At 43.3% G+C, this 554,816-nt stretch overlaps 51 protein-coding genes across 100 annotated transcripts in view; 27 read left to right on the top strand and 24 right to left on the bottom strand.

Annotated features, from left to right (window-relative positions):
* The window catches only part of slc6a4b (solute carrier family 6 member 4b), an 8,115-nt gene extending 1,846 nt beyond the window's left edge, over positions 1–6,269 (top strand). Inside the window, exons 5-13 of the mRNA XM_053870468.1 lie at positions 39–173; positions 2,346–2,449; positions 2,713–2,840; positions 2,905–3,017; positions 4,120–4,251; positions 4,332–4,431; positions 4,511–4,611; positions 5,073–5,240; positions 5,316–6,269. Of these exons, the coding sequence (XP_053726443.1) occupies positions 39–173; positions 2,346–2,449; positions 2,713–2,840; positions 2,905–3,017; positions 4,120–4,251; positions 4,332–4,431; positions 4,511–4,611; positions 5,073–5,240; positions 5,316–5,396 (1,062 nt within the window). The 3' untranslated portion in view covers positions 5,397–6,269. The remainder of the gene's footprint in view (positions 1–38; positions 174–2,345; positions 2,450–2,712; positions 2,841–2,904; positions 3,018–4,119; positions 4,252–4,331; positions 4,432–4,510; positions 4,612–5,072; positions 5,241–5,315) is intronic.
* A 3,863-nt stretch (positions 6,270–10,132) lies between these two features.
* On the bottom strand, positions 10,133–16,352 carry ankrd13a (ankyrin repeat domain 13A). Of its 2 annotated transcripts, none has more exons than XM_053870432.1 (15): positions 16,044–16,352; positions 15,474–15,609; positions 15,100–15,224; positions 14,971–15,016; positions 14,622–14,765; positions 13,293–13,482; positions 13,148–13,214; positions 12,988–13,069; positions 12,456–12,517; positions 12,263–12,393; positions 12,041–12,198; positions 11,803–11,946; positions 11,557–11,714; positions 11,407–11,471; positions 10,133–11,321 (listed from the first exon to the last, which is right to left on the bottom strand). In XM_053870432.1, exons 1-15 carry the CDS (start codon positions 16,149–16,151, stop codon positions 11,126–11,128), a joined length of 1,812 nt encoding a protein of 603 aa, XP_053726407.1. In that variant the 5' UTR covers positions 16,152–16,352; the 3' UTR covers positions 10,133–11,125. The 2 variants fall into 2 exon arrangements, with proteins under 2 accessions (XP_053726407.1, XP_053726406.1); XM_053870431.1 differs by having other exon boundaries at positions 10,133–11,324; positions 16,044–16,351.
* Positions 16,353–17,541: 1,189 nt separating this feature from the next.
* git2a (G protein-coupled receptor kinase interacting ArfGAP 2a) lies at positions 17,542–32,236 on the top strand. 9 transcript variants are annotated; one of them, XM_053870255.1, is made up of 20 exons: positions 17,542–17,886; positions 21,343–21,476; positions 21,557–21,669; positions 21,772–21,877; positions 21,944–22,030; positions 22,109–22,239; positions 22,306–22,400; positions 22,492–22,537; positions 22,762–22,813; positions 22,892–22,964; positions 23,025–23,122; positions 23,199–23,310; positions 23,395–23,528; positions 23,735–23,884; positions 24,997–25,242; positions 27,740–27,822; positions 27,898–28,083; positions 29,803–29,937; positions 31,148–31,211; positions 31,332–32,236. In XM_053870255.1, the coding sequence occupies exons 1-20, from the start codon at positions 17,835–17,837 to the stop codon at positions 31,542–31,544; spliced, it is 2,310 nt and encodes a 769-aa protein (XP_053726230.1). In that variant the 5' UTR covers positions 17,542–17,834; the 3' UTR covers positions 31,545–32,236. The 9 variants fall into 9 exon arrangements, with proteins under 9 accessions (XP_053726230.1, XP_053726223.1, XP_053726222.1 ...); XM_053870248.1 differs by lacking the exon at positions 29,803–29,937 and adding an exon at positions 26,603–26,692 and having other exon boundaries at positions 27,901–28,083; XM_053870247.1 differs by lacking the exon at positions 29,803–29,937 and adding an exon at positions 26,603–26,692 and having other exon boundaries at positions 22,765–22,813; positions 31,332–32,234.
* On the bottom strand, positions 32,232–35,958 carry tchp (trichoplein, keratin filament binding). Of its 2 annotated transcripts, none has more exons than XM_053870256.1 (13): positions 35,740–35,958; positions 35,345–35,539; positions 34,367–34,571; positions 34,242–34,292; positions 33,788–33,856; positions 33,601–33,726; positions 33,388–33,500; positions 33,241–33,307; positions 33,007–33,173; positions 32,840–32,921; positions 32,588–32,770; positions 32,447–32,518; positions 32,232–32,376 (listed from the first exon to the last, which is right to left on the bottom strand). In XM_053870256.1, the coding sequence occupies exons 2-13, from the start codon at positions 35,533–35,535 to the stop codon at positions 32,350–32,352; spliced, it is 1,353 nt and encodes a 450-aa protein (XP_053726231.1). In that variant the 5' UTR covers positions 35,536–35,539; positions 35,740–35,958; the 3' UTR covers positions 32,232–32,349. The 2 variants fall into 2 exon arrangements, with proteins under 2 accessions (XP_053726231.1, XP_053726232.1); XM_053870257.1 differs by lacking the exon at positions 35,740–35,958 and adding an exon at positions 34,982–35,127 and having other exon boundaries at positions 35,345–35,493.
* A 644-nt stretch (positions 35,959–36,602) lies between these two features.
* On the top strand, positions 36,603–39,201 carry gltpa (glycolipid transfer protein a). Its single transcript, XM_053871444.1, has 5 exons — positions 36,603–36,705; positions 38,471–38,529; positions 38,595–38,728; positions 38,802–38,952; positions 39,019–39,201. Exons 1-5 carry the CDS (start codon positions 36,603–36,605, stop codon positions 39,199–39,201), a joined length of 630 nt encoding a protein of 209 aa, XP_053727419.1.
* A 752-nt stretch (positions 39,202–39,953) lies between these two features.
* trpv4 (transient receptor potential cation channel, subfamily V, member 4) lies at positions 39,954–51,583 on the top strand. Of its 3 annotated transcripts, XR_008415543.1 has the most exons (18): positions 39,954–40,090; positions 40,933–41,002; positions 42,297–42,718; positions 43,096–43,271; positions 43,911–44,063; positions 44,142–44,282; positions 46,418–46,716; positions 46,788–46,967; positions 47,298–47,456; positions 47,899–47,991; positions 48,062–48,135; positions 48,485–48,650; positions 48,715–48,781; positions 48,909–49,213; positions 49,273–49,400; positions 49,473–49,594; positions 49,669–50,032; positions 50,528–51,583. XR_008415543.1 is itself a non-coding variant. In XM_053870344.1 (17 exons), exons 2-17 carry the CDS (start codon positions 40,985–40,987, stop codon positions 49,773–49,775), a joined length of 2,607 nt encoding a protein of 868 aa, XP_053726319.1. In that variant the 5' UTR covers positions 39,954–40,090; positions 40,933–40,984; the 3' UTR covers positions 49,776–51,583. The 3 variants fall into 3 exon arrangements, 2 of the variants coding, with proteins under 2 accessions (XP_053726319.1, XP_053726318.1); XM_053870344.1 differs by having other exon boundaries at positions 43,099–43,271; positions 49,669–51,583; XM_053870343.1 differs by having other exon boundaries at positions 49,669–51,583.
* A 7,721-nt stretch (positions 51,584–59,304) lies between these two features.
* On the bottom strand, positions 59,305–112,078 carry fam222aa (family with sequence similarity 222 member Aa). The gene is made up of 3 exons (XM_053869618.1): positions 111,286–112,078; positions 80,232–80,374; positions 59,305–62,709 (listed from the first exon to the last, which is right to left on the bottom strand). Exons 2-3 carry the CDS (start codon positions 80,326–80,328, stop codon positions 61,253–61,255), a joined length of 1,554 nt encoding a protein of 517 aa, XP_053725593.1. The 5' UTR covers positions 80,329–80,374; positions 111,286–112,078; the 3' UTR covers positions 59,305–61,252.
* Positions 112,079–178,767: 66,689 nt separating this feature from the next.
* On the bottom strand, positions 178,768–184,604 carry mvk (mevalonate kinase). 3 transcript variants are annotated; one of them, XM_053871790.1, is made up of 10 exons: positions 184,287–184,604; positions 183,853–184,000; positions 183,567–183,711; positions 182,622–182,777; positions 181,796–181,899; positions 181,652–181,697; positions 181,464–181,554; positions 180,830–180,949; positions 180,609–180,762; positions 178,768–179,430 (listed from the first exon to the last, which is right to left on the bottom strand). In XM_053871790.1, exons 1-10 carry the CDS (start codon positions 184,362–184,364, stop codon positions 179,279–179,281), a joined length of 1,194 nt encoding a protein of 397 aa, XP_053727765.1. In that variant the 5' UTR covers positions 184,365–184,604; the 3' UTR covers positions 178,768–179,278. The 3 variants fall into 3 exon arrangements, with proteins under 3 accessions (XP_053727765.1, XP_053727767.1, XP_053727768.1); XM_053871792.1 differs by lacking the exons at positions 183,567–183,711; positions 184,287–184,604 and having other exon boundaries at positions 183,853–184,002; XM_053871793.1 differs by lacking the exons at positions 183,567–183,711; positions 183,853–184,000; positions 184,287–184,604 and having other exon boundaries at positions 181,796–181,930; positions 182,622–182,760.
* Positions 184,484–186,422, top strand: mmab (metabolism of cobalamin associated B). Its single transcript, XM_053870598.1, has 10 exons — positions 184,484–184,513; positions 184,594–184,688; positions 185,155–185,213; positions 185,297–185,390; positions 185,459–185,516; positions 185,732–185,804; positions 185,870–185,967; positions 186,038–186,102; positions 186,165–186,224; positions 186,287–186,422. The coding sequence occupies exons 1-10, from the start codon at positions 184,484–184,486 to the stop codon at positions 186,369–186,371; spliced, it is 717 nt and encodes a 238-aa protein (XP_053726573.1). The 3' UTR covers positions 186,372–186,422.
* Positions 186,423–186,616: 194 nt separating this feature from the next.
* Positions 186,617–190,018, bottom strand: aldh3b2 (aldehyde dehydrogenase 3 family, member B2). 4 transcript variants are annotated; one of them, XM_053869897.1, is made up of 10 exons: positions 189,915–190,018; positions 189,586–189,781; positions 188,809–188,919; positions 188,391–188,511; positions 188,241–188,326; positions 187,782–187,863; positions 187,338–187,727; positions 187,112–187,278; positions 186,951–187,050; positions 186,617–186,885 (listed from the first exon to the last, which is right to left on the bottom strand). In XM_053869897.1, the coding sequence occupies exons 1-10, from the start codon at positions 189,965–189,967 to the stop codon at positions 186,686–186,688; spliced, it is 1,506 nt and encodes a 501-aa protein (XP_053725872.1). In that variant the 5' UTR covers positions 189,968–190,018; the 3' UTR covers positions 186,617–186,685. The 4 variants fall into 4 exon arrangements, with proteins under 4 accessions (XP_053725872.1, XP_053725869.1, XP_053725871.1 ...); XM_053869894.1 differs by having other exon boundaries at positions 187,338–187,863; XM_053869896.1 differs by having other exon boundaries at positions 187,338–187,863; positions 189,892–189,973.
* Positions 190,019–190,102: 84 nt separating this feature from the next.
* On the bottom strand, positions 190,103–200,513 carry ube3b (ubiquitin protein ligase E3B). The gene is made up of 27 exons (XM_053869891.1): positions 200,089–200,513; positions 199,575–199,744; positions 199,383–199,500; positions 199,248–199,307; positions 199,073–199,177; positions 198,906–199,002; positions 198,753–198,838; positions 198,595–198,677; positions 198,281–198,386; positions 198,093–198,213; positions 197,842–198,019; positions 197,545–197,711; positions 197,308–197,475; positions 197,060–197,231; positions 196,868–196,986; positions 196,327–196,441; positions 196,143–196,242; positions 194,494–194,613; positions 194,246–194,422; positions 194,068–194,178; positions 193,857–193,994; positions 193,725–193,790; positions 193,600–193,658; positions 193,341–193,523; positions 192,703–192,814; positions 192,530–192,622; positions 190,103–191,937 (listed from the first exon to the last, which is right to left on the bottom strand). The coding sequence occupies exons 2-27, from the start codon at positions 199,733–199,735 to the stop codon at positions 191,746–191,748; spliced, it is 3,207 nt and encodes a 1,068-aa protein (XP_053725866.1). The 5' UTR covers positions 199,736–199,744; positions 200,089–200,513; the 3' UTR covers positions 190,103–191,745.
* An 865-nt stretch (positions 200,514–201,378) lies between these two features.
* On the top strand, positions 201,379–204,095 carry kctd10 (potassium channel tetramerization domain containing 10). The gene is made up of 7 exons (XM_053869899.1): positions 201,379–201,541; positions 201,698–201,911; positions 202,046–202,215; positions 202,485–202,571; positions 202,640–202,692; positions 202,762–202,957; positions 203,085–204,095. Exons 1-7 carry the CDS (start codon positions 201,503–201,505, stop codon positions 203,295–203,297), a joined length of 972 nt encoding a protein of 323 aa, XP_053725874.1. The 5' UTR covers positions 201,379–201,502; the 3' UTR covers positions 203,298–204,095.
* Positions 204,067–219,820, bottom strand: myo1ha (myosin IHa). Of its 2 annotated transcripts, XM_053869892.1 has the most exons (31): positions 212,199–212,351; positions 212,011–212,126; positions 211,744–211,942; positions 211,593–211,673; positions 211,114–211,293; positions 210,199–210,297; positions 210,010–210,126; positions 209,867–209,938; positions 209,669–209,788; positions 209,537–209,604; positions 209,350–209,455; positions 209,206–209,286; positions 208,325–208,416; positions 208,063–208,157; positions 207,940–207,986; positions 207,642–207,722; positions 207,420–207,525; positions 207,225–207,342; positions 207,050–207,163; positions 206,915–206,991; positions 206,782–206,850; positions 206,631–206,715; positions 206,402–206,564; positions 206,260–206,343; positions 205,849–205,942; positions 205,732–205,787; positions 205,533–205,668; positions 205,376–205,446; positions 204,968–205,065; positions 204,796–204,895; positions 204,067–204,710 (listed from the first exon to the last, which is right to left on the bottom strand). In XM_053869892.1, the coding sequence occupies exons 1-31, from the start codon at positions 212,349–212,351 to the stop codon at positions 204,684–204,686; spliced, it is 3,105 nt and encodes a 1,034-aa protein (XP_053725867.1). In that variant the 3' UTR covers positions 204,067–204,683. The 2 variants fall into 2 exon arrangements, with proteins under 2 accessions (XP_053725867.1, XP_053725868.1); XM_053869893.1 differs by lacking the exons at positions 204,067–204,710; positions 204,796–204,895; positions 204,968–205,065 and adding exons at positions 215,048–215,164; positions 219,782–219,820 and having other exon boundaries at positions 205,294–205,446; positions 212,199–212,333.
* Positions 219,821–221,105: 1,285 nt separating this feature from the next.
* Positions 221,106–227,297, top strand: foxn4 (forkhead box N4). Its single transcript, XM_053871207.1, has 10 exons — positions 221,106–221,618; positions 221,911–222,011; positions 224,046–224,212; positions 224,532–224,644; positions 224,712–224,822; positions 224,899–225,026; positions 225,097–225,193; positions 225,259–225,466; positions 226,004–226,396; positions 226,570–227,297. Exons 2-10 carry the CDS (start codon positions 221,932–221,934, stop codon positions 226,815–226,817), a joined length of 1,545 nt encoding a protein of 514 aa, XP_053727182.1. The 5' UTR covers positions 221,106–221,618; positions 221,911–221,931; the 3' UTR covers positions 226,818–227,297.
* A 43-nt stretch (positions 227,298–227,340) lies between these two features.
* On the bottom strand, positions 227,341–250,204 carry acacb (acetyl-CoA carboxylase beta). Of its 4 annotated transcripts, XM_053869601.1 has the most exons (54): positions 250,138–250,204; positions 247,618–248,134; positions 244,400–244,532; positions 244,177–244,315; positions 243,460–243,569; positions 243,292–243,373; positions 243,107–243,205; positions 242,255–242,364; positions 241,829–241,939; positions 241,526–241,735; positions 240,825–240,995; positions 240,590–240,751; positions 240,317–240,480; positions 239,950–240,100; positions 239,780–239,883; positions 239,633–239,714; positions 239,417–239,562; positions 239,205–239,355; positions 238,992–239,126; positions 238,112–238,258; positions 237,855–238,043; positions 237,670–237,770; positions 237,516–237,604; positions 237,312–237,436; positions 237,125–237,238; positions 236,900–237,013; positions 236,163–236,252; positions 235,969–236,087; positions 235,611–235,634; positions 235,086–235,226; positions 234,914–235,013; positions 234,691–234,798; positions 234,570–234,626; positions 234,402–234,443; positions 234,067–234,286; positions 233,841–233,992; positions 233,562–233,765; positions 233,081–233,236; positions 232,897–233,019; positions 232,552–232,821; positions 232,082–232,179; positions 231,887–232,007; positions 231,693–231,803; positions 230,878–231,021; positions 230,690–230,810; positions 230,503–230,599; positions 230,338–230,434; positions 230,110–230,245; positions 229,862–230,039; positions 229,678–229,790; positions 229,450–229,604; positions 229,215–229,385; positions 228,878–229,014; positions 227,341–228,480 (listed from the first exon to the last, which is right to left on the bottom strand). In XM_053869601.1, the coding sequence occupies exons 2-54, from the start codon at positions 248,112–248,114 to the stop codon at positions 228,354–228,356; spliced, it is 7,248 nt and encodes a 2,415-aa protein (XP_053725576.1). In that variant the 5' UTR covers positions 248,115–248,134; positions 250,138–250,204; the 3' UTR covers positions 227,341–228,353. The 4 variants fall into 4 exon arrangements, 2 of the variants coding, with proteins under 2 accessions (XP_053725576.1, XP_053725577.1); XM_053869602.1 differs by lacking the exon at positions 235,611–235,634; XR_008415510.1 differs by lacking the exons at positions 227,341–228,480; positions 228,878–229,014; positions 229,215–229,385; ... (18 more) ...; positions 234,570–234,626; positions 234,691–234,798 and having other exon boundaries at positions 235,884–236,087.
* Positions 249,843–264,175, top strand: pole (polymerase (DNA directed), epsilon). Of its 2 annotated transcripts, XM_053869605.1 has the most exons (49): positions 249,843–249,855; positions 250,998–251,045; positions 251,137–251,272; positions 251,380–251,460; positions 251,522–251,566; positions 251,637–251,729; positions 251,814–251,968; positions 252,068–252,212; positions 252,285–252,365; positions 252,439–252,546; positions 252,615–252,725; positions 252,794–252,879; positions 252,990–253,109; positions 253,188–253,320; positions 253,383–253,496; positions 253,575–253,787; positions 253,856–253,963; positions 254,038–254,166; positions 255,058–255,160; positions 255,238–255,384; positions 255,457–255,602; positions 255,734–255,882; positions 255,974–256,066; positions 256,313–256,615; positions 256,681–256,876; positions 256,955–257,169; positions 257,289–257,391; positions 257,470–257,550; positions 257,619–257,741; positions 258,196–258,405; positions 258,691–258,903; positions 258,981–259,124; positions 259,191–259,331; positions 259,411–259,564; positions 259,635–259,741; positions 259,860–260,036; positions 260,106–260,329; positions 260,686–260,906; positions 260,961–261,165; positions 261,278–261,451; positions 261,813–261,938; positions 262,027–262,159; positions 262,228–262,426; positions 262,512–262,643; positions 262,780–262,973; positions 263,113–263,313; positions 263,519–263,644; positions 263,711–263,800; positions 263,880–264,175. In XM_053869605.1, exons 1-49 carry the CDS (start codon positions 249,848–249,850, stop codon positions 263,997–263,999), a joined length of 6,864 nt encoding a protein of 2,287 aa, XP_053725580.1. In that variant the 5' UTR covers positions 249,843–249,847; the 3' UTR covers positions 264,000–264,175. The 2 variants fall into 2 exon arrangements, with proteins under 2 accessions (XP_053725580.1, XP_053725579.1); XM_053869604.1 differs by lacking the exon at positions 249,843–249,855 and having other exon boundaries at positions 250,863–251,045.
* A 551-nt stretch (positions 264,176–264,726) lies between these two features.
* p2rx2 (purinergic receptor P2X, ligand-gated ion channel, 2) lies at positions 264,727–269,090 on the bottom strand. The gene is made up of 12 exons (XM_053870176.1): positions 268,835–269,090; positions 268,308–268,443; positions 268,156–268,227; positions 268,013–268,088; positions 267,849–267,945; positions 267,528–267,608; positions 267,303–267,456; positions 267,070–267,200; positions 266,914–267,004; positions 266,784–266,849; positions 266,645–266,722; positions 264,727–265,569 (listed from the first exon to the last, which is right to left on the bottom strand). The coding sequence occupies exons 1-12, from the start codon at positions 268,972–268,974 to the stop codon at positions 265,471–265,473; spliced, it is 1,221 nt and encodes a 406-aa protein (XP_053726151.1). The 5' UTR covers positions 268,975–269,090; the 3' UTR covers positions 264,727–265,470.
* A 373-nt stretch (positions 269,091–269,463) lies between these two features.
* pes (pescadillo) lies at positions 269,464–274,535 on the top strand. The gene is made up of 15 exons (XM_053870174.1): positions 269,464–269,631; positions 269,814–269,893; positions 270,433–270,586; positions 270,809–270,918; positions 271,027–271,198; positions 271,480–271,569; positions 271,910–272,026; positions 272,100–272,177; positions 272,304–272,393; positions 272,550–272,680; positions 272,766–272,891; positions 273,015–273,199; positions 273,646–273,806; positions 273,883–274,050; positions 274,237–274,535. The coding sequence occupies exons 1-15, from the start codon at positions 269,608–269,610 to the stop codon at positions 274,306–274,308; spliced, it is 1,758 nt and encodes a 585-aa protein (XP_053726149.1). The 5' UTR covers positions 269,464–269,607; the 3' UTR covers positions 274,309–274,535.
* Positions 274,536–276,062: 1,527 nt separating this feature from the next.
* gal3st1a (galactose-3-O-sulfotransferase 1a) lies at positions 276,063–280,306 on the top strand. The gene is made up of 3 exons (XM_053870175.1): positions 276,063–276,182; positions 277,610–277,758; positions 278,690–280,306. Exons 1-3 carry the CDS (start codon positions 276,177–276,179, stop codon positions 279,834–279,836), a joined length of 1,302 nt encoding a protein of 433 aa, XP_053726150.1. The 5' UTR covers positions 276,063–276,176; the 3' UTR covers positions 279,837–280,306.
* Positions 280,307–285,664: 5,358 nt separating this feature from the next.
* lztr1 (leucine-zipper-like transcription regulator 1) lies at positions 285,665–291,693 on the top strand. The gene is made up of 19 exons (XM_053870579.1): positions 285,665–286,372; positions 286,501–286,563; positions 286,641–286,697; positions 286,776–286,855; positions 286,936–287,044; positions 287,152–287,235; positions 287,322–287,379; positions 287,465–287,604; positions 287,675–287,876; positions 288,025–288,135; positions 289,102–289,194; positions 289,268–289,363; positions 289,469–289,658; positions 289,733–289,902; positions 289,999–290,282; positions 290,344–290,493; positions 290,580–290,685; positions 290,760–290,840; positions 291,157–291,693. The coding sequence occupies exons 1-19, from the start codon at positions 286,221–286,223 to the stop codon at positions 291,271–291,273; spliced, it is 2,343 nt and encodes a 780-aa protein (XP_053726554.1). The 5' UTR covers positions 285,665–286,220; the 3' UTR covers positions 291,274–291,693.
* A 1,269-nt stretch (positions 291,694–292,962) lies between these two features.
* Positions 292,963–293,607, top strand: cldn26 (claudin 26). Its single transcript, XM_053871537.1, has one exon. The coding sequence runs from the start codon at positions 292,963–292,965 to the stop codon at positions 293,605–293,607; it is 645 nt and encodes a 214-aa protein (XP_053727512.1).
* A 1,885-nt stretch (positions 293,608–295,492) lies between these two features.
* LOC128762305 (apoptosis-inducing factor 3) lies at positions 295,493–307,234 on the top strand. 7 transcript variants are annotated; one of them, XM_053870476.1, is made up of 21 exons: positions 295,493–295,780; positions 299,075–299,118; positions 301,078–301,197; positions 301,267–301,376; positions 301,463–301,572; positions 301,659–301,703; positions 302,019–302,115; positions 302,192–302,304; positions 303,039–303,125; positions 303,192–303,283; positions 303,365–303,495; positions 303,648–303,763; positions 303,839–303,910; positions 305,082–305,145; positions 305,267–305,343; positions 305,413–305,530; positions 305,593–305,691; positions 305,847–305,922; positions 305,986–306,090; positions 306,431–306,451; positions 306,535–307,234. In XM_053870476.1, exons 2-21 carry the CDS (start codon positions 299,096–299,098, stop codon positions 306,575–306,577), a joined length of 1,719 nt encoding a protein of 572 aa, XP_053726451.1. In that variant the 5' UTR covers positions 295,493–295,780; positions 299,075–299,095; the 3' UTR covers positions 306,578–307,234. The 7 variants fall into 7 exon arrangements, with proteins under 7 accessions (XP_053726451.1, XP_053726446.1, XP_053726450.1 ...); XM_053870471.1 differs by having other exon boundaries at positions 300,984–301,197; XM_053870475.1 differs by having other exon boundaries at positions 298,918–299,118.
* A 138-nt stretch (positions 307,235–307,372) lies between these two features.
* si:dkey-98f17.5 (uncharacterized protein LOC569123 homolog) lies at positions 307,373–319,243 on the bottom strand. Its single transcript, XM_053870900.1, has 12 exons — positions 319,087–319,243; positions 316,593–316,704; positions 315,185–315,278; positions 314,315–314,369; positions 312,322–312,462; positions 311,785–311,945; positions 311,612–311,710; positions 311,028–311,173; positions 310,734–310,905; positions 310,365–310,477; positions 310,202–310,289; positions 307,373–308,771 (listed from the first exon to the last, which is right to left on the bottom strand). Exons 1-12 carry the CDS (start codon positions 319,196–319,198, stop codon positions 308,718–308,720), a joined length of 1,347 nt encoding a protein of 448 aa, XP_053726875.1. The 5' UTR covers positions 319,199–319,243; the 3' UTR covers positions 307,373–308,717.
* A 4,269-nt stretch (positions 319,244–323,512) lies between these two features.
* slc2a11b (solute carrier family 2 member 11b) lies at positions 323,513–328,916 on the top strand. Of its 3 annotated transcripts, XM_053871277.1 has the most exons (13): positions 323,595–323,624; positions 324,574–324,690; positions 324,769–324,867; positions 325,440–325,600; positions 325,678–325,802; positions 325,870–325,999; positions 326,079–326,227; positions 327,096–327,283; positions 327,416–327,526; positions 327,841–327,942; positions 328,011–328,086; positions 328,155–328,282; positions 328,365–328,916. In XM_053871277.1, exons 2-13 carry the CDS (start codon positions 324,619–324,621, stop codon positions 328,554–328,556), a joined length of 1,533 nt encoding a protein of 510 aa, XP_053727252.1. In that variant the 5' UTR covers positions 323,595–323,624; positions 324,574–324,618; the 3' UTR covers positions 328,557–328,916. The 3 variants fall into 3 exon arrangements, with proteins under 3 accessions (XP_053727253.1, XP_053727252.1, XP_053727254.1); XM_053871278.1 differs by lacking the exon at positions 324,574–324,690 and having other exon boundaries at positions 323,513–323,624; XM_053871279.1 differs by lacking the exon at positions 328,365–328,916 and having other exon boundaries at positions 328,011–328,235.
* Positions 328,917–329,563: 647 nt separating this feature from the next.
* Positions 329,564–335,106, top strand: rbm19 (RNA binding motif protein 19). Of its 2 annotated transcripts, XM_053871275.1 has the most exons (24): positions 329,564–329,712; positions 329,786–329,968; positions 330,039–330,152; positions 330,347–330,376; positions 330,637–330,841; positions 330,914–331,203; positions 331,278–331,337; positions 331,409–331,487; positions 331,654–331,725; positions 331,800–332,006; positions 332,071–332,201; positions 332,264–332,391; positions 332,464–332,560; positions 332,673–332,783; positions 332,894–333,094; positions 333,162–333,231; positions 333,304–333,440; positions 333,516–333,576; positions 334,016–334,095; positions 334,160–334,215; positions 334,313–334,435; positions 334,507–334,612; positions 334,692–334,812; positions 334,881–335,106. In XM_053871275.1, exons 1-24 carry the CDS (start codon positions 329,677–329,679, stop codon positions 334,958–334,960), a joined length of 2,778 nt encoding a protein of 925 aa, XP_053727250.1. In that variant the 5' UTR covers positions 329,564–329,676; the 3' UTR covers positions 334,961–335,106. The 2 variants fall into 2 exon arrangements, with proteins under 2 accessions (XP_053727250.1, XP_053727249.1); XM_053871274.1 differs by having other exon boundaries at positions 333,162–333,440.
* Positions 335,107–335,183: 77 nt separating this feature from the next.
* On the top strand, positions 335,184–339,113 carry plbd2 (phospholipase B domain containing 2). Its single transcript, XM_053871276.1, has 12 exons — positions 335,184–335,434; positions 336,273–336,366; positions 336,444–336,602; positions 336,687–336,787; positions 336,857–337,071; positions 337,299–337,393; positions 337,464–337,624; positions 337,807–337,902; positions 337,991–338,062; positions 338,133–338,285; positions 338,363–338,525; positions 338,624–339,113. Exons 1-12 carry the CDS (start codon positions 335,220–335,222, stop codon positions 338,792–338,794), a joined length of 1,695 nt encoding a protein of 564 aa, XP_053727251.1. The 5' UTR covers positions 335,184–335,219; the 3' UTR covers positions 338,795–339,113.
* Positions 339,114–339,752: 639 nt separating this feature from the next.
* zgc:158398 (uncharacterized protein LOC568894 homolog) lies at positions 339,753–342,002 on the top strand. The gene is made up of 7 exons (XM_053871403.1): positions 339,753–339,896; positions 340,463–340,633; positions 340,711–340,978; positions 341,046–341,145; positions 341,350–341,494; positions 341,564–341,704; positions 341,836–342,002. The coding sequence occupies exons 2-7, from the start codon at positions 340,475–340,477 to the stop codon at positions 341,854–341,856; spliced, it is 834 nt and encodes a 277-aa protein (XP_053727378.1). The 5' UTR covers positions 339,753–339,896; positions 340,463–340,474; the 3' UTR covers positions 341,857–342,002.
* Positions 342,003–342,402: 400 nt separating this feature from the next.
* Positions 342,403–353,972, top strand: morc2 (MORC family CW-type zinc finger 2). 5 transcript variants are annotated; one of them, XM_053871400.1, is made up of 29 exons: positions 342,403–342,637; positions 343,045–343,129; positions 344,413–344,466; positions 344,552–344,586; positions 344,662–344,730; positions 344,837–344,927; positions 345,010–345,118; positions 345,258–345,417; positions 345,511–345,622; positions 345,697–345,822; positions 345,889–345,968; positions 346,043–346,125; positions 346,898–346,983; positions 347,113–347,253; positions 347,325–347,479; positions 347,888–348,016; positions 348,092–348,197; positions 348,275–348,407; positions 348,500–348,586; positions 348,706–348,927; positions 349,027–349,263; positions 349,668–349,715; positions 349,970–350,018; positions 350,084–350,222; positions 350,294–350,458; positions 350,544–350,637; positions 350,756–350,944; positions 351,964–352,874; positions 353,786–353,972. In XM_053871400.1, the coding sequence occupies exons 2-28, from the start codon at positions 343,062–343,064 to the stop codon at positions 352,030–352,032; spliced, it is 3,036 nt and encodes a 1,011-aa protein (XP_053727375.1). In that variant the 5' UTR covers positions 342,403–342,637; positions 343,045–343,061; the 3' UTR covers positions 352,033–352,874; positions 353,786–353,972. The 5 variants fall into 5 exon arrangements, with proteins under 5 accessions (XP_053727375.1, XP_053727374.1, XP_053727373.1 ...); XM_053871399.1 differs by having other exon boundaries at positions 342,405–342,637; positions 348,706–348,945; positions 349,671–349,715; XM_053871398.1 differs by having other exon boundaries at positions 342,405–342,637; positions 348,706–348,945; positions 351,964–352,786.
* Positions 352,727–357,551, top strand: LOC128762377 (acyl-CoA dehydrogenase family member 11-like). The gene is made up of 16 exons (XM_053870596.1): positions 352,727–352,780; positions 353,824–353,879; positions 353,960–354,062; positions 354,131–354,354; positions 354,703–354,802; positions 355,027–355,144; positions 355,216–355,358; positions 355,415–355,567; positions 355,633–355,727; positions 355,793–355,892; positions 355,962–356,102; positions 356,166–356,258; positions 356,335–356,442; positions 356,763–356,934; positions 357,000–357,066; positions 357,139–357,551. Exons 1-16 carry the CDS (start codon positions 352,727–352,729, stop codon positions 357,266–357,268), a joined length of 1,857 nt encoding a protein of 618 aa, XP_053726571.1. The 3' UTR covers positions 357,269–357,551.
* A 429-nt stretch (positions 357,552–357,980) lies between these two features.
* On the top strand, positions 357,981–362,904 carry slc8b1 (solute carrier family 8 member B1). The gene is made up of 15 exons (XM_053870530.1): positions 357,981–358,273; positions 358,750–358,902; positions 358,975–359,027; positions 359,245–359,302; positions 359,379–359,484; positions 359,552–359,719; positions 360,767–360,868; positions 360,934–361,005; positions 361,066–361,190; positions 361,255–361,396; positions 361,460–361,581; positions 361,656–361,809; positions 361,964–362,044; positions 362,422–362,486; positions 362,556–362,904. The coding sequence occupies exons 1-15, from the start codon at positions 358,133–358,135 to the stop codon at positions 362,739–362,741; spliced, it is 1,728 nt and encodes a 575-aa protein (XP_053726505.1). The 5' UTR covers positions 357,981–358,132; the 3' UTR covers positions 362,742–362,904.
* A 115-nt stretch (positions 362,905–363,019) lies between these two features.
* On the bottom strand, positions 363,020–372,059 carry tpcn1 (two pore segment channel 1). 2 transcript variants are annotated; one of them, XM_053870317.1, is made up of 26 exons: positions 371,677–372,059; positions 369,665–369,801; positions 368,168–368,344; positions 367,983–368,096; positions 367,777–367,907; positions 367,578–367,666; positions 367,462–367,496; positions 367,332–367,390; positions 367,014–367,113; positions 366,002–366,118; positions 365,808–365,932; positions 365,694–365,742; positions 365,556–365,619; positions 365,446–365,490; positions 365,320–365,376; positions 365,207–365,260; positions 364,858–364,930; positions 364,680–364,787; positions 364,450–364,611; positions 364,276–364,391; positions 364,141–364,187; positions 364,007–364,075; positions 363,837–363,933; positions 363,605–363,738; positions 363,452–363,532; positions 363,020–363,394 (listed from the first exon to the last, which is right to left on the bottom strand). In XM_053870317.1, the coding sequence occupies exons 1-26, from the start codon at positions 371,765–371,767 to the stop codon at positions 363,281–363,283; spliced, it is 2,445 nt and encodes an 814-aa protein (XP_053726292.1). In that variant the 5' UTR covers positions 371,768–372,059; the 3' UTR covers positions 363,020–363,280. The 2 variants fall into 2 exon arrangements, with proteins under 2 accessions (XP_053726292.1, XP_053726293.1); XM_053870318.1 differs by lacking the exon at positions 364,680–364,787.
* Positions 372,060–372,234: 175 nt separating this feature from the next.
* On the top strand, positions 372,235–375,162 carry LOC128762870 (interaptin-like). Its single transcript, XM_053871423.1, has 5 exons — positions 372,235–372,336; positions 372,711–373,353; positions 373,455–373,670; positions 374,584–374,655; positions 374,734–375,162. The coding sequence occupies exons 2-5, from the start codon at positions 372,712–372,714 to the stop codon at positions 375,034–375,036; spliced, it is 1,233 nt and encodes a 410-aa protein (XP_053727398.1). The 5' UTR covers positions 372,235–372,336; position 372,711; the 3' UTR covers positions 375,037–375,162.
* Positions 375,163–375,381: 219 nt separating this feature from the next.
* On the top strand, positions 375,382–383,332 carry LOC128763100 (dynein regulatory complex protein 10-like). 2 transcript variants are annotated; one of them, XM_053871893.1, is made up of 6 exons: positions 375,382–375,604; positions 375,903–376,560; positions 376,626–376,847; positions 376,920–376,991; positions 381,029–381,094; positions 382,576–383,332. In XM_053871893.1, exons 1-6 carry the CDS (start codon positions 375,528–375,530, stop codon positions 382,657–382,659), a joined length of 1,179 nt encoding a protein of 392 aa, XP_053727868.1. In that variant the 5' UTR covers positions 375,382–375,527; the 3' UTR covers positions 382,660–383,332. The 2 variants fall into 2 exon arrangements, with proteins under 2 accessions (XP_053727868.1, XP_053727867.1); XM_053871892.1 differs by lacking the exons at positions 381,029–381,094; positions 382,576–383,332 and adding an exon at positions 377,789–381,022.
* Positions 378,279–380,712, bottom strand: LOC128763101 (coiled-coil domain-containing protein 42 like-2-like). 3 transcript variants are annotated; one of them, XM_053871897.1, is made up of 7 exons: positions 380,462–380,673; positions 380,250–380,361; positions 379,877–379,969; positions 379,123–379,317; positions 378,717–378,938; positions 378,482–378,640; positions 378,279–378,419 (listed from the first exon to the last, which is right to left on the bottom strand). In XM_053871897.1, exons 1-7 carry the CDS (start codon positions 380,479–380,481, stop codon positions 378,360–378,362), a joined length of 861 nt encoding a protein of 286 aa, XP_053727872.1. In that variant the 5' UTR covers positions 380,482–380,673; the 3' UTR covers positions 378,279–378,359. The 3 variants fall into 3 exon arrangements, with proteins under 3 accessions (XP_053727872.1, XP_053727871.1, XP_053727870.1); XM_053871896.1 differs by having other exon boundaries at positions 379,123–379,314; positions 380,250–380,712; XM_053871895.1 differs by having other exon boundaries at positions 380,250–380,674.
* A 4,387-nt stretch (positions 383,333–387,719) lies between the features above and the next one.
* On the bottom strand, positions 387,720–403,195 carry LOC128762982 (T-box transcription factor TBX5-like). 3 transcript variants are annotated; one of them, XM_053871643.1, is made up of 9 exons: positions 403,115–403,195; positions 399,022–399,165; positions 398,472–398,566; positions 398,227–398,346; positions 395,615–395,762; positions 394,580–394,732; positions 392,459–392,550; positions 390,727–390,980; positions 387,720–390,224 (listed from the first exon to the last, which is right to left on the bottom strand). In XM_053871643.1, exons 2-9 carry the CDS (start codon positions 399,157–399,159, stop codon positions 389,656–389,658), a joined length of 1,569 nt encoding a protein of 522 aa, XP_053727618.1. In that variant the 5' UTR covers positions 399,160–399,165; positions 403,115–403,195; the 3' UTR covers positions 387,720–389,655. The 3 variants fall into 3 exon arrangements, with proteins under 3 accessions (XP_053727618.1, XP_053727619.1, XP_053727617.1); XM_053871642.1 differs by lacking the exon at positions 403,115–403,195 and adding an exon at positions 399,467–399,773 and having other exon boundaries at positions 387,721–390,224; XM_053871644.1 differs by lacking the exons at positions 399,022–399,165; positions 403,115–403,195 and adding an exon at positions 399,467–399,773.
* Positions 403,196–404,722: 1,527 nt separating this feature from the next.
* On the bottom strand, positions 404,723–414,412 carry plekha2 (pleckstrin homology domain containing A2). Its single transcript, XM_053871749.1, has 12 exons — positions 414,228–414,412; positions 410,756–410,919; positions 410,588–410,644; positions 410,343–410,391; positions 409,546–409,643; positions 408,446–408,577; positions 408,303–408,380; positions 408,154–408,222; positions 408,008–408,078; positions 407,331–407,394; positions 406,178–406,255; positions 404,723–406,107 (listed from the first exon to the last, which is right to left on the bottom strand). The coding sequence occupies exons 2-12, from the start codon at positions 410,894–410,896 to the stop codon at positions 405,673–405,675; spliced, it is 1,272 nt and encodes a 423-aa protein (XP_053727724.1). The 5' UTR covers positions 410,897–410,919; positions 414,228–414,412; the 3' UTR covers positions 404,723–405,672.
* A 2,227-nt stretch (positions 414,413–416,639) lies between these two features.
* si:ch211-113d22.2 (uncharacterized) lies at positions 416,640–418,299 on the bottom strand. 2 transcript variants are annotated; one of them, XM_053871472.1, is made up of 3 exons: positions 418,132–418,299; positions 417,467–417,580; positions 416,640–417,095 (listed from the first exon to the last, which is right to left on the bottom strand). In XM_053871472.1, exons 1-3 carry the CDS (start codon positions 418,178–418,180, stop codon positions 416,869–416,871), a joined length of 390 nt encoding a protein of 129 aa, XP_053727447.1. In that variant the 5' UTR covers positions 418,181–418,299; the 3' UTR covers positions 416,640–416,868. The 2 variants fall into 2 exon arrangements, with proteins under 2 accessions (XP_053727447.1, XP_053727446.1); XM_053871471.1 differs by having other exon boundaries at positions 417,467–417,607; positions 418,132–418,296.
* Positions 418,300–418,466: 167 nt separating this feature from the next.
* LOC128762108 (transforming acidic coiled-coil-containing protein 1-like) lies at positions 418,467–433,865 on the bottom strand. 3 transcript variants are annotated; one of them, XM_053869981.1, is made up of 14 exons: positions 433,665–433,865; positions 425,964–426,055; positions 423,555–423,897; positions 422,689–422,724; positions 422,311–422,365; positions 422,157–422,238; positions 421,498–421,535; positions 420,568–420,690; positions 420,422–420,498; positions 420,268–420,311; positions 420,040–420,200; positions 419,811–419,917; positions 419,607–419,727; positions 418,467–419,535 (listed from the first exon to the last, which is right to left on the bottom strand). In XM_053869981.1, exons 1-14 carry the CDS (start codon positions 433,718–433,720, stop codon positions 419,467–419,469), a joined length of 1,404 nt encoding a protein of 467 aa, XP_053725956.1. In that variant the 5' UTR covers positions 433,721–433,865; the 3' UTR covers positions 418,467–419,466. The 3 variants fall into 3 exon arrangements, with proteins under 3 accessions (XP_053725956.1, XP_053725955.1, XP_053725957.1); XM_053869980.1 differs by lacking the exon at positions 433,665–433,865 and adding an exon at positions 427,764–428,062; XM_053869982.1 differs by lacking the exons at positions 422,689–422,724; positions 433,665–433,865 and adding an exon at positions 427,764–428,061.
* A 1,479-nt stretch (positions 433,866–435,344) lies between these two features.
* On the bottom strand, positions 435,345–443,829 carry ddhd2 (DDHD domain containing 2). Its single transcript, XM_053869979.1, has 18 exons — positions 443,680–443,829; positions 443,184–443,355; positions 442,500–442,692; positions 441,170–441,354; positions 441,007–441,096; positions 440,813–440,933; positions 440,634–440,723; positions 440,373–440,514; positions 440,056–440,264; positions 439,919–439,980; positions 439,713–439,832; positions 439,544–439,639; positions 438,868–439,050; positions 438,325–438,480; positions 437,923–438,025; positions 437,699–437,860; positions 436,253–436,421; positions 435,345–436,177 (listed from the first exon to the last, which is right to left on the bottom strand). Exons 2-18 carry the CDS (start codon positions 443,295–443,297, stop codon positions 436,096–436,098), a joined length of 2,277 nt encoding a protein of 758 aa, XP_053725954.1. The 5' UTR covers positions 443,298–443,355; positions 443,680–443,829; the 3' UTR covers positions 435,345–436,095.
* si:ch211-166a6.5 (clustered mitochondria protein homolog) lies at positions 443,262–456,239 on the top strand. Its single transcript, XM_053869978.1, has 28 exons — positions 443,262–445,272; positions 446,697–446,797; positions 447,298–447,469; positions 448,185–448,322; positions 448,402–448,547; positions 448,614–448,768; positions 448,860–448,982; positions 449,517–449,649; positions 449,727–449,819; positions 449,890–450,056; positions 450,232–450,411; positions 450,471–450,884; positions 450,963–451,036; positions 451,122–451,226; positions 451,294–451,394; positions 451,470–451,622; positions 451,699–451,761; positions 451,834–452,066; positions 452,140–452,224; positions 452,408–452,561; positions 452,759–452,898; positions 453,597–453,677; positions 453,833–453,958; positions 454,032–454,141; positions 454,212–454,305; positions 454,379–454,504; positions 455,107–455,180; positions 455,558–456,239. The coding sequence occupies exons 1-28, from the start codon at positions 445,227–445,229 to the stop codon at positions 456,033–456,035; spliced, it is 4,065 nt and encodes a 1,354-aa protein (XP_053725953.1). The 5' UTR covers positions 443,262–445,226; the 3' UTR covers positions 456,036–456,239.
* Positions 456,240–456,684: 445 nt separating this feature from the next.
* On the bottom strand, positions 456,685–458,590 carry srrd (SRR1 domain containing). Its single transcript, XM_053869983.1, has 6 exons — positions 458,371–458,590; positions 457,972–458,012; positions 457,725–457,909; positions 457,483–457,581; positions 457,034–457,185; positions 456,685–456,973 (listed from the first exon to the last, which is right to left on the bottom strand). The coding sequence occupies exons 1-6, from the start codon at positions 458,517–458,519 to the stop codon at positions 456,733–456,735; spliced, it is 867 nt and encodes a 288-aa protein (XP_053725958.1). The 5' UTR covers positions 458,520–458,590; the 3' UTR covers positions 456,685–456,732.
* A 226-nt stretch (positions 458,591–458,816) lies between these two features.
* On the top strand, positions 458,817–463,949 carry tfip11 (tuftelin interacting protein 11). Its single transcript, XM_053870875.1, has 15 exons — positions 458,817–458,934; positions 459,259–459,487; positions 459,589–459,757; positions 459,830–459,986; positions 460,065–460,192; positions 460,284–460,445; positions 460,616–460,804; positions 460,909–461,088; positions 461,204–461,338; positions 461,412–461,515; positions 461,596–461,764; positions 461,846–462,089; positions 462,437–462,579; positions 463,212–463,377; positions 463,474–463,949. The coding sequence occupies exons 2-15, from the start codon at positions 459,276–459,278 to the stop codon at positions 463,818–463,820; spliced, it is 2,505 nt and encodes an 834-aa protein (XP_053726850.1). The 5' UTR covers positions 458,817–458,934; positions 459,259–459,275; the 3' UTR covers positions 463,821–463,949.
* Positions 463,950–465,048: 1,099 nt separating this feature from the next.
* On the top strand, positions 465,049–471,395 carry thoc5 (THO complex 5). The gene is made up of 20 exons (XM_053870950.1): positions 465,049–465,135; positions 465,360–465,464; positions 466,364–466,507; positions 466,617–466,730; positions 467,088–467,185; positions 467,496–467,642; positions 467,717–467,831; positions 467,923–468,055; positions 468,133–468,210; positions 468,289–468,332; positions 468,909–469,008; positions 469,649–469,757; positions 469,964–470,065; positions 470,151–470,247; positions 470,309–470,420; positions 470,497–470,600; positions 470,675–470,762; positions 470,823–470,938; positions 471,010–471,200; positions 471,266–471,395. The coding sequence occupies exons 2-20, from the start codon at positions 465,366–465,368 to the stop codon at positions 471,327–471,329; spliced, it is 2,055 nt and encodes a 684-aa protein (XP_053726925.1). The 5' UTR covers positions 465,049–465,135; positions 465,360–465,365; the 3' UTR covers positions 471,330–471,395.
* A 353-nt stretch (positions 471,396–471,748) lies between these two features.
* Positions 471,749–475,627, bottom strand: LOC128762218 (neurofilament medium polypeptide-like). Its single transcript, XM_053870300.1, has 4 exons — positions 474,870–475,627; positions 473,672–473,871; positions 473,478–473,602; positions 471,749–473,410 (listed from the first exon to the last, which is right to left on the bottom strand). Exons 1-4 carry the CDS (start codon positions 475,615–475,617, stop codon positions 472,237–472,239), a joined length of 2,247 nt encoding a protein of 748 aa, XP_053726275.1. The 5' UTR covers positions 475,618–475,627; the 3' UTR covers positions 471,749–472,236.
* A 2,265-nt stretch (positions 475,628–477,892) lies between these two features.
* Positions 477,893–482,995, top strand: fancg (FA complementation group G). The gene is made up of 14 exons (XM_053871308.1): positions 477,893–478,035; positions 478,259–478,355; positions 478,428–478,553; positions 478,638–478,810; positions 479,047–479,188; positions 479,287–479,417; positions 479,487–479,633; positions 481,101–481,261; positions 481,356–481,422; positions 481,491–481,801; positions 481,870–481,910; positions 481,993–482,166; positions 482,256–482,367; positions 482,835–482,995. The coding sequence occupies exons 1-14, from the start codon at positions 477,967–477,969 to the stop codon at positions 482,929–482,931; spliced, it is 1,848 nt and encodes a 615-aa protein (XP_053727283.1). The 5' UTR covers positions 477,893–477,966; the 3' UTR covers positions 482,932–482,995.
* A 471-nt stretch (positions 482,996–483,466) lies between these two features.
* vcp (valosin containing protein) lies at positions 483,467–490,536 on the top strand. 3 transcript variants are annotated; one of them, XM_053870944.1, is made up of 17 exons: positions 483,467–483,612; positions 485,524–485,635; positions 486,114–486,286; positions 486,365–486,507; positions 486,635–486,765; positions 486,842–486,973; positions 487,081–487,183; positions 487,396–487,529; positions 487,616–487,751; positions 488,110–488,222; positions 488,386–488,550; positions 488,626–488,748; positions 488,818–489,030; positions 489,104–489,412; positions 489,522–489,677; positions 489,760–489,914; positions 489,996–490,536. In XM_053870944.1, the coding sequence occupies exons 1-17, from the start codon at positions 483,581–483,583 to the stop codon at positions 490,099–490,101; spliced, it is 2,436 nt and encodes an 811-aa protein (XP_053726919.1). In that variant the 5' UTR covers positions 483,467–483,580; the 3' UTR covers positions 490,102–490,536. The 3 variants fall into 3 exon arrangements, with proteins under 3 accessions (XP_053726919.1, XP_053726920.1, XP_053726921.1); XM_053870945.1 differs by lacking the exon at positions 483,467–483,612 and adding an exon at positions 484,272–484,484; XM_053870946.1 differs by lacking the exon at positions 483,467–483,612 and adding an exon at positions 484,521–484,539.
* Positions 490,537–491,195: 659 nt separating this feature from the next.
* On the bottom strand, positions 491,196–494,132 carry akr1a1a (aldo-keto reductase family 1, member A1a (aldehyde reductase)). The gene is made up of 9 exons (XM_053870947.1): positions 494,084–494,132; positions 493,611–493,695; positions 493,431–493,550; positions 492,846–492,997; positions 492,591–492,786; positions 492,029–492,078; positions 491,810–491,959; positions 491,589–491,748; positions 491,196–491,411 (listed from the first exon to the last, which is right to left on the bottom strand). The coding sequence occupies exons 2-9, from the start codon at positions 493,689–493,691 to the stop codon at positions 491,346–491,348; spliced, it is 975 nt and encodes a 324-aa protein (XP_053726922.1). The 5' UTR covers positions 493,692–493,695; positions 494,084–494,132; the 3' UTR covers positions 491,196–491,345.
* Positions 494,133–494,809: 677 nt separating this feature from the next.
* dnajb5 (DnaJ heat shock protein family (Hsp40) member B5) lies at positions 494,810–504,995 on the bottom strand. Of its 3 annotated transcripts, none has more exons than XM_053869851.1 (4): positions 503,831–504,181; positions 503,470–503,742; positions 502,485–503,146; positions 494,810–497,027 (listed from the first exon to the last, which is right to left on the bottom strand). In XM_053869851.1, exons 2-4 carry the CDS (start codon positions 503,678–503,680, stop codon positions 496,794–496,796), a joined length of 1,107 nt encoding a protein of 368 aa, XP_053725826.1. In that variant the 5' UTR covers positions 503,681–503,742; positions 503,831–504,181; the 3' UTR covers positions 494,810–496,793. The 3 variants fall into 3 exon arrangements, with proteins under 3 accessions (XP_053725826.1, XP_053725825.1, XP_053725824.1); XM_053869850.1 differs by lacking the exon at positions 503,831–504,181 and adding an exon at positions 504,672–504,995 and having other exon boundaries at positions 494,811–497,027; XM_053869849.1 differs by having other exon boundaries at positions 494,811–497,027; positions 503,877–504,179.
* A 4,308-nt stretch (positions 504,996–509,303) lies between these two features.
* epg5 (ectopic P-granules autophagy protein 5 homolog (C. elegans)) lies at positions 509,304–525,508 on the bottom strand. Its single transcript, XM_053869845.1, has 45 exons — positions 524,732–525,508; positions 523,810–524,481; positions 523,411–523,671; positions 523,099–523,297; positions 522,879–523,015; positions 522,709–522,816; positions 522,554–522,627; positions 522,388–522,496; positions 521,026–521,140; positions 520,813–520,963; positions 520,574–520,735; positions 520,334–520,491; positions 519,765–519,916; positions 519,540–519,680; positions 519,315–519,476; positions 519,123–519,245; positions 518,794–519,056; positions 518,586–518,726; positions 518,367–518,511; positions 518,030–518,227; positions 517,699–517,806; positions 517,503–517,625; positions 516,357–516,523; positions 516,033–516,266; positions 515,838–515,961; positions 515,621–515,765; positions 515,200–515,371; positions 514,881–515,043; positions 514,662–514,804; positions 514,441–514,597; positions 514,073–514,267; positions 513,787–514,000; positions 513,405–513,580; positions 513,124–513,331; positions 512,944–513,019; positions 512,725–512,828; positions 512,482–512,657; positions 512,192–512,413; positions 511,905–512,114; positions 511,578–511,722; positions 511,268–511,510; positions 510,984–511,197; positions 510,699–510,917; positions 510,514–510,628; positions 509,304–510,365 (listed from the first exon to the last, which is right to left on the bottom strand). Exons 1-45 carry the CDS (start codon positions 524,783–524,785, stop codon positions 510,183–510,185), a joined length of 7,761 nt encoding a protein of 2,586 aa, XP_053725820.1. The 5' UTR covers positions 524,786–525,508; the 3' UTR covers positions 509,304–510,182.
* A 255-nt stretch (positions 525,509–525,763) lies between these two features.
* Positions 525,764–529,222, bottom strand: LOC128762054 (protein limb expression 1-like). The gene is made up of 6 exons (XM_053869852.1): positions 529,087–529,222; positions 528,640–528,848; positions 527,839–527,979; positions 527,664–527,759; positions 526,992–527,069; positions 525,764–526,925 (listed from the first exon to the last, which is right to left on the bottom strand). The coding sequence occupies exons 1-6, from the start codon at positions 529,160–529,162 to the stop codon at positions 526,476–526,478; spliced, it is 1,050 nt and encodes a 349-aa protein (XP_053725827.1). The 5' UTR covers positions 529,163–529,222; the 3' UTR covers positions 525,764–526,475.
* A 489-nt stretch (positions 529,223–529,711) lies between these two features.
* On the bottom strand, positions 529,712–533,305 carry riok2 (RIO kinase 2 (yeast)). Of its 2 annotated transcripts, none has more exons than XM_053869848.1 (10): positions 533,176–533,305; positions 532,209–532,347; positions 531,991–532,107; positions 531,734–531,909; positions 531,565–531,653; positions 531,246–531,437; positions 531,081–531,173; positions 530,592–530,999; positions 530,392–530,491; positions 529,712–530,311 (listed from the first exon to the last, which is right to left on the bottom strand). In XM_053869848.1, exons 2-10 carry the CDS (start codon positions 532,339–532,341, stop codon positions 530,150–530,152), a joined length of 1,470 nt encoding a protein of 489 aa, XP_053725823.1. In that variant the 5' UTR covers positions 532,342–532,347; positions 533,176–533,305; the 3' UTR covers positions 529,712–530,149. The 2 variants fall into 2 exon arrangements, with proteins under 2 accessions (XP_053725823.1, XP_053725822.1); XM_053869847.1 differs by lacking the exon at positions 533,176–533,305 and adding an exon at positions 532,761–532,920 and having other exon boundaries at positions 529,716–530,311.
* Positions 533,306–554,816: the final 21,511 nt, after the last annotated feature.

The raw sequence follows: 554,816 nt of genomic DNA, 5'->3' as shown, positions 1-554,816 counted from the left end.
TCCTCTTTGCATCCTCCCACTGCTTTCCTCCTCACCAGGTAGTGTGGGTTACCGCCACGCTGCCCTACGTTGTGCTTCTGATCCTCTTGGTCCGAGGAGCCACCCTGCCAGGAGCCTGGAGAGGAGTGGAGTTCTACCTGAAGCCTCAGTGGGAGAAGCTGCTGGAGACCAGTGTGAGTTGTTTGAAGGCCATGGCAAATGTAGATTCAACAAATTAGGACACAAATTGTGGCAACAATTTTACGATATATCACGACAAGATTTGAGGACATCATTGTTAATACACAAGATCCTGATACACTATACGTACGGTCGGCATGTGTGATTTCAGGGCTCATAGAGGCTGGTAACCCAGACACTAAAGAACCATTAATGAACTGTGTTTGCGGTGTGAACGGTCCACCATGCCGCCCATGTTGGGATCAATTTAGGCCCCAAATCACAATCTAAGACATAGAACATTGGTCTTTCCATTCCTAGATGAATGCCCTAGTTGGCAGTGGTCAGCACCTTAAAAGTGCGCCAGAGTCATTTGAATGACCTAAATATGCATGATGAATATTTTGCATGTTAGGAGGATGGCTGCCCCGGTTGGTCCGCTTGATGCATTCTCACCAAAGTTGCAGACCTCTGGGAGCACATTTATTATTGAAGTTTTCGATCAACCCTGACCTGAGGTGGAGTGTAGCCTCTCATGCGGATGAATAAAGCACTAGAACTGTCTGTGTCCATGTGTGCTCGTACTGATGGTGTCTTAGACGTTTTGCCACAGTGACATATGTTGCGGAGGGATGGATAAGATCAGGGTATTTCCATGTTAAATGTCTTTAACATGAGGAATATGTTTGTGGAAATGGTGTTTTCAATTGATTTTTTTTTTCATCGCACTAGCTCTAGTCCCTCAGAAGCAAGAAGTCTGATGTCCTAAATTCGGGTTTATCAGGTAGAGGTCTGCAAGTAACATCCAAACTCCACTGATTGAAAAGAATAAAACCACGACATCATTTGGCTGTTCACTCTCATCCAAATCTTTAAATTGGATTTTCAGTATGTGCAGCCTGAGGTAGGAAATTAAATGAAGATGAGCTGAAATGTTTCTTTATAATAAAAGGGATCTGCATTTACAATGAATGTGTTCTTTTCCCCCGTTTATTTTACAGTCGTGCTATTAGCCCAGTGAGATTTGGGCTTGTGTGTCCCGGCTCTCTGAAGCGGTCTCATCGGTCGCTGCATGCTTGTTTGTTCAACATGTGTGAGTGATTTGCTTGGGAGGGAATATGGATGAGATGAAATGAGATGCATAAATAAGCCACGGAGCAGGATAATAAGATGCATAATTGGTTTAGATTTTCTGCCCATTAACAAAGGCCTCCCTTTCTGTGGCACTCAACATTATCTGTTGCTGCGCTCCTCTTTTAACACTGCCCTTTAGATCTCCCTGCGCACAGTTGAGTTCTATATGACCGAGCACCACATCCCAGCGACAACAGTAATCGAGGAAAAGATTAATGGCCGAGACTCCTGTTTTCCAGTGCTCATTTTAGGTGTGTTCCATTTGAGGGATGTTTACATAGTGGGGTGCGGACTTCTATCTGTGTCATCTTAGAGTTGTTTTTAACTATTAATCTATTAACTTCAGAGACACTTCGGCAGTACAACCTTTTAAATAGTTTGCCGGTGTGAGAATTGAAAGGTGACATGTTGGGTTTTATCACCGAAGATATATACCAGGAGCAGCAAGTTCGTAGTCAACCTGAGTCCATTCTGTGTGGAGTTTGCTGGTTCTCCCTGTGATGGTGTGTTTCCTTTGGGCATTTGTCTTCCCTCCTACAGTCCACAAACATTCAGAGGGTGATTTGTGGCTCGAAAATCTCTGCAGATGTGAGTGGTTGTCTTCCTTTATGTGCCATGTGATGGACTGTTGTCCTGTCCAGAGTGTTCACCTTATTCCAGCCGGACAGGGCCAGAGTTGGAGGACACCCTGGATACTAGTGTGACCCAAGACTGAGTCAAGATCGAAACCAGATAACAAGACCAAATTCATTATAGAACAAACTGATAGCATTTCAAAACATTTCAGGTTTTTATTTTATTTATTTATTAATCATTTCCTTTGCAGTAACAAATAAATATGTGTGTCTGTATCACAGACTTCTGTATTCTGCATTAAGTTTGGTCTTGCCCTTGGTCCAGTTTTTGTCCCTCTGCTCAGGTCTCCAAGCCATCATAAGATAAAAATAAACCTAATTTAACCTCTTAAATGTCACACAAACACAGAGAAGACAGCCAAAATGTCTACATTTCTCCATTTAAAATGTGAAATGTTTGTGTTGTGTCTTCTCCAGGTGTGGGTGGATGCTGCAGCTCAGATCTTCTTCTCTTTAGGTCCAGGCTTCGGGGTCCTCCTGGCCTTGTCCAGCTACAACCCTTTTAACAACAACTGCTATCGGTGAGAAGTGGACCGCCCTCGTGATCCTTTCAACTCTTCTGGCTTCATAATTTTAATGAACCAATGCTGTGATAGCAGCAGGAAAAGGTTACTTCATCAACGGCGCTGGCGGCTTAACATTCCTGGAATAAGTAGAAGGGGGGCAAAGAATTTGACTGCTGCAACCCACATGATGATTAGTGAAGGAAGTTTAGAGATGTGGCCCTCTGCTCTTTACTGTTAGCAAAAAACGTGTTTAATCTGGTGATGTTCTGACTCTCCAGTGATGCCATCGTGACCAGCCTGGTGAACTGTCTGACCAGCTTTGTGTCGGGGTTCGTCATCTTCACGGTGCTGGGCTACATGGCAGAGATGAGGAAGGTCCGGGTGGAGGATGTAGCCAAAGATAAAGGTGAGCAAAGATCCTGGTGCACCACGGATTGCTGGTGTGAGTATTCACAATGTGCTTCATGCAGGGCCAAGTCTGCTCTTCATCACCTACCCAGAAGCCATCGCCAACATGATGGGCTCCACCTTCTTTGCCATCATATTCTTTGCAATGATGATCACCCTGGGACTGGATAGCACGGTACCTTCTGAACATTGAGACAAGAGTGACAAGTGTTCAGTTTCGAAATAGCAAAAAGAAAAGTGATGTACTAAAACCTCATGTTGTTCATGAAGCATTCACTATTTCCACCAACTTCATTTTGTTCTGAGCCATTAGTATTTGCAGCATGGTTTGCATACATGTTTGGGGGCAGAGTAATGCTAGAAACTTTGGAACACATTCTCCAAGCGGATTATTTATGAGCTGCCACAAACACAGCTGAAAATACCAGCTTAAAAGACCAGCTTGGCCTGCTTATTCCGACCTTCACGAGTGGAGCTGGATTTTGTCCCATTGGTTGATAAAGAATTGGTTAACCGACTAAGCTAGTCTAAAACTATCTTGTCAGTTTGTCTTGTTGAAGCAGGTTCTGCAACTCAGTAGTCTTTGTGCATTGAACTCTTCTCAGGAGTCCGACCCAGAGACATAATCTTAGCAGCGTTTTGATATTTACACGCGGTGCTCCTCACCACACCAGGATTCTGAGGAGACTGGCTGGAGTTCAACTTTGTACCTCTCCCAGAGAGATCGCCTCCCCGGCCTCTAATAGTCACCTAACAGTGCAAACTAATTAATTTTGACCACTCGTATGAAGGGTTTCCCTAGTGACCATAGTGTCAAAGCTTTGTCTTTAAGCTCAGCTCTCTGAATGAAGTGCATTTTTGCCCTGAGTCCCAGGACCGGGGTGTCCCCTGCCTCTCGTCCAGTGCAGCTGGTGACAGGCTTCTGAGCCCCTGACACTACAGAAGATGTGCCAGACTCAAGGCCTGAGGTCCAAATCCACCCAGTCAAGTGTCCTGCTGGAGCTTTAAATAACTAGTTTCAAGCTCACCAACAAAGACTACAGCGTTCAACCTTTTTGACAACAGTGTATCATGTACTTCAAGTAGAACGTGAACAATCCAACATTCATTTACTCTCCAACAATATAAAGAGAGGCTGAAGTTTGGTGATGAGATGAGCTTGTTTGTCCCTTGTGTGACTGAGTTCCTCACCCCTGGAATCAGAGGAATAAAATTAATAAAAGGAAATGTGATTATTTGCGAGTAGATTGGGTTTAAACCGTTTGATGTCGTTTCAGTTCGGGGGTCTGGAGGCGATCATCACAGCCGTGTTGGACGAATATCCAGATCAATTAGCCCACAGACGTGAGCTGTTCGTCTTGTGTCTGGTGCTCGTGTGCTTCTTGGGCTCTCTCAGCACCCTAACAAACGTGAGTGTTTCTGACACCTTTTCTTCATGAAATAGGCTTGTAAAACGTTGCTGTTGATTCATATGAATGTGAATTGACAGGGCGGAGCTTACGTGGTGAAACTTCTGGAGGAATTTGGGGTGGGCAGCTCCATCATCGCTGTGGGATTTCTGGAGGCCATTGCTGTGTCTTGGTTTTATGGTAAAGTGTTTTGTTGCTTTTGTGGTCTCATGTAACATTCTGAAGCTACTATTTACATGTTGGATGCTTGTGATCTCAGGGATAAACAGATTTAGCAACGACGTCCAAGCCATGCTGGGGAAAGCTCCGGGACTTTTTTGGAAAGTTTGCTGGGTGGTCATCAGTCCGGCATTTCTGGCGGTAAGAAATAAGGAATCGGAACCATTTTGATAATGTATTTATCTTAACTCATTTTTAATATTTTCTGAAATGCGACCCTTTGAAAAAGATTGCCCAATCACCGTCACTTAAAGTCAAGCAGAGATCAATGAGCAGCAGTGGACAAGAGCAGACGCACTAGAAGTGTGAGATCAATCGCCTCTTTGAAGGCTGCCGCTGCTCAACAGCACTCCTCCCGCTGTAGATTAGACCTTCTCCCCTGGAAATATTTCATTTTAAACTTGGTTTGGTGCAGAATATGGATCGCACAACATTTGGATAAATGTCACTTTCCTGTTATCTACAGTCAGCGCAACGCCGCTCATTTGCATTTTCCTCTCGTGTTGACATTTACAACTTTGCAATATTATGAGTTGATTTCCTCCACAAATACATCACCTGTGGATTTACATATGGAAATGTTATGTTCCCCAAATCTCCAGTATATCATCGTGAGCTCCATGCTGAAGGCGCCGCCGCTCTCCTTGTTTGACTATCAGTACCCGGACTGGAGCATCACTGTGGGATACATCGTGGGCTTCTCCTCTTTCATGTGGATCCCCATCTACATGGTCTACAAGCTGGTGTGGACGCCAGGCTCTCTAAAACAAGTCAGTGGACACCGCTGACAGCCGTGTGAGCGGCTGAATATTCCAGCTAAGAATCTATTTATGCTCTCATTCCAGAGGCTGGCTGTGTGCTTGAGACCAGAGAGGACGCTTCCTGACATCCCGGCTGACGGACTCAACATGCCCATTATTCCATAGAAGCACGAAGCTCGACAGGTTTCCTGAGGAAAAGTCACATTAATGGAATTGTATTAGAATAGAAAATATGGTAATGTGAAGGCCATATATACTGACACAATACCTCAAGTGGCGCGGCTTGTCAAAATTATTGTTTCCAACTTTCTCATCGGAGCAGTGCCATCACCGTTGTCATATTGATGGTCTTCACAGAACTCGGCTTCTGAGGTCATTTGTTAACATGCACCGCCAGTTCAGTTGCATGGGACATATTCTGACGTGAGTCTATGTATTTTGTGTGCATGTGAACAGCCTCATAATTTAGCTCACATTCGTGGGGATCTTTCCGCGACAGTTTTAAGTTTTCACTCTGTTTACAACCAGCTCCGTGGCACTTTGTACAAATGTTGTGTGTGTTTTGTTAATGTTACACTGTAAGGAACACTGGGACTCGACTGTTTCCCCTCTTTTCTTATCGCTGTCGTTTACATTACCATCATCTGTTCTGCAGACCTGCTTACAAATGAACTGGAGCCGCTGAAGACTTCTGCCAAAATATTTCTCCCTCATTTGTTATGGATATACAGGAAATGAGGCACTTAAGCTTAAAACGTATCCTATTTTCACGTGGATGAGGCTAAAACTGAGCAGTCTGTAAACAGTCTTCTATGTCGTCTGCTTACTTTGCCTTAATTATTCTCAACATGTACCAGATCTGTAAACGTCGTCTCGATATTGTGTTCTCTCTGAATATAAAGACTGTTCAAAGTTTTCTCCAGATATATACACAGTAATGGTCGTGTATTGCAACTTTCACTTCAAGATATGGGCCATGTGTTGAGCAAGTGATTGTTGCTGTGTGTATCTTGTACTCATAAGATATTCGAACATGAAGATATTCGAAAGGAAATCGATGTGTTTTTTTTTTGTTTGCCACAACATTAGCTCAACCATCACAAATGTGTTTGCCAGGGTTGCGGAGTCTTTCAAACAGCCGCTGTGCTGATCTCTTCAATAGAAACAGCTCATTAGCAACATCTAGAATCCATCATTGTCCTAGAGAATAGCATGACCTCCACCTTTGAACACTCGGCTGACATTAAACCTGGTCTGTCACTTTAAGGTTGACAGGTAAGAGCACGAGCGAGAGTAGCAAGTGCTCAAGAAGAGGAGGCCGACGATGGAGCTGATGGACACGTAGATGAAAGGCCTTTTGTGCCAGTGACGGCCATTGAAGTGGACAACAGGGACGCTGTGAAGACACATAAAAGAGGCTCTGCTAAATAGACGTCCACTGTTGGACACGATGAGTGTGCGTGGTACAAACATTAGGAACAAACATGGTTGATGTGGCCCTATTACTCCGGATAGAAGTGCAATGAATCAATGAGCTGGTGTTATTTTTCATTGTTAAGTGACCAGGAGCAATTTTACAGCCACAGATTATGTCATCCATCTGACACTCAGAGTTAACATGGCTTTACATCGACTTTTGGCAGCTCTGACACAGTTACCACATTAACCCTGCGTCAGATGAGTTTAGTTATTTTGTTCATTTTTTTAAATGCGATACGATAATAATACGATAGTCGGGAAAACAACAAATTAATTATGTTAAGTATTAGCAAGATATTTTTGTCATTTACTTATTACAAAATAAACAACACAATTAAACTTGTACTACTACTACTACTTTTAGAGCAGTTATTTAATCAGTACTACTACTACTACTGCCACTGCTACTATTACAACTACGACTCCTATTACTACTACTATATTATTATTATTATTATTATTACTATATTGGTAGTTGTAGCAGTAGTATTAGTATCTAACATAATTATAAGATATTTTTGTCATTTACTTTTTTATTTATTTTATTGTTTTCATATTTATTGCAATTACTTAATCAGTACTAGTACTACTGCTACTACTGCTATTACTACTGCTACTACATCTACTACTACTACTATTAATAATAATAATAGAATAATAATTATTATTATTCAAAAGAAATATTATTATTATTATAATTACTCTCAGTAGTAGTAGTAGTAGCAGTAGTAGTATTATAAAACATTATTATAAGATATTTTTGGCATTTACTTATTACAAAATACACGTTTTCATTTGTTGTAATAATAACTACTACTATTACTCCTACTACTATTATTATTATTATTATTGGTATTCTTAGTATTATTCAAATGAAATATTAGTATTATTATTATTAATATTACTATTAGAAGTAGTAGTAGTAGTACCAGCAGTAGTATTATTATATAACATAATTATTATAATTATTACGAGCAGTAGTATTTGACACCTGTTGCTCATCTCACTATTGCAGTAGCTAACACGACCAGTGTGCAACCTGAAATCAAGTGATAATCAAGTTGAGTCAAAACTTATTTGTGTCTTATGACTAATGAAGACTATTAGTATCTACAATTTTTAATAACATTAGCTGCCACAATACATCCTTTTACTATATGTTGATTGTCCAGGGTCAGATGAACGGATGAGTGGAAATGATTTGCAGATTATGTTTCCTTTCATGATTATACTAGCAGAGTTGATAGTGTAGTATTCTCCTTTATAACCTGGCCTTGACTACTGAGCGCAGTTACAACAACAGGCCATGAGACAAGTGTCTTGGTGCAAGGAAGTGGATGTACCTGCCTGGCATTTCTCAACACTCATTAAGCCGGTGCTGCTGATAATTAACGGCCGTAACTGTTGGCAATGGTGTGCAAACACTTGTTTGCCATGGAAGACAAAGATAAAGGCCACATACATCAGTCATGCGGGGTAATTATATAAGAGTATAACCTCAAGGAGCTTGACCTTTATGTCTATTCTTCACTGCTCTTTGACATTTCAGAAATGAGAAATGTGACGGAAGCCTCCCATGTGTTTGATGGTTCCCAGTAAGAGGGATATACAGTCAAGTATGTGATGAGACCAGCAAGTACCATCTCAGCCGTGGGAACCTTCTGTGTCAGCAAAACACGCCCTCGGTTTTGAAGCATGTAACATGCACCATGGTTTGTTTAACTTTATGGAAACGTATCCACAGTGTTGTGCGGCCTTTGTGTTTTTAGAGTCTTGACAGAGAGTGATTGACAGAGACCTGGATAATGAGAGTCCTTGTGTAAAAAGCAGGTGCTATTGTCAAAAAGAGAATGACTGATCTGGTACTGATGTTAAAAACCCAAACAACTAACAAAAAGCAAAGGTATTTTATGAAGATTTGGAATGGTATTTGGAACATTTTAATGGATTTAATAGTCAGATCCAGAAAGACAATACGAGCATGGGTTTAGTCAGCTGAAAAAGCAGTGAAAGTATGAAAATGTAAAATATTTTTATTCATTTGAAGAACGTGGAATTAACGTTAAAACAACTTTACATTAATGAATATGAAATCACGCACCCATTATAGTGATTTATTTTTTAGGGCGAAGGAAATCTCATAAAACAAAATTGCGTACGTTACATGGAGAAATAATGAATGAAGTAAAAATGTCTCATGACAGCGACGTAAGAGCCATGTTTCGCGTGATGGTAGAGTTGTGTTCACTGTCATAAACACTGTAGGAATTTTATAATTCCTCGCCCGGGTGAGTTAATTCACTCATAGTTGATGTGTCTTTATTTGTTAATGTGTTTATCAGAAACATATCCTATTGTTGACGTGGGTATTAGTGGGTTTCATAAATCGCAAGGTCCATCGTATTTCCAGGCGCCAACAACTGCCATGACGGCGTTAGGACCCAGAGTCACAACGGAAGTCTCACCACTCCTCCATCGTGATCACCGCGGTCTCTCTCTCCATCCTCCTCCGCCACGATGATGCTCCGTCTCATCCCTCACGCTCTGCTCGTGTCTCTCGGTGCCTTAGTGAGAGGACAGACGGAGGAACCAGCAGAAAGAGCCTACGTGGTCCTGGAGAAGCAGAACCTGGGTAAGAACGGGTGAATCAACAATCGCAGGGCCCGGACTTCCTTTTGACGTCATCTTGAAATCGGTGTTTCTTGTCCTTGCAGTCACGCTGGGCAGCGTCCTGGGCGCCCTGCTGCTCCTCATGGTCTTCATGGCCGTCTGCGTCTACAAACCTCTGCCTCGGTCCTGACTGGAAACCCAAGATCTACCTGCACCTGCTGCCCGGGACACGGTCCAGGTCCGGTGTTGCACCGAGGGAACTCACCCACCCGCTGGCTCGCCACAAAAACAAATCACCGAAGAACATTTGTGTCAATCAGATCAGGTTATTTATAAATCGATTATGATTTAATGTATAGAAGACTTTATTTAACGCTTTGAATAAAACCTGAGCATTTATAGTCGTTGACTTCAGGCACTGCTTTTCAGTTTCTTTCGTGTGCTATATTGTAAGTAAACACATACCAGTATTTGTATATCAATAAACTTTATAAAAAAAATAAAAAAGTGCTGAAATGTAGTTATTTACAAAAGTCCGCAGAAGAAATCCAAATGTAAGCAGAAAAAAAAAAAAGCTGAGAACGCCGCCATGCCAGCAGTTTTTTTTTTTTCCATGGAATAAATGCACATATAACTATCAAGTGTTTTTGTAGCTTGTAAGGTTAGTGTACATTGTCTTTAGTAGCTGATACACAAATGTAGAATTAAATATAAAATGATCACGGCATATAATGCCCTTATTTCTTCCACTAGCAAAAGAAAGCATATACAATACGTCAATAAGTCACACAGTCATTGTCGTAATACAAATAAAGTGCTTTTATTAATAAACATTTTAATCAGCTTTTTCTTCAGATTTCAATCGCAATGAGAAAAAAAAACAAAAACACAACAACCTTGCAGCCTAAATGGTCCATAAGTACATGTTTCCTGTTAAAGCAGAAGTCCAACCTTTCAGCCTCTCAGCAACCAGATGAAGCAACGCAGAATTTTCAGATAAACAATTAGTGGTTAATGTCTTATTCAGCATCAAACTGCTGTTGTTTAATCAGCTTAATTCATACAAAGATTTTTTTTCAGTGTGGCACATAGGGAAAGTATGAGCACCGCTGAACAATATGACAGCAAAGCATTCTGTTGGCACATGCCGAAAACGCTCAGAGGTTTTAAGTTGTATGTGGCAACTGAGAGCCAAGTTAAAGGAAAGACTGCATTTAGAAATAATCTCTGCATCACGGCTTGTAAAGCGGCATGTGTCCCTTTTCCTTAGACTCAGCATGCGGCTCATGTCTGCAGCATGCTTTTGTTCGCGCTTCATTAAATTAGGAGTATAAAAACATCTGTCCTACCAGCAAATATTCCGTTTGTTGTCTGAAGATAACAGCAGTTGTGTTAGTCTGGAACCCTGAGAGTTTTATTAAGTGGTGTGTTTAGAATAAAACATGTATAAATCTCATCGTGTTGACGATAAAATAAGTTGCTTCATGCCCACGATTCTACAGCATGAATGCGTTCCACTTGAAAAGACAGAGAAATTGGGGGAATTCAAATGGGCCTCAATACATCAAGGAAAAACCAGAGTGAGTAAACAGAGAAAATTGTTTCCAGTTGAAGTTGAGTGAGGAAAAATACCGAAAATATCCCCTAGAAATCTAGCACACAGAGAATGTTCTATTGCCTACCTGGTATAAAAAAAAGCTGCAGTTGCATAGTAGACATGTTAGGAAGAGAGACTGAGGTCTGGTGTTTTCTTCAGAAACTAAAAAAGTTATTATTATTGTTAAAGTTCTGTGTGTCATTCCCTTTTACTTTTCTGTCAGAGAGAGCAGCAAGATACGCTCCAGCTCCTCCTCCTCCTGCTTTCTAATCTGCTCCTCTTGCTCTTGCGCTCGGGCAGAGAGCTCCATAGCCAGGTGAAGGTCTGTGTCAGGGCTTGAGGTGGAGAAGGAGCTCGCTGGGCTGGAAGTGTCTCCATAATCCACTAGCTCCCCCTCTGGGACGCTGCTGGAATCACAGAAAAAAAGAATCAGTTGCTAAAACGTTTTTATAAGGTTAAATCAACGACAGTGGTGAGAGTCTGACCTACCGGTCACTATAGTTACTGGGCACAGTGTCAGTAAAGTCCACACCTGCATCCACCCAGGTGACGTCCTTCAATCACACATACAGAAACAACAAGCTCGCATCACATGAGACATTATATCATCAACTGAAACAGATGGCTGATGCAGGTCACCTGGTCTGAAACATTTTGGGAATCCAGGAGACTCTGGTGAATAGCGTACTGCAAAAGCTCCTCATCGTCGTTGGGCACGGGTGCATGGCGGCTGCCCCCTCGGCGATGGTAGTTGGCAGGAACTTCAAAGACAGATGGGCACACCTGAAATAGTGGAGCTGTGGGATTGAAGAAATCGAAAAACATTATGAAATACAATGGATTCGTTTCCAAATATGATGGTCTGAGAAGAGATCTGGCTCTTACCTGCAGCTTCTTCATCGTCTCCTGAGGATGTTGTTGTGGATGTTGGAGTTGCTGCTGGTGTCACCTTGGCTTCCTGCTCGGTGCTGCATCGGTTTACATGGTCAAAGGTGATCCTGGCATTGAGCACATGGAACAGAGGGATCTCTGCAGAACAAGGAGACAAATGACACATTTGTAAACTATAAATCACAGCATATGCAATGGCGAGTGAAGTGGCGGCACCTGGCACACAACTCACCGATCTTAACTGGAAATCCCGGTGGAAACTTTAAGGTGACAAAGTCTCGCAGGCGTGCAAAATGGGAGCTGGTCCGAGCCATGAGGTCAATAATGGGTGTCACCTGCTCCACCAGGGACAAAGGATGCTCTTCACTCATCCACAACGTACCTTTGAACCTGCGGAAGATGGGTTTGAGAAACAAATTCAGGCGAACATTTTCAAGACAGTTACTCCACCTACTTCTGTGTGCGAATGCTGAGCTCGATGGGCCTGCCAATGTCTCTGTTCCCCAGGTCAAAGTTGGGGTCAAAATATTCCTCCGGTGTGATAGCTGTGGGATTGGTGGCAGTTGCATACTCAAGGGTGAGGTCCTGCAAAAGAGGGGTCCATTAACCTGGTGAGAAAAACATCTATTCTGTATGAGCAAACGAACCCCATGTGCACTGATGTGTTGCTCCACTGTGCCGAGCATGGATTCCAGAATGTTCCTCTCACCTGAGAATACACAAGAAACCTGCTTTTTCAAAAATATTTTTCAATTCATTCATTCACTGGGGTCTATTCCAGCGACTTGGGACGAGAGGCGCGGTCACCGTGGACAAGTTATCAGTCCATCACAGGGCTCTTAGACCACTGTTTTCAGTGGTCTAAGCGTTCCACAACACACTAGTGCATGGTGAGAGACTGTTTGAGGTGCCTTAGGAAATTGTCGAATACAACCAAATCTGGAGACATTTTTGAACAAATTACTTTTCTGCAAAGCAAAATGGTCGAGTTTCAGTAGCTACAATTTTTTTTAATTAAAGGGGATTTTCTACAATCTCCACAAAACACAATTGCGCTTTGGCCTCAGATCCATTCGTGGTGTGCCCCACACACGCACTCCCATCTGCTGACTGTCCAATCCCTTAGTAACTGACGTTTGTCATTTCAGAAAACTGAACACATGTAATTCCACCACTCACTTTTTATTCTGGCTTTCTCTTCGTCTGTGAGATGTTCTGTGCGTGTTCTGATGACTACATTGACATTATTGACGCTGAAAACCTGTGAAAACAACATGTTACAATGGAAAAAGTAGCAGGGGTAAAGGACGGCAAACATATATTCATGAGATAAAAAGACCTTTGCTTCAAATCCATTCACTGACTCTGTCTTTTCAGTCCTCCAGCCCCAAATTCCAGATTTATTCCTGCAGAGAAGGAAGTTGATCTTAAAAGATAGTTGCTTGCACATCTCTGTTTGACCATGGTCAAATCAAGTCACTTGCCTTTCAAAAGCAATATCTTTGGTGTCCAGAAAGGTGTTGACGATAGGCGTTGTCAGTCTTTTGGCCACTTCCTGTTCTGCTGGCTGCATGGACTCTAACGTCACATCTTCCATCTCTTGAGAGATGTTAAAGTGCACTGTGTCCACCACATGGTCGTCATGGTTCACCTCCATGAGTTCTGCAAATGAATCTTGCAGGGCAGACACAGATATTTCAGGTATAACTCAAGAGCACCACAGGTTTGCCATAAAGTTCTCTGCAGTACAGTACAGGCCAAGAGTTTGGACACATCTCTCATTCAGGAATGTTTCCATTGTAGATTCTCACTCAAGTCATTAAAACTATGAACATATGAAATTACGAACCAGTAAACAATAGAGTGTCATTACTCAAAACATGTTTTATATTTTAGAGACTCCAAAACAGCCAGCCTTTGCTTGTTGATGACTCCAACATATGACTTCATCATGAAGCTCACTAAGAAAAGGTTAGCAGTGCTGCCAACAAAGATATCTATTCTATTTATTTCAATTTTTTTCATTTCTACATAATTCCATATATCCTGCTTCATATATGTGATGTCTACAGTGCGTAACCAGATTGTAGAGCAGAGGTGGGCAATTCAATTTCCTATAGGGCCACAATGGAAACTGTAATGGTTATGAGGGGCCATCATCAAAAGAAAGACAGCGATGACTGCAAAACATATATACAAAAAAATATACAAAATATATACTATCAAGGACAAAATGAAGAAGAATATTGAATGTAAGTAAGGATATTAAGAATTGTGAAACCTATCGAAATATTTCATTCTGTATGCATTTAATTTGAATATAAATTCAAATTAATATATAATTCCTTCAATGTATTTTGAGGAACAGGAAAAACACAAAAATGGCCAATAAAAAGAAGAGAATTATAGTCTACAAACAAGAACATGCTATATTAAATGCTGTGTGTTGGTGGTGACTAAAAGAGAAAGCAGAAAAATTATATATAGTTTTAGTACGACATCAAACAGGCCACAAGAACACAGGCACCAGGTCGCACATGGCCCCCGGGCTGCACTTTGCTCAGGTCTGCTGTAGAGAGTAGCAAAAATAATGACAAAACACTGAATCAGGTGTGTCCAAACCTTTGGCCAGTTCTGTGTCGAAACAGGAACCTAATAATTAATCAGACAGTAGTGTAATGGCCCAATAATAAAGCTATTTCATTATGAACACACCACCGTTTTCAGATGCAGCTTGTTTACTCGATTTAATTATCACTGTGCTTCACCCCTGTGGTTAGAGACGGTCACAATGAGTCATAATTAAAACTCACCATCTCCTCTGAAGATATAGCTTCTCCGCCCTCTGATCCAGGTCATGTTTTCAAAGCCTAGAAGAGTTGCATCAACTCGCAGACTGGCACCACTTTTCCAAATGCGACACACATCGCTTGGACAAACCCGGGAGAGTAGAGGAACTGTGAAGCACATGAACGTTTCAAAACAGCAACACATGTTTCAAAAACAACACTGAGAGCGATATGAAGTTTTTCCAGTTCAACCAGATAAACAACAGTGGATTAAAGTTTGGCAGCTATTTTAAGAGCTCACAACACCAATAAAATATGTGCTTTCATTTTTGTAATCCAGTGTGAAGAACCATATATACACAAATAAACTTACTCCAACTGGTGAATTCCCACTTCATTTCCATATAAAAGTCCGGAGACTGTAGACAGAAAATATTTTTTTAACCTTATTAAATACGATTGTGGAAGTTGCAGATAAGAGGAATGCGTTATAGACTTAAACCTCTCGGATCTTTGACAGCAGCTCAGGCACTCCTCCCAGCGCAGTTGAAGCTTTGAGGTAGTCTCTCTGCTGAAGGACTAACTGGACCATCTCTGGATCACCGGTGCTGACCGCCTCCTGCAGCACTGCACGCAGTTTAAGCAAACCACGAAACATCTTAGGGAAGAAATGTTTGAGCCTCCAGGGAGGAGACTGCATTATGAACCTCAAAACTGACGGTAACAATGCAGCAAAATAAAACCGCGGTGACCCCAGTTAGCTATCGTCTTTACATGGATTATAGATGCTCGGAGCTGAGCCAGTCAACAAAACCACAAAATGCAGTGTGGTTGGGTCGTTCCAGGAAACACTGTAGGTAGTGATTAGACTCTGACCTGTCCAATGGTTGGCATTTTCTCTCATTACTTCAGCTCCATGTCTCAGAAGGACTCGCACAGACTCCAGGTGACCCAGTGAGACAGCTAGGTGCAATGGGGTCCGACCTCTCGGGTCCACCGTCTCAATGCCATCCTGGTTTTAAAAAAAAAAAAAATCGAATTATTGTATTTTTAGGGTTTCAAAAAGTGGTGTAAGTGAGAAATTAATCAGTAAGTAAAACCATTGTAGGCATGTATCGTATGCACAGCATTTGCGACCTGTCATGTTTAAATCAAGAATTTACTTCTGCTTTCGTCTTCCATATCTGAGGCTACACTGCATCTATTGCAATGCAGTTGGCGGTAACACCAACCGACTATAGCAGATTTATTGTTGTTGTTATCTAAATGTGAACATTTTAAACTAAATCCAGATGTAAATCTGCATTTATACTGGGGAAATATAACACATGGGCAGAAACATTTAGTGTGTTACCAATACGACTAGCATACAGAACAGATCGGATAGAGCAGCACACTACAGACTTTATTTAGGAAGAATACGTCGTCACAGTTGGATTTACAGACCTGCGCTATCCTTATGTGTCCTTCCAGTCCTCTAAAATCATTCTCCCACACAGCAGAGTGCAGGGGGAACCGCTCTCTGACAGCTTCGCTAACGTTAGCAGTGGACATCTTCCTCTTCAGTGCAGCGTCAGCCAGCTTCTATCGGGAACAGCCATGAGAAACCTGCGACACATATTCAGTGGCCGTGTCAGAAATGGCGACGACGGCACCGACTCGGCCAAAAACGAAAGTGGGACCACAGACAGCGGCGGACAACTTTCGTCCCTGCTTTCACCTAAATGAAAACTTTCGAACAAGGAAGTGCCAGGAGCGTAACACCGAAAAAGGGGGGTGGCCTACTTCATAGAATCGATGTGTACGACGAAGCACTGCCATTAAAACAAGAAGTCAAAAATAATAAACGTAAATTGAGGTTTTATATACATATATGTACACGAAGTTCGCCTCAAAAAGAAATAATTATAACAATTTAAATCGGCATCGTCTATGTTTAGGGGAATGGTGTGTTCCATCTTGGACAAATCCATTTGAGATGTAAACAGGGGGGTTCAGCGTCAACTTGCCCTGGAGTGATGATAATAAAGACAGTGCTTTTAAATGACTCCTTTGTTATGTTAAAGATGAAAATAGTATGAGTCATCTCTACAACTAAAAATCAATTATTAACAACATTTTCAAAATCAGAATAATGGCATCACTTAACGAACGACACAGAAACGACGCGTTCGAAAACAGTTTCATAATGCAGTAATAAATTGGAGATTGCACGGAGGCGAATATTAACTTCGCTATACGATCGGCTGCTAGTGAAGGCGAGTACATAGCGCCACCTGCTGTACCAGCGCGGGGAACAAACGTGTACGCCACCGCTCACCATCAAATCACTCTTTGTTTTGAGATATGTGATCAAAAGCGCGTAAAAATGGCAAAGTTATGAGCCTTGTGATTAGAACTTTAAGAGAGATACGACTGGTCTTTTCTTCCTACCTCAGTTTAATTGTTGCTACAGCCTGTAAAAACAATATTTGTCTCACAAAAATAAATAATGATCTCTTTCTATAACCTTAAAGGTTGAAGCAAAATACATGGCAGTGTGTCATTTCTCCTGCTGTAAATATGTTTTGCCTATTAAGCTACTACAGGATTTTTCATCTCACTTTATCTTACTTTATTTAAACATTCCGAAACCTCAAATGCATCTATCTCAGTGTCTGTGTTTTAGCGTTCCAAAACTCATGCAGACTACTTCTACTTTGCACAACAGCTACTTGCCGACATGTGAAAACCAACCAACTAATAAAATCATGATAAAATCCAACTTTTAAAGGTTGTGCTTAAAATCGATCGTAGATAATCAGTGGGTGATTTTAAAAGCTTCAATGATGATCAGATGATCAGATGATAGATTGACTTGTCTTGCGCAGTAAATCACTGAGCGTCACTCCTGTCAGGCAAAGTTGAGGGTTCACAGCCCTACTTCTGCCAACGCGAGCCCTCCGTGCAGTCTGCTGCTGTCTGTTCGCCAGACCAGACTGAGGGAGCCTCGCTGCAGCCGACTGCCAAGTCAGCCAGCCTTCAGGACTGGAACCACCAAATGCTTCCGTTGTAAATCGTCGAAATGCTTCTGAAGCGACAGCTAACCAAAGCAGCGCCTTGGTTTGGTGATTTATTTTAACCAGCTAGCTCCAGCTAACGTGGGGGGAGGCACTCCCACAGTCTGATCAATGGTTAGCGGAAGGGCGGAGAAGCGGGCTGTTTTTCTTTTTATAGAGGCGAGATCTAACTTGGAGAATGTCTAAACGTCTACGGAACACCGAGGTGTGCGCCGACTGCAGCGTCCCAGGTAGGCGAACAGAAAGCAGACTTCTGGGCCAGCTGGTAGCTGTTATTTACATGTGTGGATTTAAAGGCTGCAGCCTCAGATCTTTGGGTTTAAAGCAGATTAACAGAGCTGACTTCTTTATATCAACTTGAGGTCTCTCTGTTTCAGCCACACCTGGTGTTCGTGTAGCTGTCAACCTGCAAAATATGTTCACTGTATCAGGTGTCCATATGTCATTTAGATTCCTAAAAGTAATGCAACTTTATATAATCGTATTCATCGTTTTGAGATAAGTTATATTAAATGCATTTAAATATATTACTGGAGTTCATGATCATCTTTAGTCTACTGTAGTAGAGGGAAGTCATTCTGATTCTGCTTCACACATGAAAACCATCATCCTCTCCTGGGCATCTCAAAAGCTTGTCACCTGACAGTGAGACTTCACTGCTCTTCTCTGGCTGTTTTGGTAGGCTGTGCTCTTTGGTCTGTCCTCAGATGTGGTGCAAACAAACTCGCCTAGATCAAACTCCGTCCCTCAGTGTCCCCTCGCCAAGCGTCACCCAGCACAGAAGCTATATTGATGAGCAAATACAGGACATTAAACACACCATGTGGAATTGTTGTGTTTTCTGTTTTCATGTTTTTTTTTTTTAATACTGATGTGTAATTTAACATTTTTTAGTGATAGTCATTGCTTTTGCTTGGCATGTAAGTTGTTTTCTGTACAAATCGGATGCTTGCACTGGCTTGAATATACTACTTTGATTGTATGAAAAATGTTGATGTTTTCTGGCCGACACAGGAAGGCAAACAGGATGCTGACTGAATCGACTGCATGTTTTCTAGCCAGAAAGCGCCACTTGGTATTGTCGACGCTCCGCCAGTTTAGAGACTGTGCTATTTTTAAATAGCACAAAGACTTGAACACAAAGATTCTCCCCGGGTGTCGTCTATCGTCTTACCCTGCTATAGTATCTATGTCGCCGCTGACTCCCTTCTCCCAACAGCTGGCCAGCCTTGCCCCTCCATGCCAGCCCGACCAGCTGTTAAGTGTAAATATTTTTAGAGTTTCAGGGCAAGATCTGAATTTAAAATTAGCCTCACTTGTTGAGGAAATGTTAAAGAGACATGCCAGCGCTTGGGTCTCAATGGACAGTCGTTTGGATGGGAGTCTGAAAGCAGGGACCAGGTGCAAGTATCTGTCTAGCAACCTCAGCAGCTGCTGCTCAGTTGCCCTGTCACTGTGCCAGACTCCCAATCTGCTCACCCGTTTGCAGGCGGTCCGAGGGACATATGGATGAAATGTTTGCCGCAACAACAGCTATCTATCAGAACAGGAAGCAGACATGTCTTATTGTTTGAGGAGAAAGGCCACTGTAAGATAACAAAAATGTGCATGTTGTGGGATGTGTTGACCTTTTTAAATATGATTCACTGTGGTTTGAAATACAAAAATCCATTACCATGGTGCTGCTCATTAATGCTAACTGCTCTACGTCTCTGCTCTTACCATGTAGTTATCAGTCTGAAAACAGCTCTTAGGACTTTTTTTATTGTTTGTATTTGTTTTATATCAACAGCTTTATCTTCTCGATTCAAATGCTGCTGCTCTCCATTTGCCAAGTCATTTCATGTGGTCAGCAAGTGCTCAATGTCTGTATTGTTTTGCTCAGAATTAAGCACACGTAAACAAACCAAAACCTTGTGAAATGACATGAAACCATGTGATCACCACAAAGATCTTTATTTGTCATCGAAAAGTCCAATCAGCAACAGAACCAGGTGCAAGTCAAATTCATCAAATTTACTAAAGAAAAAAAAGAAAAAAATACACATGATGCAAAAATTCGGAATAAAATAAATATAATGAAACCATGTCTAAATATTATAAAATAAAAATAATATATCTTATTTAAACTCCAAAGAAGATATAAGTAAGTTGTAAATGAAAGTATCGCCATAAAATGTTCAAATTCATTTTCAAAACTGCTTCCACAGTTGCGTTACTGTTGGGGGGGACGACCACTTTCTTTATCATTTTTTCTTTGAAGGAACTTCTCCATAGTTGTTATCTATCACAGACTTGTAGCTGTCAAGTCAATTCACTGACACACTACTGCCACCATATGTGACTAATGCATTACAACTGAGCGTCTAGCGTCCCTCACGGCCCAGTGGTTAAGAATCGCTGTTCTAAAATGTAGAGTAGGGATTGGCGAGATGGACTAAAAATTACACCATTTTTTGTCAGTCTTATGATGGAACTCAGGGTTTCTGCTTCAACACTGTGGCAAAATAGAAGTCGCCATGCATTCAGAATATGTATTTATTTTTTGGTGTAATGAATGTTAATTATATTGTATCAATCATTCATATAAATATTAAGTCTGTAACTAGATTTAATTTGATAATCAGCATGTGAAAAACACTCAGTGGAGTTTTAACTTCCTGTCTGGTTGTAACTGCTTTTCACGTAGTGGCGACAAAGAGGCAACAGTGCGACTGGCAGTTTCCAATGCTCGGTTATTGCCAAACATTAGAGATTAAGATGGAGATAATGCTCTATTTAGACTCTTATATTATATTTTAAATGGACTCAATAAATATATATGTGACTTAGACCTTATTAACAAGCCATTCTATTTTTTTTCTCCCCCATAATACGCGCAAGTATAATACTAATAATAATAATAATTCGGATCAAGCAGAATTTAAAAAGAGAGGTGAATCCCCAGTTATAATGCTTACTTTTGTATGCAAGTTGTCCAAGTCAATGGTGCCTGTCATCATACTAGTACAAGTACAGTCACCAGAAGATATGATAAGTAATGGCGGCAACTCTAAACTTCACATCATAGGCCTCCTGCATTAGGATGGCAGGGCCATGCTTGCACTGACAGAAGTATCTTAGTAGACCAACAACATCCTGTTAGAGCAGAACGGTGCCATCATCATCAGTGTTTGACTTGTGAAAGAGGAAGTTGCTATTATTACTCGCCAATACCACCAGCGCTCTGCTGTTTCCTCCAAACACAATGGCTGGTTTCTCCTAAATGCAACTTCAAACAAGACTGGCTAATTCTGACCTCATTAAATCTCTTTTATCTCCCTCTGTCGTCCCTTGCAACCATGGCAACCCATTTTGGTTTTACACTACAACAGGATGGTTTCACATATTTTTATTCAATTTGTTCAGCAGTTTTTTAGATGTGCTTTAAGCCTTATTGGAAACTAGAACCTCATAAAACATATTTTAAAACATTTCAAATTAAATACAAACTTGACTACTGCAAAGGTAATAGTATACAGTAGCGCTTTGGGAGAGTTACCCTGAACTGTCTTGTTTATCAACTGCATTTCCTATTTTTTTGGCTGAGAGAATCCAAGCTGTCCCCTAATAGTAATTGCTTGTCAACTCATGATGAAGAAGCCATGCCTGTCATAGTTGTGTGAACAGTGTGCCGTGTGTTTCAGAACCCCGCTGGGCGTCAGTAAACCGTGGTGTACTGGTTTGTGATGAGTGCTGCAGCGTCCATCGAAGCCTGGGCAGACACAGCTCCCAAGTCCGTCACCTGACACACACACCATGGCCACCCACACAGCTGCAGGTGACCTTGTTTGTGCTTTCCTAGCATGGTCGCTTGTGTGAAGGGCCTAACTGTGGGTCACTTTGCAATGACCCCCCCAGATGGTTCACACTTTATACAGCAATGGTGCCAATTCAATATGGGAGCACTCGCTCCTGGACCCGGCGTCTGTGATGAGTGGGAAACGAAAGGCCAACCCGCAGGACAAACTGCAGTGAGTGACAGCCATTTAAAGATTTTGTATTGATCATGCGTTTCAAAACATTTTTTAAAATGATTCATTGCCGCGTTACGATTGTCCTGGTCTGTGTTCCAGCCCGAACAAATCTGAATTCATAAAAGCCAAATACCAAATGCTGGCTTTTGTCCATCGCATGCCGTGTCGGGAGGACGACAGCTCGACAGCCAAGGATTTGAGCAAGGTGTCTGCACACGTTTGCTGGCTCTGTATCTTCAGCCTGGAGTGACTTATTCTTCCTTCCCCGCAGCAACTGCACTCAAGTGTGCGCACGGGGAATCTGGAGACGTGTTTACGGCTGCTGTCTCTGGGAGCACAAGCTAACTTCTTCCACCCAGTGAGAGCCCGCTCTTGATTTAAAAACGTGATCTTCCTGAGGTTCGCACCTGAATATTTGATGCTGTGTGATTTTAAGGAAAAGGGGAACACGCCGTTGCACGTTGCTGCGAAGGCAGGACAAGTGTCTCAGGCTGAGCTTTTGACTGTTTATGGAGCAGATCCAGGAGCTCCTGACACAAATGGGAAAACACCTATTGACTATGCAAGGTCAGCTTTGAATAACCTCAATATAGCGATTCTTTTTTAAAACATTCTCCATGTGTGGTTTCTCAGGGAGGCTGGCCATCATGACCTGGCTGACCGACTGGTGGAGATCCAGTATGAGCTAACTGATCGCCTGGCGTTCTACCTGTGTGGGAGAAAACCAGGTATTTTATTTTGAATTTATTTACTTTGGGCTGTGCAGGCGACACCAAGGCATTATAGTGATGCAAAATTCTGACATGGTCCTTGTTTCAGATCATAAGAACGGCCAGCACTTCATCGTTCCACAGATGGCTGATAGGTAAGCAAGCATTCAACTTTGCTTCATTGAACTGCTTCAGTCTGGTGTATTCATTATGATTCTCAAACAAGTGTCAGGAAATACAATTTTGAGGTGTCATATGTCTTTTTTTGTCGCCTTCCAATTTTGGGAAAAAGGAATATGTAAGTATGTATAAGCAGTGTTTTCATGTGCATTGAATCTGTAACCGTTCCAGTGTTATTTATGATCATGTTGTTGGTTAGCAGTCTAGATTTATCGGAACTGGCCAAGGCAGCAAAGAAGAAGCTGCAGTCTGTAAGTATGGGAGGCGTTTTGTTAAGTTAAATCTATTGAGACCAATTCTTTTTTTTTTGTCTTTAAATGTCGCCGCAGCTCAGCAATCATCTGTTCGAGGAGCTGGCCATGGACGTGTATGACGAGGTGGACCGGCGAGAGACTGACGCAGGTAAACACTGATTTGGAACAGCAGATGGGACGACGCAGGGAGACTGACCTCTTTCCACAGTGTGGTTAGCGACACAGAATCACAGCACACTGGTGACGGAAACAACCGTGGTGCCATTTCTACCCGTGAATCCTGAATATTCATCCACACGAAATCAGGTCAGGAGAAGTGCAACCCGCATAATAGTGTGACTCCTCTGCTCTATTAATGTTCCACGTTCTTTCTCTCATTCAGGGACGCCAGAAGCTAGCTCGATTTAACGCACACGAGTTTGCAACTCTTGTGATCGACATCCTCAGTGATGCGAAGAGAAGACACCAAGGGAACACTGTTTCCAGCCCGAAAGGTCAGAGTCACATCCCACATTCTCTCTGATTCTTGAGGGGAAAAACAGGGTTTGGATTGATCCTTTTATGTCGTCCGATGTCAGACAACGTTGAACTCATCCTGAAGAGCATGGCAGCTCAGCACAGCCAGGACAACGACCAGCCGGACTATGACAGCGTGGCATCTGATGAAGACACGGACCAAGAACTTCCGTCTAGCAAAGGGGATCGGACCAAGGTAAGCTGATATTCAGACAAGTGGTGCCCCCAAATGCTCAGCTCTATGAATGGAGACCCGCACATGTGCTCTTAAAATCGGGCATGACATAGAGGCCCAGGCACACGAACTGACTGGGCCACACAGTTTGAGCTTTCCTTGGTTCTTACTACTAAGTTAGTTTGCTCATCCATTCTAATGATCCCTCATCTGCATGTTTGAAACAGAGCCTGGACTCGGACCTCTCAGACAGCCCCATCACTATGCAGGAGTACTTGGAGGTGAAAAATGCTCTCTCTGCCTCTGAGGCTAAAATCCAGCAGCTCATGAAAGCCAACAACAACCTGAGCGATGAGCTACGACTGATGCAGAAAAAGGTATCCACCGCGATGCAACAATAAGATCACTAACACCTCGGGGGCCGGACTGAGGAGGGTGGGGCCACGGTGGTCAGCAGAGCTCCTGCCCAGTGTCACTGTGTCCTCTGTGCTGGTTGTGTGGCTGGTCCATCTGCACTCTGACGGGGGAACTGTGACACCCTGCTGGTCCACCCCTTGTTTTGGCCAGCATGCTCCATCTAAGCCTCAAATGTCCCGATTTTATAGAAGCATAAAAGTAGCACCTGCTTTTGGTATAGAAAAGTTAGTGTGACTAACCAGCATGACGGAGCGAGACATGAGTGAAGAACATTTTAGATTTTATGTACATCTTTATTCCATTTTTGTCTCATTTAAATAGTTTTTAGTCCCAAAAGTTTTTATTAAAACAACTCGACTGGATTACACTTCAGGAAGTTGATGTGGTTTCCCTCACTTCTATTCATTTGCCTCGGTTATTGGTCAACAAAGTTTGATTTGTATAGGAACAAGGGACTCTTGAATTACCCAGGAAATGTGTCCCACACCAGCCAAATCCTGCCTCTTGTGCTGTCTACATCACTCTGTACTGTAGCTGCTCCATCTGTGACTTGACCTGCACCTGTGCGGCAGCACTCTTCTGCTTGCTTCATTGCTTCGCAGCTTAAAATGAATGAGTTTAATAGACAAATGTAGCACAAGTTGAACTGAAACTGCTGTGTGAAGTGAGACCTGCTTGTAGTTACAGCAGAGAAGCTCTTGCACATGGAAACTCTGACTGTACACAACAGACACACTGTGCCTGTCCTCTGCACAAGTCAACTTTTGTTGAGGAGCACAGGGCCTAGTTCACTAGTGTCCTCTGTGGATTTCAGCAATAACTGCTTCGGGTTCAACATAGTGATACCAATATTAAACTTGATATTCATTTGCATTAGTTTTGATTATGAATTACGTCACTGGCTACTTTGCTGTTGTCAGTGGTCGCAACATTTTTATTCTGCAGAAAACGATGACAAATACAAGATAAAGTACCGACAGGCGATTTAGTGCGAGGTGTTCTGCTGCACAGGTCAGGGCAGGCTTGCTTTGCTGAGTGCGCCTCTTAGTGTGTTGCTGACCGTCTCTTCCAGCTGCAAACTCTGCAAAGCGAGAACACATCGCTCAAGCGGCAGGTTACTACCAATATCTATCAGATCCCCAGCGGCTCCGACTTCCCCGACCCCTCCAGCCCCTCGGCCATGAAACGCCGGCAGTCCGCTCGGTCCAGTCGGCCCATGTCTATGTATGAGACCGGCTCAGGCCTGAAGCCTTATCTCCCTAAAGGGGAAACTGGCTACCAAGAGGAGGCTCTCCCCACCCTGCAACCCTTCCCTCATGTAAGTAAGACCCCTTCCCTGCATTCCTTTGCCATTTCCTCTCCACTGCACTGTTTCCACTCCTATCTTCACCCTGTCTGCAACCTTTTGGCCTTTGTTGACGTACGTTTCCAGCCCAAGTGTTTTACATGCTCTGTGTTTCCACCTCACTTCATATAGTTCACCTTATGTTGACAGAGGCCATATAAAAGCTAAAACACAAAAGGATGCAAATTCAAATTCCAGTCAAATCACCTGACTTTTCAACAAATAATTTGTTGGACCAACATTCTAAGCTCATTTCACAGCTTATAAAGAGCTCATTGTTTTACGCAGATTGTCATATATAGATGATGGAGACATGCTTTGTCCTTCAAGTCAAGATGAATGTGTTTAGTTAATGTCTGATGCCTCAGAGAACCGTGAGGAGCTTGCAGGGATGCAGCAGTGCTAGAATGTGAATTTTCATCCCCTGAATAACTCTTAAAATTGATAACAAAATCTGCTCATTCCAAGAGGATTCAGCGGCCCTGTGAATCTACAGGATTGAGATCATCAATACACAGCAATGAGGTTTCATTTTGTGGTGATGTACATTTACTGAATGAAGGGAAACTTATATGTGAGCGCAGGATAAGCACACTTTTTGCTATCAGTTGACCAGCAGCCATGTCATCGATCTAAATCTTAAAAACCTTGTTTAACCTTGTGGTGTTGTGGCCACTCTGCTGAGATGTTGTGGTATTATTCTGAGGTTGTATTGTTGTTTCTTTCTTTCTATTTTTTTTTTTGATGAACCATTAAACCTCCCATACAACTACTCTGTGTTTTGTTTTGCATGACTTTTTTTTCCAACGTGAAAATCATTTTAGAAATTTTCATCCGTGTATATTTCTTTGAAGTTTCCTATTCCAATTATAACATAAATGAGAGCGTGACCATCTGTCTGATATTGCAACAAGCGTCTGTTGAAGGTTAAAGTGCAGTTGTTTCTAGATTAAAATGGTTAGATCAACTGGATGACAAAACATGAAACCTGATCAAGTGCCCCACACACATGTCCACAACCAAAACTGATTCTAAACAAAAGGGACCAAGGGACCAAGCCGCCATCCAGCTCATAGATCATGTCCCTGGGTGCCTCAGCGCTGACTGATCCTGACCACTGCAGCAGCTCAGATGGCACCGATGCAATGTTAGACAGGTGGTCACAGTGTATCCCAGGATCTATAAACAACGTAATAATCCCTAATATTTCTTGAAAGCTGTGATTTTGAACTCTTCCCAACTTTCAAAAATCACTAACTCATCTAGTAACATGTGTTTTGATTTTAACATTCAAGCATTTTGTTTTAAAGTGTGACTTAAACCCTGTGTTTAGACGGAAAAGGGGGCTTTTGTGACCACCTCCTCATCTCTCCCCTCATTTCCATCCACCTTGTCTTGGTCCAGGGATGAAAGTACTCAAAAGGTTAAGTACACTCAGTCCACGAGTGGTGGGACGCTGCTACCCTAAACCGAGTCTTAACTCACGCGCCACACTCCTCCACTAAAAGCCGCACTGCATGAACCACCCTCACCTGCAGAATCTGCCTTCATCAGCGAATGTTGTTTGGCTAATGTAAAACCTGTGATGTGACGCTTGCAAACTGATGCTCATTGTTCAATGTTGTTGACTCAAGACGTCACAGGAACACTGACATGACTACGTTGTTCATGTATCATACACACAAACCGTCATACAAGAGTGTCCGTCAACTCAAATCAGCCAAAACCAGAACTCCACCTGACTAAGTGGCACATTCCGAAGAAGCTTTCCATTTCCACTCCCATAATGTGTTCCTTTAAAGTAGCAAGCTGACATCGAGGCTGGATCACAGGAAATGTGTGCCTCTTGTCTTAATATAAGAGTGTCTTAACTATTACTCCCCACATTTGTTTTGTCTGTGGATGTCTTTAACTTGTTGGAAATGCTCATTAAATGTCTGGTTATTTGAGTAATCTGAAACTAGCTTTCACATACTCCTAACTAGTCAGAGCAGATTTTTAATTTCGCTAACTGATGAGGTAAACATCAACAATGAAAACCGTCACCTCTCTTTGTGAACTCGGTGGTTGATGTTTCTGTCACGGCTCCTGACTAAATGACTGACCTTGGTACTTGACTCTAATATGTTCCAGTAGTGGATTTATGAGCCTCCTCTACTATGAATAATGAGTTTGAGCAGGGTAAGTTATTACCTGGTGTCATAGCCGTCTGTTCTGACCAGTTCCAGTCATTGAAGTCAATATATTTGAAGCCCTTTGGCTGATACTACTAACTGATAACCATGTTATGACTGGCTGCCATTGCTTCACAGCTTTTCTTTTGGCCTCATGGCTCAGGCCTTTTATGCTCACATGTACACTTACTCTGCTCCGTGTTAATGTTTTTACTGAGGTGAGTTTGATGCTGGGAATTCACTCGCAGCTCTCGCCAGCGTGGCAGGTGGGATTGACAGACGCCTTCTTATTCTAGGCCTCCAAGTTAGAGAAGCAGAGCAGTATGCCAGAGAGCGACTACGACAACACCTTCAATGACCCTGAGCTGGAAGATTCAGGGTAAGAGGAGTCAACACCTGAGTGGCCACCTCAGTGCTTTGCGTCTTTGATCCTATTTCCGATTCATGATCCAAGTAGGCGAGGCCGACTCCGGAGCAGCGGCTGGATGGGAGAGGGAACCTCCATCCCTGAGCTGGACGATATGGAGACAGAGTCCGACCCCACACTTCCCAGCACCGAGGACGTCATCCGCAAAACCGAGCAGATCACCAAGAACATCCAGGAGCTGCTGCGAGCTGCGCAGGAGAACAAACATGACAGGTGAGACCCATGTCCTGTTCTGACCTCTGTTCTATTCTGTTGCTCTTCTATCGAATGATCTGAAGTCTACTAGTTATCAAGGTGCATTCACGATACTCCTCCCAGAGCTTTTGCCGTAAAGACACGGTTCAAAAGTCAAAATGTGCAGGTATTCCCGGTTTTGTGACCACTTTTTCCCCATTGAAAATGAAAGGGAAGAGGTTTCATCACTTTTGCCCCTAAAAAAAGATCCGAGCCAGGTCGTATCGTTTGCCCACAAAATAGCCTCAAAGAACCCGAGATTTGACAAAAATTGAAAAGTTAGAGTGAGCAATCTAGCTGGTTAGAGTGGAGCAGAGGAGGTTTCGCGTTTCTAAACTGCGATTGTGGCCAAACGGTGGGACGCAGAAACATGAAAATCACCAGTTTTGTAGTGACACTTGTCCTCTCTTGTAAAATGTGCTCAGAATTACTGTACAACTTTCCGACCTTGCGTAAGAGTTGCAGAAGCGCAACAAACGTGGATTGGCCCTCCATTGAAAGTGCATTGAGGAGAGGCTGCTGCGCGAACATTGCGGCAAAGTTACTCAATTTTAGCTCGCCATCCTGGCCAAACGGTAGACTGTTGACACATGAAAATCGGGTCGAGACTAAAGGATTCTCACGGTGTGTTCGGTTTTTTGTTATCTGCTACGGTTTCCGAGATGTGGCCATTTGTTCAGGCAGGAAGTAACTCGGCCTTCTGAAGCATGATGACTCAGCACTTTTTCAGCTGTGCTTTGTGTGAGAGGGAGAGGGACGTGCAGCGTTGCCGTGGTGATGGAGCTGCAGAGTAGGGGAAAGGTCACTGGGCTGCAAAGAGTGCCGTCACGCAGTCCGGGCCATATCTCGGCCATCCTTTGAGCTAGAGACACTGTTAAGAGCTTCAACTGTAGCTGCAGAGCCTCACTGTCACGAGCAGAGTGGCGGTGGCGTGCGGTGCATTCACGAGCTGTTTATTCATAAACAGCAGCATCTAGTTGGGACTTGCATTTTTAGTTTTAGATGAGTAAGTAGGTGTGGGAGCACTTTATCATCAGTGTACTTATAGTTAATGCTTTTAGTGGCACAGTGCAATAATAACACAACTGACCAAAAACATCCCATAATTGAATGATTGTTACCTACCATTCAAAGGGGTTCTTAGAGGATCTCTCTCTTCAGGTTCATTTTCTGTTGACACCAGTTGACCTGGATCTTCCCTCTCTTTTTGTTTCTCATGCAGCCAATTAGTCAGCGATGTTTCTGTGTGTTGTTAGTGTTAGTGTTAAGTTAGGTTAGGTTAGGTTGTTGCCTTCTGACAGCTCTCTAAACTTAGTTGCTAACTTCACCCCGCTCATCCTCTCATCCTATACATCCATCCTGTCACAAAACTCTATCAGGTAACATTATATACTGTTAAGTCATGCTTAATAATGCGACAACAATGGTGCCAATGACATGTGAGTACTACTCGGATTTAACTACAAATAACTCCACAATATGAAGTGCTTTCATCTGCGTCCAAGTGAATAAGGTTCACATTATACGGTGCCACAGTGTCACCCACTCATCCTGAGTGAGTCATGTGTCAGACTGGCAGATGTGTGGTGCTGTTGGTTTCTGCTTCCGTGTCTCTACTGTGGTCATTCATTTCCGCTTCTTGCTTGACTCCACCCCCTTATTATTCTACATGCCTTCTCTCCTGTCCTGCTGCCGTAGCCGTCCGTACGAGCGTGAAGGCACGCGGCGTCTCAGGCACAGTCTGGGGTGCTTCAGCACCTTGGTGCCCTGGGCAGAGAAGTCCCCTTCTCCCCTGCAGCCCCTGGCCCTCCGGTCTCCTGACCCCGCCTCCTGGTACTCTGGCCTCTGTCCCTGCCTCCCAGGCACAGTTTCACTTTCTCCTCACACAGACTCTGTCCTTCTCTGTCTACTAACAACTTCCCTCTCAGTGTGCCGGCTAACATCCTGTTTATCGCCGGTTAAACAGAAGTCCACATGGAAGTGGAGCGTGTTTGAAGTGACTTTAACATCAACTAATGTAGTTCTTGGCATCTTACTGTATAATCCAGTGTTTTCAACCGGTGCCAGGTTTGTCACGGTAAATGGTCCAGTTTCACTGCATTTGTCCAGAGATAGAGGTGGGCGATACGATGACGTTAAATCATGAACAATTTGCATTGCGGTCCTGCCAACGTGAGCAGAATTGTAAATGGATTCGGTCACATTCTTTCTATACACTGCAGGTCTATGTTGATGCCTTCATCACTCACAGCTGCACTGCCACGGTGCGGCTCTTCTCACACACACACACGCGCGCAGTGAAGAAACCGCAGGCAGATCTTCGAGTTGTTTTTAAATTGTTTTTGTTTTGATGCGCCTCTAACTGGGCCACACACCATCATGACAGAACGATGTATTGCTCCTTGCCAGACCTGCGATGCCAAAGCATGAGCCCAGTGATAACAGAGCTAACATGACGTCTCACTTAAAAACGTTGACACTCAACGTTGTTTGCTTCGTGGTTTGGCTAAAAACTGAATGCAGAGTAGAATATATTCTGAAAATGTGAAGAGAATAAAGAATCTCTGTTGCTTTGATGATTAAGCAATGTGAAAGATTTGTCTAAAAAAGGCCCAAACTGAAATAAAATCATGCAAAACAGAGAACAGTGATAAAATCTAAACAGTTATTTAGAATAACTAAATGAAACAATCATGATATATTTTCACCATATTGCCCACCCCTTTCTGGACACATTTTTAAATAAATAATTCTACGTGTTTCTGCAAACAGCATGCCAAAATAGCCAAGTGTCAGTTTCACAAATTCAAAGGCATTTTCAACAGGACATTCGACTAAGCACTATTTGACCGAGGTTCCTTTGATGTTGGGCCTCGGGATTGTATCAATGAACAAAGTGTGCCGTGCCTTAAAAAAGGATGAACTAAGCTGTTCTAATCCTTCATGTTGGGTTGTAGATGTTTGGGTTGCTGTGTGGTTACCAGTGCCAAAGTTTTCTATGTTGTTGTTTAAATGTCTAAAACACACCGTGCTCTCCTCACAGCTTCATACCGTGCTCAGAAAGAATCCATGTGGCTGTGACAGAAATGGCTGCCCTATTTCCCAAGGTATGAAAATTTCATAAATTGTATCAATAAATCAAGAAAAAAATATGAAAATAAAGGTGCTATGATAGAAGCTTGTTGAGAAATGCGTGTGTACCTGACTCGCTGCCGGCTCCTCTGCAGAAGCCTCGCTCAGACATGGTCAGGAGCTCTCTGCGCTTGTTGACCTCCAGCGCGTTCAGGCTGCAGGGCGAGTGCAGGAAGGCCGTCCCCCCTGAGGGCTGCCCGGGTCCGGACATGCAGCTGGTCACCCAGCAGGTCATCCAGTGTGCGTACGACATCGCCAAGGCAGCCAAGCAGCTGGTGACCATCACCACTAAGGAGAACACCAACTGACAGCACTTCAGCGGCCGCACAGTCGCCTTTTAAATTATTTTTTCTATTTGTGGTTAATGCATGACTTTCTTTTTTGTATCAAGATAAGCATTTGAGTGACAGTTTTGCTAAGTCAGCACAACTTGAGGGAAATCTCTCATAACAAGGCACATTTTTTTGACGGATAACTGACTCTGGAAAGTACAACTTTTGTTTACAACTAGCTCATCACACTGAAGCACATCAGTCAGTAGATCGGATGCTGTGACGTCATCCTGAGACACTGACAAGCCATAAAAACATAAATCTGTCGTCTATAGTGAGCATGTCGCACAATTTAGGTGCTATGTTACAGTTTGTTCCACTAAAAAAAGCTAATGATGACCTGATCATCTGGTCTTGCTCAAGGGTCACACTTCACCAGCAGCCAGATGTCGTCTTGTGTGTAGCCCACTCTGCACAGTGTTGTCGCTCATGTTACCAAACAAGACAATATGCATCATAACGTCCGTGTGTCGACCGCTAGCTTTGTGATTACTGTGGAACATTTGGGAAACAACTGTAGAGCTACAGCATGTCAACCATCAGGTGTTTCTGTGTTCAGCTTTCCTGTGCCTAAATGATGTTTGGGGTTTTTGTGACGCAGCATTTAAGTTGCTATTTAAAGATTATTTTCTAAATAAAATTATTTATGAATACAGCCTGCGTCACTGAATGTCTCACACACCACTTTTTTACAAAACCTTTATTAAAACAGTCTTAAGAGACAGTGATAATGGTCCACAGGATTTGGCCTCTTCTAACTAGTTTTGGCACGTTCAAACTCTCATGTCCAGGCTGCTCGGCTGGGAACCTGAGGGGACAATTCCACACGTCAGTGTGTCATATCTTAAATGGTCTGGTGAGATTTATTTTTAACTTACTTCATGGTGTCCTTGATTCACCTCCAAATTCAGTTCGTCTTCCTGAACTGCATCGTCCTCCTCGTCCCTCATCTGCTCCATAAAACGCATCATTAGTTATGAAAATATTTTCTTTGAAATGATGAAACCTCTGTTGCTCACCTCAGCATCCATCTCTTCCACTCTCCCTCTCTGATTCTCCTCTTCCTCCACCTCACTGCGTCTCACCTCTCTCTCCGTCTCCAGCTGCTGGATCAGCTCCTCTCGCCTTCTCAGTGATTCCTCCTGAGCCTCTCGGTTCCTCTGCATCTGCAGCTCCAGCTGCTTCTGCCTCCCCAGCAGGACCTGCAGGTCAACAGTCACGTGAAGCACATAATGCGAATGTGTCTGAAAACTCTGCAGAGACCAGCGTACCTCATGCATGAGGCGCTCTCTGGCTTTCCTCTCCTTCTCCCACTCTGCCTCCCTTTTCTCCCATGCGTGCTGTGCATCTGCCCTGAAGAGGCACGTTCGCGTTTAACATTTTCAAAAATGAAGAGGAAACATTTAAACGTGGATGCAATTGGTCCATCATGCCAGACCTGTGCAGAAACTCCAACTCAGCCTCTCGGTCTCTCTCCAGCTGCAGCTGCTCTTCAATGACACGCTTCATCCAGGCAGCATCAGCGACCACCAGCTCCCTCCGTGTGCTCCCCGTCTCCCCCTCCTCCCCTTCCAGCAGCGCAGCTAGAATATTGCGATCGGCCTCCTGATATTGAAATGATTACTTCAGCGCGGCCAAGACTTTCAATTGTCGCCAGGGTGAGCAGACCTACCAGCTCCTCCTGCACCTGCTGAGCTCTTCTCCTCAGCTGAGCTCGATACTGTCGGATCAGGAGGTGCCTGTCAGGGACACGATGAGGATCATTATCGCTATTTCTCTAGATTTAACAACCCTATCAGTCATTGCTAGATTATCTTACCCAATCTCACATTTCCTTCGCCGTTCCACCAGTTTCCTTCTCTCCTCCTCCATCTTCTCCAGCTCCCACTGCTGCAACAGCAGAGCCTCCTGCACCTTCTTCAGCCTGGTTGCCTGCAAGAGACAGAACAACGGGCTCAGCACGTCACCAGAAGAAGCAAGAGCTTCCCCACACGAAAATCGGGCAGAATTTGGAAGTGCTGTAGATAAATACCTCAGCTTCTCTGAGCTTCAACTCTTCCATCTGTCTCCGGAGCTGCTCTGCTCTTCGACGCCTCTCTGCTCTCCTCCTCTCTTCTCGCTGTTGTCTTGTTCTCTCCAAGCACCTCGTCTCCTCCTGCTGCAGGTCAGAGGAGAGTGAGCACAAGACTCAGGCTCAAACAACTTGACATCCAACTCACCTGCTGCCTCTCGTTCACCTGCTCCAGCTCCTGACCGACAACTTGATCTTTGTGTAACACGGACTTGTGCTGTTGGCAGAAGATGGAGAGGTGAAGCGAATTAATGAGGACGAAGGACTCGGGTGAACAGAAAGCTGTGGAATATTCTGCCTCCAGAGCCTGATTAGTTTCCAGTTCAAGTTGGTGTTTGCTTGTCTCATTTGGGCTTATTCGATTACCAAAGCCATTAATCACTGTCTGAAGACTGAGGGCACAGACGTCTGTGTTCACCACAAGATCAATTATTAAGAACTTTTACTTGACGATTGTGCGGCTGCTGGCCTTTGATACGTTGCTTTCAGATGAAAATTAATTTGGACACAAAAGGGAATAGATCTGAAATAAACATGAATTGAACTTCATAAGTCAAGAAATGGGGGGGGGTTAATGATGAAATTAAAGCGGAAACAGTTACCTTTCCACTCTCACTCATCCTCCTGTGCTCCTTCAGCAGCTCTTGTGCAATCTGCCACAGAAAAATCCCATTATGCTCAGTCCAGGACTGTATTTTAAAAAGGTCGTTGACAGCGTTGAACACACCTTTTTCCTTCGCTCCTCCCGCTCTGACAAGAGCTCTTTGGTTCTCATGTGACCTGCTGGCGTTCGTCTATGACTCAGAGCCTCCTGAAGTTCGGCCTCCAGCTGCTTCCGCTCCTCCTCCAGCAGGATCCGGAGTCGATCCCTGCGCTGCTCCAGACTGGCCCTCTTCTCTTCTTTCAGTCGCTCTTTATGGTACGCTGCCATACTGACCGAGAGGAGGGGAGACTGAGTCCATCAGGTCTGTAGCTCGCCAGGTTGTGTCTGGATGAAAATGTCTTACTCTCCAGTTATTTAAATGTTAGAACAGTACATTTACTCGGGACCAAAGATCCACACAGAACTGGAGATCACCCTTTTGCTTACAACTCTTCCCAGTATGAAGAACTACTGTATCACCAATTATCTGAAGATAGGGAAAGAGGATCACACTTGGCAGTGCAGAGGGGCTTCTTGAAGAATGAGTGGGAAGCTTTCCATTATAGACCTCATCTGTGAAATCAGTTAAATCATGACACTGTCCTGTGACCTAACAGGCCCCAGCATCCCTACAATCCCATAACATATGGATAAAAACAAATACATTCATTCATGAAGTACACACATTTGATGCCTCACCTGACTGTAACCAATTGGGTCTCATGTTGAGTTGATATACAAAGTTTCAAGAGTGATTCGTCTGGCACTTCAAGCTGATTGTTGACTGGACTCTTACTTCACTTCATTACTTCACTACACTCACTTCATTAATGTTCCACAAACTCCTGCAATCCCAAAACCAAAAATACCATCAGACAAGTTACATCCGTTCCCCATACGCAATTCTCAATGACAAACTGGGTGAACTGTTCTATTTAGCCGACAGTGCAAAACCCTTCTTGAGAAATACTGTACACATGTTGCCTTTTACAGACAACTTTTAGTCGACCCTAAATTTGCAACATTAATAGCACATTTGTCTTTTTGGAGAGAGAGCAATACCTCTGCTGGTAAGAGTCCTGAGAGCTCCAAACTGCCTGTTTCTGGCCGCGGACGCTCTCCACCCGCAGGTACTGGACGTGGTGCTCCCACTGCTGCCTCCTCTGGGCCTCCTGCTCCCTTTGCCGGGCCCATTGAGCTGCCTGAACCCGGGCCCGGCTCGGTCCTTGCGTGGAGAAAGTCGGTAAAGCCATTTGCCTGCACAACAATATTCAGAAGACAATAAACAGAAGGCGTTACGCTTTAGTGCGAACGTTACATTTAAGATGATGAAGACAACCGAGGAGCTCACACTCAGAGCAAAATCAATTGAAAACACATATTTTAATGAAATGCAAGCATCGTCTGGTGCAAATATGACTCCCACAGCTTGTTGTTGCTTTTAATGCTCGACTTACGGTTTAATTCTTCCCAGGAACGGCTGATGCTAATAGCAGCATTAATGGTCACGAGCACTACAACACTTGGAAATGTAGAAAATCACGTTGCTGAATCGCCCTGATACCAAATCCATTGTTGGAACCTTCACAAAAATCTGGTCTTCGATGGATCTTCTAAAACTCCATGGTTACATTCGATGCTACATCTCGGCCACTTCCGGGTCACATCCAAACTACGGAGAGTAGCAAAGGACATACCAATTTAAACCAAAACGCGATTTACTATCGTCTTCATTATCCCCGCATCGTCACGTCATTCTTTAGAGTACGAATTGCCACATTTATTTACTGTATTTCTTGTTTTGTAATGGTGTAAAGTCCTGTCGGATGAAATACTTGCCATTATCCATTATTTTCTCAAACAAAGCTGAGATCAGGCAATGATTGGAATATAATATAATATAATATAATATAATATAATATAATATAATATAATATAATATAATATAATATAATATAATACAATACAATACAATACAATACAATACAATACAATACAATACAATACAATACAATACAATACAATGAAACGCAACGCAACGCAACGCAATGCAATACAATACAATACAATACAATACAATACAATACAATACAATACTACTCTATGTTCTGGTCATTCAAACATTGTGGAATTTCCCGACTGTAGGACAAGTAAAGGGTATTGAACATCCCTCATTTGTTGAAACTGAAAGCAACATCAGCAACACCACATGAGTTCTGAGCAGGTGGGGGAGGCGTGGCGGAGTGGAGGGGGTGCTTGGTGTTGTGTGTGTGTGTCTGCATTCGAACCTCACAGTCTCTCAGGTGTGAGGACTGGCAAGATGGCCCTGCTGATGGAACACCAGTTCAGGCAGCTTCCAGCAGACAAGCAGGTGGAAACAAGACCTTTTCTGGAGGCCGTGTCGTACATCCCATCCTTCTTTGGTAAGTTTCCAGGCTGTGCCAAATTTGGCACCATATTTCCAGATTTTGCAGCCTAATATTGAGCATTGTATTAGAGCCGCGGCATCTCTGAATGTTGCATTGAATTCATCAAAATCCATGTCTGGGCACTATTTCTCGTAATGGTAATCTTTTTTTCAGCTCATATTTCCTTTGATCCAGCTGCCCACAGTCACTCAGCATGCATAATTAAATCCAGCGCCCGGGATTAGAAGTTGTGAAAATTGATTAGCACGGTGTTGGGTTCTCTCTGCCCATTCAGCGGCGGCACGGCTCACCAGGGCATCTTTGTCCGCCTTCATTCTCTATTCATCTGTCCGCACTCGCCCATTGTCTGTGCCATGTGAGACCTCTGATAGGAAGTCTGATGTTGGCATTCACCCTTTTCCACCTTGTTTTGTTTTTCGCTGACGCGCTCGTTTCTTGTCCAACTTTCCAACAGGCCATTAAGGCTCTGAACAAGTGATTGTGCACCTGTTCAAGTGTTCCAATTAGTTTTTGTAACATGATCTTCTTCTGTACCAGCTGCGTAGTGATTGAATACAGAGGTTCGAATCACATTTTCCCAATGAAAATGGGCAATATAAATATAAAAATGAATGGAAAAGTGGGAGTAAAATAGGAAATATATTGAATAAAACTGCTAGATTCATTTATATAAATAAATCGAATGGAAACATCAATCCAAAGAACGACTAAATAGAATACATAAGTGTAATTTCATTTAAATAATAGATAAATATATGTGCGAACAGAAATATATTTTATATTTTAATAAGTAATGGTAATATGCATGGAAGCAGCGTTGAAAGAAAATATGCTGTTCTTTTTTTAATAGCCCATTATTTTTATTACACAAGTTCATACACATTTCTACATGCATTCCATAGGTTATTACTATATGTATTACCATATATTGTTGTGTTGTACTCTATATTATAATATTATAATTATAATGCTTGAGTAATTCACTTTATCTTCAGCCTCTTTGATGCCTGTAAAAGTAAGAATATTATCTTTAAAAAATACATATGTGTTCAAAATATAGGAGATAAACTGAAATTTAAGGAGAAACCCTGCTATTGTGAAAAGTGCTCTTATTTAGTCAAAAGTCCCTGCCGTTGTCTGCCATTTCTACCAGAGCTCTGCAGTTTATTTTTTAGATTCACGCGAGGAAAGTCTCATGAGGTGACGATATCGTACATCCAGCCAGTGCACCCATCGAGCCTGCTGCATTGTAATGAATCGTTTCACTTATCAGCCCGGAGCCGTGTGTGGTCCTCTCTCTCTCAATCCCATTGTTCAGGCCTCTGTCAGCGAGTGCTTGAGTTCTGGTGTCGACTTATTAAATGACACCCGATGAGACAACAGTGAATCTGGACGCATTGTTTTCAACAATAGTTCATATATTCTGGATTCAAGCTCAGCTGAGTTCCAGTTTTGGGTATGGACCAAACCTGGATTCTTACTGTGTGAAGTTTGTATGTTGTCCCCTTGCTTGTGTTTGTCTCCTCTGGGAACTCTGATTTTCTCCCACAATACACACACAGAGGTCAATTGGTGACTCAGGTGTGTGAGTGTATATATGTGTTGATGTCTGTCTACATGTGGCCTGAGATGGAATGGAAACCATTGCAGGGTGTTCCTTACCTCTTGTTGGGACAGACTCCAGTCCACACCATGGTGATACACAGTGATGACCGAATCAAAGTCTTCTCATTATTTATTAAATTGTTTGACTCTACAGACTGTCTGGGGCCGACCATCTTTGCGCCAATAAAAGCCGATCTATCAGGAAACATCATGGTAATTATTGACTCACTGAGCTCACTTCAAGCCTTTTTTGAAAACCATTTCTTTTTCATTTTCAGAAAATCAAAGCAGTCTATGACACCAACCCAGTGAGGTTCAAGACGCTTCAGCACATTTTGGAGGCTGAGAAGGAAATTCATGGGTCAAACTGGCCAAGAGTCGGTGCCACGGTGGCTCTTCTGTGGTTGAAAAGGTTCTTTGATTTTCATTTTTCTATTTCCCTTTTGGAATATGGGTACTCTTCACTTCCCTCTTCTCTGTCTAAGGGGACTGCGATTCGTCCAAGTTGTGCTTCAAAGTCTTGTGGACGGGGAGAAAGACGACACCAACCCAAACCTTATCAGGGTCAATGTCACCAAAGCCTACGAAATGTCCCTAAGGAAGTATCATGGCTGGTTTGTGCAGCAGCTTTTTAAGGTGAGTCCTGAAAGTCTTTGAAACTCTGGTGCTTAAAACGCACCTCATATAATCCCTGCTTCCCAGGCGGCGCTATATGCTGCACCGTACAAGTCTGAGTTCCTGAAGGCGCTGTCCAAGGGTCGGGACGTGAAAGAAGAGGAATGTTTGGAGAAGATCAAAAAGTTCCTGGTGAATTTCTCCCCCACTGTTGATGCCATCTATGAGCTGTACAGTAAGATGAACGCTGATCTGGATTACAGAGTCTGACACCTGGTCATGTGCACAACACACTCATGTACTTCATGCACAAAACATTGTTTCTATACTGCAAGTTTAACATCTGCTAACTTTCTATTGATCGGTTCTCTCCACCCTGCACCTCCTACCAGTTAGAGCTCAGTGGTGGGTTCAGTTACACAGCGGCAAATGTTGAGTGTGTGTGATTCAGGAATATGTGTCATATTGTGAATGAGACGGTTGTTCAAGGTTAATAAAGTTGTTTCTCAATAGGTCTGTTTTTGTTTTTCTGTGTCAGAGCTACAGGCTCCCAACACGTCTAACAGTACCATGGTCACTTTGATTTGATGGGACATCGAATGAAAATATGTTAATTATTTATTATATTTATTTTACAGATGATATTTAAAATATTTTTAAATAATATATATATATATTTTTCATTTACTCATTCATCGCTGTTATTTTTCCTTAACTACAGTCACATGAGGAAATACGTCATAGGTTTGACTTCTTGCATTTGACAAGAAGTGTTTCTTCATAACAAGCTAAAACGGCAATCATGTATTCAACATAAAAATTAATATGTTGTACATATGGAAGCATATAAGCAGGCTCTGTACGTCCACATTGGCGTGATAGTGTCATCTAGTGGCATATAGTGATATTGCACCTCCAACTTCCTCGGCGGCTCCTGCTTTCCAGGTTTAAGTAAAGCGGTCCCGAGTCCTTCAGGAAGCGCTCGCGCTCGAAGCGAGCCTGAAGGCTTCCGTTGTGCTGCGGTCAGACGCTGACGAGAGACAAGTTTCCAGTTGCTACTGAAGCCTCATTCAGAGAAACTTTCTGCTCCGCTCGCTCACACTTTTCTAAACACCGAGAGGGTTTTAGGTGGGACTTCAGAGGAGCCACTGAAATCACGGTAGGTTCGCTTCTTTTTCTCTTTTTCCAACTCGAACTTTCACACTTTTCATTTCAAAAAAGTAAGGAAAAACGACATACATATATACATAAACATATATGAATCATATGTATGTTTGTTTAATGTACTACCGAGAACCAGGAACATGAGCTGTGCATTAACATAAAACTGTAAAGTGACGATTTATTTAGGAAGATTGTTCTATATTTTCCATATGGTGAGGAGCTTGTTCATTCGGGAGAGAATGGAAGTAGCGCTGCGCTCATATGAACAAGTTAAGCAATAAAGGCGACATTTTAATAACCGATAACTCTTTTTTTGTTTAGACCGTTTGAAATACAGAACAGAACAATGTCCATCAGCAGTTCTGTTCTGTCAGCAGCAGCAGCAGCAGCGGCAGGAAGCACCGGCCTCCACATGGATAAAACTGTTTTTTCCTCTTACTTCATATTCCTGTCTGCTTTTATCACTCGTGTTTCACTCTGGTTAACGTTCACCAACGAGTCCGGTGAAGTGTGAAGGCATGATAATCCAGAGCTTTGAGTTGGGCGGTGAGTCACTGCCGTCCCTCCAATGGACCTCAGAGGTTTGTTGACTCTGTCGAACAGACCCAGGGCTCGGAGAGAAGCTGAGCGAGGATGAAAAGGTGACTTGTTGTAGAAACGAGTGCAGGACTGTAAAGTAAATGGCCGTCACTCCCGTGAAAGGCTTCTGTCTTCGCTGGTTGGCTGGTTGACTCCTTTTCCACCAGGTTTTAACACCGTTGCCCTCTTTTTTGGAGCAGCTGAGGGATGCCAGTAAATGTTGTAACTCTTCAGTAACTCTTCTTTTGTTTACTCTAGGTCTCCCAAATGCTCCACTGTCTGCAGAGGAGGAATTTGTCACTGAGCTGTGATGAACGGGATGACTGAGGTACAGAAGGAGTGAAGCGCCGAGTATATATGTATATATATAGAATCTTTGTTGGCGACCCCTCTGAAGGCTATTTGACCTATTTTTTCCTGGAGGCTTTCATTTTTTATTTGATGCCATACTGATAATAAAGTCGACTGTACAACAGGTGGAAAAAACCCCCGACTGATCAGCTTCCTGCCATGTTGACTCCCAGTGCAAACTCACATGTATCAAACCAAATATAAACAGCCTCCCCTGATAAGCAGCCTTTGCTTACTCAGATCCTAATCGCACACCATGTGTCAAACTTTATCACGCAAGCGACCAAACTGACAAGGGCCAAGCCTATTGTATCAGTTTCCCTTTGAATGATTGGAAGGTGCATCTCTGTGGTTCACCATCCTCCGGCCTCTAAAACAATATTGTTGCACATGATTTTGTCATTTTTAAGAGCTCTTCAGCAGAAGAGTAGGCCTGACCCTTGACAATAGCGGGGTCTTCTCTAGACAAAATTTATGTTGTGGCATGGCATACTCAGAGATTAGGGATGCAGTTATCTTAGAGTTTGATGTCTCGGTTACGGCCTGAGAAAAAAGGCTTATGACTTGTAATTTATCACCCAAAAATGTGGATATATATATAAAGTCACACCAATAGTATCTGGGGTTTTATTGAATTCCCCCTTGATTTGAACAGTTCCTCACAAAATAAATTGCAAATTATGAAGAAAAATATCATAAAAAGTATATCTCTTATTATGTTTAATTCAATGTGTGTGTTACTGAGCCTTATATACTTATATGCCCTTGAAGTAACTTGCCCTCAGACACACATGTGCAAGCAGACATAAATACAAATGTAAATGAAACAGCTATAAACTTTTTATTAAAACTCCCTGCTGACACTCCAACAGTCCAACTTGGTTAACAGGTTGTCAGTGGCTCTTGCAAGCAGATGGAGTGACCGTGAGAACGGAGAGTCACCTATATGTTAACAAAAAACGATGCCAATGTTTGAGGCGTGACTTCTTGAAAAGACCCTTAGTGCAGTATTGATGGTGGCGACACATCAATGGCTGGATATTGTTAGGAACATGTCCCTAGCATCACGATGTGAAACTATTCTCCTGCACTTTAGGACAATAGCAAAGTTTTAACCTTAATGAATGTACACAATGCTCCCACCACTCATTTGACAATCCCATAGTACACTGCAACAGCTCAATAAACTGATTTAAATATGGACGCATCAGCACGCATGTATTTTAAATCGTGTGTTTGAGCCGTGAGCTGAACTGATGCTGGTGTTCCAGGGCCGTTCTGCCAGCACGCTTCTGAGAAGGTGTCATCTGGCCCTGTCCAAGTCTGACACGGTGGGTTCCAGCCCAGCGGGGTCAGGTATTTCTGAGGACGGAGCCTCAGGTCAGTCTGAGAACGATGGGACCTTCCCTCTGTCCGAACTCTCCGACCTGTTCGAGAGTTCGGAGGCACAACCGGCTGCTCAGGATGAGCTGGTCCAGCCTGGCCATTCAGTGGACAGCAGGCAGAATCTGAGGATGAAGTTCCAGGGAGCTTTCAAGAAGGGCATTGCTAACCCCATGGATCTGTTGGAATACACCATCTATGAGTCCAACGTGGTCCCAGGTCCCAAGAAGGCGCCCATGGACTCGCTGTTTGACTACGGAACCTGCAGGAGCACCAACAACAAACGTCGCAGGAAGAAGCTGCCGAGAGGGTGAGGCGTGTCCTAAAATAACTTCACCTTCCTGACATACTCCGTGGGAGTTACCGTGGACTAAATATTAGTTTGGAAAAATGTGGTCAAAGAAAACAAAAGCAGCTCTGTAGAGGTGTTTTCGGGGAATACACACGCACCAACATGGTCAACAGGGAGTGTGTTGTCAACGTGAAACAGTCTGGTCCGGTTCCTGTTTCATGGCCGGTCATTTCCTACTCAGTGATTTATTCATCTTCAGTTCAGTGTACATCAAACATCACGTGACGTCAAGTTCATGGGTGTGTCTGTGCCCTTTGATGGTGTCAGTCACGGCCCAACCTTGACTACCCAAGAGACAGACATCAACATCTCATCATTTTGCTTGCCCTGTCCAGCAGGGCGGAGGAGTCCTGTGACGACAGTCCAGGTCTGGACCAGCCCAAGGTCTTGAAAGTCTTCAACCGCTCGCTGCTGTTCGACTGTGTGTCACGTGGAGAACCCGAGTCTCTGGACGGCCTCCTGGAGTACTTGCAGACTCAAGAGAAGAGGCTGACGGACGAGGAGTTCCGAGGTACGTCCAGCAGTGGAAGGGAACAGAAACAGCTCTTATCGTTTGATAGCACTCTGACCTTTGGGTTCCTCCCCGCGGATGCTGTTTTTGGTGGTGAGGATGTGAAAAGGGAAAAGGCTGCATGATGTCAGTCTTTGTCCTGCAAGAGCCACGGCCCACCAGAGCTTCCTGTGTGTGTGTTTGAGAGCTCATGACACAGAGCAGAGAGAAGTCACAACTAACTGCCGTCCATCACTGAGATCCACAGGATCCGACCACTTCAAAGATAGAAAGGAGTGCAGTAGATATTAACTGAGTCGAGTTACATTTAGTATATTGAAATAAACAGATTACATTTGATCCAGATCAAGTTCACCGAGGACATGAAGAGAACAGGTGTGACTAGGAACGGCGGTCTAGATGGGTTAAGGATTATAAGCAACAAGATAAACATCCTTAAATTACAAAACTCATTGTGTAGCTAACATTACATGTACAAGAGAGCAAAAAAAACAAATGTTAAATGTTTGAGACTGTGATGAGAGTTCATGTGTTCTCCCCTTTGGTGGTGGACATTTCATATTTTCATATGGACAGGAGACCAAAAAAAAATAACCAGTGTTTTAAAATGGAAACATGTTGTGTCATACTTTCTTTCAGAACCATCCACAGGCAAAACATGTCTCCCCAAAGCTCTGTTGAACCTGCACAGCGGCCAAAATGACACAATCCCCCTGCTGGTGGACATAGCAGAGAAAACAGGGAACCTGCGGGAGTTCATAAACACACCCTTCAGAGACGTCTACTACAGAGGTGAGCCCTGTCGTGCAGCCAGTCAACAAACAGCTGGATTACTGCGACCAAAACTGCAGAATGAATTGGTGCATGCAGGCCAGACGGCTCTTCACATCGCCATAGAGCGACGCAGTAAACAGTATGTGGAGCTGCTGGTGGAGATGGGAGCGGATGTCCACGCACAGGCCAGGGGACGCTTCTTCCAGCCCCGAGACGAGGGCGGGTACTTCTACTTTGGTATGTAACGTCATCATCCTGAATCTCATCTTTGTAAATTCATAATCAAACACTTATGAATAAAAATATTGGCAAATTAAACTGCGGAGATTTAAGGCTGTTTTGACTGCTTGATGTAGGTACAGGGCATACCCACACGAGGGCGCTACAGGATTTGTACAACATACCCCCCTCTTAGCCGCTGCTGTGTCGTCTGTCACTCAAGTCGACTCTATTATTTCTGGAGTACTTATTACTACCGTATTACTTGTAATAACACAAAAAAACCCACAATGCTAGTGTCCAAGTGTCTAAAAGTTGTTATAGTCTTAGTAGAGGTAATAATCTATCTATCTATCCACGTACCTGTATCTATGTTCTTTATCTCACTATCTATGTTTCTTGAAATTCTCATTGAAATAGCGGTGTAGTAAACAGAGAGAGATGGTAATTCCTTGTTGACTGTGTTGATGGTTAGGAATGATTATTTATACAATATGTTGATGTTTTTTTTTGGTGAAAAGTGGTTGTCATTTCAAGCTGAAGACCTACTAAGGTGCACTGAGCTGCCAGCCAAAAATTTACATACGCAATATTTAGTACTCATTTCTCATCTTCCCCAATGTGATCCATCAGCAGTGGAGGAAGACGAAGACTGGAGATGAATTCTCAAGAGGTTAGGACTGAGAGAGCACAGAGAAACGTGTTGTAGTGGTCGTGCTACTGGCTGGAGTGTCTGTGGCTGTAATGACTTCACCGGTGACTTTTTCCATTCGCACCCTGCCTCAGTCCCGACGGCTGCCACGAAGAAGTGAAACCATGTCGCTCTTTTCCTTCTCTGCCAGAGAGAAACACCTAGTTTACTAGTGTTTTTGGATCGGTCTGCAGACCGGACACCTGAGCTACACCCAAAGACCTTTTGAAGTGGGACACTATAATTTGCATTTCGTCAAGCCTGTGTTGTAGGTTTGCGACAGGAGTTTTCTACAGTTTTTCAAGCCACGACACATTTTGTTCATTGAAAAAAAAATCCTAAGGTACCTCGCCAAAGGGCAATTGTGCTTTGTCGAAAGTCCTGTAGAAAATCCCTTTTAATTTGTGTAGCTACTGACACTCGGCTATTTTGGCATGTTATTTGCAGAGACAAATTGGAGAAAATGTATTCCTTCTCCATCTGACCGGCTTCTTTGCTATGAGTGTGTTGAGGAAGAGGAGCACTGCCTCGCATCAGCATAGATCTAATGTGGCCGAATCCATGTAATCTGTTCGTTGTTGTTCATAATTTCATGTCATCATATCGCCTCTATCTCCGGACAAATGTGGTGAAACTGGATCATGTTCCACGGCGCCAGTCACTAGTTGAAAAACACTGAGTTTATAGTTACACCATTCTGAAAAAATATGATAGATGATAAATGGTCATCCTCTAAAACACTAATCACATTATTGATCTTTCTCATTAATTACCAATAGTTTAGCAAGAATGTAAACTCAAACATAATGAGATGGTTATTACATGTAAATATTTTTCCCGCGGTCTCTGTGAGCTACCTGGTGCACCACAGTGGTGACCTCTGCTAGCACTAACAACCATGGACGTTGCAGTCTACGCCAGACTTTCAGCATGTCTATCGCGCTAATGTAATTATCGCCACTTTTATTTTCGTCTGCTTCCAGTTTTAAGAGTTATTTGATGTGTTCTCCACGTCACTCTGCGGAGTTGATGATTTCTATTTGCACTTTAGCACGCTTGTCATTCCCAAATCCCAGCGTGTCCAGGCGCACTGTGGGTAATTTGCTGCGGAGCTTTGCGCCGAGGTGAACATGAACCTGGCAGGACCGGAGCCTAATGGGATTTACACTCACGCTAACGCTCGGCATGCACCCGTGCAAATCCATGAAGAGGAGCGTTTCTGTGTGAGATGACAAAGTAATCTGTCACCCATAGCAACGGCTCATTTTCAGCAGCTGCTTTTGGCATTCTGGCTCCATTGTGGCCCTCCTTCAGACTGCTGCTAATTGTGCTGTTTTCATCCGGGGGATTTAAGTCTTTGATCCTTGTTTAGTTACCGCTGCAACAGTTGCTCAAACCCCCTGCTGATTATTTATAAACGCTGCTAATCTCCGGTTTAGACTGAAGTCTGTGTTTTGCCCAGGTGAGCTGCCTCTCTCCCTGGCAGCCTGCACCAACCAGCCCAACATCGTGCACTACCTGACCGAGAACCCGCACAAGAAGGCCGACCTGCGGCGCCAGGACTCTCGCGGCAACACGGTCCTCCACGCGCTGGTGCACATCGCAGACAACACCAAGGACAACACCCGCTTCCTCACCAAGATGTACGACCTGCTGCTGATCAGGAGCGCCAAGCTGTACCCGGACTGCAGCCTGGAGGCCGTGCTCAACAACGACGGCATGTCGCCGCTCATGATGGCGGCACATCTTGGCAAGATCGGGGTGAGGAGCGAGGGAATGACAGCAGGCACCCATCCACAACAACCAACCAACTCCACAATAATATCTTTCAGGTGTTTCAGCACATAATCCGACGTGAGATTAAAGGCGAGGGCGCTCGACATCTGTCCCGGAAGTTCAAGGATTGGGCCTACGGGCCAGTGTACTCCTCACTGTACGACCTCTCTTCTTTGGACACCTGTGGAGAGGAGCCATCTGTGCTGGAGATCCTGGTCTACAACAGTCGCAATGAGGTGACTTCACTGGGCACAGACGTGGGGTGGAAGGGGTGATATGACCTGAGCACAAAGTAGAGGGAATAAAACGTGTCATTTCTGATCGGAATACTGACCATACCTACCCCATGACCTCAGCTCTTCTTGGGATGAGCACCAATCTTGAGGCATAGCATCTGTCCTGGGTGAGCCCCTGGAGGTCCTCACATGAGGTGTCGAATGAGTCGAAGAAAGCACTTGTTTTGACTTCAGTCCCTCCCACAGGACGGACCTTCCCATTGCATATTTTCTCTAGCCAGATAAAGAAAATCCATGGAATTTGATCTTACAATGCGCTGACCTCCACAGAACCGGCACGAGATGCTAGCTGTGGAGCCCATCAACGAGCTGCTGAGAGCCAAGTGGCAGAAGTTTGGCGCCGTCACCTTTTACATCAGCGTCGTTTCCTACCTCATCACCATGATCATCTTCACCTTGGTGGCTTACTACCATCCCACCCAGGGAACGGTAAGGAGACGAGGACGTCTCTCACCAGAGACGCAGCTGATACTCATGAAGTGACCTTGTGTGTAGTGTAGTCCATGAGCTTTGAGTTTAACAGGAATGTTCTGCTATATTTGAAAACATTGTCGAATTACTCAGTACACAGTTAGAGGAGGTGAGCTGGAGCTTGGTACTGGGTTCATTTGGAATTAAAGGAAATAAAAACACAGACTATCAAAGGAAAGAACAGCATTTGTGTACAAGAACATCAGCTGATACTGAACTGAAAGTGCTTAATAACATTTGGCATTTATTATTTATAATCATGAGGTTTTCTTCTGAGGTATTGTCGTGCCATTTTCCTGGCGAAACCACACACGTTTCAGTTCATGTTTACACCACAAATAGAATAGAGAATATTTGTCGGTAAAGGTGACGGAGATAACCGACTCTGGCTCTCCTGCAGCCGCCTCACCCCTACACATCATCTGACGACTACCTGAGGATGGCAGGAGAGATCATCACTCTCGCCTCAGGAGTCTTCTTCCTCCTCACCAACGTGAGTCAACAACTTTGATGGCGTTTGACGGCCGGTTTGTGTGTAACCGGCATGTGCTTGTGGGCTGCAGATCAAGGACCTCTTTCTGAAGAAGTGCCCCGGGGTGAAGTCGCTATTTGTGGACGGTTCGTTTCAACTGCTTTAGTAAGTGTTTGCACTGCACTGCGCACTTGGAAGAATAGAAAGAAAATACTCAGTAAATTACTTCTGAAGGGTGGAGAGAAGGATAATAATTTTAACTGAGTAAAATATGAACTAGAACAGTGGACGGATTCTTGTAAGAGATGAAGGCTTCTATTAGAAAGACTGTTTTTGCAGCGTTTCTACAGGATGTTTTTGTTGCAGAAATAAGCAATGATTTATGTTGGTTGTAAATCAGAATCAACTTTATTTCCAACCATGAAAGTGCTTTGGAATAAAATAAAATAAAATAAAATAAATAAAATATTGTGGGTTAAGCCAAAGTCCTCAATTTCTTCATGTTGATTTCCAGCTTCATCTATTCTGTGCTCATCATCGTCACCGCGGCCCTCTACCTGTCTGGGGTCCAGGCGTATGTGTCGGTGATGGTATTCGCTCTTGTCCTGGGTTGGATGAACACGCTTTACTTCACCCGAGGACTGAAGCTCACCGGCACCTACAGCATCATGATTCAGAAGGTCGAGGGAAACAGTCAGCATGTGCCAGTCAAATTTGAATTTTCACTGCAACCTTCTTTTACAGATTCTTTTCAAGGATCTTTTCAGATTCCTCCTGGTGTACGTGCTGTTCATGATCGGATATGCATCTGGTGAGATAGAAGCCAGCTCAATACTGAGTTGAGTTGATCTCACTTGCATGTAAAGTGCATGTTTATTACCCCCCCCCCCCCCCCCCCCCCCCCCCCCCCCCCCCCCCCCCCCCCCCCCCCTCCACAGCGCTAGTGTCCTTGCTTACCGTGTGTCCTCCTCCGGGCTCGGACTGCGGCGGGGAGTGCCCAACTTACCCAAAATGCAGGGACACTGACACTTTCAGCACCTTTCTACTGGACCTCTTCAAGCTGACCATTGGAATGGGCGAGCTGGACATGATCCACAGTGCCCAGTATCCCGTCGTCTTCCTCATCCTCTTGGTGACCTACATCATCCTCACCTTCGTGCTGCTGCTCAACATGTTGATCGCTCTGATGGGAGAGACGGTGGGGCAAGTGTCGAAGGAGAGCAAGAAGATTTGGAAGCTTCAGGTGAGACTCCTGCATTTGACGGAGCGGCAGGAGAGTGACATGCCTCTGCATTTTGCCAGTGGGCTACTACCATTTTGGACATTGAGCGATCCTTTCCAGTCTGCCTCCGGAGGTCTTTTCGAGCAGGAGAGATGGTGACGGTGGGGAAGACCTGTGATGGCTCGCCAGACAGACGCTGGTGCTTCAGGTATGTCCGCCGTTCCTCTGAGAAAAGCACCTCCAGCACTCATGCTAAGCTCCACTGCCCGTGTCCTCTCAGAGTGGACGAGGTCAACTGGCGCCACTGGAATCAGAACCTTGCAATCATCAATGAGGATCCGGGCAAGAACGAAACCTGCCTAGCCAACGGGCGGCATCAGAGCGTCAAAGCTCTGAGGCGAGGTGAGCAGGTGAAACTGCAGCCACTCACTCTGTCACACTGAAGCTCAACATCTCTTTTTTTATGTCTCTTAAAGACCGCTGGTCCACAGTGGTCCCCCGGGCAGTGGAGTTGAGCAGAGGTCCACGATCTGGCGTGCGTGATCTGGTGGTGGAGATGGAGCCTTTGGCGCCTCGACACTGACGATTGAGACCGCCGAGAGCCGTTAGCATCGAGGAGATGGCTCTGCTGGGAACCGTTAAGCCAATAACTGGCCTTATTTTACACTGACTCTCACATCTGGACGGTGGAGTGACAGAGAGACTCTGGAGAATCAGTCAACTCCTGCAGTCAACTGCTGAAGTACCTAGAGATTGAGGAAAATGGCCAGAAGACAGGAGCCTGTTGAAAAAGCGCGTAAGATTCATGCTAATGTATATGGACTCAGGGATGCTTTACAGGTGTGTATGTAATCCATGTAAACTATGTTTTTTTATACCATTTTTATCTCAATCCATGTTTCTACAAGTTAAAGTAGCGTTCACAGAGCAGTGCACACAGTGAGCTCAGCTTTAAGGGAGGACATGACTGAGTTTAATGAGGAATATCACTTTGTTTTGATGCTCAACATAACTTTTTAATGTTAACTGGAATAAGAGCTTCAATTGGTGAAGTGCGTTAATGGGTGCTTTTTGCCGATCACGCTGTTTTAGCACATGTAATAGCAGTTCTCTCTCAGCGAGTCACTAGGCTCATGGAAAGCAGGCAGTGATATTATCCCTGACTTGTGAACAAGACTTCACCGTACTTGAACTCTACTCCACCAGGGGAAAGTTCTTAACCTGGACAGGTTTGTCCCCCATTGATAGGCAGAGAACCATGGCCTTGGACTTTGAGGTGCTGCATGTATGAAGAAGCTTTGCGACTCCTGATGGCATGATCGTGTGTATCAGCAGACCTTGGTGTTTCTTCGGAGATGAAAGTCTCTGCCTCTTTATTTCGGTTGCTGCACCCTCAACTCTACCTCGGAGAAGCGGAAGAAAATGAATGGATGAACGGAAGAGACAATGGGGCAAAGCCTGATGAAAATGTCAAAAAGAATGTGTCAGATTCCCTCAAGATTCTGTGTCCTGTATGACGCAGAAACTGACATGGCAAGTACAGAATTTTAAATACAGGTTGGGGTCATGTTTATATCCCCAACTTTTGCAATCATGTATGGACTCACTGTTCGGGCTTCATCCTCCAATAACATGTCTCTGGATGAATGAAAGAGTTGCGCTCCCATGGATGCTCCGACAGCATTTCATTTGGCTGAAACAATGGACTGTGCTGAAGCTGAAGACAAGCGCGATAGGAAGGTTAGAGTTGTCAAGAATATATGCCAAAATGAGACACTATTCCTCCACGTTATGTTTGTCTTTGAATTTCCAGAGTTATTGTTCCTCCGCGGCCGAGATATTTGCATAATTAACGCTGCTATTATGCTGGCGGATGTATTTGCTGCAGTATTTTCGTTGCTATTGGCTGGGTGCCCTGCGCAGCATCCTGCAGGTATTGTGCTGCAAGTCGGAGTTTGATAAAGAGCAGATACATTTTCATTATTTCCTCGCTGTCCGAGGTCACAGGTCATTGTTCTCCATGTTTACAATCCAGCTCCGCAGGCTGTGCTTTTGTGTGCTGCTTACTCACTGGAACAATTAACTCTGATGTTGCTGAAATGTTGCATGGTCCTTTCAGTTTCTCTCACAATGCTTCTATAAATGCATTTAAATCATTTATATATATTAAATGAACATTGGTGGGATTTCTGGGAGCCTCGCAGTGCAGAGAGAAAGGGCTGAGTTCTCTGGGTTGCCGAGTGTTTTCATGCTAATGGCAGAAAATGAAGATGATTTTTGACAGCTCTCAGAATAGTGTCAGATTACACTTTATTTTGGACATTAATTCAAGTAAAAGAAACACAACTTTATTTGTTTAATACTTTTCTTTTATAATTATTTCATTTGATTGTAGCCACAACTTATATCACCACAATGTATGTTGCGCATGTCTTCCAGCAACCTTCACACCAACCAAAAAAAGTGATATCCCTTCACTTTAGTTTATGGAACATCACATTGTCTTCTCAACCGAGGGAAAAACTCAAGGTCTGTCTGGTTTCTTCAGAAAAAAACAAAAAAACACCTTCTATTTCCACATTGTGGGAAAAGCATGTTTCGAAATGGGTAAAGCAGCCTTACCACGCCGAGCCTGCTGGTGGCAGCAGAGCTCTACTTTTATTGAACCGTGCGCTGCGGAGCAAACCGCGAACTCTTTTAGGCGACGGATGCATAAATATTAAACCGACACTTCAATCGTGAAAATGTCAAAAGGAACCTCAAACATATTGAAATAAAGCCAGGGAGTTTATTAATTCGCCAACTGTTCAGAGTGAATCTTTCTCTGACTGTATTTCTGTTATCTCCTATTGTGACAGACTAATTATATATATATATATATATATATATATATATATATATATATATATATATATATATATATATATATATATATATATATATATATATATATATATATATTGGAGGCAGGCATTTGCCGACCTTTTGTGCAACAGTGTGAGGCAGTTCCTTTGCTCTCCATCAGCTCAGCTCTCTTTTATGTCCAGGTGCCATTCTTCAACTTCAAACCTCCTCTCCTTCTGCCTGAGTCCAGCAGCGCTGAAGGACACCTGGAATCTCTCACCACCTCAGAGAAGAGGCTAATCCTCTTTGCCCCAACTTTAACTGGGCCACTAATCCTGCAGGTTTATCTAAGCGGCGAGCACCTAGTGCTGCTGACAACTCGGCCTGGCCTCCTCCAGGCTGCCTGTTAAGTAGGGCAGGACTCGGGTCTGCAAGTGTCACTGTCAGCAATTCTGGAGTGTTAGCAGTTAACAAAATGGCTGTCTCGCCCCCACACGATGACAAATGTGGCTCACCCGACAGAATCGGTGAGATCCAGTCCCAACAGCATGAAAGGGAAAGTCCTCAGTCTGGCTACTGAAAGTGAAGACACCTCCTATCCACACACACACACCGACTACGGGACATTATGGATCACTGTTTTGGACTGATTTGTGATCATCTTCTCCGTCTGTTTGATGGACTGTGCAGCTGGCAAGGTCAGCACTTATCAGACTGCTACGACTGTCGAGAGCACGCAGCAGTGATGGCACTTGAAAGATGTGCTTTTCAAAGTTCTCAGGTTCCTTCTCCTATAGTCTCCAGTGAATACAGTGACAGTGCATTTGTTTAGACCATTTGTTCAGAAGCTGATTGAATGAGAGAGAAAAGGGTCTTGAATTTCTTACTAAAATATTTGAAAAGAGGGAGAAAATTTGGGGGAAAAATGGCAGTGGCAATGTTTTAAAATCTTATTTGAATAAATGTGCATTCTATTTGTATTGGAAGCAGTGAATATCTTATGGGTAAAACCACTTCATCATGTGGATTTTTGTAATTTTTAAAAAATATATAAAATGTAAAACTCTTTTTGAGGCACCAGAAATATTGTCAAGAAATAGTTTTTTGCATTTAATTTAATTTATTAACAATTAATAGCCTTGTAGGATGAAAAACAGACAGCAGAAATGAGAGTTTAAAAAAAATAATAAATAAAGATTATACAATTTTATACTGTAATTACAGTTCAAATAGTAGTTAAGAGTAGTAATAGACTGCTCTGAATGCAAAGTACCGCATGTGGCCCCGTACGTTTGAGGGTGAATTGCCAACATCCTGATACCAATTTACTTGAGTTTAGTTTGCTGCGATCACTGCGGAAGTGTCAGCCTGGTGTGGCATTTCCCAATTGAGTGAGCACAGACATATTGGTTTGGTGGCACATGCGATGACCTTTCAGTCCATCCGTGATGAAACAAGGCTGCTGACCCCAAAGTGATTCAGAGTGTGGAGGCTGACAGGCGAGGGCACGGCAGCGCCACAGCTCCCGTGGCCTCTGCAGGATCCTCTCATGATTTATTGTGAAATTGCCGGGGAGTCAATGTGGCGTGCAGGTGAATGAGTTTTGCTAATAAGAGAAGCATTTCTGCTCCACAGAGCTCTTTTTCTGTCTGAGTGAGTGTGTGTGAAATCAGTGTGCAGTCTCCCAGTAGCACACGCCTTGGTGGAGGCGGCTGGCTCATCAGTCTACGGCTTATCTGATGCTTCAGGTGGAGCTGAGCTCCAGAGTGGAGCCGTATTAGGCAGGAACGTTCAAAACAGTGTCCCAGGGAAACACTGCAACACTTTTGGAACAACCACTTGTTCTGTTCAACAACGCAAGCTCTCTCTCTTCTGTGAGTGCTTGTCAATATTGTGTGTTATGTGGTGTCAAACAAGGGTGTCTGTCTGTCCGTCCAGCCGTCTATCCATCCATCCATCCATCTATCTATCTATCTATCTATCTATCTATCTATCTATCTATCTATCTATCTATCTGTCTGTCTGTCTGTCTGTCTGTCTGTCTGTCCGTCCGTCCGTGCGTCCGTCCGTCTGTTCGTCCATCTGTCTGTCTGTCTGTCCGTCCGTCCGTCTATCTATCTATCTATCTATCTATCTATCTATCTATCTATCTATCTATCTATCTATAATTCAGCAAAGTAAAATGTTATTATTTTGTTTGGTCTCAACATTTTTTTTCAATTAATACATGAACAGTTATAATCGACTAATTCTTCTATCATAATCAGTGACAGATGAGCAAAAAAACAGGATTCTGCCGGAGTTTTATTGGACCCTGAGCCAAATGCTTTGTGGGGATTCATCATGCAAATATAGAATCAGCTCAAAGATAGCCAAAGGTCACGGCGGATAGAAGACGCCGACATATGGCAGCGATGTGCTGAGTGACTCCTAAGACTAATATGCTTAACCTTCATCACGTAGACGTCTTTAAAATTGTTAAAGAGGCTGTTTACAGTGAGAAGAGGGGCCAGCAGGAGGAGGGGGCTTAGTGGTGCACCAGTATAGCAACAGGACACACGGAGAGGTCATCCACTTTATTCACTTAGGTCAAACACAGATGCATCAGCAAGGAGGGAAACCAAACATCTACATCGAATTAAGTCCTGAGATTGACAAAACGCAGGGAAGAGAGCGACTATCTCCTCTGGCCACTGGGATGGAGGGGGACAGTGGCAGTTTCAGCAAATTGAAGATGATGGTAGTGGGGAGATTAGGAGGAAATTGCCCAACTGGAGCAGGAGAGAAAGTAAGCAATTACTTTGATGCTCAGCTTTAGGCACATTCAGAAGTTGAAAAACCTGACGGCTAAAAGGATTTTCACAGCGACTCCTTTCATATCAAGACTTCTTATTTCAGAATCTATGAGTTATATTATAGTTTTGCAAAAGAAAGAAAAGAGTTTTTTTTTCATCCTGAGGAGACAAAATCATTTAAACATAAACACAACACTGCAGGGAGAAGAATAAAAGAGATGCTTTATAGATTTCCAATTTCCATATATATTATTTTCTCAAGGTTGCGGCACCCTCAGACTTTGGCAGCGTCAGGAGCATCGAAGACCGTTCAGGAAAACCACGGGAACATTCTGAGCCGTACAAGCAGTGACAGTGAACAGGAGGAAAAAGCAAAAATCCCCAGACTTTTATGTAGATTGAATCCAAAAATGGTTGAATATTTGAAGGCCGTGAAGCAGAGGCGAGGAAAAACAACGCCGGAGGCGGAAGCACTTCGAGGTTGAGCCTGTAGAACAAGAGCCAGATTTGACTCCTTTGTTGCTCTTCATACATCTTTAAAGGAAAAAATGTAAATTGTATCGGATGCTCCGATATTTTCCAGGGCTGTGCATGCATCGATCGCTGCTATTGAATTCTCCTCAGGACGCTTATTTCAGAGCCTGTGGTGGTGGACCCGCAGGAAAGGGAGTCTGAAGACCTCTTGGAGGGTCAAGGGCAGCCAGGGGACCCGCCTGACCGGGCCAGCGTGGACCTCCTCGTACATCATCTGGGTTGGAGAAGTAGAGCCAGGACCCCGCAGAGCAGGCAGCTGCTGCTACTCTCCCTCCCCTCCTGCTCCCTCTGAGCTTGACCCCGCTGTGGTCAACCAGACCTTTGCTCCAGGTAAAGGTCTTCACGGACTTATTGGGATTTACTGAGAGATTTTTACAAACCGCATAAGTCAATTCCCCGCCACGTTGGCCTGGGGTCATCCTCCTGAGTCAATACGCTTATAGATCCAATATAGATGTGTCCAAATGGTTCTGGCACCGCATCATAAAATATTATTTTCAGTAGACCTTGCTTATGAATGGGAGATGGGAAGAGGCTGATACCTTCACCCAGACCGTGCCAATTATCCCGATTATTGATGCTTCCAGGCTTCTTTGACCTTAAAATCCCGGCCTGCGTCTCTTCCTCCCGTCACATTGCCCCGGCCCCTCGGCCGGCAGGGAGCAGCCATATATATATATATATATTTAATCCGGCAGAAAACAAATCTCCTCCATCAAACACAGAGCAGATTTTAAAGCAGGTCTCTGAGCCTCAGTGGCCACCCCCCCCTCCCCACCCCCCGTCCCCTCCAGCCCTGCTGTCCTCCCCTTCAGCACCGGCGAGTCCTAACCTTCAGTTTGTTTAAATACTGATGAACCCTGTTGGCCCAGGCCAGGGGGAGGATGGGCCTGTATAATGACATGCCATATGCCACTCTGCCTCCGTGGCTGAGTGAGCAGCGCATGGATCAGCTCAGCCGCAAATCTATTTCCAATTTAATTCTATTATCCTAATATGGGCTAAGCATCTATTGTCCAAATCGGGAATCGCGGAATGGGTCGGAATTACAGGGCTAAGATGCTTCCCATCAATAGGATCATATGGGAGAGGGAGCAGGAGGGCAGACATCTGGGAGCCTGGACCAGCAGAACAAAAGCTGTGCCAGCAACAGCCACCGTGCTAGGAAAACACACCTTACCATTCGAACTCTTACTGATTCTCAAGGTTTCATTTCAAGCCTTTGACTGGGCGAGGAACGTCACCCAACATTCCCATTACTGGTGCCCCAGACCTCCTCTGACACCAGAAACTCCACTGCCTCAAGAGCCTCTTCTTGACTCCAACATCATGTGACAGGGTTTAATGCTGGGATGCAGAAGCCAAACGGCAGGGATTTAGGGACGGGATGTATCTGCAAATCTGTCAAAATATTTCCACAAGACAGAAAATATGCTGGAATCAGACGGTGGCGGGGTATTAGGCGGTTGAAACAACACGCTGGAATGTTAAGGAGGCTTACTGTGCAAATTTAAAGCAAGGGGTTTGGTATTCCAGGACCTGGAGAGACACTGGGATCTCTGCAAACACCATGGGAGGGAAGGAGGCTTAATGAAAAACAGCTCCAGTAATAGTTTTTCACATGCCTCGCTCCTCAAAGAACAACACCTTCAAATATAATTCACTCTGCCGAGTACGAATAACTGAACAAATTTAACTACTCGACTGAGTCTGGTTTTGAAGTTCAGTTGTCCAGTGACTGAATCGATAGCCAGGTCAGGAGATCTATAAAATAAGATGTAAATGTACATAAATACAGTACATATGTTATGATGCAATATAGTGGTTTATGCACTATGCGCATGTTCATTGGTCATTTCTTTTCTATCATCATATACCCCAGATTCTGGATTCAGCAAGCTCCAATGAGGAAGCCAAGACACTCCCAAGAGTGGAGCGACAAGCTCTCGTCTGTCTCCATATTCTCCTCCCAGATGCTTTCAGGAGACCTCTCCAATTCTTGGAGTCATAAGGCTTGTTCAGTTCTTTTTTTGCATTTGTCTTCCAGCTTTTGTACTGGGCTCAACATTTTATTACAATTTTGATCAATTACTTTATTCAGTAAACTCAGTTTGTCCTTGGAATTATCAGCTTCTTCCAAGCATCGTTGCTATTTTGTTGGCTGCAACGTAACAAAAAGGGTTATCAGGGGACATGACGTCAGCCCAGATCTGAATATTACACTGACACACAATAGAGATGTGAAGCTGACGTCATGTCGCGTTGCATCTTGGGTTTCCGTGCCACCACTGGAGGAACACAAATGTAAACAAATGCATGCAGGAAATGAGCATGCAAACTAAGAAGCATTTAAAGACTTGAAGGGAAAAAATGAAATGACATGATGAAAGAGGACACTGAAGCAATCTGGATTAAAGCAAACTCTCAAATTCCGGAATAAATTGAAATATTCAAAGACGACATGGTCATCACTTTGCTCTGTTTTGGTTGTGTCATGCGTGTCAACGTGGTTCCCTCCAACGCAGAGTGAGTGTCTTTCGCTTTTTAATACCATTGTTTCACATTCACACTACAGAGCTGTAATTTTGATAGGGGAGAGTTTCGTTAAACCCATAAATCACATCCTTTCATCTCGAGAGAAGGTGAGATCAAAAGTGGACCTCAGTGATGAAGGCAAATCTGCGGCATCATCGCGACTCACAACACGGTGGATATCTGGTTTATGTCTTCACAACACATATCAACAAAGACCAGCGACCACTGCAGCGTCGATGAGCACCAACACACAGACGACTTCACTTTGTGCATAATGGTATTACACTGTCTGTCTTGCTGAGGAGTCGACATTTTTTAGAGTCCTCCGTGGCGCTGCAGAGGTTTACACCGGAGATGATGCGCCAACATGCAGGCTTAATCGAGCAATTACCTTCATGATCCAGGTCGCATAGAGAAATCTGAATTTCCCTCCTATAGTCGCTCTGAGCTGTTGCATGCACATTAGACGTCCAATCTCAGACAGCCTTTGGAAATGAATGGGTCGTCGTGTAACCGTGTTCTGCTTGTTTACAATCGTGTTCCTCCAGTAATGACGCCCATGTCCCACAATGCAAAGCAGGGAGACGCAACTTCCCATTCTCTATTTGAGTTTCAGTGAAGTCCCTTTAAACACCCTTGAGTATATACTGTAATTTCTGGAGTATAAGCCGCTACTTTTTTTGGCGGTCTGAGCCCTGCAGCTTATACAACAGCGTGGCTAATATGTGCGTTTTTACAGGCTGAAATCAGATGAAATCAGAGGCTTTTATTTACCCTTAGAGCACTCAAAATGCGCTGTTTTCGCTCGCATGTCCACAGCCCAGTCAACAGAGTCGATCTCCTGGAGCTCTGGAATACAGAAGCAGCCGCTGAGGCCGGCAGTGGTGTCGGAACCTTGGGCACACAGGCGAAAGCAGCGCATTTTGAGGGCTGTATTGTGAATAAAAAATGTGAGAGGCTGTCTCAAGACAAAGAGTGTTCGGCTCATAAGTCCGACGTGAACACAAGCAAGTCGGGTTTTGGCCGCGGACCTGATCCCGGCTGGAAAGCTGCATCTGGTCTATTGTGAGAGCAGCGTCGATAAATCAAGACGCTCTGTTTTACGCCGCTTGCTTCCGCTATTTACACAGTCTTGATGCTGGACACCGTTTTCAAAGCTAGTTTTGAAATGTATGAACAATATCCATTTTCCTTCTTAAATCTAGTGGGTGCGGCTAATACTCCAGTGTCCGCTATAGTCCGGAAATAACGGTACCGGTAGATGACAAACAAGGCAAATACTTGCTTTGTATGTGTCTTTCCTAAAAAAGGAATTACAGTGTAACTGGTCTGGACATCAGAAGTCCTCAATATGAAAATATTTACAGACACAAGGGCCCCAGGAGAACAAGAAAAGCAGACTGTAGCATCAGAAATTATTCTTAAAGAAATTTATTTTACACCTCAAAACAAAAGAATAGGGATCAGGGGTGTGGTACATTGGGAATGTATTGACAACTGTAGTTTACATTTTTTTTGGTGTAAGCTCAGAGGAAAAAAATGTTAATACAGTTATAATAATTGCACTTCATAAATCTTGACTGATGCCAGTATTTCTCCTCGACAAAACTCCCCTCTCTCTCCGGTTAATAAATTCAATTTACCATTGAAATTCGTCTGACAAAAGAAATGCTAATTTAAGACCAGGGGACTGCTGCACTGATCCAATTTTTTCCTCTTTCACTTGAATCACACAAGGCAATAAAACATCCCAGGATTTTAAGTGCAGTACATTCAAGGGAATCTCACAGTCATGATAAATATTTCACTGCTCTGAATCATCAAGTTAAAACCGGTGCGGGCTAAATGTGTCCCGACCAGGGGCTAAAGTGAACAAGGAAATGCAGTGACCCTTGTCTTCATTCGTCAGATGCCAGAGGAGAGGCCATGATTGTTTTAATTTTCAGGGTTTATTCGCAGGATTAGGTATTAGCAGTCCCCTAGAATAGGGATTTCTTTTCGCCAACACCTCCCGCCGGTGACAACATCTCGCTGGGATGTCAGGATGTGACTATGAACTCCAGAGCCCATCTCGAATTAGAGAGATGTTTGCACCATCTCCTGTACACTGCAGATATGGTGTTTATGCTGACTCAGCGTGTCAGAAAAAAGTCTGAGGATTTTGAAGAATATCAACCAAAAAAAAAAATAAAAATAAAAAATGCACACATGCACTCGGCCACATACACACATAAACATACATGTAAGGTTACAGAGATAACCTACGAGTCACATTCTTCATTGTAACATTTCTGTTTCTTGTATTTACTGACAAGATTTTTTTAAATAAGCATCTCAAGATTTATTGTAAATTCCAGTGTTGGTTAGGAAAAGAAAGAGCTCTCCGAACCGGGTTCTCACAGAACTCCAGCAGCGTCCATGTCTCACAAAGGGACATAAGAAACTGCACATTGGCTTAGAGAGGAATATTGAAATCAAAAAACAAAATTAAATGACCAAAAAAAAAATCAAAACATTTCAGACACTTCCCAGTAGCAGCCAATGCATATAATATACCTACAAATATATAAAACAACAAAAATAGGTTCAAGTTTTTCAAGTTTTTTTAAAATATATTATAACCAAACTACCCAATTCCAAACCACAAGGTTAAGAAGATTTAAGCAGTGCAATTTATGTATCAAACTTTAACAGCAATAATTACTATGATGTACTACTCTTCACTCTTATGTTCCGTGTACATAACACCACAGTACTGCTTAAAGTATCACCGTTGTTGTTGTCAAGTGTTGGTACATTGGTTCTATGTGTTTGCGTGTGTGTGTGTGTGTGTGTGTGTGTGTGCTTGTGTGTGTGTGCGTGTATGTGAGTGTGTGCAGCCCTAAACTTTTGGCCTTTAAAGGCCGCTTCAGTGACAACCTACACAGTAGCTTCATATTTAACGGTAAGGAGGGGTCATGTGGCGTTTCACTCTTCCTGTCAAGTTATGATTCTCGTCCAAAAATGTTCAAGCAATTAAAACAACATCAACAACAACAAAAAAAATAAGAGAAGCGAAAAATAAATCAATCTGAAACTCCTATTGGCAAACCACACATGGAACATCTGGAGAATCTTGAAATCCCTTTTCACTCCCACTGGAAATCACAACCCCCTCGCACATGTTGGATCCACACAGCCCGGGTCGATACCGCCAGTCACACAGCACAACAACTGGCCGAGCTCACTCACTGGTTAAAGCAGTGCCACTCTGAACAGTCCCGCACCCCCTGGAATACATGTCTTTATTAAACTTTGATTCAAAAAAAAAAAAAAAAAAATCTTGATTCTCTTCCTGCTGTTTTTCAGCCCTCTATCTGTAAACAGGGAGGCGGATGTGTGCATGCTGGTGGTCAAGCAGCCGCGGTACAGACACAGTCTCGTAGCCTTTGCCGAGCATCTGCTCCTTGATGCAGGGAGGGTGGATGTCGTTGATTAGGTACTCCAGAGACTGCAGGCTGCTGCTCAGCACGGACGTGTTGCACAGGCTCTTGCTGGGGAGGCTGCAGCAGAAGCCCCCGCCGCTGTCTATAGCAGGGTGGTGAGGGTGGTGGTGGTGGTGATAGTGGTGATGCGGGTGAGGGTAGCCCATCTCTCTGTGCACTGTGGCCGGGCCCCCTGCGGATGTGCCGATAAGCTCCTGGGGGTTATAGCAGTCACTGTCGGGCGTCACCAGCACGCTGTTCCACGGCGGGGCGAAGTACTGCCCCACGGAGAAATTCCCGTGCATGCCCACACAGTTCAAGGGGGAAGAGCTGACTTTGTCCAGTCCACTGCCGCTGGCGCTGGCCGTCAAGTGGTACGGTCTGGAGGAAGAGGAGGAGACCTGCGCAGCCATGATCCCTCCACCTGGGATACATGTCTCTGGGGACTTGCTGATCACGCCACCTCCTCCGCTCCCTCCGCTGTACATGCGGAGCACGGCTTGTTGTTGATGCTGCTGCTGCTGTTTCTGCCAAAGAATGTAGTCCATGCTGTCTGTGTACACCCCGGTCTTCATTGATTCGGCATTCTGAGCTGGCAGACCGGGAGCAGCGTATACCATGTTGGCCTGCGGACCAACTCCCACCACGTATCCTCCACCTGAGGAACTCGAGGAGACCCCCATGACAGTGGTGGTCTGTTTGGAAGGGCTGGAATTTGATGGGACAGCGGCAGACCCTTGACATACCTGCTGCAGCGCCTGGGCCTGGCAATGCTGGTTGATCTGGTAAATGATGCTCTGGATTGAAGGTAGGTTGGACTGTGCGGGGAGGGTCAAGCCACGACCTCCTGTTACTGGAATCACCGACCCGGCCACAGTGACATTAGGAGGAACCGACAAGCCGGGCCCTTCGGGAGGCTTTGAAGGCCCGGTGTGGAATACCGCTTGGCCATGGCCATTAGCTAAAGTGCTATTACATGGGGGTGGGTATGGCGCCACAGCCTTGTGGGCTGGAGAGAGCTTAGTCCGTCTGCCTTCAGAGTTCTTGAGGACCCCTTTTGAAGGTACGAAGGTGGAGGTCGATGATGGTGACGATGAAGAGCAGGCCTTGAAGATGGCGAGCAGGCCGTGATAACCTCCCGTGTGGAGGTGAGGGTACGGGGCGTAGCGCTGGCCTGTGGTGTCGTATCCGTTCACAGTCCGATTAAGGTGCTTGTGCTGGGGAACCCTGATGTTAGTGGGGAATATCTTGATAGACAGAGGGTTGTTGGCAGTCTTCTGAGCATAGGCATCAAGTTCGGCTGCAGTGGGGTAACGCGGGGAATGTGTTGGTACCACCAGGTCACCTGGAAGGGAGACAGACAAGAACGTGTCAAATCACATTCTAGGCACATGACATCTCAAAGAACTGAAAAAAAAACTGATGTTGAGTCATGGGGCAAAAGGTGAGAAACAAAAGATGCATCTTCAACCTCCTGACCGGTTCACATCCTGACGCACTCACGATGACATTGGCCACTGTGGCGACCTTGGACATTTTGTGATTTAAAAAACCTTGACTGGGATCCAAATCCAATTTCCATCCCTCCCCTCCTCTGCTTAAGCCTTCCTTCCTTCTTATAGTCACACCCTCCAGTTGAAGTTCATCCCTAGACAAATGGATCTTTTAAAAAAACTCATTCTGTCAAAGCCTAGTACCTTAGGCGCTGTTAAATCAGAGCATTGTGAAATTAATCCAGAGTCTCTTTAGCGCTGAATTAGGTTAAGTTTGGATGGTGAGAGAAAAGGGGGTGAGATAAAAAGCTGCTAAAGTGCAATGGCACATCTGAAGCGGAGGGGTTACTGAAGGCTGTCATCAAATGGGCTGCACTGAATTCAAATCAACGCAGGGGACGTAATATGAAATTGAAAGAGACAACAAGAGTAAATACTGCCGGGTCTTTTCCTCTTCTTGATCTTGTGTGACTGCAAATGTGGCCAGCTTCACGTGCATTTCATTTACACGCGGAGAATAACTCACGACAGAACAGACAAACGGCAGGTACAGCCCTCCATTACCAAGATTGAAATGTAAATGCACATGTAAATGCTCCGCTCTCATTGCAATATGAAACCACTCCAATCCCAAAATTCAATTCAGCGGCAAAAGCGGCAAGTGAGAACAGCAATGTTCCTCGCTCAATGAGCCAACACTTGGCCATTGTGAATTGAGGTGGCAAACAGGAAAATGGCAATTTTCTAAAAACCCCACCATGTGTCATTGTTTGGGGGCTGGGCACGGAGGTGAGGGGCCACGGTGAGATTGGATTTAAACGACATTATTCATGCAATTTCATGGCTACTTAGCTCGATGCAACAAAAAGTGTGTGTGTGTGTGTTTGAGAGGAGGCAGGGTGGGCGAGGACTCAATTTACAAGCAATATATCAGCTGCGGCAAATGACTTGCAACCTCTTCTAAAAATGCCATTTTTATGCAAAAGCTAACAAAATGGAGGGGGAATTCTTGTGGCGTCAGCAAACATCTTGGTGACCATGAGAGTCTCGCGGCTGCGACGATTCGCTTCATTTCCTTGACAATTGCAATATGATTTCAAGAAGTCTTTCGTGAAATGACCGCAGTTCCTTTGTCTGAACCCGAGACTGCGATCGTATTGAGGTCAAACAAAATGAGTCTGCCCAAGTGTAGTTAGAGTTTCTTTTTTCGCCGAAACATAATGGGGATATCTATCCCATAACACTGTGAGGATCCTGTCGGTTTGTAAGTAAAAGATTATATTCCATTTAAACTTCCAACCTCTGTTTCCAAGCCTTACTGTTCATATTTATCGATTTGGATGAATGTAGATGCTAAAAACATTAGCTCTTAGCTGTTAGCATCAAGCTAATGTGCATTTGGTACTTTGCCAAGTGTTTTTCATCTCCACTTGTGTGACGTGACACAGAACTGTACAGATTGTTGACGTGTGTGTTATGCGTCATCCATAATGTTACACTTGAATATGTGGGACATTAAAATAGGGCAACTTTACTGTCAAGAGAGTGATAGCGGAAAAAAATAAATGTCACCAAATTGGGTTAAATTAACTTATATTTCACAGTTCAAAACACCTGGACAACGACTCACCTCTCCAACAAAATGACGAATGTTGCCTCCATCTAATTGGTCAGCTCACTGAAAGGCATGTGGCATGAGCCGTGCCATGCTAATGGACCCCTCCGAGCCTGCCAGACCGGCCCATCTGAGATCAAACCAACCTTTCCGAGGCAGCGCTCATCTTGTGACAGCAGTGACTTTTGCTTTGATGTTCTGACATTTGGAAACTGACGGAGGACTCATTTCATTTGCAGTGGAAGAGGGAAAACACTCAGGGCCGGTCCGCGTGTAAGTGGAATGGCAATGTTGTTTTCTGATCTTTTTTATTCACACACCGGCCGAAAACACCTTTGATCATCACACGGTGTAAATGAGGGAGATACTTGGCTTTCAGGCACATGAAGGCTGGGTGCCCTCCGCCCCCCCAGCTGCAATGTGCCCATCAATACCTCCTAATTACTGCCACATGAGGGAAAAGGCTCTAAAACAGCCAGCAAATTCATTAAAGGGCAGCTAATTCTATCCCTTCGCAGTGGCTGAATCCATATTTTCCTCGCCTGAGCAATGCACTTCTTCTGAGCGAGAGGGAAAAACTGTCTTTCTCCGGCTTTTTCCAGCTCGGCCCTTGTTTGTCAATAGGCAGAGCCTTTGGCACACCAACCTGGCATCAAAGGGTTTCACACTTCACAGGCCACAGGGATTAGAGGCCTTTCAGGCCTACAAAACCCATCTCAGCTCCACAAAGGCTTCCGGTTATTAGAACCCACAGGCACCGAGAAGAAGAAGAGGAGGAGGAGGAGGCAAATGAGCATCTGGATGCTTCTGATTCAAGCTCCCCTTTTAGAGAACTTGCATGGTATAAACTCTATGGCAAAGTTGATTACTCCGAGTACGGTCACAAACCCGGGGAATAATTTCTCCCCGAGCATCACTTTGTGTTTGATGTGCCAGGTCTCCACATCTCTCGTCTTGGCGGCAGTAAGTCTGTAACGGAGGACGGGGCTGCTGAAGGAGACGGTGGCTTTAAAGGCTGCCACTCTGCAACTTATTGGTTTAGGCGGCTGTAGATCACAGCTAAGCGCAGCGGCACACAGATGGTGCAGGCTGATAAACACCCTCAAAGCAGACAGTGGTAGCTCTTTTGTTTGAGCCTTCACCTCGTCGTACAGCGGAGAAGAGGGGGGGAGTTTGCTGCACCTGTGCACACGCAGACACAATGCATGAAAACAGAAATTAGGCCTTTTAAACAGTGCCTATAGACAGACAGACAGACACACTGTAGCATCTGTATCTGCAACGGTGTGTCTCATCTGCCAGTGGAGCATGTTGTTATCCTCTGCTCATGAAATGTAGGGCAGGGACAACAACAGGTGCCTGTGCGGGCGACAGCCTGCAATGCCTCCTGGGCTAAATGCTTCACACTCGCTTCATTTCGACATGCGACAGCCTTGTAAGGATTAATTATTTCCCCTGAGGAAGGAAGAATATGTTTTCTTTTCCTGAGTGCGGGAGACGAGCGCATGAAAACAGCTTATAGTAAACAGGAATCCTTGGCGATTTTAAATGAGAAACCTGAGATATTCTTTAAAGAAATGATCCTGGCAAACGAGATGAAGTCGTGCAGCACATGCAGCAGTTTGGGGAGTTCATGCGCCTGAGAGCGGAGTTGGAAGGAAGGCAATTAATGTGCTGACCTTCGTCCTTAATAATCCGGTTCCTGGTACACAATGCCCATGTGTCAGAGCAGCACATCTCTAAATGCCAACCCTCATTAGCACGGCGCATGCGGCGAGAGGCTATCTGCGCGGCGCCGCTCTCTCCAGTGGCTCCAGATAGCAGAGCTAGGACCGGATAACATGGCAGCGGAGAGCCGGCCAGATCCGCAGTAGGCCATGATATGATCTAGAAATCCCATTCCAGTCGGAGGACTCTTTTCTCCTCCTTTTTTGATTGGCATGAAACTCCCCGAGCACCACGTCCTTGGAGTACCCGGGACTTCTGTCACAGCCATTGCAACCTGCACAACTCTGCGTGTCTGTGTGTGCGTTTGGGGGAAGGGGGTACCAAATTCTGAACACTCAATTAACACTCCTTTAATTAGCTTGCAGAACATTTTGAATCCTGATGAACTCATTTTCCTGGTGTGAGCGCGGAGGATGGGGGAGGCCTGGCGGAGACGGGGTCCGCTGGGTACCAAACAGCAATAAAGAGGGAACTGGTTAGATTAGACTGTAGAAAAAATCCATTATATTCTCCACACTCCCTCCAAGTGAGAGGTCAAATCGTGTTGATCACATGAAGCAAAGGCAGACGGCCAGATTACAGGAGCGCGAGGGGAGCTGGAGGTGTGATGGGAAGAAGCCAGGAGAGATAGGGGCCGAGCGCAGCACCACATCTAGAGGACCACCAGAAAGCTTGCCTATTAATCAAATCAGAGAGGAGCGCCTCAAATGCCCTTGCTCATTTATTAGCCCTCCGAAATTATAAGCAGGTTGAAGAAGTTTCGACTTATTAGCGAAGGGATGGCTTTGGCACATCAAAAAGCAATTTCTCTCTCACTTCTGCCAAGCCCGTATCTCCACTTACCACCAGCTTTGATCACATCGGACCATGTTCAAAACAGTGTTTGTTTGGATGAAGCAAGAGGAGGGTTCCGTTTAACTGCGGTCCAGATCGACTCCATAGCAAAAAAAAAAAGAGGAGAGGTCAACTGTGGAGAAACACGGCCGGCGCCAGGGTGACTGCAGGTTGCGTCCACTAACAAATGTCCTCACTGTGAAGTTCAGCAAAAATATAGCCAAACCTTCACCTTCAAGTTTACTTACAACTAAGATGTTTACCAGCAAAAACTACTTTATTTATCCTCCACCATGAAAGCTTTGAATGTTTTTTTAGGACCATACCATACACTAGGGATGGGCGATATGGACAAAATTTTTTGTCATTTTGATAATTATTAAAAAAAAAAGATAATTATTACGCTGAATACATTTCCATTGTATTCCATGTGTTGGACACACTACAGTCTCTCTTCAAATTGTTTTATGATGAAACTTATTAGTGGAGTTTGCCTCCAACATCATTATTTATTTATGTTTAAATATAATAGTTAACTAAGTGTAGAGATGAGAAAGTCAATGTTTCACGTCTCTGGTAGAAGCCGCTGGTGTCTGACAGACGGCTCAATTTAACCCCTAAATAAAGCTGTCGGAGCAGTCTGTCTGCTGTATCTCATGTCTCTTAACAGTTGACTTCAACTATGGACACATTCTCTCCATGCTATTGAAGAAATATTAGAAATAACGTGAATGAATGATCATTTAGTCATATTCTATTCAGAGTCATTTGTCTTGTGTGATGAAAAACCTTTTCACAATTCTCTCTCCTAAAATGATTGTTTTTCATTGCCTTATTGAAGATTTCATTAATACTTTGACTGCTTTAGAATTTGTTGATGGTTCCTAACTGATGCTGGGTCGTACCATTAGTGCTGCCTGTGAGAGTGTCAGTGATCGGTGAACCCTAATGGGGACGCAGAAGAGGACGCCGTCGGCAACACCAGAGCGGAGCTCCGTCCACTATCCAACTATTTTCACCAGGGTGTTTCGCCGAGGCGCCAGGAGACCTGCATGTGTTGATATGAACCAAGGCAGACGACCGCGTCAGAGAACCTATGAGGACCGCTAACAATACAACAACTGATCCAGAGGCTCAGAGTTGACCAATGTCATGATCAAAGGTTCCCTGTACTGAAGATAAGTTTAAAACTACGATCGTGAACCAAAGCCCACGACACTCTCCAACTGTCACACCCCGGTGTCGGCTGTCAAACTCCACTGAGCTTCCTGTCCATGTATCCAAGTCCAATGCAGCAAGTGAGCAGCGTGTTTCTCGAATTTATCGAGAGATGCAGAATTGTCATCGTGTTTGGCGGTATGTCGTGTACGATAAGTTATGGCCCATCCATACCATGCACTCTATATTTAAGTTAGGCCTATTTTCAATACGTCTGGGCGATAGTTGGGGATTCATCTTTCACCTGGACCCGAGGAGGCAAAGGGATCCAAGCAGGTTCAGCTCCTCAACAATACCTGCCTTGTGTTAATGGAGGTGTCATCTGGCACGGGGTTGATTAGTCAGCGATTACAGCCGAAGCCTCAATAGCCGTGACAACTACTGCAAACACAATGGGTCCTGATACAGCCAGCTGTTTGGCCCTCTGCAATTAACCCTACATCCCATTGGTCTCCGGCAGCGCTCTGCCTCTAATTGACTATCAGGCACACAAAGCAGGGGCTGTCGGCCAGACCCCCTGGACGCTGGCCCCGCCCCTCTGCTGAGGTGGAGATGATAATAATAGAGGGGTCCTGTTGACTGGGCCGCCAGTCAATCAAAGCGCGGCGGCCCCACAGGAGCTTCCTGAGGAGGCAGAGAGCAGAGGAAGCACATGTATGAGCCGGTGATCAACAGAGTGGAGCAGCTTCACGGGGGGCAGACATGTTGAATATGCCTTCAGTCAAAGTACTAATCAATTCGAGTGCACACGAAGAAACCCTGCTGCTTGCTTGATATCAGAAAAGCCACTTTTAGGAACACTCGTCTGCCTCTGTTCAACTTGGGCTTGATTTTTTTCCGTCTAACAAAGGAGCAGAAAAAAAAAAAAAAAATTCAAGGCAATTATTTCCCAGGCTTTCGCTATCTATAATTGCAAAGATAAAAATCAAACCGCCGCGATTTCTCCGAGGATAGAGCTGCCTGAGTTTGCAGCTGCTTGTGTCATCATAATCTTTAAACAAACGCTGGTGTTTTGTTGTCACCTCACTCCACCCTGCATCTGCGGGAGATAACATAGCGCTGCATATTCATTATCCCGCAGGCTGAATAATCTACATCCTTTTTAATGTAAACAATTTTGAATCAGAGCTTGGATCCAAGACAAAGCATTCAAAGGTTAATACAAGAAAATAGACTTCATGTCATGAATGATTAAATATTAAGCAATGAAATTTCACGATGGCAACATTTAAATGCGACAGTACATGTAGGACGATAGCATCATTTGTTGCAGCAGCAACAGCCATTTACAGTGCGGTGTGGGCTACTGAAAAAAGGTGAGCTTCCAGTGCACCTTTATCTTGTCTGAGCTGTTTCCCCTGGCTTTGGTGTCGAAGCGGTCCATTTACACAGCCAGTTTAAGTACAAAGAATATGTCCACGGTCCCCCGTTGTAAGTGGTAAGAAAAATGCGATCTGTAGTGTGCCTCTTGAATTTACAACTATAATTCTAGTGGGTGCAATAGGTGACAGAGATGCCTTTGAATTCAAAATCTCTTCAGAAAATCTTTCTCTCAGTCCACAGATGTTTAATGATCTTTCAGAGGCACCGGTGCTGTAGCAGAATGTTCACTCCGCTCTTGGAAGTCTCATGGAACACCATACAGTACTGAGATTTCTGCTTTGTAAGCCTTCACCATTCAAGGGAAATTCAACTAGATTAGCTAGTATATCTTTCATAAAGCTACTGGTGCTGAGGCGGCGATTAGCATTTTTTTTATAGATAAACATGTATTTTCGTGATTGAGAAACCGCTCATAAGGTTAATCCAAAATACATATCACATTGCTAGTTCTATGTGTGGGTAACTGGTTGGCTCACTGGGTAGCAACAACAGCCAATCGGTAAACAGTGTGTTGAAGAGATGTTGAAGAAATTGTCGGCACTGTATCAATTAAGAAACAACGATAAAAGTTATAAAATAAAATGTAAAGTAATAATGTTTGTTTTGGATCAGAGGATTGGAATAAACATTCACCATCAGACACTGAACTCAGCAGTGACATCATTCCCAGCTCCAACTTCCCACTTCCGAAGCAACTGGAAAGCAGCAATGAGCCAAGTACTTGGCGCTACATGCTAATCTACCGGTAACGGAAATATATATATATATATATATATATACTTAATTTAAAAAATCTATAAATATCTTTTTAATGATTTATATATATATATATATATATAGTATTAATTCAATGCACTTGTCTAATCTCATCGTAAGAAAGTAAATCTTTTTAAGCCTCTCCTTCAAGTGAGCGAGCCATACTGCATCGACATATGGCTCCCCTAACCTGCCGCCATGTTTCACGATTACGAGAATGTTAAAGCAATCTGCGCACTGATCCTTTCCAGACATGCAGACGTGGCACCATGTCAAGAATTGATTCAATCATTAAATGAGATTTAAAAACTTGGACAAAAAAAAACTCCCACACTAATCTTTCATTTCATCAAATCCAATCTCATTGATCTATTCCGGCACCGGCAGATGGAAGAAACGCCTCACTCGGGGGGGAATTTGGGCTTCCTCTTTACACAGATGGCAACATGCAGTCAGCCAGTTCACGGCTGAGGATACAGGTATCACCAAAGGAAAGGTCTTCCGTTTTGCAGGAACTGTTTGCAGGACAGGACGGCGGACAACGCATCAGATAGATCTCTAATTAGACCACACAGGTCTCCTTTGAAGAGACGCGCCACGTGACAGTGCAGGCTCACCACAATGTTTACATTTCCTCATTAGACATTTATCTCCAAAGCCAGATGTTACTGGATCAGCAGTGGAAATTAATTAGCTGGTTCTGATGTGGCAACCTCGTGTTCTCCTCCTGACAGACCTGGCTTTTATGGGCTGAGGCAGGTGCTGCAGAGCCGTGATTGATCCTCCAGGACCCCGCTGCATGACCCGAGCTACGATTCTTCTAACCTCTCATGAACATATTCTGACATTGAAAATGATCAATATGGTGGTTAATGTTTTTTTTTTTTACTGTCAGTAGCACACACACACACAAACAATCTTCCTTAGATACGAAACATGCCTGTGTTGATGTTCAACAGCAACGGAACTGAATGGAAACCATCGGCGGAAAACTGCACATTTATCTGAACACATCACCTACACAATCTCTATTGTGAGTATGTTTGGCATCATCTGCTGCATTAGCTTTCACAACCTGCTATGATTCTTTGTGGCAGATTTTTGCCATTTTTTCTAGATTGGCTTTTGGATCCAGACGGTGTTGGGGATGGATTGAAGCTGCTTGGCGGTGCTTTTCTGGTTTATTACCAAATTGCTTTATACAAACCGGTACTGAGGTCTGAGTGTATGGTTTTCAAGCCAGGTGATTTTTGAGAAGTGGAGGCAACAGAGTGGTTTGGCAATACAAATTAATATATTACATCATTTGATGATTATTTAACAATTTGACATTGGAAATCCACAACAAAAAAAACATGCAGCAAACAATAACAATAAAAAAATGAAGGAAATATAATCACATAGGAACAATCTCCACTCATGTAGGCCAAGTTGCAGGAAGTGATGTCAGTGCTGAGTCAGAGCCAGCTACCTTGGTGGATAATGCTACAAACAGACTCATCAGCGAGAGCTTCCAAAAGCAGCAACAGACTGTCTGATGTGTGAGTTGAATAAATGCATTTTGAACCGGTATATTTTCCAGTGGGAATCTCAACACAGCGACCTCTGGTGGTCAGAGGTGGCTCCAAGTCGCCAGCAAGTCTGTGTTTAACTGAGAAACCAGACGATGGCTTATGATCAAGACAGACCAGACATTACCCATGATTATAATATATATCATATAATATAAACATCCAGCTCAGTAGTCAGAGTTGATGCTTGTTCACGCCCCACGCATGGAATCTACACAAGTTCAGCAGTTGAAATGTTAGTATACACACCTATAAATGTCATGCTTTGGATAAAAAGTCTGCTAAATGACTGTAATAAGATGGCACTAAAAGTGGAACTTAACAGCAATACAATGGAAGGGAAAACGAAAACAGACTTGAATATGTCTGTCATAGATATGGACACAACAAGGTTGCAAAACAGCATTGAAAATTCCACTTCAGATTATTAGAACACCAAGCTCGATGGCAACAAACTTCAAGACAAAGGGTCAACTGAGACGCTTATGAATATACTTTCCCCTGTTTTCATGGAAACTGGTGGGACAGATAATCCTGCAGCTCTGAGCGTGACTGTTTTGGCTACTTGAAAGGTTAATAAAGGACGCAACAAATCTGCGCTATTATTAGGAGCAGGGTAAAGAGTGAAACACCATCACGTCTTAATAACTTATTCAATCAAAGAACCTGAAAGAGGAAGCTGACGCATCTGCCAGGGGCCACATCAACCTCTAATCACACAATGGCTTCTTTTGACCGATAACGCACTTAAAATACAAGCCATACAAATTCTCTCAGCTCTTGATCTTGCTGCTGCTTTCTCTCTTTTTCCTCCTCCTTGTCTCCCATCTCCCTCCTCCAGTAAGTGAGTTTCATCTGGGGTGCTTGCCGGGCAAAATCACCTCAGGGCAAACACTTTATTATCTGTAGTCAAAGCGTCACCACAAATACCATTCTACACACACAAGTGTCACTTTCCATTTGTCTGCACTCCGGCTGCATTAGCCGAGCTTCGGCAGCTCAGAGCCTCGTCTCAAACGCGGCCGGCAGAAGAAAACTAACAGCGTGGGAAAGCACTCGTCCTGCATTCCTGCCCCATTAACACCACTGGCACTGCCGCGGCTGTCATTCCGCCTCTTTGGGGAATTAAAAACAATATTATCAGCACTAACCTTTGAATTAGCTGTGTTTGGAAATGGCAGAAAGACTTGGCATCTCATTATCTCACTCTTTTATGTTGGGTGGGATACATGAAATCGCAGCACGCGTGAAAAAGAGCTAAACAGAGGCTCCCTGAGGATCCATGCATGTGTTAATTACTCATGATCTAGCCGAGTGTCTGGCAAAAACAAAACCGGTTTATGTCCTTTCTGAGCGGGTGAGGAATGTGAACTAGCAGCAGCCATGTCAGGCCTTTTGTGGGACACCCGTGTACCAAACAAACACAGGGACGTAGCTACACTCACACTGCAGGCCATGAACAAAGGAGGTGAAACTGCCTCCACTCAGAGTCCTAGATATCGCCTTGCTCATTAACAGATCCCAGAAGAGATGATGGCGTGAGAAAACATGAGGGCTGATGTAGAGTGTTGGCACATGTAATGTTGCCCTGAGTGTTGACCATCGGCGGGGTGTGTGTAGGGGGGACCCCTGCCTCGGCCGCCCTCGTTGAGCATATAGCATGGGCAGGAAAACAGAGCTTTATCAGCGAATACCCGAGTCAGCACAAGCAGCCGAGTGGTTATGCGTTGCGACTGGCGCACCAGCCGATATTGTCATGTGCGATTAGGCCCGTGCTCATGAGCCTGTGAACTCATTCCTATGGCATCAAAGCCCCTCCACACTCCCCGGTTTATATCTCCGCTGCCCTCCTCTCCTCCTCTGGGCACTTTTGCTTTATATTCCTCCCTGCTGCCTCATGATATCACTTCGCTGAAGCTGTGAGGTGGTCTACCAGCCAAACTCATAGTCGGTCGATTGAGAATAATGATCTCTTTCCACGAGTGGGAGATTCACAGGCGGCATGGTTAGTATCTTCGTGCTCTTCATTTACAGGTCGAGCTGTGCGCCTGCCCTTAAATATGAGCTGAACAACAGGACAGAGTTCTGAATACAAACAGCCCAAACCAGTTAGAAGGTCACATAAAAGGACTAAATGTGCCGCCTTGAGTTTGACACTGGGGCACCTCACCGTGTCCACCTCTGATGTGGTCCGGCAGAATGAGGCTTCCAGACAGGATTTTACAGGATTACTCCAAACCTCTTCGGTCTCCATCATCTTCACTCAACTCCAAACACAATAGTTGCCCACCAATAAACACAGCACCACAGTACACAAGTCTTATCTAAGTCTTTCCTGTAGAAAATGAAAGGACTTTGACTCCGTCTGAAATGTAGAGTTCATATCAGGTGGTGCCAGCTGGACAAACGTCACCCAATCAGGTCTATCACAAGTTAGAGCAGGTCATTCAGCCAAGAAGCTGCTGCTGTTTGTTTTGCTTCTCTTTCCTTCCCACGATGACAAGCCTGATAGAAGGTCACAAAGGGAGACTCACTAAAGAAAGAAAGGCAGACAGTCTGAGAGGCCTGTGACAGGGAAACAGGAGGAAATCAAGATTAAAACATCTATTGATGAGGCAGAGAGCAGAGCGGGACACAGAGCCAAGAAAGAAAGTTAAGTTCCCCACGTCAGATGAAACTCCCTTCTTTTGTACAGCCAAGAGCCAGCAGTGCTCACTGTCGTGCACAAACCCAACTGGACACAGCAACAGCACAAACAGACACTCTGGTTTTCAGTAAAGGAACCCCGGTGGTAGAGATTGAACACACACTTCAAGCTTCGAAGGCGAGCGAAGCAGAAAGAAAGAGGAGAAAACGGGGAAGAGAAGAGAGCAGGCTGCAGGCGTCTGGCCCGGCCTGTCAGACTCCAGGAAGTGCTGGTGCACAGGCCTGCAGGTAAATGGAAGAAGAAAGACGCCTGCAGGCTGCCTGAGGCAAGCCTGGGCCCTTCTGTTCTATCATTTAGGAGACAAGTCCTTCACTGATTCACAATTAATATTTAACGCTGCATAGACAGCAAGGCAGCCGACTGCAAAGCACATGCCAGTGATAGGAGGGGAGAGACTTGGGGGGCCCTTGACCTTGAATCCCCCTTTCACACAAAGATTCAGATTTCCTGTAGGTTTTTTTTTTTTTATTAGGGGCTGTCAACTACTTCCTCAACATAACCGTCACCAACATCAAATCCAACATATTCTTGATACTAAGCCGTGTTTTAGCTCACAAGACACGAGAAGACGACGAAGCCACTTAAGTGATTTCAACACTTCACTTTGACTATGATGATTTTCTGTGATTCATTGTTGAACAGCACTCAACCTTGCCCCGTTTTGACCTGCATTCACTCATGAGCATTCATCAGTTTTTAGCCTTTAATAAGTGATATGTTAGTTTTTCCACTCGAACAAACGTTGACGGATGATGAAGTGTTTGCGACAGAATCAAAGTCCACTTGTATGTAGCTTCTCTTTGCTGAATGTGTCGACAATGCTGAGGTTGACAACTTGTGTGGAAATAGTGTGAGGATGTAAACCTACGTCCATGCAGTCTCACACGACAGTAAGAAAAATGTAGCGTTAGTTTAATGTTAGTAAACAAAAAAAATCTGAGCTGTACACGAGGATGGTCTACATAAAAAGTGCAATTAAAAATTTATGTACAATTACTACTTACTTTATTTGACAACTGTCAATATAAAGCTTGTTAAAAGAACAATGGCAAAATGTGAAAACACTTTTTATTTTGTTTTTTTCTTTCTTTCATTATTTTGAGGGATGTACACCTTGAAGACAATTATAAAGCAAGCAAATATCAAAAAAGATCTGAGATCAGACCTCAGAGGGGCTGCAAAAAGTGACAGCCAAGGGCTGTACTTTGTTTACCATCGATCGTGGTGAACATGAACATGGAAATGTGCACCTCACTTCGGTTCCACGGAGATGTAGTCAATCATATCATATGTAGGCAAAAGAAGAGAGACACAGCAAGTGAACTAAACAGAGGTGGACGGCAGAACCACATGAAGACAGTTTTGGTGCCAAATAAAGTCTGATATCTCCTTTATAAACACCACAGAGTGATCAAACACAATCATCAAGCAGATCCTACGGACAAACAATGACATCAATGTTTATGAAAGCGACAAAAGTGGAGGGTTTACACTTGCCGTGTGATGGTGACTTATCAATACGGCACTATGAAACCGCCTCCTGAATGGCTCTTTCAGTTTGTGGGCTCTGAGACGGCTCATGCACTCAGGGGTTTCCTGCGGGACAGCGGACACTCTGTGCTCACATCCGCCAACTCACCCCCACACTTGGGCATGTGAAGACAGAGGGTGTCGAGGCTTTGCACCTGGGATGCCCGAATGCCAACTCGGAGGCTTTGGAAGCAGGAACTTGTTTTTTTCACCCAAATCCTGCTGTGATTGAGCCCCTTTCCTCAAGCTGACCTCCCGAGGCAACAAGATTGCCATGCACCCCTGTGGTCACAGCAGAAGGCAGAGGGCAGCGGAAAGGCAGTGCTCGGAGGGACGCCTGTATCCGGAAATGATCCTCCGTGTGCCAGCGCTGAGACACCAACATGACAGACGAAGCTTCAGTATGCACGAGACTATAACCCACAACGTCTGAGGCAGACTTAGCTTATATTCCTGCTGTCATTCCGCAACACAGCAGAGGCAATAGGGGGAAACCAGTGATGCCAACGTGATGCCCAGCAGAATTAAATGTAACATATGGACAGCCCTGGATGGCTGTCAATCACCTTCCAACGCAAAACTACTCCCTGACCTCTGTTTCGCAGATCCACACAGTAGAATAATGACAGGCTCAGTGGGTACTCTGTGGAATTCCAAATTGGACTTAGAACAGAGCAGGTTCAATCAGAAGGAAAGGTCAAGCGCATGCATATTTCCTGCATCCGACTGCTTTCCCCCACGATTCCCTTCCCGCTTTCAAAGCACTCAGGCAATCAAGGCAAAGGTTGTTTTTTTTTTCGACTGCATGTGCTGGACAAATTTAAATATTCGACTGAGAAAGCCTCCACTTTTAAGCTTCCTGACGGAGTATAAGAGCCGCAGCCTGATCAGTGTGGAGCTCCACAAAAGGACCTGAAGCAAACTAATGACTCGAGCAGCTCGATCTGGCCAGGCATGGTGCTATTAAGAAAACTACAATCCCCAGGTGAGCCACTATGTCATGTCCTGAGGCCAAAACTGACAAGACCTACTTGTTTCTGTCCATCAATCAGGAGCAGGGTTGAACCTAGCTTGACATGGAGGGAACCAGGGATCTCGAGCCTTAGGGGAACTTCTCATCTACACCTGACTGATTGGCACCGTGAGCCTCCGCGGCGGCGTCGCCAAAGGTTAGTGCTGCGCGTGAGCTCCGCCTCGCTCTCTGTGCATGAATAACCTTCTTCAGGTGGATTTGCAAGGAATTGAAAATAGAAATCCTTAAATTTCCTTTCGAGTTTTTGATGACTAAAAAAGGACCAAAAATACCTATACGTGGAAATGATGCCGAAACAACACCGGCTGCAACTGACCACCAAATAGAGTCACGGATCTGACCCCATCTCGAACAGACGAACCGAGAAGCAATGGATGAGAATGTAAGGAGAGGGGAATAGGTGGAAAAGGAAGCAGCCCATGGGCAGGAGGGTCCAGGGGTCAGTAGCATCTATTCACCCGGCTACCCCTGCAGGGCATTTCTCTCTCATCTCTCTGGATGGGTGCCCTCTCTCTGGGGCACAACATGATGAGAGGCCCGAGCTCCAGTGCCTCTCCGCCTTTCATGTCTCCATCTAGGGCAGTGGAAGAGAGACGTGGAGGGGAGGATGAAGGAGGGGGCAGACTACAAATGTCACCCATAAGGGGGATTTAATTAAAAATGACAGGGGCTGGCTCCGGAGAGTGCAGCCGCATATGCGTGGAATTTGGGTGCAGTGGAAGCAAGTGCCTATGATTTATAATTCAAGTAATGCTCGGCGCTCCTTTTAATTCATGGCTAAAGTAAAAAAAAATATCAAAAGCCCGCCCTCGTGAAGCTAATCCAATATGATATTTTTAAGGGCAGGCGGTCAATGGCTTTTTGAAAAGCCAGCTTCTCTGTCTCCTTTGCCTCCGCTCTCTCTTCTCAACTCGTCCGTCTTTCCCCATCTCCCTCGGCTGCCGCCTCCTTTCTCTCCCTGCGCCCCGCTCCACAGTTCCTCACCCCACCTCCGCCCCCATGCCCAGCCTGTGATAATGGAAACATCCTGCTCTCCGCCTCCCGTTTCTCCTGCTAAGCTCTGTGCGCTTGGGGGAAATTGATTGTCTGGCGAGCCGATCTGAACGCTTCCAGCTGATGGTAGAGCCAGTTAAGTCCTTTTTTATTGAGGGTATGAGGGATTTTTAATGGGAGTCGCATCAATGAACTGTGCAGCCACTCGGCATCTGCATGCGGGGTCTTTTTCTGTTTCGCCCTCTCGTTCCAACTGTTCTGCTATTCATGCCTCAGATTTGTGTTAAAGGACAGCAGATGCAAATGGCATCGCTCTGTGGCAGGTAATAATCCTCCTGTGCTGTCACTCACTCCGTCTCTTTCAGGGTTATATTCATGTATGGAGCCTCCTGGTGGGAGCCCAGGTCACGGTATTCTTCTATGTTGGCACAAACTGGGCCGCAACCTATCAATCACGTAGACCTGCTCTCCAGGGTGACCCGACTGTGTCCATTTCCTCACTTAGTCCCACTGTCTGCCGCCTTGCACCCCTTCTGGGCTCAGACAAACAATCGCCATATTGAGTCCAAGAACTACAGAGCGCTGGAAATCCAACACTCGCTTCCCCCTCGGCCCCTCTGAGGACAGAATAGAGGCTATTATGTTCAAACATCCTCATTATAAACCTGAAGTCTGTCACGGCGGCAGTTGTCCAATCAAAGGCTTTAACAGGTGGAGAGAGAACAGTGAGAGGGACAGTGAATAAGTGGGAGGCCAAAGTGTTCTTTTTCCATTGATTTAAATCTTGACTTCCTCTATAAAGGTTCCTGCGAGGAAGTGGGCTAATCCTGCCAAATTAGCAGAGAATTGATGGAGAGAATGTCTGAAGGCTCCCTACATTGCTTTTTAGACACAGTTAGTAGTCATTTTTTTCCCTCTTCTACAGCGTCTGTTCACTCTGCCATGAGTCATCTATTAGCTTTTTTGGATGTGCAGTCAGTGCCTTATCCTAGGAATGACAACCTTTGCCGTGTTACTTAGGTACAGATAAAAAAGAGGAAACCAGCTTCCGTAAGCTTTGTGGATATATGCAGGAATACGGACGAAATGAACACAGAACACAGACAGAAGGCTCCATCCGGATCCATACGTAACGTTGAGCATAACCATCTAGTCTCCAAACTTCTCTCTTAGTTGTCCTTTACCCATTTATAATCTTTTTTAGTCACTGCCCAAGAATATTCTTGCTTGCTGACTTACTTACAACGCCACCTATTCTACCCTGCCTGCACTCTACTCTTCATCTCTCTCAAGCCTCTCTAGAGTCAGTGCAGTGATGTGGTACATGTATGAATCCAGGTTTTTGTGCAAACCTACAGTCCTCACTGCTTTAAATCATACAGCTTGTGTTTCAACATCTCTTTTAAACCTGACAGTATTTGAACTTAATCCTCCCGGTCATGACTTTCAAGTCATATTTTCTGTCAGCATTGTTCCTTTGTTTTTGCGAGTCACATTAAATGATTGTTTTATCAACCACCACCGACGATGACATTGACCCCTGTGAAGCCGAGTGACTCTGGAAACTTTTGGTCAGAACCAGTTTGTCACCAGCGCTGCAACATTTTTTTGAACCGGCCTTATCTTTGTCGCTCTCCACGACTCAGAAGAAGGGATGGTGGGTGGTGTTCAGGGAGCAAACAGAGCAGATGTCAGGCTTTACAGCAGAGCCAGGGCCAGACACTGTAAATGTTTACAGACCCTCAGGGTCACCCGGGGCCAGCGAGGCACGTTAAACACTGTCTGTTCGGCCCTGTTGCCACGACTGCACAATCAGCAGCGCTAAACAGCCTCCCTCACAATGAGTAGCCAAACAAGCGGGCGAGTATGAGCGGACTGTTTAGAATTCCTCAGAGCAGAGAGGGAACACAGCGGTAGACAACATAAAGTCTATCCCCCCCTTATTCACAGCCTTTTGTCGCACAACATATAAAATGAGTGTTTGACATTTGCTGTATTTGACTTACATTTTCGGCCGAGGGACTGCGGTGGCTCCAGGGTCTTGCTGGCACACACCGGGTGCTGGGGTGGAGGGTTTTGCCTCCTCTGCAGACAGGCCAGCATGGCGAGGCGGGCACAGTACGACAGCCGGGGGAGTTTTGCGGACAACCTGAAAAAAAAAAGACAGGGAAAGAGTGAGCGAGTGGAGTTAGTTAACCAGAATGATTTGAGGTCAATGCCCCACAGATTTGTCCGGTGAGCCGTCAGGAGGTGCCTCTGGGGTAAATGGCCAAGGTTTTTCACCCGGGATGTAATTGGGAAAGCATGCCCACAATTGCCTGCCTCTCAGCTCCGCGTGCTGAATGATAAACACACACCTGCACTGGAGCAGCTCGACCCACACCGCTTCAGAGCCCAGACCAGGCCAGTCACTCTGCAGCCTTGCACGCCGCGTGCACACATCAACTCGACCGCATCTCGAGACCGTGAAACCATCCCAGACAACATACACCACCCGGCGTCACCAGGAAGGCAGCGAGACTTTGGCACGTTCAGGCACATTCTGGGCAGTGAGGATGTGGTGATTGATGGTGTTATCTGTGGACAGGAGAAATGCTAATGCTGAGAAAACAGCAGTCGGTGTGCTGCGACTTAACATGCAAGAGCTCTGAGGGACTGTCAGCAAAGGCCTGGGGGACTCAAAAGTGTCTGGATGTATGTGTAGCTGCGTACTGTACCGTGTATGTGTGTGTGTCTGTGTCGGTCTGGGAGGGGACGACTGCCAACCGCACATCAGGACTAGTGACGGCACTAATCAATCTCCCTCCAGGCCATAAATCTCCAGCTCAACTCTCTCCACGCATCCACCTTCACTCTGGAGCAAAATTCCTTCCAGGAGCCGCAGAGGAGACAGCACAGTGTCATATTCACTACATATAACTCATACGTACACAGTATATTTAAAACGCTGTTTATCCTGCATCGTATCAGTTCCAGTTTCAAACCCCACCACTTGTATGAGAAGAAGTGTTTTACATGATAAGGATCAAAATTCACAGCCTCACAGTGTCCAATATTGTTTGGCTTCCAGGAAACACAGACGCTCATTGTGCTGGTTTAACCACTCAGCCTTCAGGCACCTACACAGCAGAAACACTCTGGCCTTAATCTTCACTCTGCACCGAGTCCAAATATGCACAGACATGAAACGCCATTGTCTCCATCCAGGCCAGCCTCACATTAAAACAAAGAGGAGAGATAGATATTTCATGGCTGCTGCCGCTGTGGTCTTCTCCTGCGATGATGCGAGGCGCATTATTGAAAAAGGGTTTCCACACACCTGTCGCAGACATGTCCTTGGTTATTTATTCCTTCAATGAATCACCAAAGGAGCATTCAGCCACCTGCCATCTGTCCATTACTTTGTTTTATGGATTGTCTTTTCAATACCACGGAAAGCTATTACATTGATTAGCAGATGAATTAACCGCACTCAGTAAAACCCTGGCTTTCATTTTCTCTCATTAAAAATGACGACAAATGCCACAGGAGGCAGGTTTCTGTCATTTCTTTTTTGCATATGTGCTGCAAAAGACGTTCATTTTTTAACCCCAATTAAAAAAAAAACTAATATGAAATAGTGTTTCAAAGTTACCACGATATATGCAGTGCAATTCAAAGTAAAGCAACATTGGGCTTGACGCCAACCTTGATCTGTAACAAGGACGATGTCCTGGTGAACAAAGAGCTGAGCCGAAAGGACGTTTATTAGCCAATCTACCTGCTGCCCCAGCACCATAACACTGCGTGACAGAAAGTTTAGGACGTGGAAGAAACACTGTCAGTTTCTAATAATATAAATTAAAGTCCATATAAATGCTGCGACTGTCGCCCTCAGTCTATACGTCAAGCCTTTCCTGTGAGAGAAAAGAAAAGGGCACGCATGCACACACAGACACACACTCACACACTGCAGATGGATGAGCGAGGCCAGTCTCTATTTTGCACCAGGTGCTTGAGCAGAAAAGGTCGCTCATGGTGCCATTTCCTCTCGCTCACAGGCAGGCCTGGCCCAAACACACTGGCACTTTGAGCTCATTACTGGCTATTCACATAATCCTTTCTCTGTGTCCTCTCTATGAGGATACTAATTTCACAACAAGCCCATCCTCACAGCCCATTTGTTCAAAGATAGTGGTTGGTAGAGAGAGGGATGGGGGGTGGATAGACACTAAAAGTCTTGTGGAAAAAAGGGGTGTGAGGGCGATGCTTCCACAGTTTTCCCTCAGTGAAATGTAAGACAATCGTGTAACTACCTTCCATTTTTCTCCATTTGCCGTTCAACAAATGTATTCCGGGGCATTATACTTTGCTGAAAGAGACCCACTTTTTTCAATTCAATTTCAAGAAGCAATTTTCTCCCATTATTGCCTTTAAGAGCGAAGCAGAAGGAGCAAGTCTTTAGCTTGTTTGTCATGTTCCCCCTTTTTGCCTCGTCTCCTCCCATTAGGCTTTTGTGTCTTCCAGATGTGGCAAGAAATGAAGCAATGACCCATCATCCCAGCTGCCTTATAAGTGTCAGCCTCGACCAGGCTGACCTCTATGCACGGTCTAAGGATGCGCGCGGGTCCAGACATCAACACGCTTCCAACTGCACTTCACTCCCTCATCAAATCCACTCACAGATCTCCGATTACACCAATGCGTGGATATCGCAAAGAGCCAGGACGTCAATTGGCAGGGCCCGGTTCGGCTCGCGCTGCTGCAGGGTCGGTGATGGGGGCAGAGAATGGGTCTCATGAGATGAGGATATAAACTGGAATCAAGAGGCGGTGGGTTTGGCAAAGTGCTATTTCTTAGTTAAAAGCTTCCTAAATTGGAGGGAAGATCAGAGGAGATGGATCCTCATACCAGAAGCTGTCTGACCAGATAAGCATCCCGCCAAGTGCAGGGGGGAACAGGGTGGTCATGGGTGAACAGACCAAGCGTGATCCAGCTTTTTCACAAAGACATGAGGAGAAGTGCAGCAACAACTTTGAAGAGTTTAGATGACGGTCCAACATGAGGAATAAGAATTATACACCACCATTTACTTTGATAGAAAGACATCAAGTGCCCGGAAGTGTCTGGAAACAAGCTTCTGATATGTGTTCGTAAATACAACTTACTTTTAGGGTGTACTTTTAGAGAGTCAAAGAGGTACCGATGGATGAAAATAAACTTGAAAATCATTGTTCAATGTTCAGAAGTTGCTGTTTAATATTTACCAAATATCATTTTCTTAGACACATACTGCCAGGTAGTAGTCGGAGGTGTGGCCTCTGCAAGAGACTCAGAGTACAGCCTTTGCTTTGGGAGCTTATATGGATGAATGTTGTGTCCAGAACATTCACAAGGATATGCATATTGGAAGAAAAGACAACAGCATGTCCAAATGAAGCTTGTGCATCAGCATAGGAACAAGCTGAGCAGTGAGCAGAGACAGACTGTTGAAGATCAACCGTCCACTTAGACACAGAGTTTACAGATTCAGCGTAGACTTCTATGGACTGGGTGACTGAAAACACTGGGTGTGTATCCGACAGAGTACTTGTACAGACACAAGTGCATCCGTGGACCTGGTCTAAGTGACTGAACTAGAACTCCCGGTGGAACCTCCATACTAACCCTCTTACAAATGACACAGTTGTGACCCCAACAATGAAATTATAATTCAATTCCATCATGCATCTCAAAGGGGTTTATCTGCCTGTGAAAAAGGCTTAAACGAGGTTTGGGAGAATTTCAGATTTATAATTGGATGTCGGTGAAGGACAAGAGCCTCACCACCTCCCCATTTCCATATTGTAGTTTTTGTTATACTAGCCCTGCTTTGTTAATGTCTGGGGCTCTAAGTGCCCCCATTTAGTAGAGAAGTAGTTGGTCCAGGGGCCTGGCAGACAGCCATCACAATGAGGAGGGGTGGGGCTTCCACCTAATTGAATGGTGACCCTGCCGTCTCACTGTGGGACGCCCCATGCAGTGCTCTTAACAAGCTGCTGTGTCTCCACTCTTAATAAGCCCAAACAAGTTAATCCAATCGACACACTCAAACCCTTTCCTTTTCTTTAACAAGGCACTGCCTCTACCCCGTTAATCCCCGACTCCCCCCTTCGCCATCTCACCATACCGTCACATGAATGGAGGCAGAGTGAAAGGCTCCATTAGAAGGGTCTGGCAGTAAAACCCCCCTCAGCTCGGATCCCGCCGCACTTCCACACCGGCTCGTTTGCACTGTATATTCAGCGTGAAACACACTAATGCTCACATGTACCTGCATAGAACTTGTCTGATGAGGCTGAGCCCACAATGGGAGGGTTGTGCTTGCTGACCCCGAACCGCACACACACAAGCGCGCACGCCCTGACACAAACAAGAAAGCTACAGAGGAATAAAAATTCTGAGGGAACGTTTGTGGACAGGCACGCACTCTGGGACATAAAAAAGCCATTGTTAACAAACCCTCCCAGCTCCACAAACACGAGCCACTGATTCCCTAACAATACAAGGTCTGGATGCACTCACCCACTAGCTCCACACAACCTCACACTCGCACAATAAATAACCTGCACAACAAAAGGCTATTGTGTGTTAAAGCCTACAGTTTAGCCATTATTGCCATGATATATACAGTGCCAGGATAGCAGCTTATATATACACGGAGCAGAATGTTGCTTTTTACGGCCTTGAATTCTGTGCACTCGTGTTTATTAGACTCCTTTTCTGCAGATGAAGGGCATCTTGGCAAAAACACACAGCTGTTAAGTTTCCGTATTCCAGTCAGCTTGAATAGCTCCATCCATCGTGTGAAGGGTGAGGAATGTCTGGCAGTCCAATAGCAGCCAGTCGTCTGTCATCTCTAATCAAAACACGCCTGCTTAGAACTAATGTCAAGCCCGTAATAGCAATGAGGACTAATTGACTTCAAATTCAACCGCGCCATCTTTATAGCCGGATAACTTTCATTAATCGCGAAGGAAAGGCTGGGAACGGCAGCACCAATATAGCCGCTAGAATCCGACTTGTTATTGGCAGCGGCCCGGGGCAGATCAGAGGGAAGAGCCTGACAAACAAACGGAGCTGTTTATTCTACAGATGGATGCTACAGATGGTTTATGATCGGAACATTCTTCTGGATTATTGAGATTCGGCTAAGATTCTGCCGTGCTGATGGAATCCTGTTTAATATAAAAACACACGGGGCCACGTGACAGTTTATTTGGACGAAACACTGACCATGAAAACCCGACAGCAACAAACCAGCTCATTTCAGGGGCCTTTAAATTGATGTAGGTTCCAAAATGAACACTGGAATTTAAATAAAATACTCGATAAATCTCAAGAGAAGTGCGCTTGGCAAATCTGCCTCCGCCATTTCTCGATCCAAATTTGGACGCATTTCAGCTAGTGAAGCTAACGCAACACACGACACAGATGTTTTTTTTCTTTTGGAAGTGTGATTCTCTCCTCACTGCATTGTACTGCGGTGGGTTACAACTAGGCACTCGGAAGGCTCCCGTTCATGGACCCCCTAAAGTTGCGGCATGAGAAATGAATGTGGGAGTTATCGTACTTACAACCACACCACCGTCATGAAAACTACACTTCAACAAATACACAAGTCAGAAAACTTGGAAATGCAAGTAGCTCAAATATGTATTTATCTTAAATTATGAATGAACTGAAAGATGTGTGTTTGAAGGCAGTATTTATTCAACAAACAAAGATGGATAATGACATTAAGTCTTTACTCAAATATTTGCAAGATGTTCGGCAGTTCAGTAAAAACAGCCATTATATTAATTCAGTTATTAAAGTGTAACGACATCTGTTATGGGTTGGTGATCTTTCCAGAGTGTCTAACAACTTGCCTCAAGTAGATAAAGGAGGCACACAACTCAACTATCAGGTGAAAGTAAAGGCATTTTTTTTGTTATTCCACTTATCCCCTATAATCGGGGGAGCAGGAGTGCATCCCAGCTACATAGGGTGAGAGGCAGCACAAATACACACTCACTAACAGTGTAGAGCCACAATGCTCAATACATAATGGCTCTCCTCTATCACATGTCCTTACAAAATAAAATTAGTCATCAGAAACCTCATTTATTTGGTAAAAAAAGATTCCATAAATGAGCTGCAACAACATACAAACCAGACGTGATGAAAGTTGGAGCAAATCAAAAGTGACGGGACCATTTTGGACGAGAGTTCAGTGGGATTTATGGGATCATGAAAGTGCAATATAAAGCAGGAAATATTAAAATACGATGTGTGGGCTGAGTCTCATTTTGATGGATTTGGACAAGAGTCCTGAAAAATGGAGCGAAACAAATCAGAGGAATTTCCACACATCAAGAGCGAAGCCTAAAAATAAAGATCTGTTTTTAATAAAGAATGACGTCCGGTATGGCCACAACAAGAGGTTGCTACAGTAAACAAGTGCCTTCGTGTCTGGCCCTATAAAGCCACTTGCTCATTCTCACCCCAAACCTGGCGGCGTAGCTATGCTTTCCTGGTGTGCTGCTGCATCTCCAGTGCGATCCATTGTGTGTGAAGCGTCGTTAATATTACAGAAATCTTCATCCCAACGTGACACAATCCTTTATTGTTCCAGACAGGTCCATTCACGGCTTAACACTACGATAAAACAAGGCTTCTTTTTTTCCTTTTTACCCGTCCTGCTGGAGCTCCCTTGAATATTCAAACACTTTTCATTGTCTCTCTCTGTGTTTTGTTCATTGTTTGTTGTGCTGTCATTCCTCCGCTCGGCTCCTGAACTTCAAAGAGCAGCTTATGTCAGTTTATGAAGAACTGGAGAGAGCGGTGAGGAGAGAAGAGATAAAAATGCATCGGAATATAGGCTTATTAATGGTACTTCAATAAATCAATGGAATATAATTAAATTCCAAGAATGCAATTGCTTGGCGTCGTCCAAAGGCTGAAGCTCGAGTGCACACGCTGCTCTGCCTCGTCGACTCTGACCCCAATTCCCTTGGTCCAAAAGGACGACTCTCTCACTGGAGGGTGTCATGGATCCAGTATTCAGTCATGCATAACATTAATGAGTTGTGAAACCCAAAAGGCAATCAAACAGTGCACCGGCGAAATGTTGACACTGATCTCCTTTGATATATTTAAAGAGTGACAAAGCCCCTTTTCTCAGCGAGATTTTTTAAGACTATACACGACAGGATGACACAAATGCTCGCAGCTAAGCTATCCGTGAGGGAAATTTTATTCCACAGATTGCGGTTCCTGTCAGTGGGAATCAACAGCCACTCCTGTAGCTCCTTTCCAGCTGTTGTTGTCCTGCTCGCTCCCCAAAGCTGGCCCTGATCATACACTGGGAATCTAATTGGCCAGAGTGGGAGGTGAGGCTGCGGTTGGTAATCACCTGCTGGCGACAGGCACAGATGGCACAAACACCTCCAAGATGTTCATGCAGCAGCCTTCCAAGAGGACCAGGACAAACACCTGACAATCCACAACACCAGCAGTGCAGGGGAGACGACACCTCTCTGTCACCCGGTGCTGGATTCATGGCAAATTACATCTGAGAGATAACGGAATACAAGTAAGATTGGTGGAGAATTTCGAACTACAACTTTTCAACATGTCTTCCATGGTCCCGAATCCACCAGCCGGCATCAAAACACACGATCCATACCCCTGAAGTGAAAACCATCGATCTCCTGGCTGCCGGTGTCACCGCTCAACGGAAAAGTGAGCAGGTTGTAATGACGTTAAAATGGAAGATGCTTTCCATGACAAAAGCGGCCTGATAAGGGCCGGCCATTATCAACCTGCCCGACCCGCCATGAAGGGAATTAAGAAGGTCATGCCGCAGATAACCGCATATGTGAGGAATGATTATCTCCTCCCTCTCAAGGATTTTTAAAAGTGCTGCTCCTGTGATTTATTTGAAAGACAAGGGCTGGGACGTGAAGGATTCTGCTGCTCCGATGTTAAACAAAACATTTTTCTGCATTTTCACTAAGCAGAATCATTTTTTTACGAATTAAACAGGTCACATTTCTTCTTTGTGACTTCATTTCCACAGTTATTTGTTTAACTGTGAAAGCTTAGAATATTAAAAAAAAGTCCCTGAAAATCATTTTTAAACAAAATGCATGATGCATAATTATTCTAACATAATTCAGTATCGCATTTAAGATAAAAAAAGGCTTTAAAAATATTTTCCAAAAAAGTGTTTCATAAACCTGTCGAATACTCATTGAAATGAACACGTCCACCTCCATGATCAAATTGGTCTTTAAAAATAATGACTGTATAAACCATTCTAGCATATTTTCAGAACTCAAGTCACTCCATTTAACTTGTTAGCTTAAGACCTAACAGATTTAGTGAGGAATCCTTTCGCACAAATGAAATGAGCATGTTTGTTGCTCACATGATCTGAAAAGAAAACACGCATGCTCCTACAGACAATGCAATAACTCACTCACAGCTCACCACATTTAACCGAAGGCGCAGAGGCCTGGCAGTTCTTTGCACTTTATATGAAGGTTAAAGTAATTTACAGTATTGACTGTTGATTTAACGATTGCCAAGAGGAACACATCAAACATGTCAGAGCAAATATGCACTTTACGACGCCCCCCGCCGCCTGTAAGACCCCTGCGTCTGTTCCGCGTGTTCTCGCTCCGTGACTTGGTTTGTCCTTCACAAGAGACAGGTAACGCTGCCAAGACCCAGTAATTAGCGCAGCTGAAAGACTGTAACACGCCGTCCCCTCCCAGCCGAAATGCCAGGGGAGGAAATCTATAAATCCCTGCATATTAATGCAATTGAAAAGCACTCCAGACACCTTGCTGGGGGCAGGTGATAACAGGGTGAACTACCTGCGTCACCATCACGGTTGATAGTCCATCTCCTTTAGCGGAAGCTGCGCTCCAAATCCTGACCTTAGGCTTCCCAACTGAGTCTCTCTATCAATAATTAAACAGTAATCTTAAAACCCATTTTAGTCGGGTCATCTTTCTGCACCATTGTCCCCGCTTCACTTCTTCCTCCGTCTATTTTTTCCTCTTTCTGTAAGATCTAGTTAGAGATTCCATTAGCATGAGAAAGCAGGCTGGTAATTGTCTTCACCCTACTGAGTGATCCCTGGATAGAGGATTAGTCTGCGAGAGAAAGCCCTATTTCAACTCGGAGCACAGATGCTGCCCACAGCCACCCACTCCAGATTAGATTAGACGGCAGTGGGATGAAACCCTCTGGTAACTTCAAGCAACATTAACCATAAAGCGTGGTCAGGAGGTTAAAAGCAATAAACTTTTATTCACCTTGCACCGCCGGCTGTCGCTCCACGGTTCCCTCTCTTCACCTCATTGATTTAAAATATATTTTTAATCTATTAATATGCTTTTCTCTTTGGATAAAGGGAACCGGCAGTTATGAGAGTCTCTCTCGCTCGCTCCCTCGCGCTTTTTGATATACGCGGCCGAGTATTTAGCAGTGAATCTCCCTAAATCATCCCCATGGGCCACCCTGTCTGTCACTAATCTGCCCGCCGCCGCCCACTCATAAAGAGGTGTCACATTTCTGGCACTCTTCCACAGGATAAGCGCTTCAAACAGCCGGGCTGCTCTTCTTGACCTTTCCTGGGAGATGATCGATTAAACCCACTGGATTTATTCCATAAACATGCGGCCATTACATCAAAAAGGCAAGGAATTTACCTCAGAGGCAGAACTCAAAATCCATATAATCTCCAGTGAGGTTCCATTTTTTTATTGGCTTTTTCAATCCACCTCTTGCAGCACATTAATAAGCACGGAGACATTTCGGCGGCTGAATCTGTGCGCCTCTCTTCCTGTGATTATTGAAGCAAATCACAATGACAACAGAGTGAAATTTAACTGCTATCTGTAGTCCATAAAACCTGTGATGCAGAAAAGTTGTTAAGCTGGCTCGGCTGCCAGATGAGGATAAAGCTCGGAACAAATTGACTGCAAAGTTTTTCAAGTAAAAAAAGTGCAAATATGTGGACAACCACCGGCACTCACCTTGCTCATTGTCACGTTTGGTGCTTAGGTGGCTAGAAAACACTCAGAAATATCCTTCATTCCTCAAAAACTTTAGTGCATTTTGAAACCGCGTCACGTGGAAAATCATTTCACATCTTGCATTGTTAGGGACAGTTACACCTCCACGACAGCAGAAGGCGCCGTGATGAGCAATAAGATGTGACAAAATATGAGAGCAAGATTGAGAAAGAAGAAAGGAATTGGAATTCACCTTAATCATCCTGGTACTGCTTAAACTTAAGTTAGCGAATCTGAAAATCCCTTCTGCCCGTCCTTGTTAGTATAAAAATCTTCAGAGATTTCAGTGTCACTATTAAAAATACAATTTTGCTGACATATTGAGACTAAAATTTCCTCCTGGCCAGCGTTTCTCAAGTGTTTCCCATATCGCGTAGAGCCACAGAGAATCAGCCCTACATTACTGTTTTCTTTGCTTCCTGTATTACCTTGATTCCGGATTGGTAATAAACACACATATGCGATGAAAGAGCAATATCCAGGGTCTTGAAATAAAAGCCTACGAGTGTGAGAGAACGCTAGAGTGGAGGAGAGTGTCTACAGTCAGACCTCAGCACTCTAATTCCACCTGTCCGGAAAGCTCAGCGCGAGGAACGGAGAAACACCAAGGCCGGTAAAAAGACTATCTCTCGCTGCCTGCATGAGCCATTAAGTTACAGGAGTGCAAGCCTCCTGCTTTCACGGCTGAACACCTTCTACACGCTTTCAAAGCCGACAAAACTAAACAATCAAAAGAACAAAGAGGTGCAGTTCACCCAGCAACAAATCAAACATCACTTCAGGTGCCATTTATGAAACAGGAAATAGAAAACACACTTTCATTATAAAGGCTTTGGGGTGTGGATGGGGGGGGGGGGGGGGGGGGGGGGGGGGGGGATTCCTCGCTCTGGGGAGTTTGTGTGTCCGTGATCAGAGCGCCACCGAGCTCTGCCTCTCGTCTCCGTGCTCCATGGTAATCATATCCCATTTGAATAATGAGGCAGTAGACCCATTCCCGCTGCCCGTTCCCTCTGCATCCTTGACTGGAGTCTTTGATAGACACTAATTCTAGCTCCATCTATAAAGCTCCGCTCATGCATTTTTAATAGAATCTATTACTTTAGGATTAAATTATAAAAGACTGTCCTCCTTAAATTTTTTATAGTTTGCATAATTGGTATCAGGGCCTGAATGCGAACCATAAAAACCCAGTTTGTACAGGACTGAGGAGCGGAACGAGTGAGAGAACCACACAGCACACGTGCAAACACATCTGGGACACTACACCAGCGGCGAGGCAGCGTACACCAAGGTTGCCTCTCGAAAAGGACAGTTCCATTTCCCGGGATGCATCCTCGTTCGTGAAAAAGATGTCAAGTATATTGTGTATGTCTGTTTTGGGGACAGACTCAAGCTTCCTGTGGCTTGACAGAACTGCGAATATGTGCCAGAAAACATCATCAAAGAGCAACTAGTGTAAACACCAAGTTGTGGGGGTTGATTTTCCAGAAGTTCCGTCAAATGTGTGCGGTACAGCAGTGAAATCTGACAGAATGATTATGACCATTGGAGATTATGGATCATTTTTTAAATGTATATATTATCTATTTATACAAGTTATCATTATCTGTGTATGATTTACTTACTTATCTTTACTTCTGTTGTATGTATTTTATCACGATAATTGTTTATATATTATCTGTATTTATTTATTTGTCACTTTTTTATATGATTTGTGGACATCTTTGATGGCGTGTGTATCTTTAATGTCTTTGATATGTGTCAGTGTCTTTGTTGTCATTGGCTGCTGTGACCTGTTGAATTCTCCCACTAACCTAATCTCCATAAACTGCAGATACTTGCTTGAATAGTGCTTCTTCTCTCTTGGGTTGATGCCAGTGTGACCATATTTGCATGTAGACTGGCCTTTTTTTTTTCTTTTGGAACGTCACAGATTTAAATAAGCACATTTTCCTGTTGCCGTCTGTTCTAAGTGAGTCAGGCAGGAGGGGAAGCAGGGCTCTAGTCTCGAGTCCAGTGTTGTTAACTCGGAAGGCAGCGCACAACTGATGCTACTAAATAAGAAATGGCAACTCTCCCGGTGTCTTCGGACAATCTGGGGTTCTGATATTGACACAACTCACCGGGGCAAACAGCAAAAACTACTCAGCAGGTTAGCAGCTTCCCTTTGTCCCTGCAGTCACTGATAACTGTCAGCGTAAATGGAAATGTATTTCTCCTCTCTGTTCCAGATGCAGCCAGCAGTTAAATGTCATCTTCACCCGCTCACTCCTCTTTCCAATAACAGACGGAAGGCATCTTGCCTAAACTGCAGCCCCCTTAGAAATCCATGCACGTCACCATCCCCCAAATTAGCACCGCAGGGACACCCCCCTCGCCACCCCTGCCTGCCGGCGACGGCTCTCTGGCATATCTGTACAGGGGAAAAATATATTTCACACTGTATGAATTATTAAGCGCGGGTCCGGCGCTAAGCAGCGTGGAGATAGACCGGTTATTCACAGCTCTATTGGGACGGATGCATCGGCCGCTTGCCTATCTGGATCGTTTGTCACCGCCGATAGACAATTTACAATGAAAGAATTTTTCAACCAGCTCATTCTGCTGTCACTGCAGTTTCTCACCTCCACTCCTTTCTATCCACGACCCCGTCTACTTTAGCGTCTCTGATGAGCCACAGAGGCGAACGTCTCCTTCTGTCACTTCATCCTCCAGCTACTGAGGCAAAGGTGGAGTCAGACGAGCGACTCGGAGCAGACCCCCGAACTTAATCATCTTAAAGGAAGTGAAGGTGTGTCGGGGACATCCAGCGACAGTTGAGGGATTTGGGTGAAGCTGAAGTTGACTGTCTGTCTCCGATAAAGCATGAACAGGCTGAGGGACCTTGGCTGTGTCTTTTTATGGCAAAGCTCTTGGCAGAGCCTGGGAGACAAAGAATCACCTGACACTCAAATCCAACTGAACACTGAAGACCATTATGTATGTAAATGTTTATCTAAAGTAAGCAAAGCATTACATCATTGACCAACCACGGCACTGTTTTAGCGCAGCTAGCAGGCATCCCTTTTTAGCATCCCCACACCCACATGGAGATGGCATCTTCAAGTCAAAAATATGTTTATGAAAATAGCTTCAGCATAATGTTAAATGGCATCAATATAAGGTTATGGAGTTAAAACAAGTCCTTCTGTTAGATTTAAGGTATAACTAGCTTGCTGCGCGGTAACAACAACAAATACCACATACATGTGCTCTTTGTGTTGCATTAAGGGCTGCAGCAAATAGTCGACAATAGAGTAGAATAAAATATTAAATTAGTTGCTGACAGGTTCATTGGTCGACTAGTCGCTATGTCGTCATCCTCTGAGCACAATCTGCAGTAAGGCAAGACATGGCCCTCAAAACCTCAAAAGTGTTGGACCATATGGACACATCAAGGACACAAACCTTCACACCAGATTTTTTTATTCAAACATGAAGTTTATAAGCACCATTTAACACTATACTGTTGTAATTGTTTTTGTTTATATTTATGTATATTAGATTGGACATGGTGGCGTGTTAGTCAACCTGCACGCCATAGGCTGACTAGTCGAGTAATCACTAAGGTAGTCACTGAGCACTAGACAATCAAAATAATTATTAGTTGTTGCTGTAGCTGTTTCAACAACCTATATTTAATTTAATGATGCCAATTCTGTGTGTGAGAAGCTGAAACCTTTGTGCCATCGCCAACACTGCGCATGCATTTTGGGTTCCATTTGACTCGCAATACAACGTCAAATTGTTCTTCTATTAGCGGAGTCTCGCTGGCCAAATGAATACTGTTTTATATAACACTACTGGCTGGATTTCAAGTGTTTCAATTATAACATTGTACTCTGCAAAAAGTCTATGGAATATATCTTAAAAAACATCCTTTAAATAGCAGTTCTGATGCACAATAGTCCTCACTGTTTTTCCTCAAACAGGGAAACACAACACACGCATGAACCATGTCTCCACAGTCCCAAGTCGACGGTCTCATCACCAGGTCTATTTATTCAGTGAATGATTTCATACTTGCGCTTACTACAGTGGTTCTTAACCTGGGTTCGATCGAACCCTAGGGGTTCGGTGAGTCGGTCTCAGGGGTTCGGTGGAGCCTCCGCCGCAGAGGTCCACCCCTCAGTCTAGTCTGCAGTTAGTGTATCATATTTTATTTTTTACTAAAGAAGGGTTCGGTGAATGAGCATATGAAACTGGTGGGGTTTGGTGCCTCCAACAAGGTTAAGAACCACTGGCTTACTATGTTATAACTGGGGCTGCAACGATTAGTTGACGTCATGGATAATATCGACAACAAAAATTTGTTTGGCGTAAACAACCACGGGCCGCAGGATGGCCGAGAACTGGTCCCTCCAACTGGCCCCGTCGCTTCGCGCCATGGTAGAATGATGAAAGAGTGTTCTGTGTTTGGTCTGTGACGCCACACACCCTCGAGCTAACTGCTAGCATGTCGGTTAGCGCGGCACTAACTTGGAAGAGGAGATTGATTTGTTTTTAATGATGTCACACACGTCACATCTGCGCTACGAGAGTGATATTTTTACAGTGATGTCGTGAAGTGTCCTCGGTGTCTCTCCTCCTAATAATAACAGGAACTGAACTAGGGAGATACACTGAACACACCATTTTAGAGTATTATTCAAATAAGACCTTTTGATGTGGATGATTGATGTGTTGATCAGATATTTTATATGGGATACATATGTCTATAGTGATGATTTTAAATTGTTCTCAAGGACCAATAAAGACCTCAGTTTTAAAGAACTGGAGCTCTCTGTCAACTGTTTTATGCTTCATGCTTCACAGGGTTAATACAAGCTCCTGGATTATATGTCGTTATTTCAATATAATTATAAAGGTAGTTGACTAATCGAAAAAACAATGAATAGATTGGTCGACAATGGAAATAATCATTAGTTGCAGCCCTAGTTATAAAATCTGGTGAGGCTCCTCAACAAGTTGCAAAGGTTCATGGTGCAACGACTGAAGCTTCTAAATAGGGCGTGAGAAAAATCCAAGCCTTCAACATTCATCATGGAACATAAGGCAGCTTTTGAGACATCTCTTCGTGTTTACTCGCTAATACCTCCCCGTTCAAGTGGACACATACCAGAGCCTTCTCAGGAGCCTTCAGCAACAAGACCTCCTCCACTGTTCGGAGAGACAGGAAACCACGACTCTCATGAAAGTCAAAACAAGGATAATGATTTTCTTTGCCAGTTAATAGCTGAAGAGGAATTGTAAATCCCAACAGCAGCCTTGTTGTTCTAAACACTTACAGAGAGCAGTTTGACCTGTGAAACAGCCTGCGGCGCTGCTCCATCTCTGATGTCTTTTTAAATCCTGATGCAGACGAGTTGCGCTGAATAGGCCTTGATTTGAAAGGCAAAGATTTTAGATAAATGACCCCACACGGAAGGCCTCTGCCCTCTCCCTGATGGCGCATTCTTACACTTAAATACTCTCTCCCCGCTTGCATACGCGCACAGACGCAACAATTCCACTGAGGGCTGCGTTTGTGTAGGGACAAGGTGACCCTGTTGCCCGGGGGCCTGTGAACAGGCACAATGAAGGCCCCCTCGCTCTGCGCACACCCAGCCGGCTGTGCCGGATTCGGTGTGATGGGGGAGGACACCACGACACCAGGCAATGCCTAACTCCTTTCAAGAACCCCCCGAGATGGCTCCTTTCACACCCGCCGCAGACGGCCGAAATCCCTGCTTGTAACCTCGAGTCACGCAGTCAACAGATGGAGCAGCTTTTGAGTGAAGGATCGCGCCGACACAGGCGGCTCCACATCCATCCATGCTGGAAACAATGAGGCGGCAGGTCAAGAGTGCTGTCTCAGGAGGAGGGGTCCGTTGGAAGAGTTTTACACAACTAAGATAGTCCAGGTCTTTTGACTCGGCTTTGGATGAGGAATCTGCTGATGCAGAACTGCGTAACGTTTGCATAGAACATGTCAAACCTGTACTTTAGCCTCTGACCTGCTAAATCAGGGGTGTTGAACTCAAACATGCAGAGGACCAAAAAAAAAAAAAAAAACATTTATAATAGAGTATAAGTGACAGATAACAGGAGATGTCAGAAATTTCTGATCATAATTTGATCATTTCAGTGGTTCACAGCTATGACCGGTTTCCTCCTTGACAGCAGCTATACCAACTTTCATTGAATTCAATTCTATCCATATCCATTTTTCTGGAACTTTCCATATTGATTGTAAACATCTTTACTCAGAACAATAAAGAAGCTTGAAAACCAGAGCAGTTTAAATGAACACTGACTGTAATAAGCCATTGTGGGCGCCAGTAAATATCTTGGTGGGTCAGATTTAGTCCTCGGACCATGAGTGCAAAATGACCCAGCATCGTATATAATGTCTGTCGACGCGGTCAGGCATAGCGATATGGAGATGAACAACCACTCAGATCATCTCTTCACTCTCTGCAGAGGAAAGTATATCCTTTGCTGTTGACCAGCTATCACATGGCTCTGACCCGAGTCAATCAGTCATCCAGGTTGTACAGTCAGGTTGAGTTTCCCCGTCCAGCGACGAGACAAAGAAACAAAGCTGTGCAACCATCCTGTAACTTCAGCATTTTAGATCAATCATTTGAGATGGGTCACATGTTGCCCTCGCTGAGGCGTCTACAAGCGTGAAAGAAAGACATTTGCGACGCAGCGACAACAACCGCTACACGGGAAACAGAGCAGTCGCTGAAGGACGCCTTCCTTAATGTGGCAGTGTTGACAAATCACAGCTAATTAAACACAAAAGCCTCAGAAAGTAAAGGTTGTCCACGGAGAGTGGCAACACAACAGCGCACTGCTTGTCACCGAACAATACATAAATGATTTGTCCTTTCACAAGAGAAAGAAAGTGTAAGTATAGACCAGCCGGAGAAAAGGCCATCAATAAGTACATGGGGAAGAAGATTGCAGAGAGCACTTTTACTTAGAATGGCAGAGACAGCAGGAAAACACCTGCAGAGCAGAAATGAGCGGCAAAAGACAACAGAACGCTCCCAGTTTTCAAGGGCCGGAGAGCGGCAGAGTTATTCAGACGCATCCATCCATCTCCACAGCAGCTATTAGATTTTTAATATTGTTGGTTTTAAGGAGGCTCGGCTCTCCTGCCACAGCCAAACAGATTTAGCAGCGGTCGCCCCTTTTCCCCCTTTTTCACTGTGGTCTCACAAGGGCCTGGTGGTTCTTTACAAACAATACTGCCGGGCCCTGGCTCTTATTTAAAAGATTAATAGGATGCTGCCTTGGCAGAAAAGCAATCAGCGAGGTTTATGTGACAGCAGCAGAAAAAGTGTGAAAACAAGGCATAGAGGAGAAACCATTGTCACGGCTACCAACCGGCTGCCGCGGCTCAATTGAGATAGCGACGGCTTTCAAACCCGGCTGTCAATCACAGCTGCTAGCATCAATAGGGCAAATTTAAATGATAAAATGATAAGTCATGAGCGGGCGACTTCCCCTGTCATCAGAGTATATTTACAATGGGTGGAGCCATTTCTCCACGGCCATATGGAGTTTTTTTTTTGTCTGAAGTTGCAGACTTCAGCCTTCAATCATGGTGGAACGTGTAATCGCCAAGTGTCTCGAAGACTGCGCGCAGTGCTGTCAGTGGTGATGCGGGAACAAAATGGAACCAACAGACTAGCTTTATGTGACACTTGTTTTGAGATCCCTGGGCAGTCGCTCAGCTCCAGCCATCAAGCTTCGCCTGCAGCTTGTCGCCGTCTGCATCTGTCTGGCTCCAGCTATCAAAAGGACTAATTAAATAATTACACATCCACAGTGCACATCGCAGGAATTATTGTTGAATAATTGTCCCTTATAAATTCAGCAAGCACAAGCCGGACAGACGGTGGCAGAGACGTTAGAGAAGAGAGCGAGCGGGTGGAAGAGTCAGAGCTGTACTTCTCTAGCTCATCCAGAAAGAGTAGCTGAGGCACACAAAGCATCTCAAAGCTCATGAGCGCAAACGTCTTTTCTCACTCTCATATTCGTCATCACTAGATATTTGATCGCATTGCTGTCTGTGAGGAATCTAGATCAGGCATTGGGCCCAAAAATGTTCAACACAGTCTTGGGGAGTATTGGGCTGGAAAGTATAGGCAAAGTATCATGGAGAAAAGTGAGGAAACACTGACAGATCATCTGGTCCTGGTGAAGAAAGAGCTGCGCCTGAAGGCAGTTTTACCGATCTATCTAGCTGCCGACCACCACCTGTGGTCATGAGGTTTAGGTAGGTCGGTCACACCCGGAGAGACTCAGAGTAAAACTATAAAAAAGTCAGAGCAAGCTAAGTCCCACAGTAGAGTGGAAGAAGCATGCTGTTCGATAGCGTTGAATGAAAAGCCTGATATAACTTGGATCAGATTTTCTTTTGTTTCTTTCTTCTGTTCTATTTTAAAGATACAGCAAACATCAGCAGGATAGAAGGTAAGTGAAGACTCAGAGAAGACAACAGAAAGTGTAAAAAAAAACAAAAAAAAAACAGGAGTGAGCTGGTGAAGTACTCACAACAGCTGCTCTCTTCTTTCCCTTTGCTCATCCCCAAACAGAGTCCCATGTGTTTTTCCCTGATCTACGTTTGTGGCTGACAGAGGGGACGGGAGCGCTCTTCAACTCTGCACTAGCAGGGCTGGCACACACACACGCACACACACACACACACACACACACATACTCCAGCTTCATGTTGCTCCTCTGCCAGGAGGAAAAGATGGAGGAGAAGGGAAGTAGAGGGGGGCTACATCAAGGAGAGACTCTCCCAGTGGGTTCTCGTCAGTTCCAGGCCATTGCATCTTGCTCACTGGGATTTTGTTTGGAAACACAGACAAAAACAGGTGCACACCTACACACACATACACATTTCTATTGTCAGGCAAATGGCTACTAATGGAGGTGATAATGTGTTGGGCTTCTTAGAATGTGTGTTCACCTGCAACTCAAATCATTCCATCACTCAATATTTAATTGAGAAGGTAATTCAAAATAAAAATGTGTTTTTATTTTAAATATTTGAAAGGAAGTAGCATTTCCTATTTATTTACAAACACATTTGACTAAAAAAAAAGTGGAGAGAAGTAGTGCACCATGGGACTTGAATGATGAGAGGTGGTGGTGACTTTTACCAGCAGGACATTAATAGACATTATGAAGTGGTGTCAATGGCCATTTATAATCATATCACAAGATGGATGTGGCTCGCTGGCCTAGAGGTTGAACTGAAACTACACGAGAGCTTATCACAGACAGCAGTGATAAAAATACTAAAATTGAACTCCAAAACTGTATTTATTAATGTTACAAAAAAAAGGAAAAGGTGACTAGGGTTTTTTGGAGAGCAATATTCTCTGGAAAAATGGACAGAGATAATGGTGGGCTTTGAAATAAATAAACAACTTTGCCTATGAATGAAGTAAACAGTTAAAACTGCTGTCACTTTCTGACGGCAGTTTTGTCGCTCATTCCCACCGTGCCAGTTCATAAGCTATATTGGGTGAAGGTCAGCGGACACCCTGGCCAAGTCACAGACAAATGGTCACCATTTCCTCACCATTTGACCTCTATGTTTTTGAACTGTGGGGGGACGAGAAATATTTTCAGGAGCAGACTTAAGCGCAAGAATGACAGAAACAGCCTGAAGTCTTTTGCAAGAGGCAAACTAGCATATGATGTTCAATCAAAACTCAGTCACACGCTTGATGTGGTCAGTGATAATGTGCAGCCTGACACACTTCCGCGGTCTTCAGGGATGAGCGGGCCACGCTGGCTGCCCTTCACTCTCTACAGATGTTGCCTTGGAGAGCGTCTGACTGACTGGCTGGCTGCGGTGACAGCTGGACAGCTGTTCCTATAGACGCAGCCACAGAAGCATGCCGGCGTGATGGGGGCGGGGGACGCTACTGGGTGTTTAGTCTTTCCGTATGAAGTTCCCAGGACGTTCAGAGCTGTCACATTTACCAATGGTGCATGAGGCTGGATCAGGAAAGATGGCAATGAGCAGGATACAGACAGCGAGCACAGATGGGTAAATACCAAACATGGCCGACGCTATTTAAGGAAGCTCGATGAACAAACTGTTTTTTTTTTTCCAGTAGAGCAAAAAAAACAGTCTAATGCACCACCAACTGGTTAGCATTCATAATTCACAGCATTTAATTCGATGGCAGGGTTTTCAACGGCGTAAACAAGTGAGACTTTAACACGGACGTCAAAGAGAATTACAAATTAATTTTTGAACTTCTTCATAAAGTAGAAGCAGGAGTGAAAAATGTATTTTCAAAAGCAGAGAGGGTAATTGGCTGAGCACTGAATCGACTGTGGACTTTGTGCCAACATCAGTGACTGCCAGGCATGAAAGGCACTTTAAATTAGGGTCATGTTCAGATGTTATATCTTCATCCACCGACATAAAACCTCCCAAAAAACTGATACGTGATAGGCTGCAGGGCGGCGTTGATAAAGCACAGCCCGGAGACGTTTCTTTGCTAAACTAATGAAATTGTTCATAAAACAATCAGCGGTCTTAAAAGCTGTCACCTGCTGAACACACAGAAAAGAAATCCACCACACAACTCGGAGCCTTCTGCCAAAACTCTCATTTTTCCCATTGGCTCATTCATTATGTCGCAAAAGGTCAGCAATTTGTTCAACTCAATAAAAATGTTAATAAAACTAAGAGCCCACAGGAGGAGGCATTTACTGCCCCACGGTCTCCATCAGAGGGAGAAGCAGCAGCGGGCGTGGAGGCAGTGGGCCACACCACTGCAGCACTGCGCCGGTCAGAGGTCAGGGAGCTGCCGCCATCAGCAGCGGTTTCCACTCACACATGCTGACAAACACATTGAGGGTGTTAATGGAAGATAAGCGACAATTCCAGTACACTTTCAGACATAAGAAAAACCACTTCTCATGTCTGCAGACTTCTAATCTTATTTATCGTAGCACTAGTGCTGGTCAGCTAATGCTAATGCGCCGCGCGCACCATAGATTTGGCTTTACAAAACACAACATACAAGCAAATTACTAAAATAAATCAAACACTGCAAGGAAGGCTTCATGGTTGATTCCTGGAGCAGGAATCGCATCCAATGCAATTTCGAATCTTCAGTTCGTTTGAAACAAAAACAAAGCAATAGTTTCTTCACACGAAATATTAATGTTGGAAATTGATCTATGTCAGCAGAGTCCATAGTTCCAAATGTGCAACTCTCTGTGCAAACAAACGTGGGACGTTCATGTCAAACTCAGGGTCTGAAGCCAAATGTGGCCCTTTGCCTGCATTCACATGGCCCTCATGAGCTCATTGGTGCTCATTAGTCTTTGTTTTTCCTTCCCTCCCATTTAGTTTATTAAAATGTCAAATTCAGAGACTCTTTTTCTTCGGTCCATATAACTTTTTGGGTTGACGGCTCCTCACAACAATCACAGTATATAATGTGGCCCCTTGAATTGCCTGCCCTTGTTTTAAACAGTGCCCAACAATCCCCATACTGTACAGCAACAGTTGGAGCTGAGAAGCTATGATCTGACATGGCCGGTTAGTAGAAGACTTGACAGCCACTTGTGAAGCATCAAGTCAACCAGACAACAAAAGAGCGATTCTAGATGAGGTTCCTGAATAGCAGGCCATTAGGCAGATATTTAAGTGCGACAGGAAAGTGGACTCATAATTGTATATGACTTCTCTTAGAGGGAAAAGTGATCACTCTGGATGCAGGTTGGGATGCGGGAGGGATGGGGAGGTTATTGCTAAGCAACCAGTCATTATCCTCCAGAGTGGAGTGAGGTGACCGGCCATACGTCTAACTCTGCTGCCTGGCTCCGGTGTAAACCCCCTCCTGTCGCTCCCGTCCTCGCTCTATCCGCCTCTCTCTCTGCCGTCTCTCCGTCCGAATACAAACAGAGATAAAGAACGCTGCAATCGCTCTTGACACACAAATAGGTTAACACAATAAAGCCGGCTTTGCCTGGCTCACTCGAGGGAGGAAAGCAATTCCAGCAGCAGGCAGGAGGTAATAAAACAGGGCTAGGAGTGTTTGTGTGTGTGTGTGTGTGTGAGGGGAAGAGAGAGAGAGAGTGTGTGTGTGTTCATACATGTCCTCATGTCAATGTTCCTATGTTTCTCCATGTGAGTTAGAGCAGGCACAGAGAGGCTCTTTGGCCCCGGGGCCTAATATGCTTCAGATTTCTTGACACAAATAATAAGATGAGAGGAAAAAAAACGGAAATTCCGGCCCTTGTCTCCGTTTACATTAAGGGTATGGTGACTTTCTGGAGAACAACACAGCTGTAGAGCCTTTCAATGCATCCCTGTGGGTCATGAGCAAGCTCCATGCGAGTGGGTTCTGGCTGGGTTAAAACCCAACAACTAAATTAAATGAGTTTTATCTGCGGCCGGGTCCCAGGCAATAAATGATACAAATCTCCAGGGTTTTATTAAATTGCGTTGCATTCACGATAAAGTCTGGGTGAGGTGGCTTCAGCAATTACAATCCAGCCCAAGACAACATTGTTTTCTCCAGTCAGTGGAAATTTCATTACTTTACAGCCACGGCCATAGAACTGGGTAATAGCCTCTTTTTGTCACGGACACAAACCATCTGTGGGAGGTGAGACACCCAGTAAGTGTTGTGCATTTGTAACAATATGCAGCCAGCTACACTCTGGCACAATGAGCAGCATTATTCAGTCATACGGAGGCGCGGGAGGAGGAAGTGCGAGTCGATAGTTAATTCCTGGATTGGCTGTAGTGTAATCAAAGGCATTGAACCTTGATGTGTCTGTGCAGCTGATGCGTTTCTCCTCGGGCGATTATAGACAGATGACGTCCAACGAAGCCACGTCAATAAACACAGAGGCCCACAATGTTTCCTGTAGGGCGACTGAACTGTGAAAGAAGCACATTAAACCCTCTTAAACTGGGGCAGGCGCTTTCTTTCATCTACTGGGGCGGTGGTTCCATGAGAGAAGTAAAAATGAAATGGTCTTTTGACAATTTTCATTTTCATGTCGAGTGACTTTGTGTTTTACACATGAGATCTGGAAGGTGACTTCTTCACCGAGGGCTACAGCAACAAATTTAGTTACTGTACCTACATCCACATGTGAGCAGTGGTTTGGTACTTGCCTTTCAATGGACAGTCAAGAGCAGCCAACCATAAACCCCATTTTCTGCTGGCCCTTGACTGACAACTGAAGCCAGCCAATGGCAAGCATCTGACACCCTGCATCCTTGTATTATGATGTTCATATTTATCAGAATAAGAAAAAGCTTTAGTGCAGATGTCAGTGAGGAAACTCATATCTCATCAATATCGAGATATCTGGCATGAATATTGAGATATTAAATTCTTGGTTGAATTTACATGTGTATAACAAGCAGATGATAACAATGAATCTTCTACCTGTTGCCTGAATGAGAGTCATCTAAACTGTAAATAAATACTTATTTTTAATGACATTTTTTCAATCCTTTTGAAGCTCTTATTATCCCAGCTGTCAAGAGGCTTAGGGCACCATGAACATATCGGAGGAGACACACACACAAACGTATGTATCTCTGTCCTTGTGAGGACCTCTCATTGCCATAACGCTTTCCCCAGCCTCTCATCCTGAACCTAACTATCCAAAACCAAAACCAGACACTGAACCAAACTGAAACCCAACTAAAATAACCCAGTTATTTTGAAGTTTTAATCCTCAACTTGAGACCTGGACTAAAGAGGACCAGCTAAAGGTCCGCACAAGAAGGTTTGTTTCCAAGAATTAGTTCCCACAAGTATAGCTACACAAAGCCACACACACGCTGTCATCAACTAACCTTTCTGCTCTATGAGAGGAATCCGGAGTGCCAGGATTAAGTATAGAGGGGTACAAGAACGCCACACAAAAAAGGACGCAGATCCACACGGGTTAGATTGGAGCCGAACATCTTGCAAGTTAGTAAGTAAACAATTTCTACATCAGCTTTTGCATCCATCTGTCACCAATCAATGACCAGCGCCGATCTCTCAGGTCACGTGCTCCTCAGAGTCAACAAGGAAGCGACGGCAGAGAGGTAAAGTGGCGGCTTTTGTCAACAGGGAATAAATTACTGAATCATGAAGAGAAAACATCTTATCTGACTGATGTATTTCCTGCTTCTGCAGAAAGCTACAAAGCCTCGGGGGGAGCAGCCGACCAAAATGCAGGGAGATGGAGATTAGGATGATGTGCGGTTCCTTGTTCCATTAAAGTTTGATCTTCCTCAATAGCCGAGGAGAATCAGATATCTCCCATTCAAGATTAAAGTACACCAGCATGGAGGGGGAGATTAATCAGGGGCCTGCATGAGATAAAACACAGCCCCGCTCCTGGCATGGAAAACACTGGCAATAAAGAGTTCAGCTGATAATGTGAAACATGGAGCGCCACAATAGCAAATCATACAGCCCGTACAGGCCTCCAAAACAAATCAAAGCAAGTCTGCGGCACAAAGCTGCAGATGTACAGCTCCACTCATCTGATAGCAGCTGATACTGGCCCTTGCTTTATTGCAGGCGGAGGTGGGAGAGGGCAGGCGGAGGATTTTCCCATGTTGCTCACTGTCGCCAGACTCTCAGTCCTCCTCCTCTCCTTGAGATCAATGGCGCTGGAGTGATTTCACAGCAGCCTGCACTGTCACCCAGAACAAATCAATGTGACCATGAGGAAGGCAAGAGCGGCATTGTTTTTAAGGAGAGCAAATTCGCTGCTAGAGAGCTTGTCAGATCTGCTTTATTCTCCTTCCAAGAACACTTTGGAAGGGGCACGCTCGCCCTCACTCCTCTGGCTGTGTTCGACGGCACACTCATTAACCACATATGAACTTCTGCTGACTGCGTTTCACATGCAAGTGAGCATTTCCAAACAGAGAGCAGCGCTAACCGGCATAATCTTTCCACATTACAGGCCATACATTAACATGAGGCAGCGATGAGACGTGACTTCTGTTTAGCCAGACAGAGCAATGAGGGGTGGAAGTTTGAGGGAGGCGTCATGTGCCAAGTGGCTGCAGATATGCAGAGGAGGAGCTGCCAGCAATGACCACCATAGCCGATAGGATCACATGAGGGGTCAGATAAGCTATATTCAGCCCAAAACAAGAGGAGCAAAACAACAACATGCCTTTCCATCTCTGACTTCCGGTGTCTTTGACCCTGGCATTCCGGAGACATCAGCGCATCAGGCAGAAAACACAAGCTGCTGGCCTGATCTTGACTGAGTGAGTCCAATAAGAACACGGGTCAACCATCTCCGCTCAGGGAGACGTAACATTGAACAAGTGAGGATGTTGGGGAAGGTACAGACTCCTGATTTGGGGTCAGTGCAGATGAGGCGACATGTCATGTTAATGGTTCCGTTACTTATTTCTTTACAATAGCATGAGAAATGCCCAACTTTGCTAGCATCCAATAGAGGACTTCTGATGTCACTTCACACCAAACTTATCTCCTTAGGTGTCAAACTACGACTATTGTTATGGTGATGGATCATCGTTGTATATTCACACATTTATGCTTTCAATTGAGGCACATGTTCTTCCTGATGCTGTGGGCAGCATGGCACGTTTTTAGAAAAGTTTTTGGATGGTGCTTTTCTCATTCAGTATATTTAATAGTGGCGCACCGCCATGGCTTAAAATCTTTTTTTTAAAAGAAGAAAAGTCAAAAAAAAGGATTTGGAACCAGCAAAAAATATGTAACATCACGGAAACGGACATCATTAAGGTGGTTTTCAGTGTGATTTCGACAAAGAAGAAGCCTGTTGCTTGCAACTGAAGTCCGCATCCCACCGGACATATGAACGTTTCAAAAAATCCTGGTGGAAACACTGGATCATTGATGTAGTTATGAGATCTCCTATACATGTTCAAATTCCAGCCTCGCTTTGGAATGTCATGCGGGAAACATTTTACTTTACCAATACGTCAACATGAAACACAGAAGGCTGAGTTTGGTGCCAAAATAGTCGCCATTTGATGCGTTAGGAATGAGAATGTGTTAGCGAATGAAGTGTAGATATTGTTGGGATTGGTCAGAGCATACCATTACAAATGCAGGTGATGAACACAGACTTTAGGTTGGCGTAATTATGAAAGTACAACTGCTTTCACTGAACTTCCAGTGAGGTTCATCATCAGTTCACCGGGACAGAAATGCCGCTGCCGGAAACTGGGGAACCTTGTGTTTTCTGAAAATAGTTTGATGACTGACACACAACTATTAACACACCCTTTATGTCCAAGCTGGAAGTCGACTCCTGACCCATGCTGCCTCTTTGTGGAAACAAATGCTGTACGACTGAAACCGTTGGTTGAAGATAATCCCATCACCTGATGCAACAAGCCACAAATCTAGTCTCAAAAGATGACAGAGAACCCTCCCAGTGTGTGAACGTCAGATCGTCTCTGCTGGGTAGCAACAAACTTCTCACCTCTCTTCGCTCACACGGTCCGGCTGAAGGCTGTTTGTTTCTGAGGGATGATTTGTATGCAACACTTTTCTTTCATGCGTTTTCATGTCGGTGCCAGAGAAACCTCACGAGGGTTCCGATGAAATCATGTATAATAAGTAAAAAATAAAAGAGCCGTCTCTTCTATGCGTCTGCACATGAAAAGAGTAATAGACAGTCTGTCGGCAGGAACACTTTGATCAGGAATCTAATGAGCTTCTGTTGACGAGGCTTTCAGATCAAATGTCCGTGTTTCTTTAAGTGTCTGACATTGTTTCTTCGCAGGAAACTTCAGGCCATAGCAGGAAACATATCAAGGTCCTGTCTATTCTTTTCGATGACAGCATGTAGGTTTGTTCTATTTCGCGATACACCTTGGAGGTGTCTGGACAGTAAACGTGTTCCTCAAATGCAATCAATTTACAACAATAAAAGAGGATATTAATAGGCACCAGTGGACGGGCGGCCATCACACACACACACACACACACACACACACACACACACACACACACACACACACACACACACACACACACACACACACACACACACACACACACACACACACACACACACACACACACCCTGGGTGAGTTCCAAGACAATCAAACCATGCAGGGATTAAAAAAGATTAATACACACGGCACAGGAAATTAAACTTCAGCAACTTTAACGATATTCTGCTCACTTCACTCACTTCAGGCAGCCGTTTTAATAAGTTAGACGCCGAGGCAGCTGAGCACCAATCAATCACACTGATGCCAAATTATAATGCAAATTATTTTTTCTGTCATGTGTTGTGGGGGACAATGCAGTTTCTTATTAAGACAGGAATTTAAGGTGTGATGGTTTCTGAAGGTTGTGTAAGGCCAAAGGATGCGGAAGTCGGGGTCCTGGATCGACAAATATTGGTTCAGAAGGACAACTCATCCTCAAACTAACTTCTAAATCTTCTAACTAACTACTAAAAAATATCAATGCATGATACATCCATGGTACAACTCTGCAGGCAGCGCAGCAGGCGGAGGGCATCACAGGCATCCTGGCCTTTGTGACGATTTCCGACAGGTTAGTAAAGTTCCTGTTCATCATTCACCGTGCTGTATCAAACTAAATATTGATGTTGATCTGGCTGGTGGCCGCATTAATGTTGCTCTGTTGTTATTAGCTCTGGCAAGCGCAGACTACAGTAGCATGCTAGCTGCGCTTTGTTAGCCTTTAGCCATGGCTTAGCTCGCAAATGTGACTCAAACATGTTCTTCTGTTAAAGAGGCAGACCGAAGCAGCAAAATGTCAATTAGTAACTAAGAAATTACAAATGAATTCGACCACTGCTGTTTGAAAAACAACAAAAACATGCTCTCACATCCCATTGTTTGAAAACACACTGTTGGGGTACTTACTTTGCACTCATTTGCTAGTGAAAATGCCATTTTTTATTACTATTCATGTAAATTTTAGATTATTGAATTTTTTTTCTATTTAGTTAATATAATTATGTGGCATTATGTTTTTCCAAATTTGTATGTTTTTTTAATCCTTATCCTTAATATTTGTCTTGGTATGGTATCGCTTGTCAAATATCTTCCAGGGAATCGATACAAAGTTGTAGAGCAACTTTAGTATCGTGACTGGAAAACTGGAAACTTCCAAAAAAGGGAAACAATGATGCAGATGGAAGAAAATATGAGATTTGATGACAAATAACATAAAAAATGTATGACTTTTGTAACGCTTGAATATGGACGAGATTCTAGTCTAGTCTATAAAGAGTAGAAGAACCCTGCAACTAGGTGCAATATTGAGAATACTGACATTTACATTCCGCTCAAACTACAGGCTGCGTTACTCACGAAAGAATAACATAAAAGGAGCATCATAGGAAATGTGACTGATTCCTCTTAGACCACTAGGAACGATCGGAATGTGTGTAAAAATTCACCAGGAAACTTGACAAGAAACAAAGGTAGATTGTCACAGACTTTCATGGCAAGTAGAAAAACAGTAGCAATATCATTTGCACAGATGTAAGTCACTTGGACTTTGCTATAACATTCTTGGTGGAGATGGCGTTCGGTGCCACTGTAGCACTACTGATTTTCCCAGACTGTAACTCAGTGTCATGCCGGGCTCCTGACTCAGACCTATCAGGGATAAATGGTGGCTGATGAAGAAAAAACTTGGCGCTTCCGCAGCTTTGCAGACGAACACACATCACTGACGAGTTTCAGCAACACAGCAGAAAACACTTTGACCAGCAAACATTTCTGAAGAATCACAGCGAACAACAAAACAACAGGAAACACAGGGAAGGAGATGAAACGTGAGTAAAGCCCAGAGCTGGCAGCATGGCACTTCAAGGTTCCCTTCACAAAAGAAAATCACAACAACAAACCGGCAAAAAGTACAAATAAAAAAAGGTAATTCAGTGACCTAGATATTAAAGCGACTGTGCCACTCTGTTCCCCCGCCTTGTCCAACCATCATGTTGAGTTAAGGCGAGCATTATGCTGGGGAGACTATTTGTTTAGGTGAGGAGCAGCCGCAGAGCTAATATGAGCACAATTTGCTCAGCAGGTCATAGGCGCAGAGTGGAGGAAGTAAATGAGGCAGTTCTGCCCCCTCGGGTGCAGCCCCTGCCTCATACATCACTGGATGTTTTATTCAATACAGGCAGGAAGGCTCTATGGCAGGTGCCCCGACTGTGGGGGTGCCTGCCCTGCTAGAGGGGCCCATATTACATTCACCAAGCAGCCCGTCTGCTGGAGACAGACTGACTGCAGGAGCCTGGAAGATACACTTTGTTTGTAGTTTAATGATAAATCTGCCTTGTTTAGCGCGCAGTCAGCATATTGCACGAACGCAGGCTCATTTATGTGAGCTGAGAGCGATGAAGTTACACCAGAGCAACCTCAGCAACACAAAGTTCAACTCTGGGAAACTTTCAACTGCTGGCTTGGAGTCAACTTCACTGAAATAACTTACACTTCGGGTTCTGTTGAATACCAACACAGTATAAAAGTTGACAGAAGAACTGCTACAGGTTAGGGTATATGATATTATTAAAGAGTATTTCTAAATGTGTTGCTGTAATGGAGATAAATGACAACGTTCTTTTTTAGTGTAGCATAACATACTTTATCACGGCGAAACACAAACTTGCTCTTCATTCCTAATCCCATCAATAGGAGAAGCGTGTTGCTACACAGGAAATTTAAAAAATTGAAAGGTAAAACTTCATGAAAAATACAAATGTATTGGCAGGTTGAGGGGAGGGTACAAGCAGAAACACTGCCTCAATGTGTATGAGAACCCCTGAGAGAAAAACTAACTTTTAGAAACCACTCTGCACTGTTATGATAAAAAGATGAATGATTAACTTGAGTGAGGAATTTGATTGATGACATATTCCTGTCAAAGCTTGATGGCTTATATTAAACATTAAAAAGTGGGGAGAAACATTTATAGACTTGTTGGTTGTGGTGTCAAACAAGCCTTGCCACATGAAAGATGGATGAATTTAAAAAGAGAGGGGGGTGGAAGGTGCATCACAAAATGAATTTAGTTGAAGAATGAATGTAGATGAAATTTAAACTTGGGAGACGAAAATGCAGAAATGTATTATAAATAAATATAAAAAAGCAGAATGAGTTCTAGAATGTAACTCAACTATAACTAATGAGCCACAACATGACATCATCTTCAAGAGTCGTACGAGAGAAATGTCGGCGCTAATGACACACAGCTGGCTTCTGTTCCTGTGGTCCACATTTGAAATTCCAGCCTCAGTGAAACAGTACTGTTTCACAAGGCAGCACAGAAGTTATCAGCCAACATTCAAACCAAACATCCAGTTCAGCATAATCAGACTGTTCTATTTGCATCCCAGACTGCGAGACAGGGGACAAATTTGCAGAGGAAATCACAGGACAATGACAAATTGCCTCCAGAGAGTTCATTGCAGCACACAGCATCCTCCGTGACACAAGTTGTGCATCTCCATGAATTTTATGAGTTCTTTGATACGCAGAGAAAAGGCCTATAGTCATAATATGCAGGAAGACTATAAAAAGACGTCTCATTAACACTCCGGGGTGAAAAGGCACTAATTGCTGCAGACATGATGTGGGCCCCCTCCCGCCCCCCGGCCCCCCTTCTCTCAGCTCAGCTCAGCTCAGACACACAAACACACAGAGGAACTCGCACCTTCTGCCTGCGGAGCATTCATCTTCACAAAACACTTAATTGCTGCAATTCTTGAAAAGACCAATATTACACATCAAAGCTTTTCCTCCCCATTTTACAGCAGCGGGAATATAAAAAGTCAGCACACACAGTCAGCCATTATTATCATCTCCAAAAGCCATTATTCATGAAGAGAAGAACACAGATGTGGGAGATTTCTGGAGAGTATATTTACCATAAATCGCTCCTGAGTCCAGTCTGCAACTCCAGGCAGGTTGTTTCAGACGCTCATACTTCTCTGCTGCGCATTAAAAAAAGATTCATTCTGAGCTCCAAAAATAATAATAAAAAAAAAAAAATCCAGCAGCTGCTCGGTCGATGTCAAACGTTGATTTATCCGATGGTATGCAAATATAACCCCTGGAATTAGATTCCACCCTCTCGCCTCTAGCATGCAAAGTTAATAAGCTTTGCCCTTTTTCTCCACTCGGCTGCCAAAATGTGTTTTTGTGGAGGGCAAAGGCGCAGGTCAGTGAGTGGGAGAACTGCGCACCACTCTTCTCGCGTATTGCCTCCAGAATAATACAAAAAAAAACGTCCCGGTTGCGTCTTAAAATATCTCCAATCTTGTTATTTTCGAATGGCAACGGATGCAAAGCGTAAATCCGAAATCCACGCAGGGTTTATAAAGTGGCTTGGTGAAATGTTCCACGTCAATGTTAGGTTATAATCGAGGAAATACGCTGTGAATGTGACCTGGCGGCGCCAGAGCAGCAGGCAGAGATATCCAGTAGCGCTGCGAGGTGATGTTAAATCCCGGCGAAGAGGCTCCGCTCCGTCCGTCACTTTCTCCGGCAGCTGTTTTCCCCCGGATCCAGACTCTGATTCCCGGCTTTCTCTGTCCAGAAATGACCCGGGGACCCTCCGATCTGCTCTCTTTGGTGGTTTAACCAAGCAGCGGGTGGTTAAGAGTGACTAAAGAGCGGGGCGACCGGGGTAGCTCCGGGATGCGGTCCTGCCTTGGTGCCGAGCTGCCGAGACTGACAATAACCCGGAACGCTGCGGACTGTCGGGCTGCTCAGACCGCCCACTGACCAATCAGCGCGCCGGGAGTGGAGACATTCCCACGGGCTGGCCAATCAGCGCACATTAAGGGCTGTTACTATAGAGACGCTCGGCGTCCAAACGTCTGAAACCACGTTGTTTGTCCGTGAAAATGGCTTCGATATAAACTGTCATGACAGAACGCAGATGGGGATATTTAGTCAACGGTGCGAACCTCCTGCGGCGAGTCACCGCGTTTCTTGGCTCCTGGCGAAAGGTTTGAAGAGTTGCGCGACGATGAGCGAAAAACGTTCCAAGGAGAAGCGACCTGAATAGTACAGTATTGGATTTGACTTAAATATAATTCAAATAAGAAATGATCAATCTTGCTCGTAATTTATGTCACAATGGAACAACAACGCAGCAGCAATACTACTACTACTAATAATTATTATTTTGTTCCACTCATTGGAGTTCATGTTTCAAGGGCAGCATATGGCATGAAGAAGCCCATGCCATAACTACAGTATTTTTGCCTTTTGCCTCAGCTCTTTTTGTCAACACAGCAAACCAACATGGCAGCCAACTCAACTTTCAATCTCAGGCGCCACCTTTCCCTCACTACCCACTATGATTTGCCTCCTCTGAAGAGAATGTATGCCTCTGTCTTCCTGACATTCTAGACCTGTTGTGGGTCATCATGCTTGAATATAATCCTGGTGACGATTCTGCCTTGAGAACCTTGGATTTTATCACTTCCTCATGGGTGCCAGGATTTAGTGTCTGCTGTCTAGTTGATCAGAAGAAAATGCCCATATGTTTCACTGCGAAAAAAGTCGCCACCTGGGTTTAACTAAGCAAATAGGTATGGGGTTGCTGCTGTTGGTCAGGTCTAGGTTCAGCAACATTACGTGCTCAAAGAATGAGGTCAGCTGACTACCTGAATATGCTGAATGACCAGGTTATTCCATCAATGGATTTTTTCTTCCCTGATGGCACGGGCATATTCCAAGATGACAATGCCAGGATTCATCAGGCTCAAATGGTGAAAGACTGGTTCAGGGAGCATGAGACATCATTTTCACACATGGACTGGCCACCACAGAGTCCAGACCTTAATCTCATTGAAAATCTTTGGGATGTGCTGGAGAAGGCTTTGCGCAGCGCTCAGACTCTACCATCATCACTGCAAGATCTTGGTGAAAAATTAATGCAACACTAGATGGAAATAAATCTTGTGACATTGCAGAAGCTTATCGAAACAATGCCACAGCGAATGCGTGCTGTAATCAAAGCTAAAGGCGCTCCAACGAAATATTAGAGTGTATGACCCTTTTTTTGGTGATGACTATTTTTTTGGCGAGGCAGTGTATTTCCATTACGGAAAGTATTAAAACAGAGGCACTTCAGAGAAGATCGGAAAAGACAAATTGTTTTCTTTACGACATTTAGAATGAACACAACGCTGCACCTTTAACTTGAGCTGGTACAAACAGAGCTGTGTGTTTCATGACCACTTCAGTAAATTGTGCCCATAAATTGTCAGCATATCTGTCCATTTCAAACAAGCGCGTCGATGACTTCTTCTTTGTGTATTTGAAAACCCCTATTACAACTTTGTAAATGCAGTCGTGGCAGCTGATGTGGGTGTTTTGTCTTGCCAGCTGTGTCCGGCGCTCACAGACCGCAGGACGCGCAAAGACGCTACAAGCAATCAAACATCATGAACTCTCATAATAAGCTGACGCCGGGAAGTGGGTGATGCAGCACTCAGCTTATGCCAGCGCTGATAAGAGCCTGAAAGTATTACCTCGGTCTGGCAGCCCGCTCCAAGAAATCCATCCTGAGCCAGGTCATCAATTCTGCCCTATCTGATTGCTCACCAATCCCTCGGAGCTCCATGTCGTTGTCCTGGCGTCTGCCTTTGAAATTCTCCCTGTGACTTGCACTTTCATGCGGGCTATTCACCGTGCGGCTCTCAGGAAGATGGTTCTGTATTGTGCGTACATGGAGAGCCTTCAGTGTTGAAGTACAGGGCTGTAGGTGTACTGTAATACCTCCTAACCCCCTCGTCACTGCCTGCACCTACAGCTCAGACACGGAGGCAGCCGCTTATTTTAACTCCGCAGCCTTGTCAATCAAAATGAATAAATTGAAACCCAGTCCATCAGAGCGGCGCTGCAGCAAGGCAGCAGGCAAATAAGTCATTTGATTAGCTGATAAGCAGATGACTCCACAAACATTCGAGGCATGTTTACTGAGGTTTGATTAGAGTGCACCCAATATGCATATGATTGGGCACAAATACATTGTGAAAAGATTCAGCTGTTCTGTTCTCCCCCAAGGCGCCGCCAGGGCACGTAAGAACAATGAATTATTTATGGGCAGGCGTGGGGAAATATCACAGCAGATAATTTTCTGTGGGATGAATTAAATGTAGGATTCAAAATATTGTATGAGCATTTCCAACAAATCACTGCCGGTCATAAATCCAGATGGGTGCGGAGACATGAGGTCTTCCTACACTGAGTAACCTGTAACATTAGGACAAAATCTCATTTGATTCCTCTTTTCTTACCTCCATCTCAGACATACTCTGTCCAACGCGTCCCTTGACTGACCTCTCCATGTGTCCAAACCATCTGACCTCCCTAACCTGGCCTGTCCCTCTGATACACTCATATCTGATCTTGTCCTTCCTCACCACTCCCAGTGGTAACCTCCGTGTCTTCATCACAGGCACTGCTGAGATGTAACTTCATGATGATCTAGCGCCCCCAGCCTGTGACGTTAATCCAAGCGATGATGTATGTGCCGGGGGCAAACGTGCTAAACCAAATTTGGTTCAGGATAGCGCGAGTGTAGGTCAGCAGGGTGAGTGGGGGGGTGTGCACCCTAAGTCTTCCGACAGGGAATATTCAGGCTCCAAAATTCATGAAGCTTGCAGGCATGAGGTGAATCTTAGATGATGCCTACTCCTCAACAGTTACTTACGTGAAATATGATCGTGTATCCTCATGGACTGGAGGACAAATGGAACTATCCAAAGAGAAGTAGAAGTATGGACTTGGGAGGAATACTGTTGAAATATTAATCTAACCCCAATTTCCTATTTATGCTCCCTTTATATACAAATTGTATTAATTTGAAAAGTTGTGTCTCATTAGAGCTACGTATCGGGTAGTAACAGCGACACTACCCCCCACAGTTTCCGGTGGTACTGCTCCATTTGGTCCACATCCCATAGCTTTGTGGACACATACAGAAATATGGACGAAATGAACGCAGAGTACAGACAGAAGTCCGTATCCGCTTCCGTACGTAACATTGAGCATGAATGGGCCTTTAAGGTGCCTGAAGGTTCATTAGCCCATAAACGCAGTAAACACACGTTTGGTGCTTGTGTCACTATTCTCCAGTCACTAGCTGATTCAAGATTGGCGGCCATGTTTGAGAGAAATTAAGTCCAGCCTACTTCAGAACATGAATAATAACCAACACTTTGACCCACTAGACCGGGCCAATTAGCATGCTGTTGCCTGACTGACTAGACCATGTCAGCTGCTGACCACCTCTTACTGGAGCTAGTTTCAGACGTTGACAAGAAACAGAAAAAGCCACTTTGTTTTCAGTAATCCAAAACTCTTACTTGATGTAAATAACTAGTTTGGCTGATGCTGTTCTGGTTGATCATGATGGTCTAATGCAACCTTGTGAAATGACGTGAAACCATGTGATCATAGCAAGATATTTGTCATTGAAAAGTCCAACTAGCAGCAGAACCAGGTGCAAGTTATAATCATCAAATTTACTAGAGGAAAAAAAAAAAACACTTGATGCAAACTGTTGAGGAAAGTGGAAAAACTGAATAAAATTCGGAATAAAAGATGTATAATAAAACCATGCCTAAATAACATAAAATAAAAATAATATATTTTATTTAAACTCCAAAGAAGATATAAGTGAAGTGTAAATAAAAGTATCGCCATTTCAAAACAGGTCAAGAGGCGCTTTCATGAACAGTTTTTATCACTTTCTTTATCATTTTTTTCTTTTCAAGAACTTCAATAGAATAGTTCCATAGTTGTTATCTATCACAGATTTGCAGCTGTTGAGTCACTTCAGTGACGCACTACCGCCAACATACGTGGCTAATGTATTAAAACTGAGCATCTCGCAGCCCTTACGGCCCTAAGGTATAAAACAAAAAGACTTCTAGCAGCTCTCCAGGAGGCACTTGTGGACCAACCGTGGGCCCCAGCCCTAAGGTTAAGACTCACTGGTCTAATGCAAATATTTCCAGGTGCTTAGGATAAAAGGCCTGCTGAATGACGTCCAAAGTGATGTTGAAAGATTTGGCACACTTTATCTAAAAGGTCACAAACAATGCTGCCAGTAAAGAGGCCTCCATTTTATCTCCTAAATCAGGCTGTGGTGTGCCCTCATGTCAGTATCTGGAGTGAACACTTCCCACTGTAACAGTGTGTTCCTGAAAGTGAACTCAGTTTATTTGAGCAAAGTTCAAGTCTCCACGAACAGCAAAGTAACAGAAAAAAAAAAATCAATGGGCGCAGAGGCATGGAAAATAGAGATAGCATTGATTTATCTCCCATTGATCGCCGGGATCAGTGCATGGTGCCCTGCAGGTGGAACGCATGCTGTCTGCCAACTGATGGGGATGAATCTGAAAAGGTGTCAAGTGGCTAGAGGACACCAAGGTGGAGGAGGCTGCCAGAGGTGGAGCTGGAGCAAGGGCATCAAGAAAACGACATCATCTGCGATAAGAGAGGATAATGTTTCAGGGGTGACACCGACTCTCGTCATGGTGTCATCTCTTACGTTTTTGACATTAATATATAAGTGCATTGCAGTTGTTTTGAGAGGATTATCTTGTTCTGTCAATGGTCAAAACATTAACTAACAACTGATGGAATGGAGTCATTTGACATTTAAGTGTGAATAGTGCTTTCACATTTTGTCCCACAAGCTACACACTGTGATTGATACTGGGGATGCGCCGAACATTCGGTGACCGAATATATTCGGCTAAATAGAGTAACATTCGGCTCTGGTGGCGAAGAGTCACCAAAGCTGAATAGTGCCGTGCAGATGATTTGAAGATGACACTTTAAATTGACAAGGTGATATGAGCTCTGCAAGACCGCTGACGAAATTCTGGCAACCCACTCCACCATTCTCGATGTGCTGTGAAAATCAGGCCAGTCAGTTGGTGACCGAACGAGCTGTTGAACACAAGTCGAAATGATTTTGATGTCTTACACATTTCCTCTTCATTTGATCATTATTAGTTGTCCATGGTGTCAAGTATTGCGTGCGACTGGTTCCGACCGTCGACATCGCAACGTGTGATCTGTCTGCATACAGTTTTCGTATATTTCAGAGTGTTGGAGAGTGAGAATAGAATTGTAGTTTGCAATGGATGTTCAACCAAACAATCTAGAGCCTTCTGTTTACATCATCATCCCATTATATAAAGGAAATTTTCGTGTTTTTAAAAAACAATTAAAAAGTAAAGTCTGAATAGTTTGAAAAAATGTCAAAAATATTAAATTAGTTAAACATTAACTTTCTTTGACAAGCATGTATATTGATCTATTCTCAACTATTTATGAAAAAAAAAAAATCTATCTAATCTAATGTACTTGTTAACATCTGATGACTGGAGTTGGGGAGCAAAAAAACTTTCGTCTTCTATGCCACTGAACAGCTTTTACAGCAAATATGATGATTTATAGCAATTTTAATTGTACATCACACTCACCCCAGTAACAGCATCAGTTACTGGAACACCTTTGAACCTACGTGGCTCAGGCAGGGGGGGCTTTTCCGGCAACCTCCCTGTATGTGACAAATCATGAATGTTTCTATTACACAGCCTGCAGACTCACACACACCCAGGAAGCTGTTTGCAAAGCGTCACACTCTCAGCTTCCAGTTGAGGTTATGTTGTGCCAATAACTGTTTCTGCAGAAGCCAACTCCCTTAAACTCTCGGAAAATCAGCCACGAGCTGTTGTGACACATCCAAAACCACATCACCTCCCGCATTCTGATGTTGGCAAAAGTCACAGTCGGTTTCAGTTTATTTGGCTGAAGATATGTGTGGTTAAAAAAAAAAGGGAGGTGAAAGCTGAGAAAATGCTTCATGAACCGTTGATATATATACGGTATATGGCATCACATAAAGTGCCATTTTGGTAGATTACAGCAGCTTTTTTGATGAGAGAAGGGCGAGGAAGGCCGCAGGATATAATTCAAATTTGGGTTTGTAATGTGCAGTTTTTGGCCGCCATGTTCCCGCTGCTCCTCACACCTAACTGACTTTTTCATGCAGTCTTTCACTTTCACAGTTGTACTTGATCATACACAACACAAAAGTATTCAGCTCCAGCGAATTTCACGGTGAGTTCAGGACATAAAATGATGGCAGCGGTCATGCATCCATGACCACGTCCTTAAACGTTCTCTGGAATCTGGTGGAGACAAACAACCATTAACAGACACACACACGCGGCCGGCACACAGCAGCTGGTTTGGGCAGGTCTGCCAAGAACACTGACAATCTTCCTGTTGTGTGAGAGCTTCACGTGTTTTCTCTCCTTTCTCTCTCGGTGTCAGCCCGGCACTGGTGTCTGTGACAGGTGAGCAGCCGCTGAATACATTTAGTCCAACATCTTTCTTTGATAATTTGGTTGGACGCTCACACACATGTCGAGACTGTGAAGAACACAATTGCACATGGATCACTCCACTCATTACTCCGTGTTGTGATGATGGCGGCCATGATTGCAGGGATTGTTTACATAAGGAGCGAACCGTGATCACCAGATTCAGCCGGAGTAGTTATTTAGAAACGAAAGAATAATGTACGTTTGATGGTGCTTTTGTCGAAACGCAGGGAGAGCAGCACGAAGAAGATGGCTAATCAAGTTTTTTCTGGACTGTTGATCTGCGCCGACAGAGATTATTCACAGACACGTTAACGTACAATGAAGCTCGAAGAAAAGTGAAGACAGTCTGTACTCAAGTGTTGAATGGAGTGGAAAATTAGTGTTGCAGACAGTTTTCAGATCAAGAGCTCAGGCTGGGGCCTGGGACTGAATTGTTACAGGTGAAAATTGTTGTTGATGTTGGAATTCATAATATATATGTAAATCCACTACTTTTAAGGACATAACATTTGTTTCTTTCATTTCTAAAACAATGGAGTAGAAAAAAACTACTTTCAAGACACAAGGACAACTCATGTCATGTAACATGTTTTATTATCTACATTTATTCCAAACAGCGCTTGCAAGTTACTAGTGTTGTTAAGACTGTGACAAGACCAGAGCATACAGAGACAAAGATTAAAATGGCAAGACCAAGACCGTTCCAGTGAACATGTTGCAGTCGAAATTTATTTTGGGGAAAAAAGAGTAACATTTTTTTGCAGTAGGAAATAAATGTGCGTGGCTATATGTGATTCTGCATTCTGTCTGCAGTGGGGTGTCAGTATGCTACGGCTTCGGCTCCACACATTCCTTATGTATACTTCCATATAACAAACTGCTCCCCTCAGCTCACCTCCAGCTGTATTTTTGTCCCTGTACTACGGTGGCCATAAGACAAATCTCACATGGCTTCATGATGCAAACACCTCATGGACAACCATCCTATCACCATATTAGAACAGCTTGGCTGTTTGAAGGCCAACTAAGGGCTGTAAATGGCATTTGGGTTCAGAACTTAAATGCCATTGTTCTAAACAGACTAATGGTAGAAGCAAAAACCTTTTGGAAACTTAGTTTTGCTGCCTTATTCTCTGAAATGAAAAAAAAAAACCTGCATCGCAAAATTTTAATCCTCAAGTCTGGACATTTGAAATAATCCCATCCATTTGCATTCTTGTCGATCTGGCTGTTTCATTTCTAAAACAGAGGCAGCTGCTTGAACAGTCAACTTGTCTCTCCATCTCAGTCAGTCAGGCTCCAGTGGACAGAGGGACCATCATCCTCTGCTTTGCGCAGTGCTCAGCTCTGCCCAATTTTGCACCTCCGCTCACAAGTGATAGAGCACTATCAGTTCTGACAGCTCCCTAGAGCCACTGGGATTTGAGCACTCCCTTCTTTTACCCACAGTGCATGCCTGCCCCTCCAAAAAAAAAAAAGAAAGAATCTCACACACACAATGACACACTCACCTCTTCACTGTCTGTCTCCAAAAAAAGGATGAGGGCTGCGAATGAAAGGCGGAACAAAAGCTGTCAAAGCAAAGAAAGACAGAGAGAAGCGAGGATATCTGTCGAGAGGCTGGGGGACAATGGGATACTTTGTCCCGAGTTTCATTATTGGCGTGTGTTTAATTTGAAACAGACAGCTAATCACGTTAGCGACGACCTCTTCACGAGCGCCCCGGCGCCGGCGTCTCCAGGAAGCAATCGCCAAGCACAAACTGTCTCATCCAATTCTTGGTCAAATGAATAAAATGACAACAAATAGTCTCTGATGCACCTCCTCTGTGAACACAGGCAGGAGCAGATATTCGGAACAGGTTCGTGAAGGTACTTGTAGGATAATTTAACCGTTTTCTTTTGGCCTTTGTTACAATTTGTTAGCGCGTAAACAAGACACATCAAAATATTTGGGCTGTTTTGTCCCGATTCTGCTCCTAACTTTTGAATATCTTAGCTCTTGCATGATTATCCTGTTGGAGTGTCCTTATGTCTGGGGCGTGTTACGAGTGAATCCTTCCCAGTCGGGGCAAACACTCGTAACTGTTAGGCATGTTCAATACTTCCGACCAAAAATCTTAATATGAGTGGGGAGAGCTGATCGCTACCAACTTGAACTGTGATGTGTGATGCTACAGAAGAACAAGGATGTAAACAATATTTTAACTAGGTCTCACTCCAAACTGCAATGGATGTGGTCCTGTCCTTAAGTTGTCATCATGGTGCACCACAGATGTAATGGCCAACAACAGTTCTTCATCATTTGTGGGGTCTCTGACATACAAAAAAATGGCACATACTTTATTTTTCACATGTATTGTACACAGATTTCTAGATATAACTGATGGAAACATTACGCTGCCACTGAAAAGAATGAAGAAAGATCCTTCCCTAGTAGAGGAGTTCTAGGATCTTTGGGCTTCGGCACATGAGTGAGGGAAGGATGGAGAGCAGACCACTGGGAAAGGTCTGGGCCTCTTTGCTTGGTCTGACTCCCCAGCAACAGGACCTCAGATAAGCAGGAGATGGATGAGCTGCGTCTCATATTTTACCGCTTGCCATTCTACTCCTACTTCTGCCAATTTTACGTCTGAGGACAGTAAAAAGAAGAAAAAAACAGTACCTGACAATCCCTTGTTGACAGATGCAGAGGTGAGAGAAAGTCTATAGACAACAGTGAGGTTCAAATGAAAGCTGTGTGCTTCTGTGTCAAAACCGACTGTCCTCATGTCAGTGAGATGGATTGTGCCAAAAGGTAGTTGGAAATAAGGGAGTCGGGAGCTTGTTAACAATCCCAGCAGGACACCTGAGCTCAAAGCCCCAAAGATACCAAGACGATAAGAGAGGAGGATGAACTCCTAAAATACTTGGAAGAAGAGATTAGAAACGGTGGAGTCACCTCCCAAGGAGAACCAGCTGCCACGCACATTAGTCAAAGACCGAAGAAAAAAAATAATTTTCCATTTAATAAAGGATGAAGTGATTCTCAGAGCGATATTAAGACTTTCTGCTACAATGGAGCTTCCAGGAATCCAGCTGTCAGAAATGTGCTGCTTCTTGTTGACGTGTCAGTGGCGGGTTATTAAAGGTTTACAGAGACAGAGGTGAAAACTCCGGCGATATATGGATTATAATAACACCTTGACCTCTCGCTGGCTTTCCAGATGTTCCTCAGACATTGTTCATGAGTTTCCTTACAGCTTTCCCCTCCAGCTGACCCGTCTGTCTCCACAGCAGCTCCTCACCTTTGACTCCAACCTCCACCCTTAATCCCTTTTTTTATTTCACGGAGAGAACCCGTCTGCATTATTCAGTATTCATATTTCCATCTTCATCATGCTTCCTCACTCAACTCTGACCTCAAAAAGAAGCTGCCTTTTCTTCTGCTGGCTGAATTATTATCCCATCTTCACTGAGACCTTGCCAATCTATTAATCTAACTTGCCATTTACAGTCTTTTCTCTCGCGCTCTGTTAAAGGTTGGCTGCCTCTCCTCTTGCTCCGTCTGTCAGTCAGTCTTTGTGTGCAAATCCCACTACTTCCTCCCCCAGACTGAATTATTCAATTTTGATGCCATTTGTTTCACACTTGCCGGTGGGAAATGTATGCACTTTTCTTTGTATAAATTAGACTTAATAATCGCCAACTTTTTGCACACATTTGTCTCCGTCTACATTTACAATCGTCTAACAAGAAACAGTCTTTTAGTCACCACCTTCATTTTCTTTACTTACCTCAGAATTTATGCATTCAGTTTCTTGAAAACTTTCACTCTGAGTGGTGGCACTTTTCAAACCCATCTGACTGCATTTTCATGGATCTATTGAAATGTTCATGGAAGTAAATGTCTTACAACTCAAATGAACTGTTTCAAGCTCATGGTCTGGCGGCCGATTACAGCTCACAGCATAACTTTACGGCCAATTGTAGTTTGAAACATCATACATTCCAGACTATACAGCGCACTAGAATGTTAGCCCCACCCACAAACTTTAAGAATGAAAATAGATCTTGTTCATACATAAGCCGCACCGGGTGCAGTGGTGCTGTCTGATCACTTTTAAACTAGTCTTGAAAACAGGATCTAGCATGGAGACTGACTCATGAAACCATGAATTAGAATCATGAGCTCCTCACATCTTTTTGGACATTAAAGTGCTCAAAAAGCACAATTTCGCATGTGCACCGCAGTCTTGTTGCTGCTGCTTCTCGTCTTCGGTCCTCCAGGAGATCGGCTCTGTGGGTGGAGCTGCAGACATGCGAGTGAAAACAGTGCTTTTTAAGCGCTTTAAGACACTCTTCAGCCTGTAAAAATCCACATATTAGCTGTGTCATTGTGCAAGCCGCAGGGTTCAGACCGCGAGAAAAAAAGTAGTATAGTCCAGAAATTACTATACACAAACATTTGGAAATGTGGTTCATGAATGCAGAACTGTATTACATGTCCAGTTGGTTAAGTGGAAAAGTATGAAATGTTGTTGATGTTGCTGTTAAATTCCTTTTTTTTTACTTGATTCAATGTTTAGTCAAGATTTCTTGACACAGAATTATTTTTTACATGGTTGATCGTGTTAACCTAAATCTAAATGTAGTCAACTTGAGATTCATGTGTCACCCACTAGAAATAAAAGAATCAAGGATATCCTAGAATATTGAAGACAATTTACTAGGTGTGTTGCCATTGCAGATGAAAGATGCGATATATTTACTAAATAAATATTTGGAATTCCAGCGAACTTAAAATCAGATTTTGAAATGCATACATACGATACAGTACGGAACACTTCACTGTACTGATGCGTAAAAAACCTAGGGGTTCTTTTCTTTCTTGTATCTTGTAAGAGGAAATATTGACCAAATTGTATGCAATTCAGCAATTAAGAAGCCATGCAATTTACAGTTTACAAACACTGTATAATGTAGCACATTTACACTGTATTAGAGGAGATGGAAATAAACATTCATTCATTCATTTCTCACACTGGGGTTTGAAACACATTTTATTTTCCAAGAGGGAGATCAAGATTAAACTCAAAACTTGTGGGCTTTATCAGGTACTTTATTTTTGCAGCGCATCATGGGAGGAATGGATTCTACAACATTAATATAAAAGTATGCTTATAATACTTACCGTTGTGAGGTCTAAATCAAAGTTACATTGACCGGGTGAGAAGCCTGTCCATCCAATGGTGTGTCTCCATGCAATCTGGGTTGGTTCTTCTTAGGCAGCCATATAATATACCTATAAAAGTAGTTGAAATATGTCTACCGTGATCACAAGTCCTGTGTCATTAGGATCGTCTGCTGTCACTCATGACATTGTTTTGAAGTCATCCTGTCTCATACTTCATCGTGGTGTTCTTTAAACTAACCTCTTAAAATAATCCTCTGCAGAAACACAACATTAATATATGCAAATACATGTTTATTTACTTGTTATTTACTTGTGATTCTCATTTTTTTTTTTTCCCTAGGTTCTTTCTAGCATATTATGCGCACCGCTGGCTGTATCTTGTGAGGCCCCAAAGTGTTACACAGCGCATTTGTAGTTGCGTTCAACTCCTGAACTGAAGACCAGAGAGGTTCTGGTGCGCAAAACACACTCATCTGCAGTCACCTCATTGGGGAGCAGAGTTAGAGAATCATTCTCAATGAAAGGCAATTTGACTATTATAGCCAATCCTTTATTGAGTAAAAACCAAAACATGCTGTTCTGAAAACAAACAATTACGGAGGTAATGAAATTTCAAGCTGCAATAATACAGAGAGGGAAAGAAGAATGAGTCGTCTGGCAAATTAAATCCTGCAAATCCTCCGTGTGCCCGGAGCCCCTCACAGGGGCGCTTTCTCTCCTCGGTGGCCTTAGAGCACCTTCCCACTAATGGAAGGGAAGCAGAACAGATGGGACACAAATTGCACTTTCATACACCTCCAGGTTGAAGGCAATTTCCCCTCTGTGCCTGTGAAGTTCTCGGATTGCCTCTCCATCCTTTGAGCCTTTCACTCTTCAAAGGGGTTTGGTTTTTTTCAGTGCCCCGACTCATACACACACTAAAGAACACTCTTACGACCACATGTGAAACACACACACAGGAAGACACGCACAAAGCCTTTTAATGCAGTTTTCTCCTCAGGCCTGTATGCTGCCATTGTAACAATATTTAAATGTGTGTGGTGTTTTCACCCTGCACCCACAGCTCAGAAAACGCAACCCATTAGTGACTTTACATGAGGAGAACATGCAAACTCCACACATTAAAGGACCATTCTTGCTGTGAGACGACAGCACCAGCCACTACACAACCGTGGTGCCATGATCTTACATAGTGTTTCACAGAAGAAGGATATTAAAATGTGGAACATGATCATTTTCATTAAAAATGTATATTCTACATCACATTTAGAGTGAACGCATTGTTTATTTTAATTACTACTATTGTTTATGCGTGTCCTAAACATTACAACTATTGCACTATTTCACTTTGTTTTATTATTTTTATTAATTTATTGATTCCATTCTCAGCCTAGAGCATGTGGGCTGGTGGTGGATCGCTGTCTATTGTCTTTTGATTTTATTTGTTTCCCTTAATGGAGTTCCGGGAGGCTGGAGTCAATCCCAGCAGTGGTGAACAAGTCATTAGCCTAGCACAGCTCACATGACAACAAACAGCGATTCAAACAAGCACTCAGGCTTTTTATTTAACTTAAGCCTACAAGGGCTGTGACATTGTTGGAAAAAATCTATTGTATTAAAATGCACTTTAAACAAGTACAATTGAACTAAGCTTTTCCTTTCCACTGATATTGTAATTTTCTTTTGAAACAAACTTAACAGGAAAGTCGCACAAACGTCCTCAGCGGTTAACATTTTGAATTGTAGTTTGTGAGGACCCCTGCCGTGCATTAAGGACAGCTAACATAGCTAAAGCAGCGGCTGTTCCACTTTGAAGTGGGTCCTATGAATGCAACACCTTAAGCTCTGCCTGGGCAAGTCTTCACTGTCCATCAGGAGCTTCCAACTCAATCATGAAATGCGTAAACAAAGACTGTCATGGATTCTTCATCTTCTCCGTGCTCAGTACCAAGGACATCAGTTTGTTTTGTGAAGTGGAGCGAACAATGGTTATGATGGGTTTTTGATTAGGCTACAGCTTCGGCGACACAGGCGTATTACTAGTGAAACTTTCATTTCTCATGAATCCCTCTTTAGTGAGACATGCTTTTGGTCCACATCAGGCCACCATAGATCAAGCGACTTGTGCTTCCTGCTGGAGCTGACCCTAGTGTTAATTTCGTCAGACAACACAAGGCAAAATATGTTTGTCTACTACCTTTTTTTTCTTTGATGAAGATGAGAAGATGACAAGACGGCACCAATGTTATAATAACACTGACCAAGACTGTGTGACTAAATTGTTTTGTGAGCAATAAAAACTAAATGTTCTCACACCATTATGTCAGCAGAAGTAAACATTTTTATATTTTTTCAAATGTATTGGTTTTTGGCATATTTTCAACACAAAAATCCTGACAGAAACATCATAATAACCGACTGTATCAAGATGGCAGCAGGATTCATTCAGCTTATTCAGGTTGTTTATTATTCCCGAATTTAAGTCAATATTTTAGTCATGGAACATAAGTTGCCTGGAATAAATAAACAGAAAGCATCCCTGGAATGAAAAGAATTCCTTAAAATGTTTTGACTAAAAAGTCTGAAATACGTTGAGTTTTCGTTTGACTAAAATTGGCCAAAATCACTGTGACTTTTAGTTGACTGAAACATGACTAACAAATATGATATGAGAATGGCTAAACGTGACTAAGGCTACATTGAAAAAATGGGACGACAAAATGAACTGCAGCTGACCAGGTTGAAATCAAGGAGCGTGCATGTCATGACACCACTTTGCTTTCGCTGTTATTTTCCTTTCATGAAAATAATCCTGGTTTACAGGATTTGTGTGTGGTGGAGACGAAAGGGAACCTTGCCCCCCTCATCCTCCTGTAGACACATATGGTCAGTGCGAAAATACAAACATTTTCTTTCTTCACCACCAACCTTAAAACAGACGCCTCTTTTCCTACTTGAAAGACCATTTTTTAAAGCTTCCATAACAATTCTTAATTTCTAGAAGTTAGCTTCTCTGTGAGTCACAACATCAACGTTTTGAGTGCCATGGATTTTGAGGCCACCTAAACTGACTTGGAGCGCTGGATTTGAACCTAAGGCCTTGAGTTTGACACGTGCTGTTACAACAAGTCCGCAGGTGGATTCCATCTTGATGTCAAACAGAGCCAATAAGGCTCTCTCCTGCTAGCTTTTGTTCCCCCGCCTTATTTTGTATCTCTAGTACTGTCTGACTGTCAGTCAAAACTGAGGAAGGGCTTGTGGAAATCAAGGTGAAATGTTTTCAGGGTTCCACCTTGACGTCGTTCACGAACTTGAACTGATTGACTTTGTTGTCCGCCTTGACATATTCCAGGCTGCCTAATATAACTGTCAGCGATATTTGTCATCATTAAATCGCGGTTCCTCGTGCCCTTTCCAATTGATTTGAGAATATTGCGAGGACAAATCCCACGATTCATATTGAGTTTACACCTTCCACGGACCAATCCGGAGCGGTACCATGCAGAGACATTAGTGCGTCAGGAACGTGGCGAGGATTTGCTCCCTGGTAGATTAAGACTGGCGGTGCGGCACTGAAGGTAGCAGGTGCAGTCGGAGCTGCCGGGAGCTAATAAAGGACTTCCAGCGTTATTGTTTACAGCTCCATTAACAAACAAACATCAGGCCCCATTTGACTAAATACTGCTGACAGAGAATATGGTGATCAATCACCATAGCAACCGTCCTCATTAATTAATATTGCGCTGGGAGATTTAGGAATGCATGGATGATTAGGACAGAGCGTGCACAGTTGGTTATTATTACAGGCGGAGCTTCCGGAGCTCCATCACTCAATTCCTGGCCTTTGTCCGACACCAGGAGAGGCGGCGTGGCTCTGCATTCCAGCCCAGGGGTTAACTTTGTCCCCAAAGCAATTACAGCCAATTGTGACGCTAGTTAGCAATTAGTGGATTAAATGTAATGAGTCTGTGGTTGCCATGGAGACCAACAACACTTGTCGTAATAAAGGGTCCTTTTAAGGGAGGTGGTGGTTGGAACAGAAGGAGGTCGGCTGGTGCAGTCCATTTACCGCGATCATTACTTTATTTTGTTACTGGACATAATTAGCTGTTTTTATGTGAAGCGTAAAAACAGGGGGAAAGTGCTTTAATGAAAGAACAACAGCAAAACATTGTAATTAACCTGCACGATCGATACAAGCAGTAAAGCTTAGCGAAGATGGAGCTCATTTGTGGTCAAGAGCAGCTGCTGTGGGCGTCGGAAAACGACCACAAACTCATTTCGACATTTCAGGCGACGGCGCTATGATGGTGGTTTTAGTCTGTGGAGTCACAACTGGGGTCAGGAGTGAGCAGCCGTTGTTATGTGCTGAAATATGGTATTGATAGCAGCTTCCATCTCAGGATGGTGATGTAGTGGTGAGTGCTGCAGCGCAATAGCAAGAGGGTCATGGGTTTGCAACCAGCTTAAGGCAACCCTGGTTTGGCCAGAACTTGCCGTGTTGAGTGTGTGTGCTCTCATGTGTGCTGTCTCCTCTGGGCACTCTGGTTCCCTCCTACAGTCCAACAACATATGAATCGCCATGAAACTGTTTTCACGGGGCAGTGGGTGTCGGCCTGAATGTGGACTGGACTGAAGAGGTTTCTGGGATAGACAGCATGTGACCCCATTCTGAGAATCAGCTCAGTCATAAACATCTACAAGATGGCAGAAGAACACGATATGCATTCAGCTCTAGAAGTGTCATGGTCCCTGCTGCCATGCTTGTATTTTGTCAGCTACTTCCTGCTCCTGTGTATTTTTGTTCTCTCTTGACAGTGTCGGGCGCGATCGGCAGCTGCAGTCAATTTCTACTGATGAACCTCCACCTCTTAAGGAGAAGCTGGTGATGCACCCCCAGATCGTGAATGTTTCTACACTGTGATATGCTTTTGGACTCCTGTTCTGAACATTTTGGACTTTTTACTTCCAGGTTTGTCCTGTTTTTGCCTTTGAACCTGAGAATTTTCATAAGTTTATTCTAAATTATCTTTTCTTGTTTTGTGCCTGACCTGTTGTCAGTAAGTTTCTGGACTCTTTTGGCTGCTCCCTGGATTGCAGTTGAGCTTGTTCCTTTGGAGTCTCTCCTAGTTATCTGTTTTGGACTTGTTTGGGCCGTGTCCCATTTGTGTTGGCTCTGCCATTTTTATCATAAACTCTGTTTGTGGACATATTGGTATCAGCCTTTCTATACTTCCTACTTTCTCCTGTCACAAGAAGCAGATGAACTGACACTCCCCAAACTCATAAACAAAGTAACACTGGCCACGTGTTTGCAGGATCCTGCATTGATTTAAAAAGAATAACAATTTAAAAAAAAGTTCAACAAGAAGGAAGACAATCAGGGAAGTCAATCTCTCACATTTGCTTTAATTTGTTAGAGGATTGAAACAGCCTCGAAAGTAAGAAACCACGGTTTGTCAAACAGAAGCTGTGTGAAGCTTCTGTCTGAAAGTTGAGGAACGGATGAGCACAGGCCTGAAAACCAAGACCCCAGCATCACCACTAGCTTGCTATGAGAAATTAAGGCTCCAATAAACAAGACGCAGAAATTAGATTGAAACAAAAGAAATGGAAAATAAATACTGAAAACTATCCATTTATTGATGCTAATTCTTTTTAAGCTTCATTAATGGATTATGAGCCTCTAACACGCTAACCAAAAACAGCCAATGATGTCATATGTTTATCTTTTTCGTGTAAAAATAAAAAAGAACAAAGCCCATCTGTCCCATCAATGTATATAAAACATTTAGGAGTTTGCTCACGACGTACTAAATGACCGTTGCATGTAACTAGATATAAATTACTGTTAATAGAGTTCATCTTTATTTTCTATCTTAAAATGTGCATGTTTATCTCTTCTATTATGGTTATGTTTGCACGTTTTTTTTCTAGTTCACTACTAATTCATCATACTTTGAGCACACTACATGCTGTATCTAAGAACGTAAATAATGAATGTTCTCTTGCATTTCAATGTGAATATGCTTTGCTGTTTGTGGGTTTGCAAAATGACTGTCAATTGTCTCTGAAAAGGAACGCATTGTGAGCAAATTGGAAAATGGTTTAGTTACATTTTTGAGGATATAATATGCCCAACACATAACAGATGACAATTAAATTCAGAAGGAAGCGAGACTCTTCTAGAATTTCAACAACTGAGCCAATCAGAACTTTCATTCAAAGTAAAGGGGCGGGCCTACCTGAAAGAACACCTCTATTGACAGTCTGTTGAAGCCTTTAACAGCTCATAGCTGTGGTGTTTGAGTTGGAATGGTGGCCAGTACATCTTAATTTTCTGTCACTGGTAGAAAGAAGTATAAGAGGAGGACACCACAAGGTATTTTAAAAGTAGCTAGCATAACAGTTATCAGTGGACACGCCCAGCCTAGAGCTTGGAAGACAGAAGAATAGAGCAACGGCCTCTTGTCTTATGATAAACTCACTCGACTTATCACAACTCACTCACATAGCATAATATATACACGTTGGGAAAGTAGACTTTTGTGTACAATGCTGTCGAAAAAGGCAGCCATCAGCGTAAGACGTTTCAATGGAAAAAAACGTTTTTCGCTTCCATAGCGTTCCAGGCGTTCATCCATCCCATGGCTTACCCTACCTCCAACCTGCATCTTTTTTCCATATTGCGCTGCCAATGCGTCAATATACGACACTGAAGGCTGCCTTTTTCATCAGTATAGGACACAAAGATTTTTCCCAAGGTCGATGCACAAGATACAATACAAGCTCACATATGGTGTGTGTGAATTCATGATGTTAGCTTTGCACCTTTACTGTTCACGGTAGTGCAGAGCCAGCGTCGTCTCAATTTAGACATCCAAGCTACATGCTACAGAAGTTGAGAGCTTGTATGTGAGCTTCCCTCAGCTGTCAAGCGCTGTTATTAGACTGCTCACTCTTATGCATATTGCACACATCCAGAACCATCTGTGCTTTTGTGCCTCTGGGGCCCAAGCTGACATATTACAGTGAGAAGACTTATATTGAGTAATATAATGGATTCCAAACTACAGCATTTCATATCCTGTGTAATTTGATCGCTATTTAGTCGGGATATCGGATGCCCATCTCTGCCTTTATGAAAGCGTCTGTGGAAACGGGGACAGAATCCAAAAAAATGATTTATGACAGATTCATGAAGAGAGGCCAAGGGGAGAGAAACAGATTAGGTAGAAATCTGGAGAGATAAAGATGAGACGTCTGTCTGCTGCTGAGGGCAGCGAGACAAGCCCGGTCTATATCAAGCTCAGGGAAATGTGCTGTGGGCCTGACAGACAGCATCCAACCATCTCAGCACTGACACAGACATCATCTTCCTCCTCCCAGGGCAAGGAGAGAACTGCGACATTGCCAATTATAAACTTCTTAGGTGGTCGCCTTGCGGTCTAATTAGCCGCTCCTCAGACCGCAGGCAACGACAGCGAAGGTGCTGTAACTTCTGCAAAATAAATGTATCTATTTCTCCGCCAGGATCAAGAGCGGCGTGTTCAGACGTCTGCGCAGGAAACACAAAGTGTGATCCCGTCAGCGGAGCTCAGGCGGACCGCCACTGTGATCTATCACCAGAGATGCCGCACTCTTGCAGGCTGCTAACCCGCTTTCAGGATGTAACATGGCACCAGGCATCGCTGCCCAATAAAATCCTTGAAATATGACAGTGTGATGCACCTGGATGGCAAGAATAAGAGACTCTCTTTGAAAATATATTTAATTATAAAGCGCTCAAGTGAACACCTGAACGGTCAATCTGTCGCTAAGATTCAGATGAATCCAAAGAAGCAGAAGCAATAGATATTTCATTTTTTAAATGTGCATTAATGATAAAATAATATTGTGTACTTGGTGAAAGTGGTGTCTCAGCTGCCAAAATAAATACGAGACTGATAAATCTCAACACCCAAATCAACTTGAACTAACAAGAGAAATAATCAAACTGTCATGTCCACGTTCTTTCCATGTCGATATTGTTACTGTCATGTCCGTTTCCTGTTCTCTTTCCAGCTTTCCAAGCGACGCAGCTGGCGTGCATTTGGTAATCAGACTTTCCACGGATATCAACTCCTGGACACCAGCTTGTGTCGCCAGATGGTTTCTTCGCATCCAATGGTAAACTCTCCCAAGACTTCTGTCTCTCGATTACGCTCCTTCAAATATTCTAAAGTTATTGTGCACCTGATTTCTTCGTTTCCTTCCTTAGTTCTCGTTTCTCCTCACTTCGTCTTTGTTTTCATTTTCCATCTCCGTAGATTTCCGCATGTTAGTATTTTGTAGATCTCACTTTTTGTTTTCTCATTGATATAGTTATTTCCTTGTGTGTGTGTTTGCTTTTCCACCAAGCAGCATTGTGTCATATAAACAAATATAAATGGCTGCAAAATATTGAGCCCGATGTAGTTACTACTTGGCCGACACCTGTAACTTCAATCTGAGCAACATTTGTTTCTATCAATGTTTGGGAGTGGACAATGATTGGTCAAGAGGAGGGAGGATGTAGTTTCACCGCAGGAGCATAACACAGAACAGAATTTAACTGACTGAAGAATATTCACTCTTTGATGCTGATCATACAGTGAGACATAGAGTGACTACCATTACTACTTTGGTGCATAGTGTTGAGTCCCCAAGCAGCGAATACTTGACCTTCGCTGTGTCAGAACGTGGAGGATGCTCGGGCGGGAAGACAATGGCAGATGTGGTAGAAGCTGCGCGGTAAAATGCAGTCCAAATAGCAGCAGTGGTGTTCATGGTCCTCCCATAAACAACATCACATCATCATTGCTGCTTGCGATGAGATGAGTATCACCTGTGAATTTGATAAACATATGTAACCTTATGCGTGGCCAGACGTTAATTCAATACTTGAGGACAACGCATCTCAATTTAAAGCCATTCAAGAACTGTACTCCGGTATGAAGTTACATGTTGCTTGGCACTCAACAGAACCCTAAATACAAAGGGCAGCAGAGGTTGACACAAGCGCAGATCACCCAGTCTGACCTTAGTCAAGCTAAACTGTTTCACAGATGCTGGCTCAATGAGCTATTAGCTACATCGTTGAGGTAGCGTTGTCCAACTCAGACAAATTTCTCCACCATCGCCACAGCAAGGCTATCATTCGGTTTTCTGGGCCGTCATGTCGTCAATGTGTTGTTTATCCCATTTTTTTTAGTTTCTCAATTATCGAAAAAATGTTCATAATTGGAGTCATATTTTCCCATTTTTATGACTCATTTATTGGATAGTGAGGCCTGGACCTTGATCATGTATCATCATGGAGTCATGGACAAATTGAGTTTCTTTCAAGCGTTTGACCAATGAAAAACATCATGAATATTGAAGGTTTTTGGGGGCAGGATCCGTCCTCTTGCTTTGTAATTTATTCATCAAATATTCAGTTGATCAACAACACAGAATGTGGTTGTCTATGAAAGTATGAAAAGTTATTAAAAAGAATTGCAGAACTCAAGTTGATTTCAGGTATTTTATTCTCCAACACATTTCTCTAAGAAAAATAAAGCCAAACTGGCTTTGTTTCTATTATGCAATCGTCATATTCCATACATGTATTCAAGAGTGAGATGAGAGGAAGAACAGAGAATGAAGGTCAGATCACGCATCACTGATGTGTTTCATGCAGAGAGATATCGCCATGTTCTTCTTATTTATTCATATATTCAATTTCTACTATTATTGCCAGTTTTCGGGGTCAACGGGAGCTGGACTGAATCCTCGTTACTTTGGTTGAGAGAAGGTGCACCCTGGGCAGGTTGCCAGTCCACTGCAGAGTCTCTTATTGTGAAATTGAAAGGGAAAAAAAATGTGAACTATGTATATAAAGTCACTTGGCCAGCAAAGTTATGGTGCTTTGAATAAAGTCAACAAAGCGTTTCATTGATAAATCGTGCCAAACAAATTCAGGTTTCCATCGCAGCGTCACTTCTGATCTGACAGCGGAGGGTTTGGAAGGTTTTCCTGCTCCAGCTGCCTGGAATTCAGAGGCCCTTATCATTCTGGGACTGTCTGTTGGGATTATATCAGCGTTATATCAAACTGAGCGGTGGCCTGGCTGGACTTTGACACCTGATCACGCCGAAATTGTTGATGTTTTCTTACTCTGCGAGCCTGCGGTTCTGCTGACAAATCAACAGTAAACTGGAGCTGATTCAGCCCATTCCTCCAGTTTTCACTTTCTATCTCCGATTCATTCCTCCCCTCTCTTGCTCAGGTATGATGACTGTCAGCCATAATGCCGGTCAGCGTGAGCCCAGTCGCAGAATGTTGCAAGGTCTGTGCGATTAGCGTGGTCCCCCTGCTGCTAGCGCTGCAGCGGTGGAGGTTCTGAGAGGGAGAGTGGTGAGCTTTTAATACCACACACAATAGGGCACCTCAGCCCCAGACAGGCACCATATTTACACTGAGCAGGCGCAGTGATCACCCGTGCCCCACAGCTAGGGATCCATAATTCATGAGTGGAGGTGGAAAGGGTGCAAGCAGGGCATGCTTACAGAGGGGGGCGCACCGCCTGAGGAGTGTGTCCTGAGCCCTGTGTGTCTAAGTAATTAAATGGGATTAGGTATGCGCTGAACCCATTTTCAGAGAGATTGGCTGGCAATGCCATTATTATTGGAAAGGATCAGAGGGGCTTATAGGCATTTGGGAGAAAGGTAACTGAAAAGAGGTTAGAGGAGATTTATTAAAGGGAAAACTCAAAGTGGTGTGTGGCACGTCGCAGAGAGAGTCATTTGATACCTCTGCCAGGAGAAGTTGGAGAGTCTAGTCACGGGCTGGGTTTCATGTCGACGAGTGGGAAGTGTCAGCGAAAGCAGAGGCAGGTATTTGAATAGGCCGCACCTCAGCCGGCCTAAAAACATCCGTTCCTAATTTGTGCGACAATGGCAATGCGGATGGCACCTGATTTGCAAGAGGCTGCCTGGAGCAGAATTCATTTGAATAAGTGTACATCCGAGTTATCAGAGATCAGGAAGAGGAGCCTCTCCTTCTCCCCCACCCCACACAGACGGCAGAAACCTCGACGCATGGCTAACAAGTTTCTGTTCCCACCTGCAGTCTAATCCAACAATGGCGAAAAAGGTCCGGGCGCGATCCTGGGATGCACCGTGTTCTTCATTTGAATACATTTGAGCACCGGCTGCGGTCTGACCCACTCAGGGATGATTTGCTTCTACCAAAAGAGCTAAAGCAACTTTTGTTTGTGCCTGTTTTTCCATACAGAGTGAACCTTTTGGCGACAGCAACCCTGGGAGAGATGCAGGAAGCTCGTCCCCCGGGGAGAAAAGCTGCCTCAGGCTTCAGAAAGCCTATTTACAACAAGCTGTGCTTGTTACTTTCATCAAAATAGAGCAGTGAGCTTTTCTCCTGCCTTGTTTTTTGTGCATTTGGCAGGCGGTTGTTATTGTAAGGCACTGACTCCATTGTGCTCAGCGATGCGTAGAATCCTGAGCTTTTCATGACCACAGAGAAGTGAAGTGAGCCGGGTGGACGGACGCACGGAGGACGCACCTTTCATGCCCGCTGTAAACATTAGAGGAGCGGCAGAGAGACCTGCTCTGTCACCGAGTTTCCCCAACCTCTGAACCTCATCTGTAGCCCATCAAGTTGAATTAAAGGATCGCTGCTCTCTGCCGGCACGTTTGTCATAATCTATCGGCCCTGCCACATTCCAGATATTGAAGGAGCAGACAGAAAATCAATAAAGTGGACTGGGCTGCCAGGCCTGGAGGGAGGTCTCCTCACCCAGGCTTGCGTGGCTCAGACTCAACTCTGCTCCATCAAGACTCTCTTTTCACTGCTGTTTGGGCCATCAAATTGGATTTCATCAAAGGGCTTCAACAAAAAGGGAAGCCATAGCATTATGCTTTTGTATTCCATTTGCCCTCCAGTCAAACGTGCAATCAAACACGGTCGGGCTCAGGAAAAGGCTTTTGTTTGCTTTTGATTTGAAAAAAAGCAAACACCACCCGAGTCATCATTCATCCGCACGACAGCGTACTTTTTTTTTTTTTTTTTGGAGAAAGGAGCTGAAGTTCTGTTGTGAGTGTTCAAGGTAAAACCCCTTATGGGTTAAAAAATATCAGTAAAATTAAAATTCCTCTTTTGAGAGAATGAGCGATTCTTTTTGTTTCCTCTGTTGCGTCCGAGCTGATTAAGAAGATAGAATTCAGACTTGATAAAGACTAGCTTTTTCTTGGGTTTAGTTGAATATGGAGCCCTGACAGTCGCATGTGAGAAGACAAGCAGTAGAGTTCTTCATTTGAGAGAGTTTAGATCAACGTTTATGGAGAATTATTCTTGTCATGTGCGGAGGATACCAGTCCCTAAAAAAACCTTCAACTCTTCGATCTTGTGAGGATGCTTCATCCCCATTCCATTCTGCTACGCTGAATCACGCCATCCACACTTCGCCATCAAAGGTTCTTCATCCTCAGGTTTCTCCACGCAGTCAAGTAATGCACCATTAGTAGGTATGAAGTACTTTTACAGAATTCATCAGATCCTGATACACCTAGATCCATATCCAGTCTCCAAGTACGCAATGGTGTTTCACCCGATTTCTCGGGAAGCAAACACTTACATTCTTCACTCAACATACTGCTTCCTTCTCAAATGTTTAAATGCTTCAGTATCTCTTCCATCCTCCCTATGTGCTTCAAACACACTTTGTGTGTCCAGTGGCCTCACATTTCCTTCCTCCCGACATCTCTACTCACTTGAGAAGTCTGCTCTCTATGCATATCCAGCATGTCATTAAGCACAATCTACCATTTTACCATACTGTGCTTGTGTTTTAGTTTCTTTAATCCCTGTGAACCCCGGTTCCACCTACACACAGACCTTGACACCAAAGAGCCAGCTTTCTAGTGGGCATACTCTTGTGCTTCACTCAACATCATTCAGGTTTGGCAATCACAAGCCCCATGTACGAGTCTTAGGGCCTGTCCCAGTTCTCACGATAACACTGGTTTTTGCAAGTTCATGTGTAAGTGTAGTTTGTCCCAATAATCCTAAAACCGAGGGCTCTCACCGGAGCTGACTTGAAACAGAGTGGGAAGAAGAAGTGCGGATAGATTCCCAGCTGTGAATTGAATACCTTTAACAGAAGTATCACCACAAAATAGTGGTGAAGCCAGCTTTGGCCCCGCCCATTTCTTCTCCGTTGCTTCACCAAACAAAGTACAGTGGTACCTCAGTTCTCGACCACAATCCGTTCCAGACGGCCGTTCGAGAAGCGATTTGTTCGAAATCTGAATCGATTTTTCCCTTTACAATGAATGTTCCAAGCCTTAAAATAGGCTTTTGTAGGAGTGAATGTAGAGTGTCTGCTGCAGGTGCGCTGTTCCTCTATGTGTGTGGCCGCTGCATGTGGGAGGGGTTGCCGAGTGAGTGACGTCTCTCCAGAAGTGAAGAGGTGCCCGGTGCGTGTCCAGCTCTGAATGTGCGCTTCTGTGCATTTTGGCTGTGACAAAGTCATAAACCAAGTAACGCTCTGTCTGAGACTCGCTTCATCCCTGTCCCAGCCCCAGCCCCTGTGACACTCCAGCGCGGAGACAGGAAAGGTTTAACACCTCAATATGAAGAAAAAACAGTCAGTAAATGTAGCGGGACACGTCTGCATACAGAGGCTGCGTTATACACAATAACAAAGCACGTCGTGGGTCAGCTGATCTGTCCATGCACGTTATGTTTTTTCCGTCTGTTTTCGGGGGGCGTTCGAGTTCTGGATTTCAGAAATTTTTGTTCAAACTCCGATTTGTTCGAATTCTGAGACGTTCGAAAACCGAGGTACCACTGTATTATCTGCGCAGATGCAAGAGCTTGCAAAAACAACGGAGCTGACATTTCCAAAACATCTCCAACACTCGACATGCAGTAAACATAAAACATCACCGCAGCCAGTGACGCTTATGCTGTCTTTGTGCAGGACGTAAGTAAATTGTATCGTCATGAAGTGCTGTTCCAATTCTTAGGGCCGTCAATCCCGTCTCACTTCGTTGTCGGAGGGCGCTTTATGGTTGAGGCCACTCACAGCCAAGTGCTAGTGTTGAGAGTGAGAAATGGGGTTGGACTGTAGGGTCTTTCTCTCAGTGGCTTGATCATTACTTTTAGCCCTTTGTAAATATAAAACCGGGTCCGATGTTAAAGTTAAAATGTGGAAGTCATCAAGGCGTAAATTCAGAATTGATTGACTGGCACGGGTTTGTTTTTGGGGCGGAAAAGTCAATTTGTTGTTTTCATAGAGGTTTGATTGATTTGAATTCCCAGTGTGGTGACACACATGATATCAGTCGTGCTTGTGAGAATAAGTCAAAGGCAGTGTTAGTGTGAAAACTGCTGTTCAGAGTGTGACAACACGAGGTGATGTGCAGCACGATCGCTCCTGACGCTCAATCACTGAAACAATACAGCGTCCTCCCACAAGGCAGAGAGATTTTCATATACATGAGTGACTGTGTCGCTGATCTGCTTATTGTCTCTGTCGCCATCAACCCTGCGCTGCCTCGCTCAAGTACGTAGAACAATACAGGAAAAGAAATATCACCCCGAGGAGGAGGTCCACCCACCGAATCTATAAAGTTCTCCATCAAAATCAGCTCCTCGGCTTTATGAGGACATTAATCTGCTGCGGCGCTGCTCTGCTCTTCAAAGCACCTTGACAGCGTGATTGTCCTTTTTTTTCTCATGGCAGCTGATTCTTGGGCGCTTTGTTACACAAAATCTCCAAAGTTTATCAAACAGAAGGGATGGCAGTGAAAAATAAAAACATTGCCTCGGAGAGAAATAAAAGATGGAGATGAAGAGAGGACAGAGATAGATAGGGAAAAAGTGAGTAAGGAGGAAAGAGCAGCGCTTCTGAGTAACAGCCCTGCCAAAATAAATCCTCTCTGGGAAAAACAAAGCATCCTGTGAAGTAAAAGTCGAGCATCCTCTTCCAAAAATGCTGCTACCTTCATCTATTTCTCTCAAGTGTCAAATAAATGTCTGGAAAAGACGGTGAAGTTGTCCTTGCCATTGTTTTTCTGTCTGCGTTCTCTGCGTGCGCCTTCACCTAATCGATGAACACACAGACGCGCACCTGCCGGGGCCGGGTCAGAAGGGCGGGTCAGACGCGGAACGTGTGCAATTAATGTTGCCCACACAAGAGCGATGAACTTGAAACTTTAATTCAAAACTTCCATTCTGCAACAAGTTTTTGTGGAAACCTGCTGTTGCGCTAGTTCGATTCCCACCACTTCCATTCCATCCATCTTCAAACGTCAGTCATGTGGCCTTTAATAATGCCAAATCTGCTCCGGCGTTGCTCTAAGTTATCGGTCCAATCCATCAAATGGAATTGTTGCCCTCACTTTTCCCAATTTCACAAGCTTGCAGAATCTTTTAACAACTCCCCAAACATACATTTTCAAATATGGCTGTGCAGGGCAATATTGTCCACTGTATCAATACTTAATACATAAATACTTGGGTATAATGCTGCAGTGTTAGTTTGTTGATAAAGGGAGCGATTCATTCCTATGTTGGAGTGTGAAACTTAATGTCGACCTGGACTGGCATCATAATAATCAACTTTTATGCACGTAATAAAACTGCATTATTTGATTCTCCACCATGTAACAATATATTTCTCAGTTTACAGTATTGCAATATATATCGCATCGCATCGTATCGCACTCCAATATCGCAATACATAATCGCATCGCAATATACCAGCCAATACACAGCCCGAGGTGTCCCCTTCCTGTCAGACCAAGTAGCTGAGAGAGATGCCATGTGAGCCCCAAAATAAATGTGTATTTGGTCATGAGAGTCAAATTAATTTCTACACTAAATCTATCCAGGGTGTAGATGCCGGGACTTTTGCATACTAAGTATGTTAAGCCCAGAAATGAGAGCCGGACTTCAGTCCACCTAGAAAGATGGATTTTGTGGACTTTGCTTGCAGACGGAGTTATGCTTGAAAGTTCGACACAGAAAGGCTTTGTTGCAGAATGAATCGATCTCAAACTATTCTGTGAGGACCGCCCCCAGCTGGCCGGAGTGAGTACTAAAAAATGGCACACAAGGGCAGAGTTGGGAAGTGGCACAGCAGAGGGTGAAATGGAACTGGGCCCTTCGGACTTGGGCTCAAAATAGGCAGAATAAAACAAGGTTTTGTCAACCTATTCATTTAAACTGGATTGTGTAAGCAGTATTTCTAGTGGGTGAAACATTATATCTGAATTATGACATCATCATCACTGTCTTGTTCTTCATGTCGAAAAATGAAAAAGACAATACAATATTAAAGCCAAGCCCAGTTCGGCTGACGTCCTGCTGATGATAAACGTGGCCTTCAAAATCTCATCTGCCATTACAATCAGGTTCATCTCCAGCTGAGCTGAGTAGCCCCAGTAAAGTCTGCCTCTGAGTTTATTTACAACGCAGCAGCAAAGCGGCGCGCTGTTCTGCAACAGCCGATGAAGAGAGAATTACTGGAGCTGGAGCCGAGCCATTGGCAGCATCCTGTTTGGTGAATAAATGAAGTGGTTAAATGAGGGCAGCAAGAGGAAGACCCTACTTTTTGTGAATAACAACCCAGGCAGGGGTCCAGGAATACAGGTGAATTCTTATCGGAAAGAAAGGTTTAATTGTTTGCTTCGGATGAGGTGAGAGGAATCCAGTGAGCAAGCGCCGCTCCAGTCCTTCCACTTTAACAGCTTGTCCTTTTTTTTAAAAGATTCACTCGGTAATCACTGATGAGAGATGAGCACATCAAACAAGACGAGCGACTTTGGTCTACACAGCTGCCTTATAAAAAGCAAACAAGCTATAAATAAAAGGGAATTTTATAGAGGGGCGTCTGTCGGCATGCTTGAAAAAGGACGAGCAGAAAGGGAAGGAACAGGGAGACATCAGAGAGCACGGTGCATGACATTAGTTATTGCCAGTACAATGTGACGCTATTTAAATGTGACGGCAGGAACAGGTCGGCGAGGGTGGGGCCCGTGTCACGGCGCGTAATGAGATCCTTTGATGTGGCAGATAAGGGAGGAACTGAAGAAGGGAGAGGGTCCTCAGGGGAGGAGAGGTGAGAGGACACCAGGCCATTACCAGCGACACCATGAGAGGAAACCAGGAGAAAAGACGATGATAATGTAGGTAAGAGTGTTCAGTGAACACCTGTCACACACAATGTTCTCACAGTGGTTCTGTGAAAGGAGAGTTGAGAGCAACCAAATTCAGAATAGACTGGAATGAGACTTTAATTCCTGCAGACGTTCAGAGATTGGACTCAGAATGAAAGTGGAGATCTTCAGTAAAGATAGATGCCAGTTGAAGGGACTCAGTCTTTCAACTGGGAGGAGCCCCAAGGGCAGACCCAGGACATACTGGAGAGCTAATGTCTGAGTTGGTGTACAGCGTTCTAAAAATGGACCGCCCTTCTCTCTGTGGCGGTGCCAGATTTTTCCAAAGCCCATTTGGATGGAGATGAAGAAGAAAAGTGTTTATTAGTAAGTCAGTCTTTTGGCAAAATAATTCCAAAACAAGTGCAACTTCCAGGAAATATTAAGGATAATGGAGTTTGGAGGTGTCCCAAGCTACCACCGGTATCCATGAATCTTCAGAGGATTCATCACGCTAAAATGCGTTCTTTCTGGCGCCTGCCATTGAGAAAGCGATTTCCAAAATGCTACCGCTGACTGTTGTCCAAGTGAGATCATTGCAACCGACAATATTTCAAATGCTAGAAAAGTTACTATAAATAAGATAATATTAGGTGAAAAAAAATCTAAGATGGACGTTGTTGTTGTTGTTCAACAATCCCAAAGTACTTGCTAGCACAGTTGAAGTCAAGGAAGATAACGGTGCGTAGGGAAAACAGCCGCCTGTATTGTAACCTGATGAACGTTTTTACACTCCTTCATCTTGTTTTCCTCCCTAAGCCAAAAACACGCGTTAACAATCAGCCAAAAGCCATTTACTTGTTTGCAGTAAACACACTCTGCTTAGTGACCTTGTTTGGCCAACTGAAAACAGATCTTTAATGGCAAAACATTGCAAATGACACCACATGTTCTGACCTGCACGGTCCAATGGCAACAGGAGAGCAGGTGAGGGAAGAGTGTCATGCAGCTGTTTTTTGACACAGGTAAGTTGTTAAAAGCTCTTTCACATATAATCATGGGTAATTTACTGCCATCCAAATTTGCCTTCACTCACACGAGGCATTCAAATGGGATCGTTGTTCTGCTTGAACCTGTGCACCAACACGTGTCTGCAGCAGCCACTCTGAAATCTGCTCTCCACATGTCGGTGTGGAGCTCAGTCCAAGACAGCGAGCGGCAATGAATAACCAGAGAGATGATCCTCTCAGTGAGGGAACAGCAAGTCGATTGGCTGATGCTGAGCGGGGAAAGATTTAACCATGTCCTGGATGTTGACTGAGACTGATCCGTTCGTAGCCTGGCAGGCGATGCAAGAATCTTGAATCTGATATCACTGCTGCACCCTGTATGAGGCGCCGAGGTCTGAGGGAGCAAGTCAGCCGACAGGCCAGCCTAAGGTTGGAGTCGTGAAGAGAAGGCAGGAGCCATAAAAACACAACACATTTACAGACCACAAGCCGTGTCCCACAAAAACAAACGCTGAAATTAATCTGCTTCATTTGAGAGATCCATTTGTGAGCAGGGGGGGAAACAACTTTTCTGAACTCCTAAATTATTTGGCCAAACCCAAGTGTCAGTAAAAGTTAGTGATGGATTTGAGCATACATTTGTAAATGAAAAGTTCCATTCTGTCGTGAGAAGAAATATTAGCTGATACTCGGTTTGATCGCTTTTACTTCCCAGCAGGAATCGGATTTCAACTGTGAGACACAGACACGAGAGTTGCTTTATATACACAGCAATCCTTCGCGTGATGGAGGTTCACCTTCACATCTTTGATTACCTAGTTTAAAAGATTCAAATTTCGGTTTATTCAAATGTATTTGTTCTTAAAATGTTCTGAAATTAAGAATAGAATAAACAGAGGTACAAGGTGTCACCATGAAGGAGGAAGATGTGCTTATTTCCCCAACTGAGGGAGAATTTTATTTTTAATAATCTTTTTATCGATGTTTCACATACTGTATAAAGTACAGATATAAATACCAAATAATATTCAAAATTCAAAATGCAGAAATAATTACAATAATTATAATAAAATCATTCAGGATCTGTGCCGGGAATCATTTCACAGGTTACCGCATCCTTTGGATTTCTTTTGGATTTAATGTCACCAAGATTTTATAAAAGATTATTTATACATATATTCAATCAAACAGTAAATTCAATGCAAACAAAATGTGGGGAAAAAAAATCAGACGTTACCAAAGGTGGCAGAGCAGAGCGACAAACAGAAACTGGAGGTAAAGACTATTGAATATTGTGAAAAGAACATTGTGAATGAAATGAGTCACAATTGTTTCTAATGAAAGGTTACACAAGTAATTTCCCACTTTTTTAGTCTGCACAGCTGTGGAGTGAATAAAAACGTAGCGGATAAACGAAAGTTATAGCAAGTTGTACAAATGAGTAGAAAATATCAATATTTTTATATGTGCATGTACAACAAAAAGATAAATGATCAACACTTGAAATGCCACATAATAACATAAACTTCAGACTGCGAGAACATGAAACAATGAAACAAGTCTTTGGTTTTTCATTGTCTTCAGGAAAAGGACCGCATGTGGCCTCTGGGCCACACTTTATCTGGATCCGTTCAAGACATGACGGCGCATGACACGTCTTCCTGAAAAGCACAATAACCTGACCGTCAACGTGACTCCCTGGTCCCAAGGGCATTCCATAGCACCTACATAGAAACAATGCTCCTACCTAGCGTACGTGATTTTTCTTTGTTTTATTTATCTGCATAATGAACGTGTGTTCAGTCGCGCGCCACATAGAGTCAACACACAACCGCAGGCAGTTCTGCTTATTTCCGAATAACAAACAGCAGGAAGAGGCGAGGTCAGGGAAGAAGCAAACAGGCTTTAGACTGACATACCAACGTCGGTAAGCAGCTTAAGAAAAACATACAAGAAGTTTGTGTCTACATGAATAGAAGGAATGGACTATGGGGGAGGAAAAACCTGAGAGGTCATGTGGGGAGCAGAGCCCAGGGTGGACACCTGTTTTATCATTCAAAATGATACCTCAAAAAACAAAGCTATTCTTCGACGGTGCCATGCAGAAGCTCCTCGCGCCACGTGACCGGGCCGCCTCAAACTAATCTCCACCTGCTGCCTCGGCGAGGCCTTCGCTTCCTTTATTCTTGTCAGGAATCAATCAGACCGTCACGAGCCATCATCAGCTTACTGAATGTTTGAGTGCACACAAAATGCATCCATTCACACAAAACCAAAGGCAAACAGAAGGCTGGAAAACAACACATGGGCCCCTGCTTGATGCTATTTTGATGGCAAACAAAGTGCAACGCCGAAGAGGAGAATAATTTGACAGCGAGAGAAAGAATGTGACAGTGCGCTTCGGAGACCTTGTTCTTTTGACATCTGCGAGTGAGGCGACGCTATTGTCGCCAGCTTTGAAGGTGAGGACAGAACAATAATCAAGGCCTGTTTCTGAAAACACAAAAGAATCTCTGCACAATATGTTCCACCTGATTGAAAACAAATTGATTTTATTACCAATGCCACCTTTCCTGATCTCACATTGCACAGGAGGCAGAGGTGGCCTTTGATTTTCTGGAACAAACCGTGCTTTCATCTCCAAGATGTTTGTGTTCCAGGTGATTTTCAAGCAGCCGTATCTCGCGCTGATCAGCTGTCGTAGGTGCTTCGGCACCAGGACAGATGTTGTTAGTCTACAGTGAAGATAAAGCCGGAATATTTTAATCAGGGGGTTGACAAACATTCGGCGACTATCTCCCTCCTTTGTTTTTGCACAGACACAACAAGATAGGAATCTAGTGAGCTGCAGCTCTGCCGAGAAGTCGGACTCCTGTCGTATAAACAAGGGAGGAATATTTACAGTCAACGTCTGGGACACGCAGTCACTTTTCACCTGGAGAGCCATAAGCGCTTGGATTCATCAAAGCAACAACTGCCACAACCTGGCGTGTGTGGGCTCGTGTGTCACACCTCATTTGCCCCTCCGAGTCCTCGTGTCTTTTGGCAGCCAAATAACTCGGGGCAAGCGTTCACATTCGCACACCAGAGGTTACTCCTCTTGTCTTGGGTTTACGTCACGGAGGCTGCTTATGGAAATCAAAGTCACACATGCCGGCAGTAAAAGTGACAATGATTCAGATTTATTTAGTTTCAGGAAGTAAAGTAACAGCAGTTCTAAAATCATCTCTGCAGCCAAACAACTCATCCTGAATCACAAAGTCAACTGTAAAGGTCACTTTTTCAATGATAAAGTTAAAAATTCAGGCTCAGTAAAACCAGTGTGGAGCACTAGAAGGGGAGATCAGTGAATTATTGCAGTTCTCAACACCCAAATCTGTTTATTCATATGTATTTGTTCTTAAAATGTTCTTAAAATTAGCATAGAATACACAGAGGCACAAGGTGTCACCAAAAAGGAGGGAGATGTACTTATTTCACCAACCATGGGAGCATTTTATTTTATTTCTAATAATCTTTTTATAGATGTTTCACATACTGTATAAAGTACAGATATAAATACTGAATCATATTCAAAGTTCAAAATCAAAAAAAAGAAAAATAAAATGCAAATGACCACACCCACCAAATCCCTGCAACAACGGCTACGGGTCAATTGTTCTACAGTATATAAGTAATAGAAGGGGAGATCAGTGAATTATTGCGGCTCTCAACATTCCAAATGACCAGATTTGTGTTAAGATCAAATGACCTCAGAACTCGACGAGGAAACACACAACCATTCTTTAGTCTGTGAGGTGCTCAAATGTGCTCTGACCACTGGGGTCCCTCAAGGGTCGGCACCGGGTCCCCTGCTCTTCTCACTGTACTCCAGCTCTGTGATTAATAGCCTGAATCAGAGTGAAGCTCTGGTAGTCGTCGACAACAGGAGGAATGAATGGAGCCCAGTCCACATCCTCACAATGGCTAATCATGACTGCGCTCCCTACATGCCCATGCTGGCTGCTGTTACTGACCATTCAGCTGGTTGTTCTCTCACTGTGGTGAGGCTCATGTCCCTCAGCTCCTGTCCAAGACAACTGTTCTCTGTTCGGTCTTCCAGTTGGTGGAAGGAGCTCCCTCTCGACCCTCGTACTGGAGAGAGTGTCACCATCATTTGAACTGCTTTAAAATGGCCATTCTTTAGTTTACTTCTGGTGAATATCCTTGGTTAAATGACCCTAGTTCAAATTGGCTTCGGATGGAAGTCGGTCCTCCAAGTCATGTGATGAGGCCTGAAAGTATTGTCAACAAGCCAGTTAAATTAGATAAGATTTTAAAGTGTACTAAAGTGTTGATTTCAAGATGCACAGGGATTCGTGTTTTGTAGTGTATTAAAAATTCATGTGGAAAGTTCCCGACAGTGATGCAAATAAAAGGGATGTCGATGAACAAAAGAAAGGGAAGTTGCTGAATGTTTTGCTGATTGTTTTTGCTTCAAGAAGAAAACCATTTTTATTTTATTAATATTACTTTATTTTTTTCCTTTAACAGAATCTCATTTACAGACAGACAAGTACGATGTGAAATGTGAATTTTCTTTGGACCGTGACTCTTTCTTTGAAGCCGTGTTCTTAATATGATGGACAGCATCAACTAAAATATTGAATTACACCTTGACATGGCCGCAACATCTTAAAAGGTTTTTTTTCCTGATCACATCTTATTGATCCATCCGTCTTATTTAATTGGCTGTCAAAAGGACATCATTTTTGCAGACTAGCTTCCAGCCGTCATTGGCATCCAGCTGAAGTGCTCCGCGCCAGATTTACAGCTCTCTGGGTTGCACAGGCGAGAGGTGGACAATGAACCGAAATGAATCTCGGGAGTTTGTGTAGCATATGCTTTGTTAATTATACGGAGGAGGAATCATTCTTTCACATTTCATTCTTGACATGATTTGCATCAGGATGAGATGTCATGTTAAAGAGGCTAATACAGGAACTGCTTCTCCTATTTTTTGTGCAGACTTGTCAATTGAACTAGCAGAAATGTGACAATTAAATTTGTTCCATCCAGTCCGGTCAGAGAGTTCATGTCTATGACTGACGACACATTTGTTAGCATATAAATGGCTCCGATTCCTCCGAAACTACAGAAGAATGAGTGAGTATCGCTTTCTCCTGCAGCGAAATGTGAGGAAAAAACAGGATAAATGAACTCATTTTTGATGTTCGGTGACAGGAATGACAAGGACTTTGTCTGGAACATAAAACATCACTGCTCCCAGCTGTTGATGAAAAGCCTGTGAAAACATTGATGTGGCATTTTTAGGCTTCAATTAGGGAGCTATGCTGGCGGATTCTTTAATTCCACAGAAAAAAAAAAACATTGACAAACAGAACATCATTTTGACGAAATACTTTCCGCTCCAAACAGTATTGATGCGATTGTTTTATCACAGGGTTATCAACATCACTTCTACCCAAGTCACTGGTGGAGAGCACGGGGGCGCCGATGGGTCTCCGACTGTGCAACTCCTTTACTCACAGGTCAGCGCTCAAGCAGCCGCTTTTCATACCAGCTCCACTACCATTCCCTACCACCCTAACTCCAGGAGACAGTGTGTTTTTTCATGGTCATTAAAAGCTCTCCTCTCAGGTCCAGGTTCGCACCGACATCCCACGCACACTGCAGCTGTGACCTCAGAACACTCGCTGCTCTGCATGGTGGGAGGAGGTCACGCCGAGTGGAGCGTATGGCACACAGGCTTTTAATAATATGACACTCTCCTCAAATGCGCACTTTTCAAACACGTCCCACAAAACCACGACTTAAAATGACTTCCACTTCATGCACTCTTCATGGACGTTTGCCTTGTATCAAGAGGGGAGAATCGACCTTTTGTCATCCATAATGCAAAATAAATAAATAAAAGGAGAGGAGAAACTATAAATAAACTCCAATGCTATCAACTTTAAATATCAATTACGACCTGGCTATAACTGTAACTTTCCCTCCTCATGCAGGTGTTGCTGCTCTGTGGGTTGCATGGATCCTTCCGTCTGCTCACTGATGGCTTGTTACGGAGAGTCACTTAATAACAACATGTTTATTGATGTGTGCGTCACCGGCAGTGAGCAAAGTATAAAGAGCTTGACAATCTTTAGCAATTGTTTTTAGCAAGTGGCAAGGTGTGGGACCACAACACTGGGACCAAGATTATCAGGAAAAGCATTCAGTGTCATGGTGAGAGAGGCAGCAGAAGACCAAAACCAACAGTCTGCAATCCTGACCCCACCACCGTGCAAACTGTCCCTGTACAAATCTTCATTTTGTTCTCTTGTTCATGGCCAGAAGTGAAGGTGCAGGAACAGGATTTATTATTTTGTTTTCTCATCCCATTCGTCCCGGTCGCTTGGGACAGGAGACAGGAGACACCCTGGACAGGTTGCTGGATCAAGACAGATCATATACAAGAACAGAAAAAGACTGTCGAACATCAGAAGTCAGACACTAAACACAAATTAAATTGGTGCTTGAATCGATGCTCAGGGTTCAATGGCCCCCGCGGCCTCGGAATTCAGTGGAAGTCTGCAGACCAAACAGAACATCAGTTCTATTTCCACAGTGCAGCCTCAGCTGCCAGGATTCATTCCTGTCAAGATGGACTGGTGCTTCTGAAGGCAACTCAGCTGGGATGGACTAGAACAAAACCTTCAGAGGGCAGAGCGATACGGGCGGGGGCAGGCACCAGTCTGATGGAATCACAGTTAATAGACAGAAGATTAGTGTGTGATTCCTCCGTCTGTCTCGCTCTTCCTGTCTTTCTCCAGTTAACCCTCGGACTGCAGCTCTGCAACAGATGGCTCCCCGCGCTCCGCAGGCTCATTTCCACGTCTTTGAGGTCACGGATACATCAACAGCAATTCCTCATTTATCACCATTCAGACGGCCGGGTCCGACATATTGGAAACCAAAGGACACACTTTTATTCAACCGAAACTCCGACCATCCATCAAGCTAATTCTGTTTCAGGCTGAAGCTTGGTCGCTGTGATGCCGTTCCCACTACATGATGCAGAGTAGAGAAGGATTACAATTCCTTTTTTTGAGTTTGTGTAAACTAGGAGTACTAATATGGGTGGTAAGTTTAGGAAAGATGGCGTGAATGGACTGTAGCTGATAGCACACGCACATATATGGGGCATAACAGAGCATCAAAGTCAGTGCACTATTGAAGATGTGTGGCAGACTTTGGACAATAATATTGGCTGAGCAATGAACCTGCATTAAGCAGGTTTATCTTTTGTCCAGCATGCAAGGGCTGGATCGTGTGTCAGCTGACTTATGCCAATGATGGAGAAACAATACACTCAATATAAATGTTGGCAGTTTTAGCCACATTCGGTGGACGAGGTGAGTGTTTCACTGACTCTGAGAATGGAAGATATTAAAAGTTCTATGGATGAATCTTATCTGCAATTGAGAGCGTGGCGCGTTGTAACAAAATTCAAGTGTGCGCTCAGGTTATGTTAGCCCCTTAAATTTAACATGAAGAGGCTTGCGGCATTCGAATTTCCAAGGAGATAAATGTGTGTGAATGTTTTCTTTCTCCTTAGTTGTCGATGCAAAACCCGTGTTTGTGCAGTATGTTTCATATTAAAGAATTGCTTTGATGTTGCTTGTTCACTTAAATTGGGAAAGAGTGATACCTTGACCATCTAGATATGTACGCTCGATATCTGAGTCATTTCTGGAAATATAATTCAAGGTCGTCCATGTCTGGTTCTAGATCTGGTGTGCGGGTAAACATGCTGGATTGCATCCCAAGCTGGGCCTCTCCTAGTACAACAGTAATAGTAGAAATGGTAGTTCGGGAGAAATAGGAGAAATATGACACATATACCCAAAGAAATATTATATATTCTCTTTCTATGAAAATTAAACTCAAAATATATAATACGTGTTTAAGTAAACGCAAGACAAAAAAACATGTGTTTGCTTTATAAATATCAACACTCTCTTGAGAGACTCCACAGATACATAATAACTCTGTTATTATAACTGGAGGACTGGACTTTACGGTGGCCTTGGAGGGAAAACAACCATTCCAAAACAAATGTGCAACGACAAAAACGGATATAACAGAAATTTCCCCCCAAAAAACTACTGTAACATAAACACAAACCAGATGAAGTGCGTGCACCTGCCATGACAAGGCTTGTAGATGATGAGATTACTTGTCAATCAGATGGAAAAAACGATGCAGCGCAGTGTTTGAACTTATTGTTGCGGAGCATGCTATGAAGCGCAGAGCCCCTGGGGGGGACATGGAAAACAAAAGAGATGTATTTGCTGTTTTGCATATTTTAGGTTCCAAAGTCATGGGCGATGTTTTTAAATCACCTGAAACAAATAAGCTTAAAGTAAACTTGTATTTGTGTGTTTTTGTAATTTGGTTTAGTAAATGTGATTCTGTTTTTGCTTTCATTTTTACGGTTGGGTTGGTTTTTCCCTTCAGGGCCACCGTACTTGAGGGTCCAAGAATTTAAAAGCAGTAACAAAGTTAATGGTTTGACTTTGACATTTCCCATCACAGGTGGCCACAGCAAGTCATCCTCCCTGGTCACACCCATCGTCTTAATGATGCTTTTGCCTTTTACTATTGTTGTTAGAAACATACAGACATATGAATATATTTCCACCTGGTAAGATAATATCTGTAATTTAGAGGCACAAAAGTAATGAAGGTGTTCAACACTGAAGGTGAAAACACTCACAATCACGCCACATGGTTTAATAGTTGACATTCATGAGTGAAATATAAATAAATATAATATATATAAATATAATATATATAAATAAATATATGTGGGCTGTTGACGCTCCTTATCAGTGAACCTGAGCCCACATGAGTCACAGGTAATGGCGTGGTCTCGGGGGGAATACAGACACTACATAAACTGGCAGAGACAACTGCAACGCGGTTTTATTATGTGTTCACAGCACAACCATCAAGCTTTGAATCACAGGTCACGTGCTTTGGTTTGTTTCGACGGCACATTTTCATTTCATGCAGAATAAAGTTCCTGCAACGTTTCACCTTGTTAGGCGCTCACAATTATAGCACAGGCCCCCAAGGCGAACTTAATCTCAAAGTGAAGGGAAATCTTCCATCATATCAAGCGAAATTACTGTGAGCTTTTCTCAGCCGACGCCGATAAGATACCGATCAGCCAAATAGATTGGCTTTCCCGCTATCTGCAGGGAGATCTTGGAAGGCATTGGCTAGATAATTTGCTAATGTTTCCTGTGACCTCTGTAGATTTAAATTATGTCTTTGGCTACATGTCAGCTAAATCCCACTGTTTACCAGCGCGAGGGCTCTCAAAGGGCTGTTAATACTCGCTGCAGCGCAACTGTCTTTTCACACATTTCTCTGCTGCATTCACTGACTCAAAGGAAAGTGGCCCCCATTCTTCTTCTTGAAGGTTCTGGAGAGCTCCGTAGACCTTGTGGGTCTTCAAAACGATTTAAAAGGGTGAAGGAAGTGAAGAAAAGAAGAAGAGAAATATGCTAATATGAATGAGAAATTGAATAACACATTTTAATTGCCTTAGATGTTGTGTGTTGGAGAAGCGAAGTCCAATCTAAATTTCAATAAAGCCCTCTTATTCCTGCATGTTTAAGTAAGGTTCATTTATTCCAAGTTCTAATTTAAAAAATGTAATGAACTGCTTTGATGTGTGAATGTACGGAAATGAGCATGGTAAAATAATTTTGTGAATACGCCCGGCGTTGTCTTCCCTCATTAAAGCGGATGCTTAATTCCATGTGTGTGTTTTTATCCTCAATACATGGCAGCACTCCATAAACTAGAGAGGTTAGCTAATTAAATGACGCTCATAAATGATTCAATCCCATTAAAATATGCAAACAGAACAGCAGCCATTGTGGGTGAAAGAACGAGAAGAGCAGCATCAACTTTACCATCGATCACTGCATCATTCCCTGCATTCTCACCAACATTTGACCAGCTGTGATAGAGACACACCGGCAGCGCAGCACGACTGTCAGACCCCCTGCGGCGCAACTTCCCCGCACCGTTGCCGCCTCTCTCCTTCAAAAGAAATCATCTTTGATCATAACCTTTACAGGTGAAACTCTTTAAAATCAGCCGGTCGTTCTGATGCTTGCAGAGACGCCTCTGAATCCCAGCTCAGAACTGCTCACTCCCTTGTGGGATCAGCTAAAACCAGAAGCCTGCTTCATATTTAGCTTGAATGTGGTGTCAGATTCATTTGCTAAGCTGCAGCATGGATGTTTACGTCACTGTTGAGCAGTACAGGAGGAGACAGAATGCTGTTGTTTCTCTTCTTGGTTTTTAAACCTTAGCTAAAAATCACATTTTTTTGTGCACAACACAAGGCAAAGACATTGAGTCCCACAATCTTTGACTCTGGTTTGCCCTGATCAAGGTTTTTCAGATTAAATGCAAACTAGTCTTAAACAAAATAATGGCAATTTGCTTGTTTTAAAACATTAACAGGCAATAAAAGACGTGCAAAAGAAGGATTCCAAAGACAAATGGCAGCCTGTCTTCCACGAATCATGTCTTCCAAAAGTGCGCTCAGCTTTCATTTAGTCCAACACTCCCCACCGTTCCGGAGTTATTAAATCAAGGGGCCGCGCGGCAGCTCTGACACAGGCAGCATTAGAGCGCCACCCCCCTCCCATTACCAGGTGCAGCCCTGTGATTTAAGGCTTTGATTCTGTTCAAATGACAACAAAGGTGAGCCCAGAGCTGACGCTCCTAATTCATCACTCCCTGCTTGATAAGAGCAGGATTAATGCTTTTAATGCGACGGTCGCGGGCAATCATCCATTTTAGAGCTCGCTCCCTGGAGGACGCTGCTAAAAAGGGAAAACACCTGAAACGCAGAGTAGGACGAGGCCACGTCAGAGGGATCTGAGCTCAGTCAGGACTCGTCATGGAGAGTGAGCAGCGCCAGGTCTTTCTTTGCCACTAGAACTCTGCCCTGTGGCCTTGGCCCACATCCTGTGAGCAGATGGCTGCAAGACCTGAGGTTAAGTTTGACCTAAATGCCTAAATCCCAAATTCAAAGAGCACTAGGGAAAAAAAGACAACATGCTTTTCGCTGCCAAAAGTACAACAAGCTTAAGTGGCAAAGAAGGGAGGCGAACCGAGGTCGGTCTGCCAGGTCAACCAGGTGGAGGCGACTCTGCTGGTGGTTCCCTACTCCAACCATCCGGATCTACAGCACTGTTGCTGCCATGTGGTCCAGGATCGGCTTACAACACCTGCCGCCTTGTTACCTTCTCCTCCAGGACTTCACAGACTTTTTTCAATTGATTTTGCGGCAGATTTTTTAAAATTGTGGTTAAAATTGGGATGATTTAAGGTCATGGAACAACATGACAGAAAATAAGGACCTTTGTAAATTAGCTAAAAAACTAGTTTCCCTTTTTAGGCAAAGAAAAACTCCAGGCTGCAAAGATTTTAACCATATATTTGCAATATCTCATGTGCAAAGAAAACATACACACACAAAATAACTAAGTACGTAAATCTACACAAAAAACAAAGATAAAATAAGACCTTCTTTTTTATTATGATATTAGGTGAGTACTTCCTGAGCTTGTTTTTTTACGGCGCTCCTCACAAGGGCGGAGACTGAGAGGTAAAGGTGGGGAATGTTTGTGTGCTCATTAATACAGCCATTTACACAGTAACTACTGATATGTGTCCATGAAGTCAGGTGTAGAGTCTCAGAAAAAAACTGGAATGGGATGGAGCTCGCAGTCAGCCATGTTTGTTCATGTCCACCCCAGACAGTGTTCGTGTGAGTTCTGCTTTTTAGTTCTGTCTATTGAGATCCAGGATTCTTGTCCAAATCACGATTCCTTTGTGGCAATATTTGTGGACAAACGTGAGCGTTTGGCGTCGCACATGACTTCATCTTAACAAAGAGGGACGGAATATGACGGCGCACATGTGGCGGAGAGGGCTGGGCGATAGTAAACTAAAGTGACTGGTGGAATTGACGGGAAAGTTACGGTGTTAGGACAACATTGCAGCGCCTCGCAGAACTAATGGGGATTGGTTTGAATTGTTAATAGTTGCAATCACAACATCGCAATTGCATGGACGGTCTGCTTAGTAGTTTCTGGCCTGTAGTTTGAAGTAGCATGAGATAATTCCACTTATTCTTTATTTGATTTGCTTCATCGTGTGAGTCAAGTCCCATCACCCTCTAGTAGGGCTGGTGTTGGCTTATTTCTCCTGAGAAATAGAGAAGTAGAGCGATACATAAAAAAATAAAAAATACTTTGAAGTGAAGTCATTATAAAACAGCCTAGATGTGATGTTCACTGCACATCATTCAAACGCAAACTCCATCGGTTTTGTCACAGCCCATTGGTTTTGAAATTATATTTCACCATCAGCCAGTGTTGCCGCTTTAAGTAGGAAAGAAATTTAAAAAATAAATCATCCTGCTTGAGAAGTAGTAGTTTTGTGGCTACTACTAGAATTATTTAATATTCTGACATGAATAAAATATGCCTCTACTTTCGCGAAGCTCTCGCTTTATCGCCGCAGACTTTAGCCAACAGGTATTTCCAGATACGCGCTAAATAAAGAAGCGGTTCTACACGTACAATTGCTCTCAGGTTTCAACGATCAAGATAGTGTGATGAATAAATTAGCATATCGACGTGTAAACGTCATCCTCATCGCACATGCTATTTCAAAGCTTTGCAAAATCAGTGCGTTCTCTCTCGATTAATCGCCGAATATGTTTATGGTTCATTACGGTTTAAGTAGTTTTAACACATACCAATCTTGTTGTTCTTGGATGCTAACCTGAAGAACCCAGACATTCATTCTTTACTTGTACAGGTTCCTTGCTGAAAAACAGTCAACATCTTTTCATAACTTGCTAACTTGTCTAGGGCTTTAAATCCACTAGTATTGACTCCCTAAGCCTCAAATAAAAGGATGTATGGTCTCCACCGCCGCATTCAGGGGCCTTGCTTTGATAACCAGGGATGTTTGTGCACCGGGCATCCATATTCATTTGTCGCTTTAATAGTTCATTATGTATTCATGATGTGCTCCATTAAACATCTGCTGACCCTTTCACCCGGCTCCACACCCCCCTAACCTGAATCAAAGCGAGGCAGTGATAATGATTCATTATCCACATGTGTCTGCTTCTGCCCAGCTGTTGTTTTCTATTTTAATAAATTCAACGACGCTCACGGTGAGAAGAGTCTTTCTTTCACCTGCAGCTGACAGGAAGTGTCACCGCAGTGTCTTCTCCTCCTCCTATATGTGGCATTCATGAAGACTGAGGGAATGCGGTCTCCTTTTCCACAGATGTCTGTCAACATTTACCCGAAACCCCATTAATATACAAGCTAGTAGGCAAACATGAGGAGAGACAATATGAGGAAAGGGTTGGCCAAGTGGTGTCAGGGAAAATAAGCAGAAGACTAAGAGCTTGTAGGTAACACACAAACACAGGCCGTTGTTTGAGTGCTTGTTTATCAACTCAAAACTTCACTTAATATCTGCATTTCCTTTTCAAGTCTGTTCGCATGGATCAATTGAATACATTTGAATAAATGTGTTTCAGCCCATTTTAATGTTTCAGCACTTTCGTTTTATGGTAAAGAGGTTTTTTTTCTGGCGTTATATTGAATACATATATTATGCAGATCAAGTGGCTTATCAGCCACCTGTGTCAATGCCTTGCTTCAGGACAGAAACCTCTGCTTTCTTGCTTAATTATCTTTGATTAATTTCCGCCTGAATCACGTGTGGAATATCAAACAGGGGTAAATCAAAGTCTGAGGGCGAGAGGTGACTTCCTTGTTTGGTCTTTTAATAGCAGTCACCTCCAACTCAAGGAAATTCCAGCCCATTTACACAGGCCATGGCATGTACGCTATTAATGGCCAGCAGGTAAAAGCACTCCTGAATGATTCCTGAATGCACTGCAACAGTCAAAGTGACATCACACAAATGGTCACTTTGGGAATATGTGACACCACCTACCTGATCTGTCTTTTGGATCCACAAACATTCCACTTCCAACTGTGGTTGCACCAGATTTCTACACTCCATTTTCCTTTAGCTGAACAGTTCTAAAAACCAACTCTTATTTATTTTTACCCAGTCAAACCTTCTGTGGAATGCCAGAGATTTCAGCAGCTAATAGTACACCTGGACCTCAGACACTCATTCCCAGACGGGAGTAGTACAAGGCAACATTTTCGCCTTTTAACAAGGGATGAGTGAAGTTTACATTTGACTTGTTCATTCAAAAGGGAATAAAAGTGATTCATATTCAATGAAACACTTGTGTATTTGTCCTATATTTTGCTTTCAAAGTTGCTATATTTTATACACTATTCTAAGTATTATAGCTAGTTAATAGGTTAGCGTAATAAAAAAAAAAATCGACCCACTGAGGTGAGGTGATGGTGATGTTGTGACCATCCGCGATGATCGGCAGACAGCAGCAGAACAAAGGTGCCAGGGATGTACTGACGGATCACTCAATGTCAACCTTTCCATAAAAAACAATGAAATTTGACTGAAACAGTAGAAGGAGCTTCAGCTCTCGCACTGCATTATGGGAAGTTTGCAAGAGCTTTTTTTGCTGCCAAATCCAGTGACTAGATGGAGAGACTGCAAGCAAAAGTCATATCATCTCAAGCTCTCATTCTCTCCGCAGACATGTTATTATGCACCTGTTATTAGCTATGAAGGTCCACGATTATGGTTAAACAAAACACAGTCATTTTAAGAGAATGTACGGTACAGGATGATGCCACTTAATGATCATTGTCGGGGGTCATGTACAAGGTGAGTGGCCTTTCCGTTGCTCTGAGCTGGGCTGCTCTCAGGTGAGAGCTTGTTCTCGGAGTGTGTGCAGGTGTCAGTTAGGCTGTCGAGTCCGGACATTCTGTGCAAGTCACTCTTGTTCTCAGCAGCCGCAGCATGAAAGAGGCACTTTCTTGACATCTCTGACGTGTTTGGAGACAGACGCGTTGACATTTCGGTTGTGTTAAATTATCCGTGAAGAGTCGTGCTGTTTGGCAGGTTAAGGCAAGATAGTAAATGAGGTAATTATTTTTTATGAAGGCGGATGTCTACATGGCTCTGTCAGGACACATTATAGTGAAATCTTCAAGATTTAAAGGTTGATGTTGTTAGCCTCATCTCGTGTTTCAGCATCTACCAAGTCTGAAGTTTCCCCAAAACTCCCCACATGGAAGCGTTTGTGAGTCAGTCGAGCTGCTGCCTACACGCTGCTTATCGTAGCTCGAGGCCACGAGAAGGTGCCGGGGAGCAGAAAATCCAGGGGCTGTGACGTTCCTGTCTCATCCCCCGTGAGCAAGCGTCAGATCACAGTAGGCCACTTTAATTACTCTCCATCAGTCAGGGAGTTAAAACCACTTCAGAGACGCACTCTAATCGCCACAATCGTGGTTTCCCTCCGCAGGGCAATCCTTGTCTTCTAAATATCATTTCCCTAAGCCCTGTGCCCACTATTGGATTAGAATGAGGAAGATTGAGGGGGTGCGTACTGGCATCTGGGCGTCTGAGCTTGGCCCGAGGACCAGGCCGTCTCTCATAACTGTATTTTAGTCGCATCTGCTCCACAACCCACAGAAGAGATGCTGACTCGCATCACTGTTCCTCCATTAGCCCCACAGACGGATCAAGGCGCTTTGTGCAAAGTCATTATTAATAAGCTCTGCTCATTAATGCTAGTCCTTTGCAGCACAATTCCTCATTTCAGCCGCTTAGTTTCCTGCGTGCCTCCACATGAATACAGTTGAAAACTTAAGAAATGATACGTGAATGTATTTGAACACGTCTTTCGGGAAGACAGTGATGAACACCTCAGACGAAATAATAGAATTGTCTCCATACGTAGCGTTAACTAGCGCGTCATTATCGTCTCATAAGGTGTGGCAGCAAGCTGGCTCACTGCATAGCAACAGTTACTACTGAGTAAAAAGTTTGGTACGCAAGAGTCAGTCAATGTCAAAGGATGTGAGTGCCACGTCTAGCTAGACAAGGAGACAGAGAGCGCAGAGTCCTTTAAAGATCAAAAACGTAATTACACGTTTTATACGTGTGTGTGTGTGTGTGTGTGTTAAAGAGGCTGATTTATTTCCAAGGCTGTAGCTGCATCTTCTGAGTCAATTAAATGAAAGTGAACAAACGTTGATCAGATGGGCGCCAATGTACTCACAGGCTCTCAGGAAAACCTGCGACTGTTAGAACAGTTGAATGAATTGAAGGATGGATGGTAAAATCATGATGAAGACTCATTAGGAAAAGAGAAACACTTTTTTTATTGGAATGCAGCTGCTATGTGTGAGAAGAAAATTTCAATTGAGTTGTAGCTGTTTGTATTGTTTTTGTTTTTGTTTTTGTTTATTTCAAATGATAAAGCAATACTAAACAAATGTTATGAAGGCTTTCTTGAGGTACAGGAAATTGAAAAACAATTCATGAACATCGATTTAAAAAGTATTTCCAATTAAATACAAAAATCAAAAAAATATACATTAATACATCAGCACAAAATAGTTTGCCGAGCATTAGCAAGTTAGCATAACCAACCTGCTGAATTTTACACAGACATAAAAAACATTAACAAGAGTTTTGTGGCGTGAGAAAAAACCAAGCTATTCCCGTTCCCTCCGCCAACCGTTTTGGCCTCACATACTACAATAATAACTAGGGCAGTGTATTGGCAGGTATCTGACAAGACAATACATATCTTGATACGGGAGTGGTGATACGATACATTGAAATATATTGTACCATAAATTCAGCAATATATTGCAATAACAATGCAGTCACAATGCAGTACAATAATAACAGCACAATATTATGTGCATGAAAACCAGTTTACTCTTATGACGTCACACCACTTTCAGTCACACTCCAACAGAGGACTGAATCGCTCTCAAAATAACTCCAGTGTACAGAAAGAAAACGTCAAATTTTCACGACTGGTAAAAAAAAAAACAACTAAGTAATATTGTAATGTCTCATCTCCTCTGGAGAGCAGCTATATAACAGATATCTCAGCGTACACTCATTAGTTTAGGTAAAGCTCCTCTTGAACAATATTATAAAGGGACTTTTTGAGGCAAGTTCAAGGCCTAACATCATGGAGCAGGAACCAGAAATCAACTAGACTATTGAAACCAAGTCAAAATACAAACCCAAAGATAGTGACCCAGCGCACACAGCTTCGAGAGTTTACACGTCTTCCTTGCCACCACCTTATGGCTCCATTGACCGCTTAGACCCACTGACCTCTGCGTGGCCCTCTCCACCCCTGATGCTGCTGGGTCTTTCACAGACACAAGAGGGACCCACAATAACAGCCGGGCTGTTTACTGCCAAATCCATGTTAACCTGTTGCCCTCACTTGGCCCCTGCCTTCTGGCCGGAGCAGCACTGGGGTGGATGTTTCCTGCTCCCATTTTTCTCAGCTAATGACGTGGAATGATATTGTTTCAACTGGTTGTGCGAGGCATGCAGCGTGTGCAATTTCGTGCCGCAGAGTTGATTGCCACGTTTAAACAAAGAAATTACAGCTGCCCCAATTCCTCCTCATATAATCTTGGCTGCTTTGCATTCGACTGTGCTTTGCTGCATAAATATGATTGTAAGGAGCCATAGTAGCAGATGTTGTGAGCATCCAACGATACAGAATAGGCCAGGAGCCGTCACCACATGGGAACTAGGTCACTATTCACGCTCACATTGACTGTTTCCAGTGACTATTGATTTTCTGACTGAAGCAATGACTTCATTAATATCACCATTAGCCTGCCATGTGACACAAACAGGAGGACCGGCCGCTTGTCTGGCGCAGTCTGAGTGATCAAATATATAGTGCTTCTTCAAAGCTGGCCACTTCTCATCTCCTGAGCTGAAAAATATCAACATAATACCTTTTAAAATTGTTGCGTCAATCCCTCCAAAGAGCGAAAAATCATCTGATAATTCGGAGCAGCTTTTCATCACAAAATTAACAATAAAAGGAGGATTATTTTCCCTTTAATCTGGGGGCACCGGCTTAGCTAAAACAAAAGCATGACCATGGGAACGCACTGAGAAAAGATGAAATGCTCTTCTCAGTTCCCAGCAAACCACAAAAGAAGAACAATGAACGCATCTGTGTACACTAGGCAGAGAGAGAAACGGGATTTGAGATCTATATTAAAACTGCAAATGGCTTATAAAGATTAGTGGTGGGCAGAAGGAGGTGACAGGAATGTGATATGTGAAAAGTGGATTGCTCCTCCCTGCTGTGACTATTTTGATAGCAGCGGCGTTGACAAGCATTGACTTGATTGTGGAGCAATGTGAAGTGAAAAGCCTTGACAAGTCTCTTTGAGGTGTACGCCGAGCTTCTGCTGACTGAATGGAACACAAATCGGGATTATGTATTACACGGCCATATTCAAACAGCTGGTATTAGGAGCTCTGAAGTGTCTGACGTGATACAACCTGTTTTCTCTTCTTCTTTTTTAACAGCCGCACAATGCTATCGAGAAATCCAAGTCATCCCGCACCGAAAGAGAAGATTAGCTTGACACGATCACCCGGCCGGCTGAACCCAGCGGTCACCTAAGAAAAGGCGGCAAGAATTCAGATTGTATGTTACGAAGGAGATGGGATGGTTTAGAGTTAGCTGGTGGTCTGAGCAAGGATGTCGGGGTCTTGTCACATAGACTATGGTCAAGTGGACTTCATATAGAAGTCAGGCTCGCTCAGGTTGCACGCTGAGGGATATAGTAGGCATTTCAGTGCAGTCACATGTTTCCCCTCCCATGTGTCGTTCAAAAACAGTGGTTGGGGTTGGAAAGTGTAGGGGTGATGATCGTGACCGACTAGGTTTAGACGTAGCCAGCTATTTTCAGAGAGGGACATTTCAGCCTCTCTGCTTTCAAAGATAATTCTATGCACACGTGTCTGCGTACAGAAAACATTGTGTTCGCAGCAACCTGTGCACCTCTGCTGCAAGGACATTCCAAAGCTGTAGGTGGCAGTGTAACGAGAAAATGACGATGAAGATGAAACCAACCGAGACCAAGACATTATCGAGACTGGGGAGTATCGAGACCGAGACAAAACTGTGGCCCCCTTGTGGATCAGTTTCAGATCAAAGAAAAGACACCACAAATCTGGACAGAAGTCAGAATCCATTTTTTCCAGTTTTTCTAGATCTTCACTTTGAGTTTTTGAAAAGCATCCTTTCCAGAAGCAAATTCTTCATTTGAGTACAAACTATGGGTTAAAATGACGGGATATTGCTTAGTTTGAAAAAACAGCCGCCCAAGTCCAGGTCTAGTATGTAGCACCTCCTATGCCTGGCTGTGGGCATAATACCAAGTGGCACGAAATGTAAGGGCGAAACCTTTTAGAGCGCCACCATGTGGTCTAACCCCCATCCCAACCACTGTCTGTCAGGAAACGCCACAGAAATCAAAACATGTGACATTTGAAAACCTACTGCGTCATAATGCAACGCAGTCTGACTTCACTCCAGGACACAAAAGTAGCTGGAGATAGTCGATATTTGACACCATGGGAGTGAGAACGTGTCGTTCTTGGAGTCTAAATGCGGCATGATTATCTCTGTGTTCCTCTCCTCTCCGTCACCCAACACAAACGCAGCCGACACCCTGCTTGAAGCAGAAACTTCCACCTGCTTTCTGTCATATTCCCTCCACTCACATCATTTTAGGACATTTCTGCATGTTTGATCTTCTATTATCTGCTCTTAAACACTGGCTCACTATATTTGCATGGACATGACATCAAATAACTTGGGCCAGATTTGGCCCCACAGCCTTGTGTTTGACTCACATGAATAGATCCAGAGGTGGAGGATGAACGTGCCCTTCAACTCCCTCTTCTGGTCGATCTCTCCTCCAGGCAGATGGAAGCTCATGATGTCAGATTCCATCGTATCTGTTCCAGCGTCCCTCAACCCTCAGCTGTCACATCACCACCCACCATTAAGTCATCGCTTGTGTTTGACACAGGGGCTGATCAGCGCTCCGGCCCACTCGCAGGCCTCTGCCTTTATCACACCCAGACCCCTCTGTGACAGACAGTGCTGATCTCCCCTGCAGCAAACGTCCACCCTGCCAGTAAAAGGACAGCAGTGGAAAAAGCCCCCCAGGGCCCACTGAGGATGGACTCATGAATCAAACATGTGCCTGAAGCGTCCTTCTTATCAGCCAGGTCAGCCCGGGCATTAATACACCATGGCTCCAGGGAGATACCTACTGTGACCTCCCTCCGTTTCTCTGAACAGAAGGGCATGGTCCTCCGGAGCCAGGGACGGACGCTCTCCAACTCAGTCACTTCACATTACATCCACACACAGAGAGGCAGGAAAATGTCAAATACAAAAGGAGGGGATGAGTGAAAATACAGCCAAGGAAATTAAAATATTCTTCTTGAAAACTCAATATCCTTTCACGTGTTTGCCCGGACAGATTATACTCTCCCCCAGCATCGCTTCTATATCCTTCTCCGACAATCACCAGCTCCACTCATTTCCCACTCCTCATGCTGTCAGTCAGACCTGTCAATCAAAAGCTATAACAGCTGTTTCTATTATCAGCATTGTGGATTTGGGGTTTGTGGTGGAAATGAAAAAAGTCACCTTCATAAGTCTGTTAGTCGCAGTGTGGTGTTTTGCAGTCTCTGTGATGAACACTACAACCATCAGACATGATTCTTCACTACTTATCCAGCAACTAGCACGTGTCTGTGTTGCACTGGCACGTTGTTATGAGTTGCTCCATCTTCAGACGCATGAAAACCAACTTGGATATTGAAGAAGACCAAATCAAAAGACGTTGTAAGCTCACCACTGACACACTTTAGCTTCATGCTTCCTGAGTGATGTAATGCTTTGAAATGCAGCATCAAATACGACTGAGGATATATGATGTTTTGAAACGTCGGAAGTGTTGTTTCGTTGATTTATTTTAAAACACATATGGCCACGTCCTATCAACCCGGCATTTGAAACTGTCAGTGATGGGCGTGAAACAGAAGCAACTCTCATGAACCGGCTGTTTCGACCAAATGTTACATTAGACATTAGTATGCTGTCTTATTTTTCATTGCTTTTCTTGGAGGATAGATTACACTAATCTCTGTGTTTGCTGTCAAAATGCAACTTTAATTCACCTCCTACACTGACAAAGAAACCAACGCACACTGCTTATTTTCAATGTTGCATTAAGTTTCCACCAAGATCTTGAAGATGTAAAAGTTCATCCACCAGCCACCAGCCAGCGCACCGCTAGAAGGGGTTCAGATCTGGACTTGGTGGTGAGGCTTCATGAATTTCCTGTTGTCCACACTGAGAAAGAAGTCAGTGAACATCTCAGCGCAGAACGGTGCTTCCCAAGTCAACTTCTCAGTCAGGCGTGTGAGAGGTTTAGCCGTTCACACTCACGGATGTGTTGAAATGCAGCAATGACATCATTTGTTCTTATAAACAGACCCGTTTGTTTCAGCTAGTTTCAATACTTTGGGATTTGATATTTGTGATCAGATGAAACCAGAACGGAGACACAGCTCATCGGCCATGTTTGTAGTCCTTGTCGCTCATTCAACTGTTTAGTAAACTTTAACTTTATATAACTTTGAAATTACAAACATTTCCATTTTTATTTTGATGCAAAGCAATGCTGTTAATATGGGAGATAACTTATTAATAAAACTACTACTTAAAACTACTGTGGGCTGTCACTAAATAAAAATATGTGATCTCAATTCATTGCGCTAAAGATGACGCAACTTAAGGTATACATTATTGGCCACTCTAGTGTTGATAAAAACTTATGTTGAGTTACATTTAGAACAGGGTCAAAATATGTTATTCAGATGGGACTGTTTAACTCAGGTTTAGTGCGTTAACTGAGAAAAAAAAAATGCAATCTATTGACAGCCCAGCTTAGGACGATGTAGCTGGCCTTATTTGGCCCCGAGGCCATGAGTTTGATGCACATGCGCTATACCTTTTGCCCTGAAAACAGCGTCTGGGGCATCAAAGCCAGTATTTTAACAAACACTGCAGCAAAATTAAAAACATGCTATATAACCCGCAGCAAGGTGCGATAGTGGTTTGTGCTGTACTGGTTTGACTCCAACTTGAACCAAGCCCATGTATGTTCTCCCTGCACTTGTGTATGTTTAACCTTCTATTTCTACGGGGGCTAATAAATGGATCGCTCTTCCCTCTGACCTCTGGGTAGCTAAAGTTTACATCCACCCCCTCATCTGTTTCGCCGCGACATACCGCACGAGCAGAACCGCCGTTACATCCACACACCTTCAAACATCACCAATCTTCATCGACCAGACGCTCTGTGATGTATGTCACTGTCTGCGGACGTAAATGAGGCGGTCCGGCCCGCCGGGTGGTAAAGCATGACGGGGCCGGGCAGTTCACTAACTCAGGCAGTCTGGTGCCACGTCCACCAGCATCTCCCCACTTTACTCTGCCATAAATCACCAGCCGGGGGAAATGAATGGCCGTCCGTCCGGGCCGGACGCACCAGCTGGCAGCGCCATCACCTGACCAGCAGGAGCCCATGCCGACACTAGAGCGGCTGAAATCAAGAAAAATGAGGCATGGAGGCAGACGGAGCTGTAGCCCGCGCTCGCTCATTAGTCTCCTCTGGGCTTCCCCCTCACTGAGCCCGACTGAAGCGAAAGGGCACACAAAATATATTTCAGAGTGTCACCTGAGGGGAGAGAAAGAGAGGAAGGAAGGATCACCCCCGGTCTCCTCACCAATCTACGGAGAAGTGAGCAGGCATCAGTGTGTCTGAACCCCGAGCTGTGGGAGCCAGCAGGGGGGAAGGATCTGTCATCGGAGGGTGCTCCCTGATCTCCGCCGTTTAATGGAGTTATTCTACGGAGAGTAATGACTCCAACCCGTCGCTGATGCCACTCCACATTCAGATATTGTTAACTGGGAAAGAGTTGATGAATAGATTTTCACTTTTCAATATTGCTGAGTTGCCAGTGGAGAGCCCACTTACATGCTGACCGCTGCGATTATGAGAAGCCGTGTGGGCGTCAGAACTGAGCACTCATCAGCAAAATGGGTTGAAAGTACCTCAATACAGGCAGTAAAGGGTTGGAGACATCTAAAATAATATATACTTGATCTTTCAGTGCGGGCTACACGGCGGCTGTTTACCTCTAAAGTCCGGAGTAATGGATTCAGAGCATCTTTGCATCACATTAGCGGGCTTTACTGCGAAGGGCAATCACACTCACGGATCCATTTGCTTTATCAAAAATAGGCGCGAGTGCATGAACAGATGCCGACTGACATTACACCTGATGCAGAAGCCTGCTGATGATTGGCAAGGCCAATTTCCTGTGAAGCCCTGCAGCGGTTCTGGACAAATTTCATGGGTCCAGCAGCATGTGGAGCAGCAAGTCATCACTGTCTCAGAAATGGAGGATTAGCTCCTCTTTCCTGTTCAGATGAATTCGCCCGTCATGGTGCGGTGATGAATGACGGGAAGGAGGAGGAGGAAATGTACTGAGGGCTCTCGGAAGGTGATGAGGTGAAGTCTGGCTTGGCGCCTTTCACCTTCTTGGCGCCACAGTGGTGACCTCCTGCAGATGTCCAGGTGTGGATTCACACATCTGCTCATCAGTCTGCCGCTCAGTGAGACCAGCGTTCTCATGTGTTTGATGAAACCCTGGATGACATGGAAGGTCTCGCTCTTGCCTCTCATCCAGTATGATTTCAAAATGTTATTAGGCGTTCTGTCCTGCACTTTTGCTACTGTCATTGCTGGACTTTGGTCTCAGGTACAAAAAGTGTTTCACCTGCTGGTTATTTTTGTACTGTTTTGTACAGTCCATCTTCCTGATTACATTTTAAACCTAATGAAAAAATATATTTGTAAAAGTTATTAGATGTTGAATTGGCTAAAAAGTGATACATTAGAGTCAAAACATGTGTTAAAGGTTGATACCTATTTAGTTATGTTGCTGTTCATTCTAAGATTTCACTAACTTGGCAGTAGTTAAAGAAAAAAGTGTAAATGGATTTTCAAGAATACTTGGGAATGAGCTTGTTTAGTAGCAGATTTAGATGTAGTTCCATGTGGATTTCAGTAGGTGTCCTCATTCACTTGTATGGCTTCTCACCACTGCTGTGCTCATGTCCAGCTACATTCAAGAACAAGCTACACACCCAACACTCTCGCTATCGTCAAGTGGCCTTTTTTAAATTGTGATGAAAAGAATGAAAGTCTTTCACGTTGCGTGTTGACACATATGACTCACAACTGAATCAAATGGGTCCATGCCTGCAGCACAGTAGGCAGCGCAGCACCAGACTGACCACAATGTACAAAAAATAGTGATTGGGATTGATTTTTTTTTTTGTTTTACACCTTTGGGCTGTGAGGGCGGCGAGGCGCTTAGTTTTAATACATTAACCACGAATAGTGGCAGTAGTGTGTCACTGAATTGACTTGACAGCTGCAAATCTGTGACTAACAACTAAGGAGAAGTTTGTGAAAAGAAAAGTAAAAACTGTTCATGAAAGCACCTGTTGAAGCAGTTTTGAAAATTAATTAGAACATTTTATGGCAATACTTTCATTTGCACTTTACTTATATCTTCCATTTGTTCTGGGAAAGATGGGCCCTGAGATCTTACAGTATAAATTGTAGTCAAGAACAACTTCAGCGCGTGAGTCAGGCTTATGGGCTCATAGTACCAAACACACCCAGTAACATCATATGTAAAGCATCGATGAAAACATTCTTAACCTCAGCCACTCTTTTTGAGCGCCACAGGAGGAGAGTTTGATTCACTTGAAACGCTTAGTGCGTCAACCTGCTACACAGAAGGCTGACTTTGGTGTCAACAATGGATGCATAAGCATTTGTGATAAAACAGCTAACAGTCACATCACTTAAGTAAATTGACGTTAAGGATGTTAGGTTGGACTGAGTAGCACTTTGGGAACTTTCTGATTTGTTATGATTGTATAATGCAGTTTACAAATCCAGCGAATTGTTCAAAATCTGATACTGATACAATGAATGGATAAGGAAATGATGCGTTCCAAGCCTTAAAATAGTCTTTTGTAGGAGTGAATGTAGAGTGTCTGCTGCAGGTGCGCTGTTCCTCTATGTGTGTGGCCGCTGCATGTGGGAGGAGTTGCAGAGTGAGTGAGGTCTCTCCAGAAGTGAAGAGGTGCCCGGTGCGTGTCCAGCTCTGAATGTGCGCTTCTGTGCAGTTTGGCTGTGACAAAGTCATAAACCAAGTCACGCTCTGTCCCAGACTCGCCTCATCCCTGTCCCAGCTCCAGCCGACAACAGGACATCAAACCCTGGAGTGTGCGCTCCAGCCTCGGCCTGCGTTATACACAATAACAAAGCGCGTCGTGGGTCAGCTGATCGGTCCATGCACGTTATGTTTTTTCCAGCCTTTTCGAGATCTGGATTTTCGTTAGAAATCTGAATCAAAAAAAATCTCGAAATTTTTGTTCAAACTCTGATTTGTTTGAATTCTGAGATGTTTGAAAACCGAGGTACCACTGTACTTGTGATTCTTAACTAGTTGATTCTGTATGAATGCACTACCGATTTTCAATTTCTTTTGGTCGCTGGCACAATGAATCAGTTTGAAGTGTACTTTAGATATTATGTTGCTCCTCATTTAGTCAAATCCACTGTAATCCTGTTAGTTGTTAGTAGCCCTTAGTCATTTAAACATATTTAGTGGACGAAAAAAGATCTCTCCAAAAAAGTGTCAGGCTTCCTATTTTGTCTACCTACAGAATGAATGATGTAACTGAGAGTTTAAAAATAGAAACGTCCACGGTCAGTATCACTGACTCGCACTAACCTCAGTATGGCCAGACGAACACAGGTGGCTCTCAAGCCACACGTTTCCCAGATGGACTTGACGGTTTGCACCGCTCTCTGCACAACAGCATTACTGAGGCGCTTTGCATAAACACCGAAGCAGTGAGGCAAAATAGCCGACCACTTTCATCTCCGTGGAGGCTCCATAGTCCAATGTGTGGGGTCAGATGTCAATACAAAACAGTTGAATACCGCCGTCCTCCTGATGATACCTATGAATATTTACCTGGCAAACTAGCAGCGTCTCTCTCTCTCTCTCTCTCCTGCTGCAGTAGTAGTTTGACCTCCCAGAGGAAGTGGTGGAGGAAGTTATTACCACTATCACTGTCAGGCCGAGTTTCCAAACTACCGCTGCAATACACGAGGTCCTCGGCAGCTCCACTGAAACATCTAATTTCAGCCAAACCGTATTTACGCCAGTGAATAAGAAATCAATCACCCTAACCGCCGCACTCGCCCCCAAATCTGTCAGCATCTTTGGCTGCCTTAAATGGCTCAGGAAAAAAAAGAGGAATCCTACACGGGGATCTCATCCACATCTCCGGCATATTCATAATTCATCATCTTCGATTCCTGACATCTGCCACTGATTGTGCCGTTGGGTTGTCTGGAATTAGCCACTCTTGGGAGCACTTTTAATGTGCCCCCCACCCCCACCCCCGAGTCAGGGAGGGGCTGTGAGGAGAGCGGGCGGCGGGCAACGGATTCAGGCCGGAGCCTTCCACACTTCTAATGTGTCATTAGGAGCCATTTTGGATGGCTGGAATCAACGGGCTTTTATTAATCAGACGGCCCAGTTCAGTGGCACGAAGGGTCCCCATATAATCTCACGCTCAACGCTGTTCTTAATTACACAGAGACAGAGAGGGCGGGGGCGGGGAGCAGCGCCTGCTTCAGCCCCCTGGGTTCCATTTCCAAACTGCAAAACAATGCAAAACACTGCGGCATCCATCTGCCGTGCTAAATATAATAGTCAACATTTTATCCGTCATTTGCACAACCTGCGCGCACACACACGCCTGCCACCTTCCAGGCGCCGCATCACGCCACACAAAGTCTCCGCTCCAGGAATTCATTTGCATTTGCTGAATGTCAGCAGCACTTGAGTGAGAGATCGTACGTATTATGTGATTACTGGAGCTGGTCTTCCTTTAGAGAGTTAAGTGCCGTGACCGGGAGCGCGCTCATCAGCGCCGCTGACCTCCGGATTACAGATGAGGGATAAATACTTCAGTGTCCAGCCACCGGTGGACACTTTCTGCTCTACACAGTCGATGGACGATGAACGCTGGAGGATAAAAATGCAGATCGATCACTTGTTTTCAATGCAACACGTGACTGGTGAGGGACATTGGAAATGAAGTTAGGAACCGCTTTTCCTTGAGATGAAAGCCTTGAAATGAATTCTCTATCAGAGAATAAATTCATAGCCGTAGTCAAATAGGATGCCATGCTGTAGGTTCAAATTAGGACTCCCGCTAAATTCAACAAAATCCCTGAAACGTTCTTCCACAATTGTCACAGTCCTCATTCCGTTCATGACACACCTGTGAGTCCGACAACCAAGCTCTGCTTCTCAGCCTCGTCCAATGACAAACTTCCCAGCAGCCCCACCGCTTTATTCTTCTACCTGCCCTTTTATTCATTTTTCCAGAATTTTTTTCCCCTAAATTTAAGGGATTGCCAGTCTTCAATCCCTGACACTCAACTTGCTTCCACAAGACAAGCGCTAGCAGCGGTTTCCTTCTACTTAAATGTATATACGGTTCCAACTGACTCAAACGGTGCATGTGTAGTGTGTAGAGTGTGTGTGTGCATGAAATAGATAGACAGACAGACAGACAGACAGACAGACAGACAGACAGCTAGACAGACAGATAGATAGATAGATAGATAGATAGATAGATAGATAGATAGATAGATAGATAGATAGATAGATAGATAGATAGATAGATAGATGGATAGATAGATAGACGATAGAAGTATTGCCTTCACTTCATCGATAATGCATTATTAGTACATTCACAAGACATCGTAATGCATTTATAAAGCTTTATTGATGATAACATAGAGCCATGTTTCTAAAGTATCATGCGGTGCAAAATTATAATAGTGTCATTTGTAATAACATTACGTTAAAGTAAAGTGTACTCTCACACACTATTTAAAAGAGGGAGCGAGAGACACTTCTATACGGCACGTTTGCTTCAAGAGTAGCTCACAGGGCAGGGAAGCGTGGACACCTCTGGTGCTGTCAGAAGTAAGTTGAACTGCTGCTGTAAAGGATGTCACGGGAGATGAAGAGGAAGATCCCTCACAGTTGGTGCCCCTCCAGAAGTCCTTGATCCAAGAGCAACATCAAACCTTAAGGCGGATAAATAGTTAAAATGATCTAATGATAGGGAGGATAAATCAATGTATTGATGGATTAATGGATGTGGGAATAAATGTCGGACTTACAAGGGGGAAAACAGATGCACTGATGGCGAATCACGGAGGTGGAATATTTCACAATTGTTTAAAATTGCATCCCCAACAACGCTGCTGTGAGTGACTGCAATCATGCAAAGTGGCCACTTTTGCGTGTCTAGTGCCAGACAAAGCCTGGTCTATATGTATGACTGTTGTGGTGCTTGAACGTTTCTCCAGTAATCTCACTGAATACATGGAGATCCAACAAGGTCATTTGATGAAAGTGTGGCTGACAAAGATGTGATTAGAAGACCTCAGTTATAGTGCTGGTCACTGCTCCCCCCCCTCCCCCCTCCCTCTGCCCCTTGTCTCCACTGCCACTGAGTGTACACACTGAGGTCACCGGTCGCTGCAAGGCCATGCCAGCTTTTGGCATCCCAGGAAGGCGGTATGACATCGACTGTCAGCTTTATTGACAGAACAAATGAGTGAAGGTCCTGGTTGATTTAAAAAGACCCCCATGGCTTCTGAGCTAAGGAAACGTCTGAACCAGGGAGGAAATGAGACTGTGGTGCTGTGTTTTAACGTCGTATTCCCCAGTAGGTTCTTCAACACAAACAGATTACCCCCAAACATCTGGCAACTGAGTTCAATGAGGAAGGCTTGGAGGCTGCGGGGAGGTCCCCTGAGAGGGAGACATGCCGGGGTGCAGAGGGGTTATTGGACTGTGCTGTCTCTCCGACTGTGATCCACTGGGGAGCGGAGCGGAGGCGGCCCGCGGTGCACTGAAGCCTGAGTGTGACACCTGAGCTATCCGTCACCGCTGCAGACTCGGTGGCACTTGACAGGGTAGAAGTTGAGACTGCGCCACCACAAGTCGAGACCTGGGTGACAGTGGAGACGAGAGGCGTGCAATTCAACTCCGCACGCACCCTGCTTCTCTTCCACTGGCCGTTTAAGTAAATCAGGGTCCTGAACCCATCAATTAGATGAGACTATGTGAGCATTAATCAGCTGAGTGAAGAGGGTGGCAGGCGGCGAGGAGGCGGGATGAAGGGCCGCAGTGGTCCAGGGAGCTCCGACAAACAGCTTGCATCACTAAACTGAACTGATATCCAATTATGTTCCCCACGTCGACAAGCTAGCAGAGCAGCTGAGAGCGGCGCAGTGGCGCGGCGTGCAGACACCAGGCGGAGAATCCCAGGACCTTGAAGGAGATGTCACAAGGAGGCCGGAGTCAGTCGCTTGAGTGAGCGATGGTCCGCACGCTCGCCTGAAAGCATGACATTGCCGAAGGGGGAAAAACAGCATTTTATCATTCAGTGCGATTCGCACCCTCTCTCCCTGTCAAACATGCCATATGTCCCCGTCACAGGTCGTCTTGCTGGCTTATCGAGTGTGACAGGGCTATTCACACACTGCTCCCAATCAGACACCATCTCCTGCAGAAAAAAAAGTCACCAGCGCAGCACAGTGACAGCCTGTCAGGCAGAGGGCAGCAGCCTCCACAGGGCCCTGGCTGAGAGGCTGCCCAGCGGAGGGAGGGGGCAAAGGCCAGAGGTCACCCTGGGAGAGGAAAGTTGCACATTCATGTGACACTTTTCACTCCCTGCCTCAATCAGTTGGGCGGACCTTGATGCAAAATAACGTCTGAGAAGCCATGGCTTTGTTTGGAAATCAATTAAATTGATTTCATGAGATGGTGACATCCCAGAATCAATCTGATAAGACTGAATTCATGTCATAAGAGAAATGTCGCCTTAAGTTTGGTTAATGTTAGAGAGATATGACAAGAGTTTTCCAACAGTGCCTGGGCAGAAAAATGAAAGTCATTGTTTCAGGACCTCCATATTCATCCACCCAAAACAGCACTTTTGCATTCAAGTATCCAACTATCATTGTAAAATAATACATCTGATGAAGTTTCAAAATAACAAAAAGCTCACTGCACACTAAGTCAGGTCAGTAACCTCAAGGTGGGACCTCAAAACTGGGGGCCACAGTTGAGTGTGTTCCAGTTACTGAAATTTGGAAAGAAGAAAACAACGTCCACGAAAGTCACCTCGCTTTTCTCTTTCACCATATTTCTTTGATTCAAAGCTTCTTCCTGTTCACGTTCAGGATAGGCATCTTGGAAGTCAGTCATCATTTCACATCGTGTTGAGGAAGGAGAGGGAGCGGGGATAAGAAGGCAATTGTTGTTTTTGTGCTGTTGGGAAGTGTCCACACACAAGTGGCATCAGAAATATTACGTTTCACCCCCTATTTTCAGCGTGAATGTAGCATGTAGTGAATACGCATGGAACGATAAGAGAAATGAATTTGAAATGTGTGGTCTGTTTCATGGTCTGTTTATACCTTGTAGGCTCTTCTAATGGGACCAATTCAGAGGTCTACTTTTTAAGCTCTTACGTCGTCTTGAAACTTCGTCATGGTGCTGTATTTACCACAATAACTATAATGGACACTTCCCTTGTTCCCTTTCATCCGCACATATGAGTCCACATTGCTGCTCTTTAAAATCCAAATGAAGCTGTGGTGAACTTGAAGTTGCCGACGCGTCCTTCCGGAATTCAAAGAGTCAAGTTAAAGTGTGGTTTCCTCTTACGATCAACAGCTTCAGTCATTTTCACAAGTCGTTTGCCTGACAGGAAACCAACGTCTCTGGCCGTCCGCAGGGCGAATGACTATTTTCCTAACCGCCAGACCACACCGGCTGCTTTGTTAGTACAAGCCAAGGTCGATAAAAACCCACATGCAGATCTTGGTGAATCTGGACGCTCCACTCCCGATGTTTACCGGGATGCCACAGAATCTCGGTGCCGCTGAGCCTCTTGGCTCCATCCACAATAACACAGAGGACGCTGCACAAATACTCCAAACAAGCAGTCATTTACAGAGCGGCCACATAATTTCACCCGCTCCCTCGCGATTGTGCACAAAGCAAATGAGCGAGCCAGACAGCGGGGGAGCCTCCGTATCACCCGATCCGTCTTATCTCACAGAGTGGTGGGATGTAGCACCTAAACTCATCAGAAATGAAAAAAAAGAAAAGAGCTTGAACCCTCCTCGAGCATTTTCCACGGAAGATTTCTGTGAAATGATTGCTAATCTATGCAAAAAAGCAATCACCGACTCATTCATAATGCATGAGCAACCAGATCGCAGTTTTGCAAGGCTTTTGGATTATTAGATGTTATCTTGAATGCAGCAGAATGAAACATGAACTCTGCTACCTGTCCCATTGTAATGACATGACTCCCGAGGTTTTGACCATGTGACTGAGAATGGCTGTGCATGGGAATATTTGCCTGGAACACCTTCATGGATCCATTTGTGGCGTGATTTATCCGCCTAAGAGCCGTGTCTTTAACCACATCTGGCTGACGTTTTAATGGTTCATCAATCACACGCTGTCAGGAACATTTGGAGATCATCCTCCACTCGGAGCTGCGCTGATGAAGAAGACGCAGAATCCCACCAATTGGCTGAGATCCCAGGGAAATGATGAGAAGCCATTTCTAATTCAAAGCTTTAAGTTCAAAGTATGAATGATAGATAAGCCGCCGCTCCAATTAATGCAAATCGAATTTCATTTGGGATATTTTTGTTGGGGTTAGACACACAGTGTATTCATGCGCTTGTGTTCAAACACCGATTTTTTTTGTGTGTGTGTGATTTATGGATTATTAAAATAGCTTCAAATAGCTAGAATTACATGTACATTAATCTCACGACGATTGAGCAAGAGAAACTCCAGAGTGCATTGCCATTCATGCATTGTGTTTCACTTCACCACTGAAGGGCTGAAGCCTATCCCAGCTACTCTGGGCTAGAGACAGGGGACACCCTGGGTGTGTCGCCATCCCTTGGACAGACAACCACTCGCACCCGGTTATCAATTATACTCTGTATGTTTTCACATTGGGGGAGGAAACCGGAGTGACCTAGTATCAAACTCATACTCCATAGTCAGTAGCGTCCTAGCTTGACACCAATAAACAGCTGGCTCCTCCAGTTCCATTCAGATTTTTTTTCCCACTATTATCTGTATTTTTCACCAGTTCTGTGTTTGTGTAATTGCAGTTTATAATCATTTATGATTTCCTTGAAAAGCACAGGTGACAGTGCTCACTGATCAGGTACATTTTTCAGATCTGTTGGGACATTTAAATGATGCAACTGTCACTGATTTATGATGAATATTCAATTTTCTAGTTGTATTTTAAATAATTCATCTATTTTATATCTTAATTGTTGTAGCATAACAATATTTCAAATGTATTATTATGTATGTATTATTATTATTTATTTTTTTTACAAAACACATTCTATAAAATTATATATATCTAAATATATATCTAAATCTAATATATATATATATATATATATATATATATAGAGAGAGAGAGAGAGAGAGAGAGAGAGAGATTTAAAATGTGTATTTTACTCAATATTTTTGGACTCTTTAAATAAATGCTGCTTTCCCTCATACCACTGTACTTTAGAATTGGCTTTGTCATGTGTTTCAGACTCATGATGTCAGTTTTATCTCTGATTTATTTAGATTTTAATATAAAAAATCCAATCTATTTCAATCTCTTTCCCCCCCCATAGACCTGTCAGTCCCACTTACAGCCGTGTGACTCTGCTTTCAGGATCTCCGACGCTCCATCGCTGTTTATTGATGGCTTCATTTCATCTAGAACTGTAAATGACAAATACTACTCTTTACATTCTTCCACATTTGTTCTTCAAACGGTCTGGAGGGCGATATGAAAATCAATGAGGCTCTCAAAGACAACAAGACAGGAAAAAAACAGCATCTTAGACTGCAATTAAAGACGAGTGCTGCTGGCGCTGAGGGATGACGGAGCATCGCAGGTGCCGTCTTCACACGATCAATCGCTGGATCAATACAGTGGCATGATACCATTGCATGATGGAGAAGAGAACAAGGAGCATGTGATGTGTTTCAGATGTGTATAATAACACGGCAGCGGAGGCAGCTTCATGAATCGGGGCCACGTTTTATCAATAAGATGAAAGACCCGTTCTTTAAGTGTGAAGATGAAGCAGCCATTTGTCACGCGACGTCTGCCGCTGCCGCCAATACCTCCGCAACATGGCCGAAAGAGAAACAAAGAAACGGGGCTCTTCACTTTCATCGGCGGTTGATGATTCCAAGTCTCATGTTTTAAAACCTTCATTCAAAGTCATTCTTGATCAACTGGTCAACTGAACGCAGCATTTATTCACACAAGAAAACCTCTATCATGAAGATTAGCTCACTAAAACTTCTATGTCCGATATAGATTCTCTGCTCTTGATGTTGTGTCTTCAGTTTTGAGTGTCGTGCTATAATTCCAGGGTGTCTTCTTCATTTTTCAGCCTTTGTTTGACTAAAATGATCAGGTTCTGCGCTTGAGTTCCACTGTGTTTTGAGATCTACTTCAGGCGTTGTGTCTTGTGTTTTGGGCGTTGGGTGTACAAAGGTAGTTTCTTCTTTCAGCGTCGTGCCCTTTTCTTTAGGTGTAGTGTTCTCCACTTTGAGTGTTCTGATCTGCTTCTTCTTTGGGTGTCGCTCTACCATTTTTCCTTTCTTCTCTACTTTGTGTCTTCTACTCCTATTGTTGTCACGTCTACCCCGACAGTTCTGTGTTTTACCTTGGTGTCATTCTTTTCATTTTATGTTTTTTTCTCACTTCCATTTATCCTTGACTGAAAAAAATGCAAATTCCGAACAACTGCCGGAGAAAATGTCCTTGCATGACGTTAACAAACTGGGTGAATAAAGCTGTTTCTAATTCTAATTTGTACTATTTTTTTCAGCTTTGTTGTGCACCACACTTAGTTATGTATACTCTATAGCTGTTATCGATTATTATAGCTGCGTGGTCTACTGTGTATTCAACTTTGACACACACACACACACACGTTTGTATCACTATTTTTGTGGGGAACCCTTTCCCCAGCCTCTCACCCTAAATCTAACCATCCAAAACACATGGCTAACCTTAACCAAACTGAAACTGAATTGTAATGACCCACTTATTTTGACATCTTCATCCTCTATTTGAGGCTTAACCTTGAGGGGTCCAGCAAAAGGGCCCCACAAAGGTTTAATAGGTCCACACAAGAAGGTGTTTTGTCAAGAATTGGTCCCCACAAAGTCAGATAAACAAGCTCATGTCATCGGATTACTGCAAGTGCACTTTGATCCAATGAATGCTGCAATTGCTTGATGTTTTGAAGGCAGCCCAGTTACATTTTCCTCACTTTCTTTATCATTGCGGATGTGCAATGTGACTAAACACTGCTCAACACATAAGATATGGCTCATCCCTTGCCTTTGTAGTCCAATGGTCGACAGCCATTGTCACTTTTTGTGAGGCCAACGCTCCAAATAATGCCGACTAAGCACTGACATCATGAAGTCAAACCTACAGTCGAGCAACAGCCTCATGTGCTGGCCCTACTGGTGGAGTGACAGTAGCCAGGAACATGACATGCACATCAGATCAGATCCAGACGAGGCATGAAAACGAGTGGTATGATAATGTAAAGTATATACAATCTTATGGAGGTTTATTTAAAACTAAAGTAGCAAAATGTAGTTTCTTTCTCCACAGGGAGAGTCATCCATCCAAACCTAAATCTGTTGCTTCCTCGACAGCGCCAAGACCCCCGCTGTCTTAATCGGACCCCTGCCTCTAAGGCCCTGCGACGCCACCCGCTTACAGAAAGGGCAAACACCCCCGGGAGGATCCTGATGACTGAGAGCAGCTCGTGGTGCCTATCTGCGCGCACCGTTCTGATTACAGCTTCACGTGAATATCGCCGTGAATGTGGTGCAAATGTGGGCTCCATGCGCTGCTGCGTTCCCTCGCTGCAGGACGTCAGACTCTCACCGAGGCGCCGTTAGTAGAAGCAGCAGCTTGACATCTTGTCAGTCAGGTCCAATTCTGCATTTAAACCTAATGGCTCCCGACAAGCTCGTGTCGACCGAGAGACCGGAGCGAGCACAGCACCACTCAGCAAGTTTAACATTTCACTCCTCCAGCTTGCAGAAAATAAATTATACATCCTTGATTCAGCCACTTCCATCCGCTCAGACAAAACGGGAAATGTTAAGCGACTTGTACCTCTTCCTCCCCTCTGCTCAGTGAGCGCAGAGGTTTCACGGCATCTTTTAAATTCTGACGCCTTCTCCATCCTTGACCCTCATCTGAAATAATCTCAAAGCCTCGACGATTCTATTCATCAGAGCAGAAAGAGGCCGACAGTGACATTGATAAAAAAAAATAAAATAAAAAAATACCATCTGTGCCTCGAAGGAGGAAAAGCAGCAAGACTGAAACCGGCTGTTGTCTTCCTCTCAGTGCTGTTTCAATGGAAAAGCACAGTGGTAATTAAATTCCAGCAGGGGTGGTGGGCAACTGTGCGCCACGCAGACGGGGAGGAGGCTGCCTTGACATCAAGATGACACGATTCAAGAGGACAGAAGGGGGTTAGAAGGGAGAGTGACAAACGCTGCTTTTCATCTGTGTCGCTGCATTCACACGTTCAAATCTTGGTGACATTTCAGGAATAGGAAAAGAAAGCGATAGTCCAAAGTTGTGACGCCGACCATGACCTTTACCAGAGCGACTGCACACTGGCCTGTCGTCCGGAGCTGAGAGATTAACAACCTGCTCCTCGATCACTCAAGAGTATTAATCCAAACCTTGTCAGGGAAGAGACATCTGTGGGAACTGGATGAGCCAGACGTACAGTGACTTCAATATAGAGCAGAGTTGCACTCAGAAGATTCTGTTGCGTGTCACAGTTTACTTTTCAGAGATTAAACATATAAACAGATATTTCTTGTGTGTGTGTATATATATATATATATATATATATATATATATATATATATATATATATATATATATATATATATATATATATATATAGGGAGGGAAAGGTTGATCAGAGCGCAGGGAGGGTGTTTAGAGCCGTAACATATATGAAAATAATACAATAATTTGGATGATTTGTGCTTAATAATAACAACAACCAGTGTTGTTATTAGTAGGAAATATAAAATAAAATGAATGCATGAATATAAAAATGTGTACCTCATGGCGTTAACCCAAAGGCCCCCAACAAAAGTTCACTTGACTTTTGAGATTTCACACACAGAGACACACACAATAAATCATGACACATTGTCAGTCATTTTAATGCCATTTCAATGGTTAACTGTAAAGAAGTTGTGTTTGAATTATTTTCAATTTTGTTTCATCAAAATCGTTGGTAATTGTTCTACAATTTTACAAAAAATATGTATATATTTATTTACTAACAGTCATTCAGTTTCATCTTCAACCTTCACAGACCATTATTCATGTTCAAAGGCCACGCGGTTTTTGCTTAAAAACCTAAATCCATATTTGCACACGAGAAGACGAATGCTTGTCGAACGCTTCCATATTGAGTTAATAAAATATCGACTTATCCTCTGGTGTCAGGGCTTTCTTGTGGTGCCGTTAAAAAAAACATTAGTGGAGCTCTGATGCCATCTAGTGGATCATGATTATATTACACGAGGCAGCGGTTCAAACACACATGGGTTTAAAAGCCATAAAAGTGGTCCACTTGATCGTTTACCACCATCAATGTGGACATTTCCCTTGATTTCATTCTCAGTCGTCGTAAATGTCCTTTACTTCCAAGGTCTTCCTCAATAACTGTCAAGTATTCTCACAATATCCTGCTTAACAGAGAGAGGGGAATGTTCCTGGACCCCTGGTCCGCCAATGCTGGTCTCCCAACAGTCAAAGCCGCAGTCTTTCAATTCCTGAACTGTGCTCTGAACAACAGAGGAGTCGGTTTCTGAGAAGAGAAAGAGACTGGAGTCAGAAAGACAGGAGTCAGATGAGAATTAAATGAATAGTGAAGTCACGGAGAACTCACTCACGGGAGGAATGAAGTAAGTTTTTTTGTGAAATGGGAGGCAGAAGTTGCTGCTAAACTCATCTTACGTATATGTAAATGCCATTTAAAAAATACTTTTAACAAGTTCTTCCCAGTTAAAAAAGAATCGACAAGAAAAGAGCCGCCCGCGTCAAACAGATCTGTCTGTTAATTCAATGAGAAGCTTCACATATGAACACTTCTATAAGCCTCAGGCAGAAAAAGTGCTTTTCTTTTCTAGTTTGTTTTGACAAAGAGTGTGATGAGATTAAGAAACCGTCTTATGTGTCAATCAAACTGTTGTCTCTTGAGATGAAAGAGGAAGGAGTAAAAATAAGTTTTGTTGTCAGAACTGTTTAAACGGATCAAACTTCTCGCCTCTTCTGCTCATTGCAGCATCAAAGTGACACATTCATTTGTAAATGCATTAAGCTCACTTCCCACTTCAGCATTCATCACACTTTATAGTTCATGAAGCTTCTGAAGGTTCTTTTCACCAATAAAAGTTTTAACCCCATCATCATACAGATCCTTCAGAGATTCTAGTTTGAGATTTTCATTTGTAATAGAATGTGAGGAGCAAAAAAGGATGCAGGGAGGGACAGAAGAGGAATGGTGTGTGTCGGGGAGTCACATGAGGAAGTGAGAGAGGAGCAGTGGCAGAGAAAACCACTGAAGACCAAGCTCATCCATCACCAAAATGCGACGACACAGGCAAAGTGTAACTGTTTAGCGTTAAATATATCCTGTTATATCGATTGGACAGTTATTTGAGATTGTTCAGAGGTCAAGTGCTCCAACAATTCATCTCCGGAACAAAGAATTCCCCGGCAATTTTGAGCATTAGAGACGAAACAAATCACCCAAAACACACTCACTGTGATGAAGAGGGAAATAAAATCTGAAAGCCAGTGCTCGAGATCGGAGCTTGGAGTCAAACACACACTTGGATTTTTATGTTCGCCACATCTGTTTCCAGACGTTTAGTCTGTGTGGCACTGTGAGCTATGGATTTTTGACAATAAAATGGTTAAAAAGTGTCTTGCAACAATGTCTTGTCATGATTCCATTTCCATGCCTCAGGGAGAAAGTGGTACCTGGTCTGAGGAGAGTGATGCCGCAGCCTCCACCTCCAGCCCCGGTCAGCTTGCTGTGGAGCCCTCTCGCGAGCGTCACGCGGCACAGCACATCCAGGGCGGGATGGCCCACTCCCATCACATTCAGATGGTGCTGGTTGATGTCAATGAGCTCCTGGTCAAGAGGCAACACTCTCATGAGCAGAGCAAGGAGGAGGTCAAGACACAGGTCATGCGGGTACCTCCAAAATACTGTAGTGCTCTCCTGTGATGGGCTCACAGGTCATCTCCACCAGGACTTTCTCACAAGTGCAGGAAACCGCATCCACAGAGTCCAGCAGGGGGTTCATGATGGAAGGAAACTGGAGGAGAGCAAACCAAAATGGCATCATAGAGAATTAGTGCTGACTTCAAGTATCCAGTTGACATTTATATTCAGCTCAGGGAGTTTGTTTCATGAAAACCTTTGTTCAAAATTTGAAAACTAATGAGCCATGGTGGCTTTTTACTGCTCTACAAACAGGAGGAGTTGCGATGATGAATGAGCATTACGTGTGCGAGCTCTCTTCCTTGAGAGCACTAACTGTGGGGTGAATACTGCGGACTTTTCTTCAGCCAAACGCAGACAGACTTCTCGTTTCACAACACTGCCACAACACAATCAATGATCTTTCACGGCGGAGACAGAGCTCCGCACACCTGCAGCTGTCGCCGCGGCAACCGCTCGCAGGGGCGCCGGCTAAGAGTTTAATTTCAATATTTATGGCGGTGTTCTCCCCGCCGGCTCTGGAGTGTCTGCCATGCGAAAGCGCCGCCTGTTATATTAATTACAGTGTCTGCGAAAAACACGCGGGGGAGGAAGGAACCATTTAGTACCTTGTTAATTTTGTCCTTCACCTTGGCAACTAGTACCTTGGTGCTGCGTGGAACTTTGGTGTTTGTGAGCAGGATTCTTAACAACGGCACTCTGGGAGGAGAAGAAAAAAGCGACAGATTTGGCAACTTTTTCTGGTGCACGTTTTTTTCTCGTTGATGAATACAACTACGACATCATCAGTCTGTACCTGCTCAGTGGAATTATCTTCCCAGCCAGGAACCTCAGCATGCCGCCTACACGGAGGACAACCAGACGGCAAGCAGACAAGAATAACAATGCAGTGTTCCGCCACATACACAACTCAAACAAAGCATGGCAGATGATTTCTCACCCCATGTCCCGACAGCGTTGTCTACTCCGGATGGATTACCGTGGATGATCATCTCTCCTTGGAACGCCCAGCTGTTGATCAGCTCCAGGTCCTCCTGACTCCACCTGCGGACAAGCCGCTCACTGAAAAGTATTGCTGTGATGACAAAACCCAATTCAAGTAACATGGTACACAAATGGGAGCAACATTTTCTCATCTAATGTAACACATTGGGCCTAAAATATCACTACAATGACATTTTTATTTGCAATCATCCACAGCTTCCAGGCAGAGTTTCCCATCCATAGAATGAAAGAAAATAATATTGTTTTATTCCACATTAGGAACGTTTGCACACATCATTTAAAGACACAAATGACTTTTTTATATTCAGAGCTGCTGCTCCATATTTACTTGCTGACTGAAATCTTTATGTAACACAGCAACAGGAAGAGATCAATATCTCTTGAATGTACGTCAATTCAAGGTGAGTGCACGACAGGAAACTGCTTCCATCAGATTAGTGTTACGTCTTCCTCTAATCATGGGTAATAATTCACAAATTCATAAATCATATGGAATGTAAGTAAATATAGAAGTATAATAAACAGAATGCTTCTCCACAGAGGACCAACTAGTGTCAGGTGATGAGTGTGCAGTAGTATTTCCCTGTCTTTACCGATAGGTCGGATTCGGAACACGGCGACCCCTGGAGCACGATCCAATTCAGTGGAACGTCTGGGTTCAAATGGTTATCAATGAGCGCGGTGCTCTCATCGCCCAAATGAACAGGGTCACATCTTTTTTCTTTTTTTTTTTTTTTTTTTTTTTTTTTTTAAGTTCCTACCTTCCAGTGTGGTCACCCTCCTTCAGCTGGGATGAAATGGCTCCACTTGCACTCAGCAGAGCGGCCGCCAAACACACCGAGTAGGCAGCACTGGATCCCAGCCCGGCTCCAGTGGGCAGCTCTGACCACACAGACATCGTCACACCGGGTAGCTCACTAAAATAAGCCAAAAGGTGTTTTGAAAACAAATGAAAACAAGGGCTCAGACATTCAGAATAACTCAGCAGGGGCATCACTTGTCAAATATCCAACACAATTCAGCTCTCAAGTGAAAGTTTCTTGACGCAGCTGTCAGTGCTTGGCCGATGGGAGAAACTCTAAACTAATTGTCCAGGTCTCCAGGGGAAAACCATCCAGACTTGTTAAAGGCTCTGCTGTGGCCGGGCGCCAGACTCTCATTAGTGGCCATCCTGTCAAAACCCATCACCTTTCCTGGACACGCCAACAATGTGTCAGCGCCGATTATACCGGCGGACAACCTGCGGCTTTAATGTTCCCGAGCATCTGCCCGGTTCACAGCTGTTCACAAGTGGAGACCGCACACCGCCACTTTCAGGAAGATTCATTTGGCAACAGAATTCCACACCACTTCCTGCAAAAAGTGTTCAACCCACTTTGCATTGTACATGGCCCATGTGCTTTTCAGCAGATGTCACTTTACCATTCAGCAGAATTTTACTTCCATCCAACATGTCTGTGTCTCTCCTCACCACTTGTCCTCACTGGCCTGAACTTCACTTCCAAACATAACTGCCCTCAGAGTGGTTTCTTATCTTGTCCCTTCTAGTCACACCTAAAACCTCTTCAATGAATTTATGATGCCTCGTTCATAACATCTGATTCATCAATATCCTACACACTATTCTCTCTGTCTAATCCCAGGGACCAACAACTTCTATCATATTTGGTGTTTCCGATAATAAAGAAAAAAAAGAAATCACTCACCCAGCTCCAAACAGGGAGAGGTAGATGTAGAGGAAAGATAAAGTGGCCATATTGCAAGTATCCAGGTTTCCATTTGTCACACCAACAAACTCGTGTATTCGCTTCACAAGTTCAGTATCCAAGCGTTTCACCTCCGCCCTCTTATCTGTAAACAGAATGATGCCCCACTTGTACTCTCTCTCAGAGAAGCGGCACAAACAAGCCAGTGTTTGTACATGGAGATAAGTGCCTTCATGTATATTTCTGGATTATAAAATGCAGCCGTTGACATTGGATCAGCACTTACCAGAGGAATGTGTAAGAATCTTTTTTAGGTCTTTCAGGTCCCAGGAGAGGAATGTGTTGATATTGGGGAGGCAAACGCAGACTTTCCCATTATTGGTGGATTTTAGCTTCAAATATGTCCGTAGATTTAAACTGACAGCAAGGGCCACCTGCAAAGAGAAAGAAGAGGGGGGTAAAATAAGCAGGAAAAGCTTATTTACTCAAGGTTGACAACTGATATTGGCCTTCATCTAGGCAGCAGCAGGTCAGTTTTTCATTTGCTTTCATGAATATTTACATTATTTGTTAATTTATCCTGTCAATAAAAGCAATGTTTTTCATCTCCTACCACTGTATTATGACGCATAACATATCTTAATATTTAATAATCATCATATTTGACAAAGTAATTGATCCGTTTCAGTGACAAATCAGAGATTTATCAGGTGACATTACCTTCCCGTGCACCACCGCATGTTCGCCGTGAAGGATCGCTTTTCCTGGGGCGGACACGATCAAATCACGAACGAACATTTCCGTGACGAGCTCAGTTTGACACCAAGGTGACGTTGTTGACACTTAGCTTAGCCACTTCAAAGCTCACGCTAATCCCTTTGATCCAAACGAACGCTAGGATCCAGCCTTATACAAGGATGTTTAAATCCAGACTTCGGCCAGGACAGGCACTAGACAACGCCTCGCGATCCTAAAACACAGGGGCTAGTTGAAAAGTTGCCCGGCATGGTGGCATTAAAAACACAAGACACATCAGAGGCGGGGCGAACATCAGCCAAACGGCGTCATCCAATCAGCAACACGTGTTGTTCACCACTTCTCCAACAAGCCAATCAGAGGCGGGTATACGCTACCTTACGTTTCTTCATCCAATCGCATGATACGAGCGCCCGCCCAGAAATTACGGAAATCGAAGAGGGTCAAAATTGCAAAATGCGTTTACTGCTTGTCATTTGTGAAAATGGCTTTGTTTATTAGAAATACATGGAACGTCCGCTGTGTTTTAAGAACGTGCACGCTGCTATATAACGGATCAGTAGGACATACGCTGCACACAGAAAGAAGGTATCCGGTGTTTGTGTCGTGACGCACGTTGATGTCATTGAATTAGCTTCTGTTGCTACTTGCACCTATTTGGTCACTGCAAGCTGAAATGAAGAAGATACTACGCGGATCTTTTTGATCTCAAATACCCTAGATTAATTTGAATTGTGCTACAGTCAAACTGTGAGGCGGTTTTCAGAGATACCTGCACAATAGTGAAGACAAAACTATTTATTTGCCAGCCTGATCCCTCTTCTCTTGACAGTTACACGACAGAAGAAGAAAGTAGAATTCCAAAAATATACACCAAAACTGGAGACAAAGGTTGTTTTTGCTTTCATAACCACTAAAGAAATGTGAAACTAAACGGTACAGCTGTGATATTTTATAAATCCCACCCTTGATAGGTTTCTCCAGCACATTCACTGGAGAGAGAAGACCAAAAGAAGATCATGTTTTTGAAGCACTGGGGAACACAGATGAACTGTCGTCAGCTATTGGGTGAGATTTGGAGGAAGCACATGTCCTGACTCAAGCTGGCTTGACCTGGATGTGTTCGTCCTCTCCAGTCTGGCCCGAGAGTTCTGCCTTGACAAGGGTCACACGTTCACTTATCAGCTGGATAAGGTATGGCCAACCTCAATTCTACTGCATTTGAACTATAAAGTTAAAAATTATACAGTAGATTTGTGTGGCAAATAAAATAAAATAAAGCGTGGACAGTCATTTGAGTCCTAAAATCCTGAGTAAAAGCGGAATACATTGTCGGCTGTGGGGAAAACATCAAAAAAAGTCAGACATTTGTCTTGATTTTATTTTCTTCTTCATCCTCTTCCCTGCAGATTCAGTGTGTCCTCCAGGACCTTGGCTCAAACATTGCCACACCTCGATCATCAGCAAGAGAAAGCCATACAAGTAGGAGACGGTGTTTGATACTTTACAGCCACTTTGTTCATCCAATAATGCTCGTTGGTTTAAAGAAAGGACCAAATTCAGCGGGCAGCCAATCACTGAGCTGGAAAGTTGGATTGACTCTTTCACTGAGGAGCTGCCTCCACTAACCAACTTCATTATACCTGTGAGCTGTTGCAAACCTTTGAACGTTTTATGGAACTTTTCATTGTTGAAATATACCTCTGTCTTTGCAGTCGGGAGGTAAAAGCAGCGCAGCTTTGCATGTGGCCAGGACAGTCTGTCGCAGAGCAGAGCGCAGGTCTGTTCTCACGCTGTTCCCGTCTTCAAGGCTTTTCACTGACAGATTTGCTTCCGCTGCAGTGTTGCTCCGATTGTGCGTTCAGGAGAGGCAGATCCAGATGTTGCCAAGTTTTTAAACCGGTCAGTTGGAATTCTAATGACTATTGCCAACCGCGTCCTCTCATGTAAACAACTTCACACAGGTTAAGCGACTATCTCTTCACGTTGGCGAGGTATGCAGCGATGAAAGAAGGCTGCGAGGAGAAAATCTACAAGAGGCCGGAATGAATCCAACTTGTGATAGTGATGTCCATGAATAAATCAGAGATCTCACAACAAGTTTGTTTTGCTTGAAATGTTGTTTTGAGAAGGAAAAAATCTGAGATTTTTGCTGCTATGGATTAGGTTTCCCTAGCAGCGGTGAAATATTGGACCAGCCATCAGTCCATCGAAACAAAAGAAACTGAAATATAGAGACAGTTTAAAGTCTGGCTGTGACACACATGACCGTAGTGACACTTGTGTCTCCACCATGGAGCAGTTTAATTTCATTCTTCAACAAAGACACAGTGTGACTTCTTCCATGACCATCCTTGAGAGAGTCAGAGGATCTGGCACCAGCCCTGGCTCCTCTGCGACAGCGAGCTGGCCCATGTCAGCAGAGACAGGTTGCGCTCGTCGTACGGAGGATAGCGCAGATAGGTGACACACTCAAACGGGCCGCTCCGTAAAAGGCAGGATTTCCGGTGAGAGAAGGTGTCAAAGCTGGCGCGGCCGTGGATGGACCCCATCCCACTGGTTCCTGAAGGTTTTGAGAGTAAAGCATTTTGAGAAAACACCTATCTTTGTTGACATGAATCGACTCACCCACTCCGCCAAAAGGCAGAGACGACATCAGACTTTGCAGGACACTGTCATTGGAACAGAAACCTCCACTTGAAGTTTCGGCCATCACTCTGGAAATGACCTGAAGGACCAAAGCCATGATCAGAAACCTAGCGCTGCTCCAGTCGCTTCATGGGAAGCACCTTGCTGTTGCTGGAGTAGACGTAGACGCAGAGAGGTTTCTCCTGCTTGTTGATGAAGCTGATGGCTTCATCGACGCTGTGCACTGTTAGAACAGGAAGTACAGGGCCCAGAACATCCTGTTGCATGATGGGATCTGATCCCGTAACCTCAGACACAACTGTGGGTGCTTGACAGGAGACAAAACCATCAGCAAGGACAATGTTTTGTATTTCATCAGACTCTTACCAACATATCTCTCTGCTTCCAACACCTGTCCTCCCACTGACACCTTCCCTGATCTCCACAGCACATCTCTGATGCGGGTAAATGCTTCCAAGTTTACCATGCGGCCAAAGCTGCGGGACTCTCTGGGATCTGTACCATAGAACTGCATAATGCAGCACTTGATGGCCTGAATCAGCCGAGTCTGCACATCTGCGTGGCAGAGGATGTAATCCGGTGCCACCAAACTCTGGCCGGCGTTGTGGAAGCGGGCCCAGGAGATGCGCTGGGCCGTCGTCACAATGTCGCAGCTCTGGTCCACGTAGCAGGGGTTCTTTCCTCCCAGAATCAGGGTGACGGAGGTGAGCGTGTGAGCGGCAGCCTGAGCGATCTTCAGTCCCTCCTCTTTGTTGCCTGGACATTCCCGCCACATCAGGTGACTGCACAGGCAGACATGGTCAACCTTACCTGAGAAGAAGACGTGATCAAACCTGAGCTCCACAATCTCAGGCAAGTCATGCGCGGCTGTGAGGATCACGTAGTAGCAATCCTGGGGATGGAGGGAGGAACACAACATGTCAGATCCACTGGAGAACAGGACATTTGAGGGAAGATTCTGGTCTGGACAAGAGCAGAAACGAGTATATCTGTGGGACACTTGAGAAGACAGAGTTATGGAGGCCAGACTTATGATGGATGAAGAATGTTGGAGGGAAAAAATGACCAGTTTAAGGAGGAGAAGAGGAGGGAGTCAACATTGCACTGTCCTTGTAGCCGCACTGAGATAAAAACCAACCTGAAAGCTTTTATTCATTTTAAAAACTGCATCACCGTGAATCATCTCCCATATATTTCATATCTTTGCATCCTGACGGATTGCTTTAGTTGCTGTTATACTGTCATCCATCCTGTAGTCACATGACTCACATTGTCCAGGTAGTGAGGGACGAGACGATGGAGCAGTTGAGCCGTGTTGGCTGCAGTGTCCGACGGTCTGATGATGGCACAGTTACCTGTAACACATCAGCCAATGACTTGAGATGACCACCACAAGCCATGGATCCAAGGGCTCCACACCTGCTGCGATGGCCCCCACCAGCGGGACCAGGCACATTTGGACCGGGCTGCACCACGTCCCCATGATGAAGACCACTCCTAAGGGCTCACTGACCACCAGACACTGATCCAGCGTGGTGGACTGGAGGAACAGAGCTCGTGTTAGTCGGTTCTTTCATAAACATAACGTCAGTTTAAGCTCTGAAAAAGCCAAAGACTTGTGAATAATCTGCTTTGTCGGGCTCCACAGTGCTTTTCTTTGTTGCAGTGAGACGGAATGTGCTCAGATGAAGGTCAGAAATGAATTTGGTTATTAGTGGGAAACGTTCTGAGATACGGTGCTTTCACTAAACTAGTCAGTCTAATCCTCGCTCATTAATAATAGAGCAGATAACAGAGGTTCAATGGCAACAGCGCGTGTGCGTGACGTCACTCTCACCAGGTTCTTCTCCATGTGCTGCGGCTGCATCCACTTCTTCAGGTGATTGATGGCGTGCTGAGCTTCATTTTTGACCAGGATCAGCTCAGACACGATGGACTCAAACCGCGGCTGGAAATGACAGAACAAGCTGAAATTTTTAATTGAAAAAACACAATTCATAGATTCCTTTGGACAGCTAACGTAAAAAATAAATAAATGAATATAACCTTTATAATGTTGGTGCTCTGTAGGTTTACAAACGTCTTCCCCATTGATTTTCAAAGAGAAGAAAGGCATAGTCGGTCATGTGACCAGCTCTGGTTAAATAGGTAGAAACTGGACATATTGAGTGAATAAAACGCAGCAGACCATCAAATTGCTGAAATAAATTAATATTCTACGTGACTATGGTGACAAAATCTGGAACTACCATGAATGACGCTTTCCTAAATACTTGCAGAGCGGCCACTTCTTCATGTCACTAGTGTGAGTAAAATAGAAACACGGTCGTGCTACTGCCATCTGCTGTCCGCTTGCAGTCTGAACATTACAACACAAAAATATTAAAGCAATGATATGTTGTCGTTTCATATTCACATATGATGAAATGGAACAACTCTCAATGGGACTGCACGACCACAATGTTTATCTAGAAACATGTACGGTGACTTTTTAAGACTTTGAATATCCTGCTTGATCTACTAGCCTCCTGAGACATGAAGGGCAAAATACTAAAATGCAGAAGCCGGACTCTGGCAAGAGGAATGTCTCAAAACTGTATGAGCCGGGACACACCTTGTGAAGGTCCCGTCCTAGAGCTTCCACCAAGTCACACTCGTGCTCCTCCACCATCCTCAGCAGAGCTTCCAGTTGAGCCAGCCTGAAGCTCTCCTTCATGGTGCGCCCGGTTTGAAAGGCTCCTCTGGCCCTCTTCAGCAGGCCCTCACACTGAAGCGGGTACATCTTCAGACAGGGCTCCTCGGGTCGGGCCCTGAAACACCCACAGCACACAAATGATGTTGCTGTTCAGTCAAAGCTGGCGGTTGAAATCCTCGCAACTCTGGCCAAGAACCCCTCAGACAAGTGAGCTGATTTACCTACCAGAATTTTGATGCTGAATTTACCTGCGCAGGGATTTGAACCATCTGGTAGGAGAAGGACTCGGAGGCCCGCTCATGTCCAGGTCTTGTACCGAGTGCAGAGCCGGTACTGAGAACACAACAGGCTCGTGCCATAATCCGTCCCACAGGTTACCCAGGGTGACAGAACAGGAGGGACAAGAAAAAAACTCAACACCCGGTCGAAGGTTCAGCGAATGTTTTTTTTTTTTTTTAATATAGTGATTCAACGTTACAGGGCTGAAGGATCGTACACAGATTATTTTAGAAAGACGATTTAAAAAAGGAGATTCCGCAGGTGACAACAGCTCAATTTCATTTCTGAGTGCTTTGACTTGCTGAAGGTGATTCAGACAAAGCAACCAAGCCGACTGTTGACATCATAACAGAGTGATGGGTTTTGGTGAGGCACCTTTCAACATACACCAATCGGCTTCCATCTAAGAAATTAAAGCCCCAGTGAAAGATTCCTTTTTTTTTAATTAGTAGACTACACTTCGATTTACACGCAAAGTTGCATTTCATTTTTGTTGGTTTCACATATATTACTCATTAGAAACAGGTCAATAATAACATTCTGCTAAAGTAAGCAACACTAAAATGACTTTTTTTTGCATAACCTTTTTTAAAATACTTTCTGCTATCACATCTTTTAAACACTGAACTACAGGTGTGTTTCCTCGACTGCATTAAAAGTGTTTCGTTCTGGCTTTAAAGTTACTTTACCAGTTAAGTTAGCAGGTTAACTGGCTCCCACCTGTCACTTTCTCAAGCCAAAGTTTTAAATCCAGCTGACTGCATTATGAATTGAACCCTGTAAGAACATATTGAGGCTAACAAAGGCAATATTTCACACTCTTCTCTTCTTCCTCAACCACCATAGAGAAACATGTGCAACACAAATCATATTTGGTTCCCAACCAGTCCAGTGACATCAGGTTGAGGCTTCTTAGACCTTGAAATCCATCCTAGCATTGGCTTCCAGAGAGTCTGCAGAGTTTGGAGAACATCATCGTAAATCTTCCGGTGGATGTAGTGGAATAACAGTGTTCGGTGCCGTCTTTGCGGTCGACGCACAGAGCAGAAGTCCAGCTCAACTCTATGGCTTGTTTCCAAACGTGTGGTTATTGTAGTCAGAAACGTGATGAGGAGGGGCACATGAGGCACTCAGGGTTATTGAAATGTGTCCCGAGGCAGCTTCACCGGTGCAAAGCAGGAGCACTAGCATCAGCGAGTCCTCGTTTTTAAAAGTAGAGATCAAGCAGACAGGTCCTCTCTACTGTGCAGGAACACTACCTCCAGTTACTTGATGTTAAAGGTAAAACAAGAGTCAGTATTGACATCGTTTAGTGTCAGGTAAGCCTGCCGCTTCACTACAACTGAGGCAGCTCTTAGACTCTTACACATACACGACCACAAAGAAAAAAAAACATCTGAGGCCGGGAACCTCAGCGACACAGGTTGTCCTTCATGGAGTGGGAACAGAAACCTTTGATTTGTCTTTCATTTGGAGCATCAGGCGAGATGGCAAGCAGCCGCACAAGTACATGAACAATGCCGAATGGCTTGCATCGCTTCGGTATTGCTTTCCAGTTCAGCTGTTGTTCAGGGAGTGTTAGGTTCCACAAAGAGTTTGTTTTGCCTGAGGAACAGAGACGAAGCAACTATACATCGATTAAGTTAAACAACGGCGTGTCGATAAAAATAAGATTGTGCTGCGTCAGCATCTTATTCGATGCGGCAAACATCTCCAGTGTTTGTGGAGTCTCTCCAGCATCGCTCGGCAGCGCCCCCTGTCGGGGTTTTCCTGGTGGAAAGCAGCCCTCCGGGGCACATCTTAGGAGAGCTCGAAGCCAGTGTTCATGCTGATGGCATATCGCAGCTTGTCACGCAGGATGCTCTTTTTGCTGTAGTTGGGCAGTTTGAGCAGATTGAAACACGTGGATGAGGTGGGAAGGCGTCCGCCCGGCTCCTTCTTGCGGATGGTGAAGAAGCCGCGGAGGACGCTGCCCAGGGTGTCTCCGGTGTCCTGGGTACAGAGATGAAGTCAAAATAAATGCACCAAACAATGGCAGGTCATCACAGGAACTATAATTGCAGTCATTGTCCATTTTTTTTTCTTTTTCAAAGATAAATTAGTTATAAAATCTGGACGTTATTATTTGACTGTTTCAATGAAAAAAGTGGAAAATTGGTCAATCTCAACACGGAACTATTTTACACATTTAAAAAGACACCATGGACCCCAGGAATAATTCAGTTTTTCTGTCAAGCAATAAGTTCAGAATCCAATTGTTTGTAGCTAATAGTGTCCGAAATGAAACGGCTCCTGAACTAAAAGTGTAGCTGAAACTCACTGTCAACAATGTTAAATAACATCCTCAACTAATGTCATAGCTAAAATAAAATGTTAATAAAATACTCAATAAACACTCCCAACACATCACAGGGGAAAGCTCTGATTATATACGTTCATTTCTTTTTTTTAAATCACAGTGATATCCAAGTAAATAGAAATGCTTGTTGGATGCGACTGGATCATCAATAAAAGGTCACAAGCTTCAGGATAGAATGTTGCTGCATTAGCTCATATGCTCAGACAAGCTTCAAAACAAACCTACCTGATCGTCTGACACTTCCACACAGCGGATAGAAAACGGGGGTTTGAGGTAGGCAAATCCTAAAAGAGGAGGTCGGGAGCAGCTAGTAACAAACTAGAGGAGAAAACAAGAAAGTTTTTTTTGTTTTTTCTGAACTGCCACTTATATTGTCTTTCACAGATGACGGGTCTCACTTTAAGAAACATGGCTCTCTCTTCAGCGTTGAAGTCGCTGGACAGGATGTCCCACAGCCAGATGATCACGCGGTGACTGCTGTGAAAACCTCCGTAGTACACTGTGTGTTTCCTGAGAAAAAAAACAAATAGAATCAGGGTTCATGCCTGATTCTTGTTCTGTGCAGCATTAACATTTTGGGTTTGTGGGTGAAGGACTTGTAGAGAAGTTTATCTCTTAGAATATGAGGGGAAACGTGTCCTGATCCTTATGAGTGATAAACCTACAGAATGCTAATGCCAATGAAATGCTAAAAACGTGTGGCACTGCACACAATAATGTTTATATTGAGTGCACCAGGTTTAAAAAAGTCCAATTTACTCATTCATTTTCGTAATTTCCGCGACACACTGGACAAGTCGCCAGGATACACAGAGACACGCAGCCAATCACACACACCTTTAAGGTGACCAATTACCCTCTGTATGTTTTTGTCAGTGGGATGAAACTGGACTGTCAGCAGCAACCCAACACAAGCTGTGAAAAGCACAGTACACACAAAGAACACGCGGACCAGAGGTGCCTCCAGATGGGTGTGATCGGAGCGCTTTCAAGACAATTCCTCTCCATCAACGCATGCATGAGGTGAAACACATACTTGAGATCATCCAGGTCGATCTCAGCGTTATCTCCTGAGACCAGACGCTGAACTTCCGGTGTGGAGAACATGTGCAGCCACTCCGGGTTAATGATGCTGCGAAAGCCTCGGATAAACGCAGCAGTTTGCTCCTTAATCTGGGTGTGCATCCTGAAGTGCGCCATCAGGTGGATGTAGCTGATCCTGCAGGGGTCCACACACACACACACAAGGTCAGATTTGACTCAACAGAATCCAAACCACACCACACTGAGCTCACTTGTTTTCATTAGTGACTGGCATTGTTTTCCCTCCAGGTATCAACTCGTGACAAACAAGCTGTGATCAAACACACATTGAGTTAGGAACCACATACAACAGTGTTGCAACGCCGTCACTCCCTACCTGACCCATGACGTCTTCATCATACGACAACGTCAACCCCAAGTCACTGACGTCACCTTCATAGCGCTGCAAGAAAACCCACCATGTCAGAGGTCACAAGGTCACACCAAACAAGTATCTGACATCAGCCACCTTAATAGAAGTGAGGTTCTTGTAAAACTCAGAGTCCAGCGAGGGCAGCTCATCGATGGAGCTGTAGAAGGTGCTGTGGTGGTGACCCAAAACTTGACTGAGGAAAAAGGAGGCAAACGGAACGTCCACCACGATCCCCTGAAATCAAAAGCACTCCACATCAGCCAGGGGGCAGCACCGTCAGGCGGATGATCTGGGAAGAAACCCGGACCTCGTAAATGGCTTTGCCCAGCATCTTCCCCACAAACTCAAAAAGCTGCAGATGATTCTCATGGATGTAAGACGTGGGGGATGGGTACAGCCTCTCGTTTCCACTCGTGGTCTGCAAAGACAACCCAAGCGTGAACAACAAACCTTCAGCTAATTCAAAAACATGAAGTCACAATCACCTTGAACAAGTTGAGTGCAGGGTTGAACACTTTCTTAATGATCTCTTCCAGAAACTCTTTGAAAACGCCGTCCTGATCGATGCCGGCCTCGTCCACTCCTAAGTCGTTCACAAACTTCACACGGATGACTCCCTTGATGGAATTGACGGGTAGGCGCCGGAGCTGATCGTAACCGTCCTGGTGGGACCGAAGCACATGCTGTGAGCTGGAGCTTCCCTTTGTAGTCCAAAGTAGTGAGCTGTGGATACCTCCAACATGCGTGAGCGGCGGATTGTGATGTGGGTGACGTGTGGGGAGGCGGAGCTGGTTTCCACCAAGCCAAGATTCTCTTTCTCCTTCGTGACGATGTTCCTGAACAGCAGTACCCTCTGGAATCACCAAGAAAGTCAGATTACATGAAACCTTCGAATCAACATTTGCTAAAATACATGGCAAAAGGTGCTTACAGTGTTCACGTGACACAAACCACAGGTGATTTAAGCAATTAAACCCTTTACCCCACACAGCAAATAAAGTAACAAGCAATGAAAAGCATTTAATCTTGCTTTTTTTTTTTTACTTTATCCAAGTTGAGATCTAAAACCAAAGCCTTGCTCACATGCCTACGAAGGCATGACAGCAAGGCTTCGAATTTGCTCTAACAGATCACACTATTCGCTGCACTGGCTCCCTGTCCACAACACAAAATCACATTTGGACTGTCCACCAATGCTGACCCCTTAAGACCAGCCCAGCCCCTCAGATCCTCAGGCGGAAACTTGCAAGTTGAGACTTAACATCTAGAGTTGACGGACTATTATCCTGGGCTCTTAGGGCGCTTTCACACTACGGGTTCTGTCTCGAGACAAAGCTTTCTTGGCTCAGAAGTCCGAGATGTGAACACAAGAGTCGGGTTTCGGTCGCGAACTTGGTCCCGGCAGGAGACCTGCACTTTGTCTGGGGGAAGCTTCTCGCCTCAGGCAACTCGGCCTGATCGCTGTCTAGGTGGACAACATCGTTCAAAAACAACTTCTCGAACTCCCAGAACACTAGGTGTGCAGCCGCACACTGCAGGAAAATTATGCTCGGGAACGGGAGCGCAGCGCCTTTATTAGGCTGATAAACATCTGATTTTGACAAATTTACTTCAATGAATAATGCTGCGCTCTACAGTAACTGTTTTCACTGCGCAACGCAGCCGTCTGCATGAAAACTGTGAGGAGGAAGATGCTGATTTTCCCCAAGTTACTGAAGATCACCACACTATCCACTGATCATTTCTGACGTCTGGATCTGTACTTCAACGATTAGAAACTTCTCGATCATCACGAATCTCTCTCACTGCGTACGTGTCGTGAGAGCAGCGCGGATCAATCAAGATGCTTCGTATTATGCAGCTTGTTTCCACTCTTTCCTTGTAAAATAAACATGACAACACTCTTTCATGTTTAGTTTTGGCTATGAAACGCCACATTCTGTTCCAGCCGTGGCAGAGGTCAGTCATCAGTTCATATCTGAGGTGAGGACGACTCGTAGTATTAAGAATTTGAATAGAAATAAGTTGGTCAAGCCAATGGTGGTAAATAGGTTATTGCATGGCTCATGACGACTTCCTTAAGTTGTGCTTCATCGTGGGTCACAAACCAGCTATTTTGCGCAGAGCACCGCCAGCTGAGGAGGAAGAAAGGGACATGGCCTGAGGCGCAAAGGCGCGAACTCAGGCCACCCGAGACAGAACCCGCAGTGTGAAAAGCCCCTCAGTGTCCTGCCGTGGATCAACCCGTATCTACCTTGTGATCTATGGTAGACACCAAACACAGAGTGAATAAGCCGCACCTTATTACACATACTAATACAAGCAGATATCTAAAATACTTACTCCCACTCATAGTAGTTAAAGCAGGATGTGTTCACTCACGTTTTTGTGTGGAATGACATGAGGGATGTACTGAAGCAGCAGCTGAGCTCTTTTCTTGCCTTTCTCCAGCTCTTGGAACAACAAGCTCGGCTTCAAATCCCTGCAAGCAACACCAGAGAAGCGTCTCACTCTCAGTGACTGTGCGAGTAAACAGGATCAAGCGTGGAACCAGTAGTGCATTTACTTTCGTAACCAGTGGTCGTCAGGGGTGAATCTGCGCCTGCAATCTCGTTCATAAAGCACCATCAGCCATCCATGGACACTGTGGAAGAGCTCCAGCTTCTCTCCTTTTGCTGTCTCTGTTGGATAAAAACAATGCTCTCAATAAAAGTATACTTCTGTTTCAAGAATGATTCTGCGCTGCATCAATCGGCCAGCAGGGGCAGATCTGTTGAGCTTGACTAGGCTCTTCAAAGATTGCAAGTTGAACTCCAGGTTTGCAGGCCACACATGGCCCCCAACATAATCCAATATGGCTGACCACATAAATTCACGAGGCTTTAATATATGGCCAGTAAAAAGCACTCTCGCCATAATGTACTGCAACAGACAAAGCGCAAGCATGACTCTTTCAAGGCAGGATTACAGATTGGAGGCTACCAGCTCACACAGTCTTTTGAAATACCCTTGAGCAAGACTTCCTCCACAGAGACAGTAGCAAAGTGACATTGCTCATCATAAGAACCCTGAGCTTGAAGGCGCCGCCTTATCTGAGAGTTCCGTACCTAAAATTCCATCCCAAATCATCTTGTACACAAAAGTGTTGAGGAATGATGAGATGGTGAGGAGTTCTTCGATTTTGAACGACGTTTGTTCTTCGTAGACTTCAATGTCGTCCAGAATTCTGTGACATGAACAAGAGTTAGCCACAAACTAACCACTCGACAACACTTGCGGTTACGCTTTGAGCTGGTTACGTGATGAGGTGCCGTGAACAGTCGCAGAAGAGCATCAACATGGACAGAAGCTGCTTGGACTCTTCGGTGTCATTGTTGAGGCATTCCATGAAAAGCTTGAGGCCTCCCTGAGGCCCCAGCTCGCAGATGAAGGCCCACAGTTTGGGCAGGAGGTCATCAAGATGTGTTAGACCTGTGGGGGGAGAAATGTACAACCATCATCTCCATGTTCCGAAGTCAGAACATTTTCAACAGGGAACAATCCTCACCTGTGAGAATCTGAAGCCGGATTTGCGTTAATGTAGACAGAGCGGTCTGATAGAGCACGCAGATGCTGCACACTTTTTGGACTTCAGCCGAGTCCACTCGCTTCCCACCGACTGGCTTCAGGATGTTTCGCACAGAAGCAGACTTCTGAAAGGCTCGCTTGAAGAGACCTGTTGAACCGCATTGAGAACGAAAGCAACTGTTAGCTCTTGGGTTGGTTGAAGACAACAGTGGCTTACTTTTAACTGGTAGATTGTTCTGAGATGTGCTGGGTTGTGGGGGTGAGAGGGTGGGATCCTGGCTCTCCAGCTTTTTAGCAAGGACGTCATTGAAGAGTGTCCGGATGATGGAAACCCCCCACAGATACTGAAGCTGTTTAGTCACCAGGGGCATCGACTCATTTAAACTGTAAGGTGAAGACAGCACAACTATCGTACTAACACTCAGCTGTTGGAGGTCTGCTATAAGAAATGAACTTAGGGCTCATAGAAAAAAAATGACAGGTCCTCCAACACTAGAGGGCGTCTCGTACCCACCCATAGTCAACAGTCTGGGAGAACCAGCCCAGAACAGGATGCCAGTGGGTGAGGTTGGACTTCTTCTGAGATACATATCTCTGGCAGTAACACAACATGTCAGTAAGGTCCCGCACAAAATGATTTGTCTCCTCTTCCAAGACTTTTTCGTTCAGGAAGCCCAAGTGAATTAGATTTCCTGGAAAGAAAGGCAATGGTTTTACACATTCCTTAGTCCAAGAAAAAGATATATTCTATTATTTCAATAGTACCTAGTAAGCACAGCGTGTGGCTTCCCTCAAGACACACACAAATGTCCGAACACTGTTCTTCATGACTGAGAAACAGGATGAACTTTCGCAAAAGCTCATGTGTCTGGATTGACGTCATACACTGGAATAAGTTGATATTTTAATTTAGTCATCGACCAACCAGACTGTACCAAAGCAGCAGACTTTACCTCAGGAGTGAGCACATTGAGATGGGAGACAATTGCTGGCACTGACATGATGTGAATAAGGAATGACCTCAGCAAGTTGTCAGAGAAGTGAGCGGCAATAACAGGCCTGCACAGAAAGTAAACAAAAAAAACATTAACAGCTAAATAAGTTAAACACACAGACCAAGAGGTTTCATCTAAGATTGTATCACAATTACACAACAACTCTAATGAATAGGAAAAATAAGAGTTCACTGTAAGACATCTAATGCCAGTGATAAAGGAAAACGTTTTTTTCTGGTCAACCTATGTAGGACCAAAGTCTCATTACTTACCTTAGCGACAAAGTGAAGATAGCTGTTAGTGTGCCCTTTGAGAGAGAGGGTTTAGAGCGAGCCAGGCCATTAGTCAACAGGATCTGAAACAGATTACACACAACAGTCGACTGGCAATTCTTAGGAAGACTATCTTTATTCCTATTTTCATACGGAACCTGGAGCACTGAATAAAATCCTTTTTGGTTGAGATAGCCCATGATATTCTCACATATCCTCATTAAAGCTGGCCTTAGGGCTTCTCCTGCAAAAATAAATGTAACTTGAAAGCAATATCAGACATGTGAGTCACAACTTGGTTTATGACTTACCCTTCCCTTTGACTATGCGCCATGTTGATGTGTCAGTAAAGGTAACCAGCATGGTGAGGTACAAAGTAACCAACTTGTTGTCCTGAAGAATGTCCGGCTGTAAATCATTGAATAAGTGGCATTAATGCAAATAGTCGAGCGAAACTATAGCAAAAATCACCACCAACCTTTAACTTTTTAAGCAACTGACAGCAGATCCATAACACATCCTTAATCTGCTTCAGCCAGGGAATCGTGAGGTCTTTGGAGAGAGCCAGTGATACATACCAGATCTGAGAGTCAAAGATGAGGATAAATAATCAGACAAACACATTTTAAATGATGTAATGAGTAATAGCTTACTTTAGGTTCATTTTCAACATCCATACTGGCTAGGATCGCACGGCACAGTTTCTCAAACCTCTGATGGAGAGACACAGGAAGAGAAATTCAGGTGACACGACTCTGGAAGAAACCGGTCCACATCCAAAAACTTACCAGTTTATCCTCTGGATGATAAATGAATAACAATTTGCGAGCAATTTTGAATATTGAAAGTGCATTTCTTTTGGACATTCCAGTTTCATGGGTTTGAAAGAAGTCATCAACCTCTTTCCTGGTGACACAAACAAAGGAGTCGTAAAGAGAAAATAAACCAATAACACACCCTTCCCGGCACTTTGTACACACCTGAATTGATGCTGGAGTCTGCACCGACATAAGAACCTTCTCACCAAGGCTTGAATGTGGGTTGCGGCTTTTTCCTTTTCCTTGAGTCCCTTCCTTTCCTCTCTGGCCTGCCTGGCTTTGTCCAGGAATTCAGACTTGGAACTCTGCGGTACTTTAAACATCGTACACACCTGGAAGCACACATTTGTAGCCAGCTTTCGTTTAACCGGCCATGTCAAGAAATCGTGACCTGCATCCGCTCATCCCGAGTATTTGACACTTTATTGCCAGACTTCTGTTTTGTCAGTAGATGGATGCCCGCAATCGCAGGGGCAACCTATGTTTTGAAGTCCACAAGACTTCAATAAGTCACACTTGCGTTGACACGGTCTATTGTCCTTTGATCGATTTTCTTTCATGTTTATAATTTGACCAGTTGCAAGTTTCCAAATGAACTAACACAGATCAGGACCTTCTCAAGAGGGACCGTGATTATAGCTTCGTGAGACATTGTTTGCGTTAGCCATGAACTTACCGGCGCTTTCTTTACAAGACACTTGGTCAAGGCCGACCAGCTCACGCCTTGACATTCATTCCGTCGTCCTTTAAAACCCGAGTACAGAAGCCTAGTACTTCTCGAAGGCTACCTCTCCATCCCGGATTCAGAGGGCGACACAATGCAGTTGGAGCAGGGAGCGTTAGCACACCGGGCTAGTTCACCGCTACTCGCCTCTGCACTCTACTGCCACGGTTCTGTCACGTTTGTTTGTCTATATTCCCTAATAGCAAAACGTATAGGAAAGACTTTTTCCACTGACAGACTCAAAGGACCCGAAACATAGCAATTCAAATTGTAAACAATGAGATAGGTTCCTACACACACTGCAGCCATTAATCCTCGGTGTTACACTAAATGTGTCCGGCTAATGTTTTCCCTCAAATAATTCATGACAAATTAAAATCGGGATATAATAATCGTGATTGAAGTTGAGGTGAACACAATGTGAAAAAGTGACTTTTTTCGTCGAGCAGCAGTCGATTTTATGGAGTGAGTTGGCTGGGTGGGGGGGTTGTTTTTACTGTTACTCCACCATCAGCGGAACTAACGGGGCAGACTATTACAAAGATTTACCCAACACATAGTAGATATTGTTGTAACAGACTTCTAATGCTTTATTGGCATCCAGTTGAGTACATTTGTCTCTTAAGACACGAACAATTACTGACTCACTGACATTCGAGTAACATAAGCGACACTGTCCCTTTAAAGTTGACGTAATTCTTATGACTGGGCTGCGGAAGGAAGAGAGAGGGTGTTAGCTGACTGACGTTAGCGAGCTACGTTTACAAAGTCTGCTCTGGGTTCTATGGTAAATAGTGCATTTATTTCAACATCCAGTCGCGAATCTTTACTTTTGTTTACTTCTGATTTAACAGCCTTTCACATCACGCTGCCGTAGATCAATATGTTGAAGCTAACTTGTCAAGCTATTTCGATAGCAATGAAAGCGCAAATTGAATTACTACTTATTCGATGACGTTGTCGTTACCAGTGTTTTTGTTTTTGCGGTTTTACTTTGGATCATTCGATGTGACTTAATGACACTTCAAGCTACGACAAATCTTTTGCGCTGAGTCGTAGATGCCGTAGTTAGATTACGCGATCAAACGAATTAGTTTAAGTATAAATAACCGTTGCCACCCAAACGCTTGTATTTAAGTTATCAACATGTCACACAACTCGCCGCTTGGTGTTCAGGATGACGCGAGTGTATCTCTTAGGTAATTAAGGAATCGACGTAATATTGTGGAATTCTATGTGCCATCCACTTTCTGAACGTATTGTCGACTGGACAATAGAATTCATAGTTAATAGAGTTCGATTGTGACGGACCGTTACTTCATAAAAACACGTCCGTAACGCTCATTGTCTTACAGTATTTGTCAACATGCAGACAGCTGAGCTTTATTTATTCTTGGGAGTTATGGTGAGGATTTTATACTCTAGTCTAAAATTATGATGAAAAGTTTGACACATTCTGGGACGTGACTAAGGCACTTGCATTTCAACCACAAATTCAATGACTATTCAAGTCAAATCCAATTGTTAATCCAGTCTATTGTTTTACGTTTCTGTATTCCAGGAAGAGATGTCAGGAGAGAGTGTGGTGAGCTCGGCAGTGCCGGCAGCTACAACAAGGACCACTTCTTTCAAAGGATCCAGCCCGAGCTCCAAATACGTCAAGTTAAATGTCGGTGGAGCCTTGTACTACACCACCATGCAGACCCTGACCAAACAGGACACCATGCTGAAGGCCATGTTCAGCGGCAGAATGGAGGTCCTCACAGACAGTGAAGGTTTGCTGACTTCCTGCATGTATGACCAGCTCAGATTATTATTGCCATTTTCCGCAACATCTGAAACTATGTTGGTTATGTCTTGAGTTTGGCCTAGTGTGAAATAAAAGGATCTTCTCTTTTTCCTATGTCAGGCTGGATTCTGATCGACCGCTGTGGGAAGCACTTTGGAACAATCTTGAACTATTTACGAGATGGCGCAGTGCCACTCCCAGATAGTCGACGGGAAACAGAGGAGCTACTAGCGGAAGCCAAGTATTACCTGGTTCAAGGATTAGCTGATGAATGCACTGCTGCCTTGCAGGTAAAATAAAAATAACTAGTGCAGTTTCATGATGATCTTAAAGCCTTTGGTCTTTTGCGTGTTGTTGAGGTCGCCAGCTGAGACATGGGGCAACTGAAACTACAGTGTTACACTCAACTCTTGAGCTTTGGAAATGTTTAATTGAATTAGTAGTTTCTGACCCCAAAAAAGGAACCTGTAAGCTGATTCACGTTTTGGTGACAATGACTACCATGTGTTCTCCTGGGGCCGCCACAGTCCTCAATGGATTTTCCTTCTTTTTCACTCAGAACAAGGAGACGTATGAACCTCTTTGTAAAGTGCCTCTAATGACATCATCAAAGGAAGAGCAGAAGCTCATTGCCACCTCAAATAAGGTATGTTTTTTTTTTCCATTCTCAGACTTTTTAGAGTGATGTCTTACTGACTGTCGTATTGTTTGCAGCCAACTGTCAAACTGCTGTACAACAGAAGCAACAACAAGTATTCCTACACCAGGTGAGTCTGTGCTGGTTGGCTGCTCCTGCAGACCTGATGCTCTTGCTAACTTTGCTTACCATCACTCAGCAATTCTGATGACAACATGCTGAAGAACATCGAGCTCTTTGACAAGCTGTCTTTACGCTTCAACGGGCGTGTGCTGTTCATCAAAGACGTGATCGGGGATGAGATCTGCTGCTGGTCCTTCTACGGCCAGGGCAGGAAGATTGCGGAGGTTTGCTGCACCTCCATTGTTTATGCCACTGAGAAGAAACAGACCAAGGTAAACGTGCTACTTACTCAAGGGCACGCTTCTAAACCCACTAACTCTGGCAAAGCCCTCGCAAGCATTATACAGAGTAAAATATCTTGGTCCGTTACTCTGTAAATATCTTGACTTTCTTCTTCAGGTTGAGTTCCCAGAAGCCCGGATTTATGAGGAGACCCTCAACATCCTCCTGTACGAGTCCCACGACGGCAGAGGTCCAGATAATGCTCTACTTGAGGCAACGGGGGGCGCTGCCGGAAGATCCCACCATCTGGATGAAGATGATGAGCGAATCGACCGAGTTCGTAGGATTCACGTCAAGAGACCAGACGACCGCACACACCACCACCAGTGACCTTTCACCCCAAACCAGTCTGACGCTGGACGGTCTCACACTTGTGCCTTATGACACCCAGCGCCTCTTTTTCCACTCCACTTTTCTTCTCTTTTAGCCTGCTCTTTTCAGGAGACAAGCATCTTAATACTGTGTGTCCAGCTGCAGTGATGCCCTAGTCAGTCCACACGTGGTCAGATGCCCTTGATCATGGACACGCTACAGCAGTGATCTACAAAGAAGTCAGTGTTTGAGTTTATAACGTGTGGTCTTCTATTACATTCAGGGGAAGCAACGAATCAAATCTCTGCACAGGTTAAAAGCTCCTCCTCACTGTGGTGTAAAACACTACCAAGCCACACGGTGGCGCTGGTCTCCCCTTAGAGTACGTACGTTACTCGGGCTACTATAAAACCTGAAGATATTAGAAAGTTACGTTTTTATTGAAAGGCAGGTGACACTTTTATTAGTCATCCGCTGCATTTAACGTCACATTTATTCCCTGCGTTCGACAAAACAATCACCGTTGAAGAAGGAAACCTGAGCTGTGACCGGAGGTGTTTCATGTTCTCTGGTGACAGAATGATGGCTGGTGGGATGAAATGAAGAAGTGTAACTGGAGCTCAGCAGTAGGAAGGGAATCCTGTCTACAAGCCTTCTACAGGCAGAGAAATTAGAGCTGTCTGTTGTCGTCATCAAAGAATGTTGTTCGGGGTCAGAATATCCAAGAATCACAGTCCTCTGAGGTTTGTTGTACAAACGGATATGTATGTTTTATATTTATACGTTCTTTATCACAAATAAATTTCTACAAAGATCTCTCTTTATTCTGCGTCTTCAGTCATTGTACAAAAGTATCTTACATATGGCTCTTTTGCTAGCATTCGAAGTCTTTAAGGCAGAAAAAACATCTTGAATGATTCAAACTCCAGTTGAACTTGGAGGAGAGAGGACACTTTGAAACTCCACTTGACTGAAGATACACCTCTAAACATGACAGTTGAAACCGTGAGTGGACGTCACAATCTGACTCATGCTTCTGTGTGATGCTAAGTAGTATTTCGGTTGCAACATTTGTCGGGCAGTTTCACAGAAGGTTTATCATCTGAGCCCACTCTGGTCAGCAAAGTTAGGGTGACCTAAATGGCAGGTGGGCAACTTCCGATATAGTTAAAAGCTTACTTAACCAGCAGAGACATGGGGAAAAGTTGATTCCAGACTCCAGTAAAATACAGTTACTCATGAGTGTAAGATAACAGAATCCTTGCAGCATCCAGGATCCTACCGAAATACCTAATAACACTGCTATCTGAGGCTGTGGTTGATGATGAATAGGACTGAATCTTCAACTGAGGACACTTCTGTCTCCATTTGTGGCTCATGATGAAATGTGCAGGGACGTGTTGCTTATCGCGTCCTGGTCCGTGTCGCCACCTGACAACACAAATCTAGTGTGAAGAATCACACAACACAATCAAACCAACAAGTGCACCGATCAGTCGGCCAAAGCTTGACCCACCACCATGAGGTGTCCGTTCTTAGCCTTGTAGACCATCGGCTCCTGACCGGTGCTGAAGTCCACACCGCCTTCTTTTCCAGCCTGGATCTCAATCTTGATGCTGAGGAACATTCAAACAATGTTTCTGTACACATTTCCATTGTTTTTTCTTCTTTTTGAGGAGCAGACTCACCTTCCCTGAACCACTTTGATAGCATTCTGCTTGTTAGCGATGACGCTGAGCTTGGTCAGAAGCTCGAACAGGTGGTCACAGTGCATGACCAGATCCCCCTGCAGCGACCACACGGACATGTAGGCTTCAGCTCTGACCAAACCTTATCAAGAAGACTATTCCACGAGACATCTAAAAACACCTGCTGCTTTGGAAATCAAACAGTACAAAGCAGAATTAGTGATGACGACTGAGACACCAGAGGAGCTAATATTCTTTTTGCCCATCTTCTTTATGAAACTTTTAGTGCCCCAAGTGCATCTAACCCTCTATTCATGGTTAAACACTTAATGACTATCATGCAAGGATGGACAGGGTGGCGACCAGCCTGAGGGCTTTCAGCTGCCGTAATCCTCCACGTCCACGTACCTTCTGTTTCGGATCCTCACATGTGATGTGGAACACAATAACGCAGTCAGTCAAATTACTGACCGAAACACCTGAAAGGGTGTCGAGTGACAGACACGGTCAGTTCATTATTGGAAACACCATGTGTTGGCGGTCATTAAGTGAAGTCCCTGTTGACCTGTGAGGGACGTGTACTGGACCCGCTGCTTGATCTTCGCCTCCTCCACCACGTAGGCAGCGGCCCTGGTGAGAATGAGCTGCCGAGCTCTGGGTTTGAAGCCGTTCCTGTCGTATTTGATCACGGGAACGCTGTACTGCGGACGCATGGTACAGTCGGTTCACGTTCACTCCTGAAGTTAGCGACGACTTGGTGCTACCTTGATCTGCTCACTGCGGATCATCTGCAGGACCCTGACGTTGATGTCCTGTTCACCTGCAGACAAACGCCTTAGACACCTTCTTCAGTTCGAGTGTCAATCTTGAGACAGACTTACTGATTCTGGTGTCCACAAATGGTTGAGCTACACTTTGAGGATAACTCTCCTTCTTCCCTTTAAACATAGTGCTGGTGATGAACTTGGACTCAAACTGAAATCACAGCAAAGGATTTAGGGGGCACTTATCCGAAGAAGACTTTGATATTGGGTAGCACTGTACAGTAGCTTTAGAGAACGTAAACAAGAATCACCACCACAAAACATCAACATCAGAATAATTCATATAATAAGGACTTATTTAACTTTAATTTGAGTTCCAAAACATGAAATAATAGTACAAATGCTGTACAAAACCAACACATAAAGGACCACAGAGGAGCCAGGTGAGTATTGTGTGGCTTGGCTTGAGTCGAAAACAGAGCATTGTAGTGTAGAAGGTGTAGAGCACCTTCTCTGTGTGAACTGTACCTGTGCCTTCTTCTGTGGTGTGATTCCTCTCACATATTTCCTCACCAGTAGTCGGTAGTGAAGCTTCCGCAGCAGCTCGGATGTCTGGGGAAGAGAAGCGGTGAGGAGAGGGTTCTAACAAGGTTGGTGACTTGGACTGCACCTCGCTCAGCACGTGTGGCGGCGGCAGCCAGGTGGTTTTATCCAGGACTGTTTTTGGCAGGTTGCTTTTCAGCTTGTTCAGGTAGTTCTGTCTCACAAAGGCCAGATACTCAGAGTTGTCTGTGGTTTTTGCTTGACCTCTGGTCATGTAGCCTTTGATGAACCTGGAACAGGTTTAAAATTAATCACGTTTCAGAGTTGGGAAGAATGAACACGTCAGTCCCACCTACTTCTTAATGACCTTCACAGCCCAGGCTCTCTTGTCCCTCTCCTTCCGGGCCTGCACGCCTCTCCAGCAGGTCTCGATCTTGGTGGCTGTGGATGTTAAATTGCCATCAGAATTTAACCGGAATACTGCCGAACAGTCAGAGCTTCAATCACCAGCTTCTTTTTGTTTCTTGAACTCTCCTTTTGCTCGATATCCTTTGTACTTGGCCTGAAGTCTGGTGGCTAAAATGAAAAACTATGTTGTAAAAGCAGTGCACTTCATCGACAGTAACAAATGTGCACCCACCTAGCTGATGTTTACATTTCTCAAAAGCATCCTCAGTTGCGTAAAGAGTCCTTGGATGGCGGATAAAGATTTTGGTGCTGAAAGATGTTAAATCGATCATTTTCTTGGGACTTCAGACCAGGATGGTTTCCTTACCGCCCCATTCTGTACTCGTCTGGCATGTATCCCAGATGCTGGACCAGGACCTCCACTCCATCAGCAGGAAGTCCTCGCCAGTGCGGCCACGTGGCTGGACACAGAGGTTTGTATCTGCAGGAAGCAGCACCTCTGTAAGGTCCGCATACATGTGAAAGTGAAACCACAGTCTTACCTCTGCAAAAATATCTCATACTTCCTTCTGTAAGCAAAGCCAGCACGCCGCACTCTGAGGTGCTCCATCAGGCCCAGATACTTCACCTGGTGTCTGATCAGTGCTTCGTCAAACTGCCCTAAGAGACAGAGAAATGCTGGATGTTATTTTGCTGACACACAGGAACAAATCTAATGACGCACTGTGGACATGTACCGGGCTGCTTGGACTCATTGGATTTTAGACAGCGGATGTACCAGGCCTCTTTAGCCATCAGGATCTCTGTCAGCTTCAGCAGGCTGCTCTTAAACTGGGTCGCCACCTACAGACACAACATGGCATTGTTGGTTGCAGGCAATTTGCTTAAGTTCAGAAATAAGCACACAGTTATCATCCATTATTATACATAATTGTACAATGGAGGGAGCCTGAACTGACTGTTTCTGGTCTTCGTTTGCTGTCAGGAACCATGGTGGTGAAGCATTCTCTCACAATGGCATTCTTGGACTGGCGTATCAGCTGAGTAAGAGACAAGAAAACATGGACCAAAACCAGAATTATTGAGAGCTGTTTTGTGAGAACCGTCATCAGCACATTATCAGAATGTGTTCTCCATGTAAAGTTCAGGAGTGATCTCATGCAAAGAGTTCCACACTGCCTTCAAATGATCCCCACTTTCCTCCCTGATATACAGTACTGCTGTCTTGAGAGAAAAAGAAAAGCTATTTATACTTACATCTTTGATATTCCGATATAGGAGATCATTATTTTTGTCCAGAAACCCTGAAGATAAAAGGAGTGATTAGATGAGAGGCATGTCTGTATAAAGCAAGCGTATCAAATGGCCAAAGTCTTTTACCCACAACACAGTAGGTGACCTCCCCGGCGTAATGCAGGAGACGGAAATCTCCCCTCTCCAGAGACTTCCGGGTCATTTTGTCTGCCAGTTTGTGCCTACCATCAGAGATGGTCAGCAATATCAGAGATGCTTTCATCTGTTTAAAATCCCTCATTTGAGGTTTCTGGGTTTCTAATGTTAATGGCACTAACATCATTTCACACTTCAAAAATACCATTCCACAGAGAACTACCATCCTTTTCCCTTCAGCAGCAACACTCACGTAACAAAGTGGGGGTGATTTCCCATCTTCTCCTCCAGTCTCTCTAGAAAGGTCAGATCTGTAGCGTCGCCTGGCCTCAGACATTCTTCGTCCTACCAGCAATAAAAGCATACTAGTCAGACAGCACTGGGAGCAGCAACTTGCTAAATACTGTGGCAGAAAGAACACATTGACCAGTATCAAGTTTATAGTTCTCTATCTGGACACTTTTAATGAACACATTATTCGACCCTCTTCGGTTGGCTACGCACACATTATGTTTGATTTGATTTGACAAGATATTTGCTGACTGTTTCACTTCACTTCAGTAACTTAATTCAGGTTTATCTGATATTATCCTTCCAATTCATTTAAAGCTAGTCACCCATTTTTGTTCCAGATTTCAAATAAGTATTCCCACAAATCACACAAGGATGAATTACATAGAATTCAATATCCAGTCACACTTTTAGACTAGGGAACATATATTAGCATAAATAAAAATTATTTGTACTTGTTTTAGCAGGAATGGTCTTCAAAAGCTTACTCTAAACAGCATTGTAATTACTGATAAATAAGTGTTTATAAGCAAGTAATAATAACTTTATTAATGTGTTCCCAATATAAAGTGTTTCTCGCAGTTATAGTTGATATTCTCTTTTTCTTGGTGGATGAATGACAAACAGTGTTCAATGCCTTCTAGTATGACAAGTCACAAGTCAGACACTTCACTTTCCCAGACACAAGTTTTATCTTAGTCAGTCGTGAGCCACGTCACCTGCTATTAGATATACTTCTTACAAGGTATAGTCATGCCACTTACAGTGCCTTCATTTAAGGCCTTGGGGCAGCACAGTACGTTCACAGTGGACATTTAGTGAGTAAATCAAAACAGAACAAACCAGTATTGATATGATCCCTCTATGTTTTTCTTCAACCAGGTCACAGATGATCTTGTTATTAAAGAACTGCACAGGCTCCCACTGAAAAAGGAGCACAGTGAATAAGACCGCCAGTGACACCAGATCACTGTGAAAACGAATCACCTCAATGTCTTCTGCTTCATATTCCTCCTGCTCGGACTTCAGCGTGAGCTGGATGAAAAGCTGCTGCAGCTTCTCGTTACAGTAATTAATACAAAACTGCTCAAAACTAAAGGGTGAAAAGGCGGCTTCAGTCGTGCGTAACCTTTCAGTAAAATGGATTTTTGGAGGTCAACGGATGGAATTGTACCTGTTCACGTAAAAAACCTCAAAGCCATAGATGTCCAAAAGTCCAATGACTGTCTTCCTAGAAGCGTCCTGTGACAGGAAAAAACAAAGTCAGCATGAATTAAGCAGTGGAACTGCATCTCTTAGCACTCACTGTGTTCTCTAAGGACTCGTTGATCCTGTTGACCAGCCAGGTAAAGGTGTGTCCATAGATAGCCTTGGCCAGGGCGTCTCTGGCATACACAGCATGATCAATACTGAATGGGCTGAGAACCTTAATACCCATATAAAAGCAGAGTTATGACTAAACCAAACTCAAGATAATAATAACCTGATGCTGTCAAGTGCTGACCTGATCTTGCTTAGCTTCAATCTTCCTGTACGTCAGACCTTCTTGAAGTCTGTAGTTATCCACACCCAGCAGCTGAACAGAACACAAACATAAATCCATATTTCTTCCTCAGGAGCAATTTCATGTTTTCGGCCACTGCTTACATTCGACACCCATCGTACGTCTGCGTTGTTGTTGTTCAGAATGGCGTGGCCTTTAGCGTCTGACTCAAAATGAACGTTGCCCAAGTGAAGAACACTGGCAATGATCTCAAACAAGTTCTGCAGAAAAGCACCACAAAAGATTGTGAAGGCAGCTTCGATCTGATCCAGACGCAGGATATGGAATCATACATTTCTGTTCGTCTCATCAATGTCGATGATTTGCAGGGCATTCTTCACAGACTTCCAGTCGTTTTTGTCGTTAATCGATGGCACAATGGCACATTCTCCCTGACAGTCAGAAAGAATGAAAGTATTCATGTGAGTCCAGAGTCAGGACACGTTCACAGTACCTTCCAGCCACAACACACACCAGCTGATGGATACAATCGGAGGTTCACATGGATTAGAAACATCAAGACTTTCAATCTCCCATTAAGAGAAGTCTGCAAAATGAGTCATATGCAGTAGACGAAATAATCTAAACTAGACTTCCATAGCATGTTGTTGTTCAGCTCTCATGGTTCAGGCTTCACACTGTTTTCTAGAGAGCTGACGTTACGAATGTCAGTCTGAATACTCGATTTTGATGAAAGAGGATATAGGATATAGCTCAGGGCTATATACTATATAAATGTATAACTTGGTGCAAGACAGTGGTGATGATGTCCATGCATTCGACAAGACTGTTAAGTGAATATACGTTTTTATTGGCCTGTGACTTGGACTGTGTCCAAAGACCCATGAGTGTTGGAGATTGACACCCCTGCTCTAAGAGGACATAGAGTTTTCGTCCTTAAGATCACATTTTTTTCTCTATTTCCACATACAAGCTGAGCATACAGGGGTTGGGGAAAATAATGGAAACAAAAAAAGCTTTAAGGTGTTTCCATTATTTTGTCCAACCCCTGTATGTTACTGGACTCAGGGTGTTACTAAACAATGATCAGAGATGTGTACTGTGTACAGCAGTGAAACAGAATGTGTTGGTATATACCAGGACACAAATAAACTAAAGTGTTCAAAACACCAGAGAGATGTGACCTGAAATAATAAAAGTAAAGTCTCTCCAGGAGTGATTCACATCAGTGTTTACACGTCACCTACTTGGGTTAAGTAGTTGTAATGTCCACAGTCTCTCTCCAGGCCGAGCCTCTGCAGCAGCTCCTCATCTCCTCCATCCACCAACTGATAGAAAATGTGGAAGTTCCTCTCGCCATGGTTCTGATGAACAACCCGGGATTTCTCCAGGAGGTAATTTAGTATGTGGCCTCCAACTGCATCGCCCTGTTAAAGCCACAATAACAAAATTACAGGTTGAGTTCAACAATGCCAGAGGAGTATATCAGAGGGACGTCTCACGAAAGACAGGTTTGGAGACAGACTCGGATTGTTTGTGCACGTGAAGATGATGTTGAAAAATAGAAGAGACAGGCAAATGACATAGAGGAAGACTAGCATTGAGGTTTACGGATGTGAAGACATGAAGAGAATACATGTGACCCGGAAGGGTGATGAAGATATGCTGAGGAGGAGACTGAGCTGCGGTGGAAACACTAGACAGAGAACACCAGTCCAAAACTGACCTCACTGTTAAACTGGATATCCATGTACTTCCCAAAACGACTTGAGTTGTCATTCTTCAAAGTCTTGGCATTTCCAAAAGCCTAACCAGAAAATACTTATTAATAAGGTTTGTATTATGATAATACATGGAATTATTTCAATAATCCAAACCTCTAGGACCGGATTGGACATTAGCATCTTGTCTCTGACTGTGTCCAGCAGGGTGGTGCTGGGACAGCTGACGGCGTAATACTGCAGAATCTTCTTGGAGGCCTCAGTCTTCCCAGCTCCACTCTCACCAGAGATGAGTATGAAGTGGTTGCTTAACTCAGCCAGCATTGTGTGATAGGCGTTGTCCGCTAGGGCATAGCTATAAAGAGGTTGACAAATGTGAACTTTAAATTGCTTCATTTTTGCAGATTGGTCAGTCAAACTTACATGTGTGGGGGGAGCTCAAAAAAGTTGACCCCCATGTACAAATCCATCTGCTTCTTGTTGTAGATGCTTAGCTCTTTGTAAGGATTGACAGACACCAACAATGTTCCAATGTACGTCTGCAAAAGTATTGGAAAACATAACAGTTGATGGTACCATTAATGTGGTAATCATTTCTTTTTCTGACTCACATAAATAAGATTTTCTTGGAAGCGTTTCTTGAGGTTACTGAGAAAAGCAGTCTCCGTTGTTTCGTCCAGCAGTACGAAATCTTGAATACCGACTCGGCTCCTGGCAGTCAGGGCCCCCTCCATGTCCAGCTGACCCTGGGCAGAGCAAATCATTCATTTTTTGGCTTCATAATTAACAATTGAATCGAACGCAAAAAGTATCACTCATAATAGAGTGACTCAAGTGTTGGCTGGTTCCAATAAAATGTATCAAAGTAAATCAAGGACAAAACTATTTCAAAACCATCAGTGTTGACTGTTTCCAAGTAGCAATGAAAATATACAGGTCATTTTGGAATTATTTCATGAACTTTAAATACTTGGATGGATGGTAAGCAGCATAAACCTTTGCTTATTGTGGCAGAGGCGTAGTGTTCGCTACACAACAAGGAACAGAAGAACTGTTTGAATGTTTGTCTGGGTAAATGGCTTAATATGGTTAGCTGGAGCTTAAAAAGCACAAACATGGTCCTTGTTTGTTCTTTTGAAATGCAAGGTCTAGAGGTCTGTGTGTCTCTGAAGTGCAGCTCAGTGATTGTGCAGACAAACGGACAGAAACTAATGATCACTACAAAACCCGAAAGGAACCTTGGCTGGAGCTCACGCCCCAACACTGTGCAAATGCTCCCAAAACAGCGGCACATTCAACAAGCATAGTGGGAAAAATTCCACCAATCTGCTTTGCATTCTCGGCACCAAGACATAGACCAAAGGTTTTTACAGCTTTTGTTGGGTTTGTGTGTTTTTTCTCCTCTCCTTTGGAAGCAGAAATCCTTTGATTCCCAATTCTCTCTGTAAAAACATTAAAAAAAGATAATCCATTGGATCTAATTGACACAAAGCCCCTCGTTCCCCTCCTCCCCCTGTCCTCTATACTCCGCCTATGGCCCTCATTTTCCTCTGAGAAAGGCCAAGTTTTTGTCCTGTAAATACCACGGAGCAGAGACAAAATAGACGTCTTTAAAATGCAGTCTACAATCCATTACACATATTCCCCCTGCATATCCATTCAGTAATTATTCATTAGAAAACATTTAACGTCACAGTGAATTTCACACTAGGCAGTCGAAACACAATAGAGGAGATTTGGCCTATTTTGGGGTGAGGAGTTTGAGGGGTTGTACAGAGGAAGGGTGACGGCGGAGGCGGGGGAGGAGGAGAGTAGTATTTGTCTGATCTGAGAACCCCTGAAACAGGGCCGTCTTGAGACAACGGGACAGACTAAATAGTGCAGTAACGGTCTGTTCCCCGCTGCTTGCTGTGACACTCATTTACTTTGCTTCGGAGCCGAACAATAGAGGCTTGTTCTAAGCAATCCTGTGCTGTAATTTGGACTTCATTACGTTGCGCACACGGGGCCCCATGGAACGAGAGAGGAGGCTAGTCAGATGAGAGTGGTTTTTTTCCACCTGTCAGGCCTGCGACCCCAATACTCTCACCCCTGTCCTCAACAATACCCCTTACCCCCTCACCCCTGTGTCCCCACCAATAACCCTCAGCCGACCCCCTTCCCATAGCACACACACACACAACCCCTCCTGCTTTAAGCCAATGAGACAGGTGAACAATATCATTGAAGGAACCCTTTTTAGAACGTCAGAATCAATCTGGCAGTGTAATGGTCGCAGTGCTAGTTTGGGGTATCTATGACACCCCCTTTCTTCATGGGAACAAACTTCTCCCAGGGCAGCATAAGTAGACAAAATGCAGGGACAGCGTGACTTCGGGATATGCCATTTAGATTTACAAGAAAAAACAGAAACAGACAAGCTTCTGTCAAAGAGAAGACCAACAGATTCAGATTCGTAATGATGATATTTCCATATTTCTGAATCTAAAACTTTAAACTGATTTGATTCAAAAATCCTTTTGAAGTTTGGTAAATACCAGTTTGGTAAATAGTTCCACTAAGAGGCCAGTCGATTATCAGGTATCTTGGACAAAGCCATCGCTTCTCCCAGTAAATATTGCAATACTTTGATATTCAAAGTATGAGATATTGCAAAACTTGATTTTGTGATATTGTTTTGATTTCTTTACGTCGCTATATCAATGTTTAAGACAAAGATACTTGGATATCCTGCTGTATTTGAGACGTGTGACACGAGCCATTTTGCAAGGGTGTGATTCATTCCGCTGTTGGACTGTGAAATTTAAGTCTAACTGGACCAATGCCAAAACATTCAACTCATTTTGATGCACATCATATTGTATTGCATAATCTGATTTTCATCCTCAGAATGATGGTCTAATTACAATATATTGCCAAAATATTATCGCAACATGTCACAATGTATCGGATCACCACTACTGTTTCACACAAAAGCTTAACATACAGCACACTATGTTCCAGATATTCGCTCAAACACGGCAATACAATAACACATACAATAATAAATGCACATGCACATCTGAATCTTACAATATTATTTCTGAAAACGCAGTTCTGAATACCAATTCAGTTTTGGCAGAATGATTCTTACGTAATGCTTCTACAGAGAAGCACTACTCTGTATCACTTCAGGGCTCAATTGTGTTTTAATTAAGAGATGGTCTCTCATCCTTGTCTAGAGTGTCAGTGTTGCCTGAGACTGAGTGACCTCACCTAGTGAATTTTCAAAGAGGGAGCAAGACTCTCTTGTCTAACATGGACAAATACCAGGAGGACTGATCTTGCCAAAAAGCGATAGTCCGAATGTTTTGCCTACTTCACCACTTGACCTGAAATCTGTGTAACTTTCACCTAAATAAACACACATCATGTTAAATGAGCGTCAACAAAACTCATAAAGCAACATAAAACATCCAACCTGCATTTTGGAAGGTGTCTTATCCGCCAGTCTGATGTAGATTTCCAAGCAATGCCAACTGGAATTTCCTCTCAGGTTAAGTATAATAATGCCAACGCCACATGCTGTGTCAGCCTGCTAGGAGAAATTCAGAGAGGATATATCTTATCACTGGCTTTAACCCGACCCAGAAACAAAGCAAGCGTCCTGTTCCCAGCCATGCATCCAGTCTCTAGCCAGCGCAGGTGTAGGTGATGCTGCGTGAAGGCCCGTGAACACCTTAGCACCTATACATGTCCCAACCAAGGCTTACTCAGGCCACTTAATGATTTATGTCTTGGGAGGTGGAGAGACATAGAGATCTTATTCTGTTCTTACCTGAGTATCTTCTGCTCTCCTGAGTGTAATATAAGGATACAGAAACAAGATCCAAACACACCAACCCCCTCTTGTCTTAAACTGTCCCCTTCTTTTTTGTGTGAAAAAGGGCAAGTCTCTTAGCGCAGCAAGAGTCTTCATTACAGAAATACAAAGCTGTAGTGGTGTGTGGTTCTTAGGTTTAGAAGATTCTAAGAAGAAGGCTACATTATCACATTGTAACTTATGTGTTGGATGTATCGATCAAGACTACACAAATACATCTGACAGCTTGCTCAATCAAAAGTTAACCTTTTATTTATTATTTAGCATTCATGTTCACTTTAGATGTACAAGCATCTCTTGTCTCACTCCATTCAGTAGTAAGTCTAAATACCGAGCATCAGCATTTGCAACAGAAAGACTATTTTAGAATATGTTTGAGAAACACTAAATCAGCTTTGAAAATCTTGGGCCTTAACCCCTTCACAGTTAGTCCGGTGGTCGAGACAATTGAAAGAATGGAGTGATGCAAAAATATCTGTCGCAGAGGACAAACATTTGTGTCTTAAAGTTACTGGTAACTTAACAGTGCATCTGTTAAGGTGCCTTCCTCAAGACCTGTTACAAGGGTAGCAGGAAGTTTCTGGATATTTTTATTTGAGTTAAAAGGACAAGGACATGGTAACAATCTGGGCACTACTTCAGTATAAAAAACAACAACCTTGGATGTGTTTACTGTGGCATCATGGCACCACCAAAACAAGTCTCAAAAAGGCTTAGTCCTGTGATTCAGTGACTAAAGGCGATACAAAATCTGTCAGGGGTGTAAGAAAAGAAGTACCTTCCTCAAGACCTGTTACAAGGGTATCAGGAAGTTTCTGCATATTTTTATTTGAGTAAAAATAACAAGGCCACGATAACAATTTGGGCTGTGGCATATTTGTGGCATTTTTTTTTTTTATTTGAGAGACCCCCCTTTTCATGCCTGTAAATAAGTTCATGTTGAACAAACAAGGTTATGCATTGGTATGTGGTTAAATTAGATGCATCTTGTAAGAAATGGTAAAACATTTTGAGCCATTTAAATATGCAGAATACGTAAACACACTTAATGAATGATTTGTGAAGATTGTTCAGTGTGGAACTATCAGGTGAAGTGGCTCTCACTTTGAAATGAGAGAGAGAGAGAGTAGTGTGTACAATAATGTCTTTACTAAGGTTACCTAGTAACCTCGAAACACACCTTCAGGGAAACACTGGTGTCCATTTTCTTTGCTTTGGTGACTGCAGATCACATTTCACACAATTTATGGATTGATTTATTATTGGGAAAGCTTCTGGCCATGTGCAACAACGGGTCAAGTGTTTCAACTTTCTTTAATTATTCAGTCCTCTCCCCAGAAAAGTTGTCAAGGTTACCTACTCGGGGTTGTGCCCCACCTCTCCCCTGGCCCAGCGGCCTAGCAATGCTTGTCCAATCTTAACAAGCTTTGTGCTACCCACTGGGCTCTGATTCAGCACGAGACCCGGCAAATCCAATTACACAGAAGTCAGAGAGGTTGATTTTCCCATTATAGATTCCATGCTGAGAATGAGAGCTGATGATAACACTCACATCTCTCCATCGCCCCCCACCCTAGCCCTTACTTCTTATTTTTTCCCCATTCCGCCAGTAGCCTCCTTTTATTTCACCCGCTCTTCCTATCTCTTTTTCTCTCAAAGGCCTTTTGATTCTCTTGTCTCTTTCATTCCATCGCTCCTTCTTTGAAACCCCATTATTCTGATTCTCTTTTAATTTTTAAGAGCAGCGTAACAGAGGTCCCATCATGATTTCATTTCTCCAATGCCAGGTCACCAATGGTTCTTCACATCTGGAGATCTTTCCTGTGTAATTTCAAACTAGTTCTATCGATCGTGCTGGTCTAAAGAAATAATTCCAACTGTGTTAAGTACGACCTGTATTCACTTGTTGATCATCAGGAAGGCATTTCTGACTTCTTGCAATTTGACATTTGTAAGTGCTTCTCTAATAAAACACCAATATCCTGCTGAGCGAAAGGCAAACAAAATAAAACTCTTGGGAACTGGGCGCATTTAAACTCACTCAACTATGACAAAGACGAAGACTTTTGCCCTGAAGTGAATAGAACTGACCTTGGCTCAGACCAGAGGCTTTGGAAGTGACCTGGGTCACTTGGATGTCCACACCACTGACCTTTGCAGACATTAAAGATGATCTTTTCTCTGAACTTGCCAAACAATGGGACACCCAACTGCACATTAAAACATTTGTCACACAATTAAAATGTAAAGTTTTGTGTGGCAAACCGAGTCACGCAAAACTTCTCCAATCTGTCCTGGCCTGAACAGAATGTGTTTTTATTGTACTGTCCATGACTGGCACGCATAAAACAGTCCTTCTATCTTTTACATATTGAGCCTAGTTTCAGTATAAAGCACCTTCCACCACTGACTCCACTTTAAAACATAAGGACTGTCACCTATGATCTTTGCAGGAGCGTTTCTCCAATAGATAGATAGATAGATAGATAGATAGATAGACAGATAGACCATGAGTCACTCAGTGATCTCAGTGCTGCCCCCTGGAAAACGGTTCCACAGCGTCAGTCATATAAAAGCCAGGTTGCGAAGGAGTTCTACTCTTTCAGACAGACGAACCGTCAATCCAGCGAATAGTTCATTTAAATGCTTTTGGTCTCATTGCTAGCTTCAACTGAAATTGTTTCACCACTATTTTGATTCACAATAGAAGTAGTTGTATTAGTTGGCACAAAAAGACTCCATTTTTCATGCCGTTGTTTTATGCTACAGCGGTCAAATGTCCACTAAGGACAAGCTGTTCTCAGACCCTAGACTCGGCACAGGTTGGAGCACCATTGAAAAACTGTTGGGCAGAACTGTCTGGCCTAAACACAGCTGACAGCAGTTTCCTCAGAGCAGCCATAGGGTCAGTGTGGGTGACATGCTCTTCTGGGGGACACTGTGTCTCTGCCTGTAGAGTAGATTAGTAGGGTGAGCTGACCTCATTCTCAGAGGGGGCTGGTGTGTTTTGAGTAAACACTTGGTGCAAGACAAAAACATGGGCTACAAACACGGGCCAGCCCTCAGGCCCTCAGCCCATTGTTTCCCCATTACTGCTGAACAGGCTGGAGAAGGGAGAGCTGTCACTCCGTGTCTCTGAGCTGCAGGGAGTCCTGCTGCTCTAATGAACTGGTGGCAGTGAATGCAGCCTACATGGACAGGTCAAGCTGTCAGAGCTGCCTGCCAGGTCACTGCCATTAACCTGATAGTCCCAAATGTCAAAAGAAAACAGAAAGTTTGGTTGGTTTTTTAATGCCTTGAACTTCTAAGTTAGATTTACAATGAAGTATATTGCATTGCATAAATTAAAATAAAAAATAAAATGAGAAATATGAGAATACTCAGAATTCAGTAACTTCAAAAAACTTTTTTATGTTATTGTGTGCTGTATTTTTGGTTAATACTGTGACATTGAAGCAGTGTTGTATATAGTAAAGTTGGAGATTGAATAAAAAATAGTCGCACTGTGCATGCAATGTTTAAACAAAAGGATTTTAATTCAAATGTTTTTGAAACTATATTTGAATTATAGTCATCGACTGTATGGAAACAAACGACAATTGGACACAATATGATCAGACGTCACATGATAATTTCCAATATTTTGCAGAGCGTAATTTAATTTACCAAGCAGCAGCTAACCTAAGTACTGAAGTCTTTTAGGAAAAGTAATTCACACGTCTGTCGATCCACCATTAAATACCCCGTGTCTCGATGTTTTATCTTCATCTGAATAAACCTCTTAATGTTTATATTTCTATCCATCTGTTTTTAAAGTTGAGACCTGTATTCGATGAATTTATTTTTGAATATAGTAGTAGTTTGTGCATGCTTAACTTCACACACAAATGTGATACAAACAGCATAGAATTATGTGTAGAATATTGAGGTATGAATTATGAAGAGGTATATTGAGATATTGTTCACTAACAGCAAAAATGGAATGAAAAAGAAAAAGAACTGACATAGTTACTTCCTATTCTACCAGGTGCCACTGCAACCCTGTCATAGAAAGAAGCAAAAGAAAAGCAGTGAATGATGTTGAATATTTATAATACAACTATATTTGCTACTAACCACATCCAGCTTTTCTCCGAATCCATCTCCAATCGTGCAGTTTTTCAACAAATTGGAACCTATTTCGAACTTCCAAGTGTAAAAAACGCAAGTGCACAGTTTAGCTGCGAGCTAGCGAACCAACAAACACTGACATTTTTGCAGCATATTTTATTGTCATTTGTATGCAAAGGTTAATCGAATATTGTTAAACAAAGTAAAATAAAAATATAATACCGTTTTAACAAGTTTTATTGCAGAAAGATGCTGACTCACACGGCGTTTCCGGTTTGTAATAGCGGTGGTGGCGGGGCATTAGGACCTGGGGGAGTCGCTGTGTGGGCTCCCGGTTTTGTCCGTTACGTCCATGCATGTCATCATCGATTGTGCCTTTTGTGACGCACTGATTTACCATCTGTAGTTCTCTCATGGGGATGATGGTCCGGTCACCGCAGGTCTCCCCACTCACTTGACGGAATCCCCTTTTAACATTAAGCCTGCAAGTTGAACCCAACACAGGACTTGAACGCTAATAACTTAGCGTTACATTTTCACCATTAAATATTTGACATTCATAAAAAAAAACGTCCATAGAAAACTAGAATAAGGAACTTGTTTGGTGGGGAGATGTTTTGTTTGAACCCCCATGTAGTAGTTCAGACGTGTTAAGATTTGGTGCTGATTAAAGAGCAATGAAAAGAAACTAACTGGACAAGCACAAACCGTAAAGATGCATCAAACAGCGCGTAAAAAAACATTTTAATATTGGCCCTATTCAACAGTCCGACATCGTTCCAATCATGGATTTATTACAAACACATTTTGGAAACTAACATTTAGGGATAATAATAAAACACAATTTGTGCATGCCTACAAACATGCAAACTGTAAAAACAGTGTGTTTTATCTCCAGATATCTCTTACACCCTAATGAAAATAGATTTTCATATTGAGTTACAGTTAACATGACAGTATATGCACTAAAGGGGTTTGACTAGAAATAATAAATACTTAAATAGTAATGCTGAAACTGCACTATTACAATGGAAAGCATTAAATTATGAGGAAATTTGTTTTTAAACGCACAAATGCAACAGTACAAATACGCTTTTTCGTAGGGTTCTGTTACACAAATTACCAGGGCAGAGAAATGATTATCTATTATAAGTGATTACAAGTATTCACCAATGTGCATTTATGCCCGGTATATTCACATAAAATAAAAATGCATAAAGTAATGACTGCAGCAACATGACTACGTTTAGATAAACCAACTTTCCATCGTAAAATGTGCTGTCTGTCCATTCCGGAGAAAGATGCATTATTCGCAGTGGGGGGAAAAAAGTCTGTTTTAGTTGTGTTGTCTTTGCCGCCTCCCAGCAACCTACGACCCCCTTCGGCCCTCCCTCCGCGCCTCCTTGGCTGTTTTTCCCACTCCTGCGGGGAGCAAGACGCGGCCACAACGGCGGGAAGCAAGTTCTCCACAAGCACTTCCCCAAAAAAAAAAAAAGTATTTGACACTTGCTCAGCGCGATGCCACCACACACACTCCCATCTACCGTCTCAGAGCAGAAAGACGCAACTCTCTTGGAATAACTTGCGGGAGCCATGTGGATCTCTTATTCTGTTTTTACCTTTCATAACGATTGACAAGCTTTAATATTGATCAGCAAGATAAGAAGAATTGATTAGGGATTTTTTTTCCCAACACTACCTGCTGCACAACTGAAAAACTCTGGGACGTTTTTGTTTTTTTAACTTTCTCCTTGACTCACAAGAGCGCTTTATTTACTCGTGAAAAGGCGCATAAGATACTGAATTCGACCGGATCGGGTTCCACGTAGTTTGGAAGTTGCGAGGGATTGCATCGAGAGCAGCTGTCAAACTCATGGGGTCCTCCTGTCCCCCGGGCCACAGGGGGCTACACTGAGCTCTTCACTGCGCATGTGCGAGCGCTGGACAGCTCCGGAGAGGGAAATTTAAAAACGATTCTGGAGAAACAAGTGCAGCGCAGTGGAATACAGTACAGGAGCTTCCAACCAGCCAAGAAACTCTTCAATATCAACCAAAAAAGGTAATTTTGATTGGTTTACATATTGCATTTCACATCAGTGTTTAGATGACTTATTTAGATTATAAAGTTAGCAACTGCTTATTTTTGCTTTGTTGGTATATAATTCAAAAGTTTGACGCCATGTTTAGAACACTTTTAAATATAACATCTTTCATTAAATTCACATTATGTTAAGAATATTCCGATTGTGTGAAGCATAAAGCTTTTTGTTTGTAATGTCAAAAATGTCAATTACACCACAAGGTAATGTTTTTTAAATGAGCATTTAGTGAAGTGATGTGTGTACTTGCAGTGGCACTGAATAACCCAGATAATGATAGAAGGTGGAATAACATCCAGGATGTCAGGAATCATTGAAAATGCCGGACATCATCCATCTCCTCAAGACTACAGGTATGACCCCTCACTAAGGGTGATTAAAAGACAGTTTATTTCCAATTCAGTTATGGAACAGTTCAGAATGCCATGTCAGAGGATTGCGTAACTAAGGAAGTTAAACTTACACAAACTGTCTAAACTGTTTTGATCTCAGCAATGGAACAAATTGTTCGCCCCCACTGTGTTTCATCTCAGAGATAGACAGACAACTCTTTCATTTTTTTTTTTGCTCTGGGTGGGGGGGGTTTGCGTGAAAAGAAGAGAGAAAAATCCAGAAGAATAAATAATTTTCAGTGTGAATGGAACTGTCAAAAAGCATCAGCTCTGTTTACACTCCTGCTGTCGGCACAGGCAGTGCTTGAGCCTCTCGGTCTGCGGCGCAGGGGGAGACGGGGGCGCTCCGGATCACCGCCGAGCACAAGTGGCTCCCAATTAGAAAAGGAGGGAAGGAAGAAAGGAGGGGTGCTGGACTTTAGTGTCGCTGAACCTGTGGGAAGGCTTGGACGATAAATAGAGACACCAGTTCAACATGCTTTGCTTGAGCGAGCAATTACTATGGTCAGTGTATCAGAGAAGGGGGTGTTGTCTGTTAGAAAGTTTAAAACAAAATGTATTTTTGTTTTGCAGCTAAATTTGATAGGATTACTACAATATAAAACATTTTCATGTGGGTCGCAAACATTTCAATTCCACCCAAAGAAAGAAGAAGAAATGAATGAGCTAGTAAACATGAATAAAGTTATCCGGATCTAGCGGCAGTGCATAACAAAGCTTAACAAGTTAACACCACGAGATGAGGACCATCACTTCTGAATAACAGCCATCTGCTCCTGAAGGATGATCCTTTAACTCCACTGGTGGCCGCATGCTAGGTGCTTCTAGACGTGTGCTGACTCCTCACTTATTGAGGCGGCAGACATCCAGGCCTGACCCCAAAAATGTATCTATGCCCTCCTTGGCCCGAGGCTCCGTTGAGTTTCCAGCCCCCCCTGTGCGGGACCATGGGTTGGGTGAGCAGGATAGAGGCTGGAAAGGGACAGGGAAGCAGATGGCATCCTATTTGTCCCTCTTGTCATTCCAACAGATTAATGAAAGGGGGCTGGCTGAAGAAAAGAAACGACAGAGACAATCAAGGAAGGGTCTGAGGAAGACAATAGAGCCACGTGCCGCTCGGCAGATTTGTCGTTTGGGACACAATAGGTGATCATTTTTCAATAGACAAGGCCAACTGCTGCAGGAACATGTGCTGCTGTCCCATGTTTCAAACCATCTCATGCGTTGTTTACTTATGATTCAGCCAATGGTGAGGGCGCGATGCTGGTCACCTGACTCAGGGTTGATTTTTTAATGGGAGATTTGGTGAGTGTTTGAAGGAGGGGGGGTGTACACACTGTCCTAGGAGCCACAGAGTAACTGAATAGTATGTTGTTGTCATAGCGACCCTAATGACTAAACCCTGCGCAGTAAGTGTGCACCAGTGAAGAGGATTGAAGAGGGTTCCTGCCTTTCTTTTCCTTCCTGCCTCAATTTGGAAAGGATATATTTGCCGAACTGCTGAAAAGATGAATGCTTCCATTAAATGTGAGCCTGTAGATTAAACAGGTGGCAATGAATATTTAATTCAAACAACTTCACTAGTTGTGCATAAAATGTAGAAGAAAAAAACTGTCCACTGATATATATATATATATATATATATATATATATATATATATATATATATATATATAACATGTAAAGGTGGGATCAGGCGGATGGCTGTTGAAGCCAGTGGCCTAACTTCTCGGCAGATTAATTACTCTGAATAGAAAGCTTGTTTAACCCGCTCATTGTTGATTAAAACTGTCGCTGCTGAATAACTAATCTTCTTATGGTAAATCTGGACGGCAGAGATAATTCGCGGCTCCGCTCGGCAGCTTTCATCTGTTTATCTCTATTTGCACTCATCACTGTAAATCTGTTCCACCAAGATAAAATGTTTACATGAAGTTTCCACCTGCGACCTTTGTGTCTAAGCTGACAGACGTGTAACCCTGCCCCCCCCCGCAGGCTTCTGACCACGGACCCCTCCCAGCTGAGGGAGGAGGACCTCCCTGGGGACCTGCAGTCTCTGTCATGGCTCACCTCGGTGGATGTTCCCCGGCTGCAGCAGATGGTTGATAGCAGAGGCCACAGTAACGGGCCGTCCCAGGGCAGTCTGCTGGCGCAACAGACAGGTGAGGTGACGCAGCCAGATTCAAAAGCCGCACTTCCTGATTGGATCCATTTTGGCTTGACAATTTAAAGAAAACAAACAAAAAAACAACAACTTCATGTGCACCTAATACACAACAACTCAGACAACAGGCCGCACTGAAGAGAGGTCACCAGTCCATCAAGGCTCATAGATAGACGATCACTTTTCTACTAAGAAATAGCTTTTTTTTCCCTATAAGTGGTAGTGTATTTCTAAAACAAGAATTGTTGATCTGTATATTTTCAATTATTGTGCAATTTTGTTGAGCACATTTTGATACACCGTCCATCCCCCCACAGCTCAGTTGAACAACATGACCATGGCAGCAGGTCAGGGCTCCATGCTGCACCTGCAGAGCAACATGCAGCACAGCCCTCTGGGAATCAGCATCATCAACACCCACAGCGGAAGTGTAAGCTCAACTGTTAGCAGTGAGTCACGTTTGGCAGTGTGAAGAGATCAGATTTCTTCTGTTTCAGATGTCACCGTTCTCCATGAATGGTCTGCCCTCACCTGGATACCAGTGTCCTACCTCAGTCTACCAGTCTGCTCCTCAGCAGGTGTATTCTCTGACCCAGACCGGGCAGCAGGTAACAACCTAAACAACCGTTTAAAACCTGCTGGAGGACGGTTGCTCACCAAAAGTCTTCTTTGTATTTCCCACAGTGTACAACCGGTGGACTTTATAGCAATGTCTCTTTCAACAACCAAAGTTTATTCACTCAGCCTCGTCTTGCACCACAAGAGCAGGACCTGCAGCCCAAATCTTTTCCCAAGCCCATCTACTCATACAGGTATATTATTTTCCAGTCTACCTGCCGATGTTGTTGGCGTCGTCATCACTGTGTTGCGTCTGTGTCACAGCTGCTTGATCGCCATGGCCCTGAAAAACAGCAAAACCGGCAGCCTCCCCGTCAGTGAGATTTATAGCTTTATGAAGGAACACTTTCCTTACTTTAAGGTACAATCACAAAAGCTTCTCGCCAGGTTAGTCCAGGTACTGAATCTCGGCATTTCCCTCCGCAGACAGCACCGGACGGGTGGAAGAACTCGGTGAGACACAACTTGTCTTTAAACAAATGCTTTGAAAAAGTGGAGAACAAGACAAGCAGCTCATCCCGGAAGGGCTGTCTGTGGGCACTGAACCCAGCCAAAATTGACAAGATGGAGGAAGAGATGCAGAAGTGGAAACGCAAGGATCTTCCAGCCATCCGCCGCAGCATGGCTAATCCAGGTCAGCAGCTTCTTCTCAAAAGTAAAAGGTCAAATTTTGAGCCAGCAGACAGAGGAAGGGTTGGGTCACCCAGCAACATCACGAACATCTGCTGTATTCTATCATTCAGTGTTTGAACTTCAAAATCTACAGTACATGGCAAGATAAAAACAAAGTCAATCACTCAAAAGAAAAAAAATTCTCAATACATCAAGGTCACAAGGGAAGAAGCTCCCTGTGACTGAGATCACCAGGCCATCACACATAGACAACAGGGACAAAGCCATTATCAGTTCCACTTAATCTGGAAACTTCCATTTCACATCAACTTCTAGACCGAGTTTCACCCCCTGTAAAAGCGGCCTGTCACCTGTGATCCGATCATATGAGTTGACTGGTGAGGCACCGTCTAATGTGGAGAAGCGATGCGTTATATACAGAGGGACAACAAAGCACACGAGTGATCTCAGAGTCAGATAAAATATCCTTCACCTGTCGTCAATTCACAGAGCTGAACTACATTTAACGGGTTTGTTAACATGTTTCTTCTCTCCACAGACGAGCTGGACAAGCTGATCACAGACCGGCCAGAGAACTGCAGACGCAAGATGTTAGAGCCAGGGATCACGCGGCTGCCCAACTGCCCCTCCGGCCTCGCTCTGCCTGTACAAGCCCAAATTCAGCCGCAGCCCATCGTCACCCTGTCATTGCCGTGTTTACCCATGCACCAGCACCACCAGATCCAGGCGCAGCTACAGGCTCAGGCCCGGATGGGACCCATGTCGCCGGCACCAGCCCAGACGCCCCCCCTTCACACGGTCCCAGACCTCTCCCACAGTCCACTGACCCATCCACCCAGCAAACCGCCCGAGGAGTTCTACAGCGTGCATGTGGACACCCACACAGAGGTGGACGCTCTGGATCCCAGCATCATGGACTTTGCCCTTCAAGGTAAAAACAAGAACTAAAACAAGATGAAAGAACACAAGGTTTTTGGTTTTAAATAAATGGTATGATTCGATGGAGGTGACTGTGTTTTCATAACTGAAAACCTTGAATTATTGGTAAAATAATTAAAAAAAAATGTCTTTAATACAGACAGCCTATAATCTCTGTCTTTTCAGGTAATCTCTGGGAGGAAATGAAGGACGAGAGCTTTAATCTGGATGCCTTGGGTTCCTTCAGTAACTCACCACTGCGACTATCAGACTGTGACTTGGGATCCGGCAACCTTCCTCCAGCGTCCACCGCGTCAAACATGCCGCGGCAAGATGTGCAAGTGAGCGGGCTTTACACCTCGTACACGTCCCAGGACACGCTCTCTTCACAGTACATGGCCACACCGACCAACAAGCCCATCGCTCTGCTTTAGAGGACCTGAAGTCTGTCTTGCTTTACAATAACTGATCGGATATCTGGATGCCAGCTCAAGACACACGTCTGGTTTCTTCTGTACAAATTTTAAAACTATCAGGTGAAAGGTGTTTGTTTTGAATTCCACACATGAAACCTGATTCATTTAAGAAGTGCTGAATTGTGAAAAAAAAAATGCATGTAGGATAAAAAATATCAGGAAAATATCAAACTTTGCCAAGCAAAGACTCAAAGTCCGGTGCAAGAGGTCCAGCCTGTCTTCTGTTCCCTGTCTATTCGCACTGTAGCTCCTGTCTGTTGTCCGTTGTATCGTGCTAGACATTATTGCTGTGATGTGTTATTTATATTTATAAATGGCAGCTGGAGAAGGTGATGGCTCTATCAATCCTTTGCTGTACATATGTGAATGTTTCAAATTGCTATTACCACAGAAAAGCTTTCGTTTCCTCCCCACACATCCATCCACAAACGTCAGATGTAAGTTATGATCATTTTAAATACAAAGGGTGAATAAAATAAGCTTCTTTTGCAAAGAATAAACCAGTGATATTTATTAGCATTGTTTAGGTACAAAACACAACAGAGGTGTTTACATACATGTATGTATATTTCATGTTTTTGGCAGAAATGAAGGTACAAAATCAGGATGGGATTCAGGTTTCCTCATGATGCTCTCAATGAAAATGAGCTACAAATAACTGACATATTGAATGAAATGCCACACATCTAACCAACAAGCGTGGGAAACAAACTATGCGACTCACATTCTGGAGACAAAGCATGTGAGGTTTTGTGTGTTAACGTGTTTCACCATTCATCTGAACATTCAGCTCATGTCACATATTTTGGGGGGCGTAACTTTACAGACTGAATCGTCATCACTTGGGAGTCATAAAATCGTCCGACCCAAATGTGCATGAGCTCAAGTTCATTTCCACAGTTTCTCAAACAGCAACTATCATTCCTTTGACTGAACAAACACAAAGTAAAAGTCAAACAACACAAGGACAAATACACTCCAACTCTCCTCAAGTAGCACATCTACATTTCAGTATTGGTAAATACAGAACATATTAAGTTGATTCAGCATGAATTGACTTTTCTCTGGCACAGAAATGTTTCGTTGCATGACATTGATGATCATAAAATTGATCATTTCAAACAAAGTTTTCATGAAAGACTTTAAGTAGACACTCAAAAACCTTTCAGATAAGGCACATGAGGGTGACAGCATGACAGAAGTGTGATCTTTTACGACAGCTGTTGCTTGTGCTTATTGAAGGTTCTGGCACTGGTTACATTATTGCTTGCCATCATCAGCTTTCACACTTTTATAGGTCTGAGAATTATTATAGCAAAAACCTCAAATTCAACATTCAAGAATCATGAAATAAAATTAAAAATATTTCAGTGAAGCTGCTAATAAGAAGGAAAAAATATGACAAACATTGTACACATTCTAAAAGTGAAACGTGTGTAACCATTGTTATTTCTGGACCAAAAAAAATGGTGGGTAGTTGAGTGGTGCTTTAGCTTAACTGGTGCTGGTGTTGTCCATAGTTGCCAGCAGGTGCGACAGTTTGGCTCTCTGGGACGGAGTGATGTTCTGGCTCATGTGGATGATGCAATCCATGGCCACATCGGGGTTGGCCTGGACAAGGCTATGAGACAAGTTCACTGACATGAAATACAGGAATCTAACAGCGATGACATACATCACCAATGACATACAGCACCAAAAATGACATTCATGTGAGCCACACTAACCATCAGGGACTAGTCACTAAACAACCCTCAAGTTATTAAACCTAGAACACAAACTTTTCACATGGCTTCACGTGGTTGACATGGTGTCCCTGAGTTGAGTAAGTCCTTGGTGAACGTCTGCCAGCTCAGTTAAGGTAGACAGTGGTTTGCCATCCTTGCTTTGTTCAACAGGCAAGAATAGAATCAAATAATATATAAATATGAAACATTAAATGTTAAGCACAAAGTCTCAGGGTCAGTGAAGGGCACGTCTGGCAGCTGTTTAACATAACCACAGACAACAATATTTACCTGCGAATGTGTTTCAATGCGTTTTCCCTCTTCAGGTACTTGATGTTTTCCCGGATGGCAGCTCGAGTCCCGTCCTCCAACGACCAATGCTTTTCCAGCCACTCAACCACAGCCTGGTTATTGTCCCATAGATAAGCCTGCAAGAGGAGAGCCATGTTTCACTTCTTTATACAATCACAACACTGTGGGGTGCGGCGGTCACATAGAAAAGAATAAGGATTACGAGAATTACATTCTCAAAGCAAAACAGAAATGTCAAGTCCTTGGGCAACATCTGTGGCATGATTTGTTGCGATCAGTACTGTGTTGTTGTGAATCAATGGAGGCAGAAACTTACTTTGACGGTTCCCTCAGTCTCCACGAACCAGCGTCGCAGCATCGACTGCATGTGACCGTCACTGAGATCTTTGTTGGCCTGCAGGATCTCACACTTCACCGCCTGCTCCAACAGGAGGCGCCGTAGACGCCAGTAGAAGAAGCTCCTTACATTCTTCCACTCCAAGATATCCTGTTGAGAGGCCCAATATTTAAACATGTACTCTCAATAAAATTTCCTGTTGCTGTGCACTCACATTAATAACAGATTTTTCCTGCATCCTTCCAGGTGTATCATGGAGGTCAGCAAACTGTACCGCCACCTGGTGGTAGATGGGCAGTAGGAACTCCTCTCGTGCTCTGAGCTTCGCTTCCAGCTCTTTACTCTGTTTATCAGACAGTTCTGGGGAAGCTGATGGACACATGAAGGTTTCAGCATCAGCAGTGAGCAGCACCACCTGCAGTGTTTAAAGTAGACAGTTTACCAAGCTTTTCCACCAGGCTAGCATAAACCTTGTCCAGTCTTCTCATGGTTTTCAGCAAGTCTTTCCTCCTAAATTTGATCTCCACTGTTCCCTCAGCCTCCAAAACTCCACCTCTGGATCGAGACAGTGAAATAAAAATAGGTGAATAAAATCCAAGTCCAACAAAAGTAATTTCAGATCGTACCTGCTCTCTTTATCAGCATACAGCTCCATACACAGTGGGTTGATGGTAGGGTCAATCACCACCCAGGACCCCCCTCTGAGCTCAGCATGTGGAGGAATGTATACCAGCACCGGTTGACGGAAAGTGCGCAGGGCGTCAACAATATAGGCCCCAAATTTCAACACCTGATCATACATATCTGGGTGGAAAAAAGCAAATTCTATAATCCACTGGGTAAAAGGAGTCAAGGTTTAATAATAAATATTTACCCTTCATTCCTCCAGAGAAGCCCCTCCAGTTGGCAAACACCATGAGAGGCAGACGCTCACGGTTGAAGTCCGAAATTGCCTGAGCCGTTTTGAACGCTGAATCTGGAAACCAAACCTGCCCAGCCTGCTGCAGAACCTAAATACACACGCAGTAATTGTTGCAATTTCACTTCTCATGACATTCACCTCAAAAACTTTAAATGATGACTTAAAAAATGATAATCTCACTTTGGACTCAGAATCCAGGTTTGCGGGATCTGCTGGGACAGTCAGCTCCACTGTCCGCGTTTCCACAGCGATGACTCCAAGTGGGATTCCTCCCAACCTGACAGAGTTTCAGACTTGTTACACATGGGAACACCATGCTGTTGGAGATGTGTGAGAGAGCTTTACCTTGCTCTGCCCACCACCACAGTCTGAGCCCAAGACTCCATGATCTCCATGAACGAGCCATGGTCGAAGAATCCACTCTGCCAGGCTCCTCGGATCGCTAACATCAGAGAAACAAGTATGAGTACGCTGACATGGAGTTTTCAGACCAGGATGAGATGTAGTTTCAATGCAAGATAACTGCTATTACTGGGGTGAGGTCTCCCTGCCAGCATCCAGCGAGGGTCATAGGGGGCTTTCGTTGGGGTGAAATCTATCTCTCTCTCTACTGGATCCTTGGTCTCAATCACAGGAACAGGGGAGTGTTTGTTCTGTCAACAGAGGAGGACATGATGAGGCAAGTGAAACTAGCTGAAGTGAAGATGATGCAGGCTGAACCTTGGGCATGTAGGAGAGCCACTGCAGGATGGTGTAAACACCGTCAAAGTCATCCGGCACAGTCGTGTGCGTCACACCATTGTTGTGCATGATCTGGATTCCTCCCAGTTGGTTGCTGGAGGTATAGACTTCCCTTCCCAAAACCTGTAGAAAACAGTCATGTTTTAATGGACTTCAGCCTTCACAAGTCATCACATGTTCCATCAATATTGTCTCCTGCTGCTCAAGAGCAGATTAAAAGATTGAAGCGTGTTGCAGCCAGGATCATACAAACAGTTGCACACTCATGATCTGAACCTGTTATATGCAACAACACTGCTTTCATGGTAATTCACTACGCAACTTCAATTATATATAATACACTGTGTTGAGATGTAATCCAGTACTATAGAGACAGTTGTACATATAGAGACTAAAGAGCGTGTTGGGAAAAAAATGATATGAACTAATATTATAAGCTGATCTATGCTATGAGCTGCTATGAGCTGATCTCTTCATTGACTGATCTCAACTCAGATTTACATGAGATTGTAAACAAATTCCGGTCACACATTCGATAACGTAACATTTATTACTGTAAACAAACGACTCATTCATATGTGTACTTACAGCATATTAGCCAGTAATGAATATTTACAGAGGATTTATTGGTGTCTAGAATGACTAGATTTTACCCTGCAATTGACACCAAATGATCACTCCAATCAACACAAGTTTTAACCGTAAATAAAGAAGCATTTATTTAATCTTTTTATGCATCTCCTGACGTGGGAGGGCCAACAGCATCACCCAGTAGAATAACATGACAAACAAACCTTGTTCAGTGCTCCCGCACCAGTGAGGATGATGTGTGAGTTCTCCACCTGGATCACCCGTTGCCCCAAACGTACCAAATACGCTCCAATCCCAATGGCACGGCAAGTGACCTTACAGAGCGAAAACACAACATTAAACTAAAGGAAAGGAACTTGGTGAGCCCATACTGTTCCAAGCATGAATGCAGCCTCACCATACTGATAGTTATGATCTCCTCATAAGCCTGGGATGATTCTCCAGCAATGGTGCCTGAACCCCGCAGGTTTTCAACACCAGGACTGTCTTCATTCCCGATGACGTCCGTGATGATGTATCTTTTCAAACAAAACAATACGGCGCTTACTTCCAAAGCGGCCACAGATGATTTTAAGTGACAGGGAATACCCACCTGGACTCCCCACAGTCTTCCACATGTTGACAGTGAACAGCGTTAGTAGAGCTGATGCGTGTGTAGTCATGTGGCGTCAGGTAGAGGTATTTAAAACCCTGTGAGAGAATAATTTATACATAAAAAATAAATAAAAGTCTCACACTTTTGGGGTGTCAGGGTCGCAACTTTATGAGCAGCACTTTAAACAAGCTGAGAAAAAAACTAAAAGGAAGCCAATTGCAGAGGTTGCTGGCATTCCAATATTGTACAACCAGAGCTGCCCCCTCGACTAGACAGAGGCCAGAAAGACTTGAAAGGAGAAATGCTGAGTGTTCCTAAGTATTGACATTGGAATGTCAATTCATCCTGTTAGCAAACTGCTTAGCGCTGGTGTAGTCTCTCAGGAGACAGCAGGAAGTTGTTTTGATCGTCAGAAACCAACAACTACTCAAGTGTTGCAAAATCACCAACTGAAGCCGAGTCCTCACCTTATACGGGTCAGAGGGGTCGATCCAGGCCACATGGAACATGTGCTTGATATCCTCGGCAAGGCCGATACGAGCACCACTGTTAGCAGCAATGTAGACACGGGGGATACCTTCCGCCCGAGCCAGCTCTGAAGCCCTGAGGAACAGCTCGTCCTCCTGAAGCCCAAAGGAACCGATCATGTGAGTGATGTCGTTACAGATGACAATGATGTCTCGGCCCTCTGGATACTCTGGAGTCCTCATCTTCATTCGAAAGGCAACTATGCCCACCTGATATCAAAGACAGTGACATCATGACCATCACACTTTTGACAAGATTGATGAAATTCAGAATGTGTTTTCTACATTGTTGTCTCCAGGGAGGCGGTTCATCTGCACCAGTCGGCCCTGCGGGTCCAGCACCAGCTCTGTGCATATGAGCACATCTTTAGGACAGGAGTCGCCAGGGCCCCACATCTTGAACAGCGCCTGTGGGAGGACACAGCGAGAGTAAAAGAGGCAACAGAGAACAGTGACTAAATGAATGTACCTGTCGAAACATCTCAGGGAAGTCATAGACATAGGTAGTTCCCAGAGTTTGTGCTTGGAAGCGTTTGGCCTGCAGCAGATCTTTGGTCACATATGGCGAGTTGATCAACATGCCTTGCAGAGGACCCTGCTTGTCTCCATATGACTGGAACATTATCTGGAACATCACAGGGTTTAGAAGTGGGAGCACTGTCTGTGTCATGTCACAGCATTTGCGACGTGTTGAGGTTCATTACAATGACCCTGCAGTGAAAAACCTATCCTATGCAACTTTGACTTCAGACAAGGTCAATAGTTCGTTCCATTTATGGGAAAGATATTATCATAACACAACCACAATTCAAACCTGTGTAGTTATACCACATTGCATGACTCTATGAGACACCATTCTGTATTACACTGCAAGCGTAAACACTGCCCCTTTTATTAACAGTTGCAATATAGCACAGCCCTGAATGAAGGATCAACCTGTCTGAACTCACCTGACCACAACTTGGATCGGTCACCTCCTTATACAGACTGATGTCCAGGTAGTAGCCGGACTCATTGGTGAGGAACAGGCGAATAGGGATGGCATTCCCAGTAGGAGTTAGCCGGATGTTAATTTTAAGCTCAGCTTGCAAGACGCGTAGCTTCCAAAGGCGGCTTCCGTAGCGCATCACCATAGAGCGCACAGATTCCTCAATCTGTGTTGAAGTTATAAATATATATATGAATGAGAGCACGACAATTATCCCTTCCTGATGAGCAGGCAAACTTACTTTGGAGGGGTCCATGATGACAGTGGGGACGAAGTTGAGGAAGATGTGGTTGCAGTCAGTCCGTACATTGGTATTGCTGAAGGCTACCTCCAATTCATCCATGGCCTCCAGCAGGAGACGCTCTCCCTCATTTTGCAGGTATTCAAATGACGCTTCCTGAATAAAACAAGCACTTCACTATTAATGCAAACCAAACACACTGCGTAAAATGGAAAAGCATCTACACTTGCCTTGGTGATGAGATCTGAGTGACGGATGATGGCTCTCACAAAGAATCTATAATCTGTAACTTCAGCTCCCTCCTGAACTCGAGCAGCACCCAGGTACAGATGCATCTTGTGGTTGGCACAGGGCACTGCAGTCAAGTCGAAGTTCCTCATTCGATTGAGTTCCAGTTGAAATGCTAAGGCTGGCTCCAGGTTACGATAAATACGATCCTCTTGGAACTGCACAGAAGGAGGCTTATGTTAATTTGATTTCCTGCTTTCTTTTGATTTAAGTTTGTTGATACTGTCAGTTGTTTCATTGCAATTAAACATTCAAAGAAAAAAAAAATCATACCCCATCTCTCGCTCTGAACGTGAAGAACTTAGGGAATTCTCGCTGTCAACCAGAGATTCGAAGTTAAAACTCAAATATATTCATCCATTGTCATATCTGTTATCTTGTTTTGCCCTGCATCAGCCGGTGAAGCAAATGTGAATGAATCGTACACAACAGCAAATATACCTTCTGTGCAACCAAAAACGTGATTCGTCTGATTCCGTACTCAAAGAGGATTTCTCTCTGTGAAGGGAACATAGTTTCAATGTTAAAAGTGAAAGGAGTTGTACAGATAAAATAATCCCACCTTGGATTGTGCAAATGCTGTGAAGGCTGAGACCAAGGCGTCGTCGTCTTCCGTGTCGGCCGTCTTTATTGAAACATTAATGATGTGGATCGGATTTTCTTTTGTATTCTGAGGAACATAAGTGAAAGTAGAAAAGGTTGGCATACAAGCAGATAGAAATATGAATTTCTAAATGTTACACATTTAAATCTAATCTGAAGCTGGCAAAATGCCCAGCACTTGCCTTAAAACTCTCCTCCTCATAGAGACTCGCACATGACTCTGCAATCGACCCAGTCTCCAGAAGAGGCTCGGCAAAGCTGGAGAGAACCTCATCAAACGTCCTACGAAGACACTTGTTAGTCAGATCATTCTTCACTAAAAGATGTTGATGAAGAATTTAAAAATTTTAAGACCTTTTGAAGTCATCGAAACACTGAAAAGCAACCATGGCTCCGAGACGCTGACAGGGAGGAGACAAAGCTCCATCCAGGAAGAGCTCACTGCTCTGCCGTCGCATTTTGAACTGGCCCGCTGCATTCAAAGGGACGGGGATTCTGAAACAGACGGAAGGGGAGCAGTGACGAACAGATCAATATCTAAGGAAAACAGACATATGGATGGGCAAAATTCAAATTTACAAAAACAATTGAGAGCAAATGAAGTAATTAACAGCCTCATCTGCAACAATCGTATTGTGTTTTCATTTGAGATGTTTTTACAACAATATTTCATAAATTACAATGATCTAAACATGATGCTGCAGAGCAGGCTGGAGGATTTAAAGTGGTAAAATTATCCTCTTAAAAGAACATTTCAAAACATTGACAAAGCTTATTTGAAATTGGAAAGAGCGTGTTAGAGATCTGGATTGAGTCACAATGCATTCCACATGCACTGTGAGACATACACACCACCTGAAGCAGCCATTTTCACTCTACCTGTTCAAAGTAGGACTGCTTCCTCTGAAATAAGACGGTTGACAGATGATCATTAGCAGGGGTTGATCAAAGCTGGCCTCTTCCTCAGATTATTTATTTTAGATTCAAGCACACAGCTAAGAAGTAAGCCTGGAGACAAAACTCATTCTCCACTCAAGCATTAAGGAACAATCTACTGATGCACTTCACCTGGGACACTTATGAGACAAGAGAAGATGGTTAGCAAAAGACTGTCTTAGATTGTGGTGAACTGTCACACGTGTTAAAGCTCACCATGGTAGCTACAGTGCAGGAGTTGATCTGAAGTCTGAAGATAATCTGTGAATCTGAAATATTTACACCATGTTTCTGGCGATACCTGTTTGGGTGTGACGATGGCAGCATGAACTGGAAGTCCACAGCACACGTCCCGTCGAGCAGCTGGTGGTGCTGGATGCTATTTAGCTCGTAGGCGATGTATGCTCTTCGCACATACACCTGGAGGTTGATACAAGTTTTTAGTGAAGAGAAAAATACAATGGTAAAGCAATTCAGAGTTTGGATTGGTTTTACCTCAAGAGCTGCCATGCAGACAACCTGGTTGGAGTGATAGAAGAAATTGGGCAGGACATCGAAAATGGACGTCTCGGACAGGATCAGTTTCTAAAGTGAAAGATGAACGCAAAACTGATTTGGCTATTGTAAATCACCTATTTATTATTTAATAATACCACTAGAAAACAAACAAATTTGTGTTGTTCAAGTGCAAGTGATCGGAAATCAGATTTTTGCAGATGATTTGGAAGAGTTTGTTCACGAAAGATGAATACCGTCACTGGGCAGGTTTATAGCTGAGAGCGAAGCAGATCTCATTAGGATCAACCACTGGAATTACACTCATGTTTCTCTGATGGAAAAGATGGAAAAGAGATCCTCCTCAAGTGACAAAGTTGAAGTATCGTGGGTTTTGCTCCCGAGTGACGCATAAAGCATAGATTAACTGTGCACCATCTCTAGTAATCAGGATGTCATATTCATCTGTTTGAATGGTGTGGAAAACTTCCATTAGCGATGAAAATCTCACATTAAAACCTGTGCTCCTGTCCACCTATTAAGGCCAGAAGTGGTCGGGGAAGTATTACATCCAACTAGGAGGAGGTCCAGGGGCAGAACATCCTTGAGAGATGTTACATCTCTCTGCCACCCAACCTTTGGATAAGTGCAAGAAAATGGATGGGGGAACTTGGACCCCTCTGTTTCACAGTAAGCTGTTGAAATATTTTAAGCATGACTAATAAAAAGGCACCAACCTTCAAGTTCTCAGGGCAAAACTGGTGACCGTACATGTCAATGGCCGACAGGAAGATGGATTCTACCTGGTTGTGTCTCAGCTCATATGATGGTAAATGCGAAGCAATCAGCACCTGGGACACAGAGACAGCTCTGAATATCAGATCCATAAATGTCTTTATAACTGTAGCTGTGACAAGAGAGAAATGACAAGGCAGGTGAATTAAACGTTATCTTGGACTCACCTGTCTCGCTCGCAGGGCAACCTTTGAGTTCTCCATCTTGCTGAGCTGCGTGAACTCGTTCAGAATTGTCATCAGCTCATCTGCTAGAGTTGGATCCCTTCCACACAGCTGATCCTGCAACAATCAAACGTAATATTAAAATAACTTGAATAGGATGAGATTAGCGAGACAACGGAAAAACTCTTACTATGAGCATTGTGACCAGGATGTTCTTCTTGGGGACTTGTGCATGAGAGAAGATGTACTCCAGCACCGGACTCATGTCGGGCTTGTGTTGCTCTCTCAGGTTGATGACACATTTATCATAGTGAGCTGTTGGAAACAAGTGAAAAAGATAAATGCAGCAAACCTGTAGCTTGTGTTCTCTTTTCAACAAGCTTCTGAAATTCACCTTGCTGAAACTGGGCCTCAACCTGCAAGTACCGCTTTAGCAGGTCCAGAACCACAGACTTCATGTAACCACGGATTCCACTGCGGTACCTGGTGCAAATGTAGTCAAACATGTCCATTAAAAAACTCAACCCGCAAACAATAAAGACGCTCACCGCTGCACCAGCTGAACGATACTCTGGGTGTTGATAAAAAACACCTCCCGGTCGGCCTTTCTCTGGAGCGTGGCTGCATGGCTGTCAAGGATATTTGCAATCTGGACCCATACAAAGTAGACACGTTTTAACACAGGCTTGCAAACATACATACAGACATAAAAACACAGGTATCTGGATCTCACCCTCTGACTGGGAAACTGGCAGAGCACAGAGGTGATGTTGCTCGCGTACTGAGCCATAACTTTCCGGATGTCTTTCTCAACACTTGGAGGAATTCGACCTGCCACACTCGTCATTATCTCCTGCAGCTCCAGCAGTGGAAGAGAGGGGTCCCTGAGGGTCTTCATGAGTGTTGCTACCCACCGTTTTAACTGCAGACAGACATGATAAAACAATTCAAATGTGATGAGCAGGGCGAGTGGTCCTGGATGTGATGTACCTTGGTGCTGAAGTAGGGCTCCTCCAGACAATAACCGTCCATGACTTTAATCAAGTTTTCCAGGACACAGTGGAAAATTTGGTGGAGCTTTTCCCCGATGATGGGGAGAGGCTGCTGCGGAGGTAGTGTGGCTGTGTTGAGCTCCACCTACACCACGGAGAAAAGGAAACTTTGAGGTTTTCAGCAGTCTAAAAATGTCTTCAATTGAGAGTTGTTGTGGTAGCCAGTTTTTATTCATAAAGCAAGTGATCATGCTACTGTGTTGTCGGCACATATAGACAGAACAGCACTTCTCTAATTGTATAATAAGATGTAAAGAAAGTGTTCAGCTTTCGTTACTAGTCAAGGCATTACATGCATGATGCCCATTATAAGATCATCACCAACTCAACACTGGACGGTAGCAATGCTCCTAAAAGTGTAAACGAACTCTCGAACAACCAGACTGACTGTGATATTTAGTTATTTTTAATTAGGTACAAGTTAAAGAAGAACATGCAATGCTTCTTTTTTCTGTCTCTCTAAGGTCCAAAATGCTTTCAAAGATTTGGAAAATGCTCTAGAGCTGCTCATTTGATTCGAATTATGCAGAAACAGAGAGGGGAACGTGTTAAGAACAGCATAGTGAGTTACAAAATGATCGATGCTTCTCAACTGCAATTGTTTGTCATTTAACCTCTTGTGTCCCTTTTTGAAATCAGCATTTATTTTATAGACATTGCCAACAAGCAAAGATCACAGGAGCAGATGCACCATTCAATGCAAGTTCTCAAGTATTCAGACAGTGTGCGTGTGTGAGACACAGCAGTGCTACGTCGTATGGCTCATCCGATTAAACTGATGAGGGCTTAGGATAGAGACATTACCTGTGTCACCTCACCTTATGAATACTGCTGGGGTCATCTAGCTCCATGTGCGCCACCACGCAGCCGGACTGCAGAACTGCACCAGGTCGCTTGACAAAATGAATACAACCCGACTGCTGCACCGTCAGAGTCATCACCATCTTCATCACCTGAGCAAACGTCACATCCAGTCTTTTATTTAGAGCATTCAAATCATAAATGAAAAGATGGCAGATGTGAAGCGTCACCTCTATCTCTGCATATGTGTCCCCAGCAAATACGTGGCATCCATCCTCAATAACATACTGCAGGAGTTTGCCAGCGGACGGGGATCTTAGAACAGTCGGGTCTTTTTCTTTTTCAAATATACAGGTCTTGTTTCCAACTGTGATGCGGTAGCTGCAAAGAAAAGGTGAAATCAAAATGCGTTCTATTGACATTCAGAGTTAAGAGCTCCCACCTGTCCACCTCCTCCTTCATGTAGGTGGTGTGGCTGCTGCCATCATAGGACAGTAGAAGACCGCCATCGCTCAGCCGGTGGACATCTATCTCAATGTCTGAGCCGTTCATCATGACAACATACGTAGTGGGGGATTGTCGAGCCACCTGGTACCAGTACAGACTGAATGATCCAAACAGCATGACTGGAGCTAAGAGCAGTGTCTAGCACAGTTACCTTCAGACAGAATTTGACACCTTCATAAATGAGGTCCACACTAACACAGTTGAGGAGACTGGCAGCAGGCATGACCTGGCCTCTGTGTGAGGAGGAGATGCATTCAAGGATTGAAATATAAATGTGATTTCATCGATGTGCACTTACCGTTCCAGTGAATGCAGAAAATCCGACATACTCTTTCTGAAGTTTGCATCAGCAACATGCAAAGCTCCACAAACAATACCAAGCATGGTGTCGGGTCTTTCCGCCTGAATATAAAGTAGTAGGTCACCATTTCTACCGCTTCTTATTTCGACCTCTGTGATCTCTCTTACCTGCACTTTTTCTGCTATAAGGTGGTCCAGCCAGCCGGTGTCGATGTCATTGTTTCTGAAGCTTTCAGTCTCCAGCAACTTAATGAGATACTCTACTGTGGTTCTGAAGTCCCCTCTGATTGACAGCTCCTTCATAGCCACTACCATGTTCCTGAAACAGCACAACAGCACAAATGACTTCATGCTGAATACTAATTCGTAACACAAAGTGTTATGGAAATAATGCAGTGTTGACTGAAACATCAGCTGTTACGAAATTTGCACTGATATTGAGTGAGGTTGCTCAAGGGGCTGCTGACGGTAAGCTTTGCCGCCAATATAATTGCAAAAGATCAGATACCCTGACAAGATCAGAGCTAGGACTCACGATATGGCTTCCTCACGATTCTCCCCCCAGGAGAAACAGTGTCCAAACTGTGAGTCCGCGAACTCATGCAGGCCACCAGTGGCTCCAACACTGAAGTAACCCCAGACATTCTTACTGCTGCGGAAGTTCAACTCCTGCACGGTGCCGGAGCTGGGTTTGAAGCCCTGTCAATGTTGCATGGAGGAAAAGTGTTGAGTAGACAATGATAAGTGTCCATACAAAATTCTGGAGGAAACACAGAGAGATCATACAAATCAAAAACACCAACAGTACCTCATCTGGGTTTTCGCTGGTGATGCGAGCAGCAATGACGTGCCCCCTCGGGCTGGGCATGCAGTCTGGGTTTTCAAAGTTAATGAAGGAGTCTCCCCACGGAGTTTCTCCATACAGCATGCGGATGTCCTTGATCCTCAGCAGAGGAATACCCATGGCAATCTGTCAGCGATCAGAGACTGGATTAGAAGATCAATATTGACATTAGCTCAGTGCAGCAGCTTACAACACTTACCTGAAGCTGTGCAGCAGGGAGATTCACGTCTCCAATCATCTCTGTGCACGGATGCTCCACCTGAAGACGAGGATTCAACTCCAGGAAATGGAAACTTCCATCCTCTGAGAAGAGATACTCCACAGTTCCTGCGCTCACATAGCCGACCATCTTGGCCAGTTTCACTGCATACTGGACAAAGAGTTGTTCATTGTTGGTTTGTATTCTTTTAAGCAGAAGAACAAGGACTTTAGCTCATAAAAACAGCTGGGCTTATGGAGAGTATCTAGTCTGCAATGTTTTTGTTTATTACATTTTATGATCTATGGCTCCAAAGGATATCGACTTGCCACTTAGGGGAATTTGCCCTGCTTTGAAAAAAACAAACCCTCCATGCCTCTTAACCTTAACTGATTTGACATGTGGCCCCACTTTGAGCTAAAATAATGACATGATTGCTTAGACAGTTGATTTATCAAAGCTCCCAAGTCAGCAGTTTAGATAAGTTGCTTTTTTCACATGGCCTAAATTAAGTTTTGTCACATCCCTGCTCCTGTTATAAGAACATCGGATGACCCTGCTTTCTGATCTGAGTCAATATAAACAACTATAAATACAATATATTTACACATACTATGAAACGAGAATTACGGTATTTTGAGATTCATATTGAGGCCTAAAATTTAGCATAAGTTAAAGTCATATCCCAGAAAAAAAAACACCTGCTCCATTTGCTCAAAGGTAGAGGGCGCAGCAATAGTGGCCGGAGCCTCCTCTATGATCTTCTGATGCCTCCTTTGTATGGAACAATCACGTCCAAAAAGTGAGATAGCGTTGCCGTACTGGTCAGCCAGGATCTGAACCTCCAAGTGTCGGGCATGTTGGGCCAGCTGCATGATAAAAATGGGCGAGCCAGGAACCTCCGTCTGAACCTGATCACAATGAAGGATGTTTGAGAATGTTTGTCATGAAGAAGAGGGATCTTAACTAATCTGCAGAAGGATGAGCAGTGGGAACATTTGTACCTGTCTGAAAGAGCTTGGAAAATCATCAGCGCTTTCTACTTTTCGGATGCCTTTTCCACCTCCACCCTCGGACGCCTTTATGACAACTGGGTAGCCAATTTTTTCAGCTCCCTGCAAAGAAAAAAGGAACTGTCATTTTAGTGTCAAATTCTCACCAATACATCAGTCAACAAAATAGCTGTTAATAAGATTTTGCCTCTAATGGTGTTTGACCCACAATATGATCTTAACTTTATCACAATTTTGTCTGTATGTGACATTAGAATTTATTTTCTTGTCGTGTTCACTGACTTCCTGCGAGCAAGGGAAGACAGAAATTGCTCAGACGTGCACAGGCATGATTCTAAGAATACAAGCAATGTAAAGAACAGAGCGAGGCGGAGCAAACCAAGGGGGCGTCGGGTGAGAATGTAAAATACTTCTCACCTTGAGCCCATCCTCCACATCATGGACGCAGCCTTTAGAGTAGATCTCTGGTGGAACACTGATCACGTGGCCCAGCATTTGATCTTCATCTGTCCAGTCAATTTTCAGCCCTGCACATCACAGTGGGTCAGAAAATTTTAGTTACCTCTAACAACACATGAACAAATCTCTGCGTGAGCTGAACAACAGAAATGAAATTACAAAAGCCTTCTGCAGTTCTGACTAATAAAAGTGGCGAAGACATTGGTGTGATCATTTATAACCAGTAACATCCACTCCAGCACCTGGGAGTTTGAGCTGTGTGCCACCATCTTTCTTAGCATTTATGGCTGAAGTCTGGATTAATTTATGCAGCAAACTCCAACATTTCTCTCTTTTTTTACCAGCCATCACCACAAGAACACTACCCTCATATTGCCTTTGAGATATTGACTATGTTTAATGAGTTGAGGTTCCTCAGGCTTTTCACCTCTATCTGGTACTCCATCTGACTCATGCTCCTTTCACCTTTGACAGCTATCAAAGGTCTGCATTTCTGACGCTAATGTTAACAGAGATGGCGGTCATTGTGGACGAGAATCTATTTCAGCCACATGCATCAATAACAAACAAATCAACCTAGTCATCAGTGGCTTAGTTTGAGATTCCCTCTTTTCAGAGTACCATGTAAAATAGTCCAAATAAAGACTTTGCTTTCCTCTTTCACTCACAAAGAAGTTACAGAAGCGGTTACACAGCTGCCATAGAGCTTCTATCCACCTCCTTAGCTTGAACATACTTCCTTCTGACTGGTCTAAGTTGCATCAGGAGCTACACCGATTATACAAGTGAAAAGGAGAGAAGGAGCAGTACCTGATCCACTCCAAGGTAGCGTGGGAATGTCTGCGCTCTGGGCCACGATGGATGATGCCACTTTATCCCCCAGAGCCCACATGGCCTTGCTGGGCGGCCCTGAGCAGGGAATCATCATGTTACTGAATCACAATGGTTGTGGGACAAGTTAAGCAACTAGAATTAAACTGTTAGGACTGGTGTACCTAAAAATGAAATCCCAGCTTTACTTAACAAGTCAGGCAATTTGGGGTTTTCTGAAGCATGACCCCAACCAGCCCACACAGCCTGTCAAAGGTGATAAATGAACTGTCAATGATCAGTCAAGTCCATCAGTCAAAGAGCACATCCAGAGTTCAGTTGTTAAAGTTCACCTGCACTGGGATTCTTTTGGCGATGTCCACAATCAGCTCAACATTGGCATAGTTGTTGTTATTGGCCCCACCCGGAACTGGTACATAGTGGTCAGCCATCTTGATGTATTCTAACAGAAACCCAAAAAAGTTATTCTGTCTGAAGATGGTAGTGACTTTTTTTCCCCAAGCAAGATTTGTCAAAAACATTTAGAAATAATCCCCAAAGCTCAACAGCTTCATCCTCTCTCTTTGGGAACAAGACTTCTCTGCACCACAGTCTCCAACAGATGACTACTGTAATTTCCGAACAATAAGCCGCTACTTTTTCCTCACAGTCTGAAGCCTGCACAACTAATATATGGATATTTGCAGGCTAAAGAGTGACAGGCTGACAAAATATTGAGCCTCATCACATCAAACCGATGAAATTGCAGGCACTGCAAATGAGCTGGTTACACCTGCGTGTCCGCAACTCCGCCCACAGAGCCCATCACCTGGAGGACCGGAGACGAGAAGCAGCAGCTGAGACCAGCTGTGGTGTCGGAATGGACACGCAGGCGAAAACTGTGCATTTTGAGCACCTTAATGTAAATAAAAGATGTGAGGACTTCATGATTCAAGTTTAGAACATTGTTTTGTTTCATGAGTCAGTCTCCATGTAATTTCTGAAATCTCTCACCAACATTGAGTCAGTGTAAGTGAGAAATAAAGTGTAATAATACATTTCAATCTGACCTGCATTGGCTTTCAAGTCTTCCGGGGTCACCATGACCACAAAGCGAATTGTCCTCTCATTGCGAAACATTTCGTAGGACCAGCGTCGGATAGAGCGCATACATTTGACTGCAGCAATACCATTGTTTGCGATCAGCACCTGGAAAAGTTGTTCAATTCAGAAATATTTTTTAAATCCTTCCTGATTCTGTAGCGACTCTTTAGTGTTAAATTTTACACTTACTTTTTCAATGACTCGGTTGCCACCAAAGCGGGTCACAAACTCTGCAGGCGAAGCAACGGTGAAGTCCCTGTGGAGATCCATCTTTCGGTGTTCCCGTCCTTTTTTCACCAGGTGAGGACCGGACATGCTAGGCCTGGAGCAATGAGATTACCACATATTCACAAACGGCAGGGAAAGCCCATTAAATCATCTCAGAAATCTGTTGCGTCTCAGACAAAGTTAAATGTTCACAGCTGGCGAAGACCGTTGTAAATAGCACCAGCTATCAGTACTTGACTCTGAAAATCAAAAACCCAGTCAAAGTTCAGTCTGCTAGTACAGACACCCTTCAGTGGACCAGCCCATTTATGTCCGACCTTATCTTCCCATGAAACACAACTACTGAAATAGGCAGCCATAGACAACTAAACTGCTGAATGTTGCAAGTCCACAAACCTTTTTTCAAAATATTTAAAACAAAATAGATAATATAAATAACAAAATTTGCATTAGTTAGACTTAATAGCGAGTCTTAAATAAACGCTTGCGTAACATGCTTTATTCCCAGTCTTGTCCCAAAGAAACCAGAATCACTGACAGAAACCAAATATTGCTTCTCTTATGATGCTACTTTGAGAGTAAACCATAGCTCTTAGATCAAATTCAATGCACTTCAACTGAATTACTACATCCACTCGGTCATCGGAAAAGTGCTGGACAATGTTGCAGTATGTTAGACTGCTATAACCTCCTGACTTCTTATAAATTAGCACCTTCAAATACAACCTGTATTACAAGACAAAGCAAGACGATTTGTTGAGATGAAAGGAAAATCTTTATTTGCCAAGATGACAATCGAAGCCCCTGACTTGGTTTTCTATTTGTGGCAGTTAATAGACTGCCAACCGGTGCAGGGTCTCCCTCGAGCACTTACCTATGAGGCAAGGGTGGCTTCAACCCTGGATAATGCAACAGTTCTTTTCAATTTTTACTCATTTTCCACAGATAAGAACTACGACCTTTAATCCAAGACTTGACTTATCATCACTGCAGAGATCCTTCTTCAGTCTGAGTTCACACACATTTCACACGTTCCAACACACTTACATAACGCCGTCCATGTGAAGAAGCCAGTCTTCAAGCTCATAAACATCACCAACATGCGTCTACCGCGCAGACCAAGCCATTGTGCACGTTGTGTTGTTAAAGCATAGCTGAGTATGGAAGGCTTTCAGGCACACTCCACAGAGATCGACTCCTCAGGGGAACAACCATTGCAGATTTGGCAACTAGTTCAGACTTGAAAAAACTTTTTCTTCCATGCCTTAACTCCTTTCATGATCTTATGATCTGCAGCAGAGAAAATGTACTCTAAAGTCAAAACAAAATGCTTCCTCTCTGGCCACCCCGCCTTTCTCTCCACCCTTTTTGGCACAGGCTCCAACTGCTGCTTTCACATGTTGTAAACACAGGGCAGCAGCAAAAGCATGAGAAACTTGTTCAGCCAAAGACATGGAAGGTATCTGAATATGGATCAACATTAAACATGACCCAATTCTTTATTCAAAATAGAATAAGTTGGCTTGTTCCTCCATGAAGATGCCGTATAAAGCATGACGGTGGATCGTTTAGATTTCCCTGTATGTTCAAGGTCAAGTGTGCCAACAAGCAAGTTCCCAGTGACTGAATGTGTGCATGTCCCATTGTAAGTAACCGCATACCGCATTTTTAGCACCCCCAAAAAAACAAAAGAAATAGCAGTAGTTCTTAAAAATAAAAGTAAGCCTATATAGCAATGGTGGGCAAAGTGCGGCCCGGGGGCCACATGTAGCCCTTGGCCTTTATTTATGCAGCATGTATGAGGTCAAAGGAAAAATGCTAATTATTTTTTACTTTTTCATCATTCATTACCAAGTGAATACTTTAAGTAGGTCATGTATTATTTTTAGGTAGAAATAAAGACTGAAATATAACTACTGTTTGTTTTTCTTCCCTGGAAAGTGATTAGTAGTTATATACAAATGTTAAATTAAACTAGATTCTTTCATTGACAATACTCACTTTACCGGTGTTTTGTTCCTAAATAAGTCCCTAAACCTTGAAATAAATGTCATCATAAGAATAATTACATGTTTTACCCATAGTTCTGTTATACAGTCAAATAATATATTTTAAGAATATAATGTCATAATTTATTTGTCCCTGTTCCCAAGTTCAATTCTAATTTCAAGCACATAAACCAAAAGCCACACAAACTCCAATGTGGTTGTGACCTATGAGGACAACAGTATTTAAGCGGTTTGACACAGTTTTCTAGCAAGCACAGATTTTAAAATTATCTGAAGACAACAACAGGAAGAAAATTGATGCAGACAGAAGGGAAAGCAAAAGTATAATTCGAGTAGTGGTGATGAAGTTGTGTATCTTGATGCCAAATAGGAATAGTATAATCTCAAATATCACTGACTGAGTTGCCACTTTCTTTTCTAACGAAAGGTGTCACAATAAATAGACATATAAATGGTGTGGACTTTACTGTTTAAAATGACACTGTGACTGCTACTCTGTAGAGAATTAAAACTGAACAACCATATTACAACATATTAAACAACCCCAAAAACTCACTCATGTAGACAAACACAGGGTGACTGCCACAACAAATGTATTAATATTTTTATAGTGCGTGGGATAATGTTATTGTGGCTCAAAATTGTGGGCTTTAGAAAGACAAAAATCTGTGAAGAGACACAGGAGAAACTCACGCTGGGCCCAAAAATATCTCTAAATATGATGGCGTTTCTTACCATTCTCCTGAACATGATGACTCCAATAGCCCAGTTAGATATGATCAAAAACTGATAAAGATAAACAACACACCCAAACAAGCTCTTGTTATTTTCCAGTTCACCAATATCAACCTTAAGTTATAGCACTCAAAGTCACTGGCAGGAGCTCATGCTCCAATAATAGAGTCAGTGGTGCGCAGCATGTAACAACAACACAGGTCAACTCATTGAGGTCAGGTGATTGTGAAGACAGGAAAATAGCAGCACCGAGGTATGCAACTGGTGTGGATGTGCATTTAACTCCAACTCACTTGATTCTAATTTTATTATCGCTGAAATAACTTTCACATCAACCAGGAGGAGAGTGTACGAACTGGGATTTTCAACAGAGCGTAAAGTGCCAACTGAGTAAACATCCAACACGTTAAGTAAATGAATGAAATATGATCTTACTTGATGCCTGAGGAGCTGGGTGGCGGTGCTGCAATTTGCTGAGGCGGGGGTCTGACAGTAGACGTCGCTGTTTGAGAAGAACCACTCGGAGGCTTGGCTGTCAAAGGCTCCTCATCTGAAGAATTATCTTCTGATGCCCCAAGAATGAATTTGAGCTTCTCCCTTGACCCAGGTCCTGATTTGACCATTGGCACAGTGGATGTGGAAGGTTTCTGGGTGTCAGGCAGTTTGGTCTCTGAGCTCCTCTCCGAGGAGGCCTGCTGGCTGGCTTCAGGACGGTTCACGTTATTGGGCTTTGAGGTAGGTTCATGTCTTGACAGGGAATGTTGGTCTGGTGGAGGGGGGTGAGGATGAGGCTCGTCCCACTGGTCTGCAGCGGGACTGCAGCCAGGTGGAGATTCCTCTCCTTTCTCAGGCATAGCCAAAGTCTTGCGATTACTTCTCCACAATATCAACAAAACACAAAGGATAAATCCCCAAACAGCAAATGCGAGCATTCACAGACATCCTGCTGAGACTGAAAAAGAACAAAACAGCCAGATGAGAGGTGGACCATTTTCACAAGAGTGAAAGCAGAGAAGAAGAAAAATAATAATAAGTGAACATTATTTTTAGCAGTTTTTGCTGACAATATCATTTGAAATGCCCCATTTCCCGTTCACCGGCATCCTGACAGAGGGATATCAGGTATATCAATGTGGTCCTGGAAAGGCCAGTGATCAAGTGGCATCCACATTCCACTTTCTACTGTGACTGAACTCTTCATTCAACCACTAACAGAGAAAACAGCCATCCACATAAAACGTGAAGAGCACACATTTTCATAGCCAAGTGAATAACATCCCTAAAACAATTTCCTTCTTAACGTTTGTCAAAATTAATGAAAGAAAGATAAGCAACAAAAGTTATAAACTGATTTTATTGTTGACATTTTTACACAAACACATCTTGGGTAAGCTAAACCTAAGGAGCTGCATCATACATGATGTCAACTACTAATGTAATACCAAAAAAATAATTGTGCACATAAAGAGCCTGTGTAGTGTTTTATGGAACATTTTCCATAGGTGTGACTGTGTGTGTGTGTGGTTGTCTCTGTGATGTACTGGCGAGCTATCTAGCATGTCACTGACTGCACCCCAAGGAAGTGGGGATAGGTTCCGACTCCCATGACCCCAAAACAGTAGATGGAAATGAATTAGAAATAATCTCTGAATGACTTCATTTTTTTAAATAAATGAACCACATGACAAATTCTACAGCTACCTAGCACATGACAATTCATCACTTTCCAAAGATACATATGTAGTCCTTTAATACTCACAATAAACATGTATTTACTCAATGAGTCAATGAGTGAGTTTTGTGCATGAGCAATTTTCTGCTTTAGTTGTGTCGTTTTAAGTCTTGTTTGATATCTAAATATGGAAATTCTTCTTCTATTTAAAAGAGATCTGGAAAAAATAAAAGAAACACAACTAAATATAAATCATGAAGTGAAAACAGTATTTCATAGTTTGTTCTATCTATCCTATCTAATTAATTTAATAAACAGTATGAATACGTTGAATCTAAGCAACATTCCATTGCTTCAAATACTCAAAAATAGTCGGCTGTGGAGCCTGATGTCAGAACCACGCTTCTGAGTGAAGTACAGTCACTTTGGGCTATTTTTTCCTTATATGAAATGTAATAAACAACAAAAGAAATCACTATTAAAACACACACATAGCATTTCATATTAACTGGTTTGGGCTTTAAAACTACATCGCAGGCACAAAAAAACCTGAACAATCATGAGGTTAACGTTTCATTGATAATGTCAATAGAGGTGCAGCTATATTTGTGTCGGCCTGAAGTAAACAGCTTGTCTGTAACAGCTGACATTAGAGCCAAGAGTGGACGCTTCATGTGGAGCAAAGGTCAGCTGAGGGATTGCTGGAGGGATGATGTGGTCACATATATGGTGCCTAAATTAGAGCAACCTGCTAATGAATGGATGTGTGCACTTCCAATACGCAACAAAAATGGATGTTTGTGGGGGGCTTAGATATCCCAAAAAGTTAAGTACATAAATCAGTTTAAGATAGAAATGCGTTCAAAGCAGTGAACAAAACGAAATATAAAAAAGAATGTATCCTTTGATGATGATGATGATTCTGCACATTTGGGCTAAATAGCGTAATAAAACTGCACAGAATTACATCAAAACAAAGTCGTACATCATCAGATGGTAAGGTAAACAAAATATCGATAGTCATGTGCAGTTGTTATTCAATATAAAAAGCTACAGAACTGCTACAGAACTCCCAAAATATGTTAAGCAGTCGTGTCCCAGTGAGCTAGCCAGCTAGCTGTCTGCACAACACTCATATCCATAACTTGTTTCTACAAAACAAACATGGCTGCAGGTCGCGGGGAGCAGTAAGGCTCGTTAAAATGAGTTTTTTCCCCCACAAACTGCGTCGTACAAGTGTTTTAACATAAGCGCTTATGACAACAGCTACGAATGTCACCTACCAGGTCCAGTGTCTGTGCGCCCCCCAGCTCAACCCTCCACCTCTTCCCTGGATAGTAAACATGTGCTGTGCTCACATGGAGCTCCGCCCCGCTGCTGGACTCCCCGACGAAGATCGTATGTGGACGTATCGCTCTCTTTACCCTTTTAAATGAACTCAAATTCGTAGAATCAACTGTGAGGCTAACAGGCTTTTATATGTAGGACAGGCATGTTTCCTTTGCATCCTTCTTCAATATATTTGGTGCATTTTCACCTGTAGTCATCTAAATACTGAAGCAGAAACATTGCATTGATGCCTCTTATACTGCATCACAATGCAATATGATATGTGTTTAAGGTCAGCGTAAAATTACTAAAAGATCTTATTTCAAGACAATCTGCACATTCAGCTCTGGAAGTCTAGGGTTGATGCCAGGGCCGGATTTGGCCCGCAGGCCTTTTGTTTGACACATAAGCTCCCCGTTCCGTTGCTGTGCGGAGAAGAAGCAGCCGCAGTAATTAATTAAGCAAATGTTTTTTTACAAATTGAAGAGAAAAACACAGTACAAATATATGAAGATTATGACAACAAACTCGTTATATTTCGCGGAACGATCCTGAAATTCGCAAAAAAAAAAAGTATGGTGGCAGAACAGAGGACTGCAGAGTGATGCACCTAACAAATATGCAATCTATGATCGTGCTCTTCTCGCGGGAACTGCAGGAACGCGCCAAAATAGGAAAACAGAAGCGGTCTGACATCAGAGAAGGAGAACAGAGGAGTCGATTCAGCTCTTTCTCTCTCTAAATGCCGGTTTAAAACGTTTGACATAATATCCAAACCTTCTTTTTCATATCGAAAAATGGTTTTGCAAAACAGCGGGCGGTACAAGTCGGACCGAGGTCAGTCTGGAGACCAGGACAACCAGTGAGTTGACGTTGCCTTGCTAACATGTCACATGCTGTTTGAGATGATTCGTATATAGCAAGGACTTGAAACTGTGTGTTTTTTTTATCAGAGACGATGGGTCAGGGATGTCCGCGCTTAAGCGGCTGGAGCGAAGCCAGTTCACTGACGAGATGGACGCTCGCTTCGGCTTCGATCGGCAGAAGGAGCCGGGAGAGAAAACTGGCTGGCTCATCAATATGCATCCAGTTAGTGTTCACACCTAAACTGTTAACTAACAAAGTTGCTGAGCACGATTGTGTCCCTCATTTACAGTGCTTTTAACCTGCTCGATGTCATTTGCTTGTGCCTTCAGACAGAGATCTTAGATGAAGACAAAAGAATGATCAGTGCAGTGGATTACTACTTCATTCAGGAGGATGGAAACAGATTTAAGGTGTGTAGCAGCACTCATGTCAGCGCCCTGCTGTATTATGACATTTGTTCTCTGCCTGCAGGTGGCACTACCTTTCAAGCCGTATTTTTATATTGCCACAAAGAAGGTAAGTCCCTCAAATGACAATGAAATGAAGTGTAAAAATCATAGCAGAGACTCATGCACGCTGGTTATAGAGCTGCGAGAGAGAAGTCATCTCGTATCTGTCAAAGAAGTTCCAAGGGAAAGTGGCAAAGCTCGAAGTTGTGCCGAAAGAGGACCTGGACCTGGTGAGATAATTCTTTTCCCAGAAGACAGTTTATTTTCTCTGTTGCTTCACAGTTTCAACACATTGCTTTTAATCTTTCTTGCAGCCAAACCACCTCGTCGGCCTGAAGAGGGGCTACATCAAACTGTCATTCAACACCGTGGACGATCTCATGAAAGTAAAGCGAGAGATTTCTCCAGCAGTTCGAAAGAACAGAGAGAAGGAGCAGTCCAACGATGCGTACACGTCAATGTTGTCAAGGTAAAATCTTTATATCTGGAAATTTAGTGGTTGAATTACAAAAGACTATTTTACAAATTAACACTACAACAAACAAATCATTATTATTACTATTTTCAGCGCTCTGTCAGGAGGCAGTGTGATGACAGCAGAAGAAGACGGGACATTGAAAAGCATCGCTGACCAGTTGGACAACATTGTGGACATGAGGGAGTATGACGTTCCCTACCATGTGCGCGTCTCCATCGATCTCAAGATTCATGTGGTAAGTGCCTGTTCAAAAACACATCTTTAACCTTTAAATATTTTGTATGATCCACCATTGTCTGTTTTCCAGGCTCACTGGTACAATGTGCGGTACAGAGGCAGTTCCTACCCACCAGAGATCGTGAGAAGAGATGATCTCGTGGAGAGACCTGTATGAAGCTTTATATTTTCCCCCTTAACTTGTTGAGATGTTCATCTTCTCATTTAAACACGTTTCTTTTTAGGATCCTGTGGTCCTGGCTTTTGACATCGAGACCACCAAACTCCCTCTGAAGTTTCCTGATGCAGAGACTGATCAGATCATGATGATTTCCTACATGATTGATGGTCAAGTGAGTCGCATTTTTCTTTAGATGTTGATTCTATATTTTCAGATTTTACTCATGATATTCATTTTCAGGGCTACCTGATCACCAACAGAGAGATTGTCTCTGAAAACATTGAGGATTTTGAGTTCACTCCCAAACCTGAATATGATGGGCCTTTTACAATTTTCAATGAGGATGATGAGGTTAGTACACAAAGCAAACCGCTGAGAACGTCCCAAAATCAACTGTTTTCTGTTTGTCTGTCTGTCAGGCGGCTCTCATTCAGAGGTGGTTTGATCACGTGCAAGAGACAAAGCCCAACATCTTTGTCACATACAACGGCGACTTCTTTGATTGGTGAGCTGCTGAGACATATATACTCTCCGCCAGTCTTTTTATTTGTTTCTGGGGGTTTTCTGAACTATATTTTATAAAGCTGATTTTCTCCATCTTATAATGAAATCTAGGCCTTTTGTTGAGACAAGAGCTTCCCTGCATGGACTGAGCATGCACCGTGAGATTGGATTCCAAAAGGACAACCAGGGGGAATACAAGTCCAGTCAGGCCATCCACATGGACTGTTTGAGGTCTATACAACACTGATATCTATGTTGATTCTCCTGGAAAGCTTTAAGGTCACTAAAATGCGTTTGGTGCTGGACTAGGTGGGTGAAGAGAGACAGCTATCTTCCGGTGGGGAGTCATAATCTGAAGGCAGCTGCTAAAGCTAAACTGGGCTATGACCCGGTTGAGTTGGATCCAGAAGAGATGTGTCGCATGGCTACAGAGGAGCCTCAGGTGTGACTCTGAACCCTCAAATCATGAAGAGGCCTGTTTTTAAGATGTGTTTCCTCTGGTAGACTTTAGCAACATACTCTGTGTCAGACGCTGTGGCCACGTATTACCTCTACATGAAATATGTTCATCCCTTCATCTTCGCGCTCTGCACCATCATCCCCATGGAGCCTGACGAGGTTTGTCTCCAAAGTGAAAAGCAGCATGTTGAATTCCTGGATATTTTTTGATCAAACGTATATTGACTCTCTTGAAAGGTCCTCCGCAAAGGCTCTGGCACTCTGTGTGAAGCTTTGTTGATGGTTCAGGCCTTCCACGCAAACATCGTCTTCCCCAACAAGCAGGAGCAGGTTTTTAATAAACTGACCGACGATGGCCACGTCATGGACTCTGAGACGTATGTGGGTGGCCATGTGGAGGCGCTCGAGTCTGGAGTGTTCCGCAGTGACATCCCCTGTCGTTTCAAAATGGTAGAGTTGCTAGTTATAACAGTGCTGTTGAACTGCCGACCAATAGCCTGTGCTTCCTTTTGTCACAGAACCCAGCAGCATTTGACTTTCTGCTTCAACGAGTCGAGAGAACAATGCGTCATGCTATTGAGGAAGAGGAGAACATCCCCCTGGAGCAAGTCACCAACTTCAATGATGTATGTTTGCAACTCTTCTCCTTCTTTTTTGTTGAATGTAATCTATTTTGTGTGACTTTTGTGTCTATTTCTAGGTTTGTGATGAAATCAAGGACAAGCTGACGTCTCTGAAAGAAGTTCCAAACAGGATTGAATGTCCTCTCATCTACCATCTGGATGTCGGGGCCATGTACCCCAATATCATCCTCACCAACCGCCTGCAGGTAAACCAATGACCACTGATCACTAATTGAAAGAAATATAAATTTGAATTGTGTGGTTCAGTACATCGTATAAATAACATTATGTCCCTGTATAACCTGCCTCTTTTAAGAGCAAACATATGGTATTTACACTTAAAATCAAAAACTTGATGCTCAAAATGATCTTAATTTCAGATAATAAACTTGAATATTGAATGCCGCTTCACTCAAACGGCTGACAATTTTACATTATGTACTTGATGAAGAATGTATGTTTGAATTAAAACTGTAAATAAGATTTGATTTAATCTTATTTACATTTAATCTTATTTACATTTATTTACTCTGTTTATCCCAAAATGGGAAATTGCTAGGTCATGTCAATCATAGAACAAAGTTTGGTTATAGTAGTTACATACAGTAAAATCAATAAGGTTGAAAATAACATTAAGTAAGCATGAACCTATTAAGAAATGGATAGTAAACAGTGCAGTGTGTAACAGTAATCCAACTTTGTTGATTTGTAGAAGCTCAGACTCCTTTTTTTTTTTTTTTTTTTTTTTTGTTATAGTGCATCACTGTCATTTCAAACCAGAATAAGCTTATAAAACATATTTTTTGGATAAGGATCTACCAACTAGACGTGTTTGTCTTCCATAGACAGAAAGTACTTTTCTATTATCAAGCACAATAGGCAAATGTTCACGTATGTTCTTCCTTAAGTAATATAATATAAAAAATACATTGCTATTAAGCAATACTCATCAGACACATCCAAGACTGGATCAGCATTGAAACCAAAATAGAGGTCAAATGCATGTAAAGTAGTGCACTTTTGATGATGCATTGTGGTAAGTTGTGCTCCTCATAAGATACTTGAGTTATTGGGACTAATGGATTCTTCATTTTCAGCCATCTGCCATGGTCGATGAAGCTACCTGTGCTGCCTGCGATTTCAACAAACCTGGTGCCAAATGTCAGAGGAGAATGGCCTGGCAGTGGAGAGGGGAAATAAGTGGGTGTTTGCGAGAACGAGATTAAATTCTAAATGGCTGGTTATGCCAAAACTCTCTACCTTTTTTCGTGTATCAGTGCCCGCCAGTCGCAGTGAGTTCCATCGAATCCAGCAGCAGCTTGAGTCTGAGAAGTTCCCTCCATTTTTCCCCAATGGTCCACCAAGGGCTTTTCATAGTCTGAACCGAGAGGAACAGGCCAAACATGAGAAGAAACGACTGGCAGGTGGATAAAATTATATACGTTTATTGTTCAGGTTAGATATTTTATCCATTTTTAATGGGTCTTTGTTGTCAGACTATTGCAAGAAGGCCTATAAGAAGACCCACGTCACGCGCCTGGAGGAGCGAGTCACCACCATCTGTCAGAGAGAGAACTCCTTCTACGTAGATACTGTGAGAGCTTTCAGGGATCGGCGGTACGAGTTTAAAGGACTGCACAAGGTAACAGGCCTTCAAGAGCTCTTGATGTTGGAACATGACAACATGATCTCATGCCATTGTCATTACTACCTCCATAGTCACTTTTGTCTATAAATGATGCCCTTATTTCTAAAGTTGTTTATGTGCCTTAGGTTTGGAAGAAGAAATTATCAGCAGCTCAAGATTGTGGTGACGCTGCTGAGGTGAAGCGCTGTAAGAACATGGAGATCCTTTATGAGTCTCTTCAGCTGGCTCACAAGTGTATCCTCAACTCTTTCTACGGATATGTTATGAGAAAGGGGTACGGCTTCTCCTTTTTTATGAGATTTCCTGTCAATGCTTTTTTTTCCTTTGTTATTTTTATTTGTTTTGTCGATTTCTTTCTCCACTAGGGCGCGCTGGTACTCCATGGAGATGGCAGGCATTGTGTGTTACACCGGAGCCAACATCATTACACAAGCCAGAGAGCTCATTGAACAGATTGGGTAACTATGAAGTCATGTTGTCTGTCTGGTCTGTTGTATTAATGAGGTTTGTGGTCAGTAATGGACAAGGGAGGTGAAGAAGAGAGTGCAGACAAGGGTAACACAGAAGAGAAGTAAAGGCCATTTTAAAGCTTTATAGCACAAGAAGACAGGAAGTAGAATTGGAAGAGGAACAAGTCGTTTATTATATAGCTGTTACTCTGTATTATACCATATAATTACATATTGTATCTGTCTGTGATGCAGGAGACCACTGGAGTTGGACACTGATGGAATCTGGTGTGTCCTTCCAAACACCTTCCCTGAGAACTTTGTTGTGAAGACCACGAACGAGAAGAAACCCAAAGTGACCATCTCCTACCCAGGAGCCATGTTGAACATCATGGTGAAAGAGGGCTTCACCAACGATCAGTACCACGAGCTGGTCGACCCGGCCTCCCTCACGTACCAGACTCGGTCTGAGAACAGCATCTTCTTCGAGGTGGACGGTCCGTATCTGGCCATGATTCTGCCTGCCTCGAAGGAAGAGGGAAAGAAACTGAAGAAAAGGTATGGGAGGCCGTTTGGCAACTCCAGTGGCCGAGCAAAGCAGACTGAGGCGTTCTGTGTTTCAGATATGCTGTGTTCAATGAGGACGGCTCTCTGGCTGAGCTGAAGGGGTTCGAGGTCAAGAGAAGAGGAGAGCTCCAGCTCATTAAGATCTTTCAGTCGTCTGTGTTTGAGGCGTTCCTCAAAGGGACCACCCTGGAGGAGGTGTACGCTTCTGTGGCCAAGGTGGCAGATTACTGGTTGGACGTGCTGTACAGTAAGGTGGGGACCTTTGACTTAGATGAAATCGTCATGTCCCTTTTAAGACCTTGAAGGTCATGTTTTATTCTCGTCTCGCAGGCAGCCAACATGCCAGATGATGAGCTGTTTGATTTGATTTCCGAGAACCGTTCGATGTCTAAGAAGCTGGAAGATTACGGGGAGCAAAAGTCGACTTCCATCAGCACAGCTAAGAGGCTGGCAGAGTTTCTGGGAGACCAGATGGTGAAAGATGCTGGTCTGAGCTGTCGATACATTATCTCCAGAAAACCTGAAGGTTCCCCCGTCACAGAGAGGTAATATAACTGCCAATATCTGAAGTCACTGTTACCACACGATTTCTGTAATAACGCGTAACCTCAAATCTGCCCAGTTTTGTCGTTTATACTCCAGAGTTTTTGTCTCTTCCCACCAGGGCTATTCCTCTGGCTATTTTCCAAGCAGAATCCAGCGTGAAGAAGCATTTCCTCCGCAAGTGGTTGAAGATGCCGAGCCTACACGACCTTGACATCAGATCTGTGAGTGTTTAGGCCATAATTTTTCCACACAACTGCTTGTGCTTGTGTCACACTGACAGGTTTGTTTGTCCTTCACAGATACTGGACTGGAGTTACTACATCGAGAGACTGGGCAGTGCCATCCAGAAGATCATCACGATCCCCGCTGCTCTTCAACAGGTGTATATGAAGACATGTTTTTCTCCGTCTTTTCAGCGCACTTTTACTGAAGATTTCCTGTTGAACAGGTGAAGAATCCAGTGCCCAGAGTGAGGCATCCTGACTGGCTGCACAAGAAACTCCTGGAGAAGAACGATATCTACAAGCAGAAGAAGATCAGCGAGCTGTTCACCAGCGAGGGAAAGAGACAGGTGCGGTGATCTTGTTTGACAGTATAGAACACTTGAGGATTGTAAAGTGGATTTTAAAGAGTAAATACAATAAAATGTAAAGACTGGTTTGGATATACAGTAAATGCAATAAACACCTTACTTTGGTAACTTTAAAAATGAAACCGAGAGATTACAGAAATTGTATCACAAGACAACAAACATGGATCAAATGGAGATTCTGTTAGCAACAATGACCTCCCAGGGTACACTGCTAGTGTGAAATTAAAACACTTAAAACTAGGTTAATCTAATACTGACACAGCGTAACGTAAACAAAACCTCAGTATAATGTCATTTTGCAGTTCATGTTTCCTTAAAGTCACACAAACATGTGACTGAAATTATTACACATTTTCCCCGTCACATTGACCTTCAGCCCACATGCTGACACAGCCGTACTCATGACACCCACGTTTCATTGTTTTCCATGCAGGTGGCTCATCAGCCGGCGGAGGCGAACCAACCTGCTGACATCGAGGACTTTGGGATGGCACCGAAGCCTCTGCAGCCTGCCATCCTCATCAGCACCAAGCGGAAACGCGCTTCTCAAGGGGAGGACAGCCAAGCGGAGTCTCAGGATATGGAGCTCACGCAGTCCTGGAGGGAAATCCTGGGACCACCCCCGCCGCAGGGATCGTCACGGGTAAACCAAACACAATATTCCTTGCTATTTCAATTCAATAGTTTTATTTGTGTATTGAAAATGTGGCCAGTTATTAATAAAAGGTGCTGTTGACGTGGCAACAGTACCGTTATATAGAACTGTGGTGACAGGCTGAGCTTAAGGACTGTTAACGCTACTGTTTCTCAGAGAAAACGGCTGTTATTGCACAGAATCAGACTGACTTGTGAGTGTGCTGCTGGGAATGTTGGGATTATAAGCTGAATGTTTGGGGATTTTATGATTCAAACAATGTTTGTGTTGCAGGAAGAGATTCTTGTGTGGTTGCGTTATCACAAGAAGAAGTGGGAGCTCCAGCTGAGGCAGAGGAAGGAGAGGAAGAAGAAGCGCAGGCTGCTGGATGGAGAAGCCCATCCTACTGGCGGAGGGGTCATCAGGGACGGGCCAACCACTGGCCTCGGAAGCTTCCTCCGAAAAACAGCCCGTAGCATCTTGGACATGCCGTGGCAGATTGTGCAGGTGCAGAAAATCAAGCGAGGTGTGATCCCTCTGGGGTGTGGTGATGGTTGAGTCTAAGATAATGTTGATGCTCCCAGATTGCAGAAACCAGTCACCCTGGACTGTACAAGCTGTGGGCTGTGATCGGAAACGACCTCCACTGCATGAAGCTCAACATTCCCCGAGTCTTTTATGTCAACCAGAAAGTCCCCAAACAGGAGGAGGGTGCAATGTACAAAAAGGTGTGTCATACGTTCATTATGTGCGACTGAAGTTTGGGTCGCATTTAACAAATCTCTTGGATCCAGGTGAACCGCATGCTGCCACGCTCCAACATGATGTACTACCTGTATGAGTACAATGTGCCAGAGGACATGTACCAGGAGCACATCAACGAGATCAATGCTGACCTCTCGGCTCCGGACATTGAAGGGGTCTATGAGACACAGGTAATTACACTTATTTTCTATAAGATAAACTAGACATTTGAGTTAAAAAACTAACTTATTTTCCTTTCTCCAAATTCAGGTCCCTCTTCTGTTTCGCTCACTGGTGCAGCTTGGATGTGTGTGCATGGTCAACAAGCATGTTGTGAGGGACCTGGCAGGCCGAGAGGCCGACACGTTTGATCTTGACCATTTGGAAATGAGATCACTGGCTCAGTTCAGCTACCTGGAACCTGGTGCGCCTGCTGTGACTCTTGTTTTAATGCTTAACGTCCAGTGCAACTTTAAAAGTTGTTTCCTTCTCAGGGAGCGTCCGACACATGTACCTGTATCATCACAGTCAGGGTCACAAGGCCTTGTTCGGCCTGTTCATCCCCTCACAGCGCAAAGCCAGCGTTTTCATCCTCGACACTGTAAGAACCACACAACCATGAATCCCTTTAACCTAAGATGTTCCAGAAATAGCCAGCACGAAGCTCTAGAATGAAAAAGAAATCCTAGAAACGAAATTTTGTTTATATATTTCTGAAGGTCCGTAGCAACCAGATGCCGAACCTCAGTAACGTCTACACAGCCGAGCGCACCAGTCTCCTGGAGAAGACCACTGAGGAGCTCCTTCCACCAGAGAAACACACCTTTGAAGTCCGGGCGGAGAATGATATAAAGGCAATCTATCGTGCTCTGCAGCGAATATTGCTCAACTATAAGGTATGAAATGACAAGAAACAGTGAAAATGTTTCCTTTCAAGTGAGAGCTCAAACATTCTCTGGTTATAGGATGAGCGCCGCGGTCCGACCCTCATTGCTGTACAGTCTAACTGGGAGCTGCGGCGATTGGCTGCAGGGATGCCAGTTCTGGAGGAGTTCCCGGTCGTTCCAGTGCATGTGCTGGATGAAATCAGCTACAACGTGCTGGACTGGCAGCGTCACGGTGCACGGCGAATGATCCGCCACTACCTCAATCTGGACAGTTGCCTGTCGCAGGCTTTTGACATGGCCCGGTAAGAACGTCTCACTTTAAGTGAAGGAGGCAATGTCAGATGTAAGATGTCACAGTTTAATTTTGGATTTTTTGTTTGTTTGTTCTGCTTTTTCATTATCAAATTAAACTTCTATTCACATTAAAAGTTTCTTACATCATCAGAAATAATGTGGTGTGACCCCGGTCCTAAAGGACACATTTTATGCATGGAAATTATTTTTTTATTGACAAATAGGCAGTGAATGTGATTTGATCTGACTGGCAATGGGACGTTTTCCATTGACTCAAAATCGGAATCAAAAGGCTCTAACTCACCATTATGGAGTATAGAATGTCAAATCATATTGAGCTGTATCAATGAACTGCTCATTGCAGGTATTACCATCTCCCGGTGGGGAACCTGCCTCAGGATGTTTCCATCTTCGGCTCAGACTTGTTCCTGGCGCGACATCTCCGAAAACACAACCACCTGCTGTGGCTTTCGCCCACAGCAAGACCTGACCTCGGAGGAAAGGAGGCGGACGATAGCCGCCTAGTTATGGAAAGTGATGACAGAGGATCCATCGAAATCAATGCTCAAGGATGCTATTCTACAGGTACCAGTTCGAGTAAACTCATAGAGACGTTCTGCTAAACATGATTGTTTTCAGTGTGTGTGGAGCTGGATCTGCAGAGTCTGGCCGTGAACACCATCCTGCAGTCACAGCATGTGAATGACATGGAGGGCGGAGCAAGTCTGGGGGTCAGTTTTGATGTGATCCAGCAGGCTTCTTTGGAGGACATGGTGTCAGGAAACCAGGGTTCTTGTTCTTTGGCCAGCTATGACGAGACCGCTCTGTGCTCCAACACATTCAGGTGTCCAAACCTCTCCTTTACATTTTAGACATTCATTGCTTTTTTTCTTGGTGTTAAAGAACAGACAAGATCATAAGTGAAAGGTTGATATTTGTTGTCTTATTTTGAGCAGAATCCTAAAGAGCATGGTTGTGGGCTGGGTCAGGGAGATCACACAATACCACAACGTGTACGCCGATAACCAGGTCATGCACTTCTACCGCTGGCTCCGCTCGCCTGGCTCTCTGCTGTACGACCCAGCGCTGCACCGTACGCTGCACAACATGATGAAGAAGGTCTTCCTCCAGTGAGTGGCGATCAGCTGCCGGTTTTCTAATTCAACATTTAGTCAGGTGTAATGAGATCATTTAAAGTTACAGTAGCTGTTGATCTCTCCAGGAACTGATGCAAGCATATCTTCAGTGCCAATCTTTTGTCTGTGTGCTGAAGTATCCCACTCAAACTTATGAGCAAATTTCAGGTCCTTGTGAAAATAGAGAGACTATTTTATCATTGTATCATTGTATATTCACTGATTTTTTATTACAAATAATGTTTTTATTATTTTGGTTTTGTGCATTTCCCAACCCACTTTCAAGCAACAACATTTTATTCATTTACTTTTGCAAAAAAAAAAATGCACTGCAACTTCGGTTCTCGGTTGACAGGTTGATTGCGGAGTTCAAACGTCTCGGGTCCACAGTTGTCTACGGAAACTTCAACAGGATCATTTTGTGCACCAAGAAACGTCGTATTGAAGATGCAATTGGTTATGTTGAATACATCACCAACAGGTCAGTTTTTGGAGCCGAGGGTTGCTGTATTATTGTACGCGTCACTATATAAACCTGATGTCTTCTCCCTTTATTCTTCGGGAACCAGCATACACTCCAAGGAAATCTTCCACTCTCTGTCCATCTCTTTTTCTCGTTGCTGGGAGTTCCTGCTGTGGATGGACCCAGCAAACTTTGGTGGTGTGAAGGGCAAACTACCCTCCTGCATCTTATACGGAGAGGTAACTGAAACAGTAATCGATGGAACAGCTGGCCTGATCGCAAAGGTCACACTGTAATTCTCTCTCAGGAAGGATCAAAGCAGAAGAAAAACCAAAAGGAAGGAGAGGAGGAAGGCAGTGAAGATGAAGAGGAGGATGCAGCTGATGTTGAGGAAGACGAGGAAGTGACAGATGATGTGGAGGAACTGATTGAGAGCAACTGGAACATCATGCAGTACCTTCCTCAGACTGCGTCCTGTCAGAAGTATTTCCTCATGATTGTTTCAGGTAACGTTTCTCAGGATCTGTCATATGTACGTGTTTTGCACCTCATATTGCATCCTAAATCTCCATTCTCTGTTTCCTGCCACAGCTTACATAGCAGCTGTGTATCAGAGCATGAAGGAGGAGCTGAGACGTAACACACCAGGAGCTACGCCAGTCAAGAGACGTGGAGGGAGCCAGGCCACCCAGCAGCCTGTGGGGGACCTGAGCGCTCTTCCTGGTGAGATCCAGTGCTTCATTCCCTAAACAAACGCCCCCTCATATTATCTAAAGTCACTTTAGAACCTGTTCCACTTGAGCAAATCAGATTTGTATTGACTGCCTCCTCTGTGTTATTAAACCCTCCACCTCTGCAGGAATGATCTCCTTCTCCCAGGAGTATGTCTCCAGTGAGCTGACTCAGAACTTCTTCACCATCACGCAAAAAATCAAGAAGAAAGTGACCGGCACCAGGAGTGTGAATCAGCCCTCTGAGATGTTCCCAAACCTGCCAGGGTCTCACTTGATGCTGAACAACCCTGCTCTGGAGTTCATCAAATATGTCTGCCAGGTTGGTATCACTGGTGTCAGTTATTTATTGGTGTCAGGCTTGTTGGCGTAAGCTAGATCTCCACGACTGAATTTCAGGTAGTCTTGTACACACTCTACAATTTGTTTTTACCTTTTGTTTTTTAATAATGAAACTGCAGGTCCTCTCACTGGATGGCAACATTGTGAACCAGGTGAACAAGCTGAAGCGAGACTTGCTGCGCCTCGTGGATGTGGGAGAGTTCTCAGAGGATGCACAGTTCCGTGACCCTTGTAATTCCTACATTCTGCCTGAGGTCATCTGCCACAACTGCAATTTCTGCAGAGACCTGGACCTGTGCAAGGACCCCTCTGTGGCACAGGTTAGACATGGCAGTCGTCTTACTGTAAATGGAGAGATGACTTGTAGAATAAAGAGTGTCTGGGACCAGACAGTTTTACATTGACGCTTAAAAGCAAGGAGGTTTTGGGAAGAATATAAAAAATATGTTATGCATACTTGTCTTAATAACGTACCTTAAGGTTTTTTTTTAAGTTTATGTTTTGAGGTTTTGTTTTGTGCCCCAGGATGGATCAGTCTTGCCTCAGTGGTTCTGCTCCAACTGCCAGGCGCAGTATGAAACAGAGTCCATTGAAATGTCTCTGGTTGAAGCGCTGCAGAAGAAGCTGATGAGTTATACCCTGCAGGACCTGGTCAGTAACTTTTAACAAGCTCAGTCTCAGGATTGTACCCTTAACTTGGCTGTCATCCATCTACAGGCGTGTAACAAATGTAAGGGAGTCAAGGAGGCCAACATGCCGCTCTACTGTGGATGTGCCGGAGACTTCAATCTGACTTTCTCAGCAAAGGTTTGTTTCAGGATCGTCTTTTATTGACTTCAACCTGCTTCGGCACTCAAGTGACTCACCCAGTTTTTTTCCTCCACAGAACTTCTCAGATCAGATTTCAGTGTTCCGGAACATTGCATCCCACTACAACATGCGCTTCCTGGAGGAGACCATTGACTGGCTGATGGTCATGAGTCCACATATCAGCCAGAGTTCGTGAGAAAATCAGCGACATTAAAATAATTTAAGACATGGAAACGTGAAAAACACATGGAAAGTCAACTTTAGGCTCACATGAATATCGTCAATCAGAACAAGTCTTTTTGTTTTTCCTCAAAGTTTAAACAAAACCTAATACTCCTATTTCCTGCAAATGTTGTGGCTGTAAACATTGAAAATGTGCTCAATGTAAATAACTTTTTTGCTGTTAAAATAATGTTTTTTATGTCATTTGTGTCAATAAATGTATTCTATTAATCTTATTTTAAACTAATGTATTCATATTTTATTTATTATATATTTATAATTTATATTAATTTTATTAACCCTCCGACTATGAAATGTTTATTATTGACGGTACTTTGAGAGGGTTCAATTCCCGGGAACAGTTCTACGGTTTACACTAAAAATGAAAAATAAGGCAACGGCTCTTCATAGTTATTTTGCGTCTAGTAGAGCAGGGCACAAGGTTGATACAGATTATCCTTCTACAGTATAAGATATTCTATTTATACTTCTGTTCTTGATCGACAATAAAGGGGAGACGGCTCATTTGCTCGGTCAGCGACGCTACACAACATCTGATTTAATAAATGGCCCACAACTTCATTTGCTACAGAATTCATAAAAAGCACTTCTGTCACTCTCATACAAGTTCCATAATGCACTGCAACAGTTGTAACAATTCACATTTTGAGAACCAAAGGAATATGTTGAGATCCTGGAACGTTCATCCTGTTAGACACTGCTGTTTGCGTTGGCCACCCCTAAGACAATGGGGTTCTTTTCTGAATCACACCTGATTCTGATGTATTTTTAATAGTACAAAATGCTCCATGCAAGAAAAGAATGTGAGAAACCACCATCATGGTGCGAAGATTCGACCTCCATCACTTTAACCTCATTTTCCCTCAGATGACTCACATTGCTGGTGGATGGGTGTCCACCCGACAACTAATCACATCTGCGCTTCGGCGCTGTCAGAGCAGCTCTTCTCAGCAGAGCATGCCAACACACTGGCAGCGCACAAATGCTCTTCATTTCAACACTTCTTCTGTGCAGCATCACCAGTCAATCCTTTGACTTGTCCATGTTTTTGTCTCTTCCCCTGTTCTCCTCCATCGGTCCTGGCATATCAGTCCATTGCGTTCGCTACTACTCTCCAGATGGATTCACACTTCCACACAATCTTGTTAAAGGAACCATCTTATGGGAAGTGCTGCAGTTATTAGATTACTCCTCTCATGAATCTCCAGGCCGTTTCCTCCTGTCTCCTCATTATGCCTGACACACTTAAGCTTAAATGTTTGGGGCTGTCAGTGGGGAGCTTAATGTCTGACATGATTCATGGCAGCTTGTTAGTTTTCCACTATAGAAGTGAAGTGAAGCGATGGCGTTTAGGCTGCTACATACTCCTGAGAAGTTGCTCTTCTTAGTTCAGTCACTGTCCTCCCGTGACGCCACTGCTGACGTCACAAAGGCACGCCTTCCGACAGGTCGGAGAGGTTGGAGCCGTAGCTGGTGATGTGGCTGAGTTGAGCAGGCTGCGACTCCGTAGGTTCCTGGATAACCTGCCAATAGAAAATACCCAGGGCTTTTTGTTCAACATTTACACTTTATGGATTTGAGCTGGAAAATAAAGTGTCCACAAGAGTCAAAACTCCAACATTACATTTTTAGATTTTTAAAATTGTGTGTGAGTGTGCGTGTCTGGCTTAGCTATACATACTTGTTCCGACCAATCATTTGAAACAAACCGAATTGCATTTTTTTTGTGGGGACATTTTTGCTGGTCCCAACAAAGCCTCAATTTGAGGATTAAAACTTCAAAAGTAACTAGGCAATTGTAATTAGGTTTAACTTTGGTTAAACTTTGGCGACAGATAAGTTAGAAGTACAAATAGAAGTGTCTGTGTGTGCAGGTACATGAATTAATATTCTTGTGTTCACCTATTTTTGACATGACACTGATTTTATGATGATGTTTTGGCCGGTCCACATTGAGTTTTGAGGGTCAAAACATTGAGTTTAAGTTTGGTTCATAGTCCTGGTTGGCGGTTTGTTTTTGATGGTTAAGTTATGGGCAAGATGCTGGGGAGAGCATTATGTCAGTGATAGGACATAGATACAAGTATACGTGCGTGTGTGTGTGAGCTAGTCTAGGAGACAGTAGAGATCATGTTTATTACAAAAGTAGCATTTCTTTTCATTCCATTTCTCTTGTGATAAGTCATTTACATAGGCGCTGGGTGTCGACGTCTCTGACTACAACTACATGTAGAAGTTACAGTGTGCAGCTAAAGCTTTGTTGTGCATTTACTTAAAAGTTGTAAAGATACCAAAAGTAGAGGTTTCTTCAGTAATTTTAGAAATATTACATTTTCCTTTCAGTTGTGTGATTGTTTAAAGAGCCATAATGCACTTTCCGGCCAATCATCTCATGATAACCATTTCTCTCAATTAGCTGGTGAAAGTCTCTTATTACAGAATGGGTCCAAAAACATTTGCGGTTCAAAGCAATTTGTGAATCTTTTCAGCAAAACACATTATATCCATGCAAGGAAGTAGTTCATAATAGCCGTGCAGAATTATTCATGAATCTTCCAAAATAAAGTGGATCATGTATTAATGATGTCTCCTACTTACTTCATCAAATTTTCTCTCACTGTATACTTCATTCTTGTCGATGAAGGTCAGCATGATCCAGTCACAGATGATGGTGCACTGCAGAGGAGAGGGAATCAGCTCTCTCTTCTGAAATAAAGGGTCATAGAGCACAACTCACAATTCCCACTGACGTCATGGCCGTCACTGTGCTGATGATGGTTGGGATGGGACTGAATTTACCAGCCTGCACAGAGATGACATCAGCAGTCATAGAGCACAGCAATATTTAAAGAGAAGCATTCGCTCACATGTCCATGAACAATGATATCCAGGCGGATTCCAACGGCCTTTATCAGGGTCCGGATCTCCACTCCATCTTTGTAGTAATGTTTTGCAAACCTGCGCAAATGTTTGATAAGAGAAACCTCGCAAGTTAAAAAGCTGATGTTGCAGCACTGACTCACCTGTTGTAGTAACCAGAGTTGGCTTCATCTTTTCGCATATCCAAGCGCCGGAAGGAGTATGTGGGTTTGCAGTGTGAAGGATCCATGTCCAGATTGCACCTCCAATTAATGAATACCCCTATCACAGCGCCCTGAGTTATTCAGACATAAAACTTTTCAATGTACTTATGTGGCTTCTCCTACCATACAGACATTTGAAAAGATTCTATCATTGGTAACACTGGTGATCTTACAGTCTTGCAGAGCTCGTGGAAGTTCTCTCGAGCTTTTTCAGCAATGTATCCCAGACGAAAGTTGGGACAGTAGGGCTCCTTCTCCTCGTCGTAGTGACACTTGCTGAGATATTTGTAGATGTCACGCTTGTTCGACGCTTGTTTGATATTTCCTCTGCAATTTTAAATGGCAGGTTTGAATTCAAACACCAATCATTACTCCATTACATACATTATAATCCTTACTTCCGAAGTCCAAACTTTGGGAAGAGAATCGAGTTTCTGATGAACACTGTGAAATTGATGGCCTCCAGTAAGGGAGGCTCTCTGTGAATGGTTAAGAAGAGGATCAAAGCAAAAGATAAACAGGAAATTAAAGTACAATGTGAGTCTGAGCAGGAGGGTTTTGACACGTGACACAAATCCAGTCTCATAGAAAGCAACTCATCATTAAGTTCAGTGAATGTTTTGTTGTGTGAGTCTTCGTTCACGACTGGTCAAACTGAGTTGCTAGACTCGATAACAGAAGAAAGAGATTGATAGTAATTTTGCTCTCGCCTCTCTTACCGCTGGACAGCATGCTCCTCAATGGGACACCAGGATTGGACCTCACAGGTTTTGAAGGAATGGTTGTAGTATGGGACACATTTTCCGGTCCTCTTGCCTGCGTCAGAGAAAACATCAAACACAAACCGGCTGTTCCAGCTTCTCTGAGGAGATCAAAACATTACCATGGCCATCAAAGTTAAGCTCTCCTTCCACGCAGTCGGAATCTCTCGTACAGTTGGCTTTTGGTACATTGAAATGCTGATGACAATTCAGAGGTTAGAGGTGAGGAGAAGCATGAGTCGAAGCTAGTGAGAAGATATTTCACCTCCGCACAGGTTCCTTGTCTCTGGTCGTATGTGACTTCTCGTCTCAGGATAGTACTTATGACATCACCACCCTGACAGAGGAAGAAGCATGACAGGTTTGGGTTTTGTGGATGGACGACGGGCGCAATTGTACATTTCAGATAAAGCTGACCTCTGGGGGTTGGGCATACTCCACAGTGTCCAAAACCTTGTCCCCGAGAGCGGCTGTGCCTTTCATACGAGTGTAAATTGAGCTGACAAGGCGGGTTTCGTTTTCTTGATATGCCTTCTGACTTATAAACACATACCTTCAGGATAGAGGGACAGAATCAGAATCAGAATTATTGCCATGGTCAGTGGGGATCCCACCAACTAGGAAAGTGTTTCAGAATATAATATAATAATAATCAACAAAATAAAATAAAATAACAGCGATTAGATTTGCCTCTTGTGATGTAATTCACAGATATCATGTAACTGCTGCTGCGTATGGCTGAAGATAAGATGACGCACTTGATCAATTCAATTAAGCGAAAAAAATATATCAATAGGCTGATTTGCTGCTTGTTAAATGACAATTTTAAAGAAATATATTCGTAATTACCTTTTTCTATTTGTTTTGACGACAATTTTGGCATTAGCAAATCAGAAAACATTTGTCAAAAAAAAACTATAACGATGACTAAATATGGAACTTACCAGATAAAATATGTGATGACAAGAAACTGAACTGCTCTGTATATGATTCCAAGAGTTCGGTTCTTGACCACCATTACTTTCGGTGTCTCATAGTCCCAGAAACCAAGGAAATATTCTTTAAGAAAGTCGCGGAGTCCCATGATGAATTAAATCAAATCTGGAAAAAAATAGCTACGCAGGGATGCAGGGCATTTGTTCTATATTGTTGTAGTTGTTTTTCCCCCTTGTATATTAAACTTGTTCTCAATGCTCCAATGTTCACTCCCCTTCTTTGTCAGCTCTCGTTTTGCTTCTCTGGAGCATCACTGGCTGCAGCCTACTGTAGATGTGGAGGGGGTGTGGTTGGCGTGCAGTGGTGCTTTTGTTTGCTTTTGCCCAGTGAGTGATTTTCCAATCTGCAAATTTAATAATCTGATCCAAGAATACAAACACATTTGTATGTCTAAAATGTATATTACATGTATACTTGATGCTTATCGGTGCATTATATACTAATTATGATGCAATTGTGCACTTTAATATATATACTATTATTATATACAAACGAATTTTCCTCTTTGTGTTTGTCTCTCAAACTAAACTTAAATGTTTTACATAATTTCAGACAGGCAATAACGCGGCGCGAACCTGGGGTCCTTGGAACCTCTCTCGTCTTCACCGCGCATGCCAATTGACACGTGCGTTGGGTGCATGTTGCAAGTAAACTAGCGCCTTAGCAATATCTGGAATATTAACAGAAAGCATTTCGGCATCGTACATCAAACTTAGAATAGATGGGTGGTGTACAAAAGAAAAAGGTAAGCGTCTCTGTCGAGTCATGTCAGGCTTGATATGTATGCTACAATGATATTGACTAGCCTGTGGAGCTAACTGTGTTTTGCTAACTTGTCAACTAAGTTGCTGAATAGCCCACAGATAAAGCAAATTCATCTTTTGTTTGTTTCTTGTTTCTAAAAAATAATTGTCTTCGATTTTCCAGTACGAGAGTGGATCTTCCACCAACTACATAACAAGAAACAAAGCTCGTAAGAAGCTACGATTGAGTCTTCCTGACTTCAGGTAACACATGCTACAGTCACTGTTAACATCCTCCACGACATTATGGTGTAACGTTACATTGTTGAATTTAATGTCATTGCAAATCTACAGTTTTTTGATGGCTAGTGATGTGAATGTCTTAGTGTAAACCACAATTCTTGGTAAAAATGTAACAAGCTTAAACATCACGCTGAATTTTTATTCAATACCTGATTTAATTTAATTTTAATTTGGTGCACGAAAATTAAATTGATGGCTTCAGAAAATATATATTTAGTAACAAGATTTTAAGAAAGGCTACCCATATATAAATGCTACTGTTTCCAAAACTAACAAGACCAGTTTCTGTTGACCTATGCCACGCTGATATGCCGCATATAAATACAAGTCACTGAATTGTTGTTTGTTTTTAGTCTTTAAAGTTATGTGCTTCTTTTTTTTTGTAACATTGTGTCTTACGTATTCTTAAGACAGGTGAGTGTCTTGCTTGATTTTGGCAGTGTAAAATATTATGCCTCAAAATTGTGTGTTTCAAAGTTTTTCTTTTTTGTATTTTTTAGGAGATTATGCATTCTCAAAGGAATCTACCCCCGTGAGCCCAGGCATAAAAAGAAGGTTAACAAGGGCTCTACAGCTCCAAGGACCTTCTATCTGCTTAAAGATATCCGTTTTCTCCTTCATGAACCAGTCGTTCACAAATTCAGGGAATACAAGGTACTTTTTTCATCTTTAAAGATGTTACTGCTGTCACTTAATTTAGCCTGGTGACTTGGTCAGCCGTTGAGACGCTACAACATTATAGTCAACTATTTGAAGTGTTTAATGTTCACTATCGCATCACTACTGAATGCACCATTGCATATTTTGCTGTTATTGGCAGAATTGCTGTCGATTTTGTCTGTGTCTAATGTGGAACACTTTGCCCTGTTCAAACAGATATTTGTACGTAAACTCAAAAGAGCATATGGAAAGACAGAGTATTCTGCAGTGGAGAGACTCAGAGCGAACAAACCAACCTACAAGTTGGACCACATTGTCAAAGAAAGGTGAGATTTCTAATATAAAGAGGCTAGTGTGCAACAAGACATAATTTATTCAGCGATAATAAACTGGGCTACGAGATGTCATGCATCTATTGTGTATTCATTTGACAGATACCCTTCCTTTATTGATGCGCTGCGTGACATTGAAGACCCTCTCTGCATGTGCTTCCTGTTCTCCACATTTGCACGAACAGGAAAATGTCACGTGCAGACCATTCAGCTGTGCCGACGTCTAACTGTGGAGTGGATGAACTACGTGGTTGCTTCTCGTGCGCTCAGAAAGGTTCTGTTATGAATGTTGTGTAATGGAATGGCTCAATGGACTGCAGTTTATACCGTCGTCTTTCACAGTCTGTTAGAATATTAGCTCTTTAAGTGCATTATTGTTGTTAAAATATGATGTTCTCTCATGTACTTGAAAGTTATATCATATGAAATGATAGAAGAGAGAGTGATGATTCTCCCTGGACACATTATTTACAAATCTCTATTATAGTGATGCTAAAATGATGATCCACTGTCTCCATGCTGAAATGCCTTTATTGCTCCCCATCTTCCCGACAGGTGTTCATCTCAATCAAGGGGATATATTATCAGGCTGAAGTGATGGGGCAGGTCATTACATGGTTGGTGCCGTATCAGTTTGCCCATGATGTGAGTACAAAGTGATAAATCTGCAGTATAATTTTTATGTTAGAAGAACTGTTTGTAATAGTAAATGAAGTGATGTGGCTGCTGTGTCAACATTTGCATGATCATAAAAGAATAAATATAGATTTTTTTTTCCTTTTACTTAAAAGGACCACAACACTTCCAATATGTTCTGTTTTATAATGTTCACTACATCAATATTATTTATTATTTTTCAGTAGTATTTAATTATCTGTTTTTATATAATTCTAATGTCTTTACCCAAAAGTAAATGTTTATTCATTGTTTGAATAGCTTGGTATTTCACTGCCAGTCATTGATGTTATACCTGTTGTTCTCTTAGCACCCCACTGATGTTGACTACAGAGTGATGGCAACCTTCACCGAGTTCTATACCACTTTGTTGGGCTTTGTCAATTTCAGACTCTACCATTCCCTCAACCTGGTTTACCCACCAAAGGTATGTTTAAACTGTGCAGCAATAAAACGATTAGTATGCAAATAACATCATTCAAATCATTTCACCTTTCCAGCTGGACTGCACAGCTGACCTGAACCTGAAGCCAGAGGATGAGGAGGACTATGCCATGAATTCAGAAAGCTACTTGGAGGTGAGGAAGGCTGCTGCCTTTGGGTATAGTTTAAACACCAAAATGTGTTACTAAGCAGAGGCAATGACTGTTCATTGTTTCGATGTTGGATGTTCACTGAAAATGATAAGTTATTTCTGTCTTTAGAAACTATCAGCCCTCAGTTCCAGTCTCTCTCGGGTTGTGTCACCTGTGGGTGAGGATGAGGCTGAAGTGGACCAGTTTCCTGCCGATGGGGTAAGAAAACAACCCCCCAACAGTTGGAAACGATTTCATGCTTTCATGCAAGTGTTCCAAAAACCTATAGCTCCAGAATAAAAGAGGCCAGTTCATCTTCATTTAATGAAAAATGAATCCAAGAGCATTGCTAATGACCATTGTTTGGCCTCTCAGGAGGACCTGGAAAAGCTGCAAGAAAGAGAAAAGGAACAGAAATTGCAGGAAGCTCAGAAAAAACTCTTTGAAGGTCTGAAATTCTTCCTGAACAGAGAGGTTCCGAGAGAGTCGCTGGCCTTTGTCATCAGGTTAGTGAATGACACCATGTTTTGGGCCTTAGTCCCACATGGCAGTGAATAGTGCTGATGTTGTCTAATGTGTCAACGTTTCCAGGTGCTTCGGGGGTCTTGTGTCCTGGGACAAGTCTGTTTGCATCGGCAGCACGTATGAGGCGACAGATGAGAGCATCACTCATCAAATCGTAGACAGGCCAAGCGTCGACAAACAGTACATTAACAGGTGAAGAAATGGTGACACTTTTTGTTTATAATCAACCACTTCACAATCCCAACTGAAGTTTGACATGAGCCTTGTCCCGTCCTATAATTGGCCTGCAGTCGTCATCTGTTTTCTTCATTCTAGGTACTACGTCCAGCCCCAGTGGGTCTACGACTGCATCAATGCCAAAATACTCTTGCCAGTTGAGGACTACTTTATCGGAGTCACTCTGCCCCCTCACCTCTCCCCCTTCGTCGAGGAGAAAGAGGGAGACTACATACCGCCAGAGAAACTCAAGATCATGGCCCTTCAGCGTGGAGAGAAGCCTGGTAGGTTTGAAGCTGATTATGCTAGAAGGCAATAGCACTCGGCACGCTGTGTGTTTAATGGAAGAATTCATACGTTTGTCCGCTCTCAGCCATTCATGTATTAGTATAAGTATAGCTTAAATACGTTTCTGTGCAGTGAATATTCAGCTCAGTAGTTTCATTTAACATGTCATTGTTGCATTCACAGTTCAACCCCATATTGATGGTCCTGTTAGCACTTTGTTTAACTGTAGCCTCCAGCGCATGTGCACTAGGACCCAGTGCCGCATGGCCTCATGTGGAGTGTTTAGTGCAGTCAAGAAGACTAGTTGAATGAAGTGTAATTCAAAACTTGGTGATAAAATAATTCTGAATCGCATCTCCATTCGAGGCCCAGGTTGTATATACTGTAATTGTGGAAGTAAAATCCTGAGGTTTGTCGAGAGTCTTACCTTGTTTCTTATTAGTACAAGAAGCAGAAGAAGATGAAGAAGAGGAAGATGAGGGTGAGGATGTCGAGGAGGATGATGATGACGACGCTGAGGAAGAAGATGAGGAGGAGGATGAAGAGGACCAGGATGACGAGAAAAATCTCAAACAGATGGAGGAGCAAAGATCGCGGGGCAAAGTAAGTGACTGCGCTCCCTCTGTTCACACTACCATGTGACAGCCGAACATTTGTTGAATCTGTGGTTTGATTTCAGTCACTTCAGGTCAAAGTGACGCCCGGAAAAATGAAGGTGGATAATCCAGCACGCCTGGAGCAGGAGGAGAAGGCTGAGGAAAAGCGCCTGGCCATTATGATGATGAAGAAAAAGGAGAAATACCTTTACGATAAGATAATGTTTGGGAAGAAAAGAAAAGTCAGAGAGGTATGTGCCGTTTTATTATTGACTGAGACAGATAGGAATGTTTGTAGAGGCCCATGTGTGGATAGATTTTCTCTTCTTTTTTTACATAAACTCCCTTGTTTTATCTTTGTGTAGTCTTGTCTGAGATCAGAACTATTTCTGCTGGATTGACCTCAAACTGACCTGTGTCACTTACTCTGCTTACAGGCAAACAAGTTGGCTGCAAAAAGGAAAGCTTTTGATGATGCTGAGAAGGCCAAGAAAAAGTCCAAAAAATAGTCAAACCCACCGTGTTCTTTCTGGACAGACTCTTCTATTTATGGAGCAGTTGCGTGATTGGTTGGACTGAGAAACTCCAGACAAGTTCTGTGGAGTCATGACAGCGCAACATCTGTATGACTTATATCTATGCTGTGACCAGGAGTGTAATTGTTAAGTGTCTCTTGTTTCCTTCAATACTTGTTAGGATGTTTTGAATCATAAATAAGCATTTTACTAATAAAAACAAAGTGTAAATACATTTGTTTTATGTTCACTGTTCGTTTTTTTTCCTAGTACAACACAAGAACATTTTTCATGAAGAGGCTGAGGCAAGAGTTCTCATGTGTGCAGAGGCCGGGGTCACCCGCAAGGCTCAGCACGCGTCCACTCTGGATCAAGGGTGCGGATGACGAAAGCACATACGCGGGTCTTTCCCACTCACGCCTCAATTCATCATTCATTTAGTTCCTCCTTTCTTACCCAGATCTGCGTTCCACTCACGCCCACACAGTGCACGATTTAAACTGGCACTGCGATAGCCTGCGGGCCGTGGGTGTGCACGTCTCGACAGAAGCTGCAGTGTCGGTTTAAGCTAAACAAGTGAGGGCAGATCTGTTGTGATTGTACTCACAGTTTAAAGGGATTTAATGAAGATACAGCATTTATAATGGCGTTGGGGGGGCTTTCCTGTTACTAATATTTGGGGCTATCAAACCTAAGGACAGAAGACAAAATGTCTTAAATGAAACTTTTTTTGTTAGTACTTTTTTTTTCTACTTAAATGCTGGGCAATATTGTAATTATGGCGTATGCTTAAAACAGGTTGTATAATTATATATTATTTTTAGTGATTTTCAGTATATATAGTTTTTAAAACTGTATGTATTCTGGGGGACTAAAACTACTCAGTAAAAGAATGTAATTCATAAAGGAAAGGAAGACATCAAAAAATGCCTCTGCTCTGACCTCACGAGGGCCATACGAAAGGTTATTTCAGTCCTTGCTGGATGTCAAGCTAAGTAGTTTATCACTGCATGCTGAGGATGAAGTCCATTTCACCATCTCTAAAATGTGCCCTTCTCTCCAAAGTGAGCTCTTCACAACTCCTCCCCAAAGAGGTTGTGTTGCAGCCTTCAGAAACGTCTGCTGAGAGAACGATGAGAAACCAGAACCCTCGTTGTTGTACAAAGAAATCAGGAGTCATGAAAGAGGAAACCCAACTCCGGCACCAGTCTTAAGTCAGTGTTGATGCAGGAATGTTTTCACTGTAGATGTACTGTGTGGACACTTTTGCAGACCTGACATGACAGAATTGCTTGAACCAAAAATCAGTAGCTGGTCTGAGCGGAGCAGTTTTGTTGAAGCATTTTTGAGCTACAGAGACGGAGCAGTCCTGATCAAGTTGTACAAGTCCACTCTTTGTATCTGGCTTTCTGCTTTTGTTCCTCTGCTGCTGTCTTCCTCCCTCCCGTCAGCTTGCAGCGCGACTCCACGCTCGGCAGTCAATAGCTCTCTGTGTGCGGGCACAGAATAGAGGGACTATGCTCTCCACCCTCCCTTTCTCTTCCTGCTGTCCCTCCTCTTCACACTCCTGGTCCCCTGACAGGGTCTCTGCTGTCACTGGTGCCGCTCCAGCCTCCCAGCGGTGCTTTAATCAGCACGATCAGTTCTGGAGCTGCAGGTGGAGGTGGGCTGAGACTGCAGTGGTGAAAGCAGAGAAACCGGAGGAGCAGACACCTGATCATGCGTTGATCCGGTGACTGTGACTTGATCTCACAGCAGCCCAGGATCATCCTGGTCCTCTGTCATTGGCTACACCTGGAGGAGACAGAAGTGGGCTATGCAGCCGAACCAGAACCAACCTTCTCTCCTTTTTGGACCACATTATGAAGGTAAACAGCAAGTGCTACTTGAAAAGATTAAAGTGAACACTTTTACTGGGCTCAAACTGCTAGAGTAAGCTATTGTCCAGGGCTTTTAAATAAGGTTAAAAATAAGTGATATTATTACAGTCATTGAGAGATTTGTTTTTCATGTCTGTGCCAGTGACTGACTAACCCAAAGTGTTTTCTGTGGCTGAGAATTCATGTGTAACTGAAAGACGACCAGGTAATTCAGCACATGCCGAGTGATGTGAACTCTGATACTTCTTAAAACTGCTGTCCAATGAATCAGAATATGTCAGAGGATCAAACATAATATGCTTCGAGTTTTACACCTTATAATGTGCCAAAATTGTTTTGGGGATTTGGAGGCTGCATCAGAGTCCCAAAATGTACTACAGCACTTCTAGAGTTGAATGTTGGAATCCAGAAGTTGAAGTTGGAATTGAAGTTAAAAATAGTTTAAATAGGGACCCGTTTTGCCAGAAAAAGGTGACTTAACATCCCACCTTTGGAAATAAGACACTGTGTTTCTCAGTGTCTTGTTAATGAGACTGAGTCACTGTTGGCTCGTTTTACCAGGAAGAGAAATGGATCACTTTGTTTGAGGTCTGAAATATTTATTACACTGGAGAAGAAGTTTGTGTTGGATCACCTGTCGGATTCTTCAGTTAAAGTGTCGCTTATTAGAAGCTAGTAGCTTAGTAGATTTATTGAATTGTTACGGATGTTCGGGTGCACCACTGAAGTAGTAATATTACGAGTAATATTATGAATACAGATGTAATTACTAAGGACATCTTGTTGTTTTTTCTGTCTGTTCAATTGTCGGAGCTGAAAGCAATGATATAGTGAGTCTGGAGCGAGGAATTCTTTGACAGTGAGAGAGGACCATTTTCAGCTTACTGTATGTGCCAGAAAGGCATTTTTAATTTATTTTTTAAGGATACTTGGTCATCATCAAGCCACTGGGTCAAGATTATTTTTAGATTAGTGTTATTTGGAATAGAATAAAACTTAAATATGGTCTGGTATATTTTAGCAAAACTCTTATTTCTGTTTGGTTGTGCTATTGATTCATTTCCTGATCCTTTTTGGCGAGTTTTGTCTCTGAATACTTTTCATTTCATGTTTTTTTTATTTATATTCAGACCTGTTACCTGCTAAAGTATTTTAGAATTGTGTTTCTTTTGCTAATTTCCATCCAACATGTATTATTTTACTTTTAATGCATAATAAATGTACAGTTGTATGTTAGTCAAATCAATTTTCATTCATTTTTACTCAAAATGCATTATAGACTTTCAAGCAACTCTTCCTTGGGTAATAATGTTGCCATAGAAATTTGTGTAATTTGTGTAATTCCTCCCAACTGTATCTATTTAAGTCATTATTTACTTGATATTTTTTGTTGAACCATCCATTGTTTCCCACAGGAATCCCTTGACTGTCGGACCATGGCAGCCAAACCGGTCTGGCCGTGGAGGACCAAGTGCCGCAGCCTGGGTGTGGGGCTTCTCCTCACCAGCTGCATGATCCTGTTCTACTGCCTCTCCAGTCCTCAGGGCAACTACAACACACCAGAGTAAGACTCTTCACACGTCTCATTCGAGTTCCATGATCAGTGGAGGTTAACCATACCTAAATCAGCACTCGGCTTTAGACCACCTGCCTCTCAAGCACTTATATATTGACACAACAGAGAAGAGGGCTTGTTTGTTGCCGGTACTGGAGAATTTTTCATATTGTTTTGATGTGTAGTTCAAGTGGCCATGTTTATCTGGTTTATCGGACACTAAGATAACACACAGCCTCCACCACTTTATTTCCATAAGCAGTGCCAGTAAAGGGAAAACTTGAGGCCTTTTTGCATAGTCGTGTTGTGTTCATGTGAAAGCTGATCTGTGTAGTATTTAAACGGAACAAATATAAAACTGAACATTTCCTCTAATAGTATTACTCCACTTCTCACGGTTGCAATGACAGTCCAAGTCAGTTCATATGGTTACATTTGATCTTGTTTATGGCTAATATTGCTAATATCAAGTTCCATCCCTTTCATCATGTCGATCTTCATTTGGTCTTTTAAGGAACCATATTGTTTTCCTCATGAGCCACTCAACTCAGAGATTCATCATTTTTTACAAAGTTTGCAAAATGCTATTATGCACAAACATTTAAGTTTGATATTCAGTATTTTACGGTTAATTATCCAGCATTCAGTCAGTACAATTCTACTCTTTTAAAGGTTGTTGAAGTAACAATGGCAAACCTCTCGAATTTTGCATTACACACAACTAGAACCAAGACAGCTACTACTAGTAATAGTAGTAGTGATAATAATAATAATAATAATCATAACAATAGAGCTACGGAATGCTAATGCTACCTCACAATACAGCTCATAATATAAAATAGATTTCTGTGACTGATTTCTAATGGTGCATCACTTTAATATTAACTTAAATATTTATTTAACAATGATAAACTGAATGGTTTGCTTGACCCCCTTACAGAATCCCGGTGCCCTACTCCTGTGCCCACAGTCCATCTCCCCTCACGAAGCAGACGTCAAACGGCTCGCGGAAAGATGCCGTGCGGACCTGCACTCCAAAAGTGGACATCATGTTCTTGAAGACCCACAAGACGGCCAGCAGCACCTTCCTCAACATCCTTTTCCGTTTTGGAGAGAAACACCGGCTGAAATTTGCCTTTCCCGACAGCAGAAACGACTTCTACTACCCATCTCCGTTCCAGCGCTCCTCTGTGAAGGAGTACAAACCTGGAATGTGTTTCAACATCATCTGCAATCACATGCGCTTCAACGCGCCGGAGGTGAGGAAGCTGCTGCCTCTGGATACGTCCTACATCAGCATCCTGAGGCACCCGGCAGATCTGTTCGAGTCGTCTTTTCACTACTTCAGTGCCGTGGCACCTCTGACCTGGAAGATCCCTGGAGAAGACAAGCTGACTGAGTTTCTCCAGCATCCCCATGACTACTTTGATGCAGAGGGCTTTAACTCATTCTACCTCAAGAATTTGCTGTTCTTCGACTTTGGACACGACAACACTCTGGAGCCTGGAGATCCGCTCGTCGACGAGGGGATTAAAGCAATCACTGAGCGCTTTCAGCTGGTGATGATGGTGGAGCACTTCGAGGAATCTCTCATCCTCCTCAAAGATACCCTCTGTTGGGAGATGGATGACCTTCTCTTCTTTAAGCTGAACGCTCGGAAGGGGTCAATGGTCTCCAAACTGACCCCCGAACTGAGAGCCAAAGCTCTCGAGTGGAATGCTGTGGACTGGAAACTATACCAACATTTCAACCAGACATTCTGGAAGAAGGTGGAAGCGTACGGAACAGAGCGAATGGCTCAAGATGTGGCCACGCTGAAGCGCAGAAACTCAGAAATGGCAGCCATCTGCATTGAGGGGGGTCACGCCGTGGAGGCGGACAGCATTCAGGAGTCATCCATGCAGCCCTGGCAGCCCATCGGAGAGAAGTCCATCCTGGGCTACAACCTCAAGAAAAACATCGACAAAGCACATCGGAAGTTGTGTCGGAAGATGTTGATGCCAGAGCTTCAGTACTTGACAGAACTGGGTGTGAATCTGTGGATCACTCGTCTCTGGGGACGAATCCGAGAGCTCATGAGCTGGTGACTGAAGTCCATCAGAGGAATCAGAACGTGCAGCTGGACGCAGAGCAAAGATGTCTGTAGCATTTCAGTGTTTTTACTGAGTACTGTCATGTTTCTTTTTGAGTCTTGTAGTAATCACATTTCTACTGGAACTGTTTACCACAAGGGCCATGGCACCTTCTCACCTGTGAACAAATGACTTAACATCTTCTGTTGGTCAGGAAGTTCAGACCTTCTTCCCTCATGCCTTCATGAGATTGTGTTCAGAGTTTGGTCGAAAATAAACCACACAGCAAGTGAAATATGTTTAATGGATCTTGCTTTAGCTCATTTAGGAAGTTTTTTTTTTTTTAACCGCTAGTTAAAATTCCGGGATTTGTGAGGCATACGTTCAAAAACCACAGATATTTTCCTCATCATAGTGTGATGATTGCTACACTTCAATAAAATTGTTCCACAAACAAATGTTGTGAGGTCAGAGCTTTAATACCAAATTATTGACCAGGGAAACATCTGCTATCCCACCACCATTTGTGGGTCGCCACAACTTTGTCCATTAAAAGTTGGAAAGCAGAGAGCTGCACATCCTGTACGTCAATAAAAGTGAGTCGTCAACAAACCATGGTTTGTGTCTCAAATGCTTTGTTGTTGATGACATGTATAGATTTTTGTACAGGTGGGTTTCGTATTCAAAGGTATTCAAATGAAAAGCTCCATATCTGCGTATAGATGAATGCACTTGTATGTGAGGTCTGCTGTGTAACTGAAAGGGTGGGAAACAATGTGCAGCACAAAACGAATGCATTTAAATTAGTGGTGGGACTTCAACAAGTTAAGTACGATTAATTAATTACAACAAAAAACGTGAAAATATTTAAGCATTTAATCGTTTTAATTTAATGTAATTTAATTTAAAATTTGCTCTCCAGACAACAAGGCACCTTTGTAAGTGCTTGAGTTCCTGGTCCACAGTTTACTGATCACACTGATGCATAAGACACGTCGCAGGATGATAACAACAACAACAAACATGGAGGAATCCCTGAACAAAAGCAAACAAAAGCATCTGTTTGCTTTTGTTCAGGGAGTTTTTTCGCTACACAATGACCAGGGTTTCCATTACTCTGAATGTACTTCTTATTAATTCTTATAAAATTGAAATTCTTATAGAAATATTTTCAAGACATTAAAAGCGCTTTAGTTTAAAAAAGGTGATATAAAAATTGAATATAGACACCATCGTGATATATTGTGCTATTGTCAAACTGATGCAAAATAAACAATATTTTGTTGTTTAAATGTATGTATGGGTCCATCATTTGACTCAGTAATATACCAAATTCATTCAAATTGAAAAATGTGGCTTCTTGTGCCAAATATTCTTATACCATTAAACTGCGATTAATTGAGATTAATTAATTACAAATTCTCTAATTAACTAGATTTTTTTTTTAATCGAATCCCACCCCTAATTTAAATATGACTAACTGCAATGCAGGTTTGTTTCCCTCAGCAGTGCTGCCTAGGTCTGTTCCAAATGAATTCTGCTGTAATGTAATTCAGATTTAACCAGCGCCGATTTTATGCTCAACAACGAACAATATTTACCAGGGTTTGAAGGAAGCTGTTGAATTCCAGTCCATTAAAAATAAAATAATACATTTAATTTTGTCATGATCCTCTTTCGCTATACCTTTTCTTTAAGATGAATAATAATAATAACGGTTAAATATGATTAACTTTGTCTACTTGCTGTAACAAATATTTGGTTTGCGAATCACACAGTATATTGCAAGCATTCCCCACTAAAGAAACATCAAACGAGCTCAGTCAGAAACAGAACGCTACCACCTGTTGAGAAGAGACACGATGATACCAGGTGCTGGTCTCACAACAGAAACCTACACACAGGATTACTGGCATCACGCTAGCCCGCGAGCTACAAATACCCATCTCGCCAGCCCACTCAAAAAAAAGTATGAGCGTCTATTTGTGCCGTTACGGTAGCGACTCCGTAAGCTCCAGTAAAGTGTAGTTGTGTGTTACGGAGATGATAAATAGACGTTATGTATTTCAAGAAAGTGTCTTCAACGTTTTTTAAAACAAAAATACAGCTTAAACACTGTAAAAATATGGATATTATTAAAAAAAGACCACAAGAGGTTAGTGAAATCTTTCACTGGATTCCTGTTCAGGGAGCTCTACTCTACTATCCCTGTGAGTTTGAAGAGTTTTTACTGTAGTATTATGAAATAAATTGACTTTATGTACTGTAATAACATGTATATTATAAAAGAAATTATATAAAATAAACCAAAAGAGGTTAGTGAAATCTTTCACTGGATTCCTGTTCAGGGTGGTCTACTCTACTATCCCTGTGAGTTTGAAGAGTTTTTACTGTAGTATTATGAAATAAATTGACTTTATGTACTGTAATAACATGTATATTATAAAAGAAATTATATAAAATAAACCAAAAGAGGTTAGTGAAATCTTTCACTGGATTCCTGTTCAGGGAGCTTTACTCTACTATTCCTGTGAGTTTGGAGTGTTTTTACTGTAGAATTATGAAATAAATTGACTTTATGTACTGTAATAACATGTATACAATGAAAAAATTATATTAAAAAAACTACAAGAGGTTAGTGAAATCTTTCACTGCATTCCTGTTCAGGGAGCTCTACTCTACTATCTCTGTGAGTTTGGAGTGTTTTTACTGTAGAATTATGAAATAAATTAACTCTATGTATTGTAATAACATGTATATAATGAAAAAATATTTATAAAAAAAACTACAAGAGGTTAGTGAAATCTTTCACTGGATTCCTGTTCATGGTGGTCTACTCTACTATCCCTGTGAGTTTGAAGAGTTTTTACTGTAGAATTATGAAATAAATTAACTCTATGTATTGTAATAACATGTATATAATGAAAAAAAATATAAAAAAAACTACAAGAGGTTAGTAAAATCTTTCACTGGATTCCTGTTCATGGTGGTCTACTCTACTATCCCTGTGAGTTTGGAGCGTTTTAATTTGTAATTACAAAATAATTACACCTTATGTCATAATAACACGTGCATAAAAAAAGGGCCTAGTGAAATGTCACTGGATTCGTAAGTGAGAGGTAAGTTGTGTTTGGGAGTAGTCATTTTTCCGTTTTTTGGAACCAACAGTCAAAACAATTAAAAAAAGTCACTGCAAGAATTGCAAAGTAAAAAGTACACAAATTCCGTGGGCGAGTAGCCAAGCACTTCCTAAACATGAATCCAGTGGAAAAAAATTGACTTGCCTCTTGTGGTTTTCTTAAATGACTTTCTTTAGTGGCTCTGGTTTTCTTAAATGACTCCTACTGTGCATGTTGCTACATGACATAAGGTGTTTTACAAACTCTTGAAACTCACAGGGAAAGTAGAGAATAGCACCTTGAACACGAATCCAGTGACATTTCACTAGGCCCTTTTTTTATGCACGTGTTATTATGACATAAGGTGTAATTATTTTGTAATTACAAATTAAAACGCTCCAAACTCACAGGGATAGTAGAGTAGAGCTCCCTAAACAGGAATCCAGTGAAAGATTTCACTAACCTCTTGTAGTTTTTTTTATATTTTTTTTCATTATATACATGTTATTACAATACATAGAGTTAATTTATTTCATAATTCTACAGTAAAAACTCTTCAAACTCACAGGGATAGTAGAGTAGACCACCATGAACAGGAATCCAGTGAAAGATTTTACTAACCTCTTGTAGTTTTTTTTATATTTTTTTTCATTATATACATGTTATTACAATACATAGAGTTAATTTATTTCATAATTCTACAGTAAAAACACTCCAAACTCACAGAGATAGTAGAGTAGAGCTCCCTGAACAGGAATGCAGTGAAAGATTTCACTAACCTCTTTTAGTTTTTTTAATATAATTTTTTCATTGTATACATGTTATTACAGTACATAAAGTCAATTTATTTCATAATTCTACAGTAAAAACTCTTCAAACTCACAGGGATAGTAGAGTAGACCACCATGAATAGGAATCCATTGAAAGATTTTACTAACCTCTTGTAGTTTTTTAAATATTTTTTTTCATTATATACATGTTATTACAATACATAGAGTTAATTTATTTCATAATTCTACAGTAAAAACACTCCAAACTCACAGAGATAGTAGAGTAGAGCTCCCTGAACAGGAATGCAGTGAAAGATTTCACTAACCTCTTGTAGTTTTTTTAATATAATTTTTTCATAATATACTTGTTATTACAATACATAGTTAATTTATTTCATAATTCTACAGTAAAAACTCTTCAAACTCACAGGGATAGTAGAGTAGACCACCATGAACAGGAATCCAGTGAAAGATTTCACTAACCTCTTGTAGTTTTTTTTATAAATATTTTTTCATAATATACTTGTTATTACAGTACATAAAGTGGATTTATTTTATAATTCTACAGTAAAAACTCTTCAAACTCACAGAGATAGTAGAGTAGAGCTCCCTGAACAGGAATCCAGTGAAAGATTTCACTAACCTCTTGTAGTTTTTTTTATAAATATTTTTTTATAATATACATGTTATTACAAAACATAGAGTTAATTTATTTCAGAATTCTACAGTAAAAACTCTTCAAACTTACAGGGATAGTAGAGTAGAGCTCCCTGAACAGGAATCCAGTGAAAGATTTCACTAACCTCTTGTAGTTTTTTTAATATAATTTTTTCATAATATACTTGTTATTACAATACATAGTTAATTTATTTCATAATTCTACAGTAAAAACTCTTCAAACTCACAGGGATAGTAGAGTAGACCACCATGAACAGGAATCCAGTGAAAGATTTCACTAACCTCTTGTAGTTTTTTTTATAAATATTTTTTTATAATATACATGTTATTACAGTACATAAAGTCAATTTATTTCAGAATTCTACAGTAAAACCTCTTCAAACTTACAGGGATAGTAGAGTAGAGCTCCCTGAACAGGAATCCAGTGAAAGATTTCACTAACCTCTTGTAGTTTTTTTAATATAATTTTTTCATAATATACTTGTTATTACAGTACATAAAGTGGATTTATTTCATAATTCTACAGTAAAAACTCTTCAAACTTACAGGGATAGTAGAGTAGAGCTCCCTGAACAGGAATCCAGTGAAAGATTTCACTAACCTCTTGTAGTTTTTTTTATATAATTTTTTTCATTATATACATATTATTACATTACATAAAGTCAATTTATTTCATAATTCTACAGTAAAAACACTCCAAACTCACATGGATAGTAGAGCAGAGCTCCCTGAACAGGAATGCAGTGAAAGATTTCACTAACCTCTTGTAGTTTTTTTTATATAATTTCTTATTAATATCCATGTTGTCAGAGTACATGAAGTCTATTTATTTCATAATTCTACAGTAAAAACACTCCAAACTCACAGGGATAGTAGAGTAGACCACCCTGAACAGGAATGCAGTGAAAGATTTCACTAACCTCTTTTGGTTTATTTTATATAATTTCTTTTATAATATACATGTTATTACAGTACATAAAGTCAATTTATTTCAGAATTCTACAGTAAAAACACTCCAAACTCACCTCTTGTGGTTTTTGTAATATGTGTTCTTAATCATATTTATTTATATAATATATTTTATATAATATTTAATAATATTTATCATCTCCGTAACACACAACTACCCTTTACTGGCGCTTACGGAGTCGCTACCGTATCGGCACAAATAGACGCGCATGGTTTTTTTTGTGGGCTGGCGAGATGGGTATTTGTAGATCGCGGGCTAGCGTGATGCCAGTCACAGGATTTGTGTTGACAGTTTGGGCCGGGTATGAAACAAATTGTTCGGTTGGGCACATTCTTTATATCATCCGTAGATCGCTGTTGGTGGAAGGATCAGATGAGCAGCAGGTACCCGCCCTTGTGCCGACGATCCCAGAAGAGGCTTCGAATATCTCAACTGGATCCGCAGCTCTCCCCTGCAATGCCATGCAATATACTGCTTTATAGTCTTCCTCCCACTTGATGGCGGTAGTGAGTTCAGAGCACCAGGCGTGGTCTGCGACTGCGCACTTTGATGACAGTTGTTTTGGTAGACTTTGCGTTGCATATTTTGCAAACTGCTGCTCTTGTGACACATTGGAATTGATTTTAAGCCGCTGAATTATAAATATAACTAGTTTAAAATATAACTCGTTTTATTTCGCCGGTTAGCATAAAGGTAGCTTGACGAAACACCACACGGAAGACTGTGATCCTCGGCAGAAAGTTAATCTTCCGGGCAGGTTAGCGAACTTGACTTTTCAATATGAAGGGATCAACCACAACTGAAGATCGCTCGGTAAAAGAGAGGGTGTGAGAACCGGCAGCACACCGGAGGTAAAACGATAATGTCCCTTAAATCCACTAAAGTGGCCCCGAGTGTTGACTTCGACCACAGCTGCTCTGACAGCGTGGAATACTTAACACTCAACTTTGGTCCCTTTGAGACTGTCCATCGATGGAGAAGACTGCCTCCATGTGACGAGTTCGTTGGTGCAAGGTACGTTAGTTGCATTAGAAAGACTAATGTTAGTAAACGTCACGGTCTGCGATATGAGTCTGGTGGTTTCCAGGCTCTGACAGTGTATAATATATAAGTCATACCTATCTTATTTTGACTTTCTGCAGGCGTAGCAAGCACACAGTCGTGGCATACAAGGATGCCATTTATGTGTTTGGTGGAGACAATGGGTGAGGAATACTTTTGGTTTTTCTATTATGTTTCCAGATGTTGACTATAATGTAATGTAAAATGTGACCCCACACAGGAAGAACATGCTAAATGACCTTCTCCGCTTTGATGTGAAGGATTGCTCCTGGTGTAGGTAAGGTTCCACTTAGTTTCTGTAACGTTTGACTCTGGACTTTTGACACCTAATGCATGAATGTGCTTTATTTCTCAGAGCCTTTACCACAGGAATCCCACCTGCCCCCCGCTACCACCACTCAGCTGTGGTGTATGGGAGCAGCATGTTTGTGTTCGGTAAGATATTCATCTTTATGTGAATCAATCATCCAGTGTCTTTGGTCAAATGATCAACTCTGTTTCACACATGTGTGCAGGGGGCTACACTGGGGACATCTACTCGAACTCCAACCTGAAAAACAAAAATGATCTTTTTGAATACAAGTTTGCTACAGGACAGTGGACAGAGTGGAAAGTGGAGGGGAGGTGAGTTTTGCAATGTTAAGTTCCTCTATGTTTGTTATCTACTGCTGGATATTTATGGATCTGTTTCCATCAGTTATGGTCTGCTCATGTCTTGTTGTATGATTCAGTTTGCCAGTTGCTCGGTCTGCTCATGGTGCAACAGTCTACAATGATAAATTGTGGATATTCGCTGGCTATGATGGGAATGCAAGGTACATCATAGTTATGTGTTCTTTACAAATGATTTATTTTGCCTCATACTGGCTTTAAACTAATGGTAGTGTCTTTGGACTGACAGGCTGAATGACATGTGGACCATCAGCCTGCAGGATCGAGATCATGCCTGTTGGGAAGAGGCCAGTTCATATTAAATAATAAGAGCATGAATCCAAACAAAGTAAAGAATCCCAGGTTTAATGTGTCATGGTCTTTGTCCCTCAGATTGACCAGAGTGGTGAGATTCCTCCATCCTGCTGCAACTTCCCTGTCGCTGTGTGTCGGGACAAGATGTTCGTGTTTTCTGGTCAAAGTGGTGCCAAGATCACCAACAACCTTTTTCAGTTTGAGTTCAAGGGTCACATGTGAGTTCACCATGTCTTCCCATCTCTTTACTGAACCCAGTGTCACTGATGTTTAATCTATATTTTTTAGGTGGACACGCATCCCGACAGAGCACTTGCTGCGAGGGTCTCCGCCTCCTCCACAGCGGCGTTATGGCCACACCATGGTCGCCTTTGACCGCCATCTGTATGTATTTGGAGGCGCTGCTGACAACACTCTGCCCAATGAGCTGCACTGCTACGATGTGGACTCTCAGACCTGGGAGGTGATCCAGCCAAGTCTCGATAGTGAGGTAAGTACAACACAGGAGAAGAAGCATTTAGTGGTTTTTCCCATTTTGTAATCTGTGTTATTTATAGAATGTTTTTGTTTGTACCCATGTGAGCTGTTGAAGCGCAGCATAAAAAATAATATGCTTCTCCCCTGTCAATCTTCCCTAGATGCCCAGCGGGAGACTTTTCCATGCGGCTGCAGTGATTCACGACGCCATGTACATCTTCGGAGGCACCGTTGATAACAACGTTCGCAGCGGAGAGATGTACAGATTCCAGGTTTGGATCTTAATTCTTGGCACCAGAGTTTTTTCTGTGAACTTCTCAACTGTGATATTTATTATTTTGAGAGGCTGTAGCTTGAAAACGGTTAGCGATGAAGCTGTAAAGCTCGGGACAGGAGTAAATCATTATTAGTGACATAACTTTGACAGTTGTTTATCTGATTCACTGGTGACATGCTTTGTCAGTTCTCAAGCAACAACAATATCTTTTACAGTAGGACTGTAAACACAGCAGCTGCATCTACCACTAATGCTGTTTGCTGCTCTTTCTGTGGTTTCTTTTTACATTCATGCTCCCTACATTATTGTGTTTTTACCGTGAATTGCCTCTTGAATGTGCCTCTCGTGGAGCTGCAATGGCGAACATTCTTCCCCACCAACCTTCTGTCCCACTGTATGATCCCCATCAGAGCATATACTGTAGATTGCTCCATATTTTGCTCCTGCTGCGTACCTAGAACTGCCTTTTTTCTCCATGTTGAGGATCTGTTTTCCAACTTCCTTTTACTTCAAAACCTTGATAGAAACACACCCTCCAATGTTGCTCTGATTAAAGTTACCGGGGTTCGCCATCTGCTTGTGTAAAGTAGTAACTACATCAGGCAGTGTATTTGCATGGCTGATCTAAATGCCGCCATGTTGCCTCTCACAATTTTGGCGCCACCAAACTGTTAAGAAGTCACTGTGACAAATAAATGACCAAACCAAAAGCTTCATGCTTTCACTCTTACATTGTTTGTATGGTGAATTTCTGTTATCAGATTTTGTTTCAACACATCTTGACATGTGAACAAGTCAACTAAAGCAGCGATTTTGACCCCTTTAAAACAGAGTTGCACTTCTCATGTCCTACATGGTTTATATTTATTTATATCCTTTTAGTTTGAAGCATTAAAGAAGTGGCACTGTGTGTTGGCAGAGCCACTGCTCTTCTCATGATACTTTCTTTATTGTTCTTCAGTTCTCTTGCTATCCAAAATGCACTCTCCATGAAGACTATGGTAAACTGTGGGAGAACCGCCAGTTCTGCGATGTGGAGTTCATCCTGGGCGAGGTGAGTTTTCCTTCTCGTGGCTGATCTTAGGAATTCTGTCGTCAGCTCGCCAGTGAGATTATCTTCTGTTCAGAGAGAGGAGCGGGTTCTGGGTCACATAGCCATTGTTACTGCAAGATGCCAGTGGCTGCGAAAGAAAATCCTGCAAGCTCGAGACAGACAGCGTCAGGTGGGGACTGTGGTTTCTTTTCAGTCAGTTAAAACTTGTTAGTTGAATAGCTTGGGAACTGTTCTGTCAGCTTGAATACAATCGGTGCTGTCTGTTACTCTGCAGAAGACCAAGCAGGAGAATGGTGGGGAAGGTGATGAAGGAGCAGCTGCAGGAGCGAGAGACATCCCATCGGGCAGCAGACTGTCGAGCAGGCAGCCGCAGCTTGAGGTATCGATCAGAGAAGCAGAAGCGCAGCCTTTTGAAGTTCTGATGCAGTTCCTCTACACAGACAAGATCCAGTACCCTCGGAGAGGTACTAACTCTTTGCTCTGGTCCCCCCTCAAAGCATCAGTGGATCGGCCCCATGTGTCTTTGTTTCCCTGCTAGGTCATGTTCAGGATGTTCTTCTCATCATGGATGTTTACAAGCTGGCACTGAGCTTCAAACTCTCACGCCTGGAGCAGCTGTGTGTGCAGTACATCGAGGCGTCTGTCGACCTGCAGAACGTTCTCAGTGTGTGCGAGAACGCCGACAAGCTGCAACTGGATCAGTTGAAGGTAAATGCGTTTATACTGCCCTCTTGTGGCAACATAACGGAGGAGGAAGCTATGCGTCCACGTGATCGTCATGTTTCTCCTTGCCCGTGTTCACAGGAGCATTGCCTTAATTTTGTGGTGAAAGAGTCCCACTACAACCAGGTGATCATGACCAAGGAGTTTGAGCATCTGTCCACTCCACTGATAGTAGAGATCGTGAGGAGGAAGCAGCAGCCTCCACCCAGACTGTACTCGGACCAACCCGTGGACATCGGCACGTCTCTGGTCCAGGACATGAAGGCGTACCTGGAGGGAGGTGGTCTGGAATTCTGCGACATCATCCTCCTCCTGGACGGTCACCCACGTCCTGCTCATAAAGCCATACTGGCAGCACGGTCCAGGTCCGCAGATCCACTGCTGTTGTCAATGAGATGATGTTTAACACCACTGACTCCTTTGCAGTTACTTTGAGGCCATGTTCCGCTCCTTCATGCCCGAGGATGGCCAAGTGAACATCTCCATCGGCGAGATGGTTCCCAGTAAACAAGCGTTTGAGTCCATGCTGCGCTACATCTACTATGGCGATGTCAACATGCCTCCTGAGGATTCGCTGTATCTTTTTGACGTCATATTTCAACATTCCTGAGTGTATTTCCTGAAGTTTGTTCTCAAACTCTTCTCCTTGACCTTGAAAATAGCTATCTCTTTGCTGCGCCGTACTACTACGGCTTCTCAAACAACCGACTTCAGGCCTACTGCAAGCAGAACCTGGAGATGAACGTGACGGTGGAGAATGTCCTGCAGGTATTATATATAGCTCACACAGTCTCACCGGTTGCCATCATTCGATCCACCACTTGAACGTTTCCTGCCGACAGATTCTGGAGGCGGCTGATAAGACTCAGGCTCTGGACATGAAGAAGCACTGCCTGCACATTATTGTCCACCAGTTCATTAAGGTGCGTGGGCTCGTGTCTGAGGTGTTGGGGGTTTGCTGCCCGCTCGGTGCAGCTGAGCTAACCCTGTAGTCACGTCATCTTGGCGGGAGGCTTGACCCCCTTGGCCTGCGAGTGGCGGGGACCCCGGCTGAACAAGCACCTCATACCGAAGTAGTGATCCGTCTTTGTTGTCTTAAGAAATCGCGGCCACTCGTTGCTTCACGTGTTGACGTTTTGTTGCTCACGTTTTCAAGCTCTTCATTTCTCAGTTAACGTTGTTTTGACTCATTTGTCTTGGGTTCATTTTTAATTTCTGCTGCTCTCCTCCTCTTTGAAGGTTTCCAAGCTGCCCAACCTGCGGTCTCTCAGCCAGCTGCTGCTGTTGGACATCATTGAGTCGCTAGCTACTCACATATCTGACAAGCAGTGTGCTGAGATGGGCTCCGACATTTAGGAGAGCTTTTCCTCTCTGATGTCACTTCCTGTTGTCATTCCCTCCTGAGGATGTTAAGTGTGCCTCTACAGCTCTCCCACTCTGCAGTGTTTCCCGTTGTCTTTATTTATTTTGTACAGAGCTTTTTACTCTTTTCTTTGTTCTCATGCTACCGCTTCATTTTATGCTTCAGCAGTGTAGTGTGGCTGTGCAAGGTCCACCCCCACATCCGAATGCTGTTGACACAGTTAACTATGGAGCTGTATGAATAACACTCATCTATCTGGAAACAGTTCATTCTCGCACCTTTTCTCCTGTGCCTCCCTTGTAATGGTAACCAGACCAGCGTGTCGCTCTTCTATCTATGTATCACTGTGGCTTATCATGTATCCGCAGATTCCATGTTACAAATCATATGTATTAAGCCATCAATAAAATTTCAGAAACTATGTTGCAGACTTCATTTGTCATACTTTTAATAATTGATATAGCTGACTGTTTTACTGGTGAAATGTCTTGTCTCGTGTTTGAAATGGAGTTGAACCTCAACATCTACTTTTCTCGGTGAAATTGGTTTTCATTGCAGTACGTTTTGGGTCTTGAATTCAACTTTCAGCCGACTACAGTATGTGCATTGAAATCGGCATTGATTTGCCCCCCAAGTTTATAGACAGTATATGTATATATATATACATATATATATATATATCTTAAAATGAGTTAGGAAATAATTGCTCTTAGTGACCAATAAATATGTTTATAAATACTGAATTCTCTTACTATTTACTTAAAGTACTTAAAATTTCCTTACTGGATTTCCTAGGCATATATAAGACAAAATCTAACAATAAGACAGATTTTAAAATCTTGCTCATGCCCCAGGACTCTGCAGAGCACATCGCCACAGGCTTGGCAGTGATGACTCATATTTCTAATTCTTAACTGAAGACATTGTATAGCAACTTGGTGGCTTTGAAATCTCAGCATCTGAAGGTCGATCCCTGACCTGCTGATAAACCAGCGGTGACCTCCACAGGTTTCAGTTTCCTTGGCTCTACAGCTGATGAATGGCAACAATGCTTTGTTGTGTTTCAGGTCTTCATCATCTTCGACACTGATATAAATGCTTTTCTCTGTCCATGACCGTAAAAGAGCACTTTGCTCCATGCGTCTTTAAATCATGGTTAATAAAACATATAAATTGGAGGCACCATTTTCCTTTGCAGATTGTGTGCAACTGGACTCCAAGAGGGGGAAGGCATTTGGAAGGGGCTTCAGTGCAGTGAACACTGAGTTCCATTGGTCATCTGGACACTGGAGAAGCCAAAGAGAAGAGTTAAGTGTTTTGATCAAGGTATTTTTGAGTCACTTGCAGGGATCCAAACCACCACACCTCGACCAAATCATATGATTCCTTAACTGCTTTCCCTCTTTGCTACTGACTCCACACACACACACACATGCGCGCGCACACACACACCTGAACAGGCATAAAGAACACAAGGCTGGGTTCCTTCAATAAGAGCGGCCTTGTTCACTGTGACGGTACACAACAGTGTGCCTGTTATTGGACCTCAGACTTGATTTCCTTGTGAGATGCCTGAAGAAGTCCACCTCAGCAGGTGGGTCGGGCAACTCCGCCCCCTCAGATCCTGCACCTGCTCACCAAGAGAGCAGATCAGACTGAGTCAGGAGCTTCGACGGATGAAGATGGTTTTACTCACCACGAAAATGATGCAAAGGACGGCTCTGTTTGTGACCTCTGGGGGTCTGGTGACCTCTCTGGTCACCACTTTCCTTCCACTGTGGAAGACCATGAACTCGGACCTGAATGAACTGGAGAACTGGTACTCGGGACTCTGGCACGCCTGTGTCTACACCGAGGAGGTGGGGGTGCAGTGTAAAGCGTACGACTCTATTCTGGATCTTCCTCTGGACCTGCAGATCTCCAGAGTTCTCATGCTGGTCTCCATCATCTTTGGAGGCTTTGCTCTGCTGGCAGCCGTTCCCGGACTTGATGGAGTCATAATGTTCTCAGGCCAGCCGGGGGTGAAGAGAGGGCTCCTGATCCTGGCTGGGGTTCTGTCCTGGGTATCGGGTCTGACCACTCTCACGCCAGTCTCCATCCTGGCCTACACCACGGTGGTGGAGTTCTGGGATGAAGGTTTTCCTGACGTGATGCCTCGCTGGGAGTACGGAGAGGCCATGTTCTCCGGATGGTTTGGGGGTTTGGCCCTGGTCATCGGAGGGAGCCTCTTCTTCGTGGCAGTGTGCATGGGCGACTACGAACAGCAGCCGCTGAGCCCCGACGTGAAGAAGAGCAGCCAACAATACATGAAGACTGAGATTCTGTAGCACTGAGGTCAAGTCGAGGCATGTTTGTGCACCAAGAAAAGCACATCTGGGTTCATTGTGAGATCTTTTTCATGCTCCATCAGTCCTCACTGCAACTGTCGGTTTTTCGATTAAAACAACCTGCATAAATTATGTGAACAATAAAGAATCTGCGGTTAAATTTCAAGGAGTTGAGACTTGATCTGCTGAGCTGAGGAAGACTTGCATTCCTGCCGCTTTGCTGTGTAGAGTTTCACTTCGGGGAGGGACTTGGCTGCGAGTCCTCGCTACATCCTCTCCTAGTCATTTCTTTAACTCATGGGTGGTCTTTGGTACGAGGTCACATTGAGTTGGTTTAGTTTCAACCTTGGTGAATGAGTGAATTCAGCGGCTCCTGCATGAGTGATCAACACGCGATCAAAGACACAAGGCGTCAAACAACTTGACAGATGTGCTTGCTCGACTGTTGTTATCCAAACAGGTCGGCTAAAATGGACCGAAATCACATGTCCACTACGTAGAGACATTTTTCCGTCCTCTAGAGGTCACTAACGAGTGCGTTAGCGTGTGCATGAACTGCACTTCATTGCCGTTGTTTTGTCACATTAAAGCCTTAATAATGAGCTATATTTTAATATGGTTTAATGCATCCTATATTTTGAGGTTTGCACATGCTTTATATATCGCACTTTTTCTTCTTCACTGCCATTTCCAGCTCCTCTCTAGTTACACCTGTCACTATAGGATCCGGGAAAGCTACAGTAACGGTTTTGCGCACGTGCGGGAGTAAGTAGGGGTCGACGACGTCACTACTGTTACTCCACACGGACTTTTTTTTTTTATTAATTTATTTCAATTTGACATATTCAAGAAAATATACAATCAAAATAAAGAACGCAATCAGTAATGGAAGTTTACAATACAGAATACACACAACAATACAATTACATACACTCCAAATTAATTGAGAAAAAAAATACAAATAATAATAAAAATAAGTAAATGATAAAAAAAACAAATAAAAGTTTAAGGAGCATGTTAGAATGTAAGAAAATAAGACAGACTAACTTAAACTTAACTTAACTTAAATGTGCTTGTATATTATTTTATTTATTATTTATTAGTTATATTGAATTTTTCTCTGACCTCACAAATAAAAAATAAAACTCATGGCTCCCAGGGCAGTGGGGGCCTACAACTTATCAGTGGTCTGTGATATTTAAACTCTTACAATCTCTTTTTGGATTTTTTTGAGGGAACTTTTGTATTGTGCTGCATTAGCATTTGCACTTGGTTCAGGTGGCTCAGAGATATGGTTGGTGGGAGAGCCATGGTGCTTCCTCTGTATGGACATCACTCTGGCTTGAGAACATCTTGGGCTGTTGATTGAGAGCTGCCTGAGGTGAACAGAAACTGCCAGATTTCCTTGTTTCCAGTGCAGGAATTTCCTAATCCCTGTGCTTTCATAATGTGTGGCTGCATATTCAATGGACATATTTTTGGAGATTATTTCTATACGAAGGTTTGTCTTTCTAATCCAGCACCAACCTTTTTTCCCCAGTAATTTATTTCCCTGCCGTTCCTTTTAAGCAAGACGTGGTGACACAAAGAGAGCTGATTCAGCATCTGCAGGAACCTGATGGCTAGTTCTTGCGCGTCCTTCAGTGGAGGGGGGAGTCCTGCAGCAGCACGTTGGTGGATGCTCTGGTCACACCAGCAGCCCAACTTTGATCGGGCTGAACTGGCAGGTCTGGTCCGTCATATCTGATTGTACCCTTTGAAGGGGAGGAGGGGGGGAAAGACAGAAGAGAGGAGGGAGAGAAAGAGAGAGACCAGGGCGATTCATGCTGCGTTAGCATCCCCTCAGCAACTCCATCAATACTGCATACAGCCCTGAAACTGGCGGAGGTCTTCTGTGCTGCATTTGTGAAATAGAGCAACTCCCACGACCGGCCGGCTCAGTCTGCTGCTGAGGGGGGGGCTCACACACTCTCACACACACACACACACATTAACACTCCAGAACCTCTGCTGCATAGTAGAAAACAGCAGTGTGTAGCGGGACACTGGAATAATTCAGGAGGGACAGAACTGCTCTGGGACTCACTATGCTGCTGGACTCTCCAGGAGAAACTCAACTCCAGGGACTTTAACAGGACTCGCGTGCACCTGCTGTACAACTACTCCTGGTCTGGTGAGCTGGATTATAATCTTTGGTTATATCTGATGAAATTGAAATAAAAAAAGTGAAGTTTCCTTTCTTAAATCACGCTGCATACGTTCATAATGTTCGGAATTGTGATGCTAATGTTCATATCATTGCTGAGGGATCTGACATGGACAGGAGGTCTTTTTACCGTCCAGGATTACCATGGATTACCACATCATTCAGTAACTCATAAAAATGTAATATAAGATATTGTGAATTTAACAACTTCACTGCTGCGGTGAGCCTTTTGTACTGCAGATATCACCCAGTTATTGAACATAAGGAGCAAACTGCATTTTCAACCATGCTGTCTGAAAATAAAAATCTTATTAAGTAAAGTTGTTAAGTGACTTCCTGAATGTTAAATAACAAGTAAACAAAAGACTGCTTTTCCCTTTACGCAATCAGGGGACTTATCAGAAACGTGGGGGTAAAGGAGGCGTGGCCCAATATTCTGCCAGATTGTGATGGGCCTTATCAGCGGAGGATCAGAAGGCTGTAATGTTTAACTGAGAGCCAACAGACCTGCCGCGCAAGAGCAAGGAAGCGCTTCAGAAGAAGAAGAAGATTGGGAAAACATTGATATCTTTTCCCGATGGTTTTCGTAAAGATTCGTCTTTTCCGTTGTTTTTAAATCAAGATATTTTGGCTGTTGTGAAAGCAAATCTATCTATCTATCTATCTATGGGTCGTCTTTTCTGTAAAAGAATAAGAAGAGACGTCCACTTATTCCTCGACCTTGAGAGAGCCACTGGTTACAACAAAAAAGATCTCATCTTTTGTATGAAACTGACATCGCAGCCTGTCGGCAACTCTCACACATGTGAGATGATCTTTGCTGTACAATACTTGAGATTCAATCTTTAGGTTCAAGAAGCTGTTGGTTGATGTTCATGATGTTCATTGTAAAAATGGAAAAGGCAAACTATCTCCTATGATGCTATTGGTTACTTTACAAAAGACGTGACCAAGTTACTGCATGCGTATCAGAAGACACCTGTCCTCTCTGATCAACATTTTTTTAAATCCCCCATCTGACATGCTTCCGTTGTCCTGTCTTCACGTCTGTGAACGCTGGTGGTTCAGCATTCCTAACCGGCTCCTTGCTGTTGCTCAGTCAATCTCTGCCGGCATTCCTGTAACTGGAATGGAAGCGCGTGTGGCGGACAGATTGTTTGCTGGCAGGATTATTAGCACTGCTTGGGGACAGGCCCAACGCTGAGGGATCTGCGTCATATGTTTTGAGGAAATAAATCTGCTTAGCCTACTTTGGTTTTGAACTGCAAAGCTCCGCTTTACTGGGACTCCACCAGTCCTGCCATCCAAACTGTTGTTCATCTCATTGTCCCAGCGCTGAATGTAAAACCCATATCTATCGGTAATGTTGCTCTTTATGACACATCTATTAATCTGCAGTGTGAGTCGGATCAGGGTGAACTCTGGAGTTTATAAGTCAGTAGTTATTATAGAGCTTTCATCTCAAGTGCTCTGTTTTTCTAATAAATGATCACTAAGAACTTGTTTCCTTAATGACTATCGTGAATTTGAAAGACAAAACAGGTTAAGATTGTATCCAAAATGTGACCACATCAACACTCTTATGACCTCTTAACTTATTAATCCTAAATCTGGTCCTTGACCTCAATTGGGGGAAAAGTTACAGGGAATTTAAGTATGCATCCGTGGAATGGTTTTCACCTAGATATCAATATGTTCCTCTACAGTCTCCCTCAATACGTTTCATTTAACAGTTTGGACTGTGTCATCGTGGGAGACAGCTAAGTCTGATGAGACAGAAAAGTTATACATTTAGACAGTGAGAAAATCAGCTTTAAACACTCAGAAAATAAAGAGAAATCAAATAAAACAGTATATACACAGGGTGTTTGTTGCAAAATGGTGAGCACATTTAAAAAACATAAATGGAAAAGTTAATCTGACGGATAAAAAAGCATCATTCTGTGCAAAACTCCTATCATTAAAATTGTATAACATTCATAATACAACCAGCTCAAAAGGTTGAATGAAATGATGGCTGTCTCTGCGTCTGTATTTTTTCTGTGATATCCGACTGCATTCATTATATGTCCTCCTCCCCGATGACAGCTGCGTCTAACCCTGGCTTGCTTGGATGAAGTTGTAAACATGAAATAAATAAGAAAGGGGCACCGCACAGGAGGGCAGTGGTCAGTGCTTCAGCCTCAAAGCAAGATGGTTCTCAGACAGGATAACATGGGCCCTTTCTATGTGGCGTTTGCCTTTCCAGGCACTTCAGTTTCTACCCACAGTCCAAAATACTTCAAATTGAGGATGTGTGCGGGTGTATACCAAATGGTAAGGGACACCATTTTGAATTGGCCCCTAACATGAACAGAAGTATATCTGGCTTTACACAGGTGTTTTGTTTTTTCCATTGATATATAATATATAACAAGCTGAACAACAATGTCAGACAGCAAGGAAATGTAGCAGACATTTTGGTTGGAACAGGGCTCAAATATACTGTGAAAATTTCAAGTTAAAACCAGAAAGAAACGATGACATCACATCCACCCTGGAAAACCAAGTTGAGATTCTGCTGATCTGCCTGAGATCTTTCCACTCTGGAAGTTCACTAAGCAGCTCTCCATTCAACACCACGCATGTGTGTTTTCCTCCAGTTCAAGGACATTAAGATGTGCTCTGAATATCAAACAGCCTTTTGGGTTCCAGCTCAGACGTTCAACATGGTGATAGATCTCTCCATGAAGCTTCACCTGACGGGCTCAAACCCGCCGCCGCTTCGCTGTATGTGTGAGTGAAATACCAGAGCATGAGGAAAAGTGAGGGCGACGTGGCAACAAAACAAGAGGGATTTAGAAACTCAAGAGGCCCCGGCCTCCCTTTAAAGCACAGTGTGACGGGAAAGTTAATAGGTGGCGGAGTGCGGTTAATATTTAACAGCTTCCGCATGGAACATGCATGAACAAAGATAAATATGTGTGTGAGCACGACCACTGACAGGTGACCACAGAGGATGAGTCACTTTTTGTATAGTCTGCTGAGTCTTGAATGACAGACACATTCATGACGTGGCTGTTGAAGGAGGGTGTGTCGTTGACATGTTTGCTGCATCTATGCAGATGATGTGGAGGGGATGAGGTGTGCGATGGCTGACCTGGACCTGCAGGCGCTCACATCCTTAGTCATGTGTTGTCTCTACCTCTGCATTGACCAAGATCAGCTCTGACCCCGCGTCTTCAACTCTTCTCCCCCCTCTCCCACTCACTGGCCCTGAAGACCTGGGTGCAACATGGGAGGATGCTTCTCCAAACTCAAACCAGGTAACAACAGTCTGGATTTGTCTTAGCATATTCAATGCAACATGCTTATAAACCAGTGCAGCCAGTTCCCTTTCAATTCTTTTGCCTGCCGCCTCCAAATCCTGTTACACATGTCCTCTCACAGCTCGGTTTGCTTTTAAGTGTTTTGCGGAGGAGGAATTTTAATGCTCTCTGTGGCATCTTGGTCCGGAGGATTATACATTGATGCATGAATATAAATTTACAGGTGCACAAGTTTTTCTGCCCCCTGGTGCATCTTAACAGTCTATACACTGCAGCACTGACATCTTTGATTAAGTGTAGCATGTGGATGCGGATTGGGAAAAGCAGAGAAAATATTTATGGATAGAAATTCAACATTTGTGTCATTTGGTGAAAAGGATGGATCTGTATGTGAAACACAACATCACGACATGTTCCTCCAGGGTCTGAAAACAAGATGAACACAAAAAACGTATGAGGATGATATGACCAAAAATATGTTTGAGATATAAACTACCTTTGTTCAATTCAACACCTGAGGTGGAAGCAAGCAGAAATGGACCCACAAAAATTTCAAAATGGACACCAAAACTGTCTCATTTAGGCTGTTAAAAAACAAATTTGGTACAGTGCGGCAGTATTGTTGGTATTCACTTATTGAATTTAAGTATGTTAAAAAGAGATGGGGATAAACATCTCCAGAAATAACAGTTTGGCAGGTCCAATTCCTAAAACTACTCTCAAGCAAGAATTCATTACACATTTTCTGCAAGCAAAAAAAAAATTGAAAACCTTCAACATGCCTATCTCTTTTTTCTGAAAGACAACATACTTTGTTACCATTTCATTTACTGCACTGTCCCGATTTTTTAATATCACTTAATAAGAAAAAGTCACATTATTGTATCTCAAGAACAAAACAGAAAAATGAAGTTTGAAGTATACAATGTTTAATATTTTAACCTGTGAAAATAATGTGCATTGTTAAAAGGAAACATAAAAGAATGTTTGCCAAATATTAAGTTAAAAATAGACATTAAAACACATTTTTAAAAGTGACATTTGAGTGAACGAAGGAATACTATGTAGTGTGTATTCAATGGAAGAATAAAGAATTGCAAGCAGGCTGCTAATGAAAACAAAACACAAAAGAGATATCAGAAAGTTAGACATGAAAGACATGACATGAAAATGTCATGGTTGAACATAAACCGCCTGATTTCGGTGGTGACTTTACATGCCGGGAAGCTGCACCATCAGTGAAACACGCTGATGCCTGGCTCATCCACAGTCATTCCAGCAGATTCTCTCTCCCTCTCTGGAGCTTTCTTCTCCAGCAAGTGCTCTCACTATTATGATTTTCCATTGATTTTAATTAAGACGCTCCCAGCAGGAGAGAATTCCTGCCAGATTAGTGAGTAAGAACCCAGGGATCAGCACTTTTGCTGGACAGATGCAGGCTACTGCAGTGTGAACCTGTTCCACAACAGCCTTTTCACGTGAAGAAAAGCTCACTGGTGGACTTGTCGTAACTGAATTAAGAATATTAAAATGTCTTATTTACCCTTTCACTTAGATCAACTGTCCAGCTGTTGTAGTACAACATCGATAAAGAATTGGTACCAGAGGTCTGCTGTTAGAGGAGAAGTGAGTGTGAGATGTCATGACGTATTGAACGCTTCAAATACAAGAATTAGTTCGGATGCTTGACGTTTACTTCCTGCTTCCCTTTGTTTGAGCTGTCAGACTTAATATATCCATGCAGTAGCAGGAAACTGGTCCTCGGAAGCGGAGGAAGAGCCATGACAAGTTGAATCAATGACTTGAGCGGATTGATTTTTCAGTGGCTCATTCTGTAAGCAGATAGTTTCTCTGTCTTGCAGTTGAAGTAAAAGTAGAACTCTCTCTCCTGGAAAAAGAAAAAGAGTTGGACGGACTATCGCCGAACGGTAAAGCCAGTCCTTTTGCTGACTGTAGACCTAACGGGGCTCTGGGTCACGGCTCGGACGATGACGCCACCCCGCTCCCTGTCTACCACAAGCCCCGGGACTACGTGGAGGCCTCTGTGTGTCACGTTAAAGATCTGGAGAATGGACAGTGAGTTGTTGGGTCACACCTGAATCATGTGTGAATGGGATTTACACACAAATCTTTGCTGCTTTTCAGGATGCGAGAGGTCGATTTGGGAAGTGGCAGAGCTTTGTTGATCAAAGAGCATGGAGAGTTCTCAGCACTGGGCCACAAGTGTCCTCACTATGGAGCTCCTCTAGTCAAAGGCTAGTTTCTCCTCCAACACATTTTATTTTCGTTGTTCAAAAAATGTCCTCAGATGGTAGCTGATGTGTTGCATGCTTGTCTACAGGTGTGCTGTCCAAAGGACACGTGCGCTGCCCGTGGCACGGTGCCTGTTTCAACATAGCCACCGGGGACATCGAGGATTTTCCTGGACTGGACAGTCTGCCGACCTTCCAGGTGACCCCACCGCTCTAGTGACACATTCTATGTCTTATCTCATCTCATCCAAGAGTGTACACAGCGCTTATGTGTGTTTGCTGCAGGTCAGAGTTGAAAAGGACAAGGTCATCATCCGGGCGAACAAGCAGGTAACAGTGGAGCAAGGCCCAAAGAATGTGGGGCCAAGAACCCAGCTATGACTCGCTTATTTATTGAATTTTTATTGTATTTCTTCCTCTCTTTGGTGTCAAAATAATTGTTAAAAGAATCAGACTGATTTACCTGAGGTGTACAGTATATTTTCCTCCTTAGACTTTTAGAGCACAATATTTCATTTGTGGTCATAATCATTTGAAGAGTAAAATCTGGAACATTTTCAAAATGTCAGTTGAAACTTTAAAGATGAAAACACCGTGCTTTTAGCCACGAATAGACTATGTTGTCAACATTTCCTTGGCTCACAGGCTCTTCAGACACAGAAGAGGTTGAAGGCCATGGCCAGATGTTCAGCTGTCATCAACTCCAGCACCGGCTTCAGTCATGTCCTCATTCTGGGGTCGGGTCAGTGGGACCTTTTACTCCGGAATCTTCATCATCGGTTGATTTGAAACAATTGAGCAGCATGTCTGTGACTCAGGTCCAGCAGGTCTGGTGTGTGCCGAGACTCTGAGGCAAGAGGGCTTCACGGACCGCATCGTCATGTGCACCATGGACAGACACCCTCCGTACGACAGGCCTAAACTGAGTAAGGTTTGTACACAGACCCTCACTCCATTAGAGCTGTGTTTCTCAACCGCTTTTAAGCCATCCTTCTCTATTTTAATTTGCCTTGAAATACAAATAATACACTTATTTGTTATTCATTGATTAATTGATATATTTATTTTTATTTATTAATTCATCAACAGACTGTATAAAATAACAGTAGGAAAAAGAACGTATTCTTCCATTCATTCAGTAATCATCTTCCACTTGTTCAGCTAGTCACTGGGGGCAAGAGGCAGAGGACACCCTGGATGGGTTGCCAGTCCATTTCAACTACTCATATAATTCACCATTCATGACCCAGTTTGGCCCCAAACTGGAATCAAAGCGTGACCTGGCAGCAGTACTCACCACCACTCCACCCCTCTGCGGCCTTGAACAACACTGGACGACTTCAGTGTTTCTGTGGTTTTAAAAACGTCTGAACAGGCTCATGCAGAATCTCGTATCTATAATAAAGAAGATCCTTAGTCATCATGCCAGTCGTGTCTGCAATAGATGAAGGATGATGAAATAAACTTATTGAAGCATCAACTTTCAAACTTCACGGCATTGAGCCGCAGCACTTTATGTGCCCAGAGGGTGCTTACTTGAATCTATAGGCACATAAATCTCTGGCTCTGGATTCAGTTCAAGTAACACACAAGCAGAGAGCATTTTTTGAACAAAGTGGTATTTGGGTATTTCGGTGTGTCCAGCACTAACATGGTTCCCCTCAGTCCTTAGACAGCACCGCGGAGCAGCTGAGGCTGCGATCCATGGACTTCCTGCAAGAGCACGACATTGAGCTGCTCACAGAAAAGGAGGTCAGTTTAAGAGAGGTTCTGAGTAGCATACACAAAATGAGCTTTATATTTTTACTCCTCTTTTAGGCCGTGGCAATCGACGTTAAAACCCGAACCGTGACCTTTGAAGATGGACTGAAGATGGAGTACAGGAAGCTGTTCATTGCGACAGGAAGCAGGTCAGAGAGTAAAAGAATGAGCCGTGAAATGGATTTCTTCTGGTGAATAAAGAAAAATCCTGTGATTCTCTTTTGATGAAGACCCCGACCGTTGAACTACAAAGGCAAAGACGTGAGGAACGTGTTTCACCTCAGGACCCCTGAGGACGCCAACAGCATAGCGAGGCTGGCGAATAACAAGAACGCCGTGATTGTGGGGACATCTTTCATCGGTGAGAAACTTGCTGTCATCTCATGAGGAATGCAGTGGACCTGACTTAACTTCACAGAACTGGCGAGCCGCCATTTTTTTCCACAGAGTTCTTGCTCTATTTTAAACCACTTTCACCATGTTGGTTGTTAAATGTGCGTCCTCTGCTGGCAGGAATGGAAGTGGCAGCAGCTCTGACTGACAAAGCTCACTCCATCTCCGTCATTGGCATCGAAACGCTTCCATTTAAAAAAGCCTTGGGAGAGAAAGTGGGGAAGGTCATCATGAAGGTGAAAGAGCCGTCACGCTAATGAAGAGGAGACCGTCACGTTTGGTTCTTTAACTGAAGTGTTTTGCTTGGGCAGCTTTTTGAAGCCAACCGGGTCAAGTTCTACATGCTGAACGAAGTGTCGGAGATGATTGGGCATCATGGACAGGTATTCCGAAAGTGAGAGAAACAGCTCGACGTGACTCTTGTTTCTTCTATGGTGGGAAGAAAATAACATCAGATTCAATGTGTGCATTTTATTTTGGTGCTGCAACAGTTGAGAGATATTTTACTGAACAATTCACGGTGGTTCCCACGCCAGAGGGAAGCTGGTCCCAGTGGCTAGCGTTAAAGCTCACACTAAACCCGACTCTTGACTCCTATTTTCCACCCACTAAAGCAACTTCCTCTTCCGTCTGAAGTCACATTAAATAGTAGGTCACTATGCTGGGGGCGGGTCTAAAGTTGGTGGAACGTCAACGTGGCAGATCAAAGAGGCAGACTTGAAACCCTTTATGGGTCCATCTGATCCTTCCGAGGCGCTTTAAGTGAGTCGTGAATTCCTGCAAACAGTCAGCACTTTGTGAACAGCGTTCTGAAAGGTGCTATTCAATAAAATTTTATTATTTTTATCGTACAGCATCAGCTCCTCTTCCATTTTGTCGATGCAAAGTTCACCGGGAAATCAGCTTGTTGCCGAATTTACTATTTTCCATCTTCAGCATTTGATCTGTCAAAAGTGTAGCTTAATCTATGTAGAGATAGAATGACTCAAGAGTTCATGAATGAGTGACTCATTTGTACTGTTTTGAACAACTCATCCTCGCTCCCATATTGATGTTGGGAAAGTAGAACTTTGCATTATTTCATTTTACATGTTACATGTCAGTTGCTGTTTAAAGCCCCTTGAAAAGTCATGCCTTTCAGTCACGGTGGCTGATGGCACCATCACTATGGAGAAGAGCCATGTATGGGGTTGTAGACAGCAACTGACGTCCTATATCATTCAGTGAAAAGAGCTTCCAAACGTCTCCCTGTGCCTCGCGCGCCAAGATAGAGGACGCTGATCTTTTCGTCAGTATAGTACGTAATAGTCCGATTTCCCCACGTCAGCTATATTGCATCGTGGGAGTGAGGATGTGCTGGTTTTGAAGACTGTAAATCTGCTGAATTCTGGAATTCTATTTGACCTATTTTCAAACAAGTATGTGCATGTGGCCAAAGTAAATCTAAGAAGGAATAGGGATGCCCTTCGAATGAAATGAAACTAGTAAGTACAGCATCAATAAGATCGGGATATAACAACTTGAAACAGAATCATGACTTGTGTTTCCCTGCAGCTGAAGGAGGTGGTGCTCAAGAGCGGGAAAGTGCTGCGTGCAGACGTGTGCGTCATCGGAGCAGGTGAGGTCTTGAGCGTGACTTGGATTGTTGTTGACTGGTGATTTATATATGAAATACTGCCAGTGGGATGAAAATCAGAGGTGTATGTAGTTTACGATAACAAGATGTCTCTCGTGCACAGGCTGTGTTCCCGCCACAGGCTTCCTAAAACAAAGTGGCATTCACATGGACGCCAGAGGCTTCATCACAGTCAACAAGGTTCTTCGGCTAGTTTGCGTTGCATCTTCCCAGAGTGCTGGTGGTGACTGTTTAATACCCTCCACTCAGACGATGCAGACCAATGTGGACGGCGTCTTCGCAGGAGGAGACGTGGTGACGTTTCCTTTCCCACCGCGTCACAATAAGAAGGTCAACATCCCTCACTGGCAAATGGCTCACGTCCACGGTCAGTGCTGGAGTTACTGCGGTCACTCGAGTCCCTCCTACCACGTCTCTGTTGTCTGACAGGACGGGTGGCTGCTCTCAGCATGATGGGCCGCCCTGCAGAGGTCAAAACTGTGCCTTACTTCTGGTCGGCCATGTTTGGGAAGACTATCCGATACGCAGGTAAAATGAACAGCCTGTGTTTAATGGGCCGGTGTTACCAGCCTAGTGTAGCGACTATGCTGCCACCTAGCAGTTAAAACAAAGACTAGGACCTGACCTTGTGTATCTGTTTACCATTTTCTGAGAAATTCTGAAAAATCTTATTGGCATGACAGGTTTTGGGGATGGGTTTGATGACGTCATCATCCAAGGAGACCTGGAAGAACTCAGATTCGTGGCGTTCTACACCAGGTACGTGTCTTGCTTCTGCCTGAACTTGCCCCGTTCTCTAACATCTCTCTGTTCCGGCCACAGGGGCGAGGAGGTGGTGGCTGTTGCCAGCATGAACTATGATCCCATTGTGTCCAGAGTGGCAGAGGTCTTAGGGTCCGGAAAGACGATTAAGAAGCGAGATGTGGAGTAAGTCTCTCCTCCAGTATTGATTACAAAAGCTGCTGTGTTCTGAAGCACTTTTAAACGCATGGCGCTTCAAAGAAAGCACAGCTGATCACATGACATGTGACTCACATCACAGGGAAATAGTCAAATGAGGCGTAAACATCACATCACTCAACACTACACACCACATTCAAGATTATGAGTTGCTTGGTGCAGTTCTTCATGAGCGGCACCTTCATGGACGGTCGCACACGCAGGGGCCGCTGGAAATAAACCACGATAGTTGACTAAAGTTTGGTTGCTGTGACTGTTTGATTGATCATGTCTCTCATCTTTCATCACGCGCAAACAAAATCTGCAGGATGTTAACACGGCTTGGCAAGTACGGACCGAAACGTCCCGTCTCTGTCTGACTGCTGCGGGAGAGTGACCACATGGTGATGAGTTCTGGTTTCACTCTTGCAGGACGGGAGACATTTCCTGGTTGATTGACAAGGGCTCTCAATGACCGAGGACCATTGAGGGTGCGGAACATTTTAATGCTGTGTTTCTGAGGCGACTCGACAAAGGGACTGAAGGCGCCTGAGCAATTCCTGGAGTTCTGCCACTGGACAATTTGGACAAAAAAAAGCAATAGTTGGATCAGCTGCAATGCTGCTACATGGAGAATCTACCTGTACACTTTGTTTATAAGACGCCACGGAGACGGCATTTTTGTACTAATACCACTGTATATATATGCATTTTAGGGCCTGTAGAGCAACTTTAACTGATAAAAAACAAATGATTTGTTAGCTTGCTTGGATGTTATGATCTGCATGTAACAGTAGCTCACCTCCACAGTGAGCAGTCTTTGCTGTGTGGAACACAAACGGCAGCAAAACAGCTTTAACTGACTCACTAAAACAGCTTTAATAAGTCACATTAGTTATCTAGTGAATTGCACAAATATTATCCTCAATTTGATTTCAGCACTAGGTGGCAGCGACAGGTCGTTTTTAATAGATAGAATTGTTACTTCCTCAGGAAGCTGAGGCCTCCCCGGGTAACTGGGACTTCATTTCATAGTTATATTAATATGCTTGTGTATTACTGAATGATCCCCTGAATGATGATGTCAACACACAATTTTAAAATGCTCTTCCAGTAAAGAAAGTTTGAGACTTTTTTTTTAAACACTTTGAAATAAAATCCTCACCTCATGATGCCAATGTATTTCGTAGAAAGTGCTTTGTACAAAGAGAAACAGCAGTTGAGTTGAGTGAAGACGTTTAATGATTTACATACATTGCATATTGGCACCCTCATTGAAAAAGAACATGAAACAGGATTTTTAAAAATGATGCATGTAAAACAGTCAACATGAGTTTCTTAAAATTCACATTTCACCTAGTTTCAGAAATCAAATCAAAATTTTAGAAATTGATTTTTTTAGGCATTTCTTAAAAGCCACTTTGCCATATCCATCTTCAGAAAGCAAGTTGAAGTGTGCAGTGGTCATAGACCATCTACTGTTGTCTGTTTCCTTCAGCAGTGGTCAGTTGCCATGGTTGAGAGATGAAGAGCTACTGTCACTCAAACTAATGGAGAGGTTTGAAGTGTATGTTGTTCTTTATGTTGAAGAACAGTGAGTAACTTTATGGAAGAAGAGAGGTTCACTATATCCGATTGGTCACAATTTATTCTGACTGTTGTTAGCGTTCTGACTGTGACAGACTTATGTTGGTTAGATGGTGCCGAGGCTACTCTGTGCGATAAATAGTGTCATAAGTGCAGTGCTCACCTGAGGCAAGCTCACGAGTGCACCAAGAGAACAGGAATAATTGAACCCTGAGAGATGGTGGAGGGAGGGATGTGCAGTTGATGCAGCTTGAAGTGGATCCAGAGGGTTAACCAAACCATTAGTGCTGAGGTCAGCATGCAGTCAGTGTCTTGAGAAATAAAACGGAAAACTCTTCATAGGGACTGACCACTGTGGACCAAGGAGAGAAGGCTAGTCACCACTCTGTGGTCATCCTGCTGTCATGTTTCACTCGCACCAAACATTCACATTACTTAGGTCACAGGAGTGTTATTAAAACCTCATCAGTTCTTCACAAACTACATGGCGCTTTGGTTGATATTTCACTCATGAATACTTCAAAACTCATTGACACAACGAGGATAGTTATGTTCAGTGCAGTTCACAGACAGTTACGATCCCCTGCGCCCCCTCGCTCAATAGTTCACATTTCACAGTAAACAACAGCAAGTTGAGTGACAATATTTGGGACTCTGTCAATGCCACAGGTTAAGTTAACAGTCTGAAGCCATTAAAATCCACATCAGTCGGATGCTGGTCCAGATTACGACTGACCTGGAGTCACGTAAACATCAACAACACAACAGGGATCAGTCATTGGAGCGCACATGGGCATCTCTGCGATGACAATATGAAAAGAGTTTCATAAATATAACAAACAACACATGGAGGGGGAGCAGAGGGCAGACGTCTTCCGACAGAACACTTTTCTTATAAGAATAAAATTTTAGTCGAAGGATTAAAAATACGTTGGACTGAGAGATTAAATTTGAGGCTAAAATAGGCACAGCTATTAGAGGACGGCGTTGGCAGTGACAATATCACAATACTCTTCAGCTCGCCGGGGTCAAAGGTCATATTCTGCTGCACACTGCTGCAGGTACCAGTCGTATAATTTGCCCTGTGGATGAGAAGGTCAGTGTCACCACCATTGTCTGTGTAAAGATATTGACAACCACATGATCAACAAACAAGACGGATAAGAGGTTAAAGCTGAGGGACACACTGAGATGTCACTCTTCTTCTGTGGGCCACAGTCTGAGAGAATAGATATCTCTTATCATTTATTTGCAGGGACAGAGTGGTGTTATTTACTAAGCATAGTTTCCTGAAAAGCAACTGGGCTCCACGTCTCTCCCTGTGTGATCTGCTCTCTGACTTTTGACAGCAAATTCCAACAAGCGTTCTGACACCTCTTGTTGACTCACTCAAGCTCTGACTAACCTCGAGTCGAAATCAAAGAAGAAAGTAAGCAATGATAGTTCAGTAATAAAAGTGTATGTGCGGATCACATGGTGTCTGATGCCTTTCATGTGACACCATGTGATCCGCACATACACTTTTATTTCATCTTCTCCTGAAGTTAATAGCATTGTCGTCAAAGCCTACAGGCACAGCTCTCACCCAGCTGCCAGTAACACAATGAATCAAGTAAACAAGTTCACTGACACTGAAGCAGGAAAACTTGGTGCTAAGGGGAGACAAAGAGGTGTTTATAACCTATTCAGAAATTTTAGCTTTAAAACACAATTCAGGAAAAGTAATAAGAGTATTTAGTTCATTGTCTTCACTTATTTTTAATCTAAAAATAAAAAAATATATATATGCCGGTCAGTTTCTGCCTCCCACAGAGGAAACGGATTAAATAGAGAAAAATGATGACTAACAGACATGTCAATACACAGAGTAGCTCAGATGAAGACGGAAAGGCATTGGGACAGTGCGTATCTCTGTCAAGTATCCCATGTCCACCCACCCAATATTCTGTTCTCCCCAGCATTTTTAATCACATAGCACAACTACAACATCTGGCTCTCCTACCTTTTAAGGCAGGACCTGAAGAAGGACAGCGAATGAATGAATTTTGCTCTTGAGTTCCCCCATCATCAAAACATCTCTGATTCCCAAGCCCCCATCAGATACACCCTCTAGGCAAATCCACTTGTTCACTACATAATCCATGTGAATTATATTCTGAGTGCAATGTGCCCAATCGGACAGCAGGTGGGAGTCGTGTCTCAGAGCTTCTACAGCACACATACAGGAGACATAAAGAAGAGACTGTGTTCAGGAAAGGAGTGAGGGAACATTTAACACACTGGTAAATCTACATGTCACATGATTGATTTGACATTAAGTGGTGTTTTATGACGTCATGACGTCTAGTTTCTGCCTACTTGAACTGGGGGAGGACACATGACTGGATGAGCATTTCGGCTTGATGAAAATAAACAGGGTTTCAAACATATAGAACACAGCACTAATGCTGGTGGGGGGTGTCTGGTCTGGCGACGAACAAAAAACAATGATTGAAATTGAAAAGAAAGGAACCTTTTTGCTCTTGACGACATCCTGAATATAATCGCTGTACTCAGCCATCGTCCTCTTCTCCTTCTTGGTCAGCGTCTTGTTCCCTCGGCTGAAGATGACAAAGCATTTTCAGTTCTTGCTACAGCATCCTCAGACTGTGACCAAATCAATGTTGTCCACTGACCCAGAGAAGTATTTGGCGAGGTGAAGCAGCAGGTAGCAAACGGCTCCAAAGACGATCACACACACGACCTGTCCGTCTTCTGGTATCCAGTCCCAAAAAAACATGACGATTCCCTGTGCAAGAGTCAGAATAAAACTAACTCAACCGAGGAGAGTTCAAGGCTGTGGCACGGCAGCGTGACTTCAATGAGAGCTGCCATCACTTCAGACTTATGATGTCTTTTTTAAAGATGAAATCTCATGCGGTCACACGGATTGGAGACATTGAAGCAAGCTGATAACAAAACACATCATAGATCTAGCGTTTTTACTAAAACAGTTTTAAAAAACCCTAGAGTTACTGCACAGCATGAGTGACACGTCTACTCACCGAGACCACCGAGAGGGTCTGGGCCGGCCCCTCCCCACACAGCTCTGCCAACTGCTCTCTGGAGAAGGTGTTCACAATAAAGCTGAGGATGAAGAGGACAGGGAGGAACACACCCAGGGCACCACACAGGAGCGAGTAAAGACGGACGCTCCTGTTGTAGACACCATCAGCCCTGCGAGGGAAAACACAGCCAGATATCAGCAGAGCTGTTGGTCAGTCATCATAGTAGAATAATGAATGAATGACTGGTAGAGCAGACAGAAAAGATGACAACACTCCCTATCAGAGTCACACCTGTCTTGTTGAAGCTTGTTTTGAATGGTGCAACAAATGAGGTCGCAGTCCTTCTCCAGCTGGTCCAGCGTCCTCTGCACAGCCTGGTTTATTGTCTTCTCGATGGTCTGACACACACTGTCGATCTGGTTTACGCACCTGCTTGGCTAGAAAATATGACTCCGATTAGATTAGTGGCAAAACCTCCACACGACAAGCGGAAAACTAGACCAACTGGACTGAGCAGCAGTGCACAAATCTGTCCTCAGTGGAGGTGGACAGTTGTAGATCACAGGCCGGTGCAGTAGTAATTCAGCAATAGAGCTGATACTGCTAAAGCGAGTGAAAGGCTCCGGAATAAAACCCAGCCGTCTCCATCAGTCAGACTAAACTGCTGAATGAATCATCCAGGATGCATCCGTAAACACAGAAAGGCAGCATGAAGAATCTACATTCCAGGAAAATCAATGGAAGTACGAGGGTGTGGAGCCAGGGAAATCAGTTGATGCAAGAAATACATTTGAGATTCTTTACAGCTCACTAACAATATCCCAAGGCACTAGAGGATCTGTGAGCAACTTCATTGAAGGAGAATCCATGTTTACCTTCTCAGGGTTCGGTATGTAAATGGTTGGCATTTCAAAGCCGCACTTGTTGAGACCCGGACGTCGACACAATTCCTGCACAATCTGCATCATCACCCTCTATGAAGAATGGATAAATCACGCTTGAGTATTTCTCTGACACAAGTACTCAAACAGAGTGAGGATCAGCTCACCTGCCGGTCTGTTTCCCTCCCAGCTTCATCAGCTTTACTGAGGTAGAACATCAGCTTGTCCCCACATTTCTCACTCAACCTCTCCACGATGTCAAGTGTGCGTTTGCAAAGTGCCTGACCCATAGGGTCAAAGAAAACAAATATCAGGTCCGATTGTTCCCCTAAAAGGAAAAGGACAATGAAGACATTGAATTGAAAACACAATTCTGGCATTGACCATAGGTCTGAAACACACAGTATGGATATAAAACCCAATTAATTTGTCTTTCTTGTGAGCATTTCACCCTCAGACTCCAACATTTTAAAACAATCTTTTTTGAAGCGCAAATGTCACTTATATTTTAAATCTTGATCAAGATATTTCACAAGATCACACACAAAAATGTAAGAGATTCAAAGCCAACATCTGCCAAGTCTGATTCCATTTTTTATGGTCTTTAGTGCAGCATGAATTTAATCTTCAACATACACACATGAGCATTCCTGCACATCGCACTCAAGTCAAGTAAGCAGTGACATAACTACTAGGACACCCACCCAGCCAGGTGATGGCGTTGTTGACATTAAAAGGGTAGATCATGTCTCCGTCTACTAATCCTGGCGTGTCTACGAATGTCACCAGGCTGAACTTCTTCTGCTTTGAGGTAGAAATCTCGGCGCGCAGATAGTCCATGACACCTGTAACACAGACACCTGCGGATGACGTCGCTGTGGTGACAGAGGTGATTCAAGCAGTGCAGACCTGCGCCAGCCTCTCCAGCCTGGAGAAGACCAATAAATGACTCTCATCTTCAACACAGAGAAATTAGAAACACATTGCCAAGTGATGGCTAGAATATCAGGGTTAGGTTCTGGCTTTAATCATCCCCTCCCTGATGGGGTCTGTTGTCATGGTTACACACAACAGCTCTTCAACTGGCAGCTTTAGCGTGGGGTGTGGGACATAAAGCTAGCCAGTGAAGAACGACTGTGAGGCAACGCTCTTGTTATCGCCCCCCAACCAGCCCCTTGACAACTCCAAGCAACAGACAAGGATGGCAATTGAGACACAGACACACACACACACACACACACACACACACACACACACACACACACACACACACACACACACACACACACACACACACACACACACACACACACACACACACACACACACACACACACACACAGGATGTCACTGAGGCCATTTCTTAAGAAGAGGCAGGTGCTGAAAACCAGCACAAATCACATCCTTGTGCTGCAGAGTGGAGCGTTGCTGATGTGGTACATTAGCATTCTCTTATGTTTCTCTCAGCAGCTTCAGCACAATTTTACACCTCCCTCTGCTATCACATATCGGAGAGGCATGTCACCACCACAGACGTGACTCATTTAGATTTCATATCGATGACCTTCTGCGTGAACGATGGTCAACACAAACGTGCAAGCAACACCTGAAAATAAATACATCGGGCTCATTCACACTCGCAAAACTGCACAAAGTGCAACAAGCAGGACTGAAAAAGAGAGACTTGCTGTTAGGTGCTAAGTCCCTCAGGAGATGGTCACTGAGACGGCAACACTGGATCTTCTGTGAACCACTTCAAAGGCAAACAAACAACAAAGCTGCAAGAGGATAAGTTCTGCAAAGATTCTGGTTACAGTACACACGCACACAAACAGAAATTTAGTATGAACACAACTAGAGCTTTAAAACAATCAACTAGCAAACACCAACACCAATCTTCACAAATAATGATGAGTCATCCTTAGTTGTCATATCTCCAGCGTGAGTAAAAGAAAAGTTGAAATGAAACTGCAGCTTGTATTCCAGATGAGATCCGGTGCTGCCGCGCCTCCTTCTCTAACGCCTGTGACATTTCTCAGCTGCTGCTCCGGACTCCACTGCACTGCTGTCGATGGGGCGTGTGACTCACGCCATACCGTCCGCACCCAGTGAACCCTCATTCTCCAAACACTATCAATGCACAGGCATACATTACTGCCCCCCTCCCTCCCTGCTACCGCTGCTGCTCCCTCGACAGGCACACCCAGGCTTTCCACAGACCACCTCACCATCTCCAGACCACTGCTGACGCACAGGGAGCTGACAACAGAACAATATCTACAAATGAGATCTGTTGCGCCAGCACAGTCCAGACTCGGAGCCAGATGTGAGCACCATTTGTTTCATGCCAGTGAAAACTTTAAAGATAGCTGCAGTTCAATGCGAGCATTAGTCATCAAGTGACGTGTTTAAGCATTAGTCAACGCGGACTTCACAAAAAGCACTCATGCAGTGTCTGACCAGCACCAGCTAGTGGCTTTATTTATCCATTTACTATTCATACAGTGATGTTGCACTAATGCTGCACCTCGGAGCTGCACCAGCTTCATGCATATCTAAACCAACCGACATGAAATTGAGCCATTAAGATCCTCCCAGCAACACACATGCTCTTGTTTGACAAAAGCACACTCACACACCTAATGACTTAGTTTGGACCAGTGCAGAATTAGAAAACGGTAATTAAGCCAGGCCTACCTTTGAAATCTAGGAGGGGTCGAAAATGAGGGTAGAGATGTAGCGTTGCATTTCCCTATAACAGAGAAAGAAAATGTGAAGAGAGATGAATCTGTTTGTGGAGCTGATCTCTTTTCTCTGCACTTCATCTTAAACAGCCGCTTCTTTGCGGAGTGATTTCTATAAGCTCCTTTTCTCCACATAAGAGATGATCCTTCTTCAACTCTGGAAGGCAAATATATTATTCATTTGTCATCACCTTCACCACCGAGGACGGGGGAGGATGGAGAAGGACACCGCCGCCTTCTGACCTGTTTATGTCCTGTAAGAAGCTGGAGGGTGCACGTGGGAGCGCGGCCGCATACCAAGCATACACAGCTAGGTGTTCATTCATTCACTTATTCACTGTTCAGGATGTGGAGTGCCTCATTGTAGGTGAGAGTGTGTTGCAATGAAAGAACTTGCATGTTCCTGCGTGTCTCCAGCCGCTCCTATGAAGACAACTGGGTTTGTGTTCTGCCCATTTTTCTCACAGCTATATTTTATAATGGATTTTAAGATGTTTCGTTCTACTTCCTTCATTTCGCACCAGAGGTCACAAGTGAAGCATCTTAGTCTCCACCTATCATGATCTTTGCCACATCCTTGAACCTCAATGGCAGTCATCCTCACAGCTACAAATTTGTCTGGTGATATAAAATAAACCAAATTTGTTTGTCTCATTGAGTTTTCATCTTTTTACAAAAATATTGGATACCACTAATCTGTTAGAATACTAACATGGACAACAAACCAGAAGAATTATGATTTGCGAGGTCAATATTAAGTATTGCGATTATAACAACGCATCATTTCATTGTCTTGTATTTGCCATAACTCAGTTGCTTTTACCGTCAAGGATTCTCTTTTCCGTCCGCTGGTGATGAAAGTAAATCCCTGAGTTTCTATGGCGACACCAGTTTTTTGGATGTGCTCTTCAACGTACCTGAAATCAACAGTTTATCAAGTCATTTGAGTTAAGGTGAAAACAACGAAAGAGGGAAATCAGCTTCAGCAATTTCTATTCTTGTAATAATTTAATATCCTTTTCATAATTTCAATCTAAAAAAAATCTGACCTTTGATTTCCACTGCTTTACATGCATTAAACCACAGTTCATTTTTTACCCAAGAGTGGGCTCCATAAAATAAAAGATAAAAATAATCACCCATATTGCACACTCTCCGTCTCACCAGACTTTGAAAGTTATATGACATTGAATTTCAATCAATGTTTTTGCACTGAATTCATGCACATGTATTTTTTTCTCCTCAAAGTTAGATCATTGAGACATTTTAAGTAATCTAAAAAAACAAAACAAAAAAATCAGTTGCGGGACTCAGCCACTCAGCCAGTGAGATTAGGGACTCCTGGTCACATAACACAGAGCTCAGTATCATGAGAGAGACAGTTGGCAATAGCAACCACGCACCGCAGCATACATGAACTCCATTTTCTTCAAGATTAGATTTTTATCACTAAATTGTAACATCTTTTATACTGAATACTACTAATCGTTTTCATTGGAAAATGTCATTTGTTAATAAACTCATTTGTCAAACTGTAAAAAAAAGAAAAAAAGAAAACTCAATAAAAAATATTCAATGACAGAAATTCAAAGTCTTTAGACAGATTTGCTTGCAACACGTTAATGTAATAAGGAAAAAAATGGAGGAGTGGTACTTTTGTTATGTAAGCAGCTAGTGTTCAGTGCTAACATCAGGGACGTTTGTTACACGGAACACAGTAGCTTTTGGCTCTACAAACAACAGTATTATTGCTGCAAACCAATTTGACTGTAGAAGGTACCAGAACCAACATTTAGTAAGTGTGGGCCAACACAGGAGAGAGGGAATTCAATCATGCACGTTTGTGTACCTAGGAGGAAACAAGGTGTCGTGTGTAATAAGTCAGTGGTGAAGAATTACACCTTATTTTTGCAGGTAAAATAAATTGAAATAGCTTACCAGAGTCACAAACCCGACTAAGGTGGCATTCTGATTAGATAGGTGTCATATTTAAGAGTATCACTTGTTCCATAAATATAAGTTCTCTTCAGCCGGCAACTGGGGCTCTGTTTTAAAATGTTGATCCCCTGTGTTATTCAATTTAACACCCTCATACAGTCAATAATGCATGTTAATTTAATTTCTGTTTAATATTGCTGAAGTAGAAATAACAAGACAATCGATTTAACGGTTGCCATTGACAAAACATCCATAACTGAGCTCAACGTTTGTTCACAAGCCTCGTATATTACCAGTTAATGAAGGAGCTTTTTCCTGCTGAGTGGTTTCCCATTATCATCACGATAATCTTCTTCCTCGGAGGCAGGAGGCGAACTCCGAGGCTGCTGGCAATCTTCACCAGGCCTGAGAATAGACACGCATATTTTGTGAGCCGTGTGGAGCAGCATGACAATGTAACGTACAGAGGCCTAAAGGACTATAAATAACTCGCAGGGTGTGAGCCCTATATTGATATATTAAGCTCTATCAGAGACATGTTACTGACTAGCCTGCCATGGTAACTGATGTTATCTGGGGCGGTGTCTACCCCCCACGAGACCCTGCAGAGAACACATGGATACAGTTGATTTACAATCAATCAATGGTCCTGGAGCAGGAACCATCTATCAGCGGCCGCTTGCTGTCCATGCTTGCCCTGCAATATGAACTTAAGCGGACATTTTTAGATTTGACTTATTTATAGGTCGAAATGACCACACAGTCACTGCTAGTCACTTGCAGCCAGATCTTTGGCAATGTTAGCATTACACATACGCAGTGCAGCATTTCAGCAATAATGACGACAGAAATTTATACATGATGATAATTTACACCAGCGGGTAGAGCGGGTATTTGTAGGAGTCCAGGCAGGCAGGTTCTGGATTCAAAATCTAATAGAGGGACTTCATGTTTGGGTGAGTCTGCAAGCGCTTCCTGAACTTATAGAGTGCCTTCAGTGATGCAGCTTGATTTAAATAAGACGAAAACGTTTTTTTAAAGGGTTTTATACTTGCAACTTAAATATTTAAATTGCATGTAATAATGTCCACTGATCTGAACCAATTTATTATATGTAGCTCAATAGCGTGCATTTGTACATAAGGTAGGTAGGAATAGCTCTGTGGGAGTATAAATGGAACCACAAATAGACTATTAAACTAAGTGTGTCCGCATATTTGGATGTCTGTACATATTGCATGTAAGGTAGTAATGAGATATTTGAGATATCCTCTGAGTCAGAGACCTTTTATATGGTTTCTCTGAACCAAAAAAGAGAAGAGGATTGAAGTGGATTAGTGCAGGGAAATAACAGACTTAGATAAAACAATCAGATCAACAGCAAGAGGTCACAGCTAACAGCTGAACTGCACCATATGGAAACACAGTTCAGATCAACACAGCAGCAATGGATGCTTCACTTTCATCATATGAGGAAACGAATACACTTTTGTCAGCAGGTGTTAATGAGATGTATCAAAATTTGCAGCTGTCTATAACAAAACGTTCTTTGCAGTGCAAGGACAGTCTAGATGGTGGAAGTGAAATGGTTGCTGTGTTACGAATAAGTTCAGTCAAGAACAAATATCTCAGATCATCAGGCAGAAAAATTAGTGCCCATATAGTTATTGGCTCGCAAAGGTAACTTCGGAACAGACAATTGTACATGCATTTCTTGTGGAATTTTGCAATTGCTAAAAATAGAATTCCTCAAGACTTGTATAACAATAAATCTCAACAATAAAATACAAATATTGACAAGATTATTAAGCATGAGATGTATGTACTATTGAAAGAAAATATTTAAGTCAATAACAATATTAGAAATACACTTGATGTCCACTTCCGTATTTTTCGTACTCACTTCCGTGTGTTGTAAATTACGTCGTCGTCAGATATAATTCAAAATAGAGATGCATTTTTCGCTCCCAGGATTGTACTTTATATCAACAACTATATTAAAGTGCAGGCATGTTAGTCTCTATTAGGTTATTATCATTTGCAGGTATATCTACTTGTTAAGAGAAAGATGAAAATGCAAGCATTTTGTAATTAAAAGAAACAGTATTAGTCAGAAATTAAGTTGGCAAATCTAACCAACGTGAAGAATAAATGTGTTGAATCTTGTAATGTGGATACTATGTAAAATATGTCATGAGCTAAACATAAATAACATCAAACAAGCAACACCGACAGTATACAAAACAAATACACACAAGTTAGCATTATGAGCCAGTAACAATGAATGCAGTAGCAAAAGAAATATTTCATACTGTTTAAGAATGGATTGGCGTGTTAATATGACCGTTATAAACTGATATTCCATATCAAAGTTGAATTTCTAGAGAGGAGAAATCAGATGTAAAGATCCAGATGGAAATGCGACAGTGTACAATGCCAATGCTGTCCAGCTAATAATATACGTTTTAAGTGAACAGTTGAGATGAAGCAGTGTATACTTGGTGAGGGTGCAACTGTGACCGTGGCCACGGAGGGAGTCCAATGTCAAGTGTGATACTGACAGGCAGCTGTTGCTGCAGTTCCTACACTCACCCTAAAACACGCTAACTTTATGCAGACTACAAAAACAACTATATATAATTATATATAAGCAGGAAAATGTACTGACGAACGCTTAATATAAACTTGGACCAAGTTATGACTCTACCTGTGTCATTACTACTCTGGGTTTATGCGCCGCGGCGGTAACTTAGCTTCGAACTTCACTGCAGACGTTTGTTTATTTACCGTTTTCGCTGTCGACGTACAAACTGTGGCATTCTTTCAAAATCCTTTCACTTGGAGTGGTAATAGCAGACTCCAGAGGGTTCGCCACTGACCGGGGCTTTCTTCCGGACATTGTGGTCAGCGAGAGCTGTCGTTTCTCTGCAGTGCACTGAGGGGAAGCATTTCACTGCAACACCGGCTTATCTGGCAATGAGGCGCTCCCTTCCGGTCAACCTTTGCTACTGACAAGCCAAAATAATAGTAAATAAAGATAACGATCATCTGTTCGTCACTCTAATCATTGTTTGCATTATTATAATTATATAATACAAGACCTTAAGTAACATAACAATAATACGTATAATATAATATAATATAATATAATATAATATAATATAATATAATATAATATAATATAATATAATATAATATAATATAATATAATATAATATAATGATACTATTACTACTACTACTACTAATAATAATAATAATAATAATAATAATAATATATTTACAGTATATTTAAAAAGGTTAAAAGAACGTTTTTATTAGGCATTCAAACGAGAGGAGGTGACTGTGAGGTATGGTTGGTTGTGTGCATTGGTTGTGTGTGAGCTGCTCAAACCAGCTAGAGTGGGGTTCTTAAAACAAGAACTTAGAACAATAGGCTCCTTTGAAAAGTTGACTTCAAACATCTTGAGTCACATGATAACAGGTCATCCCCACAATATCACACACAGAGAGAGCCTTGAATACCGACTTGTCTTGAGGCGTCCCAGCATGCACTGCAAGCATGAAAGGCCTACCCTTTTTCTGTATCAAATATGATCATATTGTCAAAATGTTTTGATGACATTTGACTGATCCTGTTAACACCTGCCCTGCCAGCACTGCGATTGGCTGAAAGGCTTTGTATAATGATTTCCATGGAAAAATGACATCCATGCCATCTGTCTATTCACCATATATTTCACCTATTGGAATTTATTTGTACAGTGTTCAACAAGAATCTGACTTTGGATGAAGAGGCACTGCCCTGTTAGAGCATGGCCACTCCCATGCTATACTTGCACACCTAGTGGCGGTCCACGGAACTGCATTATGCGGCCCTTGACTAGAGGAAGCAAGTCAGATCACACAAAAATTGCTGGTCACACCAGCTAATAATAACGGGTCGGACCAGTTAAAATTAAGCCACCATCCGCGGCTTTTAGGTCAAACCTGATAAAAATCTCTCTCCCTCCTGAGAGATTTTTATCAGGTTTGAACCTAACCCTAACCCTGAAAACTAATATTCATTGTAATTACGTTTTATCATTACAAAATTCTAACTAGGTTGCTTTTAATGAACAGATATGAGTATGCATAGATAAGCTGGATGATGTACATGACTGAGTCAGAGAGCTCTTCATCTCCCTCACCATCGCTTTAGCTTTGCACTCACCACAATCCTCGGCTCATAATAAGAGTTTAATTTCATTTAACATCAAGTTGAAGTCATTGATCTTGCTGTTGCGGACGGCCTTGTGCGTCTTATGAGACAAGTCTGCCTGTGTTAGTCTCTTACAACAATGTCACACTTAACAGCTGAATCTCTCTCTGTAGAGGCTCAGTATTTCGTCATCATGAAGTCAACTGAGACAAGATTAGTGTTTTAGTTCTCCATTCACGATATAATCATGCCTCGCGACAAATGTTCAGTATTTTAGATCATTAGCACATTTCTGTCATCTTAGTAGTTGGACAGTTACATTACGTTGTAGCAGTTCTCACTTCACTTTTCACATTAGTTTCTCAGAGTTTATTTGATCTTTCTTTTACAGTGTATATATATATGTATATATACATATGTGTGTGTGTGTGTGTTTTATCTAATACCTCACACCTGCCTTCAACTTCACAATTTCATTCTTTCCTGTCTTTAGTCTTTAAGCAGGAGCTTTGGTGTTGTGACTTTTTTCAGTACACACAGGAAGTCAGAACAGTTGCTGCAACATATGCATTATACTGCACTGATGCGTCTCAGAGCATTCCCAGACCATGCATTCATACAGGTCCTTAAAGAGCCTCATGGGTCCACATTTTTGTTCCAGCCAGTCACTGTTTCACCAGTCGGGTGTCTGAAGACTGCGATCAGATGATAGTCAGTCAGGTGCTGTTTGTTTCAGCTGCACCTGACTGGTTAAACATGTGTGCTCGGTTGGTTGGAACAAAGACCTGCTCCCACTGCAGCCTCTTTGTGGAACAGTTTGAGACCCCTGCCATAGATATAATTTCTCATGTATCTGAGCACTTCAAATCCTGCCACATCATGACCCCTGTCTGTTTCTGGGGCAATGAGCAGAACAATACACCTGCTGTCACAAGTTTACTTTGGATCTCTTTTGTACCTCTGGGTCAGCAGACCACAAAACGGTGTCTGAGAATGTATGACCTCGGTTTTAGCATCAATGGTTTCTGATAGTTGAGTTTTTGTTGACTGTAAATGGGCCCTAGAGCCCTGAGAGGACTTCGGCATATGACCAATACATTCACAATTATTCACAAACAACAGCCATTCAAGTGTTTGTCTTTTGTGGTTTTCACATGATGTGCTTTTGGAAAATGGTTCCATGTACCAGCATGAAGTCACCATGGCGTAATGAAGTCCAAAACTCTATTTCCAAATTTTCTATAGCATATATCATTGCCTGATAAGTGACATTGTGAAACAGCGGCAGCTACAGTGGCGCCCAAGCGCTCTAACACTCGCTGTGAGCCATCATCTACCTGCAGCAACGTCTACTGCGGTCAAAACAAGAACCGTCCTTTTCCATAGGAAGGAATAGGCTGAGTATCCATTTTGATCAGCTTTCAAACACAAAAACCTACACTCAGGTTCTCTGCTCGAGAAGCTTTCTCTTTGGACTGTTAGTGGTGACAGTCAATGAGTTTTACCTTCAACCTGTTTCCTGTTTATTTATTTAACTGCGACTTTATCTCACCGTGACAATGTCCAGCCGTTGAGCCGCAGAAACCTAAGGGCTGTTTTACAATCGTATCCAGGTAGATTTTTTTCCCTTATTACCATTGTGTGTATCCATCGAGTTTGGCATCACTTTTCATGTTGGAGTCATGACAGATGCTTTATGCACTGACAAACTATAAAACTGTGCAGAAATGCATGACAGCTAACTAACACTCTGCTTCTAATTATTCCTCATTTTCTTTGTTCTGTTTTTGAATTAATTATTATTTAAATTCGAAATATGATATATTTGTTCTTTACTTTCATGTTTCCCTTTTCCCTTCAATTTTGTGTCCGTATTTCTATTTCCCTGCCGCGGTAAACTGAAATATTGAACTTTATTTAATTAATAAATGGGTTTATTATCATAAGTAATGCCACAAAAAATAAAAGAATATAACATTTCGTTTTATTTATTTATTTTATATTTAAAGTAAATCTTGATTCAATTTATGCTGAGGATCTTTAAAAGGCCCTGAAAGGTATTAAAGTTGAGACTACGTGGTGAGCAAAACAAGTTGAAAGTTGCGCAAACACACCAGAATCATGTCTGTGAGAATTCAGCACAACAAAGTCAATCGTAATCGTAACTTGAGTCAGCCACTGAAAAGATCACAGCAAATATGAATTACGAAATATTAGAATAGTAATGCTAATATCATAATATCATTAATATGAAATATAATGAATTAACACTTTAAACAGCGTACTATCAACAACAAAAATCACAAGATACTGTGTCAAGTATTGCACTCGCCTCAGGGCTGGGTGTCCCTGAAAGAAAAGGAATCTGCATGATTTTTTGGGATTGAAGAGAGTTACATGATATGAGGAGTTGAATTAAAAATAATACAGGAAAGCTGATAAGGAGCCCGAAAGATCATGCCAAAGATTAATTCTTTCAATTTCACTTTTTGTAACATTGTTCCTTGCTGTTGAGTGTAAATCCTACACATGAATATTTGGCAAGATTATTCCTCGTCTCATTCTGAATTGAAATTGTGGGATGCAATGTTTGCTGTTGTCAGTCTGTGGCAGATGTTTATCAGATTAGGATGAGCCTTCGGGCTCCATGTATTCATTCTTCATGCATGTTAATGTCCTAATGTGTTGTGAAGCAGGTGACAGGCATAAAAATGGATGAGCTATAGGAGTTTTTTGTATCTCCCATTGCAACACATGAGTGAGCTTTGTGACCACCCAGCATTGCTATAAATAAATCTCTGTCTAAATACCAAATCTGAATCAAAGTCCTTCATTGAAAAAGTCCCAGATCACCTTTGTGGAGACAAAATAAATACAAAGCTTTGTTGTCGTTTGGAAAAAAGAGAGCAGAACAAGGGTAATCCCACAATAACCTCAGACCTGGAATGCACAACATGGGGTTAATTGTTTTTTTCCCTGGAGCACCGATCATATGCTACGCTCCACAAGAGGCCGTCTGTTATGTGAGGCGTGGAACATCCATTATAAATGCTTTTTACAAACACAATTTCACAGCAGCTTTAAAGATGGAGATCCATGAAGGACCAGCACAAGCAAAAAAAGAGGTAGGTTCACTTGACCTGCATGAGTGTTTTAAGCAGATCAGACATGGATGAGTGAGTTGAGCAAGTCACATGCAAAATATTCCTACAGGTTGGATTTTAGATTAGTGAATTACAAGTGTGAAAGTAGCAGAAATGTTAAATCTATCCGTGTGGTAAATCATATGAAGATGATGCCCTGTTCTGGAGCATGTGAACAATTCATGACCGTCCAACTCAAACAAAACCCTGGAAAACATGGTGTTAGGCATAAAAAGTGAGACCAGAACTAAGCCACTGGAGAAAACAGAGTTATAAATAGACACCTCAGACGAACTTCATTTGAATTTGGGCATTCTTTTCATTAAAAATAAATTTGTTGGCAAAGCTGCAACTGTATTCACATGGCAAGCATCCATCCCATCAAAGCGTGTTTTGTTTAGTTAGAACCAAATCATTTTACTATTATTATTTGCCTATTTGCCTGTATATGCCCAGCGACAGACTGTCCATTCTGTTAGGGAATATATACACGCATTATTCACCATACCATTTTAGTGAACGTGTGTGTGAAGAGTACTCTTGTAAAAAAATGTGTATATGGAAATGTATTTATTTTAAATGTAAAATAACCATACAAACTGATTCAGATTTATGACTGCTCTGATCAGAGGAGGGCGCCATTGTCTGTTTCTTGCGAACCCACGAGGCGTTACCTTACGCGTCTTCATTTAACCGTAAAGTGTCGATTCGGTTCAACGGACCGTACATTTTGTCGTGGCCGCTTGTAGAACGTTATCGATGAATTTGTTCATTAACCTAAGTGCGACCACTGAACTCGATGTGTTTCAAAGTTCCCTGACTGAGACGGAGTAGCGTGAAATTTCGCTGGTTCGGGGAACTAGGGGAATGACTCATCAGGCCAAGTTGGCCTCTGGAGCGCATCATCCGTATAAATCCGTCCTCTCCTCAGATGTAAGAACAGTCAGAGGCAGATGACTAAACTAACAGCAACACTATGCCGAGAAAAAACATGGACGAGTATGAGCCTTTGCTTATAAAAGACTCCGGTGCGAAGCGGACGAGTAAGGTATGATTCGGGATTAGGATCCTTCAACGATGGTATCAAAATGTTCCTATGTCACTTTTTTTCTCGTTTTAATCGCAGTTGCCAAACAGCTCTCTGCTTATGGCCATGTTCGCAGCTGGAATTGGAGGAACGTTCCAGTACGGATACAACATCTCGGTCATCAACGCGCCCACAATGGTACCGAACCTTCTTCTCACTTCCCAACTTGAAGGAATCACACTGGAGACACCAATTAATTTTTTTTTTCAATCGTCCAAGGAAGAGAATAACTGAAAAGGTTATTTTTGGAAAAAATTAAATATCGGAAATATGGATCCAGGACTCTTGGCGGACCCAAACGTTTTTTTCCCTTTATTAATACTGTTATTTAGTGTTATACTTTTATGCGTGTGTTTGCTTAAATATTGTGCAAACGTTTCTACATGATTTTTCTTTTTAATAGTATTCCTGAACTCGAGTTAATATTTTTAAAACAAATTTGGTTGTACACGCATAGTATTTTAGTTGATTTCTATCTGCACTTAATGCTGAAATAATTTCATCAAAGAGTCTGTTTAGCTGTTAATGTGTGACATTTTGGCAACTACTTTTTGAGAGTCAATCATTCACAAATAGTGGTTGCCAACAGATAGAAACAATAACCCATTGTAAACTGCCCTTTAAATTTTTAGATCAGATTTTCTTCAGTACGCTAGTAAACCTAAGATAAGCCATGAATATCAAGGTGCTCTTCTGTTTTTTTTCCATAGTCTGTTCAGAGTTTTATCAACCAAACATGGCAAGACCGGTACCAGACCGCGATATCCGAGAAGCTGGTCACCCTCCTGTGGTCTGTTATCGTGTCCATATTCACGTTAGGGGGTCTGATGGGGGCTCTGCTCGGAGGGACGTTGTCAGTCAAGATGGGAAGGTAGAAGCGATGGAGTTTTTGTACAATGTGAATCATAGTTTTGCTGTTGACTGTCTACATGTTCATTGTCTGTACAGAAAAGGGACTTTGTTGACCAATAATATTTTTGCCCTGTCGGGTGCCTTGCTCATGGGTCTGAGTTATCCCACCGCTTCATTTGAGCTCCTCATCATTGGACGTCTTCTCACTGGAATACAAGCTGGTAAATCTTGACTGGAACCTAAAGTAAACCCACATATATTCTGCATTCAACTACGCTCCTTTTGCAGGTGTCTCTATTTGTGTTCAGCCTCTATATTTGGGGGAAATTGCTCCCACCCAGTACCGAGGTTTAATGGGAATGGGAACTTCCATTTTCATCACTGTTGGGATCCTAGCCGGACAAATCATGGGCCTCAGGTAAATCCTGACTTGACTGAACGAAATATTTAGATAAAGAAGCATGTTTGCTTCATAGAACGTGTGTTTGCTTTGACAGGGAAGTGTTGGGTCAAGAACAGTACTGGCCGATCCTGCTGTCCACCACATGCATCCCAGCAATAGTGCAGCTGATGATACTTCCTTTCTTCCCGGAGAGTCCGCGCTATCTGCTCATCGACAGGGGAGATGATGAGGGATGTAAAAAGGGTATGTTTGTACTTTTTACTGCATGCAATCTTTCTTTATTATACGTTACAATTTCTGAAAAACTGTGGTGGAACGTTAAGTGGGCCGGGCACTGAGTGCACATGGATTTCACATGGAGACGATGGGCTGCTGCATCAGACTCAGAACCACTACAGTTAAGATCGAGCCAGTAACAGCGTTGCATTCCGGTGCATCTGGCGCCATATGGAGAGATTATATATGTCATAAATTAACCAATCATTTAAATGAACTGTGCAATTCCCATTGAAATGTAAAATGTAGGGGGAGTGTTCAGATTTAAGTTCTGTTCTGTATCTGTACATGTAAAACAGTTTTTTTTTTGTTCCATACATACATCACCGAACTCTCATTTATCCTGTTTCATCATGGGTGTCTTGGTTATGACATCACATATCTCTGATATATGTACTGATATATATTCTGTATTGACTTTTTAGTCTTATTCACAAGTGCACGCCGTGAAGTGGAGATACTGTTCTTCAGACTGCACGTATGTGGGAAAGGGTGGTTTGGGGTTATCTTAATATCATCTATTTCATCATTTGTTTGATAAAATGTTTTCACTGTCCCTGGTATTTCATGCCGCGGCTTCATTGTCCTGTGAATGTATGGAGTGTGTCAAGTAAGAATCCAGATTATGTTCGGCGGAAGATGCTCAGTGTAGTTAAAGGTCCCGAATTTTTCATTACGTACGCTCTGAGCATTTTATCTTTTCTAGCAATGTCACGGTAGAAGCTGCTGCAGTTGACAGTTCCTCACAGAAAACAGGCGAACTTCCTTCTCGGGGTTACACGTATTAGTGTCGAGTGTTAACGGTTGCGACTTTCCTCTCCTTCTTTTTTTAAAGCTCTGAAGCAGCTGCATGGCGCGTCTCGTTGGGATGGCGAGAAGGAGGACATTGAGAAGGAGAGGAATAATTTGCTGGGATTCAAAGCTAAGAAGCCCTGGGAACTGTTCACTGACCGCAGCTTGCGTCTGCAGCTTCTCACCGTCATGCTTCTCAATTCAGCTCAGCAGCTCAACGGCATCAACGCAGTACGTAGTCTCCAGGAAGTCTCCCTCTTCACTGGCAGCTACTGCTTCATATTGTGAATTGTGAATTGTAAACAACCACTGATGACATGATGAAAACAGTAGATTTACAGCAGGACGCTGTCTTCTCCTCAGATATACTTCTATGCCGGTTATGTATTCGATGAAGCTGGAATTGCGGCTGATAAGATCCCATATGTAACAGTTGGAACCGGCGCCTGTGAATGTCTCACCGCGTTAACGTGTGTAAGTATCATTCTGACTGTCTTCTCCTGCTGTACATCCTTTCTTGCCACAAAAGAAACTGAGTTGAGCTGTTGTCTCCACGTCAGTTCAGGCTTGACGCGTGTAAATCAATTGCAGCACGTGTTGTGAAATCTGCTAAATATGCTTGAATGCTTCATGGATGTTTGGAGTGGGTGTTTTTGTACTTTTTTTGAAAAAGATCTGGGTGTTAAGTCCTAAATTGACCGTGAAAGTTTGGCGTAAAAAAGATGTGATTTTCTTTCCTGGAGCCTTTTATTTCCCAGGTCTTGTGACACGTTGTGTGTTTCACGCAGGGTTTACTGGTCGAAAGCCTGGGAAGGCGGGTTCTCATTACAGGAGGATATGTGCTCATGAGCATCTGCTGCATTTTATTCACGCTAACGCTGACATTTACGGTAGATCAACAACATTTGCACACATAACTGTGCTTCACCGTCATTAATTATTTTTCATTCCCCCTCAGGATGCCAGTCCAGTCTTCCCATACCTGAGCATGGCCTGCATTTTTGCATTCATTCTCAGTTTTGGTTTGGGGCCTGGTAAGACAAGGAATATTGCTGAAGGATTCTCTGCCATGTCTGATGGTTTGCTGTCAATTTTTTTAAAGGTGGTGTGACTAACATTTTGACGACCGAGCTGTTCACACAGACCACACGTCCTGCTGCCTACACTATCACAGGGACAGTCAACTGGACCAGTTTCTTCTTGATCAGCCTGGTCTTCCCTTTTATTGTGGTGAGTAGATCTAAAGAAGTACGCTAAATCATTTTGCTGCATTTTATCATATATAAACTAACTGTGTTTTCTCGTCCCACAGCTTGGACTGCAGCAGTACTGCTTCCTAGTCTTCATGGTCATTTGTACTGCAATGGCATTGTACATCTTCTTTGTTGTTCCCGAAACCAAGAACAAAAGTTTTCTGGAAATTCAGAACCACTTTAAGTCTTCCAACAGAAAAGGGCAGTCAGCAGACAGCTCTGCGGCAACACTGTTAGCATCTTCCTTGTAATGTGACTGTTTTTATCAAAGAGTCTTTGTTTTCGTTCCTTGGTGTATCGATTATACATGTGTGTGGATGAAGTTGATGATTGTTTAATAAGATTCAAAGCTGATTGTGAAGTGACAATTTCCGTGGTGCTAAATACAGAACATGTTACATATGCTAAAACCGAAGAGATATTCAATAAATATTTAGTTGTTCTTTTTTATGCTCATTATAAGTTGGAGTCACATTGACCTGCTGAGAAGCCTGGTGTTCCAGTTAACAAAGTTCAAGTGAGAACAAGAATGTGTGTGGTTCTAATCCTCTAGATTCTTCTCATAACTGCCATTCTCTTGTTATCCATGGACGTCAGTGCAAGAACCTGAAACAACAATTACAGGAAATTTTGTACCCTTTCCATAAAGATTAAAACATGAAAGATTTGTTATGACAGTTCATACGCTGCAGTCATTTTTGAGAGTTACAGGATATTGAGGCCACGGAGCTAATAATACAGTAAATAACCACAAATGTCAGATGTAATATGCACAGCTTTTTATGTTAAAATGTGAAGTAGCATTTTGGAAAACATTTTAAAAACGTCATGACAGCATTTATGAAATAGGGGTAGGTCTTGACAAATGACAAAAAATGAACTAAAGGATGCATGATTCATGAATTACACACATCTTGAATGACAGAAACTTAAATTTTGCATCTACTGCAGTCTCCTCCATCATAAATATTTTTGTTATAGCATCACGGATATGTTCTCCGTCAAAGAAACGTTATATACATGATTAATCTGCGTTATTTGGATTAGTCAATTTTAAAAAATCCAAACAAAAGACGACACAGAAAACAACAATCACGCTGTTGTTGACTTTTTATCACACTCCCGCACGCATTATAATACACACCTTAAAGGTCCTATATTCTACGGTAATCGCCGGAAACCTGAGTATGGATTGAACAATACACCGTTGTCTCCAGTAGATGGCGAGGTACGTCATAAGGAGGTTGAAGTCATCCCGATAGAAGAAGAGGACGAAGGCAGCATGGCGACTCAGTAAAGTGTACATGCTCGTTTGTTGACAAATATAAACTGTCATATTCCTGGCCACTTTAGAGAGTAACAGCCGCTAAAATGTCTCGACTCATCGTTAAAAATCTTCCGAACGGGGTGAGTAGCTGTCCAGGAAGTGAGTAGCCCTTGGTTTTTCCTCTTGGGAGTCTACATGTGTTGCCTTGTCCAGATGAAGGAGGACAGGTTCCGAGCCATCTTTGCGGACTTCGGTACCGTGACAGATTGCTCCCTGAAATTCACCATGGAAGGGAAATTTCGCAAGTTCGGCTTCGTGGGTTTCAAAACGGAGGAGGATGCGAATAAAGCGCTGAAGCATTTTCACATGAGTTACGTGGACACCTCCAGAGTGACGGTACATCGCAGCACGAGTTTAGAGTCGGCTTCTGTTTGATTTATCTCTTTTAAATAATGGTTCATTGTAGGTTGAGATGTGCAAAGCCTTTGGGGATCCCAGCAAAACAAGGGCATGGAGCAAACACACACAGAAATCTATCCCTGTGAAGCCTTCAGCCCCGACCGACATTGAGAGCAAAAAGGTCTTATATTGTTCAATAATTTTGACTGATTTGGTAATTGGTCATTGTGATTTCGTTTTTTTAGACTTTAAAATGTTTTATTTATTTTCTGATACTGGTGTGTATTTTTAAAAAGACTTTGAGAGACCAAATACTATATAGAAACAATGGGTTGTGGTATTTTTAGTGAATGTACATATGTCATTTGTTTTCAGAAAAAGGAAAGGGTCAGTGCCCTGGGAGATGTGAGTAAATGCTTTTTCCATTTGCATGTATCTTGCCAATTCAAAGACGGCTGTCTTAACCGATATACAATATATATTGCGGTGAATTATTCTATCTGAAGCCATCTCATTAGATGGATCATAAAGTATTTTCGTTTGTGACTAAGTGAAGTAGCAATTCTCATTTTCAATTATATGCATAATAATAAATGTGCAAAATGTTGAGACCCTACGTAGGTTGCTATGTCTGTGATTGAGTTTAATGATCATTTTTCTGTCAGCTGGAGAAGGATGAGGGGTTCAAGGAGTTCCTCTCAGTGCATCAGAATCGCAGTCAGGCGCAAACCTGGGCAAACGATACCATTCAACAGCCTGACACTGCAAAGTCTAAGGGCAAGAAGAAGGTGGTGGAAGATGATTACCTCAACTTTGATTCTGACCAGTCAGAAAATGAGGATGAGGATGAAGAACAGGAGGAGTTTGATGGTAAGTCTGTTATGTGTCCAAAGTCTTCCTCATATATACATGACAGGGACCTTCAAGTGTGTTTTCTTCTAGGTGTTACAAAGGAAGCACTGAAATCCAGCCTCTCAGATATGGACTACCTGCGTTCAAAGGTGGTAAAATCAAAAGACAATGAAAGTGACGGTGGCAATGATGATGATGAGGAGGAGGAGGAGGAGGAGGAGGATGACGACAACGACGACGACACAAACGATAAACCTCAGCAGCAGACAGACAGTGCCTATGAGAGTGGAGACAAGGACCACAAAACAAAAGCAAAAACTAAAGCTTTGGTTACTGGTAATAAGGAGAGCAGCAAAGGGAAGAAGAGCTCTACACAGGAGGTGAGTATTGACACTGATCAGTCTGTCTTCATTGTTTTCTTGAGGCATCTAAAAGTTCTCAATTTTTCTTTCAGATGGAGCCAGTCACTGACTACACAGTGAAGTTAAGAGGAGTCCCCTTCACTGTAAAAGAGGTACATTCTTCTGAGCCCTTTAAAATCATAACATCGTGGCATCATTACATCATAGCATTTTTCTTTTATAGCGACAAATCAGAGAATTCATGACGCCGCTGAAGCCTGCCGCCATCAGAATTGGAATAAATGAATCTGGCAAAAGGACAGGTTTGTGAATTGTGAATCAAATCCCTAAATATTTTGTTGAAAATTTCTCTGAGAGGTCCATGTTTTGTGGGCGTGAAAATAAAACCACTCTACATTCAGAGGTTCTGTAAAATTCTATATGCCATGTTGGGGACTAAATTTCAATAAAGTTGTCTCTCCATTTCAGGTTATGTTTATGTGGACCTGCACTCTGAGGAAGAAGTGCAAAAAGCCTTGAAGAAGAACAAAGATTACATCGGTCAGACAGTACTCTGAGTAGCTGCGGCTTCGATTTAATCCAGTTTGGTCTCACCGAATGTAACATTTTCTTAGGTGGCAGGTACATAGAGGTCTTCCCTGCGGGTTCTTCAGGATGGAACAGATGTGAAAAAATGGAGAAAGCAACTGACAGAGACTTCACCAGGAAGTTAAAGGATGATGAAGAGGAGGAAGATGTGTCCGAGTCTGGGAGACTTTTCGTCAGAAACCTCCCCTATACTTGCACAGAGGAGGAGATTAATGAGTTGTTCTCCAAACATGGTGAGTGTTTAATGTTACTCCAGCTATGTCCAATCTGCTTCTTTACCTGCTTTCCTCTTCACAGGTCCTTTATCTGAGGTACTCTTTCCTATTGACAACCTAACCAAGAGACCCAAAGGTTTTGCTTTTGTCACGTACATGATTCCAGAGAACGCTGTGACGGCTCTGGCTCAGCTGGATGGACATATATTCCAGGTACAGCAGGTTTGGGACTCTGGTCATACTACAGATGAATTTCAATCAAACGCTCCTTCCAGGGTCGGATGCTTCACCTTCTTCCTTCCACTATAAAGAAGGAAAGCACTGAATCTTTGGAGGCAGGTGGTCCTGGTTCTTCATCGTATAAACGACAAAAAGATGCCAAAAATAAAGCCTCCAGTAGCAGGTATATTAATTATTGTCAATTGATTTCGCGAATCACATTTTTCTTAATATTTGCACCTCATTTGTCTTATAGTTCACACAACTGGAACGCCTTGTTCCTTGGAACAAGTGCTGTCGCGGATGCAATTGCTGAAAAATACAACACCACAAAGAGTCAAGTCTTAGACCATGTAAATCTTTTCTTTCACTTTGTCCCCATTGTTATGACTATAAAGTTAGAATTACTTATCTACGTTCTGTTTATAAGGATTGATGTTATAATGATTTTATTCACGTCCACAGGAGTCTGCGGGAAGTGTTGCCGTCCGAATGGCACTGGGAGAAACCCAGATTGTCCAGGAGACCCGGCAGTTCTTGATAGACAACGGTGTGTGTCTGGATTCCTTCAGTCAGGTATGTTGAGCTCATGCTGTCCCCTATTACCGTTGGAAAGTGTCTAACTTAAAGCGTACTGTGAAGGGCAAACGTAAAGTTGCATTTCAGTTAAACCTGTTGACTTGCAGGCTGCTGCAGGACGAAGCACATCTGTGATGTTGGTGAAGAATCTCCCAGCTGGCGTCACCACATCAGAGCTTGAGAATCTCTTCTCGCCTCACGGCTCTTTGGGACGAGTACTACTTCCTCCTTCCGGACTGACTGCCCTAGTTGAGTTCCTGGAGCCAACTGAAGCAAAGAAAGCCTTCACAAGACTGGCCTACAGCAAGGTCTGATATCAATGATGTTATTTATACTTTAACAGATGTATCTGAATTCACTGTCTTGATTTGGCAGTTCCATCATGTCCCGCTGTATTTGGAGTGGGCACCAATTGGAGTGTTCGTGGCTCCTGTACCACAGCCGGGTGAGACTCTACAGGCTGAGAATATTTTCAAAGGTTTTTATATTTCAACATCAATGATTTTAACACCCACAGTCAAACAAGAGGCAAAGGAGGAGAAGAAAGAGGAAACGGATGATGGTGAGGAAGAAGAGGAAGAAGAGGATGCTCCTGGTTCAACCCTCTTTATCAAGAATCTGAATTTCAGTACGACCGAGGAGAAACTACAAGAGGTGTGCTTTTATTCTGCAGTGGCACAATTAATATGGTTGGAATTTTTGCACTCATTTGCTCCCTGTCTGTTTCAGATGTTTTCTAAATGCGGCAAAGTCAAGTCATGTACAATCTCCAAGAAAAAAGATAAGACTGGTAAACACATCTCAACACAATCCCATGAACAACTGGCGATGATTTGAAAAGAAGGGGGAGGTTGCTGAGCTATAAATATAAATACATCAGTTTCATCATCTATTTGGGGCTTTCTAGCTAAACAAATACATTTGACATTCTGTGCCAACTACAAAACATTTCTTCAGAAAAGCCTTGTTGTGCACCAGTTTTTGGACCAGTTTTTGAACCGTTTCCACGGATGGTTGGGCATGCAGTTTTCCAGAGCTCAGTTGTTGCGTCTTTCTCCTGGATGAGCATCTATCTATCTCCACTGTGACTCATGTGGTTGGAGAAAGAGTCATTCCTTTTGATCTATTGTTTTACAGTTAATATTGGAGGCAGCAACATTCAATGTATTCCTTAAACCTTAAAAGTTTTTCAATGAAATGATAGCAAATCTTGTTTTAAAAACCTTCAGGTCAGTTTTTGTCCATGGGCTACGGCTTTCTTCAGTATCAGACAGCAGAGGCGGCACAGAAGGCTCTTCGCCAGCTACAGGTGACGAGTCTGAGTCTGTGGTTAAAACAACGAACGCTCACTTTTCTTTACCTCTGTCCCCCAGCACTGCACTCTGGATGATCACCAGTTAGAAGTGAAGATTTCAGAAAGAGCCACTAAGTACGACTCTCTTCATCTGAATCAGCCAAGTCAGACTGTACAGATAATGGTTCTTTAACAAGATGGGCATTTAATTTTGTCACCTTTTGGTTGACAGAGTTACTGACGTGTCGCACAAAAAGAAGAAGAAGCAGCAGGAGAAGAAACAGACCGGATCCAAGATTCTGGTCCGCAACATTCCCTTCCAGGCCAATGTCAAGGAAATCAGAGAACTCTTCTGGTAATAGCCAGACTTTTTTACAGTGATGTATTGAAGAGTGAAGTATTTGTGTGCTCCCATTATCTCAACAGTACATTTGGGGAACTGAAAACTGTTCGTCTTCCAAAAAAGGCTGCTGGCTCAGGGAATCATAGAGGTTTTGGTTTCATTGACTTCATTACCAAACAAGATGCTAAGGTTGGTTTACATCCCTCGGGTTTTGGGTATATATCTGCAGTATTTTTTATAATCTTAATCTTTCTTTTCTGTTTTCTAGAAAGCGTTTAACGCCCTCTGCCACAGCACGCATCTGTACGGGCGTCGCCTGGTGCTTGAGTGGGCGGATGCTGAGGAGACAGTAGACACATTAAGAAGGAAAACAGCAGAGCATTTTCATGGTGAATGAAACGAATTTCAGCAACTTGAGACAAGACAAACCTTGATCTGACACTTGGTTTAATTTCAGTGCCTTCTAAAAAGCAACGTAAATCCGAAGTGATGGAGGGAATCCTGGAGACGATGGAAACTGATGACGTGGATGATTGAAATGTTACATTCAGTTATAGCTATTTTGAAAACTTTAATTAACACAAATTAGAAAAAAGATTTTTTTTTATTAAACTCCAGCCCACAGAGGCTGAACCAGGTTGAACCCTTTTGTATTTAAATCAAACTCAAACTGTATTTTAGTGTATTCGTTGTCTTTGTATAAAGTGACTGGGTTGTTGACTCTTATTTTGAAAGCTGTGGTTTGTTGTAGTCAGCTGACAAGTCATGTGTGTGACGATCATGTGACTTAGAAAACATGGCGCACGGGCACGTAAACATGGAACGCCTCTGTGCCACAGTTACCGTCTTTTGGACAGTTTTATGTGTTTTGGTGGCCAAAACGGAGCCGGTTCGTGCTGATCTTTGGTCGGCTGTTATTGATGCGAAGAGTGGGCAGATCTCCCTCCTGGACGAGTACCGAGAAGGTTCGGTAGCCTGGGCCAACTTCACCGACGACATTCAAAATTCAGGGTAGGTTGTTGCTCCGTTTGTGTCATTTCAACGTGTAAACCTTTTAAGTCCGTCAAGTATCAAGGGGCTGATTCGCTTGCTGTTTTTTAGACAATCCTCATACGATATCCGGCAATTTTGTGAACGTAAATAATTGTGATTCTAATGCACGATATTCACTTAATGATCATATTTTTATGCAAATACATTCTCAGATTTGTTCCGTATGGAAGTTTGCGCACTGCAAAACTGTCTATATCAGCATACTTTTTGCGCCAGTTCCGGCGGTCACTTCCGCAATTCTGAAAGATCTAGAATTGTGAAACTGCATCGACATCAGAACAGTGTGCGTCATGATTAGCCATTTCCTTCTCGACTGTTTTTGCGGTCTGGTGAACATAGGGTCTCAAGGTCAGGCAGTTCGGGGGGCACAATTGATGTTCCCTGCATCTGGAAAGATTAGGAACGTTCCTGTCAATTCAACTGAGGGATGGGCTGTGGACTATATCAGTTGACTAACACCTAACTCGGATAAAAGATAAATCCGTAACTCAGAGTTCCTTTGAACCATTGATCTAGATCAGTATCATGTTAGCTAACGGTGACTTGTACTAAAGTGCATTCTGACTGAAGTTAAGTGGAACAGCTGTTGCCAGTCAGTAACATACATTTCTATTCCATTTAAACTTTAGAAAGCACAAGTTGAAACAAGGTACGGTTCAATTATTTGTGTTCAAGTCATCGAAATTCCGTCCACATTAATAGGACTCAGATTTAAATAAAGATCACCTCAACCAGACTAGTAATCACAAAACACTCTTGGCAGAATTGTTTATTGACTCATTTTGCCTTTGTGCAGTTGGACGTTTTTGGAGGTGACCACCAACAGTCAGTACAATGACAGTCTCCAGGCGTACCTGGCTGGTGCAGTGGAGGGAGCTGCCACATCTCAGGTCAGTCTGCCTCTGCCTCACGAGTTCCCCCCCACCAGTTGAAAGTTGTTTTTTAATTATTATTATTAATGGTCCAGCTCATCTACAAGCACTGGATGAACACCTTGATGAACTACTGTGGTCCTTATGCCTCAGAGGCCACTTACTGTGAGCGACTGAAGGCTTTCATCACAGCCAATTTACAGTGGGTTCAGGAACAGATACAGAGTCAGCCTAACTCTCCGTACTGGTATCAGGTAATACATGTTTCACCATCGGTAGGGGAATATCAACAAAACTGTCAATGGCTCCTCTTGAAATAACTTGTGATTTGAACGCAGGTCCGTCTAGCGCTGTTGCAGCTGAAAGGTTTGGAGGATGGCTACAATAGTCAGCTCTCTTTCCCCCTCGGTTCTTTCTCCCTAAACCCATTTGGTTTTTTGTAAGTAGCTTCTCATCTATAGCAACAAAAAAGACCCAGCAATTCTCCAAGAACGTCTTGTGTCACCAGACTTTTCCAGCTCGGAGGGGATCTGGAAGACTTGGAGTCGGCGCTGAACAAGTCCAGCCAAACCCGACCTCTAGGATCAGGCTCGTGCTCCGCTCTCATCAAGCTGCTGCCCAACAATAAGGAGCTGCTGGTGGCTCATGACACCTGGAACAACTACCAGTCCATGCTGCGCATAATGAAGAAATACATGTTCGCTTTCAGCGCCTCTCCTTTAGGTACGTTCAAGCAGCAACACTTGTGTTTATACACATGGAAATATTCCCTAAAGTCACTTAAACATGCACAAATGAGATTAAAGATTTTCAATAAACAATAACTGCAGGTAGAGCTGAATGTAAATATGCATGATAAGTCTGGGAAGAAACATCCATGTCTTGACAATTAAAGTAAATTGTAATGCAGTAATGTCTTACAGTTAAACTATTTGTTCTTTTCATTTTAGATAACTTCTCAATTCCTGGAAAAACTCAGGCATTCTCGTCCTACCCTGGATCTATTTTCTCTGGAGATGACTTTTATATCCTGAGCAGCGGCTTAGTAAGTGGGAGCAGATTGTCGTGAAGCGCAGAAGAACAGTTCCAATGTCAAACCTCCGTTTTGTCTGAAGGTCACTTTGGAAACTACGATTGGGAATAGCAACCCTGATCTGTGGAAGTTCGTCCAACCCACTGGCTCGGTAATGGAGTGGCTTCGGAACATTGTGGCCAACCGATTGTCTGTGACTGCAAAGGACTGGGCTGAGATTTTCAGCAAATACAACAGTGGAACGTAAGGGACGGCAGAATTTTTGAAATGTGTTTGTTTGATGTTGAAATTTATTGTCCCACTAACCCATGTATGCAGAGAAGTGGTTTACTATCAGTCACGTGAAGTGTGACTCAGCCATTGTTTTGAAGCCAGTTTCATAGATTGAGGCCAAAGGTTTTTGAAATGTGTGTGTTTTTTTATAGCTATAACAACCAGTGGATGATTGTTGACTACAACCACTTCAGTCCGGGAAAAACCGACATTAAGGAGGAACTATTTGTTGTGTTGGAACAGATCCCGTGAGTTGGTCCTCAAACCTCATCATAGTACAACTTGAACCCATTTCTTTATTTTCTGCTAAAGTTATTAACTATATTTAACCCCTAGCGGTAAAGTCGTTTATGCAGATAAAACACAGGAGCTGCTTAAAACAGGATACTGGGCAAGTTTCAATATTCCGTAAGTATCAACGTGGATCACACCTGGAAAAGCGGATCCTTGTTGTGATACAAGCTTAATTCCCTTTCAGGTACTATGTTGAAATATTCAACACCAGCGGCTGCAATGAACTGGTGGAGAAGTACGGCCCGTGGTTTAGTCTTGACCAGAATCCCCGGGCTCAGATTTTCAGGAGAAACCAATCAGATGTCACGGACGTGGACTCGATGGTGCGCCTCATGAGGTGTGTGGTGGAAGGATTATTACCTCAATGACATTTTTTACATTTTTATTTCAAGGAGATTCTGTCTTTATCTGCAGGTATAACAACTTTAAACAAGACCCTTTGTCCTTGTGTGAAACATGTGACCCACAACCGAATGGCGAGAATTCCATTTCAGCCCGTTCAGATCTCAACCCAGCGAACGGCACCTACCCATTTGGTGCCTTACATCAGAGATCACATGGTGGAACTGATATGAAGGTTTCAAGTTTCATCTTATCATATATCTATGATACTGGTACTCATGCTTGATTCCAGATAAAAGTTTGTTTTTAATATGTTGCTTGTGTTCTGCGCAGCTGACCTCCTACGGGATGTTCCGTCAGTATGAAATGTTGGCAGTGAATGGACCAACATGGGACCAACTGCCCCCCTTCCAGTGGAGCACCTCCCCCTACAAGGACCTGCTACACATGGGGCATCCTGATCGCTGGGTTTTTAAGCCCATACGGGTCACTTGGGCTCCATGAGCACCACAGACATCGGTCAGCACCTAGATAATGGAACAAAGGGAAAGACAAAATTATTGAATATGTATACATTTGGGATTTGATCCAACTGTCTTTTGTTTCAGTGAGTTGGCTGACATTTTGCACAATGTTATTTTAACTTTTTTCATTTTAATCATGCAATATCTGATGGTTTTTAATCATTTCATTCAACACTTGACATCTTAAGGTAATCACAGAAATCAACCTTTGTGGAGATGTTTTTATTGCAACATTGCATTTTGTATTTTTTGACAGTGACGGCCTAATCTTGTCAATAATAAACCAACATTTGTCAATGTTTTTTGTACAATCAATTGTCATGTTACATAGTGACCATTCAAATGACAATCTTTGACATGACCTGTTTTTAATGTAGAGATGGGTTTAAATATGATCGGGGCTCTCGCAGGGGAAAAGCACAGGCAGACAGATGAAGATGTGACCGACAGAGTATAGGAAGAAGTTATAAAAATACTCATGAATGAACTTTTTCTTTATCTTGTGTGTTTATCCTTGCATTTCTCGTTTTGTATTTACTAAATACTGAATACTAACTACTCAATACTAAGATTAGAGATAGGAAGATATGCATCAATCAGACCAACTTCTTCGGGAGCAAACTTTCTTGGATGACTTCATGACTAAATAAGCGTTAATTTGCAGTCGGTTTACGTATTAAAATAACATATATTATTTAATTATATTATATAAAATAATTATGAAACTAATCGCCGATGCAGAATTGAGTAATATTGAAACTATAGATACATTAGAAAATAATACGTGTTTATGATGCAGACAAGATAAATGATTTATTGATCTTCAATTTAAAATCAATATTACGTTGAGGACACAAGCCGCAACAGCGCAACGTGTCAGAAGGGACCGACCAATCACACTGCGCGTACATATCTACGTCATGACGCTGCTTGGTATGATCGGCTCTGTAGTGTTGACATTTGATTGTAGCATGTTTAACTAAACTTTTCTCGAATTTAAATATCAAACTTTGCATCAAGACATGCGTGCTGTGTTTGGACGGAAATGCTGACGTGGTCGCCGGTGGCTGTTGTACTTTAAGGTAAGAAGTTAATCATTAGCCTTTTTTTCTCAACAATACATGTCGACGTTCACACTGGTTGAATCTTTTTTTGGATACAATTACGAATCATCGTGATAGAATGGCGTCTCCAGTTTGAAGCACAGCAACAAGTGTAGCATATGGTATCTAATCCAATTGTGTTGGCGTCAAAGACGTAGACTGTCAAAGTCACGACTCAACTGAAAGGCTGTTGTACCGATGCGGTGTGCATGTGGTAACAACTGTTACGGGTACACGGCTAATATATATTATTAACTACTTTCAGCAGTGTAGGTTTCGTACTATTCAATGTCACTGTTGTTACACGCTTTTAAAACGCCCTATTTATGCTAGAAAAGAATCAAAGAACAATGACTCAAAAAGGTTTCAGTTAATACAACAATTTACCTTTGAACCAGGTGCTGTCAATTTATAGTTTTATATAAAGTTCGAGTACTTCTCGAGTGTTTCCAGTTGTGCTGCATTGGTCAATGTCTAAGAACAATCATTGAATAGTATTTAACTGTGGAATTATTACATGGTAATATAATGTTTCTGTGTTGCAGATTAATGTGATCATGGCGTTTTGGCAGCCTATTCACAATCTGAAAGAGTATGTAGCCCAGAACCCGCCACCAGTGACGTTTTTCCTTTGTCTGTTGACTATGAGCGTCTCGTTCGTCAGTCTGGGCTCTTACAGCGAGACACACACCCTTCCAAACCCTGATGTGATCAAGGTAAGGACTCCATTTTGAGATCAGACTTAAGATAAATATTGTCTGAATCGCCAATTGTTTTACTTTTCTGTCCTCAGGATTGGAACCATGTCCTCTCTACCTTATCAACATTCTATTTGTGTGTAAATTCAAACGTCAGCTCAGGCGAGCTTAAACCTACAACCGCCTCTCATCCAAGTAAAAAAGAAGCGCAAGAAGTGATGTCTTTTAATTCCACAAAACCTTCACTGGTGTCTAGTTTGCATTTAAAAGTCCCTCTGTCTGTGAGGACAGATTCTGTCAGTGGCTTCAAACCAGATGAGTTTCTGCACACCACTTTAAAAGCCAGTCAGTTAAAGCTTGGAGGTTGGTAGTTGACACATTTGTGGTGTACAACTTTGGTAACTAAAATAAGAAACTGGTTGCTTTTCAGGTAATGAAACTGTCTTTGTGACTCTTTACCGCCTGTCTGAAAATGACACTTCCTGCTGCCTCACTATAAGTGCCCCGACACACATTCTGCCAATGAGCCTGTAAGTGGATTTAGACCCTTCCTGAAAAAATTGTGTATTTTACTAAATTGTTGCAAAGTATTGAAAAATAAAATTGATATCAATAATTAAATAAAACAGTTTTCAATTGCGTTTGTCATGTGCACATTTATGCTCTCTCTTTTAATGGAGTGTTTGCATTGAATATTTGAAGTCATGGGTATCTTTCTACTTTTTTATTTTCAGAGCTCCACCTGAGTGCCCTGTGTCGTATAGCAACTATTCTCTCATTCGTGTTGAAGCGAGACAATCTTTTCCAGCGGCAACAACACGTACCTGCTACAGTCTTACGTCAAGAAATGATCCTTCTTTAACTGTCATGTTGACACAGGTAAATTCACAGAGATTGGATGTGTTGTGTGTGTCAGATTTTTATTTATTCATTTTTTTCATTCTTCAGGCAGAGCAGCATGTTGCAGTACGGCACCTTTTGGAAGTCAGTGTGTGTCTGCTGGGCCTATGTTTGATACTCTGCTTCGCTGCAAGCCTGGCAAAGTCTCTGATGGGAGGCGGCCAGTGGAAGACAGTGGATCCCCATAATGTAATGTTTAGCTTTTTCAGTATTCATGATCATTTGTTGCTTAAATTGAGACTTGCCAATAACCTACTTGTTGCTATGTTAATATAGCCAATGCTTTTTCTATAAATCTCTTGTGTTTGTTGTGTTTGCAGGAACCTCTGATTGAAAGCTGATGTTTTTATTCCCAAGAAAATCCATCAAAAGACTGTGACACAAGTTGGTTGAACTTTTACCAAAACCAATGGTACAACAAGACCATTTTGTCGTATATAAGAAGACAATCAAACAAAAAACTTCTCAGGAAACAGAAAACTCTTGTTAATGCAATAAACAAATAAAAACAACTTCTGGTCTTGGTCTGCTTTGTGCTGAAGGTGCTGTTTATCAGATTTTCTTCTCTTCAACACTGTTTAAATTAAAATTATATGGAAGAGGTGCTCTCAAAATGTATGCAAGGAGGTGTGTTTGAGTTTTATTCCTAATCAAATCTGTTCTTATAAGGCGATTCGATTTCATGGAGTTATCCAGGAGGTGCATCATCTGCAACATAATGTGGGGCATGAACGTCTTTTTTGGTTGTTTTGTTGCTTAAGCTCTTTAAACTATTAAAGCCATACCCACCGACTGTAGTCTCAAAGGAACCCACGAAAACATCCTTTGTAGTCTTTTGTGTGAAATACAGTCTTCGCATGTGTCGCCGAAAGATAATTTCAAAATTACATTTCATTTTTTAACGTAAAGAAGTTGTATTTTCGACCCTAACTATTGTTAAAGGTTTCCCAGCCTTGGCCCGCCAATCATTGCCTACGTTCTGAAGGAAGGGCGTCTATTGGCTCGTACAAGAACGTGGGGGCGGGGCTTCCGCGAACGCGAACCCACCTCGGGATGGTTGGACTGCGACGAGGCCTGTCGGCTTTTCCCATGTTTTGGAAAAAGGAAGCTTAAAGTTTCAAGGTATATTACGCGAACACGGACTCGACAAAACGTCCTCAAATGCATCGCTTAACTCCAATCCGCTCTGAAGTTGTTTGTAGTTATTATCATCCCAGACTGTAGCTAGCTATTGCTAATATATAAACAATCTCAGGATGCTAATGATGCTAGCTCTTCTCGTTAGCGCCCCATTAAACGTTAAAACAACTAGAGGAGATGGTGTGCCTTTATATTAAACACGAGCACCACATGTTATATTTGACGCGTCTCTGATGCGTTTGTGTCAAATAGGTGTCACAATGGTTTGGCTAGTTGAAACACGTGAACACAGTTCTAGCTAAGGTCAACATGTCTACATTTTCAATAAGAAATTAACAATGTATTCTTTTTTTCCTGTGTGTTCTTACTCTTCTACCCCTGGAATCTAGTGCACACTTGTGGGAAAATGGCCTACTCTAACTACAGCAACCTGAGCAGGGCTCAGCTCACCTTTGAATACCTTCACACCAACTCGTAAGTACCACATAATTCTCATTTTCCCTCCCACAATTTAGTTACCGAACGTATTCGTGTGTACCGAACCCAGTTCACACTGCCAATGTATACAATCATCATTGGGTTTACCCGCCATCAAGGTCTGAATTGATACATAAGCCAATTTGACTTAGGCAGCATTCAACAATTACACTTGGATCATTGGTTCGCACAGCTAGTGGACTTACAGTTGATGTGCTGTCCACATTTGCATTTGACCAAGTACTTGCAAGCTTCTATTTTGTTTTTTGAACAATGGTGTTGAAAGTTTATCTAAGAAAAACAGATATATGTAACCCAAATGTCCATTCAAGTGACATTGGTTTAAGTTGTATGGCAGCGCATCCAATAATGGGCAGTTCCCACTTTGCCCCTTGATAATGTGTGAATGTTGATGTGGTGGTGGTCCGAGCGGTGTGACTCTTCTATGAGTGAATAATGGTTTCTGTGATGCATTTTGTGTGTTTTAAAAAGCCATACATAGATTAAAGGCATTGTTCAGTCATAACCCAGAATTGAGGATGATAAAAATTGATAACGTTTGGGAAAGAAAACGCTTGCTTGAACAAGCACATACATCATTGTCATGATCAGAGTTTCTATGTTTGTGTTACAATGTGTGTAATGTGTGCACATCCTCCATCCTTGACAGTTTTCAACACGCGATGATTTCCCTGTTTAATTTATTCTGGCTGTGCACACACTGGTTTAAAATAATAAGTACAGCATAATAACAAGTACATCACAATGCAAAGATGCATTGTTTTGTCTTTAAACTTCTTGGTATAACTTCTACAGGGTTACATACATACAACAATTCAAGACACTAGTTTTCCTAGTTATGTATGAAATAAATGTGTGATGTTTCAGATCATTTGCAGATGGTTTTATTTGCAACCACACTTAAATGTATTGAGGAATTATTCTCTGTATCAAGACAACAAATACAGTTATCTTCCTTTTGTTCATGCTCGATTTCTGAGGCTCCTGTGTTCCATGAGTCAAACATCAGTCTGACTCATACCACATTAGAAGTATTTTTGGAACAAAGCTTAAAAAAAGTCTTTGACATCATACCTATGTTCGCAAAAGGTCTCTCAATAACCAGCCATTTATATAAAGGTAAAAGAACATCCTAAAATCAATTGATGAAATTGGCATAGAATACAGAGAGTCAAGTATCCACACTGATTTTTGTTGCTAACCAATTTCTGATCAATTCTCGTGATACAAGTAAAACTATTTGTTTTTGTGCTCTGCAGGACAACACATGAATTTTTGTTCGGTGCATTGGCAGAACTTGTGGACAATTCCAGGTAAACCCTGTGAACAATATCAAATCATATTGCTTTAAAAATACTTTGCCAGAGTGATAAACGAATTCTTCCCTTTCTTTTTCAGGGATGCCAACGCCACACGAATCGACATTTATACAGGTGAATTACCGCATTGAAATGATGTCCTAAACTTTTAATTTGTTTCTGCTCAAATACATATTGTCTTTCTGACAGAAAAAAGGCCAGAGCTCAGGGGCGGGTACATGCTCTGTTTTCTTGATGATGGTACTGGAATGGACCCAAGTAAGTGACTTTTCCTTCCCAGCATCATTAGCCTTTGGGTTCAATAGTAAGGATCTAAGTGTTGGTTTGTTATCCAATGGATCTCATGCAAAGCTACTTATTTTAGATGAGGCCACCCATGTCATCCAATTTGGGAAGTCAAGCAAACGTTCTCCGGAGTCAACACATATAGGCCAGTATGGAAACGGATTGAAATCGTAAGATCCTCTCGACATTTAATGGGATTCTAAGTGTTGTTCCCCCCTGTGGTTGTTTCTTACAAATTGTGTCCTTCCACAGTGGTTCTATGCGTATCGGCAAGGACTTCATCTTATTCACAAAAAAAGACAACACACTCACTTGTCTTTTTCTGTCAAGAACTTTCCATGAGGAGGAAGGACTGGATGAGGTCAGAGCCAAAACCAATATCACACTAATGTCTTGAGGAATATCCATCTTTGTTTTTTTGACAGGCAATTTGTTTATGATCTATAAATTGGTAAACAAATGTTTTGCTTCTGTGTTCATGTAAATATATTTATGTCCAGGTAATTGTGCCTTTACCCTCCTGGGATCTGAAGACCAAGGAACCACTGACCTCAGATCCGGAGAAATACGCTATTGAGACAGAGTTGATTTTCAAATACTCGCCATTTAAAAATGAGCAACAGTTGATGGATCAGTTTCGAAAAATTGAGGGCAACAGTGGTTAGTATTTCCCTGCCCCATACTTTTTTATTTCCTCATCGTGACTGGAAGAAGCTGGTGGATGTGACGCTCACAAGTGTGTTATCATTGCAGGTACTCTTGTTATTATCTATAATCTTAAGCTAATGGACAACAGAGAACCAGAACTTGATGTTGAGACTGATCACCAAGACATTCTGATGGCTGGGACTTCAATCGAGGGCGTGTAAGTAGAGTTATACAGAGAGAATTGGTGACAAAGGCCAAATGTTCCTTATGATCCATATTGTCTTGTCATAGGAAACCTGAGAGGAGGTCCTTCAGAGCCTATGCTGCTGTTTTGTACATCGACCCACGCATGAGGATTTTCATTCAGGGTCATAAAGTGAGAACCAAGAGGCTTTCCTGTTGTCTTTATAAACCAAGGTGAGCATGGGTGTTAAACTGGTCTCGTTCACTGAGGAGATTTTAATCGTCAAATATGTTTGGTAGAGTGTACAAGTATTCATCAACGCGCTTCAAAACACGAGCGGAACAAGAGGTCAAGAAAGCGGATCACCTGGCCAAGATCGGTGAGTAGAGTGTTCATCTATTTTTCTATATTTTTTAAAGCTGTAACATGATGATTCTATCTGGAATATTTCAGCGGGTGAGAAGGCCAGAGAAGCAGACAGTAAGAGGGTAGCGCTGGAGGCCAAATTAGGGAATGATATTTCAAAAGACTCACGGGTAAGTGCAAGTGTTTATGTGACCACTTACTGGCTGAGCTGTTGCACATTGGTGGTTGTGAGCATGCGGAAAGACACAGGATCTGCCCTATTCTTTTGGGCGCCAAAGTCGCAAATGGTGCCCGATGTTGTTCCTACTTTACACCAGCAGATGGCGGACATCTTTGGCTTCAAACTGGGCAACATTTGTGGGCGTGTTTATATGGATGTTGTGGGGTAAAAAAAAGGTTTGTAAGCGGACCGCTGCTGGGATACTGGCAGTTTCATTTACACAGTCAGAGCAGAGTGTGAATCAAACTGTATCAGATTCTGAGGAGGATTATTCACAATCCAATGGAGATCATATAGTGACTGTATAGTAGTACAGAAAGTGACGGCAGTGGTCAGCAGCACTGCTTTTGTGTTTAGTGACAGTGTAACTACTTGCTGTGACAGCTTTACAAGAAGCACACTCTTGATCCAACATTGTCCATTACAGTATCCCATCATTTCCAAGTTTTCAAGCTACAGTCTGTCAAAAAAGTTGAATGTTTAATTGAAAAAACTCACGCTTAAAGGTTTGAAATACAAATAACCCTCCAAAATGTTAGATTATCTGGTGTTATTTATATAAGATGTTCTGTGACGCCTGTTACAACCATTTGATGATAAAAAATAATGCATTGTGAAACATTTACTATAACATTAAAGAGTTAAATGGTGTGTCAGACCACTGGTCTTTCTGTCAACTTGACTAATTTTCTGTCCCGTTGCTTTCTCTCCTCTCTCTATAGGCAATTCTGAGAAAAGTCCAGGATTCAGCCATGATGCTTCGACAAGACGCTGAAATGAAGAAAAGGATACTCGAGGCCAAACAAAGGTAGGATGGATCACAAAGCGAATCATTTTTATACATATCCTAATTACCTTTAACTGACTTAATGTACAGAAACTTCACCTTTCAGCGTGATGGTTTAGTGTTGTCGTCTAATAAATGTCTGTTTTTTAGAGCTTTAAAGGAGCCCAAAGAGTTGAACTTCATATTTGGTGTAAACATCGAACAGAGGGACTTGGATGGGATGTTTGTGTACAACTGTTCTCGTCTCATCAAGATGTATGAAAAGACAGGGCCTCAGTTGGAGGGCGGCATGTGAGTAGCCCGCCAGCTTGGTTAAGAAATTGTTTTGTTAGAAAGCTAACAGCTTGTGTTTTGTGTTTTAGGGCCTGTGGAGGTGTGGTTGGGGTAGTGGATGTTCCTTATTTAGTTTTGGAGCCCACACACAACAAACAAGACTTTGCAGACGCTAAGGAGTACAGACACTTGCTGAAGTCGATGGGGGAGCATCTCGCACAGTATTGGAAAGACAGCAACATTGGCAAGTCAACATTGTTCTTCTGCTTTAAAATAGTGTGCAATAACTAGCCACTTTAGGTCACTGAGCCAGCTGAAAATATGTTGCCAGTCACATTTACATATTTTCACATAGTACCTATTTGCATGCAAAACAGAAGGTCATGAATTCACATTTGGGGATTCAATGAATGCAACATCTTGGTATCTACCAAGCTGTGGAGTAGAACCAGCAACAAAGCCTCTCCTGGTTGCATTATTCCTGAGATGTTTCAGCCACATAAGCTAAAAGGAAACATGTCATGGCATTTGTGCTTCATCTATATGCTATAAATTTCCTTTAATGCAAATACACCACAATATGATAAATTCAAATCACTATTGGATTCAAAAGAAAGTGTGTTATGTTGTTTTTGTTATCCCTGTCATGCAGCTCAGAAAGGCATTGTGAAGTTTTGGGATGAGTTTGGATACCTGTCAGCCAGCTGGTCTGCTCCTCCGTCATCAGAGATGAGATACAAAAGACGACGTGCCATGGAAATGCCGCTCACTATTCAGTGTGGTCTGTTTCTCTTGTTTATCTATCTGCCGTCTTAATGATTTTTGTGTAATTTATGTTTGCTTTTCTTACTTTCAGACAAATGTTTAAAGTGGAGGACACTGCCATTCCAGATGGACGCTGTCGACAAGCGCTACCCTGACAGTTGGGTTTGTCTTATGAACCCTGATAGTGGCCAAGACAGGTGCCTGTGGCAACATTTGCTATCATGAATCCTCCATTATGGCTCTGTTTGACTTTGTGCTTGTTTTTGTTGCTTAGATGTGATGCCCCTGAGCAGAAGCAGAACTTCCCCTGTGGTGTTCTAAAGAAAGAAAAACAGTCATCAGAAGATAAACAGAAAGAGTTGGCAGAGAAAATCAAACAGCAGCAGGAGAAACTGGAGGCCATGCAGGTGCACATTCATTGCCATCATCACCGTCATGCCACCCACCTCCCCCCTTACGGGTGTCCTTGTATTCAAATGCAATTGTTCTCCACCACTAGAAAACCACAACTGTCAAATCTGCTGCGGACATAAAGAAGTTACCACTAGAGGTCAGCACCAGACCATCGGAAAGCTCTTCCTCTCAGGTTTGAAAGGCTTCTTTGTTGGAGTGGATGTAATTTAGAGATTACCAAATGGGATGCTTGTTTGTACACTTTATTTATTGGATCATCAGTTTTGTTTTAATGTCTGTCTGTCACTGTAGACGACCAGGTCCTCAGAGAGGTCCGCCACACGTCCACGCTCACCGCCCCTCCCTGCCCACTTGAAAAATGCCCCCAGCGGTCCTCCACCTCGCGCTGCTTCTCAACGTCTCTCACGGAGTGCCCCTGCTCCGGCAAAGGTTGAAGTGTCGAAGTCCAGAAGTGCTGCAAAGCCTACTTCACCTGCCAAACCCGCACCAAAGAATGCGGTCAAAGCAGCGCCGGTAACGCGGAGCTCACGCGTGAGTGACCGCATGAGTGACCGCATGACTCCCAGGCTGTAGTGGACATGTTTTCATTTAATCCTGCACATCCGTCAACAGACCCCTGCAAAAGCTTCGTCTGCGAAACCATCCCCTGCTGGACGCTCATTCAAGAGAGTCATGGTTGACGAACCTAGTGATGAAGATGATGATGACGACGACAATGAAGATGCCAAGACGGGCGACAGTGAGCAAAGTGAAGAGGATGAACCACAGACTAAGAAGTCCAAGATGGCCTCGGCACCAGGTGGTCGAGGGAAGGCGGCAGAGAAGGTCAAGTCTGGAAGACTAGAAGAGGTAAGGAACCAACTTTTGACTCTGTAACCTTTGTTCATGCTGCAACTTGCAAAGCTCAAGTGTTGTGTGCTGCGGCCGTGTGGGGTGGTTTGCTCTGCTGCATGTTGTATCTGCCTGCCTCACATCTGAATTCAAACTAAGTAAATCGAAGGCAGTATCACGATGATGATCGTGAGTCAGCCTGAAAATTGTTTTATGTTGATACTACCCTCTCCATACATGGTCCACTGTAAACACTGGTGCCTCATTGGTAATGAACAGCTCTTTATTGGCTTTTAACAAACCATGTTTGCCTTCACTCGAGAAGCTACAATCGTCTTCATGCTCAAAATAATAATGTTTTAGAGTAACGTCAGTCGAAGCTACTGTTGAACACACAGGTTAACAAACTCTCCCTGCCCCAGAAGACAGTGGTTACTACTCCCACAGGAGCGACACCGTCTGTTCTGAAGGTAGCTTCATCAACTATTTCCTCTCCTGTCTTTTCATGGCTGCTCTGCTTCTCTGCTTATTCCATCAAGACATGTCAAAGAGGAATTTTCACGGGTGTAGGTTTAGAGTTAGTGTCAAACTTCTATAGTCTTGGTCTCCAAAAACCCCATGGAAAACTGTCTAGTCTGACTTTTTCCACCTTCAGGTTTACTTCTCTCTGTTTATCCAAACGATCACAGAAAAGAATGAGAATGAAATGGTCTTTTTCTTGCAGACATCTGAAAAGCAAGATTCAGAGAGTGACACCAAGAGTGCTCAGAAAGGTATCTGGCCCTTATTAATATTAATACCAAAGGCATTTGAGTGATAGCGACCTTGAACCCCACAGAAAAAGGGCTGCACGTGGAAGTCCGTGTTAACAAGGAGTGGTTCACTGGAAAGGTCATCGCCGTGTTGGGCAGCGGTCAGAGTGTCCGCTGGAAGGTGAAGTTTGACTACGTCCCACGCTCCACGCCCAGAGATCGCTGGTGAGTTCCAAGCCTGTGCAGCTTGGTGCTCATTTGATCGGCACTCTTAAATCCTCGTCTCTTTTCTGAAGGGTTGTGAAAGGAAGTGACGAGGTGCGATTGATGCGGCCACCATCTCCAAATTCCCAGAGTCCAGACACACAGGAAAGAGACAAGAAGCCCGCGCCAATGGAACCTGATACCACACAACCTGGCACCAGTCGAGAGGTGACTGACAGTCTGGTGACCATGCTGAGGTTAGTGCGGCCCGCTATCCTCTTGTCTACTTTTTTATATTTAAAAGGTTACAAACTTGAGGTGATAACATTTTTCTTCTTTTAGGACAATGCTGCGATACTTCTTTCCACCAGCTTTTCGGATTCCAAAGGACGATGTCAACAGCATGACGGCGGAGGAGCTGATCTCATTTCCCTTGGTAACTGACCATATTGATATGTAGCGTGGGGCTTGTGTTAAAAGAAACAGTGAGATGTAACACAGATCTCAAATGTGACTGCTCTGTTCTGAGTGTGTTTTCAAACTCCCGTCCTCAGAAAGAGTATTTCCAGCAGTATGAGTCCGGTCTGCAGTCGCTGTGTAACTCGTACCAGAGCCGAGCGGACGCCAGAGCCAAGGCTGTGGAAGAGAAGAGCAACAACAATGAGCTCAAACTGAAGGAGGCTGACGAGAAGCTGCAAAAGCTACGCACCAACATTGTGGCTCTTCTGCAGAAGGTTCAGGAGGTGAGGCTGTGGCCAGCTGTGTGACCCACCCATTGCTTAGGCCTTTGCCTGACACAGAAATTTGCACCTCCCAATTGTTATTTACCTGGTAAACAGTGAAAGATGAACTGAGCTAGTGAGTCTTTGAAAACACTAAAACTATGGAACACATCACCATGTGTTTGCACACAACTCTCTGGTTTGAAATATTTACATTAGAAAATATGCATAAGCCCCGCACATCAACACAATTTTGTTCACCCCAACCACACCCATTTTAAAACCGTGAGCCCCGTCTTCTCGCAGCTGCTGGCAGGGACGTGGTGCACTTAATGCAGGTTAAAATCACTAGCAGCCAAGCCCCGCATCCTCGCCAGCCGATGACAGTCTGAGACAATGACACAGGAGTGTCTCATAACAAACGTCTAACCACCAGTGAGGCCAGAGAATCTCTCACAAAGCCAATGAAGCTCACCATTGTGTTCAACACTAGTTCAATGACTGAGACATGGCTCACTTCAGTGTCTCTCATCTCTCACTGTGCTACGTCTGCCTGTGGTGACAAGACACTCCAAAACAGAGCCCATTTCACCTTTGTGTGTGTGTGTTTTCATCGGCACAGAGCAAGGTGTTATGTGTTATGCCACATTGATCTCGTAACCTCGCCATCGCCATCATGAGGGACTTATTGCAGGCAGGAAAGTTGGATTTGTAGCACTTTAAATTCAGTGAGAGGATTGTGTGGTGATAAATGTAGTCAAGTCCATTTGTATGCATTCATTTAAGTTAATTATTTTTTTTCTTTGCAATTGTCTTGATGGACAGCACAAACCGGAAATGGCGTCTAATCAGCACAGTCCTTCCATTTCCTGTTATTGCTGTTCATCCATTTCCCTATCTCCAAAATAAAAAGCAGAAACTGATCTAAAGTGGGCGGTTGGGTCAAAGGACGTCAACCGAGTGATAGGGGAACCTGCTGTTATTATCGGACTGTCTAAAAGGAAGAGAAATTAAACGTCCTCTTCTCCCCCTTGTTTTAGGACATTGATATAAACACAGATGACGAGCTGGACGCCTACATCGAGGATCTCCTTACCAAGGGCGACTAGAGAGGACTGTGGGGGGAGAACGGAAGAAGTTACTGGTGGTTTATAAATGCAACATGCTACGTCCAACTCATTCTTTTTTTATGTTTGAAATATACTCCCAGCATCTGTCTGCTCTCTATGTAGTTCTGCTGTTCATACATTGTTGGCTAGTTTTTGTTTTTAGTTGTTTTTATATACATGCTTATATATGATTACCAGTGTTTAAGACGTTGTGTTCTCACTGACCATCTCTGCGTAGGCTCAATATTTGACAGCGCTTTTCCATTTCTGCTGCTTCAGCTGATGCGTCTGAGGCCATGAGAAGACTTGGGAGTGGTTGGAACGCGGTTGTTTGTGAATATTGACTTTTATTTTTGTACACTAAGACACAACAGTGTTGCCCTTCGCCCAAACAGCCCTGGAGCCCCAAATCAACAGGCTTAACTGTTCGGCGTCGACCCACCTTCAAGAACTTTGGGTGAAGAATCCCAGACTACCATGCAAATGAATGTTCTGATGTTGGTGTTACAGGACACAATAAGTGGGTGTGTGATGCCCGTGAGTCAGTGTCTCCACAGTCTTCTGTTTGAAAAAGAGCTTTTAACAAGTTTTATGAAATGTTGCATGTTTTCTGTTTTAATTAGGACAGAGCTTTCTGTATTTTTGACTAAATCATTACTTGGAACAATAAAACTGGTTCAGCAACACTTACATAATGTGGGTCAGCGGTGGTTCGGAGTGTGGTGGACCAAGTTTGAGCGAGAAAAGGGTAGCGGTGAGTGACATGACTATTGACAATCGGTCGAGACTTTATTTTGAAAGTCTCGAGTTTGCAGAGTAGCAACGCTGCTGGCGTTTAGCAGGTAAGTGCCGTTTATTTTTTAATCTCTGGACTGGCTGGAGAACAGAACTCGTTACGCGGTGACATTACTACGTAAATGTTTCGCTATCGCTTAGCGGTTAGCCCGCACCTAGCTGTGGTGGTCACTGCCCGCGTCAAAGTCTAAAGTCAACAAATGTACCAGTTGGGCCTGCAAAAATCGTGATAACCATTCGCCCTCAGAAGCTATTGCAATTCATAAGCAATTTCTATTTCCTGAAATTCGGCTTTATTTTGTGCAAACGTCGACATCGAGAGCGTCGACTTCGACCCATGTTCTTCTAGCCACTTCCGACAAATCGAGTCGCCATTTCCTCATTTGGTCCCTTCTATTCTGTTGTTCTATAACCGATGATAAACCGCAAATGGAATGAGTGTTAGGAACTATTCTTTACTGGAGTATTAGTTCAAGTGATAGTAATTGTATGAATCAAAGTAGACCCATCAAGTTTTGGTTTAATATCATACATATATGATATTATATATGTATATCATATATATATATATATATATATATATATATATATATATATATATATATATATATATATATATATATATATATATATATATATATATATGATATTAAACCAAAACATAGATTCCATTGATGGAATCATATATATATATATATATATATATATGTGTGTGTGTGTGTGTGTGTGCAATAGCGAACAAAACGTAATAATAGTAGTAAATAACCCCTACATAATAATAATAATAAAATGAATAAACAATCATAGAAGTAACTAATAAATAAATAACCCACAAACAACAAGGGCTGTTCAGGATTTCATCAGTCTCATGGCAGAGTGGAACAAGCTGTTCTTGTGACGGGAGGTTCTGGTCTGGATTGACTGTGATCACATGTCCGTTTGCTCCTCTCCATGTCAGGTCTTGTGTCATGTCAGCTATGAAGCTCAGTCTGGCAGGAAGATGCAGCTTCCTGCAGCGTGGTCCTGTCAAACCGTTTGCCCCGCTCAGAGCAGTGAGTACTGCTGAGCTTGGCTCAAGAGAAAGTGAGGAGGACCAACTTACAGAAGCTTCAGCGACTCCACCTTTCGCCAGAGCCAAGATAGGAGCCTTCTTCCAGGACCGTCCTGTGCTGAAGAACCCGTTTCTGGAGGACAGTCTGCTCAGAGGGTACCTGAGGAGACACCTGCCAGAGGAAGTGAGGATGGAACGTTTTAGATCATATACTTAACCTACAGGTTTGGTCATGTTTTCACTTCTTCTCAGGCTGTTTTCTCCGACCTGTGTGCCTTTGGGGAGCGCGTGGCCACGGAGGTGGACACATGGGGTAGAGAGTGCGAGCTTACTCCGCCACGTTTGGTACACTTTGACCCTTGGGGTCGCAGGGTGGATCACATTGTGACCTCTCCAGCATGGCAGCGCATGAAAGGCTTGTCAGCTCAGGAAGGATTGGTCGCCATCGGCTACGAGCGACAGTTTGCAGAGTGGAGGTTTGAAGGCTTTTATGTTCAGAGTTGGTCAGAGACAGCTGCCACTCACAGTTACAAATATGAATCCATAAGCAATAAAAAAATAATAGCATGTCAAAGATCTTAAACATTTATGTTTTTATCATTTTAAAATTTAATTCAGACTTTGTTGTAATGTATTACGCTCATAATGCAAGGTTATCTAAATTATTTTCCTTTTTAAAAACCTAAAAATGTGCTTATTCATGGCATGGTGACATGCATCTTTCTGGTTTCTATCTGTGCTTATTAAGATTTGCATCCAGTTTGTCTGCACAGTGGTCGAATTTGTCTTTGCTAACGGCAGGTGTTCTTCAACATGTGTTGCAGTCGTGTGTACCAGATGAGCAAACTCTTCCTCTACTCTCCGTCCTCTGGTCTCTACACTTGTCCCCTGGCCATGACTGACGGAGCTGCCAAGGTCATTCAGGTGCGTTTACTTCCCCTCAAGTCCTGGGTTGGATCAAATGTAACTTTTAACTGCAGAATCATTTCATTTTGGTGATTTTTAATTCGATTTGTAGTTAGTCAACTTTCATCTGTTTCTAGAAAATGTTAACCTGTAGATGGCGCTGAATGCTAGAAATGCACCAAAGAAGCAGGTGGAAGTCTTGGGAAATAGTTTTGTGATGGACAAAACGTTTCCACGAACAGTCCATAGGTATTTCACGGCCAGTAGAAGATGCCTTCAGTCGCCTGACCTCTCGACGGCCGGAGAGATTCTGGATATCTGGACAGTGGATGACTGAACGTCAGGGAGGCTCAGATGTGGGTCAGTACTGAGACTATCGCCACCATGAAGTGCTAAAAATGTGGATTGTATCATCGGCTTGTTTGTTCCAGGCAGCGGGACTGAAACGGTAGCTGTCCCTCACACCGACGGATCTTACAGACTTCACGGCTTCAAGTGGTTCACCTCTGCGACAGATGCCGATATGACGCTCACACTGGCTCGAGTGCAGGGCAAGAACGGGGCGACGACACCGGTACCACTGCGCGGTGTGTCTGTCCACAGCAGGAGGCTCACGTTTGGCTTCCACAGGGCAGCAGAGGTTTGTCTCTGTTCTACGCAGAAGTCAGTCGCGATGAGGACGGACGGCTCAGAGGCATCGAGGTCCAGAGGCTGAAGGACAAACTTGGCACCAGACAGATGCCCACAGCTGAGCTCCTGCTGGACGGGCTGCCAGCGCACAGGGTCAGCAACACACTTGATTCATGAGGGACACCATTTGTAACTGACAAACTTTTCCTTGGTGGCAGCTGTCGGCCGAGGGCAGAGGCGTGGCCTCCATCTCCAACATGTTGACCATCACCCGGATCCACAACAGCGTGTCAGCCGCCTCGGCCATGAGAAGGCAGGACTCACGCTTCTGTCATTCATTTGAACTCTTTTCTCTGATCAGCTGATGTCCTCTTCCAGGCTGGTCCAGCTGGCTCGGGACTATGCGTCTCGCCGCACGGCCTTCGGAAGACTTCTCAAGGACCAGCCCCTGCACATGCAGACTCTGGCCAGGATGGAGGTAACAGGGCTCTGATACTCCCCAAAGGTTTGCCCTCCCTGTGCTGATGATGACCTCTGCTGGAGTCAGGTGGAGACTCGCGGCGCTTTCATGATGCTCATGGACGTGTGCCGGCTGCTGGGCCGGGAGGAGATGGGCGTGGCAACCCAGCTGGAACAGCACCTCCTTCGTCTGCTCACACCAGTGCTCAAACTTTACACTGGGAAACAGGTGCAGTAGAGCAGTCTGAACCTGGGCTGCACTGCTGGAGACTCACATCTGGTTTGGTGTCAGGCCGTAGCTGTGGTGTCCGAGGGCCTGGAGAGCTTTGGAGGTCAAGGCTACATTGAGGACACCGGGTTGCCTGGACTTCTGCGTGACGCTCAAGTAAGAACGCTTGTTGGAGACTGAATAAATAAATTCTGGCTTTAATATGCATCATCACATCAACATGCTCTACCAGGTGCTCAGTATTTGGGAAGGGACGACGAACGTTCTGTCTCTGGATGTGCTGCGCTCAGTTGCTCGAAGCTCTGGAATGGTGCTTCACGCGTACTTCAGTCACACCAAGGTGAGAGATTTTCAGAGGCTCCCCCTACTGTCTTGGAGGGTAAATGCCTTTTCTCTTGTGGATACATGACAATGTTGAATATTTTATCTTTGGAAACAATTCATCCCCAAGACCAGCATTCAAAAATAGTTTAAGGTGAATAAATAAGGATGTGAAACGGACAGGTGTGACTAGAGAGCGTGATGAAGAATTGGAGAGTGAATTGAAGACATTAACCAATTTAAAGGGGTTAAAAAGGAAGTGGGATTCTGTTGTTATCACAGCATAGCAGCCTCATTTGGGTGTTGTAGACACTAAGGTATCTGTTTTCTTCTCTGCAGTCTCTACTGGCAGCAGCCGCTGATGTGTCTGCGCTGGCTCCGGCTGTTAAAGCTGTGGATTATTCTCTCACTGAGCTGGAGAAGTTCATGAAAACAGCAGCAACTAGAACACCTGGTTATCTTGAACTAGCTGCCAGAGACCTGGCGTATAGCTTAGCCCGAATTTACACCGGTGGGTGGCGCATACACCGGCACAAAAACAAGAGAAGAGACAGACTCACTGTGGTGTGTTGACAGGTGCCCTTCTCATCGAACATGCAAGCTGGAGCGGAGCGTCTGAGTCTGACACCTACGCAGCTCTCAGGTGAAACAGCGCAGACTGTGTAGCGCAGCCCTTCACCCTCTCGTGTCCATGTTAATGACTGTTCTTCCACAGGTGGTGTGAACAAGATCTGTGCCCCGTAGCCACCCAACAGGCCAGAGGTTGTTACCATGTCGACACTCCTGGACGCGATTCTGCTGTGGTGTACGACCGGGAAATGAACGACAACTTCTCACGCAGCTAATCGATTGCTCCTTTTCACAATACAGTTGATTATTCCCGGGATATATCGATATTTTGGTTTAGCCTTTCTCATTCATCTGGATCAGGACTGAGCTTGTGTTGTGCAGTTTTCATCTGCGATAAATCATTTTTGTTTTCTGAGAATATTATGAGCTGACTGATGTTAAAATGAAACACATTATTGTGTTGTGTTTAATGGTTTGTTTGGAATAGTTTTTAACCCGATCAGACGTTATATTCTCATTTCATGAACTTCACTTGTGACTTTAGTGTTTTATAGAATAAAATTAATCATTTTCTCTCTGTAATGTGTCTTCATGCAATCATCCATATATTCATGATGACATCACTACTGCTCAGTTACTTGTTTAAGTTTCATTGTGACTTCCCTATAATGGTCGTTAACGCTTAAACCTCATTTGTAATGTTTTCATACAGAACGCCAACAACGGATTTTCCTAACTTCCGTTGCCGTAACGCAGCGCGTTGCCAGCCATTTCCGTTCATTCCGTTGCGTTTTCTTTTTCATACGCATAAATAGAAAGTTTTTTTCTTTTTAAATTTACCTAAAATGTAGGGGAAATGCGCGGCAGCTTGTTGTTTAGAGTCCGGTTCGTCTTTTGCTATATATCGTCGTGTTTTATTATCTGACTTGAATACGACCGAGGTGCTCTTGAACGCAGCGCAGGTTGTTAAAGCAGTGGGCGGGGCTTCAGCGGATCCTGTCAGTCACCGTGGGGACTGAAGCAGCACGTCCCGTTGTTTTCTGTCCGAGTTCGACCCAAAGGTTCGCCAATCTTCACGTCGGACATCGTGACGTTTAAGTCTGATCCGGAATGGAAGCTGCTGCGGAATTCAATCAAACATGACTTCCAGCGCCGTCCTGTTCACTGTCCTGCTACTCTCCGCTTCGCTGGTCCTCGGAACCGGGACAGGTGCCGTCGGGCCAGTCGGCGTGATCCCGAACCCCTCAGTAACCATGGCGTTCCAGAACACCAACGACGAGGTGAGTGAGTGACTGCTGGCCCAGCAAGTTCCCTTGTTTACAGGAGTGGGCCGTTAGCGGGTCCAGGTGTGTTCAAGGACCCTCGTTAACTACTGTAAAATAATGCCCACCTCAGTTTTGTCACGTGATTGGGTCACTAGTGATGCCTTTGTTTTTTTTGGCTGTTTCTATTACTTACTGACAGAACACGAGGGCGTTTCTAAAAAGTGCTCTATAATTTTTTCCGAGTGAAGGAAGCAACTTTGGATCACAGAGGACCAAAAACAAACAACTTCTTACAGTTCTGTGGCTCTATCTGAAGGAGCGATCTAGTTTAGTCTCTCATTTCCGAGTGAGAACCATGGCCTCCGATTCAGCCCCCTTTCAGACACCAAGTCTTGCTCATTGTCATGACACTAGGCCAGAGAGTTTCTCTTTTTCTTGTGACTGTTTTCACTTTCTGTTGACTCTTCGACAACACCACCCCTGTGTTCCAGTGTGACACGGTGATGAGCCTGAACGCTTCCGACCGCTGCAGGTTCGTGCGCCACACTCCCGACTGTTTAATGGAGGACGGCTTCATCAACTATCTCGTGGAGGCGTTCTGCCTGCTGCCATACAGCTACACCCCCCTGACCATCACTCTGAGTGTGAGCCGCCGCACGCGCGTGCGAGGTTGCGGGTCTGAAGGAAACTGATCGCACTTCCTTTTTCTCTCTCAGCTCATCTGGCTGCTGGTTCTGTTCATTATTCTTGCACTCACTGCGTCCAAATTGTAAGTTTCTGCTGTGTTGCTTTGTGTTTGCCCAGGATTAGATCTGCATGTTGAAGCGATGTTTGTGTTTGTCATATGCGAATGACCTACTTTTGTACACAGCGCTGTCAACACAGTGCAGAGGAGTGAGTTTTTTTGTTGTTTTAGGGTCACGTCGGGTCGTGTTTACATCATACATGACATGTTTTTTACCTCTGAATTGACTGGTCTCTTCCAGCTTCTGTCCAAATCTGTCGGCCATCTCCACCAGCCTGCGCCTCACCCACAACGTGGCCGTATCCTTCGCCATCAGCCCGCGTTTGTCCGTTTCTCTGCTCACTGTCAGCTGCTGCTCTTTGACTCTTATCTGAGGGCGTGACCTTCCTGGCGCTGGGCAACGGAGCTCCGGACGTCTTCAGTGCCGTCGTGGCGTTTTCCCACCCGCACACCGCCGGCCTGGCCGTCGGAGCGTTGTTTGGTACCTGCCAGTCCTCAGACTGGAACCTTCAATTGAAGTACTGACCCTGACTGATCCCTCTCTGCAGGCGCCGGGATCTTCGTGACCACGGTGGTCGCTGGCAGCGTGGCGCTGGTCCAGCCCTTCACCGTCGCCTCCCGTCCGTTCCTGAGGGATGTTGTCTTCTACATGGCTGCAGTGTTTTGGACCTTCGTGATCCTGTTCCGGGGAACCACCACGCTGGTGGAGACGCTGGGTGAGTGCATTTCAATTATACACACTGAGTCCCACACACCTGAGGGAGTCCCGGTGTCTCTGAATGAGCCGAGTAAAGATGGCAGCGATAGAAGAAGAGAGGGTGTTGTACTATTCCCGATTTTTAGGCTCTTGGTCTCAGACTCAGAACTGGTCATAATTGGTCAAAGAAAGATGCTTGTTCAGTTTTGTTGTGTTGTCTCTTAGATATTTATCAAACTGATCCACTAGAGGGCGACAGTGGGCGCATGTTTATGTTCCCAACTGATCAGGAGGAAACGCAAACACCAATAAGGAGGGTGAAGACTGTTGTTTTTCAGACTGGTTCTGCTTGTTTCAGTGGACACCTGATTGGTTGAGCTCATGTCAGGACCAGTTTGACACTCCTTTGATACACTGCCTTGGTCTTGAGCTCCCCTGTCTCGATAATGTCTCGGTCTCGGTTGGTGTGGTCTTGACTACAGCGCTAAGAAGAAGAGGAGGATGGACACAGGTCAGGGAGTCTGGTGGGAAGTTTAGGAGAAGACAGAGGAGGATGGCCGTTTCTCAGATCCTTGACTGGCTTGAAGTAGTGACTGCACAAAAAAAACAAATGTGTAGTGAACCTAGTGAAAGATGAAACTCAGTTAGCAGTATCCAACAAAAGTCAACACTTCTTTTTTTTTTAACCTCAAATTTATAAACATTATTTTGCTGACCAACACAGTGACTCATTCACCCCAGTCATATGAGGAGTCGACTGAAACCACAACTCAGACTCAGAGCAAGTCACAGTTCTGACATTTAAAAATGCTATTTCCAGCTCTGTTTCATGACACTATAAGACAAAAGTGTCCTTCACACTTGCCGCTGTTTTCGCTCATATCAGTGACACATCCTTCTTCTGTCTGAGTCATTGTGAGCACAACTAAGTTTCGCTTTCACCTCATTGTGACTTTTATGAATCCAGATTTGGGAGTGTGTCTTCTTTCTTATCAGATTTCTTTGAGTGCCTCATGCCACACTGGTGAATGTGGCACAGTCTCACCCGTGTGTCGCTCCACTGCAGGCTACCTGGGTCTGTATGTGGTGTACGTGCTGACCGTCATCATCAGCGCCTACATCTACAAGTGCCAGAAGAACTCCCTCCAGAACGCAGTCGATGTTTCAGGTGTGAGCACACGAGGTTCAGAGAGCGATGTTCAGGTGCTGACGCGGTCGGTCTGTTCCCGGCAGGGGCCTCAGACACGTGCGACTCCACAGATGACGTGCCCTGCCTGATCCCGGGGACCATCCATGAGGAGTACGGTACGGAGACCAGACACCAGTCCCTGTGCCAACCCGCTCCAATGATGTCGCTGCTTCCAGAGGCAGAGTACCAGCCGCTCATCTCAGACTCCACCAGTCACATCCTGCTCAGCTCTCTCAACCCAGTGGACCACATGAAGTGGAGGAGGAAGCCCTGGAGCTGGAAGCTTCTGAAAGTGGTGAAGGTGCGAGCGGCGCCACAGGGGAAAGAGGCTTGCGGCTGCTGAGTGACTGATGTGTCGTGCTCAGACTCCCCTGGAGATTCTGTTGCTGCTCTGCATCCCCGTGGTGGATCCGGACAAGAGCGACAAGAACTGGAGACGCCCTCTCAACTGCCTCCACCTGCTCACCTCGCCACTCGTCTGTCTGTTCTGCTTCCAGTCTGGAACGTGTGAGTGTGTCGCGGCTGCATCTGTCCAACCACCGTTCTCATCTTCACCTTGCTCCTGTCCAGATGGAACCTACATGATCAACCAGCAGTTCCCCGTCTGGCTCCTCACCCTGCTCCTGGGACTTTTCCTCTCCGCCATCGTCTTCTTCTCCACCACCAACGAGCGACCACCCCGATATCACCCGGTGTGTTCCCAGCATCTCGAGTCTCTCGAGGAAAAAAAAGTGACATCATGAGAGTATATTTCCCCTCCATCCAGCTGTTTTCCGTCCTGGGATTCCTGGTGAGCGCAGTGGTGATCAGCGCAGCCGCCACAGAGGTGGTGGGTCTGCTGCACATGCTGGGTGTGGTGCTGGGCCTCAGCAACACTGTGCTGGGACTGACCCTGCTGGCCTGGGGCAACAGCATCGGAGGTGAGGCCTCACAGATCCCCATGGTATAATGCTAAATATCGCGGGGGCTCCTAAACCTGTGGTCACTGTCTGACCTCCAGCTCTTGACTCTTGGAACAAGGTTCCCTAAACACAGGCTGCTAAACCTGAGTAACGTCCTTTTCTCATTCTCCAGACTGTTTCTCTGACATCACAATCGCGCGCCAGGGTTACCCTCAGATGGCCATCTCTGCCTGCTTCGGAGGGATCATCTTCAGTATCTTTTTTTTAAGGGGTTTGATAGATCAGGCATCTTCACTATTGTACAGACTAAGAGAGGATGCAGAGTTACAAGTGTCAGAGATGAACATGTTGAGGTTTTCAATAGATGAGATAAGAGTTGATCAGAAGGACAGCTCATGTGGAGAAGCTGGTCCTGGTGGATTGATGGAGAGGAGAGACAGTGTTGTGGTTCATGGATGTGTGGAATGAAGATGTGACTATGAAAAAATGGGAATGGAAATTTGGGTTATCACTAGGGTGGACATTGCTGTCTCAAGGGGGAGATATTGATCTCAAAAACTTCATAAAGAGGAGAGAAGGCATCACAAAGTTGCTGAACTTAGTGGCACTGACCTTGACCCAAGTGACCAGACATGCTGTTCGGTGTGGGTTTAGGATGTCTGGTGCAGATGATCAAGACACAATCCGGAGTGGAGGTGAGCCCAGAGTCATGGAATGTCCTCATTAAAAATGATCATTAAATGTGTCTTTTCATTCCCCCTCAGTTCGAGTCAGAGGGACAGATCACCTGGATCCTAGCTGGAGCACTTGGTTCCTCTCTGGTTCTGTCTTTCGTCATTGTTCCGCTCTGCCGCTTCAGGCTGACCAAGATCTACGGGATATTTCTGCTCGTCTTCTACGCCATGTTCCTCCTGATCGCGATGCTGGATGAGTTTGTTTTGGACAAATAATCCAGCTGAAGTGAGCAGGAAGCTGATGCTCAGTTTTGTTTACTTCCTGGACCATGTGAAGCCAAACAGACTGGATTTTACCTTCTCAGGAAGAGCTGAAACCAATGTGCCTTTCTTTGTCTGTTTATAGTCTATTTAAAGTGTATAATGTAAATAAAATCCTCTGTACAAATACTACTCCCAATTTTTTATTATTTTTTCCAGGCGATTCCTGGACAAGTGTAGATGGACTGCAAGTGTAGTGGTCACATGAAAGAAGAGGACTGAGGAGATGGGTGTAAAAAATTAAAACAGTTTATTAAAACTCCTTCAGGCTGTTAAATACAGAATATAAAAGTAGAATATTTCATCAGGAGTGTGCTGAGCCAATAGGAATAAGGACATTTACACTGCTGTTAATACTGATGACTAAACTAAACTAAGGCATCTGGTTTCATTTACAGACATGTACAATTACTGTGCTAGTAAAGAGCTCCGCTCCGAGTCGCGCTTCTCAGCCGCCCGGTCAGTTCAGGTTTGGTTAAAGTATCTATATGACATCAGTCAATGTGGTGAGGTCCAGTCTGAGGGGCCGGGATGAGACTGTCAAGATCTGGTTCCAGGCTTGGGTCCAGCTGGGACTGGTTCTCCCTGGAATACTCTGCATACCACTCCTGGGAGGAAACAGTCGTGAGCACGCTCACCAGTTTTCAAACAGCCAACTCTCGTACCTCCATCTCCTCCTCGTACATCTTCATGCTGAGGTCACTCTTCGTTCTTGACCTCCGACCCTGGTAGACCAACGACAGGTGCTGTGCACAGACCAGAGGAGGTTAGCTGTTCAGAGTCTGTCCAGTGTGACGCAGGGGAGTCGGTGTTCGTACCTCATTCCTGTCTATCGCCTGCAGGACTTTGTGCAGGGAGCTCAGAGAGGACGGACTGCTCTGTTTGTAGAAGTCCAGCGTGGCCAGGACTTCATCTCGACTCACCTCCACTTCATAGATGATACCATTCTCTTCTGGAGAAAACACAAATGAAATGAACACACAACTAGTAACCAGACAACTGTGAGTGTCTGGTCTCCTCGTGCGCGTGATATAACAACGTCCGACTCACCCTCCGAGTTTTCAAATGTTTCTTTGTTCTTGCGACTGTAGTTCATGCGGAAGACAAACGCATCCAAAATAAAAGCCACGATGATGGTCATCACCACCTGAGGGGAGGTGAGAAGTCAGAGGAAACAGTTTCTCAGGTGAAGAATTCAGGGCTTAGATGTCCATCCTCACCATGGTAACAATGTAAAAAGTCATGAAGTAAAGGCGACTCCAGTGGCTGGTCATCGAGGTCACGCCCTCCTGCAGGAGGCAGGTCAGTGAGTGGCACAGCAGAAGATGACATCAGCAGTAGAAGAAGATCTCACCATTGTGATGTACCAGTTGTTGACCACCGTCAGCTCAAACAGGGTCACTACAACAGAAAGTGAATGGCACAATTCACACATGAGCAAGGAGCTGGGAGGCGCATCACCACGAGACCAGACCATCACACCACGTACCAAAGCTGCGGAGAATGTTGTTGAAGTTGTTGAGATAGTAGTAGCCCTCTTTCAGGACTGTAGTGTTGCCGATGGTGGCATTGCCCTGTCGGTAAAAGTCCGCCACAGTGCTGGTGCTAAGAGGAGAGACGTCCATGAGGAGAGAGGATCTCTACAGAGATGAGTAGAGCTCACTTGCAGCAGTTGGGGAACACCACATCTGCGAAGAACTCCATCCCCACGATGGCGAAGGAGTAGTAGAAGATGATGAGGGTCAAGCCCAGGCTGGCCATTCTGGGGAGCAGCTCGAACATGGTGTCCAGAACGTTCCGGTATCTTTGCTTTATCTTAAATAACCTGTGCGATAAAGGAGCGTCAGTGACGTCAAGAGGAACGGTTTGTAGAGTCAGAAGCTGGTGGAGCACCGCAGCAGCTGGAGAGGTCGGAGCACCACGATGAAGTAGAACGGCTGCATGTTGAAGGCCAGCGCGATCAGACCCAAGAAGGCGAACACGGTCACAGAGAAGTCGAACCTGAACACGCCGGTCATGAGACACTGAAGACCAGGAACTTTGAAGTGAGATGAGATACGGAGTCACTCACAGATTCCAGCCGGAGCTGAAGTACGCCATGGGTCCCAGACCGCCCAACTTCAGCAGGACCTCCACACCGTAGACTACACAGAAAACAGCTTTCAGTGTTTTCAGTGAGAGTCTAGAGTTGTAAGTGGCCGTAGCTCAAAACAAAATACACTGGTGAATGAGAATAAAGCAGGAGGAACTGAGAGCATGCAGGGAGGAGAGACATAGTGATGCTGAAAAACTTCCAGGATTTCCCATATTCAAATATTCAGAGTAACAGAGGTAAAGAAAAGAGTGCAGGAACGGTGGAATGGGTGGAAGCGACTGACCGGAGTGATCAAAAACAGAACAAGAGTGTGCATGTGACTCACTGGTAAGGAAGATAATGTAACTCCAGGGAACAAATTTAGACTCAGCAAATCCACCTGCAAGAACAGAGATGTCCAACTTCACACCACACCAACGTCTCGCCGCAGGACCTTACCGTTCAGCTTGTACGTCTCAGCTAGGATCCACACCCCGTTGACGGCCACCACCACATCTACAGGACAAACACGGAGTCAGGCCTACAGTGGTTTCTCACTGAACTTCTCTGAGTGATGGCACCTACACATGGCGTACTGGAAGGCCTTGGACTTCACCAAGAGGTTGACGCCTGCAATACAAGCGATATAAGCGTCATGCTGAGGGTCCCAGTCTTTGGTATCATGTGGCTTTTACCTTTGAAAATGATCAGCGTTGTGTGTGGAAGATCATCGAACCAGTGCTCTCCACTGCGGCGAGCCTGAAAAGCCACACAGCACCCGAGTCACGACACGTACAGCGATCACATGGCATTTATAAAACTCTGACCGTTACCTTCCATTTAAGGCCAGTCACCTCGTAGAACTTGTAAAAGTCCTGCAGACTAGAGCACAGAGGTTTATGAAGTTGCTCACCACGGCTCACTGACTTAAGGTGGGTGGCTTTCACCTGAGCATCGCAGCCCCGGAGGTATTCAGAGCTTTATAAGTGAGGAAGCGGTCTCTGGCCGACATGCGTGGCCGGTAGAAACGCATCAAGCCATCGAACTGCTTCAGCGACACGCCCATCGGTCTCTGCAGGGGAATGGGACACACATGACCGGAGCTCTGGCCCCACTTCCCCGGGGTGAAGCGGTGACCTACCTGCCGGCTAACTAAGAGCTGGAAGGCGTGGTCGATGGCGCAGCGCTTGTGAAGCAGAAGGGATTTGAACTTCATCTTCTCCACCCCATTAAAAGTGTCGAACACCACCGCCAAGAGCTGCAGAGAGGGAGGATGTTCAGGATGACGAAAAAAACATAATAACTAAAAAAACATTTTGCAGTGAAGCAGGTTCTCAACTTTGTTTATAGCTGCATCGTACATCCAGTTTATGGCCTGAAACTTGCAAACGTTTACTGTGCTGCTTGTTGGTCATAGAAGAGTTCCAGTTTATACCACTTGATTATGAAAGTTGTTTAGGACTGAACGGAGGTCACATGTTTGTGAACTACAGCCCTTTTGTCGAGTGTCTTAGATCAATGATCTGAAGGTCTGGTTCAAGAGGAAGTGTGAAGGAGAACTCTCAGCGGTAATACTTTCATACTGAGGTGCTGAGATCAGAAGAACAGGAACACTTGGATTTCTAAGTTGCTCATGCACATAATGCAGCAGGCAAATATGCCAGTTCCTGATGCTCTGCTTTTACAGACACAAATAAGCATTTTATCTGCATTCACGAAGAGTTTAAGTGGTTTTCAAACTGGGTCCTCGCTAGTCCTCTCACAGTTTGTGAGAGGACTAATCATAAACATTAAATAAAAAGTTTGGGAACCGCGTATTTAAGGAAACGTAAGTGCCGTTTTTCTGCCCAATACTAGCATATCAAGTTTCCCAATAAAAATCCAATTTAGCCACTTTATATTATCGATTAAAACAATGAATTACAGGTCACTCCAGATGAATACAGAGTCGCCTGCAGAGATGTTCCTTCCGATTCTTCAGTTCATCGATTTGCTCTCCTGTTACTCCAGGCCTCCAGACTGTCTGGATCAATTGTAAACAAGCTCCTTTCAGTTTTATATCCTGCTGATAATTTTGGGATGGCTCTTCCACAACCCGAAAGTCACAATCTGTCAGTGAAAAAGACAAAGTTTAAATAGAAACATGACTGTACCAGGTTCATGATGAAGTAGAGCTCAATGGAGAGGTACACGATGAAGAACATGCAAGACCAGCTGTTTTTGGAGTAGGCCGGCATCATCACGTCAGGAAAACTACACAAGACAGACTTTTGTGAGGATTCATCCATTGTACGTGCATTTCTCAAAACCGAATTGTTATTGTGGCCGTCAAAGCATAAGAATTTGAAGATGACAGAAAAACAATCTGTTTGACAATGTGTGAAGAGACAGAGGTGCGAGCGGTCACTGAAGGAAGTGCACTTTCATGTCATGTGATCAGTGAAAAGTGCAGCGTGGAGAGCAGAGCTTACTTTGCTGTGGTCAGCAGAACAAACAGACTGACAATGCTGTTCTCCAGGGTGTTGAAGTACTGTGGTCAGAGGACAAAACTCTGGTTAACTTTTATATCTCACACAAACTACGGATCATGAGTCCACTTACAGGGTCCAGTTTGTTTGTTGAGAAGAGACAGAAACCTACGAAGAGACAAATGAAAGGTAAAAAAATTACAACTAAATGCTCATAGGCTTTTTCTTGATTCACATGAAAGGAAGTACCCAAAATAGCAAAGATAACCATGAAGAACAACAGCAGCAGGAGGATGTCGATGAACGGTGGGAGGGACTGGAAGATTTGCCGCAGGTTTCTGTTGGACACATAACTTAGATTTATGAAACGTGCTGGACAAGGTGGGCGCAACGACGACCCCGAGTGGTAGAGAAGAAAACTTTTTGAGAACTCTAATTGAGAGCGAACCTTCGTACGGCACCACAGTATCTACAGTCCACCAGGAAAATGGGGCGCAGGGCTCTGGTCACTCTCATGTGTGACGTCTGCCTGATCAGCACCACGATGGCTTCCACAAACTGAAGCAACAGCACAGACAGCTGTTGAAACACACAGGAGAAGATGTTAAGCATGTGATCAAGTCTGTGTCAGAACCTTCATGAAAATCCCGATACCTTAACCATGGTCCTTTTGTGTCTGATGAAGGTATGAAAGCCGAGCCAGCGGAGTTTCATGCAGAGCTCAAACGCCACCATGACCAAAGCAAACAGTTCCAGCGTGGCATGAATCTGAAGGGGTCAAACATGATGCATTGAGGAAACCGGACCAGAACTCACTTGCGCTTGTAAGTGTCACTCACATAGACATCAAGACGGAGTGAAGGCACAGCAGGAGCTTCACAGAGAGAGAGCATCAGCAACATGAGGCCGGTCAGCAGCTCCATCATGTAGAACGCATGGTTGTGGGCAAACAAATAGGCGGCCAGCGCCTTTGGGTTTCGCGGGTGAGAAAAGAACTTGTCGTTGTTTTCACCTTCCTGCGCAGGGAGTAGGACAGTACACTGTGAAGCATCTCAAAAACAGCACGGATCGCGTAGGCACGTTTAAGTGATGAATTCGGGTTAGGAGGCTCGGACATTAAGACATTTGATCCTTGTAATAACACTCATTCAGGCAGTGGGTATTATTTCACCGGCTGTCAATCTCTGCAAACACAATCAAGTGTGGCTCTGCCAAAATACTGTAAATGACAGCAGAAATCAGAAAAATCCACTTGAAGATGTTCTCTGAAGTGAACACCTTAAAATTGTGTTTGTTTACCGAGCAAGTATGAAGGTAGGCAGAATGAATCAGTGAGACAGAGTTTATGCAAATCACGATTCCAAACAAGCCTGTGTTCTGCTGTGGTCTACTCTGTATCATTCAAGAGTAAAATCTAAGGAAACTGGGGCTGGGACGTTGCTCATGCATTTCCATTTATTGTGCTACTACCATTGGTGATTCTAAATTCCTCTTTCCTTATCTAGCGACAGAAGGTGAATCATACACTTATGGAAATAATATACATGTGGTAGTTGCAAATAGCAAAATAAAACAATGCACTTCAGGGTTTACTGCAGGAATTTGGTGAGTCCATGTGGTGATCTTGGGGGTATTATTAAATAAACAAAGCAGTTTATGAGTGATGAGTGCACCTTCTGTCAGTACATTTTGGGGGATTAATAGTGATTGAGAGCCTTGGCTCACCGACCTCTTCACCCGGAAACGGATATGACACACCACATCATTGTCACCAGGAAAAAAAGAACAAATAATCTCGACTCTGGGGAGAAAAATCTGTATTGTTTTTAGATATATACGTCAAGCTTTTTTTTTGCTCACTCTAAATAGATATATTAATATGACCCAGAGATAACAGAAGTCAGGCCATTGGCTGGATTAATATTCAATGTGCAGTATTTCTCCCCAACATTATAACCAAAAGGAATTCCCTGCTAAGAGAATACGCCAAGCATATATTTGTCACTTTCCACACATGGATACCACATAGCATAAACCCCTTTAGTCACATGCTTGCTTCTTTCACCTCTTCACCAATCTCATTATCTAAGCGTCACTTAACTAAGCATCTGGTGGATGACAGATTCTCTCAGCATATCTCTGGCAGAGCGACATCATAGCCGACCTCACTTTAGTGCTACATATAGTCGACTCATCTGTGGCACTAAAACATAATCAAATCTGAGGTTATAAAGAGACAGCAATTCTTATGGGTTTTACTAGCTGCGGTCTTTTATATGAGCTACTTTGCAACTACAGCAGATAGAATACAACATGTATGTTGTGCTTGCGTGTACCTGCAGGTAAATAGCAGCCTCTTGGTAGTTCATCTCCCAGCTTTGACGTAATGACACATTCTGTGACCTGTGGTTTTGTGGTCCAGGTGTTGACATCACAGCGTTGTTTACTATGTCATAGTTCCCTGCACCTCCATCTAGAAAAGAAGATGCAGACATTTTAAAGACGTTTTGAAACTACTGAGCATTTGCACAACCATTAACAGAGGGAGTTTCCTACCAGTGGAGCCAAGTTCTAGCTCAAAAACATATGAGGAGAACACTAGAGGAGTCTCCCGGCAGCTCCGAGCCTCAGAAAAAGAGGTGGGTTTATATAAACCATCCATTGATCGCTTTGAAATGTCTTCCTTTTCAAGAAGAATCAATTTGTTGTTCATAGTAAAGGCGCCAGTGTCATTCGGGTTCGTCCATTCACACCCAGCTTCAGCAGCTGCACACATCTGGAGCTACAGACATCCAAACATTCCACTGGCCGGAAGTAGACGGCCCTAGTTGGTGTCGACCACAACAGAAATCATTGTGCAGAGAAAAAAAAAGAAAAACGCTGGAGATTCACAGATGAGGTCCAATGAAAATAAGTGATGTTCCACAACCTTTGGACAGAACGTCTTTAACTGTCATGTGACGATACAGAATACGTCGGCAAGCAGTTGAGAACTGCTACAGGCCTCTTACTGCATGCAACAGCACAGTGTCGATTGGTGAAGGTATGTCGCGCAATGTCACTGATCTGTTTCTTATCATTCCATGATGGCATGAGTTGACGAAACATTCAATTCCAAAATTAGAGATTATGCATAAACAAGCTGTCCTGATTAAGATATAGATGTTTCCTGAACAATCCAGAGTCTAGGATGAGTCGCACTGGAAAGCATTATCAGTGAGAGACATTCCACTAAAGTCATCCCTCTTCAATCAGGACATCAAAGGGCTGCAAGGGCACAGGATCAAATTCCATCCCAGCTCCACAATATCCTGACAGGAGGACGCCATGTGAGCACCCTCATGTGCTGCCACAAGGGTTTCAAAAGACTGCTGCCAAATATAAATCCAGTGTGGATGTCTTCTATATTATTCCAGCCACGAAAGATGAACAAAGATCCTCCTATAGAAGTTCACACTCCTATCTGGGGAAGGGTTTCTGTAGCAGACCTCCAGAATATTTCCTCTTTTCCACCGGTTCCACACGTACTGATATGAGCCCCTCTCCTCTTCCTGCTCAACCTTGGAGTCAGAGAGCCAGGAAAGCCCACAAACACACCCACACACTACACTTCTCCACCAGGGAGGGGCAGAGGCGTGCACTAACTGCAGATGCAGGGATCAGTCAGGAAATTGAGATTACATACGACTGATCATAACGAAAAACAATTAACATTAAACTCCTTGAGTCAGGTAACAGATGTTTCACTTGAGCCAGCTCTGACTGAGGGTCCAAGAGAGATCAGAGATGTCTCCTTCTGGCTCAGGTCCCCGTTTGGACACAGCAATCTTCAATCAACCAGACTTGCAATTGCCTTACAAATAAAGGTTTCATGTTTCACTGTCTGTTATTACGCTCACATTAGTGTAGTCATTTCTTTGGATAAATATCTTCGTACAGTCTAGCGCCTAGTGTCCTGACAGTCTCTTCAGTCAGCATCAGAAGAATTGAACATGACAAATGGGCATTGATTCAGCATGTCTAGAAAGTGGAGCATATTACCAAACCAGGCTAGCTACTTTCTCCCTCACAACAGAGGAAGTGGCGATGAAAAAATACTAAGGTTTATACAGGATACAAGTCCTCATCATGCCACCACCATCAACACTGAACATGAACTCATGACTTCAAGACGTGTCAGTGCGTCCTTTAGCCAGACTCCCACCGTGATTCTGGTTACACATGTACACAATTTACCGTTAAGTATACACGGATAAACTGATTTCCTGCATTAAAATAACGGTTACATAGCAATATAGTAAAGTATGCGTTCCACCATGAAGACATGACTTAAAAAAAAAGCACTCACTCTCGTCTGTCCTCTCTGGTTCCTCATTGAACAGACCGCTATTTGCTTCGTCCCAGGTCAAAATCAGAGGCACGTCGTCGTCGACATCCATTCTTTTAAATAGGTCCTGTCTCTTTGAGACCAATCGATTCCCCTCACTTCGCAGAGCGCCAGCTAACTGTTAAATGACATAGCTGCACATCTTATTAGCGCGAAGCTAACAACCGCTAACTACCGTAGCACTCCTGGCACATTTCAGGAAGGAGTTTTCGCCTTTGTCTAAATGATTCCCAAGTTGTGTTTAAGCGTATTGTTCGCAACTTTATTATTTTTTTGACGACGGTGCAATAAAAACACTGGATGCTGTCACTGGAAAACAAATCTTCTTCACGACACCGAATCGTTTGACGGCATGGTGGGTGACGTAAAAAACGCACACGTTTCAAAATAAAGCGACTTTTTTCGTGTATTATGCAGGAAAATACTGTACAAAATATATTTGATTTTTAACATTTTAACGAGAAACGCAAGAATCGTTGACTGCATGTGTTTTTGCGGTTTTATTCAACGTATTATAAATGTGTTGCTTGATCAAATGATTTATTATTGTATCCTAGCAACATGAAGACCGCAACAGTGGGTTTGTTTGGCGTGACTCGGAGACCACTACAAGACGTAAAAGTAAGTAAGCATGTATCATTCTACTTAAATAAAACACTAGAATTGTTTGTTATCAATAAGAGCTAACATTTCCGAAGTCATTTTGCAGCCAAAGTAGCTGTGTAGTTTAGTTAGATGAGTGTTGTTGTGAAACAAGTGGTATTTCTATATTCACTACATTTTTCTGAATATGCACAGAGCACCTCAAGTTTTGTGAGTCAGTAGGCACTGTACACACAATGGTATCACTTTGTAACGAGTAAAAAGAAGGAATCAACTGTAACAACTAAAACCAAACATAAATAAATATAATGGTATTTTCATATTTAAACTAACATTGCTCAATAACCATAATAAAATAATTTGATTTTGGATATTGCTTTCTTTACTTTCAGAATGAATGTGTCTCCGGAGGAAATCCAAGTCATGGTGGAGAAGATTTCTCGCCAGGTTGTTCTGCTGCGGAGGAAAAATAACCAACCAAGGGCTGGCAGCAGCAGTCTGCCATGCAAGTTGCTGCTCTCAGTGGAGGCCCAACTCATCTCCAACGCACTGCAGAGCTTCATAACCGACAGTGAGATCGCAGTGAGCCGCTTGGCTTTCCTGCATGTGAACAATATTGTGGAAACGGAGGACAAAGAGTTAATGAGATGCCTTCAGGAGCATCAGGTGTTGGCAAAAACGCTGGAAGAATTAGAAATAACACAGACGGAGGCTGGTGAAGAAAATTGGGCCAAGCTACAGACAGACTTTATGAAATCAGTGAGGAATTTGTTCAAGCATTTCAGGGCAAAGCCAGAAGACATTTTTGATTTGAAAAGAAGAGATGGGTGTCAAGATTTAGAGACGGCTGGAGTGTTCATTGGAGCACTGAGGACATTTCACAAGCACATCGTCGAAAGATTGAAGACCAACCCAGATGAAGAGCTGCACCGGTTGCTGCACGTGCCGGTGCCGTCATCCATCGCGCAGAAGGTAAAGGATGTCGACAAACTGGAAGAAGAGATGTCGGCTCTCACCATGACAGTGGACTTGAAGGTGAGGAAGCGTCTGCTGCAAGGCCACTCATCATCATTCAATATTCTTAATGTGAGCCCTCATTTTGACAACTTGTTATGTGTAATTAAAATGTATCATAGATTCATGGAAAAAATGAAGAGATCAATGGCCTGGAGAGTCAACTGCAGGAGGACCATTCAAAGGAACTGCCTTCTTTATCAGACGAGCGTTGTCAGCCACACATCAAGTCTTCAGAAATGAGACAAGCGGCCACACAGAAGGAAATAGACAAGCTCAGCACGCGGCTCAAGAGTTTGATTCTTGAAAACAAAGACAACGAAAGGGAACTTCAAGAGGTAACTTTTCATGATTTTGGCTTTATTAAGCAACATACATAAACCCACATTTTCATTCCTAAAGAAGCTGAATTTGGCTGTGAAATTCATCATATATATTTATAAAAAAAAAATTCTATATATATAGATAGATAGATAGATAGATAGATATTAGTGGTGGGATTTGACTTACAAAATTAATCTAGTTAATTCGAGAATTTGTGAGTAATCTCAATTAATCGCAGTTTAATGGTTTAAGAATATTTGCCACAAAAAGCCACATTTTTCAATTTGAATGAATTTGGTATATTACTGAATCAAATGATGGACCCATACATACATTTAAACAACAAAATAAAATATTGTTTATTTTACCTCAGTTTGACAAGAGCACAATAAATCACTATATATATAATATATATATATATAATCAATAATATATAAATCAATAATTGCTCAACTACTTAGATCTATAACTTAATCTATAACAGAAGTCTCTTTTAAAGGAGGTTTCAGGAGTTGTGGTGACAGAGTGCAGCTTGAAGCTTGCATGAATTTAACAGTGGCTTTACCTCGGGCTATTGTGTTGGTAGAAGCTACTCATGTCCTCCCTTGAACAAAAATTGTACGTGATAATTTCAGCCCTCAAATTTGCAATGTTGATGTGGGAAGGAGGGTGAGAACATGTAATGACAAAAGAGGTTTTAAGTGTCACAAGCTTAAAGGATGTGGCAGATCATCACAGAGGGAGCAGCATTAACATGGGCCTCAAGTAGCGCCCAGTGAAATCGCACACTTCAGCTGGAATCATTTATGCCCTGAGATACTATGATGACAAGTTCCAAGTTGGTTTCTACAGATTCAGAAGATGTTTTTAAAAAAACAGAATATTTGTTTAACCCCCAATCAGAGCTATATTTACATTCTCTTTCAGAAAAATGAACGGCTGGAAATTGAAATAGAAGAATTCCTTCACGATTTTGATGAAAAGATGGAAGAAAATCAGGTACTCAACCTGTGCTTTTATGTGTGCGCCCTTGTCTAACCATTTCTGAAGTGTTGATAAGCTCCTTATCTCTCTCAGGCTAAACTGGAGAAAGTTCAAACTCTGTTAAACCAAGAGCAAGGTGAGATCAGTCAGCTGGAGGAACCGTACGCCGCCCTGAAACACGAATACGATCTAGTGATGGAGAGACGGCAACAGTTGGAACTAAGGCGACAGGAGGAAGCGGAGGAGCTGAAGGTGAAGACCCAAGCAGCGATTGTGATTCAGGCCTACTGGAGAGGACACTCCACCCGCGACACAATGAAGAGGAAATCGAAAGTCAAAAAGAGCAAGTCTAAAAAGAAGGAAAGGAAGACGAAGATGGCGCATAAACAACAATGAGATCAGATGGACTTGTTATCCAAAACTTGCTGTTCCATGTGTTCTGTCTGAGTCTGGCTTCTTCAGCTTTGTCTTCAAGTCATATTGCTTTTCCAGACTCATGATGTAGAGATCATTGTGCCATCAGCAAACATCATGGTCCATATTAAAACACTGTCTCTGTCCACTCCAGGTTGATGTGAACAATACCGCCTTCATTCTGCCTACACAGAATTTTGACTTGCCTTAGTGACTCAGAACTTAAATAACGCTCATCTTTGTTGGGCTTCATAGCCACCGTCTTTGTTGCTACATCGACATTGCTTCCAATTTTAAAACAGACATCAAAAAGCCAGACACAGTGTTGCATCGCATCAATATACAATGCAACTATGTTGCAGTAAAACACTCACAACTTGAGCAAAGTAGTCACAATGATCCGGAAGACGTAGAACATTCCAGAATAATTCCAAAAGCATCTCCACGTAGAAAGCTTTGTGGGACCAGGAATCATGCCGGCGAATAAGAAAAAGAAGCCCAAGAAGAAAAATGATCAGGAGACCCAAGACGATGAGAAGAAAGAAGAGATGTAAGTATCACATTTACTATTGCACCAAGGGTCAGTTCAAGTCAACAGTTACTAAAGGCACATTCAAATTCAAGGAAAGTAATGCGGCTCTACTTATGTAGAGCATGAAACATTTGTTGACTCTGTAGATGGGTAGCCAATATGGCCTCCCTATTGACCGCGACTGCCTCAGACTTATTGGTGTAGTGTTGACTTGACACCTGGACTTAAATCAACCCACTAATATGCACAATACAGTGCTGAAGCTGTGGAGAAATGAATGAGAAAGAACTGTTGCATTTGTTTCCTCCACATTCAGCATGGTTCTGTCCATGGAGGAGATAGAGATGCTTGCTGAGAAGATGACTCGGCAAGTCTCCCTCCTGCAGAAGTCAAGGAGTAACTTCCAGGATGGCGGGAGCAAGTTGCCACGCAATCTGCTGCTCTCCGTGGAAGCCCAGCAGATCTCAAATACGCTGCACAGCTTCATCACCAACATCGAGATCGCCATGACCCGTCTCTCTTTCCTGCACCTGGACACCATTCCTGACGTGGAGGACAAGGACTTGATGAAATCCCTGAACTCGCATCAAATATCGGCGGAAAGACTTGAAGCCTTGGAGGGCTTCAGGGGATTCTCCGGAGTGCAAGGGTTCGAAGGTCATGCAGAAGAAGACAGCATTCGACTTGAGAGAGACTTCATGGAATCTGTCAAGAATATCTTTAGGTGTTTCCAAGCAAATCCGGAAGCCATTTTTGACTTAAAAACAAAGTCATGTACGGGGCAGGAAGGCCTGCTCCTCGGAGGTCTCAAGAAGTTTCACAAGCAGATGATTGAAAGATTGAAAAACACGCCCGATGAAGAGCTGCAGCTGCTGTTGCGTAAGCAGGCTCCCACGTGCACCCTCAAGGACATGGAGGACATTGTCAAGCTGGAAGCAGAAATGGCTGACATCATCAAAAAAGTCGATTCACAGGTGAGAAACAAACACTTGGTCTTGGTTTTACTTGTCTAACATCTGCGATTTCCTTTGCATCCTAGATTTCGGAAAAAAAGGAAGAGCTCAAATATTTGGAGAGCCAGCTTCAAGCTGACGACAAAAAGGACATGAGTCTGCCGCTTTTATCCGACGAACACTGTCAGACGTGCATCAAATCGTCGGCAGTGAAGCAGGCGGCCACACGGAAGGAAATTGATGTGCTCAGTGTGCAGCTCAACAATTTGATTCTTCAGAACAAAGAGGCCATTAGAGAACTACAGGAGGTTAATAGTTTGGATGAAGCACTTGTTTGGAAGTGCTGTTAGACTCACTACCTTTTTTCCTTTTTTAAACAGAAAAATGAAAGACAAGAGGTGGAAATTGAAGAATTCCTCAATGATTTTGATGAGAGAATGGAGGAGAATCAGGTAAAAAAAATTGTTTTAGTTCAATATCTGTAAACATTGCAAAGAGCTTAATACGTTTCCTAGTATAATTCTGGCATTGTGAGAATTATACTAGAAAAGAGTGATAACTGACATATTACTTAGTAAACCACTAGATTTAAAATATGATGAATTGACAAGACTCCTCACACGGGTCAAATTGGAAATAGAAAAGCAAACATTCTTTCTCCAGTCCCCCGGCCAAGAATCAGTTTAGGACTTGATCCATGATCCATGTTGACATATAAGTCAAACAAGATTATGTAAAAGCCAATGAAAAAAAAGTTGTTGTTTTTTTGTTTACAGTTAAGCTGTTTTTTGTTTTACATTAAATACAATCCGAAATCTTATTTTATGCAAAGCAAGATATTGCAAAGCAATTTTAAGTTGTAGAAGACAAAATAAAACCAGATACGTGCCAAAATATCAATCTCAATAAATATCTTTCATTCTCTTCCACGTCCCGAGCGTTCAGAGCTATAGTTATCTTGACATATCCAGCCTCACCACTGGGCGGCAGCATTTCACCTCTTTACAAGAACCCGCTGAAACTCACTATTGTAGTTACAGAAGGGGGCGCAACATCACAAAGCAATTCCCCCTAGAAAAATAATTAAATTAAACCTACCTCTTTAAACTTAAACGAGAGCATGTCTGTGTATTGTATATGGAAGCAGAAGCGAATGGGCTTTTCCAGCCTTTAGATGTGATTGATCCCTTTGACCTTTTGTCCTCGAGGCTAAAGGTTCCTGCTTACTCATGTAGCATCATCATGGCAGGGTGACCTGGAAAAATGTGAAAAGCAGTATGAAAGCGAAGAAGAGGAATTGAGGATGCTGGCGGAGCCCTTCGCAGTTCTGGAAGTGGAGTACAACATGATCATGGAGAGACGGCGACAGTTAGAGGAGCAGAGACAGGCGGAGCTGAAGGAGCTGGAGAGGAAGACAAAGGCTGCTCTACTGATCCAGGCCTACTGGAGAGACTACTGCGCTCGCAATGCTGCCAAGAATCCCAAAGGGAAGGGCAAGGGCAAGGGCAAGGGGAAAGGAAAGAAAGGGAAGAAATAATCCACAGCGTTTTGAAATAGCTGAAGATGATTGCATTCGTAAACACAGAGCCTGGAAGGAATTATGCAACTTGGGTTGAATAGAGTCACCAATCGATGTTTCCAGATTAAGGGGTTAAACCAGAGAGGAGATCTTGAGATCAATGTTCGATTCAAGCCCAGGACGTGTTTTACAGTGAGCACAAATAATTACAGCAGTCTGGCAGATGGCAGTATTTATTGTGTATAGCATAATCCATGACACAGGAAAAGGTCTTGCCTTATACTAAACAAACCAGCTGTTGTCATGTGAAAGTAGTTCCCCACTTCACAATGTCATTATGGTCCTGGACAAAAACGCTGATCTGTGAAAGAACACAAGTTTTGAATTTCATTGTTCAGTCGCCCCCTGTAGCCGGTCTCTTACCTTCTCCAGCAGTAACTCTGTATCGTACGTAGCTTCCGCTCCTGCATTCTCTGCTTCTCCATTCGTCAACTCATGGAGGTTCAGGGTCGCCATTTTAATTTGACCCAGCAGTAGGGTTTCATTTGCTGCCGTTTCCTGGATGTGACTCCACTCTCTCTCCTGTGTATGAACACAGCTGAAACCCTCAATTGCTTCACAACATTTGATATAAAATCTCAATGATGGTGTCTTGTACCCAGAATTCAGCCTCTGAGAACGTCCTCTCCAGTTCAGTCTGGAGCTGCAACAGCTGGTTGCTCCTCCCCAGGACGGTCAGACGGTGCTGGTCCTCATGTGTCAGCAGAGCTTTTCTTTGCCGGTTCACCTGCTCATCTGCTCGGCTGAACCTCTCACTGAACTGATCTCTGGTGCGAAGAAGGTTCTCAAGAGAATCTGTGATGGCCTGAACATTTTCAAACTGCAACAGGTGGAAAAAACATCCAAACTAATGTACTATTTACTAAAGCTTTCAAAATCATCCTACTACATAATAGGTGTTCAGTTACAACTTCACAGTTACTACTGCAAAAGGAAAAGTTCAACCAATGTTACACTGTTTAATGGATCATAATATGAGGAAAGAAATGGACTGAAAATGTTACCTTAGTTGCCTGAACAACCCGCTGCATGAAGTCATGGAACAGAGAACATCTCTGCACCTGTTGCAGCTGCTGCTCTATTCTCCTCTCCAATGAACTTTGCTCCTCTTGAAGTTTCTGCAGCTCGGCCTCCATGTTAGTCAGCTCCCTCTTTTGCTTCTCGGCTTTTAGAACAGCACGGCTTGTTTCGCGATCCTTCTGAGGGAAAGATATAATTTCAGATTTAGATTTTTTTAATCTACTAAATATATCAAAATAAAGCTTTCCCAAGAATAAGTCTATCGCGGTGCACTAATACAAGCTTTACATCTGGACTGAACTGAATCTAAAGTCAAATAAAACAGGCGAGTGATCTCGGGCAAAACTGTGAAATGACCCCACTTTTCCCTAAATACACATTAACCAATTCAGTTAAGTTTCTTCCACGTATTGCTGTAATGCTGCTTATAGGGACATAACCTGGCACAGAACATGGAGAGGTTGAGAGGAAATAATGACACAGTAAACAAAACCACACGCATATCTGCGGATATTTTACAATCATCAATGAACCTCTATGTTTTAGGTGAGCAGATGGAAACCATAGCAAACACAGGGAGTCCAGAAAGGCATTGGGTTTAACACCTAAGTGTCAAACCTTCAACTCTTGCCGTGGGACTATCCTGACACCTTAAATTCACCCATTCTGTATTGTTCTATCTACAGTAGGATGCTTTTATTAAAACAAACAAATGAATAAATACATTTTTTAAGGTACCTTGGGTAATATATCTTGGCTTCGGCTCAGTCCTCTGGTTCGCTCAGCCTCTTGTTGGCGCTCTTCTTTGCGGAGTCTCAACTCCTCCGATTTCTACCAAAGAAAGTTCCCTGGTTTCTTGACAGTAAACTTGTAAAGTGAAGCCACAGAACCATCCTCCCTGCCCAAGAACTATTAACAAGGTGAAGCAATAGGACAGAACAGCATCATTTAATAAAAAAAAGAACACAAAAAGTCTTATTATGCGAGCAGGAGACCCTTATAACACACCCACCGGTGAGAACCGTGTGAGTTGTGGTTGATACCATACTTGTAATGTCAGTCATGTTCGGCGTTAGCCGTTAGCATATGCTAGCACACGTTAGCTCAGCACCTGTCGGCTCTCCTCAATCACCGCAGACAGCGTTTCCTGCTCCCGCCGTTTCCTCCGTAAATGAACCAAAGTGTCGCTCCACTCCCACAGGCTGCTCCCGGTCACCACGGCGCTGTTTAGCACACGCAAAGCAAACGTTTCAAACCACATACGTGCACGCATTTTTAAACGATCAACATCCCATTGCTTCGTCTGATTCGTCACGAACTCACCGTGAACTCTGGCAGCTCATGTCCGGCCGGTGTCTTCAGCCTTGACTTTATTTCACTGTAAAGTCCCCGCTTCACTCACTTCTTTCTAACGTATATTTCAAAACTTGTTGCCAGTCTTCGGTTACTATGGAAACCCAAACGGACGCGGCCGGAGGCAGCGCCACCAGCAGCGGGTGGTGAAGTTTGTCAATCACAGTTACCACGACACAGGCCGCGATGCTCAACGCTTAAGACGCTTAAGTTGTATCTAAAATCCTACTTCGTCATACCATTTTATCATATGAAATAGAAATAAAATGTGAAATGTTTTCAACGCTGATACACTATTTGTAATATGTATCTCCTTGTAAAGCCATTTTACACCCTGCTGTTCACACCCTCACGCTTTATTGTCTATTATATCTATTTATTTGTGTATTTCCTTCCAACAATTCCCAAAATGTGGCCACAATTAATACTTGATGTGATGCCCAGATGATCTTTGAACAAAGACATCAAATTACTTTTGTACGTTTGTTTTGTTCTGATTATTATTATACTTTTATTTATTTTTATTTTTTTTCATAGGAGCTGTCAATTCACTGTTTTCACAGTCGTCTCCAGGACGGCAGTCGGATCCGCGACACAATCTGGGTTTGTTTTTCAGCAGGTTTTTCACCAGGAACGTGTGATGTTTTCTCTTGAAGCACAAAAGTCACACTGTATCACACCTCTCTCTTGCTGATGTTTGGAGCACGCGAGCTACACACATCATGCATCCCGCCATGAACCCTGCTGACACACGATGACATCCCAGATAAAGGACGTGTGAAATTATTGCGACTGGTCATGAATCTCTTTCTATCCACCATGATACGTGTTCAGCCATGATGCAGTATTTTTAATATGCATTTGAATATTTGTCTAAGCAAGCAGAAGATATTTAGGGTTTTGCAGATATTGGTTTAAATTCAGAGTCAAATATGAAGAGGGAGAAAGGAAAGCCGTGAGGCAGGAGATATGAAAGTCTACTTGAGGGTTATAGAAAAAAAGATTTATGGATTAAAATCCAGATTGACAGCTGTATAAAGGGCATATGATCTCAGTGAAGAGGAGATAGTCAGAGGCAGATTCAGGATTGTGACTCAGATGGAAATCTGACAGATAATGCACCCAAGCTCATGGTTTGTTCATCAAAACACCTCAGTCAGATTAACAGCCGAACCTAACAGAAGAAGAAGCAACCATCCAGACAACTATTGGATGGTGAGCAATACAGGCATCAGCATCCACTCCATTATCCGCAATCGTTTGGATAGGTGACACATTGTTGGGAATATACGTTGGGAACTTGTCATCACCTTTAAGGGGAAGGTGTGTCCGCAGAGAAGATGAGACATCACATGTTGCTGGATGGATGAGGGGAGAAGGTGGCATTAGCGCAGATAATGGAACTACTGTGTGCTGTTATTTTTGAAGAATCATCTCCTGGCAGGGGGGCAAGGTGGTGACACCGGTGCAGGAGAGTGCATTAGTGTGTTTTCTCAAGACTCCCGCACACACACAAATAGACTAATACAAGCAGAAACTGATTGGGAGAAGAGGAGGCTTAACCCAAATGCAGTGAAGGGGAAAACAACAACACAGATGACTGCAGGCAGAGATGCAGCTGTATTCATATTTGATGAATGAACGACTTGACACACACATGCACACAAAGTCAGTGCTCTATTAATACTAATGCCAGGATGCTATTATAATAAAAGCATGTTGTGTCAGTTGGCAGCTGCGGTGTGAGGCTGAAGATATGGGGACATCACACCCATGTAAACACCAGCAGACCTTTTAGCAGCCAAGAAGGTGGTGGGTGAATATGTCAGGTTCTGCTGCACAAAGACCGCTGAGGACCTACAGCCCGATTGTTACCTGGTCTGGAGGGGATGTGTCGTCCAGACTCTCCACTGTAAACTGAAATGAGCTTTAAAGATTAAAGTTTTGGAGCAGAGGAAATTAGTTATAACTTTCTGTTATTAATAGAAAGCTAAAAGCTGTTATTGTTCTATCTATCTATCTATCTATCTATCTATCTATCTATCTATCTATCTATAATATTCAAATCTCTAAACCGTTCACAGTTCCTCTGTCCCCTCTCATGGTGGCTGGTGGCAGGTTCCTCATCAGGAAGGCCCAGCAGAGAATGTTCTTCTTGCGGCAGCTGAGGAAAGTATGTCTTCCAACAAAGTTGCTGGTGGAGTTCTACACAGCCATCATCCAGTCCATCCTCACCTCCTCTATGATCGGTGTCACCTCTACATGACCTGTATGTCTCCAGGACCCAGAGACGTGCAGGTCGGATCAGAGCCGACCCTTCTCACCCTGGTCATGGAGTGTTTGTCCATCTTCCCTCTGGCAGGAGGCTACGGTCGATCCAGACCAGAACCTCCCATCACAGGAACAGCTTCTTCCCCTCGGCCATCAGACTGTTAAATTTGTGACCAGTCCTTGTTGTTTGTGGGTTATTTATTTATTAGTTGTTTCTGTTTATTTCAATTTATTATTATTATCATTTTTACTTTCATTATGTTTTTGACTGCATGTTTTCCAAAGCACTTTCCTTGTTGGTGGGATCCCCACTTACCATGACAATAAAGCTGATTCTGCTGAAAGTTTTTTTATTGAGTCAAAATGTCTGGTTTCTGCCTGCTTTCACCGGGGCTGGTCACATCACCAGATATGGTTTTAATCCTTACCAGATTCTCTAATGCAAACAAGACACCACCAAAATCAAATCCTTTCTAAGGTTGCCTCTTTCCAGCCAACACAGAAAATTTGTTTTACATCATGTCGGTTATTCGGTTCAGAAACAAATGCTATCGTATGAGCAGAGCCATAGTAATTCATTGGCAGAGGCAATAGAGAGCCTACTGTGTCGGTGTGTATTTATATAAACAGAAAAACTTGGGTTTTTGTCTTAATTTCAAAATCTTTATCCAAAGAAATGTTCCCCTGCATCACGCAGGCTCGAGTGCGAGGTGACAAACATTTAAATATCCATTATTAAAGGTCAACAGTGTGGTGCAAACCGCTATTGAGAGGAAGTCTGTGTAAATGCAAATGCCTTGTCAGACAGAGAGGGGGACGACTCTCTGACACCATCTATTAATAATGAGACACGATCACAAAATTGCACTGAGTGTGGAGCAAACAACGCTGCTGCTGCTGCTGCCAAACAATGGGCTCTGACAGCAGGCTGAGTGAGTGCTACCATACCCGGCTTCATGTGAGCGTAGTGTTTAGAGCAACTGATGTGTATGAAAGCATTTGTTTATGTATTGATGTTTGTGTTTGTCTCGCAGCAGTGGTCTTGTCGGGACTGTTTGCAGACATGATGGTACACGAGGGGCTACATGCCTCCAGAGAGTGCAGGGTACCAAAAGGAGAGAGGCTGGCAGACGATGCTCAGCTTGAGGGGACTTTAAAAATGACACAGGTTTTAATGATTTTTGAAGACAGAAAATTAGACCACATTCATCACGCATAATAAAAGCGCATCCACTGGGCTGCTGTATTCCTAAAATTTTCATTTCGCTTTAATAATAATTATAATGATGATAATGATAATAATAATATCAATGGTGTATTAGCAGCTCATACACATATGAGTTACTAATACACCATTCATATATATATATATATATATATATATATATATATATAGTGAAGCTTCTTATATTACATAAACTAAACTCTGTATAAGAGAACATGACATAAAGAGAAAGAGAAATTGAATAAATTCCACCACAATTATCCATAAAGAAAACCTAAATTTATTACTCATATTAAATCATTTCTTGACTATACGAAGAAGGAAACCAGACTCAAGGAGATGTGTGCAGGTTGAAAGTGAAGGAGAGATAAAGGAGGATTATTTGTTTCTTTTAAAAAAATATTGGGGAGTGAATTCAAAGGAAAAAAAATGGGTATAAAGGGCTGGTGAGGACTGGGAAGCAGGCAGATTCTGTAATGAGTGACATCGAAAGGTCATGAAAATTTTGCAGCAACAGCTTTTTTTTTGGTCAGTATGAGCAACTTTTCACCTTTGCATTTGAAACTGACTGATAATAGTCATTGACAACTTCTAATACAGGAATTAATTCTGGACTTGAGTCAGCTCTCTTTAGTTTCCTTTGCTACGTAAGAGAGTTTGAATAAGGTGGTGTTGAAGTGAATGTATGAGATGTTAACTATTAGTTTTATTTATTGACGATACAGTGAGAAACATTAGCATAAAATAAATTCAAGTGACCAAGCAATTCCTGTTCTTTTCATCCAGGGGCAAAGGAACATGGCTCTCCGCTGGTCTGCAGTAAGTGCTGGCAGCGATATCATTATGTTGTGAGTCCTGTCTGAGCGAGGGGTCCGGGCTGAGGTCAGGGGCCTGGGATGTAATCTTTTCATTGAACAGAATACAGCAGCATGTGTGTGTGTGTGTGTGTTTCTGCGGTAGCGCGTCTTTGTCCTGTGAAGATTGTATGCACACTATTCCTTTTCTCCCGCCCCCCCCCCCTCGCTCTTTCTGTGTGTGTGTGTGTGTGTGTGTTCAGGGCTGAGATTAGCGTGCCTCTCTGGTCCTCTGGCTGTAATCGGACGGGACATTGGCTCCATGACGGCCCGCTGCCCCCACCGCCACCCACTGGGGGAGCGGCTCTGCCCCTTTCACCCAGTCATGTGTGTTTGGCGGCCGGTCGTGGGACCATCGTGGTGTGCGAGGAGTTAAAACAATTATTCTGGCTCACATCACAAACATTTTGCCTTCAGTGCGCTGGAGAACGGCGGCAGTGCTCGAGCGCTCCTCATGTTCCCAAGTCTGAAAGTGAAAGTCCAGCAGTCAAAGATAAAGATGGGTCTAAGGGGGATCAGACTGCTCTCCGATAAACAGCAACCACTGATCAGGTTAGTCTGAGCCCTCTGACCCGGGACTGGCCTGTCTGCTGTTAGTTTGACCTTTGACCCCTCCCTTTGTCTTTAAGCTAGAGCCCACAACCAAGCGCACACACAAGCGCACACACTCCTCTCTGGCCTCTTATCCTTGACAGCACTCATCCTCATATTAAGATCTACATCAGCGATTTCAGGGCTGTTTCGGCCATAAACTCTCATTTAGGGGCGAATTAGCCCCGGTCGCAGTCTTGTTACTTTACTGTGCTTAACAACATTAGCTTGTTCTTGTGGCTTTTAAATAAGAGCAAGGATGGATCGTATTGTGTAAATAAACCTCTGATTCCTCCTATCATATGTAACGCTCAAGCGTTCATTGTTACGGTCCTGAGACGGTGATGTCATGCCGTGTTATTGATCCTCATTACATATGCCCGGCAGGAATATAAAACATAAATCCCGCGCCAGGCTTAACACAGAGCCCAGACAAACGTGTGTGGAGAGGCGGGCGGACAAAGAAATCCTCTGACTTTAATGCCTCTCTGCAACAGTGAAACATGGTCGCCGCCTGCGTCCAAATATTCCTGCCGGAATGACGCGAGCTGTCGGCTTTTACTGCCACGGAGATAAAGCACCGTCAGCCCAATAGACATGAACCATAATCAACTTTTCCCAATTACACTCCATCTCAGACCACTTATTCCACGCAAAATGGCATCACTAATGATGGACATCTCGCAAACATTTCTCAGTGTCTCGCCACAATCTCCAAATACACATTTATATGTTCAAATCAATGTTTTAGTCTGTAATAAAGGAAGCTTTATATACATCTTTGTCCTTTAATAATGTTTGTTCGCAAGAGAGAAATGGTTGTGTGTTGCTGGGCAGAGGCTGTGGAACTATCGCCCTGGCCTGCTTTGTATACTTTGATCTTACAATACACAAATCAGGCAAAAACACGATGACCACATGTGTGTTGGGTGAATATAAATAGAGCTCTTATAGTTAGCATCTAGCTCAACAATTAAAGAAAGAGGATCAGATGGCGCATCCTTACTCTTCCAGTAAGTCCCAGCAAAGCCCACAGCTACGCCACCACACACCATCACTGACCTCAACTCAGTCACACCTTTGTAAAGAGACAACATTCACAGTTTAAGTGGCAAAATAAACATTTTATGCGAATGCGCGGACATAGTCCGTAAGAGTCTCGCTCTCCATCCCCAACTGCAAGGTGTGTATAGACCGGGACACCAAAGAGCCAGCAGCCATGATGCTGGTGGGACTTCAGTTAGTAAGTGTAATTTAAGCAAATTGTCCACAGTGTGTGTATTTCAGGTTTGAAACCAAGACAGTAAAGGAAAACTAATGATGACATTTGAATGAATATAAAATCACTCTTTAAAGAAGAACATTAATGCATTTAATTCATTACTGTTTTCTGTGTTGCCAATGTGACAGATTTTTTTTTCCAATTGAATAGAATTGATAGTGTATGTGCTTATGTGAGTGTAGTGTTAAGCATTCACATCCAGGGAAAACAGCTCCTTGTGGGGACCTTTCTGCCAGACCCCACAAGGTTAAGCCGCGGTTTGTGGATGAAAACTTCAAAATATCTGGGTCATTAGCCATTGAATTTAAGTTTGGTTTGGAGTCCTGACTAAGTTCAGCCATTTGTTTTAGGTGGTTAAGTTAAGAGTGAGAGACTGGGGAAAGGGCTATGGCAATGAGAGGTCCTCACAAAGATAGTGTGACAAACCCGTGCATGTGTGTGTGTGTGCACTCTGGCATATATGTTGAGAGATAAGGATAAGCACCACTTAAGCTCTTTGATCACCAAGGTTCCATCAATTCCCTGGTTAACCACTGAGAAAGACAAGAAGATGGATCTCACACACACCCACACATACAAATGAAACACACGCAAGCAACAGCCAGAATATAGTTTGATATAATCACACCAGCTAGTTGGAACCTCAAAGGAATGAACTGAGAGCCTCCACTGTCCTGAAGACTGAAGAAGGGCAGCCCATCCGTCAGAGCCGGGGGCCCCTTCTGCGCACCCACCACCCCCCCTTTCCTTGGCCTGATTTAGTCTAGTGATGTGGGGTTAAGCAGGAACAGTACCTCTGAAGAGCTGGCTGCTTAACCTCTGACCTCAGAAAGAGAAAGAGAGAGCGGGACAGATGTACTGTAGAACAGGGAAGTTCCACTCAAACAGCCACAGATACCTGGCGTCCATCATTGAACCCTGTAAGCAGGTGTAACCATGAGAAATGTGCGCCAGTGAGCGGCACTTGTAGTCGCTATCACACCCCCCACATCCCGATAGAACCCTCCACTCGCTGGTCAGCAGGTTGTCAGTGAGGCGGTCCAGCTGCTGGAGACTCGTGATGCCAAACAACCTGTCAGAGATAAGAGGAGGAGGACGAGGTATGCTCAGCACCCGAGCCTCTACACATGGGGGGCAGGGTTGTTGGTGAGTGGGAACGTGGGGAGCCTCTCGTACATGTGATAAGGAGGCGCAGTGACTTTGCCTCTCTGGAAATTGTGTTGCCCAACTTATCTGCACTGATATTTGACTGACTCAGACTATGGCTGTGGGCCGTGTGATATTAAAGTAGGAGCTGCAACTAGCCCCTTGACCGCACGTTGATCAAACGTGAAGGTTTAAATACACACGTTATTTCAGGTTTGGCAGTGTTTGGCACCTGGACTTGATCATGGCTTTGTTTTTGGCACCTTAGCATGAAGTTGAACGGATCAAAGACTCAGTGAAAGAATACATCAAAATCAAGGTACAAAAACAAGAATATATAAAAGTATAGAGTTGAGTTTTTACAACAAAACAAATGTGCACATTGTGTAGATTTATGACTCATCGTAACATGTTACTGGCTTAGGCAGGGTTCAGACAAACAGCAATAAAAAAGTGATTCTCTATGAAAATCCTCTGAAATTTATTCCATATCTCATATATACATCTGTCTTCATTTCCATAGAACATGTTGGATGCCACAAATATTTATCACCAGATAAGAATGGGAAGCTGAAGACAAACAAATATCTGGGAACAGTTGCATCTTGTTTCACAAGTCGATGGCAAACTAACCATTTTACAAATCTAGGGTAATAAATACTATGATCAAGGACAATTCTATAAAACACAATTTTCCCCCCAAAAAAGAAAAAAAATCACCTCTCACAGGCACATGATATTCACACGCACACATACAAATGCATATTAGGGAATCAAACAGATGGATTGTGTTGACTGACTTAATACTGCATATAAAACATTTTGAACCAAATACAAAAACTTAAAAAAATCTCACGTTGCTTGATTTTTCCAAAAAAGTCACACACTTGTATCGAACAGCGGAACCTTCTGATCTGCAGGAGAGTGGGAGGCCTGACCATCAAAGGTCGGCGGATCGAACAACAGGTTGACTATTGTCATTTTCTCAAAGAGTTTGCTGAGCAATCGTTGCATGTCGACTGTCAACGCTGGACTCATGACTTGTTCATAAATGGGCCAACGCGCGTGCATGTGCCGCTCGGACCGGTCAGCTGGGAATAAATGAAAGTCAGGTGCTCATTCGCTGGCTCTCTGTGAACGGGGTGAGCTGATTGGTCAAGTGGGGGTGACCAAGAGGACAGCAGTGACAGATGCGTGACGCTGAGTTGAGCATTTACCCAGAATGCAGTGGAAACTGTTTACAGGTCCTTCAGCCTGTAGCGTGGTCTAAACAAACTGTTTATCTCTATGCTCCAGTGCCTGCAGCTACTACTGTCTCAGTGGAAATTAACTCATAGCATTCTTGAGCTGAGCTGACGTGGGCTTTACTCACACACACAAGTGCACACACTCTCACTCACACAGACAACTCATGCTTTAATTCTTAGCCCAGTCTGAGCGTATACAGCCGAGCTTAGCGCCACTAAAGAGAAAAAAAAAGCCTCCCTGGGGCTGCTCGCTGAGAGCACAGATTATTTTGGGCAATAAATGTTGGCTGTCTGATTCCCTCGTAATTCTAGAGTCACTGAGAAGAAAAATAAAAAACTTTTCTCAGCAGACGCTTTAGATGGAAGTGCAAACGTTTGGATGACACCAGTCTCTGTGTGAGAGGAAGAGTCCGATCACATGTCAGTGCGGCGTCCAGTTTTGAAATGTGTAGAGATCCACGCCGAGTCTGCTTTATCCTGCCGAGAGGAGGGACTTGAGAGAGATGAGAGCACAACACAACGTGTCTCAGCTGCAACCTCCAGCTCGGTTAGGAGGCTGCGCTCCATTCAGGGACCCCGCATCTGATCTGCGTGTGTGTCTCCAGTGTGTGGTACAGAGGAGGAGACACGTTGGAGGCATAGCGGGGAAACTCTCTGACAGGTGGACTCAGCTGCCTGCTGTGGACGTGTTCAGAGCTCTGGTTCTGGTACGGGTCATGAGCGATGGGTTCGCCCAGAGGGGACGAACTCTGGTGAGCGATAGTGCTGAGACGTGAGCCCTGTGGGCTGGAGTTATAAGCTGGGTGGGCGGTGTACGGTGGGTAAGGCTCCATGGGGGTCATGGCGGACGGGAGGGGGCAGGAATACGACCAGGATGCACAGCTGAGGTCATCGAGTCTGTTCTCTGCAAACATACAGGCCTGTCGCTGTCCCATTTCTGAGCTGTAGGGGGAGTCGGAGATGCCCAGGGTTGGATTGTTGAGGCTCTGTGGTGGAGGTGGTGGGGGAGGAGGATAGGGTGAGGAGTGGTAGTAGGGGTCGCCCTCACTTGGGGAGCTCCCAGAGAACGGTTTCTTGTACGGATGCTGCTGGTTCACTGATGAACAGGTGTCCGCCACTACAGAGCCCAGAGAGAGGAACATTATCTTTCAGTTCTCACAAATGAAATACTCATTTTCAAGTGAGTATTTATGCAGAACCAAAGTAGAGTAGAATGATCCCACATGGGTCCATTCCTGATAGAGAACATTTGAATTTCAAATCAATGGCAGATTTAAGTTTTGCTATGCAAGGCCTCCTTCATCACGACAGAGTGTCTGAGGCTAAACTTTTAACACCCATCTAAATTCAACTGTTGCCTGACTTCAGCCTGCACTTGAGAATTACCACATTAGCGTTGATGGCATTACATGTATCATTCATGAGATACATATTTACATTTTAGCAGCCACTTTAATTACACCATTTTTGACACCGCTCACGTTTGCGAGCCAAAGTTGTAGTTCACACTGAATTCTAAAGCTTCTGAAAAACAATACTTCTGTGACCTAAAACATCCTCGTCTTGAAACTATCTGCTCCAGTTATACGGCGCAGCACAAGGCAAAATGGCCATCCTACCTTTCCTCCTGCTGCAGTGGTAGAGCTGCGGCTGCTGGCCGTGCTGCAGGTGGAGAGGCGGCAGGTTGTAGTGGAGGGACGCAGCGCCCAGGACCTCCTGCGGACTGCTGCCACTCAGACCGCTGTCGCAGCCGTAGGGGGACCCAGCAGTTTCTGGGGACCCCTGCAGTCCATGGACCTCACTACTGAATGGACTCCCGGTGGAGCATGTTCTCTGCCGGACGTTGCTCCGAGGCACCACTGGATAATCCTTGCTAAAAAGGACCAAAAACAGCATCACACTGTGTTTTTAAATCATGACAAAAGGTTAAAAAACACAAAAAAATTAAAAAACAAACATATATATGAGGATAAAAAAACGAAAATATCTCTGGTTGTATTTTTTTCCATTGGTTTCAAGTCTCTCCATCCCTTCAGCTCTGATCTCCCTCTGTGCACACTGGCCTCTTGGTGAACTCTTAGCTAGTGCAGGGGACAGCAGGCCACATCTCCCCAGCTCTCGCCGAGATGGTGACACACACATGCGGACACGTGCACGCACACACACACACAAGCGCGGTGGCTGTGAGATAATTTGCCTCTCTAAAAATAAACATCTATCCATGTGTCACTTCGGATAGACTCCTCTTCTTTTCTCTCCTGTCTACGGACCACAATAACACAAGGCTGCGGCGTTCATATCTCTCCTCTGTTCGCTGCTGCATCTTCGCCTAACTCTACAGTGAGGACACTGAATGTATGGCTGCTTTCCAGACCTACTGCTTGACACTTATTCATTTAAGTTTTCGTCATCTAACCATCGACCTGCTCGTGGATCCACTCTGCTGTTCCAGTTTTTAAAAAGTGGACGATCTCTCGCTGCATGAAAGATTTGGCTTTAGTGGACTGAATCTGTAACCACATTTCTATCTGTGGCCAAACAACTGATACATTATTATGACATGTGGTGACACGGAACATGTCGGGAGCAACACTCAAGATTCCAGAAGGTACTGGATAAATGGAATTTAACAAAATATTACAAAAGAAACGATGAATAATATTAGGGAATATTCAACCCTCAACTCTGTGGAGCAATGACACTGGAAATATTTTGTGGTTGAGTTGAGCGTAAATAATAGAGAAACAAATGTTTCATCAACAAAACTGGGAGGACTCATAACCAAAAACACAAAATAACTAACGCAAAATGATGAGAAACTGAATAGAACATGACTTATACAGTTTAATGGAGGTCGGCCAGTCGACGACCGTTAGGGAGGAAAATGTGGCCCCCAAGCCAGACATTGCACAGGTCTGTTCTTCCACTTAATGCAACAGCTATTGACTATAAAGGCTCTGCTTTGTTCTGATATTTGGTCACGTATGGTCCATCCAACCATCAAAACGATTCCAACCCAGCAGTTTCAGTAACACATTCTCAAAATAAAGACCTGACACATCATTTTTCTCCAGCTTTCATGAGTTACCAAGAAGATCATGTCAGCTGAAGTAGGAGCGATAGAAAAGCCAACATGGAGCCAGATGGTAATGGAAAGTGATTAGAACTATTAGGGGGATGCTCAGTCTAGAAGCTTCAGGTGACAGTGGCTGAGATCTTCCAGCACTTGTCTCAGTCACACACAAATGCTTGCTCACACACAGGCGTGTCATCCACCATATGTCCACCATCATACCAGCCCAACTTGAAGGAGACAGAAGGAGGAGCGAAGACAACTTGCTTTGAGCTCACCTTTGTAGTTTGGCCATTCGGTGTAGCTCATTGTCGTCGCTGCCTCTGAAGCCTTTTGCAAACGGGTTATTCTCTATCTTCAGCTGGGTGATCTGCAAAGACCACATTAAACAGTCATGCAAGTCACATTCACTGCAGATGTTAGATGCTGGACATTCTTTCGCCACTGACAATTCTGACCGAGTGGAGCGTCTTCTCGCCAGCTGACACAGAGTAAACTGTTTACCCAAACAGTCACCAGGTTTGAGGTTTCCAGGCCAAAGCTTTTAGAGGTCTAAATCAGCAGGCTTTGATCTTAACTTTCCAAATTCTTCTCGCTGATGTAATGGAGGGAAACCTTTGTGTTTTCAAAGAATTAACTTTCTGCTTAAGGGCGTGTCCATCACACAGCTGGCGTGTAGACTGGAGATGTGACATCAGGTCAGGATTAAACAAACTTTGAAGAGCGGCTGTGACCTACGACCTCCACAGAGAACATGCATTATTGCTCCTTATAAACAAGGAGACATTTTTTATTAACATAACTTTGTCTAATATTTCATAGTCCTTGGATGGAGTTTGCAATACAATCCAATTAAAACTGCCCTTTTGTGTTACATTATTATAGCATAAAAAAAGTGTAGGTACTGATTCTAGTTCCCCACAGTAATTCAAATAATTTTGAATTATCTATGACCTATTATCTATGAAGTAGCTAGACAAAAACATTCAGTTGGAGTCACCACTTTGTGAGAACATGTTTTCTCATTGAGATCTACTTGATCTACTGAGTTGAATTCGGAGCAGCTTTCGGGTTAAATATGTCCCTCTTGAGTGGAGAAGTAAACCACAGGCAAAAATACCTCCACGCCCCACTCAAACATGGAGCCGTGCTCTCTGGTCCCAGACTGTGGTGAGGAGTTTTGAATTCATTCTGAGGTGGAGGACGTGCTGGTATCATGGGATTCAGTTTTCACCTGGGACGTCTTCAGATGAAGCGAATGAAAACTAGTGGTGACTGCATTACTGATCAGAATCAGAGCATGATGCCTGGAAGTTCTGCCCTGTGTGACCATGTGGCCACTATAAACAAGTCAAGTTTCTTATGTCACCCTTGCATCAGGGGTTAATACAGGTGAACTAGCAAACTGTCAGACGCCTTGAGTGGTATGTTGAACCCATTTAGAGAGGGGAATACGGTGAGCTTTGCACAGGGAAGAGACAAATCTAAGGGTTTGCTGCACAGATGAAAAAAACAACACATTTTAGGTTCAACATGGCTTTTGCGTCTGTTAATACTTTCTCAGGACGCCATTTTAATTGCTAAGAGATGCCCATGCTTCTCAGCAAGACGGAGCCGACAGGTTGATTTAGATTTTATTGTTAGAGGACTCTCAAACAAATAATTTATGACGTGAAAATCAACTGGTTTTGATGTGTTTCTTATCTGCTACGAATAAATGGTGTTATAAAAAGGTGGCTCAGTTTGCATAAGTGCACCAAAGCCCTGTTTAAGAGCAAAAAAAAGGGGGTCTAGAAACATTCCAGCAGTCAGCAGTCTTTGGTGTCAACAGCGAGATCAAGGGAAGGAGACAGATCATTATACACAGATGCACATGCAAACACCCACGTTGTTTTCTCATTAAAACAAACAGCGCTTCGTAGCCCAAGAGCAAATTTGCATCTCATTTGTGTGTCCTTCGCCCCGTGATCAACCTTCGTCTTGTTTGTAAACATGACAAAAACTATAAAGTTAAAGTGCTTTTTTGGTGAGTGTGTGTGTGTTCTTGTTTAGCTTTACTTGTGGGGAACAATTCTTGTGGAGAACTTTAAAAGCCTCAATTTGAGAACTTAAACTTCAAAATATCTGGGTCTGTAGTCATTGAATTTACGTTTGGTTTAGGTCATGTTGAAGGTTAGCCATGGATTTTGGATAGATTTGGATGAGAGGCTGGGGAAAGGGTTATAGCAATGAGTGGTCCACATAAAGATGGTGTGAGAAACCTGTGTGTGTGACATCAGTTACTGACAACAACTGTTAATACAAGGACAGAATGGGGTAAGGACAGAATGACAGTAACTGAATCAAGGGGCCATGAAGGCGTTGGTGAGTGAGGAGAGTTTACCAAGAGGAATCGTCACCTTGTGGTTCTGGTAGGACGTGACAGCAATGAAAGCCGTCTCCGGAAAGACGTGAGTGCAGAAAGCCGTGTTCTTGGAGCCGAAGCCGTTGTTCTCGTCTGCCTTCACGATGTGTAGTCGAGGCTGGTATTTGTGCATGGAGTTGAGTATTATCTGTGCAGGGGGAGATTGAGAGGGTGAGACTGACAGAGCTGTCATGTTCCCACCAGCAGAGCAAATCTGGAGAGGAGGCCAGGCCCTTGAGAGGTTTGAGACAGATGCGTGAGCCACACATGAGAAGGATTTAAATGATTTATGTCAAGCGAAGAAGTCATGATATTGGTGGGTGCTGCCGACTCGGCAGCACCTGGGATTCCTTCGCTGGTTTCACCCCTGCCTTTCTTCACACATTTCAGATCTGCTTGGTTACCGATGAGGTTCAGGTTATCCATGTCAGAATGACATTCATAAGGTCAATGTTTTTCCTTTTGTTGCCTGACATAGCTTCACATAAAGCAAATATACAGCCAGTGACACATTTTATACTGTTACATCAGTATGGAATTAGTGTAGACTTTTGAAACAACCAGACTGAAAACCTTCCCCATAAAGTCACAAAACAGTGGCGGTAATAAAATCACTGACCTTTTTCGACAAACATTTGTTTATCCACAGGGGATGCGTTTTAAATGTGACCACTGATGGTATCCCTCAGTGTCTGGAGTGTGGTGTGGGATGATGCTTGGTGTTTGGTGGAGACAATGACGGTGTGGTGCGGAGGCTGTTAGGATTTAAAGGGAGTTTTATTCAGGACAGTGAGCTTTATGAGCTCCGGGACTTCTCTGTTTAAACCTGTGGCTATAGTTAATGCAATCACTCTTGTTGAATTAAAACACCACTCAGGCTTGTGTATTTTAAATTTGCTCCGTTTGCATCTGAAATGGCCAGAAGGACAGTTTGATGGGGACGAGTGATATGTATGAAGGTTTAAGCAGTGAAATGACGCAACAAACGCCACCATTATAGAATTATTTTTGCGAGTAGGGGATAGCTTACATGTCCAAACGGGTCCAGGTGATTGTTGGTGAGTTTCAGCTTCTGGAAAGAGACGAGTTGTCGGCTCCAGTGAGCGCCGGTGGCCGGTGAGTCCGGGTGGACGTAGAGCCTCCCGGGCATCGCTGGTTCCGCTTTCCCTGTTACCGACCTGCGCAACAAAGAGGCAGAACAGGTGATGTCGGTGGGTGGAATTTGTTTTACCTGTTTCATATCAGTGTCTTGTACACGCAGGGTTTCCGCAGCTCTTTTTGATGTGATCTAAAGCCAAAGTTTAGCACTCACCACCGCAGGACACAGATGTGAGCAGCGGGCTCCTAACGGGAACAAATGTGAGACACGGACTTGCCACGTTTTTTTTATTGAAAAAGCGCTGGTGAAACTGACGCAGTGTGTGTCGGTTTTTTTAAAAGTGTATTGTTATTGTGTTCGCTAACAGTCAGCTAAGAATTAGTGGGATTTATTGGATTATTTTATTTAAAAAATAAATTAAACAATGGGGAATTAAAAAGCAACGACATAGCAATACAGCAGATAAATAAAAGTGTATTTAAACACAAGAGAGAGAGAACATTAATAAAATAAACTGCAAAGAGCATAAGGGAAAACTGTATATTATGATCTGTTTTCTTTTTATTTAAATCAGGACTATCGGTACAAATGAATCATATGTTCTCTCCTCTTTCGTTGAATTCTACTCCCTTTTGATCTTCCTCTTTTTTAATAACTTACACCGATTGATGTCAACATTTTAAGACGCAATAATTTCGCTCGCATGTTGTCTTTAAAGTTTAAACAGAAGATAATGTTCTGCCTTTTTTTTTAAACAAAGCAGCCGGTAGTTTTAATAATACAACGGACCGCGCCAATTTGAAGTTTCAGCAGAGCGCATGCGCGTGTGAAAATGACCTAACCCTACGATATTGAAGAATGAACAATAATTTAGTTTGTTTCACTTATTTACTTTTCTTTTCTTTACTTATTTGTAAGCAACAGGAACATGGTTAAATCTCAAACATTTAGATTTGAAATGTTTATTTATTTATTTTATTTGGGCTATGAGATGCGTTTTTTATTGTATGTTTAAAGGACAATACGTTTCTACATCACAATGAAAGAAGACGGCGGTGACTTCAACGAATTTGATTTGTTCAGTCCACAATAATGCGGATTAATGATCCTCCTCATCAGGACGATAACACGGCGCACTGAATTCTAAATAACTGTTCTGTGATTTATTAAAAGCAGACCTTCTCTAAGAATGTTGAGCTGAAATGACACCAGAAATGTGACCGATATAAATATGAGTAATTGATTTCAACTAATAAACACAATAATGGAGAGTACATTAACAATATGCAGGCGTCACTCTGTTCACGGATCCATTTGTTATCATATTATTATCATATTATTATTCCAGCATGTCTGTTTTGGGTTGGTAAGTAGTTGCTGTCCATCTCGGTGTCACTCCACCCACACAGATCGACAACTACGACTCGGTGCTCAGATTTGCACTCGTGGTCTGTTTGGATTCCCCCCCGTAGCACAACATGGAGCTGAATGAGAGACTCTAATCTGCTCTGTCCGCCCGGTGAACCCTTCATTCTGAGATGTAACCGGCGGGCAGACACGGGGGGAAACACGGGGAAGTAGGCCAGCCGTCTACGCGAGGGACGCGACCTTTCCACGCAGCAGCGCGGAGGCTTGACCGCCGTGACCCGCCATAGCTTTGTTTGTATCCGCAGCTTTACACTTGGTCTTTCATAATAATATTTAAAACGCTTCTTGTTCGTATCTTACTGCTGCTGGGGGCCTTCGTCGGAATTGTACACGTTTTCTAGTGCGTGAGTCAGTTTTTCATAACACGTGAGCTACAGATGTACCAAAAATAATTACGCAGCGAGCATGTGAATGTTATTTCCAACTTCTCTATAATATATCATCACAGCATTAGTGTGTTATACCTTATCGATGTTGTATGTTTAATTGCTTTTTTTTAAACAAAGACATGTTAATATAAAATAATAACATATATTTAAATACATGAACTAAATGAATTATTTCTTAAATAATTTTGCAACCGCCTTGAAAACTCATATTCTAGCAATACAATGCTTAAATTAAACAAAAATAAATTAATTCTTAAATTAATAGTTACAACTGTATTTCAATATAATTTGAATTAATAACTAGCTAGATGATAAAGCAGTTGATAGCTGCGTTGAAAATGGCTAGTTATACATTTTAACAGTTAATAATTGGAACCCAAAAATGGATTTTAGTTCATATGGTTGTGCTTTGTCATTTAATACAGTACCTTTAAAAGGTATAACTATCACGACAAACAGGAGTCTAATGTTTTTTCTTTGAGATATTATTATTATTATTATTATTATTGTTGTTGTTGTTGTTGTTTTATTATTATTATTATTATTATTATTATTATTATTATTATTATTATTATTATTATTATAACAGCATCAGAAAAACACGGCAAAATGTTTATTGACGAAAATGTAACACTGACACATAATAATTTGAAAACCTATACGTCGTCAATTGTATCTTATGAGCAAATATTTCAATCAGCAAAAGAAATGTTAGAATACACTGACCATTTATTGTCCGCAAATTTGTAACGGTGATCATCTCCTGGTACAATATCCATCAGCAAAATGTATTTTGTTTTGGGGTTGAGTCCTGTCACTTTGACTTTATAGCTGGGGAACATCCTCCTGCAAAACAAGTCATTCACGGATATATAGTAGTTAGACTCTTTCTGAAAATGATGCGCAGTTTAAAAATACAGCAGGTGTTTTTATTTCACTTTAAACTGCACTAACGATTCTTTGTGGTTTACCTGCCAGCTTTTGTAATGATCATCTCAGTCCCCACTTCATCAAACTTGGTCCAAAGTTCTCTATCATGGAGGAATACTTTAATACCTTCCATCCCCTGCAACGAAAACACAAACATGAAGACGACAATAAACGAGAAGAAGAACCTCATCGGTCACCCACAAGTAACTTCGCACCTCTCATAACAGCACTCGGGGATTGAGACAAAACATCAAATTTCTGGACCGGATACCCTCCAATCGTTCCCAGAAACACTCTCACTTCTGTTAAAGCAGGCGAGTTTGTATTTGCTCCCCCAAATTATGTAGATGGTTAAATTAAATATTGAATATTATAAAATATGCATGGAATGTATTTGTTTAAAATAGATTTATCTTGTTGTTATTCAATAATGCATGACCAATATTTGCTACATGTACGGTAATGGATAAATATCTTTGATAAATTTGCAGTTACAATTAGAGGCCCCTGGTGCTGTGATGTGGCAACATTGACCTGGATTGTTTCACTCTTCATTTGAACCAATGGGCATGTCTTCAGTGAAGCTCTGACCTGGTGTGTGGACGCTGTGTGTGGAGAGGTGGGCGAGTTTAAGGTGAAGGTGTTGACGTCCTGTTTCTCTTTTGGGGAATCCACGGAGTCCGAATCTGGGCGATGTGGAAGACCGAACTGGTCCCCACCGTTAGCCATGTCCCACTGACACACACAAACACACAGATTTCAACATGTTAATGTGATGAACTGTGGTCAGTTGTGAGGTCAAACAAACCACTTGATTTTAAATTCTAGATCACGATGTGTTTATACCATTTATGAACTCGGTATTATCTTCAAGACACATTTAAATATGTGACTTCACTACGTAAACGTGGTAACGGTAACACTAAACATTTCATCTTAAATTCTCTATTTTTTGGAAACATGAGTTTAAAACACGATATTCAACAGTTGAACTCGGATGACAGCGGCTGTTGTCGTTCATGTGATCGGCCTTTACCTCAAGCGCACTGCTCTGCCTTCCTTGCAGAACACTCGCGCATCCTGCAACCAGATCACGAATTTCTTCTTTTCAGCCTCGACTTCGCCAAAAAAAAAACTCCACGTAGTAATCCCCAAAAAACAAGGTATCAAAATCCCAACATGTTTCCGGACTTGGCGTTTTTCGTTGTGCGTAAAAGCGCGTCCGCTCCTGCGCCCCTGAGATCAGATGAGCGCTGCTCTGGTGTCTTCCTCGTTTATCTCGCTGCTCTTCTTCGTGCCCTCTCGGTCCGAGCGACAGCCCCGATTTGAACCCACACATCACATCCTTCATTACAAATGGAGTCAGCGCTTCAGCCCGCCCACTCCTGCCTCCCCTGCTCTGCCATAGGTTCGTGGCGACCATCGGCATCTGCGGCACAAACCTCCATCGTGCTTCGTCTGTCCCTCTCTCACACACTTATTCATAGAAAATAGACTCTCCCCGAACTATTGGATCCTTCATCTTCAATTAATGCCACAATGCAAAGACTATTTTTCTGCAAATGGTGTCTTAATGGATAACTTTTCCCAATCATGACGTAAGGGTTGAAAAAAACGGAAAAAACGAGAGAGAAGTTAATAACTAAGACGGGGACAATACAGTTTAGGTTACAAATACTAATGTGTTTGATAAATACATTTAGAAAATTCTAGTATAAAAATTCTTTATATGTATCATACAACTTACATGATAGGAAAACAGGGAAATGAATAAATGAAGATGAAATTAATAGTTAATGCGCGCATTAATTCCTGTGAGACACTAGATCAATTCAGGATCATTCTAAAATGTAACAGTATTTACATGAGTAACTTAAGGTTTCAACGTTTAACAGACAAATTCTATTTGACAACCCAACATGGACGTCTTATTCTTATTAAAAGCTAGGAACGTTCCTCAGATTTGTTTTGTTTCCGATGGGACATTTTAAATGCGCCGTTCCTTTGCGAATGATCCTGGGTAATACTTTAAATATTTTATAGAAAAGGAATTAAATTAGTTTTAAAAGAAGCCCAAGACGTATTTGGTCGTTCTTAAATAGTTTTTTTGAAGGTTCAACACGATTTCTGCAGTTTTTCTAGACGGTATTTTATCCTTGATATGTTTAGAAAATCATATTCGGAAATATTCATGTGGACTGCTAATCTACAGGCCTAATCTCGCAGACGTCATCTGACCATGGCGATTATGGCGTGGACGGAGGAGTGTGTGCGGCGGCAGCGTCCCCCTGAGTGGATTAGTCCTGACGAGGAGGGACCTCGGCGCAGAGCTGGAGGGTGAGTGGGAGGTCAGTGCTTCCACGGGCGGCTGTGCCCCACGTCTGTGGGCGCGCGAGGGATGCGCAATGCTGACACGATCTTCAACGTGTCACCAGGTGATGGCCGTTTACCCGCAACCGCATTGAAAACGCGATTGAAATTCACAAACGACCATGAGTGGGCGCCGCGTCTCTCCGCATGCGCGGTGCGGTCGGGATGCGAAGCTATCAACTCTCTCGCATAAACCAATTAATTGACTCACAAGTCGCGCGCAGTGACTCATCGGTTCCGTTAATTTCAAGACATTAAACCATTTCAACGTTTCAGGAGACAATGACGTTATTAGTGATTCAAGTGTAATTATCATTTCATTACTACTTGAGCTCGTTTCAGTGCCATTTATTCTTGTTGCTCTGACTGAAGTCTGAGCCCTAATGTTTTTAATGTTCCTAAGTTATGGACCTCATGACCCACAGACGGAGGGTTGGTAGATAAGCTTCAGCTCATTACACATCATTTAACATTACATTACATTATTATTTACATGAGTAATAAAAGTCGATTGATAGATGAGATAGATTTGAATTAACAGAGTGTAACTTACCTCGTTTAAAGGTTGAAATGGTAGGTTTTTTTAAACTAGAAAATCTTTCGTAGCCAAGCAAAATAAGAAAAGTGCAGACAAATTTGCACAAAGTGATTTACACAGGTAGATACTTTGACAATTATTAACAAGGAGTTGAAGAATGTATTGAACATAACTAGCTGCAGTAGACAAAAAAAGAAAGATGCACAGAAAACCCAACTTAATAGTTATTATAATGATGTACTACTATGAAGTACTATTCGTACTGCATTGCTATTGTTATCTACAGATACTACTATTGCAATGAATAAAAACACAATACATGAGTCATTATAGTTTTTGGTAGGAGCAGTAGTAATAATAATAATAATAATAAAAAGAAAGCTATAGGTGTAGTACTTTTCATGTAATTACACATTCAAAAAATATTTTTCCTCATAGTGAAAAAGTGGTCTGACAAACATGAGAAAGCATCTGGAAATAGACTCTATCACACTTACATTTTTCACTTGGTTAAAAGTTGTGATGCCAATAAATCAGAAACAAGATCTTCTGCAAATATTGAAGCTCTTTTCTGAATAAATTATCCCAACACTCCAGAGTTGATTTTACCTAAGCAGCTGCAAACTTCAGGATGTTTTCACAGCGCCCGGGGAACAATATCAAATCTGTAGCGCGCAGCTGTCAGGCAGGCTGTGAGCAGAAGTGAGACGAGAAGGTTTCAATAATTCCTGAAATGAGGTGATGCTGGCGGCTGCGCTGCTCATTACTGTCCCATCCTGCCTTCAGCTGACTAGACCCTCTGTTCTCCGTCTGGAGGAAGTGGTGAGGGGGTCCCAGACCTCCTGCACTCAACAGGTCTGTCTCACACACCTTGGGCCTGGCCATTGTGTGCGTGTGTGTGTGGCATTAGAGGGCAAGGTCAACCCATTCCTCTGCAAACAATCACATCACACAGGGCAAAATACATTCCAACCCCCCTTGTCTTTAGTACGTAAGGTGGTCTGACGTGGGAAATGCAGAGTATGGGGGTTTGGCCGTGGTCCAGATGGGGCCTAGGGGTCCAGATATAGGAAAAAAAAAACCTGCTCCATATTAATATGTCTTCATAATCCACATGTTAGCGTTGACTTTGTTCGCCACAGGCTGACACAAGTAGTTTCATTAAGGTTAGATGTTTGAAATATGTATGTATCACTTCTACAGTCTGATGCTCAGTCCAGAAAACTCACCCTACGTCTAACTGCATGCACCCTGTACCTCAGTGAACCTATGGACACCGTATGTTGTCAGCAGTGGTCAGTAGTGCCATCGAAGTGAGTTCAAGGTGTGAACACAGGTGTGAGAAGATCAGAAAAATATAAACATACACATGTTTTGGACAAGTCAAGATCATAGTCAGGAAGGCTTGTTGTGACAGACCCTAGTCAGCGGAGCCAGTAACAAGTCCCTGCCCTGACGAGTGCTCTCAGCCAGTAAACTTGAATGATTCTGGCTGGTGTTTGAGGTGATGACTGCTGATGAGTTTTGTCGCCGCTCTGGCTCAGGAACATGATGATTATTATGACAAACAAAAGTGGATAGTTGTTTGTGTTGTCAGTCTGTGATGGACTGGCGACCTGCCATGTCTTCCCCCAATGTCAGCGCTGCCTGCTGGACCCGTGACCCCCCGGTCAACAGTGGAAGCGCGGTCACATGAAACCAGTCATAATCCCTTCGTCCGAGTCGAAACTCGCTTAGTTTACCATGAAATAAGTTGATTAAAAATGTGACGCGAACCTGGCCAGGGCCGAGCTGGGTTTGTCCTGTGGCGCCCTCTGGTGGCGGTCGAAACACAGCTGCTGTCACCGACACAAAGAGAAAAACAAAATAAATCAATTGTGACACTGTTGAGAAGCAAAACAAACAACACACTCTGACCTCATCATACACTCTCTGAGAGTCGAGAGCAGCAGCAGCGACACAAACATCCACCCGGTCACCGCAGTTTGGAAGTCACTTTTAAAGTCAGCGGCTGTGAAAACAACACAAGTGTGGAGTTAGTGAAGTGGGAAGATTAACATTTAGAAGTAAAGTGTTTGTCTGCCCTGAGTCACGTCTGTCAATCACATGTGAGACCGAAGTGCCAAGTGACCTTTACGTCATGTGTGAGTCCAAAAACTCACCCCTGGGGCTTGCACTATTTGATGTGATGCCAAAATGTTTGCTTTTAGTTTAGGTGAAAGACCAAACTATAATAACTATATTTAGCTTCAGTAACAAAAGTTAAAGGAATTGATCATACATCCAGAATCCAGGTTGTATTCAGTGGTGCGACACACAGAAAAGAAACGATGTTACTTAACCTTTACTGCGATGCATAGAGCATCACTTGTGGTAGTCAACAAAACACACCATTATGTCCTAGAAGTTTGATTCAAGCTCTACTGCGGGCTATTGTTCAATGCTCTTGAAGAGTGTCTGTATCATACATTAAAAGAAACCATTGTTTGGGTCTCAGCCAATAACCAAGTTCAGTGACACCTTTAGAAAACATTGTCAACGAGACAATGAAGAAATGTTGGTGGTGTTCTGGGTGAGCCATTGGATCCTTGCATCTTTTGAAATATTCGTCACACACTTAAGAGCTGAAGCGCTGATTTCCTTCCTCTGACCATGTGTTTGTTGCTCAAGAACGCGACTGCCATCTATTGTATGTGTATATATATATATATATATATATATATATATATATATATATATATATATATATATATATATATATATATATATAATTACTTTAATTTCATTATATTTATTATTGTTATATGTTGTATATTTCAATTATTTTATTATATATATATATTAATTTCTGCCATCATCTGAACACAAACTGTAACTAATTTTTCTCTGTCTCCGTTTTGTTTCAATTCTTTTATATTTTATTTTATAAGTCTTCGACATAACTGATAATATACGTCTTGATCATTTTTCCCCCTTTCATGTTTCTGCTTGAATTTCCTTCCATCACCTGCAGGACTTTCAAAATCACTTTAACACAGTTGACATTTCACCAGCACTCCAGGCTCAGAGCCTGAGTTTGAACTGTTTTTGTGGAGGAAGAGGAGACGCAAGGTCAGGACACCGTTTCGGGCACTTCACCTCAACGGACGTGTGAAACTCTTCATTTATCGTGACCTGTGGACATGTTTGCAGCTGCAGCTGCGTTAAAGTCAATGGTGCAAAAGAGCAACCAGTTGGCCTTTCAATGACCCGACCTTTCAAAAGCAAACACAGAAATGTGCGCTGTGGAAACTTTAAGCACAGTCCATGCTGACTGATAGATAACCGGTAGGTATGATGAGAGGAAGATTATGGAGCACAGGTTTACATCCACGCCACCTGCATGGCTGTCAATAAATCTTAGAACTGTGAAGGGACATCATTTAATAAAAAGCAGGAAAAATGTAAAAAACACTATATTTAATGGACAAGAAGTCAAAGGAATGGCATGCTTATGCAGACAAGTGAACACACCAGACAAACCTGAAAGAGTTGTACCATTTACACATACCTTCTGTGAGTTGTGTTACAGTAACATGTGAGCAGGTATAGAGAATAAAACATCATCAAAACAAAAAACAAAAATGGAAACATGACTTATTGAGCGTGCAAAATTGTTTTGTCTTTTTTTTAACAGAAGGCAAAATATGTAAATTAAATTCAATAACCAGTTAAAAAGTACCAATAGAATAGCTTTTGAGGTTTTGTATTATGAATATGACCGTTGGTGGTAATTATTTGCTACACAATTGACAATACAAAAAAAAAACCACATTCGACAAGTGCTGCGCCATAAAACCTCCATTGTTGTACCAGTTTGTACCTATAACACATGAAACCTACCAAATACTTTTAATGAATAAGACCGTCTGTGAAATGCTTGTTAATAAAAACAGACAATATCATGAATTCAAAATATTACAGGTCATTTTTCTGAACACGCACTGGAAATATTTGAGTTTTAAATACTGTGAATAGTTTTTAAATGAATGGAAAAGTGCAAAAGATTAAAAGATGTGCCATTAATTTTTAGATCACCTTCAATTATTCAAGTTTCTTGCCTTGCTAAAAAAAAAAAAATAGAACTAAAACTAATCCTCCATCATTTACATTCACAGTGACGTGAACGTCGAACACTGGTCCCATTTCATCCAAACACCTTCGCAACACTGCACCGCGACCTGCAGGGGGCGCCAATAAGAGGCACTTGTATTGAAAGGGTGATCACAGTATTAGTTCAATAGTTGGGTACACGTCTATCTCAAAACAAGTACCAACAGGTTAAACCACTAGAGTCAGACGTCCGTGGTCCGGATGCTGTCGTCGTCTAGGTTGAAGGAGAACGTGTGAGGCTGCGGGTGTGAGCGGTGCCTGCGACGTGCACGGGCGGCGTCGCTCGACCCCGCCAGCATCCCCAGTCCACTGGATGACGTAACAGGAGGTGCGCTGACCGGAGCTGACAGGGAGTTAGAGGATGAAGAGGTAGAAGAGGAGGTGGAGGACGAGGAGTGGGAAGGTGCAGCTGGAGCACAGCTAAAAGCGCAGTCGTCATCATCTCCATCCAGGATGAAGGCGTCTCCCGGAGGCACCGGCGTCCACGGTTGCCAGCCCGGCGCCACGGAAAGGGACTTGTTCAGAGTAGGGCGCCGCTCCTCTCCCAGTTGGCCGCGGCAGTCAGAGGAAGCGTTCTGGCTTCCACTGACAGAGGGCGCTCTCTGAAAAAGACTTCCCTGCACGAGGCGGCATGGTAAACATTCACGCCGACAAGATTTTCAAACCAAGTAGCAATGGAGACTCTACCTTCCGTGGACCTCTGAAATCCTGAATCTTCATCTCTATGTCCCTGATCCAGTCATGCATCTCTCCCGGAGAATCAGTCTGAGGACAAGCATCAACAGCCATTTGTCAGCTTCTTGTTCAAGAGCAGTGGCACACAGACTTTTCCAGCTCGTAAGTTACTTACAAATGACCAAGTTACCTACTACAAAAATGCAAAACAAATATTTATTTCTAAACATCGTTATTCTCTCTCTGCAGCAGGTTCAGAAAAAGAGGCTACAATTGCGTGGCAGAGACACAACATGAAAAGCATCTTTAAACTGCAGAAAAACACTGACATTCAACTGTTTTTTTTACAGCTCTATAAGCAGCGGCGCAGTTTACATCGTAGGAAGGTCAGTCATTTCCATGTATCATCTTAAAAACGCACGAGAATATGTGACATCACTTCTGAGAAGTTTTGAAAATGGGCACCAGCATTGAATGATTTCATTTAATGAGCTTTATATCTACTTCGTGTTGAGCTAGTTATTTTGAAAGCGTTGCGACAATGTAACCTGCATCTGACCATGGATTTTCGATAAACTCTTTGAATAAGCGATCAAAGAAAAAAGAGGTGGAACTGGTCTGCATGAAACTAGCAGATTTAGAATCTTTTGACTGGACTTATCCCAAAAAAACATTGACGTTATATGACAACATTTCAATCTAATATAATATAATATAATATAATATAATATAATATAATATAATATAATATAGACTGGATTTTGGCCTCCGCCTCCTTCTCATTGACTGACATCCCACTTTCAGAAGCGAGTATCAGAGCAGACCCCTAAATAACCAGCTGTTCTCCCAGGGGTAAGAACAGGATGCGGTTGTTGTTGTTGTTATTGTTGCAGTAGCAGATGGCAGTGCCCACTGCATAAAAACTATCTTTGTGTTCTTCAAAATAAAGCGCGTCACACTTCAGCAGTGGAGCATTAAAAGACCGTTTCATAATACTGTGACAAACAGCTCAGACTGTACACAAGCAGACATCAAACCAAGGACAGTATGTTTCTCAAAATCATTCAAGTCTTTTGTGGAACTGGAACTGTAAACTTGAGTGTGAACATCCTCACTGGCTATTGTCACAGTGTTGACTAGCTTTGTTTTCCGAGGTGGTGTTTACCTGAATGTAGAATGTTCTAGAGCTTGTGATGATCTCAAACAGGTTATCTCTCAGCAGAAGATCACTGAGAGAGACACAATGGAAACACAACGTCAGGAAAAAGCTGACTTAACTCACAAAACATGAAATGACGTCTGAATGTCTAAAAATTGGTCATGACAAAAGCAAACAGCAAAGCAGGGACTTACAGACATTTTATAAGCATGTACACATGCTCACTTTACATAACATAAGCTTGTAATAAGCTTGACTGACAGCTGTTGACATGTCACTCGTGTTACTCCCAAGTATCAGTGTAGCTGAAGAACTACATATTGATCCAGTAAAACTGTAAACTAATACATTGCGGGAAAAGTGATCGAAAAGAGGGAATAATGGGCAGAAATGATAAGAACTGTTCTTCACTCTGCTACTTTTCAATCTCAATGAAGTGAAAGAAGAAATACTGGCTGAACTATAATAATGGAGCCATTTTATATCATAACAAATGTCATGTAAGGCAAATACAATGCGTTAGAGGAGATTAAAATAAACATTCATTCATAAAACATGACAAAAGGAAAAACAAAGCCTCCTGTGGTTGTTGGGTGTGGATGTGCTTCAGACCAGTCACCATGGTACTGAACAAGTTATCGATTTTCAGGTCAGTAAATCATTGAACAAACAAAGTTCCTCACCCTGACTTGACCAGGCATTCGTGCACCTTCAGAATGTCTCTCAGTGGGATGGATCGGAGCGGCTCCTTCTCCTGCAATAAACATGATCCAAATGCTGATAAAAGTTGACAAACACAAGTCTTCCCGGAGGACAAATATTTACCCACCGTCTCAGACTTGTAGTAACAGACCGAGCTGTGGTCCAAAGTGAAGAACCTTCTCTTCCAGCTTTTTCTCTGAAGCAAAACCAAAATCATGACACTTTGTTCTGAAGTTGCAAAGTTTGAAGTTAAGTCGATCGGTCTGAAGTCCTCACCACGTTCCCTTGCTTGACGCAGTACCCGCACTTCACCACACCTGGTCTCGCTTTCCCCTCCACCTCCTCCGCTTCATTCTGAAGTTATTACCTCGGGTGACAAAGCCGATCTTCACACGTCATAGATTCACGTTGGCTCTCACCTGGATAGGAGTGTGCACCACCACACCACCAACGATCTCCGCCTTGTAGGCGTGCTGCCTCTGTCCGCCCTGGTGGTCACTGTTGGTGCTGCTCACATTGGGCCTTGAAGATGCAGAACCAGATTTAGGAACCTGACAGAGCAGAAGAGCAGGGGAGTAAACATACAGGACACACTTAAACAAAGTTGCCAGCAGCTCTGAGTACCAGCATTTTTAAATCAGATGAAATCAGATGAACGGCACTACATCCCCCCTCCTGGTTTTAACATGCAGCTATACAAACCTTTCATACTCATATGTCACAATTTAGCCCATATTTTTTGGAACAAATAGACAGACTTGGAATTCCAGTTTTTATTTTCCAGGCCAGCAGAAGACTAGATTGAATGTACTCCCCCCCTTAAGTTGTAAAGGACGGTGAGATTCACATCCAAAAAACTGTCACACAAACACTCAAGAGATTATTTTCCTTCTGCATAAATCTTTTGAAGAACTTCCTTCCAGACTGAAATCCACATTCTCTTGAGGAGAAAAATGCAATATATTTAACCTTTCAAATGCCAATATAATCTTAGAAATAATCTTGGACATTTCAACGTCTCACAACAGCCACAACTTTTTTTTCCATTCATTTACAGCTTGTGTGTATTCCCTCTCATATCATACAGGATCCAAGGCAAAGGCGGCTCACTACCATAAATGGTAATATTCAAACCTTTTTCGTCATTCAGTGACAGCCGTGTGACTGTTCTATCAGAAGTGTGAGTCTCTGACGGCAGAGTCAATTTTCCCCCAACATTCAAGAGGATGTGAAAGTGTCTCAAGCAGAGAGGCTTCCTGTCGCAGTGAGCAGGTGAGAGAAGAGCATCTCTGCTTTGTTATACGCCATCTGGAGGCCGCGTCTGCAGCTGATGCAAATGTGCAAACTGCAAGTACACAGTTGCACCAGTGATGTTGTGACACCCACATGACATGGAAGTCCCTCGCTCACTCAGTTTCCTCATTCACCGAGCAGATGTGAGCTTAAGTAGCAACGCTGTCGACACACTCCGACACGCCTTCCTCCTATGTGAGAGGGTTCGTACGAGGGTTGGACTTACAGTGATCTTGCTGGCCTTGTTGAGCGCAGCCACCCAGTCCTTCATGTCCATCACATCGTTGGCCTGCAGGAAGTATCTCCGGGACACTGCATTGATAACTGGAGGAACAGAGCAGCGTGACTTCTGCGAAGGCTCACAGTTACTGTGCTGCCTTATCTCTCAACAATCTTCCACCATGATCTGAATAAGATGATGTCAGCGACTTCAACACAAGCTCTCGCTAAAGTTGTTACTGTAAACGGTGATTACATAATCGAAACCAATAAATTATGATATTAAATATGTGTAATTGACCAGTAAATATTCTACTCTTGCACTTTGGACTTTTGAAACAGAGCAACAACACTAAGCAGAAAGCAGCTTTAAATAAATATGTCAATTTCTATTTTATTTTATTTTTTGCTCAAGTAACCACTTTCAATGAAAAGTGTAACTGCACTCATTGGTGAATAAGAGCTTTTTAAAAATCCTCCCTATGCGATTGTGATAGTAGCCTGTGACAACTTTCACAGGGACTAAACCGTTGTTTCCTGCTCAAGACACAACCAGCCGCAGCAGGCAGACACCCGAGGCTGGTTCTCTTGATCCACCCTAGCTGCATGGATCTTAAAAAGGAGGGGCGGATCAATACCCCAAGGTTGTTTTGAAAGTAACACGCCAAACAAGTGTGGACACCCCTGTGTTATAGTATTCAAATGTAGTGACTGAACGATTCCCAGGAGGCCCGTAAACGCATCACTGGATGTTGTTTTTGTGAGTATATTTGGGGTCTACGATGAAGCTCTTCTTCAACTCACCGAAGCAGAACTCCGTCTTGGGCTTTTGCTTGGCTGTCGCCTCGCTCACCTGAAGATGTGTGTGCAGAGGAAAAGAGAAGAGAGATCATGTTGATAGTTGTGACTCAGAGTGTCCAGAAAGAGGCAGTCAGCTGAACTCCAGATGTTACATCTGGAAAGCCTCACTCTGCATCACATGACCATCAGAGCTGGATTTGGATGATATGGATGTGTCCACTACACAAGTTCATGATGAGACACTTTACCTTGGAGATGTAGGTTAGTCTCAGGCTGCCCACAAAGCTGGCTCCACTGGGCAGGTTCTGCATGGAAAAACACAAACACCACTCGTCATCCATTCAGAGTCCAAGGTCGTGCTGTGCCGATTGGTCCACAGCACGTCTTCTTGTTTGTACAAAGTGTGTGTGCTGCACCTGTGGGTTGTCCATGTACCACAGCAGCACATTTCCCTGCGTGTCCAGGATGAAGTATCGCCTCTGGAAACGACTACTGTTCTCCTTCTCCTCAATGTCCAGGAAGCCACAAACACGGTTCAGCCGGTCCACATACGGCATCCTGCTGCTGCTAGCACATATCACTGACACACACAGAGGAACTCCAATTAGATTTCATCAAGTGAAAACAGAGCAGAAACAGCCGTTCAACTAAATAAGAGCATTTTCCATTAAAGAGGAAGAAAAAGTGCGCTCACACTCAGCAGTTTTTCATGTGACGTGAGAGGCCGTGCAGCAAACCCTGCAGCCTGAGGCCTCCACCACAGCCAAAAATTACAGGCTGCACTCAAGATTTGCAAACACGCACATTTCCACTGGCCAGAGAAGATAGAGCGCGGTCAGGGAGGGCGGAAGAGTGAGAAGAATTGAGGAGGAGGTCAAGATGTTGCGGTCATTAGAATATGGTGCACAATGAGCTGCAGACCAAACTGACTCACAGACTCGGGTCAGCTGCTGCCACTCAGTCATTCATTCATTCAGTATCTAGTGCTTTCTTGCGGACGTGGAATTGAAGGACATCTGGTTTAGTTTGAGCTCAAAAAAGATTAGTATGAGGATTTTAAAACCCTCAGATTTGTTCCTTTAGCTGCAGATGAAATATAAAGATTGGAGCCCAAGCCCTTTTCCAGAACAGGAGCTTTCAAGTGAAAGTCACAGATGATGTTGCTATGAAGGTCATCAAGGACTGCAGAGGTGAAAGACATCATTTGTTTCCTGCTTCTTTCTGACACTGAAAGATGTCATCAATTGTGGAAAAAAACTGCGTTTTATCAACTCCTAGTTAGATGGTTGATTTTTGGGGGAAAAAAGGAATTGCGATTTATTGAGGGAATGTTGCGATTCGCTATTCAGCATGCAATATTTACAAATTATTTATTTATTTACCGCGTGCATGGGTGTTTCTGAATTACTCACTAAACACAAGAATCCCTCGATGATACGACCAACAACATCTGATCAACATAGAAATGCTTCTCCCCTGTAAGCCAGGCATATGTACTATTAAATGATATGAAATGATGCATACATTGATATCAATAACATACCTGACCCTAACCTTTAATCACTGTTCAATATTAGTATTATGTAGTATAATTAACATTTGCTTAAACAAAATCAGAGAAATGAGCAAAGCAGCGGCACAGGATTAATAAATAATATGAACACAACCCAAAACTCCAGGGCTCTAGACTGGGTTCTGGGTTATTTCAGAATCGCAGTCTCTGCAATTCATTCTATTTACAACACAATATCGATTTAAATCGCTTAAATTCTTTAGGCCTGTTGAAGACATTTTTCACCAAAAGTGCACTGGGAGTGTGCAGACCTTGTCCCAGCCACACACCTTTACCTTCAGTCTAATTTAAATATTACATCCCAAATATATTTAACCTATATAATTTGTGTTAAATATTTTCCATGCGCAATGTGCTCAAATGGCCAGCAAGTGGGAGTAGCGTCAAGAAACACACTTCCAGCAGCAACAGCAAAATATGAATGGGAAAGTCTTCAAAGCGTTTAGAAAACAATAGACAGATGAAAGTTGATGTATTTCAGTGATCTGACTGTATATTGTGTTTTAGAGACGTCGGCATCTTCAGCTTGCCTTTTCACCGGAGCCAGTCACATGACCAGAGAAGACACTATGAAAATCTGCGCATGAGATTTACACAGAAATGCCATGGAAAACATAACACCACATCTGGCCAGGGCTGGACTGGTCAGTGGGTGTAGTCTTATGACAAAGACACCCGCCCATTGTTTCACACTCTAACTGACAGCGGGCTCGTCCAATTGGAGCGGGACCCACAGATCTCAGTTCTCCTGGGTGAGAGCTGGGTGGAAATACCACAATACTGTCAAAACTGATCGTTCCATACAACTTCACAGGGGAGCTCTATGAATGTCTGCCATCCAGTTATCTACTCACTTACCGGGGGCGACTGGTCAGCGTGACATCATCGCTTCTTGTAGAAATAAGACGGGATGAGCTCATCTCTAAATCTTCCGGGAACGTTTTCCCAACTGTTGCAAATCTAGTTTCCACCAGGCCACATTTTTGTCGGCGCAGAACCTAAAATTCTGTCGATCAGCCCTGGACAAAGGTTTAGGGTTACCTTAGAACCCCATTTATGGAGGGGTAAAAACTCAATTTATAACTGATAACATTGTTAACTTGGCGATGGTTCTTTTACTTCAGTTTTACTTCATTTAATTTTGATTCAAATTTCCTACATTTCTGACTGCTGTATTCTTCTTCTCCACTCTCGACCCAAGATAAATGACTGACCTCTGGCTTGTCTAGGGACTTATGATGTTGCTAAGTAAGACAGATGTCCATCATATTTTCCCTACATATCCAAGGTCAGGTTGTGGGGCAGAAGTTTAAGCAAACTTTCATCTCCCCAGAAACCTACAGCTCTTCTTTTCGCCAGCTGGTCTCGTGTCTGACCCCCAGCTACACCACAAGCTCACTGCGAGGCCGTCCAGGAGATATCTAGATACACCTAAGATTTGGACGTGGAATCATATGATTTAAAAAAAAGAAAAACACTTTTCAGATCCAGTCGATCTAGTGAGTTTATGTCACTCTCAGAAGCATTAAATATACCGGGAAAGACTCCAGTGTTCAAGCTTGTCAACTGTATTCTTGCAAGCAGAGATCATAAACATCAGAAATGTAACTGCGAACAACTGATGCAGTGGAAGGAGATTTGACGAAAGACACAAAGGAAAGTGTGTTTGACGAAGACCAGAAGAAGAAGAGAGTCTGGTGGTGTTCTGAGGAGCACAATTTGTGTATTTTGAAACTAACCACAGAGCAGCGTTGTGCAAAAGATAGCCTTTGAATATTAAGGAGGCAAAACTGAAAGCATCAAGAACATGTTCCCTCCAGTTATCGACTCATAACTTTCAGCACTGTAAAGTTTCGAACTGGAAATATCGTAGTTCTTTCACCAACATCAGATACTTCTCTGTCAATGAGCTGTAACTAACACATCTGCCAGGGGACAGTGAACCGTAACATCCTTTGTTATCACTTTGAATGCTGAAAAAGCGGTTTCTACTAACTGCATACAGACGTCACTGCAAAAGACAATACTAGTAAACAATACTGAAACTATTAGACCTTGTAATGCTAGCTTACGGGTGCATACAGTTAAATTACAAGCTTGTATTTCAATTTAAAAGAGTTTTTCGGTGCGGACTCACGTGTTTGTTTTTTTGTGGAAACCAGAAAGTTTGATAGAACGAGCCCCAGAAGGAAGGTCGTGATGATGACACCGACAGACAGTTACTCAGCAGCACCTGACTGACAGACGAGACGACCTGCCACACCTACCGACACGCGCGCGCACACACGCACGCACGCACGCACGGACGAACTCACCCGCGACACTTGGACGAGTCTCTCGAACATCGCCGAGCAACTTCTCCGCGACTCTCTCGGAAGTTTGTCCGCGAGTTTGGCTTGAAGCTCCGGGGTCGAGCAGAAAGACAGCGGTGTGCGTTTTCCGGGTCGGACTGAAGGGCTAATAGCGCTCACCAGCCCCGGATGTGATCTGCGGGCCTGCAGGTTCCTCCTCTTCCTCGGCGGTGACGTCACAGGAGGAAGCGCCTGTAGACTGCAGCTGACAGCGATCTGACAGCTGCGACCACACTTGTCTGTGGAGCTGTCGACGCGGAGTGTGGACCGAGCTCCGGCGGGTCACGCTCCAACTGTTGCTTCGTCACAAACCAGCACAAATGCCTCATCTGCATGGACACAGTGGAGTGGACAACCCTGTCATCGAAGTCCAAAATTTCATCACCATTAATGATCCGAGAAATACTTAAGATCAGACTCTATTCATTCGGGAAGTTCAGTTGTTATGGCACATGACATAAAGAAACGCAGCTGTGAAAATAGCTTGCATCACTGAAGCCCCACCTTTGCTGTGAGGGATTCATGTTGACACAAAGGAGAGTCAGTCTTCATCCTGTCATCCACCGTAGATTAGTTGTTGTTGGATCTCCTACTGTTGATGGAGGTCCTCCTTTCTACTGGCGTCTCACCACCAGCTTCTTCTGTTGAAAACAAACTGGTCCATCTCTCCACTATGTTGTCATCATCGCTGTAGAAAGTGATGAAGCGAGGACAGATCCCTCCGGTGCTCCAGTGCTACCCAACATCAACCCATATCAAGGTAACCTTTGAAGCATCATGGCTTATAGGGAAAGTGAGTCCACTATCTATGAGACGTTTCTGCTCCATAGATAATTCCTAGTTGGAATGCTCCTCTAAATTCTGAGAAGTGTAAAGCAGCAGACAGCCAACAGTGTCCCAACCACACATATGGAGCCTTTTATTTAAGAGAAAATATTTAGAGCCTCCTTTGGTACACAACTCTGGGTATACCATCCATCAGGTCACGCAACCTCTGTGTGGGTGGAATATGAAGGTTCCATTGCAGTTCTTTCCGCTAGAATAGACCGACTATTCTGCATGTTTGCTGCATTGATGTTTGCATGTTCTTCTCAAGCTTAAGAACCAAAATTGATAGACAAGGCAGGATGGGGGGGCAGTGAGGGGACTGTGTAAGGTCAAGGTCAAGACCCAATCTGAATGGTCATGGGGTGGGAACCCTGTAGTTGTGATTTGCCACGTCACAGTAGGACCTCCAGAACAGCCTGGTACCGTGAGTTTCACTGACCATTAGATCAACTCAGTTCTGGTTGTGAGGTGACAAGCAGTTTCAAGTTTATGGCTGAAATATCATGGGAATTATACTTTATATACCAAGTAATTCTACAGGAAATCTTCAGTTTAAATATCAAAAATCAAAATGCTTGTTCATTATTTCTGTTGTGTCAGCAGCACATCTTTGAAATGTCTCTTACCAATGGAGCTTGTGACGGATGTAGACGACCCACTGCTGCTGCTCCTGCCACCATGGCCTTATAAGGCCTCACTCAACTGTTCATGACAAACTCTCCTGAGAGCAAATTCTGGACCAACCGTAGAAACATATTTTTAATCTTGCACAAATATTTCCTATTTATTTATTCAATGTATATTTGAATTATTTCATCTGTAGACAATGGGACGCTGTGCATCATTGGTGAAAGGAGCCAAATTAATAGTAAAAAATAATAATCACAGGTTTAATATTTCATGTGTATGAAATGTGTAAAATGCAAAAATCAATTGAATTATTTCCCACTTTTCCCCTCCATGTTCAGGGTTACCACTTATTCAACTGCCAGTTGTTTGCTGTCCTGTGATGGACCTGATCCTCCCTCGTGAGTTTCACTTGTGACAGGCCTCTCACTCGTAAGACTCCTCAGGGACCTCTGACCCTGTTTCTACACTCCGCCGTGAGCTTCAAGTCCTGTGAGCTGCCCGAGGGCCTTCCTCACTGATTTCATTTCCTGTGGCTACAGAATCGTCGCACGGTCGCAGGAGGAAGTTGTGAAGTTTCTAACAGACCCTTCCTTCTCTGTGACTTTTGTTTCCTTCGGTTGGAAAGTTTATGCAGCACACATCCTAAAGAGCTGTGCGTATGTAACAGGTGAGGGACGTTGCGCTGTGTTGCCATGGTGATAAGGAAAAGCTGTGGTTGTTCTGCATCAAATGATATGAGCACTAACCACCCACTGTAGCACTTTCCGAAACCACATCTTAGATCTGACGGCTGCACCACAACTGTGAGTGTAGCCGTCGTTTTATCTTCTCTTCCAGTCAAGAGGCAAACTCATACATAAACTAAAGCCGGCTCACGCTGGTGCCCTCACGTTCGTATTGAGAGAAAGTAGAGTCCAGTCGAGTAGGGTCAACCTTTATTGAACCTTCTAAAATCACTTTCTTAAAAGGTCTAAAAAACATGTTTAAACATAAATCTGAGTCGTATCTTTGGTTCTTATCACAGTAGCTGTTATAGGATTTACGACTGTTGCAGTGCACTGGGAGCCCAGCGGTGCCAAAGGTCCTTTTTCAATTGATTGGAAATGACGCCTTTAATCTCAGTCAGGACAAACAGTAGTGTTGCGCTTCACATCTGGCTGCAGCCGAGACGCAGCAGCAGCAGAGCGCTGAACAGCAGGACGGGGTTGGAGGTCGCCACCACGGCGCTGCTGCGCTGGTGCTGATCCCAGTGGCTGTGGCTCTTGTGGGGCCCGTTGCAATTGTCCCCAAAGCAGCACTCCATCTTGGCTGCCGAGCTGCTGTCGCGTGCTTTGTCGCAGAAAGCCTTGTAGGTGCATGACTTGAGCACGGCGTCTGGAAGAGACGGTCGCCGACTATTAACCGTGGACCCAGTGAACTCTCACACACACAGATGTGTAAAAATAAACGCATGCAGCATGATGAGAGGATGCAGAGCTCGGGGCTGTAACTGAACACACTCTCAGACAGGGTAATGAGAAGGCAGAATAATCTGCGCACCCGTCTGCACGACTTCTCAACTCCACCAGAACGAATTAAAAAAAAAAAAACACTGACACCAGCGCTTCTGAGCTTCTCCACGATGCAGTTTCTTCTACCACCTCCATTACCTCCTGGTACTCAGCTGCAACTATCACTGACTCAGTTGACACAAATGAGATTTCACAAGATTAAAAGTTGAGCCTCTCGTCCTGCGTCGTACTCACTGGTTCCGGTGATGGTGGCGCAGGCGTCAGCGTACTGTGGACACACGGTGGAGCCCTGTTTGTTGCAGTCGTCCTCGCTGGATGCTGCGCACGTGTGGCATTTCAGGGCGTGGCCTTCACAGGGAGAGCAACAGAGAACAGCTGACTCGACACTTAGTATGTTCACGAGACGTACACACAAGGATGACAAGGATACACAGGCCTGTACCTGATGGCATTTTAAACTCCTTTGAGTTATTGATTGATATTTTAGTCAATGAAACGTGTCTTTTTACTTGAAGAGAAAAGCACAGCAGAATTAAAGAAAACAAGTTTAAAATATATTTTGTTTTGCATCATATTTGCTTTATTTTAACATGGTTCATTCACTATTTTTGTCTATTTAAATCTTGCTTTACATAGAATTTGTATCCAACCACATATATTAGGGTTTCAGATTTTCACTATTTTGCCATATTTAAAAGACTATTCACTTATACATATAGAAATAATCATTGTATACCGAACACGGCATCAATTTTGGACAATATAAAGAAGTGTAAAATGTGAGAGGCCCACCATTGTTGCTACATTAAAATCCTCCAACCTGGATTAACAGACACATTCAGCGACATAACTACAGATATGTAATCCAGAGTGAATTTGAAATAGGAAAGGGGACTCACTGTTGCATGCCAGAGAGAGGAAGAGCAGCAGGAGCAGAGCAGTCTTCATCACAGCGGAGTCCAGAGAACGAGTGGTGGGCCCGGGAAGGCAGCGGGAAGTCAAGGGTGTATCAAGTGGAAGGTGTCTGAGTGTACTTATCTGTAATCGGTGTAATCTGGATTGATGCTGCACAGCCAGCAGTGATCAACTTAACCCAGCCAGCTTTAACTGACTTACCAGGCTGTTGTTTCAGAAGAGTAAGTCACTGCATGAATTGGGTGCCAACAGACTGGGACCTAGGTTGCCGTTCACTATTGCATCTCATGATGAAGCAAAATACTACAATCCAAAATACTTTTCATGACCAATTTATTATTAGAGACGAGGTACAGGATTGAAACTCTAATGTACAAACCAAAGTAAAAAAAACAGACACAACTTGCATGTGACATTTCAACACGGTGGCACATCACAGGGTCTGTGAGGTTACAAGGTGCTAAGTGAACCCAACAGGATGAAGTGTTACTTTTGGCATTCGCTCTGAAGTACTCTCTTCTGATTATTAAGTTAAGTAATCAGTGTAGAAAATGTGCAGCTTCTGAAGAACAAAGCCATAACAACCTGCTTCACTCACAAGCGTCTGCAACGTCCCCCTCAGTCACTGCAGATATCAGTCCTTAAACGCAGCATAAGTTCAAATATAATTCTGCAACTGTTTTTCTCTCCCATATTTCGACAAAATGTATTGTGTTTTTGCATCATGTGGCAGGTTGCAAACCCTTGTCGCTCTTCTAAAGAGTAATTCATGATGACACATAGGATATAAATCTATTCTTTTCTCCCAAAAATTCACCCATATAAACGTGTGACTGAGATGCTGTCGGAGTCTATCTTGGTGCTGACGCTGCATTTCTTTTGACACCTTCCCTGGGCACATCTGTGTTTCAACTCAACTTGAGTTTAGCCCCGCCCACAAATGCAGACCGAACATGCTCGTTCCTTCACAGAAACTTAACTTGTAATTCAGACGGTCTTCTTCAGCCAGAGAACACTGAGACACAACGGGCCACTGAGCCAGTGTGTGTCGGAGCTGATGTCATCCTGCTTGAGCTGCTGAGAGGTTGAGTCATGAGCCGCGTGTTGCTCGGTGGCACGACGGACAAAAGCTCCAGATGGTCGATACACGATGCAAACAAAATCATGTGACTACACACAACAATCCCTGGGTTAACAAGCAGTTTTAGTGGCGCACACACGGAACGGTACTTTAGAGTCCTCGTGATGCAGGACGGGCAAGGGTACGACAGCGCCCCCTCTCGGCTGGAGAAAGGATGGTGCAGGCAGCTTCTGTGGAATCAGTCAACTTTCCCCATTTTGGCGATGAGCTCGTCGCAAATCTTAGTGAGCTCCTCGATTTCTTGATTCTGAGTGACACAACCGGAGATGTTACGCTGAACCACGTGTCCAGAACAAGGCATGATGGCATGTCTCTGACCTTCTGCAGCATGGCTTGTTCCAGTGACTCATTCTTCATCTGCTCCTTCCTCAAGCTGGCAGTCAGTGCCACGCTCTCCGAGCTCGCCTTCGCTCGCACCTGAGCAATCTCCTCGTTGGCCCTGGTGGAGAGGAGCAACCAGAGGATGTGAACCCGAGAGCTTTTGGTTTGCAATTATTGATGAGTCAGCAGAACGCCACATACTTGTCTAGCTTCTCCTCAGCGTGCAGTTTGAGTGTCTGATATCGCTGCTCCTCCTGCTTGACCCGAGCCAGATATTCCTGTGCACACTTTTTCAGCACCTCTTCGTTCTAAAAAAGAAAAAAAAATAGTCAATTAAACCTACACAAGTCCAGTGTCACATTGTTAACCATGTTAAACAATGCATTGTTTTGTGGCTGTCTGTACTGTCATATGCCATCATTATATTTACCTTCTTGAAGCCTTCAAGAGTGTTCTTCATTGTTTCATAGCGGCGGAACACGTCAGACAGCGAACGCTCCACTGAGTTCAAGTCTGTCAGGGCGGTGTCTCTCTCCTTGGTCAATGCAAGCAAAGCCTTCTGGGAGCTCATGGTGTTGCGCTGTTCATCCTCTGAGAGAAGCAAATACAAACATGAATTGCTGCACAAGTATTTATCTGTCAACACTCTCTCACCCACCGATCATCTGAGCAATCGTCTTCTCGTACTCTGCAACAATCTTCCTGCAAGACAAATCGCACGAATTTTAACTGAAAGTAAAAAGTTTTTAATAAATGGTCACATCAGTGAGTCGAATACAGCAGTGCTCCGCAGAACACTATGTAGCACCCACCTCATCTCGCTGACCTCCTGTCTGCTCTCCTCGTACTTCTTCTTCCAGTCGCTGACCTCCACCTCCTTCGTGATGATCTGAGAGCACAAGCACAACATGAACCGCGAGCCAGTAGTGGACCAACATGTCACAATGAAAGTCCATACCTCTTCCCGAATCAGAGTGAGAACGGCCTGTTTCTCCGCCTCGCTGATGCAGATGGAGTCCAGCACCTGACTTCCTGTTTTGGGCATTTCACTACCTGCCGTGCTCTTCAGTTTGTCCTGGCTCTATCCAAAATTAGAAAAGGAGACCACATTTATACAGACAACTCTAAAACAGGGATTCCATGACTACCTCTGGGAAGTGACACACCCTGCAGGTACAAGCAATGGAACCAGAAGGCTAACTTCTTCTGCCACAGGGACACTATCATATACAACATTCTCTTACAAAATAAAGCTGAAGACACCTAACAGATGCTTCCATTTATACTGTCCTCTGTCTGCTCACACACATCCTGGAATCACCATTTTTCACCCGACTCACAAAGCCAAAGGGCTAAAGAAGTCAGCAGCGCTGTATTCTTTGGCTTGATGTTTCACAATCATTCAGCTATTTCTAACTCCCAGCTCTATTAAGCCTCGTTCCTCCCATCCCCCCAGTTCTCCCTTCTCTTTCTGTCCTTGTCTGGATTATACCAGTCATTTTGTAATCTCTTGAGTAATCATCTTAATCCATCTGTCACCTGAGCAGAGGAACATCGTGTCAGTGAGCTCCTCCAGTCCATGTGAGGGGCCACCAGAGTTCCTCAGCTTTAAAAATGCGATTATTATTTGTTCATGCAGATTTTTGTCTCAACATCACCTAAGAATGGCTGTACCAAAACACTGCTGCTATGGCAACTGAGTAACCAAAGCACCAAACAGACTGCTTTCATTCCAAATCTGCCCAGATTCACAAGTGCGTTCGGAAAGTTTGGCTCGGCGTGAAGTCGAACGAGCGGTCACAAAGCAACCGCTGGGAGGGGATAATTCGTAATATGATTTTTGCACCATCTAGTGGACATTGGGAGGACCACGTTGACAAGAACTCACCACTGAGGAGCAGACCGAGTCGTCTGGCACGTCACTCTCTGACATGGAAAGAACAAAGCATGCAGTTAGAATATTGAAGATTACTTTTTTCTAGTTGGTGCTTAATATTGAACACCATAAAACGATACAAGGGGAAAAGAAGGGCAAAAGAAAAATGTCTGCCGACACAAAGAACAATCGAGTGCATGTGGTTATGCAACACTTGCTCAGTCGGTTCAGAACAGTGAGGCGTTGCAGCCATTTGCAGCCTGAAAGCTTTGAGTGTTCGCCTCCAAACCTGATGAATCACACACCAGTGATGTCACCGTGTCTGTTGCTCACTCAGTCACATGATAATAACTGCAACAGTAGATGTTGAGCACCGTGTGAAACACGATGACAACAGAGTCCTTCCTGCTCTCTGATATTGATCCACGTTTGCTTTCCCAGAGTCAAACAATGACTCACCTCACACTGAAATTAATGCTAGTCCTGAGTTCAAGTCCATATTGACTCGGAAAACATCGAAATACATAGGTCACCCTACTACAAACATTTGGTAATATGACACAACACACATCACCACCTCTTGACTCTAAGTTGAAGGTCATGGGAGGGTCACACTTTGATTATCTAGATATGACGTGGTCTGAGGAAAGACGGTGATGGTGCTTCCTTACTGCTTTGGTCTGTGTCTGGTTTGACACACACGCTGCTGGCTAACTTCTCCTCGTCCGTGGCGTGGCCCCCGTGGAGGTCGTCCTGCATGGCAGAGGATTGATGACGTCTGCAGTCTAACCGCAAACATGAGCAGCAGTCAGTGAAAACTCTCACCTGTGCGCTGAAGTCCTTCTGCACCGGCAGGTTCGTCTTCACTTTACAGGAGTTCCTAAAAATGAAGCAGATTTTCAGTAGCAGCTCTGGATCTGTGATAAACTGAGGCTTGCTGACAGAGCATGTTAGCCAGGTGAGGGACGATCTCCTCTGAGTAAGCAAACCTTAAACTCAGATAACAAACACTGAATAAGGCAGAGCGGAAGAGCAGATTAATAAAGGCAACAACAAAAGATGAACTGCAAATAAGATATATGTAAGGATGGGTAAGCTTCTGCTGAGTCACCTTCAGCCCCGCCTATCTTGTTCTAAAGTCAGCAGTTGATGTGTATGTAGCAACAGCACACACGTTTGCTCGCACTGCTGCACAGTACTTACAACAGAACACACAGGAAATGGACTTGTTCGGAAGTCCTGACGACACAGAGAAGAAGAACCAAGGGAGACAGCTTAGTCAGTAAAATGAAGTATGACAACAAGTGAGGACAAGACATGAGGGAGTTAATGGATGAGTGGAAAGAAAAACTATTTTAAAAGAAAAAATCATAAATGAAAACAACTGTGAGATTAACCACAAGCAAATATCTCTTGATCTTATTATTACATTAGGAGCATTTTAGGACAAAAAAGGACATAAAAAGTTAAAAATAATCATTACAGAACATTACAATTTATTTAATATAATTTAATAAGAATAATTAGAACATTTTCTGAACATCATTTAATATGTCTATCTGATAGCAACTTGTTAATCAGTCATTTTAATTGGAAAGAAGAATTTCATGAAAACAACTGTATAAAAATGATTTGATTGCTGTGAAACACCTATCAAAACTTATGTAAAATGCAAAGTGTATTTGTAAAAGACTTACGTTGAAAATAGCAAGGCCACATAATAAAAAAAACGTAAATAAACCTATATAATAAAAATAATAAAAGTAAATAAACCTAACCACAACTGGCAGGGAATATTCACCATTTTTCAATGCATGGTCATTTATACATGATTCTTGCTATTACTATTTAAGGACTATTACAAAAAAACGCCACAAGATGGCGCTGTTGGCGCCTCCAAGACATCAGGGATGCCATTCAGCAAAACAAACATCAAGCTCAACCTAAAAGCCTTAAAGCAGAGGTTAATTTGGCAAGAAACTGAGGGAGGAGTAAGTCATAAAATTGATGTGTGTTTGCTCAGCTCAGTCTGCGAGTAACTGGAATGGGTACACAAGACTGTTACTCACGTGATGAGGCTGTCGATGGCCTCACTGGCCTCCTGTGTGCAGGGAAGTTTGGTGTTCTTCTGAATCAGGCCAGGGTTCATGTTTCCGTTGAGCAGGTCAGGGTCGGGAGCTTCATCGTCCACCTCTGAGGGGTCGGGGGTATTCAGCGAGGAGTGGACTGGGAGTGACGGCGGTCTCAGCGGTGGGGGGACAGGACTGTCCTCAGGTTTGGTGCTCAGGGTTAGATTAAGGTTCTGGTCCAAATGAAAGCTGCTGTTGTTTGGGGTCTGGTTGTCCAGGACACGTGACGGAACAGAAGCCACATCTTGGATGGAATTTTTGTCAAGAAAGTGATTTCTTGTCCCTGAAATAAAGAGCAGACGGCAGCGCACGCCATTTTAGTCACACTTAGCAATTGCAGCATCAACTCTCCTTTTATCTGCCATAAAAAATGTAACTTCCTCTAAGTACACTCACATCCTGTGTCCTTGTGGACGCTGCTGCAGCAGCAGACCAACTCAGCTGAGTCACACTGCTGCTGTAACACACAACTCCACTGCTGCGGATGAAAACACCCACACACAGTGAAAACTCAACAACCACACAACAAAACAAACAACTCAATCTCTCACTGAAAAAGATTGTCCGCCTCCACATGCAGAGCGTTTCCAACACTGGACATGTCACTTATTACATAATTGAAACTGACGCAATTCTGCTCAACTTTGGTTGAATTCTGAGACTTTTTGGAGACACACCCTGCTGTGAGAGGGAGCACATGCAGAGGAACCACACCCAGCCATGAATGTAAACCACCAAGTCTCCTAGCAACAAAAACAACATCATTATTCTTTTACAGCTCCATGAAAAAGAGGAAACTAAGAGATCCAGTGATGGAGCAGCAGATGGTTTATATACCACTATAATCGCTCCGAGCTTACATGGTTTTTCCCATGTGAGCAGGAAGTGATCCCCTTCAGCCACTGAAGTCTAATAATCACTTTGAACAGTTCGGCCCTGATCACCAACAGCAGCAGTGTTGTCATCAAATTAAAAACACTGGACAAAAGACAATTCTCTCAATATGACCTGAAAAAAGTCTTTATTCCATAACATATATAAAGTTACTAAAAAGTCCCAAACTGAAATAACAAAAATAATAACAAAGCACAAAAACATCAAGAAGTAATACTGTGAAACTCAAATATTCCACCTCATTTAATAATAACATTTAAATATTTTATATTCATTCATCATGAGAATATTCTAATTTCTTGCAGTAGAATGGCACAGCTCAAAATACAGTTTCTTTCATAAGTGAGAGCCTCATGTTGTGGTTTAAACCTCTAAACACAAGACTACTGGATTTGGATTTGGAATTGATAAAGATCAGATCAGCCGAACAAGTATTCACATTATCACGCACTGTTGACTGAAAGATGAGATCAATGATGCTATTTCAGACTTTCAGAACTCACTTTGTACATGACATATTTACCCGGTATGATTTCGAAGTGAGCTGTACTTATGAAAGCACTAGCACTGCTAGTGGTTAAATGCACACAGAGAGCTATTGTGAACTGTGACCTCCCGCTACAAAATGCCTACCTCGCTAACTTGTGCAGATTAGAGAAGGAAATGCAGTTGTTAGCCTCTTGAACCTTTTGGATTTTAGGGTGCAATGATCAATGTTTAAGTCAGGTCATCACGAAATGGATGACAACGTACCAGTAGATGCTATATTTTAACATATATGTTAAGTAGGTAGAGGATCTTACGGATAAGAAAGTAAATGTAACTACATTTCTCAACATCTTCCTTGGTTCCTCTCTGAGTGGCATTTTGACTTTCAGGTTTTGTGTAGGCTTCCACACACAGATGAAGAAAACATGTGTAGGTACCGCCCTAGATTGTGTGTGTGAGCTGCCTTGTCCTTGTTATTCAGTGTCAAGCTGATGTCAGCCTCTTTGTTCTCTACTTGTATTTCGTCTAACGCAGTGTGGTTATAAGGATTTGTTTTGACTGAAACACTGTAGAAAATAGAAGCAAGTTCACTGATCTTGATGTGTGTTTACAATCAACAGCAGGCGCTGTGTGATTACCGCTGTGGTTTTGAGTTCCACATGCAAATTGTTTAATTCCAATTTTGTCGGGACTTTAACCCAAGTATCACACTGATCTTGTAATTGCAGGATGTGGTAAAATTACACCAGACGCAACTGAGAACACTACAACAATAACTGACTTTTTTTACACTGGTGTTTAGTTTGTATTTCTTGTATCTTAGTAAAGTAAACTTAAATACGCACTCATAGTTCTGTTCTCAGTTTCAAACACCTGTTTACAAGAGGAGATGAAAGTTTCCCGGTGTGGGAAATTCGAGATGGTGGAAAGTTGCTGACAGGCTAGAGACAGACAAAATCTTTTTACCTGTGTTTTCACAGTTGTTGAGCTGATCTAGCAGCTTCACAACACCCGGGGACTCGGCTTCTGGCGTCTCAAATGTTCCCTCCGAGTCCGAGCTGTGTCAAGAGCAAAGAACAAGTTAGAAAAGTCAACATAATGTAAGTGAAATTTATAAGAAAACCCCTTTGTAGATCAAACGGTGGTGCACAGATATTTTATTGAGCTAAAAATAATAACTTGATATTGAAGATCAGTTTATGTACATGAGAGATTAAAGGCATGTGATAAGAAAAGCAGAGTTGCAAGGGCATCAATAAAGTCTTATCTAGCAGAACGTTTTCCCTCCTACTGGTCGATTCCAACAGTCACATGGATGCAGTCACGTATCAACCTTATATTAAGGAACAAGAGGCCCTTATTACTGGCAAACCACCAACAGCCACCGGGCAGAACCAGGACTTGTTGCTGAATGAAGTGAAAACTGTCAACTAAACATAAACAATGGAGAAGCCTGATGTTGAGACAATGAGGTTATTGAGTTATTCCATGGAAGCCTGGCGGGAAAGGACTGCAGAACACATCTGTTGAAATGATTGAAGAGTCCTTCTGTATTGTTGTGCGTTCCTACGCTGCGCTCTGTGTTCCTGACAATGTCATGCCAGATGACCACAGAAGCATATTCGTCATTTTGTCACATCAAACAAAAACAGAAACACAGCAGTGTCGAGGAAGCCATTTTCATTGCCAATTGGAAGAGTACGAAGTTAAGCACACAAGGCTTTTTCACTCACACTATTTACTTGAGTCTTGCTAAACACATTTAGCCCTAAACTGCACTGCGATTGTTGTTTCTTACTCATAAGTGGCTTTGGATTTAAGCTAAATGAATAAATACGAAATGACTGTTTCAAGCAAAAGAAAATAGAAAAAAAACCAGCCTGATTTAGGCCTAATAATAAACAGTCATCCAACCATCAAGCGCTTTCGAGTGACTAGAAAACAATGGAGCTGGAGTTCAATGCAAATAAGTGGCTAATTTATTGTTTAGAAAGCCAGAGGAAGGGGAGGAAAGGAAGTGAAGCCTGGGTTCAAATATCCCACCTGCATCCTTTTGCCTCACAAGAAGGATACACTTTGTTCCAAAAGACACACAGGCACAAACACACTGTGAGTCTTTTAGTCGGCTGCCTCAGCTGCCTAGACACCTAAATTTAACTCCTTTCCATGGAAAGACGAGAAGAAAGGGGGGAGAGCGAACATTTGAGTGTATGCATGTGTGTCACTTGAACACACAACAGAACGTCCGCACTTTAATGAAAACCAACACAATGGACAAAGCTCACCAACTCAGGACCCTTTAGTTCTCACTAGCCGGTTCACACTAACACATTCAAGTCTAATCCTAATATACACACACTCTCCACCCCTCCCTCTATCACACAACACACACACACACATCGGATCACATCCCAGGGATGGCCCCAGTGGCTGCAATCTTGGATGGTTACTTAGAAACTAGAAATGGGCAGGAATAAAAGAAAGTCTCAGGACAGTGTGACTTTCCCTTCCCCCAACTTTGACACGCAACCACCACTTAACATGATATTTACTGCCTGCTATGATACAAAATTAAATGCAGTGAAGGATTCAGCTCTATAAGGAAGGTTGTTTTCCTGCAGTGACACACGGAAGACACAGAACTGCTTCGGGTGTGTTTACATTCACCACATGTCACTCTTACTCGTCACTCTTATTACACTCATCCACCTGTAAACAAGCATCTTAGTTTAACTTTCTCCCACAAACAAAAGCAAAACCTCTTACTTGTCATCATCATTGGTGGCTGTCCCTGTCACAGCTGACCAAGTCCACTTGGCCCACTGGACTGGCGACAACCAAGACATCCTGCAATATGGTGATTCCAAATTCTGGGTCAATGAAGGCTGTCAGCACAGACCCTTTCAGATCCGTTCTCAAACCGGCTCTTCAAAAAAACACCAGTTTCCGTCCTTGGTTCAGATCACTTCTTCATGCTGTCACCATTGCTGTTTCTGTTTAGCAGGAGAACGCGCCGGACGCTGCTGCTGCTGCTTTGCTTTCAAACCTTCTGACTCAGACAGCGAAGAGCAGGCGAGCATCAGTTCTCGCTCGGCTCCCCCCTCCTCTCTCCCACTCAGTCTGGGCGGGGGAGCCATCAGCTGGTGAGCAGACGGCAGCTCACACTGCTGCTACATGTTTGTGAACTTAGTCTCAGAAGTTTGCCTTTCCCCTCCTTTGTGAGGAGAAGCTTCCTGTTTTAAGAGGTAAAGGAGTGAGGTTACTCCCGGGCATGAAGCACGGCCACTTCAAAGGCACGCAGGCAAATATTATTCAAATAAGCCGATACGGTTTCTCATTCCAAAGCCTTCTTTTGTTGGACAGCACACCACATTAATAATGCACTTAAGCCATCTGTTGTGATCACAATTAAGACGTGTATTCATACAATTGCTTCAGAATCCAGTAATTTGCCTGGTGTTTTAGAGTGAATGATTCCTTTCAGTTCCCAAGCCTCCACACAGCAAGATGTAACACAAAAACATATGCTTGCATCCTCACTGGATTTGTGAACCACCACCACGACCGACAAACAAATTCATGCCATAGGAAAGAGGTCATGCAAATTGGCAGCATGTCACAGAACCTGACCACTCTCTCATGACCCTGGGATGATGACTGAGGTCAGTTTGGCATCGAAAAGTGACTGATCTGGGCCCCTGTTGCTTGACTCTTTCTGCTTAACATAGCAGCACAGCTCAAAGAGTAGTTGTGTTACCGGTATTTTAACCATAATAAATTTGGAAACAAGTAGGTCTTGAACATTGTGGTATACTAAAAATTAAACAATATATCAGCGGAGTACTCTCTGTGACATGACCCAGACCATCCACCGCAGCTCTGACTTGGTCTTTGTGAAATCCCACAAGTACAGTGTCCCAAAAATGAAAATGAGTCACCGTAAAAGGGGAGACCTTTTTATGTGTTGCTGACAGGGACACTCCGATCAGGATTTGTGCTGAATGCCGATCACTGATACCGATCACATGGATTGACCATGAATTTGTAATCAAAATGATGAGTCCTACTGTGTATATATTGTGGAAAAAATGAACCATGAAGTCATTTTAATTCAGACAGGTTTTCATATTCCTCTTCAAGGAGGAAAAAAATAGAAAAATCTTGCAGAATGCGGCAACTATTCTGTCAAAAGGACGACTGAGAAACATTTAATTCAATGTGAGACGTCGCAGTTTGGTGAAGTTTCAGATTCAGGTGGCTAACAAACGCTGCACCCAACTCCTCATCATGCTCAATGAAATTAATGATTATTATTTCTTGGGCAATTAGCTTAGCGTTCTGAATGACACGCTCTGACCCGGGGGTGTTGCTAAGCGTTAGCTGTGCTAACAGCCTGCTGCTGGGGAACCAGTGGTCTCACTTTCATGAGCCTGGAAAACTCTGTGCTCCCTCAAGTGCTAGTGCATTAAATGGCATGTTTAATTTGAAAGCACTTCCCTGCAAATGTGCTGGAGGATGCAAAACTGACATGACAGATTGAAAGAACCTCCACAGCAGACATGCTGCTGCCTAGTGAGCAGCAGGGAGGGAGGGAGGATTGGACACATCACAAACAGTGGGGCTTCATCAGAGCGCCGGCTGTCACATGATCAGTTGTTGAGACTGGCAATGATCAGTATTTACTGATCATGCTGATATCGGCCGATCATAATCGGTGGCCGATCGATCAGAGCATCGTTAGTTGCTGAACAGTGTGCGCTTCATTGTCGGTGTTATGTTGAGTTTATCAATATTCACTGCATTACATCTATTCTATACTGATGCTCCTGTGCTGTTATTATATTTTTAAACAATTTCACTGTTTTATATCTTACGGGGGGGATACAAATGGTACGACACCGATAAGTGAGGTTGTCGCAGAAAATACCTTCAGTGCACCTACAGGTCTGGACATCAAGCGTGGCACAACCTGATGACCACTCACTTTGCAGAATGTTATAAAATGTACAATAAAACTAAAGTTGAATAAAACTGAAGATTCAGGCTGCCTAAACCAGTCATGCGCTACTTTATTTCAACACAGCATGTTTACAAGCAAATCATAGTATTTTAAATTTGATAAACATCCAGTAACTGATTAACTTGACTCGTTTTACTTCATTAGAAATTGATGAAATACATTGGAAATAAATAAACAAATTAATATTGACTCAACGTTGCCACTACTCACACCAAACAAGAGGCTTCCTTAAGATCATTTAATCGTGACCAGTCTCTTTACATGCAAAATGTCTTATCACTGCCGCAACAGACACTTCCTCACCCTGGCATTAATGTGCCCATGTTCAGAGGGACTATTGTACAGAGGGACAAATGAGGTCAGACAGTAGAAATCAATACAGAAACCCAGATTGAACAATGCTGCTGCATCAAACATTCAAAGACTGTGATCACTGCATTCAACCATGCTCACATGACCAAGCTTCCCGGGCTATTTGTGGAACTTATATAATTTATACATCACTGACTAGGACAGATGAAAGGGTTTTTTTGAGAAACACAAACACGACAGCAGTCAAGTAAATCCAGGACGCTCTTCTTTGTGTTTGCTTTGCATCTTATACATTAAAAATGCATGAAAAAGAACAAAGTCTGCAAAGACTGATCCGGCACGTTGATGAATTCATGCACCAGCACACCCACAAATGATGTCACACCCTGGTGAACACGGAGAAAGAAGCTGTGTTCAGTGTGTGATTACTGAGCAGAAAAGTGGAGCACGATTTGGGGGCAAAGACTGTAAACACAGTCAGCAGTGAGGCCGCAGTTATCTGATGCTTTAGGATCAAATGGAAGGTAGGAGAGTGATCTGGGAGTTTCATTAACATTCCTGACATTGTCTCCTTCTCTTTTCTTTGTTGCGCGTCAGCTGAGAGGACAAACCTATCTGCCTGTAGATGACAAAGACCCTCCAGCTGCAGCAGCAGCCAGACTCACACTTCCTGTGTTACACATGTTTACCTCATCTTGATGCTATAAACATGCAGCTGTAGGCTGAAACAATTTTTTACCCTGAACACATGAGAGAGCACCACTCTGTGATCATGTGAGTAGAAGAAGGATATCAGCGAAATCGAGTGGATACAGAAAGAGAGGCGAGGATTCAACCGTTATGTAATAACATGAAACCACAAATAGCTTGCAGAGAAACGGTAGCAAAACCCCTCACACACGCAGTCGTGAGCGCTGACTCTCACAAAGCTCAGGAGCAGAGCGAGTCACATGCCAGACCCAGACTGTGCTCTGACAGTAAACCCAGTGGGAACAGCCTCTCTGATTCACTAATTATATTTTGATGGATAGCAGCATGTGTGGGTTATTAGCCAAGAATACATCAGCAAAGATAAACAAATCTGACTGCAGCGACGGGTGGGACAGACGCTGGATGTAATAACAGAATGTCACTCACACAGCCCAGTTCATTAGGCCTGCAAAGAATCATCAAGCGCCACCATCAGGTCAGGTAGGTTGTGATAAATTGGTGGATGGAAACACATATAACTTGTGTGTGAAGTCACTAGTGTGGCAATGGATAAAAAATATACTGAAGAATATAAAGGCTGTTGCTATAGGTCATTAAACTTGAGATAAGGAATTCGCCAAATGTAGGAAAATGTAGAAGAAGCTTCAAGAAGACATATATTAGACGTATATTCAGGTATATTCAATTCAATTCACCTTCCCCATAACACCGAATTCTCCTGGAATTTAAACTAAGAATTGTGTTACTTGCACACCACTAGCATTTCTTACATGTCTCCCAATTGTTCAGAATTCATTTGGCTTCCCACAGTGTAGTGTAGGAAGAATAAAGGCAGTCTAATCTAATCCAATCCCTCCATAAACACACACCAAGATTATCCATTAAATGGCAAAGGCAGGAAAATACACCATGAGAAAAAAAAATCTTGGACCACTATAAATTAAATTCTCTATATTGGGAACGACTATATACACAATTACACGATCCAAGACCAACAAAAGCGCGTTTAATGTTCCCAATTAATACGTGTTGTTACATTGAACAGGGCGTAAAATTACGCTACAGTGCCATCTAGTGACCATTGCTGAGTCAACAGTTCAATCCATTTGATCAACTGCTAATTTAAAAAAATAAATGTTTTCATCTCAGAATTTCAAAGTGGACAGAATGATCTACACAGTGCAAACAAAGAGGCTGTTTGACCACTTTCCACTCGGTGTCTGTTTACCTTTTATATTAACTGAGAACAAACAACAGTGAGAGACAACAAACAGAGGTGTACAGCATCCAAATTGCTTACGGCTTGCGCACGTGAGTTACTCCTTCAATAAAACAATCCCTCCTTCCCTGCAGCTCGCGCACATTTCCCAAGGTTCTTTCTTAAGACAGGGGGAGCTGATAGAGAGTAATTAACACAAAGTGACATGACAAAGCAGAGGGATTAAGAGTGAATGAACAAAAAAGAAAGAGAGGGTCGGATACAAGTAAAGACACCAGCTGGGCTTTTGTTCATCTCCCCTCCGTAGGGACAAGTTGCCAAGACAATAGTGCAGCAACACCAGCACTGGTTCCACAGCCCCACGGTGCCATCATCTCGGTCTTATTCTCTCAACTACACGTCAGAATTATGAAATACTCTGCTCAACACCAACATACTGCGTCACCACAAACTCATTTTTGAAAATCAACACAAATTCAAACCCAGGTCAGTTTAAGATTTAAGATAAAATTCTGGAGTTCCAAGATGACAGCGACTGCGTTCCATTTTTAACTCAAAAGGATGATGAAGCAACCAAAATTAGACCAATTGCTGAAGAGGTGAACCCAGAAGACCACTTCCCAGAGGGTCGATCGTAACCCCCAGCTTGTGTGTTGTGGTGAATTCGTAACTCATGAGCGGTGGCCCAGATCTGTCTTACTGTCCCTGTTATCTACTAAAATAGTTTGTTTAGTAAAGACGTAACCCAATTCTAAAATTAAACACTAAAAAGGCTGCATCATGGCATCATTTAAGGAGAAACTAAACATGGCTGCAGCTGGACTTGAGTGTAGTGAAATGTGAGCTCCATCATCAGTGGGATTAGAGCAGGGGGGCAAAGAGGAAGAACAGTGTTACATAGGATTAGGAAATAAAGAAGAGGCAGTATGGCGCTGAGTGCTTTTACATAACCTCAACAAAAGCTTCATCTTAGTGGTCAACATTGATGCATTCTATAGGAATTCAAGTCACTGTGGAAGGACAGCAGCTATGCTGAACACACTGTGTATATGATTAATACTAACACTGCAATTTGGGTCAGAGCTGCATAATTGATCGTCGGTGGTGGCATCTCTGCTTCTGTTGTAAGACACTGGAAGTTTAGAAGAGCAACTGTGAGCAGGTTTAACCCCAGGAGCATGGATCACATTCGCCTCACCCGTTTAATCTAATCAAGTGTTCCGCTCTGTTTTGTTTTCATTTGACTGAGGCGTAAACAGCGATGTCAATTAGGTTTTGCACTTCAGTCACGTTCCCTCGCTTCAGTGTCCGTCCGAAAGTTCATTCACGTCACAGCCTCATGAATTGAAGGTGGACACACATCCTCTCAATCAGACCACACAGATAAAAGAGTTGTGACACTTACATGCTGTACTTCTTCCGGGGAGAGCCCTTCCTGTGCTGGCTAAGCGAGCCCCCCATGACAACTCTCTTGTTTACCTCAGATGTCCTCTCACCTCGACTCTAGAACATCCGGGCTTCCCTGTTTCTCAAGTCATATTCCTCATCATTTTGGATGTCTCCACAGTGTGTGAGGAATGGTTGATGCTCACCCTTGAATAGCCACTGTCAGCCCCGCCCCCTCGCTCTACTTACTCACATCTCTCTCTCTTGATGTCTCACACACAAGCAGATTATACTCACATGTCCGGGACAGTGATAGTTGAAGTATTTAAAATCCAGTGGCAGATTGCAATTGCATTAATGCCCTGGCACGCTCCTCCCCTCCGTCAGTCAGGCGATAAACTCATCATTACCACTACTGTTGTGAGTCTTTTCTCCTAACTTAACCAGGCCGTCTAGCCAGACTGGAATACAGACTTAGAAATAAACACGGCCTGATCCTCCAACATAGTAGAGTAAACATCCCTGGAGGCTTTGTAATGTGATGCCTGTCATGGTTATCGGCTGAGCATACTGTATTCCACATTTCTGACACAGATTTCAAGATGTGTCAGAAAGGTATATCGAAAGAGAACAATACTATTGGTTCGTCAATACTAAGAGGATCTACTTAAAAAATTGTCTACTCCTTTACATGCCCTCGATGATGGAATAAACAGATTGTGTGTGAATAAGGGTGGTCTCTGGAGGGGGTGGGAGTATTGTTCGGAGAAGAAAGAATCTCTGCTGTTGTCTGTCAGATGCAGAACAGCTCAGACAGAAAGGGGAGGGATAGAGGGACAGTGGTGGCATTTAAACTGAAAGACTCACTTGTGTCACATGAGTTTCCACAACCTGCGGTGGCACAAGAATGGACACGCTATATAAGGTTACTTTCTCAAACGTTAATGTCAAACAGCTGAACAATTACATGTTGTATATTTCATAACCAAAAAGAGGAATCATTGTTTGATCAGCTCTATACCAGGAGGGTAAAAAAATAAAAAGTTATCACAACAAACCATACAATAAAATCCTCCAAGTGAAACACTCACACAACAGTAATATATTGCTGGAAGTCACATGTTGCTAATAAGCCCTATTGACTGCAGGACTTATACATAACAGAACCTCTTAAGGACTAACCTACTCCCACTAAATTAAATCACGAGGCTCGTGCAACACTATTTTGCTGTAGTAGAAAAGAGGAGGATAAATGAATAAATAGGCACTTTCTTGAAGTGCAACTAGTATGGATGTTAGCTTCAATGTTAGCTTACATACAAAATAATAACACATTGCCATACAATAACAGCTGCATTAAACAAAACTTTCCGGTCCTAAAAGATGGCTAAATGCACAACAAAACCGCAGGAAACTCACATGATAGAACAAAAACTCCCCTTTTGCCCAGCCGGGCAAAACCGGCGAAGTAGCGTGAAGTCGTTCAACGACGTTAAGTAATGTTGCGCTAACAGCATTGCGCATGCGCAGAGCACAATTTAGAAAAGAAAAAAAAACGTTTTCAGTGTCTGTATACTTTTGGTCGATGACAGAACACTCGCTAACTTCAGCTGGACAAGAAAAATGTAACAATTTTGCCATGAATGGACATAAACGAAAGAAAAAACGTCATAAGAGAATACAATTATTTATTGTGGCACACACATTTAATAACGGCGACAAAGCAAGTCCGATTTTGGTGAAGTATTAAGTGCATTTTCTGTGCAACAATTGAACATTTACTTCACATGAAACTCAAACTGAAATTGATTTGACTTTTTTGATGTCCAGTAAACAAGAGATTTTCCTGCCATTTGAAAAGCTGAACTACAGCACAATCATAGCTACACATAGATATTTGCACAATAAAACAAATAAGGAATACTTTTGGTACATAAAAGAAGTTTTATGTTTTCATTTCATCAACTATTCTGTTTGTCTGATGAGCAGAAGCAGCAGTCCCATAGATATAAAACTTAAAGCTGCCAGGAGAATTGAATAAAGAGAACATCAAACCTTCAATTTAAAGTCAACAAAAGTAAGGCAAGCAACTATATTATATATGGTCTGTAAGAAAGATGGTACAGAAACAAATGCCCCATACACATCTTGCAAGTATTGTGAATATTATAGGATTTGGGATGGAATTGTGCGTATCATTACACTGAAAGTCACTGACTTGCTTTTCAGAGAAAGTGCAGAGTAAAACAAAAATCATTTGAAATACATGAAAGTGCATCAAACAGTGAGACGGAGGTATGAAGGTGGACACCAGACGCGGTTTTCAAGTTCACGTTTAAAATACATCGACGAAGGGTCAGGAGTATTACTCTAAACAGTAAGGCTTTTTGGAATAGTACTCAGTTCATGACAGCTGTCTTGCAATTTTAACATGGAGGTTTTGCTCTTTATCACTGTTGTGGCTGATCAAAAGCCACATCGAGCTTGTCGTAGATTTCCTTCAACAAAAGCAGAGCAGCGTCCTCAGATTCCCTGATAGACAAGACAAAGAAGACAAGGATCAAGAAATATGATGCACAACACGATAGTTGGGAAACAGAAGCTCACCAGTAGCAAAGATGTGACTGAATAGCAAACAGATATTCATTAAAGCTCTCAATGGGTTTTTCCTGAAGTACATAGTCGATTCTCCTTCCTCCATTTAGCATTCCCACTTTGATCTGGGACTGGTCTTTCTCTTCTGCTGATCCAGACATGTCTGGTTCGTCACACACACCTGCAATGGAAGAAAACACATGACCAAGTCGAGCTATTTGATTGGCTATTTTCATTACTCATGACATGGATTCGGGGAATAACTGGTGGAAAAACTAGTTTTACAAACTGAGTCACCCGTTCACCTGGCCCCCATGTCTTAAAGATATTATTGACAGTAATATAATTATTTGACAAAATCCAAAATGCTTTTCACATCAGCAAAAGCCACATACAATTATTTAGAATATTTCACAATTTTGTGACTTTTCATTTTTAAGCTTTTTTCGTTTTTTTAGGACAAATACAAATAGACTCTGTGTAAAAAGTTATGCAGTTGCTCTCTCCTAATCTTGCTTAACTATCATATTACACAGAAAGTTCAGGCACATGCATGAGCATGTTGATGACCTTCAGTCAATGGATTACACCTAAAGGAAAAGGTGATCCCATTTAATTAGCTATATTTTTGTTCCTCATTGTCGTCAAATTTCCATTAGATCCCACATATGCTGAAGGCCTGTCAACTTCAAAGCTGTCACTCAGTGCTTAATTGAAATGGTGTACTGACAGGAATGGGAAAAGACAGTGAAGGGAGAAAAGAGGGAAAAAAACAGGGGTGTATTTGAGGATAACTAAATGAGGGATACAAGTTTAGATGACAGTCAAGAGGAAATACAAGAAGTTCTGCCTATAGCTGCAGCCGCGTATGTTACATGATAGCATGATACTATAGGTACATAATGTTCTTAACTAGGGAATCTGCTAACTTGTGGCTAATCACCAGTGAAATGGAAACACACACTTTGTCAAGAGCACACAAAACAAGGTCAGACTTTTACATTACATTGTCACTAAGTCAGGAATAATGGACAGAAATTAAAAGTGGCCAAGAACAGAGTGCAGGCAGGGTGGAAGGGACTGTCAGGGGCGATCTGTGACAGAAGAGTGGCAGGTGGGGGGAAAGGGAAACTTTGCTGGGCAGTAGTAGACATGAAGACAAGAAGCAAAGTTAGAAGCGGCAGAGTTGAGATTTTTCCTGGAAGTGCTAAGAAAGGACATTATAAGAAATGAGTATATCACAGCGACAGCTCATTTACATTAGTTACACTAGAGTGGACAAGCAACTGAACGTCGGTTGTTGAATTGTCTCACAAAAATCTCAGGACAAAAGCAAGGAGCAGTTGCATTATGAATCCAGTCTGTCATGAGTAGCCTTACACAACCATGTGATGTGGTATAACCAAAGTATTGATAAAGAATATTCTTTCAAAGAATGATAGATGAAAAAATGTCTACCTTGGGTTTCTTGTGGAGTTTCCACTATTGCAGTTTCTCCTGCTTCCACTGGGGGCAGCGCAGCAACAGGTAGTCTAGAAAGAGACTGCCATGCTGTTCTTAATGACCCCAGAACATTGTTTTTCAAATCCATCCCCATGCGAGTCAAGCTGTCTTTGAGTTCTAGAAGGATAATATCAAAAATTAGATTGAGAGCCGCCTCAAGTAATGCTGGTAGTTCGTACCCAAGTGCATCCTCTTGCGACCTTTATGGTGAGGAATAAGCATAGGTTCCAGGTCTACTTCTGGCACAATCATGGGCTCAATCCGATACGCAACCGGGTCAAACTGCACACAACACAATGAAGGAATTAAATAGGAACTGAGCAGGATTGTCTGTCAGTATGGTCGTTGAATTTCCCCACTGTGGGAAGAATAAAGGCAACCTATGTAATTCTCCAGTTATCACAACCATCGCTCACATTTTTGCACACCTGCCTAAAATTTGAGCCAAAAACTCATTGATGAATCATTTGAGAAGAACAGACATAGATTTTTCATACACCACCTCGGCCTCTTAAGAGCTCTTTCTGAATTCCTGTGACCAAGGTAAATCAAACACACAGTGGAATTTAATTTTGACTCACTGGGTGATAGATGTTGTAGAAGCTCTTGCAGGTCGGAAAGGTGTAGTTGGGATCGATGCGTTTAAGTCCACGGACAGTCAAGAACATCCCGATAGGTGAACCAAAAGCGAAAAATGTCTGTGGGTGGAATGCTAACTGCGGGTAATCTACGGACACCTGAAAGTTGAATACAAACTGGTCAATTTAATGCTTAATAAGGACCTACATAAACAAGTACACTTGGAAGAAGGACAATGACACAGATGCAAGGGTGTAACATGGAAACACTATCCAGCTAATGACAGCGGGCTTTGCAACAAAGAAAAATCGTGCAAATGTAATGTATGCAGCAAAGACTTAACATTACGAAACAGAGCAAAACTCAATGGGCGAAGAAGCACCCTGAGAAGACTGGAGCATGCTGAGAGACACACCTGTCCCTTGGCAATGCCACCATTGGTCTGTCCCGGCAAGCAGGGGAGGCACGGAGGCAACACATTACAGCAGCAAGCTTTCAGCACGGTTCCTCGTCACATGCCGTGTATGTGCATTTAGGTACTGTACCTGTCCAATACCCACGTTGAAGTACTCGTAGTCCACAGCACTGGTGATGGACTGTGCTCTGTGCAACTGCGTCGGCTGTTTTGTTGATTCTGACAATAGGTCACCATCAACTTCACTTCCAGAGGGATCCTGAGGTAGATTTTGTGCACCTGGTCCTAGTCGGGCTGCTGCCACTTTACAATCCTGATTGGGTGAAAATTAAACCTTTTTTGGAACGAGTGTGAAACTCCAAATATGGAGACCAAGTTCATTTGTGGCCTGTAGGAGCTCAAAATACATAAAATTAAATGAGTGCACTAAAAACTGGATAACCAAAGAAACATGCTTGTGCGTGAATTTATGTATCTTTTGAAATGAGATGTGCATTTACAATCTGTCACCCAACGTGGAGAGTTCAGAATCAGATTCATGTGTATTATTTTGAGATAATACTGACTTTAATGAAATGAGTGTCACTAGGTGAAGCCACATTTAAGTGACAGTAAAGCAAGGTATACGTGTGATAAAAGTAAATTTAGTGTACCTTGACAGAAACCAACAATAGTAGCAACAAAAGAATCATTTTTTTCTTATTGTGTGGTGACATTAGTAATGTGACATTAGTGCTTGAATTGAATAAGTGTGATGTGCTTTGAATACATCAACAAAAAACGAGACGTTTTTCTTTATGTCTGACCTCTGGGAGACATTTCCTCTTGACGCAGTTCAGAATCTTTTTTCGTGGACCAAGAGGAATTCCCAAGTCTTTCAGATCATTGTCTTGGCAAAGAGCCTACAAAGTGAGAAACATGTGTTAGGTGTTTTTATTAAAGCTATGTTCTAGAACAGTTTGGGCATCATTGTACCAGTGAATCCAGGTCCAGATTTTCTGCCTGTAGTGTGGGCAAGAACTGCTGTAAGCCTAGTTTGGCCAGAGCCTGGTGAAGAGTGTCACACCCCGGATTACTGGAAGCCTCTAAGAGCGGCTGACGAACATGGAGCAAAAATTAGGGAGCGATATGATTTCAACTGTCCAGTGTCAATGAATCAAAGCGTGATGTCAATGACCCACCTCCTTTGTGGATTCCACACTGATCCTCTGATTCGTTAGCATGTCAAACAGAATCAGTGACCCTGACGTGGACAGACGTTTGAATTAGGGTAATTGCGAGCAAAACTGGCTGAGCGTGTGTGTGCTTGTGAACTCACCGAGGCTGTGGCCCACTACTGAAACCTCCCCACTGAACTCTGGGTGTCTCTGTTTGAAGAGGGTGTGAAGTCTGTTGATCTCTGAGGCTACCGTGTCCACAATGGTCTGACAGTAGGTTGGGCTATTGTAGAAAAACAGGTCTAGCAGTGTGTCATTGGTGAAATGTCTCAGCCTGCTGATGCTGGGCAAAGTGATTCTCTGGATGTCCCTGAAAAACGTAGACAGACAGACCAATGAGAAGAGAAAGTTATCAAAAGCTATTCTGCTACACCACCATTCCAGCACAAGAGAATCATTATAAGACAGTTCAACTCACGCATCCACACCAGTGGCGTCCCCGTGTAAAGCACTATGCCAGTTCACTGGGAGGAACTCAACTCTTCCCACCTTGCCATCCAGTTGAGACTGCTTATAATGAGTGGACAGGAGGGACAGAGTAGCACTCCTGAAATCGTTGACTGTCAACATATAAAAGTCATTTAGACAGAAGTCTACATCATTGTATGCAATTCTACTTCATTTGGTTGACATATTTCTGACTATGGTTCACATTACTATACAGACAAACATCACATACCACATTGTATGATGGACCTAAAGCGCAGGTCACAGGCAGGACCAATACCATGGACCATGAAAACTAGATGATCCACCTTTTCTGGTTCACCTGAAGGCACAATAATTGCTTTTCAAACGACAATTCAGGGGCACTTAGCATAGGTGTAATGTATGTATGTATTGCAATCTGATAATCACCATCAGGAATTTCTACAAAGGTGTTTTCAACTCCCCTCTTGACTGTGCGTGGCCGTGTGTGCTCAGACGGGGATGATACCCACTCCTCCTGAAACACCATTGGCTGGTACTGCATTATAAGCTGATGAAAGAGGAGCCAGACAAGCCACAGGTTAAGTGAAACAGTTGGCCATGAAGACAAGAGTTGAACTCACCTTGGGATTATGTAGAATGATTGTCTCTCCTGTGGGAAATTCCAGCTTCTTCTTCCACTCGTCTTTGGTCACTGCGTTCATATAGGCCTCCTTAAAATGACAACGGAAAAAGCAAGTAAGAATCTAGTCAAATGAAAGGTATTTTTGTTAGGTTTGTCGCCACCTCCAAACTGTTGCTGAACTGCTCAGAGTATGGTATAAATCTGGTGTCTTTATCGCCTCTGTAGAACCAGGTACAGCGGCGGACTTCAGCCGGAGCCTGTTCCCAGTAAACGGCGTAACGCTTTCTCTCTTTGACGTGGATATCATAGCGCTCTCCATCCACAGCAACCACCACCTCCTCTTTTTCTGATACACAAAGGCCAACACAAATTCACAGTTAATCTCTGTGCACTGCTTATTGATCGTCAGTTGAAAAAACATGAGGAATGGGACAGGTGACTGAAGAATGTGGGATCGACACCACTTAATTCCTTCCTTTGTGACCCAGGAAATGGAAAACTGTGAGCAGGCCTGCAAGTGAAATACAGGGTTCACCATAGACAACCGATGGAGAATAAAGAGAGGTGAAACAAACAAATCAGTGTGCTGAGTTTTCCTCCAGGCCATGCCAGGCAACGTGTGGTAGAAAAAATAATCTGTGTATTAAAAATACCCCGTCTCCTCAAGAGCGAATTATATCAATACAGTTAGGGTTGACACCTGTTTGTTTGGACATATCACTATATTGGATAGATGTGTTATGTTAGAATTTGTTGTTATACTGAAACATCACAAAATTGTACATGGAAGATAGGCCTTCTTACTATTATCATGTTGTTTGCTATATTAAAAAGCTCAGATTTAAGAGTTAGAATTACTGCGATTTATGAAATGGATCAAGGAGTAAAAGCGTTAAAATAAGAGCAACAATATTTATATCTTTATTAAGTTTGCCAGTTGCGTAACTTGATTTTACAGAGCAGCTATACAAGTGCTCCCTTAAGCCCCCTTCACTCTCACGCCCATTTCAAGATAAACAGCAAAGCTACACTGCTCTACAGGTACCTTTGAATATCCTGAAGCCAAATGCCAAACTTCACAAGCAAATATAAAACACAAACGACTTAACAAGAATCCTGAAACACAGTCATATGGCCCAGTTTCCATACAAGTTGCAGAAGGGAGCGGCTGTGCCAGCACAGCCGACACAGGTCTTAACCTGGTCCAGTTTGGTTTTCCATTTAATGAGAAACAATATGACAACAACGGAGGTCACGATTCTCCTAAAAACAACTGCGACAGAGAGACAGTCTGTATAAATAGGGATTAAAATTACTTAACATTAAATGCGAGAGGCCAACATTCACTCACAATATACAGTACGAATATTAAATGTCTGTAAATACACACTTCACACGCCTATTGTTTACAGTACATAACGTACACATATTGAAATGCTTTTAAGCAAAGAGATAACAGTTTGGTATAGTATGCTATGCTGGCACACTTACCACTGTTGCAGGCATTCTCAAGTTTTTCAGAGTCTTCTCTGCTAAAAGGAAACCAATCAACATTATCATCCACTTGTCTGCTGAAGAACCAGTGTGGCTGTACTTTCTGGTATGGAGCCGGGACAGGCTCCATGTCAACCATTTCAAAAGATGAGGCAGAAGACGGAGACGCCTCGTCTACAACGGGCAACTCCTGCAAGAAAACAACATGATGGTGTTGCATAAAGCCTTTATTTAGGCGAGAAGAATGGGCAGGAGCGAATCACTGCATGGTGAGCAAAACAAAGCCCTGTTTTGTTTTTGCAAATGTTACTTTCCTATGTTTGCACAACTGACAAAACTGGAGATTGTTACGTCTTGCCACTTAGAATTGGACTATTTATAAAGAGTTTCACAAAAAACAGCGAGCTATTGAAACTTATTGACATATATCATCGGGTCAGAATGTTGACCCCATTGGTTGATGCCACTTTCAGCTTTACAAAAATGTTTAAGAACCCAAAACCACCCAAAATTATACCCAGGTGAAAATAGAGAGAGGAAAATATTATTAACAGGTAAGAGGCAGTCATTTGGTGAGGAATTTCTTTTCGGTTGGAAAGGAAATTAAGGGTAGGTTTTCGCTGTGAGATTAACAATGTTGTTTGTTGAACACATCAAGGTAACACCCTTGTGTTGCCTTACCTGAACCTCTGCTGTTTTCTCTGCTGTCGCAGAGTGACAGGAGTTCTCTAACTGATCCTGGAAGGGCGGGTCAGATGGAGACAAACCCCCTTGTGCACCCCCACTCTCTGACATCTGCTCAACACCTGAGTCCAACACCTCCGATGAGACCAGGTGAGCGGGAAAACATAACCTGCAACACAAATAAAAAAGACATTAGTAACAAGAGCTATACCGGTTCTGTTGACCAGTACTAATCTCGGCGCCTCTAAACCATAAAAACAACCATGACGTGTTAACAGGACTGTAATTACGCCTTAACGGTAAACATCTAATTGTGATACATGTTATATTAATGTTTGCGCAACGTAGATTTTTAAGTGCGTTGCCAAAGTTAGAACATCCTTTAAGACGTGGTTCGGAACTCAAGCTAGCCTAGTAGCATACAGGAAAACAAGTTGAGAGTTACACAGTCTCGCATATAGGCAGACAAAGTGCTTTTATTGTTCATACCTACCGTTAAGAACCCCGGTTATCAAATGGCTTTCTGTCTATTTATTGTTGTTGCGTTGTTTTTTGCAAGCTAAGCTAGCAAGGACAGCCCGCTGTCACTCTAGCTGTGCTGCTTAGGTGTAGTAGGAAATGTTAGTACTGCACGACAAATGCCAACAAATGTCTACCACTGTGATCAGAAAAACCGATATTCTATCAATAATAATGCAGAAAATCAAGACTTAAGGTCTTTTATTCTTTAATATTTTAAAGCATTACTCATTAGTAATTCGCCATCGTGAAAATTAAGTAAACGAGTTATTATTTAATGAGGTGCCTTTTTATTGAGGGTGTACCACAAAACATGTGTTATCAAACTGTGTTAGCAGACTTCGATTGGCGAGAGAGAAAATAGGCCACATTTTATTTTAAAAGTAATTTCTTTAGCATAGCACTTGAGATTTACGACGTGCAATTGAACGCAACATGGTCAACGGAAGACAACGCCCCCAAATATAACAGCGCCATGAGTGTTCTGTACAAGAGAGGAAGATGCGGAAAAGTGCTTAACTACGTACGTCTTTTACTTGAAATCAATTCTGTGGTTTCACTCATATAATACGTCATCCAACTTTAGAGTTTTATTTTCGGGACCCCTCTCCTGTAATGTTATTCAGCAAAAACCTGGCATACCGAATAAGTATTTTGTTTTTACCGCACCTTGAAGAAAGCCAAGTTATACATACGTTTATATCATTAAATAAAAATGTTTTTCAACCACTGTTATCTGGTCAAGACTAAACTTGTCAGATTTTGTTTGGATTCAAAAACTGTATCACTCTGCAAGAATCTCATTCGGAATAAAAATGAGGTGCTCTTGCTGAGAAAAAAAATCATATTTAGAACCATAATGTATATGTGCCGAAGTAGTGCATTAATGTAGTTGTAGTTAAAGCACATGTGGATCAGTACCTGCTCAAATTGTTTCTGTATGAATGAATGAAACGATTATTCCATTCCGAGTCGCCCAGGTGTAGGATTGGCATGTGTGAAATGTGAGTTCAGAAAAATCTGATGAATGAGCAATTACGCGCCTTTTTTTGACTCATAAAAAATAAACCACCATACAACTGAAGGGTTGTTAATGTTGAAGCCTCGCGTCCACAATGATACATAATTGGGTTGCTACAAATGACTCTCCATAGCAGTCTCAGCTGAAGCAATTCCACTGCAGCGTTGCTCGAGGGTCATTGGGTGAGGAGTGGAACATACCGACGGAGGGCAGACTGAGTAAAACTTGAACACGTAGACACACCCAGTTCAACAAAGTGTGAGAGACATGCAGAGCAATGAGTGTGGAGCAATAGGAGGGTGTGGCTTTTTACACAGAGGGAATAGATAAGTTGAGTTTGCCTAGTAGAAGGGGGCAGGAGTCACAATCCTGAAGAGAGACAGCCCTTTACTTTCACTCTGGACTGCACTTATTCCACTCACTCTGCTCCAGCTGTTTTGAACAATCTCTAGTGCAGAAAACAGTAGTAGAAGGAACAAGGAAATCCTTGAGACGCTGACATGAAGGACAAAGTGAGACGGGGAGGACGAAATCAAGCCAAGAATGGTGAGAATTCTTTCAAAGGTCTCTCTGTTTCTATGCAGTCTTTCTCTTCCTTCTTCCCTACTACGGTGCCTCCCTCGCAGTAAAAATGTGAAGAGGGTGGGGTATTTAGCATGCCTCTGCTGTTCTCCATGCACTCTGTTTCGAACAGCCTCTGCTCTTACTTTCTTCCCATTTCTGAAAGCATATTTACAAGTTTAAGTTGAACCGAACTGTAAACACCATGACTCACATGAAAGTGTAACTAGACAGTTGACATATTTGTTGTGTCAATTCAAACAATGAATGATAGCTACCAATGAATTCTGTCAAACTATACACCACTGACAGTGAAGACGCCAATAATTTCAAATAACTAGCTCTAAAATGCAACAGAATATAAATTACATTCAGTAAATAAGGCTGATTCATTAATAAATTAAATTATTAGTTGAATAATATTTGTCATTGGTTGAAAAATGTCAATAGCCATGGTGAAACATTAACTTACTGGTTAGTCACAATAATTGGTTTATAGATAATCATGACACAGAGAGTGTCAGAAAGCCATCATGTTCTTGCCCCTCCTGTCACAGAGCCCATTGTTTCCCTGCAACTCATCTCAACTCACAAAATGATTGATTGAAATTGAATGTGTCCGGGAGGGATTCTTCACTTGAGGAGCCATTTTAACCAAGTACTATATGTGACTCACTATTTAACTGCAGAACATCAATTGAAGCAGTTGTTTTGGGGTCAATGTTGCACTGTTTTTTTGTGGCCGCTCCAGAGTGGAAAGAAAAGCCTGCTGGATCCAGACTGAGAGGAGGAACTTTTCTTTAGCCAATCACAAACACAGAATGAATTTTCTTGGGTTGGTTCCAGTAGCAAAGTAGTCCCAGCTTGACAGCATGGGACTGAATAGTGTGTCTAGCCTTTGCTAGAAGACCTGCAAAGGACTTTATCAGAAGGTGTTATCTAGCACCTATGTTTGCAAACATGCTCTGCTGCAAAGCTGTAGGTTTGTTAGGTTTAGTATTCTGCTGAGTTTACGTGCCAATACTGGGTGTGGCTGTCCCTTCACCCCGCGATGACATAAAGACCAGTAGGCAGATTGAACAGGTTTAGTCACTATACAGGTTAAGGAACATGCTTGGTCCTGCTCACCCCGTGGATCTACATGTGTGAGAGTAAAATAAAGACACACCCACTTTTACTTTCTACTCACCTCAGCCAGGTTTACCCTTCAGGTAGACTTGTCCTGCCAAACTCCACACTAAATCTCTTTAATTTGATCTTCTCCTTTGCTGTGTTTCAAAGAAGTATTGATGTGACATAAACATGCAGATATTTTCTTCCTGACGTGTAATGACATGATGGCTGCAGGACAATCTTGTTCTGTTCACTTTTGCTTGAATCCCTAATGATGATTTGTTTCGTTCTCACAGATGTTGTTGGTGGGACGGAGGCCGCTACTGTTAAGCGAGATGATGACACATCATTTCCTGTGAAAATCCAGGGAGCTGGAGTGGAGCAGTTTGAGTTGCAGGTATGAACTGTTTCAGACAAGCAGAGAGATACAAATATGCGCCATGAGCTGGTGAGGGTGTCCCTTTGGTTCATTTTTACACAAAAATAAAATAAAATAAAATAAATAAACCTAATGGGTCAAAAAATTATTTAAAATCTTTTACATCTTTGCAATTTCTTCCCCACTGAATCATACGGATGTGAAAAAGGGATGTTCTTAAGCTAGAGAGAAGTCCAGTGTAGTTGCAACTCAAACCACTATTTTTATATGCTGATTCCAAAGCTATATTTTCAGTCAAATGACTCAAAATATAGTTTGTTGGTTTTGTCATTTTTCTTCAATTGCATATTTTGAATGAGATCTCAAAAAAAATAGGTCTGAGTTTGTCAGTACAATAAAAGAGAGTGTTAGGTTTCCCCTGCTGATGTAGCGTCTGGCAAACAGTTTGATGGAATTCAACATTTTCTTTAAATACAGATGAATATTTCTGATTGAGTTCTGCTTGAACTCCTGTGCAGGTTCATGGATTTTGGCTGGTTCAGGATGCAGTTGTGAGTCTGCTGTCGAGGGATGAGGTCTGTCCACGCTCTAACTTCACGCTGTCACTTGCTGGGGCAAGTTTGGACCCTCTGGCACACATGCAAAGCGTTAAGGGTCTTAAACCAGGAGCCATTGTGCGGCTGGTGGAAGGTAAGATTGGTTTTCTTTTGCTTGGAGTTTACAACTAAATTGAAATCTACATGTTCAAATCTTGACCATTTACTGTATTGAAAAAACAAGAGTGAGGTTACCACGACGACCCCATGTTGTTTTGTTATTTGAAGTTATGATTGATGTCGATCGTCTGTGTATCTTTTGCACGAATCACACATTCACACACACTTGATGCTCATTACAATTGCTGACTCATTACTTCTCTGTGTTCGTAACTGCAGAGATTTATGGTCTCGTAGATTGCAAACATGTGTTAGCCAACAACCATGTAGCACTTTGCAGTTATCTGGTACTGTCTGGAATCCTCTGTTCAAATGCACCTTCATTTTTAAATTACCTTGTGCACCAACTGAAATTTCTGGTGACTTTGTGAATCAAATATGCTTCACTAAAATGTTCCAAGTTGAAAGATTTTATTTGTTTTTGTCAAAGATAATGCAATATGAAAGTGTGGCGGTGAGTTCAGAGGATGATTTTATCATTGAATAAGACTATTGTAAAGGTTTAGAAGGAAACGTTGACAGAAATACTGACAATTTCTGCAGTTTAAATTGCAAAAGGTAATCAATAAATAGTTTATTATTTCTTTAATACGGATATTTTTGTTGTTGATGTGTTGACACTATTTAATTAATCTGTTCAAATCCAGCAAAAACAGATGCCAAAACCGAATATGTATGTTTCTTTGCAGAGCCATACACAGCACGCTCAGCTCGGCATCATCTGGCCCGAGTCTTGGAGCTGTTGAGAGCGTCAGGGCCTCGTGATGCCCTGAGAGACGGACGCTCACCAAGCATTCTGGAGACACTGACACACACTCAAACCCAAGGTGTGCCCTTTTACCAGGCTTTATCAAGATTGTCGGAGTGATAAAAGGGTTTGATGGTCCTCCTGGCTCTTTGTTTCAGAGCCCAATGGAAAAAACCTGAAACGCTCCCTAAGCAACACGAAAACAGAAGCAGCCAGCCAGGATGGAACTCCTCCAGACTACCTCCTCCCTGGATCTTCAGATCGTCCGCTGATGGCTCTGTTGCCCAACAGCTCCCAGGCAGAGGTGCATGTCGCCCCCAGTGATGCTCTCATCGCACATCTGGACACTGACTGATAAATGTGTCTCCAGGTGCCCAATTTTGTAAAGGATCTGTCTCTTAGCTGCTGGAATCCACCTCCAGGTCACAGGAAGCTGCAGGGAGACTTCCTTTACATCACAGTGGTAACAATGGAGGGGCGACGGAGTGACATCACATCCTCCCCAAAGGGATTTTTCCTCAATAGGTAAAAAGTCCAATCAAATTATTCCAACTTCCATATAGAGAATATAGTACTATTAAGTGAAAGAATATTAAACAACAATTCATCCACTCAGATCAACAGAGGAAGTGTTCGATCCCCGTCCTGTACAATCTACACCAGTTTACCACTGCTTCACTGACCTGCTGTGTCACATTAGCCCCGCCTTCAAACAGACCTTCGCTTCTCTCCGAAACAGGTAAAGGATGAAAATGATTAAATATCACTGCATTTCCGCTGAATCCTCAAACTCATCTGAGTATCTTACTAAAATTGTATTTCACACATAATCTTTGCTATCATTTTAATTCGAGTGGAGCGTCTCCTCTTAAAAAATAACTTTAAAATCAATGATAGCTTATTTTAAAAAGCAAGTTGACAGAATAAAAGGAAACGCCCCAAAAATCAAGTGGCTTTCGGTGGACAGTAAAGTGGGTCATGTGATATGACTCATCACGGGCAGTAATAAAAGGCCGCCAAATTGCCTCCTCATATGATATTTCTGTTTCATTATTGTTCACATAACTATGACTCACAGAGTCACAGTTAGCCCTTCAACAGAAGACTTAAGTTACACTTCATCAGCTCATTAACATATATCCTTTTATCAATATTATTATAAAATCTAATTATCATAATATTACTGTAAAATATGTATGATAACCTTGGTATTTTGGCAGAACTCTCCCAGCATGCAAGCCTGCCAGTTTCATTGCTAACTTTCTGCCCTCAGGCATCAACAACTCCCAGTGGAGATGACACCCACTCCCTACCACACCTTGTGCTGGTTAGGGCCTCCTTGTGCTTCCCGCACTCACAGGAACACCTTTAATGGTCTGGTGGTGGATGAGCAGCTGGCAAACCAGGTTATTTCTGAGGCTTTTGACTCAGCTTCAGGAAGTCTTCCTGTGAATCATTTGGTTGGTAAATACTTTGCGTGCAGGGCACCGACTGGAATGAGGAGTTGCAAGCAGCCAGAGACCTTCCCCAGAGCACCCTGGAGGAGCGACTGCAGCGGGAAAGAGCTCTGCTGCAGGTACTGGAGAGATGGCCTCTGACCGTGAAGTGATTAAAGCGCTTGTACAAGCAGCTTTTCTGGGTCACAGGTAAACAGCGCATTTGTGAAGACCGTCGTCCAGGCCGTGGAGCCAGTGATGGAAGGATTCGTGGATCCAGTCAATGGAAATCCGGATGATCCAGCCTTCCTGTGGGGAGGGGTGTTCATGAGTCAAGGGGCTGCGAACCCTGAGTTTGGTGGCGAGAGAGGTCGAAGGTACGCTAACAACAACTAAAAACCAAACAAAACAAACAAAAGCAAACAAAAACTTCTGTGCATTTGACATGTCAATAAAGGTCTATATATATACGTCAATAATAAATTACACTATGTGTACATCTTGCAAATGTAGCTGCTAATAAACCGACAAACAAACATCTTGATCTTGCAGGGCGGCGCAGAGGCTGGAGCTCAGAGGGGTGCAGGCCTACAGTGACATAGAGCACCTTCAGGGGTTACACACTCTTCCCACTGCCATTGTGGACTACAGAGGGGTCCGTCTGTCAGCACAGGGTCTGGCCCCAGGACTGGGAGGCTCAGAAAGTGACCAGGAAAATTCCCCAGCCTCAAGGTACTGGTCTGGGATCTAGGTGACAAATATCACTCTGAATCGATTACCTTTTATTCTAGAGGCTTGTTGTATGGAGTCAATGCTGGACCTCCTGCGGAATCACCGCACCGCAGAAGACTACTAGAGCTCCTGGCTCACTCAGCCAAAGCTCTCTCCCTTCAAAAGCATGTGGTGGTGGCGCCCAGCGGTCACCAGGTACCGCTCTTCACATCAGTGGACTCTCAGGGACTCTTGGGCGCTGATGGAAGATTCTACCTGCTGGATGTATTCAGGACTTTCCCAACAGATGCTAACTTCTGTCCGGAAATAGAGACAGTATCTGAAGCTCAAGAGAACTGTGAAGAAGACAACAGTGTGTGTGTAAAAGAAGGCTGGCCGGAGAATTACAACTCAAGCTCAGGGCTTCCACGGCATTTCACCCACAGTCTGTGCAGGCTGAGGCCGGAGTTGATGAAGGCCTTCATCCAGCACAAGTAAGTTGTTTCACTCAACATTCTTGTGATCTTTTTTTAATGTTGTTTTCAGCCGACTAAGCTTTTAATCTCTGCTAGACATGCCCAGTTCTCACAGTGTGTCCGAGACAAGTTGAACGAGGAGGGTGGCTTTGAAGAATGCGCCACAGCTTGTAAGAAGTGATTCATGATATCTGAATGAAAAACTTGCAAAAACTTTGAAGCCATTTTCCCCTCACAACACATTTCTGCCTGCAGCTGACTCCAGGGCCAGGGAGGCTGTCAGACTGGCCTGTAAGGAGGTGGGCTCCCTTAGTAACATCATCTTTGAGATGGGGTTCAGTCCAAGCACCTTCTCTCCAGGTACTTTTCAGGACCCTGCCTGCATGTGCACATTTGTCCATATAAAACTAATCAACCATGTTTCCAGGAGTGGTAATTCCTTCTGCTCAGAGTTCCCAGAACCAGCTGCAGGAGAGACTACTGAGAGAAGCTGCAGCTTTCATTGTCACCCACCAGATACCAGCGTTTGTAAGTTGAGCCTCAAGCTTTTTGTGAGACCAATTAATGAATTACACTGAATAATTGTGTTTTTTATTTCTCAAGCTGGAGTTCTGCTTACAAAGCGATGAGGCACCAATGGATGGTGTTTCTCTCAAACGGGCGCTACACCATAGAGGCGTAAACCTTCGATATCTCGGTCACGTGATAACAGCTATCAAGACTTCTGAGCAGAAAGAGCGCCTGAGGCACATCATGGTGTGTTTGACCTCTGAAATATGTGCAGAATTCTTCTGTGTAAGTGCTGTGACAACCGTCTGCTATGTTCTTCCAGAGATTGGTTGTTGGTGAGATTCTGATGCGATCGACTCGAAGAGTGTTCAACAGTTTCCTTCAGGTTACACTACATTCATGTTTGTTCTTCATCTTAATGCAGGTTGACAAGAACAAAATGATCATGTGCTTGCAGGGCGTGGACATCCCAAGTCTGGCAGCAGCTATCAGTCACTTCCTTTGCTGCTTATTGGCTCCCCAACACGCGACGCCACCCACCGCAGATGACTCCAAAAAGAAGTCAAGAAGGCGTGGCCGAGGACCAGGGGCTGCTGAGAGCACACCCTGGAGCATGTTGACCGGCTCTGAGCTGTGGAACCTGGTTTGCCAAGATGCTGTTGAAACATATAACATCTCTGATGACCTGGGGTATTGACAGTTTTGACCACACATTTGCCCATCCCAGAGTCAATTTGTGGACCAGTGTTTGTCTTTTTGACAGGTCTGGGGTGACACAACTCGTTGAACTGCACGGATTCCAGAAGATCTCTCTGCTCAGAGAGTTCTGCTTGAAGACTGGAGTTCAGGTAGCAGACATACATTTTACTCTTTTTTTATATTACACAAGTTTAATCTATCTAAATGTATGCAACCTTTTTCCAACTTCATGATGCTTACATGTTGTATTATTTTTGTTATTGTTTTATAATGGCTCAGTGAGTTCATTTGTGAGCAAACATTCCTCATTGTTGATGTTGATTCTGACTCAGCTGCGACTACGAGACTACATCTTCGACAGCCAGAGCAAAGCTCCAGTCAGTCCTGACGACATCCTCAACGTCTTTCCTGTCGTCAAACATCTCAACATGCCAACCGCTGACGCTTCCAGAGCTCTGGAAGCTGCACAGACCTCCATTCAAAAAGGTGAGACCACGACTGAGTCAATTTGGGCTTGTCTTTTTTTTAATCTTTCACTTTTTCACTGACAAACATGCTTAAATGTTCTTCCGTAAGGTGTCATCGACCCTCATTCCTCTCCTCATTTCTAAGAATGCATGTTTACTTTTGTTTACCATGTTTACCATTCTGATATTAACTGTCTGAATTGATGGTACTGACAGGACTGTTGGATCAGGCACATGAACACCTCAAAGAAGCGGGGTACCTGTTCAGCAGGGTGTGTGATGACCTGCACCCCGAAGCCAGCTACTGTCACACCCTGATGGCCAAAGTTGCCTTCCTGCAGGGCAAGCTTGCTGAGGTATTTTTACAATTATACTGGCGACTGATTCATAGGTTGGACAGGGGTGTCAAACTCAAATTACCTGGGATCATCCGGAGGCTGCAAGTGACTTCACGCTTACATGTCAAGGGATGACACATGATATTGCGATATGAATTTTCAAAACATACCACACACAATGTGCATGTGTGTATTACATATGTGTCACAGTTACTCAAAACCAGCAAGTCACTCTAGCTCCCAAAAGGTGCCACCATGAAACATCAACTGTTAAGATGATGAAGACAACTATTGCTAAGCATAAAGCTACCCTTCGTGTTGGGGTTGTTGATCTGCTCTTATTGAAGCTTCGTATGTCGTAGTAATGCCTCTAGTGCTCCAAGTCTGGCAAAGCTGGTGATATTTTGCCTCTCACCTGATCTGGGAAGCCTCTGTATTCCCTCTGAAATGGGACATACTTGGGATGTTTAAGTTTAGCTTATGTCAGTGCCAGTGGAAGAAGATAAACTATGTTAAAATTCACTCTCAGCCCTATGCTAGTGTCGTGATTTAACAAAGCTTGCAAAACAGAAAAGCTTGTTTTGTGAGAAAAAGTGCATCCATCATTTAGATATGCTATTAGCTGAAATAAAAGTAATAACACGCTCATTGTTTTTGTCATTGTCCACCACTCTATAATCACAGTTGTTATTTCTCATTTGTTTGTTTTTCTGAAGGCCCGAAGTGTCCAACTAAAAGCAGTGGTCATCAGTGAGAGAGTCCTCGGCTTTGACCATCCCAACACCATCCAGCAATACGTAAGTGAAAAATAGTTCATATTCCAGTTACAACAAAGAGGACAATTACCACCAGCGTATAGACATGACTGAAGATACTGGATGTTAGCGAATGAATGACAACAACACTTTTTGTGAAAAGATAAGCAAATGAAATGAATTGCGGTTGTTGACAGACTTTTCTAGCTGTGTATCTGCACGCTGGAGGAGAGACAGCTTTGGCCCAGAAGTGTCTGCTGAGAGCTCGTCTGCTGCTTCTCACAGTTCACGGAGAAGACCATCCTTACATCGCAACAGTGGATGTATGTGAAACTCAAACAATTCAAAATGTATGCATGAGACTTCTAAGAAGTTAGTCATGACTTTCTCCTGCAGAGCTGCCTGGGGTTGATGATGACTGGGGCTCAGGCGGCACAGTTCCTGAAGAACGCCCTCAAAATCAACACCTCTTTCTTTGGCCCTTCAAACCTCTACACTGCACTGAGGTTGGATTTGTCTTGTAACTCCCTGATTTTATCAAAGTCATTTCTCATTTTCTGGATCTGTGATGTGCAGCCAACACCTGCTGGCACAGTGGATGTGCAGCCAGGGTGACTATCGATCTGCCATGAGTCATGAGAAAGAAGCCCTCACCGCTTTTACACTGATGGTAGGTATTTATGACGGTGAACTGAAGTTCTTAATTTGATTTGCATCATTCCAAATGTTTGATCTCTCTTTAGTTTGGGGAGGATCACGCTCAGACCCGATGCAGCACGGAGTTTCTGTCCACTATTACGAAGCAGGCAGTGAAAGTGGAACGCTCCCTGAGACAAGCAGCAACTGAATCCTCAGAGCATCCAGTGGAGGTATGAGCTCAGGTTCGGCTTAAAGTCTTTTCAAGATGGTAAAATTAGAGGGATTATTGACGAAGAGTAGCATTTTAAAAAGTTGTGGGATTTAACTGCTCATTTAATGATTTCCTAGTGTTGAAGCTATTTAGCGGTCATTGGGCAGGAGGCAGGAATACACCCTGGACAGGTTGCCAGTCCATCGCAGGGCCCACACACCATTCACACACACACACACACACACACACACACACACACACGCATAACTAGGGGCCATTTTAGAGTGTTCAATAAACCTAGTAAGCATGTCTTTGGACTGTTGGACGAAACCAGGTACTCTGGCGCACATGGGGAGAACATGCAAACTCCATGCAGAACGGCCTCCAGCCCAACCCCGCAATCGAACCCGCAACCTTCTTGCTGCAAGGCGAGAGTGATAACCACTAGGCCCCCGTGTGGCCAGTCCAAAAACAACAACAGGTTAACTAGGGACTGTAAATATATCTGCACTTCCATTTTTGACGAGGTGTCCAGAGTGTTCCTGACCTTAGAAACAGGCTGAAGTATGTTATGAATGTTTATGATGATATTTTCTTCCATTGGTTGTTTTCCTCTTGCAGTGCATCACTCCCTCTAGTGACACAATTCAGGAGCAGATGGGTCTGGTCACTGGGATTAAACGAATTGCATACAGGTAAAAAGATGGTGATGCCAAAACACAGCACAGACAATCACGCTAGGTGTTTCATGAGATAGAAAAGATAGAAAATCAGTGTCAGCAATGTCACGGTGGAAATAATAATTTGAAATTAAATATGGAACTATAATAATGGCATATTAATCAATGCAGTCATTGGAAGCTCAACTGAAACATTTAAATAATATATTTGAGCTTCAATTTGACACCTTAAATACAATATATATTCCTTGATGTTTAATAGAAATTGACTATGCAAATGCAAACATTGAACACTTAATGTGATTTTGTGATATGACGGGCCCAGACATTTCTACCATTTTTGACCAGAAAAATATTTGCTTGTAACACCATTCTATCTGATTTTATTGCAGTAACAAATTCCTTGAGTTTAAGCAGAAGCACAAGGAAATCAAAGCCGCGGTGGCCAAAGAACTGCTGAGCAAGTTATCGCAGGAACCTCTCATCCCAGACCCCCTGGAGGAAGCCGGGAAAAGCGAAAACAAAGAAACAGGAAACAGGCATGGAGCAGAGAATGGAGGAAGCCTGGCAGTCATTGCCGCCGAGAACCAACCTGAGGAGGAAACTGGAGAGACTTCCACCTCAGTTTTGGCCAACGGTCATGAGTCAGATCCAGAAGGAAAAACACAAGTGGACGGACCATCAGCCGAATCTACTGCAGTTAAAAGTGAAGCCAATAATCCAAAAGATTTGGGTGGAGCTGTGAGCAAAACTTCCTTAAATAAAGGAACCTGGGCTGATGTGGTTTCTAAATCCCCAGTGGCCAACGGGACAGAGAACAAGCACGCAGCTGTCAACGGAGTGAGTGTGAATGGAGCAGCTGAGGAGTGAAGGGACATGTCACTGTTTTAACAAATCACTGCTGTAAGAGTGCAGCCTCATGACCCCGAGGATCAATTTTATACCATTAACATGAAGTCTAACAGACAAGTATTACAGTGTGTTCAAGCTGGGAAGTGGCTGTTTTCCTTTTCAATAAAGTTTTTACTGACTATAAAGTTTGGTTTTAAAGGTTTTCTTTTGACCTTTGTCAGAAAGGCAACTCACAGAATCACAGAAAATTATGAGAAATTACTGAAAATGTAATATTTCAAGGAACTACGTTTAAAAACAAAATATGTACAATCACCATCCCATTATACAATATAGAAGGCAAAATAAGAAAGAACTAGAAAATATTTTTCAATATTTTCCCCTCATTTTTCCAATATCTTATGATTTTAATGATCTAATTTGCTTATTTTATTTATTGTACTTATTACAATAAGTACAATATGTGAATACTTTTTTTTTTATTTGAATTGAATAAATATATAACAAAGACACTTTTACACTATGTATAATTTTGGAGAAATATATAAGCAAATAATTATAAACGATAATGCTTTAAGATGGTGACTGTGGTCTACAATACGTTTATAAAGACGATTACCAGAAATGTACAAAACATGCAATTTATTTAAAAATGCATGTACACACCATTATTAACACCATTATAAAAAATACACATGAAGTTAAACAGTTAATATTAGCACTGCGCTTCCCTCAGTATGATCTCCAAGTCTTCACAATTCTCATACTGTGGTTCAGCAAGATCTTTCCAGGTCAACTCTGGAAGTTTCAGAAGGCTTCTGGAGGAAAAGCTCATGATCGCTGTGTCCCCAAACACATCGATCATTCGGGATGGACAGGTCAATGATCTCTCCTTAGCCATGGTGGCTGCCTGGCTGAGGAAGCTGTAGTCACGGGTGAATTCTCTCTCCACTGATCTGCTCAAAGGAGAACGTCACACACTTACACCAGTCTGGTGTCTCACCACAGTCACTCACCTGTCCTTCATGCCCGTGAAGCTGTTTCCAATTATGATGATACGTGGCAAGAGGTCAGTGCTCCAGTTCTTCCACAGAAGGTTGTTGTAAAGGGCCTTTCCACAATGCATCAAGTAAAAGATGGAGGGTTTGGTCGCCAGCCGCTTCCCCTCCTGTGACATGAAAACAAACATGTCAGTATTCATATATCACATTTTGTGCTAGCATTCTGGTTTATTACAATTTTTACAGGCGAATCTGCATGTTTGAATTAACTGACAATAAGAGAAGATATCCTTGTTTGGTTTTGTTTTTACCACCGGAAGGGGTAATTAAATTGGGCAAATAACAGAACTTAGAAAGATCAAATATCATTGTAGACATGAAATAAATCTTAGACCGACAGAGAGATTAACATTGTTGATAACATTGATGATGTTAAAATGTTTGGTTCAGTCACTGAAACTGACCTCATTTTCCGTAAGAACCATGAGACCCAGTTCTTTTAAAACACTCTTCTCACCAGCGGAGAACACAGGGTCAAACACAAAGCAGTTTTCCATGGGGATCTGTCAAAGGAGAGAGATTGCACAGGGTGTTCAGATATCAACAGTTGAAATGTGGTTTCTCTTACAGTGAAGTAAATGTAGCCGCTGGCATGAGTCGGTTTCAAAACATCCTGCCTTCAATATTTAAAAAAATGTCAACCAACCTGTGCTGCCTCCAGCAGCAGGAGCATCATGGCAAGTTGGTAACGCGCTGACACAATGGATGAAAAGGGTCCCAGTCCATAACAAACACACTGAAGCTGTGCTGGAAGAGAGCTTTCTGTCCCCTGCGCATTTTCATTTGTGATCACAGATGTTGGGAGTGACTGTGCAACCTCCAGCAGCTTCTCTGAAGAGAGATTAGAAACATAGGAGCTGCAGTACCTACTCAATTCATTCTTTCAGACTCACCTTTCCAGTCTATCCAGAAGTCCTCACATCTCAACTCAGCCCTGAGCAAAGACCAGAATCATGAAGTTTACGTATATATATCCACTGAAATAATCATGATGTGATTTAATACATCCCGAGATTACACTGTCAGAGGCGCTACCTTTACATTCAAGTACATTTTGAGTTTATTTTAATAAAAATTAATAAGTACTTTATTGTCAATCCCATTCAGTGATTCTCCCTAAATGATCTTACAATGTCTTTTTTTCCATTTTGAGCTGTACAACGACTATCAAATATAACTAATATTATTCATTATTCAAAATGACAAAGATTGATTTAAATCGAACACGTGGATACATTCAATCGACATGTGTCTCAATATATAACTTGGACAACATGAAAAGCGGCTCATACACAGTGTCTTGAATTCTTCTGACAGTTTTCACAACATCCAGCTCCTCCTGACAGCAAATAGTTCCTCCTGATACTTGACGGTTTTTCGGTTTACGAGCACTTCCTTTACGTCGCCGGATAACCTGCCACTCTTCACCGGAGTCTGACATTTAGAATCCTCATAAATATAAGTACTTTTTTAAATATATGATATTGCGTAATTTTGCGTGAATGTTTTGAGTGAGCAACCTAAGGGAAGAAATTGAGTGCGACACCAACGTTTCCTCTTCCGGTGTTCAGGTTACAGTAAAATAAAATACAAAACTGGTAAGGTTATTCTTTTAATGATGTGTCAAAAAACATAGTTCTACTACACGTTCTAAATAATTTTCAGTTATTGATGAAAAATAAGTGTATTCGTCTTAGGTGTTTTGTTGCAAGGGGACGTCTTTTCGACAAACACAGGCAGTTACTCCGGAAGTTATTGTATGATGCTGCGCGGTCTGTGCGTTGGTTAACTAGCAAGCGGTTGTGGGTTTAACTATGCTTTTGTAATCCTATTTTGTTTGTTATTAAAGGTGTAAGGTGAGTTTCTAGTTTCTTTTCTTCTATGTTCTACATTCTGTCTTGAACTCTGCTTCGGAGTGAGGATTTAGCCAACGTTTAAGTAGTAAATCACCCCGCTTGTCTGTAGTTACGTTAGATGTTTATGACTAGTTGCTGCCAAAAGTTAGCGTGGATTTAAAGTGATCTCTTCGGAAGCAAACATAACTTGTTTTCTTCTAGTATTTTGAAGCCAAAGTATTCATTTTTGAACGTACATTGTAATACAAAGGTTAGTCAAATGTCATTGTCATATTTCATGGGCACCCTCAATAAAAGCGAATGTTATTTTCTGCTGACTTCCAGGACCCTCCTTATCTAGCATGTCGATGTCCCACCTGTATGGACGACGAGGACGAGAGGAGGAAGATGATGGCGTCGAAGTTGAAAGTTTTGAAGTGACAGAATGGGATTTGGCAAATGAGTTCAACCCTGAGCGGCGCCGGCACAGACAGACTAAAGAGCAGGCCACCTATGGCATCTGGGCTGATAAGGACTCTGATGATGATGACAGGCCCAGTTTTGGAGGCAAGCGGTGAGTGGTTGTTTTGTATCTTAACCTACATCCCAGCTTCAAGCAACTCATTGCACTTTACTGCTTTTCAAACACTATAACATATCTTACCTATATTTTAGGGCAAAAGACTACACTGCACCAGTGAACTTTGTGAGCGCTGGTTTAAAAAAAACTGCAGTAGAAGAACAACAGCAGGAAAAAGAAGGAGGATCAGATGAATATGATGATGATGAAGATGCACCATCAGCACCTTCTCCTCCACGAAGGGGTGCTGCTAAGAAACAACAGGTATATTTCATCACTGAGTAAGTGAAATATATTTTTTAAAACTAATTTGTTGATACAAATGTCGTCAAACAGGGTAATTTCCGTGGAAACCAGTCTCAGAGGTTTGCAGGTGGCATACACTCTGGACAGGGTATTGGCACATGGGAGAAGCACACAAAGGGAATTGGACAGAAACTGCTCCAGAAAATGGGATACCAACCAGGGAAAGGTTTGGGCAAGAATGCTCAAGGTTAGTTCTTTGTGTGTATTTGGATATTTGTGTTCACTTTTCCTTCAGTATTCTAAGGCTGACAACTGCTTGTTCTAGGCATCATAAATCCCATTGAAGCAAAGGTTCGCAAAGGAAAGGGAGCAGTTGGAGCATATGGCAATGAACGAACACAACAGAGTCTTAAAGATTTTCCAGTTGTTGACTCAGAGGAAGAGGAGGAGAAGGTAGTTTGCTCTGTATCTTTTTTAAAATGTTATCCACATCTGGAATACTGATATATACAATATATATGCATATCCTGCTTGTCTTTTTAAGGAGTTTCAAAAGGAGCTTGGTCAGTGGCGTAAGGATCCTGCAGGATCTGCAGCAAAGAAGAAACCCAAGTACTCGTACCGAACTGTAGATGAGCTAAAGGCTAAAGGAAAGCTAGCAGGACGCAGCACAGCTGCGTCAGCAGGAGAGTTGGCTCAAGTTAAGGTATCCTCGATAAGACTGTATTTTACTTTTTCAGCAGCTGTGTCACATAATGTTTCTTTATGGAACCAAATTTGAGTGTTTTTTTTCCCTTGGAATATTGCTGTTTAGCAAGTCTTGCAATCACCAGCTAAATGTTGCTCAGTTAAGTCTAAGAATTATTTTCTCTGTAGGTTATAGATATGACTGGAAGAGAGCTGAAAGTTTATAACAACTACAGTCAGATGTCCAACAAGCACAGCATTCCAGATGAAGGACCCCCAAGTTTGGCCAGAGATCAGAAGGGGTCTGGTTTTGCCCTTCCAGAGTTGGAGCACAACCTGCAGCTCCTCATAGATCTCACAGAACAGGACATATTACAGGTAGGGGAGATGAAAATAAAGCTTTCATAATTGTATGAATAATTATCTTTAAAGTTGTCCTTTTACTTGTTGGAGCTGCTAAATCACGCTGGGCTGTTTTGTAGTCTGCCAGGCGGCTCCAGCATGAGAAAGATGTGGTTGTGTCTTTGAGCCATGAGTCACGGGCACTGCAGACCCGGTTAGAGTCGGAGCAAAGTTCCATCCAGAGAATGGAAGCTGTGCTGGCACTGGTGGATCGCTTTCCGACTGGAGATACACCTCCTGGGGAGGGACCCACTCTACAGGTATGCGACCAGTGTCAGCATTTTGAGATTTATGAAAACATTTCAAGGCCCCCACAGTAAAGACCTGCACAGCACTTTGTTAATGTAATTATTTTTGTGTCTGTTTTTGGTTTAGGAATGTGCAAAGATTTTTGAAAAGTTACAAACAGACTATTATGAAGAATATAAAACTATGGGCTTGTCAGACTTGGCAGTTGCTGCGGTTCAGCCCTTACTTAAAGAGAAGCTGCGTTCTTGGGACCCGTTGAAGGTCAGTCTTTGCTGTTGTTGCAATTTCTGTGTTCATCTGATACTTGGTTATAATGTTGCAATTTACATTTCAGGACAGTTCTTACTGCTTTGAAGACGTTGGACAGTGGAAAGCGATCCTTGAGTCACGAAACCTCATTTCTGGTGACCCTGATACAAATATGGATCCTTACCACCGGTAAACCACTTAGTCACTTGGACCATTTCTAAAAGAGGATCCTTCGACTGACTCTTTGATCTTTGTGTTTTCTTTCAAAGACTCCTGTGGGAGGTCTGGGTACCAGTGATGCGCATCTGTGTGGCAGGTTGGCAGCCTCGTAATGTCGGGCCAATGGTGGACTGTCTGGATTTGTGGTCTCCTCTTCTGCCTCTTTGGATCATGGATCACCTTTTAGAGCAGCTGGTCATGCCCCGACTCCAGCGGGAGGTCAGGGACATCCCTGATTATTTATTTATTTGAAATGCTGTTTTGGTGATTTCTGACCCTCTTTCATGTCCCTCTAATCAGGTGGATAACTGGAACCCTTTAACTGACACGGTACCCATCCACTCTTGGATCCATCCTTGGCTGCCTCTGCTCCAGTCACGGCTCGAGCCGCTTTACCCACCAATCAGAAGCAAACTGGCTAATGCTCTGCAGCGATGGCACCCCAGTGATGCGTCAGCACGGCTCATCCTGCAGCCTTGGAAGGATGTTTTCACACCAGGTGCATGGGAGGCCTTCATGGTGAAAAACATCATCCCAAAACTAGGTAAACAGCCATGGGTGAATTCTGCAGAAACGTTCCTGCATTTGTGACACAGGCTGATCATGTTTTTATTTTATTTATGCGTACTTCATTTATTTTTTTGTTTTATTTCATTGTATTTTTTGAAGTGTCTTAGTCTTTGTGTTTGTCGCCGGTCTATTATTGTTTCTATTATAATTCATGTTGACTCGTGTTGAAAAATGAAATATAAAAAGTTATAAAATTAGAAAAGGTAACTGTTTTCTGAACTAAACTTTCGGTAAAGAAAAAAAATGGCCTCATGTCAACTCATTCTTTCATATACTACTTAATATATTCATGGCCAAATAATACTCTGGTTTCCTTGACAGCTCTTTGTCTGGAGGAATTGGTCATCAACCCACACCAGCAGCAGATGGAACAGTTTCACTGGGTGATGGACTGGGAGGGGATGCTGTCTCCGTCCAGCATGGTGTCCCTCATGGACAAAAACTTCTTCCCTAAGTGGTTAGAGGTCAGTGAATCAACATTTCAGTCTTAATGTATAGTAGTGATGGTTAGACCAGGTATCATTGTCGGACCCGCAATGCCAAAGACGGTCTGCACCACAGATCTAACAGCTAACGGCTAACGTGACGTCTCACTTCAAAACTTTATTGTTTTGTGGTTTAAAAGTTGGCAAAAAACTAAATGCACAACAAAATAAATGTGCCCCAATATGTGAAGAGAGAAAGAATAATTGTTTTTATGAAGCAAGTCCAGAACTCTAAGGATTTGTCTGGAAACTCAAGGAAAGTTATTTAAAGTAAGTAAATAAATAAATAAATCATGATATATTTTGCCATATTGCCCACCCCTTCCTGGACACATTTGAAACAAATACATTTTCTGCACCTTGTTTCTCCAAATAGCCTGGCAAAATAACAACCAAGTGTCAGTAGCTACAGTTTTTCACAAATGAATAAGGATTTTCTATAGGACTTTAAGCACAAGCGTTTTTTGTTTGGTTTTTTTCCTCTTCAATGAACGGAGGGTGCCATGACTTGAAAAAGGTTGAAAAACACTGCTATAGTTAACTTCATTCGATGAAAATGTGAGCTTGAAAACAATGTAAAACGTTTTCACTGGACATTTTGCTGGTTTCAGGTCCTGTTCTCATGGTTGAACAGCAGCCCGAACTACGAGGAAATCACCAACTGGTACCTCGGCTGGAAAGGAATGTTCAGCGATGCCTTGTTGACTCAGCCTCTCATAAAGGACAAATTCAACGAAGCACTTACCATCATGAATCGAGCAGTTTCTACAGGAATGGGTATGTTTTCCAGACATTGAATGAACGTTGCTATGAATGTTTATCACGGAAATCTGTTGTGCAAAAACGGTGGCTATGACATGTTTTTGCCTGCAGGTGGATATGTACAACCCGGTGCGAGAGAGAATATTGCATACCTGACCCAGACAGAAAGAAGGAAGGAGTTCCAGTATGAGGCCATGCAGGAGCGCAGGGATGCTGAGAATGTTGCTCACAGGGTCCCCAGCAGCGGCATACCCACAAACTTCATCGATCTCATCAGGACCAAGGCGGATGAGAACAACATTGTCTTCATGCCTTTGGTGGCCAAACGCTACGAGGGCAAACAGCTTTACACGTTTGGACGGATCGTGATCTACATGGACAGAGGAGTGGTGTTTGTGCAGGGGGAGAAGACCTGGGTGCCAACGTCACTGCAGAGTCTCATTGACATGGCCAAATGAGTTGCTTCAAGCAGCATCCAAATATCTGTTGTTTTTGTACTTATGTCTTGTACTTTTTAGATTTGTTTAGGATCATATCTGGATGTTGTACATTTTGAAATTAAAAAGGAATTTTGATGAAATACGGGGGGCTGAGAGTGGTAATTGAAAACCATTAGCATCCATTTACATCCTGCTCATTCGTCTGGCTGTCTTCATGTTAGTACAAAAATGTTTGCCACGGTCAACGTGGAAGTGTGGATAACAATGTGCTTTTGGAAAACAGGTGTCCTTGCTATTTTCTCAGGAAGTCAGTGCTGAAGTCTTAAGACATCCTGCACACTTGTATGGTGACATAACATTGTTTCTAATAGACTGATGCGATTTTTTTCTGTAAAGTTATGGATCTGACTCACAACTGTCATAAATAATAGGATGTTAAGAAAACGTACACTTCTGATCATGAACCAAATATGTGTTAAAGCACATTCTACAAGGTTTAAAACGACTCCGTAGAGGAGAACATCTCTTGGTATTTAATCTATCATGAATACATATATCACAAAATAAGCCTTTACTTGCCTTGATGCCAATAACAGAATTTGAAATGGTTGCTTTAATAAAAAGCAGAGTATAATCTTTATTGGTCAAGGAAGCTTACTGTTCTAGAAGTACTTGCCAATTGAAAAAAAATAATTCTATGTGAACAACACAGCTTCTTTTCCTGGTATGTGGCAGGCCTATTCCAGTTGAGGAGCGAGTCCCTACAGTACAGTTCAGGCTAGGAAAAGTTATTTGGATCGCAATATCTTTGAAAGTTATTTTGACAGGTATATGGACTCATATCCTTGTGGATACAAGCAGAGTAATGTAATCTATGATTGGCCTGGAATATAGCCATGCTGCACTGTAAAGAAAGCAGATTTGGTTTTGGCAGAAACTTTTGGGGTCACCTATGTCAAGCATGTTTATTTGTCGCATCCAGTAAGGCACAGGGTACAAAATGCGGCGAAATGTCAGGGTTGTTTCGAATAAAAATATGGAGAGTACCATACAGAAATATTAACTGTTGTTGTTTATTTTACAATATGCATATTCCGCTTTTAATCTCACCTGTCTGGCACGTGTATGACATTTTACTACGTAATCAATCTATTAGAACGGTTTAACACTTTTCCCAGCAGGCCCTGCAGGTGGCGGTACAACGGCTCGTGTTCTTCGCTTTCTACTTTTTAACCAACTCGGCTTCCAGCCACTCTCGGCGCTTGCTACTTGCTAGCACGACGTGTGTTGATACGTCGGTTATTTTACACTCTATTTTACACCACCAAAGCGTGTGAGTATCGAAACACCATAAAGTGTTTATTTAAAAACTGCTTTATTGCTTTGCTGTTTTCATTAAGAGGCAAATGGCCGCATTTATTTGTGTGGAATTATTGTTAGCAAATAAGCTAGCGTGCGTTTAGCTTTCATAACGCTACCATTGTCTATGATGTGGAAATGTACTTGTATTGTCTGTTACTCCAAACAAAACACGACCCGTATGTCTTGTTTTTGTAGACAATAATGTCGTCGGAGACTATCAGGAAACGAAAGTCGAAGGTTCTTCGCAATGAAGGAACAACACAAGAAGTGAAGCGAGGGCGACCAGAAGGAGAGCAGCAGGTAGGAATGTATAAGAGTTGAATACATATACTGTATGTTACCGCACAAGCTGAATGAGCGGATGAGTAGTATTTGATTATTCTTGCACACCAGAACTACTTCCAACTGTGGATGACGTTTACAAGAATAGTTTCACCAATAATTATGCACCAACAACCGTAGCAATAGACATCTTGCTGTCTAATATTCTGCAACTTAAGAATTCAGTGTCACCTGCAAGTGTCTGTATATGTATCTGCTGCCCACAGAAAGGATTAGGTGACAATGACAATGTAGCCAAATGTCAATCTGTCACCAATGCCAAAATTATCCTATATCCCAATGTTAAAGAATTCTTTGAACAATTTCCTGGATACAGATGGTCATTGGGATCACTCCCAAAATGGAATCATTTGTTACTGGTCAATTATTTCCTGAAACTTCAGTCTATAAGTCTTCAAGTTATTTTGAACACAGACAGTCAGACAAATCAATGCGGTTGAAAACAAAAACTCTATGGTGGAGGTCATGAACAAAATAGATTAAGATTGGTGCAAAAATTTGTGCTATACTAAATGAAAGAAAGGCAGCCCCTTCCATTCAAACAAGGTATATACACATTATAGATAACTAGAAGTACAATGAGAGAGCTCAAACCGCCGATAAGCAGTTAGTCAGCCAGCTCACATGTGAAAAAGAAACAAATTAAAAGTCACTGTGTCCACTGTATTGTCTGTCTTTATAGCAAGCATGCTATAGTAGGGGAAGTTTTCTCTTATTGGACCATCACATTTAATACCAATGAGTGAAAGACTGACACATTTATTGCGCGAAATTCTATTACGTGTCCCTTAAAGGTGTATTCAAAAATGTTGTTGTTTTACATTGAATTGAAAAGTGTACATTGATTAATTTTTCAGGACGTACCAGTGTATAATGAGGAGGTGGAGTTGGATGCCAGGGAACCTGAGCAGGACTGTCAGCAGTTCAAAGAAACATGTGAAAGTTTAGCCACACTCATGAATGAGATCCAGCAGCTGAAGGCTAACGGTGCAAAAGAAGGGGTGAGATTCTGTATACCATTAAACTGCCCCATTGTTGTATATGCAACAACAACCCGATTGTTTTTTTTTTTTTTTTCTTTAATTAAAACTTACTTTGTCATGTTCATAGAGCATTGAGGTTGAACAAAAACGCATGCAAGGATGCATCTACTTCATGAATTTGAAAAAGCTCAACCGTCTGGCTCACATGCGACTTAAAAGAGGCAGAGACCAGACGCATGAGGTGAGAAACTACTATGTGTTTGGATTTTAATTAAACTTTAAAATGCATTCCTGCTCTGTTCCACCACAGTCTCAATCAATAGGCTGTTGTACCACATGCATATGTTGTCTATTGCTGTTACTCTTTGCCATATTCTTACTATGTCCTCATACAATGGTCTAATGCAGCTCATATTGTCTTATTACCGTCCTTAAAAGTATTATTAATTTTCTATTTCTATTAATTATTATTATTATCTGAATTGCGTGTATTAACGTTTTACTAATATAGCTTTGTTATCTCCCGCATAGACGTTATTTTGTGTACGTCTAGATATATATTTTTCTGTTTTTATGACCACCATTTCAATCTTTGCAGGCAAAGCAGAAAGTGGATGTGCTGCATCTGCAGTTACAGAATCTTCTGTATGAAGTCATGCATCTTCAGAAGGAGATCAGCAAGTGCCTGGAGTTTAAGTTAGTATGACTTTTGTGTTATGTTCACTGTCTGTGTTACACTTGTACTTCATAAGCAGTACCAAAATTCAGTGTAAAAAAAAAAGCTTTGGGTGACAAAAGGCAACTCTCCTAGTCAGAAACCTTCAGTTTTTAACATCAATTTCAGCTTTGTAAAGTCTACTAAAAAGAAGCCTGCTCTTCCACTTAAGTGTCATTGCATGTAAATGTTTTTTGTTATTTAGATTAACACACAATTTAACTGCATTTAGCACCATGCGACAAAACATAACAAATAGCAAAGTCCTAAGAATCTGAATTCCCTAACCAGATCCAAGCATGAAGACATTGACCTGGTTAGCGTTGAAGAGTTTTACCAGGAAGCACCAGAGGAGATCTCCAGACCACACCTCACAAAAACCGATTCACACCAGCTGACACTGGCCAGACTTGACTGGGAGCTGGAACAGAGGAAGAGGTGAGATGATCTGGTTTATGAGACAGCATTCTGTAAATAGTCAGAGCTGCTATAAACCGCTGCTTCAATGTCAGGTTGGCTGAAAAGTACAAGGATTCGCTGGCTTCTGAGGAGAAGATCCAAAAGAGTATTGAGGTCAAGAAGGAGCATCTCAGAAGCTTGCAACCAGGACTCAAAGCCATTATGCAGGTTCGGTTCTCAGATTATATACCAGTGTGGGTCTTAATAAACCCATATTTTATTCACAATATCGATTATACAAATCTGTTGTCTTGCACAGGCCTCTATTCCAGTTCAGCAATACCTCTCAATGCCGTATGAGAAAATCCAGAAACAGACGGAAGTTGCTCGGCATCTTCCGCCACCCCTCTATGTTGTTTTTGTTCAAGCTAACGCCTATGGTCAGGCCTGTGGTAGGTGCTGAGTACCATGTGTGAAAAAAACTGAATGTGCCCTTGAATTCTATTGAGTGGGTTTGATTTTATTTCAGATAAGAACCTGACTGTGTCAATCATTGGTGATGTTGAGGAAGCCAGAGCTTTATCCAAACCTCCAGAGGATTCTCAAGGTACATAAAGATATTTTCTCTTTCTATTGTGGTTTATTTCATTTGCATCAATCTCATTCCTCGTTTCTCATGATGTAGATGACGAGAGTGATTCTGACGCTGAGGAGGAGCAGGAGAAAACGGTGAGTCCTTGTTGTGAAGTATAGTTTTCTCCACTGAGTTAAAAACCGTTTTTTCATTCATCCATCCGGCTGAAGACTCTCTCCTGGTGTCCCAGCTGTCCCAAACTAGGCTCAGATGACTGGCCTCAGTATCGATTCCATCCTACAGCTGGATAGGAACCAGGAAAGAGTTTACAAAATGCCAGGGTTGGCTGAAATACTGTAACTTATACTCAAAGTGCACTTTATATGCAAAGACTACCTCTACTATGACACTGCAAATCAATCATGTTAAAAATCATTTTTTTACCATCTGACGACAATATAGGACCATCAACATTGTGTTGTCCAATTTCAGCCATCTCATTAGCAGAGAATTGTTGTATTGGCCTCAAAAGTTGGCGTGTGCTTTTGTTGGTGAGAATGCACCAGTCCAAAAACCTCACCCACTGGAGCTTAATGACTCAGCATTTTAACAGCAAAATGCTGAGTTGCTTCAGTTCAACGGAAGCTGTATTAATAACTTTTATTTATTATGAATGAAAACATATCCCTTTGGATTTTCCTTCAATTGAACTGTGCTGTCTCTTTGAACAGAAAAGGAGAAGGTTGACAACAGCTGCCCAGCTGGAAGAGAAAAGAAGGGAGACGCTGAAACGCCACCCTTTGTCCCTCTGCTTCGACCTTAAATGTAAAGGTGAGTCAATCTGTGATGCTAATGTAAGATTCACTGTAAGGTGGTAGAGCAACATCATCATATTTTGCAGCATGTGTAGCCCAGATTAAGCAAAATTAATGTGCACGTTAACTAGGTAACTGTGTCCTGACCTTTTGAGTAGCATTGATTCATATGAGATCATCCCCCACTCTGACCTCTGCTGGTGACAAAAGGAACAGTGACTTATGAAAGGGAGCTCTGCATTGCAGCCGAGACTCTACCTGACGGGAGGGGACTAGAGAGGGATGCTTGCAGCACCGCGATTATGCAGCAGGTTTAGTCTGCTGAGCAGTGTTCATCACCCATTTACACAGTTTTCTGCAGCCGCACGATCACTTCTGTATCATTTAGAGAGTACTACTACTACTACTACAGTCAAAGCCAGAACTCACTCATGCGTCACTGATTTCACTTTGACTGCAGTCTAGCATAAATGATGGCCATCAGCAGCAAGTCTCCCCAGGGTTTGCTAGCATCCATCATTACCACACCCCTGGGTTTGATCTCCAACATGGAGCTGTTGCTGTAAAACAACCCTTGGTGTCCACCAGGGGTTGAATGAAATGTTTGGAGTAAAGTGTATTGATTTGAGCTGTTAAATCATTCTCATCTCCCACAGAGGGCAGCGTTCTACATCTCTACTTCTACTACTTGATGAACCTTAACATTTTGACTGTCAAGACCAAAGTATCCGCATCTATGGACCTGAACACAGCTGTCAGTGCTGGGTGAGATAGAACCTGATCTGTCTTCTGCTTGCGTCCTCGCCCTTGATGTTGTCAAAGTGAATAAACATCATCTGCTTTCTTGCCCTACTCTCATCGTCCCCCACCACAAGAACTATGCTCTCACATACATACACACACTCTCATCTGACCGTCTTCAAAGTCTGTTTTCTTTTGCTCAAACAAAGTTTGCACTTCGTCTCTTGCAGTGATCTTTTAAAGTCAGACACTCTCCTCAGCTGTCTGTACTCGGGGGATAACGGATGTGAGACTCCAAATCCTGCCAACCGCTATCAGTTTGACAAAGTCGGGTAAGAACCGAATTATTCAGGGAGATATTGTCCGGTTTTTGACAGGTTTGTGTCCTTGATCTATGAATATCCAAATTGTTTTCAGGATTGTTTCTTTTGCCGACCATGTCGATGAGCTGGGTCATCCGTACTTATGGGTGCAGAATCTCGGAGGGATACACTTTCCCTCTGAAAGTTCTGAGGTGCGTTTGCACACCTGTGAGCTCCTCTGTGGTCCAGTACTTGATTGTTTGTGTTCCACAGGCTGTGAATGCGGGGAGCTCCTTGAGCGCCAGCCACATGGAGAGCACCATCAAGCTGTTGAGAGGACGGATCCAGTCCCGCTTGGCTTTGCATAAGCAGTTCACTTCTCTGGGTAACACACACATGCTCCTGTTGAAACACACACATGCTCCTGTTGAATGTGATCTGATTTTACTGTTTGTGATCAGAACACAGCATCCTCCCCGTCATCACGGAGTGTCAGCACCTTTTCCCAGCCAAGATCATCTCGCGTTTAGCACGCTGGACCGCCATCACATACCAGGATTACATGGTGGGCAAATAATCCCAGCATTTGCAATATTTTCAGTTTAAAAAAACGGTCACGCCATTATCTTGTATTTTTAGGCGCTGCCCTATACTAGTCATGTGGTAAATGCTGGTCTGGCCAAGGACACAGATCTCTACTTCATGGGTGTTTTGGAGCGAGGAACTGGTATTATTGCTGTTAGTGCTCTTCTATTAAGGCTGTGTAGTAATAGTGTTGTCCCCTCAGCTTGCCTGAAGGCTGCGGTGGTGATGAGCCCTCGCTACCCGGAAATCTCTCCTCTTTTCTCCATCCTGCTCAGCTGGAAAGGCGAGCGCAGCGGCCGCACTGACGATAACCTGCGGGTACAATCATCTCTTTACTGGTGCATTATGTCTCCGGATTGTGTTGAGCTGACTCGCCTTTTCCTCTGCAGGCCATCGAGAGCGAAGTGAACGTGTTCCGAAATGAACTGCAGGGACCCAAACCTGGCCACCAGCTCCTCACCAATCAGATCGCACGCCTGTGTGTGTGTCTGGACGTGTACCTGGAGACCGAAGGTCACGATGACGGTGTGGAGGGACCCAGAGAGTTTCCCCGTGAGAAGATGTGTCTGCGCACGGTCAGGTACGACTGGGAACTTGAAAACGGACTTAAATATCTTTATCACTTTTATAAACGTCTCATTCCAGAGGTCCCAATCGACTGAAGCCGTTCAAATACAACCATCCTCAGGGATTCTTCAGTCATCGCTGAACCAGCAAAAATAAAAAAACCTTTTTGCTCGACAAGCATGTCAAGAGCTGTCCTGTAACATTTTTCAAGTTTTTTAAAAGCTTTTGAAAATAAACATCTTTTCTTGAGTTGGTCTATTGAATCTAGTTTAACAGCCTCACCTCCTGGATTTTATCACCAGTATTTAATTCATTACCTTAGTGATTGCATTACATGTTGTAATGATGTTATTTAATGTAATGACCTGAGTTCTGGTGACCTGAAGGTGGTGACAGAGGGTGCGTTACTCCTGATTTATAAATGAAGTGCAGTGAGGCGAATGCGATGCTCCCTCTCCTGCTTCTCTGCAATGCAGGGCTGTATCCCATCCAGCTCAGCTGACCCTTTATTGCATTTTGCAGCGTAAAGAAAACAAAAATCAACCAGAAGCTTCAGTTCTCATGTTTATTTCATGTCTTATATTTCATTCTGTCAGCAGGTTCTACATTGCAGCATAGTCCTAGCAAACTAAACAATGAGGCTCTGCAGCTTCACCTGTCGGGCAAAGCTGCTTTAAAGTGCACAAGAAGCAAAAGATTCCTATCTAAAGCACAATATAAGTAAATACACATTTGTGTCTTCCTGAATGTATATACGTATTTTATTACTCAAAATCTGTCACCATCTTGACATCACTACCATGGAAGGCTTGTGTGGGTGCAGCAGGCCACTGTCAGCGGGTTTAAATGCACTTGTTGATGTCACATTCAGGTGGAGAGCGTTCTGCATCACTGGAGTCGAACATCAGAAGCTTTGGCGTTTCATGGTCATACCAGGGAGCTGAGGGCTAATGCTACAGGAATCACTATTGCTTGCATACATTGCCACCTTCAGGGCTCTCGATCGTTGTTCTTTGGCTTCTCCACCTTTCTTTCCCAGATTATCCCTCCTATTTCTTCTTCTCCTCTTTGCTTTCCTTCAGCTCTGTGCTGGAAGTCTTCTCCACCTTCTCAGTCTTCCTTTCTTCCTTCACATTCTTGTTGTCAGCGCCTTCTTTCTCCTTTTTTACTTCTGCCGTCTCCTCTTTCTTGCTGGTGGACGCATCGGTTTTGTCTTTAGCAGCTGGCTTCTCCTCCTTCTTCTCCTTCTTGCTGGGACTTGGGTCCTGGGACTCAACTTTCGGTGTCTTCTCCTCTTTTCTAGGCTCAGGCTCAGATTTTGGTGCTGGATTGGACTCAGGTTTTGATGCCGGTTCTGCCTTCTCTGCTTTAGGAGGAGACGGCTTCTCCTCCTTTGGGGGAGAATTGTCTTTTGTCTCTGGCTTGGAAGCAGGTTTCTCATCCTTCACCTTCTCCGGAGCTGCAGGCTTAGAAGTCTCTTCCTTTTTAGGTGGCTCTTCTTCTTTGCTGTCTTTCTTTGCATCATTTTTCTCCACAACTTCCTTCTCCTTCACCTCTTCCTTCTTGGCATCCTTCGCTTGCTGCTCCTTCTTCTCCTCTTTGTCCGTCTGAGCTTTCACCTCCGGTTCTTCTTTCGGTGTGTCTTTAGCTGCGACAGGCTTGGCTTTCTCCTTCTCTGGAGACTTGGCTTCAGGAGTCTTTGGAGGAGATTTAGATTTGGGAGAGTTGGCGGCTGGTGATTTGGACTCCTCTCCTGCAGGTGATTTGGCTGCTGGGGATTTTTGAGGGGATTTAGATTCAGTTGATTTGTCCTCAGGCAATTTTAAAAGCGGTGACTTCGGTCGAGGAGATTTTGAAGGAGACTTGGCCTCTTCCGGAGATTTTGACTCCTTCTCCTCCTCCTCCTCCTCAGCAGCGGCATCATCTTCTCCCTCATTCTCTTCTTCTTTTTGTTCACTCTCTGCTTCTTCTTCTTCCTTATTGGCTGCCTCTTCCTCATTCTGTTCATCTCCTTCTTCGCCCTCTCCCTCCTTCTCCTCCTCCTCCTCTTCTTCATCGTCAGCCTCCTCTGTCACCTCTGTCACTTGGGTTTCATCTGTCTGCTCCTCCACAATGACCGTATCTGAGATTTCATCACCTTTTGCCTTGAAGAGTCTGCTTTCCAGGTACGAGTACGGACTCCCACCTGACACCAGGCGACTCTCCTCTCCCTCCAGTAACTTCCTGTGGTGACAACAAATATTAGAGTCCCTCTGGTAATACTGTGAGATGGTTCCACGGTCTCACCCACCTATAAGCAGCAATCTCAATATCTAGCGCCATCTTCACATTCAGCAGGTCCTGGTAGTCCCTCAGCTGACTCGCCATTTCCCACTTAGTAGTCTTTAGTTCATTGTCCAGCTGGTTGATGGACTCCTGCCCATTTAAACAAGGGTTTCTTGTGAGTTAAATGACCAGTCACGGATGCAGATGCAAAGTTCTTGCCTGTAGTGAGTTGAGGTCATCGTGGTGTCTGTCCTCACACTCCAAGCGCTGCCTCTCCAGCGACTCCTTGGTTCCTCGCAGGGTCTCCAGCTCGATGGTGCGGCTCTGGAGCTGCCGGCGATACTCTCCGATCTCATCCTGGGTTCCTCTGAGGGCATCTTGGTTGGATTTGGCAGCTTCGGCCAGGCGATCCATGCGAACTGTTGGACGGAACAGTGAGGAGAAGCTTGGTTGGTGAAGATTTCACTGAGGAGAATTAATAATAAGGAGCATCATGATTGATGGAAGCACCATGGCACCACAAGATAAAGGAAAAAAGTCAACATTCCCCATGGTCTCAGAATAAAGGGAGGTTCATGCAAAGACAAAAAAAATGATTAGATATAAAATGGATTCAGACCCATTCTGTTGGATGTTCATTTAATATTTAGGGAGAGGGTGCTGAAAATAGCCTGACAATGAGGAGGGGCCACATCGATCAGCCAGGATGTGACAGACTTCTGTGCCGTGACGGATCATTGCAAGGATGAGTCAGCAGTTTTCCTCAGACAGATGAGCCCATGAATAGAAATTGCTTTTCTGCCTGTGTTAATACATAAATGTGTGTCTCATAACAGAGAGTGAGATGACCTTGACCGCCGAGTGGTCAGCGGTCTGACTCAGCGCTCTTCTCCTCAGTGTGAATGCAGTCTGCTGCCAACACTGGGAAGGTCACAGCGTTGGCAAAATCCACGTATAATATCAGCAGTGCTACGATGACTGTGGCATTTGAGCCTCCTCACAAGAGGAAATGATGCTGTGGTGTTGCCATGGTTTCAGCCTTATGAACTCAAATAACACCTCTGACACATGGATAAAATTCTACCTGCAGAAAATTATGTTTGATATGTAGCTAGAATAAAATAAATGTCAATAGATTTACCACAAATTTAACAAATACATTTACCAAAACGCTGGTCTATTTATATTTTTAAGTATTTAAAATTGGTAAACTTATTTATGTTAAGTCGTGATGGATTTTCCTGTTGCTGCAATGACATGCTAATCTGTAAAAAAAAAAAAAGATGTGTGTTTAGAAACTCACGTATTTCACTTTTAAAAAATGAAATAACATTTAGTGAGAGCATCTTATTTTAATTCATGAATCTCGTCTCTATAGTAGTACAAGAAAGTCCAATCCCTGGAGAGTCCAACTTGCCTCGGAACCACTCCTCCGCGTGTGTGGAACTCTTGGTCGCGTGGGTGTCCAGCTGCGCGCGGATCTCCCTCAGCGCTCCGGTCACGTCCGCCTTCACCGGCGCGTCGTAACTCACCTGGGCCCCGTGAATCTGCGCCAGCAGCTCCGCCACCTCCTCCTCGTGGTTCTTCCTTAGGAAGGCGGCCTCCTCTTCCAGAGCTTGCAACTTCTTGTCCAACTCCAGGCGGGTCAGGCGACACTCCTCCATGTACTTCTTCATCGCCCGTGCGGCAGCGTCCGCCTCCTCTCGGCCGCGCGCCTCCTCCTCCAGCCGGGCGCGCAGCTGCTGGATGTCCTCCTCCAGGTGCTCGTGCTCCAGGGCCGTGCTGGCTTTCTCCGCGGTCAGCTGCTGCAGGAGCACCCGGAGCTCACTGAGCTCCCTCTCGTAGTGCTCCCCCACAGACGCCCGACCCGCCTGGCTCTGCCGCAGCGCCGCCGCCTCGGCCTCCAAGTTGCGGTTGTGCATCTCCAAGTTCCGCACTTTGTCGATGTAACCGGCGAAGCGGTCGTTGAGCGCCTGCAGGACCTCCTTCTCGCTCCTGCGGGACATGTCCCCACTGAAGGTCTCCAGGCTGTCCACCGAGGAGGGGGGCTGGCTGTAGGTGACGCGGCGGCGCTGGGAGTGGAAGCCGCTGGAGGTGACGGAGGCCGGCCGAGCCTTGCGGAACCCCCCGGGGATGAAGTAGTGGTGGTCCATCGAGAAACTCATCCTGACAGAAGCCGAGGAGAGACTGCGGTAGGAGGGGGAGCTGCGGGCTTATATAGGGGCGCAGGAGTCCACTCAGCACCAGCACACTTTTTAAAGAGACACCTCTTCACTGCCCAGTTTCCTCTGAGATGTTTCAATCAGAGACTGAAGAATAAATCACACACTCTCAATACACATGTGGGGCGTCTACTTGAGAAGTATAATAAATGTCTGTTATACAAATACATCTGTAGTGACACGTTTTTCTGATATATTTGAAGGTGGTTGTTTGAAGGCAGTTTGTACATTTTGTATTGACCTAATAACTTTGAAAATGAGCTCATGGCTTAAATGAATTTTGTATCACGGCACAGTTTAGACCTTTAAATTTAACTCAAAATAATGATGTTTTTAGTGACAGCAGGACACACTGAACGACACCAGATTTGAAAACAGCTTATTAAAAGTAAGACAAACACCCAGGGGAGTTTGCTGCGATGATACAGCACTTACTCCGAAAGTGTCTGTGCAGGTCTGTCTGCTGTCCGGTGCTGGAGAGCACAAGCAGCACCTATTGATTTCTCAAGTTTAGGGTGAGTGAGTTTATTCAGAATGCCTGCGTGCTGGATTCAAGTCTGCGAAAAAAAACAAAAATAGATAATAGATAATAATGAGATTTATATACAAATATCTAAAATATGATCATTAATATTACAAGGTAATTTCCAGGTGTTAAATAAATGATGTAATGAATGGCTGAATAATGGACCTGCAGGTCAGTGAAGGTTTTATTTCTGCTCTCTTCATGATTTATGAATGAGAATCACGCTCCGAGCAGAATTCTCTGGGGACCTGAGACTCCTGCTCCTGTTTCTCAACCGCCCGTCATTTGAACCAGCGAAACTGCTGAGCTTCAGAGGAATCTAAGTGATTTTATTCTTCTTTCTAGGTAGATTCTCACCATCACCTTTATGAAGCAGGCAGGAGGTAGGCTGTAGCAGGCTCGTCCTTGAGTTGACAGATGGACAGAGTGAGACAGTAAGCATCCATCCTACAGCACCATCCGTCCAACCTGTCTTTTAGTGTGAACTTTGAGCAGCTGTTGTGTGTGGTGTTGAGATCTCTCTGTGATCAAATGCAAAGGAAAGGAGCAAGATTTGCCTGGAATGGACATAAGCCAGTGATGGAGAGCAAGGGTGAGCGTGATACAGAAGGATGAGAGAGAGTGGGTGTGAAATGGCAGTCACCTTCAAGCACTTGGTGGTTGTTGCACTCTCCAGGATGAGTCAGCTGGAAAACTATTTACTTTATTTTTTTTGCAATTTTAAATGATGCAGATTTAAAAGTGGGACAAAGCTTGAAAGGAACTTAACAAATTCTTCGGATTTCTGAGCTGTTCTGTTGCTTAATGAAGCATTTAAAAAAGGTAAACTCAACATTTTAGAGTCAATGACAAAGCAAACCAGCCTCCGTTCAACTCTATTTATAGCCCACAATCCAAGCTGCCATTTCACTTCTGCAGATACAGACCACCCACTTTACAAGTGTCATTCAGGTAAGCTGAGCCATTTCTTATTTGACAACTTAAGCAGAAACCTAAAACCTCAAAAAAAAAAAAAAAAACAATTTTGAGGTAAAGCATTTATAAATACCAGATAAAAAAAACACTATTTAATATATAATTGTAGCTGCTACATAATAATAATAATAATAATAATAATAATAATAATAATAATAATAATAATAATAATAATAATAATAATAATAATAATAATAGAATCAGAAACTAACTAATAAATAAGAGGCAGGCAGTATTTTAACATTCAGTCTAGGAGTGAATTTTATATAATGCCACAGTGACCTCCATACCTCTACAGTTTGACCCACAATGCTTCTCAGGGACCAATGTGGACTCTACAACGATTGACATAGACTGGTTAAATAAATAAATAAATAAATTCTTGATTGACTGATTATCATCAGGGATAGATTTAAATTGTGTTCATATCCGCAGACATTAATTACAATTGTCTTCATTGCCAATGATTTTCAAACGAGGGTAATACAATTTTAATTTAACGAAAAGACAGCATAAAATCAAAATAAATGCAAGCAACCCCGACAATATCCGAGGTTAACTTTGTTCTAAGACGCATTACGCGCATTGGTCTTATAATAGCGCTATCTAGCGGCTTTTGCTTTTTCACTTGTGTCGTAGTTTCTCATTCCGTCCTCAGGGGGCAGTATAACTGCTGGGATGGCCAAGCCCACTTCCTGTTTTTTTTGAGTCGTTGGTTTACTGTCATCACATCCCTTTTCTACTTACAACGAGGGAAAATTCGAAACAAATTGCCCAAAATAATTTGCAAAATGTCTTCCGAAACTAAATTACTTGATCGGTGGGCAAAAGAAAATAAGCTCTTAGTGTGTAAGTTCAAGGTAAGTCGACGCTTCTCCACATTGTGCCTTCTGTTTTTCGCACATGAATGTGAAAACGTGAAAATGATGGGATTGAAACTCCAAGTAACGCCATCAATGTAGTCAGAAATGGTCTAAAACACCTTGAGATATTGAACATTAACTCTCCATTAAACTAGTATCAACGTTTATCATATAATAACACGTTTCTTGGAAATGAACGTCAGTTGTGGTTTTATTTAAGGAGCTGAAAGGAGGATCTGAGATGAGCCAAGAACAGAGTCACAGCAATATAAACTTGTTGTCTTCAGAGTTCCAGAAACTTTTGAGAAAAATTCAAGGTATTTTAATCAGAGCAAGTTTGTTTGTTTCTTTTTATTTGATGAAGCTTCCTTTTTTTTGATGATCTGCAGGTCTTCCTTCTCTTGCTGATTACACACAGTTGGAGCTGTCAGTCGCGTACAACGTTTGTATTCTGTCTATCTCTCGGGGTTTGGTTTCTGACGTCCAGTTGATCCTCACCCAAACCACAGAGAGAGGTTGGTCTTGTCACAACACCAGTAAAATGATTGTTACCATCTAGAACAAGCTTCAGTCTTGAATATATTCACTTTCCCTTGCAGTTTTAGCGCTGAAAGGAATTGTCAACATGCAGTCAAATCTTGCTGAACTATGGCAAACTATCCTGGCATCCGTGGAAAATTATCCTTTAAAATTTGGTGTAGCACAACTTTTCTGTGTGCAGTGGGCATTGTGGCTTAATACATGCCAACTGGAAACCCTGCTTGACCTTCAGGTAAACATGATTTTATCTTTATTGGCAGCCTTTCCACTCCACTTGCGGTCAATGATTATGATAATTCAGGTTCATGGACTGGTATCTGAATGTTGCATAGGCTAAAGACAGAAAGAAAAGAAAAGATATACTGTGTTATAGTTGGATTGGATACTTGGACATAATAATGTTTTGAAAGTGTTCAGAATAAAATCGTTGATCAGTCGGTCACTGATAGATGTCTTCTGCATTTCCAGGACCAGCTAACAATTATCCACGAAACATGTACAGCTGTTGAAGGATTTGATAAGTCTGGCGTTTCCTTCAAACGCCCTGATCTTGTGATGGAACCGAGAAAATTTGCAGACTTATTACGAATAAGCACAATTATTGTGCAAGGTCAGCAGCATTTGCGTTCCTGTTTTTTTGGCATAAAATATCCAAGTGTGTCTGTGGAGTCTGGTATGACTGAGACAACTTTTCTCTGTTTTCCTAAGGTGCTGAAGGTGCAAAAAAGGGTCAATGTTTGGAGGCTCTGAATCTGCTGCAGGCAGCTTTTGCCCTTTCGGCTCCCAGAACTGTTATTGCTTATGCACATTATCTCTCCGGCTACTGTCTCTCCCAAATGGTAGACTGACTCACTGAGTTAGCCTATTACAATTCCCACTATTGTGTTGATTAGGACTGTATGTTTCAGAGTCGCCCTCAAATGGCACTACACTGCTACAGGAAGGCGCTGGAGACCGACTTCAACTGCCTCAGCGCTCTCCACCAGAGCACCATGATTTTCAGAGAACTGGGGAACACTGAGGCTGAGATAAAAGCTCTTCGTTTGCTGCACTCGGTTAGTACTATTCTGTGTTCTAAGCATTATTGTTGAACTTTTGTTTTGCCTATATATATATATATATATATATATATATATATATATATATATATATATATATATATATATATATATATATATATATATGTTGGAAAAGATCTATTGCAACATTTGATTTATGAATGTGGAATGTTTGAAGGATCTGAAATATTTTCAAGAATAGATCCTTTGCTGCATGAAATGTTTTCTGAGTGGGCGATTGAATATCTAATTTGATTTAATAATTTAATAATATTAATCAATAGATAATAATCTAATAATGGAGTTTCAGGTAAGACATGATGTGTCTTATCCATTGTGTATGTGTAGGCCGGGCAGCATCTTTCCAGTTGAGCAAAATTGCTCATCGTGCTAAGAGAGAAGAAGAAGAATCCGTCACTTGGTAGAGGATAGTGTTTTTATCTCAGGTGAATCCAAAGGTAGCAATAAGTGGACTTGGCTTCATGTCCATGTGTAGTATCTTGGATAAAGTGTTAAAACTAACCAATATCTGCTTAGACCAGTGCATGACCAGAACGTGTGCCAGTGAACCTTGTCTATTTTTATCTTTTATCTGTCACAGAGTGGACTGACCCCAGGATACATTTGTCATTGTTTAACTTTTCATTTGTGAACTCTGTGCACAGTTTTGAATTGGATTAAACCAGTGACGTGCACTGAAAGACTTAATTTTAATATGGAGTTCCAGTTGTTTTGGGTTACAAATTCCTAAGTTCTCCTCCGAGGCTTGTTTTATTCTTTCAGTAGAGTTCCACTGCTCTTAAGAGAGACTGGTATATATTACTGAAATAATTATTAATGGTGGGGTCTAGCAAGAATTTGATGTAATATTTCTCCATTTGCTGCTGCTGACTTTGATAATTGGTACATAACATAGTGTCTTACTTGCAGGTATCGGAAAAAAAAGTGCGATTTGGAGAGATCAAACTTCTTACTTAATTGCTTGTTGCCATTCAACAAATGAAAATGTCTGAATTTTAGTATTAAGTCTTTAAGTATTTTCTGAATTGAGCACATATTTTTCTGTTTGACAGTTGGATTTTTTATTGAGTTGCTTGGAGGTAATGGCAGAGCTGAACACAGCAGCGCAGGTAGTGAGATGTTGTCATCTGGCTCAAGTTCCATCTCTGCCGAGTCAGGTCGAGCAGTCCGGTTCAGGAAGAAGGACCAGAAGTTAAGACAATGCAAGTTAGCAGCCCAGTAATAGAGACAGAAAAAGGGCAAGACGATACCAACATTCCCGTATGTATAGAGAAATGATTCCATGTAGTTGATGGACGGGCGTAGCTGAAAGAAAAATTCGTACACTCTGAAAAAGGTACAAGAATGAGGGTATGACTGTCATTTCCACAGTATTAACATGTCCGACTAGTGACACCTGTGGACTTTTGAGTGCTGACTCCAAATTCATGTCTCATCCTGCAGACCCTGACGTTGCCCCCGAGCAGGGAGGCAGTTGTATCCAGCATGTACATTCTCCCATCATCAACACTTTTGCAGAGCCAGGCTGTGACTAGTCTGGTCTCTGTGCCCTCTGCTCTCACTGTCCTGCACAGGTTGGCGCTCAAGTGTGTGGAAGATGGCCGGTGAGACGTTGTACTTTGAATTTGACATCAAACATCTACGGTAAAATAATATGTCAGACAGCGAATTTGATACAGTCGATCCTTGGCTCTGCAGGGTGTCGGAAGCTATTAAACATTATCTGGACTTATTGGCTTCTCTCCACTCAGATCATACAGGGGAGGTATATATTGTTATTTGCATTATTGTACTGAAGAGTTCCACTGATTTCAAACTGTATTTCCACCTCAGCAACTTGTTGAGGAGCCTGAGTTGCCGAGGCTACCTGTGCTTTACCTGGAGGTTGCTGCTGCTCTGCTGATGGCTCAGCAGCCGTTGGACTGTATTACACTTTGTGAAGAGGTCGTCACCTCAACCATTGAACTGCTGCCAGATAGAGTGTTGTTGGAGGAGGTAGAGGAGACTGCAGAGGATGCGAATGTGTGGGAGAAGGCTAAAGACAAACCTGCATTAGTGCTTTGGACAGGTGCCGCTTATCTCCTGCAGGGTCACTGTCACTCTCAGCTGAAGGATTGGAAACAAGCTGTGACCCACTACACTCGGTAATAGTAATTTTATTTCTAAAATTTTTGTGGCTAAATGATGTATTGTTTTGTCTTCTTCTGTGCAGGTGTATTAATCTTGTGGTCAAGGTTCGTTATAAACCTAAAGGTGCGTATTATTCTTTCCTTTATAATCTCACAAGTAAAAGCAGAGCCCAGCCAACTGGGTATCTGGTTCTGTTTTTGTTCAGGCTTGCAGCCACAGATTCCCTCCGCAGACCTGCTGGACAGAAAGCAGACACTTCTGTGTAACCTACAGAGACTGAAGGGTCTCGCACTAGCTTGGAGGGGCATCAGCTTCAGTCAGACCGACAAACTTAAGGAGGCACTGAGAGACCTTCAGTTCAGCCTGCAGGCTTATCCAGGTATGGACCAAAAAATGCCAGCCATAAAGCAGCCAAAAGCTATTCTGAATGGTTTTCTGTCATCATGTCTGTGTCGTGTGCGCTCTCAGTGTGTGCTAGTGCAGGACTGTGGTGTGGTGAAGTTCTGTGGAGACTGGGGAGACAACAAGAAGCAGCAGCCTGCTGGACACGGACCGGTTTTGCTGCACAACCCACCGCGGAGTAAGACATTTCATTATGTTGCGTTTCTGTGTTTCTGCAACAGTAGCACAGGTTGTTCAACTGATTATTTATCATAAGGATTTGAGCTTCATACAATCCTTGAAGTGATTTGTCCGTTTGATTTTTCTATTCCTTTTCCCATTTTTGTACTTTTCTCACTCAAAATAAAGGGACAGAAAATTGAAAAAAAAAAAAAAAAACATTTCAGAATAAAAGAGCGTTTGCATGATATTTCCAAGTTTTAATTTTCCCTTCTTCCTTTTGCTTGACGGCTTCTCAAAACATCACTATCCATTGAGTCCAGAAATTCACAAAACCCAATATGTATGATCAACATATGGTGAGTTATGCTCACAGCACATTGTCAACAAGATTGCTACTAAAAGGGGACTAATTGAGATGTTATGAGAGGAATGACACTCTCATAATAATAATAATTATTATATTTTGTTGTCCTTGTGTTGCAGGAATGATCCAGTGTACCTGCAGGAACCTCAGTCTGGTCCTTCCTTGGACATTGAGGAACTTCACCGCCGAGTTCAAGAGCTAGATTCAAGGCTATGAAGCGGAGTTGCTTATTAAATAGATGTTGTTTTATGTAAAAAAGAATCATTACAGTAAACAAACAGTTGTGCTGATGACTCTTCATTCACTGTGAAGCCCTTGAGCAAAGACCCTTGTTAACAATGAATACAAAGCAATGGCCACATCAATGCCTTTTTCGGATTTGTACTGTAACGCTGCATCTGAATGAGCTTTGAACAAAAAAAATAGTGTGTTTTGGGGAGATTTTCATCACGTTTCTTTCCTTTTAATTCCAAACTTGTCATTTGAAGGTTTCCATTTGTCACTTTTGGTCACTGCTGCCATCCAAAACAGAATATCGAATGGATGTTTCCTTTATTCTTAAACTCTGTTTCGTCTATGTAAGGAGCCACTTAGTTGATCAGTACTGTCCACGTCACTTGCAGTCAGAGTGGGAGTTTTGTTTGAAGCGAAGAGGACTGTTCTATTATAGCATGTCCAAGAGCAGCGTTTCATCACCGATATGATCAACAAAGCTATCAAGGGTGGTTAATGCATCAAAGTGATGAGGATGGTTATAAGTGGTCTAGCATTAGACACTGTACTCTTCATTGTCAGATGTAAAGGATAGCCGTGTGAAAGTGGTAAACTACCTCCTGAGTGCCTGAATTTTCACCTTCTCTTAGTAATGGTTGAGATGGAGAGTATGGCAGCAGGAGAGTGAGTAGTAAAATCGGTTTCAGGTCTGGTTTATGTCTATTAATCCGCCTTTTAAACTTTTGGATGTTAGTATACTTTCTGTTTATAGTGTAGTCCTTCACGGTTGATTCTGATTCATGACAGAGAAGCTTCTCTAGATTTACATCTTCCAGGAAAAATCCCCATCCTTCTGCATCAATATTTCAGTTTTAGGAAATGTGTCAGGGAAACAGTTGACATCAATAGTCTCCAGTGATTGAACACGGATTTCTTGTGGGTCACGGTGTGAACTTGGTGTGAATGCGGCGTTGACTTCAATATGCATTTCAAGCCCTCAGTGGATGTGGTTCGGCCGGACTTGGGCCCAGGGCTCAGAGTTTGGTTCCTCACCAGAGGTTAAGTCGAACACAAACAGGGATAGGTGTATACAAATATACAAATCCCGTGTGCTTAAATTGATTAGCTAACTCAAACTTGTTTTGTTTAGTGTTTGATTAATGTCACTCTTCCTCCATTACAACGCGGTATATGCGCATTGGCGAGCAGTAATTGAGTGACACGTTCATCGCCCAACGGGAAAGAGATTTGTAGAACATTTCCCCGCCTGGTTCAATGTGAATGGATAACAGTTAAACAATATCCTTAGTGACGTCCGACGGAGCATTTTGATTGGACACCCGGTGCCATGTCAGACATTTGGCCAATCGGAGCAGAGCGTGCATCAAGGACCTGTTATAATCGTAAAGCGACGCACGGAAGCTGCTGGCCATTCGTGTCGATAACACTGCGAACGTAGTAGGACCAGAAGAAACGGCGGAGCCTCTCAAACATAGTTAGACTTAACTAATTTATTTGTAGTCATTCAGGAGGACAACCATGGCATCGGGAGGGGAGTAAGTAGAGAACACCTTTCAATGCCAACATGTTCTTTCTTTTCTAACTAATGAGGTCAGTTACTTCATCGTCGGTACTTTTCACTATTTGTTTTGAGCACTTTCCGTCTCTTTGTAATGAAGGTAGTGTCGCATAGATCATGTCGTTGGTGCAGCTGGTGTCGCCCAAATGTGTTAGCCGGCTGTAACAAAGCGGAGTCATCGCTGTCGTGAGTGCTAGTTTTAGCTTAGCAATAGTGTCAAGGCCAAAGCCGTCCAGCGTCACCTGTAAAAGATGAGCCTCCCGTTGACCGACATTTTCACCTATAGTGCTGTATTCAAGACCGTAATGTGATTATATTGTGCGGTCAAGCTCAAACTAGACCGTGTTTTGAGAGTCACCGTGGGTGACTCATTTAAGTTGGACAACAAGATAGCACATTAGCTGGCTAACCGGCTAGCATTCATTCTCAACGACCGATCTCGTTTTTTGCTGCCATAACACAGATAAAGTGTTTTATCGGGATGTTAATGTGAACATTGACGTATTGCATCACGATTACTTGTGCTGGTGATATTCCGGTCTAAAACGGGCAGCGAGTGAAGTGAAGTTTTTTTCTCTCATGTTGCGTTTCTTTTGCTGTGTCATCTGGACTAAGGTTAGCATTAGCATGCTATCGGCACGAAAGGGAAACAACAAAGCTAATTTTCCAGACGCTTCACACCTGTGCCATTTGATTGTCTTTAAAAGATAGTTTTCAGCTGTTTTATTTTCTATCACTCCGATAAATAAACCTGTTAACTGTAGCATAGAAGATGTAGAGAACTTGACTACATCGGACACGATAGATCACACAGTGACTGTTTCGCCTTATGACTAAGTATTTTTTTGTGTCTTAAAACATTCTAACTGTGACAGGTGCAACGAATTGAATACGTCTATGATTTTTATTTGTGTTCCTCAACCTTCACCATTTAAATAATTGTCCTATGTTGATTTATTTACCCTTAACAGCCGTTTTAACTCGAGGAAATGTCTTTCAATGTTTCCCCTCCATAGATCAAAAAATGATGACTTAGCCACTGCAATTTTGAAACAGAAGAACAGACCCAACAGATTGATTGTTGATGAGTCCATCAATGAAGACAACAGCGTGGTTTCTCTCTCCCAGGTAAGTTTGTCATGTTTACCCCTTTGCTAGTATTATATACTAAGTTTGGACACACCTTCTCACTGAAAGGATCTTTATTTTTATGGCTATTTCCGTTGCAGATTGTGTGGGGGGAATGTGTGAAATGAAAAGTGTGTTATATTTTAGGTTCTTAAACAGCCACACTTTGCTTTGACTAGTGATTCGTATGTAACTGACATTTTACAGTGAGCTTTAGGAGATAGTCACATGGAATGGGTTTCCAACAGGTGACTACATTGTGAAGCTCTTTAAGGAGGTCTGTGGTTAGCACTGCAGAGATTCAACATTTTTCTTATTTGCCACATTATTCCATATATCCTTCATAAATCAAACCAATAAAAATGAGAAAATACAAAATTAGAAGGTGTGTTGAAACTTTTGACTGGTAGTGTGCATTTGAGAAAAAAAGGTTACTATTGAGTACTGTGTTCTAACAATGGAATGTTAAAACATCTAGAATAAGATGGATGAGCTGCAGCTCTTCCGAGGAGACACCGTACTGATGAAGGGAAAGAAAAGACGAGAGACTGTGTGCATCGTACTCTCTGATGACACCTGTTCAGATGAAAAGGTTCGCATGAATAGGGTGGTTCGCAACAATCTGAGAGTTCGGCTTGGAGATGTAATAAGGTATAGAAGCTTTTTTTTTTTTTAACCCCCATTTCACTGTGTGTGTTTTAGTAATTCATAACTCAAAACATTTTGCAGTATTCAGCCATGTCCTGATGTGAAGTATGGGAAGAGGATCCATGTCCTTCCAATAGATGACACAGTAGAAGGAATAACTGGGAACCTGTTTGAGGTCTACCTTAAGCCTTACTTCCTCGAAGCTTACAGGCCAATTCGCAAAGGTAAGTGGGAGTTGGGTGATGTTCTTTTTAGCATTGAAACCTAAATTGAATGAAGTCATTTAAAAGTAGATTGCGCTTCTCCAAACACGCCTTATATTTTCTCCTAACAATTTATTTTGTTTCAAAGGTGACATCTTCCTGGTGAGAGGTGGAATGCGAGCTGTAGAGTTCAAAGTTGTTGAAACCGACCCGTCCCCCTACTGCATCGTTGCACCCGATACGGTCATCCATTGTGAAGGAGAGCCTATCAGGAGAGAGGTAGTTGGCGCCTTGTGTTGGGCTCTAAGAAACATCACTTTCCATTGCTGTAGTGAACTAAACCTCTGAACCGCAGGATGAAGAGGAGTCCCTGAATGAGGTGGGCTATGATGACATTGGAGGTGTCAGGAAGCAACTGGCTCAGATCAAAGAAATGGTTGAGCTGCCGCTCAGGCATCCAGCGCTGTTCAAGGCCATTGGCGTCAAGGTGCGTATTCTTTTCTTTCGTTGTTTTCATAGAAAGTATTGAAGAACTTTGTTTTTCATTAAGTAGACACAATCAGACATTTTCAATTTGCTCATTTCTTTTTTTAGCCCCCACGTGGAATTCTGCTGTATGGACCACCTGGAACCGGAAAAACTTTGATTGCACGGGCTGTGGCTAATGAAACTGGTGCTTTCTTCTTCCTTATCAATGGTAAGAGCAAAGTAGTGTTTTGTGTCATCAATATACTTGCTGCTTTTATCATGATGCTGTAGGCTTCTGCCTTATTTCCAACCCATCCAATGTGATTTTTATGGTGAAGGCTCAATGATACTAAAGTCCTGATTAACCTTGCATGTGTCTGTTAGCTAGTCGTCATTCAAGTGCTGGGTCACGCTGATTCAGTCAACATTTCTTTGTGCAAGGTCCTGAAATTATGAGTAAGCTGGCTGGAGAGAGTGAAAGCAACCTGAGAAAAGCCTTTGAGGAGGCAGAGAAGAATGCTCCTGCGATCATCTTCATCGATGAACTTGATGCAATTGCGCCCAAGAGAGAGAAGGTACGTGGATTGAATGAAGTTTTGTCAGTGAAACATGTCAGCATCATTCTCCTCCACTGATTTTGCAAAACCCTTTGACTTTGTAGACTCACGGCGAGGTCGAGCGGCGCATTGTTTCTCAGCTGCTGACTCTGATGGATGGCCTGAAACAGAGAGCTCATGTTATCGTCATGGCTGCTACGAACAGACCCAACAGCATCGACCCAGCCCTCAGGAGATTTGGTAAGTCATATATTTAAGATACATTTTTTTATTGTTTGCTTGTAGTTATTATGGTTCTTTTGCAAATCAGTACATTGCTAGAATTGGTTGTAATTTGTGTTGGCTCATGGTTCATTTTAAATGGTCCCTAAACATAAAAGGATTACATGAAGTTAGTGTTTTTCTTGAGCAGCCTTTCATAATCATACCAAGCATGTGATGTCATACAACTTTCGTGAGACCAGTATAGGCATGTGTCTTGAAGTGCTGCTACCTGCAGCAGTCATTTAAACTATTTAGTGGTTTCACTTTCTGTTATGAGTAGTTCAAAAAAGTCCCGTGATTTTGTCTGGTCTAACTCTAGTTTGAACCTGCTTAGGGCGTTTCGACAGGGAAGTGGACATTGGCATTCCAGATGCCACCGGCAGGCTGGAGATCCTCCAAATTCACACTAAAAACATGAAACTGGCAGATGATGTTGATCTGGAACAGGTATGGAAATGCAAACTAGCTACATGTCAACACTGTGTGTTTGTTTTTTAAATGGCAGTTCAGTTGGAGTATTTGCCTTGTATTTCATCCTATCAGTCGTTGTCATGCTGAATGTTGGGAGTAGTGATGTCCAGTGTCAGTCATATTTTTGTTCTGTATGCAGGTAGCCAATGAGACCCATGGGCATGTGGGTGCAGATCTGGCAGCTCTTTGCTCTGAGGCAGCCTTGCAGGCCATCAGGAAGAAGATGGACCTGATCGATCTGGAAGATGAGACTATCGATGCTGAAGTCATGAACTCGCTTGCTGTCACCATGGATGACTTCAAGGTAAAGTGACGCCTTCGACACAAATCCGTGTTATTTTAGTCCTTGACATCAAACTAAAATCGTGCTGTTCTCCAGTGGGCTCTGAGCCAGAGCAACCCCTCAGCTCTCAGGGAGACTGTTGTGGAGGTGCCCAACATCACCTGGGAGGACATTGGTGGTCTCGAGGATGTCAAGAGGGAGCTCCAGGAGTTGGTGCAAGTAAGAAGCCTTGAAGGTGATTTGACTCTGAAGTATGGTTGAGTCAAATATGAACTTTTTTCATTTCAGTATCCAGTGGAGCATCCAGACAAGTTCCTCAAGTTTGGCATGACCCCATCCAAGGGTGTGCTATTCTATGGCCCACCTGGTTGTGGTAAAACCCTGTTGGCTAAAGCCATCGCCAATGAGTGCCAGGCCAACTTCATCTCCATCAAAGGACCAGAGCTGCTCACCATGTGGTTTGGAGAGTCTGAGGCTAATGTCAGAGAGATCTTTGACAAGGTGACATTGAAGCTGTACTCTTGTGCTTGTTTTAGCTTGTGGAGCATGGTATTAGTGACACCCCTGTCTCCAGGCTCGTCAAGCTGCTCCCTGCGTCCTCTTCTTCGATGAGCTGGACTCCATAGCAAAGGCCCGTGGTGGCAACGTGGGAGATGGTGGTGGCGCTGCCGATCGTGTCATCAACCAGATCCTGACTGAGATGGATGGCATGTCCAGCAAGAAAAACGTCTTCATCATTGGAGCCACAAACAGACCAGACATCATTGACCCAGCTATTCTGCGACCCGGTCGTCTCGATCAGCTCATCTACATTCCTCTGCCAGACGAGAAGAGCAGGATGAGCATCCTGAAGGCCAATCTCCGCAAGAGTCCCATCAGCAAGGTGCGTGCGAGGGGTTTTCTACGTCCTTGTTTGATCATAATCCCGTGACCCAAAAACCACCACGCCTGGTGCGACTTGTTAAAAACTGAGTTTTTCGTTTTGCTTGCAGGACGTGGACCTGGACTTCCTGGCTAAGATGACCAATGGCTTCTCAGGAGCTGACTTGACAGAGATCTGCCAGCGGGCATGTAAGCTGGCCATCAGGGAGAGCATTGAGAACGAGATCCGCAGAGAGAGGGAAAGGCAGACCAACCCTTCTGCAATGGTCAGTGCTCTACTTTAGTTTCATGGGCAGTAATTGTGTTGCTTGGGTTTGTACGTGAACTTAAGACATCCTTTCTCCTCAGGAAGTGGAGGAGGACGATCCCGTGCCTGAGATCAGGAAGGACCACTTTGAAGAGGCCATGCGATTTGCCCGGCGATCAGTCAGTGACAACGACATTCGCAAATATGAGATGTTTGCTCAGACGCTGCAGCAGAGTCGTGGGTTCGGCAGCTTCAGGTTTGTTTTTGCCGCCCTCCGAAGTCATATTCTCCTCATCAACCCATACCCTCTATTAACATATCCGCTGATGTCCGACAGGTTTCCATCCAGCACAACAGGTGGCACTGGTCCAAGTCATGGCTCTGGAGGAACCGGCACTGATCCCGTTTACAATGAAGATAATGACGACGACCTTTATGGATAACTGTACACTGCCCAACCGTGGTCAGTACTGGGATCACATCTGTAAATTCCTACCAGATTCCACATTTTTAGGACTTTGTGCTTTGTTCTTGTGTTCCCTGTTTTTGTATGACTTCCCTCGGAGAAGCATGTTGCCGCTTGGTTTGCTCCGGCTTTGATGTGGGCGGGGTTAAAGGGACGGTGGACATGGAAAGTGGCTGTAGGATTTCATCCCAGTGACAGGGGGAGGGGGTGGGAGGGTTTATTGAGTGGCCTCATTTTCATTATATCAAAACATGAATGGCTTTAGTGACGGGATTCTACGCTAGACTATATGAAAGAGGAAAAAACATATTGCTTAATGACTTCCTTTTTTAAAAAAAAAAACGTAGCATCTAATGTATTCCAAAATTTGTCAAGATTACGTTGTTGAAAAATAAAATCTCACGAAATGGAAGCATCACTTGTGTCTTCTTTGCTATTTCAGAAGACTTGATTGCTTCTGAATTTTTTTGTTTGCCCAAGTGTTACCTGGTGTTTCGATATTAATTCTGTCATGCGAGGGGCTGAACAGTAAATGTTTATAAATAAGCTGCGTGTGTATGTTGCTATCCAACTGAAACATGTTAACTCATCAGTTGTGATAGAACGTACTATCAACTGTCAGGGATAGTTCGCTTTCTGGCCACATGGGGGCAGGGTTGGATTAAAATTGGATGGTTCCCAGACTACTTCAACCGCGGCTGACATTCTGCCGCATGGAAAGCCGACTGTGTCGAACTGACCGACATGCCTTCAGCTGGAACATCTTAAATACCGCGTTTGCCCATGAATGGGCATGAGCTATTTTATAAATATTTGCGATCACATGTACTTGTTACCAAGCCAAAATAATTACATTACAACAGGTTAGATGTGCCTGTTTATACATTTTATTTGAATATGTATCTGATCTAGTTTACCTTCATGTTTAACTGAGTACCAGGAGTTGTTACAGTTGCCTTTCACGGTCACCTTTTGTGAACCTACCTGTGGAACGGGGACACCTGAGCACGGTCTCCCTGTCTGCATGTAAACTGAGACCCAACAAAGGAACACTCATTCATTTTATCTGCTTAGATCTTGTTTTATTCATCCTGTTATTTCCCGCTACTCAGAGTGGCAGTAGAATTTTCAAGCTAATGATCATATTGAGTACAACTAGAAAATTGTTTCATTTGGAATCAAACTATGGAAACTCTGGAGCAGCAGGACACTCTCCTCCACTCAGTAGGGATCATGGAATGGGAAGTGGGGATGTTCTGCGTCCCTCCACACTGTCTCTCCGCCTCTCTGCAGGCAAGAAAGCATGATTAAAAAATATATATATATATATAAATATGTCATCTATAAAAGAGACTTGTCTCTCTAACGTTAAGTGCCAAAAATATACGGTGACAGCTTAAGTCCCCAGTACAAGTTGAGCACAGGTGAGCAGACCTGATGTGTAGGTGACCCTCCAGGACTCACCTGGATCGTCGGGACGATGAACCGATGGTTTTGGTCAATGGAGTCGATCAGTTTCATGTCTTGGTTTGACAAAGAAAAGTCAAACAGCTGCAGATTCTGTTGGATCCTGGATGCTGTTACACTCTTCGGGATACACACCACCCCCCTCTGAAGGTGCCACCTGGGGATCCAAATGTATGGTTGGTTTCTGCCCGATGAATGAGGGCTGTAAAGGCTCTCACCTGAGTATGACCTGGGCAGAGGTCTTCCCATTTCTCTGGGCAATAGCTGCCAGTCTAGGGTCATCCAGCAGCCGAGGCTCTTCGGAGGATGCCCAAGGTCTGTCCCCGCTGCCCAGAGGACTGTAGGCCGTCACACAGACTCCCACGGACCTGAGTGGGAAGCATTAGAAAGAGCCAGTCATCGCTGCTGGAGATCCATGCGGATCTTTTTATACTGACCGACAGTGAGCCAGCAGGTCAGTCTGGGACAGATAGGGATGACATTCCACCTTAATGGGAACAGGAAACACGTTGACAATTACTGTGACACTGAAGTTACACACACCAGCATCACAGAAGAGCAAAATGTGCAATGAGAATTACATACATTTGTTTTATTTCCATTGAATTCAGTTGTATTAACGTAAAATGTTTACAAGACAGAGACACAATTTTTGTATACAAAACAAGACTTATTTGTCGTGACAGCTAAAGGACTATCACGTTGCCTTGTTTCCTTGGTCACAAAACAGGAAATGAGGTCACTGCATCTTTTGTTTCACTCGACCAGCTTTTACTTATGCTATCACTTTTGTGTCATTTCACAAAAGAAGCCGACTATGATTAGATAACTTCTACATATGACAGGTGAATACTCTCTTTGAAATATTATTAAAAAACAATGCAATAGGTTGCTATTGTGTGCTCTTAACTCTTCTGTGTGCATTGGGAATTGAGGTTTCCTGCTGACAGGGAGGGAAGCAGCTGCCTTTCCAGCCTATTTCAGCAAACAAAAACACACCTGGTTCACCACTGGTTTGTGTCTGGCAATGCTGAGGATGTCATCGGTCTGTCTGGCATTGAAGTTTGACAGTCCTATTGCCTTGACCAGGCCCTTGTCCACCAGGGTCTCCATGGCGATCCAGGTGTCTCGGTAGTGCGTATGAGAGTAGCGTATGCTCCCATCCTCTCGTCTTGGCATCAACTCCTTCCCTCGCCTGAAACACGTTCAAGTTATTTCTGACGTGAGGTGGTCATGAGCCGCTTGGTCCCTCACCTGAAGGCCATGGGCCAGTGCATCAGGTACAGGTCCAGGTAGGCGAGGCCCAGGTGAGCGAGGCTGCTCCTGCATGCCTCCTCCACATCCTCAGGCTCGTGCTTGGTGTTCCACAGTTTGGACGTCACAAAGATTTCATCACGTCGTACGTCCTGGGTTTAGTGAAACAACTCTCCATGTCTAAAGAAACATTCTCTTGCTGACATTGACATATACACTGCACATACCATCAGCATGCCATACTGCAGGTCATACATCTCTGCCCGTTTTTCCATGATTTACTTGACGTGTCACTTGTAAGTGCTTTCATTTGTGGCTGAGGAGTTTGTGAAGGAGGACTAAGTGCTTTCTGAAGTTCACACCAAACGTGACCTATGCATTATATACCAGATGTAAAGTCAATGTAGATCACGTGCAACAAACTGTTGCGCTGCACGTCTGGTGCCGCTTCAGCGCGTTTCACATGACAGGTTTCAGGCAACGTTTGATGCGTCCAAAACTGGAAAAATCGGAACTCTGGTGACGGTTTAACCGCTGGGACCGGATTTGTGCTGAGTAGGAAAAGCCATGTTTGGACTATCTCACCTTGCCGGCACCAACCCTGAGAGCCAGGGCTTCTCCCACCTCCTCTTCATTGCCGTAAACAGCAGCACAGTCGATGTGCCTGTAGCCACAGTCCAGAGCGGCCAGAACTGCCTGTTTCACCTGCAAATGCTTCCACCTCAGTGGCTGATGCCATTGAAGAGCTCAGGTGTCTGATCCTACCTGTCCAGGGCCACTCTTCCATGTACCGAGTCCCACTGTAGGCATCCGCTGCCCGGTACTGAGAGTCACGAAGCTGCTCATGTTCCTGACCGAATGAGGGGGGAGACAGAGCAGTTTAAGAGTCCACTGCCACGCGAGAGTCACCATGACTAAGTCCTAATGCTCAGTTACTCATTACTTCTATTCACGACTGCACAAGTGTGTGTTTCACCCCGGCTGAAACATGGGAGCAGTCTGCACCCCAGAATGTGTATGATGGGCCTCTTGGGTGAAAAGTGTGAACTCGGCGTGGACCTGCAGTAATGTGGCTGCAAATAGCCGATCGAGCCAGATGACATTAGTCACAGTGGTGTCAGTGTCCAACATCCCAGCCGCCCGTCTGATCATGTGATCAACACACTCGTGATGAAGTTCACACACTGGCAGAGACAATAAAGAAGTTCAACAAATCAGCTTGAAGGGTGAATTCTTACCTGGATCAACGGAGCACAAACCAGTCTCTAACCATCTGGACCCAAACATGCGAAGGTCAAAGTCCTATTTCACTTGTTTACCTCCGTCCGACCTAAAGCAGGTCCAAACTCACGCTGTGTCCCACGTTACAGGAAAAACAGCATCAAAGGAAAACTGTTGCGGTTCACTTAAAAATTCAATCTTTAGTGATTTACTGTCACTATTTTTAACATCTGCAGCTTATTTCAGACCCAGAGGGGATTGGACCTCACTCACCTCTTTCTGAAATAGCAGTACCTGCTGTGTCGTCTAACATCCACGAATAATACGAACACGAAACATTCAGCTTTTGCAGCTCATCTAAAGTACGTCATATATATATATAAACATTATTATTAAACAGATGCTTCTGTTTGCTTTTGTTCAGGGATTCCTCCATGTTTGTTGTTGTTGTTATCATCCTAGCTGCCACGTGTCTTGTGCATCAGTGTGATCAGTGGACCAGGAACTCCTGCACTTACAAAGGTTTCCTGTTGTCTGGAGAGCAAACTGTTCATTTATTTTATTTTGTAAATTAAATTATTTTTGTTGTTTTATATATATATATATATATATATATATACTGTGCAGAAGTTTGTTTTTATTTGGAATGTTTAGATTTTTTTCTCATTGAAAATATATATGAAAATATATTTTGAATCATCATTTTGTTGTTATTTCAGTATATTTGGAGACTGCTTTTACAGTATCCCAAAACACACATGAGCTCATCTGGACAGTCAACCGATCCAAACTCAGAAATTCACACTTTTGGTTTATTCGTCTTCACTTTTGAGAAATAAACAGCAGTAGCACTCAAACAGTGAGTCTCTCAGCAGCAGTAGCAGCAGATGTGCACCGTCACAGTCCAACGTCCTCTTACACTGATGCACACACACACACACACACACACACACACACACTCACACAGTCAGTCAGTCACAGCTCCTTCTGTCTTTTAAGAGCTTCAACAATGAAATATGCTCACGTTTACACCACTGTTGAGCTTCTATGGCTGTGGATACAAACGTCATGGTAAGAAACTAAGCGATACAAATTCACTGTCTAGCTGTGGCAGCAACAACATCCGCTGGAAGATTACAAAACATTTGTCTGGATGCACATCCTTTTAATGGCTGGAGCAGATATTACATCTCAGAGGAGACGGTTATGTGATCTACTTTTGGCACTGCTCACTGTAGCACCAGGAGGTGGCACACTAGAGAGGCACAACCACAGAATAAGAGTCAGATTATTGTAGATTACCAGCTGCTGACAGGAACGTCTCACTGGTTCATCTGCTGTGCTGTGTTTTTACAGTATTTGCACGTGTGTGCGTGGCGGTTTGATACCAGAATAAGGCACCGAATTATCCCTCAGATAAGGAGACACTTCGGCTCAGAAGGTCCAGCACCACGTTCAATCTATACAAGACTTTGCTGTGATTGTCAGCTCCAATGAGAAACAGATCTGTTGCTCGCCGGGATCAACAAACCATTGGGAAGAGTAGCCGTCACATTTCAGGATAGAAATTGCCAAAATTGTCAAAGTCTGGATTTGAAACTGAAGGTGCAAATTGAGTTTTTATAATTCAGTATATCAACTTCAGGGAGGATTGATGAAGGTGAGGTCAAAATAGGACGACTGAGATGTTTTGGAGAAGAAGAACTAGTGTAGAAACATTTGAGGCTGGTACTGTCAAGAGAAAGTGTGGCCCGCGGGCCATGTATGGCCCTTCAACTGTAGCAACATGGTCCATGATTTAACCTTACTCTCAACATCATATCATAGTAGTAAACAGTTATTGCAGGGACTGACCCAAAGTAGCACCGCTGCTACCTCACATCAGGAGAGGCGTGAGGTGAGGTGGCTGGAGTATGTAGCATGTGCTGCAGACGTGTCCCTCTGGGAGGAGGCCCAGGGGCAGACTGGACACTATGAAGAGTCCAGGCTATGTATATGGCACAGTATTGTTTAGTCAATGGATGACGCATGCATTTCTTTATATTACAACCAAGAAAAGTGTTGTTTAATATTGTCTGTTCATTCATTTATTTCAAATCCAGATTGCCAGATTCTTTTGATATATTTTCCTTGTTATTTGGCTAGTATTTTTATTATTTTACTTATTTTAATTGCTGCGGTGACTATCCTAATTTCATCCTGTTTATGTAATACATTATTGTTGTAATACTTTTCAGCAGAGTGTATGTAATGATAGTATAATAATAATTAATACGGAGTGACAAGCAAATGATACTACGTCAAATATACAAAACAGTTAAAAGATACTAAAAGATAATGGGGGAAATAATGTTCTTATTAAATAATGTTGGGATGGATTGTTTTACAGTAAAGAAATAGATAAATATCAAACTAGCTTATTGATGTGGTGAATAAATAAAAAAAAAACTTAGAGCGGGCTGGTGTGATTTATTCTAGCATCACTTATTGAAAATGTCTAAAGCTAGTTTATAAAAGCGGAGCACAAAAGGTTTAGAAAACACGGAATAAGAAAATGTGTCCTGGACGAGCCATGAACATCTGCGACTGCTCGAATCCTGAAGATGTTGCTCATCACGTTCGTGTGAAGTCTCAGCAGACAAGGCTCAGAAACGTGTGAAATAAAATGTGGTGAGGGTTGGTTGGTGGCTCTGGTGTGTGTTTACAGGCCAAGGCAAATCCTTCTTCTTAGGACTGGGGAAGATGCTGTCGGATGATCTCTTTGGACTGAGGCGGGATCCGGTCGGGAAAGCGCACGGAGAACTCCACGATGAGGTCGCCGCGCTGTGAGGGGCTCTTGGGAAAAGGCAGTCCCTCCCCTCTGAGTCGCTTCATCGTCCCGGGCTTGATGATGTCATGGCAGGGCAGCGAGATGACCCGGTTCTCCAGGGTGGGAATACTGACCGTGCAGCCACACAGAGCCTGCAGGGGACAGCGCAGAAGAAGGTTACTGACAGCCAGATCCTCCTCTCCTCCCCACACTCCACAAGATATTCCGTCGCCCATAGAAGTGTGTCTGTGTGGGGTGTCTGGGCTTGTTTATCCTACTTTGTGGGGACATTTGGCTGAGGATGAAGACATTATAATAAGGTTGACGCTTGGTTCAGAGTCCTGGTTAAGGTGAGCCATGAGTTTTGGATGGTTAGGTTTAGGGTCAGAGGCTGGGGAAAGGGTTATGGCAATGAGAAACCTCACAATGTTCCCACAAGGATAGAAATACAAACGTTATGTCTCATTAAAAACTGATCTGACCTGATATAGATGCCTCAGAAGTGGACAAGACTCTCGGAGTCAGTGAAATAAAACCATCTCAGGGTCTAGTGTGTGTCCATGGGTGAGGAGGATACACGACACTCTGTTGGGCCAAAAATGACAGAAGCCAGAGAGGAGGGTTTGGAACTGGGACGTTTCTCTTTGTTGTCTGTTTAGTGTGTGTGTGGGCATGTTTATCCTGCATGGTGGGGAACAATTCTTGACAACACACTCACTCCTTGTGAGAACATTATGTCTTTGTAGGGACTTTTTTGCCGGTCCAAACCTCAATTTGAGGATGAAGACTTCAAAATAACTGGGCCATTATAATTCCTGAGTCCTGGTTAAGGTCAGCCTTTTTTTGTTTGGCCAGTTAGGTTTCAGGTGAGAGAGGTGGGGGATGGGGTGTTATGTCAATGAGAGGTCCTCATAATGCCCCCCACGAGGACAGCAATACAAACATGGGTGTGTGTGTGTGATGAGTGGCTCAGCGTTGCACAGAAGACTAATTTTAGACTCCGTCTCATAGCAGGGGCTAATGAAGCGAGGCAGGAATGGGCTGAGCTGGTAAATAGTTGGACGGCCTGTCAGACGGACACACACACACATTTACTTATAGAGTCTGATGGATCCAGTCACAACTGAGCGAAGAGTCTGGAGAGTCAGACAGAAGCTTATCGCCACTCCACAGAGCTCCCAGGGAGCATCACTCCGCCAAGATGAAACTCTGAATTTGCTTCCAGATTCAACTACAACAACAACAAAATGTTCTCCTCTCATGTTGTGGCTGTATATTGAATCATTGTCAGAAGTACAGCAAGAAGCATCATATGATGCTGACAAGTTTCATTTGGAAAGACCTTTGTCTGATGTGTCAGCTGGAAAAAAAGCACTAGGTTTTTTTAGGTTGCCTGCCTGTTTTCCTTCTCCACAGCCAGTAACAGTTAGACAGAAATGTCTCCATAAAAGAATCAAATTGATCAATATTTCATGTTCTTCACAATAAACAAAATATGGTGGAAAAAAACTCTGCTTTTATGATTGACACTGAGAATCTTGACACTATATATATGAATATTTTAAGCATAAAACATCATGGCGTGCCGCCGTGCATGACTCTGTGCAGTGCTGTGATACGGTGCTGGCTTGTTGGGTGGTGGACGTGTGTGCGGGGCAGCAGCTGCAGTGAGGCCAGAGGCTCCAGTCATGACGTTGTCTCTCCCACTGTTCATTTGGCCACATGGTTAGTCGTGTGACCGTGGCACAGATGGGAGGCTCATCCCTCCGTAATGAACACGTCCATTCACCAGCAACATTGCACACACACAGGTTGCCATGACGCTCCGCCACCAGCTGATTTGAGAGCCCACAGATTACATAAGCTTCAGCTGAGACGCTGAAGATGCCAACACATCGACGGCACCGCTTCTTCTCCGGGATGTTCTTTCTGCTCCTGTCACATTTTCATTGCTGGTGTCAGGACTCGTGTTTATCTTGTCCATAAATTAGATGAACAAATGAGCCTGACAACATCTCCAGAGGTTTCATTTCAATAGTTTGTCCTCATGACCTGAGTGATATTAAAAGACATTTCACGACGTGTCTCTGGAATATATGGGGATTAAACACAGGTCAGATCAATCTCAATCTCACTGTTAAAGGCAACGCTTCTGTGCTTAGATATTAGCTACAGATCCTTGGAAACTGTGAGATCCAGTCTTCCACCTTGGCAACTTCTTCAAATTAAGAGTATTTTAGAGACAGAATTTAAAACCTTAAACTCCTCTTGACGAAGTACAGGGGCCAAACCAGAGGTACAGTATGTATTGTACATGTGCAGCATGGCACCAGCGGTGAGAGCTCTCTTGGTGTGACCTGATGCCAGTGGGAAAACTAAACTGCACCAGATCATTCCATCTGCATTCAGCTGACCTGCACACACCTCTACTGTACATTGGCCTTCACTTATTCAATAGTTTGGCCCCTAAAGTGAGTCCCAACATGGAAGGCTGCTATGACCAAATCTTCCCACTTTACTATCTTCAGTAGATTGTGAAGTTCCAGCCACATGAACAACTGCCTCTTTACTCAACACAGCCTCACACTTACGAGTGAAGTTAAGATGTTTCTGTTAAAGTGTGCATTTCTCATGCACACCATCATGTAGTACCATCACGCAGCTGAAAGCAGGATGGTGATGCTGGAAGTCTTGGTGCTTTCTATACGTGATGCTACTGTAGGTTTGCAAATGAAGTGTTCTTGTGATGCACTATGAGTCGTAAGAGTTCTTTTTGCCATAAGAACTATTCAGAACCAAAATGGAATTTTCCGACAGTGAGCTGCAGTCAGGAGCGGCATGTGAGGCCGTGTCTCACCTGTTTTTGTGAAAAGAAAAAAAAAAACTCTAAACTGTAAAATGATAATTTAATCAAATGGCTATATTAGTTCAGTGATTTGTTAGGGGTGTAAAAAATGCTCAAATATCGCAATACTTGATTGTTGTGCGATATTTTATTGATATTTTTGCGGAAATACTTGATTGTTGTGCGATATTTTATTGATATTTTCGCTGAAATATCACAATACTTAATTGTGTGATATTGTCTTCTGGACTGACATTATCAAATGTAACTTGTTTTCATACACATAATATTATAATATCATAATATGCATTATCTAAGTACCCTGCTCCCCCCAAAAATAATAGCTTTCATTACAATGTATTGCTGAACTTACAGTATTGCACGATATCGTATCACCACTCCTGCGTATCGGGATATATGTATCCCAAGATGCCTGCTACTACACAGCCCTAATGTTTAAAGGTGAACAGCTTCAGATCATTATTTAGCGTGGCACCATCTGTCTGAGTCTCAGGGTAGAACACTGCTAACAGAGCTGACATGCTCATGCGGTGATGCTGTGTCTTTGTATGTTGCAAAGCACCATAGTCGAGCTGCTCTTTATGTCAGCACTGTGTTGTCGTGCCTCATGGTTGTGAGCGCTTGTGACAACCCGGAGAGCACTACAAAGCAACACTGTCTTATATCTGCCGTGGACACTGAATCATCTGACCCACTTCCCTCATGTTCCCGTAAGAGTCTGCTAACCCCCCGCTGCTTCCCCCCCTCCATCCTTCTTTGCATCTGCCTTGAGTCTCTTCTCAGCGGATGCGTGAGCTCGGGCTCTGGCTGTGGGGGTGCAGCAGTGCAATATCATCAGCTCAACACACAGGTATACACCTGTGTGTCATCGCTATGTGCATCACTGCACTCTAGAGCTTCTCATAAAGGCAGAACACGAGTTTGGCCCGGCAACAGACACTTTCTCTGCTGACTCTCAGAGCACACCTGCCATTTGAGTCCCATCCAGGAGCAGAGGCAGGTAAGTGGCGCTGCCATTAGACCTATTAGAGCTTGTGTAACTCACAGACTGTGCTGGACTGGTTGGCCTCCGACAGACACAAAGGAATTGTCCTGCCAATCACACGAGCGCCACTTAGAGGTGTTCAAATCCTGTCACGCTGGTGTGTACTAGCATGCGGGCGCTCTGGTCGTGTTTTCCTGTGCGTGTATTAACTCAGTTGAGTGAACAAGACGAGGAGGAGTCTGGCTCTGCGCCAGTCACATGAGGACACAAGAGTCCTGCTGCCATTCCCACTGCATTGACAGAAACTGTTCCCACTCCACATGAGCACACATGGAGTTCAGATCAAAACAATACCTAGGCTGGCCTTCAAGGTTGAGGGTCAGCACTTGCAGAATGTTTTTTTTTGCCCTGTCACAAGTGTAGCAAAGGGTTCCAGTACTGACATGACGTTGAGCAAATGATACCTCTCATGACGGCCGTATCAACTTCAATTGAGGGCCACAAAGGGCCCCCAGGTCTGACTTTAGACACGTCTGCTGCCCTGTTACTCAGGCCTGAGGTTCCTTCAATACTGACGCACATCTAATGATCACTACGTTACACATGGATGGACTACAAAACAGTTGCATACAATATGATCAGAGTCACTAAAACTGAAACCTGTGGAATGTTTGAACCGAGTCCTCAAGCCGAGGAAACTGCAGTTGGATTACATCTTGTCACTCACCTGCAGACAGCAAGAGTCACCTTTGCGCCTGAATGAATGTTTTGCTCTGTGTGGCCCACGCACCAAAACACCACATTTAAAGGACACGGTTGCTTCCTGGGCCGCCTTCAAACCTGACCCTCTCCACTCTCCAACACATTCGTGCTACTGCCCGAGACATTTCGCAGAAGGCCCTCATTTTAATGTTGTCACAACTGTTGGCCGCACCACAGCTACACATGTGGTTGCGCTTGGTGTTACATAAGCAGGCCCACTCCATTATGTAATTAAAGCGATGTATGGGGAGACATATAACGTTCCGCATTACCTACCAGTGATCACGTGTAAGGCTGAGTCAGAGGGCTCATGGCTACCAATGCTTGAAAGAATAAGCCGCGCAAACTATCACCGAGTTGACCGAGCTACAATGTCGTTTTTTGGGGTTCTAAATTGTAATATGTCAAAGGTCAAATCCGCTTGAGAGAATAGATGACAGACTAAATGATAGTCTTGAAAAAAGCCAGTAGGAAAGGAAGAGCAACAGTTATGATACAAAGTTATGTCGACCATCAAAGCTCGGCCACTGTCAACCTGGATTTTGATCTTTCTTTTAAGCTGTTGCCAGATTGAGTTTGAGACGGGAGGTTTAAATAAATCTGCTAATGTTCCGTGTTCTGAGCATGCATTGGAATCCAGGACTGAAGCCACTAACCACTTCAAAAAAAGTGAGGCGAATCGGCGTGTGTGGATTAAAACCCAATGAAAGCTCACAGCTCAGCAAACACTCCATGAAGTGGATGAGTGAGGCATTTTTAACTATAAGAAAGTCAGCGTGTGAAGCTTAATGAAATGAGGCAGCAAGTATCAAGTCGCACACTAGTGTTTCCTGCCTCTGGGCTCAAGAATAAAATGTGCAGTGACTATTGCGGGGCAGAATAAATAACCCTGCTATAATAAGAGTATCATTTGAGATCAACCCTCCAAGCATCTCAGAAGAGTTGGTCAATCACTTGTTGTTCAGAAGCCAAATTTCCGCGTGGTGTCTGACGTACCTCTTTCAGAGTGATCTTGCAGTTGTAAATAATGTTGGACCCGTCTCTCTTGAAGTGGGCGTGGCCTTTGTCCTTCAGCACGAAGGCAATGTCAGCAGGAATGTTCTCTGGGGTCTCGTCCCCCTCTTTGGGAAAGGTGATCTTGGTCCCCTCCTTCCAGCCCTTCTTTATGACAATGTTGAGGATCTTGTCCTCCGTCCTCATGCTCCTGCCGTCAGGGTTTAGCCGTCTGCGGGTGATCTTCATGCGCTTGGTGCAGCCGTGAAAGATCTCCTCCAGCGAGACCTTCAGCTCGTGGACCACAGGGGGATCCTGGTGCCGCCGGCTGTTACCCACGCATTCCGACGGCGCTCCCCTTCTTCTCCGGCCTTCTCCGGGAAAGCCGTTGTTTATTCCCCCAGGGAAGCCAAACTGGCGCCCAAAATGAGCAAAGGGGTCTTCCTCCTCCATGTCCAGGTCCTGATCGATGTCCTTGTTGTGGTCGTTGTAGAAAGAGAAACCGTTTGAGCGGCTGTGACCGCGGTTAGAGCTGAAAAACATGTCAAAGGGGTTGGAGCCTCCGAAGAAGGAAGCGAAGGTGGCATGAGGGTCTCCATGGAAGGTGTAGTAGTGCGTTGAGCTGCCAGGAGCCCCCGAAGTGCTGCTGCCTCCCGTCTTCAAACCTGCGAGAGATGAAGGTGAGATGTTAGAAACCATCGTGTGAAATGAAAGCCACCGCAGGGCGACACTGATAGACGACACATTCCAGCGACGAGTGGAAACGTCAACCCTCTCCAATGAAGCCACACTTGCCCTCACAGAACCACCAAAGTAAACCGTTGAAATCACTTCTGTCCAAGTTCGATCTGCATCCAGCTGTTAGCTTGGTGACACACATGTGCTATTCGAGGCCCAGAAGGCTGCTGAGCTATTTCTATAACCATTTACTCAGTCATCACACACTTTTGATCCGCCATCGTTGAAGAGTCCTCGAAGCGCCTCTTACCCTCTTCCCCCAGTTGGTCGTAGACGGCCCTCTTCTTGGGGTCACTCAGTACCTCATAGGCCTCTGCAATCTCCTTGAATTTCTCCTCGGCATCAGCATCCTTGTTTTTGTCGGGATGGAATCGCAAGGCCATGCGCCGGTACGCCTTCTTGATCTCCTCCTCGTTGGATCCCTTGGGGATCCCCAGGGTCTTGTAGTAGTCCTTTCCCATGGTGGCGAACAGCTAGGCACGCTTGGGAGCAGACCCCCAGCCCTTCTTCCTGTGGTCAGACTCTGCAGAAGGGGACAGAACTGTTGTAGCACCTTTATAGTCACAGCTTTCACCACGCAGTTCTGAGATGGTTTTAAAAGAGCTTCTCACCAACCCGACGTTGCAGATAACTACATGAGTGTTTCAGATGATTCACCTTAGAAGGAATCTTTGCCAGGATGGAATGTCCCATTCAAATCATAATTCATGGAGTAATGTGGACATCCCTCCGCCACCTGCCTGTTCCAGTCACGTACTTTGGCTAAAGCTAGTAACTGCAGGATGGTTCCGGACTCCAGATCTGTCTCTTTCCTTTAGTGTCGCTTTCCTTTATTGTGGAATTCTTATTCTGAATGTCGGCCCTCAGAAAAGACGCCCAGCATGGTAACAAACCAGCTTTGGACTGTGTGGCTGTTTCTTTTTAAAAGCACAGGAGCGGAAGTTAAGGCTCGTGCTATACACGAGTGCACCGCTAGATGTCACTGGAGTTCACACACACACACACACTGCATTAAATGGCTCTGGATGTATATTTCATCAGACTGCAGGTCTCCTTCAGGCACAGATAGAGAGAGATCAGAAAGTGATCGCGGTTACCATGGTGATATGCTGATGTAGTCAGGTAAGGAATCCCATCAGTGGGGCTTCTCCTGCCCGCTCCATCTCTCACGGTTATCCCCCATCTTTACCTATTATTTACACGAATATGTTTTTTTTATATTCAACATCGCCAGTCACTATCGATCGACTCGGGTAAAAGTCTGGCGGGAAGCGGTCCCCGGACCCCCGGAGCCTCGTGTTCGACCACATTACAAGGCGACCGTCAATACAGTAAAGCTTCAGTATCGGACTACAAAGACCACAACTCGTCTTCTTACAATGGACCCATCCAGCCACACGAGCCTCGCTACAGATGATAAAAGAAGCCAGGAAATGAGGGGGGTTTTCCTACCAGAACGCTGGGCAGCTGAGAGGCAGCCGTGCGTCAGACCCGCATGCTCCGGCTGCTGCTCGCTCTCCTCCGCGCTCTCCGCCGCCGCCGCCGCCGCCGGCTCCTTATAGACTGACGTCAGGACACCGGGAGGTTCTAAAATAACCGAGTGACCAAACACCGCTCTGACATTTCACTGGAAACCCTCGGACTGCAGCCCACACACTCCGAGCCAGCGCTCCTGGTTCCGCCCGGTCAGTCCGAACTTTGTGGTGGAGAACAGGTCCGAATGGTGTGTGTGTGAGCGTGTGTGGACGAACCGGTCCTAGACATCAGTCATGTGATCCGATGTCAAAATAATCCCTCATTTGATTTCTCAGAAGCTCAAGTCCGAGAGGTGAGTGTGTTTGTCATGCAGTCGTGTCCTGAGTCATCCGTGACACACACACACACACACACACACACACACACACACACACACACACACACACACACACACACACACACACACACACACACACACACATTGTATCCATATCCTTGTGGGGATCCTTGCCATAATGCTCCTCTCACCCTGAACCCAATTATAATGTCCCCGTTATTTTGATGTTTTCATTCCCTAAATTGTCAAAAATGTCCCCATGAAGCGAAATGTCCTCACAAGTAGGTGTGTTTCCAAGAATTAGTCCCCACAAGGATGGCTATACAAGCAAACACACACGCAGCCTATTCATATCTCTGGATGACTCATCAGTTTTTTTTAAATCCATCCACTTCTTGGAACGTGTCCAAGGTCTGGTCGCAGGGGCAGCACCCAGAAAGAAGGCTGAGAGGTGGGGTTTCTATTGGCCAGTGTTTTGTCGGCTTTGTGTTGTGGCTTAGCTCTACTGTATCGTCACCATGACGACAGTAGAAAAAAAAAAACCTGTTCTGATTTAAGGTTGAAAATGAACAGTTAGTGCCTCATATCTGCTCAGTACAGCTGTGGCGAAAGTGAAATGAGAGGGCAAACCTTTCCTAGTTTCAGTGGAACCTCACGCTGCTGTGTCTTTCCCACAAGCCTTGTGCAAGAAGGCGGGTCGTCTACCCGGCCCACTGGGTTTCTAAAAACTCACGTGGAGATGTGAGTCATTATTGATGGTCGTGCTGAGGAAGTTTGGGTGAAAGAACTGGAGCCCTTCTGCTCCAGGATTCTCAGAGAGGCGCTCACTTAAGTCTGAGTCCCTGGAGGTGCAAAGAGAGGGGGGGCGTCTCTGGGAGGAATCATTCTGATGGAGGTACACCCTTCAAAACAAGCATCCTCTATGGCTGGCACACATTCCTGTGTCCAGCTGAGAATGTGGCTGTGAGGCTGGGATGGATTTCAGGACAAGGCAGCTGTCAATGAGCAGCAACTGTTGGGACACGCCGCCACTCTAAACACCACAAAACAAAAGCTTCCATTTCATCAAAGTTTGTTCATAGGACGTAAAGGGCTATTTAGAACCATGGTTCAACAGGAAAGTGAAAAACAAAGAGGATCCAGGACGGAACCTTGAGGTTTCTCAGCTGCAAAGGACAGATTCTCTCTAGGTTAAAAGGTAGTGGGGGATGCTGCCCTGCCAACCCTGTCTCATTGGTTAAAAGATGTTATGTCATATCTAAAGCATGGAAAAGATCTGTCTGTCAGTATCCTCCAAAACTGGGGTCCTTTCATTTCATTCTTTCAGTCTTTGAAATCCCTTTGAATATCTTGTGATTTTTCTTTGGTTTGTTTTTTTCTTCTTTGTTTTTTCTGAGTTTTATTTTTTACATTTGTTCTTCTTCTTCTTATTTAGTCAATATTTCTACGCAATATTTCCTGACAAAGCCTGCTTTGTTTATTTGATTTATTTATTCTTTTTTTGGGGGAGGGGTGTATTTCTTTTTTTGTTGTTGCTTTGTTGTACCTCAACTTGTAATGTACATTCATTATTGTACTTTGTGACCTTTTGTATTAGAAAACCAATAACAACATTTTGATAAAAAAAAAAAAAAAGGTATTGGGGTGCAATGGTCTTTATGAGACTCTTACCAAATCGCTTTGTCTCTATGACCATATCTATACCATAATCCAGCATTCGTAACCTCCTTCTTTAGACATCCCATGATCTGTTTGACCCAAAATAAACATGTGAATTTGGTAGAGTATCTGTCTAAAGCTGGTATGGCGGCTCCCCGCAGGCCACACTTGATGTGCTATTCTACAATATGTCATGTAATAAACAAGTTCCCAGCACTCGAGTCCCATGATGCACTGCATCAGGTGAGGGTAACATGGTCAGTTTTGAACAAATTCAATAGCAGCGAATGAAAGTGATAAGTCCAGATCCATCACAAGGCACTGCCCGGTTGAAACTCTGCGTTATGCCTATGTTGTCAAAGTCTTGAGAAGTTTAGCAGTTGCCTTAGTCTCTCACTCTGTCGGAGACTTACTTTCGGTCATGCACTAATCCAATCTCATGCTGCTCAGACAGTTCATGTCTCATGTCTGGATCATCACATGACGAATTCCAGCTGACAATCGGTTAAAAAAAGTACACGTGCGGGTGTTCCAACCGGGTCTGGGCACAAGTGCTGATGCTGGGTTACCATGGCTACAGGGGGATCTGCCAGACATAGCCGTGTCTGCCTAGACTTCTCCGTCTCTGCACGTGTTGGAACTCGCTCCATAGTAGTGGGTGATTTAGTCTCTCATGTCGCAGTCACGTCAACAGCACGTGCATCTACTCCACCACCTGAGGTGACAGACGGCAGGCAGACGGCGGCGGAGACGGCACAGACGAGAGGGGCTCGCAGACATCACCAGGGGACGTCCGTCTGGCCAGAGACCATCATGAACACAGGTCTCCTGTCCTCAGTTACCCCCTCACAGCCTCAGAACACCCTGTCCTCAACTCACCTACACTATAGCGGTTGCCATAGTGACCACAGCTGCCTGATGGGAACTTTCTCTTACACATACAGTATATGGTAATGTCAAATGAGGACAGAGAACATATACTTCCTGTTGTTCACTGCTGTGTTCGCGCAGCATCTATTTGAGCGGCTCCTCACATGCAGGAGGTGTGAATCCATCTCCCTGCTCCACACATGTTCGCCGCTCACATCATTGCTCATTTATTTCCCGCACACTCACTTCCCTTTGACTCTTCTTGGTGCAGTCTTCATCCGCAGCTCTGTCCCGCAGAGCCCTGCAGACCTTCTCTTCTTGGTTGACGTATGAAAAGTGAAATCCTTTCTGACACTCTGACAATAAGCCTGAAAGCTCCAGGCTGAAGGCGAGGAGCAGCAGCAGCAGCAGCAGCACCACGGTTATTAGTGAGGCAGAGAGGACAAGCAGCTGAGGCAGATGTGTGAAGAGGTCACTGCGAGGATACTCATTTTCTTTAACCTGTTTGCCTTCCAGTCCTCACCTGTGGCTGTGAACTCTAGTGCGGAGACACACATGAGCACACTTTTTGTTTGTGGCAGGAGAGAACATTGAACCATTTTATTCACTGCAGTTTGCTCTCTTGTCTTGTGCCTTTCTGTGAGTCTTTGTGATATAAGGACAGGGTCGGTATGAGGGTCACCAACCGCTGCCTTTCAAAAAGGGAATAAATAAAATTTACGCAACTCAGGTGACCCTGAAATGGGGAGGGGGGGGTCAAGGAATTGTCGGTCTCTTAAAGATGGAAAGCTGTCTTCAGGACTCCAGGTTTTATTTTTGGGTGTAGGAGTGGTCACGCTTCAAGAGAGGTGTCTCGCTCCGGTCCTATCTCTCAGCAACAGGCTTTCGGGCCAGGCCAGCAGAGGCATGTTCAGACTTTCAGGCCTTCAAGAAGTCCCAGCCTACGTGCACTCCTCAGACCTGGGACCACAATCTTAAAACAGTCGAAGTCGCAGGCAAGATAAAATGTATTTTCACCGAACTATGGCGTATTGTGACCTTGAAATGTGGTACGTCCCAGCACCCCAGCAGGTCAGAGCTGGGTCATTACGGCTAGTTTGTTTTGCAGAGTTAATTATCATAAAGCAAACAGGCAGCAGCAGAGAACTTTGGATTCAAAAAGGCAGGCAGTCCAAAGTTTCACCAGGTACTGAAGACAGGATCCAGTCAATTAAGCCAATAGTGAAAGCAATTAATTTATGTTTTATCAGGATTGTTGTTTATAAAAATGTAGTTTGATATTTTGAACTGGCTCACGGTAGAATGCACTGACCTTCATTATAAATTGATGCTCACAAGGCTGACTCTGGACGTGAACTGACAACCTTGTGAACCATGGGGTGAACGCGCAACGTATGCTGCCACTAAGCCACACAAACACTGGGCAGCTGTGCCATGACTTGGCTTGGTCTGAACTGACACCTCTGCCTGACTCTCCATAGCTGGCTCTGATGCATTACTTATATTCCTTGACAAACAAACATCCACCCTTTCATAGTCCTTTCGTTCTGCTTTTCAAAGTTGACAAAGTTGATCCTCTATCTTCCATATGTTATCTTAAATCTTCACAATGAACCTGTATCAACTTGAACTTGGAGGCAACCCCCTTGTGGACTGTATAAAATGACTTTGGAAATACTTTAAAAAATGCCATCAAAATCTGCCCTCTTACGAACCCCTCAACAGAAAACAAACGACTCGTGTCTGATTCTCATGGTTCTTAAGGGTTCTTCAAGCCTTTTTGTTTGACAGCAAACAATTTTACATCCTTAACTTTCACAGCATTTATCAGATCAAAAGGGCTCCATCTTCTATGTCCTGCTGATGGTTTGTTATGATCCAGGGATGCACATTACAGGGCTCAACCTCCCTAATATCAACACAGTAAAACAAAAAAGGCATATTCAAAACAGCTAGTATTTAAAGATCCTACAATAAAACCAGCTCAGTCCGCTTCAGGACGATTTAGAATCAAACAAATGCATGGTTTTGAGAGAAACACATCTGATATATTCTCTTCAAACAAATCAAAACACACGTAGACGAAGAGGTTCCTGTAGCGCTGCCAACAGAACCTCAACACACTGTTGCTGCCAACACAACTTTATAAGGAAGCAGGGCTGTGTGTGTCTCCATCACCGCTTCCCCTGGGGAAACGGATGACAGCAATATTGACAAACATTTGTTGGCTGATGGGACAAAACATACTTTTTCTTTGGCAAAAAACAAGGAAAGCACTTGAGGATGAACATGAATATAACACTGGCAACTTGAAAGAGGCAGTTCTGTGTCTTCAATGTAATGGTGTCACCGCTCACTCAGTGAAGTGGGATGATCTTCACGCTCCTTGAGGTGATCCGAGAGAACATGTTGTGTTGAACTCCACACCGCAACTTATGATCCTCATGAATAAATTAGTGCAAGATCCTCTAAGATCAGGAATACCACAGGCATCATTGAGAAAATGCAAGCATAAAAAAGTCAACAAGGCTCGATCATAAAAGAAGTCATTGTGCTCCAGCCAGACTGTCTAAGTACAGACACCAGCGTCACTTCGTCCACCAGGCAGTGCGTGGACCGGGTCAGTGGATGATGTGAAGGTATCGGAGCTCTGGGTACAGCAGGTTGGCCAGCAGCGCCAGCAGCCGTGGGCCGTCTTTCAGGCAGTGTCCGGGGTAGCGGATGAACTGGACTGCTTTATTCACAGAATCCTCAAATTCGGCGTAGTGTTTATTGCTGGACATTGTCTCCAGCATCCCCAACGTCTGTCAGAGACAGGTGAGACAAGACGTTACACTTGCAGCTCGCCATGTTTACACTGCTGTGTGTGACTGTTGAACTGTATTTACAACTCATCTAATCCTCAGCACCAGAGCAACACACCAGAAAACTCAAACAGATGCTTCCACGTACTTGCTGTGCTTTGGCGGAGAGCACCAAGTCGCTGCTCGGCTGAAGTCGGATCTCCGTTTCTGAAGGTATCTGAACTGAGAGGAACGTGGCCAGACTTCGGACCACCACTCGGAACCTAGCGAAACCACGCTGACCTTAGCCACGACCTTGTGATGAGCATGCACTCGACAGAGACTTGAACCCACTTGTTTGAAACCGGGGACTTCTTCCCGAGGCCGATGGCCCCCAGCAGCCCTGAGTTGAGTCTTTCCTCTCCCAGCTGCAGCAGGCGGGTTTGCAGCCTCAGAAGACCCAGGACCACTCCGGAGGTCTCACCCTGACTCAGCTGCGGCTGCAGCTGCTCTGCTGACAGGTTCAGAGCCTTGTGCCACCACAGGAACAGCTTGGCTTCGTGCTCCGGACCACTGGAGGCAAGAGACAACGCAAGTGGCAGTGATGTCCAACTGTTGGGCACCATTCCAGGGACAAACCTGGGGAAGACTTGATTGGTCCAGGTGTTGATCAAAGCCAAGGTCCTTCTCTCATTGGCTGCTGTGTGCTCCGAGTTAAGGCGCTGGAGGACGAAGGCGTACAGCGTCAGGAAGCTGCCTCCGGATTGGCTTTCTGAGAGGAAGTCGTCCACAGTGAGCTCGGGCACCTGAAGTGAGGCCAACACTGGACCCCAGCCGACAGCCTCCTCCTCCGCTGGAACACAAAATAAGACCTTTGAACTCGGCCTTTACTTGGACACAAACCAGGAGGCGAAAGAAGTCACCATGGCTGAAATATGCGCAGATGCAGGCCTCCATGATGCGGGTCATGTGACGCACTGAGGCCAGGCAGCGGGAACACGCTGTGAGCAGAGGCAGGATGGGAAAACCCCTCCCCTTCTTGTCCAGCCAGGTTATCACATGGGCAGCCAGAGCCTCCCCCGTGGAGACGCCAACACCGTTCAGCAGAGCAAGGGCATCGCTGAAGAGATCGCAGAACGCCATGTGTCGCTGCTCCAGACCCGTCTCTGCAGGGCAGAACCAGGGTGAAGACTCTGACGAAACACTTGGCCTTTACTGGGAACGACGACTCACCTGACGGGTTGTGTGTGACAATGCTGTCCAGAAGCGACTCCAGCTGTGTCTGCAGACTGGCCAGGTTGATGCTGCCGCCTTGCTCAAGAGTCACAAGGCACTGTACGCTCCAGCACACGTATGCACGGGCTTTTGGTGTCGCCTCCTGGTGGCAAATAAGCAGATCTGCAAACTGAACACTTGGGTACCTCAAACATAACTTGTTTTTTAGACTCAACTCAACAAAAAGGGAAAATGAGCGAACAGAATATTTCAAACACATCGCAGCAGGAGAAAACTTAACAAAATTTGTGACTTGTCTTGAGCAAGAGAGCTGCTCTGACTCACTCTGTGAGGAACCTCATTGGCTCGGGGCTGGAGTCCCGCTGCAGATCTCAGTAACTTCAGCATCAGCTGTGGTGCCGAATCGGCACTTAGCATCAGGGAGGGGGGGTAGTGGGTGCTGACATAACTCAGAAGGCCCCTGAAGGAGGGCAGGTCCAGCTCATGGCAGGGCAGGGTGGTGCACTGGACCAGCAGACTGAGGAGGGGGGAGTCCTGGAGGGAGGGGCGAAGGACACCATCACCATCCTAATAATCCACGGCAGCGACTGTGACTGAAAGTGTGAGAATACCTGCTGACTCAGCAGCTGCTCCTCTTTAGCCAGGAAAACTAGCATGTATAGCAGGTAGACCAACATGGTGTGCGACTCTGACTGGACCGGATTTGGAAGGGTCGGATAAACGCCCGTCACTGGAGGTGCATGCATGTGGTCACTGAGAACACTGACCCAGTTCACCTCACATAAGACCTCTCCCATGAACAGGAAGCAGCTCTTGGGACTTCCTCTCTCCACCTGCGCCAGAGGAGGGAGAGGTTAAAAAAACATATTCATAACAAGTCACCGAGAAGCAGAGGGCTCACATTAAACAGCTGCTCCATGAGGTGGGTGTCGGGCTGCAGGAATCGCCAGGGTAGAGTGCGCAGCTGCGTGTGGTACAGGTACAGCAGGTATTCTGGGGTGCGAGGAGACGTGCAGCTCTCACAGTACTGCATCATACACAGCCACAGGGCTCCTCTCTGACCAGGGAGCAGGCGATCTAGAGGAGGGGAAGCAGAAACTGTTCCAACGGATTCACGGTAAACACAGAGCTGTAGTGAACTCACCTCGGAATTTGTGGTGCAGTGTCTCAGAGAGTTGGGTGTAGAGGCCGACCAGACATCCCGCCGTGCTTGCATCGCTCTCCAGCCAGGGGTAGCACTTGAGGTTACTGAGGCCACATTAAAAATACTATCAGGTATTCTGGATAGGCCAACTAAGTCACACATCCACATGAGCAACCATGCATTCCTCTGCTAGCCACCAGCTTGATGTGGAGCATTTACCTGCCATCATCAGAGTCCAGAGGGAAGATCCAGGGTCGGAACAGCCTCACAATTCTGCCATGGAGATCCTGCAGCGCTACAGGAGCAAAGGTGTCAACTTAACAGAGCAGTTCAAGAATGGGGATTTGTGTGTATCCACTCTCTCTTGAAGCAAGTCCAGGGCAGGAGGAGGAGTCATACCTTTAATTGTTTTACCGCTGCCCAGGGGCTCCCTGGCGCAGCAGCTGAGGGATGCACTGATCAAAACGCCCGCCAGGTGGTCAAAGAAGGAAACCACTTGGTCAATGTAGGGGGTCCAGGCTGAATAGAGGCCGAAGCTGCGCAGGTCGGGCTTACTAAGACGACTTTTGAGGAAGAAGTCACTCAGCCAATCCACTGTCTCCTCAGCCTGTGCAGACAGAGCACCGGGTACTTGGAGCGAGGACGGAGATGAAAACAACACGGCGGTAAATATAGCGTACCTGCTGAGGGGAGAGGGTGATGGCGGCTCTGTGTGGGGAGGCGGTCCGGCTGGACATGTCTGGAGTGCTGTGACTCATTTCTGCTTTGTGCTTGCTGCCGCGTGATGGAGGCAAACAGCCCAAAACTCGCAGAGTCGCTTTCCAGCATTCTGGGCTCAGCAGCTGGTCTGAGGAACCTGGCCAAGTGAGAATATTGTTCGCAGTATTTAGCAATAATAACGTCCGGCTTTTTTTTTTTTTTTTTTTTTAGATTGGACTCCTGAAGCTCGGCGCCCTGCTTTTTTATTTCTGTATCTCTATAAATATTATGGACACATACATCCCTGAACACTTGTGAGGAAGGAGACATTCAAGTTAAGGAGCCACAAAAGCGTCCTCTTACTTGTCATGAGCAGCCGCAGACAGTCGCTGTAATGGTCAGGGAAGCGGTGGCGCAGGAGCTGGGTCCAGTGTTTAGTGAAGAGATGGAAGGGAGTGAGGAATTCGGGCTCGGGGTCTCGGCTGCAGACGCAGAGAGCTCCGTGAACCAGCTCCAGCAGGCGTGTTCTCTCCGCAAAGACAGGGTGGGCTTCAGACAGCCAGTGCGCCAGATCGAACTGCAACACAGCGCAGATGTGAGGCTTTTGTGTTCGAAAAAATCCCTGTGGGGGGAATGTGTCAGAACTTACTTTGGTGAGGAGCATGAAAATCACATCCGCACGGTCCAGTTGAAGCGACGTCACCACGTCCTGGTAGAGGAAGACGAGCTCACTGGGAGCAGCGTTGGGGGTAAAGAAGGGGGAGATGAGCGGGCAGAGACGCCTCTGCTCCAGGATTGTCTTCAGGACGCGACCACACTCCTCAGCATTTCCCTGGATGAACACCTGTTAACCAAAGACATAACCAGTGAGTGTCAGTTTTTATACACGCATTTCCCACCCCATTGTTGTTTGAGCCCCCGAGTACATGTACAAGGTTAGGATCTGCATGTAGTTGAGTGTTTTTGAGACCTAACTTCCCAAGAACGAAGCTGAAGTGCACAACAGTGAACACACACCTGTCCTAGTATCTCCACACATGAGGACAGGTACTGGCGTGTGGGCGGATGTCTCAGAGTGTCCTCAGACACAAAGGATACCACCTGGTAGAATGCCAACACTCCAACCTGCTGCACTGCTGGTAACTTGCCTTCTTTATAAACATTCACCAGAGCTCTGAGAACCAGGAACCAGACAGTGAGGACATGTACAGCTGCAAATGCTACTCAGTGTTACTGACGTGATGAAGTTCTCAGTGTGAACCGCAGCCTGAGCGAGGCTTTGAGGAGGGGGCGCCATCGCATCTGTCTGAAGCTTCTTGATGTCCCTGTGCAGCGATGTGATCTGGGCCTGCACTGCCTCCTGTCTCTGGACACACTCGCACTGCACAGACGCACAAATACAGACCCGTGGCAAACACGCACGTGAAAGGGCAAATGGGATTGGGAGTCAGTCGTACTGTGACAGTGATGTTAGCCGGGCCCTGGCAGGGGTGCCCTCCTTTCCCCTTACACTCCAGAGCCATGGTGACCTGCTCTGGTCGGTTCTTGTAGAGCAGAGGAAGACTCTCCAGGAGCTCCTGTTCCAACGCCACCTGCTGGGCTTCACGTGAAACTGCAATCCTAACAACATGAGAAATTGTTTTTAAAGAACGACATTTAGAAAAAAGCATTATGACCACATACATTGTTGTTACGAGCAGACCCATTTACTTACGCTTGTTCAAGAGCATATTTTTGTAGACCTTATCACCTACAATCATTATTTCACGGTATTACCTGGCTTTCTCCTGCAGGAGGCTGAGGTCCTGTTGCAGCAACTCAGAAGCAGCTTTGGCATCAGACAGACAGGTACGAGGCACGTCAGCCACAGGAGCTTTGTGATGCTGGAGCTCCGGAGCTGGACGAGGAGCTGGATGCTTCTGAAGGTTGTTGAGGATACGTTCCTTTGCTGCAAGTTATGTTAGTCAGTTACAAATACAATCCATTTTACACATCAACTTTGCGAGTGAGATTGGAAACAGAAATAAGACACAATGGTCTGACCCTCCCAGACAGCCACATATCGGTAAACTACATTGATCTGTTCCGCTGCCTCATAACAATCTTAAAAGGAAACCCACTGGATATCAGGACAGAGAAGAGAGAGAAATCGATCATGCAAGAGAATGCAAGTTAAAATACAGTCTTGGCTGTGTACCGTTGCTGAGGCTGGTGTAGTCAGTGAAGCCGGGGTTTTGGCTTTGCAGGAAGGTTGGCTCACTCTGCACTTTCTCCCACAGAGACAACACTTCCCTCGCATCATGATGAAGACGCTCCAGGTCCAAGAACTCCAGCCACAGCTCCTACAGCCAAGGAGACATTTGTTTTCAGGGGGTGGGACTGACTTAGTGAGGATGATGGACAACGACTCTAACCTGCTGCCACTGCATGACCTGGGCGAGCCTGTGTGGTTCATACTCCGGTGGGAGAGAGGGGAGATAGACTTCTTGTTTCTGCAGCGTCTCATCATCCAACCACAGAGCAAAAACTCCACAGAGCCTGAATGTGACAAATCATTTATGTAACTTAAAAGAGTGACAGCCTTACTGCCTGACATTTTTTTGACCCACCTGACCAGCTCTGAATGCAGAAGAGGCGAGGTGAGGTAAGGCAGGCGAGCATTGTCCTGACTTTCATCAGTCTGAGGGTCGGATGTTGGCGTGTGCGGTGAGGGAACCCTGAGGGCCTGACTGGCAGCGTGGTGGAAGTCAGAGATCTCCTGTATTCTTTGTCTTAGATCTTTGAGCAGGGCGGCATGAGAACCCTGGAAGAATCTTCGGCCGATACATCCGCCTGTAGCCAGCCTGGAAGAAAAGATGTTACACACTGGTTCTGCAAAAACAACTTCTTTTCCCCATTTTTATGATCATTCAAAACCAGTGTGTGATTCTCACCCATATTCTGGTCCAGGCTGCCTCAGATAGAGCTGTAGAAACTTTTGCCACACAAGAGGAACCAGGGGATGGTCAGGAGGGGTGACTAAAGCCTGACAGGCCCAGCGATACACTTGCAGTCGCTGCAGTGATGGTGCGACTGGCAGCTTCAGCCTCTGCTGAGCTTTCTGTATGAAAACAGACAATAATTTCACACGAACGTGAAGGTGCAAGTTGGGACTTCTGACTCGACAAAAACTAGCTAAAAGACTGAAATGTCTCGCTATGTTCAGTGAATGTCTGTTTTATTAGTAATGTCATGACATAAATTGAATAATGGTTTACATTTGTTTGTGTGTTCGTATCATAGACACACACCACCTCAGGACAAAGTAAAAAACGCCATGTAACTGTGAGATATCACTCTGATCTATTTATCAGGAGCTAAGAAACAATGGTTGTGATGCTCATACGATTAGATATGGATAGGCACTGTGTGATTCCAAAAGGTCTGAGGCACCATTCTTCAACGCAAGGTACAGGAAAGCATAAGTAAGCATCATAATCTGCAGGTAAATGTAAACCAATAGGGTAACTCAGACTCAGGGGTTTGCTATAAAGCATCCTCTGCTTTACTCGGGGTTGAGCCACCAAGCTCTCTTCTGCTTTGCTCTAGACCAGGGGCGGGCAATTCAATTTATAAAGGTGGGCCACAGTATCCAGTGAAAGTTATGAGAGGCTGTCAAGCCATAAGACTGAAGGGCAGAAGAAAGAGTCTTGAATTAAACACAAATTTGATGACATTAATAATATAGAGCACGGGGAACTTGGGGAAAATTATGCCATGACATTATTCTGTTATTTGATATATTATTTCATTATATAATATTTTATTTAATATGCATTTTTATTTAAAGACTGACAATACAGAACATAAAGATTTGCTCTCTATATCAGATATATGGGTAAAGCATGTGAATATAAGATACAGATTTTTTCAATATCTCAAGTATCTTTTCTATATTGATCAATTTCTCATGTAGTTTTGCTCTGACCTCTCCAGGGCAATGATCCTGATCGAGCTACGTACAACTCCTAAGTTACCTCAACTTTACAAAACATGTTGTAACTTCAACTTAAGCCAATATCAAAGTGGGATCAATGTACCTTCAGAGCGTGTTCAGGCGAGATGTTGGAATCAGACAGGAGCTCATTTTCGACACATCGTCTGAGCTGAGAATCCTCCTCGAAGACTCCCTCCATGTTCAGCACCAGCCAGGCAAACCACACCTGTGGAAGACATTGCATACGTCTTTGGCTCTGATATGTAATCCAAAGTATTCCGGCTATTATGAACTATTACCTCGCCACTTAGTGATTGGCCCTCTATGAAGGAGGGTGTGGCATTGCCGGAAATCCAGCCAACCAGAGTAGAGAGCAGTCCTCGATCACTGTGGCAACCCAAGGCATTCTGCAGATAGGAAGATCATTTAAACGCACGAGGCTGTGCTGTGCCACCAGCATTGGTCTGCAGTCACCAGAGAGCCAGGAGGTCTGCTGCGTTATCTAATCTTGCGTTTCGAAAAACCACAAATCACATACAGAAACTATATTATCAAAAAGCCTTTGACTTATCATGCATGATTTAATGGTAACAACACTCTCTTGTAAATCCAACCCTTTACTGTGGGTACCTTATGTTGCTGGTAGAGATGCTTCTGCACACATTCTTCCTGGTGATGGGAGAAGGCTGCGCAGCAGATCTGATCCATCAGGAACAAGACCGTTTTATCACGGTACCAAAGGTTCTGCTGAGTCAAGACTCCAACCCAGAACTCTAACACCGCTGCAGCGCCCACTCGACCAGGCAGCGAACTCTCTACCACGTGGCTCTACAATATGAAGAGAACAAGAAGTAAAACTGAGTGCCATTTGATGTAAAAATCAAAGGGAGTGATGTTGAGAGACTTTTTCTTCTGCACATGAATTTGAAAAACCAGAGAATGAAGACAAACATCATCACTGATGTACCTGGATGACACTGTTGAGCAGCCGGACGTTGTCACCGTAGTTGGTTCCTGTGAGCAGTGGCGCGACTCGATGAGTGACCTGCTGCGTCACACCTTGAGGACACACGCTGTCATACTGCAGGAACAACTGGATACAACTGACAAACCTGTGATCAAAACACAAACCGCTTAGAGGTTTAAACTTTTATAAAATTTACTGTTGCTGATGAGCACGTCGTACTGAGAGTTGTTGAGCAGGTAGAAGCTAAGCGGGTACGTCGGCGGCAGGATGTTGTCGAGAAGGTGCACGGCAACTCTCAGGTGGTGAGACTGAATCAGACTCTTCAACAGACTGACTCCTTCGGTGCAGAAATGCTCCAAGCTGAAAATAAGACACCTTAAATTGACAAAATGAACCTCTAAACATGACCTCATGTTTTGATATATACTTGTGTCCCACTGTCGTCATGGCGATAGTCAAGTAGCACCCAATTGGGAGACCTGCTTTCACAGCCCGCAGGACAGAGTGCATGCTGGGAGTGCGTGTCAGCTCTGGAGGCGGGCAGGAAGTCAGAGCAGGTACTGACCAGGCTCCTTTGTAGGTCTGGGCATTGCCATGAAGCTTCAGCCTCAGTAGGAGCTGCCACGCCCACTGACTGAATGATGCTTCTGGTGAGACGCCCAATCGAAGGACGCTGGCGAGATATGACACCTGAAAGGGAGACATTATAGAGATTGGATCCTCAGAGATAGAAAGAATTTCAGGTCTGCGCTATACCTGTTTGATTCCTTCTGAGATGAGGCCACTATATGGCTTGTCTGTAAGATACTTCTGAAAAGCTTCCGCCACCAGCAGTGCCACTTTGGTGTGGAAAGATGAAGGAAGGGCCAACATTCCATCCTGGAAATAAAGAACCCTCAGAGTAAAAAGCTTGTTGACATGGAAAAAAAAATCAAGCTTCGTACTTACAGGTGTGTAACCCCAGTTTAGACCTTCAAGGATGACACAGGCCAGCCTGTTCTCCACTGCAGAGAGGGGATGCTGAAGCAACCAGGACCCGATCACACACAGCTCCTCTGGTCGCGGCTGCCACAGACTCAGAGGCAGCTCTTTGCACAAGTACAGCGCCACCTAACACACACATTTGAACAATCACGATTCTGATGAGGATCACAAGCAATGAGCAGAACTCACCATGCCCACTGACTGAATGGTTTCCCTCAGCCTCTCCAGAAGCACAGATATGACGTACGGATGGGCCGTAGCAATGGCAGCCAGCAACTCTCTCCCAACTTTGGAGTAGATTTCTCTGGTGGACACACTCACATAGGACACCTGGGACAGATCAAGCCAACAGATAGACTTGAAGGAAACCTTCATGATCATGACTTCTCATCCAGTTTCAGCTCTTATAAATACCTGATAAATAAGGAGAGTGATGGTGGTGATGAAGGTCGGGTCAGAGTATTGAGTGGGCGTGGCCATGTGTGCCAGAGCGGTGAGGAGGGAGATGCCGTCAGAACTGTTGACTTCACATAGCCACTGTTCAAACCTCTCTTGGTGGTCTGGATCTGCAGTGGTGAGAAATGACTCACTAAAATTGACTCAATAAGAGCTTTTTTTTCCAAAAGTCTCTACAAGCCACTGAAAAACCAGCCAATCACAGAGTAAATCTCACTTCTAATTGGCATGTTGCTCTCAAATTCAGGTGGAACCACAGGGGTCCAGTTCGCCTCCCAGTCATTATGATATGATCAAAGGAAGAGTAGATTGTGTATAATAGCTGGTTCTAACTTGTGGTTAGTTAAAATAGGATTCTCACTCAAAAAGTGTAAATAAACACCACAAAAAGTTTGAGATTTATATGGTATGTTTAGACACAGACATTGGCTCTGAATTCTACACTTTCATACAACACTCCATCAAGACGCTTCAATATACGATCAACGGCTTTATAAATTCAGAATTTTTTGTGATAATTTCTGTACCTCTGAGAGCTGTTATGCACGACTGCGTGTCATTAACAGTGTTTAGGTTTTCCAGTTGAGTTGTTTCGGCACACTGCATGAAGTAAAGAACCCTCCAGAGCATGGAGCTGGACAAGGTGCCATAAGGCATCTCAGACATAAACAGCCAAATGCCCAACCTGAGAGACAACAACAACATGAAGTTGTTAATAAGGAAGGGACGACATATTCCAGACGTGATGCAGCAGATGGGAACCTCACCTTTTGTTCCTCAGCACATGCAAGACAGCTCGGAGGAACAGGTGGTCATATTCAACCTGCAGCTTGTCCAGGGACAAAGAATGCGTCTGAGAGCCAGAACCAGCGTCGCCGGACACATTCATATACTGGGCCCAGTGGTCGCTGACATAACACAAAGTCATTCTGTAACAGACAACAGATTGTGTAAGTGGTAGAAAAGCTTTTGGCAGGTGAACACAATAAGTGGTTGAAACACAGACCGAATGACGCGTCCGATTCGCTTCACCAGCTGTCTGTAACGAGCCCGGTTGTAAGTTTGTAGGCCCAGCGCGAGAACCTCAATGAGGGAGGAGGCGAAGGCAAAGATGCGCATCATCTTCTGACTGGAGCAGGCCTGCGGCTCATACACACCTGCAGACGCACATCTGGCAAGTCAGCCATGGAAGTGCAACAGAGACGGCAGTGAGACTCACCCAGTCGGTTCACGCCCAGCATGTGTGAATAGAGCTGTCGGAAGGGGAACTGGGTCAAAAGGGAAATGAGATCTTCCTCACACAGCAGTAACCAGCTGCTTTCGGGATCCTCATCCTACACAGGGAAGGGAAGAATGAGGAGCACTGTGAGGTTTTGATAAATGTTTGAGGTCACAAAACTGCTTTGAACTGAACTCTATTTTATACTAACTTTTCCGGGATAGTCATATACATTAGTGTGAAATAATTGCCTGGAGAGTCGAGGAGGAGAGTCAAGTCAGGGATGAGGACCAGATCTTAATGGATAATGAAACTGAAGTCTCCCCAAGCCACATGCTCCCTGGTGACATTTGGGCTTTTAATAAGACAGCAGGCTGGCATTTGAAGGCCCAAGGGTGTTTCTATTTCACATCTCTAAAAGCTTATGACTCAGACAATTATTCAAAACATTGGAACACGCTGCTTCATGAATCATACTTCGTCCAGCGAGATTACAGGAGACTGTTGGAGTGAGCATTGTTAGTGAAGCAAACAGTAAACGGTGGAATAGTGGTTAGTGCAGCCTCACAGCAGGAAAGGTTGTTGGTCCCAGTCCAGCTTGAGGCAACAGGTTGACAAGAACATGTGTGGAGTTTGTAAGTTCTTGGGTTGGTGGCTCTGAACTGTCTGAAGGTGTGAGAGTGAGAACACTGGTCTGTGTCCTGCGACTGACCGGCAACGGTGGGAGTCACAAGGCACCTATGCATTATGCAATATGTGATACATGGTTATGACACTGAAACTATTACAATACAGCATTGGACTACTACTACTACTGGACATTGAAAATATGTGAAATTAGTGAATAGATAAATGGTGAAAATGGTGAAATGTAGGATTTCTTAATATAATCACAACAATTTTGAGTCAGTTTGACAGACAGAGCCTAAACAATGAACATCATTTTGTAGTAAACCAGCAGTTCTGCAACAGAATAGTTTTTCACATCCATTACATTCCCTGAATTACTAGACTCTAGTTTTCAAGACCAACATGCATACATAGAGATATGTGGATATAGTGTAATATTAATTGCATCACAACAGGTAGCATGATAAATATGGTCTTGCCATATTGTTCAGGGTGTCTATAGAGTGTCTAGGCTCCAGCCCCAGAAAACTCCAGTAGTGAATAACAAGTTCATAATGAAATGAGAATAACACAAGGTGTCCTTGTAGTCCTTCCAGTACATATGAGCATTTTTAGAAAAGGCTGTTGTGACTGCCTGTGCAGGGGAAACCTGGTCACTTTACAGGTTCGAGGAAAGAAGGAACATGATGAGGATGTAAAGAGAAATATCAGAACTACTCAAACAGAACACACCTCTTCACCTCCTTCATCAACAAGAGTCCAGTTGCCTGAGCCAGGACCTGAAGCTGTTGAACTCTGGCTCTCACATGGCTTCATATGTCCCAGAAACTCTGCACGGTGTCTGAAGAGATTATATGATCAGTGTACATTTGTCATGACATCTTTAAACTCAGCTAACCTGGCAGGTGACATCAGGATAGCGAGGGCTTGCATGAAGTTCTGTACTCCACAGGAGTTGCCCAAAACTTGAATCTAAGTACAAAGAAATAATGATTTCCAACACAGTATTTAATAGTGCACATAAACAAGTGTGCAGCTGTCCTGAAAACAAACCTGCAGGAAGGAAGAAGCCCATTTTCCGACTCCAGCGGGACAGCACAGCAGATGACACAGCAGGTACAGGTGCTCACCTGACCCCGCGACATGCAGCAACACTGCCACCTAGAGAGTATCACCCGATCACTGAAGCGCAAGTGGAATATTCACTTGGTGAGTCGGCATACCAGTCGTTCCAGCCACTGATGGACGTCTGTCTGAAACTGCGCATCGTCGAGCACTCGACGGGTGAAGCTGAAGAGGACACTGATGGCTTCTTTGAGAGGCTGGTTCGAACATGGCTGACCTTGACGTCCGATGTAATCTGATAACAAACAAGAGGCAAATATATCCATGCATTTTAAGTAACGGCTGGGGTTGTTTAAATAACAAGCAAAAACGGTTCACCTTGTAACAAGCGATATAAATACGATTCCACCTGCAGCCGAGACAGCAGAGCAGTGTAAGCGTGTAGCGCCACCTTCTGGTGAAGCAGTTCGCTTCGCACTTCAAGTTGCCTCTTCAATTCAGCCAAAACACTTTCACTGAACTCTGCCTGCTGAAAACGATGGTAGCCACAGACCTTGGACTGGTCTGCACACACGCCCTGGAGGACAGTGGTAAGGAAACATTATTATTGGCGTAAAAATGTATTTCAGCTCCTATTGCCAGATCTTTAGTGCAGATTTGGCATCTTTTCATTATAACTTATCCATGCACCTGAAGTGTTAACTGCTGATCTCTGAAGCTCCATAGCCGATTCTGTGCACTTTTACAGTCCGATGACTGCGTGTGCAGCTGTGTGTGAGACTGCGTCAGTTGTCTTCGACAGCGCCAGTAGTTCTGCAGGAGTTCAGCCAATTCATGGTTGTCTTGTCGCGCCAAGGCAGAGAACTGAGCCGCACAAAGCTCCACACCCTCCAGCCAAGTACGCAGTCCTCCACCTGGTTCCCAAACGCTCAGTTGTTCCTGTGAAAATGGCTGCAATGGAAAGTATCGGATTCATATACTGTCATTGTTTGCTACCAGAACAAAAATCAAATAGCAACCACGATTCTCTGGTTCCACGGAAACTATAGGCTATAGAAGATAACCTATAATAAAGTATTACCATCTCACCTGAATTTGTGTTGTTATCCTGGGAAGTTCTGGGTAAAGATTGGTCCGGGAAAGCTCGCAGACTGACTCTATAGGTTCTAAACTTGGAGGAGAGGATTCCAGCTCAGCAAGTGTCAAAACTGCCGGCCCCATCCCGCAATGTTTCAAAGTATTCCCGGGAAGTTCTAAGAGGGATCCTTCCTCCAGCGTTGGGAGGGCAGGGTACAGAGCAGGAGCGCTGGGGCCTTTCTGGATATCAAACTGTGAAACAATTGAAACATACAAAGCATTCTGGGAGTGTTTCTCAAAGTCCAAGTCACTGTCCTGCGAAACATTAGTTAGATCTGCAGAAAACTGTTTTCCCGCCTCCTCCTCTTCTTCTTTGTCTTTCTCAAGGTTGAGCTCAGTCAGATGCTCTGTAACTTGTGACGTCTGTGACAAATCTGGACCTGACTTGGAAGTGTCAGTTGATGCTGCTATTGTTTGAGATGAGTTTGACTGTAGAGTCCCACATTCTGGCCGTTGTGATGTTTCGGTGGTAGTTTCATGAGGTTCAGCAGACTCCTCTTGCCTTTTACTTTCTTTTGGCACTTCACATGGTAGACTGAGCGGGATGCTAGCGAAGTCACCTTCATGAGAGACAGAAGGTGCAGCCTCTCTTTTGTTTTCGGCTGATGTCTTCGGCTTTCTCGTCTGCACAAAATAAGAAGTAATATTTCCTGTTAAACAACTAACCTGACAGTTGTGATTAAGCCAAACAGCTATTATCTTGTTCATGAATTCCCTCAATCTCTTGTTGAGGATATTGAACAGTGTGTCAGGCTCACGCCGTTGGAGTGAGTCTGGGTTAGTGAAGAGACAAGCTACAAAATAGAATGTCGCTTATGCTCTTTAAATTTTAAAGGTCCACAGTCAGATTACTCAATATTAAATGTGTCATTACCTGAGACTTTCCACTTGACTTCGACTTGCTCTTCTCCCGTCTCACAGCCTCCATAGCGGACCTGTGGTTCTCTCAGCCTCCCTCCTCCTCAGATCACACTGGCAAACATGTGAAATTAGTTCCTCCTCGAGGAACCGACCTCTCCCTTCATTCTTGCAACATTCTGCCAAAACGAGCCGAGATGTGCTGCGACTGATAAACAGCTGAGTAGTGGTTGACAAGTGGTGTCAAGATAAGTCCTGTCCCTACTGGCAAACAAACTTATAAGAAATTTAAAAGACTAACAGTGACGCCATCGTACTAAAGACAAGGTGTCGTCATGCACAACCTTATTATTTGAGGTCTTTACACTAAAGTCGAAGAGTGTTCGTCCATACATGAACACGACATCGTTCGGATGTCGATTCGAGGTGTCGCAACCTGTCATACATTCATCCTTAAAACAGCTGAAACATCGCGTAAAAATGTAAATTAATTGCATAAACACAGAATTATCAGCGGAAACGAAACAAACAACTCCACCATGACAGTCGATGCCTCATAAAGCTAAGCTAGTCGTTAGCTAGTTGCGCTATGCTAAGCGACAACATTTCAACGCGTCGGCTGTTCACACTCCACAGTGTGGCTTTGTACTAGTCTTAAAAACGAGAATCCAACAAATCTGGGTGATTGACAATCGCTGGTCGCGTCTTCCCTTCATCAGCTGTCATTTGTTTTGTTTATTCCAGGAACTCGGCGATCGCAATCGAAGGTCACGTGGCTACTCCACCTCTCTACGGAATCTCCAGGACACCAAACTTAGTCGTGGACGTAAACAGTCAAGATTTGCGTTTTCAACCATGTGCTGAGAACACTTTTTTTTTTTAATTCAAATGATACAGTGACCTCTGTGGGAATGAGCCAAGACTGCCGTTCCACACTGAGACTAGGTTAGGGTTTGAATATCCTTCATCCAATTATGAAACCGTGAGAGTTATTATTTCATTACCATTACTATACAATTGACACAGCAAACCATTTGTACAAGAACAATATCTTTATGCAAATACATTTTTGAACATTGAACTGAAACATTTTTTTTTCCATACACCGAAAACAAAATGATGGGGGCCACCACCTTCGTAGTGGGCCAACATAAGCTTCTTTAATAGGGCATTAGTTCAAAGGAAACTGTCGAACCTGTGTGTTCCACTGTGGAGAGTGATCATTCCAGTCCTAAATGTTCCAATGGTCGTGTCGAATCTAATCATATCTATCTATAATGTCTTTTTGTTCTTCCACTTTTCAGTAATCTTTGCTATTTTTCTTTCTACCAAGTACCTTAATATAATGTTTTTTTTTCTAATCAACAATTTTTATTGGTATATAGGTTAATTCCTTTATTTGTACATTCATAAACAGTCATTATTCAACCTTTGAACTGATGGTGCCATAAAATAACATTTAACATTTGTCACTACATTTTTGTTAACTTGTCTTGCTCTCCTATAGTCCTAATGCGTGACATTATGTAAAATGACTATAAAAATGTCTACATCCAGCTACATCCATTTCTTGCTAGATCTTGCAGGATTGACATCAAAGTGTTCATGCATCACTTCAAACATCAAACCACTTCAGAGTGGAAATCCTGTGTATTCAACTTCTAGCATGTATACTGTCCACTGTCACTCTTTTCTATTCTTATCTGTGTGAAATGAATGACACAGCACTTCCACTTCCTCTGAGTCACAAGTCCAGCTGTCTATTCATTGTGATCAAAATACCCGTGTGTCCATTGTGAACCGGAGGAGGAAGCGAGTGATGACCTTTTCGCAACCTGAGAGAGCTTTAAGTTTTCATGGATGCTTGGAGAGGGACTGAAGGGTGGAGTCATTTGAGCTGCCTCCTGGCTGTGAAGTGTTTGCAAAGGCAGATGCTCTTCCTTGTGCGTGTGCTCTGATGGCTGGATGAGCACCAGAGGTGTGTGATGAAAGTCAGCTTGACTTAAAGCCAAACTCAGGATTGCTGTCTTTTCTTTATAAAAGCGTAACTCTATTCCTCTCCGCCTTGCCAAAACCAGCTCCCTCTGCGCCACCAGCAGCTCTTCCGCCAGTCGTCCAGGTGACCGCTGCTCTCGTCCAAGCCAATCCAGAGCCATGCTACTGCGCAAGGCCTCGTCCAGCCCCCGCTGAGAATAGTAGTCGATGACACTCTGAGATGGACATGAGGATAGATGTTAATCTGAGGATCCTGTAGGGGCAGAGATGATGACTGGTACCTGTCTGGAGCACCATCGTTCCTTCAGAGCCTTCAGCGTTCCGTTCCAGTGTAGCAGCTGGAACACCGTCATCATCTCCTACAAAGACAAGTAGAGCGCGGTCAACTTTCCCACCAAGGCGCTTTGACGGTGAGTTGACACTGAAGGAATTTATTATTGAATTGTTAATGCCAGCTGACAGCAGTTCCACGATGGCAAGAAAAATGAAGTTGAACCAATTGAACCCAGAAGCACAACATGACTTTCTTGGAAGAAGCACAACATGACTTTATTTACTTTGGTTCCCAGCTGTTCACAGCTCACACAGTTAAATTTGAATGCGCTTCAGTGACTCTCTTGTGCGTTCATTCATCACGAATTATGTATTTATTCAATTTAAAAGCATTTATCCACATGTCCCTCTAATAATTCTGTTTAATATGATTATAATGGGCTTAGACTTATTTGTACAGAGAAACGTTTCCATCAGGCTCATGCTCACCAGCTGTCAGGTAACAATTTGTTCAATCAGGTCAAAGTCATTGTTAAGTAAAATTATATTTAATAATAGCAGTTAAAACAGTTATATTGCTTCTAGATCATTCTCCTCCCAATTACTAAAATGGCTCTACACAATGTACCACTTCAGCAACCAGACATTCAGTGTTTCCAAAGTAAAGGTTCATGTTTAACCTGGAACTCCAACATCGTTCTGCCCAGAAAGGAACGTAGGAGCAGATTATAGGTGCCGATGCTGGTGTTGGAGTCGCTCGCATCTTGTATAGACACCTGTAAAAGACACATCCATCACTTTTCATCTCCACTCTAACTGCTCACAAGGGTGTGTATTGAAGAAGGAAGGACTCACTGGGCAGTCAGCTGTTGCCTGTTGCAAACTTTGAGTTATAAACTGCGCCGAGATCTGACGGCACGGCAATTCATTAACCAGAGAGTTCATCAGTGCAACACGAGCGGCATCCCTGCGAGCCTCCGCCAGTGTGTCACACACCTGCAAACACACACCTGTGAACCACCAACACACACTTCTAAAGATGTGTCACTCATCTATATGCTAAACATGTAAAACAAATAAAAACAAAAGGACCACACACTTGGAAACAAAACTCATCATCTGTAAACAAAACATGACAGAAGGAGTTGTGCAACTGTACGCAATATTGCCACACACAGATACAGATCCACACCCATCTACACACAAAAGTGTTGCGCAGGGGTAAACAAAAGTACTACTCATCTGTAGAGGAAAGTATTGCGGCTTTAGTACTGTTATCATTTTTTTTTCTTGCTTAAACAAAGAAAAAGCTTGATATTAACATCTTACATTCAGAGTGGAGCCAAAAAAGTGTGTGTATTTAATTTAAGTAGTTAAAGGAATGTAGTTGCAAAATATAGTTAGAAAAACATCATCATGCTTGTACAGTGAATTCACCTTAAAATTCCAAAGCACAAGAGATGGGGATGTACATGGAAATAGTCAAGGCATGAAACGTGTGACCAAGCACTGAGGAAAAGTTAGTGTGTTCAGTATGTTAACAAATGTAACTCAGGATTATTGCTGTATCAATGTATCAATGATAAGGCTCATAACCGGCCACCTTCCTTATCTCTGGAGTTTCATTGTGCTCGAGGCTGTTAGCAATGACCTCACCTTATAGTTCCCAAAACAGCTTCCACCAGGCAGGGTGACGTAGCAGACGTACGGTGGACCAGCAGCGGGAGCCGACTCGTACAGCAACAGGCTCTCACTGGGAGACGCCGTTTCTCCAGAAGCAGAACTTCCAGACTCAGAGGACGACCCACCCAACAGTCCTCTCTGCTTCTGCTCCCAGAAGTTATGGAGCAGAGCCACGACGTTCACTTCATCAGAACATGGAGACACAGTCGGGAATAGTAAACCGACGTGAATGTTATTTGACATTTTATACCATATATATGTGATATAAACATCTTGGATTTTATTCAAATCCTTCCATTTGAGTCACTGTACAATGATCATAATTAATGTCAAGGGACTTATGAATGAAAAAAACATGAGGGGATGTTTTAAACTGGAGATGATACTGTAGATTTGTGATGCTCAGCAAATGTCACTCACGGTCTGTGGGGCTGCTGCCGGTCTCACTTTGGGACAAATATGACATGATGGTGTCCTCAGCTTCCTCTTTACTCATCTTCCTCTAATGTTTATTCCATACATGCGAAAAAGAAATCTCATCCAGACTTCATGCTCAGTCGAAGCACAGAAAGAGAACCTCATGAGAAACAAACTCCAAACCTAGTAGCAGACCTCCTCCTCCCCTGAGTCCACCCAGTCTCACCAGGGTTTTTCTTTTGAAGCAGACCGACTTCGTCACCCTGGCTGCCAATTAGCTGAGAGGGCCCCTCTCTCTTTCTGCACACACAGAGGTGCAGGGCTGGAATGTAGCGCCCCTCCTTTCAGCTTTGCAGCTGGTTAATCCCTGAACATAGCTGGAGAACTGAATAAGGTTGCACCACAGACAGCACTGAGAACCAAAACAGCAGCATCATTTGCAAACAGAAGTGTCTGGATGTTTCTTTAATATAACAGAAGTGTGACCATAAAGCATCGTGTGTGGCGAGTCAGTCCTGACACAAAGATCGAGTCCACCAAGTCTTGAGTCCATTCATGCTCTTCACTATGAATGGCCATTGTTCATGACTCAATTCAGCTGCTCTCCAATCTCCTTACCCAAATCTACAAATGCTTGTTTCCCAGCAGCCAGCTCTGCTCCTCTCTGCCATGTTTACCTTTCCCAGACTGCTGGTTGCACAAGAAAGTTGTAGATTTAACTCTTCCGTGACACTTAGCACAACACTTTATGGCAGTGAATCCAAAATCTGATCATATATTTCACAAGAATGTTGTCTTCCATCGCTGACACTCAAACACTTCAGCCAGCTGCCTCAACACATTATTTCTGTGTTCAGTTGTCAGCAACAGTTTTTTATTGTTGTTTAAAAGTAAAAACATATCTTCTTTCTGGAATTTTTATAATTCCAAATCCACAAAATTTACATTGAACTGTAGCTCAACAAGACTCATGTTCTCCCAGTCAAATGTACATAATCAGGTGTGTAGAGTCTCACACTGGCAACAGCCTTCACTTCTCTCTATACAAAAGTGTCCAAAGTTCAGTTTATCCCCAGAAGGAGGCGCTGTCCAGGCTAGATTTGATGTCACTCTGGGTCTCCCTCCTGGATTTAGTCACCAGGTTGGCCTCTCCCTTCTGCAGGCGCCTTCTCTGAGCTGCTTTCTGCTGCTTGGTGAGCTGCCTGCGGACCTTCTGACGGACAACCTCCTGCAGCACAGACCCCAAATCATATATTGTCAGAGAAAAGCTGGCGAGGGGAACCAGGACAAGAGAAGTATCATCCTTACAGGGGGAATGGTAGAGCAGCTGCCTGCGCTGCCCATCGTCGCCTCACTGTCTGTTCTCCTCCTCCTGTGCTCTGCTATCTGCAGAAGACTGTCAGAGTCCCTGTAAACACACGCATTATATGGATGACACATCGATGATCACACTGAAGTCACGGCATAACTGAATAATAGAAAAATAGTATCTGTAAATCACAGTTTACCTGAAAGGTTTGAACTCCTTGTTAAACGCAGAAAGGTCCTCCAGTTCAGGGCATTCATCCTCTGCTTCCTTCAGTTCCTCCTCAACTTCAATCTCCAGGTGTTTGTCACCATGAGCTTCACTCTCTGCAGACGCTCTGTTCTCTTCTGACTGTGTGTCAGCAACTCTCAGCCCCTCCAGCTCCTGTACCGCGTGTTTGTACTCATCAATGTCCAAACTAGCTTCCCTCAGTCCGTCATCCTCATATGGTTCCTCTCCATCTGTGTCATCCTCGTCCCCGTCCCCATCCCCATCCTCATCATCATCCTCATCCTCCTCAGGGCCGGCAGGTTGGAGCAATGCACTGTCTTTTTCCATATCTTTGGTGAAACCACTGGCCGACACCTCAATGTCCAATGAGTATGATCGTCTGTGGAAATCACATTCACATTTTCAGTTTCAGTTTAATCCTCCCCCTTCTTTCACAGACCTGAATTGAGACTGACACTACCTGATGTCTTTGAAGGTGGGGAAGAGCTCACTCTCATAGTTGAAGCGCTTGGCAAAGAAATCTCGGATGCACTTAACGTCGCGATCAAAATACCTGAAAGACAAAAGGAACAAAAGTGAATAACGGCATTGGAGAGTCAGCTTAGTTCCAGCAAAAATAACACACCACTCAGCATTGATGTGAGAGGTGGACACCATTTGAGGGAAATCGATCATGGTAATGTGGTCCTGGTCGTCGAGCATGAGGTTGAACTCGTTGAAATCTCCATGAATCAAGCCGTGGTTGGCCAGTTTAACTATGAGGTCCATGAATTCGCTATAAAGAGCAGGTGGATCCTGCAGCTCGTGGACTTGGCACCTGAAATAGAGAAACAACTCATGCAGAACTGTTGATGTCAAATTCTGGTCGTAAAGATGTACTGATATTTACATTAAATGACGCTGTCATATTGTATTGATTCAATGGTGTTGATTTGTTTACATACAGCGGATATCCATTGATGAGTTCCATGACTACAGCATGCCTGTTATAGTCCACTGGCTTGGGGACAGGAAAACCTCGATCATATAGGGCCTGGGAAGGGGAAGCAAAGAAATGTATTTGTTATGGTTTATTATGGTTATTCACTTTGATGGAGGAGATTGCCCTTCTACCTTCATATAGGCAAACTCCTTCATGGCAGAAAGCCGGGACAGGTAGAGCCAGGACATGTTGTTTCTGTGTTTGTGATAATCCCTCTTGTTCTTCAGATTCCGAAAGGAGGTGCGACCCAACCTGTGCAGCTTGAGAGCATACTGTTCTCCGTTTGGTCCCGCAACAATGTAGATATCTGTTGAGGTATAAAATTACAAGTAGTTTGTTAGCTGAGCTTTTTCGAACCATCGCCATCTTCCCCAGACTTTGTTCTTACCTGATTCTTTTCCCACGCCCATCTGATTTCCAACTGAAACAACCACTTCTCTGGAACTCAACGTTTTAAGTGCAAGATAATCATATCCTCCATAGTTCAGCCTGTAACCTTGGATGGCTACAATAACACATTTTTAAACGTTTAGATTACAAAATAAAGCATATAAAACAACATTGCACATATAACAACGCGGGTGTGTGCAAGGGAACTAGACTTACTCTTGCTGCGTTCATATACGACAAGCTTGTGTTTGACAAGCTCCCTGAGGATTTTGTTGCAACCACCATGTTTAAGACTGGCAATAGATGACAGGAGACTCACTGGTACTATTTCATGGTTCTTCATTCCCATCTCCACCTGAAAGAATAAAACCAAACATCATCTAAGCTCATGGTGATGTATTAATTATCATGTAACAAAACGTATTCATAGGAATATATAGAGAGGATTTTTTATATTAGCTTGCACAATTCCAGTACGTAATTTAAAAGTACATTTTATATATAATACGTATTTATATGTGTAGCATTATATTATCAGAATCAAACGCATTTTAAATGCTAATTCCCATTATTAAATTAGATATCGGAACTGCAAGTCGTCAGTCAAAATACCAGAAACGTAGTTGGAGTTTAGTGAACTTTTAGAACCTTTATCCGCAAACTGTTTTGATGTGACATACAAAGAGATCACTTCTACACGTTGTTAATTCTGTCACATCAGTCAAGCGTTTAGCTTAGCAGAGGCTAATTCCGATGGAATCAACTTACTGCGGTGAGCACTCGGAAGTCATCGCGAGACAAATATCTCAGCACCACAACATTCAGTTTCCCCATGATTACACGACGTAAAACCGACGATTTTGCACAGTAAAAATTAGTGTCGGGCGACCCACGTCCACATTCCGTGTAAACACATGGGCAAGGCGGAAGCAGTGCGCCAGGGTACAAACGCAACTTCTGGTGCAGACTGACGTCATAGAATAGCCGTCAGCGCCTGCGCGGTAAGTAGCAGCCACATATTGTTTAACTTACGAAAATGACTAAGCGGCAGTTCACCTGCACTATAGATATGTTTACATTATTCTTAAATTTATATTTTATCTGTAAAAACAGCAGTGCCTGATTTATTAATGCCGCAATAATAAATAATAATTTCAGTGACAAAGATATGAACTGTCCTTACCGTTTACCTATTTCATATATCCAGACCACGTGACCAGGCATGCCTCACCCACACTGACACTCGCATAATTCAGGAATTCCTCCACAGGTTCAGTGAACATTCTCTGGTCCACCGTGTGCCGCCAAATCAAATACAGACTGGAGATGTTTGTGTGTGTCTGTCGACTTGTGTGCGAGTGCAAACAAACACAGCAGGTCAAGGTATGTGAGACGCCTCCAGTGCTTGGGTTCTGTCAGTTATATGACGTGTGTTTGTGCCCTGCTGGTCTGTTTTCTGTTTGCTTTTTGGCACATGTTCACACCCTCGACGCTGTTTCCAAGTCATTCCTGCTGTGAACTATCAACAAATGCGCTACACACAGCGACATCTCTGGGTCTGGAGTGATGACAGACTTGTATAGATGTTCACGGAGCAACTGCTTCAAGTTAAATAGACACATCGATGCGACTGTTTTTTTCCTCAACACACCGGCAACCAACAACGTGTTGGTTTGGCGGTGCAAAGTTGATTTTAGCTTTTTCCTCAACTCCTTTAGGGCGCCGTACCGTTAATGTAGTTCCCCGATCAAACGGTAGAGGGCACTATTTAACTAGCCGGTTACTGCTGTGCTTTGTCTATTGTTTGGCAGGTAACAGTATTTGCACCACGTCCTTTGTTACCTACTAAGTATTTGAAATTCTGAAATCATATGTAAGTTATGCATTTAGATAAATATATTTGCGTCCGTGTTTGCAAATGTATGATTCCAATGTTTGCAATTATGCTTTCCATAATTGTCAATATATATTTCCTTTTTTAATAAATGTATTTTTAGATTAAGCGCAGAACAGACACATTTTCTGATGAGGATCCAAGTTTTTTTTTTAATTTCCAGATACTTATTTGTGCTGGAGGCCTATCGGAGCACATGATGACACTTCACTGTGATTGGATGCTGGTAATAACAGACCACTGCTTGTTTTGATTGGATTATCATACCACCCCATAATAGAAATGCACTTCGTATTCTGTTTGAAACAAAACACAAGTTGTTTCAGTTTGGTAAATTATCAGCATTTATCTGTTCACATGGTGTTCCCATCAGTGGAGTCCTTCTGGGGTGAAATGTTTAGACATCCTGGTGCTGAGTTTGAAGAGATACCATCTCTAGGTATGTTCATTATGTACTCGTAAATATTTTATTTTACGGCGGAATAAAAGTGAGGTCTGGCTGACACAGAACAAGACTCAAAATAGAATTGAGTGGTGCAAAATGAGGGGAATGTGTTCCCGGGTTTTCTCTGTGTGTGGTAGTGATCTGGTGTGTCCTTGTGAAGAGTAACAGTCAAAGTAGTGTCTGCAAGTCAGTCAAAAAACATTTCTTTTCATGCCAGCCTTCACTGGTGAGCTGAAAATATTTGCCTTTGTGACCTCTTTCAAACATGGCAACCATCTTCTAAAGCTGCTGAAACCAGGCTGCTGATTCGATGAATGTGCTCAACACCTTGTAAGAGCCAACCTCCACCTTCTGCTCTTTGCTGTCGGGATTAAGGACGTTTTAAAGGTCTGTTTATGAGGCAGAGCACCCATGAATCCTCCGGTGAATTGTTCAAAACAAAATGACCTCTTGCACTTTCTTTGTAGAGCAGGGAATAATCTCAATGGACCTGCGGTGTATCACTGGTCTTTGATTAGAATTTAATCAGCCCCTCATTAGCCCAAGATAAAAGACGAGAGTTTGATAGGTTAAAGTGATGAAAGGACCTTTGCAGTTACGAGGTGAGATGATCCAACATTTGATGTGCACGTAGAGTATCAAAGACCGCAACCCTTCCCCCTAACATATCACCCACATGAAGGCAGAAATTTCCACCGACAAGAAACCTTTACGTCATCAGTTTGATAGATAAAAGCGGATTCAACCCGTACCTCTCACTCATGTGTGAATGTGGTTGATACCTGAAATGTAAATGTTTTATTTTTTTTTTCAAAAGATCACGGTTGAGCATCTCTGAATCCATTACGGCTGTTAACATCTGCGTCCATTACTCTCTTTGGACTGCCTCTTGTTTGCTTGTTCCAATCCAAACTTTCCCTCGTTCCACTACATATATTCACTGTTCCGACTGTGGTTGGACCTTGACTGAAACAATTTATTTGAAGGTATGCTGGAGCCAATCCAGCAACATCAGGCAAGAGGCGGGGGCGCCCTGGATCGACAGTCTGGCTCACATAGATGGACCACCATTCACTCTTAGACAGTGATTCTTAACCATATATACTTATCTTCTTTTGAGTTTATTTATGAAAAAATACGTTATTTTCTTTTATTATATTTATTTTATTCAGAATTGTATTCACAATGTACAGTTTTTCCAATTTTCTTAACAGCAGCGTATTTTTTTTCCATCTCATTTTCTTTGGTACAGTTGATGGACACCTGATTCTGCTGCTGGACTTTTCCATGACAAATATTTTGGCGCTGATCACATGGGTTCAATTTACATGTATGGTTGTTGAACATAAATGAAATCAGTCATTCTGAAATCAGAAATCAGTAATCACAGTAATGAATCAGTTCAATTCTTTCTATGGGCCCCGGACCCATTTGTTCTGGAAAAGGTGGGCCCCCAGATCAGAAAGGTTAAGAACCCCTGCTCTAAGAGACAGTTTAGAGCAGGGCTCTCACTGGATGCAGTTTGGTTGCCTGCCACTAGGTGTCCAATTATGGCGTGGGTGTGTCCCCTGCAGTACCCCCCCACCTCCCCTTCTTGGCCCAGTAGGAGATGGTTAGAAAACATTGTGAGTGAATTTCGATGGAAACATGAAGTTAAACCCTGAACTGAAGGTGCAGACGCCCCGATGACATATGACAGTTGTAGAGATGACTTGTTATCATGTAACATGTGGTGTTAAATGCCAAATTTGGTCTAGGTTCAAATGAGCCTCCTATGGTTCTTCAAGCGCTTTGCATTTGACTCATCATTTAATGTAAAAACAGCTTCATTTCTAACACAAATGAATGAGTACCTTGCTGTGGATTATCTAAATGGGTTTAACAGAATGACTTTTGATGGTCAGTAAAAACCAGAAGACCCCCTCACTCCCTCTTGTCTGCAGCCCAGGCTCACCTAGACTTTTTCTGAACATGTGTATTTCCGTGCCTTTCCGCCCTCTACATCGCTGTGCCTCTTGATACCACAATTTCTGCTGCTATTTGTCATTTGCTTTTTGAGTTCCTTGTCCAGCTTCACACACTCAGCTCCCACTAAGCAATGTAAACAGAGGTATTGTCTCTTGTTGATGAGTTGTTGATTGTAACTTGCCTGAATAAAAGTGAAGTGCGGAAGTACTGAGTTGGATGGAGACGAGGGAGGATGCCAGGACTAGCAGTGCAGAGGATGAGATTGACTCAGTGAGGCAAATCTGCTGGGTACATTTTTTCTCCTAGCTTCTAAAGGTCATGATCTGCTAACACTAAGTCAGGGGTTCTTAACCTTTTTGACCTTTCCCCATACAAATGGGCCCCGGGCCCTTTCAAGTGATAGAACTGATTCATTACTCTTGATTTTATTCGCGATCAATAACCATATTTCATCTACTCACACGATAACAAAGCAAAACCTTGTGAAATGACATGAATCCATGTGATCATCGCAAAGATATTTATTTGTCAGCGGAACCAGGTGCAAGTCATAATCATCAAATTTACTATAGAAAAAAAAGAACAAAAATACACTTGATGCAAACTGTTGAGAAAATTGGAAAAACTGAATAAAAAAATATAATGAAATCATGTCTAAAGATCATAAAATAAAAAAAATATAATTTATTCTCTTAAGACGTTATAAGTGTAAATAAAAGTATCGCCATAAACTGTTCCTATTAATTTTCTGTAACTAACTGTTTCTACATGTGCTTGAACAGTTTTTACTTTATCATTTTTTCATTTCAGGAAGTTCTCCATAGTTGTTAACGCTCACAGATTTGCAGCTGTCAAGTCAATGCAGTGACACACTACTGCCACCATACGTGGCTATATATTAAAACTGAGCGTCTCGCGGCCCTCACAACCCAAAGGCGTAAAACAAGAAAACTTTTAGCGGCCCTCGAGGAGGCGCTCACTGAGGAGTATTGGAGAATCAGGTGGTTTACAAATAAACCTTGTTTGCTAGCAGCAGAGATTCCTGCCTCTTTTCCATCTTAATATTTTCTTGTTGGGAAAGGAGATATCTGTGGAGTTGCAGGCGTGATCTTGCGAGACCTCCGCTCAAAAACAAAGCTCCCACTCGCTTACTAAAACTGACAGATGCGCCGCTAAATTGGTTTCTTGTTATTTCCCATGCAGAGGCTGAAGGAGAAAGCACTTAACAGGAGCAGGAATCAGAAGAGCTTCAACTAGTCTCCAAAAACAAGGACGGGCTTTGTTCCTGAAGAATCACGGCTGAGCCTCCAGACAGCTGCTGTGTGTGTGGAAACATCAAATTTGATTAGATAAAAACAAGGGAGCAGAGCTCTATCTGGGAGATCTGTTCTTCTGAGAGCTGAAGGGAATAATAATCTCCTCAATGCCAATACAAACATGAGAAACAAGCAGCTGGATTTGGAATGTGAGAGAGGGCACGGCCAGTTCTGAAGCCAACTGATTCACTTCCTTAAATACACAACGGTCCATTTGTAAATACACTCCTTTTCTTCTTCTTATTTGACTTGCATGAACATGATGTCCATCACTCCACACGTTCCACACTTGAACCATGTCACCAAGTCACGAGTCAACTTCACAAATATTGGCTGTGTTCAATGACAGTAACGGAAGTGTGCAGTGACATGACGGATTTAGATATCTACTCCAAGTCATTTTTACGAAAACCCTTTCACCCCTGGACACGTCACCAGTCAGTGGCATTTTGTGTCACTAAATTGTATGTTTTTAGTCTTTGAGGGGAAACCTGAGTCCCTGGAAGAAGCTTTCGTAAGCACAGGGAGAAGATAGAAAGGGCCGCTGTATTTCACCAAACCAGGATTCAAACCTGCAGCCATTTCGCTGTGAAGCTACAACACTACTCGCTTCTCAACACTTCTCACTGCGGTGCCTATGACACAGAGGCAGTTGCAATGTATACATTGAAGTAATTTCCTGTTATATTCATGTAGTATGCATCTTTACATTAATATTAGATCATATTTATATGTAGTGTATGTACTTATGATGTTTTTTTTCCTCCCGCCTTTGTATTTCTTGTAACATCTTTCTCATTTCTCTTTTTTTAAGCAGTCAAGGAACTGTATGTGGGACCATGTTTTTTATTTAATTTTTCACTTTTGACTGCTATTTTTATTATGCTGTTTGGCCGATTCAGTTGTAGAATATATCCAACATGTTTTGTTTTTATTCTACAGGAGGCAACTTTATTCAACATTTATGAGCTTTCCCATAATTCAGCTGTTGTAATGTAATAACCATCTTATTACATATGATTAATTATTGTGAAAACTCAGCGATGAGTAGTATTTCAGAGGAATATCATTTATTATCCATTATATATTGAGATTTCAGAAGTGTGTACTGAACCGATTCGGGTGACCCCTGGTTTAGAATATCTACAATATTTGCCATGTAATAAAAAATAAAATATGTATGCGATATTTTCTATCTTAAGCTTGTGTTTTTGATCTTATAAAACTATCAAAATGGTGTTGAAGGACCAAAATGTGTGATTAAGTTGCAATTAATGGCGAGATAACTCAGTCATAGTGCGATTTATTGAGATTCAAAAATTCAAATCCGTTGACAGCTCAATTCAAAATAAGTATTCATGTGAGTAAGTGTGTGCTGCCTCATTCAGAGCGCACACATACCCACACAGACACAAAAACACGCCCCCCTCGCTGCCCTACACACACTCACACACACACACATCACATGAAAGCTGAACATGATTGTACATCACTACAACATGAAAGCTAGTCTTTATCTCAGAGGATGCTGGTGTCCAGGCCATCAGATAGCAGCTACACTGTGTGTGTGTGTGTGTGTGTGTGTGTACCACTCTGGAGTGTATCTCAGTGTCTAGTTTAATAGCATTAACTCCAGCAAGCGTGAAATGAGACGGTCTCCTCCTATCTGTCTTTAGGAGAGTAGCTCGGAGAGAGCGAGCTGAGTGCCCGCAACCAACTGATGGATCTGGTCCACTCGGATGAGCCAGTTAGCTCTAATAGAACCGATGGAGCAGTGAGCTGCAGGACATCCTGCAGTCTTCTGCTGAAATCACCAAATAAAATGCTTTCCTTAATGGCAATCTGTCTCTGAATGGGCTAAACAAGGCCTAGCTTATAACAGAATTTGTTTGTAACCAGCTGATAAAATGAGAGTCACAGAGTCAGTTTCACTTTGACTGATGGAATATGCAGTGAAGTGAGGTCGTTGGTGTGAGTGTGTATGTGTAGGGTGGGATGGTATTGATATGAAAAGCAAAGAAAGACCTTTCATGCGCTACACTAATGTGAAAATGGCTATTGAATCGTGGATCAGAATCTTTCCTGCCAAGGTTTTCTTGGGTGAAGGCCACTGTCAGAGAGCAACTGGATTCTCATTGACTTTGTCTGGTGGCTGCAGGATCTGCATCTGTTTATGAAACTTAACTAGAATACGATGTTGGACTCAGCAAGTATAGCTTACCCTGCAAATAGTAGATGGCTGGTTTGGCCCTACTCACTGGCCCCTGTCATGGACCTTACAAGGCCTTACGGAGTGATGGTTTGTTGCCATGCCTGGCAGCGATAAAATGGTTCTACTGTCTGGAGTAAAAATATAAGGGATGTTCACTGAAACAAACCCCCTTCTATTAAATTATGCTTTAAAAAAATGTTAAGATTAGCTGTGTATCGTTTTGTGTTTTCACACCATCGACAATTTTCACATTTCTAATTTTCTTTCTTTCAAATCACACCTTGAAAAACAGTAAATTTGTGTTGTTTTTTTATGCCTCCTCAAGGCCATTTCATTATTCAGTCATGGATTGTATTTCATTTCGTCTCATTCATATTGCTTTGACACTGTTTCCATGAGAATTGCTGCGGTGATTTATGGTTTATGTGTCATGATTTATTGTGTCATTGTGTCTGATTTTATAGATGTTATACTCAGGTTTTATGTGAGAGAACTTTGTGAAAGTTGGTTTGTCAAAATGAGTCAGCAGGAACTTAACAGACAGCTTATTTAAAGTAGTTTCTTTCTATTTTTTTCTTTTTCTTTTACATTTGCTGGTTGCAATTGTACTACTATTTGAGAGGCTAACTGTTGACAAAATTTAGAAATAAATATAACTATTTATACTTATTGATTTAGACTTTTTTGTAATAAGATTTTTACTGCAAGTATAATACATAGAAAGACAGTCTCTCTTGTATTTGACTGTGTCAAATACAAGAGAGACTTGTATTTGTTTCCATAGGATCAAAACTATAACAACACACAACAACCAAAACAGAAACAAATAATACCTTCACTTTCACCTTCACCTTCTTCTGCCGCTTATCTGGGGTCGGGTCACGGAGGCAGCATTCGGAGCAAGGAAGCCCAGACTTCCCGGTCCGCACAAACCTCCTCCAGCTTTTCCTGGGGGATCAGATGCCCGAGTCACATCAGCTGGTTCCTCTCGATGTGGAGGAGCAGCGGCTCCACCCCGAGCTCCTCCTGGATGACTGAACTCCTCACCCTATCTCTAAGGGTGCGCCCAGCCACCTGCGGAGGAAACTCATCTCAGCCGCTTGTATCTGCGATCTCATCCTTTCAGTCATTACCCAAAGCTCGTGACCAGGTCAGAGTGGGAACGTAGATCGATCTGTAAATCGAGAGCTTCGTCTTGTGACTCAGCTCCCTCTTCACCACGACGGTCTGATACAGCGACCATTGTAAAACAGAAAAAAAATAATAATAATACAAAAAAAACCCTATTGATTTAGACATTTTATGAGACACTTTTATCTTCCTAGCTTGGTGGATTGTCAGTGACATTTAATGGCTGACTGACAGCATGAGTTTAGGTCTTGCGGAGCATCTACAGTGTCAGCTCTGCTGCTCTTCGTGTCAAAATAAATCTCTCTCCTGCCTGGTGGTTTTAAAGTTTTTTTAATGTCCGTATCTGTCCTCCAGATCTACATGAGCGGTGGCCCGGAGACAAGAGATGCAACACACAGCCTTCAGTCTCGAGCGCCAAAGCTCTGTGCAAGTAATCACACCGCAAGGGATTCCGGGTAATTTGGTTACAGATGTCAGGAACGTAAATCACCCCCAATCAGATCTGCTCTCTCACTGGTCGATCCTTCCTCCTGCAGATGAACTTCATGGGCCTTTCGTCCAGCCGGCGGTGTCTTTGGTCTTTAGCTGCTGCTCCTCGAGTTTCTCCTCAGGCAAGTACGAAAGAGACACTTAAAAATTGCCTTCTTTATCCTAAATGTACAGTTCCATATTGCTGTTGTCCGTGTTGCCAGATCACAAGACCCGTTTGTCAGCAGTTTTAAGAAATCTTTTTTTAAGGAGTCTCTTGCAGCATGTAATTTAAAGAACTACGACCAACTGTAAGTTGAGCTTAAGGAAAGGAAATATGAAGAAATGTAACTTTAAAAAAAGAAGCTTTCTATCGTGATTCACTTTAAAAGACTATGAAAAGGGCCCAAATAAAACATGTAATGTGTTCTGTCTTTATAAGGTGTTCCTGACTCTCTGGCTAAAACTCTGAGTCATGTTGAAGCGTTGAGGACTAAAATTTATCACGAGAAAAGCAGCTGAAGGGAGGGCAGAGGAACAGACCAGTCATAGTTCATACTAGAGTTCTTTGACAGTCAAAGCTGGACTTTGTTAAATGGACTTTTTCTGGAAACGGTGCATCTACAATTGATTTCATGAGAATCAATTGAGTGATGATTTAATAAATCACTGTAATTCAATTGTACTGCACATCAGAGAATATGAAAAGTGTGGGAGACTTGTTGGGATGATGTTGCTGCTTCTTTGCATCAGTGTGTCCAGATCATTGCCAACATCTCCTCACAATACCGCACACACGGACACACAGCTGACCGATGATCCAGATGAGAAACTTGCTTATTCAATAGCAGAAATAGACAGAACACACTCAGAGAGAAGCATGTCTGAAATTTCCCGTGAAAATGCGAGACTGTGGAATTGTGTTTACTCATATTGATGTGGAGGTGATGGCTCTGCCACCCAGGAGGGAAACCATCCCACCTTAGAAGTGAACCACACTGGGGGAGCTCTGTGTCAGACCGTGTGGTTCTCACTAACTATTCCTGGTATGTGTGTGTGTGTGTGTGTGTGTGTGTGTGTGTGTGTGTGTGTGTGTGTGTGTGTGGCAGCTGAAGTTATGAAGTTGGTCAGGTGGATCTTTTCTAGGTCAGAATGTGTGTTAGGGCTCAGACCAGATCGATGTGGCGCTGATCTACGGCAGGGCTACGTGATTGATCACCTCATATTCTGGGGTCCAGCGCTGAGACCTCTAATATATATGATGGACACACTTTGAAAAACACCAGTTCCAGTTGAGTCGAAAAAGGGACTGGCAAGAAATGAAAGAGTCTATTTCAAGTTCAGAAAGGATGATCAGAGCAGAGCTGGATCATTGATTCTATATTTGTATGTGTTGGTTGGTGATGTGTTTGTGTTTTTCTCTTAAATAATGCAACAGTGAGGGAGCTGGAATGACAGTTTGTTTTTGGTAAAAAAAGCAAAGTCTGTCAAGATGAGAGCACATTCGTGTGTCTGCGGGCGTGAGCAGAGTCGATCGTTGCAGCAGCACAAACCTGTTTGCATAATTTCCATGTTTCAAATGTTAATGACACCTGCAGGCTGTGCTGGAGTGAGTCTGCACACACACCTGGAAAAAAGGGAACTGATTCTCTTCTCTGCTACATGGTGGTGTTTGTGTTTGTGTTTTTGTTTGATCAGTCTGGGAATGTGCACCTTGTGCGGTTCGCTGTGCTTCTGCCCAATTGGGCTTCAGTTTGAACTCATGCACGGTGGTGTCAGGACCTCATTTGTGGGGCTGGTAATGGCTTCAGTTTGTTCGTGTTTGTGTTTGCCTCCTGGGCTGTGTTGCCTTGGAAGGATGGAACTGGCTGTTTGAAATGTTCTACACCTTTAGTTTCAGTCAGTGTGGTGTTCATGTTTTCATCACTGAACACAAATTTAAATGTAAATGACATATGTGATCTTTACTGAGGAAATTACTGGCCACAAACTAGTACGTTTTATGGCTTGTTTTCAGGGTGTTGTGCACAGATTCTGACCATCTTCACTCTCTTCCGTTGGTGAATGAGTTGTGTTTAAGGAATCTTGTATCTCATGTTCGCTGAAAAACAAAATGGCGGTAACGATAACTGGGCCTGGGACCATATGCATTTTGGCGCAATTTGATTCAATTTTTGACGTGAATCTGGTTTATATTTAAATTCTTTGTCCCACTTCTATCACGATTGTGATGAATTTAAAAATAATAAAATAATCACCAGACATTTTGGTCAAAGTGGTGACTGTGGTTGTATTTGTGTATTTATCAAGAGTATGATTCACTCTTTAGAAATATACAAAGCAGTTGATGTGCACTAGCAAGGTCCCAGAACAGGTTCTGACAGTGATATTTTGGGGGCTAAATTGCTTCAGTGGTTGAGAGCCTGTGTTATCACAGACCTAAGTGCTGATGCAGGAGGAGTAACTACGTTCTTGGAAGAAAAAAGATCAATTGCTGTAAATACAAACATCAAAAATTGTGATCACATGTTATAAATTGGCCTATATTATTATATAGGACATACCTATATGTTCCTTTTTATTTTAAGATCAGCATTATTAACCAGTAAATACGTGGAAGCAAAGTACATTATTGCAAATAAATAAATAAAGATTCCATTTTATTTTAAGGGTGATGCTTTTTCACCACAAGGTCACTTCGTAAAATTAGATTAAAAAATAAATAAAAATGACAATACACAATACCTCTTGTCACCACAGTGATATCTATGTAGATTGATGTAAGCAATGTGTGTGTTTTGTGTAATCATCTCTTCCTTGTCAAGATTTGTTAAGTATTTCCAAAACTTTCCAGTTGTTTTGCTACTGAACACATCAGCTTATTGTCCGGGACAACAATAATGCCAACCGAAGAGAAAATCTCCACCGCTTTTTGTCCACTGTTTGTTTACTTGCAACGCCACCCTGCTTGTGCGTACATGTTCCATCATTCTCTCTTTGTCCGCCTTTCCTCTCCTCCCCCTTATGAACCTGCCAGCATTGCTCCATATTGTTTTCTTTATCTCTCCCTCATTTATCCACATCCCATCCGTCACCATGACTCCTCTGGCCTGTTGGGGGAGGAAGAAGATGCTGCTTCATGTTGTGCCCAGTTCTGGTTCTCAGAAGTACCGTGTATGGGATTTTGGCTTTGAAAGAAAAAAGGGATTTCAAAGGACTGTAGCGGACAGGTGTCTATCCATCTGTGCAGATCACAGTTCCTGTCTGCACTGACTCTTTCTTACACAGTGTTGATTCTTACAGCATTTGATAGTGGACATCATGGCGTCACAGGCGAGTTCCTGAGGGAATAAACTTTCATGAAGGTGAAATTCTACACTGTCTGCTTTGAAACTTTAAAAGACAACCATGGAAAAATGTATCAGCATTCAGCACTTTGTATTAGTGTTGGTAGTTGACTCAGAGGGGTTTTCAAAAAGAGCTGGGGCATCTGAAAATCTGTTCCCTCACACACCTTTTTTTTTTTTTTTAACATTCTTGCTGGACTTTTGAGTCACAAGTAATTCATTTTTAAATCAACCGTGCATCTGAAATTTTATGAGCAGCTGCAGTTGGCCTGATGGATCCAAATTAAGTACCTTTTTTCCCAAAAAAATGCTTTCTTGATCTATTCTAATCATAATATTTGTATACCACAAATCACATTTTAAAAACAAAAAAATAGAGGGAAGACACTTCTCATTCAAAGCAAGTCTCACGGAAAACCGGGAGAGAATACAAATGTGCAGTGAGCTCACCACTTTCAGTGTTTTATTCAATGGCGAGTACCTCAAGAGAACCGGGTTTGCCGGAGGTAGAGCCCTGACATTAATATGTGTCTGAAGGCTGCAGGAGGATGCTGCAGCTCCCAGAGGAGAGCAGCTCACTGTCCAATATTGGATTTTCATGAATGTTTTTAAAGAAGTGCGGCTGGCTGAGCAATAGATTGTTCAGATGAGTGCACCAGACAGATGGTAAGACAGTGACACCGAGGTGGATCTAGGCCTCGGCCTGTGTTGGTTTCATGTATTATTAGACATGTCACTATCAGTGTTTTGCATCTATTTTGTATATGCTATCCTTTAAGATGTAGCAATATTCTGACACAAGGGAAAACTGGAAGGTGTGTGAATGAGGCCTCTGGGTCACCAGTGATAAGCACAATTTAATGGATGGATAGTTTTTAGATTCAGCGGTTACAACACAATTCATATAAGCGCAGTATGTCACGCTCAGCCAGTGGGCCAAAATTCAAATGAGTCTGTGTTGCTGGCTGAAAAAAATGCATGTTTTAAAAGGGAAAAAAACATTGCTTTGCATGTTTATTTTAGCTTGAACATTTTTGTTGATCCCAAAATGCATAAACTGTGCAGATACTATGCAGCACACATGTCTACTTTTGTTTGCAACCTCTCTTCCATCTGCCTCAAAGTTTCCGTTTTTGGTCGTCTTCATAGCACCTGATCTCGACATGCGATTGAGCTGTTCTTGCTATTGGTGCAGACTGCATGAAATAACTAGGTAGGCTCATGCTAATAGTAACTAAGCCTGGGGAGGGCATTTGACTGAGTTCCTTACCAGCTTATGAGGGATGCTCTCTGGAATATTGGAGAATGTCAGTTTGTTGACCTCAGAGCTAAGGAATATCAGCTCATCCAAATTCGAAGTCTTTATCCAAGGATGTGTTTAGGAACATCTGAGAGACAAAGTAATGGAACAATTCAATTTGGATACAAGCAGAACCATGAGGGGAGCGAATGGTTTTTGGTGAACGCTGTGAAAGCATCCTTTTTTCAAAGTGTGTCAGCCACTTGACCCACTTTCTTTCGAGAGTGTAAAGGGGTGTTAAAGTTCCACCCAAACCACTTCACGTGCAGCGTCTCCCGTCTGATTTCAAAAGGACTGCGAGCAGCTGCAGGTCATCCAGAGGCCAACCAATGAGTGGGCTGGTGGTGAGATCCTAGCCAGACCCCCCTGGCAGAGTTAAGCAGCATAACTGTGTATCATCCTAATCAGAAAGACATCTGGAGGGTCTGGAGATCTCACAGCCCTCCATCCTCCCTGCGTTTTGGGAATGCTGTAAATACCTGTGTTATTGTGGTTCCCTGGAAATCTATCACAACACATCGATGGGGTTCAAGTGTGGCCTCCACCTGAGTGTTGTGTGCCGTCTCTCACCACCTCAGGTGATTTAAACAAGGAAGCAGCACTTACAGGCTGTGCTTCGTGTGTCTGATGTCCGGGTGTATCAGCCCAGCCAGGCATGTGTGTTGCATGCGTGGTGCGTGTCGGAGTTATTCTGTGTGATGTAGTGTAACAAGCACCTGCCGGAGCATTTCGATGGAGGTGACCTCCCAGTCACACTCACTCTGGCTCGATTAGCCACCTCAGGCTGCTGCATTGCAAAAATACCAAAACCTTTAAAGTCATTAAAATTGCAACCAAAAAGTTGCACAGGCTTGTGTCATTGTTACCGTAATGATTTTAAAAACAAAATACAAGATAGTAACATGTAAATATATTGAAGATATCGGTGAGTCCTTAAACTTATAGAACAAAATATTCATATATCAAGTATGGTATGTTCAGCTTTATATGGTTTATCCCTTCAAAATAAAACAGAAAACATTTAAAAAAAGATTTTCTATTAAGTGCCTTGACTTTCGAACTTAACTGTCCCTCAACCTCATAAAATACAAATTGTGAAAGCAAGTCCAGACTGACACAACAGAACAAAACCCTACCTGCTGAGGGCAAAAAAAAGATGAAACAAAACCTTCCCTCCATTCCTCCCCCTGTTCCTACATGGGCCATTCCCAGTGAGCCCAGAGTGAGGGAGACAGTATTTGCTTGAGGCTTTTGCGACATAAAATATTATAAATACGAACGTACAAACTGAAAACAGGCGTTCTTTAGAATAATTTCCGTCTACATTATCCTTTCCTTAAGGACTTGTGAGCAAATGTGTGCATGAGTAATGCGAGGTTCTTCAGTAATTTTTGCTCACCTCTCGCTTATGGAAGCACATAAGGGAGCTCTGACAGCCTCAGGCCGGAGCTTCACTGCGCATCTTCCTGCTGCACGGCTGCAGAACAGACCTCTGTGCCGGATAAGCTATAAAATACAGCATAAAACAGATTTTATTTTATTTACTAGAGCTAAATGAGCTGCAGATTAAGTGTGTAGATCACGCACTCCCCAGACACATGAACGTCTCCCTCATCCTGAGACCCCATATATCTCCAGTTTTTTATATTAGCTTCTCTCTTGTCTGATTTCCCCTGAAACAACTCCTCCATCGCTGTTCTTTTCTTTGTGTTCTTCCGCTGGTTGTCTGGAGCTTTGAGTCCCTGACGGTGCAGTGATGTATGTGACAGCCTCAGAGTGGAGACTAAGGTGAGACAGAAGAAAGAGCAGTTGAAGTCGTACATCTTCCTCGCGCAAGAGAGTTTTCTGTACTGCCGCCGAAAAGCTCATATTTATGAATAATACATCAACCTCTACAGAAAAGTATTTGTGTTGTCTGTCAACTACAAAATACGATGATGTTCTGGTTCAGGTCATTTCCTCTGTGGACGAGGTATAACTGGATTTGCCCGTCTGTGGTGCTCTGTCGTCCTCATAGATCAGTTTATGGGCAGAAAAAGATGAACCAGCTAACAATGTGTGTTAGTGCATTTCCCGCCACAGAGCCGTGGCTGATGATGTTCCTGCACAGTAGGACGTCTGTAATAGTCTCCGTGGTTAATAGGACATCAGCCACCAAGTGACAGGACAATGTTTGGTTAATGTGCTTAGTACATTATTCCATTACAGTCTTTGCCGAGAAGAGATAATAGTGTTATTTCTCATTTTTGTCACTTTGTTCTGTACAGTCTCGTTCATAATGGGCAGAATCCAGTGCTGCATAAGATGCGACTGTGTTTGACCCTTCTGCTCAAGCTACAAGTTTTATCGTTCGCAACTCATTTATTATCTGGTCATGTGACATATTATTTCTGATTTAGCAGCCTTATTCACTGCCCTCTGATCTCCCTCGAAGCCAAACTCACTCTGTATTTCACATGACGCTGCTCGTAAGAATTTAGCGGAATAAGGAAACAATCATCAGATTCACTTTTGGAATAACATCACCTGGACTGGGACGTTAACTAGTGTCTTTCATTATTCATCCTTCCACCCCCGAATACATATACATATATAATAATCATATACATATGTATTATGTGGCCTTGTTAAATATTTTATCGAACATGGACTGTCTTCAGTCAGGCAGACTATTGTGAAGCATGTTTCTATTAGGTTTAAGCCTATATTAGTTGTGGATCAGAGGTATGCTAACTGTATGGCTCATGGCTACTTTGAGACTTAATATTACTACTGCTGAAGTTTATATGATACATTTTCTTTTTCATTCGTGAAGCACATTAAAATAGACTATAGTACGAGACGTCCATGCAGCTGACACATTGACCATCTGAAATGCTGTTACCACTAAGCTTTTCCTAAATGCTTTTCAAAATGTCCTGTCCACCGATACTGGTCGTTGAACATCTGCCTCCGTCCTCCTGTCAGTGTGACTCTCTTCTTTTGTGTGTTTACTTTGAGGTTCTCCTCCTGCCGTCTCTTCACCCCAGTACCAAACGCACAGGTGTTTCTGGGATTGACACATTCTTCCTCACCCAGTCTGACACCTGTTCTCACCTGAAGAAACATCAGAAACCAAGTCTACATTCATTCATTTTCTACGCTTGTTGTTTTGAAGCTTTCACTATTACTTCTATGATTCATGTTGCCACGATCTGTGTGTGTTTAAACTTGCTCTCATTACAGGCTTTATCAGTAGAACTACAGTCACAGATTATGCTGGGAACTCCAGAGAAGCTACGGTTAAATCCTGTCTTTGTTTTGGTGCTGCCTTTACAGCCGCTGGCAGGTACCAGGCTAATCCGTGCAGGATTATAAAGACTGACACAGAGACTGCAAAGATCTCATTAGCATACAATCGTTTTGTCTTGCCTGAACAAACACACGGTTTGTGGCAAGTTCGATAAAATTTGAAAGAGAAACACTAGATTGATGCGAAAACAAAGGCAAAGGTTTCACTTTGATCGTATGGATCCAGGGACACCAAGCGCTCTGTCGGTGAATCCCTCATGTTACATTATGAGCCCAGAGCCAGTGTTCTAAAGCCAATTCAGCTGCTGGTGAGCGTGAATTTAGATGTCATGATTAGAAAGGGAGGCACCTTTTTTTTTTTTATCACATTTCTTTTCACTTTTCAACGGTCACGTCTTCAGTCATTGTGAGCTGTGTGCGTGTCAGGTGGCAGCACGAGCAGTTCATTTGAAATTGATTAGGGTTTGTCCTCTGAGCACCTGCTGGAACACACTGAGGTGGATGAGTTCCCAAATCTGTGTTTGAGCTTCATTATAGATGCATACATGGTGTTTAGAGGGGAACACTGCTCCTTTCATATGGAGATGCGTCTGTGTGGTTCTGTCTCGTGCACTGTGGCACCCCTTTCTCCTCCTCTCCCTCTGTCTCGCTCCTCCTTCATTCATTCAGAATAAAAAGTACGATAACCTTTACCAAATACGGAAATGACTAATAAAGCTGATTCCACCGATGCCGTCTTTCTTGTAAACCTTTGATCCGGCGTCTGAATTAATGATAGTAAATTCAGATACTGTGAATAAGCTTGTCAGATGAAAGACGGAAATGTAAATGTAAACGAAAAGAAAAGCACTTTCAGGCCGGCAGACACCTTTTCCTCTTCTGCCAGGAGATAAATGTTGGGGAGATGAATGTCAGTCGGGATCATTGTTCGGCTTCCAGGGAGGTGCAGGCAACTCATCATGTATGTCAGTGTGTGTTTGTGTGTGTGCGTGTGCGAGTTAATGATATGCATGCTGGGAGCTTGCAGTCTGATTGTCAGAGGCGAGAGCTCAGAGGCGAGAGCTCAGAGGGAGAGCGGCGGGAGAGTAAAAATGACAAAGATTTGGATGAGGATACAACAGGAAGCTCTCATCTAGCTATTGTCTGATGTTTTTTGTGTGTCTGTCAGAGTGAAACCATTGTGAGGATCCGTTTGTACGGCAATATCCAGCGCGCAGCCAGCGCTCTCTCAGCTGCACCAGCCCGATTTGCATTTTTTCTTTTTTACAATGTCTACACTCTTTGCCAAATGGGCATAAAAGGGAGGCAGAGGTGCTCCACACAACTTAGTTATACTATGTGGAGTTAGCGAACTTTCTGTTGTAGCATTTCAAAACAATGTAAAGTCCTAAAGGCATTCATTCATTCATGCTCCGAAATGTACTGCATCAGTTGAAGCGCCTACTACCGTTGAATGAGCCAAACACATCTAAACGTGTACAGCGTTTATTCATGACTGTTTCCTACAACACAATCTATCATTTTATCTGAGTGAGGTAATCAAAGACTTGTGCAGTTTTGTTTAACAATACTGTCTTGGTGGCTGTGTTAACATTGACACCAACTATTTAAAAAAAAAACCCATTTAACTCTGTACCAATTCCAAGCTGCCTCCCGCTGGTCAAGGGTGTTCCAGGACATCTGCCTCGGCTCCCCTGCCAGCATGGCTCTTCTTCCTGGCGCCTCTTCTGCTCCTGTCTTCTTGTACACCTGAATTGTTATCCCTTTTGTCATTTAGAACTCACTGGCTGGAAGGATATGGAGAGAATTAACCCTTTATACTTTTAGTTATTTCACTATTATATGGTGTTTTTCCCTATACCTGGGAAGGGCTATGGGGTGGGGTACGTCCTTGTCTGATGGTGGTCTCTGTGTACATCAGTGTCCAATATATCTTTGTAGCCATGTGGCTCCTTTTATCATGGAGCATGTGTTGTGTGTTTGTCGGAAAACTGATAAAATTTGAAGCTGGGAAAACAAAACCTTTTTGTAGTTACGCTAGCAGGAGAAGGAGGACACATTTGACCTTTTTAATTTGTGATGGGGGTCTTCCTTATTTTAGGCATCAGCTGTCAATCCATGACAGCTACTGTGGCTTTCTATATTCGACAATGGAGTAGTGGGTGGAGCCAGGCTGCGAGACACTCTGCCCTCTCTTAATGTCAACCATTTGTAGAAACAAAAGTGAACACTCAGTCAATACAAATTTTCTGTCCGACACCTCCCCCGACACACACACACACAACCCATCGATCACGTCTTTCACCCCTGCCTGGGCAATTATCTCCCTAATTATTCAGAATCCATCTTCAACAGAGTGTGGACTGTCGACCAGGAAGCCCACCTGAGTGTGTATGTTTGTGCCAGGTGGGCATCAACTGTTCTCCTAATTGAAGCTTGCAGCCGTGACATTTCCCAGCACCTAGGACGACACCAGCATCGCTCACCACATGAGAATCTTTCATATTTAGTGAGCCATTAAGGGCGAGTCAGCGCCCTGGACTGTATGAATGATGTCACCGTGGACAGTATGTTGTATTCATGCTGTCGCTGTAAGTAACAGGACCTGCGAGGAGCGAAGAGGAGTGAAGTAGGCCTCATTTGTAGCGGGGGCCTGACCTTGGTGCTGGGGCATGAATGGTGGGGGAGGGAGGGAGGGAGGGAGGGAGAGGAGGATGCTGAGAGGTGTAGCGTCTCTTTGTCATCACTCCTCTCCTGTGGTTTTCCACTTGGCCCAGACGTCTGTGCTTATAGAAGTAAAGCCTCTCTTTCTGTGTGAGTGTGAGTGAAATCTCTCACTCAGTGTGTGTGAGCTCAGACACCAGAACAACACAGGAACATTCCACCAGTCTTGCCAAGCAGTCATGCAGCAAAAGCGAATTACAAAATAAAAAAAATGCTCGTCATTTTTTTTATTCTATATGCAGAATACGGGTCATAGCATCACACTCTGAATTTAGGATTTTCACTGTGTTAGCATTTCTGATGACTGTTTTATAAGCGTGCTCCTGTCAAAGGTGTAGATCAGTGGGGTGACAAGGTGACTGAGAGTGCACTCTCATATAGATGCTGACTTTACTTTTTCCACAAACCTCAAGGTTGAATTAATGTGAACAAACACAATTTATAATGATTTATGTCTCAACACACGGGAACAAGGTTATAGGGAGGGCCCCTTGTTCCATTCGGGGCTCTATACGTCAGTGGCAAGGACTTCGGACAACAGGGGAACGGAGCTACATAAATAATCTTCCCACCAGATGTGGATGTGATTCACATGTCAGTACATCCAACGAAGAAGGTACTAACCAAGAGATCTGTATTGTCTCTATGGCTCAAGTTAGGGCAGAGTGGGTTGTCCAAACACTTCTAAATCCTAACAGAACTAGGATCTTGAATCACTTGGGGTGTCGAGTAGACAAGGAGTGGGAGGCTGCAAAGAAGTGATGCAACTTTGACGTTTACCTCTTCTTAACCTTCCTGATTCTGACTGACTGTCACACATTAAATCCAAACCACTCCCCTACTCTCCATGTGGGGAATCCGGAGTGGATTCTTTTGCAACCCACCATTCTACAGTCAGTTTTCTTTTGTTGGATTCCAATCGATTCTGATGTATTTTTCCTGTTGTTGTTCTAAAGAAGAGAGGTTTTAATTAGTGGTGGGACTTTAACAAGTTAATGACATTAATTAATTACAACATTATTACCATATTTAATTTAATTTAATTTAGTTTACAGTTTGCTCTCTAGACAATAGGGAACCTTTGTAAGTGCAGGAGTTCCTGGTCCACTGATCACACTGATGCACCAGACACGTGGCAGCTAGGATGATAACAACAACAACAAACATGGAGGAATCCCAGAACAAAAGCAAACAGAAGCATCTGTTTGCTTTTGTTCAGGGAGGTTTTTCACTACACAATGGCCAGGGTTTCCACTACTCTGAATGGATTAGAAATTCTTCTACAAATATTTTCAAGACATTAAAAGAGCTTTAGTTTAAATAAGGTGATATAAAAACTTGAATACAGCCACCATCGTGATTTATTGTGCTATTGTCAAACTGATGCAAAATAAACAATATTTTGTTGTATGTATGGGTCCATCATTTGAATATACCAAATTCATTCAAATTGACAAATGTGGCTTCTTTTGGCAAATATTTTCATACCATTAAACTGCGATTAATTGAGATTAATTAATCACAAATTCTCTAATGAATTAGATAATTTTTTTTATCGAATCCCACCCCTAGTTGTAACACAACCTAGGCATCTTTCAAGCAAGAGAAGTGGCAGCCCAGAGGTCTTTGTTTGGTAGCTGAGTGCTGATTCACCTTTCCAGCCTTTAAAGTGGAGAGTGATCAGTAGGTGGCGCTGTTTTGAACCGATGCTCTAGTCATGGTTTATTGATGATTCTATCTGAAGTGTGTCAGGTCGTCTTCTATTATTGAGTGGTTGGAGAAAACATGGGTGGAGTTCGCATGTCCTCGCACCTGACCCAGTGTCCCCTGCCCTTTGCCCAATCAGCATGGATGGTTGGCTGGATGATGTTCAGTCACTGACTGGTTCACAGGAGACTACAATCCCCACTGGTCCAAATATTAGCCTCTGGAAACAGATGAGTGAGCAACTGTAATGCTTTGACCTGCCCCTTCTCTTGAAATAAAAGCACACTTGTGGCCATGCGTTTGGGTAACATAAAGAATGCATACGTACACAATGTGTGCTGCATGTGTGGAGCGCAACACAAAGACGTTCAAGTGCGTCAGTCTTTGATAGGCGCGACATGTCGAGGACTCTTCATTGAAATGTGCTGGAATAATTTGTGAGTGTCTGAAGAAGTGCTTGAAACATTCCACTCAAATATAAAAGTGTGTGTGCCTGTGTATGTGTGCGCGTGTCCTCAGTACATGAAACAATATTGGGTTGTAATTTACATAAGTAAGTGGAAGCACATTTTAGGGTAATTATCTGGTCTGCTTTGTTCACACACACAGGTGCTCCGCTATGGAAGTGGCTGCATGATTATATTCACACACACACACACATCTATATATATATACATATATGCATATATATAGATGTGTGTGTTTGTGTGTGTGTGTGTTTCTCCAGATCCTTGGGTTTCAACGCATGACACGGAACTGTTTATGCCACCAACCATTTCATCTCCTAATGGAATGCATTCAATAGAGGGATGTATTTACTGTAAAGGTTCATGTGTTCTCCCCATTTGAATTTAGACTGTCATTCCGTAATTCCTTCTGGAGAGGAATTCAGAGTTAAGTACCCCAAAAGCACTATCAATTTGATGAATGATCTTATTAAATTTGTGAATGAAACTGGGGGGTATCCCAGCTAGAGCTCCAGCCCTCAGCCCCCCGGCTCTCCCAGCTCCAACTTCAGCCC

Source organism: Synchiropus splendidus, chromosome 7, assembly GCF_027744825.2.
Source record: "Synchiropus splendidus isolate RoL2022-P1 chromosome 7, RoL_Sspl_1.0, whole genome shotgun sequence".
NCBI classification, from domain to species: Eukaryota; Metazoa; Chordata; class Actinopteri; order Syngnathiformes; family Callionymidae; genus Synchiropus; species Synchiropus splendidus.
The sequence above is the reverse complement of the archived record's forward strand: the minus strand, read 5'-3'. Positions and strand labels throughout refer to the sequence as shown.

Bases quoted from the DNA above. Each gene is read 5' to 3' on its own strand.
- mmab (XM_053870598.1), top strand. From the start codon at position 184,484: ATGTTTAAATCCAGACTTCGGCCAGGACAG. The intron at 185,968-186,037 runs GTGAGCTGTTGC...CTGTCTTTGCAG, and splicing joins TAACCAACTTCATTATACCT to TCGGGAGGTAAAAGCAGCGC. The intron at 186,103-186,164 runs GTCTGTTCTCAC...CTTCCGCTGCAG, and splicing joins TGTCGCAGAGCAGAGCGCAG to TGTTGCTCCGATTGTGCGTT.
- ddhd2 (XM_053869979.1), bottom strand. From the start codon at position 443,297: ATGTCAGAGAGTGGGGGTGCACAAGGGGGTTTGTCTCCATCTGACCCG. The intron at 439,640-439,712 runs GTACAATGATGC...CTCACTTTGTAG, and splicing joins ATCTGGACCTGGATTCACTG to GCTCTTTGCCAAGACAATGA. The intron at 436,178-436,252 runs GTGAGCTTCTGT...CTTGTCTATCAG, and splicing joins CAGTCACATCTTTGCTACTG to GGAATCTGAGGACGCTGCTC.
- riok2 (XM_053869847.1), bottom strand. From the start codon at position 532,826: ATGGGGAAACTGAATGTTGTGGTGCTGAGATATTTGTCTCGCGATGAC. The intron at 532,108-532,208 runs GTAAGTCTAGTT...GTGTTATTGTAG, and splicing joins CGTATATGAACGCAGCAAGA to CCATCCAAGGTTACAGGCTG. The intron at 531,000-531,080 runs GTAGTGTCAGTC...TGATTTCCACAG, and splicing joins CCCACCTTCAAAGACATCAG to ACGATCATACTCATTGGACA.
- LOC128762982 (XM_053871643.1), bottom strand. From the start codon at position 399,159: ATGGCTAACGGTGGGGACCAGTTCGGTCTTCCACATCGCCCAGATTCG. The intron at 398,567-399,021 runs GTCAGAGCTTCA...TTTTCGTTGCAG, and splicing joins ACACAGCGTCCACACACCAG to GGGATGGAAGGTATTAAAGT. The intron at 394,733-395,614 runs GTAAGCTATCCC...CCCCCTGCACAG, and splicing joins ACCTGGACCCGTTTGGACAT to ATAATACTCAACTCCATGCA.
- git2a (XM_053870255.1), top strand. From the start codon at position 17,835: ATGTCTAAACGTCTACGGAACACCGAGGTGTGCGCCGACTGCAGCGTC. The intron at 21,477-21,556 runs GTGACCTTGTTT...TGACCCCCCCAG, and splicing joins GGCCACCCACACAGCTGCAG to ATGGTTCACACTTTATACAG. The intron at 22,814-22,891 runs GTAAGTATGGGA...ATGTCGCCGCAG, and splicing joins CAAAGAAGAAGCTGCAGTCT to CTCAGCAATCATCTGTTCGA.
- morc2 (XM_053871398.1), top strand. From the start codon at position 343,062: ATGGCCTACTCTAACTACAGCAACCTGAGCAGGGCTCAGCTCACCTTT. The intron at 344,928-345,009 runs GTAAGATCCTCT...GTCCTTCCACAG, and splicing joins TATGGAAACGGATTGAAATC to TGGTTCTATGCGTATCGGCA. The intron at 345,418-345,510 runs GTTAGTATTTCC...TTATCATTGCAG, and splicing joins AAAAATTGAGGGCAACAGTG to GTACTCTTGTTATTATCTAT.
- cldn26 (XM_053871537.1), top strand. From the start codon at position 292,963: ATGGTTTTACTCACCACGAAAATGATGCAAAGGACGGCTCTGTTTGTG.
- p2rx2 (XM_053870176.1), bottom strand. From the start codon at position 268,974: ATGGGACTCCGCGACTTTCTTAAAGAATATTTCCTTGGTTTCTGGGAC. The intron at 267,457-267,527 runs GTAAGGATTATA...TTAAAATTGCAG, and splicing joins CCAAAGTTTGGACTTCGGAA to AGGAAATATCAAACAAGCGT. The intron at 266,850-266,913 runs GTGAGCGAATGC...ATCTCTGTGCAG, and splicing joins ATATCATTGTTCATGGACAT to GCTGGTAAATTCAGTCCCAT.
- plbd2 (XM_053871276.1), top strand. From the start codon at position 335,220: ATGGCGCACGGGCACGTAAACATGGAACGCCTCTGTGCCACAGTTACC. The intron at 335,435-336,272 runs GTAGGTTGTTGC...GCCTTTGTGCAG, and splicing joins GACGACATTCAAAATTCAGG to TTGGACGTTTTTGGAGGTGA. The intron at 338,286-338,362 runs GTGTGTGGTGGA...CTTTATCTGCAG, and splicing joins TCGATGGTGCGCCTCATGAG to GTATAACAACTTTAAACAAG.
- LOC128763101 (XM_053871895.1), bottom strand. From the start codon at position 380,411: ATGCGTGCACGTATGTGGTTTGAAACGTTTGCTTTGCGTGTGCTAAAC. The intron at 379,970-380,249 runs GTGCTGAGCTAA...TTTCTTTGGTAG, and splicing joins TGATTGAGGAGAGCCGACAG to AAATCGGAGGAGTTGAGACT. The intron at 379,318-379,876 runs GTACCTTAAAAA...TCTTTCCCTCAG, and splicing joins GCCAAGATATATTACCCAAG to AAGGATCGCGAAACAAGCCG.
- mvk (XM_053871790.1), bottom strand. From the start codon at position 184,364: ATGTTCGTTCGTGATTTGATCGTGTCCGCCCCAGGAAAAGCGATCCTT. The intron at 180,950-181,463 runs GTACTAAATGGT...GCTCTCCTCCAG, and splicing joins TGAAGGACAAAATTAACAAG to TTTCCTTCCATCATGAACCC. The intron at 180,763-180,829 runs GTACCCGCATGA...CCTCTTGACCAG, and splicing joins AGCACTACAGTATTTTGGAG to GAGCTCATTGACATCAACCA.
- vcp (XM_053870944.1), top strand. From the start codon at position 483,581: ATGGTTGAGATGGAGAGTATGGCAGCAGGAGA. The intron at 487,184-487,395 runs GTAAGAGCAAAG...TCTTTGTGCAAG, and splicing joins TTTCTTCTTCCTTATCAATG to GTCCTGAAATTATGAGTAAG. The intron at 488,551-488,625 runs GTAAAGTGACGC...GCTGTTCTCCAG, and splicing joins TCACCATGGATGACTTCAAG to TGGGCTCTGAGCCAGAGCAA.
- pes (XM_053870174.1), top strand. From the start codon at position 269,608: ATGGGTGGTGTACAAAAGAAAAAG. The intron at 271,199-271,479 runs GTTCTGTTATGA...TCTTCCCGACAG, and splicing joins CTTCTCGTGCGCTCAGAAAG to GTGTTCATCTCAATCAAGGG. The intron at 272,027-272,099 runs GTATGTTTAAAC...TCACCTTTCCAG, and splicing joins ACCTGGTTTACCCACCAAAG to CTGGACTGCACAGCTGACCT.
- LOC128762305 (XM_053870471.1), top strand. From the start codon at position 299,088: ATGGGAGGATGCTTCTCCAAACTCAAACCAG. The intron at 301,377-301,462 runs GCTAGTTTCTCC...GCTTGTCTACAG, and splicing joins TGGAGCTCCTCTAGTCAAAG to GTGTGCTGTCCAAAGGACAC. The intron at 305,146-305,266 runs GTGAGGTCTTGA...TCTCGTGCACAG, and splicing joins CGTGTGCGTCATCGGAGCAG to GCTGTGTTCCCGCCACAGGC.
- rbm19 (XM_053871274.1), top strand. From the start codon at position 329,677: ATGTCTCGACTCATCGTTAAAAATCTTCCGAACGGG. The intron at 332,007-332,070 runs GTGAGTGTTTAA...TCCTCTTCACAG, and splicing joins TGAGTTGTTCTCCAAACATG to GTCCTTTATCTGAGGTACTC. The intron at 333,441-333,515 runs GTGTGCTTTTAT...TGTCTGTTTCAG, and splicing joins CCGAGGAGAAACTACAAGAG to ATGTTTTCTAAATGCGGCAA.
- dnajb5 (XM_053869850.1), bottom strand. From the start codon at position 503,680: ATGGGAAAGGACTACTACAAGACCCTGGGGATCCCCAAGGGATCCAAC. The intron at 503,147-503,469 runs GTAAGAGGCGCT...CATCTCTCGCAG, and splicing joins CGACCAACTGGGGGAAGAGG to GTTTGAAGACGGGAGGCAGC. The intron at 497,028-502,484 runs GTACGTCAGACA...TGTCCCCTGCAG, and splicing joins GCAAGATCACTCTGAAAGAG to GCTCTGTGTGGCTGCACGGT.
- myo1ha (XM_053869892.1), bottom strand. From the start codon at position 212,351: ATGATTTGCTCTGCCCAGGGTCAGCTGGACATGGAGGGGGCCCTGACT. The intron at 209,456-209,536 runs GTACAATTCCAT...TTCACCCTTTAG, and splicing joins GAGGTTTTTTACGTGAACAG to TTTTGAGCAGTTTTGTATTA. The intron at 206,716-206,781 runs GTGATTGAAGCT...TAACATCCACAG, and splicing joins CAAGAAACAAAAAGAAGCTG to CCACCAAGATCGAGACCTGC.
- acacb (XM_053869601.1), bottom strand. From the start codon at position 248,114: ATGCTCGCATTTGCTGTTTGGGGATTTATCCTTTGTGTTTTGTTGATA. The intron at 243,374-243,459 runs GTGAACTTTAAC...CACCTTTGACAG, and splicing joins CCAAAAGAATCCCAGTGCAG to GCTGTGTGGGCTGGTTGGGG. The intron at 239,127-239,204 runs GTGACGCTTCAC...ACGTTTGCTCAG, and splicing joins ACACATATGCAGAGATAGAG to GTGATGAAGATGGTGATGAC.
- gal3st1a (XM_053870175.1), top strand. The intron at 277,759-278,689 runs GTAAGACTCTTC...ACCCCCTTACAG, and splicing joins GGCAACTACAACACACCAGA to AATCCCGGTGCCCTACTCCT.
- LOC128763100 (XM_053871892.1), top strand. From the start codon at position 375,528: ATGCCGGCGAATAAGAAAAAGAAGCCCAAGAAGAAAAATGATCAGGAG. The intron at 375,605-375,902 runs GTAAGTATCACA...CTCCACATTCAG, and splicing joins GATGAGAAGAAAGAAGAGAT to CATGGTTCTGTCCATGGAGG. The intron at 376,848-376,919 runs GTTAATAGTTTG...TTTTTTAAACAG, and splicing joins CCATTAGAGAACTACAGGAG to AAAAATGAAAGACAAGAGGT.
- lztr1 (XM_053870579.1), top strand. From the start codon at position 286,221: ATGTCCCTTAAATCCACTAAAGTGGCCCCGAGTGTTGACTTCGACCAC. The intron at 287,877-288,024 runs GTAAGTACAACA...AATCTTCCCTAG, and splicing joins AGCCAAGTCTCGATAGTGAG to ATGCCCAGCGGGAGACTTTT. The intron at 290,494-290,579 runs GTATCTTTTTGA...CCTTGAAAATAG, and splicing joins ATGCCTCCTGAGGATTCGCT to CTATCTCTTTGCTGCGCCGT.
- si:ch211-166a6.5 (XM_053869978.1), top strand. From the start codon at position 445,227: ATGAAGGACAAAGTGAGACGGGGAGGACGAAATCAAGCCAAGAATG. The intron at 447,470-448,184 runs GTAAGATTGGTT...GTTTCTTTGCAG, and splicing joins CATTGTGCGGCTGGTGGAAG to AGCCATACACAGCACGCTCA. The intron at 448,323-448,401 runs GTGTGCCCTTTT...TCTTTGTTTCAG, and splicing joins GACACACACTCAAACCCAAG to AGCCCAATGGAAAAAACCTG.
- slc2a11b (XM_053871277.1), top strand. From the start codon at position 324,619: ATGCCGAGAAAAAACATGGACGAGTATGAGCCTTTGCTTATAAAAGAC. The intron at 324,691-324,768 runs GTATGATTCGGG...TTTTAATCGCAG, and splicing joins GTGCGAAGCGGACGAGTAAG to TTGCCAAACAGCTCTCTGCT. The intron at 327,943-328,010 runs GTAGATCAACAA...ATTCCCCCTCAG, and splicing joins CGCTAACGCTGACATTTACG to GATGCCAGTCCAGTCTTCCC.
- plekha2 (XM_053871749.1), bottom strand. From the start codon at position 410,896: ATGCCGTATGTGGACCGGCTGAACCGTGTTTGTGGCTTCCTGGACATT. The intron at 408,578-409,545 runs GTAAGTCCAACC...CTGCTCTGTCAG, and splicing joins ACAAGGCCAGCAAGATCACT to GTTCCTAAATCTGGTTCTGC. The intron at 408,223-408,302 runs GTGAGGACTTCA...GTTTTGCTTCAG, and splicing joins GCGTCAAGCAAGGGAACGTG to AGAAAAAGCTGGAAGAGAAG.
- slc8b1 (XM_053870530.1), top strand. From the start codon at position 358,133: ATGACTTCCAGCGCCGTCCTGTTCACTGTCCTGCTACTCTCCGCTTCG. The intron at 359,028-359,244 runs GTAAGTTTCTGC...GGTCTCTTCCAG, and splicing joins GCACTCACTGCGTCCAAATT to CTTCTGTCCAAATCTGTCGG. The intron at 359,485-359,551 runs GTACCTGCCAGT...CCCTCTCTGCAG, and splicing joins GGCCGTCGGAGCGTTGTTTG to GCGCCGGGATCTTCGTGACC.
- si:dkey-98f17.5 (XM_053870900.1), bottom strand. From the start codon at position 319,198: ATGTCCGGAAGAAAGCCCCGGTCAGTGGCGAACCCTCTGGAGTCTGCT. The intron at 311,711-311,784 runs GTGAGCTGATCC...CATTCTTCATAG, and splicing joins GGAGGGAAACAGACCGGCAG to AGGGTGATGATGCAGATTGT. The intron at 311,174-311,611 runs GTAAACATGGAT...CATATTTTCTAG, and splicing joins ACATACCGAACCCTGAGAAG to CCAAGCAGGTGCGTAAACCA.
- LOC128762377 (XM_053870596.1), top strand. From the start codon at position 352,727: ATGTGGGTCAGCGGTGGTTCGGAGTGTGGTGGACCAAGTTTGAGCGAG. The intron at 354,355-354,702 runs GTTTGAAGGCTT...CATGTGTTGCAG, and splicing joins CGACAGTTTGCAGAGTGGAG to TCGTGTGTACCAGATGAGCA. The intron at 356,259-356,334 runs GTAAGAACGCTT...ATGCTCTACCAG, and splicing joins GACTTCTGCGTGACGCTCAA to GTGCTCAGTATTTGGGAAGG.
- kctd10 (XM_053869899.1), top strand. From the start codon at position 201,503: ATGCAGACAGCTGAGCTTTATTTATTCTTGGGAGTTATG. The intron at 202,216-202,484 runs GTAAAATAAAAA...TTTTTCACTCAG, and splicing joins AATGCACTGCTGCCTTGCAG to AACAAGGAGACGTATGAACC. The intron at 202,572-202,639 runs GTATGTTTTTTT...TATTGTTTGCAG, and splicing joins TCATTGCCACCTCAAATAAG to CCAACTGTCAAACTGCTGTA.
- ube3b (XM_053869891.1), bottom strand. From the start codon at position 199,735: ATGTTTAAAGTACCGCAGAGTTCCAAGTCTGAATTCCTGGACAAAGCC. The intron at 199,003-199,072 runs GTTGGTGGTGAT...AATGATTTACAG, and splicing joins AGTTGCTTAAAAAGTTAAAG to CCGGACATTCTTCAGGACAA. The intron at 194,423-194,493 runs GTATCCACAGCT...CGGTCCCACCAG, and splicing joins GCCGCTCACGCATGTTGGAG to GACGGTTACGATCAGCTCCG.
- fam222aa (XM_053869618.1), bottom strand. From the start codon at position 80,328: ATGCTGGCCTGTCTGCAGAGGAGGCAAAACCCTCCACCCCAGCACCCG. The intron at 62,710-80,231 runs GTAAGTCAAATA...TCTCCCTTCCAG, and splicing joins GCAGTCCCTCGGCCGAAAAT to GTGACCTGGTGGTACCAACA.
- LOC128762218 (XM_053870300.1), bottom strand. From the start codon at position 475,617: ATGAGTTTCTCGATGGACCACCACTACTTCATCCCCGGGGGGTTCCGC. The intron at 473,603-473,671 runs GCAAGAACTTTG...TTAAATGGGCAG, and splicing joins ATGACCTCAACTCACTACAG to GAGTCCATCAACCAGCTGGA. The intron at 473,411-473,477 runs GTGGGTGAGACC...TTGTCACCACAG, and splicing joins ATTGAGATTGCTGCTTATAG to GAAGTTACTGGAGGGAGAGG.
- foxn4 (XM_053871207.1), top strand. From the start codon at position 221,932: ATGATAGAAGGTGGAATAACATCCAGGATGTCAGGAATCATTGAAAAT. The intron at 224,213-224,531 runs GTGAGGTGACGC...ATCCCCCCACAG, and splicing joins TCTGCTGGCGCAACAGACAG to CTCAGTTGAACAACATGACC. The intron at 224,645-224,711 runs GTAAGCTCAACT...CTTCTGTTTCAG, and splicing joins TCAACACCCACAGCGGAAGT to ATGTCACCGTTCTCCATGAA.
- tfip11 (XM_053870875.1), top strand. From the start codon at position 459,276: ATGTCGATGTCCCACCTGTATGGACGACGAGGACGAGAGGAGGAAGAT. The intron at 460,446-460,615 runs GTATCCTCGATA...TTTTCTCTGTAG, and splicing joins GAGAGTTGGCTCAAGTTAAG to GTTATAGATATGACTGGAAG. The intron at 462,580-463,211 runs GTCAGTGAATCA...TGCTGGTTTCAG, and splicing joins TCTTCCCTAAGTGGTTAGAG to GTCCTGTTCTCATGGTTGAA.
- fancg (XM_053871308.1), top strand. From the start codon at position 477,967: ATGTCTTCCGAAACTAAATTACTTGATCGGTGGGCAAAAGAAAATAAG. The intron at 479,189-479,286 runs GTCAGCAGCATT...TGTTTTCCTAAG, and splicing joins AAGCACAATTATTGTGCAAG to GTGCTGAAGGTGCAAAAAAG. The intron at 481,911-481,992 runs GTGCGTATTATT...GTTTTTGTTCAG, and splicing joins GGTTCGTTATAAACCTAAAG to GCTTGCAGCCACAGATTCCC.
- akr1a1a (XM_053870947.1), bottom strand. From the start codon at position 493,691: ATGAGCAGCTTCGTGACTCTCAGTACCGGGCAGCGGATGCCTACAGTG. The intron at 492,998-493,430 runs GTGAGATAGTCC...CACTAAACCCAG, and splicing joins TCAGGGTTGGTGCCGGCAAG to GACGTACGACGTGATGAAAT. The intron at 491,412-491,588 runs GTGAGTCCTGGA...TCTTGCCTGCAG, and splicing joins TCATCGTCCCGACGATCCAG to AGAGGCGGAGAGACAGTGTG.
- LOC128762108 (XM_053869980.1), bottom strand. From the start codon at position 427,843: ATGTCTTGGTTGTCGCCAGTCCAGTGGGCCAAGTGGACTTGGTCAGCT. The intron at 420,499-420,567 runs GTATGGACTTTC...TTGTGCTCTCAG, and splicing joins TCACTCTGATTCGGGAAGAG to ATCATCACGAAGGAGGTGGA. The intron at 420,201-420,267 runs GTGGGTGAGAGA...TGCTTCTCTCAG, and splicing joins GACGATTGCTCAGATGATCG to AGGATGAACAGCGCAACACC.
- si:ch211-113d22.2 (XM_053871471.1), bottom strand. From the start codon at position 418,180: ATGAAGACTGCTCTGCTCCTGCTGCTCTTCCTCTCTCTGGCATGCAAC. The intron at 417,608-418,131 runs GTGAGTCCCCTT...GTGTCGAGTCAG, and splicing joins CCTCTCTCTGGCATGCAACA to CTGTTCTCTGTTGCTCTCCC. The intron at 417,096-417,466 runs GTGAGTACGACG...CGTCTCTTCCAG, and splicing joins CGCCACCATCACCGGAACCA to ACGCCGTGCTCAAGTCATGC.
- trpv4 (XM_053870343.1), top strand. The intron at 44,064-44,141 runs GTGAGCCCTGTC...TGGTGCATGCAG, and splicing joins CAGAGACGTCTACTACAGAG to GCCAGACGGCTCTTCACATC. The intron at 48,782-48,908 runs GTGAGATAGAAG...CCCCCTCCACAG, and splicing joins CATGATCGGATATGCATCTG to CGCTAGTGTCCTTGCTTACC.
- thoc5 (XM_053870950.1), top strand. From the start codon at position 465,366: ATGTCGTCGGAGACTATCAGGAAACGAAAGTCGAAGGTTCTTCGCAAT. The intron at 467,186-467,495 runs GTTAGTATGACT...TTCCCTAACCAG, and splicing joins AGCAAGTGCCTGGAGTTTAA to ATCCAAGCATGAAGACATTG. The intron at 467,832-467,922 runs GTTCGGTTCTCA...TGTCTTGCACAG, and splicing joins GACTCAAAGCCATTATGCAG to GCCTCTATTCCAGTTCAGCA.
- LOC128762054 (XM_053869852.1), bottom strand. From the start codon at position 529,162: ATGAGTAAAGAGGAAGCTGAGGACACCATCATGTCATATTTGTCCCAA. The intron at 528,849-529,086 runs GTGAGTGACATT...GTTCTGATGAAG, and splicing joins CGGCAGCAGCCCCACAGACC to TGAACGTCGTGGCTCTGCTC. The intron at 527,070-527,663 runs GTTAAACATGAA...TTGTCTTTGTAG, and splicing joins GAACGATGTTGGAGTTCCAG to GAGATGATGACGGTGTTCCA.
- srrd (XM_053869983.1), bottom strand. From the start codon at position 458,519: ATGTCAGACTCCGGTGAAGAGTGGCAGGTTATCCGGCGACGTAAAGGA. The intron at 457,910-457,971 runs GTGAGTCTGAAA...ATCTCTCTTCAG, and splicing joins CTTCTGGATAGACTGGAAAG to AGAAGCTGCTGGAGGTTGCA. The intron at 457,186-457,482 runs GTCAGTTTCAGT...TTCATGTCACAG, and splicing joins TGGTTCTTACGGAAAATGAG to GAGGGGAAGCGGCTGGCGAC.
- aldh3b2 (XM_053869894.1), bottom strand. From the start codon at position 189,967: ATGAGCGGGCCTCCGAGTCCTTCTCCTACCAGATGGTTCAAATCCCTG. The intron at 187,864-188,240 runs GTGAGTCATGTG...CTCCATCCCCAG, and splicing joins TCCCTCACTACCTGGACAAT to GATTGCTACTACGTGATCCT. The intron at 187,279-187,337 runs GTAAGAGTCTGA...TCTCCTGTCAAG, and splicing joins GGAAGCAGAGAGATATGTTG to CACCCACAGTTGTGTCTGAG.
- epg5 (XM_053869845.1), bottom strand. From the start codon at position 524,785: ATGGAGGCTGTGAGACGGGAGAAGAGCAAGTCGAAGTCAAGTGGAAAG. The intron at 520,736-520,812 runs GTCTGTGTTTCA...TGTCTGTTACAG, and splicing joins CGAATCGGACGCGTCATTCG to AATGACTTTGTGTTATGTCA. The intron at 519,246-519,314 runs GTAAGTACGAAG...CTTTATTTCCAG, and splicing joins TAAACTGGGGTTACACACCT to GATGGAATGTTGGCCCTTCC.
- LOC128762870 (XM_053871423.1), top strand. From the start codon at position 372,712: ATGAATGTGTCTCCGGAGGAAATCCAAGTCATGGTGGAGAAGATTTCT. The intron at 373,354-373,454 runs GTGAGGAAGCGT...AATGTATCATAG, and splicing joins CCATGACAGTGGACTTGAAG to ATTCATGGAAAAAATGAAGA. The intron at 373,671-374,583 runs GTAACTTTTCAT...ATTCTCTTTCAG, and splicing joins ACGAAAGGGAACTTCAAGAG to AAAAATGAACGGCTGGAAAT.
- zgc:158398 (XM_053871403.1), top strand. From the start codon at position 340,475: ATGGCGTTTTGGCAGCCTATTCACAATCTGAAAGAGTATGTAGCCCAG. The intron at 340,634-340,710 runs GTAAGGACTCCA...TTCTGTCCTCAG, and splicing joins CAAACCCTGATGTGATCAAG to GATTGGAACCATGTCCTCTC. The intron at 341,146-341,349 runs GTAAGTGGATTT...TTTTATTTTCAG, and splicing joins CACATTCTGCCAATGAGCCT to AGCTCCACCTGAGTGCCCTG.
- tchp (XM_053870256.1), bottom strand. From the start codon at position 35,535: ATGGCTTTACCGACTTTCTCCACGCAAGGACCGAGCCGGGCCCGGGTT. The intron at 34,293-34,366 runs GTGTGTTCAACG...TTTCTGTGGCAG, and splicing joins GGGAGGAGCGAAGGAAAAAG to ATTGCACAAGAGCTGCTGAA. The intron at 33,857-34,241 runs GTAACTGTTTCC...TTCTGCCAACAG, and splicing joins GGATGAGTGAGAGTGGAAAG to CACAAGTCCGTGTTACACAA.
- gltpa (XM_053871444.1), top strand. From the start codon at position 36,603: ATGGCCCTGCTGATGGAACACCAGTTCAGGCAGCTTCCAGCAGACAAG. The intron at 38,530-38,594 runs GTAATTATTGAC...TTTCATTTTCAG, and splicing joins ATCTATCAGGAAACATCATG to AAAATCAAAGCAGTCTATGA. The intron at 38,729-38,801 runs GTTCTTTGATTT...TCTCTGTCTAAG, and splicing joins GCTCTTCTGTGGTTGAAAAG to GGGACTGCGATTCGTCCAAG.
- tpcn1 (XM_053870317.1), bottom strand. From the start codon at position 371,767: ATGGATGTCGACGACGACGTGCCTCTGATTTTGACCTGGGACGAAGCA. The intron at 365,743-365,807 runs GTGAAAGCCACC...TCTGTGCTCTAG, and splicing joins TCCGGGGCTGCGATGCTCAG to TCTGCAGGACTTTTACAAGT. The intron at 363,395-363,451 runs GTACGAGAGTTG...GTTTCCTCCCAG, and splicing joins TGTACGAGGAGGAGATGGAG to GAGTGGTATGCAGAGTATTC.
- pole (XM_053869604.1), top strand. From the start codon at position 250,981: ATGGTTTTGCAAAACAGCGGGCGGTACAAGTCGGACCGAGGTCAGTCT. The intron at 260,037-260,105 runs GTATGAAATGAC...CTCTGGTTATAG, and splicing joins GAATATTGCTCAACTATAAG to GATGAGCGCCGCGGTCCGAC. The intron at 263,314-263,518 runs GTTAGACATGGC...TTTGTGCCCCAG, and splicing joins AGGACCCCTCTGTGGCACAG to GATGGATCAGTCTTGCCTCA.
- ankrd13a (XM_053870431.1), bottom strand. From the start codon at position 16,151: ATGTCCACTGCTAACGTTAGCGAAGCTGTCAGAGAGCGGTTCCCCCTG. The intron at 15,610-16,043 runs GTCTGTAAATCC...TTTTAAAACCAG, and splicing joins GACACATAAGGATAGCGCAG to GATGGCATTGAGACGGTGGA. The intron at 13,070-13,147 runs GTCTTTTTATCT...TTGTTTTCACAG, and splicing joins TGAATGGATTTGAAGCAAAG to GTTTTCAGCGTCAATAATGT.